The 576,716-nt window shown below is 42.6% G+C and overlaps 9 protein-coding genes and 2 long non-coding RNA genes across 23 annotated transcripts; 8 read left to right on the top strand and 3 right to left on the bottom strand.

The window, feature by feature from the left end:
- Positions 1-12,852: 12,852 nt before the first annotated feature.
- On the top strand, positions 12,853-40,249 carry STAM2 (signal transducing adaptor molecule 2). Of its 5 annotated transcripts, none has more exons than XM_037397322.1 (14): positions 12,853-12,990; positions 21,832-21,916; positions 24,842-24,917; positions 25,138-25,233; positions 28,047-28,193; positions 29,858-29,927; positions 30,673-30,859; positions 31,704-31,798; positions 32,537-32,619; positions 32,789-32,876; positions 33,687-33,741; positions 34,415-34,568; positions 36,081-36,250; positions 36,480-40,249. In XM_037397322.1, exons 1-14 carry the CDS (start codon positions 12,951-12,953, stop codon positions 36,709-36,711), a joined length of 1,578 nt encoding a protein of 525 aa, XP_037253219.1. In that variant the 5' UTR covers positions 12,853-12,950; the 3' UTR covers positions 36,712-40,249. The 5 variants fall into 5 exon arrangements, with proteins under 5 accessions (XP_037253219.1, XP_037253221.1, XP_037253222.1 ...); XM_037397323.1 differs by lacking the exon at positions 12,853-12,990 and adding an exon at positions 13,213-14,441; XM_037397324.1 differs by lacking the exon at positions 25,138-25,233.
- Positions 40,250-119,612: 79,363 nt separating this feature from the next.
- Positions 119,613-151,685, top strand: CACNB4 (calcium voltage-gated channel auxiliary subunit beta 4). 3 transcript variants are annotated; one of them, XM_037397327.1, is made up of 12 exons: positions 119,613-119,730; positions 120,068-120,189; positions 124,117-124,247; positions 126,644-126,718; positions 127,088-127,107; positions 127,206-127,286; positions 129,375-129,433; positions 132,885-132,994; positions 134,581-134,732; positions 137,740-137,835; positions 144,137-144,322; positions 148,300-151,685. In XM_037397327.1, exons 3-12 carry the CDS (start codon positions 124,241-124,243, stop codon positions 148,558-148,560), a joined length of 1,047 nt encoding a protein of 348 aa, XP_037253224.1. In that variant the 5' UTR covers positions 119,613-119,730; positions 120,068-120,189; positions 124,117-124,240; the 3' UTR covers positions 148,561-151,685. The 3 variants fall into 3 exon arrangements, with proteins under 3 accessions (XP_037253224.1, XP_037253227.1, XP_037253225.1); XM_037397330.1 differs by lacking the exon at positions 137,740-137,835 and having other exon boundaries at positions 119,614-119,730; XM_037397328.1 differs by lacking the exon at positions 127,088-127,107 and having other exon boundaries at positions 119,614-119,730.
- LOC119152273 lies at positions 148,481-157,660 on the bottom strand. The gene is made up of 3 exons (XR_005105744.1): positions 156,407-157,660; positions 149,605-156,165; positions 148,481-148,570 (listed from the first exon to the last, which is right to left on the bottom strand). It is a non-coding gene; the product is annotated as an uncharacterized LOC119152273 (long non-coding RNA).
- A 1,878-nt stretch (positions 157,661-159,538) lies between these two features.
- On the top strand, positions 159,539-176,093 carry ARL5A (ADP ribosylation factor like GTPase 5A). Of its 4 annotated transcripts, XM_037397333.1 has the most exons (7): positions 159,550-159,782; positions 160,367-160,472; positions 161,677-161,737; positions 164,700-164,847; positions 166,043-166,126; positions 168,824-168,975; positions 169,491-176,093. In XM_037397333.1, exons 4-7 carry the CDS (start codon positions 164,704-164,706, stop codon positions 169,537-169,539), a joined length of 429 nt encoding a protein of 142 aa, XP_037253230.1. In that variant the 5' UTR covers positions 159,550-159,782; positions 160,367-160,472; positions 161,677-161,737; positions 164,700-164,703; the 3' UTR covers positions 169,540-176,093. The 4 variants fall into 4 exon arrangements, with proteins under 4 accessions (XP_037253229.1, XP_037253228.1, XP_037253230.1 ...); XM_037397331.1 differs by lacking the exon at positions 160,367-160,472 and having other exon boundaries at positions 159,546-159,782; XM_037397332.1 differs by lacking the exons at positions 160,367-160,472; positions 166,043-166,126 and having other exon boundaries at positions 159,539-159,782.
- A 21,668-nt stretch (positions 176,094-197,761) lies between these two features.
- Positions 197,762-330,280, top strand: NEB (nebulin). Its single transcript, XM_037397516.1, has 152 exons — positions 197,762-197,869; positions 198,392-198,457; positions 202,919-202,963; positions 205,494-205,697; positions 206,579-206,686; positions 208,116-208,220; positions 208,553-208,657; positions 208,761-208,865; positions 209,603-209,707; positions 211,476-211,580; positions 211,776-211,883; positions 212,637-212,753; positions 213,408-213,509; positions 213,592-213,699; positions 213,783-213,887; positions 214,547-214,645; positions 215,107-215,211; positions 215,309-215,416; positions 216,091-216,402; positions 216,540-216,746; positions 217,399-217,503; positions 217,872-217,979; positions 218,789-219,100; positions 220,285-220,491; positions 220,727-220,831; positions 221,878-221,985; positions 222,871-223,182; positions 224,683-224,889; positions 225,839-225,943; positions 226,107-226,214; positions 226,600-226,911; positions 227,650-227,856; positions 229,369-229,473; positions 230,175-230,282; positions 231,755-232,066; positions 232,211-232,417; positions 232,891-232,995; positions 233,893-234,000; positions 234,802-235,113; positions 235,307-235,510; positions 235,970-236,074; positions 236,903-237,010; positions 237,386-237,697; positions 238,370-238,573; positions 238,943-239,047; positions 239,142-239,249; positions 240,387-240,698; positions 241,736-241,939; positions 242,310-242,414; positions 242,509-242,616; positions 243,754-244,065; positions 245,104-245,307; positions 245,677-245,781; positions 245,876-245,983; positions 249,191-249,502; positions 250,175-250,378; positions 250,748-250,852; positions 250,947-251,054; positions 252,192-252,503; positions 253,199-253,402; positions 254,172-254,276; positions 254,983-255,090; positions 255,652-255,963; positions 256,405-256,608; positions 257,059-257,163; positions 257,667-257,774; positions 258,739-259,050; positions 259,464-259,667; positions 260,746-260,850; positions 261,029-261,136; positions 261,525-261,836; positions 262,343-262,546; positions 262,741-262,845; positions 264,478-264,585; positions 265,250-265,561; positions 266,068-266,271; positions 266,466-266,570; positions 266,716-266,823; positions 266,998-267,309; positions 268,291-268,494; positions 268,727-268,831; positions 269,359-269,463; positions 269,556-269,867; positions 270,168-270,272; positions 270,526-270,624; positions 271,765-271,866; positions 272,065-272,172; positions 273,003-273,314; positions 273,442-273,546; positions 273,626-273,730; positions 274,307-274,411; positions 275,369-275,476; positions 275,572-275,685; positions 276,449-276,646; positions 277,571-277,675; positions 278,257-278,361; positions 278,449-278,553; positions 279,021-279,128; positions 279,773-279,886; positions 280,377-280,574; positions 281,254-281,358; positions 282,103-282,207; positions 282,516-282,623; positions 282,908-283,015; positions 283,901-284,008; positions 284,640-284,744; positions 284,837-284,941; positions 285,139-285,237; positions 285,454-285,564; positions 285,743-285,847; positions 286,482-286,586; positions 287,018-287,122; positions 288,248-288,352; positions 288,659-288,763; positions 289,304-289,408; positions 289,893-289,997; positions 291,502-291,606; positions 294,297-294,401; positions 294,574-294,681; positions 295,809-295,913; positions 296,558-296,662; positions 296,799-296,903; positions 297,491-297,595; positions 297,726-297,836; positions 298,318-298,428; positions 298,898-298,999; positions 299,127-299,225; positions 303,174-303,284; positions 303,427-303,531; positions 304,335-304,439; positions 305,709-305,813; positions 306,676-306,786; positions 307,260-307,370; positions 308,819-308,932; positions 309,073-309,177; positions 309,631-309,735; positions 310,327-310,431; positions 311,257-311,349; positions 313,727-313,819; positions 317,652-317,744; positions 318,948-319,040; positions 319,864-319,956; positions 321,259-321,351; positions 321,851-321,943; positions 322,887-322,979; positions 323,646-323,738; positions 324,836-324,943; positions 325,268-325,451; positions 325,948-326,040; positions 327,098-327,244; positions 327,523-327,632; positions 328,235-330,280. The coding sequence occupies exons 2-152, from the start codon at positions 198,425-198,427 to the stop codon at positions 328,406-328,408; spliced, it is 21,531 nt and encodes a 7,176-aa protein (XP_037253413.1). The 5' UTR covers positions 197,762-197,869; positions 198,392-198,424; the 3' UTR covers positions 328,409-330,280.
- Positions 329,994-368,528, bottom strand: RIF1 (replication timing regulatory factor 1). The gene is made up of 35 exons (XM_037396681.1): positions 368,320-368,528; positions 366,926-367,004; positions 366,154-366,250; positions 364,100-364,230; positions 363,590-363,684; positions 361,490-361,679; positions 356,681-356,773; positions 356,450-356,588; positions 354,954-355,105; positions 354,050-354,170; positions 353,006-353,179; positions 352,647-352,757; positions 352,334-352,396; positions 351,305-351,405; positions 350,800-350,886; positions 349,144-349,217; positions 348,854-349,034; positions 347,158-347,265; positions 346,769-346,918; positions 345,235-345,334; positions 343,826-344,090; positions 342,025-342,067; positions 341,493-341,695; positions 341,209-341,308; positions 340,695-340,832; positions 339,805-339,947; positions 338,726-338,815; positions 338,581-338,635; positions 334,602-337,346; positions 333,935-334,072; positions 333,588-333,665; positions 333,387-333,502; positions 332,506-332,659; positions 332,108-332,216; positions 329,994-331,168 (listed from the first exon to the last, which is right to left on the bottom strand). Exons 1-35 carry the CDS (start codon positions 368,424-368,426, stop codon positions 330,948-330,950), a joined length of 6,951 nt encoding a protein of 2,316 aa, XP_037252578.1. The 5' UTR covers positions 368,427-368,528; the 3' UTR covers positions 329,994-330,947.
- A 2,232-nt stretch (positions 368,529-370,760) lies between these two features.
- TNFAIP6 (TNF alpha induced protein 6) lies at positions 370,761-384,116 on the bottom strand. The gene is made up of 6 exons (XM_037398926.1): positions 383,898-384,116; positions 377,894-378,031; positions 376,434-376,595; positions 374,037-374,265; positions 372,929-372,969; positions 370,761-371,858 (listed from the first exon to the last, which is right to left on the bottom strand). The coding sequence occupies exons 1-6, from the start codon at positions 383,989-383,991 to the stop codon at positions 371,695-371,697; spliced, it is 828 nt and encodes a 275-aa protein (XP_037254823.1). The 5' UTR covers positions 383,992-384,116; the 3' UTR covers positions 370,761-371,694.
- An 18,100-nt stretch (positions 384,117-402,216) lies between these two features.
- NMI (N-myc and STAT interactor) lies at positions 402,217-413,359 on the top strand. Its single transcript, XM_037397158.1, has 10 exons — positions 402,217-402,391; positions 403,527-403,577; positions 405,130-405,198; positions 405,484-405,642; positions 407,113-407,220; positions 408,838-409,000; positions 409,957-410,063; positions 410,179-410,371; positions 411,025-411,131; positions 412,097-413,359. Exons 2-10 carry the CDS (start codon positions 403,533-403,535, stop codon positions 412,283-412,285), a joined length of 1,140 nt encoding a protein of 379 aa, XP_037253055.1. The 5' UTR covers positions 402,217-402,391; positions 403,527-403,532; the 3' UTR covers positions 412,286-413,359.
- A 699-nt stretch (positions 413,360-414,058) lies between these two features.
- Positions 414,059-419,099, top strand: RBM43 (RNA binding motif protein 43). The gene is made up of 4 exons (XM_037397157.1): positions 414,059-414,599; positions 416,538-416,736; positions 417,241-417,335; positions 417,417-419,099. The coding sequence occupies exons 1-4, from the start codon at positions 414,267-414,269 to the stop codon at positions 418,158-418,160; spliced, it is 1,371 nt and encodes a 456-aa protein (XP_037253054.1). The 5' UTR covers positions 414,059-414,266; the 3' UTR covers positions 418,161-419,099.
- Positions 419,100-422,763: 3,664 nt separating this feature from the next.
- On the top strand, positions 422,764-428,737 carry LOC119152506. 2 transcript variants are annotated; one of them, XR_005105793.1, is made up of 4 exons: positions 422,764-423,449; positions 423,560-423,760; positions 425,787-425,868; positions 426,502-428,737. It is a non-coding gene; the product is annotated as an uncharacterized LOC119152506 (long non-coding RNA). The 2 variants fall into 2 exon arrangements; XR_005105794.1 differs by lacking the exon at positions 425,787-425,868.
- Positions 428,738-559,160: 130,423 nt separating this feature from the next.
- RND3 (Rho family GTPase 3) lies at positions 559,161-572,336 on the top strand. Of its 3 annotated transcripts, XR_005105909.1 has the most exons (7): positions 559,161-559,495; positions 559,575-559,662; positions 566,921-567,030; positions 568,579-568,713; positions 569,204-570,241; positions 571,161-571,385; positions 571,708-571,787. XR_005105909.1 is itself a non-coding variant. In XM_037398455.1 (5 exons), the coding sequence occupies exons 1-5, from the start codon at positions 559,346-559,348 to the stop codon at positions 571,957-571,959; spliced, it is 735 nt and encodes a 244-aa protein (XP_037254352.1). In that variant the 5' UTR covers positions 559,161-559,345; the 3' UTR covers positions 571,960-572,336. The 3 variants fall into 3 exon arrangements, 1 of the variants encoding a protein (XP_037254352.1); XR_005105910.1 differs by lacking the exon at positions 571,161-571,385 and having other exon boundaries at positions 571,708-571,765; XM_037398455.1 differs by lacking the exons at positions 569,204-570,241; positions 571,161-571,385 and having other exon boundaries at positions 571,708-572,336.
- The last annotated feature ends 4,380 nt before the right edge of the window (positions 572,337-576,716 follow it).

A 576,716-nucleotide genomic window follows, 5' to 3' on the forward strand; every position in this document is an offset into this window, starting at 1 on the left:
ACATAAGCAGCAGACCTGGACCCTGCCCCACCACAGGCTACGCAGGTTTGTTCTGGGGGGCAGAAAGGTAGGATCTGATCAAAACTGCATCTGTGGGCTGGTTTTAGAAGGGGTAGGATGTAGCACAGGTAACAGCCTGGTCTGTGCTGCGATGTGCAGTTCAGACAGGGATGTCTTTGGCCATAACCCAGGGTTAGTTGCTGTACGTTTGCACAACAGGGGAGACCCTTCTAGTTACATGTTCTTCTCTGTGTCCACTTAATTGTCAGGCATCAACAAAAGCTCCATTTCCTGCTAAACATAGCAGGTGATATTTACATCCCATGTGGGTTGCTGTGATTTCCCAGCTGGTTGGAAGCTCCTCCAGCTCCATCACTTGGAGAAGCACAAGTGTACCTCCTGCAGTCAGATGCCGCTTGTAAGGATGGAGCTGTGGTCCTCGCTTGAGTCACGTGAAATCCCTTTCTTGCTTATCTGCAAGCTTGGGAACATTATTGTCGGTTTGCTGTTGAATTTTCCAAGTGCTTTAACACGCTTCTAGCGAGATTGGTACGGGGTCCCAGAGAGACGTTTGCAACTGCCTTTTAAATGAGTGTGATGTGGGCGACGTGAGGGGGCACTGAGCACAGGGGTGATGATCTGTACGTCCCTCTCGCGAAGGCTCGTGCAGCGCTCCATTACCAGATATGCCAGATAAAAGGTCTTTAGATAAGCTGTCGCTGTGTTGACAGGGACAAGCCCTGGATTAAAAGCAAGGAAGACACAAACGCTACAGGGCAGGGGAATCCTGCTGCTGGGGTGGGCTTCCAGTGCATCACTGTCTGTCAGTCCGGTGCTGCTGTGTTCAGGACAGAGATCTCTATGCCCCTTGCCCCTGCAGCTCATCCCCTTGCTTCTAGAGATTGCCCACCAGCAGGCTAAAAGCAGCAGCATTTTTTGTGCACCTCGATCCCTGAGGGCTAGGCAGGGAGTTTGCCGCTGCTCGCCCACCCAGCTGCTCCCAGCCAGAGCCATCCCTGCCCCCTGGCCGTGCCAACCCATCCAGGCTCCTGTTTGGGAAAAACAGGTAAATAAACAACCAACCCACATGAGAATCCACCCTGGCCAACTCCTCATGTCCTCTCTCTGTGAAAAGTGGGTTCAGAAGAGTCAATGGTTTTTCATGATGTGGGTGTGATTAATGAACTTAATCACAGGATACTTTGATCCATCTCTTGTTTTTAAGGGATAGTCAAAAACAAGAAGAACTGCTACCCTTTGTGCTTTTGTAATTTTGTTAATCGTGGAAACCAGTGAGACTTTTGCGTAGTCAGCTCTTGCATGCATTATAAAATATATTTGCAAAACACAACAACACTCGCTTTTATATTCTGCAGCCAGTGAGCATATCCCAGTTGGCAGAAAGCTCAAAGGAAATTTATGAAGACCCAAAAATCTTGCTGGAATTTAATTAAACTTTAATCCTGGTAACAGCCATACATATCTGTTTGTACAGTGTCCTCTGCAAGCAAAGCTGCTTCACTGTTTATGTCTTCAGGTTTTCTCGATTCAGTTCACTGGCCACTTGTCATCAGGCCTGCTCACGTCTTCCCACAAAACCCAGCTGGAGACCATCCCGCTGGAGCAAGTCCCCTTCCCCCAGGACCTTCCCTCCCTTCTTGTGCACAAACGCAACGGGGAGAAGCTGCCCCTTTGCATACATGTGTCCAAAGGCCACGCTCATGAACGAGCGCCAACGAGCAGGCAAAGTCCACAGCTGGGGAACAGCCATTTTTAGTTAATTTTCATGTTGGTGGCGCTGGTGCAGGGGTTGTGTGGGCTGGCCACTGAGGGGGCTGCCGAGGGGCCATGTGTGCCACCCACCGGCGCCGCCGTACCCATGGCCGCTGGGAATGGGTGGCACACCGCCTGCGTGGCTGCTCCATCACCGGCCCATCGCTTGTCCTTGGCCTCACCACCGCCTCTCAACCGCAACGTTGAGAGCCTTTCAGCATCTTCCGAGCGCAGCACACCCAAGCCCAGGGATCCGCTCCCTGCAGGCAGCCGGCGCCGCTGCGTGGGCCAGTGTGCTGAGAACCAGCAAGACATCTGGGTGAACTCCAGCCGAGGTTAGCAGGGACACGGCGATGCCCATAGAAATCAGACAGAATGTTTATGTAAAGGTAGGAAATTTAGACTGAATTTAAAAATTAAACTTTTTTAATTAGTAAATGCTTTACCGAGGAACAATTTCCATTGCCGAGTACATGATTCCTCATTGCTTGAGGGATTTAAAACCAGACTACTCTCTGCTCCAAAAAAGTGCTATAAGCAACAGTTCTTTGCTTATAATGAACTGGAAATACTGGCAAGTCTCCATCTCCTTCAAGTATTTTCTGAGATGTAACAGATGTAGAATGCAGTCAGTGACATTCCTCCAGCTTTTTTAACTGCGTTTTCTTTCCTCTAAAATACATCAGAAGCCGCAGTGGTTAAAGTCTGTTCCCTCTGACCCAGCCGATCCCCAGCACAGGCATCCCCGGTGATGGAGCAGCTCTTCCCAAAGCGTGCTGGTGGTGGCCAGCGGTGGACCATGGCACCGCCGTCCTTGTGGGCTCTGGGAGGTGGCACAGGTGGGACCTGCCTGGTCCCCAGATCCCTGTCCTGTCATGATCCCATCAACCCCCCCCTCCCTCTGAAACAAGGTAAACCTCATTGCCTGAACCGTCAATCACACAAATTACTCTGGCACATTAGCGCTAGCATTAATGAAGCTACTAGAAAACCCCACTGCAGTAGTGGAGTCCTTCCAGCACCCTTCTGTAATACATTAACATCAATAATTGCAATCATAAGGATAAAAGTAATAATACTAATGGCTCAAAACACACGCAGCCGTTCACACTCCTGTGCCAAGGCCTTACAGCAGGCTTTGCTAGGCCCTTGTTTCTGAGCTGGAGGCAGGAGCGATGGAGCCATTCGAGCCGTTATGGCATTTTCTCATGAGCTCCGCTGCCATGTACCGCTGCGACTCGCTGAGCAGTTCAGTGAGTAGACAGGGCCAGATCCTACCCAGAGTGTAAGCCTGGAGTAGTTCACCTAAAGCCCACAGTGGGACTTTGAAGTAGCGGGAGTGCAAATGAAAGAGGACTTGCAGTGCTTTAACCACAGAGCTATTTCACGCACAGCCTTTGGACCAGATGACGTGCATTTTTGGGCAGTTCTAAGCGCCTGCTAGACCCCGCACAGCCCAGCAGGCACTGGCGCCGGTGCTCCTCCCCAGCCAAACCGGCCAGACCCACCCCATGTCCCATGGTAAACGTCATGCAAGTCTATTTCTGGAGCAGCAAGGAAATAACATCTTTTTAAACATTCAGAAAACTTGTGTGACACGGTATTTCAGCTCATTTACTCTTTGTACTCATTTTCCTAGATTCTGGCAAGGGAGAACAGTTTGGGTTTCAACACGAGTAAGAGAAGGGAGGTACAAGAGAAGGTATTCAAATGCCCCATCCAGTATTTGATGGGGAAATGCAGGGAGTCAGAAGTGGTTAAACAGGAATTATTTGACAACACCAGCATGTCTAGATCAGGCATTTACACATCCACAAGTTTCTCTTATAATGACAGCATGGGGAAATCTTCTCCCCCTCCCCCTGGCCTGGCTCCACTGCGGCCGCAGGACCGCAGCAGGCAAACCCTCACCTGGCTGGCCCTGGCAAAGCAGGGTTATGCCACCAGAAATGATGCTTTTTCTGTTAATTAATTAAAAATAATAAAATTTAATTCTGTTAATTAAATAACTCCCAATTAAATCACTATCTCATGGAAACTGGGCTGGCTATGCCACTGGGCTGTTTCACGTACATTTGTCCTACGTACATAGCCCAGCATGGATTTATTTAGAGACAAAGGCCGAACACAGGTGGGACTGCATGAATGCGTTTTCCTGGAGTTGCTCACTGGCTGGAGACTGGAACAGGGAGAATGCAGGATAGCTCAATAAACAGGAAATTAAGTCTCTCGTAAGAAAAGATTTGTGATTTATAGAATTATAACAGAATCACCTTAGGGTTTAATGTTACAAAACACAGTCAAATGTTTTTAAAAACCAATTAATTAGTCCCGGTATCCGGAGGAGGTCTCAGACTGGGAGGATGTGCTTTGGTCACAGCCAGGACAGGTGACACTCACCCCCGGTTTGTGCTTTTTTGGATTTCCAGGAGCATTCCATAGACGGCATGGTAGGCTGTAGCATATCAAATGATTTGGGGAAGGGAAATTTACGATTGTTGCCCTGTCCTTTTTCTATATTAAAAATAAAAAATAATCAGCTGGTCCTGAGGTCAGTGACTCTGGTTCAGAAACAGGGGAATGAGCAACCAGCCTGCTCAGATGCAGCACCCCGGGCGAGCCTCCGCTCCGGCAAGGTGAGCAAACCAGCGGCATCGCAGCTCTGCTGCATTTTTAAGTCAGCACTGTGGTTGCCCATGAGCAAGTTCAAAGCTGTAACCTTTTCTGATGACATAAACAAAACGGGCAGCAGCAGCCTTTCTATTATTTAAACAAGTCCTCAAATCCCTTGGCCCTCTTCCTTTTTCTTTCTTTTTTTTTTTTTTTTCTCTTTTTTAACAAATGCCAGAAGCCTTTTCTGTAAAAAAATGAAAATCACTGGTGGCCAAGCCACCAGATTTGTGCTTTTGGTTCATGTCCTAATGGGGTGTTAGCGTTGGCTGCTGCTTTGGAAGTGGCAGATGGCCGTCCACGCTGTTTATTTTGCATTTTCCCCCACCCAGCCGCAGCATCCGCCTGTGCGCAGTGTCCCTTGCCACGGGTGGCCCGTTTTGCCTTGCCAACTCATTGCTGCATAGCGAGTGCCCAACACCGACTGCAGTGCAACTATTGAACAGGAAATATGACAATGGCTCTTATCAGGAGTCATTAATTACATTGAGCTGTAATGATGTTGCCTTCCATTAAAATATTAACTAGTGTGACCTGCACCGCACGGAGAACAGCCTGTTTCTGGAAGGGAGTTCTGCTGCCTGCCATCCACCTGAGCGCCTGCGGAGAACCTCAGCTTTCGTGGAGGCTCCCCATCCCCTGCCGGCGGCCCCCCGAGGAGAGCCCATTGGCAGTGGCCCCCCGCAGGCACGCTGGACTCCTGTTGACTGCGAAAGGTTTCCTCTACGTGCTGCAAGGAGCCTCCAAAACGCTCTGCAGGGAAATGCTCTACCTGGGCATTTGGTCTACTCGGGGTTGTGGGGAACTTGTGCCTTTGTAGGGAGAAAAACTCCCGAAGCATCGGCCCTTGGAAGGGACGCGTGTCCTTGAAGGAATAGGGAGGCTGAGGTCAAGGGCTTCCTGGGACAGGGGAGCCGGGGTGATTGAGCCAGCAGCTCATGGCCATGGAGCTATGCATGGGTCACAGCACCGCAGCCGGGTGGGGGCTGCAGGGCAGGCGGAGCCCCCCCAGCCGCCCCCCGGCTGCGGCAGCTCCCCTCGGGCAGGCTGCACAGAGCCTGGGCTGGGGGGGCTGGGCAGGAGGAGCCCCCCCAGGCTGCCCGGCACCCTCCCGGCACAGCAGCTCTCCCTCACGGGCAGCGGGAGCCGCCTGTGCCGCAGCGGGTGCCCGCTGGCCCCAGCCCTGGCGCTGGGCACCGCTGGGCAGAGCCCGGCCCCGGCCCCTCGCCACCCGCCCCTAAGGTCTCCGTGTGCCCCGACAAGGTCCCCTCCCCGCCTCCCCCTGCCCCGGCTGGGCAGCCCCCGCTCCCGCAGCCGCCCCGCACGCGCCGCCCGCTCCAGCACCTTCGTGGCCTCCGACCCGCCCTCCCACTAGCTCCGGGGGAACAGCTGAGCCGGGCAGCCCAGAAGGTCCAGCCCATGTGCCCACAGCTGCCTCTGGTTAATTATTCATCAGCTGGATCTGTTTGTAAAATAGCCCATGAATAACTCATAACTTCTCCGAAACGTCCACCGTTTGCTGAGCACGGTCCGTGGCTGGCAGGGGCTGCCGACCTGCAGATTTCGGCTTTCTGACTGCAAGTGGAAAAAGGAGTGAAGACGTGGGATCCCCGCCCAGCTTGCCCAATTGTTTGAATTAGCTGTTTCAGTGAATGGCCCCACAACAAACACGTTTGCGTAGTCTGTGACATAAAGGAACAAAGTCAAATGGAGCTGAACAGATTCCCATATTTCAGTTAATATTTACAGGAAGCTTTTGTTCTAACACCATGCGAATACAGCACAAATAGAGAAACAAAAGAGGGAAGAGGCCAGCTAAAAAAATGAATTTTCCATTTTTAAAACTTAGAAAATAAATTCAGAAAGCCTTTTCTCAATTTATGATAAAATGCTAGCTGGGTTTACAGCAACAGAGGGAACTCTGCATTTTGAGCTCCCAGGATGGGTGATGGAAACTTCCCAGACCACTTGTGTGATCTTGCCCTCCTCGGTGTCTCCTTGAATTTAAAATTATTTGTTTATGAGGTTAAAAACAGTTTGGCAGCTATCTTGGACTCATACATCCTTTTTCATCTGAAGATCTCAGAGTAGTTTATAAACATGAACCAAGCCACAAAACACCCATGCAGGGCCTACCCTATCATACTTGTCCAACAAGTGTGTTATCAACAACAGAGCTCGCCCAGGTTTGCACAGGAGAGGACATTTCCTTGAAACCTGGGGAATTTCCTTTCAGTCAGACTGTGGCAGATTCCAAATACATACAGAAAAAGCAAGACAGGAAAACCGAAGGAAGTATTTTCTTAAAAACACCGTTAAAACGGTGAATTCAGGCAATCTTCCCCATTGCAGAGAACTGCACATGCAGCATCACTGATCCTGAGGCAGAAGCATCCTGGCACCACATCTGGGTACCAGGGCGACCCTCTGTCCTCACATGCAGAAGTACAACAGGATCCTGCTGTGAGTGGGACATGTGCCTGGGAGTGAACCATGTTTCTGCTCCCGATCACTTCCAAAGGCACCGTTAACCCCTCTGGAGGTTAACCCTGGAGGAAGCACCCCAAAAGGCAAGCTGCCAGAGGGGGCAGGGAGCAGGGCTCCCCTGGCATCCCCCCTGCGAGGCTGGCCACTAGCTCGGTCCTAGCCAATGCCCCTGGCTGGGGAAAGGCATGCACCAGCCTCTCCGCTGTCACGCTCCTTCTGCCAGTCTGAGGAGCAGCTCTTTTCTTTGAGTCTTCCTCCCTGGAAGTGCCTCTCGATCCGCCCTCCAGCCCAGCTACAGATTGTCAGCTGCCTCTGCTTTCAAACATACCATGGGTGCTGGGATTGGGGTGAGGGCTGTGCTGTTCTTTATTTAATTATCTCCCACCTTAATTGCCTTGTCATTAGGAAGAACCTGGTATTTGATACCATTTAGGAGAGGAAAAGAGCTGATGGGGCAACAGTTTAAAATAGTACAGGATGTCTCATATTCCAGGTAAAACTCAGAATTGCCAACAGTATTATAGATGGCTCTGCCACGGAGAAAAGCCCTTACCCGGCGAAGGAGCGGGAGCCGTGCTGATGGTGTCACTGCCATCATCGCTGCAGTCCCGGCTGCGGGGACACAACTGTTTCACACACACCCCAGCACAGCCCGGCTCTAGCAGACTATGCTGAGGTCACGCTCAGGATCCTGCTGATACGAGTTAGTCTGGGTTTGTAAATCATATCTGAAGGACATAATCCAGGGCTTAATTTACTGATTTCTCTTACTTCCCACTCCGTCGCCTTTTCTGACACATTTAATTCTAACCCATGTTGCTCATTACCTGCAGGGGTTAATTTTGTCAGGCTTGCTAATGTGTCTCATGACCTCCTGGGTCTCTTGACTTGGTTCTGTTTTGATTTGTTCTGTTTTTCTGTTGGGAGAACCAAAACAAGACTGGCAGCACAAACCGGACAAGTTTTGTAATTTGAAATCAGCTGAATGCTGAGCATACATTAACTGTACACGGTGGTGTAGGTGTCTCTGACACAATGGCTGTCTGGGCTGTAGCTGTGGTGCTCTGTCCTCTCCCCTCCTTGAACATCTATACAGGTGGCTGTATGTATTCAGAACTAATTAAAAACATACATTTGCATATTCTAGATTGTCTTGTTAAATTATACGCTTCAAGGCACAGTATGTCTGGATACTCAGTCTTGTGTTAGGATGAGCATCCCAAAATAATGTGCAGCCTTCTTACCCTGCACTGAGTTCTATTTGCAGCCACAGCCCTGAAAACTGTGAGCCATAAGGCATTCTTAAAAATTATGTGTTTTGGGATATGTCAGTAGTGGAGGAGTACAAAGAGTCACCCCAGTACACTGAATGCAACCCCAGCGACGGAGATGCAGACAGATCCAAATCTGGTCCCTGGTTCTACAGAAAGAATCGCTTACATGCTGTCTGGGTGCATGCTGTTACCGGATAACAAGATGCAAAGCAGCGTACCGGCATTTTTCATTCAGAGCATAAATGCTCCCAGTGAAAGGACATTGAACTTTGGAGCTCATGAGAGGAAGCATCTGATCCGAAATTTGGCTTGCACTGTGAAACAATTGGGATTGCCTGACAGCCGCATTCCTCCCTGGCGTACATTTATCCAGACAAGGGGACGTGGCTGGGAGGCCATATGGTGCCAAAGTGAGGCAAATTTGTTGACAAAACCTGGGACTCTGGTTTAGTTTCTACCGCCATATGGGATGGGCACAGGAACTCCCACATGACCCACCACTGAACAAAACCACTTCTTGGAGGCAAATTCACTGGGTCACTGCAGCACTTACCCTGCACGCCCAAACACCAATTTCCTGGCTGGAGGGGACGAGTAGGTGGGAAAGATGGTCCAAGAACAAGCCTAGTCCACCTGCCTCTGATGTGCTGCCATGAAAGAACAACAAATGGGCAGAGCTGCTTCACCACCATGAGCCCGGGCTCAGAGGTGCTCTGCCACAGCGAGCCCAGCACAGAGGAGGAGGTGATGCCCCAGCTCCACACGTTCTTGTCTGAGCTCCCACCTCGCACAGACACTACAGGCACTGTGTGTTCACGTACCACTGCAGAGAGCTGTAAGCACCCCCAGAAGCCTACACCACTGGAAGAGCATCTCCCAAAGACTCGTGAACCAAGGCCTTGGAGAGCACTAACCATGTCTCTGTAGAGTTTCCTATTGGAAATCTGGAGCCAAGAGCTGTGGCTCCAGGAGCCACAACGCTCTCATACAAAAAGCTACACTGGGGCCAAGCAGCATACAAAGCGTCTAAGGGTCAGACCTTCTGGCTGCTCCAGAAGGAGCTACCCATCCTGCTGGCACAGCCCTGCCCTGGCTGAGGCTATTTTTTGGAAGGAGATGCTAAAAGCCCAGAACAAGGTCCATTAACCAGGTCCTTATTGTCTCTATGCATTTGGGAGACCACTGGATTTAGATGCTGGGTGAGTGCACGAAAGAAGTGGGGACAAGTGAGATGCATCTGTTTTGGCTGTCTAATCACTCTCCCTCTTTCTCCTCCATGGCAGCTAATGTAAGAAAAAGAAATCCCACCATGTAACAACAGGTACAAGAAAATAAAATCTATGATTAGAAAAATAAATGTATTCCAGTTAACATCAACTCGTTTCCAAGTGTGCTGCAATAGCCATGCATGAAAAAGCGTCTGAGATGCTTCTATGAGGAAACTTGAGTGCCTGAGCTGAATAACAACAGCCAAAGAAAACTTAACAATAATGAATCAAAGTCTTTAAACAGCAAGAGTATGTTCCATTTAAGTGGCATCAGGCTGTGCGTGCAGTAAAATTTGTTATTAAAAACGCTCAAGCTTTTCCATACTTCTTTAATGCAGTATCGTTTCTCATGCAAGGGCATGATGGATACAAAGTCTGTTCATCTGCTGAGCAGAGCCATAAAAGCACAGAATATTAACCCTTTAAAAAGCATGCTCCTCACCAACTTCCTGCATCACAAGCATCACCTAACAGTAAAATCAGAAGAACCAAGGGGAAGAGAGTCCTCATGTACATCTTGAAACACTTTATACAGAATTATTTTCAGCATTTCTGTTTTATCAGTTTCTCTGTCTGCATGACTCCTACACAGAACACCAGAGGAGAGAGACCATTACAAAAAGAGGAAAAAAAATATTTCAGTAAACCACAAAGTAAACTAGAGGGCAGCTGGAGAAATAAAAGAGAATCCAGTCAGATGCAAAACAAAGCTACAAGCCTTAGCAAGCTGCTTCTGTGCAGTAGGAAAAAGCTTCCTGAGAGTTACCCAAGATTTCTAAAAGCAAACACTGTGGACAATATAAATTGTCCTTTAAAACATCTGTTACAAAAGTTAAGGTTTGAGATTAAATATTATGACAACACATCATTACTGAAGTAAGGGGGAAAGCTCAGAGTTGGCCCCTCTGGTGCATGACAGGGGTGTAAGGAAGGGGAAACATCAAATTCCTGCAAAGCCCCATTGAGCCGTCAGTGATACGGGCACCAAAGCCTGCAGGTCATCCTAAGATGGTAAAGTACCTGAGCCACGGGCACACAGGCTGCTCAGTACTTGGGGATAAACAGATTGCCAGATCTGGAGTCTGGAAAAACAGGCTTAGAAATAACTTCTTTTTTAATAGTTGTTTTTCCATCCTCCTCTCTAGCGCTTCCTAGGAGTTCTCCTTAACATGTGAGTAGTTTGTAACTGCATGACTCGGGATAAGTGGTAGTGCCCTAATCCTTTCTTTTCTGTTCCCAGGTCTTATTATTGCTGTGGATTTTATCATTTATTGTGGGATTTAGGCTTTTCCATTGGGAAACATCCCATGGCTTTGATTGTTGTGTCACCTAGAGCAGAAGTTCTGTAGATGTTTCTGGACTCTATGTTCCACATGACTGCTTGAACCTGGGGGGCTTATGTTCAGCAGATGGCCCTTTCCAGTTCTTCATTTCTAGGAGGCACAGCAGATCTCAGGTGCACTGTCCCACCATGACCAGGTAAAAAATGGAGCAAACGTACATGAAAAGGTATGACATCTGATTCAACACTAAGGTGACAAAAGGGACATTATAGGATCTGAAAACTGGAGAACATAACCATTCATTTCCATGTGCAGCTGCTGTGATTATCGCACCACATGTGATACCACGGAGTTAGTAAAAGAGAAAGCTCATTGTCTTGAATTATACAGAACTCATTATAATTTTCTATTTCAGCCAGACATTAGTGTTTACTGCATTTCTGCACAAACTGATTCATCCTTCCTTTTTTAAAGCAATTAAAAAAATTAGTGCCATTTTTATTCATCCTGATTCATTAAGTGAAATTACAAGTTTCAATGTAATTAGGAAATTTAAGACTGAGGGAAAGGCACCCCATTTTGCCTTAAAAATCTGACACAAAGGGTTCATTTCTAGCAGTCAGTTCAGCATGGGCAATGATGGCCATGGAAGTGAGACAAGGGTGCCACCTTCAGACTGCTTCAAACTCTGGAAAATGGGAATAAAATGGAAACTCCATCGGAGGTGAGGTGGACATAACACCGGGGCAAGCGAACTGCTGATGCAATTTCATGATCAAACAAAACCAGCACATTTGATAATACTGTGCCATCACAGATCCCAGATGATTTAAAATAAATGCTTCTGATATACAAAACGTGCTATAATTTTTGAAGAAATAAGAATTTAATTTCTAATATAGAATCTAAAATGGCTTACAAAAGACGCTGAAAAATATTATTTACACATTTAAGTGAAACTCATGTATCTTTAAGTTTTATACTTGTGTATCAAGAGATGAAAAAAGAAATGTGGCCCCACAAATTTGAGATGAGTGGGCAGGAAAGTATCACTGAATCATACAGAAAGCTTTCAGGAATCTCAAAGTCCTACCCTTCGAATAGCGATGCAGCCACTGTCATGCTGCTGTGCCTCACTTTTCCATGAGTTCTCTTGATGAAGAGGTCAAAAATAGCCTCTGACTAATGTGCTGACACTACCGTGGTGATGACTAAGCCTCACGACTACCCCAAGACTCGGCTCCACAACGTATGACTGTGCATATTCCAAAAAGCACACGATGCTGAGGATGAAACCACTGACTCACACCCCGGGGCTGGCCTAAGCTCACTTGAAGCCACATTACTCCTCAGAGAAGGGAGGCACACGGGGCCGCGGCCTGGGGCGCCCAGGTTCTTGCGAACAGGGGCTACGGAGCCGGGGCTGGGGGTGCCCGGAAAAGGGCTTTTTGGGGAGCTTCTCCTCCTGGCTACACAGCCGGCAGAAGGCTGCACAGTTTCTCCTCCCTCAGGACGAGGCATACCCCCTCAGCCATACACCCCAAAAGCCGTACAGCCGCAAGCACGCCTCCGCCAGCCACCATCGCCTCCGCCACCATCGCCTCAGGCGCAGCCCCCGCGCCGCCACACACCCGCGGCCGGGCGCCGGCCTCCCGCCCTCCTCACCCCCACCGAAGCGACAAAACCCGTGCCCTCAGGCAGCTTTTACAGTCGAGTTCTGACACCGGGGGAGGGAAACATCGAGCGACCGCGACCGCACGGCGAAAACCGGAGGGACGAGAAGCAGCTCCCGGCCGGCGGCCGCCGCCGCAAGATGGCGCCTCCCGTGACGTCCCAGGCAGCGACCGCGCCGGAGAGGCGGCAACGGGGCGGGGCCTCCGCCCCCGCGAGGCCCCCGGCCCACCGGGCTGCCCGAGCGAGCGCCTGCCGCTGCCGCCGCCGCTGCCCGCCCCGCTCCCCACCGCCCCGCCGGGCAGCACCGGCGCCCTCCCGCGCCCCCCGCCTGGCCGGCGCCTCGTTGCGGTGCTGCCGCGGCGTTTCCTCCGCCCCGCGGCCCGGCGCGCCGGGCAGCTGCGGGGGGGCCTGAGGCGGCGGCGGTCGGGCGGCGGCGGTGGGTCGGGCGGCCGCTGGCCGGGGCGTCAGTGCTGAGGCCGGGCGGCTGAGCGGGCGGCTGAGCGGGCGGGCGGGCTGCCGACATGCCGCTCTTCGCTCCCAACCCCTTCGAGCAGGACGTGGGTGAGCGAGCGGGGCGCGGGGAGGCGGGGCGGCGGCTGGGCCTGGCTGGCCGGCAGGGCCGGGGGCGGCGGGGCGGCGGCCTCCTCCTGCCCCCTCTCCTCTCCCCACCTCCGCCTGCCCGCGGCGGGCGCTGGGCTCCGAGGAGAGGGGGTCACGGCGGCCGGGCGGGGGCCGCGGTGCCCAGCCGGCTCGGTGGGCGGCCGGCCCGCCTGAGCTGGGGTCACGGAGTCGCGCCTGGGGTGACATTTCTTCCCATCAGAAAGCCATGGGGCGCCTTGGGAGTTGGTGCCATCGACGGCATGAAGGCGATGACTCGGTTGTTTTGTGTTTATGCTTTGGCTTATTCTTTCTCGAGCACCAAACTTGCTCAGTGTGTTGCTTTTTCAGGGTATTTTTGTTGGTCTGGTTTTTTTTAAACACTATCCTGAGTCGAAGCACTGGGAAAAGCAATTAAATTAAGCTAGATACTAGAGTCAGATTTAGATTTACATTGTTACACTGGAATTTTAGGTAAGAGAAGAATTCAGCGTTCTTGGGATTTTTGTCAAAGCCGCGATGTAAGCAGGTGGAAGAGGCTGTTGTGAGCTCTTCTGTTACCACACTGTCTCTTCTTTGTTGAATATAACTAGTACTGTTTTCTTAACGTGGCTGCAAAGTTTGTGTAATAAAAGCATTCCTTTTCCCCTCACAACTGAGGGGTTTGTAATGTTGACCTATGATTGAAATGAAAGTAGAAACTTGCCAGACCAGCTGCGCATAGCCCAGTTATTTCAAATACCTTGTGAAGTTTTATGTGTGTTTTGCCTGACTTAGCTTCCACATGGCTCTAAATAATGTATTTGCACAAGTGAAGATTTTTTTGAACAGGGAACGGTCACAACTCTGCAGGATTCTTGGGCAGACCTAAATGTTTTAGTCCTGTAGTGTTTCAAAAGTGGCAGTCTGTTCGCTCGTAGTTTCTTAAACTTCGTTGTACATATACTGAGTGTAACTGTCTGTACTTACTACAGTTAAACAAGTGCAGTGGAGTAGGAACTTTGTAATTATTGAGGCTAAATCTTACAGTCCCTTGCCAGGAAAACTTTGTGTTTGCCATTAGGAGCTTTTTAAAAAATTATTATTCTGTTGTAAATTAGACCACCCAGAATATCAGGTTACCAAGTGTGGATAGTCTGTATTTTAACTTGCAGTATTTACGTGATAGTTTTTAAATATGCATGCCAGGATTTAACTTTTTTACATTTTGTTTTCTTTTTCATTTGAAAAAGGAAGTTACATACCAAGAAACCAGTCAAGCTCAGCTGATGGCCTCATGCTACTGGAAAGGAGAGATCCCTTCCCGTGGCCCCATCCACCCAGCTGGGTTTTCTTTGATTCACCATTGAGCTGATTCGGTTCTTTTTAGCAGAAAACTGGTTTGCCAGAAGAAAGTATTTGGATCGTCTATGAAGGTGCTGAGTTTGAAAGTTCAATGACTTGAATCAGCTCAACAAAGGTTGTGAAATGATAGTGAAAAGAGGAAGCAGGGCACCCCTGAAAAAGTTAATGGGAAGAACAGGACCCCGCTTTTGTTAGCAGCAAGCAGTGAGGTTGATCCAGCTTGCCTTTCAAGCTGTACATCTAGTACTGGTCTTTACTTGGGTCATGTTTAGAAAATGTAGGTAAACGCGTTTTTGATTTGCCACAGCTGGTTTTGCTTTTTTAGTTCTCAACCCCTGTGTTTACCTTTTTACAGAGCTGTGTGGAGGTTGAATTCCTTGGCATCTGCTTTGGTGGCTTTGTATATAGTTGCAGTGTCCCAAGATTAACCTATGGAATGGTGTTTTAGAGGCATGTGGTTTCTTTCATCTGTTTTTCTTATTGAGCAGATACCCCAAAACTTCAGTTCTTTAGTGTTAGAAGCTTTTTAATTTCCTGTCTAAATCTGTTCATGGTTTAGTTCATGTGCACTTGCTGTTTTCCCAGCGTTATCCTTCCTCTTAAACAACCTTCATTTCTTAAGTAGTTGCTCCTTCAATCGAGAACAAGCCTATTCCCTTTCATCTTTTGTTTAGTTAGCCTTCTTTCATAAGATTGTTGACATGATCAAGGCAGTAGGAAGTATTTTTCTGTGTAGTTTGACTGGCATCCAGAATTGTGCACCGTATCGCAGATTGCTGATAACTTGTATGGTAACACTTTATGTTTCCGTGTGCTTTGCTGAAATGTTTACCTGGGGTGTTTTATTCTAGGGTTGTATTTGCCTTCTTGTGGCTGCTTTACCTTGGTGGCCTGTATCCTCTTGTGCTAAACTTGGTGTACTCGTCATTCTCCTCTTGTTTACAACTGCTGAGCACTTAGTTTGTAGGAGAATCTTTTATTGACTCTGAATTTGTGTTTTGTCCTACTGTTACCTTTTTCTACCTAATTCAGTCCTCAAAGGTTTACATTTCCCCTCACGTGTTGCTTTCGCTTCTCCATTTACTAATGATACCTTCCAACTGTCTGCTGGCTTCCCTGTTGGACCCTTGGCTTTGCTGTCAGTACCAGCCAGAATGTATCAATATTGATTGCAAAACTGATTTTTGAGGCATTCAGGGAATAAAGCACTGTAATGAGGGTGGGGAGATTTTATGTTACTTGTAGAGTGATCCAAGAACTGTAGCTAATAAGTCACATGTGGCATCCTATGGAATGTTTCTGTGCAATCTGAACAGACCATTGATGCTAGATTAGTCTTTAATAAGATGTCCTTGCCCAGAAGAGTAGCTGCTTTCTGTTATAAGTCACCATGTTTCCCCTTCATTTCTCATTAATAATAAATTATTATTTCTGTAATAATTCTTGTCTTCAGTGTTTGGTCTAAAGTCTTGCAAATATTTGAGGATAAGCTAATTGGGGTGGGTTTTTTTGGATGTTGCTTGGGTGTTTCTTTTTTTGAAATGTAGGGACACATTTTCCAGTACTCAATCTGTGGCTTTGCCTTGATTTGACCAATCGAAATTCCTAAATTCTGAGCCTGAAATTTTATGGCATTTCTTTCTCAGTTTTGAGATCATTACTGGTCTGCTCCCCCGGCCTGCCCTGATTATTATTTTTTTAATATATTGGAGCCTTACTTTTTGTTTGTTTGGGGTTTTTTTGTTGTTTTTAATTATATTATGAGGGATGCTTTATAATATGTGACTATTGGTAACTTCAGTTTTGGTGCATTCTAGGCTCTGGTGTACAAGTCTCTGTTAAACCCTACCTAGTCTTTTCAGTGGTTTTCTTGTAGTTTGCAGGTTGTCTGACAGATGGAATTGTTTGATTTTCAGGTTATTGGCCAATTGAATCAATGAAACCTAATGTCAGACTCGCATTTTAAGCAAAAATTGTATCCTGAAAAGCCTTTTCAGTGAACTGGATTTACAGTGCAAAAATTACTTTAATATTCTATTTTTGGTCCCATTTTGTTAGAATATTATATAATTATTAAGGCTAAGTGTTACAGTGCCTTGCCAGTAAAAATTTCTGTTTGCCATTAGGAGCTTTTTAGAAAATCATTATTATGGTATTATTATTATTTGTGGGGGATCATTATTATTATGGAATCGTTACAGGTAGGGTGGCCTTTTCAGCAAGGACCAAGTGGACCATGCAGTGTTACTGGAAATGCAAGTCATATGACTACAGTGTCATCATGCCTATAATCCTTAATTAAATCAAAGCTACAATTTTCTAATTGGGTTATACAAAGGCAAGGCAAACAAACAAAGGTGCATGGCGTTAAATTTCTGGGTTTCATCCGTATGGTTCTGCTTTATCTTCTGTGAAACAACAATCTGGAATAGTCCTCAATTTTTTTAGTTTTTCACTTTTCATATATGAACTTTGTTTTTACATACTTAGAATGGCTTTGTGTAAGAGTGGGAATATTTATGTGCAGACAAGATTTTATTTCACATAGCTTTGGTGAGCAGAGCAGTCGTTAGAAAATCTTTTATTTTAGTGATGACAGTCTTTAGCAAATGCCATATCAAATTGAAAAGTTCTTTGTGCTAAATCAGCACTTAAGTGCTTGTTTTCTCTAACATCAAAATTGACACAAGTGGAAAAAAAAGTTCTAGTATTTCTAGGGTTTTTAACTGACATGTTATTTGGCATTATTGGCAAGCCTGGCTCAAGGGAGTTCAGGGCTGAAATAACAAGTTTGAAGGTCGTGTGTGCTAGACAGCATAGAGGTAGAGCTGTTGTCAGGTCAGGATTGCTGATTTCGCTGTGTCAGTGTCAAATGCTAATGCTGTAAGTTAAACGGGATATAAGTTTCCAGCAGAAGCAGTCAGTGAGGCACTTGTGTAACAGCATGATACACTTTTGGTAGGAATCAAAGTGTCACATTGGTTACTTTGGCAGAGATTTCTGCAGAACTTTTGGGGTGTATTCTTGGGGAGTTTAGGGGGCTGTGAGGTTCTCTCAGTTCCTTTTCTTTCTTTTCATGTTCATATAGATTATTTTAAGATTCCCCTTCTTGCCCTTGCAGTTGTCCTTGTGTTCTGCCATTGCGAGTATAGATTCTAACATGTCTGCAGAATTCTTAGTGTTGTATTAGAAGTGAACTGTGTTGCTTTTGTTTTTGCAAACCTGAGGGAATCCAGTGCTGGTTGTGCATGGTGGAAAATGCAGCAGGCCCAGAGAGAGGTGCTGGGTGAACACTGCAGGGTATGGCGGCAGCAAGCTCTGCATGGTGATTCCAGGCTTGTAAGAGTGAACATGTGTTACAACACTTCATTATGAATGCAGATCTGGGACACTTTGGCATTATGCCAGGATCTTTAGAAACTGAAGACTTGACGTTTGAAAAGATGTAAACAGGGAGGCTTTTGAGGATTGCCATGTGTTTCCCAGTTGCATAGCATTAGCCCCCCCCCCCCCCCCCCCCCCTTCCCCCCTTGTCTTTTGGTCGTATTTCTGTGTATTACCCATCCCTTTCTTCTGAAAGAGGGGAAATGTGCAGTTAGGCTGGCAAGGGTGATGTTCCGCTCACCTTTTTGATGTTGTGTGGTAGAGGGATGGTCCTGAAAAACTTGACTTAAGCATGCAGTGGTAAAGCATTACTTTCTCTTCTGGAAGAGGTGGTGACGGTGTTTTAAGGCAGTAGCTTGACAAGCATTTCTTCTTTTGGCAGTAATACCAGCAAACAGTTCCCATCCCCTTCCCAGCTGCTCATTTTACTGGTATCTCTCCTTTCTTGTGTTGGCATAGTTTTTTGTACAGCTGGATGGCAAGTCGGATCAGGGAACTGATCCAGTTAAAAATGATTAATTGTGTTTTTAATTCTTTGTGGGTTTTTAAAAATATACCAAGCAGCAATAAAAAGAAACTAATTTTGCTTTTATCGTGATTTCTGTAACAGTAAGCTCAAGTCTAGTGTTTGTTCATTAATTGGAGGACTACAGAGTATAAGTCATAGCATTTTTTGCAAGTTTATATTCTCTTGGCACTGAAAAGATCTTGGAGAATGCATCCCTCCTACATCTGTTTCTTCTGATCAAAGTCCATGTCTCAGCATCTGTGAAGTAGTTATCCTTCAAGATTATTTTTCAGCTGGAGCTCATGTTAAGCAAAAAAACAGATGCTGTTAAATTTGTCATGCTGGCAGGGAAGGAAACCTCAAAAGTTGTAGGAGTTTGCCATAGGGCAGCCTTCATATTCTCACCGGGACCACATCTGCTCCCAGAGGGCCACATGGGTACAAGAGGAGGGAGTTTTCATTTGACAGGCCTCCATGTACAAACGTGCTGGCTGGGTGAGAGCGTGGAAAGCACAGGAGCCATGAGTAAGCAGTGCTAAGTGTCACATAGTAGCTATGCTGCTCTTCAGGGTGTAGAAGGTGTGGAGTTCTTGGTGAAGCCTGGTAAACATCAAGCCTTCCTGTTGACAGTGGAAGAGTGGATCAGATTAGCATGGGACATCTATCATGGCAGGCAGAGCTGACTGTGATTTCCTCTGAGGGTTCAGGGAAACTTCAGTGTATCCTCTGGCAAGTGTTTTTGAGTCTTTTGTAGAGGACAGAAGTGACACTGGTGTCTACATAACAAATACCTTAAGGGGAGGAGAGGTGTTGATGGGTCCCAACGGGCTGAAGAAGCTGAAGGCCCACAGAGCTGCACCACTGCACTTGTTTTACCCTGTTCCTTATCCGGCACTCTTTGTGGGTGAGCCATTTTTTTGGCTTCGAATGACAGCAGGTACAAAGCGAGGTGCTTGGTTTTGCAGTGTTTACGCTGCAGGGTCAGGTTATGAGCTTGCATTTGACTGGCTTGTAAACAAGGTAATTTTAAATTGCCTACATATTTTTATGTTTGAGCATCTATTCCGGTTTGTTTCTTTGCTGTGATATTTTAGAAGAGAGTGCTTTTTGCTAGCAAATCAGGCAGGCGTGCCTTCTCAATGCATTTTATGTGTATTTTGTGGATGCAATTACATTTTTTTCAATAGCTTCTCCAAATGTACATTACCTGATTTGATTTGTTTCCCATTTTAAAAGGAGAGTAGTGGAGGGAAAGAGAAGGGAGTGTGGGAAGAGGAAAGTTTGGAGGGCTGGTTTGCAGTTCTGGAGTGTATGAAACGAGAAACAGAGCTGACATGTATGGCAGTACCTGTTCTCAGGCTTGCCCCACTAGTTGTGCCAACCTGTATCGAAGCACTCCAGCATCCCAGCTGAGCTTGTGTCCCCCCCAGTCAGTGGGTGTTGCTGAGAGCTGGAAGAGCCCAAGTGCAGCGTTGGTCATTGCTGTTTGGGGTGTTTTATGGTTCTGAAGACTTGGGTGTGAAACACAACCTTGATTTTTTTTCTTGGTTTCCATGCCTTTTTGTTGACCTACCACCATTTCTTACTGTTTACTGTTAGAGGCTTCCTCTCTGCTTGTGGAAGAGGGGGACTTATGGAAAAAGGCATCTCTAAAATATTCCAGGAATTTCGGGGGGGAGACAGGTTTCAGATCAGGGTGACAGCAGGCAATGCTATTAAATATTGTGCCTGGTCTGTTTTACAGGCATTAGTGCTATTTGTCATTGGAGGACTGGCTTTGTATGCATAACTGATGGCTGCTGTCATTTGATGAGACGGATTAATTTGACTGACAAGTTTTGATGAGAGGATTCACACCACTGGGGATGGAGATGTGCACGGCAATGCTTTTTGAAAAGCAGGTTTAGCTGGCAGAACTTCATAGGAAACACCAGGCTGAAGTCGTGTGCACCAAACACTGTGTTACGCTGTTCTTATGTGGCTGTTGAGTACGTAGGGTTCATGTATCTGGGAAATGTGCATATAGGGGTTGTTTTGGTTTGATTTTTTTTTTTAAATAAATTGAACATTAAACTGTTTCAAATTGCAGATGCTAATTTGTTTTCAAGAACAAGCAATGAGTTTTGTGTTAGTGTCCTAAAAATATTGATGCACTTAAAAGAAAATTTAATGATTATGTCCTTTCTGGGTAAGTTTTTAAGAAGGCTTGTGTTGTAGGAACATACACAATATTTGCTTCCTCTAAGTAGTTAGTCTAGCTTGCAAAGATAACCTGTGGCCAAAATTGCAAGTTTCCATTACTCCTCCTTGGTCTGCTTTTACATCTGTAACAAAAGGTATTTACGGTCACTGTTGACTGCTAAGCTTGTGTTTTCTTTGTGGAAGCCATTCTGCTGAGCCAGCCTGAGTATTGTTGAAACTTTTGACTGCAAAACTAAGTAGTGAAACTGGTTATCAGGGAAGATGCTTAATTATACACATGAAATTGGGTTTATCCTGCAGTACTGTTGCTGTCAGCAAACCTTGTAATTTTGAAACAGCTGCTATCACAGAGCACCATCACATTAATAGTGAGTGACCATTATGTTCTGCTTTAATCTGCTAAATAGTCTTTAAAATGCTCGTCCCAAAGGGATTTAGTGGCTTCTCTTACTGAAATAAAATTCTGTAGAAGTACTGATTATGGTATCACCGTGATTATGAAGTGCATTCTGATGGGTTTAATATGTAACGTAAAAACCTAAAAGCTCTTATCTTTGAATTTACTTAAAATATTAAACTAGCAGGTTAAATCCTAAAGCAGCAAATGCAATGAATGAAATATTTAATTTGCTGTTTATAAGCTATTTTAATAGGACTGTGATATTTACATGTGATTAAAATAACATGACTAATAAAAGCTTCGAAGGAAAGCACAAATAAATAACATTAAACCTTATCAGTTAATATATAGAGTGATATGCTGCAAATATTGATAAGGGATATGTTCTTTTGATAGAACAGTCTGGTTTGTATTGCCTCCTTCTGTGTGTGTTATTAATCATTCCATGCCATTTATTTTTGTCAACGCTTGCTATGGCATTTAGATTTTCTTGAAAATGTCACAGAAAAAAAAATACTTTGTGTGTTGAATGAGGCTAGGGCTTTCCTTTAGTCCTAAAGATATCTTTTTGTTTGTTTGTTTCCCTTGGAACACATGAAATATTTAATGGCATGCAAACCTTAGCGGACCTTAAGCAAACTCTAAACTAGGGCTATGACTTCAACTTGGAGTAACTAAACAAACTGTATAGAAGCAGTTTCTTTTTCATAATTTACAGTGTTACATTTCAAGAGTTGTTTCTATTTTTTGGACTTCTAAAAACTTATCACACCTGTTAGTCCAGTGCTGAAAACTGTACATAACACTTTCCAAGATGGCAAGAATTAGTGCTGACCTGTAGAAGACACTGCCTGTCGGTACTTTGTATGTGGAGTCTCCTTTTTTAGTATGGCTGAGAAGGTGTCTGTGGACTACATTCTAAACTTAATAGGGTATTACACTTAATCAATTTTGTTTTTCTTTATAGAAAAAGCTACAAATGAATGTAACACCAGTGAGGACTGGGGTCTTATTATGGATATATGTGACAAGGTTGCCAGTACTCCTAATGGGTAAGCTGTATCTCAGCATTACAACATGTAATTTCATGTTCATGTGAAGAATAGTGTTTCCGAGAGAACATGTCTCAAAATGCTCATCGTAGTCAGCCACGCAAAAAGTGCTACCAATCTGACACTTCTGCAAGCTCTACAAATACATGTAGATGGCTGTAAAAATCTGAAAGAAATGTTCCAGCAGGGTTTCTAGTAGAACAATTTGTATATGCTGAGTGCGTTCCAATTTTTATGGAGTTTTGCACAGTAGACCAAGTTATTCATATTTAACGATCTTGCATAAATTTTGAGAAGCAACTATGCCAGTAGGAAAAAGTGAACTAGTTTCTTTGTAGAAAATTACCTAGCTAGGACAGTTAGGTATTTACGATAAGGAATTTATCTGTGTTTATTCATTAGGAACAATGGGACTGATGGAGGAGAAAAGGGGAAAAAAATGGAGATCAAACCGTAGATCAGTTTGAATCAGTCTAGCCTAAGCAGTAATACTGAAACGTAAGTGGTAGTTCAGTGATCCCATAATGGCCGAAAGTATTTGCTGAATTCTAAAGTAATCTTTTTGAGTGATAACATGTTCTAAATCTTAAAGTAAACCTGAATTAGTGCATAGGTTGAATTCTTCAGTGATCTTAGAATTTCTATCGGTTATGTGTAATTTTTAAGATTACTACACTGCACTGTATGTGCATGCTTTGGGTTTTTTTATTAATTACCTTTCACAGGGAATAACAGCAAATCCATTCATTCTGGAATTCTTTAGTCTTGGAAAAAAGTGTAGAATGTCCTTTGAGTCCTTTATTAAAAATCTATTTTTTTCTTTAGTTACAAAAGACTTTTTTTAGAGGGAACTGTTTTAAATCTGCTTGGTTTGGGGGAGGAGAAACTGTAAAAAAAAGTTAAGTGTTTTTTTCCCCTGATTAGACATGCAAAATATATAACTATATATATAAGAAGTACATCATTAAATCTTAATATATATTTTTGTATCTACAATAAAATCCTAAATTCAGAATTCTAAATGCCAGTACCGCTAGCATATTTTACTTCAGTTTTATGTAGTTTTCTTCCCTCCTGCCTTTCACCAAGAGCCATCTTTCTGAAAATAATAAATAGTTGCCTACCCTTAAATAAATATATAGCTTAGCAACAATATGTTGACTTTGCTGGATTGTTTGTACATGAACTATGACCAAACATACTCATTATTAGGACTAAACCCATATGTTCTAGCTATGTGTACATCACCAAGTAACTCAGTACAGTAAGGCTGGAGTTGTAAACCAGAGCAGTTGGTACTGAAACCATCCATCCAGTTTGCAGTTCAGGGTGTTTGGGGTTGTTTTTCCACCTTCAGAACAGGTCTAATCTCTTCTCTTAAACTTAATATCCACACCAGGTGCAAATTTGTCTGTGGATCCTGTCACTCCTCTTATTCTCATGGCTCCTTGAGAGATTGGAGCACTTTTGCTATGCATAGAGGAGCTTCTGGCTTAGTTTCATCCGAAAGGCAAGAAATGTGCATGCATAAAACTCCACTGTGAACTAAATACGCAGCAGGTGGGAATGGTTAGAAAGATTGTTTCAGAACAAGACTAGTGCTCTAAACCAAAATGTGAATATAAGTGCAGTTTATTATCTTAATATAATGGCATAAAATATTTCTCACTGCTGTACACATAACACATTGGGAAAGACATCTTTTGAAACAAACCAAAACCTTGACAGAAACATCTTTTTTAGTGTTAAAAGTGAAAGTTTTGGTTTCATTTCTGCACAGGCCTTTTTTTTTTAAGCTTTGCGTAAGGTTGCAATTCCGTGACAACTTTAAATTAACGGGAGAGAGAATTTGTGTTGAGAGGGTTGTCAGATATTTCCTCCAGCCCCTTGTGTGATGGATTCCTGGTGAATCTGATCTTGGCAGTGATCTGGCCAAAAACTAACATGCTCAGTCAGATCGTTCCTTGATCCGGGCACTGCATGGCTGCTAAAGCCTCAGTGAGGAAGGGAAGGGGACTGCATTGCTCTAGGGAGGGACAGTAGGTGACTGTTCCACTGCTTTCATCAGTGACTTTCACTTGTGCCTGCATAAAGCAACCAAGGAGCCAGAGCCTCAGTGGTGAAGAGCACAGATGGTTTGAGCTGAGTTCCCTGGGTGACGTGGAGAAATGCAGCCTTGCGGAGGCATTTCTGTGCTTTGGTAATATAGCAGCTGAGGTGTACTGCAAGTGAGATTAGTTGTAAAGATCTCACATTAGGTCTTTATATAGAGATTTCATGTTTTTAGGGGGTTCAGATTAATAGTGTTAATGAAGACTTATATGCATCAGCCTGTGTAGCTCATGCATGCCATTAATGCTCATTTAATGTATGAAAAGCCTTAATAGATTAACATTTAGAATGCTAATAATTGTTCTGTGCTGCTCAGATTTTGCTGAAACAAATTATAAAAATCTTTGTGTCCTGAGAGTCTCGAAAATGGGATTCAAGAGCTGACAACCTGTGTGCACGATTTTTAAATTAAATCTATAAAGACCCTTCACAGTAGCCAGTAAAATAACCGTTTATTTAATCATCACTGCTCCTCATTCTTTCTTTTTATGTAGACATTTCTTTCATTGTCTGTTTCAAATCCATTTCCTCAACTTAATGGCAATTGCTCCCTTTATGACCTGTCAGCAGTTTTATGGAAATTAATACAAAATTCCAGTGTAAAAATGGGGTCTGTGCCAGTCCAGTACACATAGAAGAACAAACAAGTTGTTAAATACTTCCAGCTAGCTCTGGGAAGACTTTATGTTAGGTTACATTTTTGTCAATAGACCCAGTTTTGTTTGCTTACCCAGCTTGAGTATCTGGTATCATTCATTCCACAGATTATGTCAGTCACAGTTATCACTAATAGTTTCCTTGTTCCATTTTCAGAGCAAAGGATTGCCTTAAAGCCATCATGAAGAGAGTAAATCATAAAGTTCCCCATGTGGCTTTGCAAGCACTTACAGTGAGTAGACTATCATTATTTTGGAAAAACTTTGTATTTTTTATGTAATGCAGCTATTAAATGTGTACTGATCTAGTAATACTTTTATGTATCTTCAGTAGAAGTCAGTCAGGGTGTGCATGCTGCACAGCAGATTAAATTTAAATCTTTTATGTATGCTTTTATTTTGGATTATTTTCATTGTTGTCATAAATGTTCACAATTGTATTTCTGTTGTCAGCTTTTAGGAGCCTGTGTATCAAACTGTGGAAAAATATTTCACTTAGAAGTATGTTCTCGTGATTTTGCTAGTGAAGCTCGAGGTATAATAAATAAGGTAATGTTTTATAACCTTAAGTACTGGGGGAGGATTATTTTGGTAACTTTGCTGTGTCTCAGCATAGGAAAGAATTGGCAAAACTAATGTTCTAGTTAATAGGCATTTTCTAGTCTTTGTGCAGTTGCACATACTGCCAGCTGTTTGTCTTATCACTGAAATTTGTGTACTGCAATTTTTACTGTGAGAAAATAAAGTATTAAAGAAGTGACAGGCTGATAATACCTACTTCAGGTTTTTACAAAATGACATAAGCAGTTTTAATTAAAATCTGTGACTCTTCTTAAGCTAAATTAATTCGATAATGGTGAAGGCAGCTTTTCTTGAAGATATTTTTTTATTTGGCTCGAGTGAAATTCATAGGCTGAAGTACAAAGGGAAAACTGTGAGAAAGTTAAATTACATTTTTACAAGGAAAAGGGGAAAGTCTTGACACAACTTTCTTAGTTTCTAGGGATTCTCAGAACGTTGAATGAGGAAGTAAGCAAGAAAGGAAGACCTGAATGGTTAGGGTCAAGCAGCTGATGGGATCTAAATCTGGATGTAATGAATTGAATAAGCAGAAAGAGATTTCCCTTAATTACTGTACCAGTTGAAGATAAAAATGGCTAATGGGTTGAAAAGAAGTTAGTTGTCAAATATATGGGAGGCTGGGAATCATCAGAGGTTGAGCAAAGCAATTAAGGAAACTAATAAAATTGCTGGGAAGCAAAATGAGTTCACAGCTCTTCTGTTTCTTGCTTTGTGTGGAAAAATAGGTCTTAAAGTCCTCCCCTTTGTTCTCATTAGCCACGGTCCATTCTGAAACAGAACATTGACCTTCATGGTCTGACAGCACTTGTGGATGTAAAAGGAAACCTTTAATCCCACTGAAGAATGGTCTACTGGAGTATAATTTATTTTGTTGTTGGGAAATACTTACGTTTTACTCATGTCCCTGGCCCACTTGGAGGAATAATCTTAAGAGGGCAGATAAAATTGTACTTTCTCCCTTTTCTCCAAAAGAAAATTAGTTCAGACAAGTGTAACAAATGTCTTTGTGCTGATACTGAGCCCATCCAGCTACATCTCTCCTTTCAATTAAATGCATGGTTGAGCCCAAACTTGTCAGCGTTCTTTCTGTTCAACATATGTTTACGTGCAAGGCACAGGCTTACAGTGTGATCTGAACTACACTCAAATGAGAAATCTTGCCCTTGCGTTTGTGCAGTCCCAGACTCTTATCCAGACAAGCCAAGTGAAACAGATGTAGGTGAGCCCAGCAACCCCAGAATCATTTTTCACCAGCAAGTATCCCCAGGTTGGTTAGTTTGGGTGCTCTGGGTTCAAACTGTAGTCCTTCTCATGAACTGTCAACAAAATCAGAAAGTGGATGGAGCCTGAGGTGCCTCGATCCGTATTTTATCCTCGTAACGTTGACATGACCTTCACATACATTGGCTGCTTTTCTGAATAGTGGCTCTTTTTGCTCCAGTGAATTTTGTAAGTCTACATAATCACAGGATTAACAGCAGCTGATGTCTAACGTTTCGGAGGGATACTCTGAAGGGTATTCTTTAGCCATACAGTAGAATAATACTTGATTCTGACCTGCTTTTCTGGAGGTGGATTATCACTTTGGGTGGAGTTGTTAGCACCTAAAATTTGCAGTGCTGAATGAAATCGGTGATCCTGTGTAGATTTAGAGTAGCTGTACATTCTGTGGATGAGGATGGAGGAAGGGGAGCTGTAGAGTCTCTTTCATGTGAGAGGCTGGAGAAAACTGTGGGAGCCAGAGGAGCTGCAGGCAGAGCGTGAACTTGATCTTGGTTTGCCCTCATTCCAAGCAGATATCTTCATTTACCAATCTGTGTCCCTGCACCTCAGTTCCTAATTCAGGAGCTGAGTGTGTAAACTGTTCCACGAGCTGGGTGGCACTGTACGTAAGGTGTACCTTTTTGTGAGAGAATCTGAAACAAGGAGACATACCTATATACATACATACAGAGATGGTTCGAAGATCAGGTTTTTGTGAGATCCTGTCACCTGAGAAGTCAACAGGAAGAAATGGGTTTCTGGCATCTGAGGAGAGGACAGCAGAAGTCATAAAAGATAGGGAAGGTATGTTGTCTCGTAGGGAAAGATGGTATCTCATATTAAACCAACTTAATGTGGTTGGGTGGCAAGTAACAATACAAATTAGAAGTAGTGAAGAGAAAGTTGAAGTAAAATGGAGGGTAACTAACAGAGGTGCAGAAGGGTTGAGATAAGCATGGCAAATAACCTGAATTTCTCCAAAACTACTGAGGTGGAAACATGGCTAACATTTGAAAAGTCAGAAAGTTTGTCAGTCTTTTTCCTTAACCATTCCTTAATCACCCACTATTGACTCCACTAAAATAACAGCAGGTGAACTGCCTGCAAGATCTAAGCTTTAGCTGTGCAAGAGAATTTGCCTCAGAGGATTGCTGTATGTGTTGAAAGAGCCCAGATTTAGAATAACTGGTTGTTTGCTAGAATCCGGGAAATCAGAACTACCTGCAGTCGGTTGCTGCTTTGGGATAATGGTGTTGAAATCTGCTATGCCAGCTTTCCAACAAAAGGATGATGCTCCAGAAGCTAAGTGTGTTATCTGTAGTAGCGGAATCAGTGTATAAAAGACCATATGATCTAGGCTCTGTTTTCCTTTTTTTTTTTTTTTTAATCAGGACATTTAATAATTATTAAGGGTGTTTATAGTAAAATGGTTTTGGTAACAGAATTTTACTGAGAGGGAACAATTCCTGTTCGTTTTGAGGTACGAGCATCTCTTTCCATGCAATTTTGTCTTCTAGGCTCATCCGAAAGTATGTGAAAAGCTAAAAACTCTAATGGTGGAGTGGTCGGAAGAATTTCAGAAAGACCCACAGTGTAGCTTAATATCTGCAACTATTAAAGCTTTAAAAGAAGAAGGTGTAACTTTTCCTGCAGCAGGATCGCAGGTAAAAGCGGATTTGGAATACATGGTACTGTTAGGTTCACTGGTCCTGGCGGCGAACAAAGGAAAAGTGTTCAGACGAAATCTTTTGTGCTTTCGATCAGAGGAGAGTAGGATCCTTTTTTGGGTTTGGTTGCCTCTTTATGCTGAGGTTCACCTTTGTTCATTTTGGTTTTTTGTGTCCTTGGCTTCCTAAGAAAAATATAACAGACTAAAGGCTGTTTCATGATGCCCTTATGAGTTGTTTCATTTTAGATCCTTTCTTTACTTCCAATAATTTTTAAAGCTTCATTGAGCAGTCACCACCTTAACTCAAAGCAATTCTACGCCCACACTTTGTACATGGTGTTTCATGGTTCTGATTGCTGACTCGGAGCGCATAACCTTCATTTTTCTTCAAAGAGCCTCACAAAACAGGGTAATATCTGGAATGGAGACATTTGTGAAGGAGATCTGTACCATGCTTTCCTTTTCCAAGCCTCCATTTCTTGTTCATGCCGCTACCTGCCCACATCAGGAATTGTTCCAGCTCTGCAGTAGGTGGGGTGCTCCAGCCCCTAACCCTCACCCTTTGTATTTTACTTCAGGTAGCATATTATGCTTAATCTTATAGCTGGCAGATATGATGACAGGTGGTTGGGTTTTTTTTCTACACTTCATTATTGATGCTTCTAAATATTTTCATGCTAATTACAAGTCAAGTGAAGATCAGTCCTGAAAATGAGAACTACAGCTTCTATTACGTATTCCTTAAATGAAGTTTACTTTTCTCTGTATTAAACACAGAGAGGTTTTTTACTTTTACAGTCTTTCCTTCCTCCACAAAGATGTTTTCACTTCTAAATGTAGGACATGTGTTAAAACATATGGAAGAAACATGGAAGATCTAGAGTACTGGCAACCAGTTATGCTTCCTTTCCTACAAATACATATGAAATGATATCTTGATGTTTTTACATCAAGCAAAGCTGAGATCTGTTAGTATTTGGTGCACTTGTAGGATTGTTTTCTAGGACCATTGATAAGTTCTAGACATGGCTACTGTCTGAAACTTCATTCCCGCTATGTGCGGGAAGACTTCCCTGTCAAAATGAAAACTCTTGATTTTACTATGCTGTGAGGAGACTTGTATTATTTAAGCCAGCAGCTCCCAACTTGATGTACATTTGCTCTTCTTTCCCATTGTCCCACCAGCAGAGAGATAGGGTGGCTTTTTGCTCTGATATGGAGAGAGATCTCCCTCTTCATTAAGTCCAGCTGCTGCCTAATAGCTTGGATCTTTGCAGCAGATGTAGGACTCCGAAGAGCTTTTCTTCCCTTTGAAAGGGAGGGGTGGAGGACAAAGGTGGAAAGGGTAGTCATTTAAATGAGTAGCCTCACTTCAATAAATGAGGCTAAAATAATTGTTTAAAGGAGATCAGTTATTTAAATATAGGTCTGATTATTTATTTTACTTTGTTTCTTACTGAGAACAAAATAAAATATGCCTGAGATTCTGAAGAGTGCTTATTTTTTCTTCTAGAAGGTCATCTTGATTCAGTAATGAAATGCTACAATAAGGCAGCTAACCAGGAACAACTTAACACTAATTTTTTTTTAAGTATATAATTATAGAGCTTGCTTTTTCATTTTTAACCTGAAAAAAATCTGCTGTTAATACTTTTGCAGGCTTCCACAAATGCTGCTAAGAATGGTTCATCATTAAGTAAAAACAAAGAAGATGAAGATATAGCTAAAGGTAAATGGCTAGTCACAGGCTTGGGTTAGACTTGTGTCCTGGAAGTTTTGTTAAAATGCACAGAAATAGGAAGTTGTACTCTCTTCTGCTGCATCAAATTGAAAGTAAGGGCACAGCAGGTTGGGAAGTAGTATACTGTGTCATTCCAGGTGTTTTCCTCATGGATGAGGATTTGGGGTAAAATACATTCTTCCCCATCACATAGCCATTAGCTTTGTTTTGTGACTGCTTTCTCTCCAGTGAGTTTGGTCTTCTCCCTTCTGCAGCCACATGCTTTATTTTAGCCTATATCTTGATGTTTTTGTTTTTTTTTTAAAATCAGAACATATAAATGTTTGTTTTCTCTCACCTCTTTCTTGGATATAGTTACTGTTGTTCAGATATCATAGTGAAGAATTTATGAGTATTTCTGATCGTGCTAATGATGCTACTGACATTAGTAGTGTGTGCACCGCTTCTAGTGGGCTGTACCATGAAAAGCAGAGGTTTTTTTAAATGATTCATAACTTGTGCATGATTATGTCTTGTCTTTTTAATCTTGTTGCTGCGCAGAGTAAAGCTGTTGAAACACGAAATGTGGCTAGTAGTTTGGAGCAAAGATCTTAAACTTAAAATATTAGAGAAGCAGATACAGACCATGTTTATAATATAGCAATATTTTTCTTTTTTTATTAGGAAAGCAAACTGCCTTTGTATACAGGGATAAAATATACAAACTTTTTTTTTTCCCCTCCCCTAATTGTAGCTATCGAATTGTCTTTGCAAGAGCAGAAGCAGCAACAATTGGAAACTAAATCCTTGTACCCATCTGCAGAAATTCAGCAAAACAATCAGAACTCGAGGAAGGTGCGAGCTCTGTATGACTTTGAAGCTGTCGAGGACAATGAGCTCACCTTTAAAAGTGGAGAAATTATTTTTGTATTGGATGACAGGTATAATATACTCAAGATGAAGGTGCCTTTATTCCACTACTGTGTTTTCTTAGGATATCAAATTTTTCCTGTGATGCTTTTTCCCCACATAAATGTATATTGTCACTCTGGCCTCCCTCAAATCCCTTTATTTTCTGCCATTCTTTCCATACTCCCAAGTTTTTGACCTCAAGTCATTTTTGATGCAGGGAGAACCTTGCTCTATTACATTGGGTATTTCATGCTGTGGTGTAGGTCCACTTTGTAGTTTTTAAGATAAGCGTTAGCTGGTTATAACATGTGCCATAAGAATGTGTGTACACATCACAGTGCTAAATTCTGGCTGCTTTGAGAAACTGTTAAATCTCTGGCTATCAAGCATCATGTTTGCTAAGAAAAAAACTGAAGAAAAAATACTTAAAATATTTTTTGTTATCACCGTTGCCTCAATGATATCCGAGAAGCAGTACTTCTTCCCTGCTAATGCTGTTCTCATTTAATAGAGTTTGACAGCTCAGTTATCTCTAATGTTAATCCCCACTTGTGTACTACTTCTAAACTTTTAGAAAAAGCTATAACGGGCTGTCATCTAATCAGTCAAAAGAATTGAAGAGTTGTGTTAATTTTTGAGTGATTGCTACTGAATGATTTTACTTCCTTCAATCCCTCCTCCCCACCCCTCTGCCCCAGCTCCTGTCTTTGGCTTTGCTGGTAATCTCTACAAATGTTCTCCATTGCCTTTGTTACTGGATACGCAGGGAAGCAGTGTAGTGGCTCTCACAGGTTTTCTGTCAAAAGCCCAAAATATGTCACTGGCACTAAACGTTGATATTCAGAGTTTTGTAATACATCTTTGTTTCCCCAGTGACACCAATTGGTGGAAAGGTGAAAATCATAGAGGCGTAGGACTGTTTCCATCTAATTTTGTGACTTCTGACTTAAATGTGGAAACCGAGTCAGGTAAGTGAGCTACTAAACGCTGACAGATAATTTTAGAAAGGTGGGCTTACGGTGGAACTACTAATTAGTCCATCAGCAAAATAATTTTCTGAAATCAGCCCAGGGAAAGAATTCAGAGACATCCTGCCCTTGTTTCAAGCGAGCAAGCAAGCGTATACCACTGCTGTAACTCAATTTAGCAATTTCTGTCTTCTGATTCTCCTCTTAAGTTGTTACCTTTTCCTGTTCGAGAAATTCCATTCAATTTACCGTAATTCTTTGTCAGTAACATACTACATATGAATGCAGTCGCTTGCCATTTAAAAAGTCAAAGTCTCTTTTCAGACGTCAGACCTAGTATGGAGTAACATTCATACCTGTGTCAGTGGTTTGTAAGAATCACATCGTTAGCTTTATTCATGCTCATGATACCAAAATAAGTCTTAACACTTACGACTTGACTGAAAGTAACCACACATGTGTTGGAGGTGGTTCTAGATGCTAATATGACTCAGGAGTCTTTCCCTTGCTCGGCCTAGGTTCATAATCAGGCTAACAGCCCAAAGGAAGCAGCTTGTCAGAACATTTTCTAGGCAAACCCGTTTTCCCTTCTGCAGCAGCTAGGTGCATCACTGCTTAAACTACTTATTCAAATTTCTCTCTCATTTAAAGAACTGATGGAAAGCAAGGAGAAAATGTGTATTTTAAGGTAGCATAGTAACACAGCTACAGAAAAGAAACTAATGTTTGTTCTTTCAGCAACTGTGGATAAAAATTCTGTTCCTGAGGATGCTACAGAAGAAATTAAGAAAGCAGAACCTGAACCAGTTTATATAGATGAGGTATGCAGTCACTTTCAATATAAAATAATTGCTGAATACATTGGTTGAAACATTCTTTTGTTACTGAATGTTAGCAGATGATCCTTTTTATATTAACTTTTTAAATTTGAAAATAGAAACAGTCTCTGCCGTGCTTCAGAGATAACTGTTCTTAATCTTTACCTTTCAGGATAAGATGGATAAAACACTGCAGGTACTTCAGAGTATAGATCCGACAGATTTAAAACTTGATTCTCCAGATCTTCTAGACTCAGAAGGTACTTTGAGCACTAAGTTAGCTAGTTGTTTTATTTCTTCTGACAAATACATTTTGTGGATTAATCTGGTAATTAATTTGCATTTATTTTAAGCTTAGAGAACCTGTGGTCTGTACTAATAGTGTGTTGTATAATAGCTTACTTCACAGTGAGAGCATGGGGCTATATGTATAACTAAATTTTCTAATAGTTGCCAAGCCAACTCCCGTGTTTAGCAGAATAATTTGCATAACTACCAGTTAGTGTAAAATCCCTGATCTTTGCAGGATCCATCCACCTATCAAAACTCTGCTTGAAATAAGCAATTAATTTTATGTCAAAATTTCTCCAAAGTACTGCTGACTAGGAGGAAGTTAGTTGAGTTTGATTAAAGGCCAGTTAGTTCAAGGTGTGTAATAACAATTGAGTGTACATTAAAAAAGCGATGTTCCTAGAATGGAGAAAGTGAAAGCAAAGTTCTACAGTACAGCAGATCTAGACAGATTCATAGGCAGTTTAGATTGGATATTCCAGTAGGAGATGAAAGTCTTAGATCTTGCACAGCACAAGCAAGAACGCAGAATTTTCCGTGTTTTAGCAGTAGTCGTTCGTTTGAGAGGGTAGAGGGGAAAAAGCAGAGAGGATGACAAGGCAGAATAACCGAAGTATTTTTTCTGTCTATTTGGGCTGGAGGAATGGGACACACGTGATAACTAGGTGCACTCTCCAATTTTGTGTGCTGTTTTAGTGTACTTGGATAAAGTATTTTTTGACTGTTTAAACTTTTAATTGGGCAAGAGACTAACTACCTTGACACTTTTGTCTTCACAGATATTTGTCAACAGATGGGTCCAATGATAGATGAAAAACTAGAAGAGATAGATAGGTGAGCCGTAACATGTAGCTTCTGCATTGTTTACTTTGATTTAATTTAAATCGTGCAGTTCTGGTTTTTTTGGTTTTGGTTTTTTTTTCACTTTTATCTCCCAAGCTAGAAAATCGTGCAAGAAAGAAATTTTGACAACTCTGTTCTGATAACGCTTAGGGCTGAGGTCCCGGTGTGTGTAATAAGGTTTGATTGCTGCTCTCCAAAATTCACTGCATAAGTTGCTGGATGCCTTTTGTAGTAGCATGTTTTAAGTGTAGCCTTTTGCAATCTATCTAGAGCTTGGTGCTCTCAGGCTGCTGCTGACTGTCCTCCATGACAGAAAATACTATTCAATGCTGTCTTAACCTCTTCCCCCTCAGACTCCTAGGGATATCTGAGGTTGAAAAGAAAAGGTAACAAACACCTGTGGAGTTGCTTGCGTTATTGCAGCTGGGGAAGAACAGTTGTTCACCATTTGGACTCTCCTTCCAGTCCCATTGCTGTAAGAGAATGGCGTAAGGAACAGAATGGCAATTTTACAATGTAGATGTGCAAGAAATTGATCATCTACCTTTATAATTTTTTTCCCTTGCATAGTCAACACTGTTTAATGAACCACTCTTCTTTTTTTACTATGTTAACATTAGATGTTAGAGAAACTTAGTGTTTGCGTATATTTGTTTTGAAACAGAAAACATTCAGAATTATCTGAATTGAATGTGAAAGTTCTAGAAGCTCTGGAGCTTTATAACAAATTGATGAATGAAGCACCGATGTATTCGGCCTACTCAAAACTCCACCATCCTGCACAATATCCACCTACATCTTCTGGTGTTTCAGTGCAGGTCAGTATCCCTTTCTGGAAATAGGGACTTTCCTAATATAGATTTCTACTTAAAAAGATGACAGCAAAAATGAAGTGTATGCTTTCTTGCTAGCCTACGAACAATCTGATATTGCCTGGTGACTTCTTATAGCCTTTAGAATAAAATATCATTTATGCACTGGAACAGGGTACTTCAATTTGCAGTTACCTGCTTGTACAATAAGGTACACTTGTTCATTTTGCTCCACTTAGCAGAAAGATACTGTATTGAAAATACTAAAAGATTCCTCTCCTAATTAATTTTCTACAGTTAGAAATGTGTGGTTCAGCAGCTTGGTGGATATTCTTGCTGTGAGTCATGTCCTCAGTCTAAAAGTAAAATGTTACCTTCTTATAACAAGGATGTGAGTGAGCTTTAATATTAGTGCATTAATCATGAGTGCAGTGTACTTTTTCTAAACATAGAAACTCTAGTCTGATTTTAGTTCTTCCTCCCCCCTTAAGAAATGAACACGTTGTCTTAGGGGGTATAGTTGCTCAAAACTGTTTTACAGTATCTCTAATGTACCATATTGGTGTTTTAAGAAAACAAAAATGGAGGAAAAGAGAGAAAGATTCTTTTTGGAGAAAGCACAGAATGGGTGTTTTTACTTTAAGTGAATTTTACTTTAATGTTAATTGTTCAGTGGGAAAAGAATAGTTGCCATAGCAACTGCTAGATCTGAATATATGTCAGTTAAAAGTAATTCTGTGTCCTTAACTCCTGGCAAGGATGGAAAATTTATTATATTTGGAGGTTAAAAAGTAATTTAAGCCAAAAGGCAAGTGAAGTTTACTATTTCTTCCAAGATGCATGCTTCCGGTGGTGAAAAATACAAGATAATGGTAACCTTGCTGAGCTTAGCATAGTTACTTGGTACAAACCTGTCTGTTCCTCAGTGTCCATATACTACCCGAAGTCCAAAACCAATGAGCAGCATAGGCTTCTGTAGGCTGAGTGTTATAACACCTGTTCTACCTGAATTTTGAGTAAAGACTTGCATTACTGTAAACCAGAATTAACAAGAAACTCAAGTTTTTGCTTTCCTTTTGTGTTATAATCTTAGAATAGTTTTATGTTTCAATTTCCAAAATGTGTGAAATAACAAATCTCATGTGGCGCCCATGTCCTTACTCAACTCTGTGCGTCAAAATATGTAAGGATTGAACATTTACAAAGAAGAGGCAAATGGGAGAGAAAGAAATAAGGTTTCTGGGAAGGGCTGAGGTCTTGTACGTGGTACAAAAGGTTCTTCTTTTGAATATTAAGCACTGATCTCGTTAGCAGTGCATTTGTGAAGAAGGTTCTTTATTTGTGAAATAAAGGATGCCTATTTAAAACATATTATGAAAAATTAGTTGATGTCCATTCAGCCTTTGAACCCTAACATACTTGTTTATTGTAGTGGTATTCTGTGCCACGTTTGCTGCTACTTAATTGAAAATAAAAGGTATAAAATTACATTCTTTTTAAATTTTGTTTTATTTACAGTCATACCCTGTACAGGCACCTAGTGGAAACTACATGATCCAGGGTGTTCACCAAGTCACCATTTCCCCAGGTTATAGCCTAGGACCTGATCAGATGGGGCCGTTGAGGTCTCTGCCTCAAAGTATAAATTCTTCTGGAGCAACTCAGCCAGCTCAAGCTGCCTATTTAAGGTATTGCCTCAGCAAACTGTTAAATCACCTTCTTCCTGGTGCTAATTTTACTACTTTGTCTAGAGGTTGGTTGTGTGTTCTTGGGATATTTGTGATGGCATGTAACACTGATTGTTTTGAAAATATACAGATTGCTTTTGGACTAAGCAGTATTCTTCTTTGCAAGCCTACTTATCAGATAAATAGATAGGAACTTGTCAGAATTAGATTTGGTTTTGTTTTGTTACAGCCCAGGACCAGATTCTGTGTTAAACCAGACATACGTGAACCAGAACCCTGGCCTTCAGTCAGCTGCCAGCACAGCTGCTTACACCCAGCAGCAGATGGGAATGTCAGTGGATATGTCAGCTTACCAGAATAACACATCGAGTTTGCCTCAAGGACCAGGTTATCCTGTGGCAGTTCCTGCTCATTCCGTTCTACAGCAACAAACAAATTACCATCAACAGCCTCTCCTTTAAAAACAAACCAGCTCGTATTTCTGAATTAATGAATAAATGTTGCCTGACCTAATGATTTTTATGAATACCTGTCATGGATATCAAAATACGTTTTCCTTTTAAATAACCCAACTTACCGCATTAGGGTGATGCGGAGTAAAAATATGCATCAGATCTGATTGTTAAGCATTTGCATAAAGATAACTTGAACTAGATTAGCTGATGGTTTAAAATAGTTTCAGATTACTTTGAGCCCTTATTTCGGTGCTTTCAAGAGACGCCACTTGTGAATCTTAAGTTAAAAGACTGTCCAGAATAATTTTATTTGAAATGTGTTTCTTGAGGAAAACTTGAGGATGCCTAATCATTGTTAATGTGTTGCTCTCATTATGCATTGCCTCCTCTGGTATCTTGCTATAATCTTCCTATCCAAGTGGCTTTAAAGAATCTCTGCAGATTTAGACCACTTTCCCTCTGCGCTGCTGTAGTGAGCTTTACAATAGGATGCGCGCTGCGTGATTGTAACAACTGCATGAGTTCAGCAGATGAGAGCTGGAAGAGAAAACTATTTGATATTTGTGACAGCGAGGACCATGTACCTACAGAAATAGGAGAAATCAGATTTTTTTACAGTGCTGCCTGCTAGTTTTGCGGTAACTGCGGAGAACTTCTGTTGTGTTTCTCTTGAAGGAAACAGGTGGGGTTTTGCTAGAACTCGCTTGAGTCTTTTGGCAGAGGTGGTACTGCAAGCACACATCTCCTTCCAAGAGCAGGCAAGGGGTGCTCCCAGCTGACTGTGTGGGCACTCTGTGGATACAAGGTGCTGAGCCAGAAACTTGTACAGAATCTCTTATCTTTTCCTTTTTGGATGTATTTAGAAGTGAAGGAGTATTGCAGTTCCTTGTGGTAAAGGAAGGGGGCTCAAGAATGTTTGAAGCTTCTTAAGACTGTGAGAATCTGCCTTGTTCCCTTTCCAAGGGGGAGCAGAGTGGAACAGGAACCATCTTTATGGGACCAAGGAGTTCTTCCCTCTCTTGGATTTCCTTTCTCTGCCACCATGCCTAAATAAATGCCGATTGCAGTCAGAGAAACTCTTAAGCCATTTGGAAAAGGTGTATTTAATGCACTACTATAGGCAGAATACATGAGCTTTGTGAGTGGGATTGTGCTCCTCGTTTAATACAAGGAGTGGTTGTGTACTGAAAATGGCAGATGTGTCTTCAGAAAAGGAATTGCCTTGGAACTGTGGAAGTGTAGCATTTGGTGGCCAAGAAAAGAAATTGAAGAATTTCTTCCCTGATGCACTTTTTTAATGGATGGGGTTTGTACAAGTGGAGCAGATGAGCTGAATTACCTTTCAGGAATGTGGGATTTCTTTCTTTTGTTGTTTCAACCTCTGGAAAAAATCGCATCATTTCCCTCCTTTTACCTACTCACTTTAGCATAATCATATTTATACCTACTTTAACAATTTTATGATGAGTAATAATCTTTAGATTGGGAAAATAATGGAAGCAAATTGCTGATAAAAACATCTTGATTAAATGCATGAAACTCCCAGATGTCTGAATAAGTATGTTTGGTGTATAAATTTTCTACCAAATTGGAGCTATCAGACTGTAGACTGTTGTTGAGGAATAAAAAACACTCTTCACTCAGCGCCACCTCCATTTCTTTTCCATTTTATTTAATTATTTAGTGTCATGACCTTACTCATTTGCAGCCTTATGCTTATGCAATGAGGTGTACAGTACCTGCTCTTTAAAGCATTTTTTAATTTAAATTTGTGCAATTGGAAGGAAGCTTTTGTCTTTCCTTTTGACATGACTTTAATTTGTACTTATGCTTCCCTTTGAAGTAGCTTAGCATAAATAACACATGTTGCAATACTGAAGTACTTTGATAACTTGTTCCTTGTGTTCTTTAAGGAAAAGAATTAATTTCAATGCTGCTGTTCAAAATTCTTATTGTTTGGAGATTTTTTTGTAAGAGTTTACTTTATTCCAGGTTGGTGTGTAGTCAAACTAAACCTTGCTTATATCATTTATGTAGATTCTCCATGTTTGCTAGGAAATTGCGGCTGAGGTAGGTATTTTTATGGGATTCAAAACTTTGGTCCAGCAGAAATATTGAGTATCTTAAATTGAGATAGCTAAACAGATGTGATTTGATTATATTCAGTTAATTATTAAATATAAATAATGTACATACTCATTTGTCTGAGATTTTTCTATGCAGCTACATATATGCATACTGTTTAAGCCTGAAATTTTATAAAAGCAGGATTTGTCATTGTCATCTCTTATATTCCTAATTCTGTGATATGCAACTTGTAGATAGTGTAAAATAAATTAATTATTATTAAAATAGTGTACTGAGAGGGTTTTGGTGTTAATAGGATCTGGTTTTTCTCATCATACTTCTATACATTATCATATTTATTTTTAAGGCCTGATTGTAACTGAACATGCTGCCAAAGGATTTATCTAACTTCAGATTTCTACATTAGGTTTCTACCTACTGTTTTATATCAGGAATCAACGGTAGAGAACTTCTGCTTTTTCATATAAACTCTTAATGGTTAACATAGAAATTTGTGCAACTTTATAATGAGAATTATATTGTAATACATTTGTTTCATGGGCGTTGAAAATATCAGTACTAGATAATTTTTCATCTGGTATGAGTTGGCAACCTATTATGTCTAAGTTATAGTCAGCTGAAAGCAAGAATTGAATTTGTCTAATATCACCATGCAGAGACATGTTTTGAGAAATTGTGGTCTTTCATCCAGCCTTGATGTGACAAACACATTGTCTGTTTAATTTGATAAAGAAATTGCAAATGTAAGAAAATGACATTGTTTCTGTAATAAGTAAACCTTAAAAATAATATTCTGTGTTCGTTTTACTTCAGGTTTTGTTTGTAGATGTTCATGGACTTGTGGAACAGTAATTCTTCTGAAGGCTGTCCTTTAGAGAGGAGAGCTGAGCAGGATGTGGCTGCAGCTGCAATCTCTTACATGAATTATTTTCTGATAGGAAGGTATTTTTTTCCTTATTTTTATCTATGCATCTTTTCTAAGGAATAATAGGCACTACTCTTGCTTACATTGAACACTGTGATGTATCTGTTGAATGAATGACTTGTTAGAATTTATGGCTCTTACATTAAATTTTGTATGAAGCTGACTCAAACTGTTTTGAATTGGTGAAAATGGAAAATGAAGGGAAGGAAACGCTGCTGGGGCAGGGTCTGAGCATGGCTGAGCCTTCACAGTTCTGCTCCCTTCACCATAACGTCTTCTGGTCGGCTAGCGAGCAGTCCGGCTCCCAGCGAGCAGCACGCCTGAGCTTCGAATTCAGATCAAGGTTCTGCTTCTTTTTGGTTTGGGGTTGAAGGTGACTGGTTAATGGATGTATCACAGTTCTTACAGAAAATGATCTTAAAGAGTTTGCAGTATTAAAAATAGGGGGTCTGTTCTATTGGACTATCCATTTGGCCTCCTGTCTGCGATATGTGTGCGTTGCCTTGTGAGAATAAACCAATGTTTAACACACACGGGTGAACGGTCTGCTGTTTGCTATGTATTTATGTCCTTGCCACAACTACAAGGCAAAAGCTACATGAGTTGGGCGAATGTCGCTGCTGCAGCCCTCCCTGTTCCCCTTCCCTGTCCCTCTCAGCCTTGCTCCCTGGTCCTGGGCTAGCACCTGGCCACTGGCCCAGCTGCCACCAGCTCATCCTGTTCCCACACACCATCGGCAAAGCCAGCGCTCTGGGAGAGACCGTTGTTCCCCCGGAGCTAGTGGGAGGGCGGGTCGGAGGCCACGAAGGTGCTGGAGCGGGCGGCGCGTGCGGGGTGGCTGCGGGAGCGGGGGCTGCCCAGCCGGGGCAGGGGGAGGCGGGGAGGGGACCTTGTCGGGGCACACGGAGACCTTAGGGGCGGGTGGCGAGGGGCCGGGGCCGGGCTCTGCCCAGCGGTGCCCAGCGCCAGGGCTGGGGCCAGCGGGCACCCGCTGCGGCGCAGGCGGCTCCCGCTGCCCGTGAGGGAGAGCTGCTGTGCCGGGAGGGTGCCGGGCAGCCTGGGGGGGCTCCTCCTGCCCAGCCCCCCCAGCCCAGGCTCTGTGCAGCCTGCCCGAGGGGAGCTGCCGCAGCCGGGGGGCGGCTGGGGGGGCTCCGCCTGCCCTGCAGCCCCCACCCGGCTGCGGTTCTGCACTTTGCTGTTGCTGAGCTCTTCTAATCGGGAACCAGCGCTCTATCGCAATGAGTTGACTGTAAGCTTGGCTCGCCAGGTTAGCAAGAGTGCTGCTACTTGGTGGGTGTTAACTGTTGGGGAATTGAAGAGAATAATCTTACATAAAATGATAATACGCTTTGCCAAAAATGATAAGGAAAGCAAATATACTGCACTTGAAATATTGCACATCTTAACTAAGAGCCACGATTGCTTACGGCTTATTATAGGTTTTCACGAAAACTCTAAATAAATTATCTAGCAAGAGATTTCTGGCTCATCCAAAATAAGAAATTCTTGTGCTTTAATGATACAGTCTGCTAATGCTGTGAATGGACGCCAAAAAAATGTGTGCAAGGAGCCGAACGTACCAGAGCACAACTCCACTAAACGTTGTTTAGGCATAAATCACTACATTTCATCCTTTATTTACAGCCCTTTGCTGACCCTTGCAGGGTGATATCAGGTCACTTCAGGCTGTAAATCTAAATTTTATAAAGCCAAAACATAGACTGAATGACTGGCAAATGTGTGCTTGTGTTTCAAATCTTGACCCAAACGTGGCTGGGTCTTCCTGAAGTGAGATGATGATGTGTTCGGTTTCTGGACAGAATCTTAACTTGGGAAGTCAGCCATGTACTCGGCCATGCTTAGATTAATGTTTAAAGAAAAGTACCCTCCCTGGTACCAATTTAATGATGAAACTGAATTTAAAAATAATCTAATTTAGACTACAGCATTCATGACCCACATTCATCTGTGACAAAGAAACCAGGCAGCCTAATTTCATCCAAGGGATTAAAAAAAATTCACAGTTTGTGTCTACAGTGAGAGAGAAGGGGATGTTTGCTCTGCTGTGCTTTGGACCTTCACCAGAGGGGTGTGTGTGTGTGTGTGTGCAGAGCTTGCTGGTGTAAAAGTGAGATAATTTTGAAGATGCACACGTTTCTCCTCTTACTCATTTCAGTGGGAGGTGTAATGTGCAAGTCGGTAAAGCACAGGGGTGGGAAGCAGGAAATCCAGGTCCTGCTTCCAATTCTTCCCCAGATTTCCTCTGTAAGTTCAAGCAAACCATTTAATCTCCCAATTTAACCTGTTTTCTCCCATACCCTGGAGATTACAGCATACCCTGGTAGCAGATGGAAGTTAATGCTGATCAATACCTGGATGCGTTGGGCAGCACTGTGGTTTACGTGGTTGCGGCAGTTGTGGCTCGGTTTCAGCTTGTAAAGTTTAAACCGGGCTCAGAGGCCGGTACTTGCCCATCCCATCTCCTGTCTGTCATGGTGTTGGGTGGGATACAGCAGGAGCATCCTGTGTGGGATGCAGCGGGAGCATCCTGGGTGATCAATACTCGGATGTGTTGAGTGGCACTGTGGTTTATGTGGTCATGGCAGTTGTGGCTCGGTTTCAGCTTGCAGAGGTTAAACTGGGCTCGGAGGCCAGCTTGCCCATCACATCCAGCCTGCCATGGTCTTGTGTGGGATGCAGTGGGAGCGTCCTAGGTGGGATGCAGCAAGCCGGGATGGTGGACACGGGTCACTAGTGCTGAAAACTGATGGCCGCAGCAGGAGCGGTGGCGATTATCGGTAGTTTGCTGTTGTTTCTGAGAATCGGACTTCTGGTCTACCCGTGACGGCCAGGCTCTGCCGGACCCCCTCCCGCCACAGGGAGAGCGGGGCCCGGGCGCGCCGCCCGCCGCAGCTCCGGGCTGGGACGGCTCTCGCTCGGATTCTCCCGCCCTCCGGCTGCGGGACGCTCGCGGGGCGGGGGGAACCCGCACCCCCACACCCTCTCAGGCAGCACGCGTGGCCCGGCCCCGTCCCGCCCCGGGGGCCGCCCGCCGCCTCCCCGGCCCCCCAGGCCCGCCCCCCGGCCGCCCTCGCCCTTCCCGCCGCCGCTTCGCTCGGCGGCAGCCGGCCCGCCGTGCCCGCCCAGCCAGCCCGCGCCGAAGGAGCGGCCGGCGCCGAGGGAGCGCTGAGGGGGCGCTGAGGGGAGCGGCCGGCGCCGAGGGAACGCTGAGGGGAGCGGCCGGCGCGGAGGGAGCCGCCGGTGCTGAGGGGCGCTCCGGCCGCCATGGCCGCGGTGGGTGCAGCGCGGGGGCGGACGGGCGCGGCGCCGGGGCGGCGGCGGGCGCGACTCTGATGTCTCGGCCTCCCCGGGCAGGTGGCGAGGGGCACGGCGACGCGGCGCAGCCGGCTGAAGCGCTCGGACGGCAGCACCACCTCCACCAGCTTCATCCTGCGGCAGGTGAGGGGCGGGGGCCGGGCCGCGGCCTCCCATCCCCCGGGCCGGCCGGGGCGCGGCGTGGGCGGGTGCCTGCGGGGTCCTTGATTACTATATTTTAATAAACCACCGCGTTCCGTGGGGTTGGCTGCCCGGTGGCCGGGTGCGTGGCTGCCTGAAGCCGGGGGAGTTTGGGTGCAGGTCAGCGCTGGGCTTGGGGTGGCCAACCCGGAGACCCTCCGGCTGAGGAGACAGGCCTAAGAAATCCGGCCGAGGTCAGGATTTGTTCCTATAAACACACATGCTGTGCTCGCCTTTAGTCCCTGAGCTGCCCTGTACACGTTGGGCTGATTTTCTAGTTATTCCCCGTAACGCTGAGGGCAAGAAACACACTTTCCTTAAAGCACAGAAGCTGCGATTTTAGGGACCAGACTTCAGGATTCCTGGATTAAAAGTGATGCTAAAAGTGTCAAGAGCATTGGCACCTCCGTTTGGGGCTTCGGGCTCATCGGTGCTAATTATACAGCAGCCCTGCTTCCCCTGGCACCGCAGGAGCTGCGTTAGCTGGCGAGATGGAACCTCCTGTTAATAGTTACCCTCTCCTCTTCTATTTCCAGTCTTATGCTCTTGCCTGCCAGCTGTCCCTTGGGAAAATAAAGGCACACAACCCCTGTCTCCCTGAAGCATCGCTTTCTCGCCTTAAAGATGCTTCTCAGAGTAAATGTTACTAATTTCCTTTAAAAGTAAAGGAGGTGGAATGTTTCTTGGAGCATGAACCTGTATCTTTCCCCCCCCCCCCCCCAGTGACTTCATTAGAAATTTAAGGAAGCACAAGGAAAGCGAACCGAGCCCTTGACAAATTCAGGGATGCTAGGCATGCGTGGAAGCGTAGTTTGCTCGGGATGTGGAAGTTGTGAGGTCTGTCTGTCAGGGAAAGGTATTTAAATAACCCAGGGAAGTTTTATGTTGTGTTGTGGTGTCTGCTTATCACTGGTCCATCCCATAGCAGAGGCGCAGTGGTGTCACACTGGCATCCCCCTTTCCAGCACCGGCAGAATGACATGTGAGAGTCACAGTAAGGATCTGATGTTTAATGGGATCTCAGCCATGTAAATTAGAGTTGAAATAAGGATAAATAAATATAAAGGTCATTTGAACCCACGTTAGCCTGTCGTGGTGGTTGAGGAGCCTTGTTGGAGATGTCCTGAAGAGTCTTTCAGCTTGTCAGAAGTTGTTGTTTCAAGAGGTGGATTTTGTGCCACACTCACGCAGAAGCTGAGGCCTTGTGCTTCAGGCAAACGGAGGGTGATCAGCGTCACCCGGAGCGCGCCGTGTCTGAGGGAGTGAGGGTGTGATGTGGGATTTTGAAAACCTTGTGCTTGGAAGCGCTTGCGCCAGCACCCGGGGAGAGCTGCTGCTTGTGTGGAAGAACCTGGCTCCTCAAGCAGACGCACAGGGTGTCGTAGCCGAGTTACACAGATGGCATCACACGCCTTGTTCGTGTGCAAAACATGCGGAAACATTTCCTGCACTTTGTGCTTTTTTCTGTCCTGTGTCTCGGGATGTGATGTGCTCGGCAAGTGCAGCGTGCTTCAGTGTCTGTTCGTCTGTTGTCTTTTTGTGGGGAGGAAGATGGGGAGATTTGCTTTTACTTCTGACACCACCCCTCTGCCCCGAGGAGGCGCTTTGTGCTTGGTGACACATTTGAGGGACGCTGCCAAGTAATAATGGGGAGACTGGGTAGTGGGGTGTTTTTCCTTCTGTCACAGTCACAGACCTGCGAGTCCCACTGCAGGGACCTGGCTGCATATCCACACCAGCACCGGTGCTCTGTCAGCTCCAGCATCTCTCTGCTCTGCCCCGGCAGAGGATGATGCTGTGTTGGCTGAAGCTACCACATCAGTCTAATTTCGGCTCCGTGTAGTACACAGCAAAAATAATTGATCCATATCAGAACTTGCTTATCCCAAATGGGAAGGGAGCAAAGTGCTGTCGCTTTCTGAGATGACTACCTTGACACCTTTTGAACAGACAAGTGCGGTAGCTCTGGTCAGGAGGTTGGTGAAAAGGTTTCATTTGAATTGTACAAGCTGAGCAACAAAAACAACTCTGGGATTGCCTCCCCCAGCCCTCGCTGGGGCCAAGTGTGGTGAGGCTGAGCTGGAGGCGTGATGGGGTAAGAGTCTTGCTGCTCCTTCCTGCAGATTTCATGTGGTGTCCCTCGCCACAGGGTGGTTCAGCTCCTCAGGATTATTTCCTTTGCACAACTGCTTCTGCTGCTACTTTGGTACTAGGATGAGACAATTTATCCAACATTTGTAGTTAGTGGGTTTTGTTTGAGAATGGGGATTTCAGCTCTGCAGAGGCAGAGCAGCCCCAGCTGCCCAGTGTTGCTGTCCTCTCCTCCTGCTGTGAAGTTTTCCCTAACAGCAGTCAGGCTTTAGAAGCGTAAGTGGAAAAAAAAGTCATGATAGCAGGGATTAACTTCAGGTAACATTGTGGTGGTTGTAGGTATAACTTTAAAAAAACCAGAAATTCTGCCAGTAAGATTTGCAGTAAATGCCCTCAAATAATTTAAATGTTTTGTAGATATTGTATACATTAAGAATTGCGCACCAACTTCTTGCTCAAGTCCAAAATACCAATGGAAATTTCATCATTGGTTTCTGCTAGTGTCAGGAGAGGCACAGGTCCCCTAACTTTGAATTCTTTACTTGACTTGTCATTACGTTGCATCTAATTTTTGGGTTCAATCCATTCGTCAATCTCATTTAGTAAGGGAATAATGTTTGGGCGAGCTTTGAATTTGAATTTTTGTCAACACTGCATGGTGACAAGCAAAGAGAATCCATCATGCTGAGTCCCATGTGTGTGTCAGCAAAGGCAGAACTACCAATTCCAGCACTGCCAGCGTGGGCAGCGGGCAGTGCCCGTAACTGCCTCTTGCTGTGAGAAATGCTGCACTGGCAGACGTGGATGAAGTGGTGTGCAAGTGGGAGCAGGTAGGTATGTGCTGAGAAGCAATGGGCTGGTATATGTATAAAAAACACACCAACCCAGTGAGTAAGATCACTCATGTCCCAAAGTGACCTGGGGTGCAGGAGATTCCCAGGTTGTTGGATGGGCATCTCTATCTCCAGCAGCACAGCCAAGGCTGAGAATAAACCTGCGCTGAAGCTGTTAAGTGCAGTGTTTGAGCAAGGAATGGGTGTACAGCATTGTTCCTCTTGCGTGGCAGGTGCTGCTCAATTATATTTAAGAACCCCCTTAAGGGACAGAAGTCAATTGTAAGACAGTAAGTGGGTCATCTGAAAACATATGCTTATAATTTTGCAAAATACTGTCATAATAATTAATTGTTTTTGCTGGAAGATTTTGTGTTTCCACCACTTATTTTGACATGGTGTGACTTGTGAGTGTACGCAATTTATTTTTATCCTTTGACTTCTGGTAGCATCAGTTTTATTGGCTGTGATTTTTAATGGCATTTATTTCACTGAAAAAAGTTAAGTGACCTGTGAAGAATGAGAACAGTCACCCAAAGGTTGTGTTAGAGTTAGAGCATCACTTTTTGTCAGAAGAAATAGCCACAGTGGCAGCTTTTTACTGCAGGTGCTCCCAGGTGGGTCTGCAGGGCCAGGGATGTGGCTATAGGTGTGTGTACTAGAGGTTATTCAAACCCCTTATGCATATGCTAACACAGTTTCAGGAGGCAAAACAACACACGGTGTGTCTGTGTAACGGGATGGGGATCCCCAGGGGAAGATCAGCACCTGAGAGAGGGATTTTTACCCTTGGAGGTGGGTTGGCAAAGGTCTGAGCAGGGGTCCTGTGTTGCTGGAGTGTCACAAATGAGTGGGTTAGGTTCAGTTGCTTAAAGAATCACTGCCAAAGGTTATCAGCAAAACAGTTTTAAGAGGAGGTGGACATTCAGCCTCCCTTCCTCCTCCTCCTCCTTCTCTTTCTGGATCTGGCCGGGTGTCTCCCCGTGGCGATGCCTGCCTGCTCTAACAGGCTGCGACTTGTCTGCTTGGGTGCCGGACTGCCTCGCTCTGTAACGTTACCGTAACTTACATGCTAATGGTGAAATACAGAGTTACCTGCTTTTTGCTGTCAGCAGGGCCTTGTCATAAAATCATCTTGAAACACTCATAGCAATCAGTGGAAATCCTTTCTAGCTCATGTCAGCGACTTCAAGTAAAGCCACTGAGTGTACCTGTTCAGTCCAAGCACAATTAACTTTATATGAAATTATATTTAGACATGCAGTTTATTTCTGGCAGATTTTTGCTGCTTATATTTAGAGGTAGTTGAAGTCAATTTTCTTTTAAGACATAGTTACACCTAGTGATGCATCTCTGGCAATGCTTGTGCTTCCCCCTCTTAAATACTATTTTTTCGTATGTAATACTGAAAGGAAACCCAGCATTTTCTGTTATTAGACCAGCTTTCAAGCTGTAACAACACTTTAAAAAGTTGGTGACATTCCGACAAAAAATAATTTACAATCTTTCAAAATAATTTTGTTGCCTTGTTTTCTTTTTGTGTGTGTGTGTGGAGATGGGACTGTGGTATCCTTCCTGCAAGACCGAGCAGTGTACTCTAGCTGGACGTTGGCATCTGCCTTCAGGTATCTCCTTGTTAAGTCAAGGAAGAAGGTCAGATCTGGGAAGCTTTCAGGGTGTCTGAGTTTTGTTTGTCATTTACAAAGCCTGAAAACCTTTCCCTTGGCACGCGTGACGTAGAGCTGCCCAGTTGCCATCTCACATGTGCCTTTCTAGATGTAAAGCACACGAAGCTGCTCATCGGCTCTGGCATATGTTAGCTTAATTACGTGCACTGACATTTTCAAGAGCAATGCCTGGCCTGAAGTACAGGTTTGAGTTTTGTAGTTGATTTTTTTTTGCTGACTGTCCTGTAAAGTAATGATCTGAATTAGGGGGGATCAGTATTTGGTCTTTGGTCATCAGTGATGTACATAGGCAGCTTCAGTGGCCATCTCTTAACAAACTTTTTAATGTGCATTTGATTTCTTCCTCCAGTTCTGCATTTTTTTGTCTTAAAGTAATTTTCCTTAGAATGAAATGAGACCTTGGTTGATGACCTTGAGACTTTGGTCTTCAGTAATACAGGTTTGCTGGTATGCAGGAGGTGGATGATGCCGAATCGTGTGAGCCCTTCCAACCTGGGTATGCAGTGAACCAGGCATTTCTCAAAATCAATTTCTGATTAGATTGATAAAATAGATATCTGCAAAGCAGCAGATTAGAATTTCAGTAATTTGCCAGGATGAGCTCAATTCTATGATGAGTCATTAATTTCTAAAATACTTACTGTCATAGAATATGATTATTCCTTAGAGGACTGAATCGTTATTTTTCTTTATACAGCATTTCAGAACTGTTAAAGCATTTGACAGGTGAATAAAAGATTCAGCCCTTTTTCCGAAGAAACCTTCTCTGCACGGCAGAGTGGCATTGTTTTAACTCGCCTTTCTTCTTCGATCAATGTATTTAGCTTATACAGCAGTTGCTTCTTTCAAGTTAAACCACACTTAAGACCAGTTTACTTTGTAAATCTACGTATTTAGGTTAAATCAATAAGGTGAAGAAAGGCAAGTGGAACTGAAATCATGTCTCCGGAGTGTCTTGCTGGAGAACGCCAACAGCCCTTTGACTTTTTGGGCTGGTTTTCAGTTTTCTCTTGTGTACAGCACCAGGGAGGAAGTTTACAAAAGGTCCTATGAGCTTTGGGAGAAATGGTTGTTTTCCACTGATGTCATCGTGGCCTGAATTTCACTTCCAAATCACAGAGTTGATTTTTGAAGATGGCCTGCATCTGGAGGACAGTGATGAGGCCACCCCTTGTGTCCACATAGGCTGTGTGCTGCATAGGGGCCGTGTCCAGGTCCCTGTGGGAGCCTGTGGGCAGTCCTGGGCAGTGCAGCCTGGCACTGGGATGGCCTGAGCCACCGCAGTGGGATTTGCCTGTCATAGATTGGAGAGTTTTCATGGAGTTGTCTCCTGCCAACTGGAGAGAGACATCTGACCAATGGGCCCAGCTAGGTTTGAAAGAGAAGTTCTGTGGTGACCCTTGGTAGGGCTCATAATGACAGCTGCGATTAGGAGAAGCAATGAAGGCTGTCAAATAGAACCATGCTTTGCTACTGCTACACGTGTTTTTGTGATGGAGGGTGCTATATCTGAGCAGCTTCAGCACTGGTGAGCCCAATGGTTAGGCGACTTCTAGATGACATTCCTCCATAACTTCCTACGGGATGTTGCCTATGCGGATTAAGTCAGTGTCATGGGATGCACAGCCGATAGCTTTTTGGAGTTGTCTTCTGATTTGGCTTGAGAGGCTGATGGACTTGGAGCATGCTCCGCATTCTTGGCTTTGCTGTTGGTAACAGCTGGTGGCACGTGGCTGTCACATGTACATGTGCACATCTGCCTTCCTGAGAGCTGCCTTCTATCTAATGGTGTTGCTTTGATCCCAGTGCCCCAGAATCCTGCCTTGGTTGGGTTTCTCCGTGCATGGTTGGGAGGAGGAGGAGGAGGTGGGTGAAGGACAAGCCTCACAAGGTTGAAATAACAGTAGAAGGAAATGTAAATTTTTATTATTTTTTTTATTTTAAGACAAAGAGTAGAAAAGTTGGCTTTTCTTCTTAATTCTTCATCTCTTCATCTGACCATGAAGAAGCCAACAGACTTCTGCGAGTTTTTTTTCTTCATCTGGAAAGCAAGTGTGGCTGTCTGTGTCATCGGGAAGCTTAATTAAATGTTTCTTAATGTACTAATTGAATCTCAAATTACATTCCCACTTAATGTTCTGTTAGAAAAGGAAAAAGATTTGTGGCTGTTTGCAAGCAAATAATGATCATGATTGCATTCTTAAAAAAAAAGTACATCCCCCAGTTGTTCTTCTGTTTGTGTTTGGAGCCATCTATCAACCTTTTAGGCAGGTTCACTGGATTATATCTGTAATAAGCTGTTGTCCTCAGTGCTCCATGAGCGTGGCCAGTGCAGCACGTGGAAGTGGAACATGATTCATCTCCTCAGCGTGCCAGCACTCGTAGTGCCGCAGTCTCTGCTGGTGGATACTGGTGCACAATAACAGTTAATAAGATTGTCAGAAATCTGGTAGGTGACAGCTAACTAAATTAGCAGGATACCCTATGTGTTTTTGATGGAGTTATTGGCGTGGATTCATAGAAGTCTGAGCCTTTGAAATTCTCACTTTAAAAATTTTATGTCCTGTTCTTCAGCAGATGTGCTGACCGGCTTATTGTCTCCATGGTAACAAGGTTTCATTTTTAAAATAGCCTCAAGTCACAAAAGAGAAGTCAGATATTAATAGCATAAGCAGCGTAGGTACGAATAAAAAATAGGATTTGGCTATTCCTCATCCAAAATTTCTGGTATTTGGGAGTTGTCTGTCTCTTTGTACATACTGTGGGTGTTTGTTTAAATGTGTTTTTCTAGTGTGACCTATAAAATTAATTCTCTTTATTCATCTAATGCTATTATAATGAAATATTTACATGATTACGGAAATACTTAGAATACTAGCATAATACCAAATGCATAATGTTTAATAGGTAACCATAAAAAACCCTATCTTTACAAACATGTACAGTACAAATGCAAGGTGCTCTTACTGTCCCCCTTTTGTCATGGGGAGCCGGGAGGCACAAGTGCTATGTGACTTGATAAAACCTGTGTTAGATCTGGGGCTGGAGCACCCTGTGCAGCTCTGTTCCCACCTCCCATCGCCTGCCACCTTCTCACAGGCTCACCACTAGTTTGGTGGCGTTTTTTTACCCCCAGTATTTTTGCTGTACAGTAGTGGAATGTGCAGAACTCCAGTTGTGTGATTATAGTGTAACGCCACATGCTAGAGCCGGTTTAGCAGCACTGGGGAGATCAAGCCATGCACAGGCTCTGCCTGCGTTCACTCTCGCACAGTTTCTATGGACACCAATCGTTTGTGTCAAATGCAATCTCAGCACCATTGTCTGTGCTGAATATGGAGGAAGCAGAGATGATTATACGGGACTCCAAACGTGTATTTGCTAAAATACATTCTGTTGCCTTGAAAAGAATACAGTAGAGACAGAAATAGCTTCCCCCTAAAGTTCTTAGGCCTTGGGTGACCCACAGAGTTGGAAAAAATAGCTTAACTCCTTTCTATTTGTTTCAGGGTTATATGGGAAAGCCTAAAGTATATAATCTTCAAAATCCTACTTTAAAATATAATAAAGCAGAGCTCCGGCAAAATAAAATTTCAATGGGAACTTCTTCAGCCACTTACAATGTTAAAAAGATCTCCTGTTAAAGACAGGTTTCGGCTAACAGTCAAACGTTAAAAAAACAGTCAGAAGGTGATTTTGATAATCGATGTCAGATAATTTGGCAATTGAGCAAAGATGTCCAAAACATGTTTAGAGAGTCTGAGTAACAACCTGTCCCTTGTCTGTTGGCTGCTTGTAATGAGGTCTGCAGCTGTCCCTGGTGCTTTGGGGCAAAGTGGGATGGATAATAGCTAGGACTCGCGTGCCTTCCCCTATCCCTCTGATCCAAAAGGGAAGCTTTCTCAAAACATGGGGAGGAAGGATGGCCTTTGCAAGTCATCTGTGATGTGTACAAATAAAGTGTATTTTTGCCACTGACTTTGTGACCTTTCCCTAATCGCATGGCTTGTAAAAAGAGTGCTGCTGTTCCTGGACAGCTGTCAGGAGTGCTGGAGTCTGCATTCCCATGGGTCACTTCTCCGGTGTGAGTGGTCCCACACCAATCTCTGTGGTTTCTGCTTTTTGCAAAGCAACTTGCATGTGTTTTCTTGTGGGATCTGGGCTTTAGCACATTAAAAGCTTTAAGGCACTAGGGTAAAAATACATCTGAGTAGTTACACTCCAGTCACATTCCCTCTTAATAATAAACCCTCTTTACACTCTGTTTCCTTGACACTTTTTACTATGAGCATCCCAGTTTGGGGGAAAACCTTTTTTTGTTCTAAGTAAGAGATTTTATGTCCTTAAATACGGGTCACTTCTGAATACTGGATTCTGACAGTTTTGTGTTGCTTGGGTCTGGGTTATGACATCTTTTCTTGCACAGGATAGGTAATATTCTAGCTGTAATCTTCATTTGGGTTTACTTGTCTTCTGTTTCTGCTTTCATTTGTAATTTTAGGAGAATAGTCATTCTCCGAACTGATGGTTTCAGTGCTTAACTAGCGACTCTTTTCCCTAGCTTACATAATGTATCATTTTTCCATTTATACATACGGACAGCAGGAACTGTCCCTATGTCTCAATATAACTTTAGGTTAATACACTTAATGCATTTTGATATCCCTTGCAAAATTTGATATCCTGCTTCAGATAATGTAGTGAAATACTATAGGTCACAATTTTGAAAACATCTTTTGAAAACGCTTGTTTCGTTGGAAGTCAAGAGAATTGTTTTATTGGGGTAATCTGGTAGCTTCTACTCAGTGATATTCCATTAATTTTGCACACTTCACCTGTAGAAAGATTTCAAGTAGTTTATCCTCTGGGAGGAAGAAGAGGCAGCGAGCTGCATGGGGCAGCTCTGTCAACAGATTCCAGTTGGATATGGAAAAATGTGTCCTGCTGAAGCACTCCTCTTGTGGTGATTATTTTGTGGGGGAATTGTCTTTCAGCTGAAGTTGTAGAGGCCAGAATTTTCTGGCAAAACAGTGGATTCTGTTTATGTAATGCTTACAAAAAATTAGTTCTTTATTATTATAAGCATTTCACAAAGAAAATGCATCTTCAGGGTTTTCTGTGTGGCCGTCAGCTTACCTCCTAACGGCTGTTTTGGGGACATTCCCAGTATTGCCGACTGTCTCTCGTGTGGCACTTTGGTTTTGTTTCTTGTGCTTTTCATGGAGAGCTGCTCTCATCACTCCTTGGGTGGGGCTACATCACATAGTCTTGTGAACTAAACCAGGCTTATACCTGAATTACCATTGGCGGAGAGACTTGTAAGGGCACTCATCTGTATGCTGAAAGAGGAGGTGGCACTTCTGGTGTGGTTTTGGGGCGCCCAGTTGTTTCGCGGTGCACTCTGCAGTAGTGGGGCACAACAGGCGGGAGTCACTTGCATGGGTGTCTGGTCCCACGTTGGACATCCCAAGTTGTCACAGCTGAAAGCATCCAAGGACAGCATGCTGTGGCAGGTAGGGGGTAGGATCTGGGCACCTGTGGAAAACCATCACCCTGCTGCAGCCCCATGGGATCTCCTGGGTGATCTAAACCAACCTTAGACACCTGAGTTTGAGCAGGAGAATCCCATCCACCATGTTATGGAGGAAAATCTGCGTTAAGCTACTTGTTTGTGACATCAATAAACCTTGATAACTACAGGCTCTTTCCAAAGGGAAAGGCAGATTATGATTTTCCAACCAAATGATATCTTTGATTTGGATTTTCCTTGCCCAAATTCTTGTGGTGAGGTATATTGTTCACTTCTACCATATGGGTTCAGTGGTACCTTGTCTTGTACAAGACCCTTTTGGTGACCACCCTTCATACATAAATGTTCTGCTCTGATTTTTGTGAAGTGTTTTTGGAGACCTTTATGACAAAGGCACTATGTACCTTGAAGTTCTTGAGTGTAAGTTTTGTGTTAGGAATTAGTTGAAATAAAATTCTGCTGAAACTGGGCTGCAAGTTCATCTCTGTGTGTTATGGCCATGTTTGTGATCATGTTTAGAAATGAAGGACCTATCTATAAATAATGCAGAAACAAAGTGGTTATACCTAGAAATGGGAATCCCTTTCCCCTGCCTCCCCCAGGTAATACAACAAGTTGGATACTCCTGAGCCCCTTGGCATTAGATTCTGCAGGGCCAGCCAGCAGCACAGCACCGCAACAAAAGGGATGGTTTCTTCTTAAATAGAGAAAATGTGGAGGACTGAAAGGAAACATAGTCCAACCTCAGTTCTTACTGTAGACTGGTTGGCCTGATCTGCTGTGCCTGGAGGGGTGTTTGCTCCTTGGGTGATCTCTTCTTAGCAAATGAGACTGATTTTCCCATTAGGAGACACTTCATCAGCTGGTGAAGTTCCCCCCCCCTCCCCCCCGCCTTTTATTTATCTTAGAGTGATAAAAATTACCTTGGCCCTAGGCATTCCTTAGGCCTTAATGACTAGTTGGGGTTAATGTCTTGAGATATATTAAACATCCAGCCAATCATTGATTTTCAGAGTGCCTGGTTGCAATTATAGTTTAAATATTATTCTCCTGTTTTGGCTTTGATCACCTTGGGCCATTAGCAGCATCTTCACGTCCTTCTCCCCGCTCCCTACACATAGGGATCATGGGGAGAAAGCCACGGGGTGATAACGTGAGCTGCTCCAATGCGCTGGCTGTGGATATAGGAGATGTGTGACCTGGGGGCGTTAGATGGGGGAGCTGGTAGTGAAGGTGCTGAGCGGCAGCAGTAATGAAGCTTACCTTCATGTTTCTGCAGACTGATAGGAGGGGAGGGGATCCAGGACTGCTGAATGTAACCTACTTTGTTAGAGAAAAAGGTCAGGTCAGAGAAATGAAGTATGAGATGGGGTTAAAAAGGCATTGGGAAGGTGAAAGAAGAGGAGATGGGAGAGTCAGGACCGAAGTTAGAGCACAGGTTGTGTAGGAAGGATGTGTATGAAATGAAGAGAGGATTGAGCAGGTTTGGAAGTGAAATTCTGGAGGTGCAGGTAAATGGGCATCACCATGTGCCAGAGCAGACCTTTGCATGGGGTTTTCCTGCCACATTCACCCTTTTTTAACCAATATCCCTCTTCTGCCGTTGTTTTGCCTCCCATTGCTGAGTTGCTGTCCTTCCATGGCTTTCAGTCACAGTGCTGCTGCGTTGCATCCTGCAGTTTGTGGCCCTGTTTCTCTTCTCTGTCCTCTTCCAACTGCTGTTGGTGTTGTCGTCCTCTTCCGAAAACTCCCTCTGGTCACTGGCCTTGGCTTGTCTGTCTCCATTCTCGCTCTGTGTGCGCCTTGTCCTGCCGTGCTGCATTTCATCAGCTGCCTTGTTACCCAGTTCTGTACAAGGCAAAAAACACAGGAAGAAGAAAAATCACAAATTTTTACTTAAGTAATCATTTATGTATGACAAAGGACAGTATGTGGGATTATTTTTTTTTTGTTTGCTTTTTTCCCTGGGTATGTTGTTACTCTCTTTATCTAACATTCTGCATGTCATATCTTAGACTTCTCTCTTAAAACTGACAGTGGACATAGCATGTTGTGACACGCTCTGCGACTAATGAGAGCTGCCCAGTATACAGGATGGCAGCCATCAAATCAGCCGAGTGATGTGAAGAGATAAAAGAATTTAAATTTTTTTTTAAATGACACCTCCCCCACTCAAAACCAACAAAAACCCGGGGCAGAGAAAAAGACGAGAGGAAGTAGAAAATGGGGGGGGGGGGGGGGGGGGGAAGGGAAGGAGAGACTAAGAAAGAAGAGGAAGAGTATGTCTCTAGCTGGTTTGCAGAACAAAGACTATATGAACAGAAAATGTTAGTAATGGCTTGCCAGAGTGGGTGACTCTTGGGTAGCTGTCAGCTTCTATGACTTTATTCTCCCCTGTTCATAGGTGTTCTGGAAGGAAGGCCTCTTTTCCTTTAGGCAGCAGTGTCATAGCCACGCTATGTCTTAGCCACTCACTTGTCATAGCCATGCTAGCTGGTACTATAGCAGGTTCTTCTGTTTTCATCCCTTTCTTTTTTTCTCTTCTTTTTTCTGTGCACCACTTTTCTTTTTCTTTCTCCCTGTAGAGTTGGGGAGAGGACTGGTGGAAATACAGGCAACAAGGAGGCAGAAGGAAGGCCAGAGTCCTCTGCTACATCTCTGCCCCATGATAGCCTTCTTAAGGGCAGTCTTAATGTCAAACTTCTGCTGCTCTCATTTTTCTGAGATATTTTTCCAGGCCTGGGATGTACTTTGTAAGGCTTCTGCAAGGCACTGGGATTTCTTCTGGCAGTCTTGACTTCAGCACACATGGTCCTGTTTTCTCTGTGGTGATGACAAGTTTACTCAGGGACCAAACCTTCAGAAAGCAAAGTTTACTTGGCCCAAAAGCCTTACCAAAATCAACCCTCCCCAAACAGTACATGCCTTTATTTGCATGCCAGCCTTCTCAGACACTCATCCAGATTCTCCACAGGGAATCTCTTGGGGTGACAAAAAAGCCTCACACTCCTCTGGGGTCTGTTCCTCTGGGCTGTGGTTCCATGTTGGCTCACTGTGCCAGATGTTTGGCTGGAGCAGAAGCCTCCTTTCTTCTCAGGTGAAGATGGTAATTTGGTTTTGCTTCAGGCTGTTTGTCTTGTCAAGTGTCTCTTGTTCAAGGTAAAATTAACATAAGTAATTTTCTGTGGGAGTGACACCCCAGAGGATTAGGTGCTGCTGCTGCTCCAGCATTGAGGATTTGCATTAATTATTCCATATGAACTTCAGCTCTTGAAGGGAGGTCACCACTCAGCCAGGAATAAGGTCTTATTTAGCACAGAAAGAGATGTTATGGAACAACATGAAGGTGGAATAATTTGTACAAAATTATTGCAATAAACCTAGAGTCCTGGCCTGTTCCAGCCATATACTGCCCTGGCTCAGTCCTGGCATGAAGGATCCAAAGGTGAGCTGTGTGACTTGCAGTAGGCTGCATGGCAGAATGGTGAGTTGCAGAAGGTGATTTAAGACAGAAGGACAACTGTTGTTCTTTGTATTACCCTTTTTGCAATTCTTTTTTTTTTTTTTTTTCTTTAAGGGAAAGCTTGAATTTCCAATCCTAATGTTGAGCCCCCAAACACCAGCCTCAAGGAGAGGAGACTGATTGGAAAAGGCTGCTTTATTCTTAGTATGTAGTCAGGAGGTAGATAGCGTTTGCTGTCAAACAGACGATTTTCAGAGCCCAAAAGTACATTAAAAAAAATAATGATGTAAGCATTGCTGAGCAGAGCACACCCATCTGTTTGACTGAATATCCAGGCCCCCCTTCTTATGATTTTTGTAATGAACTTGCTTCTCATGGTAAATGCTGAAATTTACATAGGCTGATTTTTGTCTTCTGAAGAGTGCTACCAAGGGTAGCACGCACACGGTGTGTCCCTGCTATGCAGCGTTTCCCTTTCATCCTCATCTGTTTCTCTTTCCATTCATTTCTAATGCGCCATCTTCTTGTCCTATGTCATGGTACAAATGTATTACTGATGTCCCCAGTGCATCACTTGATGCAAGCTTTATTTCTTGTTAGTGCCCACCTTCTTGTTGAACAATTCAAACACAGTTAATTTTCCCTTCTCCCCATCTTTGCTTGGAGGAAGGACTGGTGGACTCAGCAGAGGCTGTGCTGCTTGGACGGCAAGGCAGCGGCTGTGCATTTTGCACTCCATTCAGTCAACTTCGTAACTGCTCATAACAGAGTTGTGTATCAGATGTGTGTGGGTTTTATTCTTGTTCGAAGCAAAGGTGTTTTATTTATTCATTTAATGCACTTAAGGAGTTTTCTGCTTTAGACCATCAACAAGTAATTGAGCAGCTTACATCCCTCCATGACAAATCTGATATTTTAAACTTACGCATAATATTGTGCTTTTAGAAAGACTTCTGTTAACTGTGGTCATTGAAGATAAGCTAACTGAAAAGTCATCACACAGCCAAACTCTCACCAGAAAATGGTACCTTTTCCACTTCTCTGGACCACATCTATGTGTCAAACTTGCAATTCTTTCACCTGTAAATACTTTACCTTCCCTTTTGCAGATGACACTTTTCTGTGATGGTTAAATGAGAGGTTACCGCTTACATGCAGGAAAAACAGAAGTGTGATGAATTACAAGTCAGTGTAATTTATGCAGAAGCAGTGTGGGGGAAATTGCAGCCCACTCTTGTTCCACATAAATTATGCATGTACCTCCTTGAAAATAGCTACAGAGGGTGTTCAGATTTCTTTGGCTAATGAATCATGCCCTAAATTTCTACAGTACATACATTGACTCAAATGTCTCCCTTTTGCCCCACCTTTATTTTTAGATAATCTGTAAACTTTTGCTGAACATGCAGTTCCGGATGTTTCTTTATTTTCCTTAAAACAGACCTGTTCTTTGAAGACCCTGTTTTGAAAAGGGGCTCCTAAATTTACTACTTCTCCCAGAGCCCTCCCACATGAGACTTTGCATCTTATGCTTTGGAGATCTCTGAAGAGATCCCTCGGCTGCTATAATAAGGATATATGTTAATAAATATGTGCTTATTAAGATGCAGCCTGCTCTTGCATGCAGTCATCTCCCTGCAAACCATGGCTGTAGATGTCTTGGGAGCTGTAGTCTTCAAGCCTAGGTCATGGGCAACACAAAACCTTTCAACCCGAGTGCAGAAACAAAGAGGTTGGAAACAGTTAATGAAGAAGGCAAAGCATTATGCTGTCCACCATGTAATATTTGCTTGGTGTAATATATAACTATAATATTTATTTGGCCATAAGCTAGGGAAGCTTGGGGATGGTTAGAGGAATGCTGCATGATAGCCCTAGCCACATAGCCAGGAGTAGTAACTGGGGAGCAGCAGGGCTGTGGTCTGAACTTCTTCACCTTGGGAGCAGTTGCAAAGCCGGAGCTCCCTCTACAAGACAGCAGTGGTAAGAGCACCGACGAGCAAGAAGCAATTTTGGAAGGGCTTCGAGAAGAAAAGTGCTTTGGGGAGGATTTGTAAGGTGAAGAATGGTGATTTGGAACATGAGAAGATGGAACAGCTTTGGACCTAAAATCAGCTTTCTACAAGGATACAGAATGTTATGGAAAGAACAAGTCAAAGAGAAGTGTGATTTTTCATTATAATAAAGGTGTGGGTGGACCAGTGTAGGCAAGCCTGGGAGAGGGGGTGGCGTGAGGCTTCGGCTGGAGTGGAGGAGCAGAGATGTAAGGGAAAAGAGGTTTTAGTGGTGAGGAAGGTGGGGGCAGTCATGGAAGACCATTTTGAGTTTGCCATGGGTGCAGAAAAAGGAATTTCAAGATGCTAAAGAGAGATACTTGGTATATTTTATTGTCATATGCTAGAAGCCTGCCTAGGCTATATATAGTTGATTTCATATGTACTTTCTTGAGGATTTATCTGTGTTTTTTCTCCCTGTTTTACATTATTTTTTAGGCACAATTATTTATCTGCCTTTGATGTGTCTAAGTATACAGGGATTACGTATTTGGGGCAAAATCTTTCTTGCATCTCTCCTACTCTTGCTGAAATCAGTCAGTCTTCCACGTGCAAAGCAAGCAGGATTGCATGACCTAATAACACAAGCAGATTTTTTTCCCTTGTCTGCCATTGTCAGTAAATTGAGCTTTGTTGCCTCTACATGTCTGCGTTTTGATAAATGAAGAAAAACCATTTGTGGGAATGGCACCAAAGCCCATTTGGTTCCCAACAGAAAAATGAAATGTGATTGGCCTGGGGCAATGACGTGTGACATCAGTTGGCTGTTCATATTTCAGAAGTGATGTGGTTAGAACAAGTAGTTTTCATATAGTCTGGTCTTCTAGGTAGCACTAGGCTGATTAACTCTTCCATTGATGATCTGTATGATAAATACAGATCTACGTCTTGCAACTTGACTTTTAAGGGCTCCATGTGGATGGACAATATCCCGTTTTACTAGATAGTGAGAATAATTATGTTCTGGATTTGTTCAGCACTGTCTTTCAGGTGAGGAACTCCTTGCCACAGGATGCTGCGGATGCAAAAAAACCCCCAAAATAAGATGAAATCGAAAAGGAAGTGGACAGACAAGCAGGAGAGAAATCTTTTCGCAGGCTATCAAGTACTTGGCTGTAATTCCTGGCTCTGGGATGGAGCCAAATCCCTGGCGCTCAGAGCACAGGGTGGCTTGATTGCCCTCTTCATACACTCTCCCTGGAAGGGCAGTGGTGTCACCAGTACAGGCAGTGGACTGGGACAGGCAGATCTTGGGTTTGGCCAAAGGTGGCTTTTCTTCCCTGTGTAAGAAAGACATTTCTTGATAAACCAAGTAAACTGTATTTCATACCTCTCTTCTCTGGGCATATATTTGGAGCTTTTATTATTTCTGTAGTTTATTTCTGGATTTCTTCAAGTTTTTAACATCCTTCTCCCAATGTGGATAATAGAAGATGACATATCCAGCAATGATGTCAACAATGCCCTAAGCAAAGTCATGCCATGTCTCCCCTGTGGCTACTTGATGCGCCTGTTCTGTTAGGGTTTTTTCTGTGGCTGTTTTGGTTGTGTTCAGGCCCCTAAGGGCTGCATTTCCCAGTGTTGTGGGGCTGCTTATTCAGCCTTTTACTCCCCAATTCCTGCCCATCAGTGTCACTCCATTTTAGAGTCTGTCTCTGGTCTTACATAGGCAAATACTACTTGAAGGCATATAGTCCCATTGCCTGCTCTTACAAAAACATATGCTTGGAAACTGCATTGCCCCTGTGCTTGATACTCATATTAAGCAATTTTATGGAAGTTTACACATAATAGAACTTTATAATATTTTTGTCACAACTTGTGTTTAGTACAAAGAGAAGATGTATGGCCATCGTTAATGAAGAGGGTGCTAAAAAAGTGAAGTTATGTGGGGTCTGTTCCAACTTGAGGTGTGTGTGCACAGTGAAAGGCAAGGTGAAGGCTCAGAATGCGAGGAGGAGAGGGCTCCATGGGTTGGGAGGAGGTGAACGTGCTCTGGACTTGCACCGTCCCATGGCTGCAGCATCTCTCCGTACAAGCATTTCAGTAACTTTGAACAACGATGTTGCTGCGATCTATTGATTAACCGTTTTCTCATCTCTTTAATATTAGACTCTATTAATTTTTGGATAGAGAAGCCCTTTTACTAGAATGTCAGGCAGATCTCAATCAACTATCAATATATCTGAAAGAAAATGTCATCAACCTGTTTTTATATGTTGTTTGATAAAAACCATTCAAAGTCTGTTTTATTTTCAGTGAATTTATGATTTACATTATTGTGCTATTTTCTTGAATTCTTCAGTCATTGTGTTGCACCTCAGGATTCTCTTTAGTATGTTTTGGATACTATCCCTTTGTATACACAATGCTACCTTTCTCCTAGTCCTTAGAAAGTTCCTCAGTATTTGAACACTTTAAAAGAAAAAAGAATCAGTCAACCTTTAACGACACAGAGAACCCTTTAGCCAATTCTACTAATATTTTTGGGTGAAAATCATCTTTTTCAACTACCTAAAAAGTAAAAGGTGTTGTTTCACTCCTTTCCTAGTTATTAGCAGAGGGAGAAAAAGGATTTATTACTGTGCAGTGTGAATGTATCATACCACAAACCTCTATGTACAAGACAGTAGTTTTTATTAAATATTCATATCTTTTCTGCCTTAGGGCTCTGTTGCACCACAACATCACCATTGCCACTTTTACTATTATTAAAACTACACATCAAGTTGTTTTTATAGTGTGTTTAAATTTCTGTTCTCAATGTATGTTTAAATTTCTCTTAAACCTGAGTTGGCCAGTTTGTACCTTTGCCCTTCCTTACAGCCCGCAGTTCTGTGCAGGTTCCTTCTACGTCAGGCTGTTGGTTTCACAGTTTCTCATCTGCTTTGCTTCCAGTTGCTGCTCCCACTCCCCATCCTCCCCAGCCTGAGCTGGATCTCCAGCCCAGGGTGCAGTTTGGGTGGTTTCAGGCTCGAGCGTTCCCCACTCCTCACCTTTCACATGTTTTTGTTCTTTCCTTATTCTTGCTTGATCCCAGGTCTGGAGGGGAAGCTGCTGGGGTGCAGCAAGCATCTGCTCCTGGCTGGGGCTGTGCTGGGTTTGCACAGCAAGCAGGAGGGCATGGCCACTCACGGGATGCCAGCCATCGCTGTTTCACTTCCACATCCAGCACAGTCTTTGTCAGATATGTAAGTACTCAAGTTCAGGCCCTAGAAGTATGCTAATCTAACTGCTAATGAGCAGTGAGAATGCTTTGTGTTTATTTACAGCATTAATTCAATGGATTTTTTGAAGTTCAGCTAAATATGGCTTTTAGAGGTGGATAACATTGCTGTACGCAGTAGTTTCAAGCCATATTTTTTGCTCCTTCAGTTCTATTATTAGAAAACTTACTTGCTACAATGTATTTCAATACAAATGCAAAAAAAGCACTGTACAGATGGTTACTGACTCTCGTGTATCCCCTTTCAGGACTGTGCCCATTAATAAGTTCTGCTGTGTTCACCTACATGTTACTGTTTTGTAGGAGGAAAAATCCTTTGTACCTAAAAAGCAACTTTTGTTTTGTACCTAAAAAGCAACTTTTGAGTGTCAAACAAACTTGTTTTATTCCTATGGAAACAAAATGCTGTGCAAAGAAAAAAGCCACAAAATTTCAGAACGTTATTGGAGATTTGTGACCATCTGGAGGGAGATGCCACATAGTGAGATGGCTGTGCGTTCACACAACAGGAGTAAGGCGCAGATGATGCTGCTCCTTAAACAGCAGCTCCCAAGGGGTTTGGCTGCTCCCTCCTGGGTCTGCATCCCTGACTTGCCAGAGTGCTTCTGTGCCCTGGGTAGCATCGGGGGCCACTGACATACTGGAGGGCTAGCCCACCTCTGGAGCTGGGAGTGCTCACTGATGGCAACAGATGCTTCGCCTAGCTCTGATTCAGCATCTTCACAAAATCATTTAATCACAGGACGGTTTGGGCTGGAAGGGACCTTAAAGCCCACCCAGTTCCCAGCCCTGCCCCGGGCAGGGACCCCCCCAGCCCAGGCTGCTCCCAGCCCCATCCAGCCTGGCCTGGAGCACTGCCAGGGATGGGGCACCCACAGCTGCTCTGGGCAGCCTGGCCCACCGCCTCGCCGCCCTCACGGGGAGAGGTTCTTCCTGATCTCTGACCTGCATCTGCCCTCTCTGCGCTCAAAGCCACCCCCGTGCCCTGTCACACGTGCCCCTGTAAGAAGCCCCCCCCAGCTTTCCTGCCGGCCCCTTCAGGCGCTGGGAGCTGCTCTAAGGCCCCCCCGGAGCCTGCTCTTCTCCAGGCTGAACAGCCCCAGCTCTCCCAGCCCGGCTTCCCAGGAGAGGGGCTCCAGCCCCTGCCCATCTCCGTGGCCCCCGCTGGGCTCGCTCCCACAGCTCCGTGCCCCCCTTATGCCGGGTCCCAGAGCTGGAGGCAGCGCTGCGGGGGGGTCTCAGCAGAGCGGGGCAGAGGGGCAGAGCCCCCTCCCTCGCCCTGCCGGCCCTGCTGGGGGGGCAGCCCAGGCACGGCCGGGGCTCTGGCTGCGAGCGCCCATGGCTGGGTCGCGCTGAGCTTGTCGCCCACCGACACCCCCAGGTCCTCCTCCGCAGGGCCGCTCTCAGCCCACTCTCTGCCCAGCCTGTATTTGTGCTTGGGATCTTCCAGGACCAAACATCCCTGGCTTTGCTTTGTCACACTTGTCTTGGTGCTGCATTTGCTGTTGGTATTTCTTTATAGTGGCAGCAGAATTATTGTTGTTACTTGACCCAAAATCCAGTGGCATCCAGCTGATCCAGCAGCTGGGCTTGGAAGATTGCAACTCCAGCTTCCCTTTAGAAGTTTTTGGCATTTCTAATAGACCGTGTCACTCCTTATACTCTTGGTTATCGTCTTCCACCAGCTGTCTACTGTACAGGACTTAATTAACCAACTTACCCACATGGTGGGTATGTGCTCAGGCTGCAGTGGCCAGTGCTCCGTGCTGCATTACAAGGTGTGTAACTTACTGTATGGCCGTGCTGGAGTCCCTGCTGCTCTTCCCAACCTCCTTATGCATTATCTTGCCGTGGTTGATCCAAGTCGAACTTGTCTGCGCCCTGTTGTGGTTACAGGGAGGCAGCTGCCTGCAGGAGTCGCCTCCTGGGGCATAAGCAGACCATTAGGTCTTCTGTGCACAAGGAGGAGTGGACACAAATTACCTTGCTTTTCTGATAGGTAGCCAGCAGTAATAATCTTCCAAAATGTGAGATTTTGATGGAAATAAATCCTGTGTCTTCCCAGTAATAGAAGCTAGGACCTTTTGGGCTGTTGAGGCAGAATCACAGGGTGAAAGCTGGGCAGGGGGCGAGGATGCTGGCTTATATCATGCATCGGCTATTGCCGTGGTTGTGTTCCCATCCTCTAAACATCAACTTCTGGTTAGGCTTCAAAAAGGCTTTTGTTGTTGTTGCTGATTTTTATCATGTGTGGTGCCAGAAGCTGGAAGACTGGCTGAAGCTGGGTGCTGTCAACAGCAGATCCGCTCAGGTCCCTGAGGTGTGGCTGGCCTCAGCTGGCAGTTAGTTTGCGCTGATGCTGTCTGGCATTTTTTTTGGTCCTTCCACCCTAATGCTGTCAGTTGAGGTATTTCGTAAGGATAGAAAACACTGAATTTCATGGGAATGAAGTATCTGATCCTAGAAAGAACAGGAGCAGTGCTTCAGATAAAGAGTTTTAGACCTCTGTTATTTAGACCTCTATTAGCCATCTATTCACTTACATAGAAAGTCATTAATTATTAAGCTTACTAAATTTTCAAAGCCTCTTTTCACAAAATTCTTGCTTAGTATTTCAGGCAAGATTAACCTGGCAAATCCAGGCTCATCTGGTGAGTGCAGTTTTTGATAAGTAAGTATCAATATAGTTACTAAGGGTAACTGGGTCAGTCCCACTGCACAGGACGGGTGGCTCATATTATCATGGCAGTGTCAAGATGAAGATAAAGATCCCCTTGACTTACTGAAAGGTGTTTTTCATCGCTTATCAAAGACAAAATTCCCATTTCTTTATAATCTCAGATAAAGTCGTATAAAAATACTTTTCTAGCAGAATTGCATGGAGGAAAATGTGCCAGGTGTCTCCCCGCAGTGTGTGACAGCAGAAGCAGTGGGCTAAACCCCCTGCAGTTCTGGTAAGAGCCACAGGGCGGCGCTGTTAGTTTAAGGCTTGCTGTAATCCTTTAATCCCTGAGCACCAAGTTTGGCGTCTTGAAGTCTATACGTCCTTTTCGGAATTTAAATGTGGTCTTTACGTGTTTCAAAGTCTTCAGCAAAAACCTTGGCTCAGGCACAAACATCACAAGCCCAATGTAATTAATTTCCAAAAAGTTGCTTCTGCTGATTTTGGGGGAATAATTTGCAGTGCTGGATGTCTGATAAAATGCCTAGGTTTTCTCAGGAGAGGGGAGTTAGCTGGAGCTACAAGGAGTGCTGCTTGCAGGAATTTCTGATTGTTGTAGCCCAGGTAAGAAAGATACACATTCTCACTCTTGCTTTGAATTTACATTTGTAGAATCACAGAACACTTTGGGTTGGAAGGGTCCGTAAAGACCATCTCGTTCCCAGCCCTGCCCCGGGCAGGGACCCCCCCAGCCCAGGCTGTTCCCAGCCCCATCCAGCCTGGCCTGGAGCACTGCCAGGGATGGGGCACCCACAGCTGCTCTGGGCAGCCTGGCCCACCGCCTCGCCGCCCTCACAGGGAGAGGTTCTTCCTGATCTCTGACCTGCATCTGCCCTCTCTGCGCTCAAAGCCACCCCCGTGCCCTGTCACACGTGCCCCTGTAAGAAGCCCCCCCCCAGCTTTCCTGCCGGCCCCTTCAGGCGCTGGGAGCTGCTCTAAGGCCCCCCCGGAGCCTGCTCTTCTCCAGGCTGAACAGCCCCAGCTCTCCCAGCCCGGCTTCCCAGGAGAGGGGCTCCAGCCCCTGCCCATCTCCGTGGCCCCCGCTGGGCTCACTCCCACAGCTCGGGGCCACTTCTGTTGTAGGTGTGGAACTTGAAGGATGCATGAGACAAAGTGAACAATCAACAATTACTAAGTGTTTATTGACTTCTTAAATGAAAGATTTCACATGCCAAAAGGGGAATGTTGATCATAATTTCTGGGCAGGATTCACAGTACTTTGTGGCTGTATGAACTGAGCTGCAGAAACCCCCAAATATGTGAAAAACTCTACCAGCCTCCAAAACTGCTCCTTTATAGCCACGTGCATGTTTCCATGTGAGAAACGCTTTGGCCATTGCCAAGCCAGGCTTTCAGCACACAGAGCTCCCAGCTCTCATAATTTATGAATACTCACACTGCAGCCATCGCCTGTCTCTTCTGACTGAGTTTCTACCCCTGCAGCTCTATTGGGGATCCTAATGACAAGGAGTTTGCTTTTTTAGCATCTTAGTGAATGCATGCAAATGACTAATAGGTGCAGTTAACTCTGTATGACCGGGTTGGATTTTTACCCATACACAAAATGGTATATAGGGGCTATTCATATGTAATGGCTTCATATATGATTTATGTTATAAAAGAAATGGTCGAGATATTTTAATGAGACGTCTTGGATTGGCAGTGGAAACTGTAAGAGACAGTAAGGTCATGCAACCATTTGATGTTTGCCTAGGCTGGGCACTAGGCTAGACCTCTTCCCTGTGCCTGCCTTCATCCTGTGCCCATTTCCTCCTAGGCTGTTGGGTAGAAACTCATTGGTAGAAACATTGGTACACAAATGGAAAAGTTTCTGTCCTCTTGAGCCACTCAGGTGGACTCTTCTACTTTTCTTTATTCTCCCTATTAAGTCTTTTTCCTGGAAAGAGCATTTTCTTCCGAGGTACTCACTGTTTACAGCAGACCATCACGTAAGCTGGGGTCTGTTTTCTAGGTGCCTACCAGAGCTGATGCTACTTAAACGCAAGTGGGTAAGGAGCCTGATTCTGATGAGTGTTGTGTATCTCCCAGACAAGAGACAGGTTTGATTTTGTTTGTTTGTTGGTTTCCCCCACCTTCTCTCATCTGCACTCTGTTGTCTTCCCATAGGTACTGGGGAAACATACAAATACAACCCCCCCGCCCCCCCCCGGCTGGATAAATACATTTTAAAAGGTGAAGACAGATAAACATTGGCTCTGTGTGCTCTTTGAAATGTGTCCTCTGAAGGGGAGATGCGTAAAAGAATGTTTTCTGTGATGAATTAGCATTCTCCGGGCATGCAGGAAGAATTGCTTCTTCAGGTCCACGTTTAGGACTCCGTTGACACGCGTGCCTGTGTACACCTTTCTCAGCCCCAAGCAAGTGTAGCCCCCTTGCCTTCGTGCCGAGGGCTTCTCGCAGCCTGTCCCAGCGTTGTTTGCCATCTCTCGTTCACAGCCCTACTGAGATGTCCAGTGCTCTACAGCTAATGCTAGCACCATGTTTTGGCAGCTGTCTCATGCTTTTAACCTCCTAAAGCTTCACTTGCAAAAACCTGCAATGTTTAAGCCACTGATGAATGGGAACTGAGCAATAACCTTCTCTGTATGCATGTCCCAAGCATTTGGGTTTTGTTTGTCTATTTACACCGCAAACAACCAAAAGTGCTTATTGATTTCTTTCCGCCACCTTACAGTATCTGCATGGAGCATGTTGGTGCTGGGCTGACACAGTTTCATAAAAATATTTGTCCTGAGAGTAAAGGATGGGAATTACAGCACACATTTTTAGGAGATGAAAATTACATGCTATCAGACCACAAATATACACCAAATTTACCATTAAACCTCTGCCTCTGAAGCTCATAAAAGCAAGGGGCTGGAATGCAGCACTTGTTTTGCCTGGTTTGTTTAGCTCACGACAGTGTGATATGCTGATGTGCTTAGATATATAAATACCTACTGGGCAATGTGGTAGGGAGCTGTAATGTATGGAGGCACTGCTGAAATTTGGGTTATGTAAATTAAAACCAGATTTTTATTTCTTATTTCTTTAAACTATGAGCTTTTGGCTTTTCTTGCAGATTACCAATTCATTTCTTTACAATTTAAAGACAGCCAGATTTGCTAACGCAAACGACCCTGCATCTGCTGTTTTGGCAATACAAAATTGCAAGAAATCTGATAAAAACAGAACTTGAGAGGTGCACTTTTCCCAGTAGACTGCAGGCCCATCCCTTGATGTGCTGCGCTGAAAGCTCTTTGACAGGGAAAAGGAGGTTATTCCCACCATGTGCTTTGCATTTCTGCCTTATTTTCACCCTGGAAGCTGAAGTAAAAGCACATTGCTGTGTCTGAATCACAGCTTTCACCCCACAAGATTTTCCATGTCTAGGTATCTAATCCTGACCAGGCGTTTTTGTTGTGGGTTTTAATTTTTTATTTTGATTTGTTAGATCCGATCTTGCTTGGCCATGGACAATGCACATGGAAACTAGCAGAGGGAAAGGTCTCCTGATGTCTTCTGCATGATGACTTTATAGATTTATAATTAAATACAAAAATCTATGCCCTTACTGGCCTGGGTCATATCATGGCCTTGAAGCCTCAGAGTAATGCCGTGGCTCAAATTCAGTAATTTATTGCTTTGGGCACTAACTAGTCCTTTCAATAAAAGGTTATTCAATTGGGAATTCATGAGCTCTGTTGAGAAGTGCTTTCCAGCTGTGCGTGTGTGTATGTTTTTAGTGCAGCCCGTAGCATTTCCAGCATCTGCTGGGAGCGTGGGCTGGGGCTGTCTCCTCTCTGGGTCCTGGACTGGTAGAACTGGGTAGGCTGGCAGGGGGTCTTGAAGATGGCTCATCCTTTGTTTTTGTCTTCTTGGAACCCCATACACAGTATGCTGATGTGCAAATCTCTCTGCTTTCTCCTCCGATGTCGTAGAGCACAGGGAAAGTCTTGAAGATGCTCTAAAGATGGAATTGTTTTGAGTCATGAAAACACTAATAAACACTCCTACACGCTTGCAGTACTCAGGCTCGGTTGTTCTAAATAATTATAATTGCTTTAATTCATCATATTTTGTGATGGCTCGTTCATTAAATCATGAGCTTCATGAAAGCTCCAGCTACTGAGTCGATCTGGTAGAAATAGTAAGATAGTATTTAGCTGTTTGCACAAAATTATGCAGCAATTATGACGAAACAAATTCATTCCAGATTCTGCTGATTACCATGGTAACTCACATTCAAAATAGCAGTATAAGACCACTTAGCATAAGAAAAACAGGGTTTTATCCCTTATTAGTTGATGCATACTATAGATTCTGATAAAGAAATCCTTAAAATGGAGGCGCTTCCCTTTTTAATTGCAGTCATGTTGTAGTACTGTGAATCCTCCTAGGAAAAGGCGAAGACTGATCTTGCTAGGAGCATCTCTCTCGCAGGATAGCTAACCTTTTGCTTTGCATAACACATGCTAGATATTTTTGACTTTTCTGACTAACGGCAATTAGTAAGGGAGGACAAGTCGCTGTTAAAGTCAGAATTCCCAGGTTAGCAAGGCAGCCTATTTTTAGGTGCATCTTGAAGGCACAGCGATTAAGTTCTATGCAGTACTTCCTGTAGCTCCAGTTTTTAGCTCTGGACTCAGAGAAACTTGAGCTGTGTGATTGATTGGGCTAAATGGATCTCACGCCGGTATAATCTGTGAGGGTCTGACAGCTCCAAGAATTTAAGAATAGAGTATTGACTCTCAGAAATAAAGTTGACTTCAGTTGTTTTCAAAATAGCTGGTTTGGATTCACTTTACGCCTGTGCATATGGTGTATATTTTTTTTCAAGTGGTTTGCAGCTGTGATTTTTTTCTTTTTTGAAGGCAGTTTTCTCCAGTTGTGTTGGCTAGAAGCTTTTGAATTAAAGCTGGGATTTTTATTTTTTTTTTTAATAGTCTTCTTTCTCCAGAAATTGAAGCGTTAAGGAAAGCATTCAGTGTTATAGCACTCATGGTAAAACTGAAAGACTCTCTCATCCTGTACTTTTTTCGTGTATGTAATTGGTGTAATAATATGAACTTTCTGCTCTGAGTCATTCCCCAGTGTAGCTGCAGAGGAAGGTATCAGTGCATCCTGATCATGGCTTGCTGGCTTTTTGGTTAAGAGCATGAGCCTGGCCTAGACAGACCCAACAGAGAATGATGTTATCTGCAGGAGAGCTGCTGGGGGGGGGGTGCAGCTCTGGTGTGTAAGGTTTCGGCAGGGGCTTTGGGGATGCCACCGCAGAAGGTGACACAGAAAACCATTCCCACAGTGGGTCCCAAGTCGCTGTGGTGGAGAGGCAGGCAGGGAATGGGGAGAGGCTGGTAGCACTGAACCTGTAAATAAACAAGGTTTTCATGCTGCAAAGCAACTGGAGGCTTCCCTGACAAAAAACCAGCTGTAACAGATGTGGCTCTTCAAAAGTGTGGAAGCGAAAGAAGTGGTAGGGCTGGGGATGTCCCATGAGGTAGAGGAGGGTGCGTGAGGGAGGCCCAGGAGGCAGGCTGCAGGGAGCGGGCTCAGTCAGAGCACTAAAGCTGAGCCCTGGGAGGAGAGGAGCCTGAATGCAGCGGTACTACCCAGCGCTTTAAAACAGATGGTGAAAAACTGAATTGTTCTAGCAGGAGGAGAATGGGAAGGATATTATTTTACTGGTGACTACAGGAGATGAATTTAGTGGGTGTATACTTCTGTATTTTTATTTATCTGTTTGTTTGCGATCAGTGAAGCGTAACAGGAATGCATTCTTTCTCTCACGTCCTCCAATTCTTTACTTGCCAGTACATTCACAAGCTGTACAGAGGGTGGGTTTACGCACAGTTCTGTTTGAGATAGTGGATGCCCAGGAAATACTCAGTGAGGCTGTGGAAATGTAGTTGTAAGAACATAAGCTGTGAAGCCTTTGAAAATTCACTTTTGCGTCATGTCTCTGAGACTTGAGGCAGAACTGAAACTCAGGTTCAGGGTGTTTTCAGTCTGCCTAAAACACTGATGTGGAAGCTGATTTGTCTGTACTTCCTAACTGAAACCACGACACACATGGTGATCTTACGAAGATATTCTTGAAATGCTTTCCTCCCCTGGATCTGTTTAATGAAGAACACAGGGCAAGTGTAAAGCTGTTTTTCCTATGATACACTTAGAGCGGCGCCATTTCCTCATTCTACAAGGTTATTTTAAGTGATTTGTATTGCTTTGTACTAGCAGAAGCAAGTTAGCAATGTAGTGTTCTCGCAAAGACTACAGCTTTTAATTTTTTGGGTTACTGGACCAAATCCAGCCTAGACCGGTAAGCATGTTTGTCTTGCTCATGTGTATATTCAGTGGCCTGTTGGAAATGCCGAAAATCAGAGTCTGGGTCTCTAGAGCTGGTAACTACTGCACCTACCAACAACTGACACTTGTTTCATGGCTTGAACTTCAAGTCTCCGTGGAAACCAAAGACAGCTCATTTGAAACGAGAAGATGGCACAGTACACATGAAACATACCTGTGTCTCAAATGGCCATAATGTGCTTATTCTATTCATTAAATGTATTTAAGGGGCTTATGGATGGGTTGCCTATACTGTAAATTACCTGTGAAGGTGATAGTAGCACATGACAGTACTTTGGGGCTGTTTGCTATTTGCTTGTCGTTGGCAAACTATGCCTGTGAGTCTTGCTACAACAAAAGCTTTCTCTGGAAGTAGCTTCTCAGTTTCTTAAAATTGATGGTTTAGTCTGCATTATGGGCATTAGGAAGAGGGATGAAAATTTGGGGAGCTAGTGTCTGTTAATGCTCAGAGGGGAGAGGAAAAACTGTCTGCAGGTAAAATGAATATTCTCATTACCCCTGCATCACTGGTCGTTCAAGATAAAGGCATTCAAACGTCTCTTTTACAATCTGCATAGCATTAAAGACATTCAGTATTTTAAGAAAATGTTCTCATGAATGTATCAGACCCATCAAGCTTCACCTATTGAGCTAGGTATTCATAGTTCAGAGTGTAATCCACCTCTCTGCTATTCTTTTGTCACCTATGCCCTTACCACCTACTTTCCCACCCCCTAGATTTAGGTGGGTTCTTCAAAAGATGAATAAAACCAAATTAGCTGCATGAAGAAGAATTCAGGGCTTTCAAATTCAGTGGGGGGAGCAGGCACGCATGTGTGTGGGAAGGAATGAGTCCACTGACAAAAGGGGCTGTTAAATCTTTAATGCTTGCTTCCTGCTACTATGAAAAGTATTGAAGACATTTAATAAAAAGTCTTTTATTTTTTTCCCCATGACTGAGTCTGTAAGGCTGCTATCCTGAACTTGGGTTAAATTCCTCAGCTATAAGATGCTGTGCATAAACACCTGTGTGAAGGACTGTTCCCTGTTCTGGAAGTGGTGGTGGTTAGCTATGTTGCTGTGGTAATCTATGCCTGCACAGAATTTTACTTATAACATATTTTTAATGTTGCTGCTTCCGGCACATCTGGAAAGCAATTACATCTTATTACCGTCAACAAGTCATAGCAGTGCCTCCCCCGTGCAGTGAGAAGATGCATAAATGATACGCACTCAAGCAGTGGAGCAGGACTAGTGTGCATCTTCCCGGGACAGGGATGTGTCCAGGCAGCTAGCAAAAGTGGAAACATAGCAAGTCATTTTGAGGAGCAGCTGTGGAGGGATTTAGGAAGATCCAACTGTGTTGGAATACCAATACAGAAATACAAGGAGTGTCACACACAAAAGCGGCTGAAGAAGCAGGAAAATGCTGATTCAGTGTTCTCTCATTGTATATCTGTGGCTTTTGTGCTCAAAGCCATGCAGTGCTTCAGCCTTTGTTTCAATCAATTCATCTCTCTGATTAATCATCAGAGTAAGCAGTGGGCCCTTCTACAATTTTCCATTAGGCAGGGTTAGTGCTATTTATTTATTTTTCATGGTGGACTTTCCCTATTTCATCTTCTTGTAATGCATACCATGCTGTGTCTTCAGATTTCAGTTACTCTGCAAGTTTTTAGTGATTTCTGCTTTGTGTTTTTTGATTGGGGATGATAGTTGCGTCTTTCCCTATCACTTCCCCCTGCCTTCAGCAGTGCCCTACTTCCATCCCACCTGGATCTAGGCTGGAACCCCTTGGCAGAGTTATGGTCCAGGCTGAGTGGGAAGCAAAAGGAGTTCAGCTTGCGTGGGGGAGTGATGCTGTATCATTGAGAAGGGGGTGAAAGCAACGTGTGGAGTGGTGGGGAACTGGTGTGAGCGTGGAGGTCCCTTCACCTGGACTGCCCACCTTCATGTGTGATACCTCAGATCAAGTCAGGAGCTGGTAGGAGTTGATGGAGAGGAGTCATAACTAAAGACTCCGAATCTTCCAGTGGAGCAGAGCTTTGAGGCATACGGTCAGTCTGAAATGGATGATCAGAAAGACAGTGGCGTTTGCTGGATGCAAGGCAAGGTAGCTTTTGGGTGGGCTACTCCTGAGGTGGGTATCTGATAATTTCAGGCCGTGTGTAGACTCTTAGTGGCTGCTGTAGCCTGTATTGCATCGTGGTCCCCAGATGTCTGCGTTAAAAATGGTCAGAGTGAGCAACAGCTGGTGAGTCCAGGAAGTGGTGCAGCTGGGGAGGAAGGGACGGGGAAACTGGTGATGTCTGGGTGGATTTTGTTTTGAGGTGGAGTTGACCTGACGGTAGGAAACACGGCTTGGACCAGGAACTGAGAAGTGCTTCTTTGTCCTGTAGAATAGCCCCAGCCCCAGAGCTTCGTTCAGGAGGACTACTCTGTGGCTTGGGACTCGCTGCTGCCATGGTCCCTTGCTGGGGCTAGCTGCACCCCTCCACCACACTCCTGTTTTGCCCCAAGGCTGGGGACTCTGGAGGCTCACCCGGTCAGGCACCAGGTGTTGAACCACACCATGGCTACCCTGGGCGAACTCCAATCTGGGAGCACTGCCTGTGTGAACCAGAGACCCTGGGAGTCCAGACCTGCATCCAGTAAAACCAGTGGGCTTTTCAGGTTCTTGGTAAAAACTTCTTGTTGTAATCTTGAAATCCTCCTGTTCGTTGGCCAGCCACCACCACACTACCTGTTAGGACAGAGGACTAACTGAAAGGGATCTTGGCAGGTTATGAATTTTGGGCAGAAAATAAAATGCTAATCGGCTGAAAAAATACAGTCTGATGGAGAGTAATCTTAAGCATACATTGAACAGACGGATGTGAGAAAAACAAGGCTAGAAGTCATCTCACAAAAGTGAATGAGAATGAGAAACGTGCATTACGTTTCTCAGAAACACGTCTTATGTTAAAGCATGTAAGTGCCATTTTAATGCTGCATATCTTGTCCCTTTATTAAAATAATTAGAGAAATGGAGAAAGTTTCAGCAGCATTTTTACTAGTGTACTGCCTGTGTTATACTAAGGGAATAACTTTCTCCAGTAACCTTTGCTCAGGTACTTTAAAGTGGATGAAGGCAACTGTTTCCAAAAATCAGAGGAGAAAAACCTCTGAACTGAGCTCCCTAATGGTAGCTGTCAGCTGCATTTTAATGGTGAAGCTGATTAACCTCTGGAGCAAAGGGAAGCTGTGGACTGTCCTTTTCTTGCTGTCTTCAAACTAAGGCCAAATGCCTCCCTGGGGACTTCTGTTCACCTAGCATATATTATTTTTCCTAATATGAATTTGTAGGTCTCAGTTAAGGGCTGTGGTGTGTAGGTGAAATTCTTTGATCTGCGACTTACAAGAGGTCAAACTCAACCACTGTCTACGCTGAACTTCTGCATGAGTCCTCTCTTGTTTCTTGGCTGAAGCGGCCGTTGGGTACAGCAGCGTACCACTGCCGCTTGTAACGGGGCCGTGTTTCCAGATTCACGCTCCAAATGTGAAGGAGCTGCATTCATTGATGCAGTGCCAAGGAGAATTTGAATGATAAAATAGTGAAACCAAAATGCGCCTTTCTTCCTTCCAGATTTGCTCTGTGTCCAGCCAATTCAGCTTCAGTCAAGGGCAACAGAAGTGACTTCAGAGTATCCCAGGCCCAGCTAGGTTTGGAAAGCTGTCCTGAAACCACAGGTTTCCAAGGGCCAAATTTCTGATTGTACAAGTCATGTTGGAGATTAATGAAAGCTCCTCATATATACCTTCCATCTCCAGAACAGTACTCCGTAATCTTACTCTGCTATTTTTATTCTGCTGAACCAAGAGGTGGCAGCAATATTCACTACTAAAACATTTGATATGTTTTACTGTAGTATAATGTTTAATAGCAGTAATGAGAGTTCATGTCCTAATTTTATTTCTAGTCTGAACTGGAATAAAACCAATTTTTCATCATTGCACCAATGTGTCTGAAAATAATGCTTATAAATTTCTAGTCTAGACCTAAAAGGTTGGGTTACCTTTGGCTGCGCAGGGGTCAGTGCTGGGGAAAGTTATAACTACCACATTTGAGTAGAGTGGATATGAGTCTAATCTGGTATTCTACCCATCACAGCAGCTAATGGCAGATAATTTTGGAGAATAAAATGCCGTGGAAAACATGTATAGAATAAGCTGTCAACAATATTAGGTCTCTTCCTAACCCTGTCCATGCAAAGGGATCAAGGCTGAAAGCAAAGCCTGACTATATCCCTTCAAATTTTGCTAAGCAGAATGTGTAGAGCTACAGCAGTTGTAGTGTTCAAATAAATGCCCAGTCCTTTTTTAAGGATAAGCTTACAAGTTTTTGGTTCCATTGTTTATTTTAAGAGAGTCTGGAATTTTTCTACTGTTTGGATAAATATGTCCTTTTATAAGTTTTGATTTTTATCACCTTTTAATTCTGTATTCCCTCATCTGGATGTTGAATTAAATTCTGAGAACACAGGGTTCTGATCGGCTTCCCTATTGCTTGTAATGATTATAGGCAGGGATGGGAGCTTCCATTATTCATTATTCTCAACACTTCCAATTATAATACTCTGTTTTCTGCTTGTAACTCTGTCAAGCTTAGCTGTTCAAGCTGAATTGTTCTGTGCTTGCTCTCAAATGACTTCATTTCATGTGAGAACACTGCTATTGCAACAGACACCTTTTTTTTGGACCTTAGCAAATACTAGGCCCTAAATATTGATCCTTCTCCATTTATTGCTACTGTTTGCTGTCTCATAGGCAATTTTAGATCTAGGACAGAACTTTCCTCTCAGCAGTCTATTTAGGGTTTGGGTTTTTTTAAGTAGTCTCTGTAAGGATGTTGTCAAAGGCTGGAATAAACTAATCATTCTGTTCTTTTTTTATGCATGACTGCAGGGTGTGAGAGATTAGGGAAAATTCATGTCTAACAACTGCATGAAAGAGTCAGAGAAAAAAATACTAGTTGTCATAGAAGTGTTCAGAGCATCAGAAATTACCTGATCTCATCAAGCTTCTGAACTGTTCCTGAGCTTTCACAGAATTACATCCTAATGTCATGTGCATTGATGCATCATTTCAAACTGGGAGTTTTGAAGGTTTACCAACAGGTTCAAACCTCTTTGCCTAAAAGCTGAGAAACAGAATCTCTTCTGTGCTATTTTAGTAGCTCCTCATGCATCAAACCCCTTTCACACAGAGCTTTTCATACCTGTAGCATGAAGATGGGCTCTGCTTCTGCAAGGATTTTTATAATTACAATTGTTCTCTTTTGTAAGGAAAAGGCAGAAGGTATTTATAGTCATTTCTAACTACCTCAGGTTTGTAAAAGGACTCACACAGGGTTGCTGGCGTGTGGAGTATTTTGAGATGCTGAATGAATTACATGAGAGTTGCAGGTGTTTATCACCCTGAGTGGAGCACAGATGACTCAGTTCATCCCAGATTTCCACCTGATTTTGCTAGAGGATGGCGGTGCCCAAGGGTCCCTGAACTCTTGTCCTGTCCCAAGTCACTGCTGTACCTGGATCTGTTGGTGCAGACCCCACCTGGCACGAGGTCTCCCTGCAATGAGAGCAGACTGTGGAAGGAAGAGGGGTGATGCTTTGGCTGCTCGGTGTCTGTTTTCAGCCATCCTACCTAGCACAAAGTGGCTGTTGGCAAGCTTAACTAAGGCCCTTACTCCTCCTCCTGGAAATGATGCTAATTTGTTTCCTTCAAGAAGGAGAAACAATTACAAATGGAAGGGATTGAACTTCTCAAATGGAGACACGTTAGGAATATGGTTTAGGATTCTTTTACTGGCTTACCTGTTCCAGGAGAGTCCCGTAATGATGATGAACAGTCATAATTTTCAAGATTTTTTGCACAGATTTTGTGTTCTGCTTCTGGATAGTGAGAGTATCACAAAGTCATCGTTTCATCAGGTAGATCAGAAAAGGTCTCCCAGAGGCTTTACAGGCAAGAACTCAACTTACTTAAATATATAGAGCCAAATCCTTGAATCTTGTTTTTCTCAACTCGATTCCCAGCTATCCTGACTAAATGTTTAAAGAAATCAGGTTGGATAAGTGGTTCCTCATTCACTGATCTGTTGTTTCTGGATCAGTTTCTCCACTTGGATGGGTGTCATGGAAATCTGCTGAAATGAACTGAAGATTTTCCTATAGTGCCTTGCTGGGAAATTTGAAGTGCTGTGTAGCAGTATATGGTAATTGGATTATAAAGCATAGGAAAATGCAATAAAATCAACATGCTAGTCAAGCCATCCCTATAAAATCCCAAGGAGAAGCCGCAAACTATAGATAAGTATGTGTCACATTTGCCTAGTTTTATTTGTTTATTTCTTCCTTTAACCTCTTAACAAGAACAACAAATTCTTCTTAGCAGTAGGACTTCAAAGCTATTTGTCTGACCCCTTTTTAGACACCCTTTGTCCTAGTCTAAGTTACCTTAAACACAGAATGGAAATTATTAGTTTATCTGAAGGGAGGGGGGGGGGAAATCTCCAGTGAGATCATGCTTTTTACAGAAGCTGACACTTCATTTTACCTTGCAGTGCTGTCTTCATCCAGCTCCAGCTGTTCAGTCAAGGCTTCATTTTCTCTAAAGGACTGTTACTGAATAGTTGTAATTTATCAAAAATATATTTCAAGCAACTTGTTAATGAACATTTAGCTGATAATACTACAAATATTTGAGTAACGCTGACCAGCAGCTTTCTGGACTCTGTGTCTTCTATGAGATTGGAAAATCTTTCTGCTTATTGCTCTGTAGCCTCAGTGACATCCTCTATCTCAGAAGTCTGGGATTTTGATGAGCTCACTTAGGATAGCAGCGTATTACTGCCACCAACTAATATACTCTTTTGTTACAATGGGTACCAGGTGATGCTGAAGATCTGGATATGATCCATATGCAGAGTGCATAAAGTTAAACGGCTGTGGTTGCACATGATGTATGCCATGGCCATACGCTCCAGTGCTCCTTCCCCCATTACAGGCTCACTGCAACTTTGCTTTTCTCAGCCCCACGTGGATGATTGTTGCTCTCGTGTGCATGTCTGTGTGTGTTTCAGTACTGACGAGGCTTTCCAGAATGCAGTGGTGACTTTCACTACTTGGGTAAAATAGCACCGGCTTCCCATAAACTTTGTAATTGGCTTTTATTGATAGTTTCCCATCATTTCATCAGTTGCAGTCTAAAGTGGTATACAGAAACACTCAGCATCAGTGCTTACAGCAGTTAAGGAGATTGATTAACATTCATAAGAGGAACTTAAAATAAGAATAAAACAAATGCTTAATCCTTTGGCCCAGATGGTTTTTGGCATGGAAGATAAAAATGTGTATCTTCTCTAAAAACAGAGCCCCCCCTTATCTTCCTTCCAACAGAGAAATATGGCACAGTTCCAGCCATAAAAACCACTGTGCCTTTTCAGGTTGGTAGTGTGAGTTGGTATTTTGGACCTTCAGCCAGTAGCATCCTGGTGGATGCTGAGAGCTGCTGATCGATGGGAATTTTGCTGGAGGGGGATCTCTTGTGTGTTCAGTGTCTGTGAATATCACCATGACTGCTCAGCTGCCCACGTATTGGTGTAGGTACTTCATTTCAAGTTCCAAATCTTTAAAAGGGAGACCCATGTTAATACAGTGGTATCGCTATGGGCTATGTCTTGCAACATTTTTCAGGTAATTTTGGATTTGCTTCGCTCAATACTGTGCACCAGTGGAAGCCACAATTAGAATTGGTTTGAGTTACTAAAACCTCAGAGCACATTCATACCTGCCTCAGGAGGTGGAAATAATCTACTCTTCTTTATCAAAACCACTCTGGAAGGCCGTAGCTGTGGTTCCGAGTTCCCCACAGCTCAGCTTCTTGCAAATCTCCATAGTGCCTGCAGGAAAGAGAAATTTCACAACTAGTTAAATATAGAGGATACCTACAAATGTAGCCCAGTTACCTCTCATTGTAGGTGCTTTAAAGCAAGAGAAAGTGACAATGAAGTCTTCACACTTTCTTTTAATTATAGCAGCCTTTATAGAAGTGTCAGATAAATGTGTTTTAGAATAGGTGGCACCTCACTTCCTCCAGAAGAACTGTCAAATTAGACCCTACCAGACTAATTTATTACTTGAAGTTCAAAGAATTAAAGCATGCCATCCGGTAGTCTCTTTGAATAAAATGTTTAAATGCACAGAATCCTCTTTGCCATGACATATCCCAAGCAGCACAATACTTCGATCTTTTGAAATATAAATGCATACTTACTCATCTGATAGCTTTGAGGACTGCTGAATACCACAAATGTAATCCAGTTCTCGTTGCTCATGAGGTGCTGGAAAACAGGATTAGTGGGGATCTCAAGAGGTTACTTATTTGTGCCTCCACTCCAAGGCAGAAGCGGTTGTTACTGAACCAGATGCTTATCTAATCTGTATTATAAAAGAGGAGAGAGAAAGAAATTGCTTTAGACAGAGAAGGGATAAGCAATTGGACTATGCCAAATAACTTAGAAGAGTGAGGAACTGGACTCCTTCCAACTGATGGAAGCAAGGTCTGCCTTAGGTGGATTGCTGGAGAATGCTGACGATCCTTTTCCTTTATATTAATGAAATACATACTTGGGCTGTTTTGCTGCTTTCAACAAAGGCATCATTATATGGGGGACAGCAATTTTCTGCAACGGGTCCCAAAATTCAGGCAATGGAATGGAAAAACAACACTTAGGTTTCATATGAAATATAGTGATGAAGGCTGTGGGTTTTGGAGTCTTCTGTGGGCTTAAAACTGCTAGAAGGAGTGGGTTCATATCCAGATGTGGTATTAATGTCACCACTAATGCTTTTTTTTAATATGCCCTTGCCTGCTGCGGGGATACTGTCTCATTACCCATAAGTAATGTTTTAAATCCAAGATCAGAACCTTACTGTCAGAGCAGGAAGAGGCCATAAAGAACTTCTGACCTTCTTCACTGAGTTGGTGTTGGGTTTTTGTTGCTTCAGGGTTAATTTCCACATTGATCTTTCTCTCCTCCACAGTAGCAGGAAAAGAGGCATTGAGGCCTGCGGTCCTGCTGCGCAACTTGCAGTGTAACAGCGAAATCCCAGGTGAAAGTGAAATCTGTTAAAGTATGTAGAAGAGAGAACTTGCTGACTTACATTCTGGCTTTGCGCACTGCAGTGCTGAGGCATTTACTTGACTTGGCAATCTAGTTACTGCGCTTTTATTCAAGTAGCACTTTAGTGTGTTTATGCAAATAGTTCATTGCTACATCTCCTGAAAGAACCATATGAGTGCTGTCATTTGATTGTGTAATCGTTAGGTTGGGCTTTAAATAAAACTTCCTCTGGTTCTGTATGATATCCATGCCCTGTCAAAAACAGTATTCCTACATTTGGGTAGCTCAGAAGTGCCTAAACAGTTGATATACTGGAATATATGGATGTATGTCTCAAGGAGACTTCCTTTGTACTTCAGAAAGGGTTGGTTCTCATAAAAAAAAAGAGAGTATGAATGACCTGTAGTGGGATCAGAGGATTTGGAGGAAGCCAGATATTTCAGAGGTCTGTGGGATGCTCAGTCTTCTGACTTCCAATCCCTTCTCTTGCCCCCACCTCTCTGCCCCCAGCCTAATAGGGTGCAATAAAGCATTTAGTTGAGGCCAGAAGAAAATATGTTAGTCTGTGTTATATCCCCAGTGACTCAGAGGTCATTAAAAGTCTTAGAAGACTTTCCAAATGCGGATATTCTTGTAGGTAGCCACCTGGAAACAGCTGCTACAGGTAGTGCTATCTTAACGTACATGCTCACAAGTTCATTTTCCAATTCCCAAGATGAAAAGGAAGCACAGAAAACCAGTTTCCTCAGTGTAACGGGTCTGAGACCAAAGACTTTCAGGGAGTTGTGATTATGCTACAGTATGTATTTGCCTGTGAGGGGATGCTCAGTGCACAGGCAATCTGAAGTCTGTCAGGCACATGTCCAGAGACTCCCGGCTCCCTGAACAGCCCTGCTGGCAAAGCAAGGGTTGCTGTTAACAGGGAGTGGGGTAATTGCCTTTCTTTTCATGAGACCACTTTCACTTTGGCTGCTACTGAGTGTGGGAAGGGAACAAGACTGACTTGTCTTTATCTGCTTGCTGGCTGTTGTTTCCCATTCCGCTGCGAGTCCAGCACACATTTTTGGCAAGCCTGTTCCTTTAACTTCAGACTTCTTATGAAGCCTGTGAAAGGTCCTGAGAAGGAGGAGGCTTCTAATTACCCAGCAATAACAATTCATGGCCCTTAAGGTGATTCCAAATAATAGCTCTGTTGTTAAGCCACCTGAACTCATGTTATGTGTCTTCAGTGATGGGACAGCCTGTTTTTTGACAGATGACAGATCCTATAGGAACTAGATTGTTTTGTGGTCTTTGTTTACATCTCCTTCAAAATTTACGCCCTTGGGAACATGTGGAGTTGTGGGCTGAGATCAGAGGACAACATATGTGCCCTGCAAACAATATTGCAGTAAATCCACATGAAAGCTACTTCACAGCGGTCCTGCCAACATCATCAGAGGGTGGCCATCCTCGGTGAGGAGTATCCCACATGCTTATAAAGATTGCAACGCACCATGATTAAATCCTAGTAAAATTAGAGACCAGACTGCTTGAAAATGCCTATTTACCAGTCTTTGAAGATTAACATCACAAACGAATGATACAAACAAAATGTATAATACAGGAACTGACACCATTTAGAAAAAATATTTTGAAGGGTTAGACCTTAAAAAGACTCAATTCAGCTCATTTACCCCTTACATGTTTTCACCGGGTCTCTCACAGCTATGTGTGTGCACGCACACAAACCGATGGGTTTTTGGATGTTAGCTACTTTAGTGTTAGCCAAGTGCAGACTGAAGATGACAGGTACCAGAGTCTTTCTCTGTGGCCTGAGGCAGTGGAATTCCCTGCCTAATAATATCAGATCGTCTGCATTCTCTTTCAGAAACAGGCCAGGGATGATTTTGATCTCTCAGAACCTTCAGTTAATGTGTGACCCTCATCTTTTATTCTAGTGGGTTTTTTTTGTTTGCTTGAACCACTCCTTGGGAAGCTCACCTAAAAAAGATGAAACTTTTAACTGTCTCTGCTGCTGTGCTCTTTACATTTTGCCTATGCTAAGCTATCCTGTAAATTGAAACCAAAGAGATTTGGCTTTCTGGAAGCTGATAAGAGATGACCACCCAGATATATCCAGCATAACAGTGTCCTTCATTGTAAAACTGTAACGTGCTTTCACTGAATAATGCCCCATACTTTGCAGTCATGGATAGAGATACTTGTGTTAGAGATAACAGTGGAACAGCGATGGCTTGTCACTGAAATAAATTTTGAGTTGTTTTTCTTGGCCTGTATATCCTCTCCTCTGCAAACCTTCCTTGCACCCTGTTTCAGAGCTCCATCCAGCCTCCTGTTCCCTCAATGTATTTTGAGAGCCTGATTACTTTTCAGACAACTTCTGAAGAGCCAGACGTCTTCTTCGCTTGCTTTGGTGTGCTACCTCTGTTGGTTTCTGCTGCATGTTTCTTGGATAAATTACCTCATAATATTCAAAACAGTCTTTGATTTAGAGTTCCTCTGTACTACAGGTATTTATATTTCTGCATTTTAGGCACATGGCTGGGAAAAAAACATATAAATCCAGGGGTTCCTGCATTTTTTTGGCTCTTCTCATAAGTTTCTCCCAACATAGACACGTAAAAGGGGTGTTAGATGTGTGTGTTTGGGTTGACTGAGGTTTGTTCTTTCGCAGGGGGAGCAGTTCAGGTCCCCTCCATCCCATCCCTTGTGCTGGTAGCAGGGTGGTGTAGCTGGTGGGCAGGGTGGGCAGGACAAGCGCTGGTGGCCCAGTGGAGGTGTTGGGGGGCAGGACTGCTGTGCCTGCTCACAGCCCTTTGAGCAAACTGGGAACAAGTACCTTGAGGTTGCTCAAGGGGGATTCAGAGCCCCAGCTCTTACTAAACAGCCTAAGTGCTATATTTTGGGCACCTAAGCTAAATGCTTGAAGTAGATTTTGCGACTGTCCCTTATGTTTAGATCTTTTTCAAGTACAAGCCCTATTTAATGACCTGTGTGTATTTTTATAGCATGTTTTAGGGGCCTTTCAAGTTGAGTCATTAAATATATATTTTTAATAACCTCTGTGTCTTAAAAGGACAGTGTGAAATGTAAGTATTGGAAATCAAAGAGTGATTCCTCTGACTTCTGAATTAAATTATTTTATTACAAATTTACGTGGAGTTCAGACGCTTTTTCTTCTTGTGATTTCATGGCCTTCTTTTTATTTTGAGCTGACAAATGATTGTGATGTTGCACATAGAAATTCCTTCTTGTTTTAAATTTTAATAGTCTCCCACCAACAATGTATTTATTTCTTTAAATTTGTAACAGCACAGATCTTCAAGGTGGGGAGAGGAAGGGACCTGCTCCGTAGCACAGGCCCTAAAAATTGATCCATTAATGCCTGTATAGGGGGTTTAATGAGAATTTTAAAGACGGTCTTAGAAGCTGAAATCCTCCTCCATCTGAACAGCCTTGCTCAAACCACCATGAAGTGCGCCAAAACATGCTTGCTGTGTTCTTCGGCCCCAGAGTGTCTGGAAGGATGACCCTCGGGTAGGAGGAGCTGCTGCTCAGTCTCTGGGGCTGTTCCACACTTGGTTGAGATGGGCAGGAAGAAGCAAGTTACCATCAGTTGTAGAGGTAGTTTCCATCATCTGAACAACTGTTCTGCCAGGAGCGGTCTGACAGAAGTGCTGTCTGTTTGAAATAGGCCACTGAAAATCCATCAGAGATTCATTATTAACTACTCCTTGCTCTATTTTGTTTGTTGGCTTGACACTGGCAATGAGCTCATTGGACAGGGCTAGAGATGGAGTTGGTGGTTTTTGGAAGAGCTCATAGACTGAGGACTTGATCCCGGAAAGCACTTCAAGAGACCTAAACTTTAACTATCCGATTCTTCTCTTGATCATCAGTGGGACTATGCTTCCTCTAGATGCAATACTTAAGGTCTTTCAAACCAGGAGGTTATATGGACAGAAGCAAGGAATGCATGGAGGGCATAGGGGTAGAGGTAAATTGGGAGTAAGATATAAAACTTTGGGGAATCTTTGATATTGTTTTGAAATTCAAAAACAGATTTCTAAAACGGCTCCTACTGGAGCGCCGATGCTGAAGTTCCTGGTTCCAAGAATTGTATATATGGGGAAAGTAAGACCTTCAGCTTTGCTTCACATGTCTTTTAGACACTTTGCAAGTGATCAGCAGTAACTTTGCAGAACTAAATTAAGCCTTTGGAAGGAACAGTAGATGAAGCACATGGAAAAGACGAAGTGTTTGTGACTGGAGAGATGTCAGACCAGATTGCACTGAAGCTGAGATTTAAAATAATTGTTTTAATAAGAATAAGAAGTAAATTATGAATAATTTCTGTGTAATTATTTTTTTTTTTAATTCGTTGTTTACTTTTTTAATCACGTAGGGCTGTACACAGCACAAGTTCTGACGTTCCGGGAAGGAGAAGCATTTGGTGCTTAAGCATACGAGATGGGAAGTCAGGAGACGTGCAGGTGAAGGGCTGGCTTTGCAGTTCCCTTGCTCTGTGACTGACTCCCTTAGTCCATTAGCTTCTCTGGATGTGGTTTCTTCACCCGTGGAATGAGGTTTGCCCATCTCACCAGCATACTGTGAGGTACAGCTGCGCGTGGCTGATACCCCACGGAAGCAAGCCCGAAATGAGGGGTGGAACCAGGAACTTCAGCATCGGCGCTCCAGTAGGAGCCGTTTTAGAAATCTGTTTTTGAATTTCATTGTAAATAAGGCCCAACCTTGGATTCTTTTAATTCTTATCGTTTAGGGTTTGGTTTGCTTGTTTCCACACCTTGCGGGGAGTCTGCGGGAGGGGTGTTTCTCCTCAGGAATGAGCCGCTGTGCTCTGGGAGCTTGAAGAAGTGAGGCTGTGCGAAAGGAAGGAAAGGAAGAAGTGCCTCCGGTACCTGCGCCGCCTCGCTCCCCCTCAGGCCCCGCGGCGAGAGGCGGCCGGGCGGCAGGCAGCCTTAGGGCCGCGGCCGGGGGCAGCGGTGCTGGGGGGCGCCCGCTCGGCGGCGGCGGTAGCGGCGCGGCACAGCCAATGGCGGCGCGGCGCTGGCGCGGCGCAGCCAATGGGGCGCGGCGGCGCGGGGAGCGGGCCGCGGGGGGGACTGCGGGGCGGCGCGGCGGCGGCAGGGCACCTGCGGCGGCGGTGGGCGCGGGAGGCGGCGCCGCGCGGCTGGGGCGTCCGCAGCGCTGAGAGGGCAGGCTCGGCCCCGCCGCCGCACAGGCCTCCCGCCGCCGCTCGGCCTCCCCCGCGGCGCCTCGCAGCGCCGGTTCCGCACCCACAGAGGCGCCCGGCGTCAGCGGACCTCCATGTACGACAATTTGTACCTGCATGGATTTGAAGACTCGGAGGCGGTGAGTGCCAAGGGGGGCGGCCCCGCGCCCCCCAGGCTCCGTTACCGGAGGTGGCGTGCGCCGGCCGGAGCCACCCGAAGTGCTCCCTCCGTTACATAATTCGCGGGGGAGCGGCTGTATTTCGGGGTCCCGGCAGAGCTTGCCATCGGTCAGCCGCGCCTGTGCTCCCGCAGCCGTGGGCAGGCGCGGCCCGGGGCGGGCAGCGCCGGCTCCCGCTCCCCTGGGTGCAGCGGCGTGGCGGGGAGCGCTGCTGCCGGCAGCGCTGGTGTCTGACGGAACGGCGGCGCAAGTTGCCGGGCTGCCGCCGGTGTCGGCCGTGCCCTGGGCAGCGTCAGCGGGGCGCGTTCGGTGGGTTAACAAAGCGGCCGTGCAGGTGCCGCGGTGGCCGAGGCATCGCCCCGGGGTGACGGCGTCTGTCTTGGCCAAAAGCAGCCGGGACAGGTTGGTCTTGTTCGTTGGGAAACGATTACCCCGTCGCCTGCCCCCAGCCTGGAGCAGCCTTGCTGGGAGGCTGGTGACATCCCTCACAAAATGGTTCTCTGGCAGCACGGAGGGTGCCCCGTTACCGTGGCCGGAGCTTGACGCCCAGGATCAGAAGCGGTGGCGGCGGTTGTCCCAGTGGCTTTTCCTTCTGGCCGCAGCTGTGCAGGAGCCCCGTGGGGCAGAATTACTCGGGGCGAGGGAAACTGCTGGGATTGCCACGGCAATGAACACGCTGTTCCATATTAAACAGGGATCTGTTACATAAGGTGTTGTGGCCAGCTCGTAAAATACACAGATTGTAACATAAAATAGGGTGTACGTCAATGCAGACGTATGTATCGTATGATGTGGTATCCCCAGGAGAATGGACAAGGTCCCGTAGTGCTTCAGGGGAGGCTTGTTTCCTCGCCTGACAATGAGGTCGTGTTGGTCTAGGACTGGGAAGTGTAATCTGTGTACATGTTGCCTCATACGAGCAACTTGGTTTAGAATCTGTTTATTTCAGAGGGAGGGGAACCACAACTGTGCAGAATTGAAATTCAGTACTATGCAGTAAAACGTGTTGAGAGGAAACAGTGTGTATTTGAATCCTTCAGCACTATGTATTTGCGTTATTTCAAAACTCTACTGCTTTGGGTCAGTTCAGAAATTCCTGCCTTTTTAGTATGTGTATGTTAATTTGTGTTGTGTGTTTTCTCTCACTGCTGCTTACAAGCTGCCGTGCCAAGTGCATATGAGTGTGTTGGTTCCTTTAGGGCTGTGTTTTAGGATCCAGCTGGATGTTTCTGTAAACCAGGCGTTTGTAAGGCAGAGCATGAATTCTTCGGAACTGTTCTCAGTTCTGAATCTGACTTGTGCTGGCATAGTGTCTTTCAGCAAAGTATTAATATGCTCTGAAGAAGACAAATTAGAAGTATATTAGCATGGCTGAGAACTCTTAACTTGCTGGAATAGTGGTTGCGGTAGAATAGATGCTTCATCTATAAAAGCCAGATTTTAAAGTTTACTAGAGAATGCAGATAAATGTCTAGTGGGATTTGGGGGTGCTTCTGAGATGCTTAACTCCACGTATTTCAGGAAAGCCCTGCTGATTTCTTCCAAGAACATTATTTGGGAAAAGCAGTTCTCATGACAGAAGACCAGAGACCTACCTGTTACATAAAGATCTGTGTTAGGCTTTGTACTGTAAGAATCGTGTTAGTAAACAGACAAGAGGAATGGTTTAGCTGTCCACTTTGAAGGACTGGGATGAAGAATTTGTTTCCAGGTTCCTTAATACTCAGTGTAACTAGTTCATGATAATGTTGTTTACAGCTTTTGTAATTTTACAGTCTCTCAGTACTTGAGAATGTTTTTGATAGACTTCTGGAATTGTGAGAATATGTGAGAATCTCAGCTTTCATTAACAAAAAAAACCTCAAAACCCAGACCATCAAACCCTAAAAGCAATCTAGATCTCATGGTCATATGGAAAAGCTAGAGGCCATAAACCCCAAAGGCTTAGACACAATGCAGATAAAATCCCCCAAGTGTTTGTTTGCTTTATGCTTCTGAACCCTTAAAACATTACACCTTATTATTGTTTTGGATTCTGGCTCATGAATTGAGAATACTTGCTGAGACAACAATATTCTGGCAAACAGGTAGCCTGATGGGTCATATGAATATTATTTCCAAGCCAGAGAGAGCCAACACAATAGAATTAATACAGTGAAAAAACCAATCAAGGGTAGAACACTGGTTCCCTGTGGTTAAGAGAAAATAACTGTGAGCGTACAAAGATTAAAGAAAAGGCCTCTGTATTGTTCTGGGGTTTAGGACCTGGAAGGCTTAGCCCAGGTGCTGTGCAGCTAGTGAACTGAAGGAACTACGAGCTTGTATACTGTATGTTCTCTTTCATTCCCTGAAGCGCAGGGAGATGTGATCGAGGACTTGTGCTATTTGCCATGCTTCTAGCATAAAATAAACCGTATCAAGATGAGTCATTCTGGTACAGTAACATCTTCCTAAAGTAGGCATTTGCCCTTATAAAACCCATACAGCCTAATATTCATGGCAAGAAATAAGAGGTAACATAACATTATATTTTTTATCCAGCTTTCATCACTTTGTACGTGGACCAGGTTCACTCTGTCTTTTCTCTGATGGAAATCCTGGTGCAAGCACATCTGAAGTAGAAGAAAGCTGTTGCAACCTGGTGGGCTAAGCAGTGTTGGCTCAGGTCTGTCTCGGCCCCTGGCTGGGCAGGCAGCTGCTCTGGGGTGAGCCTGGCCAGTGTGGCTGCTGAGCGTGCTTTAGGCACTCTCCCAGGCAGGGCTTCCGTGGAGATGTAGGAGCTAAAGCTGTGCCTAGCTCTAATGACAGAGCCAAAATGAAAATCCACTCACCCTCCTTCCTTGGGATTTGCCCCTGCAATGTAAAGATATTAGCTAGCAGACTGCTTTGTCAGGGTGTATCTGTTCCTTATTGATGAAAGCAGAGAGAAGAGCAGCAGTTGTGATCGAGGGTTAACCTTTGTTGATCTTTGACAGACTGAAATAGATGTGTGTTGCCGAGTGCCTCTGAACTGCTTCAAACTAACCTAGTGGTGTTACAGTTAGAAATCAGCTGAATGGCACAGGACTTCAGATAGCCATTATAAGGCTTTTTTCAGTAATAAACCTGTACCCATTGTAAGTCCTGTGTGTACCTTTCAAATTTAATTTGTGTTGGAGGAAAAGATGAACCCTCAGTGTATGGTACTTACACAGAGGCACATGCTTGCTGTTGGAAAAGAAAGGGAAACTGAGGTAGCTACTGAATTTATGCCTAATATCTTCTGGTAGATAATATACAGATTAACTGATTAAGAGGACACTGTAGAAGTATGCAGGTGAAATTTTCCTTTTAAAACCTGGAACAAACGTGACGATTTTTAACAGTGAACAGATACCTACATTATTTTTGTAATTGAAGCTAGTATTATAGGGTGTTAGTATGTGTGTGTATATATAAAATATATGCCAACTACATATTTTTATTTACGTATATATAAAGAAATGAGTGTGTGCATGGGTATTACAATCCATTACCAGCTGTGATGATTAATGTGAAGTAGATGATGCACTAGCTAGTGTGAGGCTTTTTGGAGGAGGAAAATTACACTGTTGAAGCTGAAGAAAAAACCTACCAGTGATTGTAGACAAAAAGTAGTTGACACATTGAAAAAAAAAAAAAGAGGTGCAGAGATACGGAAGCAGACAACTTTTGCGGGCACCAGTACCCTTGTAATGAACCACAGAAACTGCAGGCTTTCAGGTGATGGAAGGTGCATGACCCTAGAGAGAACGATCTGCCCAGTGAAGATTTTTTGCCTTTTTTGTTTAGCCTGCCCTGTGATTTTGGGAGTTTTGGGGGCTTTGTTTTAGTGCTCTGGGTAGTTCTAAACAGTCACCCTTTTGGAATGAAAGCTTGTTTGCCTTGCAGAGAAGTATGTCTTGCACTCTTCATAACAAAGAATAAGACATAAAACCCCACTAGCACAGGGGACTTAACACAGCGATGGTCTGTTGGTAAGCAAATAATACTGTTTCACCTTCACAGCTGTGAGCTAACAGGTGTATGTCTGTTTGTGGCAGGGAAAGATCTGAATGCTGCTTGATATGTCAGTCCAGAATTTCCCAGTGCTTTTTGGTTTCAGTAAAGACTCCATCTTTTTCAGAAACAAACTTCAATGAAACTTTCTCTTAAGAAATTGCTTTTTCTGTAAAATTACATTTTCCATTAAAACACTATTTAATTGAAAAATTCTCTCCATGAATTAGCAACAAGTACCTCTAATGCGGAGTCCTTTCCAGCCCCAGCAAATGATCAGGAATGACACCCGCTGTAAGTAAGTGTCAGCCTTTTTGCACCTGCAGAACTATCCGACTGGTCCCTTTTAGATTGCTTGTTCATATCTATATCTCCAAAGCAGTCATTTCAGAGCAACACCTGAGCATGTGAAATGGCTTTCCGCACTTCTCACAAGGTGTAAGTTTAATGGTTGCCAACATGTGAGAGGCTTTATCTTGTGTACTTGAATCAGTTATCAGAGCTGTTGGAAATAGCTGCCTTTTAGAAGTTCAGTTGGTTTTGCATCAGGAAAAAGAGCGAAGAGGGTCCAAGGGGTGGCCTGGCACAGGATTAGCCAGGGCTGGGTGTGGGCAGAGCTGGGGAGCCAACTTGGGTGAGAAGCCCCTGTTGCATGGCTGTGGTGGTGCCTGTGTGGGAGCGAGGGTGCTGTGCAGCATCACTGCTCAGTGGGAGCCGGTGACAGCCTGCAGCACTCGCTCCATGTGCCTTTCTGCTTAATAATGCCAGTGTTTCTCGTTCCAGCCATCTTCTTCCTCCTTGGTTTCACGTCATTTAAGGTGACGTTCAATTTATGCCTTCATCTTCTGCCTGTCTTTTTTGATTGGATTTCTGTGTGGTACCTCCCTGATCTCTAAAGGAGGAGGAAAGGTGGTCTTTTCTTGCCCTATACAGCTCTGTTGTAGTAGGTCTTTTTGTTAACTGTGTTTACCTCTTTGCTTTTTCTCCAGCATAGTCTCCTGCTCCTAAGCCATACGTACACCTTCTTTTCATGCCTTTTCTTAGCTGTTTAGCCTGCATCTAACCCTGCTCTGGTTTCCCTTGGGCTCTTCTCGTCCCTGCGTCTGCAGCCAGCTGTCTACTGCTGATGCTAAAGGGGACTTAGTACGCCAGGCAAGCGGGACTTTTTTTTTACTGGTTTGTAAGCCAGGGTGGTGTGCTTCAATCAAAGATATTATACAAGTTCAGAGTCTATCACCAAGATTTAGATAAACGCTTTTGGTGGGACTCATGCCCAGATCCACAAAAGCATTTTAGATTATGAAAGTCCTTTGGTGTTTATAGGAACTAAACACTGGTGAGACTGACCCTGGTAGCTAATGTTCACACAGTTTGCCAAAAAAAGGGCAGTGAGAAGGACCGTGCATGCAGAAGCTTTCCTGAACTCTGCAGCAGTTTCTACAGCCCTGGCGTATCAGGGCTGTAGCAGGGAGTTGGGAAATTGTGGCTGGCAGCGCAATATATAGCATATCATTACAGCATATAGCATTATCATACTGGCAATATGTGTGGTGACAGATACGAATTTCATCAGCATGGCTTTAGGTCATACATTAGGGTAGAAGGCTCTGCTTGGAGTCCAGTGTATTGTTAACCAGTGGTACAAATTGTGGTGTTACCACATCTTGATGACAGCATGTGTATGCTGCAGGAGCCAGAAAGGAGACCGCTGTGATGCAGGGCAATATTCATTCCACTATACAGAAGTTTGATGTGACGTCTGTGTAAAATCCATGCTGATCTGTAGGTTTTGTCTCCAGTTATTGCATATAATTGAGAGCATTGCTGAGAATTTTTAGGAAAGAGGTGATGGGAATAGGAGGAAAATGCATTTAATTCACCACACAAATGGTCAGTGTCAGTATTTTGAGAATAGTGTACTCCACTCCCTTTCTCTAGTTCATTGACATTACTCTTCACAGTAGTCATTCCTTCGGTTGCTAGTGTACACTTTTTCTCAGGGCAACTAAGACAAGAACATCTCTGGGTGCTGCTCAAGTAGAAAAATGTGATCATAGGAAACCAAACCATGTCAGGGAAGCTCATATTCAAATATTGATTGGATTTCTGCATGGTACCTCTCTGATCTCTAAAGGAGAAGAAAAGGTGGCCTTTGCTTGCTTCATACACCTTCTCAGTTGTCATAGGTTGAGAATGGGATATAAATGAATTGTGTATTTTTCATCCTGTCTCTTTGGTGATTATTCTACAAAACTCTTCCAGTTAGTGTAGTTTTAAAGACTTGTGCTTTGCATTCCATTTACTTACAAAGTATTCTGCAGCATTGCTTGCAGTAACTGTAGATCCATGCAGAAGCTGCAGCCCAAAACATTGGTCCACTGTTTATATAGCGAATACATTTAAAGTGGCAGCTGGTGTATCGTGGCTTCTTACCCCTCTCAAAGGGAAATGACAGCCTGACGGGCCGTCCTTGGGAAGGGGTAGTCATAGGCCTTCACTTGCACTCTCTTCTGAAATTCATTCTCTGCCTGCAGAATTTGTCACCTTTCTGCTATCCCAGAGCCAGTTACTGTAGCGAGTTTTGTTATAGCCAGTTGGTTTGATAGAACATAGTTGTCCTGCAGGCAGCTGAGACCAAGCAGGAGGCTTCATGCAGCTGTCAAATAAAACCTAAGACTTTCAGTGGGGTTAGAGGGGTTTTGGTGGTTATTAGTTATATCGTTTCCACAGGTCCCGTCTGAAATTTTCAGGCTGAATATTGAAAGTTGGTAGTCTAGATCAGATTCTTGAGATCTGATTGTCATTTTATATGGATTGATGGATTTAACAGGCAGGGATGAAGGCTGCAAGTGAGAGTCAACACATTTTTCTTTTTTTTTTCCAGCATGCTTGCCAGCAGGATTCTCTGGTGGTGGAAAGCCTGGTGATACACGCACTCTTTACAGTGCACAGAGGAGTTTCCATTTCCATACTTGCAAAATCTTTGCTTGGTTTATAGGTAAAATTAATTATAGGGTAAGACTGCAGAGGGAACATGCCGAGTACCCAGTCGTACAGACCGTCTGTGAGACGCTGAGTTTTCCTTGTGGTTGATGACAAGAAGGGAAGTGAGATGAAGACTGCTGAAGCTGCCCTTCTTTGGGAGATTTGCTTTTATAAAACAGTGGGTGGGTGGTCTTGTAAGACCATCAGTTGTGGGGCTGGTCATCAGTAGGAGGCAGTTGGATTTACTTTCTGTTACTCCTCTGAGAGACCATGGATGTGTACGTGAACTGAGAGAACAGCGTTTGCAGTGCCATTCATTTGTTGGTAACACTCAGCTTCTCTTCAAGCATAGCTGTTCTTTCTTTTTCATTTGAATTAGTTAAGTTTTCTAATGTTTAATCCAAAAAGGGTGAGTAATGTCATCAGGACCTAGTCATTCCAGGATCATTTGCCTAACTGCTACCAGTTATCTACTTGCTGTTTGTTTATGTAGGATTTTTAGTTTCAAATGTGAAGTCTGTCTTGACTGGGAACATAGTTGACAATTTCTGGTAAAAAGAGATTATCCTCTGCCCATTATGTTTCCTCAATTCTCACTGAGATTTGGCTTTTATATGATCAAAGCGTTTGTGTGTTTTTGACAGTTTCAAATCTCTTTTCATTTCTATTACTTCTTAATAGATTGCCTCAACTAAAGAATCATCATCTGCCTAACAATTTTCTTTTGTATAGAGGGCTGTCTGACAGGAGTTGCAAAGTTAGCTTGTTTTCTGTTCTGAGGTTTGCTTGGGTGTTTTTGCTTAGGTTTTTCCTCCTAAAATTTCCAAAGTCCTACTACTACCACAACATCAGCTATTCTCATCATGTCTAATGTTTTGTGCTTACATGAAAATGGTTTTCTGTCTTACTCAGATCCTCTGTTTGTTAAATGTGATGTTGTGATTTGATAGTATGATAGTCAAATAAAACTTTCAGTAAGAATCGTACATAATTTTTACAATTTACTGCCTGCTGTTTGCATAGAGGTATTTTTTTCAGCAAAAATACATTAAAATGGCGGGGAAAAAAGCTTTGAGTCATCTAAACAATAGAAACAATGAGGAATAGCTAACTGTGTTTTCAATTTCAACTGCAAGTAAGAGCTCACTTGATGGGGATAGTGTGTTTTTAGTAATATTGTTTGTTCATATAAAGGACTAAAGTGTGTAATTAACTATGGTTTTACTCCTGCTTTTGGATTCCTTTTGGTGAACTCTTGAATGACCATGGAGTGCAGCCAAAATGACAAGGGCTTCTCACAAATGTGCTGATCCTCGATTGTAGATTGCTTAAAAAATTTGCCAATGCTTAAGAAAATGCTGCTGCTGGGAAGCATAAACAGCTCTTCCTGGGCTCAAGGGCATGTGAGGGAGGAGTGTGGCTCTTGGTGCTGAAGGAACACATCATAGGAATAATAAATAACAAGGGAAGAAGCTTAACCTAGGATTTGTTGTTGTCATGGGTTGCTTCCCTATCTCCCTAAAACACATTCAGCATGTGAGATACTGAGCTGTTAGATTTTTTTCCATTGAGGATGTATTTACAGAGATAGTGGAGCCTGTTTTTAAAAATCAGCAACTTACACAAATGCAGATTATTTTACAAACAGGACAAGCCTGAACACTGTTCGTGGTCATTTGGAATCCAGTAATTAATTTCAAAATATCATTTAGCTGGCTGAATGCTGAGTTCTGTAGGGATCACAGGTGGTGTCAATATTTGCTTGCAAACTTTCATCACATCGTGATTTGTATTTTTCAACAGTACTTTGTTGCTGGTTTTCATGCCAACAGTGAACTGATTTCAGTTCTTGAGTGGCTCATTTTGCCATGTCCCTTCCTTCTTTCCGTGTCTTGAACATGTACTTATATTCAGGTGCAGTAAGTTTGTGCTTCTGCATGGAGCACAGTGAGGAGGGTAACAGCCTGTTAATAGGTAGGTTTCCTCTTTCAGGAGGGGTCTGTTGCTAGTGGGCATCTTGATTCTCTTCACTCACGACATCTTTCAGGTCATGGACCCATGCATGCCAAATGAGTTTAGCTGCCTGCCAGTCACATCTGATGTAGCATCATCTATATATGAAGCTGTTTGGGAGCATGGCTTGGAGGGAACTTTTCACTGGTTGTTTCATAAACCAAAGAAAAGAAGGATTGGACTGTAGCTCCCTTGCCCCATTAAAGCTTACTGGCTCATGTGCTGGTGCACTGGTTTTTCTCTGCATTACTGGACATCGGAAGGGATTTCTTCTCTGGAAAAGGCACAAGAGAGCGGTTCTTGAGAAATGAGAGGAGAAGTAGACAGCTGGGTGGGTTAGAGGGAAGTGCCTCCAAGCACAGGTAGGCAGTGTAGCATGTGCTGAATAACTTTGAGGCCCCCTCCTCCTTGGTCCTGCATCTTTCGCTACCTTCCCTTCCTCTTAGGCTCTGTCTTTCCTTAAATTGGCTCGGCTCCTAACATACTCACTTTGAACAGATGATGGGTTTGTGTCTATATATACACATACATATGTGTATATATATGTACATATGGGGGGGTTGGCTCAGGAGGTCCCTTTCAACCTCAGCTATTCTGTTGCTCTATGAAAGTTGAAGGAGGACTTCCAGAGCAGAAAGGGAGGTGAGAAGGTGGCAGGGTGTGTGTGTCCAGCTGCAAGTTCTGATGACTCTGTCTTGTTCTCACCTATCTATCTTTGTCTAGCCCATGGTGCTGATCAGGTAAACTTTATTTTTGATTTGGAGGATTACCCATACGTCCAGAGTTAGCCAAGCTTTCCCACCCAGCACAGAGAGCTGGAGGAAGTCAGCAGTGCCTGATTTTGTGCATGCACAATGTGAGATGTTAATCTGCATTTTCTGTTTCTCTAAAGCTAGCCTTGTCAGAACGGGTTTTAAGAAAAGGGCTCAGAGCAGCAATGGTGGGCTACAGGGTCTACTGTGCTTCACAGGGCTGTGAGGATTTTAGTTTTCACAAGGGCATGGAAAAGCCGGAAAACCCTGGAGGAGGGTGATAAGGGTTCCTCTTCTGTTTTTTTTTGGGGGGGTTTATTTTCCTAAAAAGTCGAGTAGTACAAAGGCTATGTAAGTTACAGAGATGGAGCAATTTGGCTGTGCTGTTTCACCAGCATGGGGAATGCAGCCTGGCAGTGATTTGATTTATTACAGCAACATGGAAGAAATCATGAGGAAAAAATACTCCCTATCATCTTGCTGAGTACTGAAGTGGTGAAGTGCGCGTTTGAATGAGCTGTTAACACTTCATATAAAACTTTACAAGCCTTTCTATTTTGAGAAAATTCTGCTTATACCAAATACATTTTCTCTGTGAGTCCTCTCTTGTTGTTTTTTTCTGTGCTGGGACATTTCCCTGCAAATCAACTCTCTCGCTGCTCAGCTGGTTTGCTCTTCCTGCTTCCTCCCGTGGGCTGTTTGTCCTTGGTACAATGGCATGACAGTTAGTGATTGCATTATCATAAATGTCAAGTTTTCATTGAGAGTGTATTGCTGTAGATGCTGTACTAGGTGCTCTTAGAGTGTATGAGGCCGGGGGATTATTATATTTTTTGTTAATAGCCATGTCCATTATGGCCATAAATGAGCCGTTTGCAGCTCTTACTGCTGTGGGACAAGCTATAGGGTGAAGTAGTCAAGGTATCCTCCCGTTCCCCCTTCCTGCTTACAGAGCTGGGTAATCTGAAAAGCTCTGGCCTATTAGTTTAAACTAAGCTTTTTCAGAACCTTTCATCCTTTGATCTCCTACTGTAGCAACCCTGTAAATAAAATAATTTTCTAATGGTTACCCCCCCTTTCTGTTTCTTTACAAACTTCTCCTTTCCATGCAGGGTTTCTGACAATATTTTTAAGCCACAGTCTTTCTGTGATTGGAGTATCCCCTGAAGAATGTATCTCTCTTTTTGCCTGGAAAAATCATGTATTCCAAAAAATCATCAGTTAATCTCTGCTAAGGTGTGTAGGTCTTGAGTTACCATGATAAAATTTTATTTTGCAGAACAATTAGTGGTGCTCTCATCAGGTTCTGACAAAACAAGCCTCGGCATCGTTCTTTGGCAGAGAAGGTTAAATTATGACCAATGCAGAGAAAACCTCACCAAGGAAAAAAATCTGATGGCAGCTAGCTCTGCCTTGCAAAGGCTGCTTCTCTGTCAAACCTAGCAGCAGCTCCTGGCACCAAGGGCTCTGTCCTAAACGGCATGATGAAAGCTCAAGAATAAACCCACTGCACTCCAGGAATGACAGATACCACAGAAATATGTCTCCAAGTGACACCAAGCTAGGAAGAGAAGTACCTGTGATTCAGCGGGCTGTAATTGTACTCATCCTGCCTCCACCCAGGCAGTCCTTGCTGTTGACTCAAGCTAGGTTAATGAAAGGTTTGTCCAGTGTGGGGACGCAGCTGCGCTACTGGGCATGATCTGCAGCGTGATCTTATGACTGTGAGCATGTTCTGTGACTTAAATGCTGGTGCTACACCTAGAAGAACTTGTCCTGCTTCCAGCTGCCTCCTGGTGTACGCTCTCCCTTGCTGATAAGCAGAAGTCTGTCTGCTGCTGTGCACGGTACCCCCTTACCGGACTGCAGTGTCAGATGCTCTGTGGACTCTGGCACCAGGATTAATGTATGGAATGCCAGACCCTCTCCTTAGTGTTCTAGTACAGCCTTTGAGAACTGGGGGGCTGGTCTTCGCACGTGCAGAAGGAAGTTTCAGCCCCTGGGAAAAAGGTCTCTCCACAACTGTTTTCATGTCTGAATACCAGAATGAGCCAGATCCGGAGGACATGCAAGTTTTCTTCCTAGTGAGGATCTCTTCTTTGTCCTGCTGAATGGCACCCACGCTGTCACTGTATGACTGTATAGTATTTCAGGATTTCCAGGCAAGACTGCCAAGACCCGGAGGTGGGACGTGATGCGTTCCTGCCGTGTGTCTCGGGCCTCCCAACCAGCCAGGGCTACCTTCTGAGCTACTGAAAGACTGTTTGACCTAGCCAGAAGCAAGCAAGTGGCAAGCACTAGTTGCTGTAGGTCAGTGCTGCAAGGAGAGTAAACCGGCAGGAGCCCCATGTGTGGTGGTCTCTTTATCCTCCAGATGCCTTGATCAACTTTGTTCATCTTAGATTTTATTTTTTTTTTTAATCTTGCAAAGTTACTATCACCACTTTGTTTCCTTGTAGCGGAGTGTCAGGAGACGAGGGAATTGATCTGGCTGTGCAAGAAAGCTGCTTAGCAGAGATACCTGATGTCATTTTATGTGTGTACCTACTGGTGAATCCGGAACGATAGCAGTCTCTCACCTCACAGGAGCCCTTGTTCTTTAAGCAAAATGACCTTACTGATATGCAGATGTACTAAAAGTGTACTTGCTGAAGTGCCTGTTAAAAAAAGTGGGCAAAATCATTTTGAAGTGTTACTTGTTTTCAAAGTTTCTGACAAGATAAGAGAAGCAACTTCATCCCCATTCTAGTGCTTATTCTAGTTAAAATGTTCTCAAGACCTTTTTTGCACATCATAGAACAGGAATATTAGAACTTTGCATTTTTTATTGATCTCTTATTAGAAAATGAACAGGATATTGACAGATGGAAAAACAGACAAATGAATTATACTTTGCCTCCCTACGTTTTTCCACGCTAATTACTGTTGTCTGTTACTTTTTACTTGCTGTCCTAAGGAGTAGAGTGGTAGGAAGTGTTTTAGTACATTGTTGAATAGCTATTGTGTTACACCCTAGAGTGGATTTGTTTCAGGAATGCATTAAGTAATCCTTCCCTTTAATAGATTAGGTCTGCTATATGTAAACATACAGTATGAGTGGGAGTGTAAGAGGAAGAGTCACGGACTGGAATATTTCCTGTTGTACATTTGAAATTCATAGAGTTGTGGTGGATAATAAAAGTTGTTTTGCTGAATGGAATTAAGAAGTTGATTTAGGCTTTGAAACTTGCCATTGAATGACACTTTTTGTGCTGGTGCTGGCACTAGTTATACATATGCTGAAGATGTCTTACTGATAATAATATTTAAGAACCGTCTTAAATTTTCAGCTCCACTGCTCTGTTCTGAATGTCACAGACAAATGCTTCCTTTTTGGTTTGGCTTGGAAGGGACCTTAAAGATCACCTAGTTAGTTTGTTGGCTTAGAATTAAATTTGCACCTTTCCATTTAATTGCAAAACCTTTCTATCTTATTTTTAAACAAGAGGTGTCCAGTACTACTCTCCTAGCTCATTCAGGTACTGTATAGGCTTACATTGTGCAGGAATTTGTACACAGGGTTTTGAATGAAGTAGTGTGTCCTGTCCCCCTCCATCCTCATCCCATTTCCCCCAGCCCTTGAGAAAGCAATTTCCCTGTTACTTTGGTATCTCTCTCTCCAAACATGTCCTTGATGTGTTTGGTTATTCCTCTTGTTCTTTCTGAGCCTCTCATTTTCCGAGATGGTTTTTTGAAAAAGGGAGGTTGTAGCTGGTGCTGTATGTACTCTGCAGATAAAAGTGCACCCGCATGGGAGAATTGTTCAATTGACAACTTCAAAGTGACATATATTTCAGTGTATTTCATGTGTGAAGCACTGTGCTTCATGAAAGAGGTGTTACGCCTCCCAGTGACTGGACTATATACATTTGGAAGATGGAAAAAAAAAAAAAAAAAGTTTGCATACTGTGGAAAAAAACACTTGCAGGATGAAGGCTTTCCTGAATACATTGTTACTACTTGAGAGTTGTCCAGAAGAAGATTACTACATCCAGTACTTCCTCCTGTGAACAGTTTCAGGTTCAAAATACTCAGGTTAATCCTTAGCCATTGGTTTTAAACATTTTAAGACCATGATGTCTTAGGTCTTTGACTACATCAGTGTGTGTCCCCTGGTGATGACCAAGTTTAGTTATAGTCATGATATCTAAAGGATGATTGTGACAGTAATTTTATTATGTAATATGCTCAATACTTAAATCTGTTTCTAAAATGCTTGGCTGTAACAAACAAAACTACCATACTTCCATGGATGACTTGTCTGCAGAAGGAAGCTTCTGTTTGTAAGATTTTTTTGTTCCACGTTCTCTGCATGCAAGTGGGAAAATACACTCAAAAGAATGTAACTTTGCACAGATATTTTGTATCTTTCTTCATAAGCAAGAATTTAATTTATAAAAGATGTGAGATCTATTTCGCATCAGAATTGAATATTTCACATTCCTCAATTAACAACAAAAAAATTAATAAATCTAGGCTACCTTTCTTCTGAATGGCCTGACCTCTTAACAGATACAGAAATCCTAGTCTGTATCCTTAGAATAACAACAACGATGTAAATAAATAAAAACACTGCAGTGTTGTTTTGCTGAAAACTGATCTGTGAAGAGGTATGTCCAAAACCATTACAGCCTGCTTTTCAGGCTGATTTTGCTGAACATTTTCAAACCAATCTGGCCTAAATAGAAATTACTTATACCCATTTACTCTGAAATTTGGGGGCAGAACTGAACTGAGGGGTAAAACCAAAAGGAGAGCCTAGGTTTCGGTGAAGCTAGACTAATGTATTTGAGGGAATTGCAGGCCAGAAGTCCTGATTCCTGCTCATTTCTTCCAGCCATTAAATAATTCCTCCCTTCGGTTGTATTGTGTCTTAACCCAATTGCAGTTGCTGCCTTACTTACAAAAAAAAAAAAAAAAAAAAAAGCTACTTCCCAGCAGCTGGAAGATCAACCAGCTTTCCCCCATCAAACCCTTTCAGGAAGGAAATCAGCAAAGTGCTTTCCCAAGTGGCTGTCTGCCTGCCTGGGTACATGCTGCAGTCTCTGGAGATTGTAGAGGCATATGGGTTTTTTGGTTATTTTGCGTTCATTTTATTTTGCTCCTTTCTTCTAGAGCAAGTCCCTCTCTGCCTTTGCTCTGAATTGCAACAGTGCTGCTGACACAGAGCCTGGCTGTGAGAGGTTTTGCCAGAGAGGAGCTACAGCTGCCAGGAGGAACAAGCCAGATCCTGCTCTTCTCCATTATTTTCTCTTTCAGCAGCTGCTGTTATCGTTCCTCCTGTCAGATCACAGGGAGCTGGCCAAGCTGCTTGAGCAGCACCGTATGGGTCGCTACCTGAGGAGGAAGAGGAGTCGCTCCTCCCTAAGGCTCAGCACTTTTTTCCCTTTCACTTGTTTGGTATCTCTTACTAATTTAGTAATTTATTCATGTTTCAGTAGTGTGGCGGCTTGCACAGCTCTTTTCCAACTTTGAGGCCGACATAAGAGCTGCAACATAGAGATACGGAAGGGGCTGTTAGGGGCTGCAACTAGAGAGCAGTACAGATACAAATGTCAACAAGAAACAGCTTGAATCCTGGCTGTGCCTGTGATGACAGTGTGCTCGCTCTGCAGTTCCCTGCCCACAGCATGCCCTGACAAGATATGCAGTGGAGTAGGAACTTAATAGGAACCCAGGACTCCCAGGCCCTGTTTCTGGAGAGGGAGATACATGAAGCATGCCTCCAAGGAGAGGGCAGAGAGGGGGAGAGTCCAGGGTTTTGTACTCTTCACTCTACTGGTAGAGCTGGGTAAAAATCCTCCTTTAGGGATGGAAGGTGTGAGTACCCCGTGTGAAAGTGCTCAGCTCCTCCGTATATGCATGGAAGCACAGCCTGCACTGGCTGGCGTGCCCAAGCTGGGGACAGAGCAGGCTCGCTGCCCCCTCCCCGGCCCTGGCTCAGGGAGGCTTGGCTGTGCTTAGTGCCTGTGCATCTGTAAGGCCGAGGGAGAACTGGGGCGTACGTGGCCTCTGCCACTGCCAGTTGCCACTGGCAGCCTCTTTCTCCGAAGACAGCGCTGTGCTGGCTCGTCCCTTCAGCAGGGAGGACTGGCCGTGCTCCCGGGGGGCTCATCAGTTCTGTGGCTCTGTGAGTTGGAAGACATCACTGGAGCATGGTGTGAGGCCTCTCCCCCACCCCTGCACTCGTCCTCCACCTGCTTGCTGTCTCCACAGCTTTCCCACTTGCTGCCAAGCCGCGGGGAGGGATGCTGGGCGCAGGAAGGAGCACTGGTCTGATAACAGAGTACAGCAACACTGTGCCCTCCACATGGAACTAATGGCGCACAAGAGGATTTACAGAATGGACTGGGGGAGAACTCTTAAGTAATTGAATTCTCCTGCAGGTTTTGTGCTGCGGAAAGTAGGATAGGCGCAGCAGCCACTGCAGCTGAACACAGACCTGATCCCAGAGGAGCGTTCAACCCTATAGCTTCCAGGGAGCGAGCTCCTGGCATGGATAACTCTCTGCAAATGCACGTAAAGAATGAAATACAAAACATGTAGTTAATGCTAAAATGCACTAAAGAAAATGTGAGCCTTTGCTTCCTGCCAGCAGTGCAGGGCACTGGGACTTGTAGTGAATTATTCTGGAGCATGGAGATCTCTTGGTGATCTGTCTTCTGCAGTGGGTGCCATGAATGCATTAATACTTGCATAAGCTATGCTTGGGTGTATGTCCACCCCCAGATCTCTTCTGTTATAGGAGGTGAATATTATAGGTATTGTTTATGTATATTTAGATGAACATCATGTTATCATGACATGGAAGAATTTTATTTTAGGAGCTGCCGTGGAAGTTGGGGGCATGAGCAGTTTGTCTACCCAAGAACCAAGCCCTGGGTTTTTTGCTTTGTTTAGCCCAGGACAAAAAGGGAATTTGGGAAGTTGCTAAAGTCCAGCTGACTGGCTTTTGATTTACATCCTTCCCCTTGTCCTTCTCTTTCTTCGGAAGTGCAAGGAATGGTTTTGCATCTGACTTCAGTGAGATGCTTTCCTACCCAATGGGAACTGACTCGGCATAATATCAGTGTAAGGGTGGTTGGGAGGAAGCAACCATCTTCCTTCTTTGGACTTAGTTCCGTACTCGTGACTTTTGTATTCTGGTTGATGATCTTTGAATGTTTTTCCTTCTTTCTGCTGGGTATTTTTCCATACCTTTGACTAGGCTTTGACTTCACTCTAGCATCACACCCGTTCCCTGCCTTTTTGGTTATATACAGTGCAGATTTATAGGGCACTATCAGAACCCTTGACAGCAGTGCTTTTTTTTTTTTGTTTTTTTTGGTTTTTTTTCCTCAACAGGTATACCTCTTTTAGAATATCCAAAAATAATGGCAAAAGCTTTAGACCAAAATAAGGATTTTCAATCTCGTCAGATTTTTGACAGATTCCGCTCCTGACAAGAGTCTTTTTTTTTTCTTTCTTTCTTTCAGCAATGAACAATATCCAGGTGCTTAAGGTTTTCCTGTTTACTGCTTCTGTAGACTGGTGTTACTGATGCATGTGAGAATTTTGATAGAGAAAGAGGGTTTTTGCACAGAATGAGATTTTCACTGTCTTTCTCAGTTACTGCTTTTGCCAAATCGAAGAGATAGTGATTATAATAGTGACTTCTAAAGGTTTTTTTTCTTGATTGGAATGCTTACTGGATGCTAGTAAGAAGGAATATTAAGCTATTGTTTCTCCTAAGCCATTTAATTAAGAATCCATTTTGAGAGAATGCTGAAGGCAGTTGTTAAAAAAAGGATTTTTGTCTTTAAATTTCTGATTTTTAACTCTAAACTGTCAAATACACTTGTACTATGTAAAATTGAAATAGTTTGTTATAAGCTCATGGTAGTCCTAAGAATTTGGGAAAATATGTTCAGACCACGCTACGTACCAAAAAAAATATTTATGGTGCCTGGAGTTTAGATGTAGCCTAAGGTTTTGGCTGTTCCCTCTTCCTGGATTTGCATTTCTACCTAGCATAATTTAGTACATTTCCATTTATCGCAACAGGGAATATATGGAGAGACTATTTAGCCAGCGGCATCCCAAGATTTTTGAAGAATCTTTGATGTTTGTTCCTGCTTCTGATCTCCCAAAAAATAAACTGTCATTTGTTTGTTTGTCCTGTGTTTTGTTGGTCCTTCCTACAAACCACCTGAGAATATGTGATAATAACAAGGACCTCTTTAAACACTGGTGTGTTGTCAACGTGAGCTAACACCCAAATCAGAACAGATGCAGTAACACTCAACAAATATGGGGGTTTTTGTAGCAGTGGTAAAAAACCCCTAGTTTGTTGGGGGCACCTGTGCTCCATCGTTACTCAGCAGTGCTGTCAGAGCTGCAGGAATAGGTCAGAGCTGCTGTAATTGCACATGCTGAATATCCAGCCCTGTCACTGAAATCCCAGCCAGTCAGTGGGCAGCAGAGTACAGACTGTAACAACCTGAGGTCCTATAAAGTCCTTGGAGTCCCGGATTGATTACAGCAATTAAGTTGCATAAAGTGTTGCCCAAATATTACCTCAGTAGGTGATAGCAAGATGCTCTTTCACTTGTATTTTGCTCTCAGCACGTACAGTTTTTAAATTGCAAGGTTTGGGGGAAAGGAGTTGCTATTTACAGAGCGCACAGTACTTAGAAAATTAAGGCTTTTTCTTACTAAGATACTTCTAGCAGTATATAATAGCTTATTGTGAGTTCAGCAGCTGTGTGATTTTGGAATTTGGTCTTTGCTGCAAGAAAAATAGTAAGAGATCATGGCAGCTGAAAGATGGTTCTCTGGGGGGAAAAAAGAGTGGAAAGCACAGAAGAAAAAAAGAGTGGAAAGCACGGAAAGAAAAAACAGTAAAATGCTGTCTTTGTAAGCCTCATTTATTAGTGTTTAAAGCTGTTTCTAAGCCTCCAAGTTTGGAAGGTTTTGGAAGGAAGAAGCTAATTAAAAACACAATACAACACAACATACTAAACCTTAGCCCAAACCCTATCAGTTGCTTGGTTAAATTAAGCAGCATGAAATTCATTTCAACAATACCGTAACAGCATGTCACAATTCTTTCCCATTCGCTACACAGCGTGAATATTTTAAACAAAGTAATTTTCCTATAATTACATTGAAGATGTAATTCTGTTTTGGTTTTTTGTGCCCTGGTGAGACCCTTAGCAAAATCTGTGAGAGGTGGGCAAAAGCAAAGCGGATGGGATGACTTCAGAGGAAGTCATTGCCACCTAAATATAACTTGTCACAGCAGATAGCTGCAGTCCTCTGTGTAATAAATGGAGTTTGGCTGCCCACCAGGTTTCTTCAGCAGAGGATTATGAAGCATGTGCTATCTGGAATTTGACTTTGGTGAGTTGGGGGCCTGGTACAGAGGTGGAATACTTGGTATCCTACAGACCTGCAAGGTTTGTTTCTTTCGAACTAGTGGGTAAATTGCAAAGCCAGCCACCCATCTGCTGGAGCACTGTGGTGAGTGTGTGGTTTTACCAAACCAGCTTTAGGTCAAATTGTGGGACAGTTCAGCATGTTCTAAACCACTTCTGTTTAAAAAATAACTAGAAATATTCTGGGTTATTTTGGTTGTATAAAACCTGATGGTGTGGGAAGTGGTGACACCATGCTAGAAGAAAATCAGGACACTGTAATCATAAAAATCCTTAAAAGGATGTATGCTCTTTAATTTAACTGTTTGGATTAGGAAAAGCATGCAGTGAAAACAGACAGGTGGCTAGGATCTTCTCAACAATGAGGTCTCGAGGAAAATTCCACTTCTTTCTTCACACTTACAATACTTTGAAGATTATTGTATTGAACGTTCCTGCTTTGGGGGCTGAAGTCTTCTGCCTATGTTTGCAACCCAAGGAGAGATGCACTGGTTTTTTTGGAAAGTTGAGAAAAATCATTTTAGCCAATGAGTGAAAGGAATTACTGAAATCTTTCATTTGACACTTTCCGCCCTTTCCAGTAATGCCAAGTCAGCAAAAGTGTGTTGTGCAGAAGCGGTGGAAAGGAGGGAGGTGATGGCAAGGGTCCTCGCTCCAGCTGTTGCCTCTTAGCCATTTGGCAATGTCAGTGAGTCCCTTCCACACAAACCATATTGCGAGGGCAGCAGTTTGAAAACAGCGTCAATCTGGCTCATCCTGCCTACTTTGTTTCTGTGCCATCAACTTTTGCACTTGAGTGCCATTTATAAAATAAGGGCCCTTATGCACACAATCTGTGAAATAGAAACTGGAGGTCACAGCACATACTGAGAAGAATGAATGTCTGATGTCCACGTGCTGCTGAACAGTCCTCCAGAGGAAATAAACTTAGCTGTTATATCTGAGCTCTCTAATTTTTCCTTTTTCTAAAGGAATCAGCTGAAATACCACCCATCCTCAGGCACAGAAGAAGGTACAAGTAACAGATTTCTGCTTGGTCACTTCCAGCTCCCTCTATGAATTAGCTTTTCAGAAACAGATCACTGTCTGTTCACCAGCAGAAAAATAGAGGCAGAGGTAGAAAATATATTTCAAATACTTTAAATTTTGGGGCTTTTTTGCTTCCAGGGAGCAGTTTGAAGAGTGTTGGATAGTTCTTGCTTGCTTATTAAGCGATCAAAAACTTAAACACTAATATGTACTACTTTCCTTGTTGGTAAAAACAAGGCTTCTAGGTAAAAGTCAGCTGTGTCCAGAACTCCTAGCTTGATATGTGCCATTGACTGAATGAAACTCATCCTTGGTAAAAGGTTGGCGGAAGGTTTATCCATGTATAAACCTCACACAGAGCAGGTTTTCAGGCTTGAGGTGTTCTATGGGCTTACTCTAAATGTCATCCAGTGGAAGGTAGGTGAGGTGGAGGGGTGGAGAAGGAAAGAGACTTAGAGATGGAAGGACAAAAAGGCAACTGTCACATCAAATTGGTGAACTTGGTGAACTGTAAGAGATTGCTGAAGGCCCGTTAGGGAGGGAGAGGAGGTGAGTCTGCTTGGGAATTGTCTGTGGGAGGTGAAAACTGGCTCATGAATGTAAGACGACATTTGTGGCTTCTCAGCTGTATTTACTTTTGCATATTGGTATATTGGAAAGTTTCAAGCTGGATTAGTAGCCTGGTAGGTTGGTGGGAAATACTGTTGAAATACTTCACATGCCTGTTACAGCATTTAGATTTAATCTGTCTGCTTGGCAAATATAAATTAAGTAATAACAACAGTGTTACCTTACAAACACCTGCTTGTTCTGGCAAGTAGGAAGTCTCTCGTCCCGTTGTATGTGTACACCCTTCAGTCCTCTTAGTGGCCCCTGTGTCCAGTGGTTGGTGTTGCTGCGTTTGGGGTTAGGTACAGAATTCTTTATTCAGGGAAAATAGGCTAGGGCTGGGTATTCTTAAAGCAGTGACTAGTATGTTTTATTGTTACTCCCCTGTGGGCTTTTTATAAAGATCCAAACCCAAATCTCACAGAAGTCCTGTAGAGACAAATAAATGATGATCTCTAGAGACCCTTGCTACAGAAGCATTGTTACTGGCCTGTTGACAAACTTACATTGTCATTAAAAAAACCCACCCAAAAAGCAGGCAAATGATGTTGGCCTTATCACCAGGTGTTTCCTTGCCCCCATGAAGTCTCAAGGTTTGATTTTTGGGGTGGTGTTTCCTGTACCTGACTTCAGAAATGGGCCTAAACCTGCGATGATGATGACATATTCATTCTTCCGTTCACTGTAAAAGAATAAATGCCGATTTATAGGCATGCCAAACCCCCCGTGATGGCCTTTATTCAAAGGTAAAATAAGCATATCTGAGAGCAGTCCCAGGCCAGGGTGCGAGCAGGCACAGTGCAGTGCAGGGCAGCCCGGTTTTCACAAGGGCAAGTGGTGGTATGAGTGAACCAGGGGAAGAGAACAGAGCTAAGCTAGATGAAGACAAAGGAGAAATGGGGATAAACTTGAACAGAGCGAAGTAAGCAGAGAAATGGGAGCTAATCCTTTTCAGATTGCCAAGTGAAATGTCTGTTGATGCTGTAAAAAGGAACTAGATGTGGGCGTGATTTAAAATATATAAAAAAAGTGTGTCCACCCATTTTGACAAGAAAGCTTCATCACAGCCAGCATAGGAAAGCACCCATAATATTTTCAGACCTGCTGCTTCTCTGTCCTGCATGTCTCTGCTCCAGGACATGGCACTTGGAGCAAAAGAGTTTTCAGAGAATAATGTAAAGAGGCAGAGGGAGGGGCTGGGGTCTTAGGGAGTGACATAGAAATACACCACATTATTTCAAGACTTCCTAGCTGAAGACTTTATGTCTGAGGAAATGTTGTGGTAGACCACATACGGTAAACACAGATGCTTATGTAGTTGGTAGTATGATTAAATTTGGGGGCAATATTTGTCTTTTTTTTTGTCTTTTTTTTTTTTTTCCCCCTGAACACTTATGGAACATTCTTAACTTCCTAACATGTTACTGGGGACAGATGCAAAGCATCATCTTTCCAGGAGAGCTCATTCAGAGTAACAGGTGCAATTTTATTAGCTGGTGTATTATCAGGTGTCATAAAAACCAATAGTAGTAGCTTCCCCAGAGCCCTTGGGAAGATCATTCAATACATTCAAGAGCCAAAGTAATTAGAAAAAATAAAGCAGTGTCTCTATACTGTTGTAGCTTTAGTTTGGTGCCTTTTATCATTGAAAAATACACCTTTTTTCTCTCCTGGGTCTTCTGAATAGCTTTTATGAAAAAGAGGGACCAGCTGCAGATACTGAAGCAAAATTCAGACTAGAAGTGTTCAGCTGTTGATTCAATCACAGGTCTAAGCACAAGCAATTGGAATAAAACACAAATCAGAGCATTTCCAGACAGATCTTTGCTCTTCTGTGGTTCAATAAAAAACTGAAAGGTTTGTGTATTGTTCAAACTTTGTGATTCAAACACATTCTGGAGAAAAGCAATCTGAGCCTGTAGCCATTTATCTGGCTGGGATCCTCACCTTTGTTTGCTTGGAACTGCAGAAAAGTGCTGTGGGTGTCACTTTGTGGGGGGAAATCTGAATTTAAACTCTTTTTTGGAGTGGGGGATAAAACTCTTCACCCCATTCATTCTTCACTTCTATTTTATTCACAAATAGAAAGTATTAATTTTGAAGGAGGGGTAGAAAAAGGAGAAGCAGATCCTCATGTCTATCATTCAGTTCTACTGTGTATAGTATAGGCAGATAGATTGCAGATTCTGGCAGCCTCCTGTTGCCAAAATTTCATGTTAGAGATGTCCCAGAGACAACCTTTGTTTCTTCCCTTGGGACAGAGTGCTCCCAGGCTTGGTGCCGCAGGAGAGCCAGCAGAGCTCACCCTGGAGCCCTGTGATTCCGCCACAGTTAAGAGCAGCTGTGGCAGGGGGGGGACTCACACCAGAACTGAACGCAGTTTCCCAGGAGGGGTTGTAACTCCCAGCGAGGTGGTGCTGGGACACAGCTCAGGTGAGTCCTCGCACAGGTGCTTGCAGCGACTTAGGTTACATGGCAGTAGTTGGAGGAACCTGATGCACTTTGCTGAGTAAAGAGGATGGGTCTAGGCATGTGCTTAGTTGCTTTGTTGAATAACAGGCAGAAGTGATGCACCAGCTAAGAACCATTCTTGTAAAAGAGACCGGGTAACACTTGGTATCCTCCGCTGTTTTATGCAGTTGTTGCCAGCAGAGCTGAGGTAGCTGGAGCAGTTTGACTAGTGCCACAATGCATTCAATAACTTACTAATTTTATAATATTTTATAAATAAAAATATATTTATATATAATATATATATTTATAAATAAAAGTATAATAACTTACTAATACGAATGTGTAAATGCATTTTTATGGTCAAGAGAATGCAAGCACTGATGGACAAACTAGTGAAACATTTCATCCGTCTTTGTATTTCAAGTAGTTAATGCTTTTGCCACTAAAACATCTAAGCTTTGTCGTGACTGGTTAGCATTTGAAGTTCTGACAAAGGCAAAACGACTTCAGAGTTTACAGTTATTTATAACATAAGAGATTACATCTGTCAAAATATCAAAAGGAACAGTTCAGAACAACTAACGTGTTCAATAGCCACTGTCTTGGGCTTCGTTAGTCCGCTTTAAATTGTAGACCTTTTCCATGTGAATGTATACCTGTAGTGCATGTCAGGCAAAATCTTACATGTCTTGCATGTTCATTTGAAAATTACAGAAAAAGATGTAGTGTTTTGGCATTAAATGTATATATTACTAGTACTTCTTTTAAAACCACATTTCTTAGATGTAAAAACACAATCTGTGCTGAACTGAAGGCAGCTTGAGAAAGGACATGTGACTGCAAGATTTTAAATCCAGGGAAAAAGAGAGATTGTGAAACAAAATGTTAGAACAATTGCCCTATTTTCTAATAATTAGTATTCACAAAGAAAAAACATGTTCTAACTACCTAGTAATTTCCAAATTGCTGAGACACCTAATGAGTTGTCTTAAATAAATTTACCAAACGTATAGAAGGAAATAATTACTGAGCATTTAATTCTGGAATCACAACTCAATGCGAAATGGTTATGCAGCTGGCTTGTGTGTGTCTTGGTTATTCAGCAAGAAAATGATTTGGTTGGGAACTGAACCTTGTCCTGTTTGGACTTTCAATGGCACATTGACATTGTCTCTTAGATGTGAATTTGTGAAAAAGTCCTCCTAAAATGCTTTGCTACAGCTCTACTGGACCTTGTTATTTAACATTACAATAGCTGTAACAGACTTTGTAATTCTAGAGGGATATTAATAATTGCAGAGGATATTAAAAGCAAAATAGGGGCTGTGCTTCCAGTGTAATCTTTGCGCCTCATTCTGCAAAGCCTTTACACGTGGGAATAACCCCTCTGGTTTCATTAGTGCAAAGGGTTGCTCCTCCTGCCTTGAGCTCCCCCAGAAGTCTCACTCCAGCGCTTAGGATAGGAACTCTGCAGTATTTTACTGGGGTTGTTCTAGCACATGCAGATTTTTCTGGCCCTGACTTTGATTACAGCACAGTATGGTTTTCATGCCAAATGAATAGATACCCACTGTTTTGTATTTGCCTCTTAATTACATCACCTGCCCAGTAATTAAATTTAGCTGGCCACCCTGAGCGCTGAGACCAGGTTAGCACCAACTGTGGTCAACAGTAGAGGCCTCTGTTATTTAAAATGCGGGGGGTTGATTCCTATTTTAATGTAAAATATGTTAGTACTTATTCTCTATAGCACCTGTCTTTGCGGCATATTTTATAGTAGTAACCTCTGGGAGTTAAACCTGGATTTTCAGTCAGTGGGAACAATAAAGATACTGTGAGTAGCTTGTGTAGAGGCTAATCTTGTGCAGAGGGACTGCACAATGCACACGGACCTGTGAGATGGTTTATGTTGGGTCTTGGAGTGAGCTGTGTCTGCGAAAAGAATAGGTCTTCTGTTTAAAAAAAAAAAAAAAAAAAGCAGAACTCCTTGAATACACGTGGCATATGGCAGCATATGGCCCTGCAGCCATCGCTGTGCCTATTTGTTCTCCCTTTGCTTTGTGAAGAACTTTGTCAAGTTTCTGGGAACTTGTTAAGGAGGTATATAGCCTCCTGCGTGATGTGCGTTGACCTCAATTTTTGCTGAAAGTTGCAAAGCCCGAGGCCGCTTGGTCTTGTTTCAAGTCAAGGCTCCAGTTCTTGATGAGTACATCTTGTGTGAGAGGGAGGCAGAGGATGGGCTAGTGTAACCTTCCTGCTAATGCAGCCAGTCTTCCTTTCTGGGTGGCTGCTTCGGGTTTTGGCTACTTCCACTGTCAGTGTGAAGAGATCTCAGCCCCACTAGGCACACAGAGCTATGGTCTGGAGTCAAATAGGCTTTAAGATACACCTTTTTTTTTTTTTTTTTGGAGCAGTGCTGATGTCCTGAATCACACTGAAGTTTGAGCAGGCTGTCATTGCTATTATTAAAGATGGGAGCGTAAATGGTTACATGGGATTTTATTATTCTTTTTTTTAAGTGAATGAATGAATAGAACAATGACTGCAATGGAAGAGAAGTGACAAAGCAATGAAGAAAACCAATTTCATAATAGTAACAATAACAATAAACAAATCTTTAGTTGCTTAAACCTGGCAATGTATGGCAAATAGAAGGAGCCACCTCTCTGATGGGGTTATATTGACCTTTCACGTGTGTGCCCTGTTCTAGTAGTAAAGAAGAATCTTCTGTCATTATTTCCATGCACATACATACCAAGCTCAGATGTATTCTATATAAGCAGTTTTAAAGACCTGTATCACAATGTAACTTGAAATATTATCTCTAAATTCATATCCTGAAAAACAGCCAGCGATTTTCGTCGTGTGGAAAAGTTCACTCTTGTGGGCAAGACATGGTTGCCAAAGACGGGCTTTGCCTGTGTAGGTCAGTGCTGTGGGTAAGAGGGGACTGTGAACAGGCAGGAACGGCTGCTCCCGGCTTGGTCGAGGTGCCCAAGATGTTTTTAATGCTCTGGACTGAGCCTCCTCCTCTGGCCAGGGGCAGTGGGCTCAGCACAGAGTCATCTGCACCAGGGGTTTTGAGACCTCAGCTTTCTGTTCTGCTTTGGTAGGATGGAATCTTGGGATTTCATCTATGTGGCAGGAAGAATGCTTCCTGCCTGCTCTTGTACTAAGTACTGTTGATTACAGTTCTCATGCAGATGACTTGTTATCACGAGACAAACTCGATACAGGTAGAGGAAAAATGGTACTGGTTTGGAATGAACCCTTCCCTCTTTTGCTGCTCAGGTAGACAGTAATTGTGCCTGGTGTGGGTTGGAATGTGGTTTGGCTTGAGAGGAAAGGTTACTGTTTTCTGTGTTTCAGTCTAAAACTGAATTTCTTGGGAAATGAACAAAGTGTCTGGAAGCAAGCCCTTCTGCTAGCAGCCTAGCTGTGCGTGTAACCGTGTGGCATCCTAGCACCCCACCAGTCCCTTCCAGAGGCACCATATTTCAGGTGCAGGTCTCTGATCAGAGGTTTCAGCAGCTGGAGGAACCGCAAGCACTCAGTTAATCCTGAATGGCTCGATTCAGTAGGAAGAAATGCTTTCTGATTCTTGCGAAGCAAAGATCCTAAAAACTTTCAATCCTTATGATAGTATTTAATCCGGCCGAAGTGACTAGCAGTAGCCAGTCTCTCCATGTTTCCATGTCTTAGCCAAGAAATGGAATTTCAGCTCCTCTGCGTGCAAGTTTAGCATGTCCTGGCAGTGCTGTAACAGCAGCTAACGTCCTAATCATGGTACTTCTCTGCTCTTGTTGGAATTGGAGGTAGGGGAGAGATGTGTAAGTTACAGTGTCCACCTCTATAAAAGGACATTTGAATGAGCTTGGATATTGAAGGACATGTCAAGATTGCACCTAGAAGTCTACTTTTGATGCTTTGATTCTTGGCAACATAGTTCACTAAAAACCCAAAACCAGCCACGAAAGCACCACTGAAAGGCAGCTGCACTGTACTGTCCCTCTCCTGCAGGGTAGGCAGGAGTCTGCAGTTCCTCCCAGAACCTGTGTGGTTCTTACTCTGCCATACAGCGTCAATATAATGCAGCAGAATCAACGTGGAACAAAGTGCAACATAAGACAAGTTTCCATAGCTGTCTATCTGTCAGTAAATGTAAATTTTTCTTTTACTAATTATTACGTAAGTTGCGGGCTTCCTGTGCAGCAGGGCTTCTGTGCACTAGCCCTCGGTTAGGATTTTGCTGGCTGTCCCCAACCTTGCAGAGATAGAAATGTGACAACCCAGGCTAAGCATGAGAAATGGTATGTAGGAGAAAGTTGCATTGTGCTTTACAAGGCCGTGTTTGTCTGTTTTCCAGTATAAAACAGCTGAACAATGATGAGCAATCATATTGCTCTCTTAAACCTCCATTGTGCTGTATGTGTGCTCACACACTTTGATGTCTGCTAGAAATCTTTTAGTTGAGGTCCTGACCGGTTAAAAAGCATTGGAGTGACCCCTGGTTCAGCTCTCTGGTCTGCTGTGTAACCTCTGTGTTCAGCATCAGGACAGGATCTTTAGGATTTTTGCCGCCTTTGCAGGAGGTGAAACTGCCTTGAGCATCCAAAAACCTGTGGGAAAGCTTGAGGGTCCCAAGTGGGTTTCCTGTTGTGGGGAGGAACTAAGAGGAGGCACAGGAGGAGAGGCAGGCAGGGGTGAAGGCAGGAGTGATCTTTTTTCCCTGAAGTGTTTCATGCTGTCCCTAGCTCTGATATTCAAACGCCAGCAAACCATTCAAAATAATTGGCTGCCTCGAGGTGTGCTGCCAGTCCTGATACTTTGTCATTTTAAAGCTCCATGGATTTTCAAGTGAATTCTCTGTTATTGCAAAGACATTTTTCATGTTCTCAGCTGAAACAACGTGTGCATGTGAATGCAGCTGCTAGGGCTTTCCTCTTCAGTGGCATGTATGCTTTAGTAAGCATAGTGATTGCCATGTGTGCTCAATGTCTGCTTATTCCTAGATGGAGAGATGCACTCAAAATGCCCATAGCTAGTCCTTGGTTAATGGATAAGGCAGAAGCTGTTTCGCTGAGCAGGGCATGTTTTCAGAAATGCTTTCTGGGTTGTGATGGACTCTGCAGCACCCTAAATCTTTTCAAGAGAGACTGCATGTCATCTGGCTATTGAGCGTTCTAATGGATTGATGCTTTAATTGCACAAGCTATATGACAGAGCATTACAAGTTATGGCTGGATAGAGAGCAATTCAGATCTGTATATTTAGTGGCAGTTGGGGAAAAAAATTATTTGCAACCTCACTGAAGTCTTTATTTTTTTTCCCCCTTTTGAAACCATAACAGCTAAAAATTGGTATTTTCTTCTGCTCTTTTCTTCAGCAAGCAGGAAGGTCTGTTTGTAGCATCAGGAAGACAATGCATGTGAACTTTTCCTTTCTGAATAGCCCAGGCAGAGAACACCACGTTTGCTAGGGATATTGTGTTACCCTTTCCAGTCATCCAGCCACCTCGGCACATATTGTTCAGCAGTCGCAAGTGTAAGACCAGTCAGTGAGCAAGAGGAACTGATGATTTACCATTATTTTGTAGTTGCTGAATAAACAGATCCACTGTTCTTTCTGTTTTACCCTTTTTCCCTAGCATTTTTGGGATTGCTTCAAAACTCAAGTGTTTTTATCAAAGCTGAATTATACTAATTGATGAGGGAGGAAAGTGAATGAGGGAGAAAATAAATAATAAATTGCAAGAAAAATTAATTCACAGAAGTGCAGAAGTAAAAAGGCTGTGAAATAAGAAACGAGTCTTTCATTGCCTTGAAAAATATAATTACCTAGCAAAGCCTGTTGCCTTAAAATTGTCAGATCTGGTGTGCATTTGAACTCATTGCATATGCTTCCACTTCAAAAGTTTCTCTCTCTCCCAGGGGTCGTCAGTTTGAGGATGAATGACAGTTAGCATGATAATTGGTCCTTGAATATTATGCATAAATGTGAAACTGGTGGACATAGCAGTATGCCCCAATTATCAGCTTGCTGCTCTAAGCAGTATGAAAATAAAGAAATTAAGGAGTGTTCTTGATAAAGTTCTGGTGTACAGAAGAAGATAGGGAACGCCTTCTTTCCTCTTCTCTCACTTCTGTAAGACTACTAATGTAATTCAGTTTTCGTTATGTGGTTAGGCAGTCAGTTATACTTTCCCAGCTGTGACAAGAGCATGGGTGCATCGTAGTGTTTAGTATTTTTACATCTATTGCAGTTCCAACAAATACGAGCTGTCAGTCCAGAACTTCATTGCATTTGGTGCTGTACAGGGCGTGAGTATTTGTGTTGGCTTTGTTGCACAATATTCTGTCAATATTGCTATCAATATTCTGATCTTCAGTCAAAAAATTTAAACAGAACCAAAAATTAACTAAAATTGATGCTTTTGTCTGTGCACAGTTTTTAAAAGTAGTTAAAACCTGGGCTTCTGAGAATATGACAAGAGTTATTTTTAATTTATGGACTGATGGTGTTACAGTAGTTCCCAGAAGCCTTAATCAGGTTCTGAGTCCCATTTTGTGAGTAGAAGTCACTGCTGCAAGAGTCCAGTGTAACTACAAATGCGTCTTGGCTGGTGAATGCAGAGTGCAGAGATCACGGGTGGTGTTACTGAAGCGTGAGAGATGACCGGGAAGTCGGTGAGATGACTTGCAAGGGTAAGTTGGTGTACCCGGTAGGACTGTGTAGCCCTGCGCCGTGTGGGCAGTAATTGAGCCGAGGAAAGTAAACCTTAATCTTGGTTGATTCGGTCTTCTGCTCTGAGCAGATGTGGGCACTCACATGCCTTGGCCCATGCTTACTGTATGTAACAGAATGCCAGTTTTCATTGCTTACCCTGGACTGCTTTTTCTGTCCATCTTGCCACTGTTTGCAGAACTGTGCCTTGTTTTCAGTGTGATGCTGCAGTTCAGCATCATGTGAGTCACAATCCTGGGGCTGCATCTTTCAGATAAGCCACTTGCTATTTGGCATAACTTGCAAGAGAAGGGATCATGCGGATGTGATTGTACCAATCCGTATCATTTGGCATACAGGCAGTGATTAGCATTGAAGAGCAGCCTGGGGTAGCCTTGCAGTATCAATCAGCTGCTTTGGTTAGGACTACTTTGTTCTGACAGCATTAAATAAGTCAGCGTTAAAACATACACCACTAAAAGCCAGTATGGAAAACTGCATCCAGCGTAGGTATCTGTTTCTATGAAATTCCCTTGCAGAGCTACACTGAATCGTATACAGGGGACTTGAATAAATAGATAGGTATGAGCCTGTGCACGTTTTGTACACCATTTCCCTACACAGATGATTTCTGTAGTCCACTTACGTGCGTGATGCTGCTATCTGTCCTGTCGGTGATGTGTTCTGTGCCTTGTTCTCATACACCTTTCAGTCCGTAGAAAATTAAGGGGGAAATGACACAGTCATAGAGCATGTGAGTGAGGAGCAGTGCCTGCTGCTCTCGATGGCAGCAGCAGTGGCTTCGTCTTAGCCTGGAGGCATGCCAGGATGTGGTGTCTTCTTGTTGCAGTGTATTATGCCAGGTAGGGCTAAAATCTTGGAAAGAAGCACATTCCTACTGCCATATATTATTTGTATTATTATGCCTTTTGATTTACAATTTGGTGAGTGTGATTACTTTTCCTTCTCCTTTCTGCTGTTATTGAAGCTTTATTGTCTTAAGTAAAAATGTGATGATCAGCACTTATAAAGCATTTTGTATATTCAGAGTGTTTAGTTTAGTGAACAACAAATGATAAGCTGTTCTTCTCTACCACAAAGTTGGCCTGTCTTTGCAGCTCCTGGTCTGGATGTTTTTTTGGTGGGGGGGTGTTTGGGCTTTTTTTCCTGTCGTTTTTTTATGGCTTTGAACAGTGCAGGCTGCGGTATGAAGGACAGGCTATTATTTTAGGACAAGAATATTTGACCACGTAAATTCAGTCTCCCACTTACAGACTTCAGTTGTTGCAGAGACATAGGTTGGAACAGTAGACTAGGCAGGTGGTCTCCTACTACCAATTTTGCCTAGGTGCAATGACTTGGCGTGCTTGCACTCTCGCTTTTGACCAGGGAAGACATGTTCTTATGCCTCTGTTGGTGACGCATTTGGTAGCTGAAGTTTTAATCTTTGCCACCGAGATGGGAGAGAAGGGTAACTGGCAGCCAGTGAGGAGAGCCAGAGGTGTCTTTGGCGCATGCCTAGCCAAGTGCTGTGGCTGCTGAGTTCCCTGGTCTCTGCTACATCCCGAAGGAAGCAGAAGGAAGAGCAGCGTGTCTAGCTTTTGAGCTAGGAAAAGCTGTGCTGCTGCCAGCAGCTACTGCTGGTTTGCAGCCTGTTGACGTTAGGCTGGTTCCAGCTCAAGACCTCAAACACGCGTGCCTCTGCAGGCACCCGGCTGCTGAGAGGCACCTGCCCTTTCCAGCTCACCTTGGGCTGCGGGGTGCAGGCTGGCCACTGGCCTGGGAAGGAATTTTTCTGGTCTGTTTAAATCATAGCTGTGTGTTAGCTCCTGTTAGGCAATCCTGTTCTTGACATAGAGGAAATTTGCCCTCCCTAGTGACAGTGCCATGCTTATGGCCAGTTATGAGTATGTAGCAAGAAGAGAGCATATGCTCATCAGTGGTTCGTTGCCAGAAGTTTTGTAATGGATATGTGTTCACATCAGTATTTAAGAATATGGAGAGAATAGTAACTTCTATGGTAGATTACATAGAATATGTGTCCCTATGCTGCAGGATATAAATAAAGGGAAAAAAAAAATTGAAAGGCATAATGCTGGAGAATAGCTCTCTTGTAACATGTATAGAGTTACAGCTTTTGGAGCTGTATAGAGATATAAATGCATAGATATATATGTCTTCAATTTGTGGCTAGAAATGTGATGATGTTAACAGAAATTATTTGTCACATTGGTTATATAGTATGATACAGCATATGTAGTCCAGTGAGTTACTCCTTTCCCTTATTAAAAAACAGAAATTGTGTCTCTTAGCAGTGGTCAAATGTTGCCGTATATTCCTCCTACTGAGTACAGTACTGGGGCCAGATTGTTCTGCAGCTCTGTGTTATCCTGATCCTTTTGAAGTTCTCTCTTCTTTTTTAATCATGTTTTTGTGTAGTTATTTTTCCTAAGACATGCAAAATATGTAGGTTAAAAAGTTAGACTACAGTGTGAATTGTATGCAGCTCTTTACACTAAACTCGATAGGCTGACTTCCATAGCAGCCCTTAACAGCCCAGCCGAAGGGTGTGATACGACCCTGGGAGCGCGTGCCTGCCACGTCACCTGCAGCCAGTGCGGGTGCATGGGCTGGGGAGGGTGAACCGCAGACCTCTCCCCTGTTGGGAGCAGACTAATGACCCAAACACAAATGAGTCAAATCCTGTATTGAACAGAACAGGATTCTGCAAGGCTGGAATCTGACTTAAGCAAAGGCTGTCCTTCACCAGACAGATTTACTCATTTACTAGGAAAAATTCCATTTGCTTGGGAAGTGGCTCAGTAGGGGAAGTGTATTTCCCATTCACCGTTGCCCTCAGTGGAAATACCCAGCCGTGCACACCTCCATCATCAGTGCTCCTTGAAGTCTAGGTGTGAATCCTGGTTTTGCTAGGCTTCTTGGTCAAGAGTGTGTTTGAGGTTTTGGAGAGAGGGGGCTTGGTATGAGATTCGTAATGAATAGACGCTGCCTTTACCTCACCTTACTTGTTTTGCAAAGTTGAACCCCTGTCTTTCAGTTGGCTCCATGCAGATGTAAAGATCAGCATTGCAGGATGCTGGAGGGCAGGTTGCTCCTATGAAAGGCAGAGAAGAGCCAGTGTACTTCAGATGTTGCCAGGCATCCTGAATGGTGTCCTGGACAAAAAAATCTAACTGTGGCAGTACCTTACTTCCTCCCTTATAGCCTGTTGCTTTCTGCTGCTGCTTGTACATGCTGTTTTGATTTCGTATCATTGTATAACTTTTGTGTTGCCCTGTTGAGTAGCTTTTAATAATGTGACTTTTGCCACTTTTTCCCTCTTGAAGCACAGAACAAAGCTTTATGTGAGTGGCACCCACAGCGGGGAGGGAAGTGCTTACACAATGGTACTGTATTTACAGGAGGGGTGATTCTAACCCAACTTTAATACCTTAATTATGTTAATGTGACCTAGCCCTTGACAATCTTGAATGACAGGATTTAAATATAAAGATTTCTGAATGGCGCCCACAACTGAGCTGTACTTCACTGTCGCAGTAAGAAAGTGAAGAAATTATGTGAAAGTGGAGAGAGGCTTTTCTTGGGATTTTTGTCTTTGGCTTAGTGCACCTGATTGGTTATTTCTTTGCTAAGTTCTGCCACATTTATTATGCTAGCAACAATATGTAAAAATCCACCTCAAAGAAATTAAGAAACAAATATTTTAAATGTATTTTATGACTGACTGGGGAGGGAGTTTCTATTTCTTACAGATGTTTTCTTAGTGATGTAAATTTAATTTCAGGCTCAGCAGATTCGTAACAAGCAGACCCTCAGACTCTGATGTCTCTTTGGAAGAAGATAGGAAGCAATCCGCCAAGAAAGAGAACAACAAGCAGCTATACAACTTGAAAAGGGCAAAGGTGTGTTCTTTTCAGCTTTAATATAACTAAGTTACGTGGTATTTATCTTTTGTGTAGTGTTAAATTCCACCTCGTGGTTTATAATGATGGTGCTATCTTTTGAAATAGTTTGGCAATTGAGTCAAGTTATCTGCAGACAAGTTGTTTTGGGGGAATAGAGTTTATTGTTGTATAAATGGGGATCTTCTCTAGGGAGCTGAACTCTGCTGGTTTGTGTGAAGTTATTAGGTCTGAATTTTGGTTTTGGCAAATGTTCTCTGCTAGGTTTTTGGGAATTTGATACAATTCTTGATTCAGAAAAGTGTCCGCTGTTTGTGATGTGTGTTTCTATTTGTAGTCCAAACCAGTAGCATTTGCTGTTAAGACTAATGTGAGTTTACTGTGGAGCTCTGGATGAAGATGTTCCTGTCCCAAGCACTGCCATCTCTTTGATGCCAAGGACTTCCTACACATTAAGAGGTAAAACCCAGAAGCAACAAAAGGGAATGTAAAAGGGAATATTTTTACATGCCAAGGTCTACGATTTGAACAGCCGAGGCTGAGCCATACCGGATTAAAAGAGAGCCGAGAGCTGAGTGGAGGCAGGATAGCACAGCGCATCTGTCTTGGTTGGTGATCGTGTGGTGGTATTTCAGCCTTTTTATAGTTCCAGCACCCTGGGGTGGTTATCTTGCACTTTTTTAACGCTTGATGTTTCCAACTTTTTGGCTTGTCATGTCACAGGAAGGAAATAACATCTTTCTATGTTTTAAATACCCTTCAACATGGTAGATTCAGATTCATCAAATGAATTTTGTGATGAATCGGAGATTACTGATCCATCACATCTTTCCAATATTCTTTTCATGATAGAATATTGATCAGAAAGTGGAGTAGCACCAGGTTACACCAGGTCTCCATGAAGCACCAGGTAGGCTTGTAAGAGAGGAAATAAGACTTACAATAATACAATAAGAAAAATAAAAAAGAGGACAGATAGAAAAATAAGGAAAAAGGAATAGGAAAGCCCCAAGTATGGCTTTGGTAGAGAAAAATACATTTTACTGCATGTTGAGCATATTTTCTGCAATTCTTTATCTGAAGCTAGTCCTTCAATTGCATAAACCCCCGTTGTTTTGTAGCTTTGTACACAGGCTTGCAGTTTGCAAGAACATTTTTTTTCATCTGCATTCTGGGTTTATTTTAGATTCTTCAGTACTCGTTTGTCTCTTGCTTTGAACATGTGTCCGTCATTGCTTCAGAGCACTGATCTCCCTTAGACTGAGCACATTTAAGGGGAAAACACCTGCTTCTGCACCTCTAGAGGCAGAGATTCATGGTAGAACGGGGGGGGGGGGGTTGCTTTGAATTCTTTCTCCCTGAGGGGGACACAGGAGAGGCAGTTGATTCCCTTGTTCCATTTTCTCAATTTGCTGCAAACAGATGGAAATTTGATTTGGATTTTTGTTTGTTTGGGTTTTGTGTGCGTTTCATTTTTTTTTTAATATTTGTGTGGAACAATGCTTGAATGCTGCTGAGGGAGTGGAGCTCTGAGTCTGGATCTGCCTTGTCTCTGCATGCAGATGTGATTGCCCCTCTTCATCGTTCCCCAAGAATGTGTTATGTACAACACAACACTGAACTCCCTTGATGCATGCCACTTTCTAAACCTGCTTCCCGTCAGGAAAGCTCCTTTGCTAACTCCCAATGTTGAATGCAGACAGCTTCATCCATTACAGCACTCAGATCACTTTCTTAGCTACGTTCCCCAGTGTTTTCCCACCCAACATCCAGAAATGTACACCCTACCTGACATACTGTCTTTATAGATACCTTGTCCTGTGTAACCATTCAGGTAACTCTGTGCATCACCACTAAACGAAGTATTTGAACTTGGCTTTCCTAGGATGTGGCTACCTTTATTGTCAGGCCAGGGATTGAATTTAATCTACTAAGCTCCTATCGTGCTGCCCTGTACATTTTCTAGAGAGTATGCAAGTCCAGTGGACTTGGCATTCTGAGAGTTTTCTTCCAAGAACTAAATGGCCAGGATCACATTGTGCTAAACTGTAAGCCATCTAGCTTACTGGTATTTGTCAGCTCTGCTAAGGGTTTACCATAAGTTCCTTTGTTAATGCTGAAACCTCAGCTTGCCTGAAGCTGTAGCTCAGTAGATTTCAGGAATGGTTGCCCATGCTGGAGTCTGTCTGCCTATGGAGAAAGGCTTTGCAGAATTGTTTTTCAACAATCTGACAGGCTTGCTTGGACTAGAACAACGCTGGTTCCAGATTTAGATAGTGCTACACTAGGAAGAAGTAAGATCACCCTGCTGACAGGATGAAACATCGCAGTAACTGAGGAGTAGCTATATTGAGAATGTGTCTGTATGTCTCCATCTGTCTCTACAAGATATCCATATGTGCTTACTTAGAAGACTGAACTGGACAACTTACTGACAATGCAGAAGAAATCATGGGCATGGCAACCAATAGGAATGAACTGTAGTCCTCCCACATGCTGAATAGAAAGAATAACATATGGGAGGTAATGACCTAATGCAAATAGCCCTGCATTCCTTGCTGCATCATTATCATTCGTATTGTTCAGATATTCTCAGCATAATGCTGATTCTGATCTGATGTCTAGAGGCATCACTCAGAGGTCCATGACCTGCTAATGGAAGAAAGATTCCCATGTTCAAGCTGTACACTTAGAACCAAAATAGAACTGGCAATGCTTGTGGGACTCAGGTTTTACAGTAGTTTAAATCCATTGATTGATTTCACTGATTTACAACAGCATAATGCTAGCTCCTGAAGTATTTTGTCTGTTTTAAAAAATGTAAATAGTTCTGTCAACTTAAGCAGAAGCAGCATATTTAAAGTTAAGCTTTGCTTGCTGATGTTGTCTGAATGGGGGTCATAACAGCATGAAGAGTGGATACTTAAAAAGTTGAAAGGACAATGCAATGGAACCTCTTACATAAATGACAGCTAGGTAAAGAGGACAAGTTTGCATGATGAGGGTATAAGGATTACATCGCCCTTATCTGTGTATGTTAATATTTGTGTGTGTGTATGGGTTCATAAAAAAGCTGATGTATTTTTCAAAGATGTTGAGGCTCTGCATGTTTCGGAGACTTCAGTTAGGCACTGTTGTGCATTTGACAACTAGGACATGGTATTCATGTGTTCCGCAAGAACTTAAGTGCTTGAGAATATGGAGCCAAGAGAACTGATCATTTTTAAGATGAGATTTCTGTGGTAACGTTTTCCTCAAGGCATGCAGAGGAAATTGGTACACCCGTGCTGGTCTTAATGACTCAAAAGTCAGTTGTGAAAAGTAATGTATCTTTTGAACACTGAGGTGCCTAATGAAGCATAGCAGAGTATAAGATTTTCAGATACTTTTCTTCAAAAGTGCTGCTGGCAACCAGCTACAACAATTCCTTTTCCACTACAGTATCCACCATGATACCGCTTTTCATCTTTCCATCATTAAAGTTAGGCCAGACTTTCAATAATGCAGAGAAATGTATGCTGCTAAAGGTTAACGATAAAATTAAATTTTATACTTTCAGGTATACATTAAAGTTTCATCCTAAAGGTGAATTTTTCTTCAACTTCATAAATTTAAATGTGTATACTTCCAAAGAGTTTGGCTGCTTCTAGGCAGTGGTATATAAAGGCCTTATTTGTATAGATGTGTTACAACTTTGGTTAGAGCTCTACCGTAGTGTTAACCAGATGTGGCTTTGGTTTGTTGCTGGAGCTGTAAGCTTTCTGTCTTGTTCTAGGATAGGTTGGTCTTTTTTTCAGTTTCTAGAATGGTTTTGTAGAGTTTTTCCGCCACACAAAGTTTTCACAAAGGGATAACACATGAATAATGTCCATACCTGGACCTGGAAAGGAGGAAGGAAAAATGGCAGCGGTGGTGGTGATCTTTGGTGTAGGTCATTAATTTTACAAGGAACTGATAATGATGGTTTGGATGGTGATGTGAAGGTGTTATTTTTGTTTTGACTGCTTTATATGCCCTCTATGAGGTAGTTTAGTGGCCGTGGTTCACGAGAAATTGGTTTGTCTCATTAAATCACTATCAGACTCGGCACCTTAGTTGGTGATAACAGAGGAAAAGCCACAGCAGGATGTGTTAGGGCAGTTAAGAAATAAGCCAGTGCTGCCACAGATAACACCACTTTCCACTGTCTGGCTGCAAAGACGACATCAGCCTTCCCAAATACTGCCTAGCACCTTTTCACTTCGCACGGATTGTCCAGCATTCAGACGTCAGCGTGAGTCTGGTTTCGTTGACCAGTATGGAGTTACAGATTGTGGGTAACAAATTAAGGGAATTTTGGACAATGGAGCATTTTGAACTGAAGCCAGTAACCTTTCTATGTTCCAGAAATATAATAATGACTGGTGGATAGGAAGGCTGGTTAAGGAGGGCTGCGAGATTGGCTTTATTCCAAGCCCACTTAGACTGGAGAACATCCGTATTCAACAGGAGCAGAAGCGAGGACGTTTCCATGGAGGGTGAGAATGCTGTAACCTTTTAAAATAATTTAAAATCATTTCTGACACCGGCCAATATTTTCAAAGGTCACTGGATTCTTTTTTATTGCAGTGCCTCTGGAGGAGTGTTTGAGTTGGGATTCCAAATGGAAATAAGTATTTGCAGAGAATAGATGTGTTAGATGTTGATGATAAGAAGCAAGAAAAAAGATGTGTATTGACTTTAGGAAAGATCGGTGATATGGTATGAGTGGTAATGACAGAAGTTTCTGAAAGGCTAGAGAGTTCTATATCCCCCATGGGTTTAAGTCAACTTGGTGCTCAAAGACTGCCAGATTTTTTTCCCCAACTGTTTGCTCTTTAGGTTATGGCATTTTTCTTCTTGTTTTTTCTTTCTCTCCATTTTGGCCAAACTCAGACTTTTCAAACTTTTTAAGATGAACTTTGTCGTTTGACTTCCTTTATTCTTCATCTTCCCGCCTAACCGTTCTGTGTCTCCATGCTGCTAGAGCAGGAGATTGCAAGTCCCTGGAAAAATATAAATTTGGCCACAGGTCTAGGAATTAAAACTGATTTCTCATAATCTCAGTTCAGACACTGAAGTCACTCTTCTATTGGCTGAATACACAAAATACTTTTTTTAAAAAAATAAAATACTTTCCTACTTACGCATTATTCCCACTAATTGAAAATGAAATTTAAATGTTCACACAGATAATAAGGAGACAAGACCTTTAGTACTTCAGAGTAAAGAGACATAGCAATTGAGTTGGATCTAATAGATAGCAGTAAGCGAGGCATAATTTAGTCTGTATAGTTACTGTCAGGGAATTGGCATACTAATATCCTAATCAAGGTCAGGAATCATTTCAAGTATCAACCATTTGGGGAAATCTTTTTAGAGTGATTGAACAGCATTAACTGTGCTTTTGCCAGATTGCTTTTATAATATTTGAAATAGCTTCAGAGGAATCCAGTGTATCTCAATGTACAGAAAGAAGATTATCTAATTCAGAGAGATGGACACTAACAGAGTATTTAGGATACTGTTTCAGATTACAGCGTGTTACAAAAATTCTCTGCTGGTGAATGGGCATGACTCCACTGAATCACCAATTCTTCCAAAGATTTTGTCTAATTTCACCCACGGAGAATATTAGGAATGAAATCAAGTGTGAAAGAGACAGAGGAAATATCATAAAGGATATCTATTAAGATTTTAAGTAGTCTACACTAGCACGCCTGGATTTGTGTGATAGAATTGAAAGTAATGTAAAATGATAAAACAGTTTATTTTTGAGCCCCTTTGTTAGATAAAGTCATATGGTATTTATACCTTAAGATTTATTTAAAAGCTCTGACTAGCTGTGACACTAAGGCTCTATGTGATGAAGAAGAATTCTAGTTTTGTCTAAGTAAAGCAGTAAAAAGTCATCTATAAAGAGGGTTTCTGGAGTCTAGTGTATGTTTGCAAAGGGTTTGTCCAGTCCAGGAGTAAACAATCCCTGCTCTGGAAAGCATGTGGCAAGAAAGCAAGGACAAAATACTGATGGGGACTAGTATCCTCTTGCTGTTCTGTATGTAACGAAAAATCCTAATACTGTGCTAAAGATTTGGATTGTAACATGGGACTATGTCACCTGCAGTAACGGGTTGCTGAACAGTCCTCTCTGCCCTGAGCTCTCCTTCCCTCCTCACATCTCCTCAGCAGCTTGTGCAATGAGCTGAACCAGAGACCTGATTTACCTGAACATCTTCCCCCTCCCCAAACCAGTTTGCTGTTCCAGTCTGCTGCCGGTTTGCTGCACAAGCAGTCGTGCTGGGTGCATCACACAGGGGGAGGAGGGCAGGGCACAGGGGCAGAGCTGCCTGCTGGAAGCCGGGAGGTACAGCGAGTGGAAGAAGGAGCTACTTAAAGCACTGTTGCTACACAACAGAAGCTATTAACACTGTCAGCAAAGATCCCAGACCTCCCGAGAGATGTGTCTGGCTAGTCACACATGCTGGTAGAGACCCAGCAAGACAGAGTGATGTGGGGGGATCTTGTGCAGAGCTGGGCTGTGCACTGGGTTTAGCAGATGGCTCTTACTAGAGCAGCTGTGTTTCCCAGCCTAGGGCAGATCACAGAAAAGCTTTGCTCAGTCTGTAGTGGACCCTGCTCTCCCCTCGTAGCCTGTATGTAGCTCTTCCAGATGTGGAGGTCTGCTTAATTACAGACACTTTGGTTTCCCCATGTCCCTGCTTGGTACTCTTCACCTCTCTATTCAGAGGCAGCTTCTTGCCGCATGAAGTTGTGGGTGAAGACTCTCCTTTACTGTGTGATTCTCGTGGGGCAATTTCTCATAGCTGCTGCCTAAAACCTCACACATTTGCATCTCTGGTGCTTGGTGTTAATGGGGCTCTTTCTGGTACCATAGGAAATCAAGTGGAACTTCTTCTTCAAGTCTTGGGAAATGGTTTCTGGCACATTTCGAGCCACCCTACTTCCACGGGTAAGAGAGAATTGTTATTTAAGGAAACTCTTGCTATTTCTAATACTTCTATTTAAAAGCTGTATCTGAAAATGCAGGTTTCCCCCTTTGCTGACTTAAGACATTTACAGAAAAGGGTTTGCATGCTGGAGTGGAGAAAGACATCTATTTCTAGACATGCGTAGTTGCTACGGGACTGGGGAAAAAATCCTTGGGGAAAGTGGCAGCTGCCCCAGAATGGAATGAATGACCAGTTTAAACAGGGCTGACCAAAAGGGAGGTACACTGAGCGAAATCAAAAGTGCGATGACAACGGGGTTTTTGTTTGCAAGTGTTATTGTTGTTATACACCAATGTGTGTTTTAACTAAGTTCTCATTTGGTCTTTTAGCAAAACAGAAACAAAAAGTGGTAAGTACTACTTTTGTATCAATTTATTTAATTCTAATCAGGATTTTTATATGGATCTTCTTTGATTAATGATCTGAAGGATTGTTTTCTTTTTCTAGACAGAACACATTCCCCCGTATGATGTAGTGCCATCAATGAGACCTGTTGTCTTGGTGGGTCCATCACTGAAAGGCTATGAGGTACGTATGCAGGTATTTGCAACTAGTATTTTCTTATCTATAATCTTCCTTAGCACCTTCGGTGGTGTAGTCCAGTGCAACTGTTCATGATAATTTGAAGTGATCTTAGACTTAAATAATTGTCAAAAAATGTTGTATAAGATCATACAAAAAATGTATAAAGTGCATAGGTAGCATTTCACACGGTTTGGGTGAAGTACCAGCTGAATTTTCTTCTGCTTTGCAACAGTATCTGTTATTTGTGATGTCCCAGCTGAAGGGCAGGTAACGTACTAGCGTTCTCTTTGCAGTTTTACTGCTTCAACACAGTGCCATCAGCTGTTACTTCAGTACAGTTATTCTTGATTAAATCAAGTAAGAAAAAGAATTTGCCTGCTACAAGAAAAAGTTGGAGCAGTCAACTAGTTAGACTTCTGTGTACATGTAAAGTTTTAGTCAAGCTAGCAATGCTTTGAACTTTATTAGCAAAATTTAAGCAGCTTCCCACTGTTGCCTTTTTTCACTTCTAAAACTTTACATCTTCCCATGGAATCAGTGTTGGCCCATGAAGTAGTTGGACTATTGCGTTGTGTTCAGTTTTGTTCTCCAACACCTGAAAGTGGATGTGGGAACTAATGATTTTTATTTCAGCATGTGTTCTTGACATTTTTTTTTTTAAATTATGATTAGTTTATTGAAGTATATACGTAAAGAAATCTTTAACCCTTCCAATTATTTGCCTCTGTTCAATGTGGAAGTAGGAATGATAACATGTGCAGATGAAGGACACCTATTTTTCAAGGCTGCTGCAGATTCAAATAAGCGTTTAACACGTGCTAAATGAGCATAGGCTTGTCGCAGGGCATTTTAGTGAACTTAACCATCTGTTATGTGTTTTGCTGAATTAGGAACTAAATGAACATGAACGTAATATCAACAATACGCTTCATTTAGCTTAATGTTGTTAATACCTTATAGGATATTATTAAACATATTGGAACGGTTCTTTTTGGAAGATTACAGCATGGTACGATTATGAGCATAAAAGCATAGTTTAGCAAAGGAGATACTTCATGTTCTACTCTCTGCCTTTTAATTTTATGGTGATGTTTCTTGACAGGAGTAAATTTCATCCATTGACTTCCATGGTGCTGCACCACAGATTAATTTGCCTAGGGAGTCTCAAGTTTGGAGGGGAGAGAGTGTGTTTGTTAGTACATACCTCTACTTATGCAGTCTTGCCTTTGTTTAAGAAAGTAATACTAAACATGACATCTTGAACATATAAAGGTGTATAAATGGTAACAATTAGAATGTTAATTTCAATTACAAATAAGTGGTGTACGTAACAGAAACACATTGATATTACTTTGCAACCTTTGTGAGAAAATTCTATTGACCATTTTTTTTTCTGACTGAATTCTGAAGGAACCATTCTGAAAGATAACCTAGGAGAAATAAACTGCCAGAGGCCTGGGGGCTTTGATTAAGTTCCTGTCTAGACTGGCAGGTAATAGGTGTCAGCCTGAGTTGTCCTGAAAAGGACAAGGAGCTCATTCAATACAGTAGATGACAGCTGTTCGGGCTGAGCATCTCTCGGATGCTTTACCACATACAGGAATGGAGGCATCCATTTTTTCTGCTGTACACCTCTCTGAGAATAGTTTTTCTCTTCTGTTAGAACAGTCACCCAATACAATAAATCTCTGAATTTTTAAGCCAGTTCTAATAATGTTACTATAGGAAAAAAAAATATGGTCTCTTCAGCCCAAGTAGTCCCATATGCTTCCAACATGTTTTGTAGCCTGTTGAGAATGGTATTGCTACGGAGATGTGAGGTGTGCTCTGTTATGCCTCGATGCAAGTCAAGACAGAGCAGAAAGAGTGACAGCTCTCTCCTCCGTTCTGCATTTTGGAGAATGAGTCAGAAAACTTGCAAGTATTTATTACAAAGTGTGCTGCCAAGAGCGTGAAAATTAAATAATTGCTACCTATAAAAGGTATTGATTGTTGGCAGTATCCTTACCTTCTACATACCTCTTTTCTTACTTTTGACTTCTTTTTCTCCCTGTCAATCTTCCCTGTTCAATCTTCCTCACTTCTGCAAAGGTGACAGACATGATGCAGAAAGCTCTCTTTGACTTCCTGAAGCACAGGTTTGATGGGAGGTGAGAAATACTGTCCTTTTCATGCTTTTTTTCCCCTCCATGTGTTACTAACATCTTAGTGATTTATTTTTCTTTTTAATGCAAGAAGATTGATGCATGTTCAAAACTGATTTACTGGTTTGTATCAGCACTGAGATATGCAGCCAGCTGTGGGGTAGAACACAGCGAATGTATTACTAGGAGTGCATGAATCGTTGTATCTGCTATGTCTGTAGCTGGACCAGCTCAGCCAGCCGCTGAAGTGTGCAAACATCAAAAAGTGTCTCTTGATGTTGTTTTGAAGTTGCTCTGTTTGTGCTAGGTTCATTCCTGCACTTTTTGTGCAGTTCCAGGCTCCTTTACAGCAGGATGTTGTCTAAATAAAGCTAATCACACCCTAGCCCTAAAATAAGTATTAGAAACAGCAGATTTCAACAGGGTGCAGTAACAGTGCTGCAAACCAACACCTAAGAAAAATCAACTCTTAAAATGTTCTCGGTAGTCAAAAGTACTTAAAAAGGCAGCTTGAAGCAGGAAATGCTGAGAACTAAAATACAGAAAAAAGTGTTTCAGAACTTCAAAAATCGTAAGGAGGGTTCATCTTGTTCAGCTATTCACAGAGAATATTTCCTGATGAGCTGTGAGAAGGATAATTTGGATTTCTTTGCTAGGAACATGGGCTTGGTCCGTGGCATCTCCTCCTTTCAACTGGAACTCATCAGTAGTCGTAGGTGTGTGCTTCATCTTTGGGATGTTCTGCCTTTCCTTCATCCTGGTTTGTTCTGTATATTGTAACTGTGAAAAGGAGCTTATACTGTGCCAGCTAGTATATAGCAGTAAGTCATTTGAAAATACCTAAAACATTGGCACTAGGGCAGTGAAAATCATAGTGTCTGTTGTTTAGAAGAGGCACAGTAAGGCTTATGGTCAAGATACTTGTTGGGATGCAGTGAGGAGACGACAGTGCTGAACTAACCCATAAACAGCTTAGACAAAACACGTGATGATCAACTTCTGTGCAAAATATCTCATCTCCTCCCCTGTTTTTAATTGCCCAGCTCAAGTGATTCTAGCAGATCCTACAAACCTAGTGATTGATTTAAAACCTGACAGATGAAGCACTGTATGTGGCAGCCTGCGGTTAAATTTGTCATGTTTCTGAGCTGTTGACGCATCCTGTAAGTGCCTCCTCTCCCCACTCCTGAGCACTGTGACTGCGCTGGTTCCGCTACAGGTGCCCGTTTGCATTAGGTGTAGGTATAGAACCACAGCATATATTCTCTTCCAGCCGCTGACATATGTCTGTCAGCTTTGCATATGCTGGTGGTAACTGAGAGTCATTAGTTTTGGTAGGAAACCATGGCAACTGGAAGTGATAAGTCATCTCCAGTTGCCACGACGTGATTGCTATGACTGTATCCTTTAGGAGGTATATTTTTATACCCTGTATGAGAATGTGCTCAGCAGAGGCCTGATCTACGAAGATCAGCACTGCCTGAATACAGAGAAGAAAATGTAAAGCACACCTAGACACACGCACCCATGTAGGCTGCTTAATCTGACGGGAGGCAGGACTGCTCCTTGCATTGCTCTTCTGTCTCCTCCCTCACCATGCCTTTGGTCTGCACAGGGGGCAGAAGGGAGGGATTCTGCCTGGAGCGAGGTATTTTTTGGAAATCCTATTGCTACTAGCAATATTGGCAACTAGATGAAGTAGAAGTATGGAATTTCAGCATTTAAAAAGTTAAATGCCACAAGCAATCTGATACAATTGAATTTAGCTCTGAGTAACTTGAAAGAAAAGCTGCTGCTCTGCCCTCCTGCCAGCTTTCATAGCTTTGCAGTCTTTCTGCTCCCTGCTTTTCATTTTCTTTCTTCCCATCTCTTCTGCAATTTTGTGACTGGTCCACATTACCAAGAAAGGAAATGACTGTCCAAGGAGAAGCATTTCAGAAGACCTCAGTGAGACCTGAACTAGCAGGACTCCTTCCCTACCTCTTAATACACTTGGCTTCTGTCAGCTGCTTCTTTTGCAACTGCAACATCCTCTTCTGGCCAGTGAACTAAAGGTGAAGCTCGCAGGCTGTGTGGTGCAGGCCTGCTGAAAGGAGTCTGCTAGAGCTTGGCTGGCACAGGGCATTCAGGGAATGCCTGCTGCAGGGCTCCAGCGGCATCGTTTTCTAAATGCATCGTGTTTAATCACTGTTGCATAGACCAAGCCTGACTCTGTACGACACGTAAACAAAACATAGCAAAAGCACGGTTTTTTTCTTAACATCTTTCAGCGACAGTGATACTTAGAATTACTTCTTACCTAGAAAGAATGAAATGCTTTATATATCTGGCACAGTAGGTGAGCGTTTGTGGTCCTTCCTCTGTTACATGTCTCTCATTCCAGCCGTCTAGATTCAGAGATCTAATAGCTCCCTGAGCCAGAGGTGTGATCTGGACCACCATGTTTCATCATCACCTCTAGACCCACTATCCATTAATTTCTCCCATTTATTTTTTGTACTCACTTACACTTTTGGTCTCCACTGTATTTTCTGGCAATAAAACTATTCATATATTATGTAGAAAAATGCTTGCACTTCTTTTCCACACCTCATCTGATAAGTTCAGTTAGACATGCTTAAATCTTACATTCTGCAGAATAGCTGCTAGTCATTTCCAGCTTGTTGCTTTTCAATATTCATGGCTTTTCAGCTCATCACAGTCTGCCTAAATGGATTTTTTATGACGTGATTGTGTGGTGTTTGTTTTATAACCTTTTGTCTCTTGTCAGCTCACTGACAGATCAAGTAAAAAAACCACCTTCCTTAAGTTAAAGAGGAGGCTTTAGCAGTGCAGATGGCTGTGGCTCAACTTACTTTTCTCCTATTCAACCACGAGCCGAGTCATTTAGCCCATCAGCACGGCTCCCTGTCTGGAGAAGCAGTGTGTGTTGGAGGACCAGTCTCCCAAAGCAAGCAGCTCTATGCAGTGACTCACAGGCACTCACGTAGGAGTGATGTGGTCTGCTCAGATGTCCAAACAGGGCCCTTCCTTACCTTTCACCAGTGTCAGGTTCAATCGATGGTTCAACTGGCTGGGAAGAGAAGTGCTGTTCCTGTTACGGCTCTTGTTCTGTATGCCCCGAGACTCACGTAACTTCTGGTATTTATGGTACTGTGCGAATTCGTGTAGGAGATGAGTGAGCTGGGGAGGAGAAAAGTTAATTAATACATTAAGTAGAATAGCAGAAACTATGTGCCAGAGTCTACAGTAGTGTAAGGAATAGAAAATCCTTCAAGGTTATGCAGCATTTTCTCTTTCGTTTTTCTTTAATGATGACATAACTCAGCTATAAAACATGTCTGAGTGGTGTTTTATTGTATTTGCACTTTGGAATGGAACGTAGCTGTTAATCACGCACAGTGCACTGAAAATTTGACTACTGTGTTTTTGTTCTGTCCTGTGTTCTTACTCATAGGATATCAATAACTAGAGTGACAGCTGACATTTCTCTTGCTAAGAGGTCTGTTCTAAATAATCCCAGCAAGAGGGCAATAATTGAGCGGTCAAATACAAGATCCAGTTTAGGTAAGACATTGACACAGATGTAATTCTGAACATGGTTACACACCATGGAAAGTGACAGGATTTCAGCCTTCAAGATGTCATCAGTTCTGCCATTGTAAATGTGTCTGTAGCGTTATAATGTGTAATTCTGAATTTCACGTACTCAAATGGGAGACAATTTTTTCTTGACTGCAGAGGGGCAACAGCACAATGTACTGTGTTAGCCTCGTGCTAAGCAATTACCTGGGCTAGACCATAACTGCTCTTTGCAAAAGATGAGTCGGGGGGGCCTGCAGGCAGGGTGTGGGCTCAGTGTTGTTTCCTCCTGAGGTGAGTTGGCCTCACAGCTCCCTCTCCTCAGCTCTGTGATTTTAATTCCACATCACAAAGCGCCAAAGACCTTTCACCTTGCCCAGCCAAGACAGAAATACGTTGTCCTGACCCTGGGACTAGTTTATATTTAATGTTGAACAGTTATAGCTTAATTTTGCTGTCTAGCCATGAGACTCGGTCATCACACCCTCTCCTCACCATGTCATGACTGCTGGGTTACCCTGGCCCGATGAATTTTTATTTCTTTCACAAGGCTGGAAATTTGTATGTAGTTACGATAACCTGGTCTCTGGGACACCGTCCTAGGAGGAGTTGGTTTTCAGTCTTCTCAGGAAAAAGAGGCTCTTAAACCCAATTCTCTGACATCCTGAGTGGCTGTTTGAACTAGAGGTATAGGTTGTAGGGTGCTTCACTGCCAGTTGGCGTTCTGGTACAGGAGTAGGCACCCCAAAATTAAGTGCTGCAAAGGTGACCACTAAATCTTCTTGTGCCTGTGAACATGTGTTGCTCTGTGGAACAGCTCTTGGGCAAATTAAATGCATGTGAGTTGCTGACATACAGCTCTTTTGTGCTTTGGTAGTGTAACTTACAGGCTTCAATTTGTGCTGAGTTTATCTATTTAAAATTCATCATGTGCATGTGAATGATTAAGAAGGATCAGAACAATGAATATCAGAAATAAATTTACATGGAAATAAATCTCTTTTTCTTCAGACAAAAGTCATTTGGTGTGAACGTTGCCATTAGTGTCTTTTGAAATAATACCCTGTCAGTTATTTAACATAAACAATTTTTTGTGGTTATAGAATTAGGAGGTCGCAGTTCTGCTTTTCACACAGACTCTTGTTTAAGTTAAATCAGAATTATAATCTGAGAACAAAAAAAGTTTTAAGAGACATCCATACATCACTTGCCATCTAAAATGAAAAAAATGGTATTACTCCTACACTATTTAACAGATTTAGAAAATATGCTTAAGTCTATTTTGTGTTAATAGAAACATGCATTTAATTATACCCAGTGTTTAAATACACTGATACTACAAAGGAACATAGTATGTGTGTATTTTCAGGCAGCAGAATTGTCTCAAAGTTAATATTTATTTAAAAAATCGCCTTGAATAATAGGTTATTTCATGGAAGTTACATTAATTCACATATGGAGTTCATTTACTGAATGTATATATTCTGTGAAAATAAATGGGTGATGATATTTTTGTCTAAGCAATGTGCTGGGGTTGAATGGCTTTCACCTGTTTTGTTTTCCTTTACTAGCTGAAGTACAGAGTGAAATTGAAAGAATCTTTGAGCTGGCAAGGTCCTTACAACTGGTTGTCCTAGATGCAGACACTATCAATCACCCTGCACAACTTATCAAGACATCTTTAGCACCAATTATTGTCCATGTTAAAGTGTCGTCTCCAAAGGTAATGTATCTCACCCTTAAAATATGGGCATTTGAGAGGGACCTGGAGGGCAGTGTGGGAGCGAGCAGTGTGGTATCTGCACCTGAAGAAATTAAGAGCTGAAGAGTAAAAAAAAGTTAAATTTTTAAATCAAGGGCTTGAGAAGGGAATGTCTGATGCAATTTCTTTTTTCTGCCCTAAACCTTAACCTAGCTTTAGGCTGAGCCCTGGATGAGGCACCCACTGACTTGGTAGACAAAAAAATTCCTGATGAGCAATTTTTTTCTGCAGCTTTCAGTTCCCCTTGGCAGTCCCTTTGCAGCCTCCCTACCCCAACACACCTGTAGCTCTCTAGACAACCTGGGTTGTCTCTCTACAAGCCCTAAGTTTAGGCTGAGCTTCAGAGAAGGCACCCAGCCCTTTGCCTGCATCCCAGACAGTTAATGATGGTAGTCTGCTGATCACAAACCCTGTGTGAGGCTTCCTCCTGGAGCATGTTGATACACCATCCGCAGCTGGGTCTGGACCAGTATGGCCAAGCTGCTGGCCAGCTCCTGCCATGGAGTGTGAATGTGACTGTAGCTCAGGAGTGCAGCATGGACCCCATCCCAACCATGGCTGTCAGTGCAGAAGGGGGCCTGGAGTCATGACGGAGGCTTTGGGTCTCATGGAATCAGCACAGCGATGGTGGGATGCTGCCCAGCACCTGCTGGAGTCACCACCGTGGCACATCAGAGCTGTCTGCAGAGAGCCAGGCACCAGCTGGCAGAGCGCTGTGCGCAGGTGACCAGCAAAGGATGGGGGAGGGTCTGCTTAGACCTTCTGCTGGGTGGGAAAATGGAAGAACTGGACAGAGTTGAGAAGGTCCGGGACAGCCTTGTCTGCAGCAACCATGAGATAGTGGAATTTCAGATCCCGAGAGAAGTGAGCCGTACAAATAACAGAGTAGCAGACGTGGACCCTAGAACTGGCTTGTGCAGGGACCTGTTCAGCAGAATCCTGTAAAAGTCTTGTCTTGAATAACAAAGAAGCTCAGGAGAGCTGTTGTGATCTTCATGGACAGCTTCCTCCAAGCACCAGAATGCTCTATTCCTGTGTTGAGCTGGGTGGGAGAGCAGTGTGGATGAACAGGGAACAGCCCGAGCTTAAACACAAAAAGAAGGCACACAGAAGGTGGATGCAGGGACAGGCATCCTGGGAGGAATACATCGGGGGGGAAGTTCAGAAAGCCAGAGTTCAGCTGGAGCGAGAACTAGGAAGAGATCTTAAGGGTAACAAAAAGGGCTTCTGTAAGAACATGGCAAGCAGAAGGAAAGCCAGGGAAAGCGTGGGCCCGCTGCAGCGTGGCAGGGATTCACAGTAGCAGAAGGATGATGCGGAGACCACCTAACTAACTGGACATGTGCAAGACCAAGGGACCAGATGGGATTCCCCTGCAGGAGCAGTCCCGTTCCATCGCAGAGCTGCTCTTTATTACCTTTTAAAGCTCATAGCGATCTGGGAAGGTTCCTGATAACTGGTTAAAGGCAGATGTCACATCCATTCTCAAGAAGGATGAGAAGCTGTTTCTGGGGAACTACGGACCGGTCAGTCTCTCCTCAGCCCCTGGGAAAGTTACAGAGCGAATCCTCTGGGAAGCTGTTTCCAGCCACATGCAGGACAAGAAAGGGGGTTGGGAGCAGCCAGCAGGGATTTACCCAGGGCAGATCACGCCTGACCAGCCTGTCTGTCTTCCGTCGTGAGATTATGACCCCAGTGGACAAAGGAAGAGCAGTGACTGTTGTTAGCCTTTACTTTAGCAATGCTTTGATGTCCTCTGCATGTAGTATCCTCACGGGCGGATTGCTGAGATATGCTCTGGATAAGCGTGGACTGTAAGAGACGTGGCAGACTGGATTGACTGCCACGTTCAGGGTGCTGATCAGAGGTACAAAATCCAGCTGGCAGCTGGCGACCAGTGAATGTCACTCAGGGATCTGTAACGGGGCCGGAACAGTTCAACATTTTTGTTAACGTACAAGGTTGTGGACAGTACCTACTTCTGGGGCAGGTTAATGTGCCGGAGGGCAGTGCTGTCATCTGGAGGGACCTTGGCCGGCTGGAGAAATGGCCTGTCAGGAACCTCTTGAAGCTCAGCAAAGGCAAATAACAAGTCCTGCCCCTGGGCTGGAGTAGCCCCCTGCCGCTGGCCGGGCTGAGGGTCTGGGTGGATTGCAGTTAAACGGGGTGAGTACTGTGCTCTTGCAGCGGAGAATCAGCTGCATGTTGGGCTGTACAAGCAAAGATGGGTCAGTCCTGGCTCAGAGAGGTGCTAGGGTCTCCTAGGGTCTCCTTGGAAATGTTCAAAACTCAGCTGGACAGGGATCCGAGCGTGCTGATCCAGCTGGCCTTGCTTGAGTGAGGGGTTGGCACAGAGGCCTCTAGAGGTCCTTCCGACTCAGAAAATACTGTTCTGTCAACCTGTAATTTTCTGTGAAATTTTACAAAGAACTAATTTAGGATTCCTGACTTTTTGGCCCATTAAATTCTGGTAATGAACATAGTGGAAGAAAAAAGAAGAAAAAAATAGTAATGTGACTTGTGTGTGTAAAATGCCTTCTGTACCCAAAACGCACCTCAGAACAGATTACAGCATTATCGCTACGCAGCATAGCATGCTGCTACTGTTGTGCCACAGTCAACCCAGCAATCCAGTGTAGTTCTGTGTATATATATTTTTGTGGTCCTCTAGAAGATTACATTTATCAAAAATAACCTATTACTTCAAGCAGAACCAAACAAAATCACCATTTGGCACTGCATTTGAAATATTTGCAAAGGATCAAACGTGATGCAGAGGAAACTGTGCACAGCTTTCAGGGAGGTTATCAGAAAGGTTTGTGCTTATATTCAAGGACAATGTTTTATCTATTTTGTTGAACATAATGGAGAGCTTCTGAACTTGGTAATCCTCCAGTGGGGTGTCAGTCTGAGCTTTATGGAGATAAAAAATTCTTAAAACTCACATTTTCCTCTTTTCCTCTGTCAGGTTTTGCGGCGACTGATTAAATCTAGAGGAAAGTCACAAAGTAAACACTTGAATGTTCAGTTGGTGGCAGCTGATAAACTTGCACAATGTCCACCAGTAAGTACGGAAGAAAGGCTAAAGAACTTGTGATACGTGGAGTTTTAAAGATTTCTGCTGTGCTGGTCCATGATTATAGCCGAGTTCATACGTTATCACTTCACTTTATGGTGATTCAGACAGCCCTGCAATTGCAACTCTCGATCAGCTTTTATTGCTAAGAAACAAGTTGTTTAATACCTTCATCCTGATTATCTCCTGTGCTGGGTTTATTATGATCTTTGGCAAGGTGACAGGTCAAAAATGACGTGTAGGGTAAAACTGGTCTACTAGCACATCAGCAAATGACATCATTTGTGGAACAGTGCTATTTTAAGGTCCCAAAGGGCCGAAGTCTTGGACTTCTGGTTTGAGAGGAGGTTGCAGAGGGCTTTCTTTGAGCTGCACAATGAGTGCAGACCCGATGTCTGTATGGTGTGAGTCATGTGCCTGCATGTATGTGATCCCTGAGCCTCCTGACACAGATGCACCTCCAAACCATGCCAGTTACCTCATCAGAGCACAGTCACTGCTCACCAACTGTTCTATCAAAGGTACTGATTACTCACCTCAAATAACCGGCTGCTGGTCCTGGACAGCTGAATAGGCAGGCAGGTGTTGGCAGAAGAGCTGTACAGGTGTTTGGACAGGGCAGCTCAAACGTGCTTCTATTTTTGAAAACCACGCCTGGTTTCTGTAACAGTAAAAGCCACGCAGTGGAAACAAACTCAGATGTGGTTTTCCTTTTTTTTTTTTTTTTTTTTTTTTTTTTTTTAATTTTTTGGCACAGTGTAATAGCTGTGCGTAACATTGGAGTAGTAACGCAGAGGCTGCTACCAGGGGAAGGGTCAGACAGTCCAGCCTGGCTTGCCGATTGCCCATCTTTTTCATGCCAAAGAACTGTGAGTAGAAACTGCACTGATTCAGAGAAATTCAGAATAGACAGTGGGAAGGTTTCCACGATCATACTCTCTGGTTTAAAATAGGTAAAGCGCTGATGAAAGAAATGTCTAGGAACAATCTAGGAAGAAAGCTGGGAGTTGAGATCAGCAGGATGAATGCCTGACCCTAATGGTCAGATAATGCTTCTAGAAGACTTTGCCTTGTGTTATGTAGGCCCTAAAGAGATTGCCTCCATTTCAGATGGCTTCTATTCTCAATTCATATGAAAATAACGAAGTTCAGGCAGCTTTTGTTCTGGAGTAGTGATTCACAAGGATTTATTTCCATGAAACTTAATGTGGTTTTGTATGCTTCTTAAGATCAGACTTTACAGCCTCCTCCTCTCTTGTCCTCACCGGCCATAAAAAGATAATTCAGGTATTTCTGGGCACTTCTCCTAAATTATAGTGATAGGTGTTGCTTTTTAACTGTTCCTGTTGGTAGGAATTGAGGCTGAGCTACATCTCCTTCAGGCCAGTGCTCTCATGCCGCTCATGTCCCAGAGCTGCTGTGGTGGGAACAGTGGCACTCTGTCCAGCAGAAAGGAAGACCTGCAGAGAACTTTCTCTTTGTCTCTCCTCTTGCCCGCTGGTTGACATTTTGGTGTATGTTCAGGCTAGATTTGCACTGAAATGTTTGAAAGCAGAGAAAAAAGGTAACAGGCTCGACTGAGATGTCTGATTTCCTTAACTAAATGCGGAACAGTTTAATAACGTGTCCAGAATGAGTGATCTGATGCACATTTGTCCAATGCCTGATACAGAGCAAGAATTTAAATAATCCAGAAAAGTGCTGGTGTGTGTATGTGTGCAGGGGTGTATCTCGATTTCTCTAGTTAAATACATCTTTTGCAGTGCCCACTGTGTCCCCGACAGCTTGCTGTTTCCCTGGCAGGTGTGGATTTTGCATCCATCCTCCTGCTGTCCCTCTTGCCCCATCAGCACCACTTGCAGGTGCCCAGCATTCAAAAGTGGTAGATGCCGACTGCATATCCATCCAGCTGGTTGTGTTACTGCAGAGACCTGTAAGCTTCTGGTTACAGTAACTGTAGATGACTTTGCTCACTGTCTCATCTGTGTTTTCCATTTTGAGCAGCACTGAAAGATGTTCAAGCCATCTCGAGTTCTTCTGGAGAGCTCAGCTATATTATGTTTCTCACATGTAATTTTCTACTCAGTTGTTATCTCTTCAAATGATGATGGAGATCTCCTGTGAGCCGTTCAGGGTCCGTTAACTAAAATAAAGTTGTAGGCTTTTCTGTAGTACAAAATCATTTCTATAAAAGCATGTAACTTCCTGACTCTTAACGTGTGTGAGCCAAGTTAAATGGGAGTTGCACCTGCACCGGTTTGAATATGGCTTGTGGTATTTACACCGAGCTGTTACCGAGCTTACACACAGAACAGTCCACTGCACATCCTTCACATTTGAAAGGTGTATTTATTTTTCCACCTGCACAGAGAAGCCTGTGCATGTTTCACAGCTTTGTTTGCTCTTTACACAGTGATTACCTCTTACTCCACTTAGGTTTGCTCACTTCAGTTGGAATGAGGCAAGTAGCTGCATTGATTGAAATAAACAGCATGCAGCGTCAACATGCGTGTTGTAGCTTGTTCCTTGTGTCGTGGCACTTAAGATTGACCATCTGCAGGATCTAGTAAACTCTGCCTTAACACCCAGTCCTGTAATTCTGTTTTGTTGCCTAAGGCAACAAAGCGAGACCCCCACCTGGGTAAGAAAACAGTTCCCAAAGCTGAGTGCCCAGATATCAAACATGTAACCGTACTTGCTCAGAGGCTGCCTTCCACTCTGACTTGCACAACAGCCTTCTGCAGAAACTGTCTGATCGGTTTTGCGCTGTTTGATTTCAAGAACATTACTGCTGACTTGGAGCACTCAAAGGGAGATGACAGTCTTGGTAAAGTTTAAAGAACCAGGTTGATCCATGATTTAATTAAGTAAAAGTATACTGCTAAGACCAAAGACACCGCTGTCTGTCCTCTGCACTGTGACCTGCTTCATGTGTTTTGCAGCTCAAATACCTGCAAGAGGAGTATTTGTTTAAAGTGAAGACACTTTAAAACCTCACTTTTTTTCATTTGCTGAGAGCCAGCCTTAAGTAATCAGATGGTGCTGTGTGTCTAGACATTTTAAAAATAGCTGTCTTTTTTGGCATATTTAAGTTCAGGAACTGCTTTCATTATTAATTCCTTGCTAATCTTTCACTGATGCTGCTCAAGCCAGTACTTAGCGTGCCTATCACTGCATGACTCTGTTAAGCAGGAATGTTATATGGCTCAAAGAAACACGATCTGTACTACCCATACAGCGTTAAACATGCTAGTTATATACAGTTTGTTATGGTTTGTTTATTTTTTTTGGAACTCCTGGATTCATGCCAATGCAAGAGAGGGTATGTATCCCTCCAGTCTATTTGGCATAACCTAAAAAATACCAGAAATTAGCAGAACTAAAATGCATTGGTTTTATTAAAAATAGTCAGTACACCAGATATGTCTACAAGTTCAGATTCCTTCTCCTTCTTGAGTCTGTCTCCGTGCTTGCAGTTGTGTCTGGGGCATCTTTTCCCCCAGAGCCTGGGCTCACCTTCCCTGACCTCAGAGGGTAAGGGTGCATTTTGGGATTGCCCTTAGCTGTACTAACTCTGGGCTATGCCTGAGTCTCAGTCCCTCTTACACTCCCTCTCCTGAGCATTCCTGTGGGTGAGGAGGATGCCTCTGTAGTCATGATTTTTATTTTGTGCTGATAACATAAATATGCTGATAATGCACCTAAAATGTTTCACGTATTTTGGTTATACAGTAAACCAAAATAAATAGCAGAGGACAGTGGCAACTAATTTTATCTTCTCAGGAAAGACCACTGCTCTGATGTATATCACTTAAGAAATACTAGTATATAGAAATGCTGGTATGATAGCAATTTTACACGTGTTGTAAGAAATTGCAGTGAATAAAATGCATTGTAAGGTAAGCTGCGAAGAAATTGCTTTAATCCATGACCCTTACATACAAGGATCTCCTTACAAGATTCTTTCCTCCCAAATACGTAGAAATAGAGCAAACGCAGCTTAGCTATGAGCAGAACTGTTAAATGCAAGAAAAAACCTGAGTGCTGTCTCTGTAATTTATTTCCCCTGTAAAACACTGTAGAGCCCTGGAATGAGGATCCTGCCAGCATTACAGCTTTACCAGGTGACCTTCAAATGACAGCCTGAGAGGCTCACTATTACCAGTCCTGGTGTTATTTTACCATTAACTGTTAAAAAGTTGACAGTTTTACTGCAACTGTTAAAAGTTCTTCTTCCCTAAATTCAATTTAATTGAGATCACTGTCAAAATACCACATGAAGCTACAGACGGTCACAGACCCGGGTGGTTTAGGTGTGTTAGCTAGAGTATTAACTCTGCATTTCTCAGAAGAAAGGAAGCCATCGGCAGCAGTGTTGGCGTTCCCGTCGCTGATCTCTTTGACCTCGCCTTGCAGCGCATTTATTTCTGCCAGTACAGCATTTTGTGAGCTCTCTGAATTAACCGATCCAGGCTAAAAAGAAATTTGACAGTTCCCAAGTTTAGCAAGGGAGGAGGTTGGAGGGTGTTAGAAATTGATCTGCTTACTGCTAAAATCCCGTATAGCTGAAAATATGCCTTGAGACAGAAGCGCTTTGCAACCTGCAAAGCTGAGGTTTGGATAGACAGCCAGAGCTGCCCTCAAATCATGGCTGGCTATGAGAAGAGTGAGCAGTGCAGGAAAACTGCTTACCAGTCTCAGACCAGAAAATGACAATATTCATCTTTTATTTAAGAAGAAACGTGTATTCTAAGTGTAATGTTTTAATCTTTTCCAAAGCAAAGTAGTATGTCAGCAAATTACATTCTTCTGTTGCATAACTTAACTATGAATTACTAACTTCTTCCACAAATGATGAGGTGAGTGATACAATGGGATATATAGTGTTCCAACATGTGTTTAAATAGCAAAGGAGGGTGTAAAGGGTATAGATAAATAAAGAAGCAAACCAGGCAGCAGTAATCACTGAGTTTGACTAAAGGATGTAGTGTTAGGAGATTTCTTAGAAGAAAACTCTGTGCTGGGTAGAGGAGGAAAAAACATTTCACAACCATGCCAGTAAGAGAGAATAAATTAAAAAATAAATCAAATGACTTTAGTATTAATAAGTTCTGGACCAGACTTTTGAGCAGAAGGTAGTTGCGTGATGAAAGTTTATGATAAATTTACCGTGCTGTTTTGTATCTTATTCTAGAGATGTCAGCTCTATGTATATTGGACAGATCTATAAATATGCATGGCGGAAAAGCAGCCTGTGCTTTGCATCGATTACTCTTAACACCTGCAACGCCTGCACTTTTTTTTTTTTTATTTCCTGTGCTATTTTCACAATATTTTTTTTCCACTAAGGTGTGAGTTAAGATTAGAGATGAGGTACGAAATTTCACTGCTGAAAATATGTTTCTCTTGAGGGGACTCAGTTTATGGTGGTGTATGACCAGCTGTTTGTTATCAGCACTTGTCACGCTGATCATCTAAAGACATTGCAGGGTGTCCCTTAGCCTTCTTGGGTAGCGCAGAAGCCGGCTTTGAAAGTGGCTTTGGATCCTTCCCCGTTCGGTGGTGAATAGCCGCCCTGCGGACTGCGTGCCGAGCAGCTCTGAGGAAGCACCAGAACCTGGTCACTAGCGGTCAGGTACCCGTCCTCTGCTGAGCAGATGAGTAGGGAAAAACGCCGTACCATGGTCTCGCAGGTTTGAGAGCAGATAGGCGAGACTATCCAGATAGGCGTAAATGAAGGTGGTTTAAAGAGAGTGCACGGAGAGAGTCTCTGAAGAATTCCCAGCTGCAGGTACCTGACCGGCTGGGTGTCCTGCAGCAGCCTTGCTGAAGCAGAAACACTGCTGCTAACGCAACCGCACGCTGCGTCCGCTGAAGGGGAAATGGGTTTAGCGGCATCGTCACACTGGAAGTGTGTTCACAGTTGGGGTGAGGGAAGCATGCATGAGTCCTTGGGTCCAAAACCAATGCAAAGCACCGCTGCGTTACCTGACATCTGGCTTCAGTTCTGTCGCAGAGCAAAACACGTAATTCATTAAAGGAGGCTTGTGCCTGTGAGCATGGTAGGGCTCGCGCAACATCTAGGGAACCTTGCTGAAAGGATGCAGTGACTTCTGAGAGTTTGGCTTTTGATCACCTTATGAACCCACTTGTGTAATTTTCTTTTGCAATCACATGCTCAGATTCTGACTTACTGAATTTTAAGGGATTAGTGTGATGAGAACTGTTTAACATCTCTTTCTTTTCATCTGTAACATTGTAATGAACCAAACTTTGTTGTTGTGATCAGGAAATGTTTGATGTAATTTTGGATGAAAATCAGCTTGAAGATGCTTGCGAACACTTGGCAGAATATCTTGAGGCATACTGGCGTGCTACTCACACCACCAGTAGCACACCCATGACTCCTCTCCTTGGGCGAAATTTAGGATCCACTGCACTTTCACCATATCCTGCTGCAATCTCTGGATTACAGGTATGAAAACACATTTCAGCCCCAAACACCAGTGCAGATTAGGTGGGTTTTTTAAATCTATGGGAAAATAGTGTAATATGTTTTATATAGCGTAACGGAGATTTGCTTCATTCGTTGTTACTCGCTGTTTGGCCACTGCCAGCAGGGAGGAGGCAAGCTAAGGCCCATAATCAAATGGAGGAGTTAGTCAGCTGAGTGCTGAAGCACTGTGACTGCTCTTGCTTTAATGGGAAATGAAATGGCCATAAATTTTCTGGCAAGGAGTGAGTACCTGAGGAAGAGTTAAATGACATTGTCAAGTGGTATTACAGCCATATTAGAAAACGGCCTTTTTTAAATTTGCAAAAAAAGTCATTGCAAATGAGACCCTGTCAGATTGAGAGGCAGCGTGTGCAGCATGTCACAGCAGCTGAGCCAACAGCTACTGTATTTAAGAATGCAGAGCAGTGTCTGTAATGATCCCTTTTATTTCTACCCTCATAACTTCACAAAACATTCACTTTTGGGTGAAAAACTTCCATACTTGTCTCTTGTATCAGCAAAATGCCTTCACCTTTTTGAGTGTGAATGAAATATTTTTTTTTACCCATTGAAAAAAATTCTGACCATTTTTTTCCACAGGGATAGCTCAAAAACGGCTGAACTTTGAAACTTCAAACGTGGCATGTAAATAGTCCTTAATGAGAAGTACGTGCTTTACTAAGTTCGAAAACAGAAAATGTTTTTTTGATTAACAGTTACGAATGCTTGAGAAGATCAGGATTGCAGTGAACTGCAGTCTGAAAGCTTTGGAAGGAGTTCTGTGTGTGTGTGTGTGACTTTCTAGGAGTGTGCACTTTCTAATGTGTGTCGAAAGTAGAACTGAGCAAATTACATTTAATCAGTACTTCACCTGACATTTAACCTCTATTCTGCTTGTAGAGTATCTGGAAGCAGGTAACAATTGTGAAGGAAATGATGCATTGTTCAGTGTTTTCAATTAACATAAAGCTGTTTTTTCCGTGAGTGAATTGCACTTCACTGAAGGTGCATGATACTCGATACTCACATTCCTAATGCTGTGCTTGATTTTATTAGGATCAGTAAGTCACCGTTTCCTGACTGGCTGAATGCACAAGCACTGTTCTGTTACTAATAACATGCACATGTGAACTGTTGTTTCCATTTTCACTTGCCTTAAAATTTCAGTTCTCCATCCCTTCATGACAATAAAATGCCATCTGCAGAACTTTCATCTCTTCAGTTTCATTTTGAAAACTGGGTGTATCCACAGAATTTTTTTCAGGCATTTATTTCTCTCTGATCAATGGACACCAGCAGTAACTGTGAAATGTTGCTCCATTTACTTAGGGAAAACTCACACTGAAGATGAAAATCACCCCTGTGCAGTGGGCTGGCTGAAGGTATGCATCACTTAATCCCCACTTCACCCTAATTGTGAAGGCTTAGGTGGGACTTGAATGGTGCTAGTTCTCTGCAGAGGGGTAAATTTCTCCCTGAGCGAATGATGCCCAGCTAGAGGCTGCAAGATCTGGCTTTCAGTGCCGCTTACGTGTTCAGGCCCGTTTACAGGGTTCCGATGTTTTACGTGGTTATCTCGCAGTAAAGACTTCCATCGTCTGAAGTGCTTATCCACCTAGAGGTTTTAGACTAATTCAAGGCCTCAGAAGGATTTGCATCAATTTTAACCGTAATGATGTGGTATGGTAATTATAAAGCACTCACGCAAATCCTAGGAATTAATCTAGCTTAGGTGCTTATGATATGTTAAGAATTTATACTACTTATGACCTTGTGACTCCTTTTCGCCTGATACCATGGGAAACCGAATACCCAAAGCCCAGAGCCTCGTGTAACAGCCACACCTGAGTACGATACAGATTTGCTGGGACGATCTGTACACGCTTCACCTAATCAGGACTTAGGAGTATCCCTTTTTCACTTGGTTGTGGCTTGGACTTTACCGAGAATTGAAGCTCCCAATGTAACTTAAGTCTTTGGACTTCCTGAAGGTCATCAGGCTGAAGTTAAATGGCATAGATGCAGAAGAGTCACAGTAAAAGGGAGGGTGTATGCCGCAGCACGCTCTGACTGTGTCCCATGGCACTGTGTGGTGTGTCTGCCAAAGCCAGTGACTGCCTGGTCCGTGGTCGTGACCTTGCTCGGAAGGGGAAGATGTCGGTGTTGAGCTGGGTATGCTTGCAGTCCTCAGCAGGAAGGGTAAATTCTGTCATTGCTATCTCCTAGGGGCCGTTCGTTTGCCTTTGTGTCTAATCCCTTGTTAGCTCTAAACCTGCATAGTTTAGTCTAATTTCAGCAAATGGACTTAATTCCTGTAGTTCCAAGTTTTGGGGATATGTGTTTCTTAGGCTGCAGGGGATTTGCATTTTAAGTCCATTACTGCAGAAAACGTAACGCAGCTTAGCATTCCAGTTGCACTGCAGGATCAAAAGTTATTTGACCAGCATGTAACCACACCAGCTCTGTCCCACGCTTGCACCTCTGAGGAGGTAAACAGCAGGATCAGAATGACTGCACAATCGAGGCAGGGAAACGGGAAGGTTTCTAGAAAGGAGCAGGCTGCAGCCAGAGAGGTCAATTACTACAGTGAAGACAGAGGCTCCGAGCACAGAAAGTTAAAAGTTGCAGTTGATGAGGTGATCATATACCAAAATCACATGCCTAGGTTGTATAAATATGAGGAGTACCATTTGTGAAGAAAATACGTGGACTTTGACATAGAATCACTACTAAAACATGGTTTGCTATAAGGAAAACGTGGGGATAATGTGGCAGAAGTTGCCTTCTGGTAGCCGAGCATGTGAATTTGCAGAAGGGCACCTTTCCTGTACCAGCTCCTTACGTGGGAATTCTCAGTACCCTTGGGAGCACCAACGGCAGAAGGAGCTGCAGCCTTGTACCTGCTCTGCTGTAAACGTACCCCATCGGCACAGTCCTGCCCCGTGCGGACGAGCCTTTTGTGATAAATGATGCAGCTAAACAGTTGCCGTACAGAGAGGGCGTAGCCGTAGAGGGGAGGTTTTACAGCACAGAGAGCATCGGCCACATCTCAGGACAGAGAGGAGCAGACGGTGCAGGGAATCCCAGGCTGCGAGGGCGCAGCCATCGCGGCAGCCTTCTCTTGGCAGGTCCAGGATCAGGAGAACGACACTGGGTGTGTAATCTAGAGAAAGCAGTGACTGAGCTTGTTCTGAGAGAAGGCTATACTCTTGAGAGGTTTAAATGGGATGACAGCAAACAAAATATTTTTTTTAGGCTGTTTCTTCATTGGGCCAGTTTGCTGGCAAAAACCGTGAACTAATTTTGTTCATGTGACAAATGTAGCACATTATGGGGATGTGAGGATAGCAAAGGCTAAACCTTTGAATTAATAAATTATCTTAAAAAAGGACTTTCTGTCAACATATTTAAAATATTTATGCTTTAGTTGAAAGAATTTGTTAACATCTAATCATTTCAGCCATCCCTTAGTTGCCCGGTTAGCAGTCCATCATTTGGTCATACGAAGGTTTTTAAATAGGGCTCAGAGCTGCACCTATTAAAAAAACCCAACCAAACAAACAAAAACCCCACAACAAACATCCTCAGATGTTTTCTAAAGCCTCGTAAATCAATGCTCAAAATTTTCTAAGAATAGAAGCATGAATGTTATGTTCATGATCAGAGAAAAGTGATAAATGCTGACTACATCAGCTCACTTTTCATGCTAAATGGCCTGTAATATTTGACAAGGTGAATTCCGCAAGGCACACACTGTAATACGGCGTTTGGTCTGCTTTCAGCTCTAGGAACCAGGCTGTCCTTGTAACCCATTCCTGTAGCATACAGACTTTAATGTAAAAGGAATAGCAGAAAAGTGGATGGATACTGACAGACCTCAGAATAAGTCTCAAAACAAGCTAAAAATTGTAAAATACTTTGTCTGTATTAATGCATGGATTCTTTGGCACTCGCAGAGCCAGCGTATGAGGCACAGCAGCCATTCTGCAGAGAACTCTCCAATTGAGCGACGAAGTCTAATGACCTCAGATGAAAATTACCACAATGAAAGGGCTCGGAAGAGCAGGAACCGCTTGTCTTCCAGTTCCCAACACAGCCGAGATCACTATCCTCTAGTGGAAGAAGAATACTCTGACTCATACCAGGACACTTACAAACCCCATAGGAACCGAGGATCCCCTGGAGGATATAGCCATGATTCACGACATAGGCTTTGAGTTCAAGAACCTGGGGAAAAATAGTATTCATCAGTTGATAACTTGCCATAACGTAGCTAGGAAAAAAAAAAATCATCTTAATTTGGCAGATGTAACGCGGTTATACTGAAGTTGCACTCTGCTCTCATTTGATGTTAAGTAGGGGGCAAAAAAAAGTTACCATGCCCTTACATTTATGCCCAATCATATAGATTGTTTTTTGGATATATTTTTTTTTTTAGTACAGCATTTGCCATTTATAGCCATACTTTTTCTTGTCGTTAGATATTAGACACATCCATTTGTAATTTAGGGTACTTATCAAGGCACTTATAAAATAATTTCCGGTGCTGGAAATTCCAAATGACCAGTTCCAGTTGGAACCAATTTATAAACCAATTCCTGTTGGAATTCGGGTGAATTGACTGGAAAGTCGACTTGAGCATGTTGCAATCAGTTGAAAAAAAAAAAAAAAAGAAAAACAACAAATGAAAAATCTGAAAATTACAATCCACTAGAAGCCAGAAAGTCAGCTACAGTATTTGTTTGCTGGAAGCTCAATTTACATTTCAAGTTAGAATAAAAGGATTTATTCTAACTACTTATTTCCAGAATGGCTTTTTCAGACAAACCAAATGTAAACTATTGAGAGTGCCAAATATCACAAATTATTGCAGCAGTTACAGAATCCTTTCCAGTTTGAAATTATTTTTAGACTTGGCATGAATGTTGCAGCAAAATGATTTCTTTCGTTTAGCCAGTACTGACATTTTTGTTGCGGTCAGCAATGATGAACTATGGCAGGATAAGGGGAAACAGAAACAGGGAAATTAACAAACTTAAGGATAGTTTGTGTGGTTAGAGGTTGAGAATTGTCGTCTTTTTTTAAATTTTTATTTCTTGTTTACCTAAATACAGCTAGTAGTCCCAAAATAGAACATGAGTGTATAGATACGTTGTATTTTTTCTCCCATTTTTAGTATTCTGCATTTTTAAATGGAAAACAATACACTCTTCTTACCCAGTGTGTAGAGCACCTACATTCCAGTACATCTGAGTACCTACCTGTATGTTACATCCTTCAAAATCCATCTTTGAATGTCTGAAAATTCCAGCATCGCACAAGAACTCTCCAGAAGATCAGTTTAAATTTCACTGATCTGAGGGAAGGGAGTGGAGTTAAATATTCATAAATGATGAACATTTAAAATAACGTATTGGTCAGAATTAGCTTGCAATAAAACTGGAATATCGGAAAAAAATTGCTCACAGTAAAGTTGTAGAGCTGATGTTGTTGATTCAAAGAACTATGATAAATATTGGAAGATACTGCTGCCTTACTTCCTAACAATCACTTCAGTTTCTTTGAATAGATAAATTTATGTGATCAGACCTTATGTCTTACATGATTGGTGAAGCCTTAGATCCAGTATGATTGAAAAAATTTACCATAATTGACCATTTTGTACAACCCACTGATATCTTGAAGCAGACTCCTGAAATTCCCCACTGCGTGCATTTTCTAAAACTGACAGAACTACGCTGAACGTGCATTTTTTTTTTAATGCAGGTTCATGTCAAAACCATGTTTTTCAAAAATGAGGATCATTAACTTTTCTATTTGCTTATTTTCTTCCCAAAGCCTGCTAAACATAGGCTTTAAAAGCATGTAGCACTAAATGAATTTCCTGAATATTACAGTTTCTTCTACTTTCTGGACCAGTTAGCAAAGATCACTGGTATTTTCCACTACCATTGAGTCTGGTTATCTTCTTGACATTAACAATGAGAAAAGTAATTCATCTCATACCTGGTACAGCCAAAAATTTTGTACATCTCTAGCAGCATTAAAAGATTGCAGATGCATGATTAATTTTTGAAACAACTTCACTGGCTAAAAGGCAGCCTTCAGCACCACTAGATGATTGGAATGGGCCATTTACCAAGAAAAAAAGAAGATATCTGCATCCATTGGAGTAACAGAGTTAAGAATGGGTATGACAGACCTGATCCTGTCAGATTTTCTCAGGCTGAATGTCTGCAGATTCCAAAAGAGCGTTTAGGCTGAGAAAGCGCGGCAAGATCTGGTCTGGGAATGGTGGCTTCAGCTGCCTTCTCTTAATATTTTCTGCTATAGCACAGTGGAGCATTCTCCAGTAATTTTTACAAATCTTTGTTACATGTACAGCACACATACCTGCATGAGAAAGAAGGCATTAGGCAAAACATTTTTTTCTATAAGCTTTAATAAGTTTCTTGTTTGTGTGCATTAAAGTATTAATTGCAAAGGATGCACTGAGATGTATAAACCTAGATTAGACAGCTGTTTATCTTTATTCTGTAGTAGCGTTAGGGATCAGATCATTTAACTGCTTGAAGATATTTGCATTTTAATGGCAGATAGCTGCGAAGCACCTACATATATTTTCTAGTAAACAAAGTTACTGCTTTATCATTTCCTAGACAAAAATGTCATTTATTTCGAGAGCCTTTTGGAGCCTTGTTTTTAAGTCTTCCATGTCACGCTAGTAAAGGGAAAGATCTACACAACGCGTATGCACAAATTCCATCACCTGCAACATCTGAAGTGCCAAAACTTTGTTTGTTCTAATAAAAACAAGCTTGTGAGGGAAGTCATGTATTGTCTTGAAAGAACACATCAAGGTCCTTTATTATGTGGGTTTACGTTTACTTTACTACTGTATGTAATCAGTTTACCCTCTCCTCTCCCACGGCCTATTCCATTTTAATATAAGAAACCAGTTAGAAGTGATCCAGCAGGTCTCCTTGCTTGCTGTTTTTTTTATTCTTTGAAGATAGATATATCTTTAAGTACAAATATACTAAACATGCTAATAGATCATTAATTTATTCTAGATACAAGCTATGGGAACGCTTTATTTTACAAAGTAAATTATTTTTAGGAAACACGGTAATCCGTAAAAGCTGCAATGTTGATCAGGACATGTTAACTCATAGTATTTGTATTAGAACTTCAGCAATGCTAGCCAGCTGTATTGTGATTTATTATGCAATGGCGCTATATAAAATTGTGAAGTTCATGTATTCCTGAATGAATACGAGTAAGACTAATTTTCCAGTCCTTGTACCATTTCTTCTGGTTATTAAAATATTATTAAAGATCAGAGTTCTGTTCCTAAGCTCTGGCTTATACAGAGGATTTTAGAAATGTTTATACATGGATTTTTTTTCCGGAGGTTTTTGTTGTTGTTACCCAATTTTTCATTAGGCCACTTTTGATTAGTGACGATTTAGCCAATAAAGGTGATAACAACGGTCTCAATATCTAAAGACAATATATGTCAGTGCATTCATATGTTTGTGGATGAATTAACAAAGCATTTTAAAAATCTTGAAGCCACTTCAAAGACAATTAATTGTTAAACCGTTAAGTTAAAATACTTTCATTTTGGCAAGCTGCGTGTAACAGATGCGCAGCTTCTTTTACTAGTTCCGTAGATTAACACTGATCCCATGGGATGTGCACCTCACAACAGCTGACGTTTTCTAACTGGATGTATTACAAAATTAAGTTTAAAGAAATGCAACTAAAGCTGTTCTATATCAAATTGTAGTTTATAAACAGTGGCCAAATTAGATGATCGTTTTCTGAACAGGTCGGTCTGACAAAGATCAGTTCTGCTTGAGAACTGGTAGTGCGGAGTGGCCCAGCACCCAGATTATCCTGAGGAATCGTCTTGCCATGGAGATCGGGGGGACCGTGATTTTGTGCTTGATAAGCAAGAGCAATTTCTGAAGCAAGTGCTGCTACCTCTTGCTGATCACGCCGTTTCTCAGCTGCTGGGCGCTCGGCCTGCTGCTGGCACCGCGCGGTTCTGACCTGACGGAGGGACCCAGGTGAATGAAGCGTGCCGGGGGCTGGGGCGGCTCCACGCGCCGCGGATGGTACCGCGTCAGAGCTGGGTGTGCTGCAAGGAGGAGAGAAACGGTTTCTGGGGTTTCCCCAGGTGTGAAAGCTGCTTCTGAAGTTGGTATTGGGGGGTTAACCTTTTGTACTCCTGGCTTTTCAAGTGACTGTTAATACATACTTAAGAGTGAAAAAGGAGGAAAGGTGGCAGTAGGCAAGGGGGTGGTCGTTCCTCTGGATGTGCCCAGGCTGTAACTTCGAGCTGCCTTTGACTGCAAATCTTCCGAATTCAGTTTGGTCTCAATACCATACTCTGGAACATGCCAGAATCTCCTATCTTTACTGACATTGCCAGTCTCAAAATAATATTGCTAATACTGCTACTTTATAGCAGGGTGGTTTCAGTAAGTTAGGGCTTTCATTAGTCATTTTTTCTTTAAGAACGTATTAAATGTGTCCTCTGCTGTACTTTGTTTTACAAGTTCAGTGCTTCTGAAGCCTGTCCCTGATTCCATGCTCATCTTTTTTTTTCTTTTTGAAGAAAATTATTGGAGACCACAAACTAAATAATCAGATGCATACTTTGTAAGGTTCCATATATACAAATGTGGTTTCACTCCTAAAAAAGTGTATTTTAAAATTGAGTTATAGTACCCCAGTTGGTATTAATACAAGTTTGTATAGGTGGGATTCGGCTACCATGTTATTTTGTTGCAGTTACCGCTCATTCCTTCCAGTAGTAGTTCTACAAAGAGTAACAAGACCACAAGATACTGTAATGTCGCCAGTTTTAACTCTGGGGAAATTAAGTACCCACTGTCTTTAAAATTATGCCAAAAGATAATATATTATTTGAAGAGTACTCATTCAAATAAGTTTTGTTAGATTGTTATTCGAGTCCAGTTTATTTTATATAGAAAAATAAAGGTATGTCTTATTAAAATATCCCTTTATTTTTTAATGTGTAAAGTATATGTAAGGAATTAACTTGGACAAAGAGCTGAAAATGCTACTTAGTATTGAAATTTGTGTTGAGATCTCTTCTATTATTTGTGGAATCCATTTAAGAAGTCAAGAGAAATATTGTAAGTGAATCAATATAGAGAATTCTAGGAGAAGGTAGAAATCATTTTAAAATGTTAGTAAGAGTGTGTCATTCCTCTATTCCTTTGAAAGTGGTGAAACTGGGAGGAGCATGGGGCTTGGGCTTGGTGACGTTCAGTAGATCTGCCTTTTCCCCTCCCATTTCTTGGCAATGAGTTACTCTCTGGACTAGATCCTACAAACACCTTCCTACTGGACACAGTGTTTCCTACTGTCCTCTCCAGAGCCAGTATTTGCAAGGTCCGACCATAAACGTCACATTCCGGTTATCATATGCCTTAGCAATATTTCCTGAAAAACAAAATGTAATTAAATTTAACACCACCGTCCCCTTTGATATTAATTCTACTCTGTATAAGCAGTAGAAAATCAATATAGTGAGAAAATATATTGTACATACAGGATAATATATTTTGCCAATGGTGTAAAAACAGAGCAAGGAAAAAGAAGCACATTTGTAATAGCACAAATTTACAGTAATTCCACTATTGCATTTGGCATTGTATTTTTGAAAAAGAGGGGTAGATTTTTTGATCCAGCATCAGTGGATTTATTGCAGTTTTGATCAGTTTAACTTGCTCTCTAATACTTCAGCGGTTTATTTCGAAGCCTTGCCTTTTGCCTGTGTGATTGATTTTTCAATAACTTGCATTCCTTCCATATTAATCAATGAAAAAAAAAAAAAAAGAGTACCTTTTAAAATTAGAAAGTCCACTGCATTCATTTCTGCTAATTTCCTCCTCAAAGCTGAAATTACATTAATTAATTCTGATTTTGGCCAGTGTATAGATTTTGGCATATGACTGATGAATATACCGCGAACACACTAGTAGCCCAAGGTCAGGAATGTAATACTCCAGTGAGTTCCTTCTTGGGGCTGCAGAGGTACGTGCTCTCGTGCACGGGACGGGAGCTGGGGCAGAGAAGAATGTTCCAGCCTGAGAGCTGCGGACGAGTCTACCCAAAACTTACACTGATGCTGCTGAGCAGGTAAAACATAAGGGAAAGTAAGGCTAAGGGATGCAGCTATAGGCCTAAGGTGTATTTACGTTTGAAACACGCCCGATTCCTTGCTCATGCCGAGAGACAGAAAGCAAGCGATGTTTTACCGGAACAGCAGAGGAAGAGAATCGAGCAAAATGCAAATTGTGTGCATGCATGAGAAATAGAGGGGTGAAGAACGAAGATGAAAACAGTCATTCAAACTGCAGTTTGTGGACCTTGGGCTTCTCAGATCCCAGAAAATCGCCAGACGCTCACCCAGACTGGTTCCCAGTGATAGCTTGATGGCGTGACCTCCAGCCTCACTGGGAGCCAGTTCAGAGTCACACTGGTAAAGACATTACTGCCTTTGCTAAAGAAAAAAAGAAAATACCCACAAATTCGTGTTCTCTGCTGATTTTCCCCTTTCTGTTTTTACTTCTATAGATACTGTATGTGTAGCATTCTACAAGGCATGCTGGGTAAAATATACTATGCAAATGTGTACAGTGTTGCATGCTTTGCTCTCCCTCTGCTTTTAGTGGCTTTCAAAGGGAAAAAAAAAAAAAAAAGTGGTATTTTTGTGATCAGAAACATTTAAAAAAGAAAATGCAGACTGCATGCTGATAGTATCCTCATTTCTATGGATTTGTTTTATGGAATTTAGATGTACAAAAATGAACCGCATTACAATAACTTTTCTACAATAAATGAAAAAAACTACAAACCATTTAAAAGTCTTTTAAGTCTCTTTGTATACTGCACTCAGGATTGGCAAAAAGCTCGGAAGAGTCACTTGATAAAACTGTTCAGAACATTGCGGTGTTTGTATTGTTTGCCAACAGCTTTTGGCAGCGGCTTCACGTGTTAGCATTTTTAGTAAAAATTAATGAGATTCTGAAGAGGGAGATGCATCTGGTCTGTGAAGTAAATGATGTTTATTTTTAAATCTATCTGCTCTTAAATAGCTGCAACTCCGAAGTGCATAAATACATGTAATATCTCACTATTCCATCAAGAAGTAAAATACTTTCAGCCAACTGCTCAGCTGAAGGAGTCTCATGAATGTTAATGGTCTTTGGATCTGGTCCTCAGTAGGATCTCATACTAATGTAAAGTTGGTTCCTAGACAGAAACAAGTATCAGAATGACGTGAGGTATTAAGGATTGAATAATTAAAAAAAAATGAAATACTGATTATAGTATCCTGAGAAGAAGAAAGCAGTGAAAGATGCTGCCTCTAGCAGAGTTCCATGCTACCTTTTCCAAAGAGTGAGTAACAGCAAGCAGCAGCCTGGCAGAGTCACCAGAATCCCCGCAAGTACAGTGCTCCCAGCCTCCGTACGGCAGCAGGGGAGCAAACCAGCTACACGGCAGTGCAGCGTTGTACTGAGCCCCACCAGACTCGGCAGGGTGTTGTGCCGTGGGGCTCCCTGCTATCGCTGCCCTTCTCTTTGGGCTGGTGCTGCTGGAGGGGAGAGCGGTGGTGGCCGTCGGCAGGGCTGTGGCACGTTTCACCCGTTGGGACGTTCCTCTCGCATCTGTCTGGGCCTGGCAGTGCCCGCGATGAGCAGCCGCGCCGTGGGCTCGCTTCCTCAGTGCTCCTGTCAGGAGCCTGCCTTCGGAGGACAGAAAGACACTTCCCAGGTAAGCTGCATGTTAGGTGTGTATTAACATTGGCTCTTGGATATCTGATGTACACGCAGGGCTTTTAAAATTGTTTAATTGAATTATCTTGTCTAAGTGTTCAAAATCAGATGGAAGCATGCAAGCTTTAATCGAAGCTGTTAATAAAAAGCTTAAGGTCTTTCAAATAAATATAACTGAGCAAAAACGTATTCTTTTGTTTGTTTTCTTATGATCTTGGAAGTTAAAAGTTCGTAAGCCACTTACCTTCTCACTGTGTTCGGATTTCTTCTGTATCGAAGTATTCTCCCCTCCAGCGGTGAAATCCTACCGTCAGGAGATGACGTGCTTCTGCAGCAACAGAAATGCTGAGATGACCCCACTGTCTGCGTTACAGTTGCCTGAAACAAAAAGTATGCGACCCACAAAAGGCTTCTCAAATTTCCAGGAGGAAATTGTATGACTGCATTGATGATAAGCCACGGCAATTCAGGCGCTTTCTCAGAAAGCTTCCAGCAGCGATGGGAAGCCCAGCAGTGAGTGCTGGCCTGTAAAAAAGCAGCAGTGCAATACAGGTGAAACCTGGCTGCCGAGCAGATGTCTTAATAATTCAACTAACAGAGGAAAGCCAGAGAAGAGATCCTAACGCTAGCTTCCTAGCGCTAAAATACACCGTCTATTCATTCATCCTGTAAAGATGTCACTCCGGTTTTGCAGCTGTTTGGTAGAGACAAGTTGGTGGCCATCAGGGGTGTTCCGTGGCAGAACCAAGGGTCGCTGGCTGTACGGTCCAGCATGGCCTGACGTGGCTCCAGCAGGTGCTGGCTGTAGGTTTCTAGAAGCTGCTTCAGTAAGTCACAAGGTTTAACAGAACAAAAAAACCCAACCAACCAAAAACCACCCACAAAACTATATAAAAACCAACCAACCAAAAACCACCCACAAAACTATGCTAGGGGTGGGGTGGGGGGGGGTAACCTCAATGCTCTGCTATTTAAAGAATCAAAATAAATGCTTTAATTGAATGTTGCTACCCTCTCATGTGGTTGTGCAGCCTACCTAAGCCTGGAACAAGCCTGCAGGGTTCAGGCTCACTCTGTTAACACCAGCAAAACAGAGAATAGAAATGAATGGTATTCATCTGAAATTCTCAGCTGAGGTATGGCAGAAAGGGAGATAATTGACAGCTAATGAATAATTAATTCCATTGCAGGCTGAATGCTGTGGAACTTGCGGAAAGTGTATCACATGGGAGGACCTGCTTCATTCACCTGCCGGTCACACGCCGTCCCGGTGACGCAGCTCTAACACAGGGGCGGCAGTTCCTGCTGTGTACCTTGATTTCCCTTTTGCCTTCCCCCATCAGCTTCTCCAAAGCTGTGGCGCTCCGCTGGCAGACCGCCCTGCTTGTCTGAAGAGGAGTACAGGAATCTTGGTAACTCCAGCAGCGGAACAGTACAGAAGGGTATTTGTGCGTTGCACAAATATGATACGTCACAGCTATATGATATGATATGATATATCACAGCTATACGATATGATATGATACATCACAGCTATACGATATGATATGATACATCACAGCTGCTTTTCCAAAGTCATGCTGATTGTCATGTCTGAGGTTTAAAAGCAGCAATAAAACTCAAACAGTGGACCAAAACCATAAATGGTCAACAACTTTCATATTAAAAGATTATTTTTTTTTCACAGACTGCCGGTGACAAAGGTTTCACAGACTAGCCAGAAGGTGTCTGGGCTAATTGTGTTTTCCCTGTCATATTAGGTAGCTGATACTGCATCACTATTGTTAAGGCTGGAAAAGTTGTAAAGCATGAATACCACGGACAGTTATACGTTATATCTAGCTCTTTTAAACCTGGATGACAACAGATCCATTACTAGTGCAGTGCATGGTTTATTTTTATCATATGAAAGTTGTGACATGCCAGTTTATTATCTTTTTTTTCTTCAACTGTTAAGGATCATATATTTCCCTTCTAAGCAACAGAAAGCACGAAAGCCTACAGACACACAAACTCAAGAGCTTACTACTGGTCTTGCTACTTTGACTATGGGCCAATATTGCAGCAGAGAAAATAAAAGCAAGAAGCTGCTGTCAGAATAAAAGCTGCTAGAAGAAGCGAAAAACTGAAATAAGAAGCATGTCCTATGGGAAGGGGGCCAGACACCATGTGGAAAGATGAAGGTAGAACTGAGCAAGTAGCTGTGCCAGTGTGCAAAGGAGCAGGGCGAAAACAGAGCCCGTGGTAAGCGCCTACACGGACAGGAAAGAGGGAGGATGTGGGGCGGGTGAGAGGGCATGATGGAATGCGCAGAAAAGCCAGTAGTAACACGTACGGTCGGTGGCAGGAGGTTGCATTGTGTAATGCTGACGGTTTATATTGTGTAATGCTGATGGTTCTCAGGAACATGAGTGTGTCCAGAGGATTTTAAGGACAGAGAGGCTTTTCCATCCCAAGTAAGGCATCCCATCCCAAGAGGAGCTTCTCCATCTCCAGAGGGAGGCTCTCCATCCCATGCGGGGACCGTGGATGCCAAGGCTGGCTCAGCTGCCACCTGGCCAGCTTTCCATGGGGAGGAGCTCACTGGGACGGCTGTGGCAGGGAGCAAAGCCTTCGAACGCCAACCTCTCGGCGAGACGCCTTCTAAACTTCAAATCCAGACGTTCCACCCGTTTCACTCTTTGACACCCTCTCCCCTAAAGTTAAATTTACTTTTTCAGAGAAGCGCAGCCGTGGGTCTTCCTTTCCATGCCTGCCAGCGGTGTTTAAAACCACGACGTGCCCAACACTGGGGAACCCACCCGCGGCTCCCTTGGGATGCCGGACCCCAGTTACAAACCCTGGCGGCGAGAACGCCCTCGGCGGGGGTGAGCCACCGCCGGCGCGGCCTGCCGGCACAACGCGGCCTTAGCGCGGCTGCAGAGGGGCCCGGGGCCGAGGGGGCAGCGCGGGGGCCCGGGGCCGAGGCGGCGGCCGCGCCACAGCTCCGCGGGTCACCGCTGGTGGCGGAATTGAGCGGCATTTTGGCCAGGGCCGGGCCAAACGAGGGCAACCCCCCGTGCCCTGGCTCCGGCCTAACACGGAGCGTCTGAACCTGCTTGCTAACGGCTTAAAAACAAACACACAAAAAAGCCCAAACCCCAAACACTTGAGGTTTTACGCGCGCGGTGGCAGGTTTGAGCGCCCGACCCCCCCGCCGGGCCCCAGCTGCCGCAGAACCCAGAAAACGCCGCGGGCGCGGGGGCGGCCTCAGGCGGGGCCGCGTAATGGCGGCAGCGCCCGCCCCGCCCCTGACGCCGCAGCCGCGCCCGCCCCGTCCCTACGGTGGCCGCGGGGAGGCCGGCGGCGGCGCGTTGCTCTCCCGCTCCGCGGCCGGCCCGGGCAGGCGGCGAGGCGAGCGCGGCGGGGCGGCGGCGATGTCCGAGCGGCGCCAGGCCCGGCGAGGCCCCAGCCCGCCCTTCCGCCGGCAGAGCGGGCGCCGGGCCGGGCCCTGAGCCGCCCGCGGCCCGGGAGCGGGGTAGCCCCGCGCCAGGCGCTGAGGAGCCGGCGAGGCCCGGAGCTGCCCCGGCTGAGGATGGGGATCCTCTTCACCAGGATATGGAGGCTGTTCAACCACCAGGGTGAGGGCCGGCGGCCGGGCCGGGGCGCGGGGCCTGAGGGCCGTGGCCGGCGGGGCGAGGGGCCGGTCCCGGGGCCACGGCGGGGGCTGGCGGCGGGGGCGGGGGGGCGCTGCCTCGGCCCGGGCCGCGGGGGGGCGGCCGGGAGGCTCGGGGCGGGGTGGGGGGCTGCGTTTAACCCTTTATTCCTCTTTATTCCCTCCCTGGGTGGCTGGGGAGCGCGTTCCCCGGCAGGGGGGTGCCGTGCACCGGCGGGCGGCGTAGCGCGGAGTTTCGTCTTCAGGCGCCTTAACGCCTCAGCGCCGCCGTGACGGGGCCGAGTGCGCCCGGCGGCGGCTGAGGCGATACCCGCGGTGTCGGGCCCTCGGTATCGGGCAAATCCCCGGCGAGGGAGCGAATGTTATTTATAAGTTCCCTTGTTAACGCCCGTCGCCCTGCGGGAAGGGCTGCGGGGGCTGTAACTCGTAACGCGTTTGCAGGGGCTTTAGGTCTGGTTTGGAGTGGGCTGGGGCGCTCACGCCTGCACGCCCCGAGCGTGTGCCCGTTAACGTCGAGCGCAAATACAACAACGTGTTTTTGTCTTGTAGCGTCCAGCCCAAGGTTCTCTGTAGCTTCTGTTGCACCTGATTTCCTAACATCCATACGCTGGCAGCGTCACACCAGAAACAAAAGTTCCTAGTTATGTGGGGTCAGGTAAGCAGACATTTTTACAATATTGTGCAGTTATGCAAAGTTATTAAAACTGGAGTTTGTATTTGATGGTATGTAAGACAACTCTGCAAAACCACACAATATTGATAAAATTAAAACCAAGAACACCCCGCTTACCTGACCCCTGTCCCTTCCCGCTCTCCTCCGTGACAGATCAATGCGAGCGTACTTTGCCAGCAGAAGGAATTGATCTCTGGTCATCTGAAGCTTGGGCAGGTTTATAATGGCTTTTTGTCGCCCTTGCGGACTGCTGGGGAGGGGGGGAAGGAAGCCCCTTCGCACAAAGCTTTTACTTGCGTGAATAGTCCTGTTGAGGCCAAGGTTATTTGTGCAAGTCAAAGTTGCGTAACCTAGCTGAGAGCAGGCAGCGCTCGCTGGCCCTGTAATCATAAATCTCAATATGCCCGACAAGACCCGCTGTAGAATTCAAATTCAATTTTGTGACGTATAGGAAAGAAGGTGCTAAATAGAAACAATAATGGATTCAGACACTGAGCTCCAAAATGTGTTCGTGTATGTGTCAGAGTAGTTTTGTGTAGCACTCCTTGGTTCATCTAAAACTAAGTGGGTGAATGCATACTGTAAAATACTCGTCAGCAGAACTGTTCGCTGGGTTCCAAGCCTGCTGAAGGGAAAAGAGGACACTGAGGGAGACAGGTGGATTGCCCTGCTGATGGCGCAGATCAGCATCGTTGTGGTTTTTCACAGCTCTTTGCAAAGAGATTAAGGTGTTGCAGGCCATAATAAAAGTGCGGCCTTGGAAATGAACATTTAACATGTGTAAGCATGTGTTCTGGAGAGCTGCTGTGGTTGGGGGGAATAGAGAATACAGTCTGTTACAATCCACAAAAATGTGTGGAAGCTTGGGAGAGAATTCCAGCGTGAGATTGCGCTAGCACTTCAGAGAAGGAAAAGTCCACATGTAATCTCTCAGAAATCGTTCCTGTAGATGTGTAGATGGGGAAAAATGGACAGTTGCTTACCTACTCGGAACAGCACATGGGTTTGTACACCTCCACAGACAAACGAGCAAAAGCTCTTCGCCTGTGAAATGCGGCACCTGAAGTTTGGCAGTATTTGCTTAGGGAATCGGTCTAAAACGCAACGCTAACCTTGTTTCATAACACAGTTGTTATCGTGATGGCAAAGTTAACTATGTGGCTTACTAGTGATATTTTTATTTCAGAGCACAAGGTAATCATTGTTGGCCTGGATAATGCAGGAAAAACGACCATTCTTTATCAATTGTAAGTATGAACCACAGAGATGTCTCATGTATCGCGAGGTGTGCATCGTATATATTACTCTGACTTGTGGCTGCTTTCCTTGTTAGTTTTTCCTTTGAGAGCATTACACTGAAGATTGAAGTATAGGTGGCGGTGGGTCAGAGTGTGTGTTTAGAGTTTGGAAAGGTCTCCGTTTTGCCTGGTATATCAAGAAGGTTTTGTCCAGAGCTTTTGTTTATCAGATTATGTTGCTATTACCACTTAATCACAACTGCCTTTGGTGTCACCGTGTAGACTGTTTGCCAGCTCCATAAAATATGATTACATTGAGGGTTAGCCACAGGACAGTGCTGCTGAACTGATCCACGCTGCAGCATGTAAATACCAAACAAATTGTTTGGTGAGTGGCAAAGCAGTGGAGCCTGACCTCTCCCTGCCATGACTCGTGTCCTGTCTCCCAAGACATACTTTCGTGTCATTTGTGGTATGGGATGAAGGAGGAAGGCTGAGCGCTGGCTGAACCCAGGGCAGCACAGCTCCATCGGTGGCAGCCCATGCTGTCATGCAGCTTCTGCCTTTAGTAGTGGCATCGACTTGTGTTTGTATTGCATTAACCCTGCGGCTGGTGTACATGAAACTTGTGTGAGCCTTGTATCTCTGGTCCTCAGCTGCATTTTGATAAAAGGGTGCGGATTCATCTGCAAGCTCAGAAGCTTCTAGGTGGGACAGGCGACTCAAGGTCTGTTTGTAACAGAAACAGATTTGCAGTTTCTCACGTGAAGTAGTCTGGTATTAGGAAGTGTTCCTGAGTGAGTATCAGATATAATTCCTGTTAAGTGATATGGCTGTACTGGTCTAACCCTACACTTGAAATACGCTTTATTAAAATGTTTGGGTTTTGTCAAATTGTGATCTGCTTTTGCCTTTCTGAAATGTGAAACTTGGGCAGCATTTCCAGCCTCTTATGCCCTAGCACACTCGGCAGAGAAAGTGAAAAGATGAAATTGGTTGTTGTTATTTAAATCGGGAGTGAGAGATTTTAAAAAGCATAAATAGAATGAAGAATATTTTTCAAGACTAGTAACTGCTGCAGCTGAGGGCCATCCTTGGTGCATTTTAATGCTGCCTGTGTCTTTCCACTTCCTTCACAAATGTCTCATGATTCTTCTTATCTTATTTCTGCAGTCTCAGTGTTTTCTTTTCCCTTTTGTACAGTGGATCTCCGTATGCCTCCTTTTCTTTCATACCCTTTTTAGCTCCACAGGACTTCCCCTTCTCTCTTCTTGTATTCCCCTGTTCGCCACTGTGTGAGAGCTGTCCCCTGTTAGTCCTGCTTGACTGCTGAAACCCTGCCTCCATCTGTGCATATCCCATTTTTCCTCTTCACGTTTCTTAGTGGTAGATAAGTGTTCTGAGCGTGAATTAACTCGTTGAACCCTTTTTGTGTGAGATGGATAGAGATAACTAGTGGGATGGCTAGCGTTGGTTAGTGTACTGGTTGTTTCTTTGGTATCAGAGGGAGTCACAGCAGACATTGGAGTGGTGATTCTTCTGACAGATTGCAGCAGCTCCACAGACATTTCATTTTGCCCTGTTCTTCTACTCAGATGTCTTCCCTCCCCTTGGGTAGCACTGGGATTTTGTGATCCAGTGTTCTAGAAATGCCATTAAGCTTCACGCTCACCTTGTTTCACTGGGGAGGAGGAAAAAACCCACTTATCGTATTGCAAATTGTGAGGTGCCAGCAGCTAGAATGTGAAAGGCTGCAGGTGCAGCCAAGGAAAGGGGTCTCGTGATAAGTCTCTTCCAAGCCAGAACTCTGGCAAAACCTGTTCTTTAAATATGGGATCAGCCACAGGCATTTTCTTATGTCAGTGTTACCCTTAGTTTGGTTTTATGGTTTGTTCTTCTAATCAGTCTCTTGTATAGTTGCCTTCAAATGTGTGTGGTGAGAAGGTTGCTTGTTATATGCTGCTAAGACACGGGGTAACTGGGATTCCTTTCCAGAACACAGGACCATCCCTTTATCTCCTTGGTTCTCTGTATCATCAAGTAGTATTCCAGTTATAAGTCTCAAATTGCTGTCACTGTAACTAAAAGCTCTGCTAAAGCTTAAAAAAATGTTCATATAAAATGAAAAAACATCAATATTATCAGAAGAATTATGTTCTTTGCAAATGGTTGACATTTTTGTTGAAGCTACTTTTAATTTTTTTTGCATATCCCGCACAGTAAATAATTTGAACTTGAGGAATATCCAGAGAACACATTTGGTTATCACTATTGATGTGAAACTGGTGGTCTTAATGACAAAGTTGCACTACACCTCTAAAACAATATATTTCAAATATTTAATGTCTGCGCTTGTCTCCAAAAAGCAGTGTTACTGGACTGTGCTGAAGGGAGAAGAGAAGGATGTTTGGACATAAAGCAACTGAATTGCGAAGAAAGTATGCTCTCAGGGGCCTGCACTGGAAGGAGAGCAAGATGTAGTGTATTTGGTGCAGCTGGATGATGAGTTGTTTTTCTGCAGCTTCGGAAATCTTGTGGCTTAACCACATTCTTGAAGCAAAACAACTGCTCTCTCCCATGCGTGCCAAAATCGGCCTGGAAAAAGAAAAGCTGACTGCTTAAAACAGCTTCTGAAGCAGATATTCTCTCAGCTTTATGATTTAATTAATGGTAATACAGTTTTGTTCATGAATGCTCTCTCAGCTGTATAATTCAATTATTACATAGTTTACAGAGTCCTTTTTTATTGCTATCTTTATTTTTACTTGCCTTCTGCTGTCAGACCTTGTCTCCATTTGCTGCATACGGAGTGTTTGCTGTAATTGTCCCACTAAGCTTTCTACCTCGGAGTAACCATCAGGTTTGGGTTTGATGGCAGGAGGTCAGTTTGGAGTCTGGAGGTGCTTGATGTAACGCAGTTAATGTGCCGGTTTTTGCAGTTCCTCACCAAGTCGCTCTCTTCCCTCCGCAGCTCGATGAACGAGGTGGTGCATACCTCACCCACCATAGGCAGTAACGTGGAGGAGATCGTGGTGAACAACACGCGCTTTCTCATGTGGGATATTGGAGGGCAGGAGTCTCTCCGGTCCTCGTGGAACACCTACTATACGAACACAGAGGTGAGAGTGAAGGCCTTGCTGCAAGACACCGTGCAACCACTGCTGGCAGAGGGGGTGCAGCGTGCCAGAGATCTGCACCGGCAGAGGGGGTGCAGCGTGCCAGAGATCTGCACCGGCCACGCTTCCAGAGGGCTGTATTAACTGTGCTTTGAATGTTACCGTAGCTACTGCAGGGTACTCCTCTGTGGATTTTTTTGAAGTCTTCTCTTTAGCAGGCTGTTGTAAGACTTGCTTTTATATTTTTTATCCAAGATGCATAATACGGAGTTGCCATTAAAAACAGCTTTTTCATAAGGATTCTGTGTCTGGGGATCTGCGGCCTTAGGGCAAGTGCTCACTTTGTCTTGGTATTACAGATCCCCAGGTTTACAGGTCCCCTCCTGTGGACCGTGGCTGCTCTGTCTCTGTAGCAGGTACTCTTAAAACCTGTCTTACCCCTCAGGAGTAAGACTGAAAGCCCAAAAGTTTTCTTCCAAGACTGCAGGAGCGCCATCTTGCAAGCTCACATGCTCAATTTACTTAAGCACCCCCAGTAATTTTAAGAACTTCTTAGCGATGAAGTTGCAGCACATACACTGAACTTGAGTAAATAATGATTTAAATCAGTGTTTCCTGTGTGTTATCAAATGTGGTTTTAAAAAAGGGTTGTTTTTTTTAATAATCAGATTTGTTCTCCTGCGCTTCCTTGTAAGATGCTATGATGCATAGCTGTGTGTCTGCTTTTGAAATATTGAGCTTATGGGTGGTTGTTTTTTTTTAAATCCCTTGCAAATATTTATTTGCGTATTAGTATTTGAAGTAGATGGAGAAAGCTGATACAGTTTACCTTTTTAAGGCTGCAAGAAATTACTTGAGAGATCAGCGTGCTGCCTCGGTTATGCTAAGCAAAGAACAAAACCGGATTTGGGATTACAGAGTAACACTTGCTTTCAGTATAAATTTTTCACTTGAAAATGGAAAACAAAAAGTCAAAAGATGTGTCAGAGCTATACAAACCACGGCATAAGTTGTAATCCATACCAGTGCTGCGGGTAATCATGCTCTGGCTGGGGGAGGTGTGTCTGGAATAGGATGATATCTGATAATGCAGCTAACTGTCTGGATAATGCCATGGGAACAGTAATCTGTCCTGCTGAAAAATGTGTGGCTGGAAAGATAGTTTGTTCTCCAACTAACAACTCTTCACTTCTTAAAGTTTGTGATAGTTGTTGTGGACAGCACAGACAGAGAGAGAATTTCTGTGACTAAAGAAGAACTGTATAAAATGTTAGCACACGAGGTGAGTAGACCCTGTTTTTTCTTTGGTTTAATATTTATTGTGGATAAGATCTGGATGTTACGTGTTAAGGGAAGCAGATGTGCATGCTCTTTGTGAAAGCTCCCCCTTACCCTGCAGACAGACCAGAATGGCAGGAGGCCTCTCCAGTGAAGCCCAAGGCAAAGAGCAGCAGTTGTGCTTCCCCAGCTGCGGGTAGTACTGTATCAGAGCTGTCTTGTTCCTGCCAGAGGCTCTGTCTTTTGTGAAGCTCCCAATAAAGCTGTAAATTCATGCTGAATTACTGTAGAGAACTCCCACAAAAGCAGCTTTTCAACTTGTGAGTGCTACATTGAAACAGAAGTTAGGACCTATAAATGACTTTTGTGAGTTTTATACTTCAATTCATGTTAATACCTGAATGAGATTGTTTTAAAAAACATTACTTCCTCCAAAACTTAATTACTATTATTGATAGCTTCATGGTTGCTTGATGTTTTCTGTTTCCACAGTGAAACAGATACAGCCTTAATAATACGTCTTACAGCAGCCAGCTATAAGACTGAAGAAATGGCCTGCCGTTGGCTGTCGGGGCCGGCATTCTCTGTGCACTTGGAATTGCAGAATGAGAGTATAATTTGCTGACTTGTCAAGACCCTCTTTAAAACTGAGCCCAGTGTCAGGTCTAAAACTGAACTGTCTGAGTCATAAGTATTGGACTGACGTATAAGACAAGGAGTTACCTATTGCATGACCTGAATGTCCCGAAGTCTTTAACCTACCCATGCGGTGCAGCGGGACCGGAGCCTGATTTTTGCTGAATCTTCAAAAAAAAAAAGCAAAAAAAAAAAAAAGGGGGGGTTATATAAACTTGACTGCTGCTGCTGAGATCAAACTCTGCAAACTGAGAATGCAAGCTGTATCAGTTTGTATGAGATGACACCGAGATTCCAAATTGAAGTGTCAGAATACAAAGATGTGTGCATAATTAATGGCATTATATCCTCAAAATATTACATCTGTATTTAAACTGTAGCCACTGTTCAGTAGACTGCAGGAAGGGGGAAGACTGCCTGTGTATTTCCCTTGAGTGATCATAGTAATCTAAAGCATTTGAGAAAAAACAAGTGCTTTGCTTAGTGTCTTGAATTTCTAATTTTTGGTATTTAAATTAAAGTTGTGTTTAATAAAATAAATTCTAATAAAGTAGGTCTGGCTTTCTTGGTTGTGGTGGAATGTTAAATGTGGCGTGGAAGGACTGTTGCCATTGGGTCTGCTGCTGTCATAATTAGAATTTCAGAGATGTACTCTTCAGTCTGTTGCTGTCGCTAAACAAAATCTGCGTCTTCTGGTTCGTAATCTGTAAAGGAAGATGCAGAAGTTATTAACGGACTGAATTTGAAATGAGAAAAGTCTGGAGCTTCAAGCAGCATGAATGCCCTTGCTTTGTGTTGGGAGACTATTTCTGTGCTCCGAAAGCATCCGTGTAACTGTAAATGTGCCCATTGTTTCACAACAGGATGTTTTCAGTGTATTCTGCTAACTCTCTAGGTGCTGTGACGTTTGAAGAGAACAGTAATGGTTATAAGCTGAAATGAAAGTCAAATATTTATTTAGAATAGCTTTTCCTTGCAGTCCTTGGAAATCTTTTCTTTCTGCTAAGCAGGTCAATTGAATTTCTGTTAAGGCAAAATTGAGTTGCCCAGGTCAGTTCCAGTTATTTTCTGGACCAGTAGATTGTTTGGGAATTAATTTTACTGCTTGTAAAAATTAGTGTGTCTGATAGGTATTTAAGTGAACGAGTAGTCTTGGCTTCCTGGGAAGACCTTTTTACTTTCGGAGGGAAAGATTTTCAGTAATACATGCCTGTACTAGTTTAATTCCAAGCAGCCCAAGATAAAATAAACTTGCCCCTAGAGTTGCTCTTCTCCAAATTGTTAGTACTGATGCTTTAAAGTTTACATGGGCCTTATGAAGAAGTTTATTGTAATGTCCTTGTTCGTGTAGATGTCCATCCTTCGATTCTAAAGCAGTGTAAGTGCCGACTTTCTATGAATTCTGTGTATCTTCTAAGGAAAATATTACCGCAGCTTGCTCTATGCTGTCTGTGGCACATTAATGCTTCTTAACAGGCAGCATTTCCCTTGCAGAGGGCTGCTGTGCAGGCAGAGCATCCTTCTGGCCCTGGCGTGCCACGGTGTCAGCACACTTGGCATGGCTTTACCAGCACTTAGAAAGTTCTGGTGGGGTAACCCAACCTTGCCCTGTGCACACAGCCTACTAATTTGGTACTATAAAATCAGTCTTAACCGTTTGCTAATACCTAAGCGCGGTGTGTAGGTAAAAGCTGTGCTCAGGAGAAGGTGCTTGATTTGGATACGCAGGCAGGAGTGAGCTGTAAGGCCGGGGTTAAACGGGAGGCCTTGGCTGTTGGAGGCGTGTGGCTTTGTTGCAGCCGCACACATACAGAGGTACAGGGACCTCTGAGCCTCGCGGCATGCAGCAGAACAGCCAGTGTGGTTTTACAGCTCGTCCTAAGCAAAAATGGGACGTTCAGTTTGCTGGATCAAAGGATTTTCTGAAGTTACATGTCAGTCAGCCTGCAGCGTTTTATAGTTGAGGTTTTTTTGCTAGGGCTTAAGGTTCTTTAGTCTGGTACCACCTCTTTTGCTTCCAAGGGCTGATTTGTGATCAGCATCTTTTTTTCTTCTTTCTCCCTAGGACTTAAAAAAAGCTGGTTTGCTGATCTTTGCTAACAAGCAAGATGTTAAAGAGTGTATGACAGTAGCTGAAATATCTCAGTTTCTGAAACTGACTTCAATTAAGGATCATCAGTGGCACATTCAGGCCTGCTGTGCTCTAACTGGAGAGGGGTAAGAGTTGTTCTTGTCTGTCAGAGGGGAATCTTGAATTATTTTGGTATTTTTATTGTAGGGTTTGGTTTTAATACATACTCCTCCCCTGTCTAGTAGTTGTAAAGATTTTTGGGCTCGGAACGTACCAGCTTGTGATCGGTGTGATCTGAAAACCAGCTTTCACATCAAATCCACAGTCTCCCCTCACAGTGATAAAACTTAATATGTTTTGGGCCTAATGAGGGCAGGGATGGAAATGACCTAAAATCTGTTCTGGTTTATTAAGAATAATCATAAGTAGAGATAACTTCCGTGCATTTCTTGAAGTGCTGGGATCTGAAGTCTCTCACCCGTAGATTGCTTAAGATGGTCTAGGAAATGCTGTGGTCAGAGTGGATTGTTTCTGGAAGTTACTCCTTCAGTCAGAATCACGGAGTTCTTGGGAAGAATTTAAATTGGTGCCATGGCATTATCTTTGAAGCTGTCCTGAGAAGTGGCTGTATTCCTTAAAAAATTATCTCTTTTGTTTGCAGACTGTGCCAAGGACTCGAATGGATGATGTCAAGACTTAAGATCAGATGATTTTTAATGACCTCTTTGCACAGACATTGCTTAAAAAGAGTTGCACCCATGATTACCTTCACAGTGGCAGAATTAATGGGTTAGATGTATTTATACTGAACTGATCTCAACTTTATTTTCTACATAGATGCACACACACATACGTGTATATAAATTAAGGCCATTCAGCAAGATGAAAGATGCAGTTGGTGGCTCCAGCTTGGTTTTCGGTTTGCTTTCCTCTGAAGATGCTGTATTTAAAAGCTGTGATCAACCTTCGTTTCAAGATACAGCCACTCAGAACAGTCCAATGTTGAGCATGTTGAAGATGAAGTGAGAGGAAGGAGCTTTTAATTTTGGGTTCTATTATTCCATTGTAGTCCTCTCTAGTCGAAGATGTTGGCTTCGTTATTCCAGTAAATTAGCAAGCAAATCAACGGCATAGATACCAACTTTCCAGTATTTTTAAGGTTACCGATGTTACAAATGCAAAAATATTTTCCTGTATGTGTACTGTACATATTTGTGTATATTTATACCTCAATTTTAGGTTAATTGCAATCTGTTCAGACCAGTGTGTAAAGCTGAATCAGTATGTTGACAGTAGTACTAATATTTGACGTAGCCAACACATCACAACTTCTTTTCCTTTGTTATCTGTATGGCTGTAACATCCATCAGGCAGTTGGCTCACCAGAACTTTATAAAACAAACTTCTCTCTTAAGACCACTGCTTGTTTTTTCACGTGATTTTTCAATTAGGGAGGATGCCATAACGGACTGGGGCATGGGGATCGAGCTTTGAGTTACAGTGTCGGCAAACAGTAAAAGCTTGCCAAAGAGTTTAAAATGAAACAGATTTTCTTCTTTTTGTTGTTGTAGTCATCATTTGATTAGGTGATTCCAAAAAGTGCATGTCATGCTGTCCTGTGGTACTGCTTCTCTTTTTTTTTTCTGTACTGTTCACTCTACGATTTGAGTCCAGTAGAAGTACCTTTAGCTGTCATAAAGGGAAAAATGTCATCTTTTTTTTTCTTAACCAAAGAAGAGGCACAAAAGTGTGTTTAAAAGTCCCACTGGAATCTTACAAAACACATCATACTCTGTATTAAGTGTTTTCCAGAGGAAGGCACGCTTCTTTTTGATAGCTTAAAAATGTATATATCTCTCTATATATGCAATGGGTGGAACTGGGATGGGGAGCAGAACAGATTACACTACTTGCAAAGCTCTAAGTGACCCCTCGATCGTGTTCCCACAGAAGTTTCAGGGCAGTATTTCTTGACAATAGAACTCCCTTGCATGGCCCCCAGGTGAGCTAGAACGAGGTGTCAGAACACTATGTGATTATCTTTTCTTACTGTAGGACCTAACAGGTGGGTGTCCCACCTCGCACAGAAGCTGTTCCCAGTTACCATTTTAAAGGATACAGGTTTTTCAACGGGACGAGAGTGAGAGTTGTATGGTTTGAAACGTCAGTATTGTGAAAGCGTACGTAGCCTCGATCGTAGGCTCTTATGTTGGAGATGTGTGTTTGGGGAGTAGAGCAAAATGAAACAAAACTTTGTTTAAAATGTCCTTTCCTTTCTTACCTCATACATCTGATAAGGATGGAAAAGACATTTTAAAGGAAAAGCCTAGTTTGAACTTTTTAAGGTGCTTATCTTTGGTTATGGGTTAATCCATTCAGCCCGCCTGCCTTCCCATTTGCCTGCTTTGCTAGGGATCATGTTGTGAATTTGTGGAGAAAAGAAGTGCGGCAGTTTCAAAACCCTGTATTTAACAAAGGCAGGTAAAGAATTTAACTTTTTAATACATTTTTTGGTATCTCTTTATGATGCTCACTGGATAGGGAATCTGCTGTCTTTGTTAAACATTTTAATGTGTACATGCATACCTTTATAGTGCATGCACATAGATACTGGTATTTAACTGGTGTATTGCAAAATGTATAAATGTTTGAAGAAATAACAATTTAATGCAAAGACTTTCTCAGTTTATCTGATAGTATCTTCAAGAAATGAGCTCTGTGCACACTTGCATATGAAATGGAATTGTACGTTTTCTAGTCTTAAAAAAGAAAAAGCAGACTTGCTTATAAACCTCAGTGTCTGGTTTTTGAGTCTTATGTCTTCCCTTTCATCCTTTGAAAATATTTTGCTTTAGTATTGTTAAATACTGCGTGGTTTTGCCTGAACCTGCACAGGCTGCGTGTGTTGGGTTTTTGTTTGTTTTTAAAAACATGAGTTTTTCCTGCTAATGAAAAAAAGAAAATATCATGGAGCAGTATTCTGGTATCTGCTACTTGCTGAAATTTGCTGCTTACTCCCTCGCTTCAATTAGTAGGACTTAGTATGGCCGTATCATGAAAGTGTGGTGGTTTTCTCCAGGTACAGCTTGTGTTGCAACCAGACATCTAATGTTTACGCATAAGTAAACTTAGGCTTACTCCTTCTCCCTCTCGGTACCCTGGCCACTTCCACTTTCTGTGGCATCTGAGATACCGGGCAACCAGGTCACTGCATCTTCATTTCAGGAGTGGCAACAGACCCTAGCAGGGAGCTGGGAATAGCTGCACATGTGAAGACTGCCTGTTAAAACAATGTCTTTTGTGCCCTAAAGTGTTGATAATTCAAAAGTCAAATTGTTGTCTGTGTGTTGGATGGTGAACGATCCAGCCTTAACCTGGCTGCAGAAAAAGGTGCGTGTCACATCATGTGTAATGATGAGTTTTTCTGTCTCTTCTTGTGATCCGACGGTACGTTAGAGGGCCGATGTGCTCTTCAGTAGCTAGAATTCTGTGGTGGCCGGTGCTTCCCGATGCGCCGTGTGCCTGCAGCTTTCTTGGCCGGGGCTTAGGAATCAAGGGAGGACGCACCTTCATTTTAAATGCTGGATTTGCAGTCTCCATAACAATGATGGATCTTGCCTGTAGTAGCCGGGCACCTTTTTGTCACCCCATTGTAAACAGAGGTGACTGTTTCGAGTTCTCACCTTGTGGGGTTGGTGCGATCATGCTTTTAAGCCCAGCAGTGCATAGCGAAAGCGGAATAATGTCATCCAGGTGCTGCAGCGAGAGGTTTTGTAGGAAAGTTTGTTTGCCTGAAGGGTCTTTGTGAGAACAAGTGTGTCTGCTGTGATACTGCTGAGATGAACGTGAGAAGTATGTACCCTCACGGTAGCGTTGTGGCTGTGACGGTCCTTCCCTGCACACCTTGCCTTTTGTGTAAAGTTGGAAATGTTTTTAAATTTAGTCACCTGGTAGAGCTGGAGAAGGGCAGGCAAACTTTTGAACACACAAACCCTTTTTGTATGTGCTGCTTGTTTACGGCTTTTTCCTTTTCCCTCTAGGCCAATTCACATTTTTCTCACAGCTTTGTCCATAGAAAAGCAAGTGAACTTTGCATCAATGCTGCTTTCAACTTCATTTGGTTATTCTTTGGAATTGATTGTCTTAACACGAGTCACGCCCTGGATTTGTATTGCTTTTGTGTTTTTGCCCTCTGTGTGTTGTGTTGCCTTGCCTTTGTTCTTCATGAAATTAATGCTTAGGATGTTATACAGAACCGGGGGGGGGGGGGACTTTAAAAAATGGTTATTTAAGTTCATGATGCAGAATGCCATTTTACTGGCAAAAACATAGCAGTAAGTCATATTTCAATAATACTGAAAATGTTTCTTTTGCTTTAGCAGACAATAAACCTGGTAAGTCATCTCTATAATATGCTGCCTCTGTGATTTGAAAATTATGCAGGTTTTTAATTGCGAGGAAAGGTGGAATATAGAACTTGGAAAATGTGAACAGGGATCTACTTAGCTTCATTTTTTTATTTTTTTTTTTTTATTGCCAGGGAGGCTTAACAGCTGTTTTCCTATGCATTTTATAGTGTGTTCCTAGGTATAGGTGTTCATGCGTGAATGCTAAACGTATCCGATGGGCACCTTCTACAGTCTATGCAGCTCAAGTGCCTGTAACTTAATTCAGTGATCAATTTTTTTCCTCCTCTGTGACAATTTCCATTTTCCTTAAAATAGATCTGTTTCTATAAAAGCATTTAAATGTGTGTAAATGAGTGTTTTTTTTCTTCTCCCTACACATCAGTTTTAACATGATTTATAATGAATTTGTTACAGTTTCTTTCTGTCCTCTACATTTCAAGCACTTTTTCCATCAGACATCCCATAGCTAGCTTGCTTTGTGAAGGGAGATACTAAATTTGTCCTTGCATCAGATTGGTTAGCTGAAATTCTTTTCAAGGAACGCTGTTTAAATAACTTAATCCAAGAATACTTGGCCTTGTAAGCATCCTCATGTAAGTAGTTCCTTTTTAGTTGGCTAATAAAACATTAACTTTGCGGCTGTCAGACTAATTATGTCTGGAAAAATAGTTTTCAGCTAATTCAAATGAATGTAGTACTAAGCCTTTAAATGGCGCATCACTGAGCATTACAGGACGAGTTTGATGTCATGAAAAATGGCACTAAGAAAGAAAAATGTCTTCGCATATAGTTGTGATATGTATTATAAATACAAATGTGACTTGAATATAATTGTTGCAGTGAATATATTAAATGTACAAACCCAAGAAATTATAAGTGGTTGCCACTGTAACTTTTTTTACATTGTGATTTAGAATCATAAGCAGAAATTATATTCTTGCCTTACTAGGATTTTACCGGTGAATTTTTATATTGTACAGAGACTTTTTTTTGAAAGTGTTCTTCACATCAGATGGTAGCCTTTATTCATAACAGGATTGAATTCATGTACCACCCTTAGCCTTTTAGGCCAGATTTCTTGTGAGCAAGGACATAAGTTGCTGGGCTTTTTTTAAGCTTTTCCTATCTGTAAATTTAGAAAACTTAGCTGATACTGGATCAAGTTAGAGAATGCTGCTTTACCTAGAAGGCTGTAAATCATTCTTTGTAAATCATCAGCTTGGTGTTACTCTTGTCTGAATGCTTACAGCATCAAACTCTGGGGAGGGTAGAAGATGTGGCCGAGAAAGATGTATTGTCTGCAAAGAGATTCAAAGATTTAAAAAAAAAACAAACAAAAAACCCAACAAAACCAAAACCCCCTCCGACTGGAAAGGCTGAGCACTTTTTTTGGCTAATAAATTGAAGAATTGGTAGCATATGACAAAGGAATGGTAACCATCCCGTTTAACCTGTGTCTGTATTATGTTTTCATGAATGTTTTCAGCATGTCCTCAGCTTTCTTATGTTCTTTTCCAAAACCTCTAAACCTCCAATCCTGTAGCTGCAGTCCTGTACTTGGCCCGTACGTGCTGCTCTAAATCTGAGTCTGCCCTCCTGGCTCTCCCAGGAGGCTGAGCGGGTGTCAGAGGGAGCCGAGCTCTTTGCCCTCCAACTGGACCAAGTAATGGATTACAATACTGTCCTGCGACACTAAACCTATAATTCGTGAAGTATAAAGTAAACTTACCAGATTAGTGTACTAACGATGTAGTTACAGTAAAGTATATTATCTGTTTTTTACAAATGCAGAGTAACACCCGTATGTATACGCATTAATCATATGAGCAGGGTCATATTTCTTTTGATCACTTGTATTTTGTACTTCTCTTTCGAAAAAGTTTGTCTTCTTTCTGAAAGAAATGCATAAAGTAATGTGGCTAACAGCGATAACTGCAATAAAATGTCATTCCAGAATATACAAAGTTATTGCTTCACATTAATCCCAAGACTTGTGAGGGCTGGTATTTCTTGGCTTGAGCCCTTCTGTGTCTGAAACTTAATGCATGTTTATTAAAGTAATTTAGCTAAAACTTTTTATAAAGCTATTTATTATAATAAAGTTCAATTATGATTCTGTTATGATTATTATGATCATCATATGAATCAATTATGATTCAGGAAAAGTGACTTTTCCTGAAATTTTATCAGAACATGCCTTTAATGGTTTCCCCCTTGCCTCTCTCTGTCCATCCTGGCTTTTAAAGTCTGATTTTCACTGAAGGGAACTCATTCAGTTCTTTTAATTCTTGTTGAAGAAGTGAAAGAATCACAAATTTGGTCTAGAATTGTTGTTGGGAGGGAGGAGCTGTGTAGAAGTGTATAGACACATTTACAGGTCATGTCAGAATTGCTAATTCTTGAAAACCTACCAGTATTTATTATTTGAAAATGAAAGCACTTGTCAGCATTGTACTGTTTGCATTTAAACATTCTGCATGTCTGTGTTGCAGTAAAACTTCTCAAGCAAAAGTGTGATTTCTGACATAGCCTGTGGGGTTCTCCAGGCGTTCCTGGGGTGAAATGCGCTGTTCAGCCGAACCTCTGATTTAATTTTAATGGCTTTGTATTGGGAGATATTTTGGCATTTGGGACAAGTTTGGTAATAAGTATGTGTGTGTTAGTTTCAAATCAAATGGAAGTTACAATTAATGGTGAAATGCTTTTTTCTTCTAGAAAATGCGGGATTCCAGCAGTGTACTGCTCCTGTGCATTCATGTACTGCACGCTGGTACTTGCAGCTGTGTGAGTGGGGGGGGTTACAGGCAACTGCTTAGAAAGCAAGAGAGGTGAAACCAAAGCTGGGTTAAAAAAAAAGAAAATATCATTGTACAGTACTAAAGGTATGTTGCCAGTCAGCTCTGCGACCGGAACAGTCTCGTTCCATATGTGTTAAGTTTGGACTTTGGCTTTATTTCTAACTGTGCAATATTTGTATCCGTGTGGTAATCTTGGAGAGTAACCTTTCCGTGAAGTAACGCATGGGCAGGTGATGTTTTTAATGGAGTTTTGAGGAATAAGTCAGTGTCAGCCCCTTCGTTCCGATGGCGGAAGAGATGGCAAAATGCTTTTTCTGCACTCTTTATCCTTCTGCATCCGATTTTAGCTGTGTCTAGCTGAAGTCTTTTTCCTGTGTGACACAATTCTCGCATTTGGCGGGGCTTTGTCCCCAGCTCCTGCCTGGCGCTGGCCGCTGTGTCCGTGTTGCATGCTGCGTTACTCCTCCTCCGCGCTTTTTGCTGGAGGGTGAAGGAACGGTGAGTTACCTCCAAAGCCATGCCCGCTCTTGGGCTGTGCCCTGCATGTTTCTTTTCCTCTTAACTTTGTTATTCCTTAACTTTACTACAACTTTTCTGAAAATTGCTCGTTTTTCTTTTGAATCCAATTAAATATCAGGTGATTTTTTTATTAAAAAAAAAAAAAAAAAGGCATCATTATCACATACTTATTTTTGCCGGTTTAGTACAGGGTTCCTCAGGCAGCGTGCCTGTTGCCTGCCTCGTGTTCCCCTTGCTGCTGTCTAACCTTAGTTTGTAGATCACCACATTGGTCCATTAAAAATACATAAATAAGTATTTCTGAAGGTTTTTATTCCAGTATGTTTTTATCATTAAATACCTTTATGCTTTTTAATTGTGCACAAAAAAACATTTGCCTCTGCCAAACTCTGACTGTTTTACTTCTGCATCCAACAACTGAAAATCTTGAGTAGAGCAAACCTGCCAAAGGGAGCCTTGGCTTAGTCATTTACACCCAGTGTGTGAAACTGTAAATAGACTTTAACAGAAAATGCCATTGCTTTTTGGCTTTTTTTCTTGGATGTATGAAATTTAGGGGCTGCTGTGTTCTCTTTATTTTTTTATAATTTTTTTAATTAAAACATAGTACTTTTTTGATCTTATTACCACTTTTAAAATCACAGGTCATGTCACTACTCTGTTGTTGTACAGTATATGTTGATTTATCTCTGTGGTTCTTCAATATGAGGTTGAATTAGATGCAAAACTAAAGAACAGTCAACATCTTGAGTTAATTCTTGTTACTAACTTTTTTGTTCTGTCTTGCTTTCTGCCCTGATTCTTCAGAATTGGAAGGCTTTTTTTTGCTTTTTTTTTTCCTTCTCCAGATAGAGGTGTATATGTGTATATATATGTAGGCAAACTTTGGGGGTCATAGGAAGAGATGCAGATCGTGGAATAGTAGCAGTGACAATTGTCTAAATTTTTTGTACATAAATAAAGATTTAGTATAAATGCTGGTACTGTTGAAGACTCACTTCTGAGGTCCTTGTACTGTTGAATCCTAACGGACACTCTGTTATTACCTGTATGTACAGCTTTGAAACATGAATTAATGGATGCATATGAGAGCTGTGTAAACAACTAATAAACCTGACTGTTTGTATTAAGTGGGCCAGATAATCAATTTTTTCCTTTTAGACTCACCATACCATTTTCAAAGTGAGCTTGAGAATTTGTTTTTCAAGGTCATAGGTATATTATAATAATTTTGAATTTGCTTAGCGTAATACGTTTTTTGCCAGTGTGGCTGCAACTGTTCGCGGTAGTACCTGAGTGTTGTTTTTAAGCTCATGGGTAATGATGACATGGGTATATGTTTGGTCTCACCCTGCTGCGGCAGTGGCTGGTCAGCCGGGGAGATGCTGACCTCCAGAGCATTGGGCTCGCACCACATGAAGTTGTGCAAGTCCATGAGTGTTCCCTTACTGTTGTGATGTGGATTTTCATGTGCTTTAGAAAATATGTAGTTGTATACAGTGTACTGAACAACCGCTAATCCATTTGCTTTGTTGGTTGAGAAGTGTTTATTTGGGGGGGAAAGGCTTTAAATATATTTGACGAGGTGTTTCAGTACAGGTTGCCATTGGTAGCACATTTCTATATGCAGTATGCTTCTATTGGTATGTGTCAAATCTCTTCTGCTCCGAAATGCCAAAGGTGGCTGTGCTGTTTAACGCTGCGGAGAACAGGCTAGCTGATGAAGGCAAGTCTTGAACTTTACTTGATATGTGAATCTTTGTAAGGATTTCCAGATTTCTGGATTTTTCATCCAGACTCATAAACAAGTCTCTACAAACAAAGTGAGGAGAACTATTGTTCCTTAAGAGGTGTTAATGTAATAAGGGAACGCTGCTTTCCAAAGTGCATTTTTAAACTAAATTTCCTCTCTCCGCAGAGCGGCTCTTGCACATGTCAACCGGGTGCATAACAGAAATCAAAACTGCTCTGACTTAACAAAGTAATAAATTGTCACTGATCCTTGTATCGTGATGGTACTTGTTCATGACTAGCAGTGTGCAATATGCCACAAAGGAGCCCACAGCACAGTTCCTCTGTGCACCGATCGGTTGTGGAGGGTCTTTCTGCTGTGCAGGGAAAGGTTTCATGTTAGTAACTGTTTGTGGGCTGTGAGGTGATAAGACCACTAAGACCCTCTTTTACAGGACCTGATACCCATGCACCTTCCTCTTTTGCTCCACTGATGGCCTCTGGACCTTGGCATAGAATATGAACCTGTGCTTAACTACGCAAGAGACAAAGTGGTTAAAACAACTGATTTTACACAAAATGCATTAGCCACTAGCTCTGAAGCTTTTCACCTGCAGACAGAAGCGCACAGGTTTTGAGTAATTTTTGAAGTTACCTCTTTCATATTCTTTTTTAATATAGGTAAGGTGTGGAGATAAAGTGGCATTCAAGTGGTCTGATATGGACGGTTTTGATACAAGATCTGTTTCGGGCTTCTTGTGGTTCTGGCAGTGGCAACCCCAGTCCAGCTGCAGATGGTGAATCCCAGTGTCACTTGCCCTGTGGATACCTTGTACGAAGAATCCTTTAGCGATCTGTGCGCTGATAACACTGCAGTAGCCAAACCCTATCTATATCAGCGGTGGACTATTCCTTAAAGGTAAACACATGCAGAGAGGAACAAGCCCCTCTTCGCCATCCTATGGACAAGAGCAGCCTGAATCCAGGCAGAACTGTTCTTCCTCTGTGTATTTAGACCATTCATTCTTACCTTTCCTGGTGCATTTAAGGAGAATCCTGCAATAATGCAAAAAATGTGCATATTGGTAAGTTAATAACTCTTAACTGAGGTAAGGTGGGAAAATCCCATTCTTACATAGGATTTTTGCTGCCAGCCAGCAGCAACACCCACTATGTCACGCTGAGCCCAGCGAAGGAGTGAGAGGTCCAGGACAGCAGGCAGCTGGGGCAGGGAGAGGGGGAAGGCATTTGGACGGTATCTGGGCTTCAGCTAATTTGAGATTTAAAATTAAACCTTATTTCTGATTTTCTGAAAGCAAGAGGTGCCTCTGGATTTTGACCAACAGGTTTATCTTCCCCCTTCCTCCTTGCGGCCCTCGGGGAGAGACAGCTCAGCTTTGCAGGCTGAATAATTTTTTTCAAAAGCTGTCTGTGCCTGCAAGTGTAATACAGAATACATGATGTGGTAGAGATTTATAGAGGCAAAGTGAATAAAACTATTGTTTTTCTGGTTTTCAGTGGTGGGCACAGATTTACTGAGGGGACTATGGTTCCCTTCCCACATCGGCAGCAGATGGTAAGGCCTATATATTCCCGTTCACACAGCACATTTGGACCCATCTGCACCCCACAAACAAACGATGGCATGACTGGAGCAGCTCCAGAAAGATTATAATTATCTTTACTTTTCTGCCAGTCAAACCTCGATCCAAAATCGGAACCATTACCCATTTCTGAGCGCAGATTGTGGCTCGGGAGCCAGTGTTTGCATCCTGCCCATTGCTCCCCTTTTGAAGCTGCTGCGAAGGATTTCTTGCTCCAGCTCCACGTTGGGCTGCTCCCTTCCAGAGAAGCCAGGTGGGGGCAGGATCCTCCTTTTTATTAGCAAATACTTCAAACAAAAAGCTTTCTTTTTTTTTTTTTTTTTTTTTTTAACGGGTGTTAAAAAAAAAAAACATATATCTTGCTATACCTGGGGTGATCAAACTTTTTTAAGCCTGCACTTCCAGCAAAAGAAATCCCCTTCCCCTCTTCCTCCCATGCAGCACCACAAATGCTTGCATGGGGCTTGGGGACCTAATTGTCATAAACTCTTGTAACCTTTGGAGTAACTTACAGCGAAACCAGTGTGGTACAGATGGCTCAAACAGCTTTTTTTTTGGCACTGGCAAGGGGTAGATAGAGGTGGTGAGGAGCAGACAGAGGGTAGGGTGGACATGGGACTGAAGGAGCTGGAGTTGTTGGGAGGGTCAGTGTTCCTTTGTGGTGCTAGTGCTGGTTTAGTGCCCAATGCTAAAGCCAACTGCTTTCATATATGGCATAATTTTGACTAATTTAGGTGATGCTTGTGCCTGGATAGTGGCTTGCTGCTTAACTGAGGCGCAGGCTGAGTGGCCCCACTCTCGCATAGCATTGCACTCAGTCAGCATCTGGAGCTGTTTAGCCTGGAGGACAGGAGGCTGGGGGGGACCTGATCACTCCCTGGAAGGAGGCTGTAGCAAGGTGGGGTCGGGCTCTTCTCCCGAGTAATAAGTGACAGGACAAGAGGAAACGGCCTCAAATTGTGCAAGGGCAGGTTTAGATTGGACATTAGGAAAAATTTCTTCACTGAAAGGTTTGTCCAGCACTGGCACAGGCTGCCCAGGGAGGTGGTGGAGTCCCCATCCCTGGACATGTTTAAAAGACGTGTAGCTGTGGCGCTGAGGGACATGGTTTAGTGGTGGGCTTGGCAGTCCTGAGTTAGCAGTTGGGCTTGACGGTCTTAAAGGTCTTTTCCAACCCAAATGATTCTGTGGTTCTATACTGTTTTGGGCAAACAAGAAAAAACTTCCTATGTGGAGCTAGGAATGTGTTACCCTGATGTTTTAATGTCTAATCTCAATATAACAGTTGTTAGTCCAGTTACAGTGACGAGACCAGACAAGCTTGGAGGCTGAGCCTCTGCACGGTCGGGTGGCTAGAAAGCCCGCAGCCTCTTTTGTTGTGGCAATATCCTATTTATTAGTCTACAACAGGTAGTATTAACAGCTGCAACCAGCAGTGGCAAATCAGGGATCCAGCTGAGGCTGTCATTGAGGTAAAGAGTTACTGGGCAGAGGGCAAGGTCTTAAGTCACTGGCATGATACAGATTGTCATAGACTTCCACAGAAACAAGATCTGAATACTTGCGTTGATTCACCCACTGGTAGCGAGGAACCCAAAGTACAGAGCCGCAGAGGGTATTAGGAGGGAAAGGAAATCCTATGTAGGTGTGAAATTTCAAGACCTCGTTTTTATTTTTAAAATCTGAGGCAGCTGAGCAAAATACCTCCATCTGCTTCAGGTCTCTCTTTTTCAGGGTTCATAGGCATAAAAAAAAATTAATGTGAATTTGGTGGAGTTAAGGAAAAAGTGGTAGAATTAAGGAAAAAGTCTTGGGACAAGCCCTGTTGTTTAGGTGAGGCTTGCAGTTGATTTGGGGCCAGGGGTGAGGGATGGAGGACTCCCAAGAAGCCATGGAAATGGGATGGTGTCACTCATGGCCGCTGCATTTCCCACTGTGTATGGAGCTGTGTTGCAGCAGGGAGCTGACTCAAAGACCTGGGGAGCCGCACTGTGTGCCCTGCCTGGGGGGTCCCTATGGCAAGAAGAGACCTCTTCCCCAGTGAGCTGCTAGGTTGTCACTCCATGTCCCCATGTGCAAGCCTGTCTGAACAGATCCCCTGTTATGCAGAATGAGGGGAGGGGAATAGGACTGGATTACAGGAGATGCGGTTTTGAGTAATACAATCTGTGTGGGTAGGATGTGTCACATAAACTGCCTTATTTCCCAAACTGTGGCATGTATAAACTTACCTTCCTTTGTGCTGAACTGTTACTAAGCCTCGCCTGGGCAAATGCTGTTGGTTTCCTTGGTAACTGGGTCCCTCAGAGGAAAAAGCAGAAAGTGTCTGGGATGACAGTGGTGTGTGGCAAGTGGCACAACAAAGTGTACCAAGTCTGGTCCTGCTGCTGGTAAGTCTGGAGCAGCTGGTCCCCAAGGCCGTGGCCAGGTGATGCTGGGCAGAAGACTTGCTCGTGCTGGACTCAGGGGGGCTGTGCCTGTCCATGTCCCTAGGAAAGCCCCAGTCTCCCTGGTTTAGGCTGGGGCTGGCGTTCAAGGGGGTGATGTAGCTGCAGCTGATGGGCATCTGTGTCTTAAGTGGTTTGGTCAGTTCTCATTGTGCAAACACACACCTGTAAAATATCATTAAGCTGTCATTTAGTTCTTGTGACCAAACCAGGGGCAGAGTCTGAGAATTGTCTCAGAAACAGATCCAAATGCAGCGTTTGGACTGAATCCACCATAAAGCCTTGGTGTTCACTTCTGTATTTAAAGCAAATTCAGAGCCATCTCAGAGCCCCCCCCTCCTCCCTGCCACCTATGCTTCCTGACGAACCACCCCTTGCACCAGGCAAGAGGCTTCTCCCAGCAGCAGCTTGTGTGTCGCTGTGCCTCAGCACATGCTCCTGGGCACTGCCCTCGAGTGGGAGCCAGTGGGGCTTCCTCTTGTCCCAGCCCCGTGGATCAGGACTAGGTCTGATGTGGATTTAATGCATTTTTTAATGGCTGTGTCCCTGTGTCATTAAGCATAAGGGTGGCCTTTATCATAAGGGTTAATACCTCAATATCTTTGCAGTAAGTTTCTTGTAGTGCTGCATTGTTCAGAGGATTTAGGTTTTAGAAAACTCTTAATGCAAAGTCTGTTGCAAAAAAAAAAAAAAAAAAAAAAAAGGCAAAAACCCTGATGGAGCTGTGTCGCTGTGGGTTTTATTGCGAGGTGCTGCTGCGTGTGAAGTGCATGCACAAGCTGACAGCTCTGAAACTGGAGTCAAAGGCCACGTTCTCCATTAAATGTGAGATGAGCTTGTGAGGCAAAAGCTGTAACGCTGTGTCACGGATAATGTGGTGGCCACCTGTGTGCCATGGGTGCTCTGCCCTAGCATCACTGGGAGAGCCCACTGCTGCTGCCTCAGCCCCACCTTCTGCAGGACACTAGCCTCAGAAATCTCTGTAGGCAACACAGCATGGAAACAAACAAAGAGCAGTGGATTAGGAGTCTTAAAATCCTACTTTAAAAAAAACAATAAATTTAAATTTGTCTCAACATGCCTATCCACCTGAATTAGAAAATTGTAACTAAATTTAAGCCATGCAACAAAGCCATAAAACTAGGTTTTTGCTGCAGTCATTGGTTACAGGCTGGATCTTATTTTTTGGGTCAAATTGATAGATAAGCTGAATCCTTAGTCCAGTATATTAAAAGGAAAGGTGATGTATAAGCTCAGTACATCAAACGTACCGTGGAAGGAATAACAGATTGCAAGGCCCTGAGCAGAGGGAAGAAGTTGCAGCTGTACTTGAAGAGCAACAACTGGAAGTATCAATTATTAAACATGGGAAAATGTTTTTTAGCTTACCAATGGCTCTGAAGAACACCACAGCCCCCCTTTCACAAGCAGTGGGGGTGGCTCTGCAGTCCTGTGGTGGTGAGTGAAGAGGCTCCTGGCAACTCCACACTTTGTTCATCCCCTCAGTCAGGCAGTAGGCAAGGTCCTTGTTTCATGCTCGCTGTGCATCTTCTATATGCACACAACATGATTTATTACCTTCTGTAACAAGGAAGTGCTGTAACAGCTTGGGAAAGCGGGTGACTGCTTCTCCTGAGCAAGTACTTTATTTGCTGTGCCATTTGTTATGCCTGAAGGTGTTCCCAAGGAATGAAACCCATTGCTGGTACTGTGGAGTTGCGCCTGTTCCTGCAGCTTTTCCTACTGCTGGGCAACAGCAATGCTTTTTCTTCTTCTGAATTTGAAAATGACATTTCAGCTGCTCAGGCTACTGCCACAAGATGCGGCCCATGCCCTTTGCTGAGGGAGGGACATACAGGTTTCTCAGTAGTGCTCATCCTGGGACACCCCCCTGTGCCCCAGCCCAGCTCCAGCTCTCTGCCCCTGCACTGTCCCGGGCAGGACATCATGTTTGCCTGCGTTCAACTTGCTGAGGTTCCTGCCAGCACCTCGTTGTGGGAACAGCTCTGTCCTGCAGTGCAGCAGCTGCTCCCCCCGGCAGATACTGCCCATGAATTTGGGCTATGTGGTACTCAACTTCATCTGCACCTAAAAGAAGAGTTGCTTTGAACCTCTGCCTGTAGTTTGGATTTGAGCCTGTAGTTTCACAGAAACAGAGTGTTTCTGTATCTGGAAAACCTTTCAAGCCACCGCTACTGGTCTTCCCTCAGAAAATGATGCTTTTGAAGCCACTGTCTTAAGGAAGAAGCTGTAGCAGCCAATATTTTGATCATCTGGAGTAGATTGTAACGTGTATTGAATTTTAAATTTACCTACCTTGAAATTCAACAAAACCAGCTTTTTAGTCTTTCAGGTATTCATGTATAAAACCAGTTTATTCTGATTTTACATGAATGAAAGTAAAAGCACAATAACTTCCCTAAACTCCTACCTTAATCTATTTAAACTTAAGCTTTGAGTTGCATGGGCTTGCTTTTCAATTCAGCTGCGTTCTCAGCTTTTTGTCTTTCTGTTAAGCATTCAGGGTGGAAATCCTGCTCATGCTGGAGTTTTTGCAACTGATTTTAAAAGCTCCTGGGTTTTGCTCTAGAGCTGAAGCCTAATGGTTTTCAGCGGGCTCTGTATTACAAAAACAGAGTTATCCCTGTCTTGTCTCTCCTGTGCCAGTCGTGTTTTTCTAGACTATCGTCTTTCCTCTAAACCATCAATTGAATGTGCTGCTAAAAACTTGGTCACCTCCTAGCCCAAATAAATTCTGATAATGTCATGGAACAATTTAGTGATCTGTTTCAGAGACCAGTAACCCCTTGCTCAAGTCCGTTTTTTTATATATTAGGATGAGCTTTTATCAATGACAGCCACACAGCAGTAACACGGGGATTTTGCTGGCCTCCTGCTGTGTCTGTGATGCTTCCTGCACACCTGGCTGCTCCTCACCTGTGCCCCTGCCCTCTGTTATCACCTGGGAACCTCTCCTGTCTTGGTCAGCTCACTGCAGCATCCGTCACCTGAATCATTTCAGCGGTCAGCTCTAGCACGTGAACCCAGAGGCAGGAGTGATGGCACATGGAGAGAACAGGTAATTGCCTTTGGTGTCTGAATAAGGAGCCCAGAAGAGAAACACCTTAAACCATTGTCACCACTGCAAGGTAAATATTATAGTGCTAAAATAAGTTGCCAATGTGAGAGTTAGACATTTGGGGCCCAGGTTCCTAACAACACATAGTTGCTTAACTCCAATGAATTGCACTGGCAATGAGATAAACAACATTTAAAACCCGAGATAAGAATGGAGGCCTTACTGGGAGATGAATGTCATTGTTGATAGCCTGATGGAGATCCTGAAGGTGCTGCACCTGTGAAAGTCTATTGTTAGTTTTGCTTTATCTTGTTTCTGCTTTTGAAAAAACATCTTTCTTCTGTGAATTTGAGATCAACACATTTTCTGGTATTTTTAAATGGTGAAGGAGATAGGTTGTTTTTAAAGACATTTTTGCTGGCTTTCAACAGGCATTGTCATTGTAGGAATGGCTCCATTCAAACCTGAAAATGGTTTCTCTGCTTTTCAGTGGCAAAGCCAAAAAAATTCACCAAACTAAAGAAACAAAAATATTTGTTCGATGTTTGTTGCTCAGAAATCTGTGGATTAAAAACACTTCTGCAAGAGTTAGGTTGCATTTGAATCTTCACTGTATATTTCAGCAAGATATTCTCGACAGTGTATTTCCAACACTCTCGACCTGCTGTGGGCCAGATGCAGCCCAAGACTGGCTGCAGAGGAGGAGGGCTGCAGAGCTGCCTGCGCTCTGCTGATTGAATGGGAGTTACTGTCTCAGCGCTGTCTGATTTCCAGTGACCTGGTATTTAGATTTTTATTAATGTCCTTTGCTGGTGAAGCACTGGGACATGTCCTGTCCTGATGAAAGAGCTGACCATAAGCCAACTAAAACCAAAGATGATGTACTGTAATGAAAGATAAGATGAGAGGAGATGGCCTGAAGTTGTGTTGGGGAGGTTTAGATCGGTTATTGGGTTGAATGGAGCTTGGAGCAACCTAGGCTAGTGGGAGGTGTCCCATGGAAGGGGGGTGGAACAAGAAGGGTTAAGGTCCCTTCCAACTCAAACCATTCTGTGATTAGGAAAAATTTTTTCACTAAAAGGGTTGTCCAGCACTGGCACAGGCTGCCCAGGGAGGTGGTGGAGTCCCCATCCCTGGGAGGATTTAAAAGACATGTAGATGTGGCGCTGAGGACACAGTTTAGTGGTTGGCTTGGCGGTGCTGAGTTAACGGTTAGGCTTGATCTTAAAGGTCTTTTCCAACCTCAATGATTCTATGAAAGCATTTGAACTTGATGTAACCCCATGCCTGTGTAAGACCATTATGCTTAATTTTCAGATTGTGAATGACTGTGTTAAACCATCCCATCCTTCAACAACCCCAAGTATCATACGCTGAAAACGTGCTCCAGTATAGCAAGATCTGTCACAAGACATCCTCAAATTCAAGGTAAGTTGTTTCCTTCCCTGAAAACCAGTGTGTCCCATGCAGCACCAATGCTAACGTGCCCTGCCCTGCGGTGACAAGTGCGTGCTTAGCAACTTGGCCTGGCAGCTGTGGGCTGTTGACTTGCTGAAGGCCACCGTGCTCAGGGCATCTTTGCCATAGCCAGGGTGATTCTGCAGCTGCTTCTGTCCATCCACCGTCACTATGTTGCTTTATAAAAAGCCCCATGAAGTCATGAGTAGCTCAGCCTCCCATGGAATCGTTTTCAAGGAAATGAGCTGAGAGTCTGCCAGACTCATTGAAATGAAAACTATTTAACAGTGAAACTTTTCTTCCCCCTTGCTCCTTTATTGTAAAGAAAAAAAATGCATCAAGAAGCCTGAGTTATTTTTTGACAGTTGAATGAGACAACATGAAAATGTCCATACGCGAGACTAAGTGAGACTGTACTCCATGTGTGTACGTAAGTGGGGAGGGCCTGGGGGGCTCAGAGGGCAGGTACAGCCCTTTGGGCATGGGGATGAGCAGTAAGACCATGGCTTACCTCAACATAAGACTGGAGATAAGGGCTTATAGTTTTGATCCTGATGGCATGATACCCAGTGCTGAAAATGCTGTGAAATGTAAGGGTGAAGAAAAGAAAGAATTTCCAAGAGGCTGAATTTCAGTTTTCCTGGTCGTCTGTTTTTGTTCTATCCTTGATGTGAGTTACTCAGGTGAGAGCCCCATTTATGTTGCTGAGGGAGTGTCAATGTGAGGACTCAGTTTTTTAGCTTATAAGCTCCTGCAAATTACACCACTGAGGATACTGCTCTTAAGACAGAATGGCATATCAGATGAGTTAGGGCGATATTATTTATGATGTTATCATTCCTTATGCAATTAAATGTTGCTTTATTGACTTCAGTAATGAAGTGGTTACCTCATTGTCTAGTGCCACTGCAGAGCCGAGCAGTAGGAGCAACGGCAGATTCCATCTGGCTGCTTAGTGCTGTTAATAATAGTCTAGAGAAGAATTTCTCATGGTGGTTGTTGTGTTAATGACCTTTGTGTTGTATTAATGACCTTTCATGGAGCATTCTGGCACTGGGAACTGCTTCTGCAAAGTATTACTGGCCATAACTAGCGAGTAGACTTAATATTTGATGGACTACTGCAGATTGTATTTCAGGATATGAGATATCATTTAAGCAATGTGTTAGGCATGCTAAGCATGTTGCAGTCTTCCCCCCCACCCTCATTTTAGAGTTGAGGGTGTTAGTAACCTTTCATATAAATATGTTCCATTTACATCAGCAAAGTAAAAGAGAAATTACACAAAACATCTCTCAGACACAGGTTACCATTTGCTGAAGTCCATAGTAACATTGAAATTTAGACACGTGCACTTTAGCCCATTAGCACCCTTCAGGTCAAAAAGACTACAAGTGCATGAATTGTATATTAATGGGAAGATTTAGTTGTTATGGTATTTCTTGAGTATATTCTTTGAGCTTTGATGTAAATCTTGACCTTCTTTTATAGCAGTTTTTGTGATCTTGCCCTTGGACGATTCTTTTAGATGCTTATGTCTCTTCTGAATTGCATGGCTGCTTTTCCATTTACTGTGGGAACTAGTTTTACAAGGGGAGTCAGAGGGGTCCAGAGGGAGAGGCGTCAAGTGGCGGTGCATCATGCCATTTTATAGAAGTTTTACAAATAAACCCTGCACAAATCTGAAAAACTCTTTGGATTGGTGAGATGCCATAATGAAGACTGATAGTAGCACTTTTCTTTTGCCCAAGAAAAATAAATTTAAAATGATTGTTATCTCAATCACACCTTTTCTATTCATAGTTTGCTCCCTTTTGGAAGAAAACATGTCCTTGATGGAAAAAAAAAAAAAAAAAGGTATGGTGCCTTAAGTAGTAAATATTTGATATATTCCCTCTGTTCTTACATATGGTGTGAACACCTTTCAGTAATACCGGTGCAATTGCTGTTGAACTGAAAAAGGCAGCAGAGGTGATTTCAGAATTAAGGGGCTGATCGAAGTTTTTGCAGAAGGCAAAGAGTGTGTTCAGCCCTGTCCCTTCATCCCAAGTGATTTATGACAGGGAACACCTTTATGTTATAGCTGTGTTTATCCACATTTATTGGTTGCTGTTGGGGTGATATGGAAAGTTGGCAATGCTGTTCAAAGCCACGTGAAACTTTCTTGCTGCCAAGCTTGGTTAGAAATTCTAGACTTAATGTGAAGACTTATTAAATGATCCGAATGTGGACTGGGATATAAATGAACCTGGACTGGCTTATGATTTCTCAATAAATTGTTTCAGCTCATTTTCATAAGAAACCACAACAATTGTACCTCTAAATTCACTCTTATTGTCTAGTGCCACTGCAGAGCAGTGAGTTCAGTGAAAAGCTGGGGGAAGAATGCATGTATATTGAAACTAATAGGTATGAAAAGTTGAAGCGAAATTAAATTGGCATGTTGTGAGAGAATTGGACCATGTCATAATGGCCCACAGCATTTTGACTGCTGAGGTGGGACAATTCTTGTGTGTGCATCTGAGGTAGACCAAGAAAACTAAAAATCATGAGTTACAGATGAAAGAGTTGTGTGCTGTATCTAAGCTTATCCCATAAGGTGATGTTAGGAAATCTGATCAATACAGTCACAGCTGGTTTTGTATTCTTGAAGAAATCTTCCTTTGGTGTATCTTCTTTCTGCTATGTGAAAAACCCTGTTGCTGTCTCAGGAACATTAGTAGGAGAGATAAATTAAGCTGTTTGACATCATCTTGTTGATAAATGTTTTCTTTTAAGTCTCAAAGGGCCTAAGTAAAGAACAGTGGAGGCTGTAACAGATGCTGTCATGTGAGGAGAACTACCCTTCATGCCAATGACCAGAGTCAGTGGGAAAAAAAATAAAAACCAAAACAAGGCTTGTGCTGACTGTTAATTATTTGTAAATATCTTGTGGAAATATAAGGTATCTTTTTATTTTATGTCTGTGATTTTATGTCTTCAGTGTTGTTCTTTAAAAAAATCTTATACTAATTTTTATGTTTCTACAACTAATTGGAAAGTTAGGTTGAGATGCATATGTTCATCTGATTTCTCTTTGCTTTGTCATACCTTGTAATGACAAAAAATACGAATATTTGGCATCTTGTTCACATTCTTTCAGTTTTGGTTTGTTTGTGTTTCTTTTCCCCCTTTGAATCCTTTTTTGATTCAATGTTTGAAATATCCTGGTTGGACACTAACAGAGGTGTCCATGTGAGATTCACTTGAATGGACAAAGCAAGCAAATATTCTGTGGAAGAGTAGTAGTTGGTATGTGGCTTTGAGGAGGTATACCTGCAGCAAGCAAACAACATGTCAATGTATATTTTCCCTTTGAGTTCAAATAGTATTCTATCTGAAGAAGTATGGGGCAGTGATTCTGAATGCTGCTTGAATGCGTGTTACCTAGATGTAAGATTTGGGGGGAAGTGCTTTTTTTCCTAATGCTGTTGTATATGAAAAACTTCATTCCTATACGAAAAACTTCAGTCCTATATCCAAGGACGATCAAGCACTGGGTTAATGTTTGTTTGGATTTTATTTTGTGGCTTGCACCTGTCAGAAAAAGAGTAATTGCCATCTTACTAAGAGTGTGAGGAGGGATAGTAAACAGAAGCTTGTCATGTAGACAGATTTCCTAACCAATTTGATCAGTGAGATGACAGTTCCTTCTCTGTCCAGAAACTTTAGGAAGCGTGAAATGAATTTTGATTTTATAGCAATATTCCTGTCTTTCCTCCTCTTCCAGCAAAGTCTTTTTGACTCATGACGGTATACTAAGCCGTTGGTTTACATACCGTACAGCTCCTATCTTGTGCTGCTACTTACCCTGTGTTAACCCGTCAGCATCAAAAAATAAACATGAAAGCAAGACACTGTAGATGAGGAACATGGCATGAGGAGCATACTCATGGCATTTTGATTGCATTGCTTTTAAATATATTATTTCTTATGATCTAATTTTCTATTAATACTTTAAGAAAGAGAATAAGCAGTGGGAAAGTAAAAAGTAAAGTTCATCTTGTTAGAACATGTATCCTTTCCTAAACCCCCACATTTATATGGTATTTCCATTTAAAAAAACAATGTTTGCAAATATTCATCTCAGTTGGCTGGATAACCTAACAAGAATAAGAAAAGGTATCTGTGGTATAATACAATGACCTTATTACTTTTCCAAATACATAGGCATTGACTCTAGCATGTCTGATTCCAGAGAACAGGATCAAGGGAAGGAGCATTTTTACAGTTTGCATTTTTTCAGATTTCCAGTGAGTTAATTAGCTGTTAATGAACTAGGAAGCCATTCGTCATTAGACACTGACTTGCCTCCAGTTTTCAGGAATCATCACAAAACAGTGAGTCTATGGCATGTCATATTCAGGTTCTCAAATGCCTCGCGGCTTTGGGACACCAGGACACAGACATGGTGGTTCAGGCTCGGCCAGTTCACTGCAGTTCTAGATAGCTTTGTAGCCTATGCACAGTGACTCAGTGCCAACAGTTCACAGTCTACCATGCCCAGACTGTGAGTGTTCCTCCTCAGTGCTATGCAGCTTGTCAGTTCCAAGGATTATCTGTAGTTTAAACAGTTAAGTTACCTGTTAGATGGAAATTTTCATTCCTGAGCCAAGACACAATCACTGACAACGCGTGTGCTCCTAGCCTGTCTTCATGCAGAAGAAAAAGGGTTGGCTTAATGTACTGCCAGCTGTTATACTGTAAACAGAGGTCTCAGAGAAATTTTTATATATATATATATAAATGTAATTCTAAGGCAATTGCTTGCATTTGTCTAACCAAACCCTTTACTTCATATTATTTGGTAAAAAAAAATTTCCCCACTTGCTACAACATTTCTATACCTCCGACCAAAAATTGCCTGACCCCACTGCAGAGGTCCCAGGCAGTGGATCCTCACAGTTAAACCATCCTGCAGGTAAGCTGTCCCAACGGGCGAGCCTGGCTGACTGTGGCTGTGGATGCTCGCTCTGCACCAGGTAAAGTACTTCTAGAACAGCCTCTATTCTTGAGTCACCTCTGTCAACAACACATCAAAAACACCCTATTCATTTTGGAGGCCTTGAGCAGATTTTGAACAGCCAGGCATCCACTCATGCCTCACACACCTCATGGCTTCATGTGCTAATAAATCTTAGTAGTTTCAAAACAATTACAAGAGGGAGATGCTTGACCATGTGTCTGCAGTATAAACTGCACCTGAATTCTTTTCAAAAGGAAAACACTTACTCCACATTTCATATCATCATCTGTCAATTTTGCACCTGCAGCTTATAAAGAGAAAGCTTAGCTGGACCATTAAAAAATGCACAAGTTCAACTTGTGTAAGCTTTTCTTTTCCTTGAATATAGCTGAAGTTCTTGTGATGTGGCTTTTGCATACTTCTAAAATGATATGCCACTTTTACCACATGGTAATTAGTAGGAAGAAAAATAAGGCAAATACTGAGAAATAAGGACATAGTCCCAGGATAGCATGCTTTTTCCTTTGCTTGTACACTTAAACCCATGTCTTAGTTACTATGCTGCATGACAGTTACAGAAATTGCAGAGATGTATGGTATGTATTCAAAGTGCAGATATTTCATTGCTCAATCAGTGCTATACTGCCAACCAATGTGACATACAGATTCAGTACTGAGTTCCTGAAAATGCTTTCCTCAGATGCTTCTAGCACTGTAGCAAGTCAAATTCACTGAGATTCCCTAAACTGGGAGAATGCCTCCTTAGCTATTTCAGTCCTGATATCGACCAGTAACTTCACACCTGATTTCATCATCGAGTCCACTTGGGATCTAAGAACCATGTATAATCAAGAGTGTACGGGGTGTCAATACGATAAATGTCCCTTGGGGAAAAATACAAGATAATACTCTACTACAATGTTCATGCAGGCATTAGTGTCTTTAAAATGTGCTGGCAATGGTAGCACACGTACTTGTGCCTTGATGTGATTACTGCAGCTTGTTGATAGGTTGTGATTCATTCCCCACCTAGTTAGGAAGGCACAATAAATACTGGATAACAGTAAGACCTTGTAAGAACAGCATGGTGAGGGAAAAGCCTTATCTAACTCTCTTTTTCATTGTTAGTGGAGTTTCTATGACTTGCATTTTCTACACCTGTTTCCTCTATCGTTTGTATCCCTGGAGTGCAAATACAAATATAGCTTGTGGGCCTCCCGACAGGCTGGTAGCAGCTTATCTAACAGGAATTACTTTATTTTTAGGGCTCTGAAGCTTATGTTGTGCTCTTCGGTTAATGCTTTCCTCCCAGACTAAATGGCTTTCACGTTTAAGGCTTCTTGGTTGTTACAGCATTTTTCTGTCTTACAGACTGCAACATACATTTCACAGAGTCTCCAGTGCATTTTTAGATTATTGATGGAGAGTGCACTCTAAAGGAAAGTTTTGGACACATGATTAGCTTAGGTGAGAGCCTTATAAATGCTAAAGTACAAGGTGGTTTTTTTTTCTTTCCAGCTTTCCTGCACAAAATCTGGTAGGCACAAAGGCAAAATAAATGAGAAGTAACATAATAACGGTGGTTAAAAATAGACACAATGACACACGTATGTAATAAAATATGTCCCTTTTCAGTGATACGATGCTTGTTAAGTCTGGGTGGCCTGCTGATTACCTCAGGAGGTTAAATATAGTACCCATGATGTCCGTAAGTTTATCCACACAAAGGGCAAGACACAGAGAAGCCTGTGTAATTTTCAGTCAAACAGAGGCAAGGATGGATTAAGAAGTCTTTTGAGTCTTGAAGTCATCTCCTTCAAGAAGTAACTGCAGACGTGCAACTCAATGATATGTGCTGCCTGGGTTTCATGATGGGATATCTGGCCTTGGCTTATTAAAATTCTTCCAAACTCTTACCTCGGGACCTAGAAAGTGATGCACTATAAAAGAAATACAAGGGAATGAATGATGGAGACAATGCACAAGTGTCACTAACCTGCAAGGAGGTTGTAGAAACCTAGAATTCTAGAAACCTAGAATATCTGTAACAGTTCTGTGTTCTGGGGGAGGTTACAGAGTGGCTGCCCTCTAGTCCTTACATACTGATCCTTTGTATTGATCAGGCTCCAGGATAAGTTTACATATTTTTCATAGGTGGAAGACTGCCTTGCAAAACAAACTAGATGCAGTTCTACAAAGAAAACCCAAACCAGTGAGTTTTTGTATGTGAATGCTGTGTGGGTTAGGGGAGTGAGTATATGTAGGCCGCTACTTCATAGTTCTTGTATTATATACCTTCTAAATAAATCTAGAGAAGGTCACATGTTATTTCCTTCCTTTCCCCGTGCCCTGAGTGATTTAACTTAATATTTAAAGTAGTACAAGAAAATATTTTCTTCTTCAAAATTTTTGGCCATTTAAATGCAAAACAATGTCTTCTGCTACCTTAGTCATCTTGCACCATTCTGTCTTTTTAGTTCAGAACTGCTGAGCATATGCATATTTATGTACTGTGGATAAAACAATCTGGTATCGTGTGTTAACCTGTATCAGAACTGCCAGGCTGTCACCTACAGCAGAATTTTCCTAATACCTTTGAACTATTTGAAATATTTGAAAGTCAAGTTGGCATTCTCAGAATATTCCATCAAATGGTGACTTGAAATCTGAGTCACAGACACAAATTTTCACAATAAAGCAATTAAAAAAAAAACATTAAAGGAATGTTAACCGTTAGTATTCCATTTATCTCATGCATGTTCTAATTCAGCATGCAATACTTGCTGGTATTTCACTATGAATATATATCATTGACATTTTAACAGTCCTGAGAAGTGAATATTAAATGTAACAATGCATGTAGCAGTTTATTTCCACAGTGAAGACCAGTGTATAGACATATCTGTGCATATGTTTGGGTATTAATATGAATATACAAATGACAACTTATAGATATATTAAGTGTGTAAAGATCCATTTATTGGTATGTGTTGTGTGTAGATAAAAGCACTTAAGCTTGACCTAAAGAGCACTCTCCTCCCCTCTTTGTGTTCTGATGTCAGAACATAAATCCTATGTTCTGTGCAATATTCATTTTAGCAATAATACTTTTGGTTCCTAAACCCCTTCTGTAACTTTGATGGGTTATTCCATGCTTCATTTCCAGCCCTGAGCTGTTTAGCTAAAGATCTGCTATGTTTCACACCAAAGACAGCTACATTTTGGTAGCAGAAAAAGTGGTACTTGCATCCTCCATGTAATTTTGGCCTTGTTTAGTGTCTTTCTAATTGAGATATATTGAGCAGCACTGTAAAGGATTGTGAAGGTGATGTTCTAGCGACCTTGGAGTTGTAGAGTGTATCACCAAGGGAGAGATTGTTTGCAGGAACTTGCAAGAGAACAGCACAGAGAATTGAATCCCCTTTGAAAATGCTTGCTAATTTTGTCAGAATAGCCATCATGACAGGGGAATACAAGCTTCTGTTGATCTGGTAAACCCGATTTAAATCAGGTGATTAGAACGAGGATATAATAATATCCAGTATTGTAGCAGTGACTATGGGGGAATGCCATTTACAGAAAGAGCAATGTAAAGTACAACTGTTAAGTCTGAAAAAGAGGCCATTAACCCAAACTTGCTGAAAAGAACCAAGAAGGGGCTGGCATGACACTAATTTTGGCATCAACGGAGACTGAGCTGGAAATGACAATAAGGAATTACATGTCTAACAAAAAAACCCAAAAACCCACCAAATTGCCCCTTCAGTACATAAAGGTTTGTCATCACTTATATAGATGTCACATTATCAACTGAAAAGCAGTACTTCGGAGAAAAATGACTCTGAGTTATTTCTGGAATGCACACACAGAGAATGCAGACTGGGGAGCAGAAGGTTAAGCTGACATTGCTCTCATGAGACTCCATCAACGTGCTATATTCATTTCTGGGCATCTTCAAAAGATGTTAAGAAACTGAAGACTTTTTAAATAAACAGAAACAAGATTAAAAGGGGCAGGATTGCCTAGTAAAGCAAAATGCTAAGTAATTGAAAGCATATAGCTTGCCTGAAGGAGAAAGAGAAGGATCTACAGCTCTCTGCAGAGTATAAAATGCTTGGCAGTAGTGAATGAGATATAATATTTCATCTGGGTATAAATATTAACTGCTGGAAAGAGTTAAGGAACAAGAAGATGTCTGTCAAGGGCTCCTGACAATCATTTATTGAATTATGTGATAAAGTATATGAGAAGGGGTCATTGTGGATATTGGCTTTTAAGTGCACCTCCTTGAAGAAGTAAAGCTAATCCTATACTGTGAGTCAACTAGATGACCTAAGAGGTCACTTCTGTTATCATCACCATGATTCTACTTCATACATTATATAATTCTTGACTTTCCAAAACACTTTGTGCATTAGAATTGCTCCCCTGTCACTTAATCTGTTTATTATGTGTTCTTAGTCTTTCTTCAACCAGGCATATTGTCTGTTAATCGGGTTCCTTGCAAGTTTTTTTCCTTGCAAGTAATCAGTTTTCACATGTTCCTGGGTCCATGTGTTCAGCTATGTAACATTTCATAAGAAGCGATAAAACTATCGACTTGTGATTTGCATCAAGTTAAGCTGAATAAGCACTTCAGGTATACATAAGGGATGAAATTAAAGACAGACTTACGCTAAAAATGTAGCTCAAAGTCCAGACTCCCCTCTCCTCTCTCTGAAGTTCAGAGGTTCTTGAATTTGGATAGTTTTGATTCAGATACAGTAAAGTAATGAATGCGTCTCTGTCAATTCAAATTCATTATTATTATCAATGCTGAAAGAAGAAAATGTGCATGTTTTTTTCCTTTTGAGCGCTCCCTTGGATTTGCCAAGGGACCCATTTCAGCAGAGACCTGGTGACGTTCAGTCAAGCCCTGGTGTGTTTTGGGTTTCCTCAGGAGCACAGAAGTGCCCAGCTCCCTTTTCCTTCATGTTGCTGAGAACAGGTGGCCTCCTCTGGGGTCACCAAGTATATTTAGGGCTGAAACTCGAGCAGGCTGGAGCCAGATTGGCTGTGATAGCCACATGCGTAATTAGGAGCTGATGAACCAGGCTTACTCTCACCCAGTGCTGCTCAGGAGGGAAGACTGGAGAGGCTTTGCTCCTAAGGATATTTACTAGGTGTTGCTGGTAAGAACATTTTAATGACATTAGACTTCTTTTCCTTAGAATAGGGTCTCGAGCTGTTTCCTGAATCTGTACTTTTTTGGGAGTGGTTATTGTGCCTTGCCCATGGAAGTCAGATTTTCTGTCTGTATGACTAGTAGCAAATTGCAGTAAGAAGAAAGGACCTGGAACTGTGTTTTGTAACTGAAGGTTACAATAGTGATAGTCTGTACAGATTGTATCCTTATATGCAATCCCTCCTTCTTAGGTTTATTCATAGACTTTGGCCTACTTTTTCACACAGCATGCCACTTGTTAATTGAGTTATTTTAATTTATTTTAGAGTTAAAATTCTGGTTTAACAAACTGATAATTTTTTTTTTGGTAATTTTTCTCAACACATTGGAACTAAAAAGGGACAGTATTCAATGTTCCTATATTTAACCTGCATTACTAGACTTCACTTGCCTCAGAAGGAATTGCAGTTTAGCCAGCTAAACAAAACCACCCTGTCATTTGGTAGTATGAGCTTACACGGCAAATATCTTTGGACTCGGGAACAGCTGTTCCAAAGCCTCATCCCATACCAACATTAGAAACAGGGCTATAGTCTCTGCTGGAAAATTGTAGCTTTGCTTCACAGCAAAATCATTGTGCTAATTAATTCATTTAAAGGTTTTGACAGTAATCTGTACTTTGTAATTCAGCCAACTGTATGGATTTTCATATTTTCCAGGTCTGAAGAAATAGAGAGAAAAAAGCCACAAGAGCTAAAAAAACCCAACACCAGAGCATCTATATAAGCTAATGCTGAGAAGACAGAAATTACCTCATTAACCTAAGGTCACTTAAACAAAATATTTACAATTTTTTTTCTATATTATGCTTTTACATATAAATGAATATAGTAAAATATATAGATAAAGCTCTCATTCAAGCAGAGGCTTGAATAATGTAATGAGATAGTATAGGCTAGTCACAAAGAAAAGAAAAATTCAACATTTTGTTGTAATGAAAAAAATCAAATCATTTTTCAAGAAATCTCTTCCTCTGGTTTTTTCCCCCATTAAATTCTAGTATTGGTGTTACAACTGTTAGAATAAAGAATTTGTACAAAGTCATAATTTTTATCAGTGTGTTTGGAACTTAATCCAATACTTTCCCATAATAGTCAAACTAATGCCATATCCCAACTGTAGTTCTCTCTTGTTGAAGTTCTTTCACTGATTAGCCAATAACGTTCTAATAATCTGTTTACTAGCTAAGATACCAGGTGCTTTTATGAACTTGTTTAGTAGCTTTTCATGGTACTTTCAGTCTTGGGCTAATGCTGTATATTCACACTTCCATTTGCTGCGTGACCAGTGAGTGGGGGAGAGACAGAAGAATACCCTCAAAATGGAGGAAGAAGAATATGAGGAAGTTGTTGAGGTAAGATGAAAATCTGAGAGCAGAAATACTTGTTTCCTGCCTTGTGAATGAATGTATTCATCACTTCAGTGAGACGTTGCTCATGAACATAGATGGTCGCTTGCTGTTTCCTGCCTGAATTGGGTATGATTAAGTATCTATTAAATGGTTTGATCAGTGAAAAACAACAACAAAGTTGTTCTCAGTGGAGCAAAGTCTCCTGGGTTCCTGTCATAATCTCCCTGTTTAAATAAGAATTGTAACCATCCCACACCTGCATTGTGAGGTTTTGTGATTACTCTTCTGTGTAATTATAGATGTAGTGGGCCATCTTGTTTCCCTCCTGGCTTGCCCTCCATCATCCAATCCATGCTAGAGAGGATGACTTTCAAAGCCACTTTCTAGCCTTGTCTCTGTGCCCACTGCAATGCAGAAATGCAGCAGTTTTGTGCTACCAAGGTACCATTAACCGGTTTAGCCTTGGAAGTTGCAGAGATTTAAACCTGTAGTCATCTGTGGAGTTGCATCAAGGGTTAATTTGCTGATAGGTCATTTAAATTTAGTTATATGCCTAAATATTTCGTCTCAGCAATTTGATTAAAAGAATCCCCAGGAACTGGGAAACCTACAGCTTGCTATTATGAGTAAGCGCCACTGGAATAATGATTTTGCAGTTGAAACAGTACACAAGGTTAACAAACAGTGTGGTCTTAGCTGTTGCATTGTTGCTATGCTGAAATGAAAGTATGTGTTATGAAATAAGCGATTATAACAAATTGCTCAGTGTTTGAGGAAAAGAAGATGACAGGACAAGTGTAGACACCCCACAACCCATTATCTCCACGATGGACCCTTGATTTCAGGCAGTGGGGCAGCACCGAGCCCTGACTGCTGACTTGGAAAATTTCAAATAGTGAATAAAGCAAAGTCAAATGGTTTGACGGTAGAAATATTTAAACATGGTTTGGAAAATAAGCATTACCATTCATAAAGTGCATTTTATAGTGCATTGTACCACCTAGTTACCAAGACACCAGTCCTTCATTAAGTTTCCTATCACTGTTACTTGTAATTGCCTTTATACTCCCTAAGAGTTACATGCTCTCTGTAACAAAATGTGTATTTGTTTGCTGTTGAGGTTTACTTGCTGCTGGAATTAAGGTATGTTGGGCTTTTTTTGTCTACACAGCTCTGTTTCAATCTTTGTTTTTAATTTTCAATGACCACCTCCTTGTAACCACATCCCAGGACAGACAGAGATGGTACTTCTTCAGTAGCTTCCCTCAAGATTTTCACAGAGAGAAGTTAAATAAAACAGGAATGGTAGCATCTGGTACAAATCTACAGCAGCTTAAGCCTTTCCAGAGTTTTCTTAACTAGAATTCCACTTCTAAATGAATTGCCCATTTTAAATGGTAGGAGTTGTATCAGAAATTTTTCTTCCGAAAAAGTAGAAAATTATTGTTGAATAATGAACGGCTGAGAAAACACTGATGATTTTAAGATACTATTTTATTCTTTCCCTGGAGTTATTTGCCTGCAATTATTGTAGCCTTTTGTGATGTGCAAAGCCCCACAGTGAATGGCACAAACCTTGGCTGCCGCGTTACCTGGGGGTCTGCAGAGGGTGGGTCAAACGCGTGGGGCCTGTGAGCAGAAACCGCCTCAGAACAGCTCAAATTGACAGTTTGAAACGTATGTGCTAATTACATGAGCCTAATTTTGAGGAACAACTTTAGCATAAATTTTAATGAAAATTTTTTCAGGACTTGATTCAAAGGGCTTTCTCTTCCCACAGTTTTGGTGCATGACCCTAAGAAAGTAATTCCTGAGGAGATTTTCAAAGATAAAACTCACATTTTGCATTTTCTCCTTTCTGGAAGTCAGTGGCAAGCTGAGCACCTACCTTTTGAGTCAGATCGCTGTTGTTCACTACAGCGGATGGAGCGCCAGCTTTACATGTGAGGAGTTTTTTCCCTCATGAAGCAGCGAGGGGAGATGGAGGGCGAAGCCTGGGCGCCCGCGGCTCCCCTCAGCGCAGCCGCCATCTGCCGCGGGGCGGCGCCGCCGTGCGGCCGCCATTTGCCGTGTGGCGGCGAGCGGCGCCTGAGGGAGGGCGGGCAAGTGGCCCACGGCAAGTGGCGAGCGTGGCGGCGGCGGCCTCCGCGTTTGGCTCACGGTCGGGTCGGAGGTGACCCAGGGAAAGGCAAGCTGCCAGCGGGGGAGCGCTGAAGCTCGGGACGTAGCCCTTGTTGCCTCTCCAGTGGGAGATGGGTTCCAGTCAGGTCGCTCAGCTGCGCTGCAGCTTGCTGAAGGAAGAGGTGAGCAGGCTTCGCGCCACGGGAAGTGAGGAAGAGGTTGCAGCACCTTCCAGGAAAAGCAAGAGGCTGAGCCGTGCGTGGCAAGGAGGGAATGGTGACCATGGTTAAATAGGTGATGGAGGGTGGCCATGAGGATGGAGAAGCCAGGAAGCTCATGGTTTCCAGCAACAGGAGGAAGGTTTGTGCTCCATCTGCAGATCTGCCACTTCAGAGTAGATGTAGCACCCTAGAAACTTCTTTAGGTAGCTGGAGAAAGCTTCACAGGCACAGCCCCTGTGCTTATGGATGGCTTTAACCACTCCGGTATCTGCTGGAAGGGTCTATGGCTGGGCATGAGCAACCTAGGAGTTTTCTGGGAAATGTTGAAAATAAATTTCTTGATGCAGTTGATTTCTGAACTAACCAGGAGAGATGCTTTGTCAGACGCGTGACAAACAAGAAAGAATTAGTGGGAGATGCAAAGGTCAGGGGCAGCCATGGCTGCAGTGACCATGAGACTGGAGGTGAAGATACGGAGAGGAGTGAGCAAGATAAAAAGAATTACAATTGCGGACTTCAGAAGAGCAGATTTGGCCCTATTCAGGGACCTACTTGGGAAGAGGCCATGGGAAGCAGCCCTGGAGGTCAAAGGGGCCCAGGGGAACTAGGCAATCCTCAAGAACATTTTTTTGGAGCACAAGAATGGTTCAGTCCAATGTGCAGCAGTCAAACACAGCAGAAGGCTGGTATGGATGCACAGGGAGCTCCTGACAGAGCTCAAATGCATAAAAAAAAAGTATACTGAAGGTGGAAGCAGGAGCAGGCCACTTGGGAAGAACATAAATACACAAGACATTATAAACTCTATTCTTACATGTATGGGCAAAGTTCAGCTGTAGTTGAAGCCAGCAAGAGAACTGAAGAACAGCAAGAAAGGTTTCTGCAAGTACCATCAGCATGAAGAGGAAAGCTAAGAGAGTGTGGGACCATAGTTCAGTGGGCAGGGAAGCTAGTGACAAGGAACAGGCAAAATGGCAAGGTACTTGAAGCCTTTTTGCCCTTAGGTTTGGTAAGGCTGATAAGTTTTCTCATATGGTCTTTCACATCTCCGAGCTCCCTAGCAGAGACATGGGAGTGAACTAGTAGCCATAGCAGAGGAAGACAGACTTAAGGATGACTTAATGCCCTGGGATACCGTACATGGTTTTGTTAGATGCAAGGGGATGGATCCACAGGTGCCGAGGGAATGGACTGATGACACTGCAAGGCTGCTATCATCTTTAAAAGCTCATAGTGATGCAAGGATGTTCCTGGTAACTGGAAAAAGACAGATGTCATACCTATCTTCAAGAAATGCAAGAAAGAAGATCCAAGGAACTACAGGCTGGTCACTCTCACTTCAGTCCTTGGGAAGGCTATTGGAGCAGAGCCTTTTAGAAGCTGTTTCTAAATGCATGGAAGATATGAAGGTCATGGGGAACAGTGAACATTGATTTATCAAGGGCAAATCATGGCTGACCAAATTCATTGCTTTTGATAATGAGTCCACTGCTGTTATGGACAAGGGGAGACCAGTGAATGTTGCATACCTTGACTACTTTAGGAAGATTTCTGAATCAGTCCCCCATAGTTGTCTTATTAACAAATTTATGAGTTGTGGAATAGATAAGTGGACAGTATAGTAGGTGGGAAGTTGACTGGGCTGCTGAGCTCAGAATTGTGATCCATAGTACAAAGTCTAGCTGGCAACCAGCAATTATTGGTGTCCTTCAAGGATCTGTAGGTAGGAACAACTCGGAGGACAGCCTTAGAGGGAGAAACCTACAACAGTCAATGTGTTACTAAACACTTGGAAAATCCTGTTTTTTTGAGTGCTGATTCTTTCTTCTAGTGTGGTCATCATTGTCTTCCCTCTTGTGGGTAAAATTAGATAATGATCCTTCCTTAATTACTTGAGAGGATGATTAATTGAGGAATGTATGGGAAAAATTCAATCATTAATGCAAGAATTGGAACAGATTGTCGGAATTACCAAGGGTGGAAATGTGACTCCATCGGTACTTAGGAACCACAGTCCTGTTTCTCCAGAAGTATGTTTTTAAAGCAGCTTAACGGAACCTACATTTTGCTATTCTGTATGATCTGGCCTAACAATGATATTTTTTTTCTCTTTTTCTAATAGTACTACATTGAAGAGACAATAATTGAAGAGGGTGAACCAGTTGAGGTAAAGGCCCCTGTGTTGTTACTTGCATTAATTACATATGCATGTAATTAATGCATAATGCTAAATTAATAGCCTTTTGTATTCTGAGGACTAATTTTTCATATTAAACACACAAATATCAGTGAACAGTTGCTTCTTAATACTTTGTTTCCTCTGCAAGGCCCTGTTGTGGGATGTTTTAAAGGACTGCTAGCTTGTTCTGAGTATCCTATACATATATAATAGTTTCCATTAGAAGGAGTTGTGGATGTGTCCATCAGAAAAGGAGTGTGTGAATGTCTGTCCTGCCCTGTGTCATGCCGACAGTCTTCCATTTGCTCCTGTTCAGCAGCTGTTTGCACAGGAGCTGACAAAATGAAGCAGCAGGTTACGTTAATAACAAGAAACGCAGGCAGAAATATTAATTGGGTAACACTGAGAAAATCCAGACGTTAGTGTTAAGGTTGAACAGTATTATGGAGGATGTGAATGTGACTAGACAGGTACATATGAACAACAGGCACATACGTGTGTTATACTTAACGTTGTTATGAAGAGAAATATAAAAAGATTCTGCCTTAAACCAGTTTACATGTGTCAGTTCTTTTCCCTTTACCTTGTGTAATTTCACTGGAAAACAGTGGCTTGCATATTTTTTTCCTGTCACTAGTAACAAATATTTGAGTCACCAAGGACAAATTACCATAATTTGTAATTCTACTTATAATATAGATATAATGCAACTGTCTGCTATGTTACCATGAAATATTCTTGATGGTATAGGCTTAAGTGGAAACAAAAGCTTCATGTTTCTCTTTGTGAGTGTGTTTCCTTCCAAAGGATCTGTTCCCAAACTCTTCTTGTATTTTTAATTTAATAAAATATGATTTGATTAATGCTGTTTGAGCAGGTAGTCAAGGGCTACAATTTTGAAGGAAGATTGCCATCTTACTATTTTTAAGATGAATTCATCCGCTGCATTCATCAGTTGTTCAAACATTTGTACCCAGACTGGATTTAAAGGGAGCAATAGCATGACTGATTACTTCTGTGTATGATTTGCGTCAGTTTTTGAAAACTGTATTGTGGAATAAAGAAGTATGTATGAGTACAAATGTCTTTCTAGCTGATGTGATTACACCTCTTCCCATCAGCTGTGAATATAGTCTAATGCATTAGCATCATGTGGTCCTATGGGTTATATGAAAATAAAAGCATTTTTCTGCACAAAATGCTGTATTTTTAGAATCAAGCCTCTCCAAGTTTGAGAAACATATTACAACTTTTTATAAAAGCACATTCCTTCACTGTTTTGTTACAAAGCTAACAGCAGGTAGTGCTGTTCACAGTGTTGGCCTAGATGTGTTTCAAACTCTCCAGTGCTTTCAATGCCAAACTTTGATGAACACTTGTATGTTTGAAAAGAGTGGTAAGAGAGAAATTTGTGGAGGTGCTGAAGTCTCTAATAACATCTTGGGACAGCATTAGTGAAACACAATTAATGTTCATATAGTAAACAAACCTTTTGTAACTTAGGATTTGTATATTTCTCAATTTAATGCTTGGTGCGTTTTCTGGTCTGTCTCATACTAATGCAAATAGCAATCAGAAATCTGAGCTTCATGCATTCCGTTTTAAAGGTGCTTCTTTTTTTAAGGCTAATTGATATGAAATAAAACTTCACACTTATTCAGGTGATTTTGCAGTACATTTTAAAGCTGTAATTATTTTTAAATGTTCTTAATTAGAATCTTAGTATTGAAATTATCGCTTGCAGCATGAATATGTTGATAACCAAGTACTTAAGCTATTTGAATTAATTAAGAGCGTTATTTCCAATGGATTCTTGATCCATTGATTATATAAGTTTCTCAGCTGTGTCTCTGCCATGGTTGTGATCTGGCTATGCGAAAATGTATTTTACAGAAAAGGTGGATTCTAGGTGTTTGTTCAGTCAGCTAGTGCATAGTGTACTTTCTACAAGATCTCAAAGATTTGGTCTTGTCTGCCTTCCTTTCCTTTTGCAAGAAGAAGATAATCTTTTTGAATGACTGTATGCACCTTTGACCTGCTTTGACCTACTTTCACACCCTTCAGTGACATCATTAGGAGGAAGCCTTGGCTGTGCAACATGTGTCTTCCACACAACTTCAGGTCTTCCACACAACTTCAGCACTGGGAACATTTCTACACTTTGGTTTCAGTAGCTGATGGTCCCACCTAAGAACTCCCCTGATGCTGGTGAAAGCTATGCATATAGAACAGAGGCAACAGGAGTCCCACTCTTCCAGCTCCTCTGGAGAATAATTACATGAACTTGGTACAGAAATCAGCCAGTCAGTTAACTCCTCGTGGTTTTGTTTTTCCGTTGGGTAATGTATAGAATGTGTACTGGGTAGTCCCAGTAGGAAAAGTGTCACTGATTTTCTGTCTTGCAGGTGGTTCCTGGATAAGAGCGGAGCATTTTTTTACTAGATAGGAAAGGTGAAAAATGCTTGTAATGTACTTTTATAGTTATAAAGCAAGAAATTATCTTTTTCATTATTCCCAGGTGGTCACTGAAATCACTGAGACAATTAGCACAGACTTCACAGGTCCTAAAACTACCACCTATACTATTGAGCATGAAAAACCTTCTGTTGAGGATGCAGCACCTCCAGTCAGAAAGAAGACAATACGGACAAAAGTGGACCCATCTAAGTTTTTGACACCTTATCTGCAACACAGTAAAAAAATGAAGGACCTATTCAGTGAGGTAAGTTGTGTTCCTTAGGAAAGAAAAGATATGGGACAAACTTGAAAAATATTTAATAGGTGATATTGCGAACCTTTATGCTACTATTTTGTCTCCTGTACTTCATTTAATGATGTGTATTAATGTTATTTGTCTGAAAGAATCCTTTGAATTAGCCCCTTTCTTGCCCGTTTCCTGCTTAAGTGCGTTAGGTAATCATTAGGCACAAAAAGTGGATTGAGGCAGGTGGCTGTCAGAGATGTTGGTTAATAGGACTCTTGCATTGTCTGACTTGAATTTCCAAGTGAAGGAAGATAATAGAGACTAATGTCTATCCGATAGCAAATCTCAATATTTTTTAGAACAGTATATTTCCCTATATATCCAAGAAAAATCCTTATGCACAATATATAGCAACAAGCACCAACCTGAATTCCTGGTGTGGCATACCAAATTCCAGTAGACTGATACTGTACGATGTTGTGGAAAGGGCAAATGACTGCTCTGCACAGATGTAGAAATTATCAGATCCCTTCTCCTAAATTTTTATCTACACTACCTATGAGCATTCACTGTTAAAGGGCTATGTGAGGTCATAGGTCTAGGACTGCTACCGTCCTAGACACACAGGCACACATTTTCCTTATCTTTGGTCACTGAAACAACTGTAAAATTATCAATACTAAGCTCCTAAGGAGAATATAATCACTTAGGGGTGATCTAAACCAGGCTAAAGTTAGAAATGGATTTTTTCTCGTGTCAGATGGAGGAAGGTCAGTTGGCTAAAATAAGCATAACTGCAAATGTAATTGAGTGCTGGAAACAGTAATTGCTCCATACATTTCTGTGATGCCAGAGCTATAGGATATGTCTTAATTATATTTGTCATTACTTTCTTTCAGAACAAATACAAAGAAAAATTTATAAAAGAAAAAGGAAAGCCATATGCTTCTACAACTGATACCCCAGAAATTCGGAGAATCAAGAAAGTGCAAGACCAGCTTAGTGAGGTAAGTAACAATTGCATAAGAAAAAATATTTATTGAGTAGTAAAGGACAAAACTAAGTCACAATTTTAAATGTTAGAAAAGAAGTGATAATTTTTTATGGTATTGTGATAAGGCAATCTGAATTTAGCAGGAACTTTATCAGATTACAAGAGCAAGTAATACAGAGTATATGACAAAATTGAATTCTATGATGTAGGTTGGAATTTTGGCTTTTCAGGAAGGGAGATGTGATGGTTCCTTTCTAGCTGAATAATAGCCCTGCTTCATTGTGCCTAAAGGGGTTTGAGAATTTCTGATCAGAAGTTACAGGCACAGGAGATGATGGTGATACCACTGAAATTAAAGATTCCGAACACTTTGTCCTGCAGTCATCATTAATGATGTGCCTGATGAATTTTTGTTGAGGTTGTGTACTAGGTAAATAACCCTAGAATTTTGTTTTAAAATGTGTTTAAACATTTTTGTTTTTATAAAGCAGCTTAAAATCTGTTGCCTAAAGACATCCTGGAAAAAAGATGCTTAGATTTTCCTTAGTGTTGCAAAATGAACTTCTGTACATCTGGTCATTTACTTTGGGATTTTCCAAGATGTGTTGTCCCTTCTGTGTGAATCCCACTCTTAGTGATCTGCCTTTGAAAGCTAGCGTAAGTGCACTTGCCTCACAGATGCAGTGCCTCTAGTCCTGGAAGCTAGCTCATCCTCCCCTGTTTCTTTTGAGCAGCTCTAGTCTACCTTCCAACAATGCACCTCACAGCTTCAGGGAAACTGAAATCCACCTACAAAAGCTTCTTAATTCTTGGTACAGTAAATGAGGAGAGTTGAGTCCCTAAGAATAGGAACCTCTAAAGCTGAGAGGGTAGTCACCTAACCTAACCAGTGTTAAGGAGAAGAGTGCATTAAATTCTGCTCCACTCCTGACTCAGGATACACTGAGGAATGTGATGCAGCTATCTATGCACTAATGCTAACTGAGCCTGCTGTCAAGCTGGGAGCAGTTATAACCACATTAGGATCATTTTGTGCCCAAGCTCCTGGTTTGCCATGGTGATGTGGCTGTACTGGTTTTGGAACTACAGCTAGTGTTTACATGGCGATGGGCTGTGAAATTGAGATATACTGCATAGCATGGGGATCTCTCTATCTCATCATACAGGGTGGAAGTACTCTTAGAAAGAACTCTGTGATTACAGAAGGGCACTACCTCTAACTTCTCTTGAAACCATCTCAAAGCTGCATTTATTTCTAAATCCATTTGTTTCCATAGTCTTCATTTCTAAAGAGCAACTAGTCCTAAATACTTTATTAAATTCAGGTTTTGAACGTTTACAGTATGAAGTGTCAAAATGTCAATACCCAGCTTTTTTTTTAAAAAAAAAAAAAGTCAGTTTTTGGTGAAGGAATAAATGTGTTTTCTTGTGCATTGATCTAGGTTAAATACCGCATGGCTGGTGAAGCTGCCAGAACTATTTGCCATGTTGATGAAAAGGCCAAGGATATAGAACATGCAAAGAAGGTGTCACAGCAAGTGAGCAAGGTGAGCAAGTTCTGATTTTCTGGAAGCCTTGTCAACATTAGCAGATCATGATGTTGCTGATATGAACAAGTTCTGAGCACAGAGCACTAAATCAATGTTTGTAGAATGGTTTAGAAGTGCAGGGAGAGATAGCAGAGAAGTTGAGAAGACAAGTGTGTGCATGCATATATATATAGATATATATAAAATCTTAAATGTTTCCAGTTGATGTCTTCAAATGTCACTGGTTTGAGACTTTCACTTTCAAAATATCTTTAAAGCAGGTATTTTACTCACAAAAATAAATATTTTACTAATGATAGTGTGACTGACATGCTGATCTTTCTTTCCAGGTATTATATAAACAGAACTGGGAGGAGAATAAGGACAAGTACCTGCTGCCTCCAGATGCTCCAGAGCTTGTTAATGCAATAAAAAACACAGCAATGTTCAGTAAGGTAAGAAAAAAAAAATATCGCAGATCTAGGCAGCTGAAGTGCAAGAAGCATTCCGAGTCAGAGATTAATTCATAATGAGTATTCTGGCATTTCTGGTTTTCAGAAACTCTATACTGAAGACTGGGAAGGAGACAAAACATTATTCTATCCATACAATGACAGTCCGGAGCTCAGAAGGGTGGCACAGGCTCAAAAGACTCTGAGTGATGTAAGTATCAAAGCCTAATTGACAGTTGGGTCACTCTTACAGTTTAACTTGGTGGATTTCCACGTTATAAAAACCTCATAATGGAACAGAAAATACAAATGCATAGGTATGCACTGATAGTTAGCTCTGATAATAGTGCTATTTCAATAGAAAAATATGTACTGTATATTCAAGTATAAATGTGTTGCAAATTTGATGCCGGATTATGAATGAATGAAATATTTTTTATTGAAGATCTTCTAAGGTAATCAGTAAGAAGACCTCGAGTATCTCTAAAAATGTGTGGAGAAACTCTGAGGGTTGGCTGTAAGCCCAGTTCACTCTTGTGGGTCTACAAATCTGTCTTTCTGAAACAGCGATAAGAAAAGTGGGGAACTTGTCTGGCTGTATGGATTTGCTGATACTTAGGTACGTAGAACTCCCCAACCAAGAATTTCAGGTCTCTCTTAAGATTTCAGTGAATTTTGCAGATGTCCAGAAGTTCACTAGTCCATGTTTACCAGGAGCAACGGAGTAATATACTTGAAGATCTCCCCAGGGAACTGATTCTTTTTCACTGTCTCTTGATAAGAGACTTCTCAGTAGTCCTCCAGAATACATTGATTGAAAGAGTTTATACTGCAGTAGCTGTAGACAGAACTACTTTCTTTAATGGTGGTGTTAGCAGAGTTAAGAGTAAATGCTTTGATGCTTAGGTTGGTAGTTACTGTAAATGTTTACTTCTTTCATATTTTCAGATTGTCTACAAAAAAGGACATGATGAACGAAAATCTAAATATACTTCTCTGCCAGATCCACCTGATGTAGAACAAGCCAAGAAAGTGACAAGGCAGCTGAGCGATGTGAGTAGAATGCGGTGTTCTTTCTGTAGAAACCTCAATTTTGGAGTTAGAGAGGCAAAAAGGCTCTTAAAGGAAGTGAAAGCAAAAGAAAAGACCAGAACTCTTATGAAGGCCTCTTTGATTTCCAGTGGTAGAAGTAAGTTCCTTTTTTCCTCAAGCGTCTCGGAGAAAATCCTGCCCAGTCACAGCAGAAAGGCAAAACTTTATTCTTGTCAGTGAATTTAGTTTTTACAAAACATTTCTGCTTCTACCATACACACATTACTTGCTATTCTTCGGCTTTTTTTTTCTGTCTCCTGCTTTACAACAACCATTTTGCTATTCTCTTAAATGTAAACAACGACATGTAAATACATATCTGGCTTTGGAGAGAGTTACTCGCATACAAGGAATAACTCTATTTAGCTGAAAAGTTACCTAGGTCAACTGTGCAGAATACATTCTAAATGTTCATTTCAGTGTCAAACCATTGTACATGTACATATCCCAAGCATTCCTAAGTTCATGGATACCAATCAGTGGAAGCATCTGACAACTTAGATCACCATTTCCTGATTTGCATTCCAAATTAACAAGTAACATGCAACATTAAATTAAATTAAAACTGTGTGGCATTATTAACAAAGACTCTGGCACCAGTCCTTGTCAATGGATTTTAGGCATACTTAGAATAAAACACAGCTGAGGAATGCAGGAGGTGAAGTGAAATACAGGAAGACCGACTTTTGCTGAAGAAACTGGAACTATGTTGCATAATCTTGTCAGACAGAAGTAGGATTTTAAGTCAATTCAGAATTTAGCTATTATGAAGAGGACAGCTGTGGTTTTATTGCTGTGTGTTGAAAATTACCAAATGTTTAAAATTAGAGAGTCACAGTATTTACTTATGGTTGCAAAACCACTAAGAAAGTATTGTAGTGAACCCATTTGGGAAGTGAAAGAAGGTACTATATCATTTAGGGAAAAATTCTTTAATCTTATTCTTCCATAGCTCAGTTGTCATCAAGAAAATTTTTAGACATGTTAAAAGCAAGATCAGCATCATAATTCTTTGAAATGAATAAAATAGTAAACTATATAGGTATCTCCAAAGCAATAAAATGTAGACATTTTTAAGGTTATTTTTGACATGTATGTTCTTTTATCAATGTGGTACCAATTAAAAGGGCATTGGAGATGTTGTATTTTTTGTCCTAAGCAATGCTACTGTGGCTGAAAATGCCAAAACTCAGGAAGATGTTTTGTTATTAGACAGGCAGGATCTGTCTGTTTAAACAGTTAATAGTTGATTCCTGTGTGCTTGCATAGTTTAATAGAAATCACATATACCAAGAAATCCATGTATTAAAAGGGTTTGCTTATAACAAGTTTCAGCAGCAATAACAATAAATTCTGGCTTAACCAAAAGGTGATACTACTTTCCAATATTATGTGACCAATAAGAAAACAGAACTCAAGGAATATGTTAGTGATGTGTCATAGAGACATTTTCTTATTCCTAACTGTCCTCTAGAAGAGATGATGTTTTTAGAAGAGATCACCTATTTGTCTTTTTTTGGTCAGGGAAGGTACTAAGAGAAATAACTGAATGCTGAAGTGATCAGGCCAAATCATATTTAAGGTGTTGTTGACAATAACTGATGAAGTGGTTATAAGGCAGATGTAAAATGTGAAGCAACTTTAAAAAGAAGACTTTTGAAAACAAATCCGTCAAGTGAAAATTGAGCTGTATCTTGGGGATTGAATTTTTAAAATTATTTTGTTACAGATTGTTTACCACAAGGACTATAAAGACAATATAAAAGGCAAATGGAGTCAAACTCCATGCTATGATGTTGCAATTGCGAAAATGAATGCAGAAAATATAAGTATGGTAAGTGAATTCTTCAGAAAGTCTTGAAAAGAACAGCTTTATCCTCTGTTTATGTTAACATGGAAAATACTGCTTAATTTTGCCTGCTCCATCTGTGGTATCTCTCTTTTTCTAAATAAGCTACTTCATGGATGTCTGATTTATAATGTAAGTGCATTTGATACATTGTTACCTGTTTGTCTCTGTTCCTAACAGAGAAAATACCAGGAAGACTTTGAAAGTGTAAAAGACCAAATCTACTTTATGCAGACTGAAACTCCAGAGTATGAAGCTAATAAGCGAGTGTCAGATAATGTCAGTAAGGTATGTTATGTGTGCTCCTATTTGTTTAGCTTGAGTATAGTTCTCAAGCCAGGCCAGTTTATGCTGAAACTGTTTTGTCAAGTGTCAAAAATGTTTTCTTACATGTAAAAGATGTATTCTTGTGTGCTTGCCACTAGGAAGCTTGTAACAACTCCTAGCCGTGCTTATGATCGTCCACAATGAAGTAGAATTTGCTTTCAGTGAAGTAGAATTTGCTTCATTGTTTGTTCTGATTATGTTACGTGTCTGATTTTTAGTTGAAACAAATCAATACTGTTTATTGAGACCAGTTAAGCTAGCTGAATTTGGCTCTGTATTTTCCTGTTTATTTGTCCTTGCTCAGTGTATCTCAGTGTTGTGCTGACCTGTCTTTTGTTCAAAATACAGAATTTGTCTGGCTTCTGCATATTCTGCAATAGTATACGCATCAGCAAGGGCAATCTTATGCCATTAATTTTAAAAATGTGACTATTCTGAGGTATCAACTGATAGTTGAAAAATGACAATGTTTGGAGAGGGACTTTAGAGGTGAGAACATCTGCTAAATAGCTCTCACTTATCTTGTGACCCTGCCTCCCATCTCGTCATGCATACACTCCAGTGGTCTGAGCGTCTTTTATGGTCCTTTGCCATTATGAGTAATAAGTAAAAAACAGGTGAAATTTTCGTGAAAACTTCAAGTTGATACAGGTTAGTGAGCGTTTGGCTTTTAATACTGATTTTTAGAACCTCACTCTTATTCTTTTTTTAAAGGTAAAATACAGAGCAGACTATGAAAAGAACAAAGCTATTGCAGATTATAATGTGCTTCCTGCTACAGAGAACCCATTGCTGAGGCAGTTAAAAGCTGCAGGAAACGCGCTGAGTGATGTAAGTATTATCAAAGTACAGCTGGATGGTTTCAGTCATGTACTGACCAAAGTCAGTTCTTCACAAGGCTTCTCCTTTGGATCTCTTAGTATATTCATTTATATAGACCAACATTTGTTGTGAGATACCACTAACCGGAATGGTGTAGATAAGGAATCATTTCTCCACAGCAGAGTGTAACAATAGCTGTGGGATGTTATGGGGATAGCTAATTATTTTAAGGTTCATTTAGATCCCCATGGAAAATGGGTCACAAGATGACAGTTTTTCCCTTACTGTTTTAAGGAACTTCATCTGATGTCAATAATGATTAAATATGTGGTATTCATATTTATTATATACTCGTTACTGACTGTAATGACTTTCTTGATTTGTCTCTTCTTGCTGTTTTCATCTGTATGGGAAGAGATTGCATATTTCTCAGTGCCAGAAGTTCAAAAACCATCAGTCAGACCTTTCTGTCTTCCCTCACAAACCTAACAGTCACTAAAAAAAGTTTTTTTAAAAAAATCATTGGGAATAAGGTATCATCTGTTTTTCAGTCTTCTGGGAAAGCTTTTCTTCGCAATCATTTCACAATTTTACTCATGATTTTTAAGTTGAGTGAGTTGCAGTGAAATCCACTGCATTATCTGACGTTATTTTCTTTTGCAGAAATTATACAAAGAAGCCTATGAACAATCAAAAGGAACCAGCATGAATTACTGTGACACACCAAAGTTCCAGACTGATACTGTTCTGAAGAATTTTAGTGATGTATGTATTTCATTTATGTTATGTTGTTCAGTACTGATACTCTTGATTACTTTTGTTTATCAACTTGTGATTATATTTCCAGGTAAAATATAAAGATGCATATCAAAAGAATATTTTAGGACACTATTTGGGCAGCTTTGAGGACCCACATCATACACACTGCATGCAAGTTGAAGCTATGAAGAGTGATGTAAGTGTGGTGATCATTCTGTTTTCACCATTTCAGAGAAAGCTCAATTATGGTTTCTTACTGAATGTTGATTTTATTCCTAGAAAAATTACAAAGCAGATTATGAGGAGGAAAAGACAAAATGCTACTTCCCTCAGACCATAACTCCAGAGTATGAAGCTATTAAGAAGTTAGAGCAGTGTAAAGATGTAAGTACAGGATGGTAGGGGTTATCAAGTGACCAACTACATGCAGAGTATCTGCTTCTGAGGCATGTAGAAATTTAGTGATTCCTGTTAACTTCGATGATTTTGAATTTGGCCATATTAGCATGTGTGCCTTTTGAAAACCATATTCATCTGTATTTTAGAGCCTTTTGTGACATCTAGTGATCAAGACAGATACAGCACAATCTGTTTTTTAACAGTGAAAACATAAAAAGAAGAATGAGTCTCAAGCATTTACCTGCTTAAATCAACATATTTTTACATTAATACTTTAAAAGTACTGTAGTTACTTCGGTAATACTAATTTTATTTACTTACTCAATACTTGGAAAATACTTCAAGCATATATTTGCATAAAAGATACTAAAATGTAGATACTATAATGTGTATAATATATACTATACATTATAATATTTATATACCTATTAAAATATTTTATGTTCATACTTTAAAAATAATTAAAAAAATTATTTGCTTTCTGATGATGTTAAAAAGTAATGTGAGAACCACTGTGACAACAGTGTTTATCTGCATGCATGCCATAATTGCTAACTATCCCCGGTAACACTACATTGCTATGTCTTACAAAGTAATTTGGCTTATATGCAATTTCTGCAAGTATGTTTATTGTCTTCCTTCAGCACACCTACAAAAAGCATCCTGATCAAACCAAATTTACTCAAGTGACTGACTCTCCAGTACAGAAGCAAGCAGAGATCAACAGCAAACAACTGAGTGATGTAAGTGAACTTAGAAAACATGTTACTGTACTCTGACATTATCAATTACTGCACTGTGGCCACCTTCACTTTATCATCCTATTTTATGAGGATTCCTGAAATGTGTAGGTGGACGTATGTGCATACACACACACACAAGCACAAAACCACTTGTGTGTATTCGCAGTTCTGTTCCAGTGGAGCATCACCTGGAAATCAGATTTCTTTTAGTTTTTCAATTGGCTGTTCATGTCAATTTTTAGTATGTATGTTTGTAATTTTGTTTATCTCCATCATTCTTAATGTATTCATCACACCAGTTAAATCAGCAGAGTTTAGAACATTCACTTGGCAAGGACTAGGATTTAATCTGTGTTTGTAAGTGAGGTAACACGAGATCTTTAAGTTGTGTCACTCAGCATTATTAAGCATTTACAACCTATAAATACTGGGCTGCTAAATTTCTTTATTTTTCTTTGCAGATAATATATAAGTCCAAAGGTCAGGAGATTATTCACAAGTACCACCTCCCTCCAGATGTGCCCCAGTTTATACAGGCTAAAGTTAATGCCTACAATATTAGTGATGTAAGTATATTTTGAATCTAGAGTTTTTGATTGAACTTACTATATGAAGCTTCTGTTAGCTAGAAACTGATCATTCAAAATACATCTTGTCTTCTAGAACTATTACAAAATGGGATTGGAAGAGTTAAAATCAAAGGGCTATGATCTAAAAAGTGATGCTATTCCTATCCAAGCTGCCAAATCTGCTAGGCGGGCTGCCAGTGATGTAAGTATATCCTTATTAAAAGAACTGTTTACTTCAAAAGAGTTTACTTACAAAATGTTTGCAATCATGCTTATTAAGGATATTTGAAGGATAATTCTAATTGCCTTTTTTGTGTCTGTTACTAGATATATTTAAACAGTTATTTTTGTTGGTGTTCCGTTGCTTCACTAATGCATTTGTATAATTACATTTAGAAAAGGCTGATTCATTATGTAATTCTCTGTGAATAAATAGGCTGTCTTGCACTTCAGTATGGTTAAGGGAGATCATGAGGAGTAGGTCAGTAGTGACAGCTCCATGAACAATGGACCCCTGAATTCTCTCTGTCCTTAGTTATCGGCCTGGTTGTAAATGAGATGGAAGACTCTAGGACATCACTCGGTTTTGGGTGGATTCTTGGGGATGGCCTTGCAGAAGTCCCTTAGTATTTTAAGACTCCTTTCCCTCTTATGATCAGTACAAGTGAAATAATGTTACTTTGAAAGCTAACTGATTCATGTAGCGGTGAAGCGTAAAGAGATATGTGTCTGGTTTTATTAAGATGAATGGTCACTGACTTAAACGTGAGGGATACTCTTTGTAGAAAACAAAGGGTAGTCTTTACTTTTAGTTTACTTATTGATAAATCACTACACTTAAGATATTATTCTCTGTGTTCTATTATATTCCAACAGGTTAACTATAAAAAAGACTATGAACTTGCCAAGGGTAAACTCGTTGGCTTCAAGAGCCTCCAAGATGATCCCAAACTCGTTCATTATATGAAGGTAGCCAAGATGCAGTCTGACCGAGAGTACAAGAAAGATTATGAGAAAACAAAAACTAAGTACAACATTCCAATGGATATGGTCAATGTTGTTGGTGCCAAGAAGGCTCAAGAAATTGCCAGCAATACTAATTACAAGAACCTCCTACACCACTATACTTATTTGCCAGATGCAATGAATGTGGAGCTGACAAAAAATATGATGGAAATTCAGAGTGATGTAAGTAAAACCTCCTGCGAACAGAATTTTTTTTTTTGAAATGCCTAAGCAAAAACCATGAAAACTCAGGAGAGGTCCCTGAATTGTTTTTTTTCTAATTCCTAACTTTTCAAACATTGTTTTCACTTGTTTATTAGAATGCATACAAAGCAGAATATAACAACTGGATGAAAGGCATTGGTTGGATCCCCATTGGCTCACTAGAAGTAGAAAAAGCTAAAAAAGCTGGAGATGCCTTGAATGAAAAGAAATATCGTCAGCACCCAGACACCATTAAATTTACAAGTGTGGTAGACTCTCCGGTAATGGTCCAAGCCAAACAGAATTCAGTTCAACTCAATGATGTAAGTAGAGGAAAAAAATGGGTGTTATAGTAAAGTAGAGATGTATCTACTGAAGAGTTGAGCATTGTATTTGAAAAATTTTAAAGTGCTATTAGCCTAAAGTGTTTCTCTGTTGTCATTGTTTTGTACTCTGATTTTGCCTAAGTAATTTCCTGGTCTAAGTCTGCAAATGCCTGTGGAAATCATGTGGCTCTTTCAGTTCACATCAGCTGATCCTGTCCATTTATATTTTGAGTATATTTGAAATACATTTGATTTAAGAAATGTGAATTTTCAGGTTGGTTATTGATGTTTTACCACCTACAATAATGAACGGATTAGAGAATATTTGATAAATCACAATATGCCCTTCATTATAAACCAGCAAGCTTTATTTTATGTTACACTCTCCTACCATCCCTTATTATCCCACTCTTTCCAAAATGGGGTTTTATGTCCATTAAAGAGCTTTATTTTACTGAGTAAAAACTGCATAGAGCTTTTAGGATGTGTTCCTTCTATCAATAAGATCAATTCTGTATGAAAAGTGCAGCCTCAATCTTTATGAGATAGATGACCATGTACCTTCATTTTCAAAATCAAATATATACAGTGAGCTGGGGCTAGCTATACAAGGACAGATGAATTTATTTCTGTATTATGTATTTTACAGAAACTATACAGATCTTCTGGAGAGGAAGTTAAACATAAATATACTCTTACCCCAGATGTCCCACAGTTTATCCAAGCTAGATACAATGCAGCTAACGTCAGTGATGTAAGTGACTTCTTTACAATATGCTTTACACATTGTTAATGAATTTTTGAGTAATATGTTACGGATACACTCATATTGCAGATTCCTTTCAGTGATCTTCAGATCAATATAATCAACTTGTATCACTATAATTTTTCATTCTTGGCGTCATTTGAATTTCCAACCAGATACCATTTAATCATGTGATTATTTAATCAATTTAATTAATAGATAAATCTGTTCTCATGAATGAAAACCGATAAATGTGTATGATCCCCACTGCATCTGCTTATAAAGAAGTACCTGGAGTAGCTTAGGAGTAGCTTTGACTTGCATATGGTTCATGTGATGACTAGGTTCTCTAGAATAATATGGCTTATCTTTTTTAGGTGTATTATAAACAAGACTACCATGATCTAATAGCTAAAGGAAACAATGTGTCACTTGATGCTATTCCAATTACTCAAGCCAAGGCTTCAAGAAACATTGCTAGTGATGTAAGTATCTATTCCAGGTATGCTTTTCTTAGGCATTAAGTAAAAACGTTTTCTGTTACAGGCCATATGGTAGACCTCATATGTTGCACAACTCTCACTAGAGTCTGTATTATGAGAAAGATTCTTAGTCTTTCCCAAAGGTTTGGTTTGTGCAGAACTTACTTCATGGCCATCTTGTTTGCTTTAGATAGGCAAATGCTATTGCACTGTGTTCTTAACCCACTTTTTGCAGAAGAAATGAAGTCAGTAGTTCTGGCTATCATTTTGTGATGTATTTCTGGAAAATACACTACTTCTTACAGACCACGAGGCAATATGTGCTAAGGGTGCTTTTGGCTATACAGTGGAGCATGCCTTACACATGAATCAGATGGACTTGTAGTGGAAATTGTATGAAGTGGGATATGTTTCAGTGGTTTCATGTAACTAGAGGAAGCTGTGCAGTCACACTGCCTTTGTTGGCTATTGCTTTCAAATGTTTGAGAAGGATTGCCTCAATTATGCTGGTATTTTTAATACACGTTTCCATGTGGGAATGCTTAGGAAAAATTCTCCCTTCCGTACAGGAGAAGCTAATGTTGATAAATCTTATTGTGGTGTGTATAACCTGTTGTGTACAGGCTTAGATGATGGAGCAAGAAAAACTAAAGAACAGTTGCTAGGTGTACCATTTAGAAGAGTTTGTCTTTCTGAACTGTTTGAAGATTTTTTTTCCAGTGGAGGTCATGAGAGCTTTTCTTTTCTTTTTCATTACTGTGGACATCAGTAGCCATGCCACAGTACATTTGATCTCTTTCCTCTGTTTCTAGTATAAATATAAAGAAGCATACGAAAAGGCTAAAGGAAAACAGTTTGGTTTCAGAAGCCTGCAAGATGACCCTAAGCTTGTCCACTACATGAATGTAGCAAAGATTCAGTCTGAGCGTGAGTACAAGAAAGACTATGAGAAGACCAAGACTAACTATCATACACCTCCTGACACGTACAGTATCCAGGCTGCTAAACAGTCTCAGGATATAGCTTCTAATGCCCACTACAAAAATTTGATCCATCACTACACTTACCTGCCAGATGCCATGGATGTTGAGCTTGCAAAGAACATGATGCAAATTCAGAGTGATGTAAGTATTTCAGTGACTGCAATTTCATGGATGTTTTCCTGCACTCTGTGAAAATAAAATGTGATTTTATATTCAGGGAAAATTGCCATTACTGTATGGGACTGGTCTGGTTTTTTTATGTCTTGGGGAAGATCATTATCAGTTGTTGTTGGCATTTAGAAATATCAAATTCCGGGTGAGTTCAGCTCAACAGGATTTTGATGTTGGCAAATCAGTGGAGGGCAGGCTTCTGGAATACTGAATCTGAATGTACTTTTCACATTTCCTCAGGAAACTTTATTTTGCAACTAACAATTTCATTTTATGCTTTAAGACTTATTTTAAGTTGTCTTGCTTTCTCTTCACAAGATAGATATGATAGTGTAGTTGGACTATTATTAACTATTTAGGATGAGGGAGTGGAAACAATGTAACTATTGGTATTATTAGAAATACATTCTGGAGATCTCTAGCATAGGAGATCTCTCCTGGGACCTTCTCAGTCCTTCTTGCAGATACAGAATTTCAAATGGTTGCCTGGGCAATACATGGTTGCACTCTGCACACCTTTGTGTATGGATCCCTGTGGAGGACCACTCATTTTAGAGTTAAAACACAGAAAGGCCTTAAAAATGAGTGTCCACAATATCCTTGCATTTAGGCTGTGCATTAATCCTGTCTGAATGTTTATACGGGATAACCTTCTGCATATCTTGTAGCCAGGATAAATTTTTCGTTTGCAGTCTGTGAATTCTGCATATTTTACTGTAGGAGGAACCATAGAAAAAAAACAAAACCTGAGCCTCTGCTCTGTGAACTTTTGTACAAGGCAAATCTCACAGAGTCTGATGAAACGCAGAACAAATTAAATCATGTTAAATGGTCACTATGTAGTCGTTTAGAAGTTATTAAGAATTGAAAGTTCATGAAATTTTTCACATGCGTAAAAAAAAAAAAGATTAATAAATACTGCAGGGATGTTACAGTTTAAAAGAAATTAATAATGAATCAAAAATACAATAGATTATTTTCTTCCTTATAAAATCACAGGGAAACATAAGAAATACCTGTTGTTCCCTTCAAGAATTTATAAATATTTCCTGCTAATGTAGAACACATTAGCTAGAATATGTGACTATTGTTTTAAACAGAATTATTCCAGTTCTGTGGGAAAATCTTGACCCATGAGGCTTTATCTCCTTCAGAATGCATACAAAGAAGAGTATAACAGCTGGTTCAAGGGTATTGGATGGAGTCCTCTCGGTTCTCTGGATGTTGAAAAAGCTAAAAAGGCTGGAGATGCATTAAATGAAAAGAAATACCGTCAGCACCCAGACACCATCAAATTTACAAGTATACCAGATTCAATACCAATGGTTTTAGCTCAGCACAACACCAAGCAACTGAGTGATGTAAGAAATGTTTTGTTATTAATGCAATATAGTGATTTTATTTTTTACCATATTTATGATTTATACCTTATGTCTGATAGTCCATCTAAATAAAAGTTAAATTTTAAACCTGTAAAAATAGTAAAATTGCAGTTTGATGGTAAGAATTAAGAATTGATGCATTGTTTTTGTTTGTGAACAGTAGTATTACCTACCTTGTACTTGTCAACAAGTATTTGTTTATTTTTCCTTGCAGGTAACATATAAGCGAGAGGGTGAAAAAGTAAAACACAAATACACCCTGGATCCTGATGTTCCTCAGTTTATTCAAGCCAGGGTCAACGCCTTCAATTTGAGTGATGTGAGCATATAACCAATAGTTTGTTCAATAATATATTTATTTGTCATTTACTTAATAGCAAAAATAATTTTCATGTATTCATGCTATGATATTGAATATATAAATGCACAAGCTCTGAATTCAGCTAAACTTTAACTTCTAGAAGTCAATGAGTTTCGTGCTTGTTAAGCAGATTTCTAAATTGTCTGAGCACCCATGAATGTAAATGCATTTCAGTGCTTTATTGCCAGACTCCTTGGCTAGACTGAATGGGAAAACCAGCATGACTTATTGTTCAGATTCCTATAGGTCTGGAGAGTTATGTTATCTACTTTTATGTAAAACACATTGCCTAGGCAAGCAGTACAAGTTTTCGTGTTCCTTCCTGCTGCTGGGCTTACAAAGGAAATTAACTCATCCAGTGGAATGATAGCAATGCCTTTTTCTGCCACTCAGCTACTACTCTGCCTACTTTCCATCACTTCTTGTATTCATCCAGCACCATAAAGATCTCCACTGATCGATTTAATTGCCTGCTCGATATTAGAGTTCTTGGTGGCATTATCAGGCCTCCAGCAACTAGATAAAAGCTGACATCTCCTTTAACAGCTCTGAAATACTGTCAGTCTATGGAGATGTTAACTGCTAACAAAAGATCAGCCAGACTGCTTTCTTCATTCGCTTAAGACCACAAAGCCTGATTTTGAAGCTAACAGGAGAAATTTCTGAAGGTTCAGTCAAATGAAAAAGGGGTTTGCTTAAGCAAGGGCAAAAATGCCACTGATAGTTGTTCTGTATAAAAACTGCAAAAAATGCTTATGGAATTAATGATTTAGCTAGATGAATTAAACTGGTTATCTTGAAGGACTCTCCTATCTTTGTAGTAGGTTTATTTATCATAATATTACTGTAGTTTGTGTACAGGTTAAAATTTTTCCTTGCAGTTGCATAGAATAAACTGAATATTGTGATTCCTATAACAATAATAAAAATATGGGCTTAAACAACTTTGATAAAATTGCTAAAATTCCTAATATTGCAAACTCATACCTTTTTTTCCCTATAAGGCTAACTACAAAGCAGACTGGAAAAAAACCATCGCCAAAGGATATGATCTGAAACCAGACGCCATTCCTATTATTGCTGCTAAAGCTTCTCGAAATATTGCGAGTGATGTAAGTATAATTTACATAAAGTGGAATACATACATCTACTTACAGCTCTCTGTAGCATATTGTGCTATATAATGGCATAGAGACACCTAACTGTGAGAAATGAAACTCTTATGATACTGTGAAATAACAATTCAGACGTTTACATGAACCTCTGAAAAAAACCTGTTTCTTTGGAAATGCATCGTAATGTGTGTGAATGCTGGTGAGCTGGGTTTTTTTGTATGTGCTTCAGGTATTCACCAGCTTATTTGAAAGTTAATTTGTTATAATTTACCTATGCTGCAGTGATGGAGGCCTGTACTTCTACTTGTCTAGTACTCCTGGAGCTGTACAGAAATGTGGCTGTTTTCAGGCAGCTGTGTCAACTGCAACAGCAAAGCGTGGTGTGCCATCTGACACAAGCCAGGAAAGGAGATCTGGAACACAGAAATAAATACACTAACTTTAGCAATATGCTGCAAATGGCTTCCATTCCCCACTTAGACATGCCTCCTTCCAATAGCTGAATATTGGGATATCTAGTTGGTAGTCTTGGGCTTTTCAGTAATATATTATTATGCTAGTCTTTTAATTGAAAGCTGAATGTTCCTGGGACTTAGAGGTCTGTGGAAGTAAAATACAATATGGCAGGGGCAATGCCAAGGGAAGGCATGTAACTGCATATCTAGATTTATACAGGGGTATACCAGAGGTCAAGACAAGCTGGGAAATCCAGCAATCCTCTTCTTTTTTGACCTGAATAATCCTATGCTGTCTGAAAAACAATTTACGAGTGTGTAAGATGAACTACAGTTGTTAAAATACTGAATTTCAAAGTATTAAAATTATCAAAAGTATGTTTTCTCTTTCCAAAGTTGGTAAGGTTTTCTTTTCCTTTGTCTCTAGTACAAGTACAAGGAATCATATGAGAAAGATAAAGGCAAACAGGTTGGATATCGTAGCCTGCAGGATGACCCTAAACTTGTTCATTACATGAATGTGGCCAAAATACAATCAGATCGTGAATACAGGAAAGATTACGAAGTGAACAAGACCAGATATCATACTCCTTTGGATATGTTCAGCGTGATGGCTGCCAAGAAAGCCCAGGAAGCAATCACAGATACCGGCTATAAACAACCAATTCACAATTATACACTCTTACCTGATTCTATGAATCTGGAGCTATCAAGAAATGTGATGCAGCTTCAGAGTGATGTATGTAATGATTAATCGGCTCATTTTTATCTTCCCGTAGTGAGTGTGTTACACTATTAACCTTTTAAGGCTAAAAAATGAACTATATTGGATTAACAGTAGATTAAGATGTAAATGTCTGGTCTGGAACCCTGTATTTTCCTAAAGGTTATCAGAATTATGTGTAGCTGATAAGTTCTAGGGAACTTGCCTAGCAAGTAACAACTTGCTCTGGATCTCTACATGTTTGTCTAATTCTCAGCAAATGAACATGTTTTTCTAATTTGTGTATTTTTGTGGTTGGATTTCTAATTACAATGTGTTGTTACTGTGATTATTATTTGTATTGTCAGAAATTGTAGGTTATGTACAGAGTCTAAATTCTGACTATATTTTATTTGTTTACTTATACAATCATACATAATAGATATTATTATATCTAGGGATTTAAGGTTTATTTATTTTGTTCACTTTTCCTTCCTGCCTTTGTGTTCCAACAGATGCATATGCCATGCATGAGAAGGACTCATAAAAACACTTTGTAGTTTCCATTGTTTTGTGACTTGTTTCCATTTTTTTCACTAGTGTAACTTTAACATCTGCTTGTTTATCCAGAAAGTGTTTCATTTAATCTGCTTTATTTAACAGTGTTCTGACAAATCTGAAATTCCCAAAAACATTAATAATCTGATTGAAAGTGTTCTTCAAATTCTAAACATTGTTTGGAGAGGGTAATGTGCATGTTCCCATGTACCAACAGGTAGAGGATATGACCTTTAGACACTGTTCTTTTCAAACACAGAAATTTTAATCTCAAGGGTTTTTTTGCTTCCCCATTGTACTTTTACCTAGCCTTGCTGAGTTGGCTGAGCTTGCTTGGCTATCTAACTCAGGATGTTTGCAAGGAAAGAAGCGTGATACTTGACAAATTTTTCCCTGTATACACATGCTTTGAAAGTATGTGGTCTTTTTCTCAGACTCTAATATTCTCCCTGTTGCTTCTAACACTGCAGCTCAGGAACAGGTTTTATTTTCACAGCATTTTTGTACCTTTATCTGTTCTAAAAGCCATGTTATATAGTATGATTAAATAGGAATGGTGTAAATTCAAGATTGTGCAGAACCAGGCAGTTAAACAGGAGTTGTTGATACCAATTCTCTCAACTAATTCTACTGCCAACTGAGTCTACTAACAAACAAGAGTGTCATTTAAAAAATTATTACATTTTTGTCAGATTTTCATATTTACCACTCAAAGTTTGTTCTAATGTCTGTGCATTTGGTTTGTAGTGTAAGTTCTGCACATTGGTTTAATGAAAAAGATTTTCTTTATCCCTAACTCATCAATAGTTGTTAATTTTATGCTGAATTTGGAAAACAATAGCAGTTGTAACAGGCTTGTCTAAATTTTCCTTCAAAACTGAATGAACAGGAGAAGTTTCAAGGCTTTAACTGTTTTTATGTATATAGGCATTCTGATTTTCCTCGTCTCACTGTTTTTCATTGTTTATTTTTTAAAAGAATCTGTACAAAGCAGACTTTAACAGCTGGTTGAGAGGAGTTGGCTGGGTACCAATTCAGTCACTGGATGTAGAAAAGGCCAAAAAAGCTACAGAGATTCTCAGTGAGAAGAAGTATCGCCAGCACCCAGACAAACTGAAGTACACTATCACAATGGATGCAATGGAACAAGTGCTAGCTAAGCAAAATGCAAAGACCATGAATAAGGTGAGAATTTGGTCAGGTGATTATGACTGAGCTGAAGACTGGGGTCTTTGTCTTACAAAATTGTGGGGCAGGTGCATTCCCACTGAAGACACCGGAATTTCAAATGGTGTAGTGGTTTGCTTGGTTAAGACTGGACACTACAAGATGATGGAAGCCTCAGACTGTATTCATAATTAAAGGAGTTACATTTTCTGTTTATAAAGATTAAAGATTTATCTTCTGAGTTTATTAGTGAGCATATCTTCTCCAGATTTATAGGGCTTTGGTAACCTTTGCTCTTTTTCTGCAGGAAGTTGTATTCATGATCAGTGAGCTGAAAAAAACCTGAAACTGTCAATTTTGGACAAGTTTCCTTGAAAAGTGGTGTTCTTTAAATTTGTTCCTAGTTATCTGGGACACCACTCATAGAATGGTTTGTGTTGGATAGGACCTTAAATATCCTGTGGTTCCAAGCCCCCTGCCATGGACAGGGACATTTCCCACCAGCCCAGGCTGCTCCCAGCCACATCCAGCCTGGCCTGGAGCACTGCCAGGGATGGGGCACCCACAGCCGCTCTGGGCAGCCTGTCCCACCGCCTCGCCGCCCTCACAGAGGAGAATTTATTTCTAATATCTTATTCCTTATTCCATGTTTGCCATGGAAAGAGGGTGTATGGAAAAAAAAATTATGCATTCTATTAAAGCAGAGAAGAATGCACACTGAAAAATTTCAGTTTCAGTATTTATTAGTTATCAAAACATACTTTGCACATTTCTCAAATGAAGTGCTAAAGAAAGAGGAGGAATATTATATTGCCACTTGGGAATTGCATTTGTGAAGATTATTTGTAGTCTTTATGGAACTTGACTGTATGGTAAAATATTTATTGCAAATAAGAAAAACAAAACCAAGCTCTTATTATATCAATGCAACGTTTTTTCAATGCTAAATATTACTTTGTACTTGCAGAGGCTCTACACCGATAAATGGAACAAGGAGAAAACCAGCATTCATGTTATGCCAGATACTCCAGAAATTCTGCAATCTAGAGTGAACCAGATCACAATGAGTAACGTGAGTTACTGTGCTTACAGTGGGCATTCAGTGTCTGTTGCATGGATCAAAAATTAGTGTAATTTTAATGTCTTTTTTGAAAACACTGAAATTCAGATGTAGGGTACTTGAGAAGTTCTGCTTTTATAATAGAGTACCTATTCTCTTTTACATCTTAAATTAGAAACTTTACAAAGCTGGATGGGAGGAAGAAAAGAAGAAAGGTTATGACATGCAGCCAGATGCTATTCCAATAAAAGCAGCCAAAGCCTCCAGAGATATTGCAAGTGATGTAAGTTTGATTGTGTGACAGTACTTAAAGTAGCTACAAAGACAGAACGTTTTCAAAGTGCTGTTATGCACAAATCTGTTTTTTTTTTTCAAGCATCTTGTTGTCTAGGTTTTAGTTATATGCTTAATGGGATAAACCTTTGCAGTACTTGCTGTCCAGTGGAATAACACTGAATTGTGCTGTTTTGCTCTTTGTTCAGCAAGCTGTTGAGCTTCATGTGCCTGTATTCAGTGGGCTATTTTGTAAGACTGAGTATGTTTAAATGACTAAATCTGAGATCTTGTGATGAAAAGGAACAAATATTTTCTGTTTTCAGAGATAAAATTGAGCTTAATAGTGCATTTTTTTTTGATTTAAGTTTTTGCTGTTTTTTTCCGGCTGTCAGTATAAATACAAACTAGCCTACGAAAAAGCGAAAGGAAAGCATATTGGGTTCCGCAGCCTTGAAGACGACCCCAAGCTGGTGCACTTCATGCAGGTGGCTAAGATGCAATCTGATCGTGAATACAAAAAAGGTTATGAGAAGGCAAAGACTAATTTCCATACTCCAGTTGACATGCTCAGTGTTGTGGCAGCCAAGAAAGCACAGGAAGTGGCTACAAATGCAAACTACAAAAGCTTGATCCATACCTACAATGTTTTGCCTGATGCTATGAGTCTTGAATTAGCGAGAAACATGATGCAGATACAAAGTGATGTAAGTCATTCTTCAGCCTTTGCATTGCAAATACAATGATGCTTAGTTTATGAAAACTTACTGTAAGATAAATAGTACTATTTCCTTAGTGAAATTATTTCAGTTATATACTAAAATGTAGTAAATTAAATGAGACCTTCAATGGTAGCCACTGTATTGTTCTAAGATTCTGAAATATTAAATTATGCCTATAGCTAAATAATTTGGGCTCAGAAATAAGTAATTGTATGTATAACGTAGAATGGATATTTACTGCTTACCTGTCCCATCAGACTCTTCAGAAGCAATACTTGTGTGCAGGCCAAGACAGGAAAAGCTTTGCTTTTCATTAATAGTTTTATCTTGTACTTCCAAAAAAGATATCTTTTCAGAAGGAGGGGAAAACAGCTAAGTAGCTGTATTCTCAGGTTTTTGGGGATGTTTAACCTCTAGAGAAGAGAGCCCTTTTTTCTCAATATAGTGACCCAAAATAATCCCCCCCTTCTTCAGGAGGGCCTTAGCGTGTGAGTAATCTATATACATCATAAAGAGGATCTGAACATTGTATAAAAGGTGGTGTAATAAAATATCACTGTAACAAATGCATTTCTATATAAACCTTGAATGCATCCCGATGCCATTTGTTTCTTTTTAGAATAAGTGCATTAGAAACCTAATATTCATTTAACACAGAAAGAAATGTCACAATTTACAGACTTTTTCATGCATCTGGTCATTTTCTTTTCTTTCTGCCTCCAGAATCAATACAGAGCAGAATATGATGAAAGTATGAAGGGTATTGGATGGATGCCATTGGGATCCCTGGAAGCTGAGAAAAACAAAAAAGCAATGGAAATTGTTAGTGAAAAGAAGTATCGCCAGCATCCAGACAAACTGAAGTATTCTGTTCCTATGGATTCCATGAACATGGTCTTAGCTTTAAATAATGCTAAAATCATGGATGAGGTAAAAAAGTGTTCATCAAAATTAAATTAAGTTTGCAGAAATAAAAAACAAACTATAGTTAATGTAATAGTCAACCTTACTGCATGCATAGCTTTGACAATTGTCAGTTTTGGCAGCTAATGAATATGCTTGTGTGTAAGACCTTTGATATACCTGAAAGTAAAGCATGACCCTAATATTTCTAAGAAATACATATGGATACAGACCTAAGGGTCACATCTTATTAATACAGTTTACCCAAGATAAATGAGTATAGACTTCTAGCAGTTTAAATCTGTAGGCTAAAAATACTTGAGCAATTCCTTTCACAAATAGGATTCAAACTTTTAAATGTATAGTCTGCTACATCTGATGCCTGTTATGTTAACGGGAAATTGTTATATGCTATGAATGCTTTTATAATGAGAGATTTATTTTCTGATTCTCCTGCTGAACTGATGTAATCCACTGGTGTTCTTTAGAAATGTCTAGACTTCATGTGCATTATAGTTATGGGACCATCAGAATCTTATATGCACTTGCCTTAGCTCTGTTTCCTCTAAGAAAAGCTCTGTTGCCTCTCTCAACTGAGACTTATTTCCCAGGAGATAAACTAATTATCTTCCACCTCCAACAATGTTTTCTGTGTACCTTTTTATTTGTTGGTTAACCCCTGTAGGTGGCTAAGCATCACACAGCTCACTTCCTTCCCTCTAGCACAGTGAGATGTGGGAAGAGGAAGGGTAGAGTAAAAACAAAAAAACTTGTGGGTCAAGGTAAAAAATGTTTAATAAGCAAAGGAGAAGTGGAAAAAGAGAGAAAGAAAACAAAATTAAGTGATGCAAAGGCAATCACTTGCCGCCTCCACCTGGGTAGACTGATGCCCAGCCAGTTCCCTAGCAAAAGAAAAGAAAACAAACCCCACAACTTCCCTAAACCCGCTCCTCTCCCTTTTTATTTGCTGAGCATGATGTTACATGGCATGGGATATCTCTTTAGTTAGTTGGGTTCACCTGCTTGGTTATGTCCCCTCCCAGTCTCTTGTACACCCCCCAGTCTATTCACTTTGGGGGCAGAGAAAGCCCTGATCCTCCACAAATACTGTTCAGCAACAGCTAAAACATTAGTGTGTGACCAGCATTGTTTTAGTCACAAATCTAAACCACAGCACTGTTTGAGCTGCTGTGAAGAGGATTACCTTCATCCCAGCCAGACCTGTTACATTTTGGAACCTATTGTTTTCTGCTGCTCGATGTGCTTGAATACACTGCTGGGCAAAGGACAAGCAGTAAAATACTGCAGCAAGATTTTTATTTCTCCCACTTTTATTTTGACCTCAGACAATTAACATCATAAGAGCTATTCCTGATTCACACTGCTTTTAAATCCTAAAATAAAAAGACAAATGCTCCTACCATGTTAGTAGTCACATAACTGTAAATAAAGTTTATATTTCACATAGGAAATACTGTTTTAAATTGTTTTATTTAATCTTTTGGTTATATTGACATCTCTTTTTTTCAATCCTTCCAGCACAAGTACAAACAAGCATGGGAAGAAGACAAAAAGAAAGTTCATATCACACCAGATATTCCACAGATTGCTTTAGCAAAAGTTAATGCATTTAATTTAAGTGATGTGAGTACTGTTTGTAAGATTATGACTTTGCTCTCAGTTTTTCTTCTTAGGAATAAGTGAGATGACAACTTACAAAAGTCTCCCTAATTCTCACTTTGCTAACCTGTAGTAATTTCATAAAAAAGCTATTCATTTTCCTTTTCCCTGCTTTCCTCCCCAAAATTAAATACCAAAAGTTGCCAGTAAAGAGCCATAGTATTTAGAGTCAGATCATGAATTCATCATGTAGGTCATTAAAATATAATAGTTACTAACAAAATAGTAGTTTGAGTACTATCCATGTTTGTTACTGTATTTGTTAATCTATTTCCCCATGCACAGAGTTTTGTACTGGTTTCATAATTCTTGCAGACTGAACCTATTTTTTTGGTAAGAGATGGTATTATAGGCAGTTTTTCAGTAGCTGGTTTAATCTGCATATGCTAAATAAAACATTGTTTGTAATTGCACACATATTTAATGTGCACATAAATAGATCTATTTAGCTCTTTTTCTAAAAAGCTGATATCCTTATAGATGTAACTTTTCACCGATGTTTATGCATGTGGGAAACAAATTTATTGCAATTTCTTGCTCTTTTGTTATAGGTTATTGTTACTGATTATAGTGCAGTCCAGCTGCATTGATGTATGAATACTAGGATTGAAGTTAATTTTGTGGTTTACTTTTTTAAAGGATGTTTCTTTTATTTCTTTTCACAGAAAATGTACAGACTTTCATTTGAAGAATCTAGGAAGAAAGGATATGATCTCAGAGCTGATGCTATTCCTATTAAAGCTGCCAAAGCTTCTAGGGATATTGCGAGTGATGTAAGTTCTTGAAAGAATAAATAATCAATTTCAGATATTGCAGAACACCAATTTCTTGACACAATTCAATTTTATATGCCAAATATATATATTCTCTTGCTCATAAATAATTCTGACATTGATCTATATTCTAGCAGGGATAAATAGCAATTTCTTCATTAGAAAGGTACAAAAATATATGAGGGACTGTTAGTGGAGAAAAAAGGCAGTTCTTTTCTCAATGCAATGGTGCTTGGATACTTTATGAATGTATGCTGTATATTTGTAGTTTAGACAGAATGTCAGAGATCATTCTTAGAAATATTTGAAAATATTCCTTTGCTGAAAGTCTCATTAAATTTCTTGGTGCAGAAAATACAAACTCCTGTAATCAGGACTGTTCTGATATCCTTTGTGTATCAGTAGTGATGAGGGATTTGCTACAGCAGGGGCAAATCCAGCCTGAGAGGGGTGAAGTTAGTGCCTAAGGACATGTTTAGCCCACCTTTTTTTTTTTTTTTTTTTTTTTTTTTTTTTTTTTTGATAACCTATGGGATGTTGCAGCCACTGCAAAGTCAATTTGCTCTGCCACTGCTCTAAGTCTTAGGGGAAGATACTTCTGTTTGGAGTTCTCTCCCAGCAGTAAGCAGTGAAGGAATTGATACTTGGTCTGTGTAGTTCGTTGTCCATGGTTGATTAGAGATTGAGGAAGACATTAAGAATTTGAACTATTGGTTTTATTAAACAAAAAAATACAAAAGATCTTGGGGAGTGTCTTGAATTTTTTTAATCATTTGAACAAGTGAACCTAATGGAAGTGATGATTAAATCTTTGATGTTGTGGTTAGTCTTCAAATATGAACTCAAGTATTTTGAGTATGGTGCAGACTACCATGGAAATAGTTACCTAAGCAAAATATTGGAGAAAGGATAGGGATAGTAACAGAGCTATGTGGGTTAATGTACCTTGGTTCTAGTGTTTGTGATACCCATACTAGCTCTAAGATAAGCTATCTCTAAACTATAGTGTGAAAAAAGATAAAAGTGCACTTTTTCCAAAAAACTGTCTTCAGTGAACCAGGTCTTATGTGTTCCTTTGCCTTGTGCTTCCTGTCAGTGTGTTTCATATTTGCATTGTATCATTTAATATTAAATTAGAAGGCAATTGAACCCCAGGTTACATGGAACCTTATGCAGGAGCAGAATAAACTATTGTAAGGAAATTTCATTTATTAAGAAAGTGTTTTAAATGTACTGCTTTTAAAAGGGATGCTAGGCATTTGTTTTGCCTTAGAGTGCACCCTAAGAGTAAGCGGACAAAGCTACCACCTCTATATGCTTTGTGATGTTTTCTTAACAATATAAAAATCTTATTTTAATATAAGTTGGGGGGGGGGGGGGTTGCGTGTGTGTGTGTGTTCCTTAGAAGATAGATACTGCTTATTAAACAAATGAAGTAGAATTAAAAGTCTCCATCTCTGTTTTCTTTACAGTATAAATACAAATTAGGTTATGAACAAGACAAGGGAAAACTTGTAGGCTTCCGCAGCCTTCAGGATGATCCCAAACTTGTCCATTATATGCAAGTGGCTAAGATGCAGTCTGATCGTGAATACAAGAAAGCTTATGAAATGAGCAAGACACATTACCAAACACCTTCTGATGCACTCAGCATCGTGGCAGCTAAGGAGGCACAAGATCGTGTAACCAATACTAACTACAAACGACTGATCCATCAATACATACTTCTACCAGATGCAATGAATTTAGAACTGTGCAGAAACATGAATCAGATACAAAGTGATGTAAGTTTCTGTTTTATTTCTGACATTCACAGCTGTGACTTTTTTCCCTGTTTTTTCATTATGACTGTGTTTTGGAAACAGCAGAATTCTTTTGTATGAGACATTTGTAAATTGTAATCTTTCCTTTTGTATTCTGTTCGGCAGAATGAGTACAAGCAGGATTACAATGAGTGGTTCAAGGGTATTGGTTGGAGTCCTGCTGGTTCTCTGGATGTGGAGAAATCTAAGAAAGCCACAGAAATTGCAAGTGATAGGAAATACCGCCAACATCCCAGCATGTTCCCCTTTACAAAAGAGAATGATTCCATGGACATGGTCCTTGCAAAGCAAAACGCAAATGTAATGAACAAAGTGAGTACTTATAGGGAAAATTAGGCAGACATTTCATATAATCCATTTCAATAAACAGTCTATAAGTCTCTGTCACCACCTTTATGTAGCAGTGTTTCCCTGGGAAAAACAACTGTCACTTACAGGTTCCTCTTTTTTAATTTCTTTTCTTAATGAAACACTCAGTTACTGATAAATAGCATTGATTAAATAAATCTTTTCTCATTTATCTCATTGCTACCTCTCCAACCTCTATCCTTCTCATTCTTATATACAAATTACTAGCCCTTTATAATTGGATTCATTAGAAGCAGGACTGGATCCTAATTAATCTGATTCTGGATTAGGCCATTACATAGTAAAATAAATCTCAGTCAACACCTTCATCTTTTTACCCATCCATATCCAAAGTGTGCAAATGGAAAGGTGAAAACACCAAAAGAGCCATCTTTTGTCATTTCTATTAACAGATCTCATGTTACTTTTTTCAATAGCGTGCTTATACTCAAGCTTGGGAGAAGGATAAAATTCAGGTTCATGTGATGCCAGATACACCAGATATTCTACAGGCAAAACAGAACAAGGCGAACTACAGTCAGGTAGAGTTCTTTAATACTTCCTATTACATTTTAAATTAATATCTACTTTCTTCAAATTTTAAGGTGCCTCCTTTTTCAAAATAACTAATCAATTTGTGTCAGTTAGAAGAAACAGAATGGGGAATATAGAACGGAGACAAGAATTTTTGTGTGAGTAACATTTTCAGAGTAGTAATAAGTACTATCTTCAGGCTAGCAAAATAACCACCTAAATTACATTATAGTGTATGGGAAATATAAGTCCTGGTTTTGAAATCTGTATGTGTGTGGTCCATACTCTATGCTTACCATAGAAATGATGTTAAAAGTTCCTTACTATAAAATTACAAGTTTGCTGCGTATATTTTTAACTTAACATATGGGAAAAGAAACACGTGCACTGATTGGACCTTTTCTGTCAGCTTTCAAATATGAGAAAGTGACAATTGTGCCAGCATAAAATACTTGGGTTTTGCTTTGCACGATTGCTCAGAGGCAAATCTTTGACTTGCAAGTGCTGGTACTTAAAATCAACTGTGCACAAACTGAATTGACTATTAAATGGCTACATTAGAGCCTTATTAATTAAAATTTTGTTAAACCAACTGAAAAGTTTTCAGTTATCCCAGGTGTATATATTTGAAATTCCCCAAATATGTTTCATATCCCCAAGATAAGTTATGGTAGGAAGCTGCTGCAGTAAAGGAAAACTATTTAGCCACTAACCTAAGACTTGGAAGACCTGCTTTCCTTGCTTATCAGTTTCTCAGTTTTCAGTTCCCATTCTAGTAGCCCTTCTCTCGTAACTGAAGCCTGCGAGGTGACCAGAATTTGGTATTATGGGTCATTAGCATATCTAAATGGAAGGTTACTTACATATTGCTAAGACTTTTTAATCAATAATGTTTTCCATTTTAGAAACTATACAAACTTGGCTGGGAAGAAATGATAAAGAAAGGCTATGACCTCACACCTGAAGCCATGTCTGTGAAAGCTGCCAAAGCTTCAAGAGACATTGCAAGTGATGTAAGCGACATTTCTAATTCACTATGACATACACTTTATCTAGTTGCTATAACTTACAGAGTTGCATTAGATTGAGATACACCTCTCTGCTAAGGTGTATCTTGGAGTAAAAAGCAAAATTGCTTACAAAAGTCTTTCCACATCTATTCCTGTCAGTTAAGAAGGATTGCTCTAGTATCTTGACAATTCCAAAGATTGTGGTCTATCCGTGAAGTGGATAGTCACACAAAGATAGGAGATGTCTGCTTTTTTGGATGTTACATTTTCAGAGCAGCAGTAAATTTGGTTCAATTAGCTGATCCAGTGCTTATACTGAGAAGTCCTCTTCACAACTCTGAAATAGACGCGTGATACATGAATTGCTGTTATAATTTTGTATGAATACAACTTCTGTATTTATAGAAGAGATTTTATTAACCATTAGGAAATGTTTTCAGTGCTTAAGCGTCTGCATTGTTCATTGCTGATTATTTTATTCATCAAAATATTTCAGTGTGTCAGCCTTTGGGAGTTCTGAACAGTGTGACTATATGAATGCAATGGCACAGGAGACCATTCTTATAGCCACGCACTCCTCCTCTCCAGGGACTCTGTTCATTCCCAAGGAGAGCATTCACTGACACCAAGTGATACACATTGATCAAGGGACTACTCAAACTTGAGATGCTGCAACAAGTTGCTTATTTAGTTGGTAACGACACTAAGACATTGACTGAGAGAATATACTGATATGTTGCTTACATATTTTATCGTTGTCTGTTTTTTACTGTGATTTCAATCATGCAATTTTTATAATTTTAGTACAAGTACAAAGAAGGTTACCGCAAGCAGCAGGGACATCACATTGGATTCCGCAGCTTACAAGATGATCCTAAGATGTTGTGGTCTATGCAAGTAGCTAAGATGCAGAGTGAAAGGGAGTACAAGAAAGATTTTGAGAAGTGGAAGACAAAGTTTAATATGCCTGTGGATATGTTAGGCTTCCTTCTGGCTAAGAAATGTCAGGAACTGGTTAGTGATGTAGACTACAAACAAGTGCCACACCGCTGGACTTGTCTGCCAGACCAGGTTGATGTCACCCAGGCAAAGAGGGTCTACGAACTACAGAGTGATGTAAGCTTTCTCTGTATTTAAATTACTTCTTTTTAAAAAGATATTTACTGCTTATTGGAAAGTATCTTTAATAACTGTCTTTTGATGTCAGTATAGATCAGATTGAAGCTAAAATACCAGTTAGTCTTTTAATACGATTTAATATATGAACAGGGAAATAATCTTATATGGTTTTGATTTTTCTCCTGAACAGAATCAGTATAAGTCAGATCTACTATGGCTTAGAGGTCTTGGATGGAGTCCACTGGGATCTTTGGAATCTGAAAAGAACAAGAAAGCTTCTGAAATACTGAGTGAAAAGAAGTACCGGCAGCACCCAGATACTATTAAGTTCACAAGTATCCCAGATGCCATGGATATTGTTTTAGCAAAATCTAATGCTAAAAATAGAAGTGATGTAAGTTGCCCCTAGAGACAGAACATGTGTTTCAATAAATGAATACCTTAGTATACATTTGTTAAAAAGATCTCTGTATCAGAACATGTGGTTAAAATATACAAATATCAGATGTTTTAAATCAGTGCCTTACTGTTCAATAAGCCTTGTTCAGAAGATTAAGATCTTTAGTACTGTATAACTTACTCAGTAATAACTGCAAATAAGACCCTTACTATGTAGTATGTAAATGTATTGTCATGACGCTGTTTCCTTGATGTTCCATGGATGTGAAGAGAAAAAAAGGTGGTATTTCAGTAAGAAGCTGTTGTATTATTTGGTTTTAATACCTTGCATTGTTTACATCACTCACGCTTGCATAGTACATCTTTGCTTTGCTATTGCAGAGAAAAGGTGAATTGAATTTACTGCTGTGTACGTGAACCTTTTATCAGACAAGGTATTTTTGCCTCTTTTCAGATACTGTATAGAGAAGCTTGGAACAAGGACAAGACTCAGGTTCACATCATGCCTGATACTCCTGAAATTTTGCTGGCTAAATCAAACTTAATTAACACAAGTGATGTAAGTGTGTCTCTACGTTGCTTATTTTATGGAATTTGGAATTACCTGTTGTGCTTTTACTTTAAAAAGCAATAAAGTAATTCTGCAATTCTAACAGCTGTAAGCACAACTGTGATCTATTCCTGTGAAAATTGTAACGCACTGGGAAGCCCAAGTGGAATTGTTAAAATATAAAGTGGAATTGGCGTTGCTAGAATATAATAAATACTAAGAAAATATTCAATACAAGTTAGCAGTTTTCTCTTTCATCCCTACTGAATACATTAATATTGTAGATATGTGTTCAGTACTTTTTGGTAAGCCTGTCATTCCTGTTTAAATGTCTGATTATATTGAACTGCCTCTTTAGAGTTACATAGGATTAATGTAATTTACATTAAATTCCTGGTTATAATGAAACCCATACAGACTACATGCAAATGTAAAGAGATGTTAACAGCTCTATCATAAGAACTCAAGATGACAAAAAATAATTGCAATTGAAATTGGGATGGAGAGAATTGTGGGGTTGTATTATTCACCGCTTTGAGGACTCTATGAACCATTCAAATTAATATATTAAGTAAAAGAAAATTGTGATCTCTGAATGAGTTAATCAGAAAACATACAGATAGTAATTTTTAAATATTTTACATTATCAGTTACAAAATACACCTTATTAAAAATACACACTATTAAAAAACAAGCTTGGGAAATTATATTGGTGAATGAAACTGTTTGGAATCTCATGCTTTACTTTCAGTAGTAGAGGGGAGGAAAGTTTTAAGTATTGAAAAACTCTCTACAGTGCTTTATTTGCAATAATTACTTTGAATCTTTCTCCAACAGAAACTTTACAAGTTAGGATATGAAGAGTTAAAAAGGAAAGGCTATGATCTTCCTCCAGATGCTATACCCCTCAAGTCAGCAAAGGCATCCAGAGATATAGCTAGTGAAGTAAGTTTTACAGGGATAAAATAATAGTGGGGCATACAGCTGGTACACACTTCGGGATAAAGATATTTATATTTAGAACCAGGAGAGGTCTAAAATTTTAACAGACTTATATTGCAGCCCTCCAAAGGTTCTGTAATCCTTAATAATGTAAAGTTAATTAGATTAAGTACAATCACATACAATATAATGGTATATAACCATATTTCACATACAGAAGATCTTAGTATATTTTTATAGAAACAATAAATATCTTGGAAAAACAAAGAAATAATTCAAATATAGTAGATATTGAAATATTAACCACTATATTAAATACAAATAAATGTAAACTGCAGTTAGAAAGAGGTGATAATGATTGTTTATGTATTCAATTAGTACCAGTACAAAACTGCATACCGAAAGCAGCTTGGTCGCCATATCGGAGCCCGTAACATAGAGGATGATCCGAAGATGATGTGGTCAATGCACGTAGCCAAGATCCAGAGTGACAGGGAGTACAAGAAAGCCTTTGAGAAGACCAAGACACACTTTAGTAGCCCAGTGGACATGCTGGGAATTGTGTTGGCCAAGAAATGTCAGGAGCTGGTCAGCGACATTGATTACAAGCACCCTCTGCATCGGTGGACCTGTCTGCCGGACCAGAATGATGTTGTACAAGCCAAGAGGGTGTACGACCTTCAGAGTGATGTAAGTTGTTCATTACTGGCTGTGTGAAAAGCAGAAGCCTCTCTTGTATTCTCTTCTATTGTTGGAGAGAACATCAAGATGAGGAGCATAATTCTAGGCTGACTGTGTGAGACTGGGATTGTGTTGTGGCCGTACTGTCTTGCTGCCAGTTGGTATCGTGGATGGGCAGGGATGAAGTTTGTGTGGGTTCATGCTCTATGGTCTCAGAAGAGTCCTGTCTTGCCTTGAGCATTCTTGGGGGAGAGCTGCGGGAGGTGGCTAGAGTTATGTGTGGCGGGGGAGGGGGAAGGCAGCCAAGTGTTCCCTTTTGGAGGACCAGCAATGGGCAAAGGCAGGCCATGTGAGAAAACGGAGTCAAGAGAGTTAGGTGATGAGGTATAAGGCTCCTCCCATGCCTCTGCCAGCTGGGGATTTCCAAATGGGGCAGGTCTTTCCTGGGCAGACAAAGAAGATGGAGGTGGAGGGTTTGTGGGTGATTTTGTGGCTGCTTGTGGTGCTGTAGTCATGAGGAGCCAGGCTGTGGGGAGCTGAGCTTAGTGGGAGCCCCTTTTGTGGTGGCTGGTGGGTTGATGCAGGGGAATGTGTTTAGGTAGGCTGAGGTTGCCTTGGTAGGAGGAGTGGCTGCATGGAGCAAGGAGGCTGCTGAGCTGCTTTGTGTCTCTGTCCTTTCAGAACGTGTACAAGTCTGACCTTCTGTGGCTGAGGGGCATTGGCTGGTCCCCAAGTGGTTCGCTGGACGATGAGAAGAATAAGAGGGCGAGCCTCATCCTGAGTGACAAGAAGTATCGGCAGCACCCGGACACCATCAAGTTCACCAGCATCCCTGACTCGATGCCTATGGTTCTGGCAAAGCACAACTCTGAGATTATGAACCAAGTGAGATATCCTTGTGTTTGCAGCCTGAAGGGAACGCGTGCATTTCCCAGGACGCTGGGTTCTCTCTTTCCAGGGCCTGGGTTTTGCAAGGGGGATATTGCATCCTCTTGCGTCAGGGATATGTATTTCTCGGTTTAGATCAATTTCAGTTTTGTGCAGTTGGGGCAGTAGCTGGATGCATTGGAGTTGGGGGGGGGTTGCGGGGAAAGGTGAATCATTAGAAAGTTTTGTGTGAAGAAAAGGTGTTTCTGAGTCGGTGCAAAGTAGAGGCCCCTTGCTTCAGTGCCCTGAGGCGGTTAGCTCCTTGAGGTTGTGTTGCCCGGTGCTTGTGTGATCATATTTGCTCACGTATGTGCTCCGTTTTTTCAGCGCTTGTACACATCAGCCTGGGAGAAAGATAAAACCAGCATTCACATTATGCCGGATACACCTGGTATTTTGCTAGCCCAGCAGAACAAAGTGAACTTCAGTGAGGTAGGTGGTTGAGTTTGGCTTCAGTGTCCGTGCCTGGACACGGCTGTGCCCGGGAAGAAGTGTTGTTTGAGGGGAGTGCTTGTTTTTCTTTCAGAAACTGTACAAGCTTGCGATGGAGGAGGAGAAGAAAAAGGGCTATGACATGCGGGCAGATGCCATTCCTATCAAGTCTGCTAAAGCTTCCAGAGACATTGCAAGTGATGTGAGTACAGGGGACCCTCGGCGGCACACCCTCTGAGAGAGTTTCCTCGCGCTTGCAGTTGAAGCCCAGGGTTTGCATCCTCAGCCAAATGGAGGCAACACAGCCCTTACCTGTCATTGCCATTCAGCTGGCCTGTAGTTGGTTCTGGAGGGTCTTCCCGCAGCTGCCCCTGCATGTTATGGGTGTGCAGTGGTGTGGAGGGAATGTGTAGGTGGTGTGGAGGGAGTAGCTGTTGGAGCTGGGTGCTGGACACAATCGAAAGCGGCGTTGTCCTGGGGTTGTGGCAGCACCCCCTCGTGCTGGACACTACTTTGGACGCGGTGTGGTGGCCTCAGGACTGCCAGTCTGCACTCCCCTGCCATTGCAGCTACACAGCTGAGCTGGACATTACAAGAGAAACCCAAAGCCAGTTTTATGGTACAACAGGGGCATTTATTATTGCTGAAGAATGGTCATTCCTGTCCCCTGCAGTATCTTATCAGGGCTTAGCCCTTCAGGAGCTAATTTTCCTCTCCTATATGTGATTCCCTTGTTCAGGTTTGTTCCCTTGCTGTAAGGAGATGAGGTCTATCTGACCTCAGTCTTACCTGACATTTCATTAAGAGGCAGGGAAAAACTGTCATGTTTCCCCTTTTCACTTCCCAAGCTCAGCTGTAGGGCTGCAGCTGAGGACACACACTGGGCTGGGGGAATAAGACATCCTGAGGAGTGTGTCAGCTGCTGCGGTCTGTGTGGGTGGGTGCAATCAGGGATGTGCAGGATGAGGCCCAGGTTACTGCTGGAGCAGTCTGGTGGTTTTCCTGAGTTTTGCCTCCCAGCTGCAGAGCTGGCTTCTCAGTGTGGGTGCTCAGGTTGTGTGGAGAGCCTGTCTGCTGACCTGCATTGCTCCTGGATCCCGAGCTGGCTTGGTTGGAGCTGCCGTGTGGCCCTCAATTGTGCCTCCTGTGTCCCAGTGTAGGCGTGGGGTGGGAGGGAGGTGTAGGACACAGTAGGGATATGCTGTGCTTAGATGCTTCTTGACGTGGTGATCTTGCCAGGCCCTGTTAGCAAAGCCCTTGCTCACAGCTGCTGCTACAGAATAGCATGAGAAGGGAGAAGGGCTGGCCTGAAACTTACTGAGCCTCTTCAACCCTGCAGTACAAGTACAAAGAAGGCTATCGCAAGCAGCTGGGCCACCATATTGGAGCCCGTAACATAGAGGATGATCCGAAGATGATGTGGTCAATGCACGTAGCCAAGATCCAGAGTGACAGGGAGTACAAGAAAGCCTTTGAGAAGACCAAGACACACTTTAGTAGCCCAGTGGACATGCTGGGAATTGTGTTGGCCAAGAAATGTCAGGAGCTGGTCAGCGACATTGATTACAAGCACCCTCTGCATCGGTGGACCTGTCTGCCGGACCAGAACGATGTTGTACAAGCCAAGAGGGTATACGACCTTCAGAGTGATGTAAGTTGTTCATTACTGGCTGTGTGAAAAGCAGAAGCCTCTCTTGTGTACTGTAATGTTGTTGGAGAATATCCATGTGGGGAACATACTTCTGGGCTGATTCTGTGGAACTGTGTTCTGACTATACTGTCTTGTTGTATCATAGAATCACAGAATAGTTTTGATTGTTGAGGACCTTCAATATATTGTAGTTCCAATCCCCTGCCCTGAGCAAAGACACCACCCATCAGCCCAAGTTTCTCCAGCCCCATCCAGCCTGGCCTTGAGCAATGCCAGGGATGGGGCACCCACATCTGCTCTGGGCAGCCTGTGCCAGTGCTTCACAATTGCCACAGTAAAGAATTTCTTCCTAATATATTTGAAATATCTGCCCTCTTTCAGCTTAAAACAATTACCGATGTGTTGATATTGAAAAGATTTTTTAATTCCAGGCTTTCTCATGCAGGTCTCTTTAATTTCTCATTTTACAGTTCAAGAAAGGCTCTAGATATTGAGCCTTTTTTTTTTTGCTGAGATTTTGTCGTGAACAGTCAGGGATGAAGTTTGTGTGGGTTCATGCTCTATGGTCACAGAAGAGACCTGTCTTGCCTTGAGCATTCTCGGGGGAGAGCTGCGGGAGGTGGCTAGAGTTATGTGTGGCACGGGAGGGGGAAGGCAGCCAAGTATTCCGTTTTGGAGGACCAGCAATGGGCAAAGGCAGGCCATGTGAGAAAACGGAGTCAAGAGAGTTAGGTGATGAGGTATAAGGCTCCTCCCATGCCTCTGCCAGCTGGGGATTTCCAAATGGGGCAGGTCTTTCCTGGGCAGACAAAGAAGATGGAGGTGGAGGGTTTGTGGGTGATTTTGTGGCTGCTTGTGGTGCTGTAGTCATGAGGAGCCAGGCTGTGGGGAGCTGAGCTTAGTGGGAGCCCCTTTTGTGGTGGCTGGTGGGTTGATGCAGGGGAATGTGTTTAGGTAGGCTGAGGTTGCCTTGGTAGGAGGAGTGGCTGCATGGAGCAAGGAGGCTGCTGAGCTGCTTTGTGTCTCTGTCCTTTCAGAACGTGTACAAGTCTGACCTTCTGTGGCTGAGGGGCATTGGCTGGTCCCCAAGTGGTTCGCTGGACGATGAGAAGAATAAGAGGGCGAGCCTCATCCTGAGTGACAAGAAGTATCGGCAGCACCCGGACACCATCAAGTTCACCAGCATCCCTGACTCGATGCCTATGGTTCTGGCAAAGCACAACTCTGAGATTATGAACCAAGTGAGATATCCTTGTGTTTGCAGCCTGAAGGGAACGCGTGCATTTCCCAGGACGCTGGGTTCTCTCTTTCCAGGGCCTGGGTTTTGCAAGGGGGATATTGCATCCTCTTGCGTCAGGGATATGTATTTCTCGGTTTAGATCAATTTCAGTTTTGTGCGGTTGGGGCAGTAGCTGGATGCATTGGAGTTGGGGGGGGGTTGCGGGGAAAGGTGAATCATTAGAAAGTTTTGTGTGAAGAAAAGGTGTTTCTGAGTCGGTGCAAAGTAGAGGCCCCTTGCTTCAGTGCCCTGAGGCGGTTAGCTCCTTGAGGTTGTGTTGCCCGGTGCTTGTGTGATCATATTTGCTCATGTATGTGCTCCGTTTTTTTCAGCGCTTGTACACATCAGCCTGGGAGAAAGATAAAACCAGCATTCACATTATGCCGGATACACCTGGTATTTTGCTAGCCCAGCAGAACAAAGTGAACTTCAGTGAGGTAGGTGGTTGAGTTTGGCTTCAGTGTCCGTGCCTGGACACGGCTGTGCCCGGGAAGAAGTGTTGTTTGAGGGGAGTGCTTGTTTTTCTTTCAGAAACTGTACAAGCTTGCGATGGAGGAGGAGAAGAAAAAGGGCTATGACATGCGGGCAGATGCCATTCCTATCAAGTCTGCTAAAGCTTCCAGAGACATTGCAAGTGATGTGAGTACAGGGGACCCTCGGCGGCACACCCTCTGAGAGAGTTTCCTCGCGCTTGCAGTTGAAGCCCAGGGTTTGCATCCTCAGCCAAATGGAGGCAACACAGCCCTTACCTGTCATTGCCATTCAGCTGGCCTGTAGTTGGTTCTGGAGGGTCTTCCCGCAGCTGCCCCTGCATGTTATGGGTGTGCAGTGGTGTGGAGGGAATGTGTAGGTGGTGTGGAGGGAGTAGCTGTTGGAGCTGGGTGCTGGACACAATCGAAAGCGGCGTTGTCCTGGGGTTGTGGCAGCACCTCCTCGTGCAGGACACTACTTTGGACGCGGTGTGGTGGCCTCAGGACTGCCAGTCTGCACTCCCCTGCCATTGCAGCTACACAGCTGAGCTGGACATTACAAGAGAAACCCAAAGCCAGTTTTATGGTACAACAGGGGCATTTATTATTGCTGAAGAATGGTCATTCCTGTCCCCTGCAGTATCTTATCAGGGCTTAGCCCTTCAGGAGCTAATTTTCCTCTCCTATATGTGATTCCCTTGTTCAGGTTTGTTCCCTTGCTGTAAGGAGATGAGGTCTATCTGACCTCAGTCTTACCTGACATTTCATTAAGAGGCAGGGAAAAACTGTCATGTTTCCCCTTTTCACTTCCCAAGCTCAGCTGTAGGGCTGCAGCTGAGGACACACACTGGGCTGGGGGAATAAGACATCCTGAGGAGTGTGTCAGCTGCTGCGGTCTGTGTGGGTGGGTGCAATCAGGGATGTGCAGGATGAGGCCCAGGTTACTGCTGGAGCAGTCTGGTGGTTTTCCTGAGTTTTGCCTCCCAGCTGCAGAGCTGGCTTCTCAGTGTGGGTGCTCAGGTTGTGTGGAGAGCCTGTCTGCTGACCTGCATTGCTCCTGGATCCCGAGCTGGCTTGGTTGGAGCTGCCGTGTGGCCCTCAATTGTGCCTCCTGTGTCCCAGTGTAGGCGTGGGGTGGGAGGGAGGTGTAGGACACAGTAGGGATATGCTGCGCTTAGATGCTTCTTGACGTGGTGATCTTGCCAGGCCCTGTTAGCAAAGCCCTTGCTCACAGCTGCTGCTACAGAATAGCATGAGAAGGGAGAAGGGCTGGCCTGAAACTTACTGAGCCTCTTCAACCCTGCAGTACAAGTACAAAGAAGGCTATCGCAAGCAGCTGGGCCACCATATTGGAGCCCGTAACATAGAGGATGATCCGAAGATGATGTGGTCAATGCACGTAGCCAAGATCCAGAGTGACAGGGAGTACAAGAAAGCCTTTGAGAAGACCAAGACACACTTTAGTAGCCCAGTGGACATGCTGGGAATTGTGTTGGCCAAGAAATGTCAGGAGCTGGTCAGCGACATTGATTACAAGCACCCTCTGCATCGGTGGACCTGTCTGCCGGACCAGAACGATGTTGTACAAGCCAAGAGGGTATACGACCTTCAGAGTGATGTAAGTTGTTCATTACTGGCTGTGTGAAAAGCAGAAGCCTCTCTTGTGTACTGTAATGTTGTTGGAGAATATCCATGTGGGGAACATACTTCTGGGCTGATTCTGTGGAACTGTGTTCTGACTATACTGTCTTGTTGTATCATAGAATCACAGAATAGTTTTGATTGTTGAGGACCTTCAATATATTGTAGTTCCAATCCCCTGCCCTGAGCAAAGACACCACCCATCAGCCCAAGTTTCTCCAGCCCCATCCAGCCTGGCCTTGAGCAATGCCAGGGATGGGGCACCCACATCTGCTCTGGGCAGCCTGTGCCAGTGCTTCACAATTGCCACAGTAAAGAATTTCTTCCTAATATATTTGAAATATCTGCCCTCTTTCAGCTTAAAACAATTACCGATGTGTTGATATTGAAAAGATTTTTTAATTCCAGGCTTTCTCATGCAGGTCTCTTTAATTTCTCATTTTACAGTTCAAGAAAGGCTCTAGATATTGAGCCTTTTTTTTTTTTGCTGAGATTTTGTCGTGAACAGTCAGGGATGAAGTTTGTGTGGGTTCATGCTCTATGGTCACAGAAGAGACCTGTCTTGCCTTGAGCATTCTCGGGGGAGAGCTGCGGGAGGTGGCTAGAGTTATGTGTGGCACGGGAGGGGGAAGGCAGCCAAGTATTCCGTTTTGGAGGACCAGCAATGGGCAAAGGCAGGCCATGTGAGAAAACGGAGTCAAGAGAGTTAGGTGATGAGGTATAAGGCTCCTCCCATGCCTCTGCCAGCTGGGGATTTCCAAATGGGGCAGGTCTTTCCTGGGCAGACAAAGAAGATGGAGGTGGAGGGTTTGTGGGTGATTTTGTGGCTGCTTGTGGTGCTGTAGTCATGAGGAGCCAGGCTGTGGGGAGCTGAGCTTAGTGGGAGCCCCTTTTGTGGTGGCTGGTGGGTTGATGCAGGGGAATGTGTTTAGGTAGGCTGAGGTTGCCTTGGTAGGAGGAGTGGCTGCATGGAGCAAGGAGGCTGCTGAGCTGCTTTGTGTCTCTGTCCTTTCAGAACGTGTACAAGTCTGACCTTCTGTGGCTGAGGGGCATTGGCTGGTCCCCAAGTGGTTCGCTGGACGATGAGAAGAATAAGAGGGCGAGCCTCATCCTGAGTGACAAGAAATATCGGCAGCACCCGGACACCATCAAGTTCACCAGCATCCCTGACTCGATGCCTATGGTTCTGGCAAAGCACAACTCTGAGATTATGAACCAAGTGAGATATCCTTGTGTTTGCAGCCTGAAGGGAACGCGTGCATTTCCCAGGACGCTGGGTTCTCTCTTTCCAGGGCCTGGGTTTTGCAAGGGGGATATTGCATCCTCTTGCGTCAGGGATATGTATTTCTCGGTTTAGATCAATTTCAGTTTTGTGCGGTTGGGGCAGTAGCTGGATGCATTGGAGTTGGGGGGGGGTTGCGGGGAAAGGTGAATCATTAGAAAGTTTTGTGTGAAGAAAAGGTGTTTCTGAGTCGGTGCAAAGTAGAGGCCCCTTGCTTCAGTGCCCTGAGGCGGTTAGCTCCTTGAGGTTGTGTTGCCCGGTGCTTGTGTGATCATATTTGCTCATGTATGTGCTCCGTTTTTTCAGCGCTTGTACACATCAGCCTGGGAGAAAGATAAAACCAGCATTCACATTATGCCGGATACACCTGGTATTTTGCTAGCCCAGCAGAACAAAGTGAACTTCAGTGAGGTAGGTGGTTGAGTTTGGCTTCAGTGTCCGTGCCTGGACACGGCTGTGCCCGGGAAGAAGTGTTGTTTGAGGGGAGTGCTTGTTTTTCTTTCAGAAACTGTACAAGCTTGCGATGGAGGAGGAGAAGAAAAAGGGCTATGACATGCGGGCAGATGCCATTCCTATCAAGTCTGCTAAAGCTTCCAGAGACATTGCAAGTGATGTAAGTACACAGGAGTCCTTGGTGGCACAGTCTCCTCAGTCTTACTTGATATTTCAGAAAGAGGCAGGGAAAAAGGTCATTGCACCAAGAATCACGGAATGGTTTGAATTGGAATGGATCTTAAAGATCATTGAATTCCCATCCCTCAGCCATGGACAGGGTCAGCTTGTGGTAGACCAGGTTTCTCCAAGCCCCATCCAACCTGGTCCTGAGCACTTCCAGGGATGGGGCACCTGCAACTGCTCTGGGCAGCCTGTGCCAGTGCCTCACCACCCTCACAGGGATGAATTTCTTTCTAATATTTAATCTGTATCTGCCCTCTTTTAGTTTAAAACCATTATCCCTCATCACTACACTCCCTGATAGTCTCCCTCCCTATCTTTCATGTAGGCCCCTTTAGGTATTGGAAGGCTGCTATAAGTTCTCCACAGAGCCTTTTCTCCTCTAGGTTTAACAACCCTTACTCTCTCAGCCTGCCTTCATTGGAGAGGTGCTCCAGCTCTCTGATCATGCTCGTGGGCCTTTTCTGGACCCACTCAAGCAGGTCCATGTTTTTCTTATGCTGGCAACCCCAGAGCTGGACGTAGTGCTCCATGTGGGTTCTCAGAAGAGCAGGGCAGAGGGGAGAATCTCCTCTCTGGACCTGGTAGCCACATTTCTTTTGATGCAGCCCAGGATACGATTGGCTTGATGGCCTAAGCACACATTGCTGGCTCATATTAATTTTTATATCCACCAATACTCCCAAGTCCTTCCCTGCAGCATTGCTGTCTATTCACTCCTTCTCAGCATGTAGTATCCATGTTTGGGGTTGCCTCGTCCCAGGTGCAGGACCCTGCACTTGGCCTTGTTGAACTTCATGTGGTTTGCACAGGCCCACCTCTGAGTCCTGTCAAGGTCCCCCTGGATGGCATTCCTTCCCTCTAGAGTATCAGCCCCAACACTTAGCCTTGTGTCATCCACAGACTTTCTGAGGGTGCATTCAATCACACTGTCTGTGTCCCCAGCAAAGATGTTAAATAATACTCATCGCAGTATGGACCCCTGAGGAACACCACTCATCACTGGTCTCTACCCAGACATCAAGCCATTCATCACAACTCTCCTGAGTGCTATCATCCAGGCAATTCCTTATCCACTGAGTGGTCCACGTGTCAAATCCACATCTCTCCATTTTAGTGACAAGGATGTTGTGTGGGACAGTATCAAATGCTTTGCAAAAGTCTTGGTAGATGATGTCAGTTGCTTTTCCCTTATCTACTCATGCTGTAACCCTGTCGTAGAAGGCCACCAAATTTGTCAGGTACTATTTGCCCTTAGTGAAGCCATGTTGGCTGTCACTAGTAACCTCACTGTTTTCTGTGTGCCTTCACATAGTTTCCAGGAGGGTCTGCTCCATGATCTTGCTGGGGACAGAGGTGAGACTGACTGGCATGTAGTTCCCTATCTATTCCTTTTTTCCCATTTTTAAAATGGGGGTGATGAGTCCCCTTTTCCAGTCACCGGGAACTTCACCAGTCTGCCATAACTTCTCAGATATGATGGATAGTGGCTTGCAACTTCATCCACTAGTTCCCTCAGCACCACTGGATGCATCTCATGAGGTCTCGTGGACCTGTGCACATTCAGACTCCTTAGATGGTCTTGAAACCTGGTCTTCTCCTACAGTGGCCAGTACTTCATTCTCCTAGTCACTGCCTTTGGATTCAGTGAATTGGGCAATGTGGCTAGAGCACCTGGCAGTGAAGACAGAGGCAAAGACATTGCTGAGTACCTCAGCCTTCTTCAAGTCAGTTGTAGCAAGGTCTCCTGTTTTGCTCATTGTGGGGGTACAGTTTCTTTCATCATCCTTTTTGGCCTGTGTACCTGAAGAAACCCTTCTTGTTATTCTTTTTTTTATGTCCCTAGCCAAGTTCAGCTCTAACTGTCCCTTGGCTCTTCTGATCCTCTCCCTGCACTCCCAGGCCATATCCCTATAATCTCCCCAGGATGTGTATCACTGCCTCCATTGCCTACGCATTTTGCTTTTGTGTTTCAGTCTGGCTAAGAGGTCCTGACTTAGCCAACCTGGCCTCCTGCCTCCCCTGCCTGACTTCCTGCATGTTGAGATTGAGAGTTTTTACATCCAAAGAAAAATGCCTTTAAATACCTCCCAGCTCTCATGTACTTCTTTATCTCTGGGGACAGTTTCCCAAGGGTTCCCACTCACTAGTACCCTAAACAGCTGAAAGTTTGTCTTTTTAATGTTAACAGTACTAACTCAGCTTTTTACCTGTCCCGTTCCCTTCAGGATAGATTAAATCTACCAGGGCATGATTGCTGCAGCCCAAGCTACCTCCAGTCTTGACCTCTTAAATAAGTCTTCCTCATTAGTGAGAAACAGGTCCAGCAGTGCGTCTCCTCTGGTCAGCACTCCATCACATCCACTAGGAAGTTGTCCTCCATGTACTCCAGTAGTTCCCTGGACTGCTTGAAGTTTGCTGTACTGCATTTTCAGCAGATGTCTGGGTGGTTGAAATCCCCTATTGGGATCATGGCCTGTGAATGTGATGCTTCCTGCAGATGAAGAAAGAACTCTTCTGCAAACACCTCTCCTTGCTTAGGAGGCCTGTAGTACACAGCAATCACAAAGTTTTCTTTGTTTGCTTAGTCTCAAATTTTCACCCATAAGCTCTCAAAATGCACGTTACTGAAAAACTGTCATGTTTCCCCTTGTCATTTCGCAAGCTCAGTGGCTGTAGGGCTGCAGCTGAGGACACACACTGGGCTGGGGGAATAAGACATCCTGAGGAGTGTGTCAGCTGCTGCGGTCTGTGTGGGTGGGTGCAATCAGGGATGTGCAGGATGAGGCCCAGGTTACTGCTGGAGCAGTCTGGTGGTTTTCCTGAGTTTTGCCTCCCAGCTGCAGAGCTGTCTTCTCAGTGTGGGTGCTCAGGTTGAGTGGAGAGCCTGTCTGCTGACCTGCATTGCTCCTGGATCCCGAGCTGGCTTGGTTGGAGCTGCCGTGTGGCCCTCCGTGTGCCTCCTGTGTCCCAGTGTAGGCGTGGGGTGGGAGGGAGGTGTAGGACACAGTAGGGATATGCTGCGCTTAGATGCTTCTTGGCGTGGTGATCTTGCCAGGCCCCTTGCTCACAGTTGCTGCTACAGAATAGCATGAGAAGGGAGAAGGGCTGGCCTGAAACTTACTGAGCCTCTTCAACCCTGCAGTACAAGTACAAAGAAGGCTATCGCAAGCAGCTGGGCCACCATATTGGAGCCCGTAACATAGAGGATGATCCGAAGATGATGTGGTCAATGCACGTAGCCAAGATCCAGAGTGACAGGGAGTACAAGAAAGCCTTTGAGAAGACCAAGACACACTTTAGTAGCCCAGTGGACATGCTGGGAATTGTGTTGGCCAAGAAATGTCAGGAGCTGGTCAGCGACATTGATTACAAGCACCCTCTGCATCGGTGGACCTGTCTGCCGGACCAGAACGATGTTGTACAAGCCAGAAAGGTGTACGACCTTCAGAGTGATGTAAGTTGTTCATTACTGGCTGTGTGAAAAGCAGAAGCCTCTCTTGTATTCTCTTCCATTGTTGGAGAGAACATCAAGATGAGGAGCATAATTCTAGGCTGACTGTGTGAGACTGGGATTGTGTTGTGGCCGTACTGTCTTGCTGCCAGTTGGTATCGTGGATGGGCAGGGATGAAGTTTGTGTGGGTTCATGCTCTATGGTCTCAGAAGAGTCCTGTCTTGCCTTGAGCATTCTTGGGGGAGAGCTGCGGGAGGTGGCTAGAGTTATGTGTGGCGGGGGAGGGGGAAGGCAGCCAAGTATTCCCTTTTGGAGGACCAGCAATGGGCAAAGGCAGGCCATGTGAGAAAACGGAGTCAAGAGAGTTGGGTGATGAGGTATAAGGCTCCTCCCATGCCTCTGCCAGCTGGGGATTTCCAAATGGGGCAGGTCTTTCCTGGGCAGACAAAGAAGATGGAGGTGGAGGGTTTGTGGGTGATTTTGTGGCTGCTTGTGGTGCTGTAGTCATGAGGAGCCAGGCTGTGGGGAGCTGAGCTTAGTGGGAGCCCCTTTTGTGGTGGCTGGTGGGTTGATGCAGGGGAATGTGTTTAGGTAGGCTGAGGTTGCCTTGGTAGGAGGAGTGGCTGCATGGAGCAAGGAGGCTGCTGAGCTGCTTTGTGTCTCTGTCCTTTCAGAACGTGTACAAGTCTGACCTTCTGTGGCTGAGGGGCATTGGCTGGTCCCCAAGTGGTTCGCTGGACGATGAGAAGAATAAGAGGGCGAGCCTCATCCTGAGTGACAAGAAATATCGGCAGCACCCGGACACCATCAAGTTCACCAGCATCCCTGACTCGATGCCTATGGTTCTGGCAAAGCACAACTCTGAGATTATGAACCAAGTGAGATATCCTTGTGTTTGCAGCCTGAAGGGAACGCGTGCATTTCCCAGGACGCTGGGTTCTCTCTTTCCAGGGCCTGGGTTTTGCAAGGGGGATATTGCATCCTCTTGCGTCAGGGATATGTATTTCTCGGTTTAGATCAATTTCAGTTTTGTGCGGTTGGGGCAGTAGCTGGATGCATTGGAGTTGGGGGGGGGTTGCGGGGAAAGGTGAATCATTAGAAAGTTTTGTGTGAAGAAAAGGTGTTTCTGAGTCGGTGCAAAGTAGAGGCCCCTTGCTTCAGTGCCCTGAGGCGGTTAGCTCCTTGAGGTTGTGTTGCCCGGTGCTTGTGTGATCATATTTGCTCATGTATGTGCTCCGTTTTTTCAGCGCTTGTACACATCAGCCTGGGAGAAAGATAAAACCAGCATTCACATTATGCCGGATACACCTGGTATTTTGCTAGCCCAGCAGAACAAAGTGAACTTCAGTGAGGTAGGTGGTTGAGTTTGGCTTCAGTGTCCGTGCCTGGACACGGCTGTGCCCGGGAAGAAGTGTTGTTTGAGGGGAGTGCTTGTTTTTCTTTCAGAAACTGTACAAGCTTGCGATGGAGGAGGAGAAGAAAAAGGGCTATGACATGCGGGCAGATGCCATTCCTATCAAGTCTGCTAAAGCTTCCAGAGACATTGCAAGTGATGTGAGTACAGGGGACCCTCGGCGGCACACCCTCTGAGAGAGTTTCCTCGCGCTTGCAGTTGAAGCCCAGGGTTTGCATCCTCAGCCAAATGGAGGCAACACAGCCCTTACCTGTCATTGCCATTCAGCTGGCCTGTAGTTGGTTCTGGAGGGTCTTCCCGCAGCTGCCCCTGCATGTTATGGGTGTGCAGTGGTGTGGAGGGAATGTGTAGGTGGTGTGGAGGGAGTAGCTGTTGGAGCTGGGTGCTGGACACAATCGAAAGCGGCGTTGTCCTGGGGTTGTGGCAGCACCTCCTCGTGCAGGACACTACTTTGGACGCGGTGTGGTGGCCTCAGGACTGCCAGTCTGCACTCCCCTGCCATTGCAGCTACACAGCTGAGCTGGACATTACAAGAGAAACCCAAAGCCAGTTTTATGGTACAACAGGGGCATTTATTATTGCTGAAGAATGGTCATTCCTGTCCCCTGCAGTATCTTATCAGGGCTTAGCCCTTCAGGAGCTAATTTTCCTCTCCTATATGTGATTCCCTTGTTCAGGTTTGTTCCCTTGCTGTAAGGAGATGAGGTCTATCTGACCTCAGTCTTACCTGACATTTCATTAAGAGGCAGGGAAAAACTGTCATGTTTCCCCTTTTCACTTCCCAAGCTCAGCTGTAGGGCTGCAGCTGAGGACACACACTGGGCTGGGGGAATAAGACATCCTGAGGAGTGTGTCAGCTGCTGCGGTCTGTGTGGGTGGGTGCAATCAGGGATGTGCAGGATGAGGCCCAGGTTACTGCTGGAGCAGTCTGGTGGTTTTCCTGAGTTTTGCCTCCCAGCTGCAGAGCTGGCTTCTCAGTGTGGGTGCTCAGGTTGTGTGGAGAGCCTGTCTGCTGACCTGCATTGCTCCTGGATCCCGAGCTGGCTTGGTTGGAGCTGCCGTGTGGCCCTCAATTGTGCCTCCTGTGTCCCAGTGTAGGCGTGGGGTGGGAGGGAGGTGTAGGACACAGTAGGGATATGCTGCGCTTAGATGCTTCTTGACGTGGTGATCTTGCCAGGCCCTGTTAGCAAAGCCCTTGCTCACAGCTGCTGCTACAGAATAGCATGAGAAGGGAGAAGGGCTGGCCTGAAACTTACTGAGCCTCTTCAACCCTGCAGTACAAGTACAAAGAAGGCTATCGCAAGCAGCTGGGCCACCATATTGGAGCCCGTAACATAGAGGATGATCCGAAGATGATGTGGTCAATGCACGTAGCCAAGATCCAGAGTGACAGGGAGTACAAGAAAGCCTTTGAGAAGACCAAGACACACTTTAGTAGCCCAGTGGACATGCTGGGAATTGTGTTGGCCAAGAAATGTCAGGAGCTGGTCAGTGACATTGATTACCGCCACTATCTGCATCAGTGGACCTGTCTGCCGGACCAGAATGATGTTATCCATGCTAAGAAGGCCTATGATCTCCAGAGTGATGTGAGTACTCACTGATAGATGTTGGAGTTCTAAAGTGTTTGTAATTTCCTTGGAATATAAACTATAGAAGCTGCTTGAGCTGTCTCTTTCATTTAGTGTTTTTCACATTGTGGGTTTTTTTACCTATTCTAAGCAAGGGCATAATATTTTTAGAAGTTAATGGATCTGTTTGTAAGGACATTTGCATATAATGAACGTTTATATAAGTCTAATCACTTAGCCAAACATTGAATTAGCTGCGTATAATCCTTCATAACAGACAATCTTAATACCTTTTTATACAGATCAGGTGAACATAAAGAGGAAATTGCCTAGTATGACCTTTGTTTAGTTGCGTGACTTTAGTGGAGAGAATTTCTTTTTCTTGGAGAAAATGGTTTAAATTCAGACCTGCTGTTCTTAGTGGGTGACCATTTTTTTGCTGTGAACAAATGTTAGAGGAAAAGCTTATACTGACCTTCAGGGTTTTGTTTTAATCCTATTACTCTTTGCCCATTCCCCAACATGTTCTTGGGGGAGTGATATCTCTTGAAGACAGATATAGGGTTCTGAATCTTGGTTGCTAACAGAGAGTGTTTTGCAGATTGAACTAGGAGGAAGGCACCTTCCAGAAAGCAAGCATTAAAGTGCATGGTATATATGAAATGTTTAACTGGCAATATTAATGAGACAGCTGTCTTTGTATTTTGTAATAGAACTGCTACAAGTCTGACCTTGAATGGTTAAAGGGCATTGGTTGGGTCCCAATTGGTTCCTTGGAAGTTGAAAAAGCCAAGAAGGCGGGAGAGATCTTGAGTGACAAAATATACCGTCAGCCTCCAGACACAATCAAGTTCACTAGCGTCACTGATTCTCTAGGGATGGTCTTAGCCAAGCAGAATGCAGAGACGATGAATAAGGTGAGTCTTGATTTGTTTAGGTAACATGTCAGCAGTCTCTGCCTAAGCCTTGGAAACAGGACTAGAAATACAGATGTGTGGTTGAGATTTCAGCACGGCAAGGCTTTAAAAGTATAAGTTACATTCTTAGTATATCAACAGGTAACTTATTTTTCAGCAAGTGAGAATTTAATATGTTCTTCTAAATTACCAAGTTAAATTGGAATTATCAGTTGTGAAGCTTTCCACATGCTCTACTGTGCATCTAGTAATGTATTACTTAACTTTTATTTAATTTTTAATATAGCTATTTTCCTTATAAATCTAATAATTATCAAGTTTATCTACTAATCTAGTAATTAATAAAGTACTTGTTTTAGGGCAGTCTTTGACATAACAGTATTTCAAATAATTCCCTGTAGTACTTAAAATGTAAGAGTTTTTCTGAATCTGTGGCCCTGGTCTCAATCCTATTTATGTCAATACAAACATTTCCTTTTTTGAACAGGCCTTGTTCCTAGAGTTTAGATCTCTGTGTGTCTGATTCTCTGCCTTTTTTTTTTAACTGTTTTTTTTTTTTAACAGAATTTTATAGCATTCCTTCTAGGTTACTAATTCTTAACCTGAATATTAAGCACCTAGAGAAGTGAATATAAAATCTCATTGCTATATAAGGAATAAGGATTTTTTAGACTTGGAGTACAGATCTGTAATTCTTCTTATGTTGTAGGAGAACTCCAAGTAGTTACTGTTTTTTTCCCCCCTTTAACATATGTTATTTCTCCTGCAGCGTTTATATACTGAGGCCTGGGATAAAGACAAGACACAAATCCACATAATGCCTGACACACCTGAAATTACACTGGCAAAACAGAACATGCAAAACTACAGTGTGGTGAGTGCGTTAGCTCTACAAACATAGCTGATCTGTTTCGTGTCTGGATCAGCAGTATTCTGATAAAACTTATATAGATGATACCCTGGGTTTCTTTAAGTAACCCCCAATATTTATCCTCAAAATTGTGACTTTAAAAACATTGTTTACATATTTGTACAGTAGTGCATACATACAACAGTGAGCACTGTTGAGAATAAATTTTATGAGAAGTTGTGTGTCTCCAGTGAATTTCTGGGACTCATTTCACCAGTGTGTATACTCTTGGGAAGGCACAAAAATAATTCCAACTTTGGAAATACCAAAAAGGTAATTTAGAGCACAATTCTGAAGAGCAGTGATTCCACTGTTCAGTGTTAGTTTAGGCAAATAAATTGACATCACCAGGAGGTGGCTTTAAAAAGTAGATTTTACTCCACTTGTTTAAAAGAATAGTTTATCTCTAAAATTGTAACCAATGTTATGTTATTTAAAGTATTGAAAGAAAGAGATCGTTTGCTAAATACATTCACTATGATTTTCCTTTTATATGAATTTGTATCAGCTGCTGATAACTACTTGAGTTAAGAAAGTTAGATAAAGCTGTGTTAGAACAAATCTTACAACAGTTTTTAAAATATACTGTACTTACTAGCAGTGTGTTTTGCATAGAATGCAATATATGGAACTTACTTACATGAATCCCATTGTTTAATTCTTCACTTAGAAACTCTACAAACAGGCCATGGAAGAAGAAAAAAAGAAAGGCTATGATTTGAGAAGCGATGCTATCCCCATTCAAGCTGCCAAAGCATCCAGGCAAATTGCCAGTGATGTAAGAAACTGCTTTTTTTTCTTTGTGTGCTGATGTCTGATCTCTGCAACCTGAAAGTTATCAGCTGGATTCTGTAAAAGGCATATCAATTAAAATGTGATCGCAAATAATAGATTTTTGGAAGCAAATTATTATGTATGTTTGAAGGCTTAATAGTAATAATTAAATGTTGAGAAGTTATAAGGAGAGTATAACGCTGCTGTCATGTTAGTTTTATAGCAACTCAGAAACCTGTATCTTTAATTAAATCTTAACAGTAAGTGTATTATTATAGTTTATTAAATATATTTGATCCTTATTAAGAGAGGGTTATTTCTCGTTAATATTAGTGAAGAGTGTTTTTTTAAAAAAAAAACTTACCTAACCTTTATTTATGGTTCTAACACAATTCTCTATAAAGTTTAATGTAAGAATCCATGGTATTAGCCCCAGAATTGCTTTGACAGTGAGGTTTTTTTGACTGTAAATTATAGAGAAATTTAGAGGGTTTATTATTAGAAATACTTAATATGAGTAACTGGTATTTAGAGGTGTTATATAGTATCTTAACTTCTATTTCAGTACAAGTACAAAGAAGGCTATCGCAAGCAGCTGGGCCATCATATTGGAGCCCGTAACATAGAGGATGATCCGAAGATGATGTGGTCAATGCACGTAGCCAAGATCCAGAGTGACAGGGAGTACAAGAAAGCCTTTGAGAAGACCAAGACACACTTCAGTAGCCCAGTGGACATGCTGGGAATTGTGTTGGCCAAGAAATGTCAGGAGCTGGTCAGTGACATTGATTACCGCCACTATCTGCATCAGTGGACCTGTCTGCCGGACCAGAATGATGTTATCCATGCTAAGAAGGCCTATGATCTCCAGAGTGATGTAAGCTCTTTGCAATTTAATTTTTGGTGAGAAATGTATTAGATATTTTACATAGGTGAATGAGGCCATAACATACCAATGTGCTAGAGCCAAATTTTCAATACTTATTTCTAAGTTTCATGGCTAACTGAAACTCCGATCTCCAACTGTATATGCTAACTAATTGACATAAATTAAATAAATTAAATAACTAACTAACAGAAATTAAATTCTGTAATTCCAGAATTTGGGCTATTTATCAATTATCATTCTGTGAAAATTCAATAATGATTTCACCCTTAATGTAGATGAAATGCAGTTATTTTTTCTTAGATTTTATTCAGGATTTTGAACTTATTTTAATTAAAATTTGATAGTGAGTTCACTTAACTTTGAAAAGATGTACTCTGTAAATTGTATTATTATTTTTAGAATTACCTCTGAGTTTTTTTTTTGTGATAGAACTGCTACAAGTCTGACCTTGAATGGTTAAAGGGCATTGGTTGGGTCCCAATTGGTTCCTTGGAAGTTGAAAAAGCCAAGAAGGCGGGAGAGATCTTGAGTGACAAAATATACCGTCAGCCTCCAGACACAATCAAGTTCACTAGCGTCACTGATTCTCTAGGGATGGTCTTAGCCAAGCAGAATGCAGAGACGATGAATAAGGTGAGTCTTGATTTGTTTAGGTAACATGTCAGCAGTCTCTGCCTAAGCTCTGGTAACAGGTCTAGAAATATAACGATCACAAGTAATGCTAAATTTCAGAGAAGATGCATTTTCAAATGGTGTGCTCTGCTTATTTCAGTCAAAACTATTAGGCCATGTAATGGAAGGCTCAACTTCATCATGATATTCTGCATACGTTTTAATCTGTTCTTTCACATGTCTGTGCATTGAGCATTAATAATCCTTAAGTAATGTGGCAATTTTCTAAGTATTGTTAAATTTCCTCAGATAATTATCTTTTTAGTAATGGTATCTCTACCTGATTAAATATGTAACCATTTATTCATGCTGTATTTTTTACAATTTACATAGTATGCTCTATGTTGTACTTGTTTAATGAGATATTAATTTGTTCTGGATTGTAATACTAATCTCTTCCTGTATTCTTAGCGTTTATACACTGAAGCATGGAATAAAGATAAGACCATGGTTCATGTCATGCCTGACACACCAGAAATCCTGCTAGCTAAACAAAACCAAGTAAACTACAGTCAGGTGAGTAAAACTGAAGAAATGAGAGAATTAAACAATTTCTTACAAGTACAATTTTGTCATCTCTGACTTTTAGTTAAATATTATAATATTGTTGTGTTGTTTATTTTCACAAATTGACAGCTCCATTGCTAAAATCAGAGTTGTTCTTTCACTAGAATTTACCTCCTGGGTATATAATTGGGCTTTAGAATATGTTATCTGCCATAAATAAGAAATCATTTCTATAGCAAGGTATGGAAATAAATAATTTATCTTTCAGAATATTTCTTTCTTTGCCTTCCCTAAATGATTTCCAGTTTCCAAACATCAACAATACAATTATAAGTTCTTTGAAATCTGCATTTTTTAATTTTATTTTCTAGAGAAGATAGAGCTATGTTCAGACATTTAAGTTGCCTAAACATTAACAATATTCTTTAGGGACTTAATTTGTTTTATTGCACACACGTGCTTAACTGAATGGTAATTTTTTTTTAAACAAACGTGAATATTTTTTCTCACAGAAAATGTACAAACTAGCTTTGGAGGAATCGAAGAAGAAGGGTCATGATTTGCGTTTTGATGCCATTCCTATTCAAGCTGCCAGAGCATCCAGAGAGATTGCCAGTGATGTAAGCATTTTATTTTTTTTTTATCCTGTCTGTATGGATTTGATAATGGAAAAGAATCAGAATGTATATTCATTTGTTTGTTAATGTAATATCTTAAGTTTATAGAATAGGTAATACTGGAATCCAGTGATTCTACAGCATGCGTTTACTACATGAAAGGAGTTAAGTAGACAGTATTTTATGCCTGAGGTATATATCACACTAATAAATACAGAAAATGAGGATTATTTCTATGCCCCCTGTAACAGTTCCATTAATGTCCATGGATGTTCCAGCAGGGTACTCAGTAAGGCCTATGAGTCTATGCTAGCGTTAGTCAAATTAATTTCTGATTCAAAATAGGAAATACTTTAAAATCTTTCCCCAAAATAGATATATTAGTAAATCAGTTCTAAAAGTTCTGAATTGTTGTCTTTTCCTGAAGAAAAAATAGTTTTGTTTAAGTGTCATACTGAAATTCATGATGTGTGAATATAAAAAACAGGAGAAAACCCCCATAATGACTGACAAGTTTTGCTTCTGGGATGAGGAAATATCACTAACAGACAGAGTAAAACAGCTTTTTATGCTCCTTGTTTTTCTATGATGATTAATATTTAACTGTTAGTATTAAGACCAACTCAGACTGTCTTCATCAAGGTGTTTTGTAATAAATTTCTAAAATAAGTGAATCTTTACAATTAATCTTAATAGTAAAAGAATGTGGAATATCAAACTTTTTAGTAAGGATGTGACATTAAGTGTTTAGTTAATTAAGTGTGATATAGTTACATAAAAAAATCAGAGATAATGATTTCTGTAATAAAAATCCTTTTTATGTGAAAACTACTAAAAGAGTAGAAAGACCTAAACCATATTTTTCTCTAAACAAAATACTAATGATTATGTTAAACTGTGTGAATTATTTATAATTATTTATAAATTTATAAATATACCATGTGAATATGAATGTGCATTATTTCAGTACAAGTACAAAGAAGGCTATCGCAAGCAGCTGGGCCATCATATTGGAGCCCGTAACATAGAGGATGATCCGAAGATGATGTGGTCAATGCACGTAGCCAAGATCCAGAGTGACAGGGAGTACAAGAAAGCCTTTGAGAAGACCAAGACACACTTTAGTAGCCCAGTGGACATGCTGGGAATTGTGTTGGCCAAGAAATGTCAGGAGCTGGTCAGTGACATTGATTACCGCCACTATCTGCATCAGTGGATCTGTCTGCCGGACCAGAACGATGTTATCCATGCCAAGAAGGCCTATGATCTACAGAGTGATGTGAGTAAATAATTGAATTTGTAATACATAATTAAATATATTTGGTCTTGTGCATTATAATTTTTTAAAGATATATAATATGCCTTAATCACCTCAGACATGTTGATAAAGGTGAAATGTTTAATATTCTAACATCAAGTTTATGTTTAATCCTATTTTCTCAGTCCTTAGCCTGAGGTGTAATACGTGTGTAACTCTGGTATTTGTGGAATTCTTCAATAACTTCATTCTTTTTTTTTTATTATTATTATTTTACTGTATCTTCTAAAATAACAATTGTTCACAAACCCATATCCTACTGCTATGCAGAAATATATACAATTTTTCATATAGATTAGGATGTGCTTATTTATAATTATTTTAATATTTGATCACACTTACACATACATAATGAACTTTCAATTTTTTTTCAGGCTGTTTACAAATCAGACCTGGAATGGCTAAGGGGTATCGGATGGGTTCCTATTGGTTCCATGGAAGTTGAGAAAGCCAAGAAAGCTGGAGAAATCCTGAGTGAAAGGAAATATCGTCAACCAGCAGACCAAATTAAATTTACCAGTGTGACAGATTCTTTGGCCATGGTCTTAGCCAAACAAAATGCTGAGATAATGAACAAGGTGAGGGTGGTGGGTTTTTTTTCAAAATCACTAGCATTACTAGCTAGTAGAACTTGTTTGTGAGGTGAAAAATACACTAAAAAGTAAGGCTAAACACTTTCATTGTGGACTTAAACAAAATGAATGTCCAAATTCAGCTTTTGCATAGGAAAGCACTTATCTGAGGGCTCTGTCCAACATGAACACTGATTAAAAATGTCTGAAAAAAAATCACCTAAATCACATCTTTTTCAAGAGTAATATTAAAAATTCTGGTGAATTTCCCTCTTCCTCCCATCTAAACTGAAATCCTATTTTTACATGTCTGTTTGGAATGGTTTTCCTATTTTGTTAATGCTCCTTTACTATACAAAGTTATTCTCTGATAAAACAGGCTTAATTTTTTGTGGTTTTTAAGCAATACTGTGAAATCTGCAGAAACTACATTCCAGCAAGGTGTTATGGTATGTCCAGAGGTGGTGGTGCCATGACCATGCTATAAGATAGGATGTAGCAGAATATTGAGGCTTTTACTGCAGCTGCTATAATGATGTATTGTTAACTGAATGTCATACTGCATGATGAACAACCTATGAGGAAATAGCAGATGTTATCTGGAAGCGCAGCTTCTGCAATTTATCTCAGACCTGCAGGACGCAAGACACAAAGTATCTACTCCTTCTCTTTAATAAGAAACATCAATCAAAAAACTTGTACATTTACGGCAGAATAATGACTATAGTTTTCCTCCTACAGCAGTTTTCCAGCAATCCTAAATCAATCAATTGCTGTGCCAACTATAGCCTGAGAAATAATGAGGAAGGACAAAGTTTCCTCCTTGATCTTTGCTATGTCTGGTTATTTAAAGCTTGCTTGAGCTAGCCTTCACATTTTGTAAAGTACTTTCTTTGGATAAATGTGTTAGTTTTGCTATATATATATAGAGAGAGATATAGATATATCTTGTTCTGCTTCAAGATTAGTTTTCTTTTATATCACAGATATATTTTTGATAAATATTACTTTCAAATTTGCAGTCTTTCCATCATGACACATATAAAGAAATTTTTTTAAAGGGATGTGTTTTCCTGTCTCCTAGCGTTTATACACAGAAGCCTGGGATGCAGACAAAACGTCTATTCATGTCATGCCTGACACACCGTCAATTTTGCTAGCGAAGGCCAATGCAGCTAATGTCAGCCATGTAAGAACTTTTAAACATATACTAAAGTAATGGAAATTCAGAAATGAAGTAAGCATTTCTTTAACTGTAAAGATCGTCTAAAACATGCATTCATTACAATTTTAAGAAAAAACAATGAAAAGTAGAAATTCTATTTCTCAGAATATTAAGAAGCCATTTTCTGTTATCTTTTGTATAGAAACTTTATGTAGAAGCCTGGGAAGAGGCAAAAAAGAAGGGTTATGACATGAGAGCTGATGCAATTCCAATCCGAAGTGCAAAGGCATCAAGAGATATTGCGAGTGAAGTATGTTCTTCCTTTACATTTATTTTCAGTCAGCTTGAGAAACAAGAGTGAAGTAATAATGTATGTACAATGTTGAAAAAACATGATACATCAGACCCATCTTGAAAGCCTACTAACAAAGAATTCACTGCTGAAAGAAAATGGGCAACAGTTTCCAAAAGGAGCATTAAATTATAAATCCTGACATTAAGCATATATTAGAAAATAATTAACTATAATGAAAATAAACAGAAGATGTGGAACAAGAATGTGTTAGGCATTTGTGAAGTCTAAATGAGTATATTTCATAACACTACAAATACTATTTGTAATCTATACCAATATGAAATAATGAGAAATTCATCTTAGATTCACTATTTCTTTTAATACTACTTTTTTGCATTTCTAGTACAAGTACAAAGAAGCACATGAGAAGCAGAAAGGCCACTACATCGGGTGCCGAACTGCCCAGGAGGACCCCAAGCTGTCGTGGGCTGCGCGTGCCATGTTGCTGCAGAACGACCGAATTTACAGGAAGGCGTACCATGACTCCAAGTCCCAGGTCCACATACCAGTCGATGCGATGTCAGTGCGGGCAGCCAAGGAGTGCCAGACACTAGTCAGTGATGTTGACTACCGCCAGTACTTCCACCAGTGGACCTGCCTGCCTGACCAGAATGACGTGATCCATGCAAGGAAGGCCTATGACCTACAGAGTGATGTGAGTGAGAGTAACTGTAGAAAAGCCTTATGAGAGATGTGTGAGGCTGTTTCTTAGTGACAATCCTAAGATTATCAATAATCTTAGGATTGCAAATATCCTTTCAAATGCACGTTCATGAGCCTGCAGTCAGTCCTGATATGTTTCTTTTAATTCATCTGGATGACCCTTTCCAAATCAGTAGTATTTTTGTCCCAGGGGCCAGAAACATTCCAGGCTGTTCATAAAGAAGCCATTTTTTTTTGGTCTGCTGTAGAATGTAGCTTGCAGACTGCTTGCAGATCACACCACTGGTCTGCATGTAACAAGTGTCTTTAAAAGACCGGTAATTTCGTTGCTGTGCGAAAAAGGGATTCAGCTGTGTGTGGGAAGGACCTGGTACACCACAGTCTCCTTGACTGCTTGCGTGTAACTGTACGAGGAGGAGCCTGGGGAAAGGCTTGTACAAAACCTCTCTGCACATAATGTTGTTGCAGCAACATGAGTAACCCTTGGTTTATTCACAGAACGTGTACAAGTCAGACCTGGAATGGTTGCGAGGCATTGGGTGGTTGACAGAAGGTTCTGTGGATGTGGTCAAAGCAAAGAAAGCCCAGGAACTCCTGAATGAAAGGCTGTACCGCACACGGCCAGACGAGCTGAAATTCACCAGCATTACTGACACGCCAGATGTTGTCCAGGCTAAGATCAATGCTTTGCAGATCAGTGACGTAAGCTTACCTTTCGTTTACCTTTGATTTATGTGATGACATTTCTTTTCTTTGTGGTGGAGAGTAGAATTTCTACCCTGGGAATGACTAATTGGAAAGTATTGCAAATCAGAATTACCAAAGAATTCCTGTTGGTTGCATTTTTCCGGTGTTCAAACCATAGTGAAATGTGATGATGCGTTCTTTCTCCGCAGCATCTGTATCGTGAAGCCTGGGATAAAGATAAGACGCAGATTACCATGCCTTCTGATACTCCCATAATGCTGCAGTCCAAAGTCAACGCTCTCAACATCAGCAATGTAAGAGAATAGAATCATTATGCATATGTAGTGTTATAAAATTGAGAGTGACAATTGTTCTTCCAGGTTTTGGCCTGTGTCTTCTAGATTTTGCTGTTAATGGTTGTGTACTGATGCCATCCTCTAATGTGCTTTTAAAAGTAGATTACATCTAGGGACAGTTTAGGCCGAGAGAGTTTTTGATGAACCAGTGAGCACTGTTTATCAATCAGACAATCATTAAGCAAGTAGGCCCAAGGCGTTGAGCTGAAATATATGCCATTGTATTCCCTCATCCATGTGAATGTGAAATTGATGAAACTGCTTTCATGGAACATGCCAGCACTGATAACTTTTGTCCTAAACTGCAGAGATTCCTGAGGGAATGACTCACAGAGTTGCCTGCCTTGCAGGACAGGTTGTGTGTTTGTGAGCAAGCTCCAAAATTCAGTGTGCGATTCCATGCAGTTCCTTCTCTGTTTGACAAAACTGGCAAATACTTTCGTGGAGTTGTTTTTTGAGTCTGTAGGCTCATCAGCCCTGACCTGTTTTGCAGATCTGTGTTGTTTCACTCACTGGTTCAATGGCACTAACACACTGGAGATGCTGCAAAGCTAGAAACATTTCCCATTTTGCATTTTCAGCAGAACTTGACTGGGGCTTTGCCTGGAAACTCTATTTACTCCCAATCTTTCTTGATGTTGATAGTATGTTAAATATTTTTCCAAAGTACCTGATGTGATTGAATTAGACGTGAAATATTTCAAGTGCAATTACAACAGACATTTCACTTCCCCTGTTTTTGTCTTGCTTGTGCTTTGATTAATGTGTTTTTTCTGAGTTCCTTATAGTCTGACCTGCAATGGCATTCAGTTTCTGAATTTTCAGAGTCATGAAAAATAAACTAAAAAGTGCATCATTTACCCACTTGTACTAATGAATAACTAACTAATAAAAATTGCCAGCTGAGCTGACCAAGCTTCTGTGGACTGAGATGCCACCAAAGAAGGAGCCCTCATGTTCTTAGGCTTGATGACCTGCACAGGTTGGGTGCCTCTAGATACAGGAAGGCACTTTGGTTTCTGTTCAGTCTTGTAAATGGACTGAGGCTCTCTGCCTACACTCACTGTCTTGGTAGGACTAAAAATGGCTGGTAAATAAAGAAGCCTCTAGTGGCAGTCAGGAAGCTTCATAACTTAAGTAGGGTCTGGGTATGTTTTTTAAGTAGAACAGATGCTTTGTCCCCAGTAGCTCTGACCCTGCAATCAGGTGTGTGTGAGCAGAATCTCTGTTGAACAGTCACACAAAATTCAGTGTTAGCTGTGGAGGTGTACACTCCTGTCAGCTGGATGCCTACTTGAGGCCTATGTGGTGAGCTCATACATGCGGTCAGCAGTAGTCTGTTAGAGGGGATGTAGTGATGTGTTTTCAGGAATATTTCAACTGCCTCTTTGTGGGTTTGATCTTGTACCTACTTTGAGTAATGAGTTTTCTCTTAAGACACTTGCCAGGATCATTATTGTAACCCTGCTAGTTACAGGGGGCAAAGAGAGCACCCAAGCTGTTAGTTCCAAGAGAGTAGGTTTTAAGAAAAGGCATTGGTATCAGAGAGTCTTGATGGCACATAACAAGGGTGATCAATTTTCTTTGCAGAAACACTATCAGAAGGATTGGGATGAGGCCAAGGCGAAAAGCTATGACATGAGAGCTGATGCCATTCCCATCAAACATGCCAAGGCTTCCAGAGACATTGCTAGTGAGGTACAGTCTTCTCTTAGTCTGATTGCTGTGTTTGCCTCTTCGTGTGTCCAGCTCAGCAGAACTAAGTGAAGTTTGGTTCACCTAGAAGTCCTGTATGGTTTTGTGCCCCTGTGTTACTTTAAAGCCTGTTGTGAACAATTCTTTCTTTCTGCAGCTTGAAGCTGCCTATTGTAAGTGCTCTGTGAATAAGAGGATGTGATATACTTAAGAGACTGCTCTTTGCACTGGGTAACAAAGTGAGTTTTCAGACACCAAACAACAATTTAAAGCTGATCAGGGCGGGGCTGCAATTGTGCTTGCTGCTGAGTTCTTGCAATTCCTGTAATCACCACTATCAAATATTTTTTCTAAAGATGTGAAATGCAGCTGGTGCTCAGAGTGGTCTTACAGAGCACAAGGGTGTCTGCTTCAGTACTATTTTTCATTGTTTACGTGTGTTAAGAAAAACCAGAGAGATTTTTAAAAAATCATGGGTGACTTCTGGAATATCTTTTTTGGGAGCTTGAGGACCTGACTTTTGAGTGGACCAGAGCTTTATCTGTGCTAAGGCAGAACCTCTGGGAAACGTGTAAAAGGGGGGACAACGTAGGAAGCTGAAAAGCTGTTTGTTTGTCATGTTCATGTGAGCTATACGTGACTGTTAGTGTCGTTTCTGCATTTCTAGTACAAGTACAAAGAAACGCATGAGAAGCAGAAAGGCCACTACATCGGGTGCCGAACTGCCCAGGAGGACCCCAAGCTGTCGTGGGCTGCGCGTGCCATGTTGCTGCAGAACGACCGAATTTACAGGAAGGCGTACCATGACTCCAAGTCCCAGGTCCACATACCAGTCGATGCGATGTCAGTGCGGGCAGCCAAGGAGTGCCAGACACTAGTCAGTGATGTTGACTACCGCCAGTACTTCCACCAGTGGACCTGCCTGCCTGACCAGAATGACGTGATCCATGCAAGGAAGGCCTATGACCTACAGAGTGATGTGAGTGAGAGTAACTGTAGAAAAGCCTTATGAGAGATGTGTGAGGCTGTTTCTTAGTGACAATCCTAAGATTATCAATAATCTTAGGATTGCAAATATCCTTTCAAATGCACGTTCATGAGCCTGCAGTCAGTCCTGATATGTTTCTTTTAATTCATCTGGATGACCCTTTCCAAATCAGTAGTATTTTTGTCCCAGGGGCCAGAAACATTCCAGGCTGTTCATAAAGAAGCCATTTTTTTTTGGTCTGCTGTAGAATGTAGCTTGCAGACTGCTTGCAGATCACACCACTGGTCTGCATGTAACAAGTGTCTTTAAAAGACCGGTAATTTCGTTGCTGTGCGAAAAAGGGATTCAGCTGTGTGTGGGAAGGACCTGGTACACCACAGTCTCCTTGACTGCTTGCGTGTAACTGTACGAGGAGGAGCCTGGGGAAAGGCTTGTACAAAACCTCTCTGCACATAATGTTGTTGCAGCAACATGAGTAACCCTTGGTTTATTCACAGAACGTGTACAAGTCAGACCTGGAATGGTTGCGAGGCATTGGGTGGTTGACAGAAGGTTCTGTGGATGTGGTCAAAGCAAAGAAAGCCCAGGAACTCCTGAATGAAAGGCTGTACCGCACACGGCCAGACGAGCTGAAATTCACCAGCATTACTGACACGCCAGATGTTGTCCAGGCTAAGATCAATGCTTTGCAGATCAGTGACGTAAGCTTACCTTTCGTTTACCTTTGATTTATGTGATGACATTTCTTTTCTTTGTGGTGGAGAGTAGAATTTCTACCCTGGGAATGACTAATTGGAAAGTATTGCAAATCAGAATTACCAAAGAATTCCTGTTGGTTGCATTTTTCCGGTGTTCAAACCATAGTGAAATGTGATGATGCGTTCTTTCTCCGCAGCATCTGTATCGTGAAGCCTGGGATAAAGATAAGACGCAGATTACCATGCCTTCTGATACTCCCATAATGCTGCAGTCCAAAGTCAACGCTCTCAACATCAGCAATGTAAGAGAATAGAATCATTATGCATGTGAATCATTATTAAAATAAAAACGTGACAATTGTTTGTTCCATAGTACGTTTTAAGAAAAGGCATTGGTATCAGAGAGTCTTGATGGCGCATAACAAGGGTGATCAATTTTCTTTGCAGAAACACTATCAGAAGGATTGGGATGAGGCCAAGGCGAAAAGCTATGACATGAGAGCTGATGCCATTCCCATCAAACATGCCAAGGCTTCCAGAGACATTGCTAGTGAGGTACAGTCTTCTCTTAGTCTGATTGCTGTGTTTGCCTCTTCGTGTGTCCAGCTCAGCAGCAAGAAGTTAAGTTCAGGTCAAAGGGTTGAAGCTGAGGCCACGGAAAGGCTTTTGTTTGTTTGTCATGTTCATGTGAGCTATACGTGACTGTTAGTGTCGTTTCTGCATTTCTAGTACAAGTACAAAGAAACGCATGAGAAGCAGAAAGGCCACTACATCGGGTGCCGAACTGCCCAGGAGGACCCCAAGCTGTCGTGCGCTGCGCGTGCCATGTTGCTGCAGAACGACCGAATTTACAGGAAGGCGTACCATGACTCCAAGTCCCAGGTCCACATACCAGTCGATGCGATGTCAGTGCGGGCAGCCAAGGAGTGCCAGACACTAGTCAGTGATGTTGACTACCGCCAGTACTTCCACCAGTGGACCTGCCTGCCTGACCAGAATGACGTGATCCATGCAAGGAAGGCCTATGACCTACAGAGTGATGTGCGTATGCGTAGACATATAGTTGTTACTACTGTTGCTGTTTAATACAGCCTTATTTTGATGGTTTGATATTATACAGTCAAAAAGGATTCTTCAGTTTTCATGTTACTGCTTTTATCTGCTCTTTTTTATTCTTCAAAAAGTTTTGGTAATATCTCTGAATTTTATAAAAGCTTTACTTACTATCTGCTGTGGTACATATGCTTTTGTAGTATTGTGATTTGAAGAGTATGGAGGATTTGTCTATCTAATGGGTCTTATGAAATAGCATTGTTTCCTGCTTTGGAATCAGGTGGCTTTTAATATTCCTGTCAATTTGGAAATTTATTTAATTGCAAGAAAACTGTTTGATAGCAGGTAAGATATTTTAGTGGCTGATTTCAAAGTGGGAGGAGTCCATGCAGCTGATTTCCTTCCTTGGTTTTGCTGCTTATTAGACAACATCAGTCACTCTTCCTTTGTTTCAATGAACTTCAGAGGTGAGATTCATGTTCCTTGCAGAAGGATTTGCTTGATTAAAACTTAAATAATGTTGCCTGATACCACTTCAGGAATTACGCCAGTTAGCTCTAGTCCCCATTGCCTCTATAAACGTTTTTTCCTCTCCTTTTTGTCAGATATCCTGGTGGGTGGCCTGTTTTTTTGTTTAGACTTGTAAATTGTTGAAGTGACTAGAGGAATAAGTATTTTGGAGGGGATGGGAACATTCTTTAAAGATCTTAATACTTTACTTTCATTAATAGCAATTCTTTTGTTTCCCCTATATTTAACTTCACAAGTTTCGGAATGTGTTGTTTAAGAAATGAACTATTTAAATCTGGGTTGCCAGATTGTATTCTACTTATGGCACTGAACACTTCTTGTATATGAAAAGGATTAATCTAGCTCTAGCTGATTTGACATTTTCTAAAACATGTACTGCTTCGTATAGTTTGAAGTGATTAACACAATGTTTTCCTTTTCTGACCATTTCTGATACAGGTTGTCTATAAATCAGACCTAGAGTGGCTCCGTGGAATTGGCTGGTTGCCTAATGACTCTCCAGATGTTAAGAGAGTGAAGCATGCCCAAGATCTCCTGAGTGATAATGTGTATCGTACACCTATTGAAAGCCTGAAATATACCAGTATTGTTGATACTCCAGATGTTCTTCTAGCTAAAGCAAATGCCGAACAAATCAGCATTGTACGTTACAATGTTCCTAAAATTGTTTTGAGGCTATAAACAGTAAAAGAGAAATCTCACTGCTAAAATATAAAATTGATATAAAATAGCACTGTATTTTAAGTCAAATTTAATGCTTTTCCAGACATTTTATTTTTAAAAGATGACAATTCAGGCAAGATTTATGGGATCTTATGTTATTGACAAGTGACATTCCATAATTACAATATGATAAAATGAACTATTTCAACAGCCAAAATACAAAGAAGCCTGGGAGAATGACAAGACTATGATCCATATGACATCAGACACACCTGAAATCAACCTAGCCAAGACTAATGCTGCTAATTATAGCCAGGTAGGCTTATCATTCTATTTTCTACATTTCTATAAAATAGTATGAGTATCCTGTGATTTTTAACATTCTAAGATGTTACTTACAAAGTTGACGATCAAGACACATAGACCTCATGGAAGTCTGTCCTCATACAGGGCTCACAACAGTCCCTTCCCTCTAATGAGTATTCTTAAAGTATTTAGACATTTTAAAACAAATGCTTGCATACAGCTGTTAAAAATTTATTAATTTCATGCACCATGGAGATACTGTTTTGTTGAAATGGATGGAAGCCCAAGGCATATAAATATTTTCTAAACCTTTACAAACACCCTTCTATGCAGTATAGGTTGCAAAACTGGTGTTACAGATAATGCACATGTTTGAAAGGCAGTAAGATTTGCAGCAGTATTTATGGCTAGGAGCAGGAGTAATGCACAAAAAATTGTCACACTATTTCAGCAAACAAATGACAGTAAACTGTGCATTTCTTTAATGGCAAATGCCAGAGTATTTAGCATATGCGTGACATCTTGCTGTCTTTTCAGAAACTGTATAAAGAAGCTTGGGATGAGTTGAAGATGAGTTACGATTTGAGAGCGGATGCAATCCCAATCAAGGCAGCCAAAGCTTCTAGAGAAATTGCTAGTGATGTAAGTTCCAAAAGAGGCATCTACCTCTTCACATGCTTTAAGAGCTATTTCATGATAACTGTTAGTAATGGTGATCTTTGCTCTTTACCCAGTATAAATACAAACTGGATCATGAGAAGCAGAAGGGGCATTATGTTGGAGTTCCAAATGCAAAAGCAGATACAAAAATGCAGTTTGCCCTCAGCGTAGGCAAAGTTCAGAGTGAACTGGAATACAAGAAACACTTCGCCAAATGGAAGACACAGTGCCACCTACCAGTAGACATGCTATCTATCCTAGCAGCTAAACATGGTCAGTCTTTGGTCAGTGATGTTGATTACCGTCATTACTTGCATCAGTGGATCTGTCTTCCAGATCAGAATGATGTCATACAGGCTCGGAAAGCCTATGATCTTCAGAGTGATGTAAGTTAACATGAACACTTAGCTTAACTTATTACTGTATTTGTCTTCTTAGTCTGCTTCAGCTCAGAGTAGTGGGAATCTGCTGAATTCAGTGAATGAGCTTTGCTGTTTATTAGGAACGCAAAGTATACGCCACTGTTATATTTTGCCATTTGAGGTGTGATAAATTCAGATATAGTGCTCAGGTTAGAATTACTGCTCTCTTTTTAAACAGTGGAAGTAAGTGCCATTATTTATGAATCTTGCTGGATTGTACAGGGAACAGTAGCTAACAGCGTGGACCCTATTATTTTTTCCCAGGCTATTTACAAGTCTGATTTAGAATGGCTGCGGGGAATTGGATGGTTACCAAATGATTCTGTTGGAATCAACCATGTCAAATATGCTGGAGATCTTTTGAATGAGGTAACAAAATATTTTTCAATACTAAAATTTTCTTAAGGCTACTTGTAATTTCAAGTCTTTTAATGGCTAAATACATCAATATTTTTTAAATTTTTTAAAAAAGTACAACTGGAGTATATCCATAGCATTCACTGTGTTTGGAGAGTTTTTCTTTCCATGTAAACTTTCTTGTTTTGTCTATGTATTCAGAATTGCTGTGTTAGCTATAAAATGTTCCAGTATAATCTGACTGTTCATCTTTTCTGTTCCATAGAGAAAGTACCGCACAAAAGCTGAAACTCTTCCCTTTACTCCAGTGGCAGACAGAGTTGATTATATCACAGCAAAGAACAGTGGTGAAATTCTCAGTGATGTAAGTTTGCTAGCATGTTTCCGGGCTGTTAACTTGGTGTGTATATTTACATAGAAGGTTTTTATTTTTAAAAGGATATTATTTTACCTTTAAAAAAAAAATGCCAAAAAATTCTTGATCAGTCTCTGGGAATTCTGTGAATGTATGACATAAATATGAACAGAACTTCACTAGCTCATCTCCATTGCTTATAAGGGAAGAAGCTTCTCAAGCAGAATAACATCTTTCCTAGACATGTGAAAAGCTAGTGGTAGTTCTGCCACCAGTCCTTTCTTTCAGTCTTGGCTGATAGCATTGGTGATCATGTGTGCAAATAGCCACTTGCATTCTGGCAACCATAATGCTTAATCCTTCTCACTTTTGCCAATATGGATTTACAATTTTTAGTTAACTACTGTTACACTACTGTGTAACAATAAACACGAGCAAAACTGGTGTGCTGTCAGCTTGCCGTTCTTTGTATGTTTTTGAAGGCTAGTTTGTAAGGAGCTGGGCTGTGAACATGAAATTACGACCCACTCTCAGTTCACGAGTTTCTTTTTTTTGCTAACATGTATTAAAGAACAGGCCAAGCTAAACACATTATTAACTCAAACACCGGTAAAAGGCTGGCAGTAACAGTGATACAGTTGAATTGCATGTCATACTGCCATGCAACCACATACACACAGTTGGGCATGTCCTGTGTAGGACATGGAACATGTCTCAATGTAGATACTTGTGGTTGAGAGATGCTAGAATGTTGCATTCACATAGAGATCATGCTGAGTAAAGACATTTGCTCTTAAAAAGCTTAAAATCTATTGCCCTTGTTCAAATACTTCTTCCTTGGCTATTTGCTTTACATCCCTGAAGACCAAACAGGTGGCGTAACTTGGACTTCTGAAGTTTCTTCCCTGTCTCTGCACCTGCCTTGGAACAAGTTTTCAAAATTTTCTCTGATAAATGTTGTAATTTCTTGTCTTGTATGATTTCCTTTTTAAAAAAATACCCATTTGGATGTATATTTAATGTGTTTATCTAATATCCTTGCAAGTTCAGGGGTTTATATGTTATTTCATGCATAAAATATGGGTCTTGGTATTGTTTTCCCAATTTTGTCATGGTGCTGCAAGGCAGTAATTTCTTTCTCTGTTCTAGGTTAAATACCACAAAGCATGGAATGAGGTCAAGTCAAATTATACTCTAACAGATACACCACAGCTAGATATGGCCCGAGAGGCAGCCAGAATTCTTAATCAGGTGTGTGATCTCTCCTTGACAATTTCTATTCACATTAAATAACTCTTCTGAGGAATTTAGAAAACTTGCCTTTTTAAGAACATCCTAAAGGAAGGATTCGTTATCCTTATACTTTAATATAGATTACTATAGATTAATATAAGGTAGCAACTATCATTATAGTAGTTTTGAATTCCTCCTCCCTTTTATTTTCTACAGAATTTGTACAAGGAAAGTTGGGAGAAAGAAAAAGCCACTGGTTACCTCTTGCCTCCTGACACTGTGCAGATCTGTCACGCCAAACACTCAAATGATGTCCAAAGTGAGGTAATAATATTTCTCATTAGGAAGGCAAGTGCTTGGAAGCCTGGAAATGTTAAAGGTCTTGAAAGTTCAACAACAGACAGAAAGCTTTCCATTCAGGAAAGATTTCCATTGCTTTTCATGACCCCTGAAGTCCCCTCTCCTCTAAACAATTCAGCCATCTTTGTTATTACAGGTTTTACAGTTATCAGTGCTGGAAGGTCAGATTCTCCCTTCCACCACCACTTTCTCCAGAAACAGTCCTTTCAAAGTCAACTCAGGTGGACTTCCATATTTTATAGATGCTAAATAATTGAAGTGATGATACAATTATAATATATAGCTCTGATTTAACTTTTTGGCATATTATGGAGGCTTCCTCCTTGAAAAACTGTAAGATGGTATGCATGTTACATTTTAAACTTATGCATAATGTATGTTGAAAATATTGCATGACTATTTGTTTGAATATACATTTTATCAAAAGTGTGATGTAAATACCTTAAACAAGCATCCACTCTTCAGACAGTCTCAAATAATTTGTTACAAAGATGAGGCTAAATGCACTTATTAGCAAAAATTTTTTAACAAGGCTTTCCTCTTGTGTTGAAAGTACTGTTTACTGAAAAATGGTAGCCTATTAGTCTAGAAAATTGTAGTGGAAGGACTATACGAAGTAACATTATTGTTTGTGTCCTATTATCTGGTGATGTACTGAAAACCTAAGACTGCAGTTGACAACTCCCTGTCTCATCTGTTCTTTGTGTTGACAAAACCATAGCTGTTCACAGGTTAAAAACAGAACAGATATAATCAGTGCTGATTTTGTACATGTTTCTCCCCTCTTCCATCAGCTTAAATATAAAGCTGACTATGTCAAGCAAAGAGGTCACTATGTTGGAGTTGCCAGTATGAGAGATGATCCAAAACTGGTGTGGTTTGAGCATGCAGGCGAGATCCAGAATGACAGATTGTACAAATCAGACTATCACAAAACAAAGTCCAAAATTCACATCCCTCCGGATATGGTGTCCGTTGTAGCAGCAAAGGAATGTCAGACCTTGGTCAGCAATGTCGACTACCGCCAATACCTGCATGAATGGACATGCCATCCTGACCAAAATGACTGTATTCAGGCAAGGAAGGCCTATGATCTGCAAAGTGATGTAAGTGTTATTACACACATACTGTGTCATTTCCACTTAGTTTGGTCTAAGTGTAGTGTTCATATTATGTAAGACTGAAAAATGTCATGCTAAATTATTTCTTTTCTTATTATCTTTTATGATTTAGAATATTTATAAATCAGATTTGGAATGGCTTCGTGGCTGTGGTTGGATTCCTCTGGATTCAGTGGAACATAAGAAAGTTAAGAATGCACAAGAGTTGATAAATAAGGTAAGAGAAAATATTTTAGCAGTTTGTGATTAGCTCTTCTTTCTCATGCACAGTGTTTAAGTATTTCATCTCTTTACAGAGAGCATATACAAAAGAAGCCCTTGATAACTTTTCCAATTATACCAGCGTGGTTGACACTCCTGACATTGTTTTGGCAAAGATTAACTCTGTCAATCAGAGCGATGTACGTACTTTTTTTTTAAATAGAAACTGTTGTATTACTAGAATCAGTAGATGACTTAATTGGTTTTGCTAAACTGAGTTTAGCCTTGTGTGTGTGTATGCACATGCATGCGTCATTAATAATAGACTTTTGTTGGTATAAATAAGTTTAGTAAGAAGTGACATAAATGAACAACACAATACTGCTATCCAAAATAATTTAGTATTTTTTCTGTAGAAGAATATAGCAAGTCTGTTATTTAAAGTTTACCTAAACTTTGCTTACAGTAGTTCAAAACTAAATCTTGTTCTTGGTGAACAAGTTAGTTGTGTAGTGCTAGTGGAGCTAGTGGTGTTGCTACTAAACTGTATTTGCTGATCAGCATGTTTAACTTCACTAGAATAATGTATGAATTTTGTTGTGTGACATATTTATTGATGACATTTGTCTGTGTACTATAGTGGTTGGAATGTGCTACGCAATGTTATTGAGGATATGATAACATAACACAAAATTAATGTCTACTTTTAATAGATGGACTAATTGGGATAACTTATTTCTCCTGAGGAATTAACATTGTATTTTTTTCTTTTGTAGCTAAAATACAAAGAAACGTTTAACCTTGAGAAAGGCCAATATATTGGGTCTGATGATACTCCCGCACTGAACCATGCCAGAGACATGTCCTTACTATACAGTGATGTAAGATTCAATAAATAGCTAAGCTTTAATTTGTTTGTTCTGAAAGCAACATAATGTGGAGTGGACTTCAGAAAACTGTTCTGTTTCTGTCTGCTGGGAGGCTCTGGGAAAGTTATTTAATCTCTGTTTTCTTCAGTTTTTTCCCACTTTGGATCATTGGGATAAGGATAATTTCCTTCCTTACTGAACTGATCTTAAAGCACTGCTGTGTGGGGTGTTTGGAAGTAGCAGTAGCAGAATTTGTGTGACAAAAATAATTTAATTGCCATCCAGCAGTATCTTCCCAGACTCCGATGAAATCTACATTTATTTTTTAATGAGAAAAATCATAGGTGGTTTACATTATTAAGCAGTTACTTTTGAGTAGACTCACTAGTTTTAATGGGAAATCTATTTTTTGAAAATATTAAGTGACTACTCATTCATATGAGTAGGTGCTTCATGATTTAGTCTGAAGGTAAAATAATATAAATTAAATAAATATACTTAATATTTAACAAAATATAACATTAGAAAAGTGCCACTGGCACATAATGTTCTTATAATAAACAATATCATTACTGGAAGATTTTTCATAATTTTGAACTTACATCTATAACATTAGCAATGTCAATTTTACACTTCACTTTTAAACAAGAGTTCATATATATATTTTGGATACTTTTATTACTCTTCCAGATGAGAAATGTTGAATTCCAAATATAGTAAAGAAAGTAGAGATCAGCTCAAATTTGTGCTCAGGTACCTTCCTGAATGGGAACACTTACTCTGTTTGCCTTACACTGAATAAGTGTTCAGAATTAACATTCTTTGTTTACTTTATTGGAACACATCGTGGAATACAGAGCTACTCAATAAAAACAGCCATATTCCATGTGTGTATAAATGGCAGAGTCAGGTTTCTTGGGATGTATAATGGATATTTTATCAAAACCTGTATATGTTGTGTTTGTCTAGAAACGCTATAAAAATGCTTGGGAAGTTAGCAAGCCCATTGGGTATACTTTGGATGAGAAATATGTTCCACTTGTTGGAGCGAAGCATGCCAACTACATAAATAGTGAGGTTAGTATGAATTTTCCATTCTTTCTCTTTTTTTTTCCTTTTTTCCTGTATGTTGTTAGAATGAACTTTCAAATTTCCTCATAAATGTTTTGCAGCTTAAATATAAGGAAATATATGAGAAGCTGAAAGGCCATTACCTGGCTGGGAAGGAGATTGGTGATTTCCCCAGTGTCATTCATTCACTAGCATTCCAGAAAATGAGGAGTGCGGTAAGGAGAATTAGTCTTGCTATAGTATTTTCCATTTTCTTTATTTTAGTGCGACATATTTAAACATAAATAGTGCAATGCTTAATAACATCAGTAAAAGTGTTTTCAACATGCTGATGTTTCCTGAATGATTATTTTGTATGTGGATTTAATAATTGAACTTGAAATTATTTAGGACATTAAGAAGTGGTTTGTTTAGCTATTACACATAGTAGAATAGGGAAAAAAAACTTTTCTCTATTTCAGTTTAAAAATCTGAGCCATAAGAAATAACACATGGCTTGGGATTCTTTTGCTGTACAAAGAAAAAAGTGTTAATTTTGAATGGAAATAGGAATTTAAGAACTAGAAAAGTAAAATGCACGTTTGGTATTTGTTATTATCACCACTCACATATAGCATATCACGCAGGGCATAAAGTTAGTATAATCCCAAGTATTCTTCATTTGGACAGGGAGATTTAACTAGATTAAAAACATATTTGTAGCATGAGACCTTTCTTATCTTGAAGTCTTGTTAATTTTCTCACCACCTGTTAAATCTGCTAATGAAGGTCATTCTTGTCCTTCTAAAACCTCATCAGAGTAAATGGTGATTAGTACTGAAGTTAAGATTTTGTCCTTTTGAATCCCGTGGGAGTTTAGCTACTAAATCCAGAAAGCATGCCTCAGATTATGCTATAATCTGTATCCTACTAAAGTCAAAATTATGCAGAAAAACACTGTTCTCTCTTCTTAGCTTTTCCCCACTCTTTCCTTTTTAGTTGGCATATAGAAAGAATTATGAAGACACCAAAGCAAATGTTCATATTCCAAGTGACATGATGAATCATGTGCTAGCAAAGAAGTGCCAATATATCCTCAGTGATCTTGAATATCGAACTTACTTCCATCAGTGGAGCTGTTCACCTGAAGAAAATGATGTTATTCAAGCCAAAAAAGCCCAGGAAATTTTGAGTGATGTATGTGTTTCCTTTATTTGTTTGACATTTTAGTAGCCTTTCATGTAATTTTTTTTTCCAAGGTATTTAATTATAAAATACATTCCAATATCTTCCATGGTATTTAAATATGAAATTAATAGCCATGGTCTTAGATTGCTTAGTAGCATAGCAAAAATTACATTTTCAGTTTTCTTTGGGACATTTTAGTGGTCTCGTTATGGATTATTCATTTGTAAATCAGAAGATTTTTTAAGTCAGCATTTATGAAACCTTCCCAGTGGTCACTGCTATCAACATTTAATCTCTTTTTGACTGGATGAGACTGTATAGAATGCTTGCCATCTGGCACATGCAGAGAAGAGATGTGGATGTGCCATGGTACAGTCAGAATGTTGCTGCACTTCAGCGATCATTATGTATTGTAATTGGGAATGCTGTAATTTGCAAAGGGACCAGGACAGTGTCCGCAATCCTCCTGGATCCAATGGGTCTGGAAAAGGCTTTTCTTTGTTCATTTGGGGTTGTATCACTCCACAGAATATCGGCTGAGTGAGTGGCACACTGAACCACAACACTTTTTCATATTATATAGTCAACAATATCTCAACTTGGGCAAACCAACCTTCCTAATAAAATCTGATGATGTGTTAATTGCCTGGCCTACTATTATGCTTTAGTATTTGGTCTAGTTTCCCGTGCAAATCCAGTGGGTAAAAAATCATTCTGTCAAACCATAAGATGGGCTAGTCTTTTCTGTGCTCATATTTAAACTTCCAAATAGATTGGAATTACTGAATGAGCCTGGTTCAGATTCAGTGGTAACCTTCTGCACTGACTTTGCATGAGTGGAAGGTAATGAACATTGAGAAGAAACAAGTACTACTTTCTTCAAGGTGAAGGAAAATTTCTTCCTGACTTAATAGTCTGTTTTCTTCCATATAGGTGGTATATAAAGATGACTTAAATTGGCTGAAGGGACTTGGATGTTATGTCTGGGATACTCCACAAATCCTGCATGCTAAAAAATCATATGACCTCCAGAGCCAAGTAAGCACATTTTCCTCAAATAAGTAAATATCCACAAGATTTTTTTCTTCCATTTATGATTCACTGGGATTGACAGCTGTCCTAGTCCAGAGCAGAATGAAGTGATTCCTATCACATTAGAAATATTTTGTTCAAACTATTATAATATACTCTTACAGTTTCATCTGTAGAGACATGACCAGTTTTATTATTGAAGGAGCAGAAAAATTGGAAGAATAGAAGGACAGCAAGGTTATGTTTTTTAACAGTGAGAAGACAAAGCATTGTCTTTCTGTATGCCCTTCTGTGCACAAGATACCCTCAGTGAGACATTTGTGTTGGGAAAATAGTTGTCTCTCGCCTTGCTGATTGTACTCTTGGCCTGCTAGATGCTATACAGTAATGTACAATTTTCATTATTCCTTAGTTCAAACTGGCTGTATATTAAGTATTTCTTTCCTATGGCTTTTCACTTTTAAAGTAGGACTTAACTGGGCCATAATCCTGGGCTTCAGTTGTCCAGAATTGATTTTAAAGGAAGCTGGCAGAGGATTTCCTGGTCATTTTCATCATTTATGTTTTCTTGTGTTTTGTTTCCTTAGATAAAATATACAGCTGCAGGAAAAGAGAATCTGCAGAACTTTGGTGTTGTTACTGACACACCTCTCTATGTGACTGCTGTGCAGAGCGGTGTAAATGCTAGTGATGTGAGTCTCCCCATTTGTTCTATTGAGACTTTAACCCCTGCTCCTTCTGAGAACTGAAACAAGTTACCTGAATGTTTCATCTTACAGGTGAAATACAAGCAAGAGTACCACAAAACTAAGGACAAGTATACAACTGTGACTGAAACAGTGGATTCTGAGAGAGTTCAAAATTTGAAACATCTCTTTAGCAATGTAAGTGTTTCTGCATATTATTTTTTTTTCTGCTAAAGGTGCTACTGTGTGAGATTGTTTTATTTAGTTTGTTCACACTGAAGATAAATACCCAAACATGGAGCTTATCAAAGCCAGTGATAACTCTGTGGATGCTTGAGCATGGGGAAGGTGCTGCATTTTAGGCAAAGCGCATGTTTTCTAGCTGTAGTTCCAGTCTTGTCAAAATACATGCATTGATAAATGGATTCCCTGAAGAAAATTGCACCTGAATAAAGTTAATCCTTGTATAAGAATGGACATGAATAGTTAGAAAGCATTTGTCACCCTTTATGTGCACTGTCAAGATTAAACTAGTGTACAGCCTCTTGATATTAAGTAATAATTATGATGTATAAATAAAAACAGAAAGGCTTTTGATTTCTATTGGTTGTTGATTATTACCCAGGAGAATAATTATGCCACTCAGACTTTCTATTTTCCCATAGAATCTCTACAAGGAAGCCTGGGAAAAAGTGAAAGCAACTGGCTACATAATGCCCACTGATGCTGTATCTCTAGCACGTGCAAAAGAACTGAAGCATAATGCTAGTATTGTAAGTGAATAAAATAATTTCTTCTTTTTTTAATTCAGATCATCAATTCTAGGAATAAAAAAGTTTGGGTTTTTTTTAATTATCTTCTGGTTTTAATTTAGATATACTATGTATCTGTTTTCTGTGACGGTCATTTGGATAACAGATAGTCCTTTGCTGCTTCTTTTCATGGAAAGAAATGTCACATTTAATAGTAATAGAAACTGTTTCTTGAAAATGTCTGGTTAGGGTTTTTTTAGTCTCAATTGCAGAAGCATCCAGATCAGAAAAACACCAAATGTCTTCGAATGATGCTTTTCCAAGTACAGAAGTACATAATTTTGCGCTTTACTGAACTGAGGCTTACAAGAGCTTACTGCCTTCATGGATACCTTTAAATGAAAGAGCTGGAACAATAAATATTATCTACATCTATTTATTTTTAAATTTTTCTAGTCAGCTGTTGTGGTTTTTTTATAGCATGATAGTTATGATGTGCTTCCTTTGGCATTTAAAATAAAATAGAAAACCAAGATCCTGCTTTAAAAGGCTTTATCTGCTTGTTGGACTCAACTAAATATTTTGCTTACTGGTGAATTTAGTTCCAAAAATACAGTTGACTCGTTAGTGTCAGTTATTTTTTGCCTTTCTTTGTGTCTGCTTAGGTAAAATACCGAGAAGAATATGACAAGTTTAAAGCACTGTACACGCTACCCAGAGGCGTTGAGGATGATCCTAATACAGCAAGGTGCCTTAGAGTTGGAAAGCTTAATATCGATGTAAGTGATGTTTTCTGATGTGTGTTTTCCTGATAAAACCATACTTACCTCAGAAGAGGCTACTCAAAGAATCCACACACCTTCATTCAGATATCATATTTCCACATGCATTTGGAAGTGTTCAGTATTTGCTAAATTCTATAATACACTTACAAATGTCTTTCCAAGCTTATGACTCAACTGTTAAATTACATGCATGGCTTAAACCCTTAGTGTAATATGTTTATGTATAAAACAGAGCACTGCATAATTTACCTCCTTTTAACATGTGAGTACAATGAAAATTTGACATATCATATTCTATCGCCCTTGTTAAGGTTCTGCAAATTATTTTTAGAGTAGGCAAGATGTAAATTTTTAGTCATAGCCAAAGTGATTGTTCTCCCACTAAAATTCCATAAAAATATGAATAGTTTTGCTTCAAAATTGTCGACAGTTAATGCTTCAGACTATTTGTCAGCATTATTAATGTACTCTTTTAACTCTTCAGCGTCTGTACAAGGAAGTCTATGAGAAGAATAAAGCCAAAGTCCACATTATTCCAGACATGGTAGACATAATTTCTGCTAAGGATGCACAGAAGAAAGTCAGTGAAATTGATTACCGCACTCATCTCCATGAATGGATTTGTCTACCAGATCTTCAAGTCAATGCCCATGTTCGAAAAGTAACTGATCAAGTCAGTGATGTAAGTTCACAAATCATGTGTTCGTGGCTCACTTTTTTAAAAGATTTTTGCACTGATGCTCTGTCAGAAGAGATGATTTAGCAAAAACTTAGTTGGAGCAGTCTGAAGCTGCCACTTGAATCTGTTGCATGATGCAGTGCTAAACAACATCTGTATAATTTTTTTTGTAACACTTGGCAGTAAGTGTGTAGTTGAGATGTGACTTAGTATGCGTGATTTCAGTGTTATCGTGTAGGCATTGCATCATAAAATTACGGTTCTATCAGTTCACCTACCCCGTCTGTAAATTGTCCTTTATTATTTGGTTGCATAAGATGTGGAAACTTTGGAAGTTTGAGAAAATTCTGGTGGTGTGAAGCTTCTTGTCTTGCAGAAGTCAGCCCGGGAGTAGGCCAGCAATATATCAGTAAATCATTGTCCAACAGGATATGCAAGTAGCTTCTTAAAAATCATTGTTTAGGTTTTTTTATTTATTTCTTGGCCAAACTGAAGCAATGAAGAAAAATTATTTAAATTCCAGAAGGAATTGTTTCAATTTTGCCAAACCAAACTCAAAAAGTCAAAATATTAGAAACTTCACTTGGCATCATTTGGCAGTTCTGTTTCAGACTGATTTAGCAATAAGGGACTAGATCCTTGTGGAAGACTTACAGATTGCTTCTTTGCTCTGGTACCTTAGGTGGTATACAAGGATGATCTTAACTGGCTGAAAGGCATTGGCTGCTTTGTTTGGGACACTCCTGAAATTCTCCATGCCAAACATGCCTATGATCTTCGCAGTGATGTGAGTGGATACACTGGTTTTACTTCTTAGTTTTTTTCACTCTGTTGTATTAAAAGGATGCAGTAGCTTTATTCTACTCTAGGTATAATCTGGAAAACGTTATAAAACCTTGTCTGCTGAAGTATTCATTAAATAACCATATATGGTTATTTAAACTTTGCTGCTCTAGAAGTAGGTATTGTCAGGTTACACCCCATTCAGGAAAGCATTAAGTATATGTTTAAATACTTGTCTTCTCAGAAAAGCACTTATAACAGTAATTCTTCATTTAGAACCCTTGAAGTAAAGAAGAAATTATGCACAATTAATTAAAAAAAAAAAGTATTTTGTTGTTGATTTTATGATCTCTTTTTCTTCTCTCAAGATCTTAAGACACATATTAGTTTGGGATTAAGCCATTAAAATGGGAGAATAACCATTATGGTTTTTGAGAATGTACGTCCCTTCATAAATTCTGTATCAGAAGTACCTTGGATATTTATCATATGATACATATGCCTATTCTATGAATGAGTATTGACATTTCCTAATACTCCTTGATAAAACTTACCAGCTGTTCTTATGTAGTAAGGTGCCATGTTCATTTATTCAGCCATAATTTCAATACGCTTTCTGTTTAAATGCTGGTTCACTACTGGAATAGTTCAGTAATAAAATAATAAATATTGTAAATATAATGATATAATAAATTCAGTTAACAATGACTAACCTTACTAATTATAGTTCTTGAATTTCTCTCTGCAGATTAAGTATAAATCTAAGGCAGAAAAAATGAAGAATGACTACACTATGGTCACAGACACTCCTGTCTATGTCCAGAATGTCCTCAGTGGCTTGAATGCTAGCGAAGTAAGTGTTTGTTATCACCTTTCACCCCCAATATTGCATATGCTATTACCTCACAAGTTCTAGAAATGTGACTCTTAATATTTTTTAATAATTTCATTTTAATTCTTTAATCATTGCCTGTTACCTATAACAGATTGCTTATGCCTTTATTAAAGATATGAGAACATAGTCAGTAAAATCAATAATTGCCTGAATCCAAAATATTTTCATCCAGTTTTTTAGAAGTTCCCTTATATATGCAAACAAGACAGACTGTGAGAGAACATCACAATTATGACTCTCCTCTAATTACATTTCCTTTTTCTCAGGCTGTCTACCGTAGTGAATATATGCACAATATTAAAGGCAAAATGATTCCTACTGATAAAACAGTAGATCTGGAGCGGGCATATCATGCGAACAAAATACAGAGTGAAGTAAGTATAAAACTTTTGGGTCCACAGAGTTTCTGATCTTCAAAAAGCAAATGCTTTAAAGGTTAATGTCTGTTTTTAGCTTTTCAGATGAAGAAGCTAGATTTCACTGCTCTAAAATGAAAGCAGGAAAATGTCCTCATTTAAGTTACAAGTATGCGTTATAATGTGGATGTGGGGAAAATCTTTTGCCAATTGCGATTAAGAGATTTCCTATTCAGCTAATGAATACTGTCAAGTATTACATGCAGTTGTCACAAACTCTCTCTTGCTCTCTTCTGTTGCAGAATTTGTATCGCTGGGCTGGTGTAAATGCTCTGCCTACTGGATACAGTCTTCCCGCAGATACCCCCGGCTTTCAGCATGCTAAACATGTCCAATACATTGGCAGTGATGTAAGTAATGTACTAAGTTCTTCTGCAACATAGGTTGCAAGGGAATATTTGATGCACATCCCATATGAGCACACACTGTTTGAGACAGTTTTTTCTCCGGTGTGAAATTGCTTGTCAGAGAGCAACAAGAGTGGGGTAGTTCTGTGTGGATGCCTGAGCCATGAACTGAGGGTGACCATGACATAGGTAGTGATCTCATCATCCAGGGTGAAGTCCCACTGTACCTGAGCAGGGTGAGCAGAGCAGGGTGCTGGTAACAGGTTGCATCAACAGTCCCAGATGAGGTGAGGAACCAGGGCCAAGGTCCAGCTAGGGAGATCCAGTCAGGAGCCACAGGAAACAGAGCAGAGATTGGAGACAAGCTACCTCTGACATAGGTCCAAGGTAAATCCAGGAGACAAGTTACCAATAACACCAGACCAATGTCCATGCAGCAAATGAGGACAGTGGCAGGGCTGAAGAGAGGTGTGCTTACAACAGAACTCAGGCAAGGCCTGACATCCCAGATGTGGCTAGTCAGGGCAATTATATCTTTATTAGTGCACTCAAGCCCCAACACTGATAATGTTTGCCTTAACAGATTTAAAATGTTACCAAACCCCATGATTATCTTATGCAATTACTATCAAAATACATATTTCCTCAGGCAGATGTGGATACCTTATTGAATGTAAGAGAAATTTGAAATGTTATTAATCTTGGGCTACATGAAAAGTAAAAATAATAGTGATATGTAGTGTATTTAACTCTGATATAGCTACATCTCACTTGTTTATCTCTAATAATCAATTTATACTGCATAAATTACTGTCAGAACTGCAGTGTAACTAGAATTGCAATCAAATTTAGTTTCTGTATGGTTTTGTTCCTTTTTCCACTTTATAGCTGAAATATAAGGAAGCCTATGAACACATGAAAGCTAAAGGCTATACTCTGGGACCTAAAGATGTTGGGTTTGAAAATGTGAAGAAAGTGAATCAAGTCATTAATGAGGTACAGTAAATACATGTATTTGCTTTCAGTTCTATTTGTAGCACCCAAAATACAAATGATGAGAATACGCTTACTGGGAAGGTTGTGGGATCCCTGTTCTTCAGGGAATTTAAGAGCAGTTTAGACAAATATCCATCAGAAATGGCAAGAGATCATTGATCAAGGCTTGGAGTTGGGCTATGTGGTTTTTTAAGGTTCTTGATAACTTTCTGTCATCCCGTAAAATTGTTACCATAATATAAAACAAATTGCAGTCTAATTTTATTAACCATTGTGCTGCTACTCGATTAAAGTTGCATAGAAATTATTGTATCTGTATGACATTGTTTTAGGTCTTATATGTATGTATTCACTTATTTGATCATTGTCTTTAATAGGTCGAAAATTAAGCATACATATTTACATGTTTGTAGAATAGAGTCTCAGATTCTCCATGTATTAGAGGTGCTGCTATCAAAAAACAGTTGTGGAAAATCTTTGCCTGATTAGAAAATAGTATGCTTGCTCCCTTTTCCATGTTGGTTATGCAATACCTAGCAAAAATCGGCCCTTAAAAGAGAAGCACTTACACTGCCAAAATACTTGCCATTTTAAGTTTTTAAGATGTCAAATGCTCTCTCCTTTGATACAGAGGTTGTATCGGGCAACATACCACAAGAACAAGGACAAGATTCATACTACTCCAGACACACCAGAAATCCGTCAAGTCAAAGCAACACAGGAAGCTGTCAGTGATGTATGTGTCTTTCTAACATAAAAACCAGAAGAGATTTAGAATATTCAACATGACCAAACATGTGAAATGCTGTTTTTTAATTTGTCTTTCAGCTGATCTACAAGTCAGATTTCTTTAGGATGCAGGGACACTTGATTTCCTTGCCATACACTCCTCAGGTGTTGCATTGCCGCTATGTTGGGGACATCACAAGTGATGTAAGCAACTTCTGTTAAGATACCTGGTATTTGAATACAACAAGCCTAATACTTTTAAACTGAAAGTGGAATTTGGCTTCTATCATTTGCATTCTATTCTGTAATAGCTAAATGCTTTGTCTCTGTGTTTGGGGACTGATTAATAAAATTATCCCAGAAGTTAACTTCTGATATTTCTTTTTCTAATTGCCTCACAGAATAAATACAAAGAGGATCTGAAGTGGCTGAAGGGCTTGGGTTGCTTTCTGTATGATACTCCTGATATGGTCCGTGCTCGTCACCTGCGTAAGCTTTGGGTAAGATTTTTCTTGTGAGAACCACGTATAACAATGATTGATTTATTTACAAACACGCTGTGTACTTGCAGAAAGTACATGAAAATGAGTAAAGACTTATGACAGAATTTCTCGCCATGCAGTTGTTTCAAAACACTGTTAGGTTACACTGTAAAATTTTCTTTACTATCAGGAATAATAAAAGCTTCCTAAGTAATACTGCTTTTCTTTTTCCAGTCTAATTACATATACACTGATACTGCCAAGAAGATGTGGCCTAAATACAATGTGGTATTGGATACTCCTGGATACAGAGCGGTTCAGGAGCTAAAAACCCATTTGAGTGAAGTAAGTTCGGTATTATTTTTGCACACCTTTGTTAGCTATGATTAAGCTCAGACTCTCTCACTGGTTGTTTTGTTGTTTTTTTTTTAATGAGATGTTGTAATTGCGAAGCTGTGATTGTTCTGCTGCTAAACAACTGTATGCGACAGAAGAAATAACTCATGGACCTGTCTTTTTCCAGTTGGTTTACAGAGCTGCAGGCAAGGAGCTGAAGACAAAATACACTTCCGTCCTCGATACACCTGACTTCTTAAGAGCCAAGCAAGGACAAAAAATACAGAGCCAGGTGAAAAAAAACGTACTGATAAAAAACCTATCAGGGGATCCCTCTTTCTTTCCAGGCCATTTCAAGGCAATGTAGAATTCCTAGAGAAAACATTTAAAATTACTATTGCTCGTTTTTAAGTGGCTATGGATTTTCATGTTGGCCATGTCTCTGTGGTGGAATTGTTCAGCTTTGTCCATCTGAAATAGTGTTGAACCCTGGTACAGTTCTGTTCAAATTCTCTGAAAATGTGACTTTGTCAGAAGAATAAGTATTTTCATCTACCATTATTCATCATCATTTCTTTATTCATGTATTAACTACAAATTTTGTGGAGTTTTTAAATTTGCAGAACAAAACAGACCTCATGCATGCTTTTATGTAAAGCTAGGTCTGAATATAGGGCAGAGTTCGTTAACGTCACATACACTTGACTTCTTGGTTTGTGAGCATGTTACTGGCAGTTACAAAATGTCAAGAGTACTGATAGAGAAAGATGAACTGAGATGGTATGGAAGAGGAAAGGGCACATTATTTTTTCATCCGGTAAATTATGTGGTTATGTGTGCATTGTGAATTTACAGATATTTTTCAGAGACATAAAGTAAAACTTACTTGAAATGTATATGTTTTGATTCTTTTCTTCTTGCTGCAGTACTTGTATGTGGAACTTGCAACGAAAGAGAGGCCCCATCATCATGCTGGTAGTCAGACTCCAGCCTTTACACATGCTAGGCATGTAAAGGACATGGTCAGTGAGGTAAGATATTTGGGTTTCTTTGTTTGGTACCGCTATGCTGAACTGTTCAGAAGTTTTATTTCTAATTTTAGTGATAGTTTCATGGCTCAAATCTGTTTACTCTTAATTTAGTTTTTTGTCTCTTATGCTCACGTTCAACATTTCTTTTATAAATTGTAATAAAAGAGTACAATATTTTAATATGGTTTAATATTTTATAAGGTACCTGTTTGTAAGTGTTTGTTTGTAGAATCTGAGGTACACTGGCTGCAGGACCAAGAAGACCTAGGAAGCTAAAAAACTGAGCTTGTTTCCCGAAGTTTTGACAGAAGCTCTTCACAAGAATTACTTTATGCACTTGGTGTAACACCCCCGGGCATTAACATAATACCAGATTAGCAAATGCTTCTAAGATTAAAGATATAACTTTTCCCTTTTGTTGTCTCTCTTAGAAAAAGTATAAAACCCAGTATGAGAAGATGAAGGACAAATACACACCTGTCCCTGACACACCAGTCTTAATCAGAGCCAAGAGAGCATACCTGAATGCCAGTGATGTACGTAGTCCATGAACACTTTGACTGCTGCTTTTTCTTGGTTTCTTTACAAAAAAAACAGAAGAAGGGTCAGTGGGGAACAAACATGCAAAGCATAGAATATCTCAGTGTGGGTCATGAAGTAGGTCACCCCATTTGCACGTACATTTCCATTTGCTATTATGGTGATTTTTACGTTTTTACTTGGTGTCACTGTAATGCTTTTTTTTTCATTCATTATAGTTAATTTTCATTTGCCATTGCACAAACTAAAAATAGATTTAAAGTAATTTGCTTACACGTGGAATCTCTAAATAGTGCAGAGTGAAATGATTGATGCTGGAGCCTTGATAGAATACCTTGTGTCAGATATTTTCATAACAGTTTTGTGTTAGAAGTAAAGCTGCATGTCACTGAGAATGTGCTCATTTTTTAATTTAGAAGTAGGTTAGAGAGAAAAATTATTTGAGCTGCTGCACATAAGGTTATTAAGGTAAAATTGATTTTTCCTTCAAGCGTGGAATAATGATTTGTGATTTAAGGCAATGGTTAAGAGTACTTTTCTCATTCATGAGATCTTTGCTATATATTTCGGATTGCATGTTGCATCCTGGAAGGATATGTGCTGGGCAGGTGTTTTATTCTAGTGATTAGTCTTACTGCTCTCTTAAGAATGATCTTTAAATACTTCCAAGGAGCGTCCCAGTTCTTTTGCACGTCTGAGTTTCTCCTCTGAGAAAGTCTTTCTCCGAAGTCTGGGATGATCGTCCTGCTTTCTTCTAGATCAGGACATGGAAGAAAGGATAAGTAGGTTTTTTATTGCAAAAGTGGCACTTTTGCTGCTCTAGAGAGTAGTCCTGTGATACATGGATTCTTTTTTTCTCTGTCTTCAATATAAAAGTGAATAGGGTGAAATGTTTCTTTAGATGTACCAACTCCTTTTCTTTCTATTTTTCACCATAAGTTTCAGTCAATTTGCCATTGATGCAGGCAAATGCAGCTTCTTAAAATTCCTCAGGGCTTAGATTAGGATGTTAAACAGCAACATATCCCTGGATGTCATTCCTAAAAGGCAGGAAATTTAACTGAAACAGTTCCTGACAGGTAAATATAATATATTATTTTATATGTTATTTTTCTTACCAGTTGCGCTACAAAGAAACCTTTGAGAATAATAAGGGCAAATACCACACGGTGAAAGATGCTTTGGATATTGTCTATCATCGAAAGGTCACCGATGATATCAGTAGTGTATGTATACAATATTTTCATTCCTAATTATTTGCCATTTAATAACCTAGATTATGCCATTTATGCTGTTGTTCTATTTAAGCGTGTCAAATAATCAGAAAAATATGATCAGCACTATTACTAATTAGCTTCCTTCCTTCTTTGGAATATTATACACTTGATTGCCTTTGATGTTACAAAGGTGAATGCAAGTCAATCTCATTTCCACTGTTTTAGTTCTGATGTTTCGGAAAAAGGAATGACTTGAAATGGCATGGTCTAGAGTGTTCTAAATTGTTTTACTCAGTTCTTCAATTTTCTTTGTAGGTGAAATATAAGGAAAATTATATGAGCAACTTAGGAATCTGGAGATCAATCCCAGACCGTCCGGAGCATTTCCATCATCGTGCAGTCACAGATGCTATTAGTGATGTGAGTTCAAATAGGTCCTGGATGTGAGAGGCTGAAAGTTATAAGTAGATTTCCAAAATGAAAACCAAGTCTCAGTTCTTGAGGAAGGGGAGGCAGCTGAAATTTGTAAAAGTGATTTACACTTTCACCTGCCAGATCTGTGAAATGACAGAGCAAATCAGATGGCTAAAATCGCAGCCCATCTCCTTTTGAAATTAACAGAACAGTCTTAATTAATTTCAGTTGCATTTGCTTAATTTGTTTGTTAACACAATAACAACCTTTAATTGTACATACCTGTACCTATACAATAACCCCTTAACTGTACAAGAGTAAAAGTTTTTCAAAATTCACACAGGAACTCCAATAGCTAATGATAGATTAGGTATGGGAATAACCTGACTCCATCAGAAAAGCATGAGTAACTGTAACTCGCTTTATGATGGAATAATAATGGATGTAGCTCTGTTTGCTACACCTTGTTTTGAGGTGCCATTTCAGCACTGATCAGCTACCACTCAGTGCCACTGAAAACTGAAACATTTTATTTCTTTTCTAAAGGTTAAATACAAGGAAGACTTATCTTGGCTCAGAGGCATTGGCTGTTACGCATGGGATACTCCAACTTTTGCTCTGGCAGGAAAGAACAAGGTGCTCTACAGCGGGGTAAGTAAAACAGTCTCCTAAATGTGTTTTTTTGACATTGGCTTATATTACAGATAATTTTTTCACAGGACAATCCAATTCTGACCTAGACATTGATACGAATAACTCATGGTAGAAGTTAATATATAGCATCTAAACATTCAGTTCTTGGTATATAAGAAAAGAGGCAAAATGACCTTTTACTTATTTATCCCCTCTGTTCCTTGCAAAGCTATCAGCTCCATAGTAATTTTTCTAGTGATTCTAAGTCTAGCTTTAAAATTATGAAGATTTGAAATTTCCATTCCTTTCTTGACGTGATAGTTCCATCCTGCAAACCACTACATTTGCAACTATTTTTTCTTTGTAGATTTGTTAAATGCACATATGCAATAATTCCACCATGGTTTTGCTGCAGATTGTTTCTAAAATATATTTTCATGGCCTTACCCTTCTTTGGATTGACATTGGAATATTTTTTTTGTGTTTGGTTTTTTTTCTGCAGTGTAAGTACAAGGAGCTATTTGAGAAGACTAAGTCTCATTTTAAGTATGTAGCTGACTCTCCAATTAATGAGCATTTTAAATATGCAACTAAGTTGATGGATGGGGTAAGTATTAAAAATTTCTGTAGAATCTCATACTGAAGAAATAAGTGTGTGTATGTTAATACTGAGTTGAAGATTGATCTTCCTTATGAGATTGTAAATAATCCAAAGTATATTCAGGCTTCAAGATGTCTTATGATCAGACTAAAATCGTGAAAGACAAGGTTGCTTTTATTGTCTTGTCTGAGTATTAGGACAGGCCAGATTTAAAGTACCTAAAAATTGAAATGCTGGCCCCTGTTCCATTACGCTGTCATTGCAAAGAAACTGCTCCTTTGCTGACTGGTAAATAAATGCTAACTTAAATAATGCTGCTTCCTTAGTAACACTGATTGTTGATTGTCATGTGAAAAAAGGTCTAGAGAGAATCACAAATTGCTTTCCTGAAACTTTGAAAAAACCCCTTCCTCAGTGTTAGGAAGATAGTTTTATGTCTGAAGTTATCGTAGCTCTGTTTCTGTTCAGATATTTTGTGCTGAATTCTCCCACTCTGCTACTTACTTTTTCTTGCTTTCCTCCTGTAGTGCTAAAGAAACAATAAGCACAACATAGGAGCAGAGGGGGTTAAGGAATGCCCCTGGGTTTAAGACTAAAATCACCAGTGGAGTTCTTAGGAGTAGGGCTGTACACCTACAGGACAAAGCTCATTGAAAGGCACCGTGTTCTAGGTGAATTCTCATCAGCTTAGAGCAGACATATCACACCAGACTGATGCTTTTCATTAAAGCAGCATATATTTAGACTCTCTCACCCTGGTATTTTATTCTTTTTCACCAGAAATTGTGTTAATTCTTTACTTGTCAGTAAGCATATTGCAGTATTATTTGTTCTAAGTTAAAAGAACTTCCACAACAGATACCATTCCAGTACCATTGCTGTATAATTTCATACTCAATTTGATAAGCAGTGAACCACAATTTGTTATAGAAGATTGTTAGTATTCAGTCTTCTTAATGTTCAGTAGAGCAAATAAGGAAAAATTTATTATGAGAAACATTAATGAGGAAAAATTCAGCAAGAGGGGCTCCATACATTGAAATGAATTTGCCTAATTGTCATGTTAGTGAAGTTTTTTGTGGTGAGGGATTATAGTTTTGCTTGCAAAAATTCTGATGATAACACTGTATTTTACCCTTGCATCTCATGTTCTCTTTGTACTCAAGTCAGGAATCTAGTTCCACACAGAGTTGCTTCTGCAGTTATTTTTCATTAAGAAAGTAAGTAATAAAATGGCTTGTTTGAAGAGTGGCAGGGATGGAGCATAGGTGTCCTTGAATTGTGGATTAGGCTGTCTAGTGGAAATTTAGAAATGTATATACTATATAGAAATGTTTTCTCTCTGTGTTGTTTGGTTGCATTTTTTAATATATTTTTCTCTTTTGGGTATAAACTTCAATCTCAGCCTTTAAATAGTCCATGTAAAGAGGTTTCAATGGTTAAAATGATGATCTCTTTATGTCCTCACTCTCTTTTAATCTGTTACACTGTATTATGCTATTCTGAGCAGAAATTATATAAAGCTGCCTATGAGAAGCTCAAAGATAGGTACAGCGTTATTGTGGATGATCCTAAGAACCTCCTGGCCAAGTGGGGGACTACTCTGAGCAGTCAGGTACTGTAGGAGCACTGGCCAGTGCTGCCAGCAAGTGCCTGGTTCACTCACAGCTACTCTGTGCAAAACATCTGCAGCTAGCAGTATCATAGGTTTCACCTGTGATGTTGTGATGTTTTATCTTTTTGATTGATCAGACAATTGATCAGATGATCTTTGTTTTGCCACCCAAAAAGAATCCTTACTTTTTGAGTGAGCTAATCTCTGCTATATGTACTTTCATATATTGTGCATCAATTGACATCAGAAATCTATTGCTTTTTGAAGTCATCGGAGAGGTTTTAAAAAATACAGTATCATGCATTTATTTTTTATAACCTCTCTTTTTTTATGACCTTTACAAATATTATCTTCTTATTCATTTCTAGATAAAGCAACAGTGACGAATTTGGCTTTTTTTGACAATTTTTTTTTTGGGCAAATTTTGCAATTTCCTTAATGGAAATCTTTTACTATATACTCCTGACATTCTTAATTATATAGATGTAAGTTGTATGCACATCTGAATGAATGCATATAGTACCTTGCCTAAATCTCTCCACTCTCAAAGTGTCTGGGATCTAGAGCTGTGTTGTTGTTCATGGTGTTCACGAGTCTCTTTTGTGCTTCGTTGCCATTTGCATGAACAGAAAAAATATAAATCCTTTGCCAAGATGCTCCTGCAACATGGATGTAATGAATTTCTGAGGCCAGATATCCTGACAGCACTCTACAACACATATATGTGGAGCCAGGTAATACGAAGAACTGATGCTGAAGGAGACATTTTATATACAGTTTAGCTCTTGGACTTCTAATATTTAATGCTTGGGAGTTCTCTGCATTTCTACGGGTATCAGACTCCAAAGTTTGTCGATATGCTTAACGCTGGCTATGATAAAATATTTTTGAAAACAGAATATCTGAAACAATATTTACTGTAACTCAGACGGCACTCAGCTCAGGCTGAACTTGCCTTCCTTTTCTCCTTTCATTCTAAATAATTGTTATATATAATTCTATATAATATTCACGTATATACCTGAAGAGCAATTTTCTGTACATTTAAGATATTGTATGTTAGCTGTTCCTGATATTTTCCTAACCAGATTCTCGTTCTGCCACCATTCCTTGGACTGACCACCCCTCATAACAAAAGTCCCTTAATTCAGTATGAACATGATGAAGTAATTTGGCGAGAAGTTGACAACGTTTATCTACCGCTCTGCCTGAGAATGGCGTCACATTGTGCCTAGAAACAGAACAGTCATGTCTCACTTCTAAGTGCCCTTAGAAATGGTAAAGGTGCACAGGTCTGTAGTAAGTCATATTTTTAGGAATTTCTTTCTTTACCTACTGCTTTTAAACAAGGCTAGCAAAGCAGTCCTCATGCAGTCACATAATACAGTTTATCTAAAAAAAAATGCTCTCTCCTTTTGCCAGTTTTAATAAGAATCAGAAGGTAGAAAGTGAGTAAAATTCATCTATTTGTTCACACAGAACAAAGAGCCTAACATATTTATATTCCTGATGATGTAAAACAAAGCCTCTGACAGCTCTGGTATTATTGTGCAAAATTAATTTTCCGTATTCTCTCTTCATTTAATCTGGATTCCAGCATATGTATTTTGACTGTACCAGTGAGATGAAAATGTGGCTTCTTAAATAACTGATACTTACTTATTTCTGCTCTGAAATCAAAACCGCTAGCAGTAGCCTTATTCTTTTCAGTGGTAAAAATGATTTCTGACAAGGCCAGCATATAACATTTAAACTGGAAACGCAACAGTAGAAAACAATTACATGACAGAGAGGGGGTATTCTTCATTACTATTAGTACAGTTAATGAAATTCTTCAGTAATAACTCAGTAATAAGGTACTGAAGGTCTTTACTAGACATTTTTGTTGACTTTTTCTGTGGATTTCTGTTATCTCATTAAAAACTCCTTGCAGGTGAGTTTGAGTATGTTTGAAGAAAAAAAAAAAAAAAAAGCAGTCTGCCTGACCTGCATGTTCATCTGAGTTGACTTCATGTTATAATTTGTTGTTTGTATGAAATTTTTTAATTTTTGTCTGTCATAGTCCTGTTTCAAAAGCATGGGTTTATTTTCTGATGCAAGATAGAGCATGAAAGTTCATATTTCAAAGTGTGTTCTGACCTCTTCCACCTGCCCTCAGGCTGTCTGCAATGAATTACCATTCTTGGTGTACAGGCTGTTCTCACTGAATTCTGTGAAAACAGGTTTAGAGTCCTGCAGTAGGGCAAGATGATCTTTAAGACAGACATTATCAAGAGACAAGTTCTGCTATGAAAGCTTTTAAAATATCCTGGCATTATGATACATTTAGCAAATGCATTTATCTTCCATTGTACAAGATGTTTTACATTTCATTCTGATGAACATCTGAAAATGAGATGTTGTCCAGTTACAAATTTTAAAGTCACTAATCTATTGAGATTGCTTTTTTAGCTCAATCCTGGAGATTTAGGATAGAAGTGAGGCTTTAAATACACATGAAATGAATCACATGAATAGTCAGCCTCTGAGGCAAATAAGGGGTTTGCAGAGTTTAGCTTATTGTCCATGTTCAGCTTTCATTGGCTTTGGTGGAAGGATTTTGCGATTTTATGTATGAATATAAACATATCTCCTGAAGGTGTTTTGCCTTGGTTTGTGTGGTTAACATACTCTTCTTTCCCAATCACCAGGTTGAATACAAAAAGGACTATGAAAAGAAGAAAGACAAGTATACTACAGTTGTGGATACTCCAGAACACTTAAGGACTACAAAAGTCAACAAACAGATCAGCGATGTAAGTGTGGTCTGACCCTTCCAAGCATACCTTCTCTGAATTCTGACCTATGAAGTGAGATAAATAACAGTATGGCATTTTCGATAGTCCATTATAAAAAGTTTCTCATCTTGATTTTTCACAACTGACACAAAGAATGTCAAATAATATATTCTATAATTTGTATCTTCAGATTATTTACAAATTGGAATATAACAAAGCAAAGCCTAAAGGCTATACTACAATCCATGATACACCTATGTTACTGCTTGCGCGCAAGGTCAAGGACAGAATAAGTGATGTAAGTAAATCATGCTTGCCTGTGGTAGCAAAAAGACACATAATTAACTTTTTACTTTGATATGCAGTGGTTTTAACTCATATGTAACACTGTCATTAAAAAATAGCTTCTTGTCAGAGTGTATTGGTTTTGTTTCCCTGTAAAACTCTATATGCGTTAAATTCTTTTCCAAAAACCAGTGGATTCTGAAGGTGTTCAGGAAGTTTTTTCATGTAATGTTCTGTAGCTCTTGGAACATATTTGCTGGGGTAGAGCAGCCCTCACTAGTAAGAAAAGGTGTGAGCTGGAACTGGTATCTAATTAAAGCATGGGTTTGGGGATTTTGTTTCTAGGGTTTCTTCCTCTGTTGGCCATATTCTATGGATACTGTGAATGTGAATATTCTGATCTAAACTAAACATGTGTTTTGATTATGGGGCAATGGAAGGTGAAAAAGAAGAGAGAAAAAGGAAGATGAAGTGGATAGAATAATATCATAAGATTTGGGAGTCCTGCTCCTAATTCCTCCTTCTACCAGGCTTTCTCTCTGACCTTTGTATTGTCCCTCAGACAACCATAAATGAAATGAAGATACTAGCACTGTGAGAGAAAAGTAGCATGAAAGTCATGCAGATGCTACCTGGATTATGATGAGTGAATCCAGGAAGAGAAGATAACCATATTTTCCAGATAGTAACATGGATCCTTAAGAGATGAAGATGCTCAAAAGTGATCTGTGAATTGAAGTACATTTTTTTTCGTTCCAAAGTGAATGCTGAATTTGAGGTTCTATAAAGCATGGAAGGTCCTATCAGAAGACAAGTTTCTTTAAAGCATTTCTATTGGGTGCAAAAAAATAGAAACAGGCAGCATTACTGTCCATGTGTAGATTTTGTTAATCTTTGCCTGTGGTTCATGGTGAGTTATACCTGCTACCTTTTCTATTTAAAGAGACTTGCTGCTGAAGAGGACCCTTCTTTCAGGCAGATGGTTGATACCAAGTTGTATTGGTGAAATTTCTTTTTCTTCTGTTAAGATTTGTTCTCGACAGGAACAATTTTTAATATTGTGGTTTTCATATTTTGATGCTTTTCTTGTTGACAACAATATTATCTTTGTAAACATTATTTATGTTTGTCTTTCTTTAGCTGAAATACAAAGAAGTGTACGAGAGGAATAAATCTCACTGCAATGTCGTAGCAGATTCAGTTCATATTAAGACTCCAAGGCATGCTTACAAGCTAAACAGCAATGTGAGTTCAATTTTATTACTACTTTGATTATGGATAGTGTTTGGGACTGGCAATGGAGACTGTAAGAAATTATTTTCGGTTCCATTGAAATTGTTTAAGCTTGAACATTGCCTCTAATTCTTATACTGTTTGAATGAAATATATTTTGATTTATTTCATACTAAAGTGCTTACTCTTCAAAGTTGTCCTTGAGGTCACTTGAGGTCCTTGTATGTAGTACATCTACTGTTCTTCTAGTTTCCCTTTGTTTTCCTGACAGAGACATAACTGTCCCAGAAATTCTCTGTGATGATATTCTTGCAAAGTGCATGCTTTGTGGGAAGCTCTCCTGCATTTTCTATTATTGGTGGCCCACTTCAATCGGCAAGGAACTGAAAGCACTCACCTTCTTCAAAGTCATGACATCTTTTCAGTCACTCAGTTTCCTTTCTCCATGTAGCAGAGGATCAACTAGACTAAATGGACTCCCACTGGACTGAACATGTACATTCAGAGGAAAGCCCTAGGCTGATCTAGATGTGCTTTCTTACCTCTTCTCTCCTGAATTGGTACAGACCAAAAGATAATTTGCATATGTAGGAATGTCATGTGTAAAGTACACAACTTCCAATTAGCTCATTTTTTTCTTGTTTCACTACGAACAGCTGGATTATAAGAAGAAATATGAAGCAGCCAAGGCTCACTGGCACTGGATTGCTGATAGACCTGACTTTATTCAGGCAGCCAAGTCATCTCTTCAACAGAGTGATGTAAGGAAATCAAAATAAACTGAATACTCCCTTTCCCCACATCTCTCATGTTCAGAATAATAATAATTTAAAAAAATAACTGTCAAAGATTTGATGCATTCTTCAGTCTTTTTTTTTTTTCTTCTTCTTCCTGCAGTATGAATACAAACTGGACCGGGAATTCCTAAAGGGATGCAAACTTTCTGTCACAGATGATAAAAATACAGTATTGGCCTTAAATAATGCCATCTTGGCGAGTGATGTAAGTACTTGAACAAACTTTTTTTGTTCTGCTAGAACTTTACTTACTACGTAAACTTTTATCGGAAATATGGTTGTATTAAGAATGAAGCTTTGAAAAGTTGTTCTCAGTCATTATTTCTTTTGACTTGTTTATTCCATTAACAAATTGGCAAAATCTGAATAAATTTGGTCTTGTAAATGTCACTGGCCTAGTTCATGGATTAAATAAAAATTCATAGTTAACATTGCCTGAACACCCTAGACCTTTGGTATATCTCTGCATTCCTGTATTTGAAATGAAAATATTATCTGGAAAGAAACAACAGAAAAAGTTGCAGGTAGAACTTGTGCATAACACAAAGTATATTTAATAATTAATAACAATGTATTAATATTCAATATTTTAATAAGACTCCAAGTGAGACCTATAGGAATATATAAACCGAAATGAATTTATCTTGGAAAACACGAAAGTATGGGATTTTCTGCAAACTTTTGCACTAACAAGCAGGCACAACCATAGTCATTTCTTTAAATTTATTTAAATTTAAATTGCCACAAGACAAGAAACACATTCCTGAAAATGATAACTTTTCTTCCTGCTAGATAAAATATAAAGAGAAGCACAACAAAGCTCGAGGAACGTACCATGTTGTTCCAGATACACCTCAGATCCTCCTGGCTAAGAATGTCAGCTCTCTTGTATCTGAGGTAAAATGTCAGGGTGGTACTTGCTCATTTAAAGTACATCCTGTTAATATTGGAAGGTGGGGGTGGGGTGGGGAGGTGGGGACAGGGCTTGCATTGCTGGTTTTTACCTATTTTTATTCTGTGCTTTCAGAACAAATACAAAGAACACAGCAAGAAGCAGCTTCCACATGGGTCCTATACAACCCTGCCAGAGACAAGAGACACTGCTCATGTGAAAGAGGTGACCAAGAATGTCAGTGAGGTAAGTAACTAGTGCGGTAACAATTCACGGGGAGATTATTACCTGCTGCCTATAACTGATTAGACAGTTGCATGTTTTAGTATACATGCAACACATTTAGAGTCTCATTGTAAAATGCCCAAGGAGTCAGAAAAGATTAATTCCTACCAGAATGAGACTGTAACAAAGAGATAAACACAATTTATTGGGAATATGTTGAAATACTCTGGAAAAAAGTGCCAGGCTGGAGTGCTAATCGGTCCCCATAATTCAGATTTTATTTTTCTTAGAGTTTGAACAGAAATCGTTATCTCAGAAGAGCAAGCTTTTGTAATCTAAAGCACAAATTACAACAAACAAACTGGGGACCATACATTTTGAGGCTGAGGAGATTGCATATTATCTATCTTAACAGTTTTAGTGAGCTTATTGCTGAGTTTCAGTAGCATTTACCTTCATGTGAAATTACAAAACCACACATGGCCCTTTTTGCTTTTAACAGACAAACTATAAGAAGAAGTTTGTGAAGGAGAAAGGCAAGTCTAATTATTCTGTCATGCTGGAGCCTCCCGAAGTGAAACATGCCATGGAAGTTGCTAAAAAACAGAGTACAGTAAGTTTGTCTTGTCTTTTCATGAATTAAATAGCTTGTGTAAGCAAATTCAGTCAAAGTCAGCTGACAAAACCAAAATTCACATACTTCTGCGTTTCCTCCCAGCCTCCATGTTCAAATGTAATGCTGAAAGATAAAGGTGCAAATATTTACATATGTAAAATTGCACTGAAATAAAGGATTTTTTTGAAAATAATATTTCTGCTTAATCACATGGTAGGATTTAAAGTAATCTAGTGCAAATCACATCTAATTTTTTTCATTCCTTCAAATACAGACAGAATTGCATGTGCTTACTGCTTCATTTGTAGACAACTTGCAAAGACAGATTCCTAAATCCATTCTTTGTGAAATCATTTTAAAAATAAATCCGGTGCACTTTCCCAGCAATATTGCTGTCCTTAATAGGTATATTCCTCATAAACAAACCTCAGTATTTTTCTTTCTTCTGTCTATCATCATGAATTAGATTGAATACAAGAAAGATGCCAAGTCAAAGCTTCACTATACACCTATAGCAGATCGACCAGATATTAAGAAAGCAACTCAGGCTGCCAAGTTAATTAGTGATGTAAGTGGTTTTTAAGTCTTCTGTATAATTCTTTAGCAATAATTTTGCTACTAAAACCAGTGTCAGTAAAATAATTAAAAGCGAATGTGATCACTACTAAACTATTATTTTTTTTTGTCCTTGTTAGATTGAATACAAAAAGCGTGGAGAAGCTGGCATTGGTGTAAGCATGCTGGGACGCCCAGATATTGAACTGGCAAAGGAGGTGTCCAAGCTAACTAGCCAGGTAATAAACAGTTGGTGAAACTTTAAAGCAGTGAGAGAAATTAGACATGATATTAAATTACAGGCTAATATTAATATTATAAATGAAATTATTTCTGGATGAGTGGATGATGGAATATTTTAAAGGGAACGTGTTAAAAGTAAAAATTAAATTCCTATGCAAGGTATTTCTTTGTTGAATAAACTTTTCTACTGACTTACTAAATATCAGTCATGGAGGCATAGAATCTCCTTAAAATGATGCTGTGACAAGATCTTCTAAACACTTAGTCTGAAGTGTTAGCCATGTTCTCTTTTCTTTACTTTTTTTTTTTTTTTTTTTTTTTTTTTAAGCTTTTCTAGGTATTGGCTTTAAAAGAAGCAGCCTTTTACCTAATTCTTATTATCCATCCTTTATGAGATGGACATTCAGCTTCTTTCAGCCAGTTTCTTTCCACTGTGGGCCTTTAAAAGAATCTTCTGGTTTGAAGTTAACATGTTGTATAAACAGAAACTTGCTTACTTTTATGTAAGTTACAGTGGTTATGGTCTCTGATTGGTCTGAAGCACATTCTTGCTATTTTCTGTGACAATTTTTTCCGCCAGGATCTCAGTTCAACTTGGTTCTTTCTCACCACTTCATGCTTTAAACCTGTTACCGTTTGCATTTCTGATCTTGCTTTCTTGCTACGCATTATAGGCAGAATACCTCAAACGACATATGAGAGGGCATGGAGCTGCATCTTATGATACCCCATGGATGAGAACCTTTAAGAAAGCTAATATGCTAAGTAGTCATGTAAGATAATTTTAAGTGACACATCTGGGAATGCTATTTTTATGCATCTGTCTCTTGCTTGCACATTATCTTACAATTCCAAGCTGTTAAAGGGTTATGATGCACCAGTTGCGCTGGATCTTTTTGTGTCAAAGATGACAATCTTTGTTGTTTGTTGTTGTATTGTATAAATGCTGAATGTAGCAAAACTTCTGAGGCTGCTCGGTCAGATGTGACTTTTTTTGTTTTGTCCGGAAAAACATTGCATGGGAATTCTGTGGGTGGGGAATTTGTTTCAGAAACACCATAAGAAGCTTGAAACCTTTTTAGGCCCTTCATAATGTTTTTGGAACTTCCAGTGTTTTTAATGGATGTTTCCAATGCACTCATGCAATGTGAAAACTCACCTTTTTCACACAAAAAAACTTAAAAAGAGACATGTAAGCTTGAGCTGGTTTTCCTGAAACTGTGCAAAAAATGGAAATATATGTGTATGACAAACCCGCTCAATGGTGCTGGTGATTTTCAGTGAATGGTCATACCATATGCGTAACGTTCACAGTAGAACTTCATTTTAACTATGCAAACGTCAAACTTCTATTTAAACTTCATTTAAACTATTCTTTTTACATTGTGCTGGAATAGCATGATGGAAGCATAGTGTATGACCGAATCAGCCCCAGAGCCTCAAAGTATACCTTGTAGTGGTTTGAGGACACATAGTTTCTTATATTTCTCGCCATCTCAAAACCTTTGGAAAATAGAAAAACAATGGCTGCATAGCAGTTTTTGAAGCGGCAGCAGACAGGTCTGTGACAGTTTGGTTTTACACATGTATTTCCAAATGAAAAAAGGGGAATGTGTTTTTTCCATGTCTAGCTGTGACTGCTGCACGTACCTGTCGCATGTTTGAATGTCAGCCACTGTGTTTGTCAGGAAAACCAAGAGTCTTTTTGGTAGAACCAAGGATTCTTAAGCTGAACAATGGAACTACAAGAAAAAGAAGAAATTATGTTGATTCCTGCTCAGTAATAATGACAGTCTCCTTTTCCATGCTTTTGCTCCAATGCTAGCCAGTTCTCCTCTTGGTCTTACGAACATGCTTTGATGAGATTATTTTAGTTCTGAGAGAAAATTAACTATTGTAGAAGCAGTAAGGGAACAAAGAATAATTGGTGTAATCTTTAATTATTTTTTCTCTTAAGCATTTTTTCTCATAAGCTTCTCCTTTATAAAGCATTATGTCCAGTTTGTTTGTCCACTTGCTTTTTTTAGTTGGATTTCATCTATCTGTCTGGGATACTTCTAATTTTTCATAGATCTTCTTGTAACATTTCTTGTAGGCTTTAAAAAAGTGAACTCTTTGGCATGATGGTCTGATCTTGATAATCTGTTGCATAGCTTGCAAAACTTAACAGATTCTAGCATACTTCTGATTGGTTTAAAATTTTGTGAGATCAGAACCTAGAGTGATTCCTTTATGTCAAAAATGTTAATATTGTTTTCTAACAGCAGCTATATAATTTGTGGATTTGCCTGTTTCACTGTGTGTTTTGTCTGAATGCTGGCATATTTTGCAAATCAAAAGAGCAGCAGTGGTATCCAGCATGAACCGTATGGTGCTGTATGGACAAGATTATGACAAGAAATTCAAAGTGGAAAATGTGATTGTGGAATGTGACTTAATTCCACATTCAGTCATCTTGGGGTTTTTTTTGCTAGTATAAAATTACCTGTGTACATTTCTGTAATTGTCATAAAAACCCCACTAGCATGAGTCAGCCATTCTTCAACTTAGTTATCAATTTTTCAGTATTTTATTTCTTTCATTTCAATCGTCACATAAATATTGCTTGGGAGATGAAGGTTTTTTCTCAGGAACCATGAATCCTTTATCCTCATCAGCCACTGTCCTGTATTTTCTGCATGCTTTTTGTAAGTATTATCTTGGTCCTGAATAAGGTCAAATTCTTTCAGAAGGACTGATGACAATTGTTCGGTTCTTGTCCTTTAGACCAGGGATGGGTGTTGCTAGCTTTTTAGTGTAAAAGATCTCCAAGGAAATGTGGATTGGTAGACAGAAAGGAGTGTTGCCTCACTTGTTACCAGACCAGGCAGAATACTGCTACAAGGAAGACATGAGAAATTCTCAGAATTTTTCTACTGTACTGATGTGTAATTGTGATGAGCACACATACTAACTATGCCGTCTATTTAGGTAAGCCAGAATCTTTAATAGTTTGAGTTTTTCTTGCACTCTTCAGTAACTCTTCTGAAACAATTTTATTTATCTTTGATAGCAAAAAAAAGCAGTAAACCCAAAATATTCCTAAGGGAATAGTCCCTTTTGTAGGTTTACAAGAAATAGGGAGGAATTAGCCTTTAGCTTCACTTGCAGCAGTGGGATGGGACAAGTCACAATGGATGAAGGACTTGCCCTCACTGAAATCAATAGCAAAACTCTCATTTCTATCAACATTTCTGTGCCTCCAGCCTGGGTCTACTGGGTTATTATGGCTTGTATCACTGTTATGTTGCTGATGCTAACTTGGTTTGCAAGTGTTACTAAGGCTCTGCATAATCTAATTCCTTGTAAGCAGTTGTATCACTATTCTGTTTGTGATCATTAGCATCCTTCTTTGTCTCTGATTTATACAGAACACACTATATGTATAACTTTATATATTTAATGTAAAGTATTTGATATATTGCTATCTTCAGTGCTTGTTTTCTTATAAGGTAGGTTTTAAAGCTCACATTTCTCCAAGAAATATGTAAAAAGTTCTTTTAAATACTCTTTATACTTGTGTCAGTTCTGTCTCTTTGTGAAGTAGGGTGTTCTTTGCCCATGCCCAGTTCCCATCAGGTGAAAAGTTCTTCATCTCCAAGGGTCAGAATTCAGCTGTATTTTGTCAGCATAATTCTTTTTACTGTATCTGTTATTTTTACAATGAGGAGATGTAACCTGTGCACTGAATGAAAAATTGCTAGTATTTTGTAAGTACAGATGTAGATTTTCTTTCTGTGTCAGGTCATCTTTAAAATAGCCTTTATTCCAGTGGATGCCTTCAAGTTACTACATTTTTGTTCTTCTGCTTACTGTCAGCGTCAAAGTAGGGTCTCTTTGCCTTCTGCAGCCAAACAGCTGAGTACTCAGCAACAGTTGTAATATCTGGTTGTTTCTTAATTTAGGTGAAATACAAGGAGAATTTTTCCAAAGAGATGGGTAAAAAGCCGAAGTATGATTTAAAGGAGGCTAAAATCTACAAGACCATGAAAGATGCTCACAACATGGCTAGCGAGGTATTTTTGCTTACAGTTTTCCCTTAGGGAAATTAAGTTTTAAATTTCTTTGAAGAAGACCTCCTTTGCATTATAATACTTTCAACATCACAGGTTTCATTAGCAGTCTCCTTTTCTGATGCTTGTCCTTTCTTACCCGCAGGTGAAATATAAGGCAGATTTGAAGAAACTCCATAAACCTGTTACAGACATGTCTGAGTCGCTGATCATGAACCACGTCCTGAGCACCAGCCAGCTCGCCAGTGCTGTAAGCTCATTAACTAATCCCAGATCCATTTGCTTTTTTCATTACTATTGATTCCATTCTGAATTGATCTCTGCTAACTATTTCTGTAACAATTACTCCCTCTGTTATTATTCATGGGAAATGAATAATATTCATGGGACATCACCTGGTAGTGATCTCTTCCTCTACTTTCTAATGATTATCTCCTAGTTAACTAGCAACTTTACCACATTTGTCCTCTGGGAAGTGAGTTCTTTATTAGCTGTAGAACTGTTAATGTTTCAAATCCTCTAATATTTTTTAGTGAACTGATTCTTTACTACCTTTTAACTGATTGCATTACACTAACAAATACCATTTTCTTCTTTTTTTTACTTTTTTCTTTACTGCTTACTATATTTAAAATTTTGATTTTTGTCCTTTTTTTCATTTCTTGTTTATGTTTAACATCCCCCTGTTGTAGATGTACAGAATTATGCCTAACAAAATACTTGATAATTTTGCTGAGAAAAGACAAAAATCATTATTGCCTGGTACAGCCTTTTCATGTATCCACTGTTTTCTTTTTTTTTTTTCTTTTTATAATCCTGTTTTTGAAAAAATCTTTGTTGCAATCAAAATGGTCAAAAAAAGATAACTGTTCACCCATGTCTTTAGAAGTGATATCTGATACTGGGAGTTAAACTTCTTGGTTTTGTTTTGCTTTTTGTATTTCTAATTTCTCTTTGATGTTCCATTGAAGTGTTGCTTTGATTGGACCTAAGACGTAAATTTGCTGAGGGACTTTTTTTTTATTGAGATGATTTTTGACACCTTCCCTTCAGTACCAGTACAAGAAGCAATATGAGAAGAGTAAGGGTCACTACCATGTGGTGCCAGATAATCTTGAACAGGTTCATCTAAGGGAGGCATCAGAACTTCAGAGCCATGTAAGTTGGTCATGTGTTTCTCATTAACCCCACTCACTGAGTACCAGTCTCCATCACTGAAGTCATCCTAGCGAGTTCTCCAGTATTTAACAATCTCTGTGCTTACCTGCTTTATAAACACCGCACACCTGAGTAAAGAAGGCAATGAGAAATACTTGCACATTTACAAGTTTAGAACACCTATACAATATCTGTATGATTTCTTCATTTTAGATTAGATCTCAAAGTTACTTATGTCTGTTATATAGGGATCTTTTTGCACAGTATAATACATGTATCAGGGTGATTTTGCCTATAGAAGAAAAGGACTTGGTAATCAGAGAAACTGGAAATTGAAAGAAGTAGGGTTGTTGCTGACAATGTATTTTCAACTGTTGTATCCATTCTAGCCTCAAGTGTTATGGAGAGCTCTGCCATTCTTTTTCTGCATCCAGAACTGCTTTAACCAAAACAATACCTACTGCTGCTATTAAATGTCTGACATTTTTTTCTGTAGAGGACAGCAAATGGTGAATCATTTGGTCTATAGTCCTCCCTATTCCAGGTTCTATTCCACATATTTACTAACTGTAAAGCACAAGAGGAATTACTCTTAGAACACAAAGGGCCATAGTTGTTCTGCTGCATGGCATGGAAGAGCAAAAAGGTTACATAGCAATGGACTGTAAGAAAATGGTTGTTAATCAGTTTGTAGTTAAAGTTTAAGTCAGTACTTGTTGCTCCAGTCTAGCCAAAGGCAGCATTACCTCATGCAGCAGTCTGACAATTAATGCCCTAAAGGCTGGATACGATAACTTGAAGCAAGAATGTATTTATCCTTGTGGACATTTTACCTCCTGGACACTCGTGCACAGAATTAGTTTGCAAGTTGCTAAACTGCATCTTTTCAAGCCCTACTGCTAACACTCCAGCAATCCACTAACATGTATCTGGCTGAACTTGGCCAGGGTCATGAGCAGTCCAAGTGCCTTCCAGTTAGATTTTTACAGCTCTCTGTCTTCCTTCTTGTGATCAGTAAAGTCTTGAAATCTGAGCTGACATGGCTTACTCTCTGCAAAATAAATCAGTAGAATTTCAGGCCACACACATTTTGCTGCAAGCCTAACATTTGAGTTTACATTTTATGGTCAATAATACAGATTTCAGGAAGATAAAGAGTATTAGACATTCATTTTCTTACCACAGATCTGTTGACCAAAGTAGGTACATACTAGTTGATGAATTGGGTCTTTGATTATTTAGGAGGGTAACTTTTTCTTTTCTTCTCAGGTGAAATACAGAGAAAAGTATGAGAAGGAGAAAGGAAAACCTATGTTGGACTTTGAAACTCCAACATACCTTACTGCAAAGGAATCTCAGCTCATGCAGAGTGAGGTATGGTTAAAATCAATACTGATAAACTAAGAAACTTGAACATTTATTTTTTTATAGCTAAACTTTCACAGTGATTTAAGCAATTATACTCGCATCTTGTGCATGCTGATAGAACAACTGTAGCTGTGTCACATTTCTTTTTGTTGGTTATGAAATACTACATTTAAAATTCATGAATCTTTCCTGTGTCATGATGAAGTGTGTATTATCTGTAATTTTTCATCAAGAAGCTATCAGTAAATGAAGCTTAAGCAAGTTTTTGAGTCTTTAGAAGAAATGTAATATGAAATACATTTCACTTAAACTTCTGCAACATAAGTATAGTATGTGTGTCGATTATTATATTCCACAGAAAGTACCCTGGTTATTCTTTTCACCTCCAAACTCTATTTTTGAGAAATCCATTTATTTCCTGTTTGTCTCTACTGTCATAGTGTTCTTCACTGACCTGTCATTCTATTTCCTCAAGCAGTTTTTTTCTGTTCGTTTGAAGTATGATCTCGTTCTGTCACCGATGAAGGCTTATACATGCTGAGGAACAGTTGTATAAGCCCATTAGTCATTATGTTTCAGTGATTCCATTGAATGTTTTCTATGCTTATACACATAAGTAGAAAAAGAAGAGGAAAGAAAAAAAAAAAAGCAGGCTCAGGTCATGTTTCCATTGAAAGCAATGAGCTCTTTCACGGGTTTTAGTAGAAACAGGACTTACTGCTTTAGGTGCCCACAGCACTGACTGTAGCAGGTCGTCATTATGACATTGATACCAAACCACTTCTCATCCTCCCAGTAGTTTTTCATGCAATTAAAAACATTGTAATAAATATTTGCTATTTTGCTTTTTTCTTCTTGCTCTCATTAGAAAGAATATAAGAAGGACTTTGAAGAGTCCATTAAAGGCAGAAACCTTACTGGCTTGGAGATTACACCATCCTTATTACATGTCAAATATGCAACCAAAATAGCAAGCGAGGTAGCAGTTATTCTGTGCTTATTTCCTCTGTCAAGCTAAATAATTCCACTAAGTATTCTCAGCAGCATTTCCTCTTCACCACTTTCTTTTTTCCTAACAATTCACATTAAGCATGTTTACATATATTTTGTGTTGTGAACTAATTTGTTGTGGACATCTATTTCGTTGTTAACTGTATTCATATTTACTGTGTCCCTTTCTGACATTCAGCAGCCTAACTGTCCCATAGCAGGGTGTATATGTGTGTGCCTTGGCAATTTATCTTGAACAATGATTGTTCTGTTGTGGTGGTTCTTACAGAACCCTAGGCAATATTCTTGGTTGTTTTAAAAAACTCTTTTTGTCTTTTGGAGCTTTTGGAATTATTTTCTTTCATTTTTTAAAAAAATTTAAATTATTTTTTGCAGCAAAGTTGTAGACCATAGAACTCTCCTTAGTCTGGCTTTGCAGTTTTCATTTTCTTTCTTCTACAGAAAGAGTACAGGAAGGATCTGGAGGAAGGTGTCAAAGGTAAAGGACTAACAGCTTTAGAGGAGACTCCAGACATGTTAAGAGCAAAGAACGCAACTCAAATCCTGAATGAGGTATGTCAAAAGCTGTTTGCAAAATACTTCAATGGACGTCACAGCCTCCAACTGATAAATGCTTATGGCTGTATAATACTAGTATGAACTTCGTCATTTCCTAGCTCTTAATGTGTATGACTGACTGAGGATAAAACTGGGAGCCTGAACTTTTATGTGAGCTCTTTTCTGGCTTTGCAGTTACTGCAGGAATATAGGTGAGAAACAGGTGCTGTGATCAATAGTCAGATCAGTCAAGGGACAGGGCAAACCGGCACTGTGATGCAGCAAGGCTATGTGGGGGAACCAGAGGTGTCAGTGTTGTAAACCAGGCATCTTAGGTCAGGAGCTAAGGACCAAGCCTGAGGAAACAAGAAGCAAAGTGAGAGATTGGAAAGGGACTACAATCGGGAAACCAGGCTGGGGTACTTCTGCTTTAGGAGGTGTGCTGTGCAGCAAAGAGCTCTTTTTGAATGCTTTATGCTTGGTGGGTGAGTCAGAAACACCAGCCAGGCTCATGAACAGTTCCCCCTGCCCAGGACTGATGCCCAGTGGGCTGGTGGAGTCTTCCCCACTTTGATGGAGAGAGGTGGCCAGCAGACGGTCAGGATGCAAATGTAACAGCTACTTTATTTACATGGTGGACTAGTATAATAAATACTTCATAGTGACTGTTTTCATAGCATAAGATTAGCTAATATTTTAAGAGCCTTATCATCGGACAGAAAGCTAAAAAAAGTAACTTCTTGCTGTTACTTATGATTTCGCTTAAAAAAATACTCCTAAAATAAGCATCCTTACTGACAACAGCATTTTGTACTTAGTAGTACAGAGGTTTTGAGTTACTCAAATAGCCTACATTTTATTACCAGAATATTACAGACATACTCACCTAAGTTCAGCAGAGCTGGCACAGAGATATGAATTACAACCGTCTAGACAAAATAAGTCTTTTAGACCTTAGCAGAAGATCTCTTTGGGAGAAGTGGCAGCTGCAGCCCTGAGGTTTTAGGGAGGGTATTAATTCCAAAGGGCACAAAATCTCACGGGGGATCCTAACACCTTTCATTTTTTGGACATGCTCAAGCGCAAAATATCTGACCACTTTTCACTACCACATGCACTTCACACACTGCTTGCTCTCTGTTGCTTCTCTTCTGTACAAGTTACTGTTTTGCAGCAATTGCTGATCACCTAAAGGAGCTTATGTTTTGAAAATTCCTGGTGTGAGAAGGAAGAGTGACCTTAATACAGCTGGGCTGTAGTGTACTCCATTTGCTGCTGCAGTAGGGCTGTTTATTCTCAATATTTAAGTCATAATCTACACGCTTTAATGACATAATTTCCTGCTTAATTCTGCATTTATATTAGTAGCATTCCTATTTTGTGATATGGTCATGAAATCATCTGAAGTTGCATTCACATTGACAAAGCATGTATTCACATCTATTCACTGTCTTCATCTGCAGAAAGAGTACAAAAAAGCATTGGAATTAGAAATCAGAGGAAAAGGTCTGACAGAACTGGCTTTGGAGACACCAGATTTTGTGAGAGCAAAGAATGCCACTGACATTGCCAGCCAGGTCGGTGCAAGTATCTCATGTATCACGTCTGATGTCTTCTTTAAAAGAAAATTTATCAAGAGTTTTTTTCTGATTAAACCAAATGAAAATTGTTGTCCGGATATGATTAAGGGCACCTAAATGTGAGCTTTCCCCAACAGATCAAATACAAACAATTGGCGGAAATGGAGAAAGCCAACTACACCAGTGTTGTCGATACTCCAGAGATTATTCATGCCCAGCAGGTCAAGAACCTTTCAAGCCAGGTATCTTGAGTGAAACAATTTAATTATCGTTCCTGTGGGAACCTTGAACGGATACTAGTTTGGAGCACCTAAATAACTACCTGGCACGACATTCAGGAGATACACCAGGAAAACAAATTTCTTTAGAGCTGTGATGTGGCATCTGTTACTCTGAAATTCCATTTCAATATGAAAATTAGTTTATTTGAATGCTGAATTTCTAATAATGTATGAATTTCTATTGCTTTTACAATACCAAAGCTAATTTAGTTCTAAGTAATCTAGCTTAATTTTCTACTCCTTAATAACTTAACGTTTAAAATAAATCTTACACAGAGACATATTCTGAATTTGTATCAAATACAGAAGTACTCACGTTTCCATAAAGGTGGGCATTCTGCAACAATATAATTAATGCCAGGTTTTTGATTACTGCTTTTGTTTTAATGGAATATATTTTGTATTTTCTATCAGAAAAAGTATAAGGAAGATGCAGAAAGGACCATGCCATACTATGTGCCTGTAGCAGACACACCAGAAATGCAGAGAGTCCGTGAGAATCAAAAGAACTTTAGCACGGTACATATAAAAATAACAAACACTGTTACTATCAAATAATAAGAAATGTTCACCTTTTTTTGATTTAGTAAGATCTTGGTATCACACTCTTGAGCCCAGCTAGGCTGCTTTTATATTCTCGGGGATCTTCACTTAGAAGGTCTGCTGCGTATGCAGCAGCTCACTTATGCATTACACAGGGAACCAAAATGCTTCTGTAATTTTCTTGAAAAAAACCCTTTCTGCTGCAGTGCTATGTCAATTCCTTTGTGAGTAATAGAGAACTATACTTAGAGAAGTTGTCTGTTGTCAGTGGGACTACCTGCAAGAACTCCACAATCTGACTTGAAATCTTTAACTTTCATTGTTGAGACTTACTTGTTTTCAATACAATCTGGCAGCCTTCAAGATTTTTCAATGAATCTAATTAAGGATCTCCTATTGCTAATTTAAATTAGAATACTGTAACTGTGTTACATCTTTATATCACTAATGCTGTGCTAAAATGACCTCCTCATAAGGTGTCCCTGAAAATATATTTTTTTTCTCATCTTCAAAGAAAACTGTGAGTAAATTTTTATGGCAACACCTGATATTTAATTTTTTCAACAGCTTCAGTATCAGTGGGACCTACAGAACAGTAAAGGAAAAGTTACAGTTGTACAAGACACACCAGAAATGCTGCGTGTGAAAGAAAACCAGAAGAATTTCAGCTCGGTATAGTTATTTTCTCTTTTCAGTTCTCATTCCAAAAAAGTTTAATATGTTTAATAAAATAACTGTTTTTGGCTCTTACCTCACAGGTATTGATGTGCTCTTGATGTGCTTAAATATAGGTATAAGAACTTTTCTTAAAAAATCTAACATTATTCTAAGTAGATTTAGCTGGTTTTTGCTACTCCTTTTTATCTGCTGGTTTTTGTGGGATGCCCTGATTGCATTCTTCCATGTATACTTAGCTGTGATATAGTTAAACAGGCAATCCTATACATAAATTGTTATTACTAGTATCCACTTTTCTTTTGCCCTCTTACCATGTATGTACTGTGTTCTTGTTGTGTTGCAACTGTCTTCTTTCAGCAAAAAGTGAACTGTCTGCCTGATTTGTTTCACATTTCATGTGTTACCATGAAGTGCCTAAAGTCTGTTGTATCATTTTGCCACTAGCACCATTAGCATAGTAGGTAATTAAGTGGAAGACATTTGTGTAAAACTTCATAAAAGAACTAAGAACACAAGGAAGGGATTAGAGCAAATACTAGTATTCAATCTGAAAATCAGTCTACAAGTGTTTTGCTGTTCTTCTTAAAATGTGTTACTACAAACATAAAGAGTCAGCTCCTTTTTGTCACCAATGGCACACATATAGTAGGACAGACATCAGATAGGCAGCAAGGCAGGGACTGGAGATGGTCCTTCGAGTTGGCTTTCAGCCTGCACTGTTGTGTACAAATCACTGTCATGAGCCTGTATTCACTCTCTAGAAGAAATAATGTTGTGTTTTGTATGCTTAAACTTGTTGTCTTCATTCTAAATATTAAGATTTTATATAAAGAAGATATTGGAACTGGAACTACTATTGAAAAGACGCCAGAGATGCAGAGAGTTAAACGAACACAGGATGCAATCAGCTCGGTACAAAAGAATTGATTTTTAATACTCTGCCAGTGCTAACTCAACTTGAAATAACACATTTTCCCCCCTCTTATTTCTGTAAATGTTGCCAACAGTGGTTTGTCAATAACCCAGCCAGCTAAGGGTTACTTTCTAAAAGTTTTTGCCTACTCTTGTTACTTAAACAATAATCTTTCTAATGATTAACATTCAATTTCTAACTTACAACCCATTTCTAAAACATGAAACCTCTTGCCATCATTTTAATCTCATCCCACACACAGTTTGATTCTTTGATTCTGTGCTGAACAATGTAGGTTGGAAGGGACCTCTTGAGATCATCTACTCCAACCCCATTGCTCAAGCAGAATCAGCTAGAGCAGGTTGCCCAGGACCAGATCCAGTCAAGTTTTGAATATCTCACAGGATGGAGACTCCACAGCTTTTCTGGGCAAACTGTTCCAGTGTCTGACCACCCTCACAGTAAAAAAAGTGTTTTCCTGTGTTCGGATTGAATTTTCTGTTTTTTAATTTGTGCCCATTACCTCTTGTCCTGCCACTGAGCACTACTGAGAAGAGTGACGCACTCTTCTTCATTCCTTCTCACTGGGTATTTGTACACATTGGTAAGGTCCCGCTGAGTATCCCTCTTCCAGGTTGAGCAGTCCCAGCTCTCTAAGCCTTTTCCTATATCAAAGATGCTCCTGTCTCTTACTCATCTTTGTGGCCCTGCACTGGACATGCTCCAGTATGTCCATATCTTTCCAGAATTAGACACAGGACTCCAGATGTGGCCTCCCCATTGCTGGCTAGAGGAAGGATCACCTCCCTTGACCTGCTGGCAATGCCCTTAATGCGGCCGAGAAAGCTGTTGGTCTTTGCTGTGAGGGTGCATTGCTGGCTCATGGTCAGCTTGTTGTCCATCAGGTCGCCAAGGTTTTTCTCTGCAAAGCTGCTTCCCAGACAGTGAGCCCCCAGCATATACCCCGGCCTGGGGTTATTCCTCCCCAGCTGCAGAACTTTGCATTTTCCCCTGTTGAACTTCACGAGTTGCTTCTCGGGCCATTTCTCCACTCTGTTGAAGTCCCTCTGGGTGGCCTTACAACCCTTGGGTAGATCAGCCAATCCTCCCAGTTTTCTCTTAGCTGCACACTTGCTGAGGGTGCATTCTGTCCCGCCATCCAGGTCCCTTACGAAATGTCAAACAGTACTGGCCCCTGGGGCACACCACTGGTGACTTGCCTCCCACTGGCCCTTGTGCCACTGACCAAAATGCTCTGGGTCTGGCCGTTCAGCCAGTTTTCAGTCAGTGTCACCGTGTATTTATCTAACCCATGTTTGATTAGCTTGTCTGTGAAGATGCCAGGGCAAGGAGGGTCAAGCCTTACTAAAGCATATCTTGTAAAGTTTTTATATTATATAAAAAAAAAAGTAACACTCTAAAATTGGAATAATTGTATGTATTACTTTTCTTTCAAAGCTTGTAAGTCTTTTTCATGTTTTTTGACTGCTATTATTTTAGCATAAAAGATACTAACATTTCAGCCAATTCATTTCATGCATAGTATGTTAAATATGTTCAATGCTATTTTTTGTTGTTGTTATGCTAAAGTAGAAAAGCAAATAGCACTGTAATTGTTAAAGTTGTGTATGACTCTCACCTCTGTTGAATATGATAGATTTTTACAAATCCAAAATTTTCCTTTCATTGGTAGAAAGACCAAATGGTATCAGGTTCAAAGGTATTTACACCTGGTTTTAGAAAACCCTTTTAGTGAAGTGCCATTCACAGGGACGTCTCATCAGCGGCTCAAGTTGCCTTCTAACAGGTTGCTTGTAAAGATGATGGGGTGTTTTAACAACAGCTCTCTGCTGATGTCGAACCCAGTGATATCTTTTAAATTTTCAGTCTCCACAAGATCAGGATAATGCTCTTTAGGTATCCACGTATGAATCTACGTGCCTATTTCAATACCATTAGGCTAAAATTTTAAGAAATTGTTTTAAATTTTTAATACCACAATTTGTTGGAACTCAGTGTAAGAAACCTTGACATGGCTCCATTGTTATAAATCAGGGGATTTGTTCTTGCTGAAATTATGCTCCTGGGAGATGTTAGATGCCCAAATTTAAAACTTCAGTTAAAAAATTCTGGCTCAAACAAGACTCTGCTTTTTTACCCTAAGCCGAGTTAAAGTGCTTTATAGAAGGGCTTCTAATAGGGGGTTCCTCGATGATTTCCTTCTATCAGGATACATTTGGTACCTTAGAAGTGAATGAGTTTGTAAAGTGTAAAGGACCTGTATTTCTTTATTCGTGTAACTTGTAACACATACATGCATCAGCTGTGCTTTAATGTAAATCCACTTATTTTTTTCTAATGTCTGTGCCTTTGTAGATTAAGTACAAGGAGAGTATTGGAAAAGGAACTCCAATTCCTGATCTTCCAGAAGTGAAGCGTGTCAAGGAGACACAGAAGCACATCAGTTCGGTAATGGCCGATATGTTCTATTTACTTATATACTCATTCAGAGCTCAAGCTCCAACCTTTGGTAGTGTTTGTGGGTATTTTTTGTTGAAAAGAGGACAGATCTCTTAAATCCCTATATTCAGCAGCAGGAAGTTTGACTGTCTGAATTTTGCAGTAATCGTTACAATCAGTCACTTCCCTTTATTATTTCTGTGACCTTTTCTGAACACAGAACTAGAAATACCCAGATGATATCTTACGATTAGTCTGAAGAAAATGGATCAGCTAGACAAAACTTTGTGGAAAAAAATAATTGGAGCCTTTTTTTGTAGTCACAAAACCTAGTGACAGTTATAAGGGGAAACACTACCTGGCCTTTCCCATACCTAGTTAAGTGTAGATATTAGGAACAACACGCTCTCCTGATTTTGAGCCGCTGCTGCTTTACTTTGATCTCTGCGTACAGAGCTGAGGCAGGATATGGTCTTGGGATTATTGGTACCTCAGATGTTTGCTATACAATGCTGAGGAGCAGTGACACCTGTATAAAGAGTATCTTTGGATTTATCGTTCCTGATTTTATAAGTGGTTTCCCTTTTGAGCTGTTTATGATACGAATGTGGTTTACAGCTGTCTTTTGCACAGTTGTTTTTTCCAAACATTCTTCATTTTTGATCACCTTTTACACAATCTGTTTTCCTTGGCTGTGATTGCTTTATTTTTGTATTTTTTCATTGTTTCTATTACATCAAGCAGAGAAGATTGTTTTTTTCTTAGCTTGTTTTGTTGCAAGTATATTACTAGTTGCAAGAAGAACCATTAATGCATTTGTAATGTATTTCTACATGGTGAAGTTTTTAACCAACCCAGGCATCTCCTGTGCAACTCCTTTAAAGAAGAATGCAGTTTTTAAAATTCAATTACAGGCTAAGTTAAACCTAATAATATGAGAGCTAAAACTCAATTCTTTTCCTTACTAGAGACCTAAACCAAGGTAAAATAGTTGTGTTCCAAAAAGTACTCACAGAGGTCTATAAAAGGTTTTATTTTTATGTTTGTTAACATGATTAAAAAAAAGCCTTACAGAAGTGTTTACTGCCTGAAAAGTAATACTATTGTGTATCCTAAACGAAAATGAAAAGCAAAATAAATGCGCCTTTTATGCCAGGTCAGCAGAATATTTAAACTTGTGTCCTACTGTAATGACGTATTGCACTGACTTCAGTGCGTCCAAGCATCGCAACAAAGACTTTAAGTACTTGCTGAGCTGGTGACTGTACTTATAAAAGATGGACACTGAGTAAAATTGTGGACATATTTATATATAATCCAAGATTCTATTTACTTATAAACCAGGTAAATTATCCAAATGTACTGTAGTTGTTGTGGAAGGAATAAGATCTTCTCACCTTGCTGGGTGCTTGTGTTCTGCAGGTGTTGTACAAAGAGGACCTAGGGACAGGTATCCCAACACCTGTCACTCCAGAAATAGAGAGAGTCAAACGCAATCAAGAACACATTAGCTCGGTATTTAAAAAAAATAAAAATAAAAATCTTAACAACTTCTTTTTGCATAACATCCTAACAAATGATCTGTTTTTCTTCAATGATTTAGAATCTTGCCCTGCTCTTCTCTTTTCCTTGGCAATATTTTTAACTTATTTATATTCCACCTGTTTGTGCTTTAACTTTTTTTAGTGATTTACAATTTTACATGCATTTCTTTTAAGAACCAAAACTGGAAGTAAGCTGTGAAATTAACATGGTGTTCCTCTCCATGTTTGTTTTATCTTAACCCTGTATCTTCTAGTACCTGTAGTCATGTCTTTACAGAATAATCAACCATCAGCCTCTTCCTTAATATTTGCCTCTAGAACAAGTGTGAAATTAATTAAAAAGTGATCCTAACGTTAAACATAACTTACAAAGTAGTCAGATGTAATAGTTTTGCCTGTGTTGAGTGCTTTTTTTGTGGAAACTTTCTTGTACCTCACAGGTGTTATACAAAGAGGGCTTAGGGACCGGCATCCCGACACCGGTTACTCCAGAGATGGAAAGGGTCAAACGTAACCAAGAGAACGTTAGCTCGGTATTGCTAAATAAAACAAACCCTACCATTTCAAATGCAAATCAAATCCCTTTAACTCCTCCATATTAATTTTTTCTTTCAATTCTTTGTTGAACTTTGAACAGCCCTTTCTTAATCAAATCACTAAACCCCTGTCAGTATCCTTATATTTTAATTTTTCACTCAATCTAACTGATTTGTCATTCAATTGTTCCAGCTGTGGGATTTTAACCTTATTTACTTAATGCAGTTAAGCAGTAACTTATCTTTCCTCCCGATGAAATAGCAGCAGCCTGAGTGATGTCACTGGCCTCAGTAACAAAGTTGATCCTTTGATCCTTCACTGGTTGCACTGCAAATGAAAAAGGAACTCTTTAACGCTTCCCAGCAAAGCAATCTAATGCAACTGGTGTGTGCTGTCTCCGTTCATGGTTCTGCTGCATCAGGTGCTTTCTTATATCCTACAGGTCTTTGTAAGAAAACCTGGCTGGCATCCCCGTATCACTGCCATATGAAAAAATGACAAAAATGGCATATATGAGAAATCCATTACAATCAGTTATCTGGATTGTTGCTACTCCTAACACATTCCAGTCAAATTACTATTATGTCATAATTTATATTTCTATATATTTTCTATACTTCTGTTTTAGTTAGAGCAGTTTAGGATTAGTTTTGGCTCGCTCTGATCCAGTTCAGACAGTGCTGACTTGAGATTAATAGGGCAGTTCGGAGAAGCCACTGTTAGAGGTTTTGCTACATTTAATTGTCTCTGAGTCCTCACAGCTCTCTGTTACGCTGCTGAGCCTATTTAGAATTTTTAAGAGGCAAAGCTGCTTATACAAGAGCTTTTGTTTGAGTAAGGAAACTCCTTTGCAAAAGAGTTTTCAGGTACCTTGGCTCAAGCTATGCTTTGCACAAAACACTCCTGCAGTTCTCACTGGCATTATTTCTGTGCACCCAGGTGAGATGAGAACAAGCCTCATAGCAATTTTAGCTGATTATTTTCATTGATGTGTTTTGCTATCTTTTGAACAAGGCTGACAAAACTCTTATTTTTCATACTTTTAAATTTCACTGTATTAAATTACTTGTCTTTTCTCTCTCTCCTCCCTGTCCTCCTCTTTCCTTTCCTTTCCTTTCCTTTTTTTTTTTTTTTTTTTTTTTTAAATACTTCCTGGTTGCCGCACAGGTGTTGTACAAAGAGGGGCTGGGCGTTGGAACCCCAGTACCTGTAACTCCTGAGATGGAGAGGGTCAAACGCAATCAAGAAAACTTTAGCTCGGTATTTTTGTTGTCATTTAAGAAAAAAGCTCCCTATAACTATTTAACACCTGTAAATTTTCTACTCTCTCTAATTAACTTATAAACATAGAAACATCCCCTTTCTCCTATTACATTTTTTAGTTAGTTATATTTTATGTACTTATTTTTTAAAGTTTTTTTAATAACCATTGATGCTTCATGTCCTTTAATTTTTAAAGCTTTTTTCTTCTGTGAAGTGTAAGTTATTTTGCATTTTTAAAAAACACTGGGATTTTTATTTGCTTAATTCCATTCCTCTAATGCTTTATTATTCTGTTGAGGCATGTATGATGCAGTATTTCTAGCTATCAGAAGACTTCCTCTGAAGTTATCACATTTGTTAACTGTTTTATACTTCCTAATTGCCCCTGCTTTCTTGTATATTTAGCGGGTGGGTGTAAAAATTATATGTTACCTCCATCAAATGCAGCAAATTTTTTTTGTTCTTAACTTTTTTTAAACTCCCATGTTACCATATAGGTGTTATACAAAGAGGATCTGGGGACAGGAACCCCAACACCTGTCACTCCTGAGATTGAAAGAGTCAAACGCAATCAAGAAAACTTTAGCTCGGTATTTTTTTAATTTGAAAAGCAGCCATTTCCCTTTTAATCTATTTTAAAATGATTTTAACACCAAGAAAATACTTTTGTATTTCCCTGTAATCAATTTACACAAAAAAGAATACCCTGTTCCCCACATTTTGACGTTTTTCCTCCATAATTGTTACTTACTTTGTTTTGATTAGATCATCTTACTAATGATAACTTTCAGATTCCCTGTTTCTGTCTTTCTTTTGACTCCAAACATTTTTTTTTTCTTCTTTAATATCTGTTTTTCCTTTTGTTAACCACTTCAGTCTTTGGTTGTTGGTTTTTTTCCTGGTTTTACCTCATATAAAAACTAATTTAGTGCCTGACACAAATCTGTGGAAGTGACCTCAGGGTAAGAGTGCTCTGATACACACCAGTGTAACCTGCTGTGATGTTTATGGAATGGGTAAATGAAACAGAATTGATTTATTTAATCCTTCTGCATTATATTTGATGCCTTCTTCCTTTAGGAAGTCTTTAATATTGTTGCACAGCTCTAGATATGTTGGTAGCACAGGTCTGCAGGGTAAAAAAATTTAGTAGCATAAGCATGTTTCTCAGGGGGGAGGAAAGTGTCACATAAGACAGGAGAGCACTAGTAATTATCATTTCTCAGGTACCATTTTCACATATATGCCTTTGTTATGGTCGTGTCTCTGTGTCCTTCTGTAATAAGCAAGCTAGACTCTTTGGTGACAAACTCTGGACAGTAAGTAGTGTCTCACTCAAAATGGATGACTCTTCGCTGAGGGTGTGTGTACAGAAAAACTTCTAGGAAGGCGCGTTAGGACCTGGTCTTCCAATGACTCCAGTACAATCAAGAAAAAGTTTACCTCGCTGCTGGTGAAAAGACAGTAATATACTTCATTGTAGTTTATGTAAGACTTTAATCTTCTGAACACTCATCAGTTTTAAATGTCCACCTTGGGAAGCCATTAAGCAAGTCAGGAAGGTATTCTAGCAGGCTGGTATAAGTCACAAGTCACACTGGTGTATTAGTGTTTATCTGCAGAGGTTTAAATGAGTTTTTTATTTTCATGGATTTTTTTTTAATTCCTATGTTAATTCAGGGCATCTCAGGAAAACATCTGTCATGTTCTGAGTGTTCTCTCAGCAAACAGAGTGTTACTGTTGTTTGCTTGTTCCTTTTTTCTTTTCTTAATACAGCCATGTTACCCCACAGGTGTTGTACAAAGAGGATCTGGGGACAGGAACCCCAACACCTGTCACTCCTGAGATTGAAAGAGTTAAACGCAATCAAGAAAACTTTAGCTCGGTATTTTTAAATTTGAAAAGCAGAAAATTCCCTTTTAATCTATTTTAATATACTTTTAACACGCACACCAAAAAAATTCTTGTTCCCCTATAATCAACTTACACACAAAATAATACCCTGGTCCCTTTGAGATTTTTTCCCTCCATAATTGTTACTTACATGATTCTTGTTCCTCTTTTTTATTACTTCATCTTAATAATAACTTTTAATTCCACCTTTCTTTTGAGTCTTCTTTTGAGAAAATATATATTTTTCTTTTTTTTTTTTTTCTTTTAAAAAACACCCTGTTTTCCTTTTCTTAGTCACAATAATCCTTAATTTCGTGTGGTGGTTTTTTCCCCCCTGATTTCACTTACTTTATGTATGAGATCTAAACTATTCAGTGCCTGACACAAATCTGTGGCTGTGGCCGCAGTGTAACAGTGCTCTAATACATGCCAGTGTAACCTGCTGTGATGTTGATGGAATGGGTAAATGAAACAGAATTGATTTCTTTGTCCCTTCTGTATTGTATTTTATATTTTCTGCCTTTAGGAAGTCTTTAACAGTCTACTGTTGCATAGACAGTTTTTCTATATAGCTTCCAAGAAGCAACTGGAGAAGGTATTCCAGTTTTCTGCCAAAAGCCATTGCAGAGAATTTGTGTTTAGCTACGTAGTTTTGAGAAGCATTTTAACTTTTCTCTTTTATTCCAAGCTTTGGCTTGGAGCGACTTTGAAAAACATTCAGTCTGTTTTCTCAGCAAGCTGCGGGTTACTGTTGTTTGCTTGTTCGCCCCCCCTTTTTTTTTTCTTCTTCTTATTACAGCCATGTTACCCCACAGGTGTTGTACAAAGAGGATCTGGGGACAGGAACCCCAATACCTGTCACTCCTGAGGTTGAGAGAGTCAAACGCAATCAAGAACACATTAGCTCGGTATTTTGTGGAGGAAAAGCAGTATTCCCTTTAACTCCACTTAAACGGAACTTTTTAACCTTTATTAAAAATGAACAATTCCACTCCTTATGCCCATGTAATCAACTTACAAAAACATCCTTTCTTCACTATACTGTATTTTCCAATGTTACTGACCTACCACTTCTTCATATATGTAATTATTTACATTATCCTAAATATTTTTTTAACCCTCTTGCTCCCTTTTCCAACTTCCTTTTTCTTTTATGCCCGTTTTTTGTTGTTGTTGCTTGGTTGGTTGTTTTTGGGTTTTTTTAATCCTATTAGTTTCCTGTTTGAATGCTGTTATCACAGAAGAGGGAAGGTCTGACTTTCTAAGCAGGCTTCAGTGGTAGCCTAAAAGCTCTTCTCCACCCTGAAAATCTATTTGATGTAAGAAGTTTCTGTGTTGGATTTGTCGCACCTGCTACAATAAAACTATAGACTTCTTTGCCTTCACACCCTCGTGGGGGCAATCCAGTGTTCACTGCATCCAGGGTGGCTTTCAGGGCACGTTAGAGCAGACTGAGCTCCAGCAGACTCAACTATTTGCCTTCCTGTTGGCTGTAATTATTCTTGAGTTGTGATTATGTTTCTGGATGCTTCTTGTTACTACACAGGTGTTGTACAAAGAGAGCGTGGGGACTGGAACCCCCACTCCTATCACTCCAGAGATGGAGAGGGTCAAACGCAATCAAGAAATCTGTAGCTCGGTACTTTGATAAGAAAAAGAGTTCCCTTTAACGCCATTAAAAAAATCATTTTAACAGTTTTAATACATGGAGATTGTAATGCTTGTTCCAAAATAATGGGGACTGTAGCTCTAAAGCAGCTTACTGAAGTGGTTACTTCTTAATCGTGTCTTACTATGATTTACAGTGGTGACTTTAACTTGTTACAGCTTTTATTGGGTTTTGAGTGATTTTAATGCCCTATTCTAATCCTAAAAACACTTAAACTCCACTCATTTTCTTTTCTTTTTTTTTTAATATAATTTTCATACTGATTCTCAGCCCCTTCACATGGTATTTTTGTGGTCTCATTTATGTAGTACTTACACTATTTATTACGAGTGATCCTGTAGTTAAAAAGTCAGTATGCCAACCACTAATTCTCTAGATAAATATTGCTAAGTACCTTCTTTAAAAATATATATATATATATAAAATACCTAAACTCTGGGAAAATAAATACAAGGAAAAAAATGCTTTTGGCTTTTAGTTTATCTATGGATAGCTTTTTGTTCATTTTTGCTTTCTTTGGCTCCTTTCTTATGTCTCATAGGTGTTGTATAAAGAAAACATAGGGAAAGCAACCCCAACACCTGTCACTCCCGAGATGGAAAGAGTCAAACGCAATCAAGAAATCATTAGCTCGGTATTTTTAACAGGAAACAGTTCCTAAAGATCTGAATGAAGTGTTTAACGTAACTGTAGCAGTTTAGTAATCTGTGCTTTCTAACTTTTTAAAATGAATTTGCCAAGAAGCATAAACCTCCTACCTTCTGAGCTTGCAAACAAACCATAGTATCATTTAACACTGCCTGAAGCAGGATTTTACTAGAACTAGGTTTGACTTTTTTTGGATGGATATTGTTTCTCTGCAATTTTTTTTAACCCTTTCTTACATCAAGTTGCTTTTATGCAGAGTGGATTCCATCCGGGGGCCATTTCTGCACCTTAGTACATTAATGGCAAAGCTCCTGTTGCTTCTTTTGGGAGCAGCGCTGTGCACTAAATCTAACCCTTTCTAAGTGTAATGATTCAAAAGCTACATTGTATGTTGGTTTGGGGGGGGGGGTTTGGTTGTGTTTTTGTTTTTTCTTATTCATGGTGCCTTTTTTAATGACATCTGGATACTCCCTTGTATCCTGTAGGTTTTGTACAAAGAAAATGTGGGGAAAGTGACCCCAACACCAATCACTCCAGAGATGGAGAGAGTCAAACGCAATCAAGAAATCATTAGCTCGGTACCTTAAAATAGATATGTTTCTTTTTTCCTTCATGCTTATATCTTAATAAAGTAACATCCTAACTACATACTGAAAGTTGATTTTAATGTAAAAAATAGATATATTTGTTTCTGCAAATTAATCACTCCTAAAATTACTGTAGTGTTAACAGTCTGAACCAGAAATGTAGGTCTTTTCTGCAGCTCAGTTTGTGTACCTGTGGGCTCTATCCAGACAATATTAAGAGCTTTGCATCCTTTGGTGAAGATACTCAGGTTCCTTTCTCTGTGCTTCCATTGTTTTTTCAGGGATATTTGAATTTAGCAAAAAACAAACAAGAAACCCAGCCACCCCACCCCCAAAAATCCACCTCTCTGACCCACCTGAGATTGCACTGCTGTGCCAGGTGACTTAGGGTGCCTTAAACAGAACAACACAAAAGGAATGAGACCCTTCCTACTCCAGGTAGTGTAGTCGCAAGAGCTTGTAGGTGGCCTCATGGACTGGGGAGATGCGTAGGTGTGATGGTGCCACGATACCAGTCACCCAACCTCAACACCCTTCTTTATGTGGCTGCCCCATGTCAGTGTGGCAACAGAACTCCCTCCTCCCTCCGAAAAAGGTCACAAATTGCTTCAAATACAGATAAAACAGCAGATAAATCATTTCCTAAATAGTTCTCTGGGGCCACAGGCAGCTTCCTAGAACCTATGAAGCCATCGCCACAGCCGTAGCTGGATAGAGCCCCTCTTTGTTAATCACAAAAATAACAAGCTTTCCTTTTACAGTTTCTTTTTCTTACCCTTCCTTACAGCAGTAGATGTTTGCTTTTGTGCAGTGCTGCATACCATAATCAGTTGTGACTTTTTTGAAATTTGATAACAAAGTAATCGTGTGTGTTCAAATCCTTTTGATTTTGGGAGGGTTTTAAGATACCGGATACATCTTCTGTATCCCACAGGTGTTGTACAAAGAAAACTTGGGGCGAGCAACCCCCACACCTGTCACTCCAGAGATGGAGAGAGTCAAACGGAATCAAGAACACATTAGCTCGGTATTGTCTGGAAGAAGTAAAGGGGCTATGATAGAGCACTTTTTTTTTTGTTTTTCATAACTTAAATCTGCCTGGTTTTATTTAACCCTCTAATTTTTCCCCTCAAACATAGAAAGTCCTCTCATAAAACTAAAGTATGTAAAAGACTTTTTTTTTGTCAATTAACTTTTTTATACTATTTTTTCCTCTGACTTTTTTTTTTCTTTCCTAATGAATGATGTTTACTCTAAAACCAGTAACATTACAGTTTTTAATTTGTACGTTTGTGACTTTGAGTTACTTTGTGATCTGTAGGTTGTATACAAAGAAGGCTTAGGGAAGGCAACCCCCACACCGGTCACTCCAGAGATGGAGAGAGTCAAACGCAATCAAGAACACATTAGCTCGGTACTGAAAGAAGAAAGACAACCACCTTACCTTAAAAATAACTGTTTCAAACAAAACCTCCACTTCTAATTTAGCCTTATTTTCCCAGTTTTCCTTCTTTTTGCCTATTCTTCCCTTTGATTTTTACCTTTTGCTCTAGCAAATAACTTCTTAGATGCTTTATTTCCCAAGATCTTTCTACCCCTGCAGTGATGAGTATGCTTAAACAGTAACACCATTTACAGAATGAGCTAGGAATTATTCCGGTCTGATTTGTGGACACCTTTTTGTACACTGTAGGTTTTATACAAGGAACATCTGGCAAAAGGCACACCAACGCCTATGACTCCAGAGATGGAGAGAGCTAAACGCAATCAAGAAAACATCAGCTCGGTATGTTCTATTTAGCCAATAAATGAAAATATATTAAAAAGTAACATTTCAATCCCTGAAATCCTTACTCAGATCAACAGCGCAGCTGTTAACCTAGCTACCTTGTTTGGAAGTATGAAATAACTACACTAAAATCAAATCCTTTAGTAAAAAGCAAGTAGTATCTGCTGCAACTGAGTATTTCTTCCTGTGTGATTAACTGCTTTGGTTTGGTTGGGTTTTTTTCTAAACAACAGTTGGGTTTCAAATAACATCTGTTGTCTTCAGGTCTCTTCTGTTTTCACTGGTCTCACACTGTATGACATACTGTTACTGAAGAACAATAATTCTTTGCCTTTTATGTGATTTCTGACATTCTGTTTAAAACCATGACAGATCTTGAGGGCCCTTCTTTGCCAGCCTGTTACTCTAGAGGTAAATCCTGACATACGCCTTCCTGTAAATATTTACACATAGAACAGATTGTAGGATCACAGAATGGTTTGGGCTAGAACAGACCTTCAAGGACCATCTAGCCCAACCCCCCACAATGAGCAGGGACACCTTTGACTAGGTGAGGTAGCTCAGAGCCTCGTCCAACCTAGCCTTAAATGTTGTCATGACTTGCTCAATAAATCCAGTGATACAATCTCTGCAAATGTTTACAGATGCATGACGCAACTGTTATTGCTCAAAAAAGAAACCCTACAAACCCAGCAACAATTGTAGTATTTCAATGAAAAACACAGCTCTAATTATGTTGTTTGTTTCACCCTGATAACTTCACTGAAGTCAGTGAGGTGCATGTCAAATATATGAAGATATTACCTAGAGCATTGCTGCTGCATTATCTCTACCTGGTGTTACAAGGTTCAAAAAAGGTAAGGCTCTTTAAGTTAAGAAAAGGAATGTCTGGGATCAAGTCCAGAGCTGTCCATATAATTATGAAAAAAAAATTTTCTTTGCGTTCTAATGTGATTCACCAACACAGCTCCCGCTACCTTTTTGTCTGCAGTCCCCCCACCTTCTTTTTGCCAGGTTGCTTCGGTGCAGCTCACTCCTCACACCACAGAGGTAGTTTTGTGCCCTGCGCTCACTTCCTTGTTCTCACCTGGCAGGTCCTTTACTCAGATAGTTTCCGAAAACAAGTACAAGGCAAAGCTGCGTATGTACTGGATACACCTGAAATGCGGCGTGTACGAGAGACCCAGAAACACATCTCTACGGTAAGAGCATTTCTAGATGTATTTTTACCTTGGCAAGTGATTTAAGTAAAAACATAACCTTGTTCCCAAGACATTCTGGGGTTGGCAGCTCAAGGACAACGTACACATACAGAGTTTGGTTACCCAGAGTCTTAAATGCTAAAGGCAGGAGCAACTGCAGGAAAGGCATGTTTGGGGTTAGGCTCTCTCACTCTTCCTTCGACTCGAGAAAGCAAAAGTTCCGAACAGCGGTGCGCTGCTCTCCTAGAAAGGCACCTGAGGTAAGCAGGAATCAAAATTACTCAGGTAAGGTAGAGAGAACAGACATCCCATTTTAAATTGCAGGTGAAATACCATGAAGATTTTGAGAAAACCAAAGGTAGTTTCACACCGGTTGTTACCGACCCCATTACAGAACGCGTGAAAAAGAACATGCAGGACTTCAGTGACATTAGCTATAGGGGCATTCAAAGGCGAGTAGTAGAAATGGAGCGAAAGCGCGTGGACCAGGATCAAGAGACTCTCACAGGTGAGCAGAACCCAGGTTTTAGAATTACTTGAGTATTTCATTTACACAAAACACAAGCTGACCTGGATGAGTTGTTTTATTTAAGCTCAGCCATATCAACTCAAATTTATCATTACTTGGACATGGTATCTTTATCAAAGTCCATCTTGAAAATATTCTCGTATAGCAGCAGTGAATCATCTGTGGTCTGCCTGTCCCATTCTGCCCAACTTTATAACATAAAGCTAGATTTACATTTCTTACTTATGTCTTTAACTTGATCTATATTAGAGAAATACCTTAACTCACTTAATGTAGATTAAATTACAAAAAAATTAAAAAAAATTTAAAAAATCCTAATCTGCGCTGTAAAATTGAGAACCACAAAGTTATGAAATGCCACTTGCCCTTTTCTGAAGCGCCTTTCCTCCTGCTCAGCGCAGGTGTGTGCTGCTCAAGCTCTCCAACAGCTGCTTGAGCTACAGCTTGGCCTCAAAAACCGCTCTTTCTCTTACAGGTCTTCGCGTGTGGCGCACTAATCCCGGCTCAGTCTTTGAATATGACCCGGCAGAAGACAATATTCAGTCCAGAAGCTTACATATGATCTCTGGTTGGTTCCATCGGCTGTACTATTTGTGCAAAAAGTTTTATACTTGTGCAAATTCAATCAGTAAAACTGGCAGCTTGGGGCCGCTAAAGTACAGCTTGGCACTCTACCTCCACAGGAATGCAAGCAAAGTCCCACGGGCTGACTTCAGCCACTGTGTTAATCAGAGCTGAGATTTCCAAAGTTACACAGGAACACGGTTCTGGGGAGAATTAATGGTAACTAGAGGAGAAATTTCCTATTGCTCCTCCTCACCAGCAGAGCTACATTTATGCTAGCTACATAAATACACTGGATGCTTAATACAGCCATTTCTCAAACAATATATTGTTAATCTATTATATACAAGTGATCTAACACAGGTTTATACGATACAGTTGCTTACCGGTAACATGTGCTTCCTTTTTAAATAACTCTAAAAATCAGAGTTAAAAGTAAACTATTCCTCAGTTACCTTTTTTTTTTTTTTTAAACTCCTTTCCTGCTAATTGTTTGAGAAGGGAAGCCTCCTGAAATGACAGAAAACAAGTCTTGGGACAAAGGAAAGCATGGGATAATTGGTATAAAAATTGTGGAAGTAGCTAGCACTAAAGGGAAGGAGGCTGGAGAAAGAAAAACATTCCAACTGTTAAAGGTAACAGGGACATAACAGCTGTGTCTCAGGAGAGCTTCAGCATGGTGTTGATAGAATACTCTTGAAAAGCACTGGCAAATACCATCAAACCCTAAAAACAGACTGTGATTAATTCACCAGCTTTTTTCCATAAACCTTGTACGATACAGTAACCCATTCTGCTCAGTTTGCACGCGGCCCATGCCAGTCTTCTACTCAATATAAGCACAATTTCTGCGGGTTTGATGATAACAGCAGAGAGCTTTGGTGATTTTTACGGAACATGTACACACACTCATATGTATTATGTGTGTATATATAAAAAGTAATCTATACATGTGTGTGGGTGTACATATACATCTAAATGTATATAGAAGTGTATTTTTATGTGTGCATCTCCTTACACCACAAGGACATACATTGGTTCCCACTGCTTTCTCCCGACAGTCCAAGCCCAGCGCCGCAGCCGGGAGCACTCCCGCTCTGCCAGTGCCTTGAGCCTCACTGGTGGCGGCGATGAAAAATCAGAACCCTCGGACGGCGGACACCTGTCCTATTACAGCAACGGGGGCTTCTTTGCCACAACTGCAACAGGTACGAGGAGAACAAACATGCCACTGACTCACATAAGACGACAAATTGTATCCAGACTCTGGATCTGGCAGGGCTCAGGAGTTCCTCTAGCCAGGAAAAAGCACATTACACCTGCAAAACATCGCGTTACAGACTTAACAGATGTAAAATCGTATTTTAGTTGGTAAAAGGCAGGTCTGAGCCACCTGATGACACAGCCCGTTATCTTTATTCAGAGCAACTCTAACCCTATTGCCAATTCCATCATAAGCAATACGAAATATATTTTCCCTTTGCAGTGGGCTACAAACATGCTAAAACCATCGAGTTACCACAACAACGGTCATCGTCTGTTGCCACCCAGCAAACTACAGTATCATCGGTTCCTTCTCACCCGTCTACTGCTGGTGTAAGTAACACAGATCGGTTGTACGCCACACAGTCCCCAGCCCGCTGCAGGTGCACGCTCCAGATGCTGCTCATCCAGCATTCGAGCCTGTAACTGGCATGCCTGGTTATGGGCTGGGCTGAGGCTTGGTACTGGACCGGGTGAAGGTGTAACAGATTCCCGGGGTGGGACAGAGCCTTACCTGTTTGTTCCTGAAAGCTTGAATTAATGCTTCCTTCCTACTCTTGAGAGCGAGGCTCAGAGCAGGCCTAGGCCGGGACGTACCATCGCCTCCCCTCTGAGATACCGCTGGAGTGAGCTGGTACTGCTCAAATACTCTCTGAAAACATTTTGTTCAGCTTCAGCATCACTGAACTACGCAGGCTGTGACCTGAGGTAGTGGTACTTGGGTGACAAGGGTAGTTATTGGGAAGAAACATTTTGTCTTCTAAACCCAGATTTCAAAGGCCAGGCAGGCAGTGCCCTCAGCAGTGCTTTTAGAGCACGGACACGAGCCGAGATAACTTGGCCAGAGCCAGCTCTTGCACCGATTCTCAGCAACAGCCGTGGCTTCAGTGCCGACAGCAGGGCTGTAATTGCGTCTTCTTTTTTAAAACCAACAGAAGACCTACCGGGCCATGTATGACTACATGGCAGCTGATGCCGATGAGGTTTCCTTCAAAGACGGTGACACAATTGTAAACGTACAAGCAATCGATGAAGGCTGGATGTATGGGACCGTCCAGAGAACCGGCAAGACTGGCATGCTGCCAGCCAACTACGTAGAAGCTGTCTAAACCAAAGGCCATCTTCCCACAACGCCTATCTGCACGGCAGAGGCACGCTGGCACCTCTCAAAATGTAAAGGCTACAAGAAGCATTTGTAACATTTTTTCCAAAGTGCCTTATTGTCTCCCGTGCTGATAGTGCCTTATAAACCATGTGGGAAAAAAAAAAAGAAAAAAATAAAAAAATAACTGCAGAGCAAAATACTCTTAAAACATCCTTTCAAAACATTTTTGAAAACCACCTATAAGCACACTACTAGGCCTTGTTCATAAGAACTGTGTTTCTTCCACTGTAAAAAAACCAACCAACCAACCAAACAAAAAAAACCCAACCAAAACCCAAACCCATTGCCTGGACTTTCAAACACTTCAACATCACACACCATCACAACATTTCACTTGGCTAGAACTGCAATCCAGTTCAGCATCTCCAAAATTCTCTACATGTACTTAAGACTATGACTACCAGGTATTTACTCATTCTGTCACAGACTATTTTTCTGGGCTATTCTACACTGTTTGAATGTATTCACTTCTTCTTTGTACAAGCAACATTTAAGCTTACTATCTCAAACCATCTTTAGGCTGCGGGGGAGGGAAACAAACCCAAACCCCAAGGCCTCTCCTGCTTGCTCAGCTCTTCTGCCTGTTTTTCATGCAGCTGTTCTGGGGTCAAAAGACGTTATTACTTGTCAATTAGTGACTAAATAAAGCTAATGTTTCTGCAGTATGTTTGATGTGTTCACTCATGCTGAAGAGCAGGAATCAATCTCCCAAGAAACCGACTTTGTTCAGAAAACTGCACTGAGACAGGGAAGGAGCGCAGGTGAGGAGGCTGCAACGGCCACCACCGCAGGCAAGCTCCGAGGGGCTGGGAGTGAACCACACGTATTACTTCATCCCCGAGCACTGTGGTTATTTGCTTCAAGCATCTGGTACCAGCCAGTCTCCAAGAAAGAATGATGCAAATGATCACTTCACACTGTGTCCAAGACAGACGAAAGATTAAAACCAAAGTCAACTGCAGAAGGAGCTGCAACTTTACCTCCACAGGCCTTTGTTCCAAGGGAATTCACAGCACGTCGTGAGGTACAAACCAACTTGAAAGGGAAACGTCCGTCCTTAGCGCAGGCTGCCAGCACTGAGGGGTGGGTGTTGGTTAGACCAAGGTGCTAATTAGCGCCCCTTCAAGGTGCGTACGGAACATCCTTATCTGTACAGGTCACTGGATGCAAGAGTTGAACATGGCTAAGGCGGCAGATTTGGAACCAAAATAACATTTTCAGGAAAGCAAGAAAATCTACAGACAACTCATCACTGGCACTGCTCACATTACAGCTGCGAGACACCTCTTTGTCCCGGTCACTTTCTTCATGAGACACGTGAACAGGGCAAAGGCTCCCCGGCGCCTTGCTGCCAAGATACCACCACCTCCTTCAGGGGCTGCTCCTATCTCAAGGCAGCAGCGATGACCCTGCAAGGTCTTCCCAGCCTGGTGGATCCAAACCAATGCTGAGGTTAGAGCTGGACAGATCTGAAGGGGGAAAAAAGAAAACCAAACCCCAAACCACCAAACCACAGTCACACTAATACGTTTGGGAACTATCTGCTGTTTTATTTGTCTGCATTTAAGTTCTAAAATCAAAATGTGATAGCTACAGTACAATACATACAAATTAAGATTCCCAGAGTAAAACCCAAGAACTCTCTCTGAAGGTCTCCGAGAAGCAGCAATGCATTCCATGCAATTAGAAGTCAAAATCATAAATTATTAACCAAAATTTACTGTGATAAGTCTGTACATAATATACAAAGGGCTCTTGTCAAATCCATTCATTTCTCCAAAGAGAGTCTCCTCCACAGAAGGAGAACTGCTGCCAACAACAAACACAGGGAAAAGCCTGAGAAGTTCTGCAGTCTTCTGCCTGTAAGGGTACATCCCATTACCCGCTTCTTTGTGCAATTCTTACAAAAATACATGCAAAAATAGATGTCATCCACGTTGTCAAAATACCAGGTTGCTGGGCCGTTGGTGCCGTAAAGAAATTAAGCTCAGTTTATCTCGGTATAAAACGGTGCTGAAGGGAGAGCCACTGCCTGTCAGAGGTTTCAGCAGCTTAAAAGCAGAGAAACAGGGGCAGCAGACGCACAGAGCCGTGAGATCGATCTCTTACCAAATACTAAGAGTTTGCAGCAGTAAGAACACTTCAAATTTGAAAAAATAATTTAACTATGTTGGTTTGGTTTCACATCTTTGCTATTGCACAACTTTTATCAAGTTTTCTTTCATGACCTGAAAGAAATATGCATAGCAATACAATACAAATACATCTATCGGGGAGTAAGTGATCCTGCAAATAAGAACAACAAAACAAACCCAAGGAAAAAAAACAAACCAACAAATCCCAAACATGATACATTTTGGTCATATAAGTGTTAAAAAAAATCTTCTACGGTTTATGCAGTTTAAAAAGTAATTCACTAGCAAGAAAAGCAGGTTTTGGGGAAAACTGTAACAAAATTCTCCTTACTTAGAAAGGATAAACAACTAATCAGAACTTTCATGGGGAGGCGATTTCCAGCGGGACTGCAGGTTTTTCATGATACAGTTTGTCATGCCGACAAGTTTTTCTTGCATCTCAAAAAGCTGGCTTCCTGAGTAGCCGTGAAGATCTTCGGAGGTCAGCTGAGCAGCGAGCGCATCAATCTGGCTCAGAAGATCTGCTGGGGGCTGGTCATCTGTATTCGTAACAACAGGCTCAATGAAATCTGGAAAGGAAGGGAAGCAGGGCAGCACTGTCTGCATGTCTGGATTCAAATCTAAGCACAATTACGCTGCCGTGGAACGTTACAGCTTCTTTTGTACAAAGGAACATATTCGAGTACGAAGTATTTGTTTCACACAACATGAGAGCTGCTGACAAGGGCAGCCCTCCCGACTCCGTGCTACCCGTCTTTAAGGTGACTTTTATTGTACAATCATGACCAAATATAATGAAACTAAGGACAGAAACAAAAGTATTTGATCCTATTCAGATACTGCCAGTGTCCCTCAAGACATGCTTCCCCACAGCCCAACCTTTAGGTGGACAGCTGCAGAGAAGGTACTGCCCAGTTCTTCGTTCTCCAGTTAACCCAACACTTGAAGGATCTCGTAGGAAGAACACGGACGGATCCCTCTGTTTGAGCCATCAGGCCACACTCCAAAAGCGCATGGGGGAATGCAAATGAAAGTCTAGGCACCTACATCCCAAACAGGGATCCAGGGAATTGTCCCTCTCCTGCCCACCCCCTCAGGATGAGGCACCGCTGAACTAACCCCGCTCCACCCTGCCTGTTTCCGTGCACGCCCAGAGCCACAGCACTTGCTGCGGTATTAAACAGCCCAGGAGACATACCCGGCCGAGATTCAGAGAATTAAGTACTTACAACCCCGCTCAATTTGTTCTTTGCATGCTTATGCAAGCTCGTTTAGTGAAAACCAGCACCTCTCCCTCAAAATATATAACAGAAAAGTTCTAGAAAGCCATTGCTACAGGGCTTCATAAAGTGGCTAAGTCAAGCACCCGGCTGATGTGCCGAAGGTAGCTATTAACACTCTCCAAAAAAAAAAAAAAAAAAAAAATCAAGTGTTCCCATTAGGAGAGAATGAAAGCACCACACAGCAGAGACAGCCACAGCCTAAGCGAAAAGCTGGCAATAGGTTACCTGTTGCAAATTTTTCTTCATCTACAGGAAGAGATTTATCCTCTACATTATTCATGGGCTTTTCTGCATCTTCAAGTGCTTCTATTTCCTCAAATCCTCGAGATCTTACCTGAAGGTTTTTTAGGAGAGAACAAGACATGCATTTCCAGAGAGAAAAAAAAAAATAAGATTATATGGTGGGACATGTTTTAACCTCATCATAAATACAATCATTATTCCCATTAATAATACTGTAACTAAGTCACCTGAACCTTGAATTCCCCACGTTACTGTGACAGGTAGAGACCATGCTCTAAGTGCTTTCTCTAATGTATTCTCCCCCCCATTACTCCTCATCACGGATGTTAGCAGTTCATTAGGCTAACACTGGCTTTTGAGGTACTAAAATGAAACATTACCTGTTGCCCATGATATCCTTTAAGAGCTTTTTTAACATTGGAAACTTTCGGAGAGCGGATGGGAAGAGTTTTGACTTCTGATGCTGTCAAAGTACTCAGATCACCCACTGTCTTAATGTTCCTTGCTCGAATGAGCTGCCCCAAGCCCCTGGCGCTGCAGCAGGGGAGAAAGAAAAATGGGGTTTAGTGCCAGAATTCACGTCTTTTCTGCCTGGCACGGTGGAGCACACAGAAACCTTACATGAACGCCCATTCACATGCACATAAGCGAAGGAAAAAACAAAATACACATTACGTTCTATCTGCGTAAGCAGACCTCTCTGCAGTTCATCCTAGAGCCATCAGAGAGTGGCATTCGAAAGGCCACTCGTATGTGGTGTGAGTGGAAGAGGAGCTGAGCACACTGCAAAAGGCCATTCTGAGAAGCTCCCACTACACTGCTACGGTTTGTTGCGACAGGTTGTCAAAATTCAGATCGAAAACTGAACTAGCTCAGCACCCAGCCTTTGTACTTGAAATGTTGATTTTTTTCAAAATCCCGGTTCACCTTCAATAGAAAGGCGCCTTCACCTTTCACAGAAAGCCCCAACTGCTTGTCACCAAGCATTAAGAAAAGCCTCTGCCACGCAGAAATGGAGCACGGAGCACGCCCCCCACGCTCCTGGGCACAAGCTTTTCATTGTCTTACAAAAAAGACAACATGAGTCATTACAAAGTAGTTACCTCTCCCCCCCATCAAACCAACCTCCCTCCTTTTAAAAACAATTTGGCAAAAGGTGTCTCTAACTCATCACATTTTGCATCAGAAAATTTGGTTTTGTAGGTTCAGTGAGTATTTGTTTCCTGTTAAAATGGCCTCTTTAAAGCAGCAATCCACTTACCATATGTTTGATGTAATCTGAGGTAAAATCACCTCAACTGGTGCTTTGCAGCCAGCTAAGGCAGGATACATGCATTCTGTAGGGCAAGGCACCGATTCCATAGCCATTTCCGTTATCTTGAATACAGAAAAATTGTTAAACTATCACACAACTGAATACAGGAAAAAATAAGAAAAATACATGAACCAAAGCAGTTCTTACTAAACACTTCTTTGAGCTCTTAAATTTAGGGTTGCGAGATCCTGGAGATAGACATCCTTTGGTCGGAGTGGTAATATTCTGGATAGAAAAAGACAAAATATGTTTCTCAGGATTGTAGGAATTTGGTTAATTGTACTATTTAGCTACCTAGATCTCAGAGCACATTTGTCTTCATAGAGTAACAGAATGAGTCAGGCTAAACCAGTTACAACTGTTTCTTACACTTAGCAATTCTCTGCTTACAACTATTTGCAAATGACCATGAATGTACACTAAAGCAACATTACCTATAATAAATGAGAAATGTGAGTACTCGCAACATACGGAATATACGTAACAGAATTTACCTTAGCCTGAACATTAGATAAAATTTTAAGACTTCGGGAAGATGGTGAAGAATGGGATCTAATGACAGGACTTCTCCTATCTATGTCATCTGCCAGTCCTTCTCGATAAATTGGATTTGCAAAAGACACTCGACGAATCTGTTTTGAGAAAGAATTAGTTTTTATAGTAAGAACTCAAACCACCACACTCTGGTGAAGTAAGTCTGAGGAGACAAAACAGCTCAGTTGGAAATAAATTCATTACAGTCCTCAAATGACACAGATGTTTCACCCAAGGACAGAAAGCACGGCCTCCTTGCTGCTAAAGGAAACTTTAAACACATTTTGTAAAAAGCTGCTCAAAACCTAGGGCTAAGGCTCTGGCTCTGCATACGGTGGCTTTGCAGCAACATCTGCTGCGCTGCAACCCTGGCAGCAGATGAGACTTTGGCGCTCCACTTCAATAAAAACTCCCCACCCGAATGACATGCCGATAATGCAAGCCTTGTCAGTGCTTGTACCTCCCCAAAAGAAGTCTGTTAAGTCTTCACCTTCAGCAGGATTGTTTACAATTAAAAAACCAAGTCAATAAATTCAGCATATTTGGAACTCATTACACTACAGACAGTTACATATCCCAGTAACGAACCAAATTAATCGTATCACATAATGAATCGCACTGCAGTACCTTATTCACAGGTGACAGGGATTCATCATCTTGATTTCTTTTTATACCTCTCTTCAAAATACTAGTGGATGGAGAAGCTGAAGGAGACCACATGCAGCGTGTCTGCGTACCATTAGGGCTTTCATTAACCAACACCAAAGAATCACCTTCCAGCTTCTGAGGTGAATTCACACTGTGATTTTCTACTGCCTCTTCTCCGTCCAAGGCCACGTTTTCAGGCATCATTATTTCAGTTTCTACTAATTCCTCTTTCACCTCTTTAACTTGATTAATGCAAGTTTCCCCTGCAGTATTCCCAGCTGCTGGTTTATCATCCCAATTACTTTCTAGTTCATTCATCTGTTCTTGCTCAGGTTCGCTGACAATCACTGCCTCGGGTATCTCTTCCAGTTGTCCATTCTGACTTATTTCTTCTTTTTCTGTAGCTGCTGGTTCTTCGCTCTGATTCCCTGCAGCCAGGCAGCCGTCACTGGGCTCATCCGAAACACGCTCCAATGGACACTCTTCAGTTTGGTCATTCTGATCGGCAGGTTCTTTTATTTCCACTACAGAGCCAGTTATTTCACCTGCTATATGCTCTAGATTCTCTAGATTCTCCTCTACTCCAACACTCTTTCCTGGCTGGTTATCTTCAGTTGTTCTCTCTCCTTCCACACCCGAAGTGCTGGGTGCCCGAGCAGGATGCAATGGAGTGCTCATTGCACAAGGGACCATACACAAGCTCTCGTCCAAATTTGATTTACCCGCCATCTCTGGTGTATTTACAGACGTCTCAGCCGGGGTGGTTTGGGGCTCACTCAGTTCATGATTCTTTGATTCACTGAACGACCTGAGTTGCTGCTTTTGCTTCTTACAGCAGAGATTACAGTTGTTCCTTAACCTCTTCTGTCTTTTGTTTTTTTTGTGGTGACACACGGGTACTTGCTGAGGGGGAAGATCACTCCCTGAAGCATTTGCCCCTGGTACACCTTCACACACAACAGCCTGACAACAGTCTATGTTTGTTTGCTTCTCACCATCTTCATCTTCCTCTGCTGCTTTCATATCTTGATCAGATACACACGAAATGGTGAATGATTCCACCGAAGTATTGCTTTTGTTTTGTTCCACATTTGCGTTCTGTGCATCAGGTGAATCCTGTGAGCCGGGAGATCCCACAGCTTTGTTAGCATCTGTAGGAATTGCTTCATTTTTCAGGCCACAGGCTTCAGATGTCACTACAGCATCTGTGCTGACTTCTTGGCTCACTTTATTTGTTTCCAACAGAGTCTTCGTTACGTTTCCTTGGGAAGACGCCTCATGGCTATGGCTTCCTAGCTGTGTATCTTTCAGTTTACTTTCAGAAGACTCAACTCTATTTTTCACTTTGGCGTATCTTTTCTTCCTTGAGCTTTCCTCCTTGGCATCGGAGCCATCACACTCTGAATTTTCTATGCTGGCAAGCAATCCTTGTGAAGCTCTTCTGGTGTGGTATCGTGGGCGCTCAATCTTCTTCTGACCTCCTGTACTTGAGCTACAGTCTTGACTTTCTGTGTCAGTATTCAAGCTACCTTCTGATCTCCTAGCACTTCTGTTTGCTTCCTCATCAAAGTCCGCTGAAGCGGGAGACCCCTTTGAGCTTACGTCCTCTGCAGCAGCTCTCTCAAGAGGGCCGCTTTCTTTATTTGTACTTTCTGTAGTTTTCCCAGAAACCGATTTCTGCTTTTGCGATCCATCATCCTTAGTCTGCGGCACCTTCTTTTGCCCAGATTTTTCATCTTCCTTATGCCTGTCTTTCTTTTGGTGGCCATCCTCCTTATCCTGACTACCTCCCACACCTTCCACAGTTTCTGACCGTCGTCTTGAAGAACGTCTTAGTATTTTCTGATTAGGAGTCACAGGTGGAACGTGACTATCATTGCCTGTTACCTGGTCCGATGACACAGTCCCCTCTGGGGGCGTATTTTCTTTAGAATCTGTATCTAATGCCTGCTCTGCTTCCATTTCTGCTACCGCACTTTCAATTTTTTTAATTTCTACTTCTGTGGAATAGAGAGTTTGGGAATGAGAAAGGAGAAGGTATTCTATGTCTTCTACTGTAGGAGACTGTTCAGGACTATTTTCCGTACTGTTGGTAGCAGAAGACTCTTGTACGCTTTTCTCTTGGTCTGACCTAGCTGCAAGTTTGGATTGCATATTGCCTTTGTGCTCCATTTTAGTCTGCCTGCGAGTTAGCCTTCGGATCGCAGTAAAAATTTGTTCAGACTCTGATTTCGAAGGCTTTTTATTTTCTTCTCCAGACTTTTCTGGTTTAGTACTGGTCTTGCATACATTTGTATTTTCTGGTTTAGCTACCACAGAAGCATTTCCAGGCGTCGCTGATAAACTGTTTAATGCTGAAAGGCTAAAGGGTCTGTTCTCTGAGCTACCAAATTTCTCCAAAATGATAAAAGACTGCCGTCGGCTTGCAGATGGCGGTGTTCCAGAAATTATGCCACTTGAAGTTGAACAGCTGCTGATGTTTGAAGTGTTTTCGTTCACTACTAAGGGTTCCTTTGATGCTGTTTCCACAGTACTTTTTTCTGATCCCTCTCCAACCGATGGCTCCTCTGGAATCACGTTAGCTGTATCCTCTTTTGCCTCTCCCTCACTATTTAAAGTTGAGCTCTCCTCTATGTGAGTAACAGATGACTTTTTCACACAGGTGGCATCGTCAAGAGGATGATCTGGTTTGTCGGTCCATCCTTCACTCTTTCCATCTTCTTCCTGTCCCAAAAATAGGAACAGCAAAATACTGTAGTTTTGCTATAAATAGAATATAAAAGGAGTAGCTCTGGTAGAATAGAAAACACATCCCACAAGGTTTTTCAAGCCACCCTTCCTACAAATTATTTTACTCTGTCAATCAGTAGTTATAAAATAATAATAAAAAAAAAATGTAAAGCCATTTAATCCCAAACCTGAAGAACTGCAAAAAACCTACTACTATCTAAAGAAAATCTTCTGTATTTTACCTACTGCCTGTTTGGCACTACAGTTGATCAAGCTAGCTGTTCAGCCAACTTGTCTACAAAAGCGAACAGAACTCTATTTTGTGAAGAAAAAAAGAATTGTAAATCCTAAATCTACTATTTAATCCAGCTCAAGCCCTTACAGCTTCATCCAAAAGCAGTTCAGAACGTGGAAACACAGCCAAACTGTTTAAAAGCACAGTCCACTACAGCAATATAGAAATCAACATTAAGAATTTTGAAAAAAAAGTGAAAAAAGTTCCAGAAAATCATGATGCATACCTAATGCATCTGCTAGCAGGGGGAAAAATCCAAGAAAAGCTTGTAATTCCTAACATAAAGTTAGGCAATTCAAAAATTCTTAGAATAGCACCATAGCAAGTCACAGTAAATCTGTGCTACAACTTTCAGGGTATTTTTACCCCAGTAAAATATTAGTCAGTGGTAGTGAATACATGTGCCTGATCCTTAAGTCCCCGTAATACCTGTAGCTGTATAACAAAACTTAAATGCATCCATACTAAAATTAACTATATAAATCCTCCCATTTTCAAAATTAGGTAAAAATGCTTAATGATGGGCCCTTTCTACTGTAAATTATATAAAGAAGAACACAGCGCAAAGAACACTACAGCACTAATAAATTCATATCTGGTGATGAGAATGAAATGCAAACCACAAAAGCCATCAGTGTATTCCATAGTCATGGAGCCTCTGTCAGTGTTATTCAGATGCGGAAAAAATAGAGGAAGCCCAAGAAAAAGATATTCTCAAGAGTCTTCCAGGTTAATCAATACAGGGAAAGGAAATTATTCCTGTGAGCCAACACATTTGCGTTTGTTTTTTTCTTGAAGAGTTTCCTAATCAATATCGTAGCCAGTAATCAAAGGGTTTTGCCGTTAATTACCAGAGCCACTAACGTGAAGGTGACATCACCAGTATGGTTATAGTTCTGGTATCTTGATTACTACTAGACAATGAGAAATTACCTGAGGCTTGTTTTTAACATCTTCTTTTGCATTTTCTATTGAAGGTTCTTTTTCCCTGGAACAGAAATCAGTTAAATTAGAAGTGTTACAGAAAAGGGGGACACCCTTTAACGTATGCACTGATATACTGGCCGCCTTTACTTACAAAGAATCTTCCTGGCTTTGGGTATACTGAGAAAATGAGGTACTATCTTGTGATGCATCCAAATTGTTGTACATAGCAGGAATATCAACTCTGAAACAAAACCAGAAATGGCAAGTCAGACTCTTTTTAAAAAAAAAAAAAAAAAAAAAGGATAGGGTGGGGGGTGGTGCAATGCATTAATCACAACAGAGTGGATGGTTCTTTGAAGCGGACTGAACTTCCAGACTCTCAAGACTACTCAAACCACAACACGTGCCCAAGTAGGCACTGCCACACAAGAAGCAGGGCAGTGCTTACGAAGTACCAGGGGCCTGTGTGACCACACGCTCCGCTCCCCGTTCTGGGCAGAAAAGACAAGTATTTCAACTGGCTGCAACAACCTCAGATTCCACGTGGCACAGCAAAGCGGAGGCAGATCATGATTTATCTCCTTATTTCAAGACCACTATTTTCAGTTGCATTAAACTTTTTTTCACTTCAAACATGCTTGGGGGGGGATGGGGAGAAAGATAGATGTGATTGGGATCCCACTTTGCAAAGAATTCACTGACAGATGCTAACTATATAATCCAATGGAGTTCCTGTCAACTGCCCTCATACAAAAATTTTGCTTACCCTGTTTTTGCTGCCTGACCTTGCAATTAAAACAAGCCTTGGGCATATCCTAACTTCTAATATGCTGCTGACATAAGACTTCTTTTCAAATTTAGAAGCCTTCCCCCTTCAGATGAGGTGAAACAAAAACGCCTTTCATTGCAATGATTTCAGAAAAATGACATATTCCATATCACATTGCAAGTGAGAGTCATGAAGCAAAAACGCGAACTCCAAATTACCAAACTCCAAACAGGTAACGGAGTATATTTAATCAAAACAGAATGCAGGTCAGAGAGTAAGTTGGTTGCTTTAAAACAGTAAAGAAAGGAACTTTGTTAGCTTTAAACTTTACAACTTGCACGGTAGAGTAAGACTTCATTACTTATAGTAGTCCAAGATACAGGAATTGAAGTTCTGTCAATTTGACAGACTTAGTGTAATGACATTTCACATCTAGATTCAAACCGCGCTAAGTTACAGACCTCTTTGACCTAAGCACTTCTTTTTGATGTTCTGTCAATATTCTTGCTTTTGTTTCTGGAGGAATAAACACAAAATCAACAGATTTCTCCTCTTCCAAAGGTATCTCAGTTTTAGTCTTCGAAGATGAACGTTCTCGTTTCAACTACAGAAAAGAAAAAATAAAAAAAGAAAAACTGGGTAAGAAACAAAACAGAAGAACTGAAAGTGTTTTTCATATTTCTGATGCAGTCACCCTAAATGGAACAGTTCTCAAATAACTGCAGCTTTTCCAGTGTACTGATTGCCACAAATCCCTCAGTAGGTGCCGATTTTCTTCATGGGTGGTTCCCCCCTCCAACACTACCACCTAGGAGGTTCTGGAACCCCTCCTCTGTGCCCTTACACAGGCTTCCACACTTCCTTTAGCATCTTCAAGTTCAAAGCCTGTAACAGCTGAAGGAACCTAAATATATGTGAGGGTTATTATTTACTGCTGTTTACTAAATCAGCGATTCCTTAAGAACACCACACCCTTCTCTCCCTAGCACAGGTGACAGAGCTGCAGCACGCAGCACAGGGCTACCAAAACCAAGATCCACCTCAAAACCTGAATCTGTCACAACCTGCAACCAGACTGAGGTGACAATTCTGTACCTGGTTGCCACTCCTCCCCATCCATCAAGTAGCCCTCCATAATCCCTCCTTAAAATTCAGCAATCCATAAACTTCACAGAGAATTTAAACGGGAAAAATGAATTAAAGTGTGCTATACCATGTAAGTCTGAAAGAAAAGTATTTCAGCATCGCAAAACTGATTGATCTTTGCTGAGAATTTACAGCCGCATACTAGGTGTCCTGCTGCAGAATGTAATGGATCCGATTCTATCACAGCTCTCTGTAAACACCTTACCTTTGCAGGTGTCACTTGCATATCACTGGACTTGTCTTCATTTTTCAGTTCACTTGCCTGTGCCAATATAGAGTCTCGTTTTTGACTCAACTTAACTTCCATTCCACTTATCTTTGCATCCAGCTGTGAATTTTCCACCTATTCAAATAAAAATACACTGAATGCAGTGTATGAAGAAGCTCCAAGCTCACAAACCCATCCTGAGGTGCATTAATTTTTATAACTACATTGTTCCACACTCCCACTTTCCTCTAAATTACACAGAGGACAACTTAAAAAACCCCCACGTTTCAAACAACCTAGTAGAACCCACAATTTAAAATGCATAAACTGTTAAGAACCAGCTCAGCCTTTTAACAGTGATTACCCACCCCGCACAGTTTATCATTCCAAACATGAAGCAAGTGCAGGCCAGTCAGAGCAACAACCAGAACTGACCCTGCCACTACCTTCTGAACAATTCCCATGAAGTTACACACAATGGAGCACCCGCTGGGGGCAACAAAGTATTTACCGTATCGGAGAATGGGCCACTGTATTCTTCAACTATCTCAAGGCTTTCAAAACCAGGCAGCAGGAGTGGAATTTTCTTTTTGGCCTGCCTCAACACAGATCTGCTCAACAAAAAAGAAGTTTAATCTTACGGGGTGGGGATGGTACACAACAAGACCAGCAGATAACCCAGCTTGCACAAAAAGCAGAATATAAATGGCAACCAGAACAATGCCGATCACTTGTACCTAACCCGAGATCTCTTCCTTTAAAAATATATCAACACAAAACCCCGATGTATCTTACTTTAACTCTTCAGGATATGTTAATGACGTTGTCTTAGCAAATGTCGCGTTCCAGAACTGGGCGCACTGGTTGCGGATCTGTTTGCTCTTATGCTGAAATATTACACAAAGCAACGGAGAAAGCTGCTCTAGCAGTTCACTGTCGTAAGAGCCCGTGCAGTGAGACTCTAAACACAGGATTATCTTGGCCAGCAGTTTTTCAAGCTGAGGGAGAGAAGAAACAATAGGTTTCTTTGCTTAATTCAAATATTGCTCATACTTAGAAGTTTAAATCATTTAAAACATTATTATCCCATAGAATAGTATGGCGTGAATAAACAAGTTTAAACGCCACACCACACAAAAAGTCTAATGGCTAAACTTAGTGGTCCTCCCCTCAGCTGCATTTTTAGTAAAAAAATACATCATTTGAAAATTAAATCTCTACTTTCGTTACATTTTTTATTACTTTTCTTTTTAGAATACAGGACGAATCGCAAAACTCCAGTGTCAGACATTTTCCCAAACCCCAGCTATTTCTCTAGCAAATTTACCTTGTTGTTAAGATTACTGTATACTTTAGATACATCAGCAAGCCTGCCAAAACAAACAAAAAAAGTTATATTTTGCTGCCTCACTTACCCCAAGCGTAAGAATTAAACACATAATGCACCCCAGCCCTGCACACTAGGTTTTAGCATACAACTTGATGAAATAATGTTGTGAAACTAGCCTCCTGCCGGGTGATTAAAAGATTTCCTGATGTAAATACTTTCAAGTAAGCTTATCCTTTAACCCACTGATACTTATACACTAACTTTAAGAGAAACTAAAGGAAAGATCGGTAGTAATTAGTACAAACTTAAAAATTAAAGGTTTTCTTATGAAGTAACTTCTAACTGCCTTCTTTGTGTTGCTCTTAACCCTCTCCTCAAACACACTTCCCAGGCCCCATAAAGATCTGCATTAAAAAGCCAAAGTACCACCTAAATTGAGTAATTTCATGGAAACAAATCCCTAGGTTCACCATCCTGAAAAATGCAAGAAAACTGCATTTAGTAATTCATTTTATAGGACTGTGACCTCCAACCAGAATAGGTTCCCAAACTTACACTCGCCTGCATATGCCTTCCTCCAAAACTAGATATCCAAACAGTCACTTCTCCCTTTTAACGAGTTCTTCTAAGAAAGACAATGCTCAAACAAAGGCAGATGAGATGGGAGATGGAGAGAGGTGGCATTCAACTCAATCTTACACAGGAACAAGTGGATTCTTGCCTCCAAGACAGGGACTCCTGATGAATTTTAGTTTAGTGGTAACAGTCCTGCTTCAACTTTCAGTAAAAGCTTCAAGAAGACACCTACAGGCTGACTGGCAGCACCCTGTCCTACCCCCCTCCTGCCAAACACTCAGAGCTGTACTCAATTCTTCTCCTTACCCTCAGCAAAGCATACATCTCTTGGATCAACACATCAGAGACAAACCTCTGCCAGCCCCCTCCCACCAAGGCCCTCCCAATTCCATCATGTCCTGGGAAGCTTACAACAATTGAAAAATAAAAAAGCAAAGCCATATGAAAAAACAGAAAGTCCAGAGCAACAAACAAGTATTTCTCAGTACTTCCTTCTGCTCAAAAACTTCCAGAACTTTAGTGCATGCCAAGCAATTATGATTTATTTCCTACAAAACGTTACACAGTTCCTGCCAACTAGAAAGCAAATTACAGTTAATAGATTTCCTCACTGCAGTGAAAATAAACAGCAAGTAGAAACCAAACACTTTAGCCTTACAGAGATGACAATACAGTCACTCTAAAGAGACACCAATTTAAAATACCAAGCTTTCAGAAGTCCTGTAGGCTTCCTTTCGCGTATGACTAGGTAGGTTTAGTTTTATTTCTAAAGAAAAGCATTACAGTGGAGACTGCTGCTCACGTGTGGTTTTTCTGAACTGTGCTGAAGCCCACTGGAGGGCAGGGCTCTAAGGTGACACGCCTGCGATGCACCACTCAGGCCATTCCTTAGCTCAGTCCCAGCCCCTCAGTTTTTATGCAGCAATTGTAGTTAACAGCGAGTCCTCAGCGACTGCCTCACAGACCTCTACACTCTTTCTGTGATGTTTGGGTGCACTACAAACATAGCAGCTACTAGCTAGGCTGAAACTAGTAAAATACACGGTGCTCTCAAAGGCAAGAGACTTGGCAGAAGCTTAAAGTTCTTAGCATATCAGTGCCAAAGCTCTGAAAACTCCCAAGCTACATTCAGATACGCTGCTTGCTACAGACCACACAAAATTTCACCAATATGCAGCAATACAATGAATCCAGTTTTTCCAACCATTCTTAAAATACTCACTTTGTTTTTTCATAAAACACTGCCAGGGGTTTTGAAAAAATTGCAAACATAGTCCCAATCACTGAAGGCAATGAAACGTGGCTGATGATGTTGTGAAGAATAGTAATAATTGAAGGACCAACAGAGACCAATGTTTCTGAACAGATTTCTTTGGAACTGAACACATGGAAAGAGTTTAGTAACATCACCAGGAGTTTAAATAGAGAAGCAAGCTTTCCAAGGGGTTCCTTTTTCTTCTTAGACCAATCTGTAGGCGTCTGTGGAGCTAATGTTAAAAAAAAAAAAAAAAAAAAAAGTATTAGCTTTTTTCCTATCTAACCAACATGCATTGCAACAAAACACATTTCAGCTTTTTCTCTACATGACAAACAGAACTTTGATTCCCAAACTATACCTACATACGAACAGTTTAAAACCAGACCTACTAGAAGACATACAGTTGTTAATGCATAATATTATCATATTACTGCAGATGATTCCTATTCCTCTTACTTAAATTTATGGTTGGTCACACAAATGATTATGCTTTTAAGTATCTTTAATGCCTACTTGCAGAGAGGCAGCAACCACTCTACAAAGACTAGCTGATATGCATCGATTCTGGAACAGCTGAGGAAGAGGGACGGGGAAGTATGTTTTATTTATTTGTAAGCAAAATTTCCATCCTGTTTTTCCTCATCAACATTTCCAATTAAAGCATTTCCTTCTTTCAGCAGTCCAACACAATGTCTTACTACTATAAAAAATTCATATGGGGCAGAGAAATTATAAATACTTTGAGTATTACACTGAACTACGTTACTCTTAAATTATTTCTTCCGCTTTAGTAGTTGTAAATGGCAGTAGGAAACAAAACAAAGAACTTTTTACATACAATAACCTTTCAATTTCTGTTAAATCTATTCTCAACCATTTTGTGCAAAGCAGCTTCAGGAGCAGTAGCCTTGCAAATGTTAACAGTTTATCATCAGTTTTAGGCACGTATTATATAATTAGATTGTGGATTACAATCAGGCATTACTGCTTTAGATTACATCTGAACAAAGCAAAAGTAGCAGATTTCACAAGCAAAAATGAAAACATAGCCAAAACATCAAATACAAGTTCAAAAACCAGCAGTCAAGCTGAAAGTCAAGTGGCCTCAAGAGTTACATCAATTTCAGATCTATTTCGTCAGGCTATGCAGTAACTGCTCAACAAACAGAAAAGATCCAACAGTCATATATTCATACTGGATGGTATTTTTAGTGCCTTTTAATGATTTTTTTTTTTTTGTCAATCCCTTCAGTTCTTAAATAGTATGTTATAGACCATTACTATCCTACAGTCATCATTTCTGCATCTGCAACTCTAATTTTCAACTCCGGAAGACACACACAGAAAACCCCAATATTCAAGTACTTTCTTACATCTGTTTTTTGGCTGGTATTTAGTACCATATGGTGCAAAGTTGATGCAGTCAACCATGACTGACACAATATGCGTGAGACCATCCATCATTGACAACATCTGAGGAGTAAACAAAAGTCATCAGCAATACTCAAAAGAGCAACAGTGACAGAAAAAGAAACATGTTGGCCATTCAGGACAACGACACAAATATTTTTTTCAATTTAAAAGTGGATGACATTTGTCTGCATTAGCAGGAAAGATCAGATAAGATTATATTTTAAAATACACACATTTACACAAGCCAAAGACTGAGTCTTCCCATTCTGTACAAATAAGACATAAGCATATATACTATTTAAAAAAGCAAAACAGTAACAGGCAGGTGTAAAGAAGGTGTTAGGTTTAAGAAAATGCATCAAAAGTATTAAGGTTCAAGGTACTAGCTGTCTCGCGAAACATATTACCAGATCTCAGTGTTAAGTTCAGTTATTGTACAAAGCCTGATTTTCAGAAAAGTCACTGTAGGCGTAACAGTAAGGTTGTCATTAACATTCAGGAAGCATCATCAGTTTCTAGTACATACAAAAAGACGGGTCAAGGTTGTGGGTTTTTCCCCCAAGTTCATCACAATATCTCCTAAATAAACAAAACTTGCTTTTAAAAGGAACATTGATAGGGTAAGCCAAAAAAGGTTTAATTTCTATACAACTTACATACCAAAGCTATAAATTGTTTAAGTTTGGCTTGCTTAATAATTATTAATTTTTGAAAATTGAAGTTGATCATCAGGACACAGCAGCATCCAAAGTTATAATGATGTAATCCTCCAAACTCTTCAAATCCAAATCCTCCAAAGTTGCAAATGCCCTGTTTCTTTCTCATCTGTTTCTTATTTGTTCCTTTCACAGTATTTTTTCAAGACAGTCAACTTTGAAGCACAAAGGATTTTATGTTCCAAAGCTACTGTTCACTGACACCTACAGACACTCTATCTCTCCACACGATGTAGCTTGCAAACAGGCAAGACAGATAATGTAAAGACATCCTCTTTCAAAAGCTTTGTCTTTTATAAAACTTTATTAGTATTCACATTTTAGTGTACAAGGTTGACAGTGTCAGAAACGCAGCAAGTTATGCCCTCTGAATGCCACAGTGCTACTCTACCCTCCTTCCTAATCAAAATGCCCATTTCTGTGGTATTTGTCGATTCATCCTGAAGTTTACTACATATACACACACACATTTCAACTAGACACATCATATTTACCATGATGTGATATTAACTAAGCCATTATTACTTGCAAGAGAAGTGCAAAGAATGCTTAAATGCTATTTTACTATTTAGGTTTGCAATTGTTTTCACTCTCTTCTTCCAGTCCATTTCTACATCAACTCCACCTCCTGTTAGTAAATAAGAACTTTTTTACGGCTTATCAAAGTCTCTAAGTTATAGAAAGTACTACATTAGAATTTACAAGAGGTTCTTATATGTAATTTAAACTATATCCACTAAAGCATTAATACAGTTCAATATCACTGGTTTATACTCACTACTGGAGTTTCACCTTCTAGCCCAGATATTATTTTGGCACAAAGTTCTTCACAGCATAGGTTTTCTTCTGCTGTTGCAACTAGAGCAGCACAGCGAGCAAATGCTCTATACAGGTCTGACCAAGTGCGCAACAAGGATTTCATAGTTGGCTTTAACAACAGAAAGAAAAAGTTTATAAATACCAATGTCTGTGCATGGAGAGAAAAACTTGCTTTAAATTTTCTTCTGTCAAAAATCTATCTAACTCAAGAAATCCAACCCTGGAGCAGTGGTCCAACGTACATACATACTGGCAACAAACTCTGCTCTGAGACTATCTGGTAGTACTTCACAGTTTTTTTTATAAAACCCACATTGTTTCTAATCGACATTACACATTCACTGTTACCTGTGGGAATTCCTGAATGGGAAAGATGTGCAATACTGGTAGCAACAATGCACTATAAACAGCATTGAAGTTGTGTTCCAGTGCATCACCCTGATTTACTTCGTTAGTCTGCAATGAGAAAACAATTTTCTAATTAACGAAGCTGCAAGATTCAGATGACAAACAAAGCTATTCTAAATACACTTACTTTATACAAAAGATCCATGCAAGCTAAACTGCCAGTGGCCTTTTGAAATTAGCTATTCTCAGTTCTTTCAAGAGTTCAAGCTGATCCTACTACTTAAAAAGATAAAAAGCACTGTTTCCAAAATAATTTAAATCCAAGAATAAAAAAAAACAGGTACAAAATGTCTTACATACTCTTTAGTTATTTCAGTTGCAGTAAGTGATGACAGCAACCTACTAAAAGCACTGCCATGGTTTAACCCCAGCCAGCAATGAAGTGCCACGCAGCCACTTGCTTACTCCCCGCTCACCCAAGGGAGTGGAGAGGAGAATCAGAAAGGAATGTGAAACTCAAGGTTTGAGTTCAACAACTGAGATAAAATAGAAACATAACAACAACAACAAGTTACAGTGTAAAGGAGGGAGGAGAGAGGAATGAAATCCCCAAAGGGAAGGGAGAAAAGAAAACCAGCGACGCACAATACAACTGCTCACCACCCGATGATGGATGCCCAGCCAGTCCTGAGCAACCATCCCCAAGCCTGGGAAGCCCCCTCGGTCTGTATACCAAGCTCGATGTCCCGCGGTACGGAACACCTCTGGCCAGATCAGAGCAGCTGTCCTGGCTGCACCCCCTCCCAGTTTCCCTTGCCCCTCCAACCTGCAAGGCCTGAGAAGCCAAGATGTCCCCGACCACACCGTTCCCACACCAAATCCAACCACAGCACTGCACTAGCTCCCAAGAAGAAAATTAACTCTATCCCAGCTGAAACCAGGACAACCGCCTAAAACTTTCTTCATAAATTCTGAGATGTAATGATTTAAATATTAATCTAAGACTTCATAAAGTCTAAGGTCCAAGGACTACATGAGGTCCAACAACTCCTACGTTACAGTCAAAGCCCTTCTAGTAAGTAACCTGCAGAACCTGTTGAATATTAGTTTCCAGGCTTTCATTAGCACTTCCAAGCAAGAACTCTAACATGAGTAAGAAACACTGTTCTACTTACATCCTAAATGTCACAACTTGATATTTATTATGTTTTCACATAAACAAGCCTCTTTGAATTTAAAATTAACAGGTCCTCAAGGGCAGGCTTCCATCCTTTGTAGCAGCAAGACTATGTCAAGGAGTGAAGGCTTGAAGCACGTCTATAAACATATTTATCATTTTTAAAAAGGAGATAAGAACATTCCCAACAGTGTATGGGACACTGGTACTTCAGAGTGATCATTCTTATTGTCTGGTATCACTTCAAACAACACTCCGGATCGCTACTCCACTACTGCCCTTCATCCTACCTCACTGCACATGTTCATACTCCAGTTAGAGATTTGTTTAAAAAATGCTGCACACATTCCAGCTTCACTCATACTACCAAGGCTTATTCAATTTTACTATCACTTCAGGACACATAATTCCTAAAAATATATTGAGATAAAAGATCAGCGCTAAGTTTTCCTATGGGTTTTTTTGCGGGGGGTGGGGGGGGTGGCAGGGGATGGGGAAGAGCACAAAAAACCACTATACCTGATTAATCCATTCGGTTAGCGGATTAACAACAATACTCCACATTCGCCAAAGATGCTCCTTATTTTCCACTTCCTTTGCACTCTGATTAATAATGCAGATCACAGATTCACTGAAAGCCAGCGGAGATGTAGGCCCAGACAAAACACAGCCCACAAGCATTTCTAGAATTACAAAGAATCTAGGGAAAGAAGTTAAACAGGTAAGATACCTTTTTCAGCTGAAGTTAGAAAAAATCTTCTATGAAGTCTTCAATGGGAAATTCGTTATAAACAAGCGCCACCACATACCTCTCATCTGCTACACCACATTCCAAGAGGTTATTATCGAAAGGCAGCTGAATTAAGAACAGTGCTGGTGTTCCCTTGTAAGAGAAATTTAAGAGGTCAAAACAACGTATACATCGATCAAATGAAATGGCTGCCTCACTGACATGCGTATTTATATACTACATTTAAGCCAGAAACCTGCAATTATGAAAAGTTGTCAAAATGTTTCAATTCTATCACTTTGAAATAAAAATGATGGAAAACTGAAAATCTAAGCTTCGGCTAGATCCCAATGCTTCAGCACAACACAAATTATACTATAGTTGAAGTAAAAACTTTTCTGTTTAAAAGGTTACAAATTTCATAGTACTTGGTCATTGCTGACTTGAAATTACACGCAATGCAAGCAGGCAGGTGTACATAATGCCACTGGAAAAAGATGGAGCAACCCGAGATTTGCTTATTTCAGGGTTTCAGCACGACAACTCTGTTAAAATCTACCACAAGTATTTCAGGTTTGCTAACTTTGAAGGATTTAACAAAATACATATAATACCTGACAATTACAACTTCAGCCATCCTAATAAAGTTCTGACTCTTGTACCTAAGTCAGAAAAAGCCTCCAAATGTAAATAAAACACTTGAGGAGGAGGAAAAGACAGGAATTTTGAGAGTAGAGCTCCTAAACCAGTTCTGGTAGAAAAAGTTTTATACTAACTCACTAAAATCGAAACATCCGCTTACTCTTATTACATTTAGGTCTTCTCTCACAGGTATTTGCTTTTAAAAGCCTCTAAATGAATTCTATGAATCCTCCGGCTAACACTGTAAATGTTTAGCTACTTTAATGGCTAAAAAGCTCCATCTTCACTGCTGCAAAATAAACAAGTTCCTTCTATCTGCAGGAGGGTGTAGGAGAAGAGCTGATCATCATCCAATTTTAAGTTTCTGAACAACCTTTTAAACTTTTAATAAATCTAACTGGTAGCATGCTCCCAGTCAGCCTGCTCCACTCTAAACACAACACACACACCCCCCACCTGTTTCTGCCTTCCAGTGCAGTACAGAGGACACAGTGCAGCACTCCAGTTAGGGCTCGTTAGGACCAAAGCAGAACAGAGTAGTTCTCACTAGTAATGATTATCACCAGTTTTTCTGCAGTAGACTGGGGCCAGTAAGTTCAGGCTGCAGTTCACACTATGACTCCTGAACTTCATCTGAAATAACGCTATCTAGCATGCTATTCACTGCTTTGCTTCTGTGCATTTAGTTTTTCCTGAGAAGTAACACCTTCTACCTTTACGAACTTCACCCTGTGAATTTAGAACGTTTCCCCAAAACATCAGTTTTCAGCATAAAAGCAGTACTACACAGTTCGACTATGCAGTCTCCCTTCAAAGTACCTGTGATCTGTATTTTAAATTCTGACCTGAACATGAGAAACCCTCTTTTGTTATTACAGACACTCGGCATACTTAGTCTTAGTTCTAAAGAGTTAAAATTACTCACCAGAAATGAGCACTGGAAACGAAGTCTGCATACTGGAACATGAAACAATATGACTTCCTGAATGATCTGGATCTCATGACTCACAAAGTCCTCTGTATGTGCAAATATGACATCCTAACACCTCTCAGCATAAATACAGACAAGGTTCTGGAATGAAGTCAGACTTACATTTAAAAGATCCATATCAGCAACCTGATAAGCTGGTGATCCCAATACTTTTGGAGGCAATTCCTTAACAGTAATATTGATGAGAGACTAAGTAGGGGAAAAGAAGAAAACATATGTAAATAATTATTTCCTGTGGGCTCGACTATTTTAAGTTAACACCACAAATAAAACCAAAATTGTACCAACGGCTTCCCTTTAGTAAAAAGAAAAAAAAAATCCACTGTGAAAGTAAGCGTCCTTTCAAGCAGAAAGTTCTAGTAGGAGAACCATGTACCCAGTTCTGTGAACATCATTGCTAAACCTGAGAAACACTTTTAAAGAAAGAAACCCTTAAGCAACACTGTGCCATCTGATGAAAACTGCTCAACTTACAGTCTGCACTAAAAAAGTTATCTCTTAAGGAGACCATTTGGTAAGTGAGATGCAAAAGGCTGCTACCAATCAGAATCTAGACCATCAAAAAGAAAAGAGGTTTTAAAAAAACAGACAAACCACCTGAACTTACCAGTATTTTCTGTGCAGGAAGAGAAGCTGATCTAACAGTGTTTTTTAAGGCCTGGAGCAACATAGTCAGTATTTCTGATCCTTGCTTTTCTTTCTTATTTTCTAGAATAAAGTATATTTACAGTTAGAGAACAACAAAGTAATGGTCACCCCGACCATCATTATAAACTCTATATTTATACTGTAATGTACCGCAGGATCAAAAATATTCTGTGTATATTTATAAACTTATAACAAATACTTAATAGATTTGGATACCAAGTCTCTGCTCTGGAAAACAGAAAGTTCCAAGTTTAAATTAAAAAAAAAACAAACACCTAAGTTTTATCAGTAAAGTGGAAACAACTTCGTATCATTAACCTTAATTGACACACTTAAAAAGGTTATGAAATTCTGCATTCATCCAGGCAATGCACTTCATCTCTCTCATGCTTTTCAGTTAGATCTTTCAATATAAAAGATTTCATTATTACAAATATTCTCGACTTTCAAAGCCTTTACGGAGTAATGAACCCTTTTTTAGAATAGGAAAAAACTAACTTCTATGCATCTGTAAAGACTATACTTAATTGAATTTTATTTCACAGTAAAAAGAAAAAATATTTAGCCATAGTCACACGTAACAAAGACTAATTTGAGTAATACACTGAATGTATTTTCTCAATACCAAAGACTTGTGGTAGGGTTATTTTTTTTTGGAAATGGAAAGATTTCTTCAGGAAGAAAAGCACTTAAAAGTGCTTTAACATCTTTCTTACTGCTACATGCAATACACCTGAAGCCATACGCTTCTGTGCCTTCCCTAAGAAGCCTCACAGGATGAGATTACTATAATTTTGCATCTGTCACAACAAGATGTGGGCATCACAAAAAATATCAGTTGTTGCTTCAAGAAAAACTACTGACAACTTCAGCAGTGAAGCAAATACTACTTACGGTCTAGTCTTATTTAAAAAAAAAAAAAAAGAAATCAAACCTCTGACTTGTTAGCAATGACAAATTAAAAAAAAAATATATATATACTCGTTACCTGATTCAATAGCTGTTTTTACGTATCCATTTAGGTCCTTCCATATAACATTCAGCATATAATCTACAAGATAGCATAACATTTTTATTCAATTTGTAATAAAACCACTAAACAAAATTGCAATTAAAATACAAACTATGTCAAACAACAGACTTTGACGTAAGCCAAACCTGACATAAGCTTTCAAACAAAGTCAGACCAGTTCTATTTAATGTAACACTGGTATATTACAGAAAGTGTTATTTATTCTTACATTTTCCAGAAAATGAAGTGGGCAAGGGAAAGAAATCAAACTTCACCACTAAATTCTTACCAGGAACTTCTTTTCCAACTGCAATAAAGCCATCCTGAACTGCCTTTATAAGCGTGCTGGCGTGCTTACAAAAAAAGGAAGGGCTACTGATCAGTGGGTACTGGAGAGGCTCTAGGAGAACAAAAAAATAAACATTCCATAAATCTGTTATTTTGCAGTCTATTGGTAATATAAGCCTTAAGAATGATCAAGTATATATATGCAATTGCAGCATTTAACATAAAAACAACTTCTAATATTAAAGATGACAACTAACAGTAATGTTTAAAGCATTTCTTTCTAACAGACATCTTTAAAACCAACAAAATTTGCAATTTTAGATTATGCGAAAGTATTTCAAAAAAACGTAATTCATTTACCTAAACTAAGTACAAGTTTGTTTTGCTTAGCAAAATCTAAAACTTCCGGTCCCATCAAGAAGTGAAGCAGCATTTCAATTCCTAAAAGCTGAATGGAAGGCATCGCCATGCCTCCGGCTATACTAGAATTCAAGTTCATCCTTGGTGTGACTGGACTTGCAAATGGGTAAGGACCTAAGTGAGGGGAGAAAAATAACAGTGTCTCATAATTAATTTGCAAACATGTGAAAGGAAAGATGCGATAGACCAAAATCCCAAAGTTAACAGGAAAAGAAAAAATCAGACTAGAGTTGGCTAAAAGGGACCTCTAACAGCCAGCGAGGTATCTAGCATGCACTCCTGTTAAGTTGGGTTTAACATCAGTCATAACCCCGTATTTTGCAAGTATAAGTATCTTCCGATGATTGCAAAGTCTCAGAGGCCAATCTTTATTTTGGCAAAAAAAGTCTCCATGGAAGTTGTGGCTATAGAGCAGGTATGTGCTATGCTATGTGCTAGTTATACAGGGACTCTACTGCTATGAAAGACTTTCCATTAAAAACTTTTACACTGAACACAAGTTTAATAAGTCTCATGTGCAAAGCATTTTGACCAACCTCAGTTATGATCCCTACAGAACTAAATTTATTATTTTTTTTTTTGAAAGGGAAAGAAAGGAAGATCTACACATCCAGGACACATCCACATTATTACCAAAATTATCGATGTATTATGATCACTGGGTTACTATTCAGGCAGAAACTAAAAATGCTGTAGAGATGAGAATTCAAGCCAAAGTTTCCTTGCAAAAGAGAACACAATTCAGGACATTAAAGCTGGTCCACAGCACAATCTGATTAACACAATTTTGTAAACTTGAAATACTGACTACAACAGCCTCATTTTAACCAACGTAAATCACTACCTCTGAGCTCTCCAATGAGTAAGCAGAGAAAGTACTGTTTTCAATAATACATTGCAAATGAAAGAGCATAAACATGTTAAACAGAACAGATTGATTTCTGCATCTAGAACATAGCTGGAAACGGGTTTGTATTTTAATACCTGATTTCTGCGCAGGGGTTGCCGAGCCTGAACATTGGTTGGCTGGTACACGTGAGGGAGTTCCTTGCAACGGAGCAGAAGAATCCAGACTTAAAGTACTTCGGATTAATGGTACACAAACCTGCAAAGATGTCAAATCTCAGTGAAAACAGGCCATACACATACAAGACACAAAACATACGCTTCAAATATCACATAGATGGTACTGCTGTTCACGCACCAGTGTTTTCAGAGTTTCTGGGTACTTATAACAATATTTTTAAGATGCTGTATAAAATACGCATACTGCTAGGTAAACTACAAATGGCTAGATTAAACAAAAACTCAAGTTAGAATGATCCAAGCGTTCCATGTCTAAAAAGGTAGATTATTTTTTTCTTTACTCCCATCCTGAAGTTTAATTTAATGAAATTCAGAAGCCTAACAGAAACATCATATTTGTTCCAGTTACAATGCAAGTAGTAATGAAATATCTGGATCACTTTTCTCTCTGTGTGTCTTTCTCAGTATTTTGTGGTCTTTTCAGTATGTTTTCTTGTCAGTATGTCAGACTTTCCAAGACATACACCTGCACAGGGAAAGGACAAAGCGGTCCCTATACAGGTGCTTATGTTTATTACTGCTGTGCACTCACTGGAGGTTTTCACCAAGATGCTCACAGGTCATGCAGGTATGCTCTTAAATCTTTTGGAACTTTAAAAAGATCGCACGTATAGTCCTGAGCGCACCTGCTATATGTAACAAGCACAGCACACAAATACACAAGTCAGATTCAGTTCCTTAAGACAGTTTTGGACAGGACAAAGCAGGTACAGAGTAAGTTACTGTAACAAAGAGGTGACTTTGCTTCACACACTCAACATAGGCCAAGTGATGATGCTATGACTCTTTTCAGTTGTGTTACCTGTTCAAAGTTTGCAGGCAGCTGAGGTCCCAGCCTCATGAGCAAATACCACCAGACCTCTAGTTTTGTCAGTGCCAAAGCCTCTGTTCTCACATGGATCGAGCACAGCGGCTGCATGAGCAATTTCAGCCTTTTAGCACTGCACAATATATCTTGAAGACCAAAAAAAAGCATATTTTTAGGCAACACAAATAATTAAACCATAGTACAATAAAAAAGGAAAATTTTTAAACCATTAGTTTTTTTCCTAATAGATTTTAGCTTAAAATTCAATTAGTGACAATTTGCAAAACTGAAACACACAGCAAATGCACCAACTTTTCAGACTATTTTACTGCTCTAACTGTTGTCTAATATAACCCTGGAAAGGGCAAGTATTTCTTTCCAGTATCGACTGAAATGAAATCTACTGAATGCCAACATAAACAGGAGGAAATTCACTCCTGCTTGCTATATTAAGCCCCCTATCTGCCACAGTAAAAGAAAACCCAAACAATGTATATGTGCATTACTACTGGATGAGAATGAGTGATCTTAAATACAGTATTCTGGGGCTGTGAGTGATCATTTACCACTGAAGCAGAAATAGCACAGCGTGTCTGGACAGAAGCTTGCTCAAGCCTATGCAAGTGTTTTAAAGAAGAGAAAAAATTTTAGCCAGCTCAGCAGCATCAGAACCTGTCCACCTGCAATTCACAGGAAGCTGCTGACAAACTACTTTTGCAGTGTGCAGTCCTTACTAGGCATTCTGGAACATGCACAACGAATGCCAACTGTGCCATGGATTTTATCATTTGACAGAATAAAATCCCATGTCAATTAGTTTCTGGGAAACAACAAACAGAACAAACGACCAGTTAAGAAACAAATTTAAATGACAATTTCAGTTAAGTTCAGCTAAACTAAAAAACATCCACATTTAGCTTTCTCTTCAGGACACACAGTAAGGAGAAGCACAGTCAAGATAAAAAATAAATATTCTGTGTTTTGACACAGGCTAGACTTAAAACTCTTGTTCAGATCTCAGTTACAGCTTTAAAGCAACTTTTTTCAACTTCTCTAGAATCCCGAAGCATTGCTCTTCTCCAATTAATCCACATACTTCAGAATAAGATCTACAGAATGTTTTATTTTTTATTTCATTGCTGTTTGGATCAATTAAAGCATTACAAAACAGAAGTTTGTTAATTTTATCCTATTCTTTTCTCCGGGTAGAAAAACTAAGATAGAAGTACTGATAAAACTGTCACTTTTCCTTAAAAAAAACCCCAAACTGAAAACAAACAAAAACTCCACTGGATTTTACTTACACATATATACAGAGTCCATACCACTATATGTATATATACACATTGCAACGTATGTACCACAGATATACTAAGTGTATATCCAATGATATGTACCATAGTATCGACCACTATTAGACAGAATATTCTCTTCCAGTTACATAAAATGACAGTAGTCAAAACAATTCAGGTCATCTTTTTTTAATCTACCTGGATTTAGAGCAAAATTATCTATTAGACTCTTCCATGCAATGAAGGCTATTTTCTTTACCACTGGTGAGCCACTACGAAATCCAAGTTCCTCCAGCTGCAGCAATGAGTTGATAAAACTGCCACTACGATGCAGAGTCTGAAAATAAAGTTCAGTTAAGATATTTATGTTGTCAAAAATACCTTCCCTAAAGATCCATGATTGTAAAACTTAGCTGCTTTTCTGCTTACCTTTCCAAGCAATTTGACAAACAGTGGCCACAATTTTAATACATAAGTCTCGTTCTTTGTAGAAAACAATTTCTGAAGTTCTGAAATTAATTTCTGCAGACAGAAAGAAACGGAATTTCTACAAGAAATATATTCAAGTATTCTACAACCTACATACTCATATCAATGTCTGGAGACACAACCAACCTGGAAATACACTAATTTTTGATCAGAAGGATTTAATTCTGTACCACATAGCATTTGCTGGTAAATCAGTCAAATGTTGCTACCACCCAATTACTTACTTAGTTGAAGTTTAAGGTTGGTTTCAATTACTCTGATAGTGGCAACCAACAAATCAAAATCCATTTCCTTAAATACCTGTAGTCTCTAACTCTCAAGTCAAGACACTGTGACCCTAAAAACCACTTTGTTTGAGGTTTTTTGTAAATGTACTTAACTTCAGCAGTGAATAAGGCAAAATATATAAGCCTACAGTTCTGAAAGTGAAGTGGAACATGAAAAGCTTCATCACAGAGACCAAGAGGGCTGTTGCTGAATACGGCGAGGAATCTTTCAAAGGACATGGAAAATGCTGAGTGTCCTGGCTTTGGCTGGGATAGAGTTAATTCTCTTCCTAGTAGCTAGTGCAGTGCCATTTTAGACTTAGTATGAGAATAATGTTAACACACTTCAGTTTTCAGTTGTTGCCAAGTAGCATTTATACTAAGTCAAGGACTTCTCAGCTTCTGATGCCCTGTCAGCAAGAAGGCTCGAGAGGCACTGGAAGCTGGGAGGGGACACAGCCAGGACAGCTGAGCCAAACTGGCCAAAGGGATATTCCATACCATGGAACATCATGCTCAGTATATGAACTGAGTGATTTAAACCGGAGGGAATTAGCCAGGGGGGCAGGATTGCTGCTCAGAGACTGGGTGGCTATCAGTCAGCAAGTGGTGAGCAACTGCACTGTGCATCACTTGGTTTGGTTTTGCGGGCTTGATGGATGTTAATGGTCAATCCTCGAGTTTTATTTCTTTCTCTTTTTGTTATCTCCCCTTCAATTACAAAGTATTAGTATTATATTTTACTTTATTCCAATTATTTGACTGTTCTTGTCTCAAGCCATGAGTTTTCCTCCCCCTCCGCAGCCTCTCCTCCCCATCCCACCAGGGGACTGCAGGGGAGTGAGCGAGCAAGCAACTTTGTGGCTTAGTTGCCAGCTGGGGTTAAACCACAACACTGAGGTACTCAATACCTTACTTGCCTCCATCCTTACTCAGGCCTCCAACATCTGTCTTCCACTACCTTTGCTGCTGGGCACAGAGGTACTACCCATGGTAGAGAAGAACAGAGTTGGAGACTAATTAAGTAAACTCAACATACACAAATGCATCAGACGCTACAGGGTGTATCTGAAGATGCTGAAGGAGAAGGCCAATGACACCAGGAGGCCACACTTATTTCTCGAGAGTCCACTGCAACTGGTAGAGATCCCCAATGACAGGGTAAGGCAAGATTTTTAAAACTTACTCGAAGCTTAAAAAAAAAAAAATAATTAAAAAAACAGCCCAAAACAAACAAGCCATGAAAGAGAGAATCTGGGAAATTACAATATAAGCTAGCCAATCTCACTCCCATGGCTGGAAAAGTTACGGAGCAAACTCCCGTGGAAGCAGTTTCCTGGCATGCAGAACAAGAAGGTCCTTACAGACAGACAGCTTAGTTTTACCATGGGCAAAACCAGCTCTTCCAATCTGACCACCTTCTACGGGGAAACGCCTGGTTCTGCAGATGCAAGGAGTACAGCAGATGTTCTCCACTCCAGCTTTAGCAAGGCTTTGACACAGTCTCCTCTAGTGTCCTTGCAGCCCAAGCGGGGTGACACACACCAGGCGGTCAGATTACAAGGTGTGTAGCTGAACTAGGCTCAAAGGTTGGTGGTTAGCAGTTCAGAGCTCAGTTATGCATGCAACTGTGGTGGTGCATTAACTCCCTCCTCTGGGTCGCTCTACAATCTCAGGAATCACCATGAGGCCTTGGCCTTTGTGTAACGAGGCAGGCAGTTAAGTGTCCCTCAACTATACCGGCAAGCCTCACATGGCTAAGGTGGGGAAAGGCACAGACCGTACCAGGAACTGCTGTTACCGGGCCAAGGTGGGGAATGAAAGCAGGGATAATCAGCCATCCCCTGACAGCCTTGGAACATTATTTACCTGAATCGTAGCCCAAGTGGAACGGTACCATTGTTACCGGAATTCTGAAAAATTACCAACCCAGACTGTGGCCAGGATGGAAATTTACAGATGACTAAAGCCAGTCACCTTGTGAGCCTATAAGCAGTTTCTTAAGTGAGACCCTTTGAGCTCTCCTGGACCACAGCAGGCTGCAGCCAGCATCTCCCTCCGAGTGGGACACCTCTCAGGGCTTGCAAACTCTTAAGTTTGTGAAAATTGGAGGACTGTTGCTGAAAGCTGGTGATGGGCCCTGGGCCAAAACCTTCCCATGCCTCGAGGCTCAACCCTCGCCCACTGAGAAATGCTGAGACATCTGAAGCAAGTATTTCACTGAACAGATACACCTATCTTTGTGCACATGTGTGTTAACCGATTTCGATACCCTACAGCAAGTATAGTACAAATGTTGCCATCTCGGATCTATAATTAAGTTACTGTTACAACTGCAGTAAATTCTGTTGACTGATATTGTAAATGTTAAATTAGACAATTTTAGACAAGCTAAAATCTTGTGATCTACCTTAGATATAAGCTGTTGTCCAAGGCTGAGATTAAGATTGGACCTGGCTACACCCAAGCTCCATCAGGAGTTTATAAAGCGAGGACTATTCTGAACCTCGTGACTCAACAGGAGGGGTACCCTTCTGCATCTCCAGCCTCTAGAAATTGTTCTAGCCAGATTCTAATCCAATTTTCTTCTGTGTGTTTCATTGTTGTACCAACAGAGTGAACCTTGCCATCAAACCTTGTTCAGTCACACTTATACCAATTCATATTAAACTGTTTTTCTAATATCTTTGATGGTGATTCTTTAAGCAACATAAACCACTTGTTTGCAACAGCTATTTACAAAGGGTTGACAAGGGCTAATACGATTTAACACAATTGATGATGGGAGGGAAAAGCGCCCGTCGATGTGCTGAAGGACAGGGCTACCATTCACAGGCATCTTTACAAGCTTGAAAAATGGACTGACAGAAACCTCACACAACTTGAAGACAAAGTCCTACATCTGGGATAGACGAGCCCCATGTACTGGTACCCACCGAGGACCCACGGGCTATGTAACACCTCTACAGAAAGAGGTGGGGGACAAGAATTTTCATGTTGTCAGGAATGTGGCCCTGCACACTGGACTGCACTAGTGAAAGCACAAGAAACAAGTCAAGAAAACTGACCCCTCTACTTGGTACTCGACAGATCATCTCTGGAATGCTGTGCCTAACTTTGGGCACCAAGTACCAGAGCCACTAGTGAACTGGAGTGAATCTGGCAGAGGGTCACCACTGAAATGTTTAGGGGACAGAGTTGATGACAAGAGGAGCGAGGCTTGTTTGGCTTGGGGTGGGAGGGAACATAATTGTAGTCTTCCAGTACTTATAGTTGGATTATAAAGAAGCCGGCAGATGCTTCAAAGGACTACTGAAAGAAAGGACTGAAGGCAACAGACAATTCAACATGGCAAATCCCATTTTTACCATGAGGGTGGTTAAGCACTGGAACAACCTGCAGAATTTCCACTCTTCTAACACATTCAAATCTCAACTGGACAAGACCCTGAGCAACTGGGCCTTAACTTCGAAGCTAGCCCTGTTTTCAGTAGGAAGCTAAGCTAGGTGACGTGAGTTACTACCACAACAAGTTCTTCTCATTCTACTTCAGTAAGCAAATTCTCTTCAAGAGATAATAAAATTTTAATGATATTTGAGTTAATGCTATCAAGACAGGTGCTTAAACGTCACTTAAAAATGGCAAGTTCTCTCCCTGATCAATAATTCTTGTCAGAAACTTGAACTTAATTTTTATTTTTTTACAGTGGTCCTACATTTACACTGCTGTTACATTAATTTTTCTGTCAAAACTACTTCATCAAGAACTTGCTGCCAATTCACAGTAGCTTCTTGCCACCACTATTCAGACTGTTGTACTAGGCCTGGCTGAGCCCCCAGCAACCCTCCCAGAGCTGCTCTTTTATCGGTAGCTAGAAAGGTGGTGGTAACACACCAGTGTCTGGCTGCTGCTGAGCAGTGCTCACACAGCACCAAGGCTGTCTATCCAACACTACCCCTCACCCGTAGGCTGGGGAGAGGCAAGGCTGTGGGAGGGGGCACAGCCAGACCCCAAATGACCCATGGACATTCCATACCATGTGACATCTGCTCAGATATAAAAAGCAAGGAGAAAGGAGGAGGAAGTGGGGGGCGTTCATTATTTATGGACATTTGTCTTCTGAAGGAGCCGCTATGCACACTCTGAAGCCCTGCTTCCCCAGGAAGTGGCCAAACGTTACTTGCAGATGGCAAGTGAAGAACATCTTCTGTCTTCCTTCACTTCTGCACGTGTGACTTTTGCTATCCTTTATTGAACTGCCTTTATCTGGGCCCACAAGTTGGGGTTTTTTCCCCCCACCTTATTTTCTCCCCCTCCTTGTTCTGCTGAGGAGGGGAGTGATAGAGTGGCTTGGTGTACATCTGGCATCCAGCCAAGGTCAACCCACCACAACTGTAAAATAAAATAATTTAAACCCTCCTACCAACAACCCCAATTACTATTCCTGTTGCCTCTAGAAAAGAGGCACAGCATTTCCACTTACTGTGGTCATGAGGTGCTCAGTGACAGCTGCTACCTGCTGCTGCTTCTGGAGGAGCAGGGGCATGCCCATCTCCAGGGCAGTGGCACCTCGTAACTGCACTTTGTGAGCCGAATGGACGACCAGAGGAATGATCAGTTTTGCCCACCTCACAGCCTCTTCTCCCATCTGGGCTGGAGTTTGTTCTATTAAGCTAGAACCAGAAAGCAAATATAGGCATTACAAACCTCCGACAGTAAGGTTTTATTTGAGTGAGCAGTATGTCTATCATTAACAAATGCTTTAATTCAATGTATGATTTACAGGAAACCATTCTAAACAATTCTATTTTTTTATATTTCTAAGCAATTCTATTTTGGCAGTTCACTTAAAACCACTATGCTGAACTGTTATTTCAGATCAACTTCTACAAAGGCAGAACAGACTGATATTTACAATTGTCCTTTCTATTCTATCATGTTTTCAGCCAAACAAGCTGACCTGAGAGCCTGAAAGGAACACAACATCACTTCCTTATCAGTGACCAGGTAGGTTTGCTTATTAACCATTCCTTGTGTGTTCTCGCAGTCCAGGCCAGCCATGTGTGCTGAAAACAATACATGCCTGCTTTTCAAAAACAATTCAAATCCTGAAGCAGCACATGTTTGCACAGACTCAAGATATATTAGCCTAGTCATGCATTCTTATTTTATCCTTCTATTACTGAGCTTTTAAGAGCACAGTATGACAAATAATTCCATATGCTTACACCATCCCACATAAGCTGACAAGACTTTCAGAAATGGGAGTACCCAGCCTGTATTCAGACTGGCCTGCAGGAGCAACTAGTCTGCAGAATTCATGGAATTTTGCCAAGCACCCTCTTTGGCACAGGTATGTCAAATCCCCATTGCTACAGCTTACAAAGGGTTTGCCATACAAAGGAAAACTGCTCCCTTTCAAGTAAATTCATTAAAGCCAGAGGACAAACACTGCTTAAAAAATGGTTTTCCATTACATCTGCAGGCAGTCTAACTTCTGAACAAGAGCATTCTTATCACTGCTGTCAATCAGTCTGAGACCCCGGTATCTGTTTATTTTCAGACAGAACTACATTCTTTTTATATATATTAATGCTATATGTCACTATTATAGCAATTAAAAGAAACCATTTAATAAAATGTAAAATTTTCCAGAAACAATTGTCTACTGAATCTCACATTTGCAAAAGTAGAATTGGTGTACTATTCACCAAATGCAAGGAGTTGCTAAATACTATTAAATTATAACATCCAACTTCCCTGCTACAGAAAACAGATTTTTTTTACAAATCTTTTAAAAAAGAAATTAAAAATCAGTTTTTTTAAAATAGAGATAAAATGAGCAAATAATTGTTTTAACTATTTCACTTTAAAATGGGCCTGTAGTTCAAACCAGATACAAAAAATTTAGAAGAATACTTTCATAATAGTAAAAATACAAGCTCAACATGTTTACTAATATACTAAGTAGAGATAAAATTTGACTATTTAACACTGCTGACCAAAACAACGCACTCATAGTGTTGGTCCTAAAAAGTCACCTTTGGAATTAAACAGTAATCTCAACAGTGTTATGAGAAACATTGCAGTAAAGTTTGTAAAACACCTGAGAGAGACATTTTAAATTAAAACCCCATATAACAGCTGAGAATTTCTCAACCAGGTAGGTTCTGAAAACAACAGCTAGAATATTAAAAACATGACTTGTTAAGCACACGTGAGACTTTGGAATTCCTAAAAAGCAATTGTAAATGAAAGCAATGAAAGTTTATCTGAATACTGAATACCTTCAGCATCAGAATCATTTGTCATATTATTATTAAAGGAGTATTTTGCAAATTAAGCTGTTCAGGAGAACCACTGGCAAAGACAGAAACAGCAACAGCAGTTCACACAATTCCACTCTGTTTTCCTATGGTGTTTTGTGTTATGGTCAGTAGAACAATCTTGAAAATAGTAAGCAATTTGAAGAGTATTTAAAAAAAATTCTTTAGTATACTTAGTGCCACTAAGATTTTGTATCAATAATTTTCTAAAAAAACTAAGCATCTATTCTAACAATTTAATACTGCAGCACACATACCGTATAATAACATTAAGTGCTTCATATTCAACCACCATAGACTGTACATCTCCTTTAGTAAGTATAGTTTCCAGGGTAGAAATAATACAGGACACCTGAGGAAATAAGAGAAGAACATTAGGAGTATTTCCAGGAAGAGCTGGAATTATGAAACTGGGTTTCCCAGGACCGTGCCCTGCATTTGCATTATGCTAGATCTGATTTTAAGGTTAGAGCTCTGACCAAACTGGAGTATTCAGAACATTTCGCCCCTATGCTGCTTCACTAGTATCTAACAGAATTGCTCACATTGCAGCTTCTCCCTTAAGAGAAGAAATATTTTGTTGGCTCTCTTCCCTCTGTAGCTGTCCTTACAATTTCTCCAAGAACTTGGACCTATACTTGGCTGTCAAATTTGATGGAAAATGACATTCAGATTCAAAGGCTACTGAGTGGAAAGTGACCAAGAGATTGCACAAGCCTCATTCCCCTAAGAAATCAGGCCATCAAAAAAAAGTGAAGAAAACTTACCTCTTTTTTAACAATTTCAGAAGGGAACGCTTGCTTAGAGATCACCCAAAGTGCCCGACTCCGAGTGTTTTTATCTGAGGCTTTTACAGCAACAGTGTTCAGTACTGAAAGCAAGTCTTGTATTTCAGTTGCTGAAAGCAGAATGCACAGCGCTCAAATTCTGTTCATGAAATTCCAGTCAGCTTCTTAGCAAGTTTCAGGTCATTGTTCTCAGTTAACATTACTAAGATCCATTCAACTAGAAGTCCCAATGCACATGATTTAATGTCTTAAATATTTTTCTGGCACTTTTGAAATTTCTCTCAAAATAAACTAGCAAAAAACCTCAAAATATATTAACATACAGATGTATTATATTAATAGTATCTGTATTACCTTTATAAGAAACCACAAAGCTAGAACGCAATTTTACTGGAAAACACTAGAGCAAGAGATTAAATATTTAATTATTCAAAACTTCTTGGATATCAATAGCAGCATTTTGGTCAAGTTCACTGCTACACCAACAAACAAACTCATTTTAGGGTCTACAAGGGTCTTTAATAATAAAGAAGGTGGTAAAACTGAAACTTTGGTAGCAGTGAGCTCATTACACAAAAAAAAAAATTATATGCAGTTAGGAAGACAGATGGAGAATTGATGTACTCCTTTAAAACTCAAAAAACTAATGAAACCTGATTTCTTACAAATTTGGACTTTGTGAATAAATGATCTCACTATCAGAGAAACATAAGCTCATATATACTCCTTTCCTCAAGAGTATACATCCTTTTTGTCCTCTCTCCCCAACCCTCCACTGTTTTCGGGATTTAATGGTTTCTGAAGCCTGACATTCCCTACCAAAACTGACTGTCATTAATCAACTGGTTAAGAAAAAGTTATGGGGGGAAATGACCACATAGACATTATTATAGATGCTTAATTCTCACAGGAAATCAGGCTAAATTTTAATAGGAAAGCAGTACATACTGAAAAATTGAGTAGAAGAACTGGAAGAACCAATTTCAATAAACAAGATGGCAGCATCACATGAAAAAAAAAAACCCCAACGCTCTCTGAACACCCACACATACGGTTTTGTCCAGTCTTGCCTGAGATTAAGTTTCTCTCTAGTAATAGTCATTCCAGAACATTTGTCCAAGAATATTTCTTTAACATTTCTCAGGGGATATAATAATTCAAGTATGCCATTTGTTATTACCATTTGCAGAATCACTATAGACTCCCACACCATCAAGACACCATGCAACAGCCAAATTGCAATACATTTCCCTGCGTGCCCACAAAAAGTAGCCTTAGCTTAACCACCTACCACCATCACACAACCTGTGTCAGACACAGCTGACTCCAAGAGGCTTTGTGTTATTGCAACTGGATATAACTGGATATGCCTGATGCCTGAAATGTGCAACAGGTACCTCCCAAGGACCAGCCGAATTGGGACATCAGCTCTCCCCTGCTACCAAAGTCCAGTGTTTTTACCTTGATGCACAGCCTCCATTTCTCTACAGTAAAACTTTTTGTTAAAGGGATTTAGTGCTTTCTAGGAACATAGGACATAAGGTTTTGGATTACTTTAAATTAGCTTAATTTGAAATATTTACCAGCACAATATTTGTGCTTGGACTACACGACCTTTAAAGGACCCTTCCAACCCAAACCATTCTATAACAACCAGGAATAACCAGGTAAAGGCCGGAAAATGCTGAAAAGCACTACTACACACACACAGATTCTACAACCCAAAACCATTCCTCGTTCTTTTCCCACCTGGACATCTTTTTTGGCTACCAACTCCACAAAACTAACTAAGGGGCCTAATTGCTACGAAAGCATTTCATGGAACTAGACATTAGCAAAACATATTAGTGTAACAGCTTGAGAAATAAAACCATGTGATTTGATTTTAATTTTTTTTTTTACAAGATAGAATTACTGAACTGACCACACTGCTTGTACCAGAGACAAAACCACTGCACCACTTGAACTGTAAGCTTTGACAAAAGTACATATACACACACTACCAGCATTCACACTGAAGTTTGTTTGCTTACCAGATAACTGAGATGCAGTACTTGCATTAAAGACGCAGAATCCCAATGCCTGTAATGCTGCATTACTTAGCTCTAAGTTTTGACTAGAAATGTGCGCCTGAAAAATAAAAACCATACAGTCTCAGTTTACAGAAGTAGCTGTGAAGTACTGTCTCAGAACCAATGCTTCTGCTCAAAGGAGAGAGAGCTGTCAAAAGTACTTGATTAAAACAACACAACACCCATGTAGGAAAGCCTCTCTGATTACACACACTCCAAATCAATAAAGTATTCTGAAAACATTTTTGCTCTCTGTAATTTAAATATCTTTAATGAATTAAGTTCTAAATAAGCAAAGAAGAAATTTGGGTGTTATGTACTACCATTTAACTCTGCAATTGTTGTTAAACATCTAAAAGAGAAGGGAGAAAAAAAAGATGGCTAAGAACAATCTTTACATTAATCTTCAAAAAAAGTTTTGACATTTACTGCATATTCCAAATCCCCAAAATGTTTTTAAAGGCAGACTGAACACACTGTATCTTTTCTGGCTGGAACATCAGATTTGACTGCATAAACACTGCCCGAACACATCCAAGATCCTGCATTTTTTCTGCAGCAATTTCCAGTAACATGGAAAATACATTTTGCCAACAAACCCTAACTGCTATATCACTAGGTTGAATTCTTATTAAATGAACTCAAATTCAAGCCTTACAGTTGCCACTGACCTTGCTCACGTAAACATATCCTTCTTTACTGGTGTGCAGAAAATTAAATGGAAGAGAAATACCTTAAACACTTTGCAAAGTTGAGGGAAGTGTCTTCTGACATCTGCAGAGAAGTCTTTGCCATTCTCACCCGTCAAGCGACTTTAAGTAGCAGAAGGGAAAACAAACAATATTAACAGGTTAAATGCTATAATTGACATAACTTTACATTTCTAATACACAATTCATTAGCTAGTACAGAATCAGTTTTCTGGGGAAAGAAATTTAACACAACACTGAAGAAGTGAGAGCAAACATGCCAGTCACCACATGTTTATTCTGACCTAGTAGCAGAACATTGTGTTATAAAGTACCTACGTCCCAGTATACATGAAAAAGTGCAGTGACTAATGACCCATTTGTGCCTCTGCAGCATGAAAAAAAAGAAAATATATCTTAAGGGCTTTAATTTTTTGTCAACTTCTATAAAAACATTAAAAGTTAATATGCAAACTTTAAATGACTGCTGAAAATTAGATAAACTTTCTATAGAAAGATGTGAGTTTAGAAAGCGCATTCCTCAAAAGCAGCTCTAGAGTGCCAGTTCCCTGCTCCAGGAAAATTCTGGTTTGACAGCTAGCAGCAATGACTTTGCACATAGCTGAAGAACATCCATGCAGAAGTTATACGTATATAAAACGTCAATAACCAGTTTCACATAGCAAAATTCAACCGTGTTAAGTGCAATCATCCAGAAGACAACCTAAGAAATCTGCTGTTGCTTAGTATTATCTTAGGACTTTTTTTTTCTTTCCATTACTACTAGAAATCTGTAAAATCTTACAGTGTGATCAGTATCGCTGCGAAGTTGTTACAGTTTTAAAAGTTATTGCAATGCTGAAAGACAGAAACTCAAGGGAGACACTAATGGGAAGAGACAGTGCCTTTATATATGCTAACAAACTCGAAAGATTCAGGTGAAAGATCATCACTGTCAAGTACCTTTCGGAAAGAAATGCAGTTAAAAGACGACCATTCCAAAACCCGAGAAAAAACTCCCACCACAAAAACCTTAACTTTTCCCATCATAAAGCTGAAACGCAAGTCTTTTTCAGTTAGAAAAGTTATTTTTTCCCAGCGTTCCTTCACCCACCTCCGCAGCCTGCCCAAGAAATGCAGGAGGCTCTCGGTGAGCAGCCAGCGAGCAGAGGCCCGCCCGCCCGCCCGTTCCCGCGATCTCCAGCCCGCGGCCAGGCAGCCCAAGCCCTGCCGCGCCCCGCAGCCGTCCCTATCTCGGGCCGGGCAGAAGCTCCCCTGCCCGCCCCGCCGCGGCCGCCCGGGGCTCACCCTCCCTGGCCCGGGACAGGCGGGCCGAGCCCGCGCTGCGCACCGCCTCGGCTCCCCGCCGCCCACACAGGCCCCGCAGATAGCCTGGGCCGCCCCCTCCCCTCACGCTTCCCCCGCGGCCCACGCTCACTTCACGATACTAAGGTGCACGTCGGTGAGCTCTCCCGGCGGGGCGGCCGGATCCTCCAGGGTCTCCAGGAGGGGCTGCAGCCTGCCGCTGGCGACAGGAGCGCTCATAGTGCTGAGGGCCCTGCGCGGCGGACGGGCATCCCAGTACCACCAGCGCCGAGCCCAGCGGCCGCCCACCTCACGCCGCCTCCCGGGGCTAAGATGGCGGCGCGCGGGACGGGCGGCCCAGCCAATGGGAGCGCGGGGAGGCGCGGCCGGCGGCCGAGCCGGAGATCATCAAACGGCGTCACGCGTGTTCTCCGCGCGCGGCGGAGCGCGGAGCGATGGATCGCTTCCCGCGCCTCTCGGGCACCGCCCCCGGCAGGCACCGCCCCTCGCCGCCCATTGGTGGAGGCGGCGGCGCGTGCGCTGGGGGCCGCGAGGGCCTGTCTCTCACCTTAGGCGGCGCTCGTGAGGGGCCGAGTGAGGCGCGGTGCGGCTGTCCTCGCCTGGCAGCCCCCTTCATCTACAAGTCAGTTGTTTCTGACTGCAAAATAATGGCAATTGATGTGAATAAGCTGTAAATAATATGGTCAAGTTTGTATTCATAAACCAATATTCATTTTAATGCATAAATAAGCTTGTAATTGTATAGCGACAAAGGGGTTAAAATGTCTGAAAGATCATATAGACTGTTCTGGCAAGAAAGTTGCAAATCTCTGAAAGGGGAGCTGTCCTCCTTATCTGCAAAGCAAGCTGCCCTACCAAGGAGATAACGGGACAGCAGGATGGCCTTGAGTAAAATTACAAGGGGTATTGTAAAAACCCTGGGAAAGATTTCTACAAGTCTGCCAACTCATCACTTTTGAGACCTAAGGTGAAAAGTACACCATGAGGAAGACCTACGGCCTTCCTCCCATAGACCACTGCCCACATTCTAAAGACCCCGGCCCACAATTTTTGGAAGAATCTGCGCAAGCGTGAAGGACTGATAAGCTAATTAGCATACGAAGCGAGGGTAGGCGGGTTCAGGTGATGAATATGTATAGACGTTAATGGAATATTCATTGTTTCATTATATAAATATAAGATAATCTGCCCCTCTGGGTGTGTACGATTGGTGGAAGGATCCCCCGTACACCCGACGCCGACAATAAAGAATATTAATCACTAAGAAATTCTGAAGACGGTCTTTGAAACACAAGGCCTCCCAGGTTTTTTGCTGTTTTGCTCCAGCTCCACAGAAACCTACCTGCATAAACCTGAACTTCCTTAAGACCCAAATACGGGAGTCTGTGCTGTGAAGCATGTAGCCCTGCAGCCATTTTCAGTTGGGTGTTTCTGATGGTCATTTAATGGGGGGGTCCCCAAGTAGGTGTGGGGTTTCTGAACGGCAGGGAAAAGTGAACACAACAGAAAGTGTGCAGGGTCTTTGCTCCCCATGGTGGCTGTAGCACCAAGTGCTGCCCAACATTCACTGCCATCGTCCTCAAACGTGCATGGTATGTCCCACCTCGCGGTGAGCTGCTGAGAGGGGATGGGTGTGGGATGTGTGGAATACATCAGGGCGTCTGTGGGTGTAACATGGAATAACAGCAGTGGCAGCAAATCTGGAGTGTGAGGAAACCCTGTTTCTCAGGGATAGAGATAGGCCTGAGCAGTAACGTTAATGGCTGAGTCTCAGTCACCTGCAGGGACGATGTACAGCGTCGGAGGTGCTTGGCAGGAGGGCCTGTATACACCTCTTCATTGTGATCCGTATCAGTTCAAGACCTGTTGCTTCTCAGTTAAAGAAACAACAAAAAAACACCCTACGGCATAAACAAAATGTTAACAGTTCTCTTCATGCATTTTCCTAATTAACAAACACTTCTGCTGATCTTGGAATGACATTTTATAACAGGAGGATGTGAAGTTTATTCAGTCCATGAGGTAGGAGGATTAAAAAGCACCAGTAGATTTTAGGCGCAGCTTGATCCCATTAAATACAGTGATATGAACGTTGTTTCCTGGCACTCACATGAATCATGAATAAAGTGTTGGAAATGACAGGGAGAGAAGCTGCAGTGCTAGCTGCAACATTGTTCTCCAGTACAGCCAGGAAGCAAGACTATATTCCCAGTGACATTACAACAATAAAATCTCAAATATTAAATGTATTTAAAGAACCAAGAATTAGAATAAATAAAGATGGGTCTGATTAGCTTAAGATCCTCCTCCTCTTGCACAAAACTTTCTGAGAAATTTACAATGTTCCAAACAAATAACTGACAGGAGGATTCTCAGTGAACATTAGACTTCAGCAGGTCTGGACTCAAGAAAACATTCGGACTGAAAGAAAGGAACTCTTAAAAAGTATTTGTTGCTTTAAATTGAGAAAAATGTTTCCAAGCGTGAAAAGTTCTCAAGAAATAAGAAATAATTAACTGGAAACTCCAGACATGACTAAAACAGAGGTAGCTTTAATGCTGCTTCAGACTGAGGAATTAAAACTGAAGTTCAAAACATATGAAGAATGATTTATGTTCATCAATTCACAACAGTACACTTTTCTTAAAACCCGTGTAAACAACATACAGCATCTTGACAGGATCTTCTGAACGGATTTGCTGATACTCGGTTAGGAATTTCTTCTGATGCTTCATCTCACCAGTTTTATTATCATTACCAAGTCTTTCATTTGATTCTTTACTAAGTGAAATCACAGAAGTGAAAGGACTTGGAACATCACTTCTCTGGATGAGGAAACCCTGACAAAATTCATTGAGTAGTTTCTGATTCATTTTACAAGAAAATTATGGTAATAATATAACTGATTCTGTGCTGTTCATGCTGCTTCCCAATCTTCTGACTTCAGACAGTTACATGGGTGGCTGCTAGGCCGTCCACAAGATGAATTTATATATCTTAGAAATAATTTTACTCTAAAGGCCTTTTGAGTTCAGGACAATGAGTTAATTAAAAAACAAATTGTGTGTAGAGAACAGGAAAAAACAAAGCAACAATCTAAAAAATAAATATCTGGAAATAAGGAAAATATAGATAAGACAGGAAACAGGATATCAAATTTCAAAATAATTGGAACGGTCACACAAAATGTTGAAATGGTGCAAGAAATGAGGAGAAGGAGCAGTTTACATAGAAAAATAATTTTAAAATCTTTGGTAACAATGAATTCTTCATGTTTTTACAGCACTTGTAATCTACAAATAGTCTTCTATTATACATGTAAGTATATTTTATAATTTATTCCCTAGTGTACTTTATTAACAAAACTTATATAAAAGCAGAAAATAAAAAGTCAGACAGATATGAAGGAAATGTCTTATCTGAAGAAACAGATATCTGAACTGGGTTCTAAAACATGTTTCTTAATGAGTGTATCTCATTACTCTGCTCACATAATACCAAATTTTCCAGATAAGAAGTTTGTTTTTCCTTGGGTTGTTGTATTCTTTCCATCACTTGACTTTGAAGGTATGTCTATAGTTATATATCTAATTTGAAAACCACCAGCAGTCACTGAGGCATCTGTCAAAAACTTCAAGGTCATAACATTGCCTGGGGACAAGAGAAAAAAAAACACCAAGGGTTATTTTTTTGGGTGACATAAAAATGTGATACTTCAGAATTATTTTTAAAGTGGTGTTGCTTGCTTGCTTCTGAGATCTTTAGAATTATCCACCTGATCTGTCTGCTTCTAAGCTATGGCCTGGGAGGATGATACTTCCATTAGCCCCATGGAAAATCAGGCAGATTTTGATCAGTTTTATTTGCAGAGCCTAGAGGTTGATGAAGTTTTGCTGTAGCCAGTACTTTCTGCAAAGCATCCCCTGTTCTGTACAATGCTGCTTTGCTTCATTCTACCTGTGAAATGTCATGCTTCGTGGGTGAGACACATCTCGCATACAGCCTCACACATCTCCACACAGGTGACACAGGGGTGATGTTGCTAATCACTCTCCCATGAGTGTCATTTGCTCATCTCCACCAGGCCTATGTAAACTGGGAGGTCAGGGATGGCACAAGTCAACTTTTCTGTCCTCTTTCTGCTGATGACAGCTGTGGGCTGGCATGAGTTTCTGCACAAACTATCCAGAGACTATCCCAGGGGATGTGGCTACTTCCTTGCACAGGTAGCCCCATGTGATGTCTGTGCTACAGCAGCTTTGCAACGCTTAAGTAAAAAAGAGGTAAAAGTGGCTTTGGTTTACATGCTATCAGACCTTGACCTGTGGTTTAAACCGACTCAGAGCATTATGTCTATAACCAGCTTTGGAAGTGTTCTTGCAATCTTGAAATGGGAAAAATGGCTGCATGAACGTTGCGTGCATAAGTAAATCTGCTCTGTCTTTATGCCTGTGTGAATTAACGTGCGCCGGTGTACTACCTCTGTGAGGCCAGCAGGATGCACCCTTGTTATCTTCTGACTTTTACATTTAATCAGAAGTAATTGCATCGAGGAAAGAGCAGGCTGGCAATTTTGAAAAGCAGTTTATGACATGCTGGCCATAAAGCAGAGATTGTGTCTTTGGACATCTTTACCATACGCTATTAGAAAGTAGGAACAAACGGTGAATTTGGCTGATTTTTACTTTTTTTTTTTACCATAAAAGGTGCAAATATATTACCTGTGCTAATGATATCATCTGGTAACTCATCTCCACAAAACCTGGAAGAAAACATAAATGGTCATGACTAAACGACACAGCCAATATGCCATACCCCAGCCATATGGGGACCTGTGCTGAGAGGTGGCTCTCAGGCCGTACTCTCCTTCGGAGCTGTGGCTAAACTGGTTATAGGTATTCAGTGTATGTAATTCTCTCCTATATGTTAAAGCAATTGCCTAAAGAATTTTTGTCATTATCTTACAGTAAGGCTTAGGGGAGGGAAAAATGCAGGAAACATTTTTCAATATATGCAGGAAATCAATGATGCAAAACAAGAAAAAGAGCAATTTAACAAGGCACTACGGAAAAGAACAATGGCCCATGGCTAAGAAAGGAAGCACATTGTCAAGAAAAACCTTTAAAATTATCTGTAAAGGCAGAACAAATAGATTATATCTTTGCTTTGCTACACATGATTTGTAGAGAGGATGTGAAAAGTAGCAGGAATTGGGAAGGTATTTTTATCACTTATTCTGGTTTATTTTTTCTTCTGGAAAGTGGAGGCACTTCATATCCAAATATGACTGCTAAAGGACAAGCAAAACTATGACATCAAAGAAAAGAAAATGAGAATTAAGCAAAGAGGGAAACTACATCTAGTAAGAGAGATGATATATAACACTTGTACTGTTCTGATACTATTAGAAATAATTTTACTTCTGTAGTGAATAGTAACTTAAATATATTTTTGCTAACAGCTTAACACCCCGCCTCCCTCCTTTCAATTAAAGCAAATACAAAATACTGTTTTGAGATCGCTAGGAGTTCTTCCTGTAAAATAATAGAGAATTAAGATTATCAGCTAACTAAACACTGTTGCAGCTCTCTTTCATGTAATTTAAGAAAGCAGAAAAGGGCAAAGCACAATTCTCTGAAACTCTTTACAGGCCTCTGTTAATGACAGTAAATTGCCAGGCAAGGTAAGTCAGGTACTATTGCTTCAAGTATTATAAGTGTATCAGAGGTGCTAATTGGATAAGGTAGTACAGTGTTCTTCTGAAGTAATATTCTGGGGGGGAAATTAAATAGTTTGATTCTTTGCATATTAACACTGGAATTGCTTTACCTGCCCACAAAGCCATTGATATCATCATAGCTATCATAGATTTCCAAGTAATCAGCCATACAAGCAACGTCGTCTTCAACATCAAACTCTAGAAACTGTAGATGAATACGTTGTCCATACTTTACTCTGATATGCCAGTAGCAAATTTGCTCATTTTCATACTCATTTGGATAGCCTGGTGACTTAAAAACATGTCTTGAATCCGTGAAGACTCCACCACATTCTTTTCCTAAGCGAAAAATAAAAACATTAGAGTTTTCAGTATTCATTCTGGATACGCCTATGGTTTAAATCTTTGTGCACTTTGACCCAGCAGATCCATAGAAAATCATATAGGAACACCCAGCGTGATAGCACTTTTCATATATTTAAATACTCAGCATTCACAAGAAATATCAGTCATTAGGTTTTGCAAGCAGATATTTTGGAGGCAGGAAGCAAGATCCCAAACTCACTGAACTCAGAGGAAAAGCTTTCATTGACTTCAGTGGATTTTGGGCCAGAGCAAAGTGTTTTATGTAAAAGGCATTTGGGGTTTCTGGCAATGTAAAGCTCTGAGTTTTACAGCTGGACTTGCAAGTCGCCCTAGCATTTGGTGTCATCTGTTCTTCCTCAAAAACCTCTTGAAAGTGTGTCTTCTACATAAAAACCTGTAAAGGCTAGTGATCACATACACCACATTGTACTCCTGTTACTGCTGCAGCTCTTCACGCCTTTTGGGCAAAAAAACACTCATTCCAGTTTGTTTCAGTGGCCGTTTGAACTTTACCAGACAGTGGGACCAACAAGTCTGGGGACCTCGCAGTGCTGAGCTTCAGGATTTGTCCTAGTTCCCCAGGTTCAGACCTGGGGGAGAGGGAGGTAATTTCTAAGGGTGATTCTGGGCACGTGAGTTAGGAGCCTTAAGCTGGATAGTGTGTGATGAACCCTCCTAGTTTGTACATTATCCATGAGTCCCAGTCCAGTACTTTTCAGCTCCAGGTCATTGCTAGGTTAGATGGACATTTCATGCTAAGCCTTCCAAAAGTCCCTCCTGACATCTTTAGCTCCTAAAGAGCATCGGTTCGGTTCAATCATTTGTCCTTGCTCACCCAGGCTACTTGTCTCCCACCTGCAGACAGACAACTCTGCCAGGCTTCGTAGCAGACTGTCCATCAAGCGTGAATACAAACCCTTGTAATGGGTGAGACTGCTGAGTCTTGGCAGTTCTGGTTTCCTTTTGTCTTCTAACCAAACACTGCATTTCAAAAGTAACTACTTCTCAGCCCAGAGGAGAAGGCTGAGAAAGGAGAAGGTGGGGCCAACAGTTTACATGCAGTTAATAACGAATGCAGTAGTCTCTCTTGCAGTTCTTTTTGAATGCTGAACATCTGTGACTGTCCCCCACCCCACAGAGCTATTTGATTAACAACTGCCCAGCTAACATAAACAAGCTCAAGCCCTGTGAGCAAAAACAAAATGTGCACAGCTGTACAGACATCAGGGACAACTCCAACTTTTGGCTCTGCCAGGCAGGGTAGTACACTTGGAATAGTAGGAGAGCCAAGCAGTGCACAAAGTCAAGCTTTGCTTTTCTTGTGGTGCCTACTTTTTCTGTCTTCCCTGCTACGTGAAGTGATACCAAGCTAAACCAAAACAGCGGCCATGTCAGTATTTCAGTCATCTGCAGCGTAGTGTGTGGAGGGAATGGAGAGCTGTCCTCTACCTGGTGAAGTCTTTTCAGTCATGTTTGAACCATGTCTCCAGATCTGCTTTGGAGATTTTGCTTTTCTCCATCTAGTTACACATGCACACACACGCCTACACAAGGCACTGCTGGGAGCTGGATCTGTCAGGTGTTTCAGTCCGAGGCATGGCATTCATTTTTAGAAGTTGTTCTATCTCAGGCACAAGAGAGAAGGGATAAGGGTTAACACTAAATCTAGCTTGTTTACAGGAAAAATATCTGGAAAATGGTTCCAGTGTTGAACACCTCAGCTAAGTTATTTAAATGAAATCATAGGCTAAATGTAAACACTCATGCAAAACAAAGACATTCACACATCTCATTGGAAATGTTACTTACCTTTTTAATCAACAACAGCCTATTGTTACATTTGTACTTTCTGAAAGGACTTTGCCTAGGCCCAGTTACATATGGTACAATGCTGTGCAGAGACACTGAGCTCTGGGAAAGCCAGATCAGCTATAGGTAAGAGCAGATGGGGTTTGGTGCGCAGCTCCAATTAAAGCTGTATCAATACGCCCCCCTTCTCAGGTATTTTTTGGTATTTTTTTATGGTATTTATGGTATTGAAGCTAACTCATTCAGAGCCTGGGTGCCTTCATGCAGCCAGATAGCATGGTGTGCAGTCATAATCTCAGACCCAAAGAGCAATAGGGTTTTTTTAAACACACCATTAGGGTTGTAGCAGTAGGCATCCCATCTCTCACTTCTGTTGAGGCGAATCCCGTAATCAACAATACCAGTTTTTCCAAAGCCACAGTTGGCTCCAGCTTTTACTATGGGGTAACCGACTCTGCCCTTTGCCATCCATCCAGCAGCACACACATGGAAACCTGCAAGAGGGAGAAAATGAGCCATGGATGTGATAAATCAAGTCTTACTCAAGCTGATCAATTATTTGGGTGCAACCAGCCTAATAGAAATTAAACTACCAGAAAGAACAGTACTTTGAGAGGATAATTTTAAACACAGAATATAAAATTGCATTGTGTTCTCCACAATGTGATTATTGGTTCTTCATTTGAAAACAAAAATCAAATGCAGATGGACCGTATAGTTTCCCGGGTAGTGAGTTTTAAGCGCTGTACCAGCATTTCTAAACAAATTATACATTGGATGAGTTATACAAGTATGTTCTTTGTTTCCCTTTTGAAGTCATACGGATTTACTCAATCATATCTTAAGAGTTTGCAGCACTAAGTTCTGAGAATGAATAAAATACAACATACAAAACACAGCTAAGAAAACAAAGTATTTACTTAAAATATTTTCAATTTAAATTTAAATACCTGAAATACCTCAAGTATTTCTTGCTAAACAAACAGATCCTGCTAATGCATTTTGTGGCTAACAACTTAAAAACAATAGCCAAAGAATGCAATGTTATCCACTGTCTGGTAGAGACCAAGTCAGTGTTTTCACCGAGACGAACTGGAACATATTTGTGGCATCCTAGGACTATGAGCTACTCAGAAGAGACAAAAGTACCCTTTTTACATGTGTGCTGGTGCTGAGAGCCAGCTTCTGACTCAACGGCGTAGCCTGCAAATGTCTAGAACAGGATATTTTCCATTGTTTTCCCAATGCTCTGAATGAATTAATGATTTATTATTAGAAGTCAAATAGAAATACAGTAGAGGCTTCATTCTGCTCTGCTTTTCACTCCAAGCACATCACTCACTCTCTCTCAGAGCAAATATGGCTGGAATAAACATTACGAAAACATCTTGACTGATGATATGAAAAATAGCAATGCACGTTTCCTACAGGAGCTCCCTGGGGATAAACACTTTCCTCTGCAGCTCCCTCCTGGGTGCTGTAGCTGGGGAGGTACCGTTGCTTCCCAGCTCAGCCCGACAGCTCTCCCCTGGGTGATGCTGGTTCTGGGACTGTGCTGCACCCAGAGCTCAGGGGGATGCGTAGCACTGTGTGCAGATGTTCTCTCTCACAGCTCCGTAGATAGCGCAGTCATGCTGTTACTGAGGAGGGAAACTGCATGCAACTTGGGCAAAAATCCAGGGAGTTTAGAAGTCTCTCAGTCCCAGAGTTCATAAGATTCATGAAAATACAAGACTGGCAACATTATGAATGAGCAATGTGAAAAGCAAACAGACATGATTTTTTTTCGAACCTATTTTTCTCGCCGCCTCCAGCTGCTGATACGTGGCTAGATGTCCTCCCTCGTATTCACAGACTGCTTTTGCTTCTGCATAGGTGAGCTGGTACTTCCCAGAGCGCGACTCCCTGTGATACACTCCGGCTGCTCGCTCTGTGGGACCAAAGCAATTAGATGATTTCAGTATTATGTCTCAGCTGGCCCACCTTCTGCGGTGCTCTCACCACCTCCAGCAGTTTCCCCAAGGCCTGCACTTTGAGCTACTGTCCAGGTGAGAAGAGAAATAGAATGTCTGGCTGGTAGCTTTGCCACTGGAAAGTGTCAGAAAATATGTCCCTCCCAAGCCAAAGGCATGTTTTGGCAACCCAAAGGTATGATTTTGTGTGGGAGAAGTTTTGAACAACAGAGCTAGTCAGAGCTTGGTGAATTTTTGAACAACAGAAAATCAACAAACACAGGAAAAGACTCCCTGAGGAGCACTCAGAAGGCAGTAGTTATGGGAACGGTCGGCTGGTGTCAGCATCACTAATTCCATGTACCCTATCTGACTGAGGGGAAGCTCCTTCTGGATTGCTATCACAGCATTCTTTTGGATCTAACTTTAAGTGCCTTTGTAAGATGAATCAGAGCTTTGTTTTGAATCTCCAGAGAAGTTAAGTCAGAGCTACTTGGACAGAGGAGAGGCAAAAGTTAAAGGGAATAAAAATGTGAAATAAAAATATCTGAGCTTGTGTCACAAAGGGCAGGACCAGAACAATTGCTGGCTGACATTTTTGCTATGCAGAAAATTAATACACTGTCTTCATTATTGGTTTATTTGCTGTTGCAAATACAATGTAAGGCAGGTTTCCAGGGAAACCTAGAAACTGTCAGTACTACTACAAGTTTTATAATCTTTTCATGTTGCACGTGTCTGATGCCATATGCATGGAAATCTGTCTCAGAACCAATCTGTATATCTAATCCGAACAGTGTTTTTGTTCAGATCTGTCTTATATTTAGTATAATCTTAGAGAAACGGCTGTCTGTAGCTATCACTAGTCAACATGACTGGAAAAAGACACAAAACAGGAAACATTTTTTACAGTAGTTATTTGTACCATGGGTAAAAAAAGAACGTCTTTTCTAGGAATGTACTTAAAATCAGTAGTTTTGGCTAGGGTAGGGTACTTTTTAAAAAAACATGGTCACCACTGAATTGTGGTTAGCAATGGTGAGATCCCTTACTAGATAAAGAATAACGTTTGCCAATGTAGTTTTTGGACCCACAGTCACTGGCCTCACGCCCAGTGAAGTAAATGATGTTGCTGACAATAGTCTCAGAAGACTGAGAGCCGCTTTCTATAACATCACTGGGAATATCACTGGCATGGGCATTGGATAACATATATTCCATGGAAAAATCTTTATGAAGAAGCCAGGTTCATTGCAAAGAAGAGTCATAACAACTAACCACTGTGGAATAATGGTATGTTATATTAAAAAAATATCTATTTTAATCAAAAATGTATTCATAGGAAGTATAACTTTTCATTCATTCAGTAGTCTGCCATGTCTAACCTGGTAAATCCACTCACCACTTCTCTACAGTACAATTGTATTGGATTCAGTATGTATACACTGAAAATCAGTGCTACAGAAAATACCACGCCATTTAGCATCACTGCACTCAGGGGACAACCTGGAATTGACATTATTGCTCACTGCAGCTCACAGGGAAGGCAACTGAAAAGTGAATTTAAAAACACAGCCTGTAGTCCCTGGGATTAGCCGAGCTGCCCCACTTACACTGAGACAAAGAGTAAGGGCGGCTGAATTCTGCCCTTTCTATAGTCACCTTGACAAAGGTGACCAGTCACAGCAAAAGGAAGAGCAGTCTTAAGGCTTATTGTCAATTATGTTAGCCAGTAAAAGCCCCCATCACTCTGGCAGCCACCTTTGCAAGACCCATCCTCCTCCTTCCCTAGAACTCCTGCTGGATGTAGTACCAAGGATTTGGGGGAATTGTCACTGCTCAGAGTCATCGCTCCTGAAGCTGACAGTCAAAATTTATCATTTTTAGTTGTTCTCCTGCCTTTTTCACTTGGCAATATTGTTTCCAAATCTTATCCATCAAAAGTTATTTACCCCCCACTTATTGATGCTAAAATGTCACTATGGACAGGCATCATGTTTTTCAGACTATTGCTGGAAAGATCTGCTCTTCACAGTTTCTGCAGGGGCTGCTCTACCAACAGCGGCACCACAGAGTCTTCATGCAACATCCTGGTGGGTGGTGTTACCCTGCTGAGAGCAACCACTGATCCGTATCTCTGTTACTCCTTTGTAACATGACAAAAGTCACCTTTGGAAAGGCAGACCACACACATGTACTCCACCAAGCTCTGAGATTTGATGCTTGCTGGGTGTGTCACAGTTTAATGACACAGTATTCTGTAACAGTATATCCTAATTAACTGATCAGATCTTTCCAGGGCATTTTTTCCCCCTCCCTCTTAATTACATTACAGGCTGTGCAGAAAGATAAAAATGCATTGGCCAAAACAGACCTAGCATTGTACTTATGAACTATTAATATACATTTACATATTAATGTATCTTAATGTATATATCTGTATATACATATATCCACATATTCACAGTCATACGTGAACACACACACACGCACAAATTACTATCAGTCTTCACAGAGGCAGTATCATGGCCAGGTAGATAAACCCGTATGAAATTTTGTTTTCACTTGCAATACAAGTGCGTGCCTACCACTGTAAATGTGTACCATTCACATACCATGGGGCCAGCACTATGGAGTACAACATGTCCCAGCCTCAGCTGGACACCTTCTCTGATGGAGGATTCTGCCTGAAGGCTGCTCTCCGTCTGACCTGCCTGAAATCTCCTCTGCCTGGACAGGAGCGAGGACTTGTTTGTCCTTTGCATGAAAACCTGGATATTGGGGCTCGTGTCTCAGGGACTTCACCCACTTTTCTTCTGAGGTTCTTACTCAAAAGGTCATGGCTGTCTGGACATGTTTCTTCGAACTCACATTGCTTAAAAACTCTCCTGAAGCCCAGAGACAGCAGGATCCTGCACGGACAGTGACCCTCTATTCACCCACAGCAGCAGCAGATGGTAAAATGTAGCCAATCTCTTCTTGTAGCACAAGCAGAAGCAGCATGAAATTTGGCCTAATAAAGTACCCTCAATATGCATGACACAAATCCTAATACTAAATAAAAAGAAATGTTTAACTTTTAAGCAGAGGATGGCCATGGCGTGGCTAATGCACATGGTTGTACTTGGAGCACTCCACCAAATGGGTAGGTACAGCCCCTAAACCACACTGACACATGGTGTGTGCACGGGCATGAAATTCTGAACACAGAGTGCAGCAGCTGTCCTGGGAAACCTACTCAAATAAGAGTATGAGCATATTTAGGCAAGACTGTTCCAATCCTCTCATCAGTTTACACTAAACCTTTGGTTATAATGTGCTTGTGTCAAAACCGAGCAACAATAAAATTTCATTCACACAAGAAAGACGTTAACAGGAAGGTGATATGGTTAGCTGCAGCAGAACTGCATCCTTTCTGAGAAAACCAGATGTTTTCTATCAAGAAAAAAGGTAAAAGACAAAAGCATTTCTAGACTGTCAGTAGTTCAAGATTTTATATTTGTGCTAATGATGTGTTGAGGAAGAAAGGTAGAACAGAAAACTCCCTTCATTTTCAGTTTAGTCTTGGTAATGCTTTATCCGAAGAAGCAGAGATAAGCAAAGCTTGGATGGCACTGCACACTCCTAGGTTTTATTCAAGGGAGGGAGTCTTGCTTGTGTATACTGAGTGTGAGTTTGAGGTTAGTTTTACTGTTCAAATTACACTTTTTCTTTTTTTTTTAAATACAAAGATGCATAAATTGCATGGTCGTGATTTTGCCGATTTTTTTTTCACTTACATATGCCACTGAATTCCATTGGTAATTCAATTAACTGCACTTGAGGTTTTTTCAATGGTTTTATTACTGTGGTTACACTAGATGGTGTATTTCTAAAGGCTTCCACAGAGTCCTGTCCTAGAGATAAGAAAGCAGAGTGGTTATTTCAAAGTTGCACACTGTGCTTCCAGATTTGCATGTTTTTGTCTAATTAGAGCAAGCCATCAGTTTTTACCACAATGGTTTATTTTTATTTACTCTCAATGGTAAATGCTAAAGGTGTAGCAAACCAGAATTTTCTTATGCATTCCAGCTGACACCTGGTTTCTTCATTTTAAAGAATGAGAAATTTTTTTTCTTCACATTGACTTCAATTCATAAAATTGCTCAAATGATCACTTGTCATCACAAATTCACATTTATGTTGTAGAAGCCCCTAAAGGCTACATCCAGCGTGGCTGGTTGCCGCAGTCATGGATACACCACTATTTTCAAGTAAAACACCCAGGACCCATTCTCTGTCCATGAGTGCAAGTGGCATGGTGTGAGCCTGAACCCTCTTCCCCCTCATCAGGGTGGTCTCACCGAGGGACAGTCTGTGCCCCAGACCTCCCTGGCACTGCATTGGAGTACTCTTTAGAAGACCACTGGGTGACTGAAAGCAAAACTGTGCCAGGTAACACAAGAATGGTTAAACCAGAGACATGACGTGTGCGCGGCCACATGCTGTTCACTTGTGCATGGACAGCAGCCAGCCCGTACCGGCCCGCTACAGATAAATAAGGAGCCTGGCTCAGCAAGCCCGTGTGCTCCCTGCCCTGCCCACATCCCTTCTCTACAAAAACACCCATCACAGCCTGCTGCAAATTCAACTTCTCTGCCCCTACTATCAGGGCTTAGCACAGCCTCAGTCCTACTTATCTTTAGTGTCTCCTTATTGTTATTCCAGCCAAGGATACAAGCTTTGCTTCTTTCTCACACAAACATTTTCTCTGTCATCCTTTTTTTTTTTTGAACAGCAGCCACTTGAGCTGGTGCATGAAGCTGCCAAGCGGTCCTCCCTTCGAGCTGTCCCCCACCTGAGCACCTTCAGCAACTGTGGGACACAGCAAGCACATTTCAAGTTTAGAAGGAAAGAGAAGTCACAAAAAATGTGCGGTCAAATGGAAAACAGTATAGATTACTTTTCCTTCTCATTTATGTTACTGTTAGTTTACATGGTCCTCAGAGAAGGGACTGGAGTCACGTGATTGCTGCACCAGCTAATAGAGATAGCCCCAGTCCCTCATGGAACATCTGCGCACAACATCAATGTGGATTGGCTACAGGAATTCCTTAAAATCCTTAAAGAAATACACAACACTCTAGAGAGGATAAAGGAGTTTGTAAGTATTTGTCTATAAAATGGAGAACTTGATGCGTATTTTTGTTTTGGCATCCTTTACTTGACTATACTCTGAATACGTTTTTCTTTTGCATTGGATAATTATAAAGATCTATAAAAGAACTCTAAAAGCTATTTAAACCTACTTGAGGTATAAGAAACTATTCCCACAGAATGCATTTTCTATAGTCCTTTTGAAATTTCTCCACTGTTTAATGATGTGAGCAAACCAATGGCCAAAATGTATACATTTCTGTACTTTCTTAGAAACCTAGGAAATATTATCGCTATTGTTTCCAGATCATTTAGTTTCATATGTAGGACCCCAGGCATCTGAAGTATGTTCATGCAGAAAGTAATTCATTCCTTTGGCAAATGTTTCTCTTCATACTTGTATTCCTTCATTAGAAGCAACTGTTATTTAACGCTGTTTTCACTTTACCTCATGCTGTAGGAAAATACATTCAGATGAAACATCCCATAACTACTTTTTCCTGCACTTCAGAGTAACAGTAAAAAATAGTAAGCTCGTAAGGACAAAACTTAGTCATGCATCAGATAAAATTATCAACAAATTCAATGCAGGATTTTTCTCATATTAATGCATAGCTCAAGTTTGAATTGCTAGGTGCTTATCTTTACACTGTTAGACAAACACAGTGACTTTTGCAGCAAAACATTCACAATTAGATTATTTCTTACCTAACCAAATAGAGTTATGCAGCACTCCGTCCTTGAATCCCCATGCTTGAGCCTTGTCCCACAGCAGGGCAGAAAAGAAAATTAGTGCAATCATCTCTTCTGAACTATTAGGCTGTAAATATCTCCTGTTAAAACACTCAGGGTAACCTCTGCTAGCAGCTGGCTAGATCCTATTGGAACATCTGGTAGCCAGATCTTAAATAGTGCTTTCAGCTGTGAGGTCAGCAAGCCTGCTCCAATTGTGCTTGCTGTAGTATTATTACACAATTAAATGTGATGTCTGCAGTCGTCCATGTGACTCACTTTTGGCTCTCTCGATTCCCAGCGTGTCCAAGAATCCATTCTATCCCTCACTACTGCAGCACAAATGAACACTTTTCAAGCCAAAGACTGTTCATTCTTCAGCACTCACTGTCTTCAAATTCCATAAAACAATAAAACTAATACCCGGGGTTTTTTGCTTATAGCTTTTTTAATCACACCAGTTACAAGACCAAAGAGAATCACACATACAACCTACCATTCTCATTTAAACATTCTTTTCTTTCATATATAATTCAGATTTAATTTCACATTCGACCTAATCAATGAAAAAACGTAAGGAGAATATTTTGCACTGGCTATTTGAATTCAGTTTCCCTACGTGGAATCTGTAATTGCAAGTCAAACTCCCAGATCAGCATAAAACTGCAAGTGTCAAAAACAGATGCTCTTTGTTCTGCAACTGGGAAATAAAGCTAAAATCTTCCTCTCCAAACCACAGTTTCAAATCTGATTCATCGTGTGACAGCTGTCTGCTTGTCTTCCCTTCTGGCTGAAAGGGAATACTGCAGCTGCTGCTTATGGATGAGTGGGAGAGCAGAAAGGGGGAAAGATGAGAGTATGGAAATTGGTCTTGTGTTCCACACTTCTGAGCAGCCATTGGAAGACTCTGCTCTCCAGTTCTGATAACATTGGTAACAGAATTCTGAGTCAGGAGCTACAGAAAAAGATGTGCTCATGACCATGAACACAATCAAATTAAAATAAATGAAAAGGAAAGGGTGGAGGACTCAGTGCCTACTCACATCTATCATACACAGATGACCTGTACCAATGAGGAAGATACTCTTTATCACTCCAGCTTTAACATAAAGTGAAGAATGCCTAGCTACAGTGTATATACACAGACACATACATGTATTCCTCCCACCAGATGCTGAAAGTGAGAGCTGTCAGGAAATGAAGTTGAGAGAGAGCCTTTCCCCTGCATCACAGTAGCAAGGCACCTTCTGCAAAAGTCCCAATGTCTTGACCTGTCACTCTTCAGCACTCACTGATGACAGCAAAGCTGTTCTTCCAATAAAGTTCACCTACATGTACATTCCTGTTGCCTTACCCACTCAAATTCAAACCTTCGGTGTGCAGCAGGAGGTGTACAATGTACACGTGTCTTCTTGCTCCTGACAAAGCTCACGTGCACTCTGGTGGCAAGGCCTGGCACTGGGACTTCCCTCTCAGGTATCCCTGAAAGGTGATAACAGCCTACTGGCTCCTTCTGGCTAGCCTGGGACACTAGGGGCACAGTGGCTTATCGTCCTCCTTCCTGCCAAGCTAGTGAGCTACCACAGAGCGGGATGCTGCGAGCAGGGATACTGCCGGCCAGTTTGTTCACGAGTCTCCACCATGCTGATCATCCCATCACACTTGAAGGCTCCTCTGACAGCAAACCAAGAAAGCATTCGAGGGACTTGCCTCACTGCATACAGGCAGGAGCCCTATTCTGTTTCTTCTTTCTAGATTTGAGGATTGGTGCTTTATTTGTACTTGCTTTCTACTTTAATGCTCAATAGATAAGAGTCCAAGATTTTTGAATGAGACCTAATTCAATTTTATTCTGTGAAAGCATATAGGTAGAAGTCTGTTGTTTTCTAAACAATCATATCCAAGACCTGTATCTGAGGTGACCTGGGATGTCAGTTGTGAAGATGCCAGTATAAACTTTTGGGGGTGGTGGTGAATGGAGGAGAGAGTGCTGAGTGTGTTGCTCTGGAGCATTCATTTCTTATTAGCTGAAGGAGATTGGCACTCAGCTTTTGCTGGATTGGAGTTGTGACATATTAATGGTATTTTCTGGGAACTGGAAACAATAGAGAGGCATGAGGGAAGGAATGGAAACCAAAGGAAAGTGAAAATTCAACAGCAGTGTCATTCACTGGTAATCTAAAAGACAAATTACTGATTCAAATGAAGAGAATCCTATTAGACTGTCCTAAGTTTTCTCCTGAAGGAAGTATGATGTGGATGCCTTTCTCTGCACAGGACACCTTTTCTCTCTGCCATTCCATGCAAATTTCTCTGGATGACATTACAATGTGAGTTGATAGCTTAATGATCTTAGATCAGAGACAGATGTCTATACCACAGGGAACTGCTCTGTTCTGTGGTAGGTGGGTGCCAATCCTACAAGATCACAAAAATGTGTTAATAGTGACTAACTCATGAAAGCAGGGAGTGCACACCAACTTGGAGATGATTTGTAATAGACCACCATACTGACATTCTTGAGCAAGACACTCATGCAGTAGTTAATGAAAAAATATTTTTTTCCTGAAGTTAACTGTTAATGGCCTCCGTTAGAAAAAGGAACTTCATAACTTTCAGTTAACTGAAAGGCCTCAGTTAGAAAAAGGAACTCCATAAAGGACGTAAAGTATCACACAGTTCTAATAACGAGAGTAGCTGAGAGCATCTCTTGAAGGTCTAATGTTTGAATGAATATATTCCTCCCTGGAGGAACAAGGCTATCTGTTAATAAGTCCGAAGAAATACAATGGCTTATGAATCACAGAATCACAGAATAACTGAGGCTGTAAGGCATCAAGAGAGGTCACCCAGTCCTGAAGTCAGGATTCAGATGTCTATTTTAATATCCTCTGAATAATCCCTCAAATGAATAAACTCCATCTTTGTCGGACAGTAACAAAAGCTCTACAGGGTTCAGCATGTTTTACAGGGAAGAGTAATTTGGTATGGTGAATATTTTGATACGGGAGGAAACAACTTAATGTTTGCTATTGTGTTGCATTAACATAAGACATACGCTCCAGATTCAGCCTAGCCATAAGTCTGTGCAACTTGCAATGTCAATAAAGTAACACATTCAGTCCTATACATCTGCCTCCCAAGCGAGCTGGAAATGGAAGTTTTTATCTGCGAATCCTAGCAGAACCTCTCACCAACAAGAAGATATTCCACAGCTGTACTTGAGCACTTTGAGACATTCATCTGACAGTATTTTCTTACGTTTTTTTCCAAGTTTTCCACATTTAAATATATCCCAGACAAATCTTATATAAACTGGGGCGGCGCGGGGGGGGGGGAAGCTTTGCTTAACTCTTTCCATAAATACACATGTTAAGAAATACTGTTTGAAATTTATTCTGTTATTTTGACTAGCATTTGAAGTGGACACCTAACATGGTAGTTCTCAAACTGTGGTCTGAAGCCCACAGCAGTAACAGACTAATAGCAATGACAGAGAGAAAAAAACAATCCAGTAGTTTAATGGATGAACCACTGAGGATGAAGGAATTTTTCAAGACATAACAGTAGTGTATGTGTGTCATGAATCTCTTTTGCATTAATTTAAATATTAAGCACCTAAACTTTTCAGTTTTCTTCCATTTATAAATGTTGAAAACAGTGAAAATATTTATAGTTTTTGTACTCTAAGACTCATATATTACTATCGGTGATACAGAATATATCCCAATTATATTGTTTATAATTTTGAGAATGATACCAATGATGTATTTGAAAGGAAAGGCATGGAGTGAAAGGCCTTTGATTGGGAGGTTTTTTGCAAGAAACTGTAATCTCATTCAGAAAAAAATATTTGGTGGGAAGTGTAGGAAAAGAAGTGCAGGGAAAGAGACAGTGAAAGAATTAAGGTTAAGTTTGTCTTACAAGAAAAAGATTAAAATAGCTGATGTGAAAGGGGCAAATATGACTGCACTGACTGAATTTACATTGTAAGAAATCTGAGCATGGAAGAACTATTTAACCTAAAGAAAGAATAAAGTTAATCCAATGACAGTATCAGCCCAGCCCAGCCCATCTACAGTTTAATTTAGTCTGAAAAGCAGAAAACAATTTCAAACTGTTAAGTCCAGAGAAGTTTTAGAACAGCCACACAAACAGAACACATAATTATTCTGAGATTATGTTTGAGGAGGAGCATGGACTTGATGTTCTTTGAAAGAAGATCACTTCCAGTGCCAACTTATTTTTATCTGATTTTAAACAAATGTTATTTTATGTTAAACTTTTTTTTTTTTTTCATGAACTGAGCTGTCAAGGTACAAGTTGAAGGACTGTCCCACACTCCAGGACTTCCAGGGAGACCTTAAGAACCATCAGATCCCAACCATATGCCATGTGGCAGAAATAATTACACACGAGTTATTCCTGGCAGATACTTGCATAGCCTGTACTTACGAGCCTGCAGTGGGGACAATCCCACAGCCTCCTGGTGCTTAACTCTTCCTATCATTTTAAATACCTTCATCAAAACAACTTGTATTACTAAAACCTTTCCTGTTGCAGCTTCAGCCTGTTTCTCCTTTTTGCTTCAGCAGACTGAAGTAACAGATTCTTTACTGCCTCTGTAGCAGAAAACCAGTTACAAATGTTATTGTATCTTGCTTCAGGTCTTTCTTTAAAAATAAACAGGCTGTTCTTTTCATCTTTCCTGTAGGTCGTATTTTCTAGACTCCTGATCATTCTTGCTCCTCTCCCCTGTACTCTTTCCAGGTGGCCTGCATCCTTCTTGAAGTGCCATGCCAAAACTAAACATAGTACTCCAATGAAACACTGCAGTGTCAGATAGTGCAGAATTGTGTCATATATTTTCCAGATGACATTTTTCGTTTATACAAAATCCTAGTTTGACATTTGCTGTTAGTGAAATTTCCTTTAAAAATAGCAAGTAAGGTTTTAAAAATACCTACTTATTTTAAAATGCCTTTGACAAGAAGATACTTTAAGTATGAAAATGCATCCAAAATGAAAGAAACCAATGAGATTTGGTACGCCTACCTAAATATATTAATCTGCTTTTCCAATCTCTCTTTGCTTGTATGCTTTCTCTTTCAGTGAAAGATGAAAAGAGTTACCAAAATGGTCTGATGTGGAAAAGAATTGATGAAACTCTTATATCTAAGTTTTGGGCTAGTGAGAAACTCATTTCCCAATGAATTTACAGAACAGGTTTTCTAATTTGTCACACATTTGTCGTATTTAAAGGAAAGATGGAAAGAATTTCTAATGAAACTTCCTAACCTTTTCTCCTATATGCTTCAGATGATGCAATTTCAGAAAAATTTTATAATGTGAGAACTTATTTGGCCAATGATTTTACTATTTATTGTCACAGTGTAAGTTAATATTTCAGAGAGTGTTTTGTCTTATAACTAAATATTTTAAAACTTACTCTGCTTTGTCTTATAGTCTAATTCTCATTGAAATCAATGCCCATTTTTATCAGCTATATCAATGAGATAAGAATCAACCATTCTGTGTAATGGTGCTTTAGTTCAAAAAAGACAAACAAAAAACTTCATGTGAAAATAGAACCAACCAAAAACATTTGGGATTATTAAGAGCAGATGTTAGGAGAGTATAATGGTTTCACTTATAAAAAATCTGAACATTTGCCAAGTTAAAATATTTGCCAGTTGAAGTCCTATAGCAACAGTATTTCTAAGTGAAATAGCTGAACCTATCAAAATTAAAAATATATACAGATACAAAATTTAGGAGTGTCTTATGGATGTTCTTCTATGTTTACATTTTACAACTACATAAATATATTTTAAAAATCACAAAATGCTGTAAACACAGGTTTTAGAGTATGATACTGAAGAATAGGTAATATCGTAGGGGAATGCCAAGACAAACAGGCTCCAAAGATTATCAAGAAACTACTAAAAGAAAAAATAACTTGCAACTCCAGCCATTGCAAAGCAAACTACAACAGTTTTTGGTGTGTATGTGAAAAATTTAATATTCAGTTGCAAAATTAATGTATACATAGAGTCATACGTACAGAATTTAGTCCCTTAGAACCATAGTTAGGAGACTTGAATTTTGTTCCCTGAACACTAGATGTCAAACAGCCAATGTATGAAAAAACATCCAGGCCACCTTCTTCCAGCATTTTCAGAATAATGCTTTTCTCCTCCTGTTGGATACAAGGAGTATTTAGCTTTTTAGCCAAAGTGGATCAGCTTAAAGGGAAACACTAAGAGAGAGTTACCTCAAAATATCCATGGGCTGCTGATTGGCACATGCCTTTGCAGCTAAGCTATGCAGGTTCAAATATCCTCAAGCAGATGGAAATGTTGAACCTGTGTTCTGGAAGCTGTTACCCAGCAGTGCCATCACAGAAAAGTCTTCCTGTCTGCTGGGAAACTGAACTGGCTTCAGTGCCAGGAGGAAGATCCTAGGGAGGGTTCCCTGCCTGAACCACGGGTACAGAGACCTGTTCCTCCATGTTCCTGCAGCTGGTAACACTGAAGTCACATCTGACCTCCAAGACAGTTTGGTACCCAGAAGAAAGTCTGCCTACCAAAATGCTGTTTTACCTAATCAACTAAACATTTATGCTATGCTGAGCACCAGGATGTGCTCAGAGACTAGGAAGATTTTGAAGGTATGTACATGCCCGTAATACACACATTTAAAAAAGACCTAATAATCAGAGGTTTAAAAGACAATGTGCTTCTTTTTAATAAACATGTCCATAAAGATATTACTGTCTTGCAAACTTATATATAAAACATCTAGTATTTCCACGACAATACTTTTTTAAAACACAGTATATTAGCTACTTTTACATTGGTGAAAGCCGATTAGAGTCAAATAATTGGTGACTGTTCAACCACATGGAGACAATTTTTGCAAGAAAGACTTTGTGTTCAAGCAGTTTGTGGAAGTAAACATTCCTGTAAGCTTGTATGCTTTAAAAACTGGGTAATTCTAAGAAATCCCCCCATGTGTGGAACAGTAGAGATGATTATTCATGCCTACAAATGACAGTTAATAAGCTGCAGTTAATAATCACTTCTCCAGAATGATCCCTGCCCTGGCAACAGTTAAAACACATCAAGTGGACAGAATGAATTAACAACTAAAGATCACACTAAAAATTCACATTACTCACATTACACTTTTGGTGAAATACTGCATCAGTTGTTGCAAAATTGGCAGAGTATTTCCCACAAAGCAAACACTTATCTTTACCATTTTAATTTTTTTTTCTTTATAATTAAAGTAACTAAGCATTCATAAGGGCTTGTTTTAATCTGCTATGTTTATAATTATTGGCATACATCATAGCAGACGTATTCCCACTATTTAACTCTAAGCATCTAATTTAAGTGTGTGAATTAAGAGCCTTTCCATTAAGTGAGCCTCCAATAGGCATTCAGAACATACACATGCTGAATATCTGACCACTGGTTTTTACCTGTTTTTCTTTAAATCCCAATCATTTGTCCATCTCATAACAACATAGATTTTAAAATCATCATACCTAAGATGTACATAGGTAGGTAGTGAATTTTCAGAAGCAAAATGGTCCTATGAGTTTATGCACAAATACTTGTGAAAATGTTGCCAGGTACCTAAATCCTTCAGAAAAATTGCCAAAACGTCATCAAAATGTCTCCTGCTCTGTGTTCTTAATGCATTGCTTCTGATCAATATTCCTGTTAGATTTTGGTAGATAAAGGAATTTATTAGAGCTAGGGTAGAACTGGATAGCTCAGGTTTACATCACTCCTCCCTAAACTCAGCACTTTGGAAGACCTGAAGGCCACTGAACTCATCATGCATTTTGTCTGGTGGCTACAGAAATACAGCTTTGTAAAATGCATAAAGAGTCTGGGGACAGTCCTAGAAGCCAGGGCAAAGGAAAATCCCTAAATCACTAGGGGCTACCTGGTCAGGCTCTTTCTTCCACTGTTTCCTTCAAGACTCCTTGAGTCTAATGCCTTTTAATGCCCTGGGTTGCAGCATTACCGCACCACCAGCAGCTCATTTTACAAAACACAGGCTAAGATCTGCTTTCCTATTCAGAAGCACGCCTGCCCATGCCTACTTTGTGCCAGGATGTCCACCCCTCACTAGGAATCCCACGTGGACAGAGGTCACCTGGTTAGAACTGCAGACCAATGCCCTATATCTGGAAAAGGTGTTTACAGTTTCGGACAAACCTCCCCATGCTGTGTCCTAAGCTGGTTTGCCTGGAAGCTGGTCACCAGGCTCGCCAGGCACTAGTACTGCCTTCAGATATGCGCTGGAGTCAAACCCCATCACTCTTCTGGGCAGCTTCAGCATTCAGCGCTTCCCTGTTTTCAAAAGCCATCAGCCATTATTTACTCCTTCTCTTCATTTTTCCCTCTACTACTTTTCATTTGCTTTGTTATTATCTCATTTGGTGTGGTATGTTGGATTTTGTAATTGAATACAAGGATCTCCCACAGGGATGTCCTTTGGTAAACCAAATGTTAGCTTACCATCCTAGACCATGGCATGGCAGTGGCAGTACCTGTCCCTGGTCTTACAGTTGCCTTGTTAGCTCCAGGATAGTCCTATGAAAACCACACACATTAATCTGCTTTGCAGTATTATGCTCAATTCCTTTCTGAAACCCGGTCAGATGAATATCATAACATACTCAGTGGATTAGCCTCAGCAGTTATTGCTTAAGATGTCCTTTTATGTCTGCAACACCAATTTCCTACCCTGCTGCACATTCATTTTCTCTTCTCCCTCCTGCTGTCTGCTTCAGCTTCTTAGGAAATCAGTTTTCAGTCTTTTCCTAATGCCATGGTGACTCAGTATTTTACCAGCTTTTTTTGTGTCTTCCTTTATTTTGTTTAGTATGATATATCAGATCTCTGTCACCCATTTTCTAACCTTCTGTAACAAGTTAGGCTATGGATTTGCCTATAGGCGTGGGCATAGTTCACATCCTGTGAGCTCAAGAAAAACAAGCTGGTGTCTCTGATCCTTGCCTTAGGCATGCAATACCATGATTACAGCATTCAGTAGGGTGCTAACTAATATTCTTGGCATTGCGTCATAACCCTGGAAATGCCCAGTTGCACAAGTTGTCTGGAAATGGTTTTATAATGGTATGGATTATTCCTACTCCTTCTGAAATAAGGAATGCTTGGAGTCTTTCCTCTAGACAGTCACTGACAATCACCATCAGCATCTTCATTAAAGGCATGACCCATTAGCAGTCTAGACCTATAAGAGGCAATCCCCAGCTTTTGCAGTCTGTTGTACAATACTAGTAAGTCATTTACTGTGGATAACATCACACTTCCCTCTTCTAATCATTCTATGTTTTGTGTATTTACTGATTTCCCATGGCTGTGCACCTCTGTTTACCTCCCAGATTATTCTGATGTACATGTGCTTTTGTTTTAAGGTATATTTTCTTTGTCATCTTTCTCATTACAAAAGAAAATGGACTATCCTATCCCATAGTAACATTTCTCCATTAAGTCATTTTTACCTGATTGTGGTCTCAGCCTCCTCCGCTTCACATGTTTATGAAAGTGCCCTTTTGCTTTGTTCACATACTTGGCAGATTGTGGCTGATCAAGTTTCATTTTAATTGTATTTATTTGTCCTTGTTTTTCACATTCTGACTCCTCCATTCAGTCTGCCAGCTCCCAGTTTTGGGCCATCTAGCACACCATTAGAATACTTCACTCCTAAATAGCAATTAAAATAGGCAAAGCAATCCCTCTCTGGAGAGATTAATGGAATTGTGCAAATACGTCCATAAACTATAGTTCTTTTGAACCAACATCATATACAATGTGTCAAAAATGGATAAAAATAACTCGGCTAATTGCTGTTAAATGTGCTTAGCAATTCTGAGGTTTCAGCAGCGTTATAGCTGCTGCTGTGTTTCCCTGTTATTTACAATATAATTGATTTGTATTTGTTTGATTTTTATATTGCTAAGAAAGAACTGACAACAAATATTACTAAATACCACTCCAGGCAATGAAGAAAAAAATATCAAAATGGGAATATAAATTAAAAACTAGCATTTCTTGCCACTTGAAAGTGAAAAGATAAAAAGGGAATTCTTGCAGATGTAACGAACAAATAAGACAGAAAGATTTCTTTTCTCAGTGTAAGGAGTCTTTAAATAGTATTGCAATTAAGTGCCTTACTGGCATATGAATTTCTGCACTTAAAGATGTATATACATGAGTACACAATTTTAGAAAAACTTTGCACTATCACAAACCCAGTGTTGCTGATCCAAGTGACAAAACTGTAATCTGCATCTGGGCCAAAAGTGAGATGGATCTTCAGGCTGTAATTCAGTATCTTTAAGTATACAAACTCAGCCTGCAGGAAAAAAAAAATCAAAGGCTGTCCTTGATAGCGTTGCCACCATGGATTACTCTAATGACAATTAGGCTAACTTTTGTTTGCTGCTTTGTTACTCAAGCTTTCCTCATTGTTTTCATATATGTGCTTCCATATACGTGGAATGTGTAGGTTTTGATACCCAATTGTTTGCAGAACAGCTCCAGGTATCTTTTGGAATTGCAGCCCAACATTAGCAGAGTATTTTAAAAGCTATCCAGCTGGCAGTGTAAGCAGGACTGCCAGCTGTCATTCCATGAACTGTATGCTCTGTTCTCTCTGATTATTAACAGCTGCATCAAATAAAAAAATCAATATACCAAATTTAGAGCACTGTAATGAAACTGTAGAGCTGAATGAATCATCTTTCCCCAAAAGCTAGGATGATACAAATCTTACCGAAACTTCACTGCATGTTGAATATCCTGTGTTTTGATGCAAGACCATTATTGCCTGCACACTCACACTGGAAAAGGTAATTACTGAGAAACGTTCATGCAGAGATCCAAGTAAAGAAATAAACCCCACAAATTTTCTATTTTCTGGCCAAACATAACAAAGAAAAGATAAAAAGGAATAAAGTTATCTGCGATTTCAAAATAGAAAGTGATTTTCTAGTGAAACAGACTGATTTTGGGTCAATTTTTTTATTTTGTTTGATTTAAAGAACTTAATTTTCATTTCAGGATTTTAAAAAACTTAATTATGAAATATAGCTATTTTCCAAAATGTCTGAAATGAAAAATGAAATGGCTTAATTTTGAAAGAGTTGAAATGAATATTTGACCTCTTTCAATATATTTTCTTTCTTTCTTTCCATGACTGCTTTTTACCCAAATTTATTCAGTTTTCTCCTCCCTACAACTGTTAGTCAGTTTTCTGTGGTGAAATAATAAAAATACAACTTTGTTCACTGTATTCTAAGGCTGCCTTCAGCTGTGAGTAACATCAGACTAGACATTTTTAATGTTGATTTAACATGTAACCATGATAACTTGTCAGATCTAAAACAGAGTATCAGGGAATACAAGCCACTTATTTAAGAGCTGGACACAGCAAAGTATCTTCAGCCAGAATCAGTGACATAAAAACCCTGCAAAAACTAAAGAGAACTCTTAAAAGAGTTTGTAACACTTCATTTGGAAATGAGGTGGGCTAACAGCTGTTGTGTCTTTATCTTCAAAAGTGCACTTTATGTGCATGAGCACAGGAAGTAAAATACAAGTTCACCCCAAACAATTAAATCCCAGGTTATTTTGAAAAAAAAAAAAAAGAAAAAGTAAAAAGAAAAAAAGAAAAAGAAAAAGTAAAAAGAAGAAAAAGAACAAAAAAAAAAGGGAAAAAGAAAAAGTAACAAAACCCATGAAATCTTATACATATATACATATACTCTGGAGGGCCTGTCTGTGGAGGTATCCCTGTGGAGAAGGAAGTGGGATTTCCACAGAAGAGTAAGAAACAGCCATTGGTTAATCCTTGGCTTCACACTGAGCCTTTCAATTAAAAAAAGAGTAAAAGAAAATGAATTACATACAAATATCTGCAGGCAGGCTATTCAGCATTCTGCAACTTGGTCTCTGTTAAAAGACTTAAGTAAGGATGGAGGCAGAAGTTGGAAAGAGAAGTTGCATTCTCTAAAAATGTGAGCTTTTTGTTTTTACTTGATTTTCCCAGTTAGGCTAGGTTTGTTAAAGCTTACAGAAGATAAGACTTGGAATATCAGTATACAATTTATAAAATCCTAAGGTTTGTGTGAATTGGGCATTGAGGTGAACTGACCAAACCAGTGGTGTTAATAAACTAAACCTAATACATTCAATTCTCATTAACAGTTTTTCAGGGAAAGTGAACTTCCTTCAGCATTTAGAATTCTGAGTTTTTTCAGTAATACAGTAAGGCCAAAGCTATATAATACTGGGATTACTTTACTTCCCAGAGATATCCTCTACATAAGCAATTCTCATGTTTTAATTTACACATATTTACTTCTTAATTTATCTCATCTGTACCACGTCTTTCTATTTAAGACAGAACCTTATCTGCTTTACACTCAGTAACTGTTTCCTTCATGAAGAATGGTCTATTTTAAATAATTTTTGGAAATTAAAAAAAGGAGGAAACCTCAAAATCTCTTTCAAAAAGCATTTCCAGAGACTAAGGCACTTATTTAAGCATTCCCCAAAAGATTATCTCAATAAAGTATTTGTTCAGAAATCCTGCTGACTCCAAAGTTTGGCAAGAAACGGAAAGGATCTTTTTTTCATACGGGCAATTTCAGAATTGGTCATTCAGGCCAGAGACAGACCAAAGAAACACTTTGCCCTCTGTTACAGTCTACGCCATGTCCAGTGGTTAGCCTGGGACACACCTGGGATCTTCAGAGACAACATTTTTTATTCCTAAGGAACATAAACTATCGATTTCTATTCATTAATCAAATCACATAGAAGCATAGAATAATACTATTGACAGGCACGTCTCCTCTACCCTCTCTCTTACTCTCCTACTCTCATTTATGTCTTCTCACTGTAAAACGGCCTGTACACTGGAATTTATTCTGCCTATATAAACCAATAATCCTCACTAAAAAATGTTATTTGAAAGAAGTATTTCATTAACACACAGTGATCTATAGCCAAAGAACTGGAATGTGATTCAAGCCTAACAACATGCATCTTAGATGATTCCTTCTTCATTGTTTGCTTTCTAGCACTCGTGCTGGGACTGTTTACTAAACCACTGCATTGCCTCATAGTACTGTGTTCTGGGACACACATCCTCGGGAAGCTGAAACATTCCCAAGTCTTGCTGGACACATTTCAGAGCCCTTCCTGTAAGGAATGTAGACTGGTATATTTATTTAATAATGCTGCTTGTGTTGGAAATGATCTTGTACATTTATAAGAGGCAGATACTTGACATCTAAAGCTGCTGGATGTTCGTTGCCAGATATAGTTTTCTCTCTTGCCTTGCTGGAAAAATGGACTGAAAGAAGGACTATGTTTTGTGATGCCGAAAATGTAGGCCCCTTGAAACAAAATCTGGAGCCTCCTCTATGGCACTGAAGCACCCTATGCCACATCAGACAATGAGGCTGTATTTTGATGAATGCTCTAAGCTATGTCACGCTGGCAGCACCACTGAAATAAGTTGTTATTCACCCCTGCTGAGACTACTGACCCTGCTGCATGCCACCCCCTCCTGGGATGGCACACTGTTTTTTGACCACAGGATGAACTGGACTGGAGAAATAAGCCAGCTAAAGCCAGCTTTGCTCAGGGTTAGTTTTTAAGCTGGTTCATTTCCCAGTCTAGATTGCCACGTGGCTGCACAAATAGGCAGGATACAGGAGAAACAGGGAAAAGAAGGGTAGATAGGACAGTTTCTTTAGAGACACCACTACACTATCTGTGTGTTCTTGGTGTCTCTTTGGCATCAGGGTTTGATGAACTACAGACTTTGGCATCTCAGCAATGTGACCTGGAACTATTCTTGTGGTGATTTTCAATGCTGCTTAGAAGTCTGTGCACTGGACAAGATACCGCCTACAGTTACTAAGAATACAGTAAATGTAAGGTTCAGATCTGCTCCTCTCCAGGGCCTGGCATTGCGCCAAGGATAGAAAGAAGAAATTTTTATTTGCCCAGGGTTTGTAGCATGTTTTTTTCCCCAATAACTTTGTGGGGATCACTAAGGATGGGAAGTGGTACAGCAGTCATCATTCCTTCTAGGTAGGCTAGCTGCCAGACAAAGTGCAAAGGACTGGGGCACCTGGGTTCACTGGGCTCACAGAGGTCAAACACATTTCTCCTGGTTGCTGGAACAGTGCTTTTACCACATGATGCTAGTTGCTGTGGTACATGAGATCTTTGTTCTTAGAATGTGTGTAAACTTCCCAAAGAACTCAGGAAAAAAAAACCAGTCATAAACAGGAATCATGATTGTACCCTGCTATTATTAGGGGAAGTATTTGTGTGATAATGTGTGAACAGAATACCTAAGCCGGTCCTTGAAGAACAATTTGAAATTTTATTTCTTTTTTTTTCCAGGCACTAATAATAATCTACAAAAGCATGAACCATTCTCCAGACTCTGCAAATCTTGAAGACAAGCAGGGAAGGCATCACTAGCCTCTGTTGGCTAGGTTTTGAAAGAAAGCACAAAATAAACTGGATAGTCATGGAACATTATTCTGTCTGAGTATGAAAGTAACATACACGCCATCAGAACACTTCCGTGGCTGAATGTGGCTTCTAAGCATTATCAAGCTAAAGCACTCAGAACTGCCAACATTAAGATGCTACTAGATCTGTTTGAAGAATGAGACTCCTTTGCAGCTGGGGTACCTCAAGGATCAGACGGGCACTGAGCAGGATTTTCATTACGACAGTTATGATCTAAGTACCTGTCCTGGTTTCAGCTGGGATAGAGTTAATTATCTTCTTAGGAGCTAGTACAGTGCTGTGTTTTGGCTTTGATGTGAGAACAATGTTGATAAGGCACTGGTGTTTGTAGTTGCTGCTAGATAATGTTTATACTAAGTCAAGGACTTTTCAGTTTCTCAGGCCTTGTTAGCAAAAAGGCTGGAAGGGCACAAGGAATTGGGAGGGGACACAGCCAGGTCAGCTGACCCGAACTAGCCAAAGAGGTATTCCATACCATGGGACATCATGCTTGGTATATATACCTGGGGGGGTTGGCTGGGGTGGACAGACTGTTGCTTGGGGACTGGCTAGGTATATGTCAGCAGGCGGTGTGCAGTTGCATTGTACACCATGTGTTCCTTTCTTCCTTTCCTTCTGGATTTTATTCTTCTCTGCCCCACCCCCCCTTTCATTATAACTATTATTGTCATCATTGTTATTATTGTTCTTTCATTTTTATTCTATTTCAATTATTAAATTATTCTTATCTCAAGCCTTGAGTCTTACATTCCTTTCCAATTCTCCTCCCCACCCCTCTGGGTGAGGGGGGAGTGAGTGAGTAGCTGCATGGTACTTAATTACCAGCTAGGGTTAAACCACAACAGTACCTAAATTGCATTTATTTCCTTCATTGGATTGGTTCTAACTTTAAAAGAACCAAAATACTCTCACTCTAAAGGTAATGCCATGAGATTCTTAACAGTAACTGTCCAGAAGCTGCGGGATGGTCAAATTGTTTTGGTACTGATAAAAGGTAAGTGTATGGCTGTAAACCTTCTTCCAGCTTAAACAGTATTTCCTGCTGCAGATGTGTCCTAATCCTGTGCTGCCAGAAGGGTCATGGCTTTCTTTTGAAGTTGCAAGTTCAGATTTCTAGGCTCATCAAGACTATCATTTTCCGACTCCTGAAGAACAAGTTTAGTATCAATGCAGACTGCTCAGAGAAATCCCGAGAGTTTTAAAGGTCCTTGTAGTTTATGCTACACTTCTTGATTTTGCCTTTTAGCTAGATTCTTCAGTTAGGAAATCAATGCTTTTCCTTTTATTCTGATTCATATGTGGTTAACACCAGAAATTCACAGCACAGCAGAAATCAATTAACATATCAACTCTGAGTCAACTCCATTTCAGTTAAGGAACCTGGCCCAGTTCAGTATCTCCAAGAAATTTCCTTCACCAAACAAGCACAAACACAATCCTAAAGCAGGCCATATAAACAGATTGGCGTGGCCGCATTCCCTGGAGCTCAGAGAAATAAGGCTCTTTCAGATCAGCAGTGACTTTCCCACATGACCATGGTTACTGGAGAACAGCCTGCCACTCTGACATTTAAATCTGAAATCTGATGTACTTAGGTCATATCATAATCACCTCCTCCTCCCTGGCTACTCCAGCTAAACCTCTCCCTTTTACTCATTAGTAACCAACTTTGTGTTTATAAAGCAATAGTAAACATAGTTATCCATTGTCAAAGCAGAGAATGATTTAAAAAAAAAATCTCGAATACAAGGTCATCCACTTATCTTAAAAAACATTTGAAACTGCCATAATAATTACACCATGGGTAAAATTGCCACTCAATTCGGTGGCACAAGGTGATTGCTATCCAAGCTGAGTGCAACCCCAGACTCCCTTTGTATAGTCAATGAAAACAAAAGTTCTGAAAACCTTGAACTGGCTGTTCTTGTGCCGGCCTCCTCAAGTGTGCATGCAGAGCCCGACCGATTCCACTGCACTGCTTTCCTGCTATACAGCCCTTCCTGCTCCTTTTGAGGGTAACATTTAAAAGAGTAGGCAGCTTAGTTTTAAAGGAAACCCGAAAGCAGTATGCTTTATTTTTTGCTTGGCCTAGGACATAGACACTGCCCAAATTTTATTCATGACTGCAATGCATCTATGATGAGTACCTAAATAGATAGTAAATCTTGAATTTAGTCAACTGTGTCAGACTGATTGTCTAGAATCTTGGGTGCATTTTGTGCTCCTGAATCTAAGAGCTATTAGTGAAAGACGTGGTACTTTCACCCACCCATGCTGAAGCCCACACACTTCATACCTGCCACCTGACAGCTCCCATCATAAGTCTTGTCTGTCCTAGCAACATGATCTGTGCAACAAAATGTGTCACAACTCTCTCAGGATGCGTAAGACTCTTTCCTTTAGTTACCTACCTGAAGAAGGATCAGTCAGTAACCAAAGCTTTTTCCCCTCCCCTTCAATGAGTTGCCAGTGCTCAAACTGATCATCACAGAAATAAAAATATTTTTTCCCCAAAGCAGCTCTTCCCTGAAATCTCTTTCAAAAATGAGTGCCCACTGGCTAACACAGCAAATGCTTGCAACCACAAGTCACTTCATACCAGTCCACATTTCATGACTTCTCTAAGCTGACTTGCATCCTAAAGCTCTCCTCCCTTTCTTTCTCTGTGCTGGAGGGAGTTGTCAGTTTGGTTCCCCAATCCAACTCACCAAGCACACACTGTGGTCAGCCAAAGGACTTGAAAAAAAACTCAAAGAAACCTTAAACACTTACTGCAGAATGAAGTTGGTGTCGCCTGTAGACTGCCCATCGATGACTTTGTTGCCTGATTCTAGGTGTGTCTGCCATGAAGCATTTTTACGACTCTATATACTGAAGGGTTTATACATCAGCTGTGCTCCCCTAGGAAGGTGGATGAAGCCCTCTGCTTGGTAAAAGATGGCTGCCTGCCCCTGGGCCCTCACCCCCTGCCCCATGATGGTGGGCTCCCTCCGAGATGGTGGGCTGCTGCTGTCCCAGGGAAAGGGCCACATCACCACCATCTGCCACATGGTATTCCAGAGTTTGTCCAGAAATTATTTCTTTGAACGTGGCACCTCCATCACCAAAGGGCCTTTCTGTCACTGCACGCCTTTTGCCACAGCCTGGTAAGAAAGACCTCTTCCTTGTAATAGAAACATGTAACTCCAGAGAATGTGGCTTAAAACAAACAAATGAATAAATGAATGAAACAAATTTGCCAGGATTCACTTGAGGATGCCAAGTCTTGATCAGTTTACCTCACAGAAAAACCCGGAGGCCAAACCAGAACCTTCCAGCTGAGTTCAGAGATGGGTGAAAAAGAGGTGCAGTGGAGTGAGGCAATGGCCGCCTCGAAGCCTTCCTGCCCGCCCTGAAGGCCCGGCACCGGGCAGCCTTTCCCAGCACCCCGCCGCTCCCCACCTTTTCTGGGATTTTCCCCATTTTCCGTCGAACGCCACCTGCGGGTGCTGCCCACGGGCTGTCCGCCAGGGCTGCCTCAGCGCCCGCAGCCGCGGGGTGGCGGGAAGCACCCCGGCGGGACGAGGGAGGGCGGCAGAGCGCGTCGCCGCGGGCGGGTCCCGCCGCTGAGCGGGCGGTGGCGCACGGCGGCCGCCCTCCTCCGCGTGATTTCCAGGAAGGCGGGAGGCGTCGCCCGAGGGGACGTGGGGCCCGGCAGTGTGACAGCGCGGAGGGGTGGGGGGCCGGCCAGCCCCTCCTCCGCCAGCGGCAAAGCGAAAGCGAAAGCTGCGGGGAGGTGGCCGGGTAGGGAGTGCAGGGGCTGCGGCGAGCCCGGCTGCGAGCCGAGGGACGTGTCGCCGTGCGGGGACCCGCGGCTACTGTAAGGTGTGTGAGCCCCGGCTGGCCGCCTGCGCCCGGGGGGCCGCCGCTCCCACCCGCTGGCAGCCGGCGCGGTGGCTCTGGTGGCGCCGGGCTGGTGCGGCCTTCCCCGCGGCCTCGGGGCGGCAGCGGCCTCCCCGCACGGGAGAGCGGGCTGGGGCCGCGCTGTCGCCCGAACCCGGGAGGCGAGGGGCTGCTGCGGCTCTGAGCGCGGCCCTGAGCCCGGCCTGCGGCCTCCCGGAGCGCCGGGACAGCGGGGTGGTGCGGCGGAGGCCGGCCTCGGCTGCCGGCCGGGCGCTCGGGGGGGGGGGGGGGGGGGGCAAGTGAAGGTGCTTCTCAGTTACCCAGCTTTACTCACCTAAATCAGGAATCGGTACCTAAGTCAGGACATTTTGGTTACTTAATGCAAACCAGAAAGGGATTCCTGGCTCCTCAAACCAAAGATGGCCTCAATTTTAAGCCTTGTTGTTGAATGCGGTTGGTGATGTCAGGTAAAAAACCAAGCTCAGAATTACCAGGTGAGAGCGACAGAAATGTCCCGCTGGGTCAGGACGAGGGCTGGCTGCTGCTCACAGCTGGACAGCTGTGCGACAGCATTGCCGGAGTGCCTCACCCCTGGCATGCTGCCCCGGCATCCGTGGGCTCCATTTGCTTGGGCACCTGGGTGCCTTGGCATCAGCGGGCCGGGAACGGGCCTAAACCGCTTTTTATCTGCCTCCACAAAATGTGGCAACAGATTCCAGATTTTACATGATCTGCTGTATAGAAGAAGTGCTTTCATTGGTGTGAAGCAGGTTTAAGGGTTATAATCACTGAAGCATAGGGCATATGGGATGCTAAGCATGTGTGTAACAGTACAAAAGTAGCATAAAGGTATGTACATAGGTTTCGGAACAGAAAAATTTAAGTTGTGCAATGCAGAATTCCTCACATATGTCTCTGGGTTTTATGCCTAGTAAGGAAGGAAGCTTCAGGTATCCAATATATATCACTTTTGCTTATAAAGTGAGACAACATTTACATTTAAAAATTCTTCTAGCGCAACACAGCTTCTGGTGCACCTTTCTGGTAGTCTATTCTGCTGGGAAAAAAAGTGCCAATACATGCAATATTATGATTTTTTTCTTTCCTGTTCCCTCAGGTTTCAATGGATTTAACAAGTCCCCCACTATCTTTAAAAGATAATGGTTTTGTAAGTATTTCCTGATGTACTGCTTGGAAAAAAATATCTGTATTTGACAATAGTATCTCTGAATGAAGGTTTGTGCAAGGACTGTTAGGGCAGTGCTTCTGAAACTTCTTGTCTCACTTTCTTCCGTCCTGTAGTACTTTGGACATTCCTTATTCCTGCCTCCTGTTTGCATAGGGAGAGGCCCATTCCAAAGTGTCCATTACAGATTCTGTTAGACTTTTTCTGTCCTACCTCACTTGCTCATCTGTCTCGGTGGAGGTTTCTCAGGGGAATTTCCTTTTTCCTGGTGCCTCCCTTGACTCAGTTCCTGCAGTGCGGCAAGTGGTTTAGATGGGATTTTCCCTGGGTTTTCTTGCATTCTCCATGTTATTTTTTTTCCTGCTTTCAGGTTGAAAACTATTGTCTTAGACCATTTTTCAGTAAAAAACAAGGATCCTTTCTTATCAGCTTCCAGCTGCAGCACGTGCATCCTTCTGCTTTCCTGCACTCAGTCCCTTGAGCGAAGGAATTTTTTTCTGGTTTTAAGTTATACGCAGATGGAGATTTCGCTGTTGCTTAATAGGTGTTTGAAACTGGACAAAGTCGTGGAAAAAATTATTTTATATTTTATTGTTTTTAGGAAATACCCAGCATTACCAAGAGAATTGACAAGATTATCTAATTTAGACCTTTTCCATGCCTAAATTTCGTGGTTCACATTCAAGTTTTATGTAATCTTAAATAAAAGGGAGGGATTGTTTCAATAGGTCTCTTTGGATTCTTTTTTTCTTTTCTGCAGAATATTGCAGCCATAGAAACAAAACAGAACAGAGAAGATTTTCTCTCCTCTTGGGCTTTATCCAATTGTAGTTTTCCCATGCTTGTGAGCTTCTGCAGTGAAGTACTTAAATTCTGAAGTGCTTCTTTTATCGGCTTCCTCCTGCTTGATGTTACCTTTCCCTGAGCCTAGTTTTGAAAATTTTTTTCTGTTTGGCCTGAATACTCTATACATTCTGTTAGAGGAACTGATGAGAAAGCATATAGATAAACATCTGTGGGTTTGATGGGCTTAGTTCCCTGTGGAAGAACATAGAGGCAACTTGTTTTCATTATTTATCAAAATATTAGCCTGTGAGTTAGGCAAATAATGATTACTGACCAGGATCCGTTTCTTACATTCTTGTCCTGTCCAGCCATTAAAATAGTTCAATGATTTGACCTAAGTGCCTGAATGCATTTTTAAAAATTATGTGATATGTGCTATCCTCTGGCATGCAGGTTCTAGGTTCTAGGAAGATAGAACTACAAAATATAATTGATCTCTCAAAATGTTTGACTTACCACAAATCTTGCCTGCATGTTTGGAGAAAAACAGCAAATGGGCACACAGGCAAAATACATAGGACTTTCATTAATGGACATACATTGAAAACTACTATGGCAAAATTCTTCATCCAGCTGCAAAGGGTTTTTTTGTTTGTTTGTTTTGAAGACTCATTTGAATTGTTTTATGTGTCTTAGTTACTGCCTAATAGAGGGAAAAACTAGTGTGTACCTCTTCTTTTTTCTCCAGAATGTGACAACCCCTGACCCATCAAAAGATGAGATGGAAAGACTTAAAGAAGAACTGAAGAAATGGAAGGCAAGTTCTATAAAGCATATAGAATTGTGAAAATTAGCTGAAAGATACTTGGAACGCCTTTAGTCTGTCCTTCTAAAATGAAATAAACTCTCCCCCAATTATATAACATCGTTGTCTAACTTGTTCTCTATTCTTCAATGCTACCTGCTTCTGTTGATCTCAACAGTAACTATACTTGTAAGTCTAAGAAAAATATTTACCCAAATATTAAAAATAAATAAAGGGCTTACTTAAGGTTTTGTATGTTACCATGGAAGAAATTTTTTTTTTCTTTTTACTATCCAGGAAAGAGTTGAAAAAGCTGAAAAAACAAAAGCTCATCTTCTTTTCTGTAAATTAAGTGCTGATAACGAGTATGATAAAGCAGAGGAGGAGCTGAGAAAGATAAAGGACCTTCAAGAGAAGCAGCATAAGGACATTATTATGCCTAGGGACACTTTTGAGGTATGGAGAAGCCTTACTTACAGCTGTTAGCATTTGTGGAGTTGTGAAGGAGGTGTTGATTAGATAAAATAAGAGTAATACTGCCTTTTCAGTTTAAACAGCTTTACAGGTTTGCAGACTGTATGACCAGCATGTTCTACACATAGTTTTTCAGTGACAGATTAAGAACCAGTGCAAGAAAATAAGTCTTATGGCAATGTTGGAAGAGCAAAGGCAAAACTGAGACCTGTTTTGTACAGAGGGTGAAGACTGACAAAACCACTCTTCCAAGATTCTCCACTAACAGATGAGTTACAGCTTTGTGTGATGCATATAAAATCGAATGGCTTCATTCCAGTGCTTTGGCAACTCCTAGCCCATCTTGCAAGATGTTACAGCACCCAGGGGATTAACATTTAAGTGAAAATGAGTTGGGCAAGAGCCAGAACCTGTTTGAAGAGGGCACTTCTTTCTAGAAATAATTGGTTCTAGAACTGACTGGTCATTACCTCAATGTGCCACATGCAGTTGGTACAGTAACAGGCTAAGTTTGCATAGGCTGTCAAAGAGGTGGTTTCAGCAAAGTTTGGTTTGGTCTGTAAATCACTAGTGAGAAATTATGGCTTCAATATTGCCAGCTATTACATATAATTAATAGGTTAAGTACATTCAGGTTGGTGTGAGATTTTTCTGAAAGCTGGCTTTGGTTCTGCAACCCTAAGTGTTTGGATTTTATATCCAGAAGAGATCGTTATCATCATCTAGCTTTTGGTTACATTGTCTCCTACTGATGGGAACTGGTCTTGTGATGTTCCCAAATGGGAACATTTGTCTCACATGGTTGATGACTTTAAAGGAGCCATCTGCTAATTGTGGATGGTTGGAGCTGACTAAGTCTGTGGTGTTTTGTTCTCATTCAGTTGTGTTCCCTGACCAGGAAATACTGGTTTTAGTTACATAGGCTTTGTGCCCATTTAGGATTCACTGGTGTGGTAAAAGTATGTAGCAGATAGGAGGCAGAAGAGGTGTTACTCTTCCTTCTTTATACTCCTTCAGCGAGGAAAAAGGCCGAGTGTATCAGAACTGTCCTCACCTGGTAAACTTTTCAGAAAAGGGAAAAACTTTTACTAAGATCACACATGGTACAAAAAATAAAATGTTTGTGTGTTGACGTAGGATCTGACCTTGCATGTGTAAGGAACTGATGTAACTATGGAAAAGCACTGTGCAATTTATGGTACACTGTATGTGCTTGGAAACACTAATGCCTCTTTTCAAAAACCCTCTTACTGTAATGTACTTTGACTGAAACTGTTCCTGGGTGAGTGAATTTACCTTGCAGATAGTTAAAGCTATGCAAAAAGTGTATCATGCATGGCTGTCATGTAGAATAATTAAACGTTGAAACTGTTTTTAATGTCTAGAGGTTTTGTTGAAATATATTTTTGTCTTTTGTGTGTTTAATTTTGCCTTTAATACTCTGGGCTGTAGGAAGAACTCTGTCTACTAAACCAAGAAAATGCGATGCTTAAGAAAGAAATTGAAAAGCTCAAAGAAGACCTTGCAGAATGTAGTTTGGTGCCTTTGCGGGATGGTCAGGTAAAGTTTGAAACATTTTGCAGTTTGTCTTTTGGAAGGGCACATTTTCATTTTGCCATTCTAGACTGTTGGGACCAGTCTTCAGCATTTGAACCTCTACTGATTTCAATATGAAATATAATCTGAAGTTTTATTTTCTGATTTTACCTGGCAAGATAATGTGAGGTAGGTAAGAATATGGAAATGAATACAAGCATATGAGATCCTTAAAACACGAGAGGAATGAAGACAAGCAGAAAACTTTTAAATGGAAGACACTGGAATAAAAAACCCACATAGCATTAGTAGTTGTCAAGTAATCACATTTTATATTTCTTGGGCAAGAGGATGGCAGAAAGGTAATAAGTCCATCATATGGCAAATGTAGCATTTATTTTAGCCTATATTGAGCTGGACTTGATTATAGTCTCTCTTGCGGTACTCCAAATCAGAAGTAACTCAATTTGCCACCAGATAAATATCAGTGATACTAAATAGATTTAAACTCAGGATCCAGAGTGTCTTTTGGTGAAACTGCTGCAAATTCTGAGGTGTTCAGGAATTAGAACTTCTGTTATGGAAATTTCAGCTTTTAAAAACCTGTTTTTATTTTGAATTGGAACAAAACCAGATATTTTGGGGACTTTACAGTAAAGTGAAAGCTGATTTTTTTTTTTTTTTTTTTTGTTTATACAGAGATTGAAACTCTTATAGAAGTGTTACTTTATTTAATGTTAACAATATTACAGTTTAGTTTTAGCTTTCTAAATGACATTTCTAGGTTTAGGAGATGTCAGTTAAGTCTGGCCTCCTAAATTTCCTAGGCAGTCATTGGGCTGGGCAAGGCTATCGCAGAAGGAGATTGGGTGTAGACCGGGACCTACACCCAGTGTCTGAATTATCTTTAGGAAGAGTGTCTCTCTTACCATTGGCACAAGAGGAAATGGAAAGAAAGCAGGCTTACAGATAAGATGCTAGTTGTGAAGATAAGTGGCAGGAATGCTTTAATTACTCTTGTTATTTTATCTTGAGACAAACCAAGATATTTTTCTTCTACACAGGTTTTTATTTTGAAGTTATTATGTAAAGGCGAAAAAAGAGTTATCTAAAACTCCCTAAAGTCTGTCAAAGCAGCCTTTCTTAACCAACATTTTAATGAACAGTTCTAATTTATCCTAGTTACAAAATATGTGGATATTCTTACCTGTTTTACTAAGATGGCAACATACAAAGCTGTTTATTGGCAGACTTCCCATTGCTGTAGAGTAGTGATGCAATTAGGCAAAAATAAATGGCAACACAGTGACTGATGACTTAGCTACCAGAAGTACCTTACTTCTGTAGGTGGAAATCCCTGTGGTCTTCAACTGAAAATTTACTGTGTAAGGTCACGTTTCAGTTCAAAGTTAATTAAAGGGGAAAAAAAAAACCCAATTCACATCTCATTGACAAAAATAGACAAATACAACTAGTCAGTTCATTAGAAATACCTGTTTCACCAGCCATGACTTCAATCTGCTTGACTCTTAAATTTTGAAAAAAAAATATATATGCAGCACTTCAAGAAAAGACTATCGTTAACTTTTCTGTTCTGCAATATATTACAGAAATTATTTTTTTTTCATTCTAAAATACTAGATTAAAAAAAAGGTAGCAGAAATGAAACTGAAGTTTACTCACATGGAAGACATGAAGGATAATTATCAAGATATGAATACTCACTGTGTTTTTCGTGTAACTACAAAAATCCCATTCAGACTGAATCAAAACCAGGCACTGCTTACTTTTGAAGATGAAGAAGGTATGATGCATATTTTAAGTATAAAATTAATGTGTCTGATGTATTTCATTGCCAAAGTGAAAAGATTTATATAAACTTCTTTGGGGAAAAAAAATCAACAACAGCCAAAGAAAGAATACACAGAGAAGCTTTCACTATTATGATACCCATCAGTAGAAGAAAATTCTTGCAGGCACTCTGCATGTTTTTGTTGGATTACCAGATTTCTGCTCTCAACTAATGCAAACAGTACTTGGTGTTTGAAATTGGGAATGTTTCTACCTCACAGAGTATTGTCAAGAATGATTCAAAATGTTTTGACAGCAGAATTTGGTTATTTTCTTTACTCTGGGCAGTACCTTATACTGACAGCAGTTATGTTGGTTAAGTGTACACATCAGATGATGGGTAGATGTGAGACAACAGCGGGATGGTGCAGTCTGTAAGTTGCCTGCTTCCCACTGAGATGCTTGCTCTTTGGACAGCCTGGTGCCTGCCTACAAGGAGCCTGCAGGCAGTCTGGCTGTGCCTGCTCGGTGGGTCACTCCATTCCGCAAGTATATTCCAGATACAGAGCTCGTGTCAGACACATTTCTTTCAACTAAAGTCTAACATTGCTAATGGGCATTTTCTGCACCTGGTAGTGATGTGTCTTTGATCCAAGGATATTTTAAATGAAATATGAAATGTCTAATATTAATATTTGATACAATGAGAGCATCTTTTGACAGTATAAAGATTTTGCTATTCTGTACTACCCTAAACATAGTGTAATATTTTACCTGTTGCCTATAACCAGTGAAATTTTATGGAAATAGACATGCCTGAAGACATGTATAGTGGGATGTGGTTGCTTGTTATTTGTTTCTCCTTTATTGTTGCAAAGGGAGATTTTACTTAAGAGACTGGGGAATAATTTTGGTTTTATAATGATTAAACAAGGCTTTTTATGTCTGAAAACTTGTGATTTTCCTTAGTTGCCCAGCGACTAATAAAAATGGGTAAGCATTCTGTGAACATGGACAACAAAATAACAGATGTGAGAGTGAAGCCTTTTACACTTGAAATGGGAATCAAATTTGAGGTAATCAATTGAAATATGAAACTATAAAGATATGAACTTGCAGTATTTAAAAAGCTTTAGGTTCAGGTTTTTGGGTGTTTTCAGTCACAAAGTGCACAAAAATTTTATTTCTTAGCTCCATGTCACTGTTTCTGGAAAGAAGATTAATGTTTCAGAAGTACCTGAGCTATCCATTCCTGAAGACTGGATGAGAGATAAACTCGAGTTGAATTTCTACAAATCTGAGCAGGGAGGAGGAGGGGAAATAGAAAATGTCGACTATGACAAGCAGTCTAGAACAGCTGTTATTACGTTCCTCAGACCTGGAGGTATAGTATGTAATTTTTTTAGCTAGATGTACAGGCCTTACTGTCCATTCTGTGTTCCATTCCATATTACATTCTATGTTAACTTAACCACCACATGTAGCAAATTCTTCCTGTGGAGAGTTAAGCACGTAAGGAAAAGATGTGGGTTTACCCACACATCTATACGTAAAGCAGTATTTAATCATATTCCTTTTTGATTAGACAAGACCTAATATGCTCTTTGCGACCTTTATTTTGTTCTTAACTTTGTCAAAAATCTATTTTTTCTTTGCATTGCTAGACATTTATATTGCAAAAAGAAAATTAGGAAAATGTGTTTGATTTTAGTTTCATGACAATGAAGTTAGACAGGCATTCAAATTGCCCAACTGTATGAAATTCTATGAAGATCCGTGGAGCCACATCCATTTAGAGCAGCTGCTTTAGATTTATTTCAGAAATTTTTGTGGGTATTTAATGATTTTGGAATTTTCTTTTGGAAATGCCAAATAAACTTTTTTAAAAATGCATATGAAGAATCTACAAGTGTGCTATCATATATTATCATATTTCTAAATCCATATAAGAAAGATGAGTCTGTTCTTTGATATACTTACAAAATACATTTTTGATTATATTACTCTTACTCCTCTTTTTCTCATTCTCTGTTACAGCAACTAATGGCTTTGTGAGATGTACCAAACATCCTTTCTTTGTAAATGGAAGGTGCTATAGGGTTTCTGTTTCCCCAAACACCGATGTACACTTGGAAAAGTTTCAGGTAAAAGAATCTAGTTCAGACTAACACCTAAATAAAAAAGATCCATGGGAAATATGAGATACGGGCAGAATTTTCGGTTCTGAGGACTGCAGAAGCTTTTGTGACATGCGCTTGGTGAAACTTAATAGCAAGTGTGAGTCTGCAACATGCTGCTCTGCTGATAATCTTGTTTTGCAATGTGAAAGCTGTAATTTATTTTAAAAGGGTGTGCGTGTCTTTCCTTGATCAAATTATATCATTACTTTACCATAATGTCTGTGCTAGACAGGAGGCAGATACTGAATTGTTTGTGAAGTAGGTTAATAGTAGATGCAACAGTGTTTTTCCAAGTCACAAAGCACTGTCATACTCACCCCTAACAAAAGGCCTTGTTGATATTCTCAGCAGAGACCCTTGTTCTGTGAAACATTTGCTCATTCATTTTTTCATTCACTCATTCAACGCAAATAATAATTTATTTTCCTGTAAAACCAGTCTGCTTGCTAATCGTATTCTCACTGAAATTGTCTTCTACTTTGTATGAATAGACTGTAATCAAGTCAATATTGTATATATAATCAGGCCTTTATAATTAAAGCATTGACTAGAGTGTGTGTGTTTATGAGACACAGCAGCATCTCTGCAGGTGTATATCATGTATTGGCATGGACTTTTATGGAACGATGCTGTCTGGAGTCATCAGAGATCCCAAAATTCAGTGTCTCTGCACATTAAGAAGTGTAGGACACAGCAGTTAAGGAGGCTCGGTGCATTGCCAATTGAACTCGGTAGTGTATGACAGGGTTCAGAACTGCTGCTGTTTTCAGTGACACAAATATACCACACTGTCCAAAGTCTTAAAACGTAATAAAAAATCCTAGCCATATCTGATCAAGGGTACTTTTGTTTCCAGTAACTGCCAGTTCCTTTAGATGTACATGCAAGAGCAGATGTGCAATACACATTTGGTTTTCTTTCCTCAATAGGTCTATTGTGGGATTTCTAAGAAGACCATTCTGTTGAAAGGAATTCAAGAGACGGAAGAGGATGAGGAAAGCGTACAGGACATGATTGAAATTCATTTTCAGAAGCCTAGTAATAGTGGTGGGGAAATAGATAAAATCAAGTATGTATCGAAAGGAGTAACATGGGTTTGTTTTGAGGAGGATACTTAGAATGCCATGTAGGAAATTGTAGACTGAACTCATGAAGATCTGGGTTTTCACTTCATCAGAGGCATTGAAATTTACATGGACGTTGTGCTTTAACATTCTGAAATTTATACTTGGAAAAAGAGGAGCTACCTGTCTTTTTGATTGTAACAGCACAGACTTTGCATAGAAATTCAGTAAAACTCACTGCTTTGTGTTCCACAGGTTCCTGATGAAAGCCATAGAAAACGCCTTTGCCAGCACTTGAAACTTAATCCAGGATTGCTTTCTGCAAATTACTGGGTTTTCTTTCTTGCAAAGTTTAGATAGGTTGCGTACTCCCAAGTCGGATAAATCTATTCCTTCTTGCATTTTGGTTACAAAAGCCATATGTAATCCCAATCAAAAGCCTCTTCACTGACTTGCTGTTTTAAAGTGCCATAGCTGCAAAAGGTAGCTCTGACAGAACTCCAGTCCTGCTGAGCCTGCTGTGTGCCACCACAACTTGCATACCTGAAAGCAGTTATTGTGTAGTTTCATAAAATACGCCTTATCAAATTATTGATAAAATTAGAATAGAAAAAGGGAGAGTACAAAAACATCACAGATTTACTCAAGGAATTGTACCTTTTAAGAAATGCCATGGCAGTAATACTGCTTTTAGCTGACAAAATACTGTTACTTCTCTTAGGATCTGATGCGAATTCTGCTGAGTTTCTGTCAAGTTAATAGTGTGGTTAATTGTTTGATTTTTATATTTGTTTCTACAATTAGATTTTTCCTCACTTTTGTTCATGATTTTATTTCCTTTAAAATATTACAGTTAAGAATTGAGATGATTGTTTAAAGCAATTGTAACAGTGCTGGGGAAACAGTCCGATGGCGAATGCTGTGTTTGAGGCATCTATTTCAGTGTGTGTGACTGGGCAGGCTCCTGGCTCTGGGAGGGTATGGGGAGAAGAATCAGTTGGGAAAAGGTGTATTGAGTTCAGGGCAAATTAATTTTTCAGCATGTAAAGTCCCCCTTTTGCTTGCAGTTTATCCTTCCAGTTCTCATTCCAAGAGAACTTTGAAATAAAATGGAAGTGCAAAGTCAGAGGAGGATTTCTTTTCCAAGGAGGAATGTTTTTCCTTTTCTGCTGTCGTCCTTTTTATTTGCTCCCCTTGGGGGCTGAAATGGTTTGGCAACCCTAACCTTAATTTCAAAGCAGCATGGGTCTAACATTGAAAATAACTTATTTTCATAGTATTTGACATCTTAGTATGCAGGAAAAAGACAGTGCACCAAACCAGTGCAAGAAGAGCACGACAAATACACCTCCGGTATTACTATTCTAGGAAACTGTTAGTGGGCAAATAGATACAGTTGAATATGGGAAACCAAAAGGCTGCTAGCACTGCAGTTGATTTTTGATTTGCTGCTGGCTGAGGTACGTGTGACTGTAGCACCTCTTGCTGTTTAGCGCATGCAAAGGCATGGATTGATTACCTGCCAGTATGGAATAAATTAAAAAAAAAAAGTAGTACTGGAGTATTTATGGAGTTTGTGTACTTTTGCATGGAACGATCTTTAAGATTGATGTTGGTAAGATCAGATGCCTTAAAAATAAAGGCTGGAAAAACCTGATGAAGGTAATAAACACTTTGGATTTTATCTGTACCTCACTAACAAATGTTGAGAAGTAAATCCTTAGAAAAAAAGTTTTACATTTTCCTAGGGTATCACGGTGCATGGGAGTAGTGAGAAGCTATAGGTTTTAAATCAATAGGCTTTAAATCTATAGGTTTCAAATTGAGCTATAGGTTTTTAATTGAGCTATAGGTTTAAAATCAAGGTGAGATGTTAAGAGACGTTGTAAAGCAATCAGTGTTTGCAAATATCTCTGTTTTCTCTCTGATGATGATGGTGTTTCGATGTTAAGAGCAGCAGTGGTGCCATATGAAGGCTGGAGAACAGTCTGAGGGATGAAAAGCATGCGGCAGGGCCTGGGTGCCCTTTCTGTACATGCTCGTACCCTTTGCCCGCCCTTCCCTGCCCCTGGAGGTTGGACGAGGCGCCGTGCCCCTCCGCACCCGCAGCAACACCGGGTCTTTCCACGGCTGCAGCTCCCACCGGGAGCCGAACCCGGGGGCCAGCGGGCGGGCAGCCCTCCGCTGCGGGGAGGGGCGGGACAGCGCCCGGGGGCTTCCCGCCTCCCGACGAGCCCCCGCGGCGGGGCGGCGCGGAGCAGTCGTGTTCCCCCGGCTCCGCCGTTTCGCTTTCAGTTTCAGCGGGGTCGGCCGGGCCCGCGGCGGAGGCGCCGCACAGGGCCGAGGCGGCAGCGGAGCGACGGCTATGGCAAGTGTCTGCGCGGCGGGGCCGGGCCGGGCCGTGAGGGGATCGCCGGCCGCCCCTCTGCGGCCCTGGCGGCGGGAGGGCCCAGCCTTCCTCCCGCTGCGGGCGGGCCCGGGGGCAGCCCCCGCACAGCGGCGGGCGTAAGGGCCAGCGAGGGGCGCGGGGCGGCGGGATGGGGGCGCGGGAGGCGCGGCGCCCCTCACGGCAGAGGGGAGCCCTCGGCGCACGGCCCGCGCCCCCCGCCCTCCAGAGCTCTGCTTTCCCTCGCACGGCTCTTCAAAATTCTGTTTCTTACTAACGGTGAGGACCGGTGAGGCCTGTGGGTAAGTCTCCATATCGGATCGCTTTGTGGGCGGCCATCCGTGTAGCGGTCTTACCGAAAAAGCGCCGAACGGGTGCCCTGACGGGTACCGGTGCCCAGCCCAGCACAGCTCCTCGCCTTGCCGCCGAAGGCAGCCTTGACTCGCAAGTGATTCAGCACAAACGAACTGTGTGTTCACAGGGTGGTTTTCTTTCTTTTTTTCTTTCTTTTTTTCTAACCCCAGTAGTAGGCATGAGAGTTGCTCCAAAATACCAGCTGGCAAGGTGTGAGATGCTGTCTGGCAGTTGAGTGCTCCTGCTCGTGCGCGGGCTGCGCAAAGTGTGAGAAAATCCTGCGTATAGCTCCGTCAGTCTCAGAAGCACCCTGTTTATATTCTCTTCATGTTGTCTCATTAGTGCAGAAACTTGCTTTCACATGAACGTTACCACCAAAATAATTGCCCGATACAATTAAAGCTCCTGGCTCTTTAAATTTGATGGGTGATAAAGGCCTCATGTCTTTATGAATTAAAAGCTTGCTTGGTTGCAGTGTCTCATTGAATGTGGCTCCTCACTCCCTTCAGAAACACTGCTATGGTGGTCCACGAGGCTTTTGATGCACGTCAACGAAGCATTCGCCCCCAGCAGCGCATTCTGCAGACTTTATAACTGCTGTGCTGGCCCTAATGTATTATGCAGCCCAGGTCCCAAAGAAACTTTGTAAGGGATGTCTGAAGAATTTAGATGGAGCGACTGACCTCAAGTACAGCCACTGAAGTTACTGACCATTCCCATGAACGCTGCCACGCAGACATACTAAATTATTTACTTTCTTCCAAAAAGTCAATGGGCTGTTACAAAATTTACTTGGTGGTCCACCCTTTACAGTAACTCTGCTGTGATATTCCCAGTGAAATATTACTGTTTATGTCTGTGTAATGAGAATGGAAAGAAAACATACTTTTCTTAACAGGACATGGATGCAAATCCTATTTAGGATGGGTTTTGTGGTTTGCAGCATTGGGAGGTTTTGCTCTGATGAAAATCATGTGTGTAGTTAGTTGTTTTACGCACTGCGAGTCTCAGATGACTGGGATTATGTTCTTTCAGTTTAACAAGGTTATCCATTTAGTAAGTGGAGAGAGATGAATCGAGCACAACCCCTAGATCCCAGCTCTCATGAATTTAATAAGTAAGGACAGTCTGAATCTCACCCTTCCACTCTGAAAAGACAGTCCTTACTGAACAGTACATGCAATTAAAATTTTCATTCTCTTCAAATTTAGGATATTAGTATGAGAGGAAACAAACTTCTCAGCGTGACACTGGACCTTTCATTTGAGAAACTGTTAAATTAAGTTCTTAATTTTACTGGTGTAGGAAAAGAGGATACAGAGGAGGTGTAAATTGCACTTCAGAGTCAGGCCGGGTTTTTTACTGCACAGTCATTAAAGGTGCCTGAGTGAGTCTGGCGTTCACTGGAGTCTGATTCACCGGTCTTCTTAATTACCTACTAAACATGCATGTTGTCTGTGCAAAAGGAAGGGGAGTCGCTTCAGCGATGGAGGTGAATCTGGGTAACCTCTAAGGGAGGTCACTGGTACTCCTTGTGTTTACAGCATGCCATGTTTCTGTGTGCAGGCGACGGGACAAGCTGCTAAATCGGCAAGGACGGTTGTCATCACTGGTGTTCCAGATGGCCTTCTGCACAATGATGTCATGACTGACATACTGATAATTCATTTCCAAATGTCAAAGAATAACGGTGGAGATGTGGAAGAAGTTATGTATCCAACAAAGAAAAAAGGAGTTGCATATGTAACTTTTGAAGATCAAGAAGGTATTTAGATTAATGTACTGTAGTAAATACAGCTGTCCCCCAAAGAATTAGCCCTAGAATGTTAACCCTAAACCAGATGATTTTAAATTGTTTACTGGTACTAGGGTTCTGTAGAACTGGGAGGCTAACACCTCTGTGTTAGTCAAAGTTTTTGGATGTTATTTTTGTTCATTGAAGTCTTGAGTCTACACAGGCTTCATGCAAAGCATTGTTGTTTGTTTTGAGGAATAAATTTATACCATGCATAACAGATACGACTTTTATAGTTGTGCTTTTGAGAATAAATCTCTGCCAATTAACATTCTAAGATGACAGGCTTCTGTCTCTGAACAGTTTTGGCTAATACATAAAATATTAAGCAACCATATGGAATTGTCTGCATGTATGTATGAGAAATTGCAAGGGAAAGCATCAAGAGAAAAACACCCATGAAGTGTTCTGCCATCAGACTTGCAATGACGCATTATTTTACTGCTCAACAAGTGAAGCTGGTTTTCTCTTTAGTTGTAGAGAGTGTTCTAAAGAAGGATGAACATCGACTAGAAGACAAGAGACTGTCCAGATACTATCCGCTGAAAGTAACCCGTTACTGTGAAAATGTAAGCTTATATTTAATTTATCTAGTTGTACTTTGATTGCTATGTTAACCATTACATAACTTCTCTAATTCAAAATTCTAGGTCTTCAGCTCTGTCACATCTGTCCTCAATATGTCTGTTTTCAAAGATCAATTTGTTTTAGAAGATCTGATACAAGAAATTAAAAAGAAGAGCACAGCTTTGCACTTTGGTCCTTTGCAATCCAATGGGCATATTTCTGTTCAAGGGTCATTTCCAGCAATCAAATTGCTCAGAGACTTTCTCTTACTAAAAGCAAAATCCCTTTCAGAGAAGAACAAAAGAGAAGAAAGTCAGTCCTGTCAGAGACGAGGGAGGAGGCTACAGCAACACAGACTTACCATGGAGATGAGTAATTTCGTTCGTGATGCGGAGGGGGAAAAACAAATGGTTGTTCTTGACACAGATATATTTCACTACATGAAGTACTGTTTCCCCAGGACATTCCTAGTAAATGATGATGTTGTAATTTCTGACATCACTGATGGTGATATAACTACAGTATATATTGAGAATGCTGGAAGTAGGTCTGATGTGAGACAGGTATTAAAAGTCAAAGAGAAAATTGAAAATAAGTTTATAAAACTCCATAACTTTTTACGTAAAGAAAGGATCTACTTTGAGGAGCACACCAGAAATGAAAAGCAGAGATGTAAATGGGCATGTGAAAGTCTAAAACCCCATTACCCTTATGTTTTGGTCATTCCTTATGATACTCACATTGATGTTATAGGAAATGCCGCTGAGATTTTTGCATTTACAAAGGAAGTGAGCAAGAAGATTCAGAGCCTGTTTCAAACCAGGTAGAAACTTAAGTATTGATGTTGATTACACATTGTGCTTCTCACACGGACTGTCCTGGTGCAACCTGTGCACCTCCATGTCACTGCAGATCTCCTGTGTTTCTCCCACTCACAGGCTGGGTAAGTTTGCACATAAGATCTCTATCTCTCCTGAGCTTCGAGACGAAAGAAGTTAGGCTTTTTCTGCCCAGATACAGCCACCTTTTTTCCTTTCATTAACTGCGTTCTGGGCACATGCACACTCATTCTGTCTTGTTGTCAGGGAGCATATGACAACAGAATTTTTTTAAGAGTTCTCAATTAGCATAAGAACTCAGACTGACAAAGCTGGGTGAGCCAACCTGATAGGAAATGCTGCATGGAGGATGACTTATGTTTCTTTGTGCAAAGAGATGACCACTGAAAACAGGAATGGTGTCCTTTTTCTGTTGCCTTTATCTGCAGAAGGAAGTTCTCATCATTGAGATGCACAAAGAAGATCAGCCTTTGGCACCTGAAGGGATTAAACGCTTATTAAATTTGCAGGCTTGTCATGTCGTGATAAAGACCTGAGAAGGTGGCATTGGAACTTCTTCACAGTAGAAAATAAGTGAGTTTGTTTTCATAGGAGCAATAACTTTTTTTTTTCCCCAGCTGTAACAGCATCAGCAGCATCCCTTGACAGCATGTTATTTAGACAGGAAGTTTTCATGTGGAAATCTTGGGGTATTTAGACTTTTGAATCAGTTTTTTGATTATGCAAATCCGATTCTATATCCATTACAGGGTCCGAATACCTATCCTAATTTAGGTGTTTTAGAAAATGGATTTAGAAAATAACATCTGTTTTGTGATAACAGTGTGTTCAGAATACTGTCTCAAAACATGCAGTGGACCAGCTTTTTTGTTGTATGTGCTGGAAAAATTTTAAGTTTTTGTCATTAAAGAAACTAGTTATACAAACTATTGCGTCCATGTTCTATTAACCAACCCCCAGACTTCTGGTTGGAGGCCCAAATTAATTCCTGAGAAAGGCTTTAGGCATTTTCTTGTCATGACTGATTATCCATTGCAGTTATGCCAATGAAAGATAAAGTTGTTAAAACCGTGCCAATGCTGTGTATTAAAATATGCAGTTGAAGTGGGAAGATGATGAGCTTAAGTACTTTGCTGAATTGGAAGGGGAGGAGCAGTATTTAAAGGCTTAATCTCTTTCAAGTTCTGCTGGAATCCATAGGTTCACCGAAGGGGTCAGAGATGGGGTGGAAGACGGATGCCCAGAGGCAGGCCCTGGAAGAGCCCCTCTTCCGTACCCTGTGGAGCGCAGACAGCTCTCTAGTGCCGGGCTGGTGGTTTCAGCTGCTCCTCATAGAGCTTAAGCAAAGAGGGAAAGTTTTTCAACCTTATAAAAGAGAAAATCCTGTATAAAGGATAATCCTTTAATGAAATTAGTGAGCTTTTCTAGTGTCTTGATTGGTCTTCCCTTTTCTGAAAAGCCTGGGTTTTCTGATTCCTAACAGTATTATTTCCTGTTCACTTCAATAAATATTTAGGGCTAGACTGGTAAGCAACTGGCATTGATGTTAGTTTGAATCCTGACTGGTTACTGCTGGCTGGGTGTCGCTTTTTGAGTCAGGTTTGACAACAGAACAGCTTGCAGCTCCAGTACAGGTGTCATTCGGGTCTGGCTGGCAAGCAGGCCATTTTTACTGGACGGTTTTCAGTCAATAACTTAAAATCTTGAAAACATCACATTTGAATAAGATTTTATTGTTGAATCCTGGTTCAGTCATGACAGCCTCTCTTCAGATTCACTCCTCAAACACCCCTTTGCCACAGTGGCCTTGGCAGTGCCTGGCTGCTGAGCGCGGGGCCTTTCTCACCTGCTAGCCAGCATTGTCTCATTGTTTCCCCAGCGCTCTCCCATCTGCTGTCTCTGGTCTCATACTGAGGATGTCATTTCTTTAGACAAAAAGAGCTTTGCCATGGTTGTTTTGTTTATGGAGTGCCTAATAAATGGGGGTCTGGGTCCAGGGTGGATTAGTACATAGTAGCTATTGTTATGCTCCAGGCTTTCCAGGGCTACCTTTTCATGTCAGATTTGCATCGGCATCAGCCAGAAACACCCCACCTTTGTCACCTTCGATGGTTCCTTGTAGCTGTGCAAGGACAGGGCAACACAGGGTCTTTACTAGCAATAGTAGTGAGGCTGTGGCATGTACGGCCTGTGACTGAGCTACTCTAATAAGATTTAGCTGTAGAGAGGAACCTGCTTTCTGTAGTGAGAAAAAAAGCTGTGATACACCAGGACAGACTGGTGTTTACTGTAAAAATATAAACAGCATTTCAACAGAATAACATTGTAAGTGAAGCACTATTTGTTCCTTCCTTCATGATGTAGATATGGTGGAAAACAATAGATGTTTAGCAAAACAAACAAACAAAAAAGTACTATTTTGTCATTACCATGAATACTCAAATACAACAAAACAAAACAGTATTAGGTCTGGTAAGAGACTTGCCAGCTCTCAATCTCAGTTATTTTTACAGCAAGCAAAGCACTGCTGTATCTGTTAAACTCCACTTGAGAAAGGCATTTAGTATTTGTGTGTATTGGATAATATCCGGGAAATCATATCAGATGTTACTCCTAGATCTAAACCACCGTTTCTCACTCAGCATTCTCAGCGTCAGGTTTGCACTTCTAATTTGCATAATTTGCTTGTGGGACCTCAACAGAATATTTGTCCTTATTGCTGTGCCGATGCTTGCTGCCCTTCACCAGAAGGGGATATGTAACAATTCATGTTGTATAAATACAAAGCCCAATTCTGACTTCAGGGACAACGCCTATTGGCAAAGCCCAAAAAATAATAAAAAAGGTCACAAATAACAACAGAACCTGAGTGCAGTTCCTGGCAGCGCCCCACTACAGTCAGTGGCCTAAACGCCATTTCCTGTCACCTGGAAACCTGAGGATTTGCGAGACGATATGACATCCCTTAGCAGGGAAAATATTACACAATTCAGAGGCAAAAGGAATCTCCTTGTTGGCTGGAGGGGGTGGAGGAGGTGGATGGAGGAAGAATGATTGACTGGAGACCTTTCGCTGACACAAAGGGCTGCTCTGGGCAGCAAAAGGAGGACAAAGCCTTCTTTAGTCCCCATTGTACCTGTGCATTTAATATGCAATGTAAAAGATGCATTCAATTCCTGCAGGAAGGAGGTTGTTCCATTAGGAAAAAACCCCTTCTTGCAGGTTTTATTGTCATCGAAACTGTCTGTGCCACCTTTGAGTTGCATTGAAACTTTCTGTGTGCTTGTTAAAAAAGCACATGCTACAAAAGACCTGTCACGTCTCCTGAAAGACTGCAATGCCAGAGTGACATTTCCTTAAAGAAGCACTTGCTACTTTTGAGATCCATGTGTCTTATTTAAAAAACAAAACAAAACAAAAAAGAAAACGATGTGTAGGAAAAATAAATAGTGTTACTAGCAAATAACTCATCGTTTAAGACAACTTTTAGGCTTACATCTTCATCTGGCCACACTGGAGACTGGAGCATAAAACCCAGATGAAAACAGATGATATTCATCAGCTGAGTGTGAGCTCAGGGCGGCCGGTGAGTCAGTACCTGCAGCCCACTGGGGTCGGATGGGGACATACTCCCACCGGGAGAGGAGATGAATTTAGCAGTCTGTGTATCCGGAGGAGCTGTGGCTCTCGCTTGGCTCTCACTTGGCTTCGGTTCGGCTCTCAGGAGGCTCCCGTAAACAAACACACACATTCCTGTTTTGTTGCACATCTACAACAGAAAAGCAGCTGTAGAGCCAGGCCAGGCTAACGCTGGGGCAGTTCCTTCTCCAGTGCACAACATTTCTGTTGTGGCTTCTTCCCTCGCTGGTGGGTGTTCATGGGATACATGACTTCTACCCAATTTAATCCAAAGTAACTCATTTCTTATCCTTTGGGCTTCTACCCTTCAATCTGCTGCAGTTACTGATGAAAGGACCTTTTCCATCCCTCTCTTTTAAACTAAGAGTGTAGCGAAATCACATGTAGATACTTTACCATTTTCATCTACCATTAGAGGATGGGAGTCTTCCCTGATTGCTGCAGCAGGCTGCCTGAAGAGAACCAGACAGTTTGGCTAAGAGAAAATAAATAATTCATTACAAATTTTAATTAAGATTTTAAAAAACAAACAAACCAACAGAAAAAATGAGTCAAAACTGCACAACAATTCAGAATTGACAGCACCTGGTCTGGTTGTACTTACTTTTTCCTTAGCTATAGCGAGCTGTGGAACATCTGCTGGAAACAAGTCCCTTTTTCTGCTTCTCCTAACACAGCTTTCCTTTGTCTCCTGACACCCATTACTGACCTTTAAAGAAATCTCCTAAAAGTAACTCAGTTAAGAAGAAATACTACCTCTAAAGGCAGCAGCCACTGCTGCTGGAGCATTACATTAAAGCCATTTTTCAGGTGTATTTCCCCCCTCGTTACTGCTACTACCTTTGTAACAGGAGCAGTATGGATCAGGACCTGCTACACAGAGTACTTTAAAAAAGAAAAATAATAATCTGTACGAAATAGGGGAAAAACAAAGTTCTGTTATCTTTGCACAGGTGAAATCGTTTCATACTCCTTAAATTCCTGACATGGTGGAGGAGGAAGCACATTGCATGCCGAGCGATATACGCACAGATGGCAGCGCTGTCGCTTGGCCCAAAGCGCGCAGAAGAAGGGTGGATCTCCTCCAAGGTAGAAGGTATGGCTGACAGTCACAACTCGTCCTTGATCAAGATATAAGCAGCAGGCTGTGCGTAGTGCATATGGAGCTGCACAGCCTATTCCTGAGCCGTGCTCCAGGAACAGCTTGATATTTCCTGGCAAGCTCAGGGGTACCAGAATACAGAGATGGTCCGTGTCGGGTCACGTCTTGACTAACAACTACCGATGCGATCTGCTTCTCGGGCTGGACAGGAGCAGCTGAGCAGGGGCCACCTCCCGCAGAGGGTTCCACCAGCAAGACTTTGTCCCATCCGACTTCTCCTGCCATAAACCCGAGGAGCACAAGAGGGAGCCAGATGCTTTGGAGCTGAAAACCCAAAGTCTCTGCTGGGGTCCTGCCCAAAGGCACCCGGTGGAAGGAGGAGATGCCAGAAGCAGGTCCTGCTTTGCCCCTTAGCCGGTGGAAGCAGAGCCCAGATCACATTTGCTTGGAGCAGATGTTGGGAGTGGTTGCTTCCAGTCTTTCATCGCTCACGAGGTGCTCTTACTTCACCTTCTTTCAAGTTTATAGGAAAACGGGTAAGGAAATTGAGCACTTACTGATTTCACACTGAAATTACAGATGGCTAAGATGACCAGAAGCCCAAGCACTGCTGTAGTTAATCCCTTCTTAAACACTATTACTGCAGCCTGCAGAGCCCTGAACCAGGCGAGCACAACATGGCACCACGCATGGCAGATCACCTTGGTGTGCCCAGGAGCTGGCGGGGACAGCCACCCCATTACCGCTGCCCTGAGACAGAAGGGAGTTACCAGAAGGAGGAGGAGGCAAAACCCAGCAGTTCTGCTCGCTGGGGGTGATTCTCCCTGCTAACCCCCATCCCTGAAAGGTGAGGACCTCCTGTGGAAAGCTGTGCTTGAATCCTGGCTTGCCTGCACTGCTCTTGGGCTTCTGGTCTCCTCCAGATCTCACCACGTATAAGAGCTTTGGTGGAGAGACACCACCAGCTTGCAGCCACTGCTCCATTGAGGAATTTAATCCTTCCTGCATGTAAGAATAACCCATCCCACCTCCTCTTGTCGTGGCTGGGACTGAAGTCAGTGGGCAACACTGGGATACAGCCATGGGTTTGATTTTCAGTTAAGACACCCTTAAAAAAAATTACAAAATCTTCACTTCCATTTTGGCATGGATTCTGACAAATTTTTCCTAGTAGTATGATAAAAGCAACATCTCTCCTTGGTGTTGCAAATAGATGTGCTCTGCCTGCCCTGCACACGGGGACTTATTTTGCAGAAACTCACCATTTTTACCATTGTCTGGGTGCTTCTGTCTATTAGCAGATAGCTCTTGTGCAGATACAGACAGTTCTTAACAACAGGGAAGTTTTAATGCACACAGTAAACACCCCCATGAGTACTTTCCCCCACCCCCCGTCCAAGTTATATGAACGCTTCCCCCATGAGTTAAGGGATTTGGCATTTCTCTCAGGCATACTTTACATTTTCCAAACTTTCTGAATAACACATTGAGAGACTTAAGCATCTGCACTGCCAAACCAAATGAGAGAAGAAACGATTTTGCAGGCTCATTAATGCCTAGCACTGACAGGCCTGGAGGGGCTGCAATTTTATTTACATAGGGTAGAGACAGGCCTTTAGGGGAGTGCAGTATTATTTACATAGAGAAGAGATGTTCCTTCAGGGGTGGGGTCTCATTTAGATGCAAAAGGGACAGGAATGGAGAGCACAGTCTTACAGAGATATGGTTTTACCTGTGCTTCCAAAAACACACTTAAAACCAGTCATAAATGCTGTTCTTGGTAGCAGCTGGAGTATTTCACCCACACGTGGAGCTGTTAAGAGTTCAACTACATCAGCTATCCCACTGCTGGCAGAGCCCCTGAGAACAAACGGGAGTGAATCAGCTGCAAAGGAAAGAAACAGAGAACTTAAAGATGGAAAGATTAAGAAAACCCACAGAACAACAGTGTGTATAACAACCCAAAGTCTCCTGAAGTCAAAACCAAAATAACTGCATTTATCTAGTCGTGGGCTTGATGCTATTTGCAGAGCTATCCCCTGCCCCCCCAGTGTGTCTAACCAACATGCTCTGAGGTTGCCCCGCCACATCGCAGCCTGCCCACACCACCCACCTCCCCTCAGTCCCTCTCCCCGACCAATGTGGTCTGGTCTTCACCACCCCGGAGTCATCCTCCCAGCCTCCTCGAGAGCTGATGATTAATCGAAGCCAGCTGCTTGGCTCCTGCTCCTTCTTCCCACACCACTTTGCATTCCTCTTGGAGCACACGTGCTGCCCCAGAGCTGCTCTTGGTTGGCTTCCTCGCGCGCGCAGCAGTGATGCTGCAGGAACAAGGCCAGCTTTCATAGCGCTCCTCTGTGGGCTGAGCCGTGTGGGTACCAGCTGTCCGCAGTGGTGAGCTCCCTGTGCAATGTCATCAGCTGCAGAGTCACGGATTTAAAGTCTTGCTGATTTGGGGCCAGTGTTATGTTTTTAGCTTTTTGTGTCGTGTTCTCGGCTTTTTAATGTGGGTAACCTTGAAGAGCCTCCAGACTTGCAGTGCTGCCATAGGAATCACGTAAGGAATATCTAATCAAACAAAATATCCTCAAGAATTCTATTTAACTTAGCACAATTTAGATGCCTGGTGTTAAGTCAGTTGCCTGAATTAACTTTGTAGTTTTTGGGGATAGCAAGCCTCCTTGGAAGAGTAATTTACTCTGCTTTGGAACAGGTGATGTGCAGTGCTGCCTACAGACAGCAGCCGCAGCCTTTCTTACTGTACAGGGTGCCTAGAGCAGAGTGTAGATGACAAATGTAGGTAGTCTTGGATTCTTGTTGCATATTTTAAGGAAGTCCTTTGCCTCTACTTAACTGTCTGCTTTGTTGTCCAGTTGGGACTAAAGGGCTCGCAGTGCCTCTCCTGCAAGAGCCCTCGCTCAGCCTTGCTTGCCACGCGCATCCAGTATCACCCAGGTCAGCCCTTGTGTTTACAGTTTCCATACAGTGTATTTGCTGGGATTGTGGGCTGGTTCATGCATTCCTGCTTAGCATTCTTCCAAGTCTCCCGGTATTTAGAGATAAAGGAAAACCTTCACACATCTTTCAGATCTCTTTCAACTCTAGGTCAAGAGCTGAATGCAGATATACAGCCTAGGTGAGGCATGATTTAGTTTCCCGAGCATTTCAGGTGCCTGGAGCCTGCAATTGCCCTGGTATCTGATAACAGACCTTCCCAGTCAGGTGTCAGGTGCCTGTGCTCCTGACCTCTTTTGCTTGGGGATGAATTCTGCATGCTGAGAGTGCCACCAAGCTGGAGCTTTAAAAACGAGCATGCTGGAGGCCTTGCAAGTGAGCTGCACTTGGTTTGCTTGGCACCTCTGCCTGAGCCCATCAACTCTTGAGTTCTTATCTTCATGTCAACTGATGCTTATCCTGCCTCTATATTAGCCAGTCCCAAGGCACATCCATCACCACTCTGGAGCTTTGCACAAATACAAACAAAAGTAAATAAATACCTGGGTCACAGCACTAAAGAGTTAAGAAAGCCGTGTTCTTCCCCAGGGGAGAGCCTATTGCAACTTGTAAACACTTGCTGTCTATTTCCAGGTGGTAATTAAAACAGCTTCCCCTCACCAAGTCGGTATTACATCAAGAGGCTGACAATTTCCTGGAGAAAACAGCTGTGTTTCCACTAATGAGCCTCAAGATCAGCAAAACGCAATGCCTGTGCACAGTTGTAGCTGCAGCTTTGGCACGTGAGACCCGAAGACCCTTTGATAATTCTTACTGGTATTTCGTAGAGGGTTTTGTTTCTCCTACTGTTGTTATGCCAACTTGCAAAAGTCTGCTCATCATGCTGTGAAGTTTTTTCTTTTAAATATTTACTGTGGGCTGTTGCTAATTCAATCAGGTGATGGTGACACATGGAATGGGCTCTGTTAGGAGAGGGCAAATAAACCAAAGCAGGAGAGGGAGGAGTGTAGGGCAGTGTGTTTCTGGGTTGCTGGAAGAAACGTGTTTTTATATCGTGCAGTTCAATGAAACATAGATTTTTTTTTCATGGGGTGAATTAATTTTTGCACGTCTGGAGCAGGCATGGGAGTTTGAGAAATGGTTTCATTCCCTTCACGTGGCATATTCATGCTTTCACAAATTACTTTGCAAAATCACTGGTGTTCTTTGATAGGGAAGCTGGGCAAAATAAAGCAGAATTGTCAAATATTGCTCCTAAGTGGCCTCTGCAGATTCGTCACAACCATAAAAGGCTGGCAACAGCTAAAAGTGAAGAGATAAAATAGTGATGTTCATTAATCTTAATGGTTATATCAGTGAGTAGATATTAGTAGTCCTGCTATTGGGCTACATAGATCTGGTTTGCACATCCATGTGTGGTGTTGCTAATGGCTAGTTTATGAATTGTGTTCTGCACTGAATTTATACTTGAATTTGTGCTGTTGTATGAATAGGCAATAAATATAGGTATGGCAGGAGCATGGTGACAGCAGCAGATTAAGAGCAAAAGTCCATCCTTCCTGACTCTAGACTGCTGCTGAGGTCAGCCCAAGTTTCCCATCACCTTGAAAGGAGTTGGGACTTCAGGACATGTGGGCACTCAGGGCAGCACGTGAGGCCATGCAGAGCTGTGTCAAACACAGGTAGATTCATGTGAAAAAGGTCTCCCCATCTCATGGGCCAGCTGCTTGCTGCTGGCTTGTACTGGTCCCAGCTGCACAATGATGGGGTGCATCTCCCAGGAGGGCGCAGGTTGCCAGGGATGCAGCTGGATTCCTGAAAATGAGGTCTTATGTGAATTCTTGGGGCTTGGTCACATTGAAGCAAGCAGGAAGACTCATGCTTTCATTTTTACCTGATGTGGATTGACTTGGCACCTCCACCAGTACCTCCTTGCTCCCTTGGGAGACTGCTCTGAAAATAATCTCTGTCACCTCTGTTTCTTGGTCTGTTTATCAGTAGTTTCCCACTGCCCTCATGGTGGAGGAGCCAAACCCCCTCGGCTCAAGCAAATCTGCTGCCTAGAGGAGGTTTGGGAGAGGCTGAGTTTTGCCTGTCCCAGGTTGCATGGAGGAACGATGCCAGACTGCCTGTTTGTGGTGGATCTGCAAAGGCAGAGGCACCCAGTGATGGCAGGTTTTGTATTAACTGCTCTTAGTATGGGCACTGCTCATAAGGCATGTGCTAAGGCTGTGTTCCATACCAGTACCAGTTCACCGCCGCTCAGGAAACCAGCTGTACATGTTTCATATATTAAAATATTTCCATAGATTACTAAAGGGAGGACTCTTTTCTTCTGGGCAAGATTCAACCACAGCTGAATAGATCAGTCCCGCTTTTGGCCCCTTTGGGAGAGCGTAGCAGGGAAAGCTTGTGCTCGTTGCGTTAAAAATGAGTATTTTCACTATCTAGACAGAAGCCTTCAATCTCCAGGGCCATCAGTCTGTACCCCTGACAAAGACTGAATGAAAGGCAAAACATAATTACTTACATATTACTCCATCTGACATCTTAAATATTAAGACATCTATCTAGTCTAAAATCATTCATATAAATGTGTTTGTGGCACCTTAGGCTTAGGAAATTTTCGATAGATGAAGTGATAATGTTCTTTGGTTCATTTGGGCTCCTGGTGTAATAGGATTTGGTTTTCCTCAGGTGCAGGGGGTTTGCTACAGCCTCATGCTGTGAAGTTTTGGTTCCACCTGCCATGAGCTTTATGCTATTTCTGTTTGCCTTTGGAGGTATTTTCCATGATAGTCCAGCACATTAACATGAAATTTGAGGCAATGCATCCATTTTTTGAAAAGTAAGCATTATGTAAAATGACTATAAATGCCATGTGTTTTCATAACTGTCAAAGTATTGTAATTCCGTTGTTACTTTATGGATTGAAAAATTGAGGCAAAGAGGGCAAACGCTTGCCTAAGGGTACACATTCAATAGCAAAATAAAAATTGACAATAACACACTAAGGTCAGGCCAGAGAAATATTAACACTTTGTGAGCCTCAAGCACTCGGGAAGCGTGGGACAGGAGACCCCACACCACGTTTATGTTCCTAAAGCCCTCCGCGTCAAGCTCTCTGCCTTTTGAAGGTGTGTATTTGCAGCCCTTTAACTGACAAGCAGATTAAAAAGCCTGAAAATGAAAAGAATTGAAAATTATGAAAATAAGGACTGCTGAGAATCTCTTGTATGTGCAGGAATTGACATTGGCATGAGAACAACAGTAGGGGATATATCATGGCTCATGATAATGCCTGAGCTGGAAAGCGGTGTCATGTAGAGGAATGAAGCTGGGTTAATTATCATTGATAATATACAGCTGTGGGCTGGCTTCAGGGGTGGTGGGTTGGCTGATGTAGATAAGGTGCAGCTCTGGCTTGTTCTGGTAAGTGATTGAGAGCCAATGAAAAGAGAGCAGCCGAGGAAGAAGTAGGGAGAGGAAAGAGTGGGTTCTGGGTGAGATGAGAAGGCAGTAGAGGGGCTGGCATGAAGAGTGTGTTGGTATGAGATGGTAAAGGACCTTGTTGCAGTTTGCTAGTTTGGAGAGTGCTGCGACAATGACCTGCTGGTGTTGAAGCTGGCTGAGTGTGAGCGGGGACACTTGTACAGATTTACCAGGTGCTGAATTTGTGTGTCCACATTCAGACTTTTCCTGATCCTCTCTCCGTAATCAGCTCTGTGCTTTTGCAGTCCATGCTTTGGGCCATTCACAGAGCTGGAAAAAACTTGGTGAAAATTGCATAAATTGAAGAGAAAGAAGAATTTTGAAAACTCTTCCCTAGACAAAGAAGTAAAACTGACTTAGCAAGCAAGACTTCTTCTTGTTTAGGGAAAATAACTGCTATGTTTGACATGGTCCCTTGTGAAATCTGTTTTTATGCAGTACGCTATATATGCCATTCCCAAAACTTGCATGTTTTGTAGCCAAATCACAGAGCATGTTGGTTTATTTTGTGTAATAAACCATATTTCTGCTCTTCTTTGCCTGAAAAAAGAATTAACTCCAAAAAAAAGAAAACAGGGGAATTGAATATTAGAAAGTGGAGGTGTGAAAACTTAGGGGACATGGGAATAATTAAAATTATTTTACTACCCACTGGTACTTAATGTGAGCTACGCTTCAAACATACACCATTTAAATTACCTCTGTAGCTGTCAGTAGTTTCACGGTGCCTGTGGAAGCTGTGCGGAGCTCGCTACATCGGCCTCTCATAGCCCTGAATCCGGGGGATTTGTTCATCTTCCAGACCACAGAAAAGGGCTGTCCTGTGCGCTAATGAGACTCGCTGGCATTTCAGGGTGAGTGGCTGGAGTCCCGGGGTCCCTGAGTATCACAACTCGGGTGCGGGGCTCTTTTTAAGTCCGATTTCAGCCGCTGCTTGCCATGGAGGCCATAAGGTCAGAAAAGTGACCTGCCATCAGCTAGGGTGGGGGTTGTACATCTGTCTAGGTATTTGTGTTTGATCAGCGTCACAGGGGCTGTAGCAATAGGGGAAGCTGGGGATGGCCCATCTCAGCTCTATAATGTCATTTTAAAAGCTATTATTTTGATGAATTAGATGGCAGCTAATGAGGTAAGCAATAGGCTTTCACTCCTGGCTCTTCCCCGCTGGGGATGGTGATGGTCTAAGGACTTTGCAGGCAGGAAGCAGGAGCATGGATACATACACCTGGGGCACCATGTCCTCTGGGTATCATTCCCGGTGCCCTTCCCAATGTGACATCCCGAGGCTTCAGGACCCCCTATACACAGCTTTACAGAGCCTGGACGTAGTGAGCTCATGTATAAAGCCAAGAAACATGTCTTTTTTTTTCTTTTTTTTTTAACCTCCCCATCAAGAAATGCTAGAAAACAACATTAATAGCACTTCCCAGATTTGTTAGCTGCCACGCTCCTTACTTTCATCTCTGGCAATAAGCAGCTCATTAAACAAATCAAAGGAGTTTTTATGAAACTGCCTTCATCCTGTGAGCCGTGCTTCACCCAGATGCACACACAGCGTGTCCCTGCTGGGGCACTGCGGGTGCCCTACAGACAACAGTGCTGGCACAGGGAACAGGACCATGGGCTTTGTGCCTGGGAATATGTGCTTCAGCTGAATAACTTCAGGAGTGGGGTTTCCAGTAGGTCCCATGGTTATGCTCAGGTACTACCAGCTGGCCTGGTTTTCCTCTGTTTGCCAGGACGTATCTGTCCTGATAGCCTGTGCCGCTAATGAGAGCAGGTAAGTGGTTTGCAAGAGCCGTCCTTATTGGGGTGAGACCCACGTGAAAGGCAGAAGCAGAGGGAAGCAGGGCTCGCTGTTCCCCATCTCGAGTTACCCTTAGCCCGTACAGGAAGCGCTGGTCCGTGGGTGATCTTATACGCCATATGTTCTGCGGTATGTGCTACAGCAGAGAGGCACAAAAGGGTGTGTTTATATTGTAACTGTTTTGTTTTTATTGTTCTTTAAGGTTTATTTTGATTTTTTTTTAATAATGCATTTATATTTTCCTCCATGGTGCTTACCTTTAGAGTTGAAGCTGTTAACTGTAGCCAGATATTTGGCAGCGATGCATCGTTTTGTACACTCACAAAGACCACTAACGTTTGCTCAGAGATCGTTGCCACATTAATGAATTGCAGGACGTGTATGCATGGGTAAACACAGCCTCAGCTCAGCCATAAGGTGGGAACCAAGATGTTCCAAAGAGCTCTACGAGTCACTGGCGCCCTTTGCTGATGCCAGAGCATGGCTGGTCCCAGAGCACATGGTGAGTGGCAGCATCTGAGGGGTTTTAGTTTGCTGCACGTACTATAACACGGTACGGTCACCAATCAGGCTCCTGCGAAGGAATGGGTGCCATGTGAGTTTGCACGGGTAGCTTGGAGCTGCCCATGCATGGAGATACGCCCGGGTGTGCTAGGGGAGGGCTCTGCTGAGCCATGGGGTGAGGAGCCAGCCCTGCCACCTTACGCCCATCACCCTTTATGGGGCTGGGATTCCCAAATCCCAGGGGAGAACCACGGAGTATAGATGGCATAGCATCCTGCTGGTGTACGAAACCATGGCAACACCATTTTAAGCATTTGTAGGCTGTTTAATTTGGCCTAAATGCTTTACAGGCTTTTTTTCCTTCAGCTATTTTTATTTTTATGTGGATTTTAATAGACTAATCTAAGTGAGATCTTTGTCCCTCCCTGCAATTGCCCCTTAAAGGCAGCCTTATGATGTACTTACTGTTAGACGTTTCTTGCTAAAAAGCCTTGGGTAGAAAATAGCTTGGCTTGCCAGAGCATCAGATCGCCTGCATGGCATTTTGTTTTTAACCTCTGAAATTGGTTTAAAAAAGCTCAGACTAAGACAAGGGCTCTGGCTGGTGCCAGTGGTGAGGACTCGATGCTTCATTTTTGTGGGAGCCTGCATGTCCCCCCCTGCCCTTAATCACAGCAAAACTGGTGTGATACTCAAGTCGACTAATTGTCGCTATTAAAGGAAGAACAAGAAAGCTCAGACAGTTAATATGGGAGATGGCTTTTGACTTCTGCAGAGGCATTTTTTTTTTTAAGATTACCTTCAAGAACAAGAGAGCCCATTTAATTTCAAATTTAATGACTTTCCACCATACCTAATTCTGCCATTTCCAAGTACATTAGCTACATGATCTCCAGATTGTTAGAAAGATGTCGTCAGATACCAGACTGAATGTCAGACATAAAAGCTTAATAAGTGACGTGCTTTACATTTTTGGTGCAATCGAATATAAAAGCATCCACTCAGTTAAAATTACCAGAGGTAATTTCAACAGAGCTGTCAAGTCTTTTTTCCTAGAAATTGAAGTTTTTCCTAATGTGCTTTTACTGAGATTGAGAGAAGTCATTTCTGATGTAATTTCTTTGTATGCAGGTATTATCGGAGAGAGGTGAAGCTTGACATTTTTCTGAGAAAGTATTTCTCTGGTCGTCCTTAGCAGAATGCTGCTGGAGATGCCCCCCCCCAGTTCAGATTGGGTCTGAACGTGTGGAGCTGAGAGCTGAGGCTACTTGGGGCATGCTGAAACCCATATATTCTGTTAAATGATAGATCTCTCTCTTTTTTTTTCCTTTCTTTCTTTCTTTTTTTTCTCCTGTAGAGGTGTGACAGCAAGGAACTGCAGTCCCTGCCTGAAATAGTCCCAGATGGGTGGCATGGAGCACTCCCAAAGCTGCCTTTTGAAGGCAAATGAGTCATCGGTGGGACCTGTGCTGTAACTCTGCAAACCTGCTCAGGTTTACCATGGGATGTGGTGGAGGAAGGTCTGAACTACTTTGTATCTACAGAAGAGAAAGGGGGGGGGGGGGGGAATCAGTGCTTTCAGCTCTTTATTACTATCAACTCTTCATTATTATTGCAGAGTCAGGCATGGGAAAAAGTTATTAGTGCTGAGTTTAGGATAACAGAAAAATGTCATTTCCATGTTAACAGGCTGCAGTTGAGTCTGCAAATGCTCACTCAGCCCTGACAAAACAGGTGCTTAACCCGAAGTACTTTGCTTAAGCACTTTGCTGGTTTGGGGGCTTTATCAGTATTGACTTTTAAACCAGATGATGAGCCAACCTGAGAGCCACTCAGCTGCCATTGTGGCCTCCAAAAAGGCCTTTCTTTTCAATGGGTGTAGCTTTTTGAGATGCTAATGATCTTTTAAAGTCCACTGTTGAATGTTGCTGGGTCCCTCTGAGCCCCAACTATCCTTTCAAACAGTAATAGATGCTTCATCATCTCCAGATGTTTGTTTTGCTCTTTTAAAGAAGGGATGGGGTGAAACTGTTGTTGTTGTGTTTTGGTTTTGTTTTTTTGTAGTTTTGGCTCTGAGGAACCTGCGTTTGGACTGCCCAAAAGCTTGGAGGGAACAGGGATGGGAGGGATGGGGGTGAGCATCAGGGAGAGCTGGTGCGCTGCTAGAGATGGCAAAGCAGGAGGAATTGGGGGCAGCTCCTGAACCCCAAAGCCTTGCAGGAAATGTGGGACAAGGCTCCATCCTCTCCTCAGCACTTGGCAGCACAAGATGAACCAGGAATGGGGGAGGGGGAGAAGGGTGATGGATGGTCCAAGGGGTCCCTGCTTTTGTGCTTGGGGTGATGCATGTGCCCCAGGCCCCCTTCCCAGGGTGGCAATATCTCTGCATGCTGTGAGAAACCCACCCTGCAATGTGACACGGGGTGGCCAGCGGCTGTGGATTTAATGGGTGGATTACGCACGTGTTGCCCATGAGGGACCCTCGGGAAGCAGGGACAGGCACTCCTTCAAGGGCTGGATCCTCAGCAGGCACTTAGGGCAGTGCGTAGCCCATGGGAGCCATCGAAATGAGAGGTCAGGACACAGCACCTTTTCAGACTGCTTTGTGCTCTGCAGCTTTCCAGAGCCAGCTGGTCCTTCTGCTTGGCTGTCGTTGAAGGTTTCCGTGGTGATGTTGATGTTGATGTGTCCCAAGAACTTGCATTCCACCTCAGCTGTGATATCGGTGTATTGTTCTAATGGGCAAAACACTTGCTAAGATTTGATAATACACTCATCCACATACCTTCTAATTCCTCCCAAAGCACAATGCTTGCATTCTTTTTTTTTTTTTTTTTTTCCCCAAACAGTAATCAGGCCATGTGGTTTTCCCAGTTTGTCAGGGAACTCGGCAATCTATGTAATCCCATCTTTCCTTGGATTATATCTCGTTTTCCCTTGGATGATATCTCGTTGTCCTGCTCCTTCCCCTTCAAATACAACTGGCAGTGATGGGGATTGTCCTTTCTCAGCTGCATGGGAGAGCACTTGGGTGCTGCTTGTCTGCTCAAGCCCCTGTTTCACCCTTGACCTGAGACAGGGTCTGGAGGACAGACTCTCATCTCCCCCTTCTCCAAAAGCTGCTGCATCTATCCCTTATTTCAGTGCTCTTTTTCTCTTCCAGGGCTGCCTTAACTGTTGCCTTCCCTCCTGCAGCAGACGTGTTGTGGGCTTGCAGCTCAGCACAGCCCACGTGCGCTGCAGGGACCTTTTTACTGCCTGACTGAGCCCATCACCAATAGCCAGGATGAAATCACTCTGCTTTTTATTTCATCATTACAAGCCCATAACCAGCTTTTAGGGCAAAGGGAGTATTTTCCTCTAAATAGTTGTAAACATTAGCAGAATGCACTTTAAAAGCAAGAGAAGAGTGAAAAAGCACAAACCCAGACCTTTGTCCCTCATGCAGGAAGAGTCCTACCCCAACACTGCACCTTGTTCCCTTTATGAGGTCTCTGAACAAAGAGGTTAAAGCATAAAACTCTTCAAAATGCAATGTTTATGTGCCATTGGGAGCAAGGAAATAAAACCCTGGGTGTGCTCTGACCTATAGTTTGGAGACAGAGGAAAAAGAGGAAAATCTGAATCACAGCAAAGAGCCTTTTCCCATATGGTTTGGTTCAAGGAGTGAAAAACTGTACCCGGGTGTGCCAGCTTGGCTTTTCTCGCTGACCCTGGCTGTCCTTGTGTTCTGCCATCTGAGGGTTCTGGTGCTCTTCCAGCTCTAATCACACAAGGCACACACATGGCCTTGCAAATAGATTTTCCCTGTTTTTCCTTACCAAAAGGGACTTCACAAGAAAAGCAGAGGTACATTTGATAAGGTTTTGTTAAATTCAGTATTTTCAGGGGAGAAAAATATTGTGTGGAAGCCTTTCTGCCAAGGGCAAGCTCTTCCCTCCAACCATCGCAACAAGGACCCACTGGGCACGTGCCTTCCCGAGGAGTGGCTGTTCCTGATGGGTGAGTCAGCAGCCCAGAGCAGCATCTCCCCGGTTCTCCATGTTGTACAGCTATCTTGGCTGTGCAATGGAGGTCATTCTTTCATGACATTTATCTTCTGCCTTGCTGTTTCTTCTCTTCATTGCTATTGCCTTCCAGCTCATGCATGTAGTAAGAAGTTGTAGATGACCAAGACCATAACCTGTTCCGGTTCAGCTGTGGTTTGATTTCCAAAGAGCCAACAAAGACTGCTGAACTAAGATTATTTCCTTTTTTGCAACCCTGCTTGTCCAATGTAATCCATTACTTTCTCTTCATGAAGATGAGAAGATGGGTGAAGTTCAGCTGTGGGTGTGCTCCAGGACAGAGAATACTTGTGGGCTTTGGTGGTCTCTTGGGAGAGGCCAGGAGGGGACCTGTGGGCAAGGTGAGGCCTTGAGGCTCTGCTGTTCCTCCCTGAAGGGGGAAAACAAGAGATTTATGAAAGAAACTGGGTAAGTTTTGGATGGTGGATTCTGTCTGCGCCTCCCATGTCTTGGCCTTACACATTCTGTGTGCCTCTACTCTCTCTCTGGGCCACCATATCTCCAGCAGGTCTCTCCTTCTCCTTGGAACTACCAGAAATTTTGGTCTTGTAAATTCTCTGGCCCTCACAAAGTCTGCACTCATCTTCCTTTCAGCCTTCAACACGTTTTGGCCTCCATCTCTCTCTGGGCCACAGCTATTTGGAACAACACTCACTGGGCTTCCCACTGCTTGTGTCATGTCTGGTTGTATGGCAAGTCCTGGGACTGGTCCCTCAGCAGGTGCTGTGTTGCATCCCATGGAAGCTCTCTTTGGACCTCTACCCTTGTTCTACAGCCTTTGCTTCCTTTGCTTGTTCAACCTTCAACTCAGTCTCAGCCTCCAAAACAGTTTTGGCCACCCCTACTTATTGGGCCTCCAACTCTCCTTGGTCTTCTCCTCCATGCATCTGCCAATCTTTTTTTGCCTCCTTAAATTCTCTGGGCCTCCCAAAATTTGTGTGCCTGCTTCTCAGCTTTCTCTGGGACTCCACTCTTTGAAGCAACAATTTGGGGGCCTCTTGGTCTCATGGCAGGTCTCAAAACAGGTCCCACAGTGCTGTGGGAGGTGCCACTGGGCCTCCCACTCTCTGATTCCCACACTTTTTTGATCTCACACATTCTCTGGGCCTCCTGTTTTTCCTTGGCCTCACCTTTTCCTAAGTCTCCCACTCCCTGAGCCCATCAGGTCCCACAGCAGGTCCAATGACCAGGGAATGCCACTTGGCTTGCCCTCTCAGAGGTTCCCACCGTGGGTCCCATGGTGTTCCCCAGCAAGTCACATCATGGGTCCAGTCATGGTTTAACCCCAGCCAGCAACTCAGCCCCCAATGGAATGGGGGAGAGAACCAGTAGGGTGAAAGTAAGAAAACTCATGGGTTGAGATAAAGACAGTTTGATAGGTAAAGCAAAAGCCACGCACACAAGCAGAGCAAACAAAGGAATTCATCCCCCAGTTCCCCTGGGCAGGCAGGTGTGCGGCCATCTCCAGGACAGCAGGGCTCCATCACGTGTAACGGTGACTTGGGAAGACAAACGCCATCACTCCAAATGTCCTCACCTTCCTCCTCCTTCCCCCAGTGTATGTACTGAGCGTGACGGTCTATGGTATGGAATATCCCTTTGGCCAGTTTGGACCAGGTGTCCTGGCTGTGTCCCTCCCAATTTCTTGTGCTACTCCAGCCTCCTCACTGGCAGGGCCTGGGAAACTGAGAAGTCCTTGGCTTAGTATAAACATGATTAGCAACAACTAAAAGCATCAGTGTGTTATCAACATTATTCTCCCACCAAACCCAAAAGGCAGCGCTGCACCAGCTACTAAGAAGAATATTAACTTGTGCCCCAGTGGAAGCCAGGACAGTCTCATCACCAGCCCAGCAGTGGGTTCCCCTGTGGGCCCTCCTGCAGGTCCACTGGTGGGACCCACAGGGAGCAAGCCTTCCCTTTTCTGGGCTCATCCAGGCACTTTTTAACCCTTCTGGAGTATCCTCCTAACCCTGCCACCCCCCAAATAATGTTCATTGAAATAATTATAGAAAAACCTTTAGGGATTTTAAAAGAATATTTTTGTTCCTGTTTAGATGAACTAAATGCTGCACCTGATGCCAGTGAAACACACTGTCCTCCAACACCAGAAACCAGTACTCGGGGACCAGTCAGCCAGTCCTAGGCCAGTACACCTCTTTTTTTATGACCTTAGTAGTTTATTTTGTTTATCAGTCTTACGCTTCCTCAGGGAAGGCAGCCCCCGGCCTACAGCTGATGGCCCAAGGACACCTCTGTAATTGTCTTTAAGCTCATAAAGGACGAGACAGTCACAGCCCGCTGTGTCTGCCATCCACAGCACATGACGTGTGGCACATTGCCTCCGTGCTGCCGTTGGCTGCTTTTACAGAGACCCAGACCTCAAGGCTGAATGGCCTTTACTGCATTTTCCTGAGATCTGAGATGCTTGATTAAGGCTTTCTTTCGCTTCCTAGTTAACGAAAAGGAATTTGTATCGTGAGGTAGTATACGTCACTGCTGGATGGCTTGAGTTCAACGCAAGAAGCGTTGCGGGTGAAATCCTGCCCCTGCCAGCTCCAGGGCATTGACGAGGTTCTCTTCCTAATGAGAGAAATGAGCTAGCCAGCACATCTGTGTGGTGCAGAGCAGTGTGTCTGGAGGATGCAATGCTGTTTCGATAGCACAGATGTTAGCAGCTTTTCTTTGTGCTTGAACAAGGATTGGGAAAGGGGAAAGAGGACGGAAGGAGGATGGAGAGCAGAGCAGGCTGCTGTTCCTGCACACACAAACCATGACTTGGGTGCAGGTCGGGGCTGATGCTTGCAGCAGCCTCAGCATCACTCCAGGGCTTCTATCTGCTTGTGGTTGGTATTCTGCTTGCACAAGCCCAAAAGACAGGGTTTTGGCACTCTTCAGGTTTCTGTTAACAGAGATGGTGAGACGTGGTCAGGACCCTTGTTTCTGAGCCCTCTCAGGCAGTCCCACAGCTCCCTCTCACCTCTTTGCAAGATGAAGGCTTTAAGCAGCAAACCCCACTTCTCCTCTTCCCAGTATGCTACGGAACCAACCACTGCCCAATTTCCAGTTCTGCCCCCTGCCCCTGAAAATCGTCATGTGAGGAGACTAGAAAGATACAAATTAAATACTTTTAAAATTTTGAAGAAATAAAGTATTCAAGGAAAAAAAAAAAAGAAGGAAGGGGAAGGAAAACATCTTTAGGATCATGCTTTATAACTCGCCATATCTAATGGAGTCTCCACCGTGCATTATGGAGCAGGCAGTGGAAGAGCTGCTTGAAAGGATCTGACCTCAAGGGGAGATGCTCACATGCAGGGACCAAGGCTCCCGCTCCTGCCCACATCAAAAGTAGGGGCAGGGGGAACAGGCGTTACAGGGATTTCGGTTTTGATCTCACTAGAAATCCTTTGAACTGAATGTAAGAAGGAGCCGGGTACCAGTGTCTTTGTGACGGAAGGATATTGCTAGTTGTTAATATTTTATACGTTGTTTCAGGGCAACTAAGATTGTTTCTGCCACCTCTCTCCTACAGAATAACCCTAAAACTGCCAGCAGGAAAACCTGCGTATCTTTAATTTGAATGCTGGCAGAGCAGGCCTTGAAAGAAATGAGTTAAGATCTGAGTTATGATCGTTTTTTCTTTTTTTAAAACAAGTGAAATAGAGAATAGAACTTCACGGTATAGAAGTAGAGCATTGTCCCGTGCATACGCCTGCCGCGTGACCTATTGATGGCAAATGCAAGCTAGCTATTAAGCTTATCTCCTAGCTGCTAAATATAGAAACATATGCATGTATACTGTCAGATGGATAATGCCTGGGATTTTTATGATTTGACACAAAAATGACATATCTGAAAATTCAGAACTTCCAGTTTTGTTCTACATGCTGCTTTAAAGGTTTCTTTTTTTTTTACCTTTTAAGCATCTCTTTCTCCTGCAGTTGAGAGAATCCCAGCAGATAATTGATTGAATCAACACTACTGAAGGCAAAAGAGCATGCACAGCATAATTCTGCTCCCTGTTTGTTTGGTTTGGGGTTTTTTGGTTGGTTGGTTTTGTGGTGTGTTATTTTTTTCTGAGAACAGCTTCATATTTTTGTTAAGAAGTTCACAAACACCTATGCCAGTATACAATCAGGAAAGGTTAAAAAAAACACCCCAAAACAACAGCATGAATACAGACTCTCAATATATCTAAGATCAAAACAGTGGCAAACAAGATAAGAACTTAATGTGAGGGAATCATAATGAAGAGGAAAGGTCGTAAGGAGGAAAAGTTTCTGTATCTAGCCTCTATTGGGTTAGAGCTTAAAGAATAAGTTATTCAAAGGACACAGGAAAAGATAGCTCTTGTGAATTTAGCAGAGATTTAGGACATATAGGAAGTCAACTTGAAAAAAAATAGCATTTGAAATATAATTTTGTTGGACCTTTAATAAAAGAGGTTCAGAAATTGGAAACATTTGAAATGTAGTTTTGTTTAAAAAAAATAACTGAGAATTCCAAATATAGCAAAAGGAAAAGATGATGTAAATGTGCTTGGAGAAGTCCTAGGAAACTGAAAGGAAGAAGAAAGAGAGAAGGAGGTGGGAAAAGTGCAAGTAAGAGATGTCGAAGAACAGATGGAGCTGAGGATCACTCTAACAAGATTAACGGTGATTAGACAATTGAGCAGAAATCTCATTTATTGGGCACTGACCTTTGAACTGAGGTTGTTGGAGGTTAAAGCGGAAGATAATTGCCTCCGAAGACTTTGCTTTGGAGCGATAGCTGGGTAGTGTGTGAGGATGGGATTCCTCCAGTGCCACCATCTTCCCGGCACCCCCAAGGGGGCAGTGGACAGGGAGCAGCGGGGAGGAGCTGAAGTTTCTTTTAAACCAAAGAAAACTCTTTCAGCCCTAACTCCTAGCACAGCAGTATATTATAGCGTTGATGGGGTGAAGCAAGTAGAAGAAAATATACTTGGATGTTTGGACTCCAGAACATCCTTCTGTTTGTTCACTTAGAAACTGGTGATGTATGAAATTAAAGTATCAAGGTGGATGGGCAGCTCATCTGTGGGTGAAGATGCACCAGTGAGTTTTGGAATATTTTCTGATATGATTTTCCATCATGATAGGATGCAGAACCTTCTAGTTTCCTTGGGTTGACTTTTTTCTTTTTTCCTTTCTTTTTTTTTTTTGTCCTCAAGTTTCTTGCCAGAGCACATTAGTGTGCTTCAGTACTTACTGCCAGGTGCCATGGAGGTGAGGATGCTGTGTGCCGGCTCCGTGCTGGGAGGAGAATAAACTCAGCTTAATGTTAAAGCTTTTACTACTGGGGAAAACACAGCCATTACAGTACAGGAGGTCTGAGATTTGTTTATGCAAGAGAAATTACACTGCTCATTTACAGCAAAAATAGCATAGGAAGAAGAGTAATCAGCCATTTTATTGGAAGATGGGTATTAAAAGTGCAGCAGTGAAAACTATACCCTGTATATATCCTGTACAGACAGCAGGAGGATATAGGTACATTACTAGACTTCTACCATCTCTGTAGTTTATTATTCCATGAAACACGACTATGTTGAGTTATGTTGACTCATGTTGAATTAATTACTAATACAATACCCAACAGGTTTTGATGTACCGATTAAATTTTCAGCGGATACTTACCATTTCCTGCCACAGACTTGGAGCAGGTAGGACTAGGAGGAAACGACCCTGGCGGGACTGAAGTTTCAACAAGAAATTGCACAAAAGCCACCAAAACCTCATTTATCTGCCCAAGTAGCAGAAGAAAGGCCTCTTCCTCAGTGCGGAGAGGGCAGAGATGGGTTAGTGACCAGAGTCCACACTGAAAGCACAAGCAAAGTCTCGTCAGGTTGTGCGGTATCACTCTGATTTTCTGCCCTTGCACGTAATAGGTGTATAGTGATCACAATACATATCAATTAACTTACAAGAATAAACACGTAATGCTGCCAAACCCACTGTTATCCTGATGGTGAAACCTTCTAAAAGAAGAGTAGCTTGTTTTCAGAAAATCTGCTGCAACTGAGGAGTGGGGAGCTGGCTGTTCTGCAAATCATAGAAAAGCTGGAAATTTTGCTGTGGGAATATAACAGAACCATAAAGTTGTTCAGGTTAGAAAAGACTGTTAAGACCATCGAGTCCAACCACCAACCCAGCACCGCCCAGCCCATCACTAACCCATGTCCCTCAGCACCGCATCTACGTGTCTCTTAAATCCCTCCAGGGATGGTGACCCCACCACCCCCTGGGCAGCCTGTCCCAGTGCCTGACCACCCTTTCCATGAAGAAGTGTTCCCCAGTGCCCAGTCTGACCCTGCCCCGGTGCACTTGAGGCCGTTCCCTCTGGTCCTGTCGCTTGTTACCTGGGAGCAGAGCCCGACCCCCCTGGCTGCAGCCCCCTTCCAGGGAGCTGTAGGGAGCGATCAGGGCCCCCCTGAGCCCCCTCCTCTCCAGGCTGAACCCCCCAGCTCCCCCAGCCGCCCCCCATCAGGCTCATGCCCCAGCCCCTGCCCGGCTCCGGCCCCTCAACACCCCCCTGCAGCGAGGGGCCAAAACTGACCCCAGGGTTCGAGGGGCGGCCGCACCGGTGCCGAGTATGGGGGGGCCATCGCTGCCCTGGTCCTGCTGGCCACACTCTGATACAGGCCAGGATGCTGCTGGCCTTCTTGGCCACCTGGGCACACTGCCGGCTCACCTTCAGCCAGCTCTCGACCCCCGGGCCCTTCCCCGCCGGGCAGTTCCCAGCCCCCTGCCCCCGCCCGCAGCGCTGCCTGGGGCTGGTGTGCCCCCCGTGCAGGACCCGGCACTGAGCCCTGTTGAACCTCCTGCAGTTGGCCTCATCCATCGGCCCAGCCTGCCCAGCCCCCTCTGCAGCCCCCTGCCCTCCGGCAGATCAACACCCCCCAGCCCGGTGCTGTCTGCAAACTGGCCGAGGGTGCCCTCGATCCCCTTGTCTCAGAGTATGTAATAGATAATTAGAAACTCTCTGCCCTTGCAGAAATCTGATTTTACAAGGAGTTACCGGGATTTTAAAAATCAGGGCTACTGGGGAAGTTTAGCAGCTTACTTCAGTATAACATAGGATAAAAATATGTGGAAGGCTGGAGGAGAGGGATTAGTGCATGTATATGAGATACTGTAGGAGAACACCAATTACTGGAAAATTACATTTTCCAGGAGACTAAAGTAATCTTTTTACCCATATTGCAAACATATTATAAATGTGCTTTGAAATATTATGACTTCAAAAAGTGCATTTTAAGAGTAAAAATCCCACAGTATCAGGAGTGCTTTCCTCATGGTTTTGCACATCCATCCCTACATAACGAATAGTAGCAGTCACTGCACATAATTTCTACTTTAAAGCAAGGAATGGGAACCATAAAATGACCTGGAGTTGGGTTGGAAAGCTAAGAACAGGTGGGAAAGAAGAGAATTTAGCTCTGATCTGATGGGTGCACAGATTCTATTCCTGCAGGCGTTGGTCAGTGGGAACTGCTCTTGCAGATGGAGGTAGCAGGAGGTTGGAGTGGGATCAGGCAGCCACAGGAGGGGCTCGGAGCTCAGCAAGAGCTTCAAAGGGCATCTGGAGTGATGGGTTGTAAATATTGTATTTAATAATTAAGGGGAACATTCTGTAAACTGTAAAGTGATGCCAGGATCAACCTAATCGTCACTTTGAGAGCAGTAGCCTGGAGGCCTAAGCTTACAGGGGCCACCAGCAGCAGGGTTTGCAAGGGGAAAGCAAAACAACAAATTCCAGGCAGGATCTTCCTGCACTCAAAGGCCCTTTTTATTTATTTAACAGGCAAAATAAGGCTGACTTACTGAATCCGCAGCAGCAGTTTTTCTCCCTTGAACATGCCACTCCTGTAGGATGAAGCAGCAGATTTGCTGGTGGTGTCACCAGCTCTCGGGGGGAAGCACAGACCGTGCCACATTTCATGCTTCCCTGGCTGGCACGGACCGAGCACTCGTGCGACAGCCCCTTGTGTTGCTGCAGCAGCCCAGGTATGTCCCACGCTACTTATCCCCTTCCTTTTCACAGCTACTTGGAGCAGTGAAGAACAGAGAAACCAAAGTGACACTTTTCCACCTAAAGCTTTGCTGCTGGCAAACTTCAGTGTATTTTCCTCTTCCGGCAACACTTTACTGCTGATTTTTATTAATTAAAATAAACTGGAGTTTACCTAGTCTTAGTAAGCTGTGCTTACTCTTCTATTTAAATGGCTTTCTCCAAATCTTGACTGTGTTCTCTTGCCAGCAGGGGCTTGCAGGCAGCTGCCCACCGCCCCAAGCTCCATTGGGTATGAACACAGTTGCTGAGCAACGAGGCAACCTCCCTACAGCACAATTTTGGCACATAATCTGTGATTTTTGTGAAACGGAGATGGCTTTGGAAAGGCAGATAATTGACTGCCCTGCTGCGTAGCACGTATGGCAGGAGGTTATAGCGTGGGTGGATGTTGAGGAGTCCAGCCCAGGGCTTGACCATGCTCTTCCCGATTACTTCTGGGATGATATCACTGGAATCATAGAACCACAGAATGGTTTGGGCTGGAAGGGACCTTAAAGCCCCCCCAGTTCCCACCTCTGCCCCGGGCAGGGACCCCTCCCCAGCCCAGGCTGCTCCCAGCCCCATCCAGCCTGGCCTGGAGCACTGCCAGGGATGGGGCACCCACAGCTGCTCTGGGCAGCCTGGCCCACCGCCTCGCCGCCCTCATGGGGAGAGGTCCTTCCTGATATCTGATCTGCATCTGCCCTCTTTCAGCTTAAAGCCGTTCCCTCTTGTCTTATAGCTACAGGCCCTGCGAAGAAGTCTATCCCCATCTTTCTTACAAGCCCTTATCTCTCTGAATATTTGGGAGTGCTGTTTGCATGGGCACCATTTTTGCTGTGTTTGGGGTTAAAGATGCAGGGATCTGGAAATGAGGTGGTGCAGGATCTTTTTTTAGGTGAACCCCAGAGCCTGAGCCCCTACCCTGGGACAGCAGATGCAGGGTAGCTGTAAGTTGTGGTGATGGTTCAGGGATTTTTTTAGCATTGCTGGTTTCATTTATGAGGAGGAGATGCCATAGTAAGCATTAAGTCAGAGCAGTGAGGTGTCCTGGCTGGCCATGTCCCAGGGAAGTGTCCCAGTGCCTCTTGGATGGGGTGTTGTCTCCAAGGCCATGCAGCTGCAGGTGCAAGAATTCCTTGGGGAGCACAGAGGATATGAAGGAAAGAAAAAAGCCCGAAGTTGTAGCCCCTCTTAATGGGCTTGATTGCAGAACTGTCTGCTTTGCCAGCAGAGCGGGCAGCTATCATATCAGCAGATGTTTGTTATCTACAGGTAGAAGACTTGGGAAAAAAGAAACCCATCATTCTCATATGGTTTTCAGTGTAATTTGCATCTGGCTAAAACTTGCCATTTCTACGGAATTAACAGTTACAATTTTGAAATTACTCTTGTGCCGCATGGTGCTTGCAAATGCACCATGTGCTCGCCCTTTGCAAACCTCGTACCTGTGGCCTCCTGGGAACAGAGTGTCTTCCCGAGCTGTTTCTCTTGCCAGCTTGAGTGGCTGCAGGCATCTTGGGCCAGGACTGTACATCGATCCTTCTTTAAATTTACCATTGTCTAATTAGTATGAGAATAATTTGAAGAGGAGGAACGTATTGTTGTGCCAGGGGACGGGAGCAGAGCTGGGTATGCGCCTCTGCGCACATAAAACCTGCTCGGGGAGCTTGGGAGGTTCTGAATTAAAACATCGCTGAGTTTTTCCAAAGCACTCTGCTAAAAGGGTCCCAACTCTGTATAAAATGTTTAAATATTAATTGCAATACATCCGGCAGTGCAGGTGTCTTCCTCTTCTCTCTTCCCATGCCTCTCTCATGAGGTTGCTTGGCTGTTCCTGTGCTTTCCTCCTCCGACTTGCTGAATATTTCATACAAAGTGATTCAGCTGTGCATAGTCAGCTGGGAGGTCTGCAGGAGATGTGCCTGAGCAGCAAATAAAACTCCAAAGTTAGGGAAAAGGAAGACCTTGCTCCAAAATCCTGTTTGGTTCTTGACCCTTCCGCAGAGGGGGTGAGCACTCTGATCTGCACCCTGGGGATGCTCTTGGTGACCACAGGGAAAAGAGAAGTGTTGTAGCTGCGTCTGATAGAGTTGATGCTCTCTATAAAGTAATTATACTTTCACTAGTCAGAGAGAGATTGCACACTAATCATTGTGTAATTGTGCTCTTTCTGACCACAGAGGACTAATCCCAGCAATGTGCTGCCCACCAGTGTAATCGGAGTGCTGCGTGTGAAAGTTTGCCTTCAGCAGATAAAAGGGTTGTTTACACGCTGTTCATCAAAGCAGAGGATCCTTGCCAATGCCCTGGATGGGTCCCACACCAACCTGTTGCACAATAAAATTGTATCAGGGGTTTTTTAGTACTAATCTGTCCAGGTGAGTGTGTGGTAGGGGAGCAAGTGCTCTTCTCTGTAATACTGAATTAAAATAATGTATTAATCTGACACTGATGTATGGATTACATGTTGGCATGTCTGTCAGGAGAGTGGTATCATCTATACTGAATATCAGTATGTGTTTCCATAAACTGCTAGCAGTGCGTGCGGGGACAGCCCTGCAGACCGGAGGAGCCTGTGCACCACTGCAGAGGTATTTCCCACCCCACCAGCTTGCCCCACTTTGGCTCAGCACCCCGTTTTATCACCATCCAAGGTGACCATCAGTCCAAACCCCGCACTTCAGGGGGAACCAGCATCCCTTTGAGACCTGGGTAGCTACCAGGACGATGCACGGGCCCCTTGTCCCCCAGCTTCAGGCACACGCTGGTGCCTGTCCTACCCTGAGCACCTTTCCTCCTGCCACTGCTCAGGATGGCTGTGCACCTTGCTGGGACCCAGGTGTGCTCCCACCGCCAGGGAAACATAAGATATCCTGCTGAGAGGGTTTCCTGCCCAGCTTGTGCATGGCTCAGGGGAGCAGCTCTAAGCGTGGGTTAACTCATGGTATGCCTGCGGAGCAGCGTTTCAGTTCCAACCCCCATGATGAAAAACCTTTCGCATCTGACTTTGAGGAAAAAGGGAGGAAAGTGCTTCCCTTAGGTTAAAAGCAATGCCATTAAAGCATCTAAAAATCTTTCTGTTCCCTGTTTGTTTTGACAATATTATTTTTTCCCATTTTTTTCCCCCCGAAATTTTAATTATCTGCGAAACGCTTGCTGTGGGAGTTGTTTTGGTTTTGAGAAAGCTGCATAAACTCTGCTCAGGGCTGATATTTGAGCATGCTCGAGTCCCACATGGAGCGAGAGCGTACCGGGGAGAGATGGATTCCAGATGTTTGTAGCTGTCACGTGGTAACAGTAGATTTTGTAAGTAATAGAGTTCCTTGAGTATCTGATTTTGGCAGCGATCTCCACTTTTGTCTAAAGAGAAACTGCAGAGGAAGTTAGAAAGTACAAGACAAAGGAGTATTTTTAGCTAACTCAGCTGTGAAACTGCACAGAGCGGCAGGGTCGGAGGAGCGGGATGGGGACACGCCAAGGGCACTCGCTCAGGTTCCTGCTGGTTGGGGCAGAACAGAAATGCCCCTTTCCTTTGCAATCTTGCCCAGCTTCCAGCAGCGAGTGTTTCCCAATAGGTTGTGCCCAGACCAGCCCTCTGACAAGTCACTCTCCCTGAGTTTGCCTCACCCTTTCCTGGCCCTGCCTGTGGGTGCACCAAGTCCACCAGCAGGTCCTGGCCATCATTCCCAGCTCCATCCCAACAGCTTCCTAGCGACTCATTTGTTATTTTTCCTCTCACTGAATCGACATCTCCTCAGAAGGGGGTTTGTTCAGTGCAGGTCCCTTTCCTGAGAAACCAGCTTATGTGCAGGTTTGGCCAGGGATGTGCCGGTCACTTCACTCCTTGGTGTGTGGCACTTCCCCAAGCTGACGTGGAGCTCACGCAGAGACGACTTTCACCGTTGGGTCTTGTGGTTGAGCCTAACTCAGACCCGGTACTGGCAAGCTGCTGTCCCCACACAGGTTTTTCTTGTTCCTTTTAAAGGCTTATTTTTCTGTGTTTGACAAACACTGGCCCTGCATACGGCCATTCAGGAATAAGTGACGGGGGTAGCCGTGCTTTGCTTTTTTTGGATAATAACAGACACGTTTCTTTGGAGCAGGCAGTAACTGGCTGGAAACAGTAAGATATATGCACCTGCGCATGTGTAGAAAGGGCATTTTAAAGATGATTTAGCAATGTTTCTCTATATGCCTGTAGTCTTTGCTTAGGTTAAAAAGAGCTGGTCCCCAGCCTCCACTATTACTTCTAAGAAGGTTATTAGCCGCCCTGCAAGCACCTCGTGCTTCCCTGCACGGCCCTCTCTCTGCGATGCAGAACGTTTTCCTGAGCTCCCAAGCGTCCCCATCAGCACACAGCAGTGCTGATCCTTGGGTAGTGCTTACCCTGTGTCCAGTACAACACGTGTGATGTGTCCTGCCTATGCATTTAGGGGGGTGAAGCTGTTAATGTGCTGAGAGAGGCGAGGGAAGGATTCTGCTTGTGCGGGCGCAGGGCACCAAGCCCCAACAGAGTTCTGGCCTCATTGTAGATAATGCTGCTCCAGTAAAGGGAATGCGGCTATGTGGGATTTATGGTAAATCCTCTGAAAAGAGCATCAAAGAAACGAAGTGGCGGCAGAAATGTGCTTCGTAGAAATGAGGCTTATAACAGTGATGGGGCTTTCGTGAGAAACGCCTGTTAACTGCATGGATCTGCCCTCTGCAATTTCTGTAATGTTATCTATAACGTGGGAGAAGGTTGGTTTTTTTTAGAAAAATCAATTATTTGACAAAGAAATAAATGTGGGAGAATAATATTTGCTCAATATATTATTTGCTTGAATGATAATGCATTTTGTCAGGGCCAAAACGTTAAAAATACATTAAAATATTTCAATATAAATAGAATGAATAGGTTTTAACATTTTCCCAAATTGCAAATTCATAACTTCATTTGCATGGGAACTTCTTTTGAGTTCTTCAATTAATATTATAATTAAATGTACATAAAAGGCACAAGAAGTGTGTAGAAAATAAATGAATAAAGTAGAACTCTAGGAAAGAAAAATACGAAATACAGATAACGGAAACTGCAGACAGTGCAGCAAACTGTTTGGCTCTTCACAGCATATTTTTAACTAGACCCTCTTGGTATTTAATAAGCTTTTGAACCTTCTTCATGCTCCCAGGCTAGCCTCAGGTAAGTGGAGCCTGGAGAAACTTCATGGGTAGAGTAGCTGTGGGTAAGATTGGTCCTAGCCACTGCTTTTGGTAACGCAGGTAAATGCTGCACAGCCTGGATCCAAAATATCTGATGTTTGGAAAGGTGAGCAATGATTTCATGCATCAGCAAAACTGAAAAATAAACTTTCCCGTCACTTGTCTATGGGAAGAGGAGCCAGCCAGCTCTGCTGTTTGGAGTCATGTAGCTGTGCTGCCTCTGATGGATGGGGGGTATGAAAAGAAGTAGCAGTGTTGTATTGGAGAGGGGAATGGGTCTGCGCACAGAGGTGTCATTTTTGTGTAATTTCTTCAAAGGCAGGCAAGTTGCTTGACCACATCCTTCATTAAATGTCCAGTGAATGGTGTGTATTGGTGGGGAATACAGCCCCTGAGCATCCCTGTCATTCCATCCCACCTGCTGTACTGTGTGAAAAATATAAAACATGACCAGAGTTCTTGAAACTGCAGTTGATTTACGTTCTACACGTGTATTTTTAAAATGGCCATATGGGAACGGTGTTCTGGTGAGAAGCAGCATGCTTTGGAGCCAGGACTGCAGGTGTATGAGAGAGGAGTTGTCACAACACAGCCAGACCTACTGCCTGCTCCACTGCTGCAGGTCCTGTGCAGAATGGGATGCAGGCATCCTGGTGGAGTAAAGGCCCGAAGGCAGCACCAGATCTTGCTGGGACCAGTGGTGACATTGATCTGTTCCTTCAAGTGACAGGGTGGTCTTCAGGCACTGCTTTCCCAGCACAGCGCCATCCTGCTGCTGGAGCTGCTCACCAAGCACCTTGTGTCATGGTAGCACATTGTGTCATGGCAGCTCCTTCCATCATCATAGCAACTTGCATGGTGGTGGCACCTTGCATGCTGGTAGCACCTTGCATGACGCTGGCACCTTCCACTGTGGTGGCATCTTCTGTTGTGATAACACCTTGTGTGGTGGTGGCACCTTCCATCATGGTAGCACCTTGCATGATGGTGGCACCTTCCATCGTGGTGGCACCTTCCATTGTGGTAGCTTCCATTGTTTTAGCACCTTGCATTGTGGCAGCACCTTCCATGGTGATGGTACCTTCCATTGTGGTAGCACCTTATGTGGTAGTAGCACCTTCCATTGTGGTAGCATCTTGTGTGGTGGTGGCAGAGCCTCACCAAGCAATGTGGGCAAAGGCAAGGCCATTAATGCAAATGCTTACCAGCATGAAGCAAAGTAAGGTTGGGAGAACAACAAAAGTTGCTCTGAGTTTTTCTTCTCACCCATGGGGTTTATTTTAAAAAGAATTTATTCGACCTGAAGATTATTCCTCTACATATACTTACATATACTGCCTATACTGGCTTTGAGGGAATAAGTACAGCTAGGCGGTAAGGACAAGACACAAAATAAACTGAGCATGTAAAATATACATAAAACAATGAATAACATAGAGGATGTCAACTTGATTTTCAGAGACTGCTGTAGTGTCTCTGTCCCGAGACATTTGGGGAAGGGGAAGACACAGTGAGAAGCATGCTTTGGGGTATTTTTGCTGTTGCCTTGTTAAATGAATTGATTCATGATATGTGTTTGAACTAGTTTTATTTCATGTTTGATAAAGCGTGGTATTTTAGGTATCAAGAAGGGATAAAACAAATAAGGAAAACCTCCAACTTTGTCTTATTTCATGTGCTAGAATGAGAAAGAATTAGGTGAACTGGGATGCAAAGTAATTAAAATGGGCAGAAAAAGGAGTTTTCTTTAGAGTAAAGCCTAATAACCTGAGGACCAACAAACCATCTCATGTTATGAAGATGAAGTGTTCAGCTGGCACTCATGAATAACTAGAGCACTGTGTACGTTGGTAAGCAGCTGAAAATGCACAGCACACTCCATGCTTCACAACGTACATACCTATGGCCCTATATATCCATGTGTGTATATCTATATATATCATTGGATGTCCAAGTATCTTCCACAAACATGTTTGTTGCTTTCTTATCCATCCTGTGGGCTTAACATGATCTACTAAAGCCTGTGAGTGGAAGCTATCGGGAAGCCCCGTATAGCTTACGATGCAGGGCAAAACATTGAAAACTACCCGGATGATAGGCTTGTTGCCCATCATGATGGGGTGTCAGGAGAAAGCTGCAGTTTAATACACTGGAAACAGTAATTTGAAATCAGTCTAGGAGCATCTAGGAGTGAGGATTGAATGCTTACTTTAATTCATTCCTGTAAAAGAGGGTGGAGATGCCCAGCACCTCTGTTTGACCCACCGGTGTGGTGTCCTGCCTGGGCAGCACGAGCTCGGGGCTGCAAGGGACCCGCAAGCTGGGGGGCTCGCTGGGCTCTCCCAGCCCTCCCAGTAAGGCTCTGGCCTTGCAGGAGGTTGGTGCACCCACAGATCAGATGCTTCAGTGGCATTTTCTGGGTGAGTGTCGGCAGAATTGGCTTTGTGTCATGGGTTTCAGTCATCTGATGCTTCAGTGGAATGGGTTACGCCGGAGCAGATTAAAGCGAGTGCCACCTTTCTAACGCAGCGTGCTGAAGGGAAGGAGGGTTTTAAACTGCTGAATTAAGCAGCACAAAGGGGCACATTTCAGAGGCCATGTGCTTTTCCTGACCAGAGGCAGGAAACGTACAACATCCATAACAGAAATTCATTTCACCTCTCTAGTCTCTTGTAGCGTTATGGTTTTTTTTAATTTATATTTTTTATTGCTCTGAAGGGCAAGGTTTGGTAATGCTTTCTGGTGCACATGTCAATGGTGTCATGCCGATCACAACAGCCCCGAAAACCTGCAGCAACAAATATCATGCTAACATGTTATCTGTGTTCTCCCACTTTTGAGCACTACAACAAAATAACTACAAGGAAACCAGACAAAGAAACGCACCAAGTTACAATCCCTGACAGGGTCTGCCTGTGCAGCCAGGGTCATATTTGGGTGTATATCAGGAAAACCCAAGCACAGAAATCCTGGTCATCATGTTCTAGTTTTTCTCATGAGGACAGGAGCAGAAATGTCATTAGTTTCTGGCTGGTGGGACCAGCAATCTCTCGGCCGGGAGGTGCACAGAGGCAGGGTCAGAGCCTTTCCTGCGGGCTGTAATTATGCCTTGATCACACCAGACAGCCCACATTGGGGCAGGACAAGGAAAATGCACATCTGCATGGGCTGCTTCCAGCACTGTGCAGGCAAGGGTGCGAAATGGTGATATGAATCCCAGGGGTTTTGGAGGTTGTAATGTGAAACATTAGCATCAAAGCAGAACGGGTCAGGAGTCGATCCCAAGCCCTGAATCTAAACTTGCACCGCTATAGCATGCAGCAGTTGTGTAAAAATAAATGCAGAGCATCGCAAATGACTAGAGTTCCCTGTGGATTTGCTGTTTCAGATGTGAGTAGCTCATGATTAATGCTGGAAAGGCTATAAATGTAATTTTCTCTGGTCTTTTCTTTCCTGCATGCCTGATGAGCAGTCTGTCCTGCTGGCAGGTCCTCCAGCTCTTGCTCATGGCTCCAGCCGAGCCTGTCCCCAGTGGCACGAGATGCACCCATGGCGACCAACCTATCCCTGTCCCACCAAGCCAGCATACTGACAGTAGCATCTCCTTTCAATATTCAGGTGGGAAAATAACTCTGGCATCAGGAAGGATTTGCTGACAGGCTGGGCAAGACGCAGTGGCGGTGGATGGACAGTCACTCTCAGCCGCTGGTTGTTCCTACCGTGTTCAGCCAGGACGTTGTACTGGACACGGGTCCTCAGCTCGTTATCCCTAATAACCTGCTAGTGACACCATGTTCAAGAAATTCTGTGTGTTTACTGAAAAAATTATTGGTTGATGAATACAGTATAAAAGGAGGGCAGAAGGGTGATGGCATATTAATACTTCATAAGGTTAGAAAAAGTGATAATGATTATCTAGTCTGAACTCCTGTGTAAAACATGCCTGGGGACTTTCCTATTTGAACTAAAGCTTTTGGTTTAGAAAGAAAAAAAACCCTCTTCAAATCAGAAGATTTCTCAACGGTTATTTCAGCGGTTAATAACCTACACTGCTAAAAATGTGCTTTTAATTCAAACCTGAATTTTAATCTTGCAGGCACCGAGTTGTATATACTTTCATCTGCCTGACCAGGGAGCCCTCTATTATCACATTTAAATTCCAGAAGTAATTAGAGGCTGCGAGCAGATCCTCTCTTAACCTTCTTTTCGTTAAGGAAAACAAATTGAGTTCCCCATGTCTTTCATTATCAGGCAAGCTCCTCCATCGTTCCTGCGGCTCCCCTCTGAAACTACTCCAATTTAACGATTTCCATCACAGCCGGTGGATGTTGCCTTCCACCGACTGTATCCGGGGGGTCCTGGCTATGGAAAAATCAGTTCAGAGTAATTCCCCTTGAAAATAAAGAAGTAGTAAGTTTCTCATTGCAAGATCTTTTTTTGTGTCATCCTGGCAAATTTTGTTATATGACTGGCTGGAAAGTATCCTCGGCAAATGTATGGTTTGCACACGTGCCTGTGCGTGTCCTGGTCAGAGCCCCTTGAACTGCACAGCAAGAGATGCCCACTGCATGCCGGGGGTGCAGGCGAGCAGGGGCTCCCCGGGTTCAACCCCGGTGCTGCCGCACAGGACCACGCTGTTGCTTGAGGGGTATTGCCTCGTGGGAATAACCTGGAGTTGTCCACTGAAGGTCCTGAGAAATTTCCCGGTTTGTTTGCTCTGAATCCTATATAGTGTCAAAAAAACACATACAGAGAAATATAAAAGATAAAAGCTGAAAGCAAGTGCAGCGCATCTGAGAGAGGAATAATCTGATGTATAACTGCATTGGGGTTGCAGTAACCAGCACGGAAGGTCACGGTGGGCACACATCAAAATAGGACCCTGATGCAAAATTTATATGGATTAAATTGATGAATGTAGCTTCATCAAAAGCCCAGAAGGCTGCTGTTCCTGGTGCAGCAATGGTTCGGTGTCCCTCGGCATGGCATCAGGTGCCCAAACCATCTCCTGCACAGGGTGCTGGGGAACGGTAGCATCCCAGGAGTGTCAGTGGGCTTGGGAAATGAGCCCAGGAAAGAAATGTTTGGAGCTGTCCCAACGACACTCAGTTTGTTTAAAAATAAACCTGATAAGAAAACCCCTTCATCATCTGGGCAGGACCATCAGAGGGTTGGTGAGGCACCAGGACAAGTGTCCAGCCAGAGGGCACCACAGGCATGCATGCCTGGGGACAGCTGTGCCACCTCTGCCTCTGTTTGCACCAGGGTGAGATCGACTTATAAATTAGTGGAGGGGAAATATCATTCTCCGCTGTGATATGCTGCGTTGTACATGGAGCAAACACAACGTCAGCCCGCCCCAGGCTTGTGCATCGTTGTCATAGAGACCCCACAATCGCAGCGCTCTCGAGGAGCATTAGGGATATCTGTGTATAATGCACACCGCGCGTTGCAATGGCACCGCGAGTTCATCAGGTTCACACAGGAGGAAAACTGAAAGCAGGGAACTCGCTCGTCATTTAAAATGCAGATGGTGTTGTTAAAACCAAAAGTGACTAAAAGGAAGGAAGGAGAGGCATTAAAGTGAAAATGAAGTCTCAGATTTGCTTGGATATAATGATACAAGCTGAATTTTGATTGGGGTTCTTGTTTCCCCTGGTAATCACCGCTGACATACAGAAACATCAGGGATTTCAGAGCCTTGGGTACAGCTCTGTAGCATGCTGGGACTATGGGGATTTAGGCCAAAGAGAGATTGGGACTTTGCTTATGCAGGAAAATTGAGAGGGTGAATTTTACATCCTGAAGACCTGCTCTGGGAGGTTCCCATGTGGGTTTCCCCGGGCATCGGGGTGCCATGGGGCTGTTTGGGTGCTGTGGGAGGGATGCAGCCACCTGCACTCCTGCAGAAGCACAGTGGGCTTGACTCTCATGTATTCACGTGTAGCCACCTTAGATTTAAGTGCTGGTTATTAGACACCCTGTTCTTCTATCCTGGTGCTAACCAGGGCTGAGGTTTTCAGGAATGACAGCTAGATTTTGCAAGAAGAGCCTCTCCCTCAAATAAAAACATATGTTTTACAGCATCTGCTGGCCAAGGGGAACATAAGTGGAAAATAATGAAATATGGGGTAGTGTATTTTCATCTGTCATCAGTCCTAAAATCTCCATCCGAGGAAAAGGGCTTTAGAGAGTTAAGCAATGTAAAGTAATAGATGGTAAGAAGAAGAAAAAAAAAGCAGTCTCTGCTCTTGGTTGCTGAAGTAGAGATGGTGGCAGACCCTGCTGGGGAATCATTGCACGTTTTGTGGGCGTTTGCCTATGACTATAATTCTGTTGCCCCAAGTACACATTAGGAAAGAGGACGTTCTCCAAGGACTCAACATCCTAAATGCAAAAAAGAAAGAAAAGGTGAAGTCTGGAGCTAACTCACAGGCCAGCCTGGCTGGAAAAGGGCTGAGTGCGCTGGGCATGGGGAAAGGAGGAAAACGGCGAGGTGGTTGATGCTGAAAGTCGGCTTTGCCAAGAGGTCTGAGGGAGCTGGTGTAAGCATGCCAGCTGGCACTGTCTCTACTTGGGGAATTTCCTGGTGGCTTAAGGAAATGTTGGGGAGCAGGCATGATTTTGCAGGACCCATGCAACGCATCATTCCCAGTCAAATAAGCATGCCTGCCTCCATCGTTAAGCAGCGTGGAAACACCTTGGAAAAGTAATATGGCTTTGGTGGGAAGCAAAGGCAGAAGGAGCAAAAGGAGAGAAGTCCCCAGACCTTATGTCTCTCCATAGCAGCTTGGATATTTATTTCTTTATCCTCCTGCATTATGTTTCTGGAGATTATGCTCCTCCTCACAAGGAGACCCCCCGTAACTGCAGGGCACTGGGGGGGACCCCAAAACCAGAGTCACAGCAAAGCTGTTGTCACTCAGCAAGGAGCAGCCCCAAGGCTGCTTTAGGGCAAACAAGAGGCAAGTCAGGCCCACGGTGCTGGATCTAAAAATAGAGAGGAAGATTAAAACATAAGATACACCCAGAATCGCAAAGAAACCAGAGGGAAAAAATTTGGCATTGAAGAAGAGAAAGCAGCAAAAGTGTAAAGCAAAGGTTTCCTATTTCCAAAAATAAAAAAATACATTTACTCATATTCCAATGCAAATGATACAGATATTTATCAAGTGATTTACTGAAGTATCTGTCCCTCACCAAATGAAGTACCTGCAGTGGGGAGGTTTGATTGCTTGAGCCTGAAGCGAATGCAATGCTTCAAAATCCGTCATAGGTAATGTCTTCGTGAGCTGCTTAAAAGTCCTCATAACCTGAAATGTGTAACATTATTTATATAGTACATATTAGTACAGCGTGTTATAGCAGAGTTTATAATAATTTATTAGGGTAGAAAAAAGCTATCTCTATTAATAATTGATTCATTATAAATAATGTATTAATAAATGCTCCTTCGATTTAAAGCCCATGCTGTTAATGCACGCTAAATTCTGGTGTACTTGATGGCAATAAATCCAGGACTATCTTGCACATTTGTGCCCCGAACGCACACTTCTGCCCGCGAACCACAGAGGGCAGGTGGAAACCTCACCAAAAATGATGGGGTTTTTATGGGCTTGCCAAAGGAAACATGGGTTACAAAGCGGAAAGGTGCGGTGCCAGTGAGACCTGCAAAGAAAAATAAAAATAAAAGGTTCCTGTTTTACACCGTTAGAGAAAGATGTATTTTGCAGCAGAAAAAGTTCACTGGAATCACCCCCTTACAAATTGCCCTATGTGTGTGTTTACAGACGTAGAAAGATTTTTTGTAGCTGAAACTCAAGCACCTCTTACTTCTCTCGTTTACTAGCATATATATTCCACATTTATGTTATCGGGATAAAGCAGAAATGAGTGAGAGAATGTGAGAAAGTACGTTACACTTTTCCAGACGCTTCCTGAAAGCGGTTTTCTCATAAAAACTGATACTTTAAACATTACAGATCTCTGGATATGTCAGTAAATATTGACAGAAATTTGTCAGCAGAGATTATGAGTCAGCTCTGGCCTCGAATTTACAAAGCAACTTTTCATTCATTTATTAAAAAACCTAATCCCCGTTAGTCTATAAAGCACAGGCTCAGTGCAAGCTGTAGGAGCAGATGGAGTAATTTAATGCCTTTAAACTGTTGGACTGGTGACAGGTAGGACGCGGCGTTGGAGCAGAAACCTCCATCTGCTGCGTGCGTACCTTTGCAGCAAGGCGATGCTGAGCAGAGGTGAGAGCACAGGCATGCAGTTAGGGGGAGAAGAACGTGTCTGGGGCCTGAGTGTATTGCAAGAGTGAAGGCTGCGGGTCGTGGTCCACAGGAATCCAGAGCAAACTACGTCAAGTAGCCAGGCTGGGTCACCGTTAATAATAAAAGGGCAATTTTGTGACTGAGCTCCCTTCTGCCTGCCGGTGCCATGGAATGAAATAAACGTGGGTGTTGAAAGGAAACAGAATTGTCTTGCCTGGTTTTTCCACTTTTTGCCAGAAGACTAGTTGGGATCTAACACATCCATGCTGCTGGCTGTAATGCATTAGCCTAGGAAACTGCGATGCTGAATTTTCATGAGATGTCATATTCGCCCAGTGTTCGTAAGAGATTGTCAGTACCTGAAACTGCATTTTAAAACCATTTGACTAAACCCCCTTCTTTTCCCAGCGTTCAGTCTCCTGTGATATTATAACTTTCCTTCCCAGTCTCCCAGGGCTGACAAGACTTTAATTTCTAATTTAAAAACCAAGATAACATTTATTCTTAGAAAATATGCTTGGCTGGAAGTCTGGAAGACTTCATACAAAATGAGAAAGGAAAAGGGGTGAAAGTGGCTGTTTTCATTTCTAAGACATTTTCCTATAAAACATGGGAACGTTTCTTCCTACATCGGTTCAGCTGAGGAATTCATCATTCCTGCGCTCCCATAATTTGCAAATGCTGGTTCGAAAGGGAGGGTTACCAATAACACTCTCCCCAGGGCTGCAGCAAGGATTTGCTTGTTGTTGTGTTTTTTTTCTGACACACACAATGTGTGTGCCACCGTGCCACCGTCCCTGCCCTCAGGGCTGGGCTCTGGAGATGGGGAGCACAGCTGGGTAGCGCGATAATGCCTTTCCTCCCTGGGGGTGCTGCACCCCCAAGCTCTCAGCCTGGTCCTCAGACCCGCACTAACCCCGTGCCCAAATCTCCGGCATTGCAAGAAAATGGACTTTAGGTGGGACTGGTAGGGGAACCCTTTGAAAATTTGTTATTGCATATATATACTGTGCGTGTGTGTATATATATATATATTTTATTTTATTTTTTCCTCCTGTACTGTAGTGGGGTTGCTTGTCAAGGTTTTGGTAGCCAGGGGGCTGCAATGGTGGCTTCTGTGAGAAGCTCCCAGAGCCTTCCCTGTGCCCGATGGTGCCCATGCCAGCCGGATCCGAGATGGACCCACCGCTGGCCAAGGTCAAGTCCACCAGCAACGATGGCAGTGCCTCTAGGATACCATGGTAAGAAGGGGGAATAAACCTGCACGAGTGCAGCAAGTGAGAGGAGCGATGCCTGGGGAGAAGAGCACCTGGGCCGGGGCGGGTGGTGCAGGGGGGGGCTCCCGGAGCCAGAGCAGACACAGCCTGCAGGCAGCCCCGGGCGAGGTGGGCTGTGCCCCTCGGCCCACAGAGCCCGTGGGGGAGCAGACCTCCACCCACAGCCTGGGGCAGGGGGTGCCCGGAGGAACCATGACCCATGGGCAGCCCCCACTGCACTGGTGGTGCCTGAGGGGCTGCACTCCATGGGGGGACCCACGCCATTGGGGGGGATCTGTGCCATGGGGGGACCCATACCACGGGGCATACCCATGCCGGGGCAGCTCATGAAGAAACTGCAGCCCCTGGGAAGGGCTTGTGTGGGAGCAGTGCATGGAGGAGAGACATCAGGAGTGAAGTTGTGCCTGGGAAGGAAGGAGCGGTGGGGGGAAGGTGTTTTTTAAGATTTTCTTTTATTTCTCATCATCCTACTTTGATCTGACTGATAATAAATTAAACTAATTTCCCCAAGCTGAGTCTGTTTTGTCCATGATGGTAATTCCTGAGTGACGTCCCTGCCCTTACCTGGACCCACGAACTTTTGTGATATTTTCAGTCTCCTGCCCAGCTGAGGAGGGCAGTGATAGAGCGGCTGTGGTGGGCACCCAGCATCCAGCCAGGATCGACCCACCACACCTACTAATATTTTTTTCTATTGTTTTTTATCAAGAAGAAAAGATACATAGCAGGGATGATTGCCATTTAACTTCCATCTCCTTTATTAATTTATAATGGGTAATTTGGGATGCACAAGTACTTCTTGCCAAAACCCAGAAAGAGACACTTCCCTCGCAGGCACTAAATCACTGCTCCTGGGATAATTAAGGTAGCAGAAGCATTTATCAAGCTTTTACTAAATGTATGGCCCCTCCCTGAGGTCTCTCCTCCTGCCTGGTTTCATGTCTCTGGGTGATGGAGAACTTTGGCCTCATGGTCCAGGTTTCCCAAGGGCAGAGCAGTGCCACAGGGATTTGGGGTTGGGGGAGGGGCTCTGATCCAGCCCCTTGGGATGGCTGAGCCATCCATCTGCCCTCCATGGGGTATCGCGTTGCCTGCCCTCCTCAGCTGTATTTTAACCTCCTTTGAACCTCCATGTGATGCCCTGTGCTGGCGAGCTCTGGGGACGTGGCCAAGGGGATGGGGAGACAGCCCTCCGCTGTGGGCAGGGGCTGCCATCCCAAACCAGGATCCAGGAGGGGTTTTGCAGCTGTGAGGTGTGGGGAGCAGGGCAGCTTGGTTCTCAGACGGGAGGAACACCAGCACCTCTTCCTGCTCCATGCCGAGCTATATTGGGTTGAAATTATTGTTTACGATAACTTTTTTGGACGTGCTACTCAGTGCTAATAGAAAATTCTCCGTCACCAATGTTTTCGCCAAAGAAAAATATGCTTTTATACTCCAGAAGGATTTATGCAGATATGGCCTACCTTCTCTCCAGCAAAGACTCGAGAAGGTTCCTCCCTCACTCCTGTGCAGGACACTTGCCCTCAGGGCAGGGAGACCCCACAGCACTTGGCCATCCCTCCCCATCCCCTCGTTTCAGAGCCAGAGACCACAACCAGCTCCATTTGAGGTCTTCCCCATAGATTAAAATAGCTCCAAGAAGCAAATAAGGGAAATCTGATCTTAAACCCCAGGATCTGGCGGTGTAATTTCCATTGGAAATCAGCTCTTGGGGTGGCCGGCTGGCAAAGCCGCCTCCCCAGGGACTCGCGGGCTGTTTGTTCCTGTAATGTTCTTGCTATTGATTTAAGGAGAAACAAGAGTTGGTTAATTATCTGTGGCTGTGCTTAGCTTTGTTTTGTCTCTGCTAATGGCTGGGGCTGTTGTGACTGTACACTTTAATGGCTTTCAGATGCCAGAGGTCTTGTTGTAAGCCCGTGCCCCATACAGAGACCACCAGCAGAAAACAAACTTGTTGCTGCTTTGAGGTTGCAAATAGCAAAGAAAACAATGCTGCTTCCACTACCCCAAGCCCCCAACGTGCACATTTTTGTGAAGAAGTTGGTTTTATATCAAACGAGCTTTTTTCCTGGTCTAGTTACAGAGTGCTGAAGAACTGAACTTGTCCCTGTACAGGTACCTCTATAAATAATTAGACATATAATATTTCCACAGCTGTGCACTGCCAGATGGCTCTGATTTTTTAAGCTTAAAGTAACTTCCTTCCTTTACAAGGGGAAAAGCCAACTCTGTCAATTCCTATAAACTCATCCTTTCAGGAGCAGACACATCCCAGAGACCTAGCTTTGAACCTGGAGAAGAAGAAACTTGTCAGGGCTGGGACGGCCACCAAGAGAGCCCCGAGAGGGGCCGGGTGCGTGGGAAGGTCCCCAGCCCAGCCCCCCAACCCCCACCATTTACAGGTGATGCTGGCAATGGCTGGCTGCAGAAGGCAGAACTACCCTGCAGATCAGGACCTGGCTCTTCGTTAGGGTTTCAGCATAACGTTAATAACATCAGCACGGCGATAGTGGCAATAATCCCCGCGGAGCACTGGCTTTGTGCTGAGCAGATAGATGCTTTGAGGGGTAGTTTTCTGCATGCACTGTCCTGGCCCGTTTGTGCTTCCCATCAATGGCTGTTAAGTAAGTAAATAATCTACATTTCCAGACTGACCTGCTCCATGTTCTGAGCTGCTCTGAGCATATTTAACTTTTCAGAGATGGAGCAGCTCCTGCAGTGCTGGTGCACAAACGACATCTCCCGGACCCTGGCCGGGACTTTGCAGGCTCTTCAGGTGAGACAAGCCCAGCTTTGCCAAGCCAGCCCGGACCCTGTGCATCACCCAGGCCTAGGTCAGGGTGTAACTGGGGTGGCAGAGCTGTCCCCATCCATGCCCAAGCCTTTAGCTCCCTGGGGAAAGCAACAGGCTCTCACCGTTACATCACAGCGTGTTAAAGCCTTGCCTAAATAACCCTCCAAATCCTGCTTTGGTCATGTGTTGCAGCGATGTTCACCCCACGGTTGTGGAGGTGGCAGGTGCCCACCCTGACCACAGCTGGGTCCTGGTGCCGTGCCAGCCCTGGACATGCCAGGCCAACACTCTCTCCTAACAAATTGCCCTCCAGCTCCTCCTGCTGCAAAAGCCTGGCAAGGAAATGTCAGGTTTCTTAATGACAGTTACCTCTGCCACGGACAGGAATGCATAGGCAGAGCAAAATTACTGTTGCCTTGGCTTCTGCAACCCCAGCTCATATTCTGTAGTAACTCTTAGCTCCCCAGCACGAGTGCCTGCTCCCTTTTTACAGCTTTGGATGCACCTTTTCCTATATTACATTCCTGGAGCTTTGCAAGGGAGTTCAAAACACAGACTGGATTTTACATGCTGTTTCACATTCCCGAGCCGTGTCTGGGAAACTCGGTGTGAGCGGATGATCAAGAGCATGTTGTCAAAGATGACATCGAGCAGACGAAGGGGAAAGCACAGTGCGGCACAGAGCTTCGCCATGTGCTATAATTGCCGGGCTCTTTCCATGCAAGTTTTCACATTGCTGTTTCTCCTCCTGCTGCCGGAGCCTCGGTGCGCCCCAGGAAGATGCACTGGGGATTCATCCACGTGAGCTGGGGCACCCCTGGGACTGCCCAGGGTGCTGGGGTGTCCCCTCCACAGTGTCTCAGCCAGAAAAGGGTGTGCACAGCACCCAGGTCTGGTATCCTGCTGTCAGCCCGTGCCCTTAGGGGAGAAATCCTCATCCATCGTGCAGGGTATCATTGCACTGGGAATCAGAACACCCAGTGCTTTGCTGCTTGCTGCTTTGGCTACAAACCAGTGCTTCAGCCTTGGGCTGGGGTGGGAAGACTGTTTTTCTCAATGTTTTGCTCATCAGGCAGTTTCCCGGGGGCTGCCTGCCTTAATTGCTCCTGCTCACTGCCAGGCTTTGGGAGCCGCTCGCCTGCCTGTCACTGCAGAGCAAGCCATTTCCCTCACCGCCCCTGAATGCAGCTTAACATTCAGCTAGCAAAAGGTGGTTTTAAGCCAGAAGAGAGTTACTGACCAGCCCTCTTGCTGTGGGCAAGCCCTCTGCCCACCCCACCATCTCCATCCCTGAGACATGCCCACTGACCCACACCGTGCTGCTTTCCAGCACATTGGTTTCAATTACCTGGTCTGGAAAGCTGCGACTGTTGCTTCATTTTTAAGGAATTGGTTTTCAAACCAAATCATTTCCATCCCTGACGCATTAATTAGGTGTAATCCCTGGGTAACCTACTTCCTGCTGCCGAAACGAAGCTGCTGCACACAGCTGCACACCCAGGTGCCTTAGGTTTTTGGTTGGGTTTTTTTGGGGTTGCTTTGGTGTTGTTCAGCAGCGAGGATCTCTTTGCTGTACGTGTGGACTATTTGCCAGAGCGTTCCTCCTGAGTTTCAGCCTCAATTTATCATTCATCCTGTACTGAGGATTCTCAGCTTAGGGGGAGGAAAGGGCTGAGAGTCCTTGTTTTGTGGCTGTGCAAGAACAAATTGGGTTTTGCCTTGTGGTGGTGCCATGTTGTTTGCAGGTCAAAAGACGGGAGCCTTTATCTGCTGAGCCAAGCCTGACCCAGCTGGCACGACAATGTGCAACGTGCATATATGTGATAAATAATTTGCTCTTTTCTCTTTAGAAAATCTCCCAAGATGCACCTTTGAAAACCTCTTCGTGATTTCACAAGGACACTGTGGAATAATACAAAAAATAGTATTTTTAAAATAAACCCAGACGATTTCTCTTTCTTATCCTTGGTTCTGTATATCCCCCTTGTTTTGCACCAAATTCACGCTGGGGAAACAATGAAAATCGATAGCAGAGGATAAATTTTAATGATCTTCTGAGATCCATGCCTGTTGTGCCAGCTGGTCCCTGAGCCTGTGGGCTTGTGGGGACTTTGAAAGGGGGCTCCAAAAAATCCCTGCAGAGTGTGCTGGGCATGCAGCTGCCTGCAGCACTGCTGCTTTGCCCTGCCAGTACCCACCAGCGCTGCAGCTTTTCCCTGCTTCAGTCTGGCAGGGACCCAGGATTCAGCCTCATCCCTCGTGGCTGGAGACCGCAGTCTGGGTTGTCAGAGCAGCTGGTGGTGGGAGAATGCTGGGGATGGAGGCTGACCGGGATGATGGGGATGGAGGCTGACTGGGGTGATAGGGATGGAGGCTCAGTGAGGTGATGGGGATGGAGACCCTTCAAATGCTTGGACAAGTCTTTTTTCCATGGACTATCTCATTCAAGGTCCTGGCATCTGTCTACCTACAGGTAATGAGGTCTTTAGACTCGCTAAATTTTGCTTTGAGGTCCTTTGCACCACCAGGAGGTTTAATCCTTGCTGGGCACCACAGTGCAGCAGAGATGGTGATTTTGATAGAATCACAGGATCACTTAGGTTGGAAAAGACCTTTAGGACCACCAAGCCCAACTGCTAATCCAGCACTGCCCAGCCCACCACTAAAATACGTCCCTAAGCACCACATCTATGTGTTTTTTAAACACATCCAGGGATGGTGATTCTAGCACCTCCCAGGGCTGCCTTTTCCAATAGTCAAGTTCCAATGGAAGAGGCATCCCTGACCACCCAGCCGTGCCGAGGTGGCTCCAGTGTCCCAGCTGCAAGGTGCTGCTGGCATCTCCAATTTTAACTGTGCTGCTGCCAGATGTGATTTTCAGGCAGGAGCCTGCCTGACATCTCCCGAGGCTGCGGCTGGTCCGGTGGCAGTGGGAGGTTCACACCGCTGTGCCACAGACTGGCCAGCAAGCAGCAAAGCCCCAGTGCACCCCTGTGTTTGAAACACATGAGCCAAAGCTCTCCTTTAATGATGCACCATATTTTTTTATCCTAGGATGAAACAGAGTGAAAAGGATGCTTTAATACAGGAGATGCTTTCTAAATACAGAAGCCCAAATACCAAAGCACAGTTAGCTGTGTTGGAGAGAAGGGATGCACAGACAGGGGGGCTAGGAGGACTGCAAAGCCCAACCCATTCATTGGGTTTAGCCCTTCAAATGCTGGCTGATACTCCGGCCCGAGGATGCAGGTTTCCAAGCAATCCCAGTCCGGCCAGTGCCAGCAGCAGGCTGCGATCGATGGTGCACCGGGGTGAGGAGCAGTGAACGCTGGAAACGAGCGCTTTATTATTCCAGGGCCCTACGAGGTCACTGTGGGAAGAGGCTGGAGCCAGTTCCCTGGCAATTGCTCTTCTCCATCCCCTCCCTCATTAGATTTTCTCTTCGTGGGTCATTAAGCAGGAGGGGAGAAAAGGGCAAAACGGGGCTCAGCTGGAGTCAATGTTTATGCTGCTGATGGCAGACACAGCTCGGGCTTGTCCTGCTTTAATGTCACCTGTGCTGCGCTGGCTCCTGCCCCTAAAATGCCACCCTAGGGCAGGGGGTCAGCAGCCAGCAGGGCAGAGGCTCCCACACATGCTGTACACAGAAAACCAGAGACACCAGTAATGCCGATGCTATGGATATGTGGTGGGGTGTTTTCTCACTTCACTTAGTAGAAATACAAAATATTCACGTGGAAGCGCTGCCCTTGGCTTAGTCTCCCACAAACCCCGTGAGCAGGCACTGCAGTGGGCTGCTGATAAATCAAACCTGGGCATTGCTGGGTCCAGGCAAAATGAATCCCAAATCTTGACATCTGTTCTGACACATCATCTCCTTATGTGTCAAAGCGGTGCAGTCGCATCTTTTGCTCTTTACACAGCGCACCTGGGTCTGCATGACTGAGATTGCTGCTGAGGTCATTACACAAGTATGCGAGCTGCCTATTTTCAAATTAATAGCACATGGACCCAATCTCTAAGCTTTTGGGCAGAAGTTCAAAAAAATAGAGATATAAAAAAAATTACTTTGCGTGATTTACTAGACCTTTCCTAGACTAAGATGATTAATTGTCTGATTTACTGGTTCCATTTTTTTAATGCTCAGATCGATATAAAAAAATTAAAGGGAGTGTAGAGGAAACGGTTATCTCAGATGCCTTCAACATATTGCTAAGTAGAAAAAAATGATATTCTGATGGATAAATTTTAAATATTAACGGTCTGATTCATTTCTGTGTGGCGGTGAACAGGAGTGTGAGCCATACCCATCTGATGTGGAGAAGCTCAGTGTTAAATGTTTGAGGACACGATTCACCACCGTGAGCCAGTCAATTTGTATTAAAATTCTCTCTCACACCAGCCAGAGATGGTTTTAGGCCATGGTGAAAAAACAGCTCAAAACCCAGAGTGGAGGGACAGAATCTGGGACAGCATCAGTGACTGGTAAGTCAGAAAAGCCTCCCGAGGATTTCAATGATGGACAGAAGACTGAGGGTGAAGGATGCACCTCTGGGCTATTTATTTGGGTGGTGAAACAGTGGTGACAGCAGAAACGTGCCAGCATGTGGCTGTTGGTCCTTGCAAAGAACCTGAGCTGAGGACATGCTGGCGGAGGCAGGTGCTGCTTTGCTGCTGCCTGGGGCTCCTGGGATGCAAATTCACATCTGGCTGTGGGTGCAAATTCACAGATGGCTATGGGGCCAGAACCTGCCCTGTGCTGGCTGCCTGGCTGCTGTGATACCCACTATCACACAAGGATAGTTAAACCTAGAAATTCTCTGCATTGCCAGATTTTCATCCCGATTATCTTTCTTAAAGCGCTAGCAAACGTTTCCGTCCCTGTTCAGCGCCTTAAGTCATTACGGTGAGAACTTGTGGTATTTGTTTTACAACCACCACCACAGTGGGAGAGCATTTTCCTTCACAGCAGCCCGATCTATCCCTCGCTGTGTGATGCCCACCTTCTCACCATGGTGGCTGCCGTGGGATGCAGTGTGGGGCAGCTCACAAAGCACGGCAAGCAGCAGCTCTGCTGGGAGCCCCGACCCCCTTGGAGCTTCCCTGAGCTGCTTTCACCTTCAGAGCACAGCGATTACTGTCATGTATAATATATGTATTGCAATAGGCAGGATATTGAAAATAAATGCTTACACAGCCAGGTTGATATTCTACTTAATCCGACAGAAAAAAAGTATTGATTTCCAAGGCAAAGGGGGGAAAAACCTATAAAAATGAACTGTAGGCTAGTGAGGGGTTTTGTCCTCTGTCTTCCCCTGAAATTAGTCCTTTAAATTTAGGGTTGCACGAGTTTTGGGGTCACTGTGTTGCACTTCAGTATTCAAGGGGAAACCACCACCAAAGGGTCGCTTAACGCATTTTAAAGGTAAATTGACTTCACTGGCACCAGAGCATTAAGCCTTTTGATTTTGTTTGTGCTACAGCTAGTTATGAGCTTGGCTTTGCTAGGTGATACATCCCTACCCTGCAGCTATGAAAATCTTCCCTTTACACCCAGAAGATGAGTACCTCCCTCATGATTTTAAAAGTATTTGTGAAAACACCGCCTTTAAAGTTGTGCCATGTTTTCTCATTCATTTCCTCGGGTGGATTTGAATGAGCAATAGGAGGCCTACCAAACGATGCCAAACACCAGTAAACCCACTGTGGGAGTGGCTGGGTGTGCTGGGATGCCATCACGGACAGATGCTGCTCCCTGCTCTGCAGTACTGCTCTGATGCCCATCTAAAGTTGCGTTCGGGCATCAGAGATGCACAGGACCCTGCTTGGGAAGGAGCCCTGGGTCATCCCATCTGCTTTGTTCTTCATACAGCCTTTCATTTTTAATTTTTTTTCAGTATCAAGTATCAGTGGCCTGATCCTGACACTGCAGCCAGGCAAAGGATCGCTCCACGGGAAACGCAGGGAAGAGTTAATTTTCTAAATTTGGAACGTTATCTGTCATGTGTGACTGCTCTGTAATTATGACTTTTTCTGCTTCTTGGAAAAAGGTTATTACAAGAGCCTTTTAATCTAAAAGGCCAATTATATAAAAACAATGACTTCCATACTTAGATCCCCCTTTATGTGCACATTATTGTGTTTGGTATAAATTTAGCAAATTATATGGAAAGTTTGCTTAGTGGAAGCTTAAAAATATGATTACTACTTGCATTGTTGTAAGCATGAACAGTCCTGAGAAACACATCTATGTTATTTATTGCAGCCGGGAGCCCCAGCCGTGCTCATCTTTAGGGAAATAATTTGGGTGCCAGGGCTCAGCACCGCTCTTTTGCACCTCTACATGTGGAGGGGCTGCTAGCTCCAGGTCTGGAGGGTGTCAGGAGGCAGCAAATGTGGAGAAGCAGAATTTGCAGCTGCTGAGTTCATGCAGGGTCTGCAAACTCAGGTAGAGCACCCATCCAGGCTCATCATTTTCCGCACTCATCATGCACTATGTTTTCCAGATCATTTCAATGAGGCATGAAACCTGAAGCAATTACAAACCTTGTAATTGGTCTATGCTGAAATGTTGCTTAGGCAGAATGTGCTGAAAACTTACTGATGTTTTAAGTCACATTTATACTGTCTGCAAGAGGAAACACTTTCTTCCTGGTAAAATAATATTGTTTTCCCTGACCCATGATCTACAATGAGAAATAATTAGGTTGAACGACATGTAATGGAGAAAAGGGTAGAGTTTCAGAGCATCTCCTGCATACACAGCGGTAATCGATTCTAAGCACTGCTCTGGATCATGAGCTTGTTAGGAAGCGAACGGTGCAGACACAGTTCCCTGGGTATTGGCTGCAGGGAGAGGAATGGTAGTTTTACAAGAAATTTAAGAAAAAGTACTTCTGTGGTCATATTAGCTCTATCAGTTTCTAATTACTCAATTTATTTAAACCGTAAGATGTCATTTTATCAATACTGCTGAAGGAATTTGTATTGTGAAAGGGCCAGAGATGGGAGGAAATGGGAGAAGTGGAGCCCCTTCGGCCGGCACGCTGCACCGAGACTGCCGTGGGCTGGTTCACGGACACCGGGCATGGGGACAGGGATGACGTTCCCACTGGCAGCATCCAGACCAGGTTGGTTCAATGTCAGCAGGAGTTAAAACTCAGGGCTGAAGCTGAGCAAAACCCATGCTGAGGCAGGTGAATTGTTGCTCCTGCAAAGAAGCCGCCGTATCTTGTTGATGGCTTTATCAATCTCTTCCCTCGTGCAGCTCACGCTCCTGGGATGCTGCCTGGCCAAATTCATTTTCAGATTCTGGGCACTGCAAAACCTGTAAGTAATAAGAATGAAGCTATGAATTTCTTGGGACAACTCCAATAAAAAGCTGGAGCTGCCTGGGATGGAGTGTTGGCAAGCCTGGTATCGGCACGATGCCTTTGTGCTCAGCCAGGAGAGCCGCAGGAGACTGGGAGTTTGTTTTGCATTCTCTGAGCTGTGTGAACCCTGAATGCCGATGGTGAATTCCCTCCTGCCAAGGAGAAATGCCCAAGCCTGCACTTGGGCTGGGCTGGGGAATGGTGTGAGGCAGAGCCCTCTGCTCCCCACGCACCGGGAGTAATACACAGCAAATCAGTTCTGCCAGTGTTAAGCACTAAATATAAAGATAGAAATGCCCCGTACAGCAAAGAGCATGTATGGATATCTATAATCCACCATGGCCAGTGATTTTATTACATTGAGGAAAGAGCTTGAGGATCATTGATTGCTTCCATGATTTATAACTGGCCGGAGCTGCAGAGCAACATCAGGTGGGGTGGTGCTGGGTGATGCTGCGGGAAGCTCAGCTGTGGCTAAAAGCGATGCAAGGTGCTCTCTTTTACCACCCATGGATGGCACCATCGCCATGGGTATTTATATATGACCCCCAATTAATGACATCCTTCGGATAAGTGTGAATAAAACAACGCTGCAGAAATTATATTTGTATATTGTTATTAAAAATGTATTTTGGGGGTCGGTATTCCTGGCAGCTGGTTTCCCCCTTTGTGTTTTAAATGGCTTGGCCGCAGTACATCACTCATGCCACCTCTCCCACCAGGTCCCAGTCCCTCCCTGCTGGGTTTGGGCAGTGGGGTGGGAGGGAGCTCTGACATCCCTTGCTTGTGAGCCCGGGGCTGGCAGGGCTTCCTCTGGGTCAGGGATCACTTAGGGCAACCCCACGGTTCCTCTAAGCTGTGCCTTGTTTCCAGGGGTGTGGAGCTGGGTGCGGGCTGCCCCCTGCCCACGGGGACACAGCATCCCATGGGAATCCCAGGCCACGCGAAATACTCGGGGGATGCTGAGAACTGAGCCTCTTTGTTTTGTTGGGAAGCTTAGGCGATGCGATGGCAAAGCTTAGCCTATGTTATTAACATTATGCTCATTATTGTGGTCCAAAAGGAAATTGCAATGTGTGAATTCAAAAGCTTTGGGTGAACCGACAGATGATTTTAATTCAGAATCGCTGCTTTAGGGTCTGGAGCCCTGATATTGCCTGCCTGCCTGCCTTCACCTCTACTGCATCAACGGTGCCGTGGAGTTAAGAGGTTCACTGCCTAGATCTTTTATTTATGCATTTATTAAATCTCACCCCACCAAGGTAGGTGTTTCAAGATTAAAATATTCCTTATTCTCAAAAGTTATGATAAATATTGATGCAGTATTTCAAACAGTTCATGCACAGGCAGGTCTCTGTGAGGACTGGAAAACAGCCAGGAAGTGCTTGCAAGACTTCGATGAAAAGGAACGCACGCCTGTGTGCACTACAAAGGGCGAAGACGAATGTTGATGCTAACGAGCTTGCTGAGGCTCCGAAAGCACAGGCTGGCGAGCATCCCCAGCAGGCAGTGGGGAAGGATTCTGTGCAAACTTCTGTTTGACTTGATACCATCCCCGTGAATTGGTTTTACAAGATCAAGTGGAAAAATTGGAGAAGTGAAGATATCATAATTTCAATAGCAAGTGGCCCAAGGCTTTTGTTTCTAATAAATGGACAAGCTCCTTTAAGCCTGGTAATTAATCTGACGGATCTTTTCAATTTTATCAGCCCCTTCTGTGACATTACTCTTTAATCTGTGCAGCTCCATCTTTCATTAAAAGCGAACCCAGTGACAACGAGGTAAAGCTGCTCAAAATGCTGCCGCTAATCTCCGCTGCTCGGGCATTTCCCTGTAATTGCTTTTCCACGGTGTTTCTGTACGAGCTGTTTAGTGCAGCATCTCTGGCGGTGTCACAGCTCCTGGACACCTTAATCAGGGGCTTCACGGCTTCATACAAATATTGTATCAGCAGACAAGGGGTTGTTGAGAGTCAGGATTTGTGAGAAGCACCTGCCTTTCTTCCAGCTTTTGTTGCTAAATTAAATTATGGCCTCGAGGAAAAGGGGTGTGACGTTTTACTACTTTCTAGAAAGCGTATGCAGGTAGGATTTCTTTAATGCTTCGGCCCTTCTTTTCCTTGTCACGGGTTGGCACCTCGCTGGAGGTGGCTGTCAGCTCAGAAGGGATCGTATCTCTTCCCAAGGGGACAGGCAGATCCAACACACGCGGTGGTGGCCAGCTGCCAGCTCTGCCCTTGCAGGGCTCGGATCACATTTAACCAGGGCCGGCAAAGCAACGACCCCAACCCTGGGCTCTTTGCTGCAGAGGGTGCCAGTCCCAGGGAAATGAAGAGCAGAGCTGCTGCTGCTGCAGGGGGGCTGGGTGCTGCCCTGGCTCCTGAGGTGTCACAGATCTGCTGGGCTGGACCTGGGCACAGGCAGCTGCTGCCAACGACACATAGCCTGACGCACACGCTGTAAATTCAGTAGAATTTAATTTTTGGGTGTCACCTCAGCTCTTTTCCCGGTAGATGTCTGAGACGAGCCAGCTCTCCCAAACATAGAAGCCACATTTATTCTAGGAGCCAAATTCATATAAATGCTTGATGTGACACGTCCTCCTGCAAATACTTTGGAGGGACTTCTCACCTGCTTTCTGAAACACCCCAATGTGAAGATGAGTGCTTGGGTCCGGGCAGTCCTGGTTTGTACGTTATTCACTGCAACCGTCACATCGGTGCGTGCAAGCGAGCCTGAGTTAGACAGAAGTGCTGGTGCGGTCAGACACGGCCGGGCAGGTTTGTGTGCAGGCTGGAAACACAGGAGCCGAGATTTAAGGCTTTCTTTTACCAAACCAGCCAAGCTGGAGGTAATGTAACATCGCTTCATCGGCAGTCATCAAAGCAGAAGAGGAAAGACTGCAATCCATAATTTGAAATGGCTTCTTTGGCAGGGTTTATTGGCATTTTTTTACGAGGGAAGCTGTAAAGTTTTTTAAAAAGCGGTGGTGAAGTTATTCATGCTGCTTGCTAACAGCCTGGTAGAAAATGGGTTTTGCAGTTTTTCCTCTCATCACCCAGTCTCGGGTGGGGACTGCAGGCTTAAGGAAGGCAAAACCCTTTGCAGAAAACTTTCAAGGCTAATAAGCACTTAGTGCTCAAGCTCTTTCTGTCATGCCTTGCCCCTTTTTTGGGGTGGGATGGGGAGGAGTGGGGTGGCGCGGTGGTTTGTCTCTGAGCATCCTACCGATGCTTATGGCTCGGTGCTTGGGGCTGTCCCTGCAAGGTGCATGAGGAGCTGACTGAAGTAAATTAAGCTCCCGAGTAAATTAAATTAAGGCCACCTTAATTCTGAAAAAGGCTGTCTACACAGGGATTTAATGAGGTTTAACTAATCCACTTTAGAAATTAGTTCAGATTAAGTTCTCTGAGCATCCCCAGGTAGGCAAGCTCAGAGGAAGAACGGAGCAGGCTGTTCGGTAGCGGGCTTACCTAAGGTGAGAGGGTTTGCTGGCTAAGTTAGATGCAAAACAGAAGTTGTCAGGCATGGGGGGCCTCAGCAAAGCCAAAACCCACCTGGAGCAGGACAGCAGGCTTTCCTGGGAAGACTTCTCACTGTCCAACTGCATTTGTGGGAGAAAAAGGAGAGAAATCTTTCATAAAGTGAGACCCTGGCTCGCCCCAGGAGGTGATGCTTGCAGTGGGGAGAGCCCCACGCTCCGAGGGCGAAGGTACCTTTTTCCTCTTTTCTTTCTTTTTTTTTTTTTTTGAATGCCAGACAGGAAATGTCTTGATGCAATATTTAACATGGAGGCCTGGGGGACCTGGTGTGATTGAAGACAGGATCTTCATTTTGACAGCTTAATGCATTTTACATTATGATGCCGCTGCATCCTTCTATTTATGCGAGGTGATCCGGCGCTGCATCTCCTTTTCCAAGCCCTTGCATGACATACAAATACTGTCCCTTTGCCCTCCTGACCCAATCTCTTTTTTCTTTATGAGATTTTGGTCGTCTCAAATCTTCTAGGGTTTCACTAAATGTAATCTGATAATAAAGATGAGAAGAAACCAAGCAAAGCCAAATTTCATTGATAACCTCTTCTTTGACATGTGGTTACTGGATTACTGTGAAAAGCACCTTTGGCTGAAGTGGATTATACCTAAGCTTGTACCTTTGCTTTAGTATTCTGGCCAAATTATTTTGAATAAATAATAATAATAAAATTTGGAAAGTTATGTTACAGAAAGAAAACCCATGCTGTAATGACCGCAGTACTTGCAAAGTATTTGGTCATCAGTAATAGAAGAAAAGCAAATAAATTGTTTTCCAGGTCTGTAATGAGAACTCACTGAATTTAGACTAATTTGACTCATTATTAGGGCCGACTGGGCTGGGCTGGGCTGGCAGAGGGGAAAGGACAGGCGGGGCTGTGGGAGAGGTGCTGGGGGCACCTGCCCTGACCCAGGGAGCTGCTGGCGTATATACACATACACACATTATATACCAACGTAGCCATACCTATACGTGTGTGTCTCAGCCTTCATGGAGGGCTGTTCACATCTGTAGGTCAACTCTTTCTGCGACCAACCAAGCTCCAAATGGCCCACATCCAGATTACAGCAAGCATCCTAAAATTATGTTTTAAAACACCATTAGTCTAAATTCTGAGCAATTTAAACTTGTGTTTTTGCCTACTGTGGAGATATTTTGGTGTAGCTGAGTGAAAGGGGCCCCTGGAAGTGGTGGCCAGGGTGGGAAAGGCTGCATGCTGCATTCAGCTGTGTTTACTGCCAGGAACTGCTATTTTGCCATTTATTTTTTCAATGTATCTGAAGATTATCTTGCTTGGGGATTTTCGAGCTACATTGATGGAAGCAGAAAAGTCACACACATCTGTATGCCTGTGACGTGCCTGCAATCAATAGGGCTGTGAGCATGATCTGAACGCCTGAGCCCCCATCTACTATATAAATGCACCAAGTGATAAGCAGCTGCCAGTGGGGAAGGACCTGGTGCAGAAAAAAATATCACCGCGCAAAGAGATATGCAATCCTCAATGAATAAATCCAATATATTCTATATAAATCTCTTGTTATAGCCTGTTTTATTGAACCAACAAGCATGTTTCTCCACTTGAGAGACTGTGGAGAGCCTTATTTATTAGCACTGCAACACGAGTGCTTCCCTGTGCCTTTGTCTGCTTTATCTCGCTTGTCACTGCACCGCTGCATGTGCAGATCTGGGCCCTGTTCCTTTATTTTGGGAGGTTTATCATTTAGGCATAAACCCTTTGTTCTTAGCTGAAAATTAAAAGGCATCAGTTGTGCACGTTTACCTGCCAGAGGATTGTCTTTAGGGAGTGCTGTTGATAGAGGAGGATGGGGGTGATGCTGGCAGCAGGGATGTCTTCTCTGGCCACCGTGGGACCTTGGTGTCATGTGTGGGATGAAGGCATCTCTTCAGACAGAGGGACTGTATCCAGCAGCAGTAGCACTGGGACATGGCCAGGAGACCTCATCACCTACTGCCATGCATGTGATGCTTATCATAAAATCTCACGTCTCTGAGGCAACCTGGGTATATAAAGCAGCTCAGCACACATGGAGTAGAGCTGTTTTCTGTCCCTAGATGTTTAAAGTGAGTTTTTCCTGCACAGCCTTCAAAAGGAGAGCGATGTGTGACCTGCAAACCACCCAAGTGCGTGGGAACACCTGGCTAGCAGAAATGCCCTGCCTTACAGTAAGGTGAATCTTCTCCAGAAGATTTAAGATTATTTTATTTTATTATATATTATCCAACAGTTATCCCTCTAGCCACCAAACCAATCCACCTTTCCAGTGTTCAGAGGATCTTCTGCTTGCAGGGTCCATCTGCTGCCACCACCACAGGCACATAGGAGGTGACTGTCTCCAGCTAAATAGGGCTGGCACCCCCAGCCTCTGAGCTGGGAAAGTCTTCAAACCTTGGATTGCCAAGGGAAATGGGAAGGAAAGATGCCCCAAAAATCCAGGCTTCCCCAGCCAGCTCTGTGGCTGCAATGACCCAAACCTTGCTTGAATGGAACAAGAGCGCTGGAGCTGGCTGAGATGCTGTGGCATCAGTGTTCCCATCATATGGTATTTTTTATCTTCTTCACCTGGTTGTCCTTCAGGAGGCAAAGCAAGAGATGTCAAGGACTGAGAACAACAAAGCAGCCTCTGACCATGCTGCTGAGCACAACTGACATGATGAAACCAGCATCAACAGTTCAAGGCTTTAACTTGATGATAAAAATGTACAATCTCCCAGCTCAGCGATGGGCCCATAATAAGGCAAAAATGGACATTACGGTGTTCTGGCTTTTAAGTGTTTTTCCAGAGAAGTCATGGATGTTGTTTCTGAGAGCACAGCCAGGGAATATGACTGGAGATAGACACTTGGTTCAGATTTATGTTAAGTTTCCAGCAAACTGGGGGAATATAAGCCCGTCTGACCTAATATTATGTTGATTCCAAAGTAATTACATTTGTTATTTGCAGGATCTGTAGTAAATCGAGTTGTGGCAGTTATGTGGATGCTTCACAGAAGCAATTTCAGAGATCATTAAATATATCTTACATTGGTTACGCATTACATTAACCCCTCCAGCGCCTCAAGACATATGATATCCATTCACTAAATAGGTAATTTTTATGGGACTAGATGACAAAGGCAATCCAATAGAGATAAATTCTGGAAATGTATGCAATTACCACCAAGAGAGGTCTGTCATTCACTATAAAGACATGAGGATTAAAAAGTTTATGCAAGGCTCATGCAAACTCCAGACCACCTATGCACCACCCAGTCCTCTGCCACAGCCCAGGCTGCACCATGCTGAAGAAGGGCCAACATCCACACGGCACATGCGTGTGCATCGCTGTTGTCCCCAGGGAATCCCTCCTTGTCCCCAGCTAGCTTAGCTGCCGCTGCCCTGGGCCAGAATTGCATTTATCAAACCATGCCTGGGCTGCATTTGTCAGTAAGTCCTTGCAGACCTTGCTGGTTAAAGGCATCGGTGAAAACTGCAGCGTTTTGAGGTCTCTCATCTACACAGAAATGTTAAAGTTTAAATCAAAATATCTGGTGGCTTTTGAGTTGTGATGTCTACGTGGGCTGAGCAAAGCATGGCTGGAAGCGTTGGCTCATGAAGATTTTGAGATTCTGATTTTTTTCGTGACAACTAAGGAGGGAGGAGAAGTGATGTTACAGAGATGCTTTTTAGGCAACAAGATCCATTTCCCACCCACCCATCATCAGCAGCTCTGCTCTGTACAGGGGAAGGTGCAGTATTGTGGCAGGCTCAGGGGTAGGAGGAGAGCTTGGGGAAGGGGAGGGAGAGGGAAGGGCTGGTGGAGAGCAACAAGAGCATGAAGGCGAAGGCACTGGAGGGATGGGTGAAGCAAGAAGAAATGCCTTTACTCCTGAGCCAATGCCTGCTCCCAGCGTGAAGAAGCCCCATGTCACATGATGGGGGCAGGGAGGACCACAGCTGGGCTGAAAGTTAGCTGCTGGAAACGCACGAGTGTTTGCCATTACTACAGTTATTTCCTCCAAATGACAAATGGTATGGACAAACGGATGGCAGGGCAGGCCCAGCCCTGGCAGGAGGAAGGACGTGCCCATGCCCATCAGCCCAGCAAACAGCACCGGCTGTTTCTGGTTTGGTTTTCTGCTGGCTAGCAGCAATGTGTTTGCAGCCACAAAATGCTTCTGAGGGGCACAGAAGTCTCATACACTCTTTGGAAGAGGCCCGGTGGGTTATGTTGTGATTGGAGAGCTGTATTTTGGCAGTCCATTCTGAATGCAGGGCTGCACTCGTCCCATAGCAATGCCTGCGTTTCCTTTTTGAGGGCAACAGAAGGTGGCAGGGAGGAAGAGGCAATGCTTGTAGGCCAGGGGAGGCTCCTGCAGGCCAGCAGTTTGATGGTCAGCAAACTTCCCCATGTTGCAGGAAACACCAGTTCCCGTTCCTTCTCCTCCCTCTGAAGATATCCCTGGTATTTTAAAAATATGCTAAAATATAAGCAAGCAGCAGAAATGTGTTAAATCAAGGAGCAAGCTGACGGAGGGGAGGTGAGCAGGGCATAGATACCATCATGGTTTTCTGTAATGTCATTTTTCACACCTGCTGCTGCTGCTTTTGGAGCATCACATGGTGGGGAGGTGAGCGAGTGGGATGGGATGGGAGGGAAAGAGCCACTCCAGGATCCCCATCCTTATCCCTTGTTGCAGGGTCCGTCCTGTGTGAGCCCCAGCCCAGCAGCGTTAGGAAAATGGGATTAATTGGGTCCAGACAGATGGCAGTGACAGCAAAGACAGCAACCCCAGGCACTGTGCCAAATAAAGAGCGCTGTGTGCCTTTGGGGAGACAAACCAGTGCAAATAGGGCTTATTCCTGTAGTGCCACCTCTCCTGTCCAGTGCAGCAGCAAATGATTGAGCCCTTTTGCTCACTGTCAAGCCCGTGAGCCAGTTTTAGTGGCTGCACAACGAATAATTTCCATGCCTGCTACTGGCAAATTTGCTAAAGCGAGGGTGAGACAAAATCATTAAGGTTTGAGGGGGAGGGTTGGAAGCCGCTAGCTGCAAGTGCACACGGCAGCTGCTGTTGCATGGGTGGTGACGACGCAATCATCACCACCGGGATGCAATCCCCCCTGGGCTTCTGCAGAAGTTCACACTGAGCACTGAAGCAAAGGTCTGTGAAAGACTTCAGCCTTGGCATTAAAAATATGCTGGGTTTTTTCATTGCGGTGGCATATCCTTGCAACAGATATTCGAAGTCTAGCTTCGTGCACAAGTGTGAAGGGTGGGGGCCTGCAGCACCATCAGGCAGGAAACAAGCTGCACTGGAAGACCTGGAAGAGGAACTTTCCTAATATCTTTTTTGTTTAGTCTGATCTAATTCAGCTCTTATCTAATGCAATGTTTAATGTTATAATGTGATTTTGGCCAATCCTCAAGATGTGCACAGCCTGGCTAGACTCTGTTTGCCTCAGGAGTTGTTTTTTATTGTTGGCTGACAGTTTTGCCCCCATTATCATCAATCATTACAGTAAAAATGGGATGAGCAGGTTTTTTCTTGGGTCTAATAAATGTGCCCAGGGATTGCCCACCAGCCGCTTGCAGGCCTCTGACATGGGGACTGATGTCTCATGAACCTTCAGGGGATGAAGATGGCTCTGGAGGTGGCCAGGCTGAAGTTATTGCAAGTCTTGGACCTCTGCACGTGGAGTGACTAAAGCCAGATTAAGGTGGAGCAGATCCTAGGTCTTGTAGTGCTGATGAACATCTCTCCAGTGGCTTCTGTCACCAGCTTGGAGCATCCCCTGAACAGTGCTCGCTCACTCCTTCATCCACCGCTCCCACCATCTCCTTCCTTCTCCCCTTCATTTACCTGCTGCTTTCTCAGACCCAGTGAATCGGGTTTCCCGTGGCACGGGCAGACAGACCAAGTTCATTGCACTGAGCCCACCCGCTGCCGTACCAGCCCTGGCTGCTTGCTCTGGTACCCTGCCTTAGATACAATCCCCATGCAAACCCCCCTTGGTTATGATACTGTCCAGCACTCAGACAAACTGCCATCAGGTCTGGCCGAGATCTCCCGAGCCACGGGCCCATCAAGAGTGGAAGCGAGCAGCGCCTGCACACTGCAGGGCTGTCTGCAGGGAGGGGGTGTCCCTGCACCACTGCTTCCCACCCTTTCCCTGCCCCCCTTTTTTTTTCTCGCTGCCATTCACATTCCAATGTGTTTGCAAGTGGTTTGGTAAAACCAAACTTTCTGTTGTTTTGCAGCATTTCTTTTCTACACAGGCCTTAGCTGGTCTTGCTTTCCATGATCCCAATTCCGCATGGGTGTAAACTTATACCCTGCTCACTTAGTGACCTCGTTTCACCTTTATTTTGGGGAAAAAACCCTCTAACCTCCACAAATGTTGTGTCAAACACATCACACCTTATGGCTGGCAAAAGTGGCAGCGATGGGCTCATGTTTTGGAGCCCAGGAGGGTGCTGGGTGCTCAGCCCTCAGAGACACCCTCATTTGTTCATCTAGGTAGGGTTCAAAAATAACCATGGCTGGTGTATAAGCAATGTAGAGTATCTGGCCTATAAGCAGTCTATAGTATCTGGGAGTGTACGCTGCATGCATTGCGCAGCTGCATTATTCATGCCTGTGTGTGAGTGTAACAGAGCAAGGCATTAAAAAAAATTAATCCCTATGGTTAATATGTGCTGGAAGTGCAGAGGGGAAGGGGCACTCATGCTGTAAATCCCCCCTCCCCGATGGCCATGGCAAGCAGTGTTTTACAGCCCCAAAGTAAATGCAGCACATGTCTGCTGCCGGCCAGAAGGAAAAGATTTTTAGTGGGGACATTCCTTCTTTCTGTGCTTGGTGCTTTTCATAGCTGTAATGAGGCTTTTTGATGTCATTTGTGAGCTGCGAGGCTGTGCCAGGGCTGCACGTTGCAGCAGCCTTTTCCCCACACCAGGCTGGGTGAGGGATGCCCAGCTCCCTGCATCACGTACCCGCAGTGCCATCCATCCTAGCAACACAAACATACAGAAAATAGAAATACCCAGAAATATCTTCCTTCCCCAGTACAGAACCGCAGCCTGCACCAGGAAGGGGAACCCTGGCCCTAAATACCGTAGAAAATGCAAAGTAAAGGAAATAAGGAATATGCAATGCACTTTATATGCCTTGTTTGGCAAAACCTTGGGTATCTCACACATTCAGCTATGAGGTATTTAGCAGGCTTTGAACTCTAAAGAAATTCCCCAAACCTGTCAACTTTGGCCCTCCCACGGCTTTGGGTGGCGGGGTTGGGTGGCAGGGTGCAGCTGGGTGTTGAACAAGCAGAAAGTATTTCAAGGTTCCTCTTTGAACCACATCTGGTTTTTGTTTCTGCAGCTGACACATCCTCTGAGATGCATCCTTCTTTGCTGGATTAGTCACGTTGCAAGACTGAAAGGGAAAAAATCATGGACATAACTATTCTGTATAACAGGTTTTGAGCAGAGGAGAGCTGGATGGTTTTAGAGATGCTCTGCCTGATAAAGACCAGCTATTAAATACTGGCTGGGAGATGAGGACCTAAAGGGAAATACTACATCTGAGAGGAAAGAAGTACATAATAAAACTGTTAAATCTTTATTTTTCAGGCTCCTTTGCTGAACCTAAGGAGAGCTGGAAGCTGTCACTGCAGAGCTGCTGCCATTTCCATGCAGCGCTGAGCTGCATGGCACGGGGTCTGCATGTCTAGTAAGTGTCAATAGTTACTTTAGAGGTGCTGAACATTGGTGCTTTCCTCTTTCTTCTCCTTCAAGCTACGTGTTGATGGCCCCCTCACAAACTGCTGAACTAGAAGGAAAATCCCAGGTATAATTTGTTGCCTGTTTTGCACCAGGCTACCAAGAAAAGCACTGTGGAGCAGCTGGGATGGATTCCTTGAAGGATTGCAGGGCCACCCATGTCCTTGAGCAGGTCTGAGGCCCGTTGCACAAGGTGCAGGTGAAAACTGGGACAGATTCCTACTCAAGTGGTTATGGCATTGGGAGAGCTAGTGACTTCAGAGGTGTAAAGGAATTAATAGGGATTTATTAAAGGAGTGTTCATGAATGCTAATGGTGCCAGCGGCTTTCAAGCAAAGCTAGGGAGAGAAATGGAGCAAGCAGCCAGGCTGGCAGCCAGGGGAGTGGGTATTTGCTACCCAAGCTCATGCACATGGACCACCAGCCCATGGCAGAGTCCAGTCAAAACAGGGCAAGCTGAACCCAGCCCTACCTACATCGCAGGGGCTTTGCCTGACTTTGCTGGGGGTGCTGAGGGTCTCCTTCCTCATGGCTCTAGGGGCTCTTTCTTGGCTTTGCCTTTTTTTTTTTTTTTTTTTTTTTTTTTTATTAACTCACCTTATGAAGAACATATTTCCAATAATGCCCTTGGAAGGAGTGCTTGGTGATGGAGTGGTCTGGCTGTAATTTGCCTGCTGCTGAGTGTAGTGTTTCAATTCTATCTGAATTTGTGCCTATGATTTATGAGTTAACGTTTCCTATTGTAAATTATATTTAAAGAGAAAAATGAGGCTTATTTTTTTTTATTTTTAGAATACCTAATGTTTATACTTCATGCGCCATGAGGAGAAATAAAGTATGGCTATGTTTTCAAACCATGTTTTCAGCAGGTGAAATGCAATTATTCAGACCAGAAAACTCTATTTGATATATGAATAGAGTAAAATGAAAAGGCATTCAAAGCCTGATCCAAAGTCTCTTTAAATCTTTGGGAGTGTTTTTCTCCTTGAGATTATAGAGCCAACCCCCCAGCCATACAAATGGCAATGGGATACACGCCGTTTCGATCTCAGGGGGGTACTGCCATAGCTCAGGCTTGAATGTCACCCCCTGAAAACGCAGATATTGGACTCTCCAGTGCTGCTGTTCAGGTCATCCAACATTCTCTGTCTGTGGGCAGCACTCTGTAATGCACTTTTCCCATCACATTAATTTGTGCGGGAGCTGTTCTGACATTCTGCTGCAGCTTGTACAAATGCAAGCGCCATCCCCGCCATGTCCAACACCTTCCCGGGGAACACGCCGGCGTCTCCTCTTCTGTCTCACCTGGCACGAACCTCGCCGGCGAGCATGCATTACTACAGCCATCGCTTTGGATCATGTCACCTGCTGAGATGAACGCGGTGCTTTGTCAGAGTCACCGAGGAGGTTTGCTCGGCTGAGGGGTGGCAGAGCTACATCGCAGGAGCACCCACAGCTCTTCCTCCCATGACCAGACCACCCTCCTGGGGTCTGGGCTCTTGAAGATGCCTGAAGCATATTGCAGTTGGTGACTCCTCTGGTCCAGCCACCCCTGACCATGAAAGGGTTCCTGGTCCATGAGACATCACATTCTCCCATTTACCCCTTTCAAACATATATATCACTGCATGCCCTAAACTTCTTGTGCTTCGTTTGATTTCTCAAGGTGATGGATTGTCATCCTCAGGGGGGTGACTGCAACATTCAGCAGCCTCTCCTCATCATTTGGCATTGACCTATGGTCTGGGGGGTCCCCGCTTGCCCTGGGGTGTCTCCAGCCTTGTCTTCTGCTGAGCAATACTGTGGGCTGCCAAAGTGAAATATTCTACAGAAAGTGGATTTTTAATGGGATGGTAAATTAGGAGCATGGGACATGGAGGTCTTGGTTGAGCATCTCACACTGGAAAGCAGAGCTCCAGCACAGCGATGCTGGGAGATGGCTGACCTGTGGGTTAACATCGCTGCAGACAACTGCCCGTCTCGTATCTCACGTCTCACATCTCATGTTTCGTATTTCCTATTTCCTTTTTCATATTTCATAGTCATTTGTTTGGGGCAGGATGAAAGAAAATGGCTCAGTGTTTGTGAAAGTATCAGGCAAGAAAAAAAGAACCACCACCCCCCCCCATGATGGTGTTGATCTGGAATGGTTTGTTTCAGCTTAACATGGTTTTAATCCTCTAAAACCTTTCCTGAATTTACTCTGAAAACCAAATATAACTACAACACAAGGAACCTCCATTCTTTAAGCCAACCTGTAATTAAACCTTTCTCCTTTTACAAAGAAATTGTTTCCTTGCTGAAACTATTCACTGAATCTAACAGGAACAGTTAATGGCCTCCATGCAGTTAAGTAGATGACATATTTTCAAGGGAATTCACTGTAAAGCCGGTTTGAACATTTCCATTGAAATTGTGGATTTTTTTCACATTTCCTTTTGCCTTCCCACAGCTATTTGTTTCTGCAGGTTTTTTTCCTCTGCAAACTCCAGGCTGGTTTTGTACCTTCTTACAAATGACATTTTCTGAGAGCAGCAGCAGCAGCAGCAGCAGCAGCAGCAGCAGCAACAGCAGCAAGCGTGCACCAGATACGGGCTGCGCGCGAAAGGGAGAAAAAAACCAGGTTTTGCAGGTTTTCTTATCCCTAGCTAAGCTTCTTAAAGGGATTTTTAGCAAGCAGATATAAACTCCAAGTGATCCTATCTCTATATTGAAGAAAAGTACTTGCAGAGCCTTAACTTTAAATATTTCCTATTTGTTTCTGTCACATAGTTTTAAGATCATTATAGCCTGGAGAAGCCCATGACCTCATTCAGTCAGAGCAGAGTGGAGCCACACAGGAACCAGCCCCGCTGTGGCCTCAGCACAAAATCCCACAAGCATGAAAGCGGAGAGTTTGGGCAAAAATCCTTGTTTTAAATAGCATTTGTCATGAAGTTCTCGGGTAAGTTGGTATAGACAACACAACAGGGAGGAACAAGTAGGGAAACCCCCAGAGCAAGGGAGTTGCTGCAGAGAAAAGGGGGGGGGGGGGGGGGGGGGCGGGGTTCGCTGCAGAGATCTCCGTTATTGCTGCGTTGCATTATCCTACAAATTTGTGAATACCCTGAATTTATAGATGGAGAAAAGCAATATCTAATCCAGGTATCCTCCAGCTTTCCCATGGTGCACAGACAGGACACCTTAACAAAAAGGCTGCCTCGTAGTTTCTAATTTACCCTTCCTCCACAACATCCAGGGTCCCATGTAAGTCACACCTTACGGGAAAATAAAAGGAAAAAACTCCCTGGGAATGGCATCAGAGTCAGCAGCATTTAACCACTGCGCTCTCCCACAGCATGTGTTGACGTACATGCATTAAACCTTGCCTTTTATTCTGACCAATATAGCATCTCTAGTCTTTACAAGTTTATTATCCTGCTTTTCCTGAGCTCTGGGTGACCTCCACTGGGCATGAGACTTTCTCCCTGTACCTGCGACATGTGAGTGCGGGGTCTGTGTGAGGAAGGGTTGAAATCTGGAATTTATTTATTTCAAGGCCTCACTCTTCAGCTCTTCATCCAGGGAGACAAAGCTGCCTTTGCCAAACGCCCATCCACGCAGAAACTGGTGGTAGCAGACAAGACACTTGTGCTAATTAATATTTTATGGGCTTATAGACTTTTTTTTTTTTTCCTCAGCAGCTGGTCTTAAATAAAGACCAATTTGCAAAAGTGTTAATTAACTCTAATTACAAAGCGCATTGTAGCTTCTCTGAGGATTTCCGTCTGGAGAATGACATGTAACTGTTCAGCCCCTCGTCCCCATCACGCTGCTGCGACACTTCAAGGCAGCTTTTGCTAAGGACTCGGCACGCTTTCCAAATCAAAACAATCAAATTCCATGTTGGATAGTTGGAGGGTACCAAATGGCCACACTATCAGAGGGTGCCAGTTCCTTCATCCATATGCATGAATCCTTAAAGCTAGACACTTTTCTGGTGCATCCTCCTGGGCTGGGCGCCGAAGCGAGCGTGCCCTCTGCTGCAAACTGGACCAAACCTTTGCAGAGGAGTGATGCTGCTCTGCATCCAAGATGCTTCAAGTAGCAAAAATGGGCACGTGGTCACAGCTCCATGGAGTGGCGTCTCACCCCCAAGTGAAAGCAGTACCATTGCACAGAGCAGCATTAAATAAACTGGCTGCAGCACCCAGGGTAACTGATGAGTCGAACTCCCGACATGTGTTATGCTTTGACAGTATATTTATGTGAGCTTTCTCATTAGCTTTCCGTGACTCATTTTGCTGGGTTTACATGCACAGACTTTCAAGCGTTTTACCCCAGGCAGAGCTGGAGTGCGGTGCGCGCGCACGCATGTGCTGAGATACAGCCCCGGAGCGGCATCGCAGCATTAATGAGGAGGAAATCAATTAGGAGTTTTGACACGTGGCGATGTGCTCAGGCAATTAGCCCTGTCTCTAGCTATGAGGCTGCGGTTTTAATGTGACAATGACAGTGACTGTGTCACTTACAGCCCTCCCAGTGGTTTGCAGTGCTGCCACTCTTGCCGGTGACAGCTATTGCTTTCCTCCAGCTGGAAATCAGCCATATGTGGGATCTTCTCCACAAACAGCTTTAATTGGCAGCAATCAGGCCTGCCTACATGGTGTGCATGGCCGGGGGGGAGATAATTTTCAAATGGTGTTGTCTGACTTCTTAAGGCTCTTGGTAAGGATGGAGTAATGCAGTGAACGCTACGGCCTCGCTGCCTCCGCTTTTTTACATGACCTGGTCCCATGTGGAAACCAACCCACCTTTTGGTGTCCCTTTAAAACCTACAAATCCATAATTTGTGTGATCAGTTATTTTGGAAACATGATGATGATGATTGTCACTCTTCTGTGATTTGCAGCAGCTTTTACACAGAGGAGCTGGGAGAAAAGTTGAATTCCAGCTCCAGCTTGAGGTAATGTAGTCACTATAAATTTAAATGTTCAGACTTTGAACTACTTCACCAGCCCAAATACTCCTCTTGGCTCCACAGGGCAGTGATCTTCTGGAAAGAAATAAAAGGATGCGGACATCACATTGGGAAGCATGGTCTAGGCAAAACTAAATCTAGCCTTAAAAAGGATGGAGGAGAGGTTGAGAGGAGAGGTGTACTGAAGTATTGTTTGCCTTAAATTTTTTATAGATATATAGATATGCAATACTGTTAAACAGTCAGTTCAACCGCCTTCACAGAACCCCCCTGGGGGGAAAAAAAAAAAAAAAGGCCTTTTGCAGCATTAACTTTGTCAAACAAAACATTAGCACATTAATAAGCACCAGTCGTGGAGGTTTCCTATTGAGCAGCATCCTGCAATAGTGGCTGCATTATCCCAGCTGGGGCCGGCGCCGACTGGCCCCCAAATCCAGGCGCGGGGCTGTGCCGAGGCAGGTGGGGACGGCTTCCATTCATGCGGTGGGTGGCACAGCTTTTAATTAGATGATTTGCCAAAAGAAGCCCTCTTTTGTACATATGCACACACTGCTTTTCAACTTTCAAAGGCCAATTCATGGACTGGTAAAGGCCTGGCAAATTAATAATAATGAGCTAATTTCCATGCCATCTGCTAATCGCTCTCCTCTGCAGTGCTTGGCTCCCGAAACAGGAGTTTTTCCCACTCTCCTTCTGTCTACCAACAGGAAACAACGACATCCAACTAAACTCTTTTGGAAGTGATTCACTTGATATTTTTTACCGCTATATCAGCGCCGAGTCGTTGCACAACCTCCAGCTCTTGTTTTAGTTCTTCAAAGGGAAAAACCTCTGACTGTGGGTTTTACAGTGCTAGGCTGATCCCTGTTCTTTCCTCCCTCCCGACGGCCACGTTTTCTTTATTGGGGTTGACTTTTGTCCCCGTATGACTTGGGTTCAGCAGACTAGGGGCAGCGTGCTCTAAGGAGATTGGTGTGCGGTGGGCTGGGAAGAGCAGGTGGGATGCAAAGCAGAGTGCTGTATTTATGGGGTCATGGAGACGGCAGCCATCAATGCCAGCCGCTGCTTGTAAGGGGAGCTGACTTTGCTTCCCAGCCCTTGGAATGGTCAGGGCCATCAGGATGCACAGCTGCACGCTGATGCATGGACCATCTCAGCTCTGACATGGCAAGATGCCCACAGCACAGGAGGTGTCGTTACCCGTACCATCAAGCAGTGCTTCCCAATGGTCTCTGAGCCTCTGGTACCACTGAGACAATAATCTCAACTGGGGGGGTTCTGCTACACCAGTCTGCCCTGACAACCCTCAACTGACACCCTCTGCATGGACCTGTGTGCAGGGCGATGTCCCACGCATAAGCAACCTCACCAAGAGTTTATATTCGATTTCCCAATCCCCAAAGTCACTCCTAAGCTTGCACATGGGGATGAATACATCATTTAAACATGCATAGTGAGACCTGGCTGAGCAAAAAGGTTTTGTCGGTGTGAGTGGGTTTCTGCTCAATGTTATGCCCAGACCACCACTGTGGGCTCACCTCAGGGACAGAGGTGGCCACCACAAAGCCTCCTCTATGGATGCCCATGAGTGGGACCTGCACAGGTCACCGCATCCCTGTGCTGCCTGCCAGCTTTCCGTCAGGCCAACGATGCTTAATTTTCTTCTCCATATGGGGTGTATAAGAACAGCTAGATCTCAATGCCCTCGATTTTAAAAAGGTCAGCAATCGCTTAAATGTGGGACTGTGGGCCAACAAAATCACTCTTGGGTCATGTCCTGAGCCAAAGAAGTGTCTGGGGGAAAGGAGTTGGTTGCAGCTCTGTTCCTTCCAGCATCATTGCTGTCACTGGATGGCCCAGGAGTGGCAGCAACCAGGGTCGCCAGCCCTGCTTGGGCCCTTTATGCCATTGGGCTATGTGCCACTGTAGCTCTGTGTGTGTGTATATATATCTTCACGTTTATATTATCACCATCATCATCATTATCATTGCATATATTGTTATGCATTCAATGAAATTGTGCCCGGACACGCTGATGCATTTTGGTGTGCTCAAGACCATTGTCACCATTTGCTGAGGCTCTAAAAGCATCTCCCTTTCCCACATGGTGCAATCGCATCAGCTCTGAGCTCAGGGAAGTGTCCCCCTCCCTGGGGTTTCAAGGCCAGTTTTAGGGCTTGAAAGTGACTTTTCCTCGTCAGAGCCCAAGAGTCGATGGGAGCGACATTGACCTGAAGGCGTCCACCGGGCTGGCACAGCAGAGCTTGCTCCGAGCGTGAGGGCAAACCCATGTAATAGGGAGAAATGCACACATATGTTTCATTGCTCTCATTGAGTGCAGCTAGGTGAGACAAAATCCAAATATCTGTATTGTTCCCTCAATTACCGGGTTTTTCTTTTTCTCATTACCTTCCCCTCACAGCTGCTAGTTAATGGAAAGCAGCGATAAGATTTGCCCTCCTCCCTGACTTATTGCGTGCGTGTATTTGTAGGCTCAGGATATTACACTGGGGATCTATGGATTGGTTTATTCAGTTTATATGGAATTTGGGAGAGCAGGAAACACATTTAACTCTAATCGTCTTGGGAATAGGTCACATAACCTGGAGAGGCATGAACCTTTCATAACAAATATATATGGCCAGGTGTGAGACAAAATGAACTCCATATGTTTAACATGAATTGGGCAAGCAGAAATTTCCTAGAAGCCGTAAATAGGATGCATGTCTACTTTCGCCCGATCATGTGAAATTATGGGTAAGCCAAAACGGATTCTTTCCTACAAATTACATCCATGATTTTATACGATGATTTTTGATTATCTTTTCCAAATGACTCTCAGTTGCCTGGGCTTACAGGAAGACAAATCTGCGGTTTGAATTACTCTCAGTGGGAGCTGCGGTGTGTTTTCTGAGAGCAGAGTTTGGTCCGTAGTCTTTATTATCTGATGACTGTCATCATGCAAATGGTTACAAGTGGAAATGAAGGAGTACTTGAGGCTCTTTCAGGTTATTTCAGCATGTAGGAGAATACCTGGCTGTGCAAGGGAGCCAAACCAAGAGCAGCTGGAAATGGCTTGCAGTGCATTGTAGCGGTGCAGCTCAGCCACAGGGGCTGTATCCAGGAAAATGGAGGCATTTCCATAGCTCTGATCTCTGTTGGTAAGCTCGTCTTTCCATTAGACATGACCTGCAGCTCCAGACCGAGTGGAGCGTGCCCTGCAGTACGTGTGGGGTGAGCTCCTGCCTGGCAGTTTCAGCATGGGGGCATGGACCACAGCGGTGGATAGCGCTGAATCTCAGTGTCCCCCTCCAAGCAAAGCCCAGACCTGAAATACATTGCAAAGGTGATTTTCTTCATGTAAAGGTTTGTCATCGTCAAACACCCTTTCAGCATCCATTTGCTTTAAGCCCATGTGTTAAAGGATGCTGCGGGTGCAGGAGTGCCAAGGGATGTTTGTGGCTGAGCCACTTCCCACCACTTCCAGGAGAGGCTTCCTGGGCACGGGACATCCTGCACAGAAGGGACACAAGCCGCCGAGCTGTCCTCTCCATGGCATGGTGGCAGAGGTGTGAGCGCAGCTCTGGGTGGCACCAGGGACACGTGTGTCTGGCACTGCCCACAGCCCTCTAAGCGGCCACCTGAACTCTGGGGATAGTGCAGGGGCCACCCCCGTCTAACATTTTGTACAACTCCCCTGGGCTGGGGGTGCCCAGTGCTCGGTCATGGCTGAGAAGCAGCCACTGAAGTCAAATTTGTTATGTTTAAACCCAAGCCAGGGCTGGTTGCAAGATGATGGCTGATGGCCATGTGTGGGACACTGAGATGTCCTAGGGGGGAATCAGACAGGCATGCCAGCCCCTCCATGAGACAAAGGCGAAAAGCTGTGGTAGTATCAGATTTGAATACCCCAAAAATGAATTGTGGTGGACCAACAGCACCTCCCGTTCAGTGGATGCTGCCAGGCTGGAGAGGTGAGCAAATGGAAGGAGTGAACCTGTGGATATAGAAATGTCTGCTGTGAAAAGACAACTCTAAACAAATGATGGTACTGCTGGATTTATTTAATCTTTTAATCTATAAATGTTAGCTTTTTACTGCAATGAAGTACCTGAAAACTCTCACATGAAGAAACCAGGTTTGTAAATAACCATCTCCCTGGCTGACAGCAGGTCTGGACCATGCTACGGTGGGTCTCTAGCATGATGCTTGTGTTTGTCCAAGTTGCTCTGCAAAAACCAGAGAAGGGAGATGCACCTAAGGATGTGTTTATGTGCTTTCATTTTTCTGGGTTAGCTCTTGCAAGTGGCTTCTCGGTACTTCTATTTGCCTCACATGTAGTTGCAATGCAGATATAGATGTTAAAGCAGTCGCACAGATGTGGCGTTGCTCCTTTCATCTGCACTTAGTTAGGGCTGAGAACCACACCGTACGATAGCATCGCTCATGCTGACCTTTTTACATATGTACGAGCAATAAGGGCTAGGACATTTCCTTTGGGAAAGCAGGAACAATGCCAGAGGAAAAAAATAAATGTGAAGTATAAAGTGGTTTCAGGAAAAGATTATTAACTTGCAATTGCCCTTCAGGCACATGTCGGTGGGGAGGAATTTTGCACTCCCCAGGGGCTCTGCTCGAGCTGCCCATCCCTCCGCGCCACAGCCTGATGCTGGGGGCAACGGGGACCAGGGGGTCCTTGCCCAGACCCCTTCTCAGCATCTTCCACGTGCATGCAGCAAGACTAAGAGGAAACAGCCTCAAGCTGTGCCAGGGGAGGTTTAGACCGGATATTAGGAAAAATTTCTTCGCTGAAACGTGGTCAGGCACTGACACAGGCTGCCCAGGGGTGGTGGAGTCCCCATCCCTAGAGGTATTTAAAAGACGTGTAGATGTGGTGCTTGGGGACATGGTTTAGTGGTGGGCTTGGCGGTGCTGGGTTAATGGCTGGGCTTGATGGTCTTGAAGGTCTTTTCCAGCCTGAATGATTCCATGATTCTACTTATTTTGTCATTCTGCCTTGATCCAAGTGATCTGATTTCCTTCCCAGGAGCACAGCAGACACCCGGGGCAGGGGGAAGTTTGGCCCAGGGGTGTCTGGGCACTTGCAGGCACAAAGCCTGCACCTGGCAGCACCCAGCCCAACACTACTGCCACCAAAAACCAGAACACAAACCTCTACAAAGTGCTGGAGGGAACTGGGCAGGTGCTGGAACTTTGCCTTGGGTTTAATTGCCAGTGTTTTGTTTGGCACACTGGTTGTAATCTCTTAAATTAAATAATGTGCTTTTAAAAAATGTATTATTAGCATTAATTATTGTAGATTTTCCCTGTTCTGAGGACAAGCCACCCTTCCAATCATGAAACCCAAGAGCTGGGCTGTGAAACACTGGCAGTGTGCAGCAATTCCAGCAAATACATCATTTAGCTAGGGAGCTGCACAGAGAAGTTTATCACATGCTCCCTCTAAAAATACATTTTACTGTGCAAGACGTGTAAAATTTCCCCTTCGGAAGACATCATAAACCTGGCAGTCCCAGGAAGAAAAGCCTTGTTGGGGGATACGTCCCCTTCCTTGGCTCTTACCCTGCAAATAACACAGCAGGGTGTATATCGCTATAGTATCTATGCATTAAAGTAACACCAGCCGCACTGTGGGGGCTGAAATAATCCCTGCTTGGCATTACATAAATGTACAGAAAAGGGCAGAAATATACTCAAGTTTTCCTTCTCTTCGAAGCTAGCAACGAGCGCGGAGCCTGAACAAATTGCAGGTGCGAGCTGGGGTGCTGAAGCCCAGCTTTTGTTATTTTATTCTTTTATTTGAGGAGGAAAACGGTAACCCACGTTATACAAAAATATTCACAATGTTCCTGAGAAACCGGCTGTTTACGTTGGGCTGCACCTGCAGCTCAGGTTTTGAAAGCGCCTTTGTCAGCGAGGGTTTTGTTTTGAGCTTTGCAAAGAATTTGCCAAGCTTTAGTGGCTGAAGCCGGCAGAGAAGGGACGTCTGGATGATTTATTTTCACAGACGGGATCTCTGAGCATGTAAGAAAATAACTTCGAGGGGAAAGCACAAGGACTGAGCCCATGGAAAGCCGTGTTGCCGTCAGCCAGGCTCTTTCCCAGCGCTGTTGGGCTTTTGCTGATCTCTCTGCTGCGAGTCATCCCAGCCGGTTGCAAAAGGGAAATAAACAGATGGAAGAGTTTTCCATAAAAATGCAAATAGGTTGAAAAAATGTCTGCAAAAATCTAAATATTCGGTGAGAATGTGCCAGTTTGGATGAATATTTTGACATGAAAAGCAAAAGAAAGAAGAAGAAGTTAAATGATGTCAGAACAATTTGTTTGGGTTTCCCTGATAAAATATTGCTGCAAGAGCTATGGTTTATTTAATTAAGTCATACGCACCGTACTTAACAATGTAATAGTCTATACAAAGGTAAATTCAGAAGTCAAACTGAAATGGGCTTCAGTGCTGCGAAAATGACATATTTCACTGTTGTGAACAGATTTTTCCCTGATTTTTTTTGCAGGTAGGGCAGGATTGATTTTCCCAGGAGAATGTGACCATTCAGCTCTGGAGTGTGGTCCCCCAAGGAGGGGGTACCCCGTGCCACCCTGGCACTGGCAAACTCTGGATATTTAGGAGCTGACGCGGCTTTGCCAGGACATGCGTGGTCAGAAATTCCTCCTAGTCTGTATGAAGAGGAAACCCAAACCATTTAACTTTCTGGCTTGCTTTTGCCACAACCTTTTCCAAGTAATTGTATTTTTTTCTGGTTTTTTTTTTTCCCTCCCAAACCCAAAGCCATGTGCGTTCGTGGTGGGAAGGCTGGGTGGGCTGGATATGGGCGAGGGTCTATGAGCTCCTGTTAAGAGATGTGCAGCACCTAGGAGGGATAAACGAGCCTCTTCCAATGCTGTCATTGCTCTGTCCTTCTGCTGAAAAAAAAGTGCTGCCTGTCCTCTGTGTGTTATTTTCTTGCTTTTATTAGTGTTTTATGTCACATTCATGAGCCTAATGCTTGTAAAAGCCCTCTGCAGCGGTGCAGGGATGCTGAGGAAGGGTGTGCATCATCCTTGCTGCCTCTGGAGCTGCAGGGCTCAGCTAGTAAGCTCTGCTGGGGAGATGGCAGCACTTCTTGCAAAGCTTCATATCTGTAATTTATGGGACTGTTCTTACACCCTCAACAGTCTTCTGCTGGCAATGACACTTTAAGCCAGCTCAGCATGCCTCTGGTGGCTGGCTGTACCCCGAGCCATGCTGGGAGCTTGAATTTGCACCAACATTCACACTTACCCACCCAGTTTCCTGCAAACTTGGGATCAAATCAAGTGTCTAGAGCCCCTTGCTGAGCCCAGAGCTCAGGACCCTTAGTAATAGCCCTTGGGTGTCATATTTAATTAGCTACTCTTAATAGCCAATCATGCTAACGACAGCAGAAAACCTATGTCCTGTTCTCTGTGCCATGGGTGAAATTTTATGTTCAAAATCATCCTGTGGAAAAAGTCCCACTTTGTTTTGGTCATGGCTTCTCTGGTGGCATCTTAAAATGCAGAAACAGTTTCCTCACCACAGGGGGCCATGCCAAGCCTCAGCCCCTCTGCCAGAGCAGCCACTTCAGTGAAGCTGGGGCAGCCTGGGATGTCCTGGAAGTTGTTGGCAATCCTGTTAATTTATAATCTTACTTTTTCAGCCCTCATGACACTTGGATTTACATGAAATTCTGTGTTGGAGAAAGTTACTGTTCCCTGAGGACAGAGATGCTCCCGGTGCCTGGGGCTTCCACCCAGCAACCCATGGCTCTGGGTGATGGTGACAGAGGGGACAACACCCCACGGTCCACATGGTTGACCCTACCTAAGAAAAGCCCAAATCCCCCACCATGCCGGCTGGAGGGCGGGATTTCCCTTTGCCTACACAGGCTGTTGTCTCACATTTTTCTCACCCTCTGGATCAAACAATCCCATTTCTCAAGGAGAAGGAAATCTGTGAGACACCACATGCCGTACTCCATACACCCCCCGCACGAATACAGCCCAGTTTTCTGCTGTGAGGCTAAACATTACTGCAAAATATTGTGGGAGTTGCTGAAAAGGCTTAGGAAAAGATATACAAAATGGGACCCACCACCCACCCAGCCCCACTGAGGACATCCCTGCTCTGAAGCATGAACCTTGTGAGCATCAGCCTGCTTTTAGGGTCCCTTAAATATTTTATTTACATTTCAGTGCAGCGTTTCACACGCTCCAGCCATAATAACCACGTGAAAGTGCTGAGTTTAAGATACCTTTGCATTTTGTTAACAGCGGGCTCCTGTCAGCCTTCCAGACAGGGCTCTCCCATAACATGAGGCTTTTTATATAGCTCAGACCTCATTAAAGTCTTTTATGGTCTGTAAAATAATTCCTTCCATAATCTTATATTCAGTTTACTTAACATGTCTCTCTCCCTCTTGAGAAATTTTGAGAAAAAAGGGTTTTTGAAGCACCCCATAGGACTGTGCTGGGGAAAGCCATGGGGACGCCGGTACATGGGGGAATTTTGTATTTTTCAAAACCAGCTGCTGGCAATGGGACAGCGAAGATGAGCCCATTGCTTGTCTCCATCAGCAAAGCTGCCCAGCTCCTACGGCAGGAGTAAAACTGTAAATATATAGTAGGGAATGAATAAGTGCCTTAATACTGACATTTTGGCTGCTACTAGTGGCACTTTATTCTAGACCTGGGGAAAGATTGTCTGTCTTGCTGGGAGAGCCTGGCCAAACTGGGATGTGACCAGATCTGCTGGGTTTTGGGGATGGGGACTGTCCATGTGAGGTGGTCCCAGGTTCTCTGCAGCCCCTGGGAGCAGAACTGCTGGAGGACAAAACGGGTTCTCAGGCTGACATGCTCAGCCCAGGTCAAGAGAACTGTGGAGAACACATTCAAATATTTTGACTACAAACCCGGCATCTTCTTGCTCAATATATTTGGGAACAAAATAGCTGGCCCCTGTGTTTCCGAAGTTGGTGATGCTGACAAACTGCTTTTACCTTTTCCCCAGCTGCTGTGAGCATGTTCCTTCCAGCCCAGTCCTGGAGAGAGGCTGATCTACCTTGCACTGCTCATCTCTGAAAACCTACCCCACCAAACCTATGTGGTACTAAGGCTGTCAAAATAGTGGTGCTCCACCGTGAAAGGGACTCATGCTGCTTTGGGCAGGGAAGGTGTGAAGCAGCTTGGCTGGTGGGGTCTGTCCATCTGAGCCAAGTGGAGAGAAACTGCGTTTTCACATGGGTGCTGGGCAAAAATAGACTCCCCCGACCCCGTGTCTTTGACAAGTGATTTCTGTAATGAGTGTTTTCCATCGTTAAGTTGCAATGTGCATCCGCCTAATAGAGGGAACACAAATCCACTAACTGCAGACAAGTGTACTTCCAAGCCCATGTTTTGGAGTGGATTTAATCAAATTACAAGTTACAGTGAGCTGTGATGGATGGCAGTACGGTATTTAAGAGGTGTATTGCTGACGACGCAAAGATTTTTTGTGCTAGCAGTGGTTTCAAGTTGATTATTATGAATGGCTGCCTAGAGCAAATGTAATTTGTAAAGCTATGAGAACTTGAAAAATCCACCAGCGATAGCTTGCTTTGCTCCTTAGAAAAATCTCCAGGGTTCCTGTAGCAGGTAGACAGAAAGCAAATGTGCTTGGTGCCAATTAAGGATTCAAGCACCCTGTGATGCAAAGTGAAACATTGTGAATCAGCGGTGATAACCCCCCATATGCCCCCCACCCTGTGCAAGCACCAGGTACCCAGGGTTTTGCTCGGTGCCGCATCCCTATGCCTTGAGATGGGGTGCAACCCTGCCACCATCAGCAGATGTTTATGATGCAAGTCCATTTCTCAGTGGCAATGGCATCAGGGTCCTGCTTGTGGGGAAGGCGATGACAGCCGTGGCAGTGGGTTTCAGAGGGGAGGAGCTGGGATCTGGGGGAAAGTCTCCCTGAAGCACTGCAGGGCATCCAGGGCCACCCTGGGGGGTTGCAGCAGTGCTGGGTACTGACTCCCAACCTCCAGTTGTCACAATAGATATTTTTTCTGTCAATAATAACAATAACAACAACAACTATTACTATTATTATTGCTCTTATTATTATTCCCTAATAAAATCATTTTGGGTATAAGGCATTCTGCTGACCCACCCCCCTGTCCCCTGCTCATTCCCGGGGAACAGTCAAAACAATTATTAGCACAAATTTCCATCTAATTATCTCCCAAGGTGACATGTCATGTCAGGCACAGGCATGTCACAACATGCTGTACCCAGATGCAGCTAATGCAAGGTGGCAGCCCCTGCGCCAGGCTGGGGGAGCGGGTCCTGCCCACCCTGGGGACAAATGGGGAGCTCAGCCGCTCTCGAGCCTTCCGAGGGGGGTTCATGCCCACGGTGCTTATAGAGAAGGGCTGGAAATGAAAACGGCCCAGCTGTGTCCCACGGACACAGGAGCTTTCCTGGTAGGAGCATGATTTTGAGCCACTGCACAGCTGGAGCTGAGCTTTGAGAAGTGTATATGCATGCGTGCATACATAAATATAAATGAAAAAAATAAACAGATATAGAGATAAATAAATAAAATTAGAAACCACAGCCAATTGCATTTTAACGCCCAATTTTGCTTGCTTTGGGTGGAGAGGGGTTGAGGATGCTCCCAGTGCTGCAAAATGTGCATCTCTGCCTCCGTTCCTGCAGGTTTGGCAGCGAGGGACCGTGAGCCCCGGCGTGCCATGGCTGGCATGGCTGGGGTGTACTGCTGGCTGCCGCCGCTGCCTGGCCTTCCCCGGGGGTGAGGGTGCATCACACCAGGGATGGTGCCATGACCTACATCCCAAAGGCTGGTCCTGCAGCCTCACAGCCGTCAGCGGTAATTTCGAAAGAAGGAAATTAGCTGACATAAAGTTTAAGAAAGAAATTCGGAAAGCTTTTCAGAGACAAAACATAGCGGCGGGATATTGGGAAAAATCAAATCCCCACTCTGTGTATGAAGTTATAGCAGAAACGATGCCAAGAGATCCGAATCTGATGGCTGTTTCTTGGCACTGGGATTTTTATTCAGAGCATGAACAATGAATTTGCATGCTAGGAAACAAATGCACTCCACATGCCCCCAAACAAATAAATGGAGACATTCCTTTATTCCGCAGCCAGGAATCTTATTCTTGCTGATAAACAAACCAAAGAAAAAAATGTCTCTGAATGTCATTGTCCTTCTGTAGTGCTGTATTCTTTTTAGTTAAAGACCTGAATGCTAAATAGAAAATAAAGTAAGCTTCATGCAAGGAGACATTTGATCCATCATGATGGCAAAGGCAGGTCCTTCACTTTTTGGTCTGAGACAATTTCTTCCTTCCACCTTCTGGTTTTCCTTGTACTCACTCTGCTGGAAAAGCAGCTAATGGGGACGGGGAGGTGGGATGTCCCCATGTCCCCAGGGATGAGGGTCACTTGTGGGTACCTGCACAGCATCACCCAAACCCACCCACCAGAACCTGCCCTGTCCTGCCCTGTCCCCGATATCAAGTAAAGCACCAAAACCAGTGAGTAGATAATTTTGAGACATCATGTTTGCTGTCATTTTCTAGCAAAGGGGATGCTAGGGATCTCTTATTCTGCTCTCAAAAGCTCAGCAGGCTTTGTTTAAAAAAACTCTGAAAACAATCTGTGATTTGCAAAGCCAAGTTTGATTCTTTCTAATACATGTAAAATTATTCAGGCTTGCCAAACTCATGTTTGGAGTTATCACCACATCTTGGACTGAAGCGGTGTTTGCAGAAGCTACGTGTTAAAATAGGTCCATGATGCAAAGGTAGGATTTTTGTGTTGGAGAGGAGCTGCTGCATCCCCGGGATGCTGCGGGCAGTGTTGGGGTGGGCATGGCTCCAGGGTGGCTGCCACCAGGTATCAGGAAGATTTTATTCCCCTTATCTTTGCAGGTAGTTTTCACTTCTTATGGTTGTCCCCATCTCCCTAAAGGGAATTCTTCCCCTTTTTTTTTTTCTTTTTAATTCCTCAGGGCTAGGGTATTTCACACTATATTTGGTAGATGTCAAGGCCAAGCTATTTCAGACTATATTTGGTAGATGTTAGCCCTTCTAATTATTATTTTCCTATTCATTTTGCTGGTGTCATTTTGGGCAGGCTACCACCCACCTAGCTGTCTGGCTCAGAGCAGCACGTTTATACTGCTGCAGAACTGATATTTGCAATTACAGGGTCAGAAGTTCATCTTCATCTAATTGCTCCTCCCTTTGAAATTCCAGCTGAAATTTCTAATTTATTGACCAGGAGAAAGGAAGGTGCTCACCTAATTATGATCTTATTTCACTTTCCAGAGCTCCTTTGGCCCTCGTTAGCAGCAACAATCATTTCCAAAGTCCTTCAGTAACTTTTCAAAAAAGAAGGTTAAAATCAAGCGAGATCAGAGCCTACTGTCCTGGCTCCAGGGGAGCCGAGGAGTTTCTCTTTCCCACCACCATGAAAAGGGAAGACTAAACCCCTTTCTAATGGAACAAACTTGAATTCACTCCAAAAAAAGCCTCCATCAAGGGTAACAGATTGCTTACAAGCTCCTGCGCAAAGCCTGGCTGGATCGCAGCAGAGGCAGAAATTCCTGGACTGTGGCTCAAGCTTTAATCAGGCAAAAATCCCACTGAACTCTCTGGGAATTTGAGGTCTCAGGTTTGGCCCATGATCGGGGAAGGAAGGCAAAGCAGCACTTTCTGGTGGATGTTCATCTCTCCTCCCCTTTCATTAGCTCCTGGAAGGACTGTTGTGCTGCTCTCACACTGAAGGATGCATCCCACCAAGTGTTGCAGTCTATAATCAGTCACATTAAGATATTCCATGCCAAATTATTTCCTTATTAATAATAACATGAGCTGTTCTGGCGCTCCCCATTCAGCCGAAGCAGAGGGTTGCATCCTTCCCCCTGCGCTCCCCTGGATCAGTCTCCCAGTCCAAGGAACTGGATTTTCTGCTGGATTTCATCTTCGGACTAACACTGTGATGCTCAGTGTCTGTGTGTCCCCTGCCTCACCCCCAGCGGGGACAGCCCCACCAGGCTGGGCCAAGGTCATCTGAGCGTGGGCACACCCGAACCTCTCCATCACGTTGCAGGACAGGCAGTAATGCAGATAAAATAGATAAGCATTTTGTTTGGACAGGTGTAATAAATTAATCTCGCAGCTGGTGAAGCTCGGGACGGGGCTTTTTCAGGCAAGACCATCCATCAGCACTGGAAGCGTGGCACTGTGGGGTTGGGAGAAACACGGGCTGCCTGAGCCTGAGGGCTGCTGCCTTCTGCCCCTGCCTGCCACAGCTCATTTCCAGCACCACAAAACCAAGGATTTCACCCCCAGCAAGATTTTGGGATGTGGTGGGAAGGAAAACCTCAGCTGACCTCGGGTATGAGGTGGGGAGTGGCAAGGGATGCAGGGACCTTGGACAGGATGGATGGGAACCATCCCACAAGCAGGTGATGCCCCAGGACAGTCTGGGGAGGACAGGCAGCCCCACCTCTGGGATAATTGTCAGCCGATTATTTATCAAAATCATCTTTCCAGCTGGAAGCTTCAGCCTCCACATTCCCAACCTGTGCCAAGTTAATGACAGAGCTGCTTTTCAGAAACATCTGACAAACAGATTGAATCCCCCAGAGCACTGACTTGAGTGGGGAAGGATCCACCACCTCCAGGAGAAAGGCAGCCCGAGGGTATTTTTTGGTCAAAAAACCCAAAAGCACAGTTTCTAAGGAAGAGCTTCGGGATGCAGAGATCCCACCACCACCACTCTCCACCTGCCTCGTTGAATGGATCTGGGTCTGAAGGCTTTTGGGTTCACAAGCACAGCACTGAGCACCACAGTTCCCACGGCGTGGTGAGCAGGCACGGCAAGCATGTCATTCCTTGGCTTTTACCTGCTGAGCCAAGACATGTGCAGCCCAGAGAGCTGCAGGATGACGAGGGTGTTCATGAACAGTGAGCTACTGGAAGGGAAGACATTTTACAGTGGGATTGCATTCTTTCAGTGTTGTGTGAATTTTTTCATGGAAAGAAAGAAATTAGGATATATTCTTTTTTCTATGCATTCCTATGTTTCCAGAAGTTACACAAGGATTCAGCAACACAGGCAGCACAGCGTTGGAGAACAGGGACCCTGAGTCCCTACAGCACCTTCTGGCCATTAATCCCCCCGTGCAGCCCTGGTGAGGAGCAGGCAGTTGGCAAGGCAGAGGCAGCGTGGCTGTGGACATCCCTCGATCTCTAGTGTGAGATGGTTGTGCCTGATAGCTGCTCACAGCCCTTTGCCCAGAGGAGGGCAATACTTGAAGCCCTTCAAAGCTCCCAGCTCCTCTGAAACACCTTGCATTAGTAACTCCCATCTTTTGATCAGAGCATCCTCGCCCCCGCCAGCGATGCACCTCCTGGGCATGGTGCAGGGTTTGGCCACGCTGCTGCTCGCTGGAGAAGCAGCCGCGACACTGCATGAGGCCGAGAGGGTTAAAATCAGCCCAGGTTTTGACCAGTCCCTTCCATCTAAATGGAAAAGAAAATCAGGAGAAAAGAGAGGGTTAATAATGCTTTCCTTAGATTTTCATGCCCTGGCTTTCTCATGGCCACATTTGGGACTGCGAGTTGCTTTGGAAAATGTGGTTTGTAGCATGTTCTTATCACCAGCCGTGACCCCATGGAAGCCCAGAATAAAAACCTACCAGCAACAGTGCCCTGACCTTTAATTCTCAACCAAATCCTGCAGTGCTGAGTAATTGCACTCCTAGCCCAGGCCGAGAGCCTTCGAGGTCTTCAGGGAGGTAGAAGGCAGATTCCTTCCTCTCTGCAATCACGGCAAGGAAAAAGGAACAAACAAACAAACAGGAAAGCTGCTCCCAGCTGGAGCAGAAGCCCGGAGGAGCATCCAGGAGGTTATTTAAAGCTCTGAGAAGTTCCTCCTTTCAGCCACGCCACTTGCTCGAGGGGAAGCAGCCCGCGGAGGGCAAGGGAAGGAGTCGCTGTGAGGACAGTTATTATTAGCTGGAGTTGAGCGAGCTGGGATATTGCAGGATATCACCAAGATATTCCCACAGGAGCGGCTGCTCCTTCACTCAGAGGAGCGTGAGGAGGTCTGTGCTGGCATTGCAGAGGTGACGGGTGGCTTTGGCATCTGCTGTGGCCCAGGCCTGAATCAAGTCATACAGCTGTTGCTGAAGCATGAGGAGCATCGTCAATAAAAAAAACCACCTTATTGAGGGTCTGGTAGCTCAGCAGTGGGTTCTGACCGCATCAGAAATCTCCTAATAGCAGCTTTCTGTGTGCAGATAATTATTTCCATGACATTGTTAATTGGGGCCTCTGAGTGGTATCTTTATTAATTCTGCTGATTGCACACCATTAACTGATGGGATGGATCCTAGCAGCTCTGAAAAAGGAGTGTAATGAAAGAATTTTTTTCAAATATCTCATTTTCTTAACCCTCTCTGCCTTCATCCTGTAGGTTGGCAAGATGCAGCGTGTCTCTCACATCGCGGTGCTGGATCAGAGTAGCTCTGGGGGTCATTGGTGACTGGGCTGGTCAGGGTTTGGGGCTGCCTCAAGCTGTCGTGGGGGGGTGTGAAGGTTAGGCATGCTTTAAAGCACCCTGGGGATGCTCTGAGGTGGACTGAATAGAAATGGATGAAACTGGATCCCAGCAGCAAACCAGCTCCCTGAGCTCCTCTCCCACCATGACTTCTGTTGACAGCAAAAGTGCAAGAAGCCCAGCCCCGGCATGTGCGGCTCCTGGGGTGGGAGCAGAGGGCTGACATGCCTTCAGCTTGAAATTCCAGCACTGTACACAGCCAAAGCAGAGACAACTGGTTCTTTTGATGTGCATCCAGCAGGAGGAAGCAGTGGTGAGTGCAAGGTGACACTGGCTGCACAGTCCTGCTCTTCTTGGATGTGCGGATGGCATGGACCATTTGGATCTGCAGAAGTGTCTACTTCATGCCAAAAAGCAGAACGGAGCTGGCGGCTCCTTCATTTCATGGATGAGGGTGTCAAAACCCTCCTGGAGCTCCCCATGCTGTAGTTCCCTGATAACCCTTTGCATTCCCAGTGCAGATACCGGTGTCAGTCCTGTGCAAATGTCCCCAGAAGATGTCCAGGGTGGCAGAGGCTCCTGGCTGCACTCAGCAAGCGATCGTCATCCCCAGCCTGCTGTGTGATGCAAATGGTCTGAGGGCTGGGACATGTGGAGTTGGCAGAGAATGCTGCACAGGGACCTGGAGCCGCACTCTCTGGTGCGGGGGAGTAGATGACTGGATCAGGGAACAACTTTCTCCTGAGGAGACAGATGATTTTAAGAGATTTTTTTCATTTTTAAAAAACCAATAAATATTTCAGAGGCCTGGAGGAAGAAGCATGATGCCTGAATAGTTACTATCCAGGGAACATGGCATGAAATCTCTACACCGTGAGTGTTATTTTTACATTTTTTTTTTTTTTTTTGTATTGCATAAACGGTGACTGATTTTATGATCCATGATTAATTTAGACATGCAATAATGGAAAGCCAGGAACACTCATCCAGTTCAAAGGGCCATAACAGATAAATAATGTATGTTTACATAACTGTAATATCAATCTCGGTAGCAAATGATTTGTAGAAAGTCAGCTGAGGTTGGCTGCAGAGAGCTGAGAAATGCTCTTTGGAGGCAGCAGTGTTGCACCAAGAGGGCTTTCAAGTAATGCATTACTGTTCAGAGGTCCACCTGCCATGCATAACCCCTTATGCCTGGAGATGGGTCTAATCCCATCTGTCTGATGGGATTCAGATCCCATTATATTCAATATAATTGAACAAACCCAGCTCAACTGCTTCTCTGAGAACATCTATGTACAGGAAAACTGAAATGGGAACTGAGTTTCTGAGTTTTTCTTAAACACCACTGAATTCCCATTTTGGTTTTGCTGTACATAGATGTTCTTAGAGAAGAACATCTGTTCTTGTAGAAGAACATCTGTAGATGTTTTCAGAAAAGAACATCCTGCACTTTCTTAGCTGGAGAAGAATGACCAAGGCTGGTACCAAAAGCAGACCCCTGTCCAAAGTGCAGCTGTATTGTCCTACTGGGGTACAATGTCTGGGCAGCGGGAACTTGGCCTTCATTCACCTTCTGCTCCAAAGTCTTCTTTGTAGATCCTCAAATACATGGGGTTTTTTTCGTTGCTCTTTTGTTTGTTTTTTTTTTTCCTGGCAGCACCCAGCAAATTCACCAAAGCATCATAGTTCTGTGTACAGCAGTGGCTGGACAAATAGGTAATTCGGGGAAGATGTGCCAACAGCCCTGCAGATAGCAGGGCTCTGCACCTGCAGCCAGGAAAGGGGATCCAGATGTCAATGCCAAAGGCCTGGGGAGCAGGAGCAGGACTCCTCTCCTCCTGCGGGAGCATGCAGCTGCAGATGCTGGAGCTTATCTCCCATGGTGCCACCCTGAGATCATTTACCTGCAAACAGGACGAGGTGTGTGCCACAGATGATGAAGCATCTTTGCACCTGGAGAGCAGGGTTATCTTTGGAATAAATAATATGGTCTTGGTTTAAAACTTGTCAACTATTATAGCCTGTGGTATCGGCGCTGTACTGTGCTGACTGATATTAGATAAAAGGTGTATCTTGTTAGGACCTAAATGTTTCTCAGGGAGGTGCCGAGTCCATCAGGGAGCAGAGTTAGAAAGAAGGAAAGAAAAACATATTTTTCCATAGATACCTGCTGTGTGTGTGGAGAGGCAAAAGACACCAGCTGACACATTTTGCTGCCTTTAAGTGGTTTCTCATCTTGCCAGACGTTAGGCACTCTTGCCTCACTGTGTGCTGCATGCCTAAAATGGGACGTACAGAGGTAATATAATTAATTAACATAGGCAGGGGCTGTAACCAAACTGCCAAAGGATGCACTGCAGATGATTTATTTTAACCAGAGTAGAAAATCACTTTGGCTTTCCTATTGCCTCAAAAGTTTTGAGTTACACAATTCTTTTTCAGGAAGCAAATCTGCTAAAATCCCATTGTGTTTGCATATTTTAATACAGCTGAGCGAGGCGGTTCTGGCCACTTGCTGATGTGAAATGTCAGGGTAGGTGGTTATATAAATGTTATTTTTAGATGTGATTTTAAACCCCCAGTTCTTTAATGCTAACACATATTTCCTTGCTAGCTTTCTTCAGCTAAAAGGCTGTTATATATTTCAAGAAGGGATTGCATTTTGCTTGCGGCATAACAATACGGCCAGCCTCATTGTGTGTATGTTAATGGTTTGGTTTTAGGAAGAACCCTATCAGGCTCCAAAGCTGCCCAGCAATAATTTGGCTTTGCACTGCACAGACCCTTACCTATAAAACTCTTTTATTACCCGCACAGAAATTGCAGGCTAATGGCTCTTGTCCTGAACCCTGCTGCGCTGGCGCAGGGACTCACCGTGGGGCCTGGCACTACCCAGAACCAAGTCACATCTGCCACTTCTCCTTTCAGCACAGCAAACATTTTGTTTAGCGTTAACCCTACTTCTGTGTGATAAAAGTGAAATAAAATAAATAGAAATTCGGTGAGTTGTTTGAGCCGTTTATCATCACCTGTAGGGAGGTGGAGAGGCAGCTCCTGATGGCTGGTGGAAATAGAAGTTATGGGTTGTTTTGGTTTTGAGGAGCTTTTTCCTTTTTGTGGTTTGGGCACGGACATAGTTTATGCATTGGCCACCCAGATCTTGCCTGTGTTTCATGCCAAGCCAGCTCTGCGGGGATGGGCAAGGCTGGGAGTGGGCAGGGGTCAAAGCTGGGGGTGGGCAGGGGTTACCCTGCAAGGGTGGGGGTGGGCAGGAGGGACCCCACAAGGTCAGGAGGGACACCCTGGCTGGCTGGTGATGGACTGCAGTGGTAGAGCAGCAGTGCAGGAGATGGTCCAGCCTCTGCAACCTGCATTGGGAAAAGGAATCCCAGGAAAACCACCATCAGCAGTTATGGCAAAGCCCTTTTTTGCTTCAAGGATTGGACAGCAATGCAAATTAAGGGACGTTTCATAATTTGTTCTTGGAAAACCAGCAAGGTTTCTAATGGGCAAGCCCAGAAATTCCCTTCGATTCCAGGGATGGACACACAGATGGATCCTTTCATGTGCCCTGGCAGCAGCAGGGAGACCCACAGGCAGATGAGGAAGGATATAGAAGCTAAAGAGTTCCCCAGCATATGGGTAGAAGCACAAATGCCTTCAGACCCAGAGGTTATAAATTCAATTATTTACTGATAAGAGCTAAGAGGTACTTCAGTACCCTGAAGTACCCATAGTGAAAGAATTATTCACAGAGGAACCAAATTCAGGTGAGACCCAGAATGAAAAGAAATGCAAAGCAAATCACAAGGACTTGTACAAATCGGAGACATCGTCCCACAAACACAAGGTATGCTTGGGTGTGACACCTGTGCCTTCGGTGGATGGACATTTGTAGATACGCATTTTGCCACGAAATTGTGTGCTTCTGAAAACTGGTACTGTTTCCACTAGGAGTTAAATGTTTAAATAATTAAGTTTTTTCCTCCCCTTGTATTTATTTCCCACAGAACAAGATGTGTTCAGGGTGAACTTATTACAGTCTGTTTTTCATGCTAAAGAAAAGAGATGTTTGTCACCTGCACAAATTAAAAAATAAAGACATCATTTTATTGAAAAAAGTGCAAAGAATTCAGACCGCGGCATAGTACACTTTCTGTGCCCATCACGAATGGGTGGGCAGAGCATTGATTGTGTACTTAAACACTGTGGAATTTACATACAGATTTAGTATAAAATTATGCTCCATGTTATAACCCTCTCTGCTATTCCATATTTTCATTTCCATGGTGTGTCTTTTCCTGCTGGGAGTCTGATGTTAAATGCCTGTTTTGGGGTTTTTTTTCCTCTCTCTCCTTAATTTTAAGAATTTCTCTGGGCAGGCAAATGGATTGTGCTGTTGTTAAACAAGCTTAAGGAGGCGTCAGGAGCCAAAAAATATTCTCATGGCAGTAAGGTCTTTTAGTAATGAAACATCGATCTTCCCTCCCCACCCCCCACCCCCGCCCCAAGATATTTCTTCTACTTCAATGGTTCGTTAAAGAAAAATGGTGATTGGTTTCTGAGAGCATAATCCATTCTCAGCAGCTTAAGTTGGCATTTAAAAATCATTATGAGATTAGTACATTAATTTCTCCGTATCAGCACAGGCTTTGCCAGTTGCAGTTGCATGATGCACCATGTGTACCAGTGCATGATGCACCACCCATAGGGTTATTTTAAAGTGAAAACAAAAACAAATATATGGACTTCTTGCATCTTGAGTGCTCATTAAAAATAAGGACAGTGCTAACTGGGATTTTAATTGGTGGGGGTATTTTCCCATGTGTATTGTATGATGCACCTGGCTAGCTCACCACACCGAGTCATCAACGATCACCCGGAGAAACCCATCCCTCCTCCCAGCCAACGAGCTCTTCCATGACACGAAATCATTCCTCTGATCCGGACCAGACCCTGTGGGGAAGCAGGGAGGGCAAACCTAAGCAGAGGACTTTCCAAGGCAGCCAGCATCGGTGCCTGGCTCTTGTAACACAGCAGCTGCCTGCACTGGGACTGCTCTGTGTACACAGGGATAAATGAAGAGTGAATGTGGCCTGCAGAGCCTTTAAGATGCTTAGTCTTTACACAGGAGGATGCTGGTAAATATTTACCAGAGGCCTTGGAATGGTTTCTGGTCTTGTACGAAGACAGGCATTTAAAATTAAATGAAATTCCTATTATAGGCTCAGTAAAATAGAACAAGTCTGGAGGGATCTGTCTGGCCTTTCAGGTGAACGATGCTTTAAAGTAAGTTCCTTAAGGACCCACGGAGCAATCGTTCAGTGTTTATGCTTTCATACGGTGGGATATTAACCCAGCGAAATACAAGTGGGCATTTTGCTTTTGTAAGTTGCTTCAAGGTCCTGGGGCTGGTTTGGCACAAAGTTTACCCCCGGTTCAGCCCTTGGGTTGCTGGCCCCATCCGCTGGGGCTGGAGGAGCATCATGAACCGTTTACCTGCTAATGGAAATAGGAGCTATTAAGACAAATTAGAGAAAGAAGGACAACTGTGCTCTGTGCTGCTGTAACAAACAGCATCTTTCCCTTGTAATTAAGCTGTGAAGACTCTGCAAGCTCCCAGTCCAACTGTGTAACTGCCAGGCAGAAATACATCAGCTCTCGCACTCCACTGTAATTACTTGGGACGTTGTTTCTGTTCATCCCGCCTTGGAAACATTCATGGCCAAGCAGGGTGGCCCCTGGGTGAAGGAAGGCATTCACACCAACTTGCTCCAGCTAATACAGCCCCTCACTATTAGTAAATGATGGCGAAGTGTTTGGTAAATCACAGCTGGAGAGACCAGAGTGTATTTATAGCTGAGATGCAATATGGTCTGCATCTGCCTTGGCTTAGCCAGGCGGGGTAGTCGGAAGATGATCTCCAAGTCTGGGGTTTGCTCTGGGCTTTGCCTGCCGCTAATTCTGTGTTCATCCAGGAGCAAAATTTGTCTCCATATAATCAGGGAGAAGACAAGGTACTAACCACACTTGGGAAAATTAATCTGCTACACTGATAAGACAAAGCATTAGGCCGTTATTGTGGAAAAACAATTTAAGTTATTAGCTTAATGCCCAGCTGCAGAAAGGAAGTAAGGAAGGCAGAAATGGGAAGGGGCTTTTCAGCAGAGGGGGGATGGGAGCTGCGGCGGTGGCGGGATCGCTGTGGGGATGCTTTGAGTAAAGAGATAAGCAGCTACACAGACGAGTTGTTTGCAAAGGCATATCGAAAGGACTAAAAAAGTTGATTTGCAATAGAATTGAAAAGTGTAGGAAGTGCCTACAAGGTGCATTGGCAGAAGGATTTGGTACGTGGTGTGGCAAACAGATGGGAGAAATTAGTTGCGAGGAGCACTGGAGCAAATAAGCTCTCTGGAGAAGGGAGGGAAAATAAAAGGGTACAGCAAGTCCCCAAAAAGTAGATTTTAAGGTGAGCTAGCTAAGAAGAGAGCAAATGAGCTGCTCCAGAAGGGTATCTCAGTCTCTTATTTCTCTGATGTTCTCCCAACCACGGCCCTAAAGGATGCCCATTGCGGGGTGTCAGCGGGGTTTGCCAAGTGACATGATGTCGTCCCTGCAAAGAGACACTTTGCAGGGAAAACGGTCCAGTGCTTCAGAAATACACTGGAAAGGAAGGTAAGAAAAATGAAAGAGGAGTTTTCTCTCCCCTGACGCCACACGTGACATTTCCCTCCTCCCTGGGGTCAAAGACAAGGGTCAGGAAGCAATTTTGTAATGCCCATGAAACACCTTTGGCAGCCCCTGCAGCATCCGCAAGCTCTTCCCACCTTTTCCATCTTTCTTCTTTTCTCTGTCAGTTTTTGTCATCTTCTGCAAAATGAGGCAGCCGTGTACTTCTTCAAATCGAGTATTATGGGAGTCCCTGCAAATAGAAATCCTCTAGCTGTCACCGGGCTGTTAGCAAAGTCAGTGGGAGTCTGGGAACCTCCCCGGTCTGGAGCGCTTGTAAAACGTTTGAAAAGGAGAATTACAGTGAAAAAACGGTATGTACTGAAATAGCCACCCGCAGCCTACTGTGCCTCTTTTAATACAATAACTGGATGCAGTAAGTCATTTTTGAGACAGTTGGGCACGCATTTAATGTGATAACTTGAAGATAAGGGGAAATGATTCAACCACCTATTATTTTCTCATCACAGCTGAAACAAAGAATATGGAATAATCGTTTGACCAAATGATATAAAAAGGACTGAGGGAAATGCACAGAATGGTCTGAAATTCATCATTTCCTCTAGTGTGAATCATAGCCTATATACAGCAATGATGAATTATTTGAGAGAGGTTCTGCCAGGCAAAGATACAAATCCCCATTACATATCCCTCACATTTGGATACCTCCAACTATTTTCCAACATGAGACCACTCAGAATCTTCCTTACACAAAAATGGCAATTTCCCCTGCTGCATCTCCGTTGCTCCCTGCCTCATGCTTGGCTGTATCATTACTGAAGCATCTTTTGTTATTTGCCTACTAATGCCACGAGACTGGTTTTCTGCGATTTGCCAAGCGCTAAGCACAACAGATAATACTCAGCAAATAAAATAATTTGGATTTAGTTCCCAGAAGGAATGAACCACGTCGTTAAAGACCAGTGTTTCACAGATGAGATTTTCCCATATGGCAACACCCATATGGTGTTCTCCAGGGCTCAGTGCTGGGGCCAGGTCTGTTTAATATCTTTATCAACAACCTGGAGCGCACCCTCGACCAGTTTGCAGACAGCACTGGGCTGGGGGGTGTTGATGTGCCGGAGGGCAGGGGGCTGCAGAGGGGGCTGGGCAGGCTGGGCCGATGGATGAGGCCAGCTGCAGGAGGTTCAACAGGGCTCAGTGCCGGGTCCTGCACGGGGGGCACACCAGCCCCAGGCAGCGCTGCGGGCGGGGGCAGGGGGCTGGGAACTGCCTGGCGGGGAAGGGCCCGGGGGTCGAGAGCTGGCTGAAGGTGAGCCGGCAGTGTGCCCAGGTGGCCAAGAAGGCCAGCAGCATCCTGGCCTGTATCAGAGTGTGGCCAGCAGGACCAGGGCAGCGATGGCCCCCCCATACTCGGCACTGGTGCGGCCGCCCCTCGAACCCTGGGGTCAGTTTTGGCCCCTCGCTGCAGGGGGGTGTTGAGGGGCCAGAGCCGGGCAGGGGCTGGGGCACGAGCCTGATGGGGGGCGGCTGGGGGAGCTGGGGGGGTTCAGCCTGGAGAGGAGGGGGCTCAGGGGGGCCCTGATCGCTCCCTACAGCTCCCTGGAAGGGGGCTGCAGCCAGGGGGGTCGGGCTCTGCTCCCAGGTAACAAGCGACAGGACCAGAGGGAACGGCCTCAAGTGCACCGGGGCAGGGGCAGACTGGGCATTGGGGAACACTTCTTCATGGAAAGGGTGGTCAGGCACTGGGACAGGCTGCCCAGGGGGTGGTGGGGTCACCATCCCTGGGGGTATTTAAGAGACATGTAGATGCGGTGCTGAGGGACATGGGTTAGTGATGGGCTGGGCGGTGCTGGGTTGGTGGTTGGACTCAGTGATCTTAACAGTCTTTTCTAACCTAAAAGATTTGATGATTCTTTGATTTTACATATATGTGTGTGTGTGTCTGTGTGTATGTCTTTGGCTCCTGGGCCTCTTTTGCTGAGATTTTAGGCAAGTGCCTATGTTACAGTTGGTGCTTCCTCCAGCCACCATCGAGGCCACCATGGTGGGCTGCTGTGACCGATCTTGGCTGCTCCGTCCCGAGGATGCTGCAGCTGGATTTCAGCAGTGGTATGAGGTGGGTCTGATGAGGATGTTAGAATTAACCCTGCCAGAATACACATTTCTGGGCTGTCCTCATTTGCGCATGTCCTCCCTGTAGAAATGTAGGTCTTGGCAGCAGCTGGTCTGAAACAACTAATTTCTTACATTTCAGTACAACCCTTCGTAAACAGAGAGCTCTTTGCTCTCTTTTCACATTGGATGAAAAGAGCTCTGCAGAACCAACGTGGGAATGACGTGTGAATAAGGTCCAGGAGGAGTCCTGCTGAATTAAATGGAGCTTGTCCCAGGGGCGAGCGCTGTGAATCCCAGCCTGTCCTTGAAAATACTTCTGTCCCATATACTGATCTTCGCTTTTTCTATTCAGGTCATCTTTGGTGCCTAAACACTGTATTAAAAATGACAGACATTGCCTCTAAATTACTTCTGTCAGGTTTCTGCCTAAGCACACGTAAAAGCACTGATCTTTGCAGCATTGTTGCATCTAAACATCAGAAAAGATTTTTGGCTAAGCTTGCATATAGCTGCGTCTCTGTGCCAGGATGAAGTGATGCTCCTGTTTTCCCAAGGAGTCTGGCCTGCCCCGCGTTTCAGGACGGTGGGATATTTGTAAATGGAGAGTCCTCAGGGCAGAAGACATTGTTTATCTTCTGTATCTTGCTGTTCAAGTGGTCTTTGTTTAATTAATATTTTCTTGCCTAAATGCTGTCCTTCCCTTTCGTGTCTCCTCTCCCACAGCGATCTCCTACAAGAGCCATCGGCATGTCCTGCTTCCCATGAGGCTCCTACCACATTGGCAACACAGCTTCTCCTAACATTCCACCCCAGGAAGTTTAAAGGTTTTGTGCTGCCCAAACCCTCCCCTGTTTTCCATCTTCCCCCACATAAACCAACAATATTTTACCATTGGGTCCATAATCGGGACAGCCCTGGGGGCTGCTACCAAGGTGATGCTACAAGTGAGCACTAGAAATTGCCGGGTTGGAGCTAACATTAGAAAGTTATTGCCACCTCCTCCTCCTCTTCAAGCTATTTAGCTTCTTTCTGTGCAGTTATCTCTGGCTAAGCTGGAATGCGTGGTGATATAACCCAGCTATTTATATAACCACCCAGAAAATTATGTCCCATTAAGTATCTGGGTTTTTCCTGGGGTGTTACTCCATAGGTTCATTGCAACAGAGAGCAAACACCTGCAGATGTGCCAAGGGCATGGGGCAGTGCAGAGGCTGGTTTTGGCCAAAAACGAGTGAGCAGCTCCATGGATGTCCTGTGGGACATGGCATCAAACCTCTCCCGGGGGAAGAAGATCCTCATCCTTGTCCTCGTCCTCGTCCTCTTCCTCTTCCGCTTCCGCTTCTGCTTCCTCTCTGCAGCATGTCTGTCTGCAGCTGGCATTGCTGTAGGATGAAAGGAGCTGCTGGTGGTTGTTTAATTGATCAGATCAATGAAACAGCAATAAATCCTTGTACAGGTCATCTTGAACTCCACTGTAAATACATTCACCACGAGATTCTCAAAGACCCAGATTTTGGGCAAATTAAGTATCTTCTTTCATGTCAAACCCAAAATAATTATAATTTCTGCATGATAAAACTTTGCATCTGTCTCCAGACTTTTTATCTCACCTGCGCACCTGGATCACCAATCTTTCCTTCAAAGATACCAACAAAAATTTGTATTGAAACTGGTTTTAAATAAACACATGTGTGGGAGATATGTAAAGAACTTTAAAATGAAGTCATCTGTACCAAACCCCAGGCTGCCCTACCCCTGACCAACCCTTATAGGCCCACTTAGCTGTATCAGTGCTTCCCACCTGGGAACGTTAGAAAAATTAGGAAAATCTTCACCCCGGTGAAGCTGTGGGTGGCAAACCAACCTACAGGTATGAGGGCTGCTTGCAGCCAAAGTGCCTTTTGCGGGGCTCGGAGACAGGCAGTTGCAACCAGCAGCTGTAAATAAAGCTCTTTGATTATATATAAATATATATAATATAAATAAAGATTTTTGTTACATGTGGCCGTGCAAAAAATATCTCACAGGCTGAGCCTGAAGGAGCAAAGGAAGAGCTGTGCTGTACTTGTACTGTGTTTAATTAACATGAAATGCATAAAACCCAACGACAGAGCAGTGGGAAAATGCTCCTAAAGGTGAACCCTGGGTGAGGGGAGCTTAACCCCTGGCCGTCCTCCCCAGCCAAGGCATGGTTTCCTGCTAATGCCAGTCCTGAACAGTTTGTGACAGCTCTTCTCGTAAGGAACGATTTGCAGGAGCATGTAATGCTCATCCTGCAGCTCATCCCGCACAGGATGGAGCAGGGAATCCCTCGGCCAGGATGCGGCCAGCCCGGTGCTGGTCCTCCGGAGCACGGTCTGCAGGAGCACTCGGGGACCTGAGCCCCTCAGCAGGCTCTGGGCACAAACAGCAGCTCTCCTGAAGCAACCCAGGCACCATCCTCCTGCTCAGAGCTACAGGATTTAAAAATAAATGAGATGAGAGAACATGCACGGTCAGATATATTCAAGATCACCATCATACTTCTTTTTTTTGTAAGTTTAAGCCCTCGGTTCTGCAAACAGCCCTGACAAAATAGATGGCTCTCTAAGCTGATCTTTTTTTTGGGGGTAAAAATAGTTGTTTAATGACCTTTTGAAACCAGAGGAACATCTGGCTCATCTCTACGACGCCTTGCAGCCAGTGATTTTTTGGACGGGGCAAGTGCACGCCTGTATTTTAACCACACACAAGAAATGTTCCTCATCTATGTGGGACGTTTCTTGTGTGTGATATTGCAGCTTCAGCTAATTGCCATCTCCATACTCCTTTTGAGTCAGTTGTTTTCTGGAACAGTCTGGATAAAGCTAAGCTCAATCCACGTGATTTATCCTCCCTGGTGCTTGCTTTGACAAAGCTAATCTTTGAGAAATGTTTGAGCAATCAAACTGTCTGGGGCTTATGTGCCTCTCAGACTCAAAACCTTTTTTGTTTCCAGCTGCTGCCAGGGGTCTCTGGGCCAAATGGAGGGAAGTTAAAAGGGAAACAAATAAAAAAAGAAGATTTTAAAAAAATAATCCCTTGTGTGTGTCTGGGTCATTTACTGATATAATATTTCTTAATAAATGTTTTTCTTTTCTCTAAGCTGTGCCCCACAGTGCTGCTGCACCTTTCCTCCCCCGTTTCCCAGCTGCAGGCAGCTCAGCCCAGCATCAGGAGCTTGGGTCCAGATGAGGGTGACTTCCTACCCTTTCCTCTCCATAAATCCAAGGGTTGTGTCCCATGTCTATGTCTAGGCAATGCCTAATGTCTATGGCATTGCAATCTGGTTAGGAGAGACTGTGGAGGTGGCTAGTAGGAGAAAACAGTACAGAAAAAAGGACAAAGGTGACAGACCAGAGGAAGGAAGAAGAGGGAGATCAGCTATGGAGGAAAGCGGCTGCTGGGCATGTTGCATCTATCCCTCTGCTCTCATTTTGGCTTATCCAGTGCTGCATGAAGACCCCCTGAGGCCCAGGTAGCTTGCAGGGACACTCAGATCTTGCTTTCCTTGCTCTGAAAACCAGCAAAATTCTGGGAAAACAGCAGTTTGGACAAAGCGAAGTGCAAAGGCTGCATTCCGCAGGAGGCACCGTGCTCACCTGCTCCAACGGCGCCTCGAACCTCGCTGGGAGTTTTGCTCATTTTCATTCCTTCGGGAGTTTTGTAAGAAAACAGAACCAATGTCCAGAGAGACGTGCAGTAGTTGTTTTGATCAGGGTGGCTTTTCTTCTCTTTAAGTGGAAAGCAGTTGCCACTTTGCCAGCAGAGATAGGTGATTTTGGTCAAGCATTGGAAGAGGCTGCCCAGGGATGTGGTGAAATCACCATCCCTGGAAGTGTTTAAAAAACGTGTAGATGAGGTACTTAGAGACACGGTTCAGTGGTGGGCTTGGCAGTGCTGGGTTAGCAGTTGGTCTTGATCATCTCAAAGGTCTTTTCCAACCTAAATGATTTTATGATTCTATGATCCTGGGGCATTCTGAATCTGCCAGGGGCATGTGGCATCTCATTCCCCTGCTCTTCAGTTTGGGGATGAGCAGTTACCCCTGAAGCAGCTCCTGCAGCCCCTGGGTGGCACATCCTAGGGGCCACAAGCCACCCCACGCTGTCTCGTGGCCTTTGGGGAAGGTGCAGGCAGGGCAGGCAGCGACCACTGGTCCCACCTCATCTGGTGGGGCATCACTTAGACCCAACACACCGGAGGCTGCCCTCAGCATCACCCTTTGGCAGCAGCTGTTCTCACCTGCCTTTTCCAGGGTGGCTTTCAATCGCATCCCTGACGGGTTTTCAGTGTTAGTCATTTACATGCCTTTGAGCTGTTTGGCTGCGGGAGCCTTCCTTTACAAACCAGGTTGCAAAACAAAGCTGAGGGAAACACCTCCGTGCAGTTTATAATAACCCCCGTGAAAGAGGGCTTGCTAGGGAGCAGTTATCGGCATCATCTCCCAAAAACAACTCCTGCCGTGTCCTCTGCTCCCCCTCCCTTTACGCACCCAAGAGGCACAGCAGCCTCTGATGCATCTGGAGGATGCAGGAGGCAGTGAGTGCCTTTGAGTTCAGCATCAGACACTTCCTGCACACCCACCCCTTTTTCTTTTTTCTTTCCCTTTTTCTTTTTTTCCTAATTCGAACCGAGGTAGGTTTTTTCCCCTTTTCTGTTTGTTATTGTTTTCCATTCAGCACCTTTAATGTTCCCTCACACCCGCATTTCATCCCAGCTGCGTAAGAGGGATTTAACACCTTCCCCCCAGCTTCATGAAGGTGTGAAGACCTCATTATCCCTGGTCCCCAGCCCACGCAGGCTGGGGCTCCCCACAGCGCAGGCAGGAACGGGCAGCCTGCTCCGACCTGTAAATCTGCCTGGTTCACCGGCCAGGGTCTCTGGGTAATAAGAGCACAGGAAATTGTTGCTTTTAATGTTCTCTTGAAAAATGTAAACTGTGGGTCCTCTGTTGGCTGTTTGGCAATAGGGGGAGTGGATGTGTGTTCTTGGGAAGGAAGTTAGAGAGAAATCAAAGGCACGTCCAGCGGCTCTCCTGCCCAGCCCTGCAAAAGAAATGTGCCAGGGATGCTCACTGCCCACTTGTCATCCCCATGCTGCGTACCCATCCCTGGCTCTGCCAAAGCTGAGGCTTCAAGGCAAGAAGTGTCCTGTGTCCCGATCAGACCACCAAGAGGCACACGAGACACAGGATGGTCCCAGTGTCCTTGCAGACCCTGCAGCCACTGGGAGTAGAGGGGCTGACCCATGCGCCCCACTGATGACCATGCGTGGAAGCCTCCAAAGACAGCCGAAAGCAATATCCAGAGTCATCCCCACCAGCCCCACGCTCCTGCCAGGTGAACAGGTCCAGGTAACCCACCTCCACCACGTCCCATCAGCCAGCTACAGTGGGAGGCTCTTCATCCCCTCTTGACCTTCTCTTCTTCAGGCTGAGCAATCCCAGGCCCCTGTGTATGTTGTGTACTCTAATGCGTATTAGTGATCTGCCAAGAATTATTAATGAATTCTTATGTTTTACAAATGACATCAGGTAAAACTAGGGATCGGCAGCCGCAATAAGACACACTGAAAGGCATAAGAGAAGAGAACACATCCAGCAGAGTACATCCATGGAGGTACTCGGATCCTTCCTCAACAACAAACTCATATCCAGAAGTCAAAGCTGGCTTCTGGGGAGAAAAAAGGACAGAATAGTAAGTAGCATTTGTGCATGAAAATTAGGAAAAAACCCAAATGCCAACTCCAAATAGGGCATTTCCTTCTAAAGCCTGAGCGGCATGGGGGATGGCAACAAGTTCTCGTCACCCATGCAGTGTTATGGACAAGGACATAGAAATAATGGCACCTCTGCCCTCCAGAGCAGAAACTATGCTCTTGGAGGGGAAAAAGCCATGGAGCTCAGCTTAGCTAAGCTTGGCTCAAAGGCTGGACCTTCAACAGCTTGAAGGGTTGGTGGAGCTGGTTTAAGGAGTAATTGTCACTGTGCTTGCAACTTGGCTTCAGTAAAATTTGACCAAAAATCAGTATTTTTACACTGCCCTTTTTACCCTTATAGCTGCAATGCTTTTAACTATAATAATCACAATTTAAATCATTTTCAGCCTGCTGCTTCCTTCAGTCCTTGCTGGCTAACAGCTTCTCTTGACAATAAGATCTGAGGTGCCACCACTGCTGGGGAGATGTCCAAGCCCCGAAGCCACGTTCCTGTAGGACTTCCCATGTGTGCATCAAGAAGAGAGAGGCAAAGCAGTTGCCCTACTCGAGGATCTAGCTCTTCTGTTTCATCCTTGCTTGTCTTATGTTACTTGTCTGTAATTCACGGGGTAAAACCCAAATGGTTAAAAGTTCATTTGGAGTGGAAAATAAAAAAGCTCTCCCCGCAGGCTCACTGAAGGAGCAGGCACTGCTCCGGAGCCCACCCCAGGGACTCCTCACCCCGCTCAGAAACACAACTGCTCGCACAAGCAACATCTGTAATTCATAATTCTGTCAAACCAGCCTCCAGCTGGGAGATGTTTCTCCGACCTGCCAGTTGTACGATTATAATGACTTCCTATTTAAAAAAACAAAAAAACCCAAAACAAAACAACAAAAAAAGTGAGTTAAGGTCAAACCCAAGCTAACTCCTTTTATATGCTGAAAAAGATTTTATTTGCTGAAAAAGAAGCGGGACCAGCCGGGGCCGGGCAGGGAGCGCAGCCCACGGGGCTGGCTGGGTGCCTGCTTCCCCCGAGCCCTGGGTGGGGACCGGATTGCAACACTCAGAGGAAGATGCACGTTGTGCAACACTTTCCTTACGTGCCACTTTTCAAACCTTGGAAATGTTATTTTATCACAGGGTTCAGGGTCTGGTGGTTTTTTTCTTTGTGTTTTTTTTTTTTTGTTGTTGTTGTTGTTGTTGTAATTGTTTTGTTTTAAATATTTTATTTATTTTAAAATCAAATAGACAGGAGTAATTTATTTTCTCAGTTGCTGACTGTCAGCTAATTTAGCCAGCCCTGCCAAAATAACCAGCGTGCTCATGGATATGATAGCTGCCAGCTCTTTGAGGAAGCTTATTCTGCCTTTTTTTTTTTCTTTTTTTTTTTTTTCTTTTTTTTTTTACCTAAAGCTTCTTCCTGGGCACCTTTCCACACTGGGATGTACACTGCAAAACATCTATGTATTGCATTCTATAGAACATTTTTGTTTTGGACATAAGTTTCACTTCACATCTATTCAAAACACATATGTAAATAAGAGTCAGTGTTAAATTAAAAAAATACTGAAAAAAAGGCATGTGGTAACACATGGAGGAAGCAGAGAAAATATATTATTATGGATTAAATTTAAAATTAAATGGGAGAGCTAGCAAGGTGAAGGTATAGGAAAAGTTACTTTAAATATCAGGGGGTTCAGGAAGAGCTTTGAATACCAGATCACAGGGAGAAACCTGGATATGCCAAGTGATAAGCGGAGGGAATTGGGGAGCAGGTTGAGAGGCCAGGTCAGTGCCAGCACCACAGCACCCAGGCAGGTCGGGATCTCCCACCTATCTCCATAAGGTCCAGGAATCTTATTAGCCAGATCTAACCCCAAGGGGATGAGTCATGCAGAAACAAAACGTCAAATCTTGCATGTTTTCACACTGAAAACACCAAAGCATCTTCAAAACCTTGTTTGCCTCCTCTCCTGGCTTTTGCTTCTGAACTGACCTTCCAAATCCGATGGTGGGACACTTGCAGAGGTCCCGCCGGCGGGACGGGGGCCAACTGCAGCATGCTAAGCGGCATCACCTCACCCCGTAAATACCTCGGTACCATCGCCACAGCTTCCCCATTAGAAATTCAAACCCCAAGTTGCTCAGAGACATTTGTGCTGCCAAGATAAACTTGGAGAAGAGTGGCTTTGATTCATCCCCGAGGGCATGCAAACTCGGATCCGCAAAATGCTTATGGAAATTAATACCGCAGTGGATTAGAAATTGCAAAGATTTTTCCTGAGTATCCAACATCTGCTTTCTGCCACAGCAGCCGTTTCCATGCTGCACTCTCAGTCACCAGGCATCCGCTATATTTATTAATTGAAAAATTGTCTCAGTTTCTTGTAGTCGTTTTTTTAATATGTGTTTAGCGCAGCACATGAAGTATGTCCCATCGTATCGGCTTTGAATGTATTGTCTCCTGCAATTTAACACTGTAAAACTAATGGTTGCTATCAGCAAGGTCATTTAGCAATTGAGGGAGATATAAATCATCTCCATCCCATTCCCACACACAGTTCAGGCTGGCATCTCATATTTGCCTACTCCACACCACCCTGAATCTAATTTCTGGGGATATCCTGGCACAAAATGTGTTGAACAGCATCTATAACATATATGGCTGTGTGTAAAAATAGACATTGATGTTACAGGATGTTAATTAGCATACACAAGTCAGTCATTAGCAATACGAATGATAAGAGGCAGAGCTAAAAGCAAGCACACCCAGCAACAGCTCAAGAAGTGGGGACAATTAGGGAAATGTGCGGTAGGCAGAGCAGAGGTGAGATGAAATACGGTGCAAAAAAATACAGCACCCCAGCTCCTGACCGGAGAACACTCTGTTGGCCTCTGGGGACCACGGGAATGGCTTTTGGGTTGGGTTTGTATGAGAAGTGTAGAGCAGATTGATAAGCACAAGGCTCTGAATTCACAGACCTGAAGCTGTGTGAACCCTGATGGCTTTGGCTTATGACATTTGTTTTAAAAAACAACAAAAAAGCCAAACAGCTCCTTGCAATTTACCTGGGAAATGGAGGAAACAGCTCAGTCCTGGGAAGTGCTTGGATTCCAAACCCATTTGTCTGAGTTTTGGGGATCTGATGCCACATCTTGCCAAGGGCTTTGCATCACCCGGCTTTAACCCCACAGTAGGAGAGGCTGCTTGAAGCTTTGCTTTCTCAGGACCATCCAGCTTCACACCGATGATCTTGGATGCAGCGTGATGCTGAGCCCCAGCCAGCACTGGCACGCGAAAGTCCAGTCTCTCTTTGCTTGCTGCATGTAGCATCTCATTTGGTTATTTTCTGCAAATAACAGCCTGCAAGGAGCTTCTCAAAACACACAGCTGGAAAACCTGGCTGTGGGAGGAATTAAATGGATGGGGAAGCTGGGCTCTGCCTCGCTGTGGAGACAGATGCTGCTGGCAGAACCTGAAGTGGGTTTACTGGGGTTTGTTTGTGGCCACATGAAGTTGTAAGTGGGGTTCCCACCTGTGACTGCGAAGCGCTCCTGGCTGACGACTGTTTTCACTGGCCCCAGCTGACCATACCTTCTGCAGGCTTTCCTGAGGAGACGGGACTGTGGGGCGATGGCATGTTCCCGTACCGGTACAACCGAGAGCACATTTCACACCCTATTTCTATCAGGGCATTTCCCTGCTTTGCCATCTCCCGCTGCCTTTAGGTATGTGTGTATGGGTGTATTTACTGAAAGGACCATACGCTCGAGCAGATAGCAATGGTGTGGCTCTTACTGCTTCATCTCTTTCATGGGATGCTCCTGAAGTAGGGAAACCATTTTTGGACCACGCTGGTGAGCAGTATGTAATCCATTACTGGGGCTGCCCAAACCCACAGCCAGCACGTGGTCATGTCTCTCCCCAGAAAAGGGGCACCCCGCCAGGCTCCTGCTGCCCTCCGCCGCTGCCAAATGCTGTAGGGATGCTGAACTTGCACCTACCATTTCCCAAGAGTTCATTCCTTTTGGTTTTTATGGGTTTGGTCCATTGGCATGAACACAACGTCTGCCAAGGGTGGCCCAAGGTTGGCATCTCACCAGCTTCAGCTGGAGCCAAGCAAAGAACACACATGCCTTGGTGACTCGGAGTATTTCCATACCAGTTTGATGTTATTTTCCATGTAAGAGAAAGCATAAATAATTCAGGATCTGACAGAAACCTGTTGTTTAACATCATACAACATGTCAGGAATGGGACATGAGCCCTCAAGTTGCTTGGTGTGCTGGGGCCAGCATCCACACCAACAGGAAAACCTTCACACTCCTCACATCGTGCAAGAGTCTTCATCACAAGAAGGTCAAAAAAATACAGAAACGCCCTCGTAATAATACTATGAACAGAATTAATTAAATGGATTGTCATGTTCAGTGCCCAATCTAGGAGGTAACAGAAGCTGAGAAGAGAAAGGAAGATATATACAAATACACAACCAAATTCAGGTTGTGTAGTGGATAATTATTAAAGAGCAACTGAAATTAATGCAGGCTATATCCATTTCCCTTGCCCCTCCTCAGTACCACTGAGCTATATATTATCAAACACATTAGGCTAGCTTTGGGAAAAAATGGAACTCTACTTTTTAACTAAACCCTCGCCAGCTCTCTGCAGCCATCCACAGGACCTGATGCTACCCGTGTCCTCTGGGTTTTTAAAAAGTGAATTCTGTGAAATAGTCTCAGTGATCAAATTTTCAAGTGTGCTTAAGTGACTCAGAAGCTGAAGTCCTATAGGCAGGTCAGAGTGATTTAGGGGTCTATTTACCACTGCCTACAGTTTGTGATGGAGCTGGGTACCTCCTGCAGCATCCCGAGTCCAAGAGAGCAATAAAATGTCCTGTGTCAAGGGAAGGCAGCATGTATCACACAGGGCAAACACTGCTCATGACTGCCTTGCACACAGGCACTGAAAGATGGCAATGAAGCAGCTCCTGCTGCAAGAGAACAAGGCTGCAGCATCACATCCATCGCCACTGAGAAAGCAATTTGGTTTTTATTACTATAGGAAATTTAAGTTTTATCAGTGCACCACCACTTTTAAAGTTTTATCCCAAAGCTAACGCTAATTCCCTTGGCTTGACTTCTTTCCATATTGGAATCAGCCAGTTTAAATATTTTTTCCATAATATTTATTACATGATCAAGATTTGAGAGTTCACTGTACGAGAGGTCAAACTTTGGGGTGCAAGAGCAGAACTTGCCTGCCTTTTCCCCTGCATCTGGATGGGACCCAAGCAGGATTTAGCAAAGAAGTGCATGGGCACATACAGCCTGGCAATGGCAAGGAGTTGATTTTAAACACCCGATTTCCTTCTTTCTTCAAAAGAAAGAGCTGCAAGTGTTTGTTAGCACCTCTCACAGCACGGTGCTGTCCTGACTGCCCTGGTTCACCTCATCTCCCCAAATTGGCTCACCAAGGATGTACCTTGTGCTCGGAACCACACCAGGAAAGGGACATCTCTTCCCTCAGATCTGCCTAGGGGACAGATCCAGTACAAATGGATTGAAAATTCAGCTTCAGATGTTAGACAACACTTTCTGCAAGCCTTCCCCTGTAGCGTGAGGAGCCCCTAGAACCAGCCAGGCTGTTTATAACCTGAGGGCTCAGGAGCTCCTGCACCCCAGCACAAAGGACCCCACACATGGAGCCAGCCCAGTGCTTCTTTGGCATATGGCAGAGAAATGCAGCTCATTTCAATTTTAATTCCTCAGGAACAGGCTGCATCTTGACCCATTGTATCCCCTACCTTAGTGCCATGGCTCTAGGCAGGATAGGTGCAGCCCGGGGAGCAGCAACCAGGCAGCAGATTGAGCGTGAGCAGGGGCTAAACACTAGCGAGCAGCAGCCTCTTAAAATCATCAAGTGGGGAGGGAGCTCAGCTGGGGCTTGCTATCACTGAAAGCTTCATCAGAAAGACCTGAAGTCAATTAGCTATGCTGATTGGGGCAGGAGAGACACTGATGAAGCATTGCCCTTGGGTTAAGGTGGTATAAAGTCATACAGTGGAATAACTGTAAATAGGCAGAAGCCCTTATCTATCCTTTTCTTGAGATTCTGTTTTATCAATTCATGGGCATACTGTATTTTGCTTTTTTTCCCCCCTTCTTCATTTTATGTCTTTCTTCCTGCCTTCTCCCTCCACTTCCCTGCTCCTTGTTCCCTTCAGCCCAGGAGAGCAGCACACAGGACAGTCTGCCTCTCCACCCCGTGGCATGTTCCTCATCCTCATCCGTGTTCTCACATCTCTACACATGTCTCTGCATTTTACAGGGCTTTAAGCACTGAAATATAAACACGCAGCTGAGGCAAAGAGCAATGTGGATGCAAAAGTGTATTTCTGTGTATTACCATGGGGGTGGGGGGGTGGGCAGTGTTCAGAGCCCTGCCTCCTGAATTGCTAAACCTGGCAGACTTGTAGCTAAAGCTCTAAACCACGGTGGTGATCTAAACACCTTCTCAGTTGCACCAGGGAAACTGAGCAAAAGCCTGAAGGTTTTTCCCCCCTGCAGGTGCAATTCCCCTAACTGAAATTCTTAGAAAATACTGGTTTGGGGAAAAATAATATATAATTTGAAGACTGGGATTTGATACTTAGTGTATTACTTTTATTCTCATATGATATCAGAAGCCAATCATCATATAAACATTTTCTCAGAGAACGCACATGGAAATTTTTTGCCTTTCAAGCTTGAAAAAAATAGGGCATTTTTCAATTAAAGAGTTGCAGTGTAAGCTTTCTGATTAACCTAAATTCAGCTACTTTCAGTGCTTCCCAAGGCCATGTCTGACAGGGAACAGGAGAGGGCTAAAGTCACCCGTGGCTTTCCTACAAGCACCAGTGGGAGGGACATCTCGTGTACCGTTGGGAGCAAGCATGGGTACTGTTGGAAAGCTCTTCTTGGTGTTTCCTTTTGGTCAGAGATATTGGGGTTTTTTTTCACGTGCTGTTCCAAAGAAGGGCTGTAAACCCAGGAAGCGCTTTAGGGCTTGATCAAAATCCCATTTAAATCAATGAAAGCTTTCCTATCGACTTCAGCCAGCCAGCCACCTGGGAAATAAGGCAAAATGGTCTGCTTTAAAAGGCTGGTGTCCTTAGCAGGCTGGTTCTGATCAATGCCAGGAGATAACGTATACCGTACAGACCCTTATGGATCTGCCTTGGGGTTCATCTACCTGCTGCACAAGCCCACCAGCTCCGTGATAATAAAGGAAAATTAATAGGGGGGCATATTAATTTGGCTTTATTATCACAGATATAGGAGAAAGGAGTAAACATCCATCTCTGATTGATACAATCATGCTTATATAGAAGCTGATGCTGGAGGAGAGGTCCAGCAGAGGCAAAGCTTCTCCCTCCCAGCCTGATTCCTACCAATGTCAGGAGAGAAGATGCTTCTGCACTGACTCACACTTTCCAGCGGGCACCTTCATCTTCCCTTTCAGGGATGCTGGCAGCTGGGATCTGTTTTTCAAAGTGCCCATGAAAAAAAAAAAAAAAAAGATATTAGAAAGACGTATTGACGGATGCTTCTGGCACTTGAGTTGGTAATTAAGTACGGATTTAGGAAACGCAAACACAAACGTTAGCATGCCAGGTTATCTGGCTTGCTGCCAGGTACAGATCGCTGAACTGGGATCCTGAAATCCGTCTTTCCGTCCTGCTGTCAAAAATGCCCAAAGTGCTGGGGGGCAAGAATCTAAGATCACCCCCTCACATCACTGTGGCTGTCACCCAGCACCTCCCCGAGTATGGCTTGGCTCCATCCCCAGCAACATTTATGCCATTTTTTCCTTCTTTCTGACCCAAAGCCCATGAGCAGGGCAGGGATGCTCACGAGGAACACCACAGCAGCCCTTGGGACCTGAGCAGCGTACCCCATGGCAAAACCTTTAACTGCCCACATCCTTCTTTTCCCCAATACCTGAAGCCATGCTGAGAAGCTGATATTAATTGGCAACAAATTAATCAAAAATAAAAAAAACCACCCAAATTAAAACAAAACAAAAAAATCAACTCTCTGGCTGAGGATTGTTTTGCCATGAAAAGCTGGCTTTTACACCATTCTTGTTCCTATTTCTGATAGGCAAATATTTAACACTGCAGCCAAAGGCAGTGTTGCCTCCACCTCTGTATTTATGCAGAAAAATGTCACAGCTAAACAAGCTGCTGTGCTGATGCTTAGAGATAACATAATCAGACACAGGACCTGATTACATTACCCTCAGTTTTTTCTTTTTTTTCCTCTGCTATTTCTTCTTTTCCATGAACTCGTTAAAATAATCAACTTCAAGTGATCTGTCCCAGTGAGGTGATGAATAGTGGCAGCTCAGAAAACTCCTTTCCACAAGTTTTGGAGTCAAGGCTCAGGGGTGCCAGCTGGCCGAGGGATGCAGAGGCTGTGCTCCCCTCCAAGCCAAAAATGTGAGGAAACCAGAGCCCCCCTCTAACTGTAGGCACCTTTCAAACTCTGTCCCAGTGAAATGGATACGAATTTGATTGGGTGCAATTTTTGGGGGGTATTAACAGGAAAATAATACTGAGTTTTGAAATGTTTGCTTTTCACCCTGAGTGAGCAAAGAGCAACTCCAGGTCAGAAAGCAGGAGCAAGCCATGACTCGAATTTGCCTTTGATTTTTATGATACCAGAGCACACCAAGCCCCACATTTGACCAAATACCCTCTGCTGAGGGGCAGTTTCCCCATGCCGCTGTTTCCACCTGAGATTAAACCAGAGCCCATCTATGAGTGCTTAGAGAGCTGTGAGCACATGGGCCAGTCTGCAGGCATCACGCTGGTGGTATCTCCATTAAAACACACAAAATTAGCAAAACCTTGAAGCTGAACAATAAGAAAAAGCAGCAATCACGGGTGTCTCAAAGGGCATCAGGGAAGGGCCCCTTGTCCACAGCCCATTGCTACAAGCTTTGCAGTTCTCAGCAGCCGAGGAGGTGGTTTTAGCACAAGAGACTGAATAAAAAATAAAAGGGTGAGCTGTAACTCCATCAGAGCATGGAAATTTTCCCTCCTGAAATCAGTCTCTGTGCTGTAACTGCTGCATTCCCAGCTGCATTTGTGACTCTTTTCTCGCCCTTCAGTTATTATTTGGGTAAAGGGGATTTCTGATGACTAAACTGATGCTTTCATAATCCTCTGCTTTTGTCTCTGTAACAGGGAAAGTCAGCCTCAACCCAGGTCTCTGTGATTAGCAATTAGCAGGTGATTATTTCCTCCTGGCTGGCACCACCCTTCATTTGTCTCTGAGCAGATCCTCTCTAAGTCCAGATGAACAGCCTGTCCATTTTGAAGAGAAAAGGGAAAAGTTTTCCTCCTTTTCTTTCCCAGATGTATTTTTCTGGGTTAACCTTGAACTTTATTCCAATTTCCTTTTTCTTCAAGTCAGCCAAGCATAGGACTGCTTCATCTGTTTTGCCCGTTTCCCCTCATGTCACTAGCAGAGCTCAGGTCTGGGTACCAGGAGAGTTCCAGTGCCCCAGTGACTTCTGCTGTTTCCATTATGGGAGCTTTATAAATTATGAAAGAGATGTTTTAATTGCCATTAGTCTGTAACCCAGTATATGTTTTACCCACTGGGAGGGATTTGGGGAAGGAAAGATGTCAACACTGTGCGACAAAGAGATGATTGATGCAATGAGCTATTTAAGGAACATACTTCCAAAGCAGAGGCGCTGCCAGGCGTACCTGCCTGTGCTCCAGAGTGTCCGTCCTTGCTCTGTGGATGAGAAGTTTTGAGCATTGTTAGCTTAATGATCAGTCTGCTGTGACAACCAACCTGGAGCCTCAGGAGGCACGTTTTAATGGGGCAGCAGCATGGGTGTGCGCCCTTGGAGTGCCTGGGTGGCTGCTGCAGGCTTGGCCATCCACAGAAGAGAGCAAGCAAGGCTTTCCCTGGCCAAAGAGCAAGACATTCTGTCTCTTCAAATATCTACCCATCTCCATCCGTGGTTTCTTACAGCGTTATCTGCAGGAAGGATCTCCAGAGAGGGTTTCCCTTGGCTCTTTCTTGTTTCCTATTACTTTGCAATACAGTGGTTTTCAGTATGTATTTTGCTGTCCAAGCAAGTGCAGAGGAAAGAATATTTAGTTACCTAAAGTAAGTGGAAGGGTTTAGGGGAAACAGCTAGAAATGCTTCATGGGCTCTGGCTAGCAAAGTATTTGAGGTATTAATAAAAACATTAATAATCTCTGTAACACAAAGAGCTTCCGTGATTTAAATCTGCAAAAAACCAGTGCTGTGCTTTGCTCCTCCCTTCACAGAAAGGGTTTTGCTTGTACGAAGGGTCTCAACCAGGGGTGACCCAAGGTGGGTGAGGACCTTGGGAGCAAGGGGGTGAGGGAAAGGCAGGTGGCTCTGTGGCTGCCCTCAGCCTGTCCAGCTGCACAAAAGCTGACCCACTTCAAGGGGGCTGGTGGAGAGAGGAGGAGGAGATCTCCAAGGGCATTTTGATGTCTGCTGGAAGTGGAGAAATACTGATGTCAGCTGTTTCAAAAGTGTGGTGTATAGGTTATGGCCAACCTGATGGGAGGAGGTACAGGAGGAATCTGGCAGGACTCAGGAGTCCCCAGCCCTTTGGTGGGACGATAGGTAATTCAGGTTGGAGGGGACCTCCTGCCCCAGGCAGGGTCAGCTACGGGGCTGGAGCACGTTGCTTTATCCAGTTGGGTCTTGACATCCTCCAAGGCTGGAGACAGTGCATCCTCCCTGCTCCACTCATTCACCCATGCTGGATGTGTGTGTGGTCCCAGAGCTACTGGTGGTCATCACACTCCCACCACAGTTCGCTTGGTGCTCGACCTGCCAGTTTGACACACAGGATCTTTCCACCCATCACTGCAGTATCACCAGCCGTGTGCCACCAGCTGTCCCCCGAACTGCCAAGCAGCTCAGGCCACTCTAATCTGAAAAGTCGTAAAGTCTAAGGCTTGCTCCCTGTCCCACTATAGGTGTTCCATGTCACAGGACCCTCCACCATCTCCATGGGGTTATGGGACACCTGCGGAGATGAACGCCTCTGTCCCTGATGCCTAGTGCCTCTGTTCCTTGGGAGTGCATTGCTATTAGCCTCGTTATTCTGCACAGGCAGACGCACTGCTTATCACATCCATCTCATCAGTCTGCAGCGTGACTAGGTCACATAGCGCAAAACTCCCAATATTTTGAGTTGGCTCCTCATTGTGCTCTCCAAAATCTGTGCAACAGCATGGACGGGAGGATTTTTTTTCTCGCTTGTGAAGCTTGAGGTCTAATACTGTAAAACCTGTTTCTCATCAAGAGCTGGAGCAATGGGTTGTGATTGCAATGGCATGCCAAGGATATTTCGCCTTGGGCTTCTGACAAGTTCCTGGGAGGAGGATTTTCCCCCACTGTCTCCACCAACATGGGGAAAAGCTGGGAGAGGCAAGCCAGAGACTGCCCAGCACTGCCTTGCTCCAATCTTACGAAGAGCTGGCAGGAGATACAGGCTTTTGACCTGCTTAAATCTGCTCTGAAATGCCTGCATGGGCTGCTTTGGTTTTGCCAAAAAATTCTCCCTGGATGGACAGCATCCATGACTGAAGCAGGGCCGCTTCTCCACCCGTGCCTGCCCACAGTGCAGTCAGCAGTGTCCCTGCTGAGGCCATCGCTGGGGATGCTCAGGGTTTTATGGCTCATTTTAGAGCTTCGATACATCAGTTTAAGGAGCTGGCTGCCAGTGCGGGTGTGGGAGCAATGAATTATCAAGGCTGCTCTTCCCAGCATGACTTCAGCAGGGACCAGTGGGAGCTGCATCCCAGGAACCACAAGTGCAGTCAAAAGGGCCGATGGAAGCAGTTCTCTCAAAGGGGAAAAAAACCCAAACCAGCAGCACAGGTACAATATAAAGGATCTGCAATTCAAAAGAACAGATCCTGCATCATTAAACCAGATTATTGCTATTGATTTCCATGACATATATACACACTCACACAGTGGGACAACTGGCGGCGGGCATCTGGAATGCCTCGGAAGGTGTCCCTGCTCCTGCTAAACATTTACTTCTGTTGTTGACTACAGTAATCATCCTAGCGATTTGCTGACCATAAATTAGTTTTCTAATGGAAATGCAGTTACAGCACACAGTTATGTGAATCCATCTGCTTACCAGGTAGCTTGCCAGCTTGGATGATGAGACCCGTGCCTGGGCTGAAGGACCGGGGGCTGTTCCCACTGGATCTTGCAACTGGTGCACGGTGAACAAAATCATTCCGTAGCCAACGCTGACTGCTCTGTGTTGTAACAGGTTTAATTAGTGAGGTTATCTAGCTTCGGATACAGTCAGGTCCCTGTCTGGCCAGCTTATGTTTGCTTGATGCTTTCATTACACCTTTCAGCTCCTATGTGAATAATGCAATAATATTTCAATAATAATTTAATATAATATCCTATAATCTAATAGCCTGCATCTCAAAATCTCATTGAGTCCTGTTTGCCCGGGATTACATCAGCCAGGGAGCAGGAAAGAAAACGTCTAATCAAAGACTGCATAATTTCCCCAAATATATCTGTGATATCTACCACAATGGACGGGGCCCAAGGCAGGAGTTACACGCTGGGACCATGGCCATCACTGCGCTGGGACTGTGGCAAATCCCTTCCCATCTGAATACGGTGGCTTTGGCAAAGGCAAGGACACATGCAGCCAGGTGGCTGGTTCAGTTGGGAATTCACCCATGCTGGCCCTGCTGGTACCCACACTGCCTGCCTGCAGCTGTCTGTCTCGAGTGATATTTAGGATTAACTTTCTTATGAAGGAAAGCCCAGTTTTCACCTGCTGAAGTCTACAGCCAACTATTCTAATGGTGCACAGTCAGGTCTGTAAATTCTCTGAGCCGCTGATTTGGTTCTCATTTCCTAAATGGCCATTTTTCAAATCTCTAGGAGTGCACAATACCCTTCAGTGCATTTAAACGGCTGCTCTGAGCCCCGTGGCAAGAGGGGGTCTTAGAGCAAGTGAAAATCAGACATTTTGGCCTAACGCGCCTAAAAGGCACATCTCCTACCATAGTGCTAGATCAGTAACACACATAACAGCGAAGGAAAGGCAGTAAGAACATTTATTTCACCACGACTAATGATGGCTTTAAAGATTTTTAAGTTGTACTTTCTATTTAAAAATACCCTGTGCTTAACATGCCCTTGGTCCAGCGCTGAGGTATCTTCGATACTGTCAGTTAATCCACCTCCTTGGACTAAAGAGCAGTGGCAGTTTTGTGGCTGGCTGTAGCACAGCTTCCCAGAGCCATTCCTGCATCCCTCCGCAGCTCTGGTCCTGGAGCCTGTCACTGATGGGGGAGCTGGTGCTCACCGGCCCACCATCCATGGGATTTACTCACCAGGAACTGGGCAACGGGCTTTGGAGCTGGCCACCGTCCCCCTTTTCCCCTTGAGACGTGCAACAGGCTCATCTTCCGCTGTTTGCTGGGCTGCTCTGTTTTTCCCTTCAGAGCCTGGTTTCTCACATCATCAGACACCTAAAAGCAGACTGAGAATCTTTCCCTTAACTCACCACATCAACCCACTCACCTGAGAAATTAAATAAAGCAGCTGCATGCTGCAATGCCCTTTACTTGGAAAAAGGGGTCAAGACCCTTCAGCTTTGGAAAAACATTTTAGCCATCCTCAGCTAAGCTTCAGCTGTGCATCTCCTCTGCTTGCAAGAGCAAGTGTCACTGGGGGTGACACTAGTGCACAAACCACACCAGCTCCCAGACCTCCATCCCAATCGTGTCAGTGTCCTGGTGCTTGGGCACCTGCCCGCAAATGTGGTGGGAAACTTTTCCTGCTAAAAAAGAGTTGAAGAATACAAGAAGATTTTGAGCAACTCCTCTCTCCTTACGGCTGCCAGCCCTGCTGCTGTCACTGGGGTCCAGGTGAGAGCCACCACACATGGCGACACCACTGGGGCACCCCACCTTGCTTTGCCTCTTGGGTAGCTACCGGTGGGAAAAGTGGAAAACCATCCCTGGAAGCAAGTGTGACATCTAGGCTTTTTGTCCCTTAGCTGTGATCTGAGATCTTGTCACTCAGGTCAGGGAGGAACTGTGCTGTTCACCAAACTGCAGGGAGCAGTCAGCAACTGCAGTGGGTTTGGTTGGGTTAAAATAAAAGAAAATCTGCGTGGGCTGGCTGATTTGTCACTGGCTTGCAGAAGTAAGGCCATCCTAGGATAGAGGAAAAATAGGTCTGCTTTAGAGTTACACAGTGCAAAACTAATCTTGTCTGAAATGTCGTGGGGAAAATTAAGTCATCTCATTACTGCATTAGTGGATGCAGATGGTGTGAACCACAACCACGGCACCAAGCAATGTCAGACAGTGAGTCCTATCAGATGCTCTTCCCCTCCCCAAAACCATGAATGAAACCTTGCAGAGGCCTTGCCAGAGCAATTGCAGGCATTTCCAAATGCAGATAAGTAATGGTTGTAATTTGGAGCAATAAAACCTTACAACAGTGTCACGAGAGCACAGCTGTCTGCCACATTGCCCCTGCTAGAAGGACCTTCAGATCTGCTGCTCATCACTCACTGCAGCAACTCCTCTTCAGAGACAGCTAACTTGCTGGGGACTTTTAAACCCTGCTTACAACGCTGGTGTTAATTCTGCTTTTGCCCATGACATGTGGAGCTGGCAATAGAATGGACACCAGTGGACGCCAGCTTTTGTGAGGCAGGAAGGCTTCAGGAGATTCCTTCTGCTTGGACACAGATCCCTCTACCACATCACCCAGCCAGGAGCTACGGCTCCATGTTGTACCTGTGACCCTTGCAGGCAGGCCATACAATTTTAGGGCAGGGAAAGAAGGGAGTTTATTGCAAGGCACCACACAAACCATCCTTATGCACTTCAGCAACATGCTGAATGAATGGAAAAGGTACAGTCTTCATGCATTAACTAAACACTGTATTCACTCATATATAAACCTGCTGAGTTTTGATCGTTTTAGGAGAACAGATACAATGATGTGATCAGATGCATTTAAAAAAACCCACACAGTTAGTTCCCCTTTGAAAAATGCAAATGTATTTCCCTATCCTTAGAGCTTGGAAAATTTTAAAAAGTGTATTTCTAGGTCATATCTGCTGCCAGGTTGCTCGTATGTGTCAATATTTACGTGGCAATGAACAGACAGGAAAAGTGCATCTAAGATGAGGTGCAGTTGTGTGCCAACAGCTGCATCACCTCCATACAGCCGTGAATGTGCATGGGATAGTCCTTCTGGAAAAACATCCTCTCCAGAGGATGCGTTACATTGATGCGTTCTTTGATGTGTTTTGTTGCTCTTGGAAGAGGTTTTCATGCCAGCATCCCCCTTTGCAGAAGTGCTGTGTGCTGCTGCTGTGATGTTCCAGACCCTCCCTGGTGTCGATGAGCAACGAGGAGATCATAAGCTGGAGGAGCAGCTTAAAAATAAGGAAAGCAAACAAGACAGCACAGACAGCCCCAAAGTCCTCTCTCTAACCCGATGAGTGGGATGGCGAATAGAAGTGCAAAGCTTAGGAAAAGGAGTATGAGGTGCAAAGGGACCGGGTGTCCTGGCACCAACAGGTCACACTTGTTATGGTCTCCCTGGCCGATGCCTCACAGTCAGGGGTGGGAAAGGCCATGCAATGAGGGACAGCATTGGGCCAGGTTCTACCCAAGTGTCAGTCAGCCGCGGGCCATTGAGCAGTGCCGTGTTGATTAATACCAGCTGAAGACCAGGCCCATTTTATTTTATGACACTGTAAAACAGGGAGAAATGCCCCAAACCTCAGTAAATGCATGGCTGGTTTTATAGAAAGAAATTTGAGCCATGGGCTGGGGTAAATGGGAAATGAAAAATCGTTTCAATGCAATTGCTTCTTGACAATAACTCCTAAAAGGGACATAATGCTGATTTTTTACATTCAAGGATGCTTCTACAAGTTTACATTTTTCTGTCCTTTGCAGACGAACAGCCAAGCCCAAAGCTGTTGAAGGGGTGATCCAGAGCGGAGCATGCGGGTGGAAAGCTGATGGGATCCTGTCTGCTCACGCTGTATTTCAGGATGCTTGTTTGTCACCTTCTGTCAGACACTCTGCCCGTCGCTACATTATTCATGAATCAGAAGGGCAAAAAAATAATCTCGAGAACTCCTCAGTCAGCTGGGAGATGCTCTGCAAGAATGTGAAGTGCAATACCTGAGCCCCTCTAACAGGGAATGTATGCCCAGGGGCACAAACAGGCTGTCCTGGCCATTTTCCTCCTAATTGCAGAAGATCTCTCAGGTGATAGTATGGTCAGGATTGTTGATTGTATTCAATGGCACAGGTGGATGTGGACATTAATATTCTTTTTTGTATTTTCTTAGAGGATGGGATTCATCTGTGGGGTAGCTCCGCTGTGGTGGTAGGTAAATAGGATTTTTGCAGCAAAGATTCAGATAATTCTGCAACAGAGGAGGTGTTGGGGGAGTCACTCTTAAAATTTCTCCTGAATTTGGCCGTATGCTCCAGTCTCAGCCCTCATCCCCTCCCCGAAACATCCTTTCCTTGCCAGTTAGGGAAGTGAGGACAACTTTTCATCGCTCCTGAAATAGGCCTGCCATAAAAAATAATCTTACTGGAGATAAAAGAATCCCTGGGTTAATTAGCACTGCTCCAAGTACAGCAAGCGCTGCTGCCAAAGCCCAGGACAGAAATACAAACCCTTGATGACTTGATGGTGAGTTGGTGGGAAAAGAAGAGTCTGTTGAGATCTGGTCTGTGGTGGCCGGGGCAGATCTGCTGACCTGAATGAAAAGCTTCCCTTGCAAGCCTGGACTTCATTCACATTCCTAGAAATGCTGCCGAGAGCAGGGGTTTGTCTGTTTCAGGGGATGTCCAGAGGTGCCAGGCAGTCCCGCAACGTCCCCAGCCTGCAGACAGTGACCTGCCACCTCTACTCCTCATCCCCCAGTACAAACCCCACGCTGCTGCTCTCTGACCCCACAAATCCCAGATTTCCCTTTTTTTTTTTTTTTTTCTCAGCAATGAAAGCGAAAATTTCAAACCCCAGCTGAATTCGAGATGCCATTTTTAAATACAATTTCTAGAAAATGTTCAAAGCGGTTTTTAAGAAAGCTCTACAGCCTACACTAAGGAAATAGATTAATGTCCCTTTCACACCCTGTAGGTCGTATCTTCAAAATGGCTTGTTCCCTAGGGTTTTCCTTTAGTGTCTGACACCACGTACTGTTCACGGTTCAACCTTGCAACTCATAAATAATATAAAGAAACGTGCTGCCTGTTACCTTTCAGGCAAACCAAACCAGCTTTGCTCTCTGTTGCTTCTCCCCAGCTCCCAGGAGCTTTCCACACTTAGCTACCTCCAGCTTTGCCACGGAGCATGGAACCATCACATGAAATTCCTCTTTATGGAAACATTTTCTGCTGGCTTATTTTTTTTTTAATTTTGCATTTTGAGTGCAGAAGGCAGAGTCTGAGCTGGTGCAAAACGGCACCGCTGCACTGATGTTGGTGCAGGCATCTGCAGTGCCCAAACACTGCCGTGCTGCTCCTGGGGAATTCCAGTTTACCCTCCATCTGGGATAACTTATGGTAACTATGGAGGGGTGTTAACTAACATATGGAAAGACAGACACACTTCCGAAATAGCATGTTTCTCAGTGCACAAGCAAAAAGTGTTGCTTGTCTTAAGAGGAAGATCCTTCAGTAACGGGACTTCTGCTTGGAGGCTTGATCCAGCAAACAGAAGAGAGGAAAAGGCACATAATCACATTTATAATCTCTTTTTTATCATGGTTTCTCACCAAATTAATACTGATAACATTTCCCTAGGTTTTTAATGCAAATTGATGATATTTGGGGTCTTTTTCACTAAGGAAAATAAGCAGTTGGGGAACAAGATAGAAAGAAAAGTTTTTCATTTGGATGACACAATATTATATTTTCCTTTTGGGGCTGGAGAGTTTACAACTCCCAAATTTTGATACGAAGCCTTTGGAGGTGGAATTTCCCCTTCCCGGCCATCCGGCACAGAGCTACTGAGTCGGCTTTTTCCCCCTAACTAGAAAAATCTGTTGCAATCTGATATCCCGCGGCCAGATAGAGGTTTTGGGTTGCGTTCCCAGCCCTTCTGCGGGCAGAAATCCATCTTGTGCAGAGCTGATTGGAAATAAATCAGTAGAAATAACAGATCCTGCCAGTACATCCCACCAAAGGCTGAACCGCCGCCAGCCTGCGACTTCTCCCTTGCTGAGGACAGTTGTATCAAGCAGGGCAGTTCAGAGAGTACGGCACCTTGGCTGGGCATGGCTGCAGTGGTTTGTATTTTAAATATAAAGGTGTTTCCCTTGCAGAAAGGGCTTCTGTAGCACAGGAGAATGCAGGATTTTACAGTTATGTTGGGCTGCACTTCGTGCAGATACCTGCAGATGCAGAATATTTACAAAGAGTTATGGTTAAGAATTTCATAGCATTATTAAATATGTGTTATTTACAATAAAACCCAGAAGAGTTTATAATAAAGAGGCCACCAAGAGTTGTGCAGCTGTGTGGACAAGCTCTTCCCATCGTGGGCAAGGTGCTGGTCAAGACTGCAGCCTCACGGTCCACCTCCAGCCACCCCAAAGAATTTTGCCCCGGGTTTCTGCCAGATCTTGCCTCGCTGCACTGATTTGGCCATTTCTTAAGCTTTTGTGGTAGTCCTTTCCTTGTGGAGATCTGTTAGCATCCATGTGTATGGATTACCTTCTTACTCCAAATTAAAGGATACTCTGTGCACTCTGCTAATCGAGCGTGACAGCATATGTATCTTAATTTAAAAGCATCGATACAGTGATTATTCTAGGTCAGACTGTACAAGGAAGCAGAGTAACACTTTGGAGAATAGTCAGTATGTTTCTGCTGTGGAGAAGCAGTACATCTGTGGTTTTGTTTTTTTTATTTAAAGGCATTTGTTTTAGTCTTAAAATATATGCAGGAACTCACTCCTTAAGTATGCATGTGTCTGGGCTCAGATGATGTTTGATCTAAGCACAGGCTTGTACAGAGCCCTGGTACATCCCCACTGCGCAAATTAGGTCTCTTTCCTTTGCTGGCTTCTCTCCTTCTTGCTTCCCTTCTCTCCATCCCCCTCCTCTCACTCTGGCTCCAGGGTGCAACGATCGATGTGTTTGCAAAGATTTGTTTTCGCTCACTTAGCAAATGCATCGCCAAATCCCAATTGACACACACCCCCATACACCACCACCACCACTCCACCCCCACTGCCCACCCCCGGCTTTCCCACAGCCTTTGGGAGGATTTAGGGGCACAGGCTGGTGCAGGAGCATCCTCTGGAGCTGAGGTGGGTGCAGATCACAGCCCTTGGACTTGCTGCTGTGCCTCCCTAGCCTGCTGGGGTGTTTAGATTTGAGGGTTTGGCCTGGGATTCACTTGTCCCCAAGCCAAGGCAGATCCCTGGCTGCCAGTGAGCAGCACTGTCTCGCCATACCGTCCCTTCAAAGCGCCAACTGTAACCAAACCGCTCGGCCTGCCCGTCTCGAGGGTGAGCCCTGGTGAGGGACAGGTGAGCCGAGCCAGGAGACCTGGCAACCAGCATCCCGGTCCCTGTGATGAACCTCCTCTGTGCCAGCCACTTTCTGCCTGCTCTTCCACTGCCACAGCCATTTCAGTTCATCGGGAAAAAAGTTAGGGCTAAGATTCCTCCTCTCCTGATGCTTTGCCTACCATTGTCTTGGGCTGAATCAAAGGGTTTTCAGAGCTGGGATTATTGTGGCTTGAAAGCCACAGGCTTAAAAATTGAAAGATGCAATTCAGCTGTTGGTATATAAATATGCAGAAATTATAGCTCATTCCTAAACTCAATTGAGCACCATATGATCTTCATTCACTGCAGTCAATTTGGAAACATTAAAAGCTATTTTGATGGCTGTTTTTACAGTTACTGATTTGTTAATGTGTGTTTTGCAAATGTGATTTTGATTGGCTCATCTTAATTTGCCAAATGGGAGGCCCTCCTAATGAAGCTAAAAGGAGTGGAGGATTTCATTTGACTTTGCATTATAATACAGCGACCGGTGTTTATTTTTCCACTTCAGCCCACATGGGGAAAGAAAGGGAGTTGTGGTGAAACACACCCCTGGCCATCGAGCACTTTGATGTACGGTGTGTCTGAGGGAAAACACCGCTTTGTTGGTGTGGCTGCCTGTCACCCAGCAGAGTGTTGTTGGGGGCTGGGTGTGTGTGTGTGCCAAGTTACTGAGCAACAGTGCATTTTGCAAAGGGAAGAGGCTGTGGGTACCTGGAGAGCTCAGCAACATCTGCTGAGGAGAAGCAAAGCAGCATCTGAGCATTTCCATCGCACCGCAGGCACTGGACGTCCCCAGCAAATGTTGCTAGAGGCTACAGGAGACCACAGACATCCATGTTGCTTCTACTACCAGGAAAACAAAGAAAATCTAAAGACCCAAGAAATATATCACTATTTGTGCATGTTCATCTTCATGGTCCCTCAGGGGAGATATGGGAGGAGATGTGCCCCTGTGCATAGCCAGCCTGGGAGCCCAGGTTTGAGTGACATTGTCTTAGACATTTAAATCCAATTAACTGAATGATTATATATTTAAACCCACTCATTCCGCTGGAGTTTTAAAAATGCTTCTATTGACTTTAAACTTCGACCAAAATCCAAGTACTGGCCACTGTTAAGTGTGTAATTTTATTTTTGGAGAGATAAGGAGTTTCTGTTCCTCCCTGAAAAGGGAAAATGAAGTGCTGGACTGGGGGATGCCCCTTGGCTCGGTGATGCACACCATGCTGCTTTTCACGGGGGAAGGAGCCCTGCAATTAGACAGGACACCCTTCTGCCTCTCCCTTGCCATCCTGGGGCAGCTGTATGCGTCCTCAAGCACCGCCTCAGCTGCTCATCGGCTGCTGTATTAGTAAATCAATAGGGTCTGTTTTCACATTGAAGGGGAAAAGACAAACATTGAATGGACCAAAGCAGAAGGACTCAGCCTTATTAACTCACAGCATTTAAGCTGATTTCAAATACCAGTGAGTGGAGGAAGGAGACAGGTTTGGTTTATAGTTTTTTAGTATGATTGTCAGCATCTCCCAAGCCGCTGGTGCTGAGCCTAACACCTCCTTGGTACCCCCTCCCCACTCTCGGGATTAGGCTTTTGGCATTTCACCTGCACTGAAGAATAGCTTCAAGTTGCAATGTGATCTTTGATTGCCCAAAGTAATAAATGCTTCCAAATCTTGTTCCTCTGATCTGATTTGCTTCTATAGAAAAAATGTGAAAAATCAAGTGATTGCTAGCAGTTTTATCACCAATAAATTCCTCATTTTCCCCCCAATCTCAAAAATCATAGTTATTGAGACCCATGGAACATAAAAATCAACTCTTAGGATGCTGCTACAGGAGGAAGAGGAAGACTGTGCCACGGTACAGGAGGCTTGGAAAGACAATTATTCAAATTTTTTAGTGGTAATCTCATCTGCACCCAGCTGACTGTGGGAACAAAGAAATCCTCGACAACATCAAGCCCTTCTGTGCACTCCTCCTCCTTCTGCCTGTTAGTTATCACAGGCGGTGATCAGATCAACTACGAGGGTGGGTGGCAGGATCTCAGGTTTTTCTGGTCTGACTTGAAGGACCCTCAGATTTATCATGGAGTCCTCTTCTACTGCAGGCACCACATCAAATAGTCTCCTTCTCCACCGAAGAACGTAGTCATCCAATGTCTTGAGCAGAGCCGGCTTCTTAGCTTTCACAACCGGCCACCAAAACAGTGTGTTGGTCTTTGAAACCTCACTGCTGTAATGGGTTTGTTTCAGATCTTGCAGGGTTCCTCCAGTTCCCACTGTGCACGCCCGCTTGTCCATGACTTGAAAAATGTCTTGCCTCTGCCCAAGATCTGGCCTTTAAACATCTTCATAAACAGCGGTCAGATCTTCTCATGCTTTACTTTGCTGAGATTTTGGTAGCACCAGGTTCCGCTAGTCTATCCTGCACTGGGAGAGCTCCTTTTTTTCTTGAACACACCTGATCAGACTTGTGTGCAACACATCAGGTGAGGGCTAGTGAGGTCCTTGTGCATCCCCCAGAAGGTCTTCATCCCCTGTGACCATGCAGAACTCTTCTTCTTAATCCTTTTGAACCGATGCACTCTTACCATATGGCTCAAGTCTTCCTTGTGAGATCCTGAGTGCATTTTACACTACTGAATTTCCTCTCCTCTCCATCATGTCAGTCTCAAGGCCTCCTAGTTATTGATGTTTCCCCTTAAATCTGTGCCATCAGCAGATTTCATCAGCAGCCCTCCTCCTGTTTTTTTTTTCTTGTTATGGTCATTAATGACAATATTAAACAATGTCGCTTTCCATGTGAATCTTGAAGGAAAAGGCTCTACCCCTCTGGCTGTCACCTGCCCTTGCTCAGTTTCTTACCTCCAGCTGAAGTCCCCTCCTTGTCCCACATCCTCCCTGCACCACTGCAACCTGCTTTTACTGAGCTCCAGATAGATGCAATCTCCTACATTTCCTTTGTCTAAGAAATCCATTATCTTAGCAAAGTCAGGCTCAATTAACCTTTGTTTCACCTTTGCTCCACTTTTATAGCATTTTCCGTTTACCTCTGTAACAGTAACGGTTCCTTCCTTCATCCATTTTTTTACATAAAGTTAGATTGGTCGGCCTTTAATTACTCAATCACCATTTTTCTTAAGTATCGGTATCACATACAGTGTTCCCCAATAAAATGCAGAGCAGTCCTTGGGGCAGGGATCAAACCCTGTAATTCTTCTCTCCCAAATGGGGGTCCAAATCACTAAGACAAACCACCAAGAAACACGTACCTTTGCCCTTCAGCATAATATGTCTTAAGCTTTCTTAAAGCTTTATTGCCATTAATAGGTCATGAATTAGAGGTAATAACTCTGGGAGCTTCATTAATTTCCGTTACAGGGTGCGAATGAAAAAGGTGACCTGGATAAACCCATCATGCTCTGGATATGCTCATCAGTCCTTGGAGATTGAACTTCTTTGTTCCTCTTCACGACGCTGCATTTCTTCCCTGCAGCTTGGGTGAAAATGCTTCATAAACCTCTTCAAAAGGGCCTTAAAATATTCAGAAATAAGCGTTTTCACCTCTGGAAGTCTGAGTTCAAACGTGGGAAGTAAAAATGAGATGTAGTCTTTGCAACCTGAAGCCCGTGGCTCCTCTCCACCACCCCAGGGTGGTGCTGCTGGCTGGGGCATGGGGAAGGAGCACCAAGAATCTGCCCAGGACATATCAGATCAACCATGAGCAGCACCAGCATCATGTGGCCTTGAGAGATGGCCAGGGAGGTGACACCAGACATCCCAGGCCACGTACCTGGCACTGAAACATTGTGCAGGACCACTAATCCATGGCTGCACTCGCCTCCCCATGCCACATCCCCTGCACCTGGGCTTGGGGTGCATCACACCCCCATTTTGGGCAGCCACAGAGCTTTTAGGAGGACATTCCCCTCCCACCAGCTCCACAACACAGAAGGGCTCTAAAAGCCACAATCTGGGGTGACTGCTTCAGCTTGCATTTGGAGGAGTCTTCCAGCATTAGAACTGCTGGAAGAAAAAAAAACCAAACACACCTGCAAGAGCCCCCCTGTATTTCTACAGATGTTCAACACATTCTCCAACGCTTAGTGCCTTGCTTTGAAGGTTATGAAAGACTAGGTATTTTTTTTTCCTTAAATTTGTTTTTTGTTGTTACCCTCTCCAGAGCCTGGAGAGGCAGCAGTCTCAGCGATGGGCTACCATTGGGTGAGCGTTGCCATTCCCGGGGGATTAACAAGCAGAGTTTACATACTTCTGTGGTTTGGACAAGTCCCTGAATGCCCGCGTGTGTGTCCTAAAACCAAATGCTGAATTTCAAGACAAGCTCTTTTGATCCTTAGGGGGAAAAAAAGATCATTGCTTCACCCTCTGCAGCCCTGCTGCTTCTCAGCAGGTTGCTCGAGAGGCAGATCAACCTCCAGCAATGTCCTGCTACAGGGATCCTGCTCCTTAAGCTGCAGATTGACGTCTTTGGTAGAGAACTTGATGAAAGTAGGTTAGGTGTGTATTTTAGGACACTGTACATGTGTAACAGTTATTTTAAAAAGTAGAATTTAGGTTCACAGAAGTGGAAATGTACAAAAGTCAGAAGGAAGCTGGATTTTTCATCCATAACCAAAAAAAATCCCAGCGCAGTGAACAATGCTGGCACTTACCTTCATCAGTGCCACCCCACCGCGGTCTCCCCTCCTGAACTCCACATCTTGGTGGTATTCGTGTCACTGTGAATTTGGGCCAATTTCAGGCACGCTGAACTGGACGGCACATGGAGCCGGGCAGGAACGTGCATGGCTCCAAGCATCCAACCTGCGCTGGCGGACATCTGAACCTCCAGTTATTTGGGGCTTGTGGGCCTGCAAACCCAGGGGGGTTGCTGCTGCTGCGGTGGAGGGAGGGAGACTCAGGATGGAGCCAGCCAGGTTTTGGAGCAAGTCCTGAAAGCACCCTTAGTCCTTGCTCCCTGTGACCAGTGCATTAGCTGCTCTGGGAGGATGATGCTGTGGAGGCAGGAGGAGAAATGGGTTTCTATAGCTCCAGAATATGAGTCCAGGTGTACCTGGCACAGGCACCCAGCACAAGGAACATGCCGGAGGCTTCAGCAGACTCTGCCCACAAGCAGCAGACTGTGTTCCATGCGCTGGGTTTCTGAAGACACACATGATAAATGACAAAAGGTGTGTTTGACTGCAACCCAGTGGGTGGCCTGCTGCAGGGAGGCTAAGCAGCCACAGAAATTAAGAAGGCTAAAATAAAATTATAATAAAATGCTCCATTTCACTTAGTATCAGAGGAGCAGGAGGATGCCTCTCAATTTAATTTAGGACCATCATCTTTATGTTTTGGAGTCGGAATTTGCTGGGACAGCAAAGGAAGCTGCCCTTGCTCAGCAGTGTGCCCAGCACAAGGGCAGCTTCCCATCTCAGAGGCATTTGTGGCAGCCTGGCCAGCTTTGTTCCAGCCCAACAAGACTCGGGAAAACAGTCTGAGGTGGTTTGAAGAACATTGTTGAAATGCTTTTGCACATTTGTCATTGACAGAAACCTTTACTGGCGATAGGAGGCTTCAAGCGCAGGCTTTCCACTGCCTCAGCAGGAGGCTGGCTCTACTCCCTAGTGCTGGAGTAAAACCACCATCCTGTATCGTTGCCTACATGGAGCATTTGCAAACCCTGCAGCTCCATCTGCCGCAGCCTGAATGAGCCTGAAGCGTGGTCCCTGCCTCCTTTACCCCCACCGACCTTTCCTCCCCATCCCATGGGAGCTTGAGGCCCCAGGTGTGCCAAACCCACTCCATCCCACCCTCCTCACCCTGGCAACCCTTGGAGTATTTTTTCATCCGAACAAAGCATATGTGTATTTTTTGTAAGACACTTAGATCTCATTTAACTTGGTTTCCAATGTAAAAAAAGCTTTGTCAGCATTTCCTCCATTACATTTATTGAATACGCCCTGACTTAAGTCACCACTTCCCATTTTCTGCCCATATTTTCTTCCCACACGTTTTCCCTCGCCCCATGTGCTGCTGCCCTGGCCAGGGGCATCTCATGGCTCCTTCATTGCTCACTGCCCAGCCCATGCCAGAGCTGCCCTCTGAATGTCCCACAATTACGCTTTTATGGCTCCTCATTAAACTTTGTGGCTATTAAAACCACCTACAAAAAAAAAAAAGAGGCATTAAGTACATTAATAAAAAGGCAAACCTATTGGTTTATTGACCCAGCTGCCTCAGGGCAGGGGCTGCTTTGATGGTGATGCTGCGGGATGAGGACCCGACAACAGGCAGTGCCACCCCTTGCACAGGCTCTGCTGGTCCCTGTCCCCTGCACATCCCTTACTAGGGAGCTCCACCCTGCTGAGAAAGCCACAGCCTGGGCCAGATTAAGTGCTTGCTAAGTACCCTGAAACCACACAATAAAAGTCCCTCTGGAGTGCAGAATATTTATGTTTTATGAGTTCATCATAAAGCTGGTGTGGTGAAGATACCTAACGTATGAATAGTTTGGCGGTGGATACAAAATACACAGAGGGCTGCAGTGAAAGGGAACAGCACAGAATTGGAAACGCATTTTCCTCCTACAGCTCTTGTTTCAGCAGCTTGTTATTTAAAGAAGGGACTCAGGGCAGAGCACTCAAATACACATTTCATGCACAATAGATGCAGTTTAAAACGAGCCTCAACTCATAGACCCACAAAAGTCAACTGATGGCCCATGAAGCAATACAGGTCAAACTCACGTGGTTCTGCAAGGCACTTCCTTGGAGAGGCACACCGCTAGGAAATAAAACACCCAAAACATCTTCTACCCCATTTTCTACACAAAATGTCTTTGTCAGGAAGCAGCACACCTTTGCTGCCCAGGGCAGTGATGGCAATGAGGGCTGGGTACTGAGGATTGCTGGGTACCAAGGAGCTGTGGTGGCTTTGGGGATGCAGAAGACAGGTCACCACAGTGCTGGCCCCACAGCAGGCAGGAGGGCAGGCATACACGTATCTGAACACCAGCCAGCACTAAGCACAGGATCTTCTGACATTATGCTGCTGAATGACAGGGCAGCAAAAGAATCACAGAATCACAGTTTGGGCTGGAAGGGACCTTAAAGCCCACCCAGTTCCCACCCCTGCCCCGGGCAGGGACCCCCCCCAGCCCAGGCTGCTCCCAGCCCCATCCAGCCTGGCCTGGAGCACTGCCAGGGATGGGGCACCCACAGCTGCTCTGGGCAGCCTGGCCCACCGCCTCGCCGCCCTCACGGGGAGAGGTTCTTCCTTATTTCTAATCTACATCTCCCCTCTTTTAGTTTAAAACCACTCCTGCTTGTCCTATAGCTACAGACCCTACTGAAAAGTCTGACCCCAAGAAAGATGATAGCAGGGTATTTCACTAAGTGGATGAAGAGAATGCTTGTGTTGGTAGAGGTTGTATGTATATACATATATATACATGTAGCATGCCTTACAGCAGTTTTGGCCTTGCAAAGGCTTGTCCTGGAAGCCAAGCTCGGTCACTGCTCCATGCAGGCACAGCGTGGTGGCAGGACCAGCCCGTGGGTACCAGGAGGGACCGTCGCTCTCCCACAGCCTGGCCCCAGCTGATGCTGACCCACCTACTCGGCTTCATCTGCCCAGCCTGAGCTCTGGTTTCAATGATTTTCACACCAGACTGGAATTTGTTTTTGCTTGGCTTATTCTGCTTATAAATGCATAACTTGGGCTGGTAACATTTATATCTTCTTCCTGTGCATCTCACCCAAAGGAGGGCTAATTCAGTCCCTAGGCGATGTGCCGAGGCGGGTACAAGTTGAAAATTCTTCTGGGACACGTATATGCAGACAAACACACACATGTCTAAATATATCCACAGTGCTCCCCACTCCCTGCAGCTTTTCTCTTCCTCAGACACACACACACACACCAAGAACTCAGGGTAACAAGACACGTATTTTTAAATATCAGCGTGCAGGAGTGGTTCCGACCAGGGAAAAAAACCCAAACCAACTCTTGTTTTAGCCACTGCTGAATTTGAATATAAAGGTGAGGGCTGCAGAGGCAAAAAACACAAAGCAGCTTCTGGAAGCCATGGGAGAGTTACCGACATGCTGTGTTATCTTCATAGCATGCATGTTGGCAGTTCTTCCTCGCAGACCTTCATGCCTTGGGCACGGGCAGCAAGTCCTGCTGCTCCAGAGAACCCCAGGTCTTCCTCCTCCCACACTCTTCCCTGTGGATCTACACCAGAGCACGAATGGGATCTAATTCTGACAGCCAAAAGGTTTTTGTACACATTATTTCCCCAAATGTGCTAAGGCTTTTGCCCGTTTTCCCCTCCTTCCCTCTGCCTAGCAGACAGATGTGCCCCCAGGGAAGGCTGAGATGTGTGGGAGCCCGGAGCCAGAGGGGTATGTAGGGCTGGCATAGGGAGGGCTAAACCATGTCCAGCAGTTTGTGTTTTGACACTCCCCCAGCCCTCCATAGCAGCAATCTTCATGCAGCCAGCATTCCCATGTGGTAGGTGCTTAGTTAAAGAAGTTATTTCAATTATATGGGGGCTAGCTGTGTCCACACGCTTTCTTCATATCAGCTTTGTTGCGTGCAGAGCAAAAGAAAGGTGATGTTTATTCACCTGGGAAGCACAAAGGTTGTCGTTTTCGTTTGACTTTTGGTTTTTAAATGCAATCCTACTGTCCCCAAGTTGCTTCTGGAGGCATTATGAAACCTGGCCCAGAGCCTGCAGGTTTCCATCCGGTGTTAATGGCCCATTCCAAGTAAAAGTGGCCAGGAAGAGTTTCCTGACCGAACTATGGGAAAATTTCACACCAAGCGCACTGGGAAACAGTTGGCTGCAGCTCGGGGCTACGCTGCCCATCACACATTGCATCGCTTGAAATGAGACACCGTGACTGACAGCCCGGAATACCACAGGGCTGAGCCAGCTGTTGCTGAGGAGAAACAGAACAACAGGATTTTTTCGCAACTATGAGGGCGAGAGCAGCGTGGCCTTTGCAAAAGATTCAGGGTTTCCCCCCGGTAGCTAAACCCCTGAAATCTGAAAGATGCTTAACTGGGAGCGTGGTGGATGTTCTGGCTGACTCTAGGCTGGTTCCCAGGTCTCATGTGATGGTGTAGGTCTTTGGGATGACACTGGGGAGTGCCACTTGTCTTTTTGTGCTATTTTGAGTTATATTTAAAGCACTCACCTGTGGCATTTTCACAATAATTGAAAGTGTGCATTAACATCAAGGAGTTTCTCTCTGTCTTTGTGGAGGAGGTTGCTCCCTGGACCATGGGAGGACTGCCGGATGCAGGGGGTCATCTCCCTACGGTACCCAAAGAGCCACACAATCAGCCATGCTCCTGGCTAGGTAATTTATTTTTATTATTTATTAATAATTATATTATTCAGTAGGTTTCTTTCAGATTGTAGCCCTGCCAATTGTAACCTCACACGCCATCATCCCTCAGTGATGGATGGGTTGGGGACGGTGGTAAGGAATCACATCTCTGCCCCTTGTGCTGAGCTCTGGCAATCACCACCAGCAATGACGGGTTTGAGCGATGCGCTCCAAGGGCACAGTCCCCTGTCCTGTAGGAGCACCCCTGCCCTTGCAGGTACTCCCAGGAGAGCTCTTTTCCATGCAAAAACCCTGAGGAGGAGCCAAGATGAAGCTGTGAGCTTTGTAGACTCACTAACAAACAGGAAGAAGTAGCAATGTTTACCAGTCGGTAGGCGAGGATGAGATTCTTCCCAGGAAAAAAAAAAAAAAGGAAGAAGCTGAGACATATGTACCAGCTCCAGTCAGGTACCCGCAGAGTCACGAGCATTTCCTGCCCATTAGTGTTCCTGTCACAGCTTTGGAAACCAGGTTTGTTAACCATCTGGGCTTAAAAGAGAAGGAATAGCACTTGAGTATCCACCACCTTTCATTTTCCCTTCCTGGCTCATGTAACCATGGCAAAGGAGCCTACGCTAGCCTGTGAGATGGCATAATTCATGCCAGCCCCCATCCCTTTTCTGATTAAACTGCTCCATGCAGAGCTATGCAGTCTTCACATCTTTCCAAGTCTCACCTTAGCATCGCTGCTGCTAAAATATCAAGATTTTGTGCCTGGGCAGAGAAGGGAACACGCTTTGCTCTGGCCTGGGAACCCTACCTACCCTGCCGCTCCCCCCCTTCCTCGGGCGCCTGGTGTGCAGCTCATTGATGGGAGGATGGAGATAGTACGGGAAACCCACGCAGGCAGCTGTCAGAAAACGAGCTTACTATGAAAGCAACATATGCTGCACCGAATTACGAGACCTTCAAATCACTACTAGAAGAGCTTAAAATATTCCAGAATTTAATTACAAGGCTGTATATGCTTTAAATGCATGAATGTATAATGCAGACTTGGGCTGAGACAAGGGAAACTCTTTTGCATGTACTTGAAGGGGTTGGAAGGGAAAATCCTTGAAGGGCGAGGTGGGCCAGTATAGGATCCACAGAGCCATGCTGCCGTGTTGCTAGTATCTGGGATGCCACCACGGATGGGTGACATCCTCCGGTGCTCTGTGCCTGGGACTGCTGAGCCAAATGAAAGCGTGTTCATGCTGAGGATGTGCGTGCAAATCTAAATTATCAAAGACACATTAACAGCTATGAAGTTGTTTGGGTTGAATGCTTCAAAAAATGCTTTTGTTCTTAAAAAAGCTTGCATGTACTGGAACAACTCACCACTTTTTGATGTCAACTGTCCTGATCTCACGTGGTGTTCATCAGACAGACGAGGGTTCATCCCTCACTAAAATAGATTGTTATTATCTTCCACCAAGTTAAATGCTTCATGTATTGTGCCTACAAAAATGAAGATGCACTTTAACATAACAATGTGGTTATTAGCTTAATGGCCGGAAAACTTAAGGATAAGAATTAAAGCACTGCTCTTGCAGAATGCCCCTGAGGAAGGATCCCTGAAATACTTGTGAAGGCTACTCACCCCGCAAGGTTTCCTGGCAGGCATCCCACTGGCAGATTAGCACTGCAGCAGCTAACGTGACAGGAGATCAGGAACCTGCATGGATATCACACTGATTTGTAGTAGATTATTATTATTATTATTATCGTCCTACTTGGATTAACATAGAGAACTCAAATGAGAAAAGAAATCGTGTATTTTCCAAGCAAAGAAACAACTTTTTGGTAAAGACTTTGATCTGCAAGCAGGGATGCAGGGTGGGACTGGAAAACTAATACCATGAGCCAGAGCATCCTCTCTGTAAGAGCTGGAAATGGTGCAATATTCCTGCCCATAAACCCATGGAGAGGCCAGGGTGAGCCTAAGCAGCAAGCCTAAGGTTTTTGGGAAGGAGAAGAAAGCCAGAGCCAACATTCCCAGGTCTGACAGAGGGACATTTGCTGGTCTCTTCCAACTTTCCACCAGTCAGCGTTCCCACCGCTGCTTCCCTGCCCAGTGCAGAAGCATGGCTGAGATGGCACCATGCACACGCCCATGGGCTGGAAGGTGTAATTTAGCATAAAGTTATCAACAAGGCACTTAGATGACAACCAGGTCAGAAATGAGATTTGCAGTGTAAACAGAGATGGAGAACGCACACGTCATGCCAGGTAACCCAAGCAGTGAGTCACACTTTGCAGCTATGTCACGTTTGGGATCTTTCTGCAGCAAACACTTACTGGGAAAAGCAATGGCAGCCACTGTATTTGGCTCACTTTAAGTCTGGAGAAATCAGGACTACAGCTGGAATGGCTGCTCAGGGCTTGCCAGGGCTTTTATTGCTTGATCTGATTTCCAAAGCTCTCAGGCTCCTCTTTGGTGTCAGTAAGATCTGGCAAGAGCTGAGCAGAGTGGCCGTGCCCCTCCACACCTTGCTGGCACTGTGAACACTGAATGCAAAACCTTTGCCTCTGGTTTCCCAACCTGAGCTCAAAGGCACATGTGCCTGAGAAACCATTGTGGACAATCAGATCCCTGCTTCGGACTTCAGCTGGTACAGACACTGACCTAGCAAATAATGGGGCTGAAATAGGGATTTGGGGCTGTGCCCCTACTCCTTGGCCATGGTCATTAGCTGTCTGAGTTCTCAAGGGATAAGTAACATCAGATTCAACAGCCCCAGTGCACCTCAGGGCTTGGTGACACTCCAGGATCAGTCACGGATACCAAAAGAAGGGGACACGGTGGTAAAGCCCATAAAACCATCCTGTCCCACACTTCTGGCCAGAGTCTGGGCTCCAGTGCCACGGGTTGGCAGTGCTTCCAAAGCACCAGGTCCTTGCTAGGGAGGAGGGGCTCAGCTAGGCTAATGGCTGCTTTAATTAAATACGGCAATATCATTAACCCGCTGGAGTTCATCAAATTAGTGTTGCAAATGAAAACCGCATTGGCCTCATTTTCATAAGGCAGTTTCAAGAGGGAAAACAGCATTTTGCTCATGAAGATAATGTTTGCCTTTCCGATAAAACAAAACCTCTTCTCATCCCTCTGGAGCTTTGGCTCTGTTCAGTTCTCAACAAAATATTTGTTCTGGCCCTTCCTTGTTTTTAAGGTACCTACAGTGAACACACTTGACATGATAGGGGATTGCCACAGGAAAACGGTGACAGCAAGGGAGAAATAGGGGACTTTTTGAAAAAGGACTTTTGGGAGGAGGAGATCCCTCCTCTAGTGCATAAATTATTTCTGTAGTTCAAAATAAACCGGCATCTGTGCTGGTTGGAATGCTGCCATTTATTTTCTTATCTTTCTTGTTTGCTGAAGGGTGACTCAGTGCAAAGCTAACAAAGTGCCCACGGGAATGCTGCTGGGAATGTGCTGATGTCACTGACTGCATGGCAGCCGGAGGGCTTGAGGGCTGGGAGGGGGATTCCCACCCGCCAGGAGAGGAAGGAAGAGGAGCGATAGGGATCCCTCCGCTAGCACCCTGGCTCTTAGCCCAGGCCACTTTCCTTGCTTATGTTGCACTTGGGGGAGAGTCTCTTAAATAAATAGCAGGGCTGCTTCATACGCAAGGGCTGGCATCCCGCCGCCACAAGGGGAACGTCCCCCTGCCCGGCACTCATCGTGACATCTTCGTGTTAAAGTGAAAGCTTGGGCTTTCCCAGATAAATCAAACCCCTCTTGTCTGTGGCTCATCCCCAAGCCCTTGGGCTTTTATGCCCCACAAGCAGCATGGGGGGATGTGGGTACCCCAGGCTCTTGGTGCTTCTTGCTGAGATCCCAGGGATTTCTGTCTTCCCATGAAGTGCTTGGGATGTCTTATACCCACCAGAGTTTGAGACATTGGGAGTTGCTCGACTTTGTTTCCACATCCCTATTAATCATCCCTCTCACCCCCTTTTGAAAATTCAATATCATTTTGCAAGGCTGAGTAAAATGAAGGAATAAGGGAGCGTGAGTCCCTTAGGTCGAATGGTCTCCAGAGCACAGTGGTCCGCAGGAGATACTCCTCCATTTTCTGGCATTGCAGGGGGATCGCTAAAACCAGTGACCAAGTATCTCCTATGAAGGGATCCAGAAGAGCTGACAAATTAAGATGGCTCCATCAGCAGCTCCTGCAGACAGTATGGGAGACGCTCGCCCTGCCCCAGGAAGGGATGGGCAGTACAGGAGGGTTCCCATCAGCCCAGCCAGCCCCATGCTGCCGGGAAAGAGAGGGCACTTGGCCTTAACCCCAGTGAAGAAGCAACTCTGTGCCTTTGAATGGGGTTTCACAACAGGCAAAGCCAATTTCCCTACCTACATCCCTGTTGAGCACGAATACACTCAACTACAGCACGGGGGCAGCCCCACTGTCTCCTGACAGCTGTTCCCTCCTCATGCAGCCCCCTCACATCTGCTCGGACCTAGGCACAGGTAGGGTTTAACATGGGAAAATTCCCCTTGGCTTTCCCGTAATTACAGTGTTATTTGATGCCAAGAGGTTTCTACATCAGGAGCTGGTGCTGTGTTACTCAAAAGCTCTGGCACAGGGGGGAGTAACCTGGTGTTGCCCTTTCACGGACTGTGTTCCTGACCCAGCTGTGCTGGTGGCACTGCCACCCTGTGGGGGACTTCCCTGGGGTCGGTCAGGGAGCCACCACCCCTGTAAAATGCAGTTCCTTGATTTCCATGGCAGCCAGGCATTGATGTTCTCCAGATTAACACAAGCAATAAATCTTCCATCGAGGAAACTGGGAATTCTCTGGGGTTGATTCACTGCGGCTTTCAAACCGCCAGGACATGAGCTGGCTGGTCTGGTGCACCCACAAGCTCCAGGTGTGGTTAAGCTGGCACTGGAGAAAGGATGCCAGTGCAGCAAATGCCATCTCTCTCCTTGCCCAAGCCCAGGGGACCGGCTCTGCCTGCTGGTACATCAGCTTACCCTCCAATGAGTGTGAATCTCATCCTTTCCCAGCTGTCATCCCTTCTGTAAAAACAGCTTAGCGCGCACCTCTTTCTCCTGGAGCACCACAGGTTTGCGCTACGATCCTCTGGCCCAGGCTCTGCTCCCTGGGTGCTCCCTACAAAGATTTACTCTCCAGTGCCAGGGGTCAGCTCACTTGCATTTAGTGTCTCCTTGTCTTGGGGACAAAGAGCAAACCACAGCCTGGACGGGCTCCTTGGTGCATCAGGATCCCCAGGGTGGCCATCACTCCTGCTGGGCTTGGTGTGGCTTTGCAGGCTCAAAAGCACCGTTCAGCTAAAAAGCTTGTAAATATTCTTCTCTTGTTATTGACTGACTAAACCCAACGCCACTTGACAAACCCCATCTTCCTTCCAACAACACAACCTGCCTCCCTGCAGCCTCCACCTGAGCGCAAAAAGCCGCCTGCTTTTGTTGATCTGTCTCCAGCTCCTCATCAGGAGGCCTGTTGGGCTGAAGACCATTTGATCATTGCCTTTAAGCTTTTTTGGGCTTGAAGTATGGGTCCTTAAGGTGCTTCTGACATTTTCAACCGACACGGTTGGGTTAAACCTGCCAGGCAGAGGGAGGGCAGCGGGGCTGGGGGAAGCAGCTCTGGGCAGTGTGGGCTCCTGCCAGCAGCTCGCAAGGACCTGGCAGGGAGGCTGCAGAGCCACCCACCACGTTTGCCAGCCGAACCCCAGGAGGCACCAGAGCTCTGCTGGAGGTGGTGGCAATGGGTTCACCCTCCCGGTGCCCTTGTAAGCCCGGGAGTTACTACAAGCCTCAGATAAGGAAAGAGGCACAGGGACATGTACTGGCTTGCCCCAGGTCCCACTGGAAAACTGGCAGGAGAACCAGGAACACAGTAAGTCTCTTTTGTACTTGGACCAGAGGATTCAAGAAAACTTAGAATTTTCCCCATTTTAGTGTCTAAAATTAGCTTTTCATTATTGTCAGCACACCAGCCTCTCTGTCATGCTCATTTTGGCAGAAAACTGTTGCAAAACTATCCTTCTCGTTCCCCATATAACGTACTTCCAAAGCTTGATTCCAAAATCCCTTTGTTTTGAAGATTTACTGTCCATGCCCTGCTGATTTTCACAGGGATGAAATTGCGCAGCAGTGCTGTGACTCTGACCCCAAGCACCTGAGCAGGGATGCTGACCCCACACAGGCATCCCACTCCCACCAGGAATATCCTCTCAAACCCCCACACTGTGGCACGAACAAGCTCAGCTGCTGGATAATCCTCTCTCCCCATTATTATTTATTAGGTGGGAGGTCAGAAGAGATTTCTGTGCCAGATGTCCCCCCAGACCTGTGAAAACTACGGGCCGCTCCAATTACTTCGGAAAATACAGTAGGAGAAAAACTATGTAAGCATTGAGGGAGCCAGACCTGGCTTCTGATGTATCTTTCTTTATGAGAAGTTATTATATACTTAAAATTAATTGTTGGCTCATGGCAGAAAAGGTTTGACTTGCATGGACAAGTCGGAGGGAGGAAGACCTGGGATGGGAAGCAGATATGTGGGAGGACGCAGCATTCTTTTCCCACGTTGAGGAGCAGCAGGACATGTAAATTCAGCTCTGGAATTTCACTCCTTACCTTTTATGGTGAAAAAATGAGGCTTTCCTTTGACTTTGCAAATACATGTTCCAGCTGAAATCCAACCTGTGTGTTAATACCCAGCCGAGCGTGTGCAGCCCCTCACCTGGATGTGCTGAGCACGGGCTTATGCAAAGGGGAAGGCACAGCTCTAGGCTGCTGAAAGCGGGCTGATGTAATGGTTTTATCTGAGGACAGGATTTGGTTCTTATTGCTCAGTCTTGCCTTCCATACGAAAGAACTAAGCTGAGTAATTAAATTTTAAGGCATCCAATAGAGGCAGTGAGAATTTTGGAGTCAGGTACACTTACTCCTGCTGCCACTGCCAGTCTGTTCCTGGGTCTGGAGAGGCCATGGGGAATCTTGCAGCAATGTCTGAGCCCCCCTCTCCCAGGGCATCCCTGCCGCTGCCTCTGCTCCGCTGTGTGGAGCCCAGAGCAAGGCAGACAAACCCAGCCACACTTGCCCCGCGGGGGCTCAGAAAGCCCTAGAGTCCTTGTCTTGACTGGCATGGAGCCCACACGCTGCTTTGCGGGGTTGGGAGGTAAAGGGACGAAGCAGCAGTGTCCTGCAGGTCCCCTCCAATGCTTCTTTTATGATACACAGCATCACATCATGCTGCAAATAAAGTGAAGCTGCTCCAGAAGCCCTTGCTTTCTGTAACCTTCCTATAAAGCTCGTTTTATTTAGTAAACAGCAGTGTAGGAAGAAGAGATTTAAAACTTTGAGTCACTCATTTGAAAACACCTAGCTACAAAACCAAATACAAAATGCATTAGAAGACCAGTTAGTCTTTTCTGAGTCATTTAATTAGAGGGACTAACTTTCCCTCTCTATGGAAATCTCAGCGTGGAAAGTGTGTGAAACCTGCTGCTACCAACACTTGCTTAATGAGCCTCACATTTGCTTCTCTCTGAAGGCAGTCAACGTGTACAACCCACAGACATTCACACTTTTCCAGCCTAATCTGGTTTAGGAGCTGCTAAGGTGGTACAGGCTCTTGTCCTGGGGTGGGATGGCAGTGGCAGCCGTAGGACCCCCGGCCCAATGCCCACCACCATCTCTCCATCTATGCTGGCACTTTCTGAGCTCCATGTCCTGGCCACACTGCAGAACGAGCCCAGGTGTCCGAGCTGGCCATGTCACATCCCTCTATGCACCTCTACAGCATCTCGAAGCAAGTAAAGAAATGGAGCAAACCTCTGCATTTCATCTTCCTGGCTGCAGGCAGCGTGGGTGAAAATCGAGGCCAGGGTCACCATGACCCAGAAATGTCCTGTCTCACCCAAGGGCTTGGTTTAAATCTCATTTTTTTATTGCAGCTCTGGTCTGCAGCCTCACTCAAATAGCCCTGCAGACTGGCTCCTCCTGAAGCAGTAATCCCTCGGTGCTGACACCCGCAGCCATGCAGAAGCTGCCTCAAAAAATTCTAGTTAATTAGAAATTTGGGGGCAAGGACTTGTGCTAGAAGCTTTTGCTTTTCCAGTGATTGTCTAGGGGGGAGTTTAGAAAGGTTGAGCATCTGTTACTCTTACTTTGGTCCAGAGATTTAGATGCCCAGCTCCCATGGATGCCCATGCAGCTCCCAAATCCCCATGTGGCACTGCAAAATGCTGCTCACCACTGCTTCTTGCAGACATTTCTCTTCTCTGCTATTTGATTTACAGAAGCGCTGGACTCCACACATGCAAACCCCACCGCTTGCTGGTCGTCGCTGCTTGGGGCAAGCCGGCGGGTGGTTTACGCACATGGGTGCCCGTGGCCATTCTGCTGAACCCTGCTGCTTTCCACCCTGAAATTCCTGAGGTTTTTCTGCAGATCGAAGCCAGATTAATCACAGATTGGCGCTAGTCGCCCACAAGGCTAAAGCTATCCGCTTCACAAGCCTAATAAGCGGCGAAATTCAGCCCAGAACTCGGCCCCGCGACTTTATGGTGGGAAAGGCCATATGGGCCTATGGGACAGAAAATAACAATAAAAATCAACGCCGAAGCGTGTTAAGAGTTTCAAATGGCACCAAAAAAATGCTTGCTATGTTTCTGAGGGTCTGTGCTGCTGCCCTGGACGCTGCTGTTACTCATTCACATGGGCAAGAATTACAAGTATGCTTGTGCAGCCAGGAAAGCTTTGGTTCACCGAATATTTGAGGCTTGGTGTGGTATGAAGGGGTGGGGAGCACAGCTCCAGCCCGCAGCAGTTTGAGGAGAAGAGAAAAAGTTTTAACTTCCTCGGGACAATTAAACTACCTCGGTGGTACTGCAGCCAAAGAAAAAAAAACACCAAAAAAACCCCGACCAAAAAACCAAACCCCATTTATTATTTGCCGAGTTCTTTCTGCTCTTCAGCAATAATTTAAAGCCGCTTTGCCTTCAGGGAAGCCCTGTGAAATGCAGCATTCACAGGAATGGGTAAGGACATGCAGTACTGACCTAATCCACTTCACTCTGCCCTGGAATCTGTTCCCAGCGTCTGCCTTTGGCCCCCAGCACCCACTGGGATAGGCCAGAGCTGGGTGAGAATTGAGGATTGCACAATTCCAGTTACTTTTTCCACCCCAAAATGTGATTAAAGAAAAAGGATTTCAAAATTCTCTGTGAAATTAAATTCATTCTTTGGCTAAGGTCAAAATGTTCAAGTTTACACATTTCTTATATGTTTCCAGAAAATATATTATAAACAAACCTTGAAATTGAATTATCTCATTAAAAAAAGGTTAAATCAGAATGGCGTAACCTCAGCAGGGAGCTTCGTATCGGAAAGTTTCTACTACCAAATTTCACTGAAATTGAAGCAGTTCTGCAAAACATGTTGCCTTCAGCATATCAATATTTCTGATGGAAATCCATTCTGTCAGAAAATTTTTATCCAGCTCTAGGCTACAATTTGATACCAAATAGTTTTACTTCTCCCCAGCAACTGGCACCACTGATCCTCTATAACGAATTTCCATAATTAACCTCCAGGAACTGAAAATGAAATCTTTTTGTCTGCAGGATATTCTCAAACAACGTTTAGAAATTATTTCACTCTGAGCCAAAGCACAATAAATTCAATAGGATCTTCCCCACAAATTTCAATGGATCTTCAGATGAGCCTGGTTCAGATAAGAGTTCAGAGCCAGATCAATTTAATACAACTCTGGATGTTTCCTCGAATCCAGATGGGCCTTTGAAAAAAATAAATTTCAAAACAAATCTTCCTTTTTGTTGAATTTCAATCCTCTATTGTCATCCAGATTAAGGACCCATACTCTTTGATGCCTGTGGATAGCAGTACTTCATAAGATGTTTGTGTGGATTTTGTACGAGTGAGGAATGCACAACAGCATTAGGAATTTAGACAAAATACCGGAGTTAAAGCTGTGGGCTCTGAATGCTGATTTTTGGCTTCTCACATGCGTTCTTGCTCACTGAAGGCTGTTCCCTACACCATCCTACAGCAGGAAACGTCCTTGAGCTGCACGTGATTTCATGGATGGCAGAACACCCCCGACATGCAATTTGTTCTCACCGCGAGCACTAACAAATCATACATAATGTAACAGCAAAGCAGCTAATGTCGGATTTGCATGAGATACTTTTACTGTGTTTATCCAGGAGTTTTCCTGGTTTAGATGTATTTACCCGAGAGAAGTAAGTTCTGCTTCAGGGAAGTTTTGACTTGAGGCAATTCCCCAGCTGGCGGGATGAGAAGGTCAAGCAGCCATAAGCCATAGCAGGAGTGTCTCTGAAACCCCATCCCTTCCCCTCGCAAGAAATACCCCCAGATGCTCTTTCTCTGGGTCCTAATAGATACATTTCCATAGTCTCCAAACATCACGCTTTTCCAGAGACAGAATTAAGACATACGTGTGAACAATTCACATAATTTTCATGGCTTCTAGAGAGCCTCCTTAGCTGGGTGGTGTGCTGGGAAGAGAGCAAAGGCAGGAAAAGGGTGAGGACCTCCTGCACATCCTCCTTTCACTGGTGCTGCTGTAGACTCCACCGGTGTTCCTGGAGAAGTGATTTAACCACTGTATTACCCCTCCGTAAATGGGAGTGAACACCACACCTGCCATCCCGCTGGTGCTGGGTGAGTAGCTGCTCTACAGCAGCCCTTGTGGGGAGAGCCCGGGGCAGATGTGCTGTGGAGCTGCAGGCGCTGCACCAGACTTGCATGACATACAGGATTCCCACTTGCATGTGGATCATTACACTACAGTCAGTATTTTAAAATACCTTGTCCTCTGTCTTAATAACCTACCTTAATTATTAAGAGGGTTTAAAATAATTTTAGAGTGCTTATAACTTTGTTAAAGCATTGCCCTCAGCTCCTGAAACTTGGAATAGCTGAGCTTTATTTCCCATCCCAGTCTTAGCACTCAATGACCTGTTGGTCAGGCGAGGGAGAGGTGCTAATGTCTTGAACTTATTTTACAAATTTATATCATTCTTTCTCGGCAGTGTAGTTATGGCCAGATTTCTAAATGCCAAAATACAGATTACAAGAGTGTCAAGCTTCATTTTGTTTTCAGTTCACAGGTAATTAGCATTTATTTTCACAATTCCTATTGTTCTTCCATATTATTATATCAACATCACGGAACAGGAGATCTCATCCTACCATCATCAATTTTAAACTCTCATTGGAACAGGAAAATTCGGTGTTGGCTTTGGCAGCCAAAGCTCTGGTCCCTCAGCAGTCTGAGCCACACGTGGCAGTGGAGTTCCTTGAACCCTGTTTTTCCCTAAGTGAGAATTTTTTATTCCCTTTGCAGGCGATGTGGGGCAGTGCTTTCTGATTTTAAGTCCTAACCCCTCACAGCCACACGCAAAAGTAGCAGGAGCTCTGTTTTAAACATCTGCGGTGCCGCGTAATGTTAAGTATTGGGAATGAACCGAGGCTCAACCAGAATTAGCAGGTACTTGTGACCTTACTGCTTCTTGTCTGTCAAACAGGCCTCCTCAGATCATGTCATCTCATACGGCAGTGGCGAAAAATAATTTCTTTTAATCTGTTAAGAACTCAAGTATGACATTGGTAAGTCCCATAGAAGAGATAACAAATGGGTATGTGTTCAGAAGAAGGTTTTGAATAGTGTCCCTAAAGAGGCACAGATTACATGTTGGCCTGTGAGGAGTACAGATGTTTCTGAATAGCTGCTCGTTCAGGTGACAGTATCGCTCTGTGGGCTGAATAGGTTCTCGGGAAAAAATAATACGTGATCGTGAAATTAATGACTATCACTGCATATTCACAAGGGAGCCCACGTTTCCAACACACAGGAAATACGCATTTCCTAATACACAAGTGTTTGACCTTAAACCTTAGTAATGTTCTTTTAATGTACATCCCATTTAGCTACACACGTGTGCAGAAACGAGGAGGGGATGGGATACGTAAGGTTCATGTTTTATGTATATTATTTAATACTTTCCACAGATGCTTTGGTAGTTGGCATAGCGGGGAGAGATATTCTGATTGGAATTTTAGATTTAAATAATCAGTCATTCTGATACTAAAAGCACTTGTTCTCGGCTGTTTTAGTACAGTCATAGAAAGTGTTCAGGCAGAATACTTTTGAGAGGAGAAAAATGTATTCTGATATTCCCATAAAATCTTATACCAGATCAGCAGTCATTACCACAGATAATACTAGATTGCATTGTATATATGTTATTAATATAGGCATAATGCTTTCTTGGATGGAAAGTGGCAAAACTGTGAAGTCTAGAAAGGAATCGGGTCTGAAGAAAAATGAGGAATTTGAACTAAGCAAAGCAAGAAACTCTGCTTTATAAATCAAAACCTAGACTGCGTGTGAAAAATACCGATGGAAATGTTAACCCCCCAGTGTTATCCTCCTAGTTATCAAGATATAGGAACTTAAGAGTATGACATGAATAATAGTTTTACAGGGATTAACATATCTGGAACAGCTTCCCCAAGGAATGACAAGTAGACTGTTTTGGAGCAGGCAGGGGTGCCTTGTAGCTTATTGATTGTCACAAGTGCCTAAAGCATGGCAGACCACCCTGAAAGCCTGGGGGTTTAGTTGGGTGACGCTGGCAGCCTCAGGATCATAAGAGCAAACAAAGCATGTAAACATGATATTACTGGGAAGGGTGCTGATGGAAGCTCTGTGGTCATGATGAGTAAGTGTTTTGTGTGTGTTAAAGTTTCCACATTCCTAACATAGCTGGATGCATGCGAATTTTCCATGTAAGCTGTGTGAGGGAGCTGTCTCCCCCAGCCCCAGTGTGCAGTGATGGGGAGCAGCAATTCCTCCTCTGAGCACCCTCAGTCCTGGCCAAGCCAAGCCACCACCAAGGAATGGCCAGCATCAGCGTCTGCTTTGGTGCACCTTGCCTCCATCTGTATGGAGGTGAGCGATGAGCTGATAGGGAGCAGATGTTCACACCCAGCTCCCGTTCAGGATTAACAAAGAGCTCTTTCAACCCCATCTTCTCTCCTTTTATTGTCAGATATGCCCCAGTTGGTATGTTGGACTCACAAAGAGTACAGGGCTGGAGCTGAACCTCCAGAGCTCTGTCCCACCTGCATTTGCCCCTGAGGCTGCCACATGTTTCAGTTTGGAGGGGAACAAAGAAACAGGATTCTCTGCACTCTGGAGAAGACAGGAGAGCATTTCTGCAACTGTATTTTCCCAGAGTTATCTCCTGTTCAAATATACACAGTTGAACAAATGAGAGAAACCCAACTGGCTGTGAGCAGTAAGTTTCTGCACTGTTCTCCCATTCCACCATATGTCCATGGAGCTGAAGCTGTGTTGGTGGACAGCAGGAATGGATGGAGACTGCAAAGTAGCTGAGAGTAGCTTTTAATTAAAAAAAAAAAAAAAAAGATGTAAAGCTGTCTGCTCCAACTTTTCGGTAAGACCTTACAAATAACCACACTGCAAATTTTACTGTTTTGCTCATGATTTCCAAGCAGAAGCCAAGGCTTAAATTCTTTGGAAAATTCATTAGAGCCAAGTAATTTGACCAGCTAAAGATGTGACACATGGGAACAAAAGCAAGAATATTAGTACTGAATTCTGAAATGTCATGTTGGGATTCTCTTGTCTGCATTACTGATGTATCCCCCTATGGTCAAACACAGAATCATGGAATCATTTAGTTTGGAAAAGACCTTTAAGATCATCGAGTCCAACTGTAAAACTAACACGGACAAGCCCACCACAAGATAGCAGCGCTTGCTGTTTCAGCATGTTGTAAAAGTTTACTAATTGATCATGGTTCAGCCCAGAATGGACACAGAGCTAGTCTGTTGCCTGGATGACACTCTCAAGAGATAAGGGTAAGAACCCAGCTTACAAAGGCCACCGCTGTCTTCGGCTGCGCTAGGCAGAGCTGGCACGTGAGGCCTGAGCCAGGAGGGGCAGCAGGCTGGGTTCCAGCCCTCCTGCCTGCTGCCAGCCCCTTCCCGAGGGCGCCTGTCTGCCTGCCATGCAGCGCCATGCGGGAAAGGAGAGCAGCACTTGATGCAGAAGTGTGCTACGAACGGCTCACAGACCGTCCCTTGTCTGGGGCTGTCGCTTCGGGAAGGACGCACCCCGCACTGTACAGCATCGCTGTCTCAGAGCAGCGCTCAGTCCTCTGGCCCACACAAGCCGTTACCCAGTTTTGCTCGGTTTTGTGTCCAGGAAGCTAAACAAAAGGAGCACGTTGATGGCGGGAATGATTTTCTGAGATCCCCACATGCTCCTTGTGACTGTTTTGAGTGAAACCCCCCTGTGCCCACAGTCACCACTACCGCACAGCTGAGCCCATTCTGGGGTCTCCCCTCAGCCGGCCATGGCCCTGGGGCACCTCCGCGAGGGACCCCGGCCCGGCAGCGGCCCGGCCCGCCTCACCACCCCTCTGACAGACGCAAAGCTCCGCATGCCGCAGGTTCCCTTCCACAGCACTGGGATTTATAGACAGCCTGTATAAAATGAAAGTCAAACGCCACAAAAACATTTATACCACTCACCTCTCCTGAGGGAGCCGGCGCCACACCAGACCTCACCCTGACAGGATGACACCGGCCTGCCGCCGGCACGGGCACAGCGGATGGGCCGGAGCCCGGCGGAGGCGGGAGGTTTGCGGGGACGGCCTGGCTGGGGGGGGGGGTCCCCGCCGGGAGGGCGGCGGGGGCGGCATCGGGACCCCCCCAGCTCCCCGCCACGCCGCTCCCGCCCGGGGCCCCTAGGGGGCGCGCTGCTCCGGCGGGCCGCCGGCCGCGCGAGGCGAGGGGGCGGGCCTCGCACCGGCGGCGGGCGGTGATTGGCGGATGAGAAGCTATAAATAAGGGCGGGTGGCGGGGGACAAAGCAGTCTGCGCGGGACCGGCGGGCGGGTGGAGTTGGAGCGGCAGTGCGTCCCGCGGCTCTGCCACTTCCATTTGTGGTTTTTTTTTTTTCTAATTTTCTTAAAATTATTTTTATCTTTTTTGGGGGAAACCGAGTGTGTTTTGTTGTGTGGGGTTTTTTTTTTTTTTCCTTTTGTTGTGGCCGGCCGAGGGACTAAGCCGAGATCAATGAAGGAAAGAAGAGCGAGCCAGAAGTTATCGAGCAAGGCGGTGATGGATCCCAACCAGAACGTGAAGTGCAAGATCGTGGTAGTGGGGGACAGCCAGTGCGGGAAGACCGCGCTGCTCCACGTCTTCGCTAAGGACTGCTTTCCCGAGGTGGGGGGGCCGGGGCCGGGGCTGGGGCCGGGGCCGGGCGGCGGTGGGCGCGGGCTGACCGTGCGCTCTCTCCCGGCAGAGCTACGTCCCCACCGTCTTCGAGAACTACACGGCCAGCTTCGAGATCGACACGCAGCGCATCGAGCTCAGCCTGTGGGACACCTCGGGTGAGCGCTCCCCCGCGGCTCCCGGGGTGGGGGCGGGGGTGTGTGTGTATAGCGCCCATCGGTGAGGAAGGGCAGCCCCCGGGGCTAGGGAGGGGGTTGTAGCGCCCGTCGGTGAGGAGCGGCAGCCCGCGGGAGTGGGGGGGGGGGTTGTAGCCTCCACCGGTGGAGGGGGGGTGGGGTGGGGGGTTGTAACCCTCCCCGCAGCCCCTCACCGCCGCGTCGTGGCGGGTCTGCCTGCTTCCACGTACGAGACCGGCGACCGCTTTTTTTTTTTTTTTTTTAACTCTGAGGTATACGTTAGCGATACATTTACTTGGGGAGGAAAAAGGGTGTGGGCAAGGCTCCAGGGGCGGTTTGCCAGCATTGCAGGGCAGGCGGGCAGGGCAGGGGCAGCGTTCGCACCTGCCCGGCTGGGAGTTGCTGCTGTGAGGCGCTGCGGGGCCACCGCTGCTGCGGAACCCCCGCTTTGCCCCCTGGAAGAGTGACGAGGTGTTCAGATACGTTAATGGTAAATTACATCAGCTCACCTTTGAGTTCCTTGTAGCCTCCTCTCTCGTGCCTGTTTGGCTTTTTTACAATATACAGGACTTTCCCCCTGTGTTTTAGAGTCTAAAGGCAGGAGGGATGGGGGCAGTTAGGTATCTTTGGCCCTCTGAGGGTGCAGGGGGGGACCCATCCTTTTCTACATACTAAGATCAGTGCTTAAGGTCCTCCTCGTTCTTCGCGTTGTACCTTCAGAGGCTGTGGCAAAAAGTCTCTTGTGCTTTGGGGTGCTTGGCCGTCTTGTGCCCCTCTGCGTCCTGCTGGCATTGGTAGCCGGGCTGAGCTTGGTGCCGGGGTGAGGGTGCACCCCTGAACTTGCCTGCTGGGTGCTGGATGGGGGTGCGGGTCCCTGCCGCTCAGGGACTGAGGGTGCTGGGAGAGGTGCTCGGGTGAATGACCCCACTAACAACGTTACTCTGTAGAAATGATAGGGAGAAAGCTGGAGGAACTTGACAGAACATGCAAGCCCTTTCTTCTGTAGACATGCTGTGTAGATGGCTTGTTCATGTTGAATTTACACCAGCAGTTCCTTCTAAATATGACAGCAGTCCTTTTACCAGTAACTAAGATGTTAATCCCTTTAAAAAAAAAGTTTAGGCAGTGAGTTGGCTTTTCCCTTGCTGTTAAGGAAATGATTCCAAATTCTTGCAACACAATTACTGGGAAACGGCAGTGTCTCTGCCCACAACCAGTATCAGCTTAGCTCTGAACTGATTTTTTTTCTTCATCTTATGCCAAGTAAGACTTGCAGACTTCTAGAAGTGTCTCTGGTTTGAGCTTTCATCCTGATTACTAAACTGGCTGTAACAAACTCCCATTGAGTAAGGGCTGATTAAAAATTAATAGTTAGTTATTTTGGAAAATTTTATCTTTAGCTATTGAAATACAACCCACAGGTTGTTTGACATGGGAAGGTTTGGAATCTCTATGTCAAAGGCTGGAGACACCTGTGTAATGAAATCATTCTGTAGCACTTCAAAAGACAAAAGCAGTGGAAGGAACACCTGCCAGCCTTTGTGTGTACATGATGTCCTCTCAGGCCTGTCCTGGGACTAGCAGAAAATTTGACTGAGTCAGAAGCTTAGGATCAAGTGGCTAGTTTGCAGTCTGAAACTGAAGAGGAAATGTTTGAAAGGTCCAGTGCTTGGTTTCTAAAGGTATTGCTGAACATTGGATCCTCTGGTTGTGGGACTCTGCGGATGAAGACTTGTCTTCATAAACCGCCCTTCTCACAGACTGAAGAAGAAACACCCAAACCTATTAACCCCGTGCAAAATCGCATCACCAGATAAGAGACATCAGAAGATAAGATAGTGTTTAAGCATTGTCTTAAATTCTTGATAATTTTTTACAAGTCATTGTCCTAGTCCTTTGCTGAATTAAAATAAATGTCTTAATGACACTTTTAAAGCAGGACTAGATTTAGTTAACTTATAAAAATATGACTGATTAAAAGCCAAATAATCATGGAACATGATGTCAGTTGCAACACAGGGGAGGTAATGGCTGGAGTCATTTGAGATACTTCAGTGCCTCTTGGGGGAGGGATGAAAGGATGCTATTTAGCTGTTTTTGATTGCTGTATACTACAGATACTTATCAAGTCATCTTGAAAGTATTTAGTATCCATATTTAACCCTCTTCACTCTTTCCTAACTGGGAGCATGCAGCAGGCTGCCTTACGAATTGGTCCCTAACTTGACCTAAAGTAAGTGTCTGGTTTTTGCATTGAATCCTTTGAAGGGAAGGTACTGCCACTTAGAGCATTTTTTTTGCTCCCTGAGAAAATGAGAGAAGCTGTAGGCATGGATTAAAATAGTCTTGAGCTAGGGTGAGAACAGGCCCTGCTGTCATGGTTTTGGGTTACAATTTTTATATAATAACACACTTTTTACTAGAGGACTCTTAAGTCCAAAATGCAGAGAGTCATGCAATTAATAGAGCATTTTAAAGCTAGCTGTAAATTTATTGGGAAGGTTCTGTTGTATCTTGGATATGCCTGTAGAAATATGGGGCAAAACACTCTTACAAGTAAGAATGGAATGGGAAGATTCATTATTCAAATATTTTCTGGTACTGTCTAGTTCTGCAAGTCATTATAAGGATTTAAATTAGCCACAGCATTAAGGAAGGCACTTGCCAACTTGAATATCAATTGGCTTTTGGACTGCCAGCCCTTCTTTCAAAGCAGGAATGTCTGGTTGCAATCTAACTACATGATAAATTATTCCACTGTGTGGTAACGTAGTATGGCAGTCTTAAGTCTTAAGCTGTTTGGGAGCTGCGTGCTTATTTTGCTAGGTAGAGTATTTGAAGTTTCAGGTTAAAGCTTCATCTTGTACTCTCATGGACGATGTGAAGAGTGCTTCTATGTTAGACACCTTTGTCTACCATCAGCATAGTCTAATGTATATTTACTGAGTTTTTGGCTTCTTCCCTTAAAAGTGACTACTTTATTTCTGTTTCTTGCTAGTACACTATGTGGCATAGAAATTATGTACCATTAATTATGTATACATACCTGTGTCTCCTTAACACATATTTTAGGGTTTTTTTTATTGGTTGAACTGTGGAAACTGTACTGGATACTCCAATAAAATAATTCTCAACAGGGCCAGAAATACATACACACTTCTGGGGATTAGCATATAATTAAATCCTGAAGGGCATTAGAGCTTAATCAAGTTAGCTTTACTTAGCTTTACTGTGGTTTGAATGTGTACAGTGTATTCCATGTCAATATAGAAACTTCATATTAATTATAAAGTTTTGTGCTGAAATCTTCCCAAAACCAACTGAAACATACAGGAATCAAAGTTACTGTTTCCCCAGGTTCTCTGGCAGTAAGCATCATAACTGGAAGGCAAACAGAAATTTGAAATTTCCCTTAACTTTAAAGTTGGCTGTGTTGAGCTGTGTGTTTTTTTGGTGTTTTTTTTTTTGTGGCAGAGTAGCAGTAACTAGTCTTTATAGGGTTTTTTTCCCCTTTAGAGGGGAAATAATTAAATTGATAACTGGGGATGCCAAGTCACCTGCCAAAGTCCTGTTTTCTGTTTGAGCTGTGGAAATGTAAACAATGCTATGATTATTGTAATAATCATGTGCTTAGAGATGACGTGTTCTAGGATATTCACTATACAAATCCACCTGCATTTTCTCCAAACAGCCAAGGTGGATTTGGAAGGAGGAAAGCAATCAGTAGTGAATCAGCTACTTAAAGTGGCCACTGCAGTATTTGATGTGTTTTCTATGCAGCTGATAATTAGTGAGCCCAAGGGTTTGAGAGTGAGAATGCTGCTGTTCATCTGTTGTTCTTTCAGTTGACTGGAGTCCAAAAGGCTACAAAGACTAATGCCTGATGGCTGCTTGGTGGTGTGTAAATAGTAAAGTCTTGCCTGCTACTGAGCACCACTTCCCTGAGAGCCTGCAGGCAAGCAGAGGCTGAACAGCATGGTGAGCAAGGAGCTGCCCAGGTTCAGCTCTGTAGGTGGGACACAGGGCTGAACCCTCCTGGTTGGGACTGGTGGCGGCTCTGGATCTTGCAGACACGTTAGGGCTTCAGCTCTCTGTGATCTAGCATCTTAACAGCAGTACTAAGCCATCAAAAAATTAAGTATGCTTTAACTTTTAACCATGTAATTCTGTTACTAAGATAGCAACACTGAAGTCTAAGCCTGGTATCTTCTGTAGACCAAAACCAACCATGTTGCTGGGGAGGGGTTTTATTTCAGTTTAAAAGCTGAATTTGTTTTGCTTTGCACAAAACATCAAGTTTTAGAAGTGGATAATTTTTAATGCTTAAATTATTTTTGCTTAAACTATTTGTGCTGCCAAACAGATTAAAAAAGGGGATTGCATCTGGAATATACTTCCACTACAAAGTAAGACGAGCTGCAACATTATCAGCAATTCCTTGGTAAAATTCATCTGTGTTGTCCTTGATAAAAATTTTTTATTTTGTAGGGACAGAATTGCAAACACAAATAGGCTTTTTTTTTTTTGCTTCCCCACAAATACTGTAGCTGTAGCTCTACATTCTCCTTCTGTTTTCTAGGGTTGGCATGGCTTCAGATCTGCAGACTAAGTTGAAAAAGAGTGAGCAGCCTTACTGGGCTGTGCTCAAGTTCGCTGTTCAGACTTGAGCCTCATTCCTGAGATTCCTGGCTTCTGAGGGTTTCTCTGGGCGAAACGATGAAATGCCAGTTTGAATAGGCCCGCACAGTGAGGGCCGCAGCCCCTCTTTATTTGCGCAGTAATAAAGGTTCAGTTATTGCTGTTGAATGAGATCAGGAAATTTCCTTTGTTCATACTGCAGCCTGAGTAGTTTAAATGGTTCCCGTTTGTTCTGCCACACACTACCCTAAAGAAAAGGATGTGTCAAATATTTCTTCTAGCTTGCATCTGAGCAGGACTGCCTAGAAAAGCGCACTTACTCTAGCTCAGCATCTTTAATAGGAGACGTTCAGAAGGAAAACCTAAAAAGAAAAACCCTCAAAACACACACAGCTACAGCTGACACAGTAGAAAGGAGTCTCTGGGCTGGAGGTGGTGACTGTATGTGTACATAAATACACGCTGGTGGACATACATGGTGTGTTGTATCCCTGAAAGACTGGTGAGTGAGAAGATAGGTATGTGTCTTAGGAATGAGTTTCTGGGTGAGGCTTTTCTGAGACTCCTTTCTAGCCAGCAACTGCTTGGCCAAGCATTAATGATCTTCAATCCTGCCCTTACTTGCAGGAGCTCGGTGGGGAGGTGAGCTAGCCAGGCCACGGCTCTCACCAGCGTGCGGGCTGGTGGCTGGGCACCAGTCTGTGCTTTCGCCAGTTTAATGCCACAGAGCAGTGCGGGTGGCTAGTTAACGGCACATTGCTGCTCTGCAATTTGTCTGTCCAGGGCAAGTAAATTGGCCCTGGGGCTCCAGGCTAAATAGCTTGGCCCTGAGGCCCCTGGATGGAGGCACTGTAATAGCAGTGCTGGAGATAGCTGGGGAATAATTAGTAGTGGAAAACACTTATTGATAATCACTGCGAGCAGAGCTGAAATGAATAGTTAACTACTGGTCAGCTCAGCTCACTTAAATGTCTTTCTAATATGTCATTTACCACTGAAGACACCTAACTGTTTTTTGGGTTTTTTTTTTTTGAAGAGCAGTTCTTGACAGCTGCCTCTTTGTTAGATTGACATCATTTATGAAGATAAGCATTTGAATAAAACAGTCTTGTTAAATTACCTTCTGCTACCTAGTTTGGTAATGCTTCATTCCCCATGTGTTACTCTTCATTTCAAAAACAACATTCTTGGGATTCTTGACTCCTTCCTTCCAGTATAAGCTGTCCAACTGAAGTCATCTGCGATACGTTCACACCGTTCCCCACTCCTTGTGCAACAGCATGAGCTGTCTGTCAGTTAAAAACTTGAGGAATTTCTCTAATCCAGTTAATAGTCTGCTCAGCCTCTGAGACCTTTACAGCCAATTAGTTCTAGATAGTTGCAAAAATAGGTGGTATAACTAGCTGATAACCCCAACACTCTTGAAAGCTGTATTCCTGTTGCATATGTTCTGTGCTATATTTTAGGTTCATGAGAAAAATACAGAAATAAGAATGCATAACTAAGAAAATGAATTTTAAGTTGCAGGCACACAGTTTAAAGCCCTAGGCCTTATCCTGTTGGACTATTTAACTGTTTTAAGTAGCCTTCCAAATTAGAAGTGAATTCTCCTCAGTAAATGAAAACTTCAGCAGAGTTAAGGCCAAACCAAATGGTACTTCCTAGAAAAAAAAGGAAGATTTCCATCCCACCACCCCACACTCCCAACCTGTTACAGATTCACCAGATGACCAAAATGAGATTTCTGACTCTGGAGATGTTTCTAACTTTGCACATCATGACAATTCTTAAAGAAAACAGCGTACCCCTCAACAGATCTGGAAGTAAAACCTGCTCAAAGTGCAAAATTGGACCTATTCCTGTTCCATCAGATTACTAATTTGCTTTGATCTTGTTGATAAGAACTTGTTTTATGGGCTAAACATAAACATTTAGTGCAAGCATGTATCGGTTTACAGATTGAGGCTTTTTTGTGACAGATAACTTGCGTGCCTGCCTTTAGGGCTGGGATTCTTCCCTGCTGGAATACTGCAACCAATGCTTTGCTTTGAAGCAAGAGTTTCTTCTGAAAATTGCAGATATTCATGACAACTAAAGATGCTTTTTGCACTTGGAACTATTTGTTTTAAATTAAATGTTAGAAGAAACAAAATGGATTTACTTCAAAACTTTCTGAATTTTTCCCATGAAAGCACAACTGTGACAAATCTGCTTTGCAGAAGCCTTTTGGATGTCAAGGATTTGTTCTCAAAAGTCAAATCCCTGCACATTAATGCTGGGACTTAAACTTGGGCTGACCTGATTTCCCTTAACTTGTTATTGGGGGCATCACAAGCTTTTATGGGACATGGGTCACTGGGGTGCCATCACTCTTAATTACTTGGGAAAGCTGTTGCATTTGTAGGTGAGAAACAAAAGGAAAGTAGGGAAATGAGCAACTGCAATGAGCCTTTTGGGAATGCAGTGCTGTTGAAGAAATGATGGTAGCTGGGTGCTACTGAAGAGCTTCACTGAAAACCCCTCTAATCGTTCTGAATAAGCTTGAATGACTGCAGAAAGTGAAAAATACAAACTAATAAACATGTTGTTTGTTTCCCTGCAGGGTCTCCTTATTATGACAATGTTCGCCCGCTCTCCTATCCAGATTCTGATGCTGTCCTGATCTGCTTTGACATCAGTCGGCCAGAAACTCTTGACAGTGTGCTAAAGAAGGCAAGTGTTCAAGAAACATTTGAGTACAGAGCTGTTTGAGTAGCTTGTCATTAAATCTCTGAAGAGCGGTGCTGTTTCTTATATTAGAAACGTTGGTTTGTTTCTTTTAATGGAGAGATGACTGGACCGTGCTTTGCACTGCTAGAATTTGTTTGAAAGGGATGAATGTTAATTGAAAACAAGAAGCCTTTAATGGATGCTTAGGGGTGAAGTAAATTCTCATTCCTCAGCTTTTAACCAGCAGTGAATTGTTCAGGGTGGTGTGAGGCGCAGGGCTGGGTGCAGCAAGAATTTGTCTCTTGCATTATATTCATATAACAGACAAGATTGAGAAACTTTGCCATGTTGTAATGACAGTTAGTACATGCCTGCCAAGTGTTTGGGCTTTTGCCATGGCTTTACATAACTTCTCAGCCTGAAGTTAGAAGGAGCCAGTGACAAATGCCTCTGGAAGCCACTGAAAGTCCAAGCAGTGGCATGGAAATGCAATCCTGACCAAACTTCAGAATTTTTCACAGGCTCAGTGATCTGAGATTCAGTGCCAGACTCCCCGACTTAAAACACTGAATTTTCATAATCAAGCTCTGTGTTTGCAGAGGTGGTCCTGGTCCTCTTCTTGGTCACTGAGCATGACTCAACTTTGCAGTGTTGTCTTTAAGGCTTACTGACCTGAAGTTCCTTTTTTCTGTAGCTGGGGCTGGTGATTTTTGTGTCACTGGGAATAAAGTGGCATACAATGCTCTGAATAATCTACAGAAAATAGTTAAAAGACAATTCTCTCAGCTACTAACTGTGCCAACAAGCATCTAGAACTGTCTTTCTCATTTCTGTCCATGATAATGTTGGTTAATATACTGTTGCTTAATTCTGCAAGAGTTTTTTCTTAATATGCTTTTAAACTCGGATTATATCCTTAAATTTTTAGGGATTGTATGATCTGTTCAAATTATGCTGGGAATTTTTTTGGCTTTCTTTTGTTCTCAAAATAACCACGTAGAGGAAGAAACCCCAGAAATATATCACACGTTCTGTATGAGGGGTTTATTACTGGCTCAGAATAGCTGAACCCTTGACAGATTCATGTAGTTTTAGGTGTGAGGGTGTAGCCATGAGCCAGTATATAGCAGTGCTAATTTTGTGGTCATATAAGACCTACCTCTGTAGCTCTGTCTTGAGGAACCATTGAATTTGGTGACACTGGTGTTCGTTGGTTCCTGTCTGCAAATGGCAATGGCTGGGTGTTTACCGCTTGTGAGGTGCGACAGGTCTGCAAACCTTTACTCATGTAGGTAAACAATCTCAAGTCATTCCCTCTTGATTAGTAAGTCAGTGGAATTAGTGAGTGTATGAGATTGTAAGATTTCATCTGCAACCGGATTCTGCTGGAACTGATGCCTTTAGAAATTAGCTTGAAGGTAGATAAAACTATTACGTAAGAGTATTTCCATGTAAAATGTCATGACTTGTTAAACTTAATCTTGTATCCGTTGCTGCTTTGGATTTAAACATTCAACTACTCGAGTATAACAACCACCTAACATTTTACAGTGGAAAGGTGAAATCCAGGAGTTTTGTCCAAACACCAAAATGCTTCTGGTTGGTTGCAAGTCAGATCTGCGCACAGATGTGAGCACGCTAGTGGAGCTTTCCAATCACAGGCAGACACCGGTGTCCTACGATCAGGTATGTGCCACATCCATCTTTGTACTTAGGGGTGAAAGATAAGACTCTTCTATCACTGCAGCCATCTTTAGGAACAGCTTCTCCCAGTGTTGACATGAGTGCTTCCTAGAAGGCAGATGGGCATACTCTACTACTAGACTAAGGTGAATTTGAAAGGTCTTATGAGTAAAGGCAAAGCCTACCTGTAGGCTGGATGCAGCAAAAAGTGATGCAGCCCCACAACGTATGGTTTAAGTGTCATAAAATTGTAACCTCATTAGTTGCAAAGAGCCTTTTAAGTGAGTTGGAAATAAACTTCCTGCTTTTCTGGGCCTACAGAGGCCAAAACAGTAACTGAGAGGTGACATGTCCCATTTATTTACTGATAAATTGGTAAAATTGTTGTCTTCAGACGTTAGATTTGAATGTCATTCATTTGATGTTAAGCATCTTGACAAGTATTGCATATAATGTCCCCTTTAAAATCCTGTTGCCTTAAAACACCTGTAAGGACACTCTAGCTCCCTCGGAAGGTGGCAGCAAATCCAGAAAGCATCTTAATTCTTGGCAGCAGCTTTCTGTTGCTGGGGAAGTGAGAAGCTTGCAGCCAGCCATCAGGGAATAGAGAAGCCAAGGTGAAAAGGAAAAGAATCAGGCCATGGGAGAGCAGGAGGCAGAGAACAAGGGAAAACTGGTCTTGAAGGTAAACTTCCCCTTATTTTGTGTATTCTCTATATAATGTGTGTTATTACTCACATGTGTCTATCATACGTTGCAGCTGAATCAGTGATGGTTTCAGATACACCCTGCAGGGTGTAAGAGCGAGAATGGTATCTCCAGATGTGACTTTATCTAGTCTGTATATCCTATGCTATCAAACAGTTTTTGATGCTTTATCCACAGCCTCAGGTTTTCCAAACCAGCAGCTCCTAGCAATTAGCAATTGCTAATAATGCAGTCTCCTACAGCACGTTTAAATTGGAAAATGCAAAGAGATAATAAAGTGATTATCTCGATTAAAATAAAGCATGGGATGTTGTACCGTGATGGCTTATGCTGCTTATGGCATTTTTCTACATTTCACACAGTAAATATCCCTCCATCTCAGACAGTTTTGTATGAAACTGAATGCCAGGTGTTTACCTTAGTGTAAAACGATTCAGAAGTGTCCTTTAATCCTGCTTGTTGCAGAAGATGTCATCATAGTTACAGACCACCACTGTTGCATGTATGCATTAATGTTGTTCAGCTTCAGAGCTGTGCTTTTGCATACTATTTTTTTAATATTAAAAACTTAAAAGGAAATAGTCCGCCACTTACTGCATACATAAGTTCATGTATTACTTTTTTTACAGTACTTCAGTAAAATCACCAAGTCTCATGATGGATAGTGATCAAAAAATCTAGTGACAAGTGGATTTATCCCCTGGAGTTGAAGATTCACATCTCCTCTGGTGTCACAGCTGAGCCCGCAGTCCTTAGGAACAGGAGTCTGCTGAAGACAAAGGGCTAAGCCAGGAGCTTTTACTTGGCAGCCAAAGGGAAAATTGTATGTGTTACAGGGAAGGTCATACTTGACAGACTCCCATAATTCCATCTGAATGTAAGCAAAAGCTTGGACGGAGCCATGGTTGTATCTTCTGGTTGCCCAGTCCCTCCCTGGTGGCATGAAGCAACCCTCCTCTGGTAGTTGTATGAAAGGATCCTCTGGGCTCGAGATACGCAGCTTATTTTTAAATTCCCTTGCCTTGTTAAGTCAACATGGGATCAAAGAACTTACTGGTGTTTTCCACATTGCTCTTAACTTCATAAGTTTGGGAGGGTAAGGAGAGTTGATGGTGACGCCCTGCCTCCAGTATGCTAGCCAGTTTCCAGTCAGCTAGTCAGCTGCACCTGAGCAAACATTTCTGTGACTGAGGTATCGGCTAGGCTTGGTTCATAGGATGTTTGACTGTGGGGAGGGCTGGGCCTATGGACTAACACTCCTTTATCAGCCACTCCCACCGACAATTGATAAGATGGCAGCCGCATCACTGCAGTGTAAACAGGGCACGCTGGAGGCTAAACAGATGGGTCCAAATAGGCGAGTGCTGTCGACCTGGCACTAGAGCAGAGAGGAGGGGTTGGGCTGACTTGTGCCTGTATCTCAGGCCCCCTGAATATGTGAGGAGTGGCACATCAAGGATGTGGTTGGATTTCGTAACTTACAAAAAAGTCATCCCTCAGAAGTAAAATTCCATTCAAAGAACTCCATTTTTTTCCATACAATGCTGTATTGTCTTCCAGTAGCAAAATGCACAACAGGATACCAGGGTGTTGTCATCTTCTGGAATTGCGTAGTGTTTTCCTTGTGCTGCTGGAACAAATATCCCTGCTTTGACTTCTAATGCACTTAAAATCAAAAAGGAAGGGCTTGTGTAACTGCTAATGTCATTTTTTTCTTTTTTTTTTTTGGCCTGTTTCCTTAGCTACAAGTTGATATAACTATCCCTGACCCAGAAACCCACAGCACGTTTCCCTACAAACTTTGCCTCCTTCGTGGAGATGCAGCACAGCTCCGCTCCAGGTCAGGGGCACACTGGCCAGCCCTTAAGGCAGTCAGAATGCATTTTGGGAGATAGCAGGCTTAAATCTGGAAGCTGCCAGGTTTGGGCCTTTCCCGGCGAGCACGTGGTTCACAGATGTGAGTTAAGGTACAAGGGTGAAACTGCTAAATAGGTCCTACTAATACTCTTCCGGCTTTCTGCAGTTGTTTGCAGGTCGCTGAGCTTATCTTCTCTCTTTGAATTTGTATTTATCGTCATAGGAGATAATGCTTGGATACTTGTTCACTGCATCTTGGAACCAAAGCTCTGTTTATTTTGCAAAATTAGCTGCTGGCTGTAGTGCTGGAGCGTTAGCTTTGGTTTTCACAAAACATTGTATATGGAAAACAGTGCTGAAAAGTAATTGTATTGTTTGCTTTGGCACTCTGCAGAAACTTGGTATTGATCGCATGTGCTTTTTTTCCCTTAGGGTGCAAATATGGCCAAACAGATTGGAGCGGCTACGTATATTGAATGCTCAGCCTTACAGTCAGAAAACAGTGTCAGAGACATTTTTCATGTTGCCACCTTGGCGTGTGTGAATAAAACAAATAAAAATGTTAAACGAAACAAATCGCAGAGGGCAACAAAGCGAATTTCACACATGCCTGGCAGGCCAGAACTTTCCACAGTGGCGACAGACTTGCGAAAGGACAAAGCAAAGAGTTGCACGGTGATGTGAAGGACCTTGATTTCCTGGAGAAGGAGGAAGAGAGCGTCTGGGAGGGGTGGAGGCTCAATGAAGTACACAGCCACATGGTATTTAACGAGGGCTTATGCCAGTGCTTTAACCGAGACTTCACCTGTTGTGTGAGACTGTACTTAGGAACTGAGCAGCAAGAAGAAATGGCTCTAATTGAGGTGGCATCAGGAAATATGTTGAAGAAAATGCCAAAAAGATAAAAAAAGGGAAAATGTTTGAATGTGCTGAGAAAAGAGTGAATGGGAAGATAACGCTGCGAAGGAGAGAGATGTCATTGACAGTGCTTGTTTCTTTCATTAATGCTCTACTCCTGGATGCTACCACTTTGATTTCATTAAAATAATACTTTAATGTTTTTTTAAAGACTTCACTCTTAATATGCCCTCCTTATTAAGGAACTATCCCTGTGACCTTATAGTTGGTTTTCCAAAGGATATGATCTAATTTTTTTTTTAGTAGCTCATCATTAAAATGGAGAGTATACTGAGGCCTGTGTGTCACTTAGAGGAAAACACTGTATGTGAGAAGTCTGGAGTTTTGCCTTCCTGAGACGGCAGCACAAGCTATGTTTGGGCACGCTGGTAATGAAGACAACAGTTTGAGAGTTCCCAGTATTATAGGTACCCTTGCACTGTGGAAATGAAATGGATCAAATTGAGGTGTGGGGGCAAACTACCTGCCTGTTGCAGGACCTGTGACTTTCCATTCCTCTTTGTGATTGTAATTTAGAGTGGAAATGATCTCCAGTTCTGGTGTACTGTGTGGGTATGTCGCTGTAGGTTCAAGTGAAAGGTGCTCGGAGCTATGATGACAAATGATCCTTAATTTTATGACCGTGATAATTTGTTAAGCCTTACTGCCCATCTGGGGAAGCCTTGAGACTCCTGCTTCTGCTAGCAGTTGGAGAGCTGGGTAGATCCCAGGATCTAGCTCTCTGTAAATGCTACAGAGAGGTGCTATTCTGTGATGTGGTTCACTGCAATTATCTTTGCAAAAAAACCAAGAATCTGCAAATGAGCCAGCAGAGTCAGGTTATCTTTTGTGATGCTCTTACTTGTGAGGCAGCCGTCTCTCACTGCAGACTGCATTTGCTCGTGGTGAGGAAATGGGGTCTGAGGAACTGTGACGCCTTAAGGGGTCCCCAGTGGAAACTGGATACTGCCTTTAGTCTTTAAGATAATAAATGTGTATCCAGACAACAATCATGAAACATCAGTGAACCAGTTAAGTCAAACTCCTTTTTGCTTATTGAATACTATTGTTAGTGAAATAAATCGGCCTTTAAAATGGTTTGTAACTGCTTACTGACTTAAATTCATAGCTTCTCTCAAAAGAAGGATACTGTAAGCTCTAACCAGCGTGTCTATCGCTTGTTGAGGACAAGCGTTTTGTTCCCAAGGTTAATGCTTCATTTTTGAAGTGTTAAGGCTGTGTTTGTGACAACTTGCGCAAAGGGTAAAGGGTTACCATAATTAAAACTCTGTTCTGTGTGTTTCCGGCACTTTGTTTCATCTGATAAGAACAAAAACACCCGTTCCGATTATTTCCCACAAAAAGACATTTTTACTACCGTAATAAGCTTTTGACTGATGCAACAGCGCGCTTAGGGCAGTATTACAAAATAGCTGGTAAGTGCTTTCTGTATTTAAATATTGTGGAAAAAATAAGTTATAACTGTTATAAAGCAGGACATTCATTACTTTTTTTTTAATTGTTGAAGTCACTTTGTATGTTTGGTTAATGTTTCTGCAGTATTTATTAAAATACCATTTTTTCTTTGAATTAAAAAAAAAAGTAATTGACTTGTAGTGGAAATGGCCTTTGTGTGTGTTAGTTCATTCATACGTGTGTGCTTTGGACATAATTGCAGTGAGGTACAGGCCAGGCGTAGCTGGGAATCAGGATGTGATTTTAATAGCAATCCATCTTACCTTGCTGAGAGCCTTTTGGGTTCTTTGGCATTACATTTTTGTAGTGCGAGTTACTTACCTGAGTTGCATTTCCCAAAAATGGCAGAGGCAGAGGAGACCGGAGCAAGCAAAATGGAGTTTGCTTTGCCTCTGAAGCATTGAATAACACTTTTTAAAAGGTTTCATGTGTTTAGGTTGCTCCTAGGAACTGTTCTTTGCTGCCTGCTGTGAGTCCAGCACAGACAGACCTTCCTAACCAAAGAGATATGCCCCTTCTCTGTCACTGCTGGGACGTTGTGGTTGCTGTGGCTCCTCTTGGAAGAGCTGTCCTGACACACCAGCTCTGCTGGGTGTTGGGCTCCCATTTGAACATAGGACATGATGCTGAGCACAGCCAGAGTCGTTCTCACCACCCTTGCAAGGCTCCTCTTCCCCCTTGTAAAGTCAACGCAGGAGAGCTTCCAAGCATCTTGCTTTCAAGTCTATTGGAGCATGTGTGTTTTCTCTACACCTCTCGAGTCAGGCAGAAGTCCCAGCAGTTGCTTTACCCTGTACTGACCTGATCATCCTTTCCTACTTCTGGTGACAAACCAGGTTTCTTCCCAGGTTTTGTAGATGCTGTAGTAGGTGAGTGAAGGCCTCCCTGTGCAAGAAGGCAGCCTGTGCTGGTGGGAGGGTGCTGGGGTGGGTCTGTGGTGTCACTGCCAGCAGCTTGGTGAGTTCCTGGGGACCCCTGTCCTCTACATCCTTGCAACACCAGCTCTGCAGCAGCTCCTCTTGGAGCTGGAGGTGGCCTCTGGCAGCATGCAGCTGGGGTGCAGAAACGCCCTTGGTGAGGCTGCAGCGGCAGGCTGCGTTTGGCCAGGGTTAATTATCTTTGTGCCTAAAAAGCTGCCTTGTCTTTGTAGTCTGAACTTGTCTTGTTTCAGCCTGTGGTCTTACCATCGAGTTAATGTGTGTCAGATTGACGTGCTCTTGATTACTGAATGTCAGTGCACCTTGTACGTCACGAGTCTAGAATTCAGTCAGCAAAGCCCAAACAGATCAACGTCTTCAGTGACTCTGAATCTCTTGTAAGTGTTTCCCAATTCCTATTTAACCATGTGGTTCCTTTCAAGCACTCTCTTGGGTTTATGGCATCTTTATCGGAACTACTAATACTGGAAGAGCAGTCGGGTCACACAGCCTTTCTGCTAGCAGTGCTTTCATGTTCATCCTATGCTTCGTCGTAACCCTCCTGGCCCCTCACCGCCAGTTCCCCCCACCCAGTGCTTAGTGGGGGTCATCTGGCTGCGGCACAGCTGGGTTTTGCTGGCACTTGGTAGAGCGATATGGCCATGCACATTCTACATGATCTACAAACCTCCTGGGTTTTGTAGATCCTGCTGTTCCTTTTCAAACCTCTGATCTGCTGTTTTCTGGGTCTTCATAAGGTTGTGGAGTAGGTTAGGAGAAAGAAATTACCTCTTGGAAGCCTCGCTGTGGCAGTGTGCCTTCATGGTGGCTACATGTTTACTTTCGAGATCCATCAAAGTTTATAATGAATTTTTGACCCATTGATGTGCGCAGGCTTGGTTTCATGTCGCTCCTGTTTTATACCAACATGTGATGTGGTCACAAGTCAAATGGTGTGGATTAGGAAGGTACTATTAAAGGTACTCTTAAACCATTCTTAGACTCTTACAGAAAGGAGAAAAAAGATACATTTTCAATTAAAGAATGTTGATCCCTAGTTGATCACTACCCTCTTTAATGGACCACCTCAGCCCCCCTTTATTTTGCTCTAAGTGGGTGGAAGATGAAGATGTCTTGATTTATGTATATTTTTCTCTTAACCTTAAAGAAGGAACATTGGTAGGTCTGTCTAACGCCACTAACCCGGCCGGTGTTTCTTTTTCTCTCACTACTGTGAGTTTTACCATTTCCTTTAGACCAGAATTGCCAACTTCATTGTTCACATGAAACATTTCTTGCTAGTTTTGGCCAATGGTGGTTGAAACCTCCGAGCAAGTGGAAGGACCAGAAGTTTACTCTTCTAAAACTAGAGCCTGGGCTGAGGTGACATCCGCACGGTTTGATTCTGGTGTTGGTGAGATGATCAGCCGTGTCAGCTCTCCAGTTGCTGAAATGAGCGAGGGGTGAATCACAAGTATTTTCACTTGTGGGCTGTGGCTTGGTCAGATGTTTCTCTTCAGCACCATTTGATCCCTGGAAAACAAGTTTGGCAGATTGCCGTGACTCGGTCCGCTTCCAAAAAGCACTGAACTGTTGCAATTTTTTTTTAATTTTGTTGTTCTTTTATTGCACAACTGGGTTGTGCAATCGCTTGCAGTAATTGAAGCGGGTTACTAAAACTCATCCCTTGCAGAAAATCCCGGGGGATCCCCAGGAGAGCTGTTTCTAAACACAGCGGGCTGCTTTGTGGTGCAGAAATAGACCTGGCACCGCACCTCGGTGGGATGGCAAAGACTCACCACGCTGAGGACGTGCAATTCAGCACCTCCTCGTTAGGCAGACCATTTGTAACGAGCATCCTCAGCGCCGAGGGGGCAGTGGCCAGCAGGATGCAGCCTGGTGGGGAGAGGGTGGGTGACAAAAGCAAACCCACGCCATGTTCCTCGCTAAAACTTTTAAAACGCCTGAGTTAGGCTGTTTGGTGGATGTTTACAGGTATTTCCACCTATTTTTGTAGCTGTTCAAAACTGTAGCAGGTATCTTGGTTTGCAGGCGTGGGGCTTGGGGGTGCTGGGGCTTTGGTGGACGGGTCAGTCCGGTGGGGAGGGGAGCCCGAGGGAGAGACTGAGCTCGTGCCTCCTCTCTTGGACG

The sequence above is a fragment of the Falco rusticolus genome, chromosome 8 (genome assembly GCF_015220075.1).
Source record: "Falco rusticolus isolate bFalRus1 chromosome 8, bFalRus1.pri, whole genome shotgun sequence".
NCBI lineage: Eukaryota > Metazoa > Chordata > Aves > Falconiformes > Falconidae > Falco > Falco rusticolus.

Coding starts and splice junctions, on each gene's coding strand:
- STAM2 (XM_037397322.1), top strand. CDS start 12,951: ATGCCGCTCTTCGCTCCCAACCCCTTCGAGCAGGACGTGG. Junction 24,918..25,137: donor TGGCTTTGCAAGCACTTACA/GTGAGTAGACTA, acceptor TTCTGTTGTCAG/CTTTTAGGAGCCTGTGTATC. Junction 32,877..33,686: donor AGATCTTCTAGACTCAGAAG/GTACTTTGAGCA, acceptor TTGTCTTCACAG/ATATTTGTCAACAGATGGGT.
- CACNB4 (XM_037397327.1), top strand. Junction 137,836..144,136: donor AACTTGCACAATGTCCACCA/GTAAGTACGGAA, acceptor TGTTGTGATCAG/GAAATGTTTGATGTAATTTT. Junction 144,323..148,299: donor CTGCAATCTCTGGATTACAG/GTATGAAAACAC, acceptor TGGCACTCGCAG/AGCCAGCGTATGAGGCACAG.
- ARL5A (XM_037397331.1), top strand. CDS start 159,737: ATGGGGATCCTCTTCACCAGGATATGGAGGCTGTTCAACCACCAGG. Junction 161,738..164,699: donor ACGACCATTCTTTATCAATT/GTAAGTATGAAC, acceptor TTCCCTCCGCAG/CTCGATGAACGAGGTGGTGC. Junction 168,976..169,490: donor TGTGCTCTAACTGGAGAGGG/GTAAGAGTTGTT, acceptor TTTTGTTTGCAG/ACTGTGCCAAGGACTCGAAT.
- NEB (XM_037397516.1), top strand. CDS start 198,425: ATGGAGGAAGAAGAATATGAGGAAGTTGTTGAG. Junction 232,067..232,210: donor TGAATCAGATACAAAGTGAT/GTAAGTTTCTGT, acceptor TCTGTTCGGCAG/AATGAGTACAAGCAGGATTA. Junction 245,984..249,190: donor CCAGAGACATTGCAAGTGAT/GTAAGTACACAG, acceptor TCAACCCTGCAG/TACAAGTACAAAGAAGGCTA.
- RIF1 (XM_037396681.1), bottom strand. CDS start 368,426: ATGAGCGCTCCTGTCGCCAGCGGCAGGCTGCAGCCCCTCCTGGAGACC. Junction 364,231..366,153: donor TACTGCATCTCAGTTATCTG/GTAAGCAAACAA, acceptor TTCTGCTTTCAG/CAACTGAAATACAAGACTTG. Junction 354,171..354,953: donor TGCCTGCAAACTTTGAACAG/GTAACACAACTG, acceptor ACATCTTTGCAG/GTTTGTGTACCATTAATCCG.
- TNFAIP6 (XM_037398926.1), bottom strand. CDS start 383,991: ATGATTGCACTAATTTTCTTTTCTGCCCTGCTGTGGGACAAGGCTCAA. Junction 376,596..377,893: donor GGAGGCGGCGAGAAAAATAG/GTTCGAAAAAAA, acceptor TCCCTCTTGCAG/GTTTCCATGTGTGTGCTGCT. Junction 374,266..376,433: donor CTACTGCTACAACCCTAATG/GTGTGTTTAAAA, acceptor TTTTTCGCTTAG/GAAAAGAATGTGGTGGAGTC.
- NMI (XM_037397158.1), top strand. CDS start 403,533: ATGGATTTAACAAGTCCCCCACTATCTTTAAAAGATAATGGTTTT. Junction 403,578..405,129: donor CTTTAAAAGATAATGGTTTT/GTAAGTATTTCC, acceptor TTTTTTCTCCAG/AATGTGACAACCCCTGACCC. Junction 410,064..410,178: donor AAATGGGAATCAAATTTGAG/GTAATCAATTGA, acceptor TTTATTTCTTAG/CTCCATGTCACTGTTTCTGG.
- RBM43 (XM_037397157.1), top strand. CDS start 414,267: ATGCTCGTACCCTTTGCCCGCCCTTCCCTGCCCCTGGAGGTTGGACGA. Junction 414,600..416,537: donor GCAGCGGAGCGACGGCTATG/GCAAGTGTCTGC, acceptor TTCTGTGTGCAG/GCGACGGGACAAGCTGCTAA. Junction 416,737..417,240: donor AACTTTTGAAGATCAAGAAG/GTATTTAGATTA, acceptor TTTTCTCTTTAG/TTGTAGAGAGTGTTCTAAAG.
- RND3 (XM_037398455.1), top strand. CDS start 559,346: ATGAAGGAAAGAAGAGCGAGCCAGAAGTTATCGAGCAAGGCGGTGATG. Junction 559,663..566,920: donor CAGCCTGTGGGACACCTCGG/GTGAGCGCTCCC, acceptor GTTTCCCTGCAG/GGTCTCCTTATTATGACAAT. Junction 567,031..568,578: donor TTGACAGTGTGCTAAAGAAG/GCAAGTGTTCAA, acceptor AACATTTTACAG/TGGAAAGGTGAAATCCAGGA.